Source organism: Oncorhynchus keta, chromosome 10, assembly GCF_023373465.1.
Source record: "Oncorhynchus keta strain PuntledgeMale-10-30-2019 chromosome 10, Oket_V2, whole genome shotgun sequence".
Lineage (NCBI taxonomy): Eukaryota > Metazoa > Chordata > Actinopteri > Salmoniformes > Salmonidae > Oncorhynchus > Oncorhynchus keta.
This window is the reverse complement of record NC_068430.1, coordinates 14,983,448-15,554,839: the sequence shown is the minus strand read 5'-3', so window position 1 is coordinate 15,554,839 and position 571,392 is coordinate 14,983,448. Positions and strand designations below refer to the sequence as shown.

At 43.6% G+C, this 571,392-nt stretch overlaps 12 protein-coding genes, 3 long non-coding RNA genes and 2 pseudogenes across 48 annotated transcripts; 9 read left to right on the top strand and 8 right to left on the bottom strand.

Annotated features, from left to right (window-relative positions):
• Positions 1 to 36,645: 36,645 nt before the first annotated feature.
• LOC118388271 (macrophage-stimulating protein receptor-like) lies at positions 36,646 to 63,274 on the bottom strand. Of its 4 annotated transcripts, none has more exons than XM_035777139.2 (21): positions 62,877 to 63,274; positions 60,257 to 61,528; positions 53,045 to 53,221; positions 52,625 to 52,747; positions 52,311 to 52,481; positions 49,684 to 49,847; positions 49,423 to 49,558; positions 46,347 to 46,483; positions 45,984 to 46,163; positions 45,341 to 45,440; positions 45,000 to 45,218; positions 44,545 to 44,691; positions 43,550 to 43,706; positions 41,067 to 41,150; positions 40,767 to 40,967; positions 40,427 to 40,513; positions 40,124 to 40,305; positions 39,268 to 39,377; positions 38,602 to 38,767; positions 38,384 to 38,520; positions 36,646 to 37,858 (listed from the first exon to the last, which is right to left on the bottom strand). In XM_035777139.2, exons 2-21 carry the CDS (start codon positions 61,454 to 61,456, stop codon positions 37,624 to 37,626), a joined length of 4,113 nt encoding a protein of 1,370 aa, XP_035633032.1. In that variant the 5' UTR covers positions 61,457 to 61,528; positions 62,877 to 63,274; the 3' UTR covers positions 36,646 to 37,623. The 4 variants fall into 4 exon arrangements, with proteins under 4 accessions (XP_035633032.1, XP_035633029.1, XP_035633034.1 ...); XM_035777136.2 differs by having other exon boundaries at positions 41,052 to 41,150; positions 62,877 to 63,273; XM_035777141.1 differs by having other exon boundaries at positions 41,052 to 41,150; positions 60,257 to 60,986; positions 62,877 to 63,271.
• A 24,255-nt stretch (positions 63,275 to 87,529) lies between these two features.
• Positions 87,530 to 187,817, top strand: uba7 (ubiquitin-like modifier activating enzyme 7). Of its 2 annotated transcripts, XR_008144192.1 has the most exons (25): positions 87,530 to 87,765; positions 89,008 to 89,176; positions 92,326 to 92,460; positions 92,731 to 92,837; positions 92,971 to 93,061; positions 93,199 to 93,328; positions 93,664 to 93,761; positions 93,925 to 94,074; positions 94,329 to 94,493; positions 94,776 to 94,892; positions 95,134 to 95,214; positions 95,689 to 95,844; positions 98,781 to 98,946; positions 100,856 to 101,052; positions 102,639 to 102,703; positions 107,446 to 107,644; positions 128,426 to 128,500; positions 134,212 to 134,407; positions 134,502 to 134,593; positions 137,089 to 137,181; positions 141,793 to 141,984; positions 180,600 to 180,701; positions 185,077 to 185,147; positions 186,029 to 186,120; positions 187,372 to 187,424. XR_008144192.1 is itself a non-coding variant. In XM_052526540.1 (24 exons), the coding sequence occupies exons 1-24, from the start codon at positions 87,719 to 87,721 to the stop codon at positions 187,502 to 187,504; spliced, it is 3,048 nt and encodes a 1,015-aa protein (XP_052382500.1). In that variant the 5' UTR covers positions 87,533 to 87,718; the 3' UTR covers positions 187,505 to 187,817. The 2 variants fall into 2 exon arrangements, 1 of the variants encoding a protein (XP_052382500.1); XM_052526540.1 differs by lacking the exon at positions 185,077 to 185,147 and having other exon boundaries at positions 87,533 to 87,765; positions 187,372 to 187,817.
• LOC127932133 (uncharacterized) lies at positions 122,897 to 124,558 on the top strand. Its single transcript, XR_008144193.1, has 2 exons — positions 122,897 to 122,971; positions 124,162 to 124,558. It is a non-coding gene; the product is annotated as an uncharacterized LOC127932133 (long non-coding RNA).
• Positions 187,818 to 189,086: 1,269 nt separating the features above from the next.
• On the bottom strand, positions 189,087 to 194,416 carry LOC118388270 (PAK4-inhibitor inka2-like). Of its 4 annotated transcripts, XM_035777133.2 has the most exons (3): positions 193,165 to 193,277; positions 193,010 to 193,056; positions 189,087 to 190,130 (listed from the first exon to the last, which is right to left on the bottom strand). In XM_035777133.2, exons 2-3 carry the CDS (start codon positions 193,010 to 193,012, stop codon positions 189,204 to 189,206), a joined length of 930 nt encoding a protein of 309 aa, XP_035633026.1. In that variant the 5' UTR covers positions 193,013 to 193,056; positions 193,165 to 193,277; the 3' UTR covers positions 189,087 to 189,203. The 4 variants fall into 4 exon arrangements, with proteins under 4 accessions (XP_035633026.1, XP_035633028.1, XP_035633027.1 ...); XM_035777135.2 differs by lacking the exons at positions 193,010 to 193,056; positions 193,165 to 193,277 and adding an exon at positions 194,009 to 194,416; XM_035777134.2 differs by lacking the exon at positions 193,010 to 193,056 and having other exon boundaries at positions 193,165 to 193,331.
• A 1,802-nt stretch (positions 194,417 to 196,218) lies between these two features.
• Positions 196,219 to 314,618, bottom strand: LOC118388269 (guanine nucleotide-binding protein G(i) subunit alpha-2). Its single transcript, XM_035777131.2, has 9 exons — positions 313,779 to 314,618; positions 239,873 to 239,915; positions 237,588 to 237,729; positions 224,376 to 224,536; positions 217,936 to 218,064; positions 205,001 to 205,130; positions 199,799 to 199,952; positions 197,812 to 198,041; positions 196,219 to 197,352 (listed from the first exon to the last, which is right to left on the bottom strand). Exons 1-8 carry the CDS (start codon positions 313,894 to 313,896, stop codon positions 197,851 to 197,853), a joined length of 1,068 nt encoding a protein of 355 aa, XP_035633024.1. The 5' UTR covers positions 313,897 to 314,618; the 3' UTR covers positions 196,219 to 197,352; positions 197,812 to 197,850.
• LOC127932132 (uncharacterized) lies at positions 205,753 to 213,166 on the top strand. Of its 21 annotated transcripts, none has more exons than XR_008144177.1 (8): positions 206,625 to 206,994; positions 207,278 to 207,619; positions 208,628 to 208,870; positions 209,689 to 209,781; positions 210,182 to 210,424; positions 210,667 to 211,201; positions 211,629 to 211,778; positions 212,897 to 213,166. It is a non-coding gene; the product is annotated as an uncharacterized LOC127932132 (long non-coding RNA). The 21 variants fall into 21 exon arrangements; XR_008144176.1 differs by lacking the exon at positions 212,897 to 213,166 and adding an exon at positions 212,798 to 212,854; XR_008144178.1 differs by lacking the exon at positions 212,897 to 213,166 and adding an exon at positions 212,503 to 212,557.
• Positions 314,619 to 317,070: 2,452 nt separating the features above from the next.
• slc38a3b (solute carrier family 38 member 3b) lies at positions 317,071 to 398,192 on the bottom strand. 4 transcript variants are annotated; one of them, XM_052526537.1, is made up of 18 exons: positions 392,115 to 392,547; positions 370,610 to 370,766; positions 368,272 to 368,447; positions 367,164 to 367,184; positions 366,892 to 366,973; positions 366,477 to 366,592; positions 360,706 to 360,779; positions 360,045 to 360,137; positions 358,638 to 358,719; positions 339,178 to 339,260; positions 338,127 to 338,185; positions 336,580 to 336,762; positions 336,353 to 336,432; positions 333,797 to 333,897; positions 321,693 to 321,817; positions 321,212 to 321,356; positions 320,272 to 320,375; positions 317,071 to 320,092 (listed from the first exon to the last, which is right to left on the bottom strand). In XM_052526537.1, the coding sequence occupies exons 3-18, from the start codon at positions 368,385 to 368,387 to the stop codon at positions 319,988 to 319,990; spliced, it is 1,569 nt and encodes a 522-aa protein (XP_052382497.1). In that variant the 5' UTR covers positions 368,388 to 368,447; positions 370,610 to 370,766; positions 392,115 to 392,547; the 3' UTR covers positions 317,071 to 319,987. The 4 variants fall into 4 exon arrangements, with proteins under 4 accessions (XP_052382497.1, XP_052382498.1, XP_052382496.1 ...); XM_052526538.1 differs by lacking the exons at positions 370,610 to 370,766; positions 392,115 to 392,547 and adding an exon at positions 398,044 to 398,192; XM_052526536.1 differs by lacking the exon at positions 370,610 to 370,766 and having other exon boundaries at positions 392,115 to 392,545.
• Positions 398,193 to 421,958: 23,766 nt separating this feature from the next.
• Positions 421,959 to 435,797, bottom strand: LOC118388268 (RNA-binding protein 5-B-like). The gene is made up of 25 exons (XM_035777130.2): positions 435,654 to 435,797; positions 435,373 to 435,397; positions 434,406 to 434,571; positions 430,761 to 430,919; positions 430,491 to 430,560; positions 430,002 to 430,075; positions 429,097 to 429,180; positions 428,709 to 428,769; positions 428,282 to 428,344; positions 427,990 to 428,150; positions 427,669 to 427,766; positions 427,482 to 427,569; positions 427,329 to 427,400; positions 427,166 to 427,229; positions 426,704 to 426,795; positions 426,471 to 426,588; positions 425,821 to 425,912; positions 425,512 to 425,694; positions 425,157 to 425,297; positions 424,954 to 425,031; positions 424,652 to 424,840; positions 424,439 to 424,513; positions 424,197 to 424,300; positions 423,486 to 423,615; positions 421,959 to 423,098 (listed from the first exon to the last, which is right to left on the bottom strand). The coding sequence occupies exons 2-25, from the start codon at positions 435,378 to 435,380 to the stop codon at positions 422,973 to 422,975; spliced, it is 2,496 nt and encodes an 831-aa protein (XP_035633023.1). The 5' UTR covers positions 435,381 to 435,397; positions 435,654 to 435,797; the 3' UTR covers positions 421,959 to 422,972.
• A 213-nt stretch (positions 435,798 to 436,010) lies between these two features.
• On the bottom strand, positions 436,011 to 438,532 carry LOC118388267 (probable protein BRICK1-A). Its single transcript, XM_035777128.2, has 3 exons — positions 438,133 to 438,532; positions 437,327 to 437,409; positions 436,011 to 437,220 (listed from the first exon to the last, which is right to left on the bottom strand). Exons 1-3 carry the CDS (start codon positions 438,371 to 438,373, stop codon positions 437,194 to 437,196), a joined length of 351 nt encoding a protein of 116 aa, XP_035633021.1. The 5' UTR covers positions 438,374 to 438,532; the 3' UTR covers positions 436,011 to 437,193.
• Positions 438,482 to 441,204, top strand: LOC118388265 (uncharacterized). Of its 2 annotated transcripts, XM_035777127.2 has the most exons (4): positions 438,482 to 438,628; positions 439,592 to 439,775; positions 439,877 to 439,965; positions 440,180 to 441,204. In XM_035777127.2, exons 1-4 carry the CDS (start codon positions 438,538 to 438,540, stop codon positions 440,443 to 440,445), a joined length of 630 nt encoding a protein of 209 aa, XP_035633020.1. In that variant the 5' UTR covers positions 438,482 to 438,537; the 3' UTR covers positions 440,446 to 441,204. The 2 variants fall into 2 exon arrangements, 1 of the variants encoding a protein (XP_035633020.1); XR_004826529.2 differs by lacking the exon at positions 439,592 to 439,775 and having other exon boundaries at positions 438,493 to 438,628.
• LOC118388266 (glutathione peroxidase 2-like) lies at positions 440,920 to 442,261 on the bottom strand (annotated as a pseudogene). Its single transcript, XR_004826530.2, has 2 exons — positions 441,963 to 442,261; positions 440,920 to 441,661 (listed from the first exon to the last, which is right to left on the bottom strand). The product of XR_004826530.2 is annotated as a glutathione peroxidase 2-like (transcript).
• Positions 442,262 to 445,716: 3,455 nt separating this feature from the next.
• Positions 445,717 to 489,652, top strand: LOC118388264 (guanine nucleotide-binding protein G(s) subunit alpha-like; annotated as a pseudogene).
• Positions 489,653 to 496,597: 6,945 nt separating this feature from the next.
• Positions 496,598 to 498,735, bottom strand: LOC127932131 (uncharacterized). Its single transcript, XR_008144169.1, has 2 exons — positions 498,024 to 498,735; positions 496,598 to 497,778 (listed from the first exon to the last, which is right to left on the bottom strand). It is a non-coding gene; the product is annotated as an uncharacterized LOC127932131 (long non-coding RNA).
• A 5,008-nt stretch (positions 498,736 to 503,743) lies between these two features.
• Positions 503,744 to 533,380, top strand: LOC118388263 (importin-9). Its single transcript, XM_035777126.2, has 22 exons — positions 503,744 to 503,959; positions 506,382 to 506,443; positions 506,610 to 506,696; positions 506,833 to 507,034; positions 507,147 to 507,442; positions 507,557 to 507,657; positions 507,869 to 507,927; positions 516,199 to 516,350; positions 517,316 to 517,414; positions 517,604 to 517,710; positions 519,130 to 519,269; positions 520,989 to 521,151; positions 521,382 to 521,608; positions 521,958 to 522,106; positions 522,466 to 522,594; positions 522,696 to 522,971; positions 523,891 to 524,057; positions 524,228 to 524,361; positions 524,543 to 524,662; positions 531,748 to 531,870; positions 532,165 to 532,241; positions 532,460 to 533,380. Exons 1-22 carry the CDS (start codon positions 503,794 to 503,796, stop codon positions 532,568 to 532,570), a joined length of 3,147 nt encoding a protein of 1,048 aa, XP_035633019.1. The 5' UTR covers positions 503,744 to 503,793; the 3' UTR covers positions 532,571 to 533,380.
• A 9,728-nt stretch (positions 533,381 to 543,108) lies between these two features.
• Positions 543,109 to 551,149, top strand: LOC118388262 (protein shisa-4-like). The gene is made up of 5 exons (XM_035777125.2): positions 543,109 to 545,373; positions 546,448 to 546,625; positions 548,667 to 548,803; positions 549,076 to 549,279; positions 549,736 to 551,149. The coding sequence occupies exons 1-5, from the start codon at positions 545,298 to 545,300 to the stop codon at positions 549,783 to 549,785; spliced, it is 645 nt and encodes a 214-aa protein (XP_035633018.1). The 5' UTR covers positions 543,109 to 545,297; the 3' UTR covers positions 549,786 to 551,149.
• A 145-nt stretch (positions 551,150 to 551,294) lies between these two features.
• lmod1b (leiomodin 1b (smooth muscle)) lies at positions 551,295 to 561,118 on the top strand. The gene is made up of 3 exons (XM_035777123.2): positions 551,295 to 554,743; positions 557,323 to 559,107; positions 559,196 to 561,118. The coding sequence occupies exons 1-3, from the start codon at positions 554,489 to 554,491 to the stop codon at positions 559,220 to 559,222; spliced, it is 2,067 nt and encodes a 688-aa protein (XP_035633016.1). The 5' UTR covers positions 551,295 to 554,488; the 3' UTR covers positions 559,223 to 561,118.
• A 3,550-nt stretch (positions 561,119 to 564,668) lies between these two features.
• Positions 564,669 to 571,130, top strand: LOC118388260 (mitochondrial import inner membrane translocase subunit Tim17-A-like). Of its 2 annotated transcripts, none has more exons than XM_035777121.2 (6): positions 564,669 to 564,832; positions 566,449 to 566,548; positions 567,321 to 567,384; positions 567,503 to 567,631; positions 570,027 to 570,137; positions 570,269 to 571,130. In XM_035777121.2, exons 1-6 carry the CDS (start codon positions 564,807 to 564,809, stop codon positions 570,340 to 570,342), a joined length of 504 nt encoding a protein of 167 aa, XP_035633014.1. In that variant the 5' UTR covers positions 564,669 to 564,806; the 3' UTR covers positions 570,343 to 571,130. The 2 variants fall into 2 exon arrangements, with proteins under 2 accessions (XP_035633014.1, XP_035633015.1); XM_035777122.2 differs by lacking the exon at positions 564,669 to 564,832 and adding an exon at positions 565,355 to 565,712.
• Positions 571,131 to 571,392: the final 262 nt, after the last annotated feature.

The window sequence follows — 571,392 nt, the reverse complement described above, 5'->3', positions numbered from 1 at the left end:
AGCAGATGTTAAATGCGAGTGTAGCGAAATGCTTGTGCTTCTAGTTCCGACAATGCAGTGATAACCAACAAGTAATCTAACTAACAATTCCAAAACTACTGTCTTATACACAGTGTAAGGGGATAAGGAACATGTACATAAGGATATATGAATGAGTGATGGTACAGAGCAGCATACAGTAGATGGTATCGAGTACAGTATATACATATGAGATGAGTGTGTAGACAAAGTAAACAAAGTGGCATAGTTAAAGTGGCTAGTGATACATGTGTTACATAAGGATAAGGATGCAGTCGATGATGTAGAGTACAGTATATACATATGCATATGAGATAAATAATGTAGGGTAAGTAACATTATATAAGGTAGCATTGTTTAAAGTGGCTAGTGATATATTTACATAATTCCCATCAATTCCCATTATTAAAATGGCTGGAGTTGGGTCAGTGTCAATGACAGTGTGTTGGCAGCAGCCACTCAATGTTAGTGGTGGCTGTTTAACAGTCTGATGGCCTTGAGATAGAAGCTGTTTTTCAGTCTCTCGGTCCCAGCTTTGATGCACCTGTACTGACCTCGCCTTCTGGATGATAGCGGGGTGAACAGGCAGTGGTTCGGGTGGTTGATGTCCTTGATGATCTTTATGGCCTTCCTGTAACAACGGGTGGTGTAGGTGTCCTGGAGGGCAGGTAGTTTGCCCCGGTGATGCGTTGTGCAGTCCTCACTACCCTCTGGAGAGCCTTACGGTTGAGGGCGGAGCAGTTGCCGTACCAGGCGGTGATACAGCCCGCCAGGATGCTCTCGATTGTGCATCTGTAGAAGTTTGTGAGTGCTTTTGGTGACAAGCCGAATTTCTTCAGCCTCCTGAGGTTGAATAGGCGCTGCTGCGCCTTCTTCACGACGCTGTCAGTGTGAGTGGACCAATTCAGTTTGTCTGTGATGTGTATGCCGAGGAACTTAAAACTAGCTACCCTCTCCACTACTGTTCCATCGATGTGGATAGGGGGGTGTTCCCTCTGCTGTTTCCTGAAGTCCACAATCATCTCCTTAGTTTTGTTGACGTTGAGTGTGAGGTTATTATATAACAGATCTCAGTTGTCATCAGTGACTTAGACCATTCATCTATTTCATCCAAATGACTTTGGTGGTCTATCCCTGATATGTGATTTATAGCATAGTTTCACTTTAATTGGACTCTACTGAACAAAGACAAGACCTCATCCCTGTTTTAATCATCCCCTCCAGCGGTGAGAGAGTCCATTACATTTTCATGATTAAAGTTTCCCATTTACCTTCTCAAGCTGGAATGGTTTTATTCCGCTCCTCTTTACTGGACAGCTGCTGGGAGCCTCAGGACTCACCGTCCAGCCCTGTGGAGAGGCCACACTCAAAAATATAGATTGCACAAAAGACACATTTACGTTCCCCTTGTATAATGGACGAATAAAGTGCTATCCAAAAGACACTGTTCCTACGGCTCACACTACAATTAAACTAATACATAAACACAAACCTGTCATTCGTAGAAAATGCTTGATTACAAAAAAACATAGTTTACCACTACCTTCAGAATTACACTGTTAAAACACCATTTGGTTCACGGAATATAATACTGAATGTGTCCAGCAGGCAGCCAGTTCCACAGAACTCGATGGTGAGACGTGTGGAGGCTCAGGCTGACATGAGGCTCTCTGACAGCAGCCATGGTGATTAGATTAGCTGCTGCCGTTGGTTCTGGCTCTGGCCCACTGACTGTGCTGGTGGCCCTGCACAGCAAGCTGATGGGGGTCAGTGCCATGCTGCCATGCTTACACGGGATCACACAGGGAATCACAGACCAGCCTGTCACTGAGGGAGATGCTATGTCAGGATCGTGCTCAGTGCTTGTGTTGTAAGAGGCTGGGACAGTATTGCAGTAAAACCCACCAACAGTTGGAGGTAGGGCTGTTATGGTGACCGTATTATCGCCACACCAGCGGTCACGAGTCATGATAGCAGTCAAATTCCATGTGACTGTTTAGTCACTGTAATTAAGATTCTCCAAGCTCTGATGCTGCTGATGGTAATTAGTAGCCTACCAAACGTGCTAACTGCCTGGTATTCAGCACTCTATTGACCCTCTAATCACTCTGACATCAATGCAAATGTATTTGAAAATCGAATCAAACACTTCATGAGCCCATGGTGTGCAACATTTCTATAGGCTATGCAATTGCTTGAGAAAACAGTGATGGCCTCTTTTAAAAAGATGAGAATCCCATCAACTTTCTATAGGCTAGGACTACTATATTTATTTCTCAACCCTCCTAATATTAAGCACATTGCTTCTCTTTAAAACAAGAGTATAGCCGAACTGGCTGGCATGATAATAAACCACGAGAAAAGTGTTCTCCATTCGCAATTTACAGTGCCTTCGGAAAGCATTCAGACCCCTTTTTTCCAAATCAATCTAAACATAATACCCCATAATGACAAAGAAAAAAACTTAAATAGCACATTTACATAAGTATTCAGACCCTTTACTCAATACTTTGATGAAGCACCTAGGCAGCGATTACAGCATTGAGTCTTCTTGGGTATGACGCTACAAGCTTGGCACACCTGTATTTGGGGAGTTTCTCCCATTCTTCTGGGCAGATTCTCTGAAGCTATGTCAGGTTGGATGGGTAGCATTGCTGCATTGCTATTTTCAGGTCTCTCCAGAGATGTTCGATCGGGTTCAAGTCTGGGCTCTGGCTGGGCCACTCAAGGAAATTCAGACACTTATCCAGAAGCCACTCCTGCATTGTCTTGGCTGTGTGCTTAGGGTCGTTGTCCTGTTGGAATGTGAACCTTCACCCCAGTCTGAAGTCCTGAGCGCTCTGGATCATCTGTACTTTGGAATTATCTGTACTTTGCTCTGTTCATGTTTTCCTCGATCCTGACTATTCTCCCAGTCCCTGCTGCTGAATAACATTCCCACAGCATGATGCTGCCACCACAATGCTTCACCGTAGGGATGGTGCCAGGTTTCCTCCAGACGCGACGCTTGGCATTCAGTCCAAAGAGTTCAATCTTGGTTTCATCAGACCAAATAATCTTGTTTCTTATTGTTTGCAACTCTTTAGGTGCCTTTTGGCGAACTCCAAGCGGGCTGTCATGTGTATTTTACTGAAGAGTGGCTTCCGTCTGTCCACTCTACCATAAAGACCTTATTGGTGGAGTGCTGCAGAGATGGTTGTCCTTCTGGAAGATTGTCGAATCTCCAAAGAGGTACTCTAGAGCTCTGTCAGAGAGACCATGAGGTTCTTGGTCACCTCCCTGACCAAGGCCCTTCTCCCCCGATTGCTCAGTTTGGCTGTAAGGCCAGCTCGAGGATGAATATTGGTGGTTCCGAACATCTTACATTTAAGGATGATGGAGGCCACTGTGTTCTTGGGGAGCTTCAATGCTGCCGACATTTTTGGTACCCTTCCCCAGATCTGTGCTTCGACACAATCCTGTCTCGGAGCTCTAAGGACAATTCCTTCGACCTCATTGCATGGTTTTTGCTCTGACATGCACTGTCAACTATGGGACCTCATAGACAGGTGGACACCGATCAAGTTGTTGAAACATCTCAAGAATGATTAATGGAAACAGGATGCACCTGAGCTACATATAGAGTCTCATAGCAATGGGGCTGAAAACAGTACTTATTTAAATAAGGTATTTCTGTTTTTTATTTGCAATACATTTGCAAAAGTTTCTAAAAACCTGTTTTTTGCTTTGTCATTATGGGGCATTGTGTGTCGATTGCTGAGGATTTTTTTTATTTAATCCATTTTAGAATAAGGATGTAAACTAACAAAATGTGGAAAAAGTCAAGGGGTCTGAATACTTTCAGAAGGCACTGTAAGTGCATAGCAGACATGTATTTGTTTTCTGTTGACACAGTTTTGGGACAGGCTCATGAAAATAGTCCATTTTAAATCAAAACAAATGTCACACATATTATTTAGTATATATAAAGACAAGATCAAATCAAGAATAGTTTGATGGGTGACAATATTAGCCCTTTACTTGTGAATTATATATTATCACTTGTGAATGATGCCCAGCTTAAGGCAAACAGCGCATGCTTTTTAAAATCATTGTCGCACACCTCATGTAGCCTAGCCCATAGGTCTATATGTTTTGATAAGGTTTGTATCACAACTAAAGTGGCCTAACTGGCATACATACAAATTTTGCATCCCACAACTGTCCCAGACAATGTTTGGAATATTTATTTCTAGCACAATAGGTCAACTTTTGATAAGGACGTGCGCAGTTGCATCCCTGATGTGTCTGTCTTCACTTGTAGCCTGTGAGAAAGAGCCATGTGAGTGTGAGGTGCTTCAGCATGCAGCGGGGAGAAGGGAATTATAATTATTATATTTAGCCCAAGGGCATAATGGCTACTAGCTGCAAACGGCATGGAATTTTTAGGGGCATTATGGACACACAAAGGGGATGCAGACAGAGAATTTCAGGCATTATGAAGTGCTTCTCAAATTGTGAATGAGAGACTAATGAAGTGTGTATAGCCTGCGCAAAAAAATGCAGAGCTCATGCCTTTCATGCGACTTTTTTCAAATAATCATTTGAGTTGCATCATTCAGCCTTAAAATGTATTAACAATCAAAACATCGAGCCCAACATTTGTATCACAGCTAAAGTTACATAAATAACTCTAAATTAAGCACACAGGAGTACCTGTTTCTTTACTAATGGACCTTCTTTAGGGATAGGTGTCCCGCTACCGACACAGGTTTCATACATTCACAAAAACAATTAAATATTCACTTACTTTTTGAAAATCTTCCTCTGATTTGTCATCCATAGGGTCCCAGCTACAACATGTAGTGTCGTTTTGTTAGATAAAATCCATCTTTATATGCCAAAAAGTCAGTTTATTTGGCGCCATATATTTGAGTAATCAATACAATTAACATGCAGAGAAAGGAATCAGAAAATCTACCCCTATACTTTGTTACAACAAGTCTAAATACATTTCTATTTACTCCTCAGATACCCTAAAATGTAATCAAACTATAATAATTCTTATGGAAAGAAGTATGTTCAGTAGGAAACCGATTTTAGCAGGTGTGTACTGTCTTCATGGCGCGCGCAAACACGAATTTCCAAGACTGTGTACCTGTACTAAAACTGATATTCCTTATTAGTTTTTGAAGTCAAAAGCCTGAAACCTTGAACATAGACTGCTGACAGGAATTGCATCCAGGGAGATAATTTTCCATATGACCTTTTACTTGCCTTTCTAAGAGGTTGGTCTCTCAAAAAAATTCAGGTTGGTTTTTCTTTGGATTTTCTCCTACCATATACAGTTGATGTCGGAAGTTTACATACACTTCGGTTGGAGTCATTAAAACTCATTTTTCAACCACTCCACACATTTCTTGTTAATAAATAACCTCTTGAAGCTAGGAGGCACTCATTTTATGTTTGGAAAAATAACGTTCCCAAAGTAAACGGCCTATTTCTCAGGACCAGATGCTAGAATATGCATGTAATTGACAAATTAGGATAGAAAACACTCTAAAGTTTCCAAAACTGTCAAAATATTGTCTGTGAGTATAACAGAAATGATATTGCAGGCGAAACCCTGAGGAAAATCCAATCGGGAAGTGCCTCTTATTTTGAAACCCTTCTGTTCCTTTGCATGCCTATCCTCCATTTAAAGGGATATCAACCATATTCCTTTTTCTCTGGCTTCCATAAGGTGTCAACAGTCTTTAGGGGCCTTCAGAGTGAAAAAGCCGCGGTCACGACAATGCTGACGAAAGTTCCAAATAATATCCATAATGTCCACAGAAACATGTCAAACGTTTTTTATAATCATGAGTTTCACAAAATTGTACCAAACGGACCAGTTTGTAGCTGGATTCTTCACCAATCTTTTATACCTTCTCCAGAACATAAATGTTGTTCGGACCTCAAGTTCTGTGAGGTGGAAGAAATTCCTTTGTTCTCTATGAAAATTCACTCTGTCTCTATACTGTGGCCATGAGGAGATAATCTCCTCCAGGAATTTACGACCTCTCTCTGACCACAGCAGCCTGGGTGTAGGAGACAGGGAGAAGGGGATGGGGCTTGCTGTACCCAAAGAGGGCAACGTCATGACTGTTGACTGTGCCTTTAAATTCTTGGAAAATTCCAGAAAATTATGTCATGGCTTTAGACTCTTCTGATAGGCTAATTGACATCATTTGAGTTAATTGGAGGTATACCCGTGGATGTATTTCAAGGCCTACCTTCTAACTCAGTGCATCTTTGCTTGACATCATGGGAAAATCAAAATAAATCAGCATAGACCTCAGAAAAAAAGTTGTAGACCTCCACAGGTTGTAGACCTCTGGTTCATCCTTCGGAACAATTTCCAAACACCTGAAGGTACCACGTTCATCTGTACAAACAATAGTACGCAAGTATAAACACCATGAGACCATGCAGCCATCATACCGCTCAGGAAGGAGACGCATTCTGTCTCCTAGAGATTAACGTACTTTGGTGCGAAAGTGCAAATTAATCCCAGAACAACAGCAAAGGACCTTGTGAAGATGCTAGAGGAAACAGGTGCAAAAGTGTCTATTTCCACAGTAAAACGTGTTCTATATCGACATAACCTGAAAGGCCGCTCAGCAAGGAAGAAGCTACTGCTCCAAAACTGCCATAAATAAGCCAGACTATGGTTTGCAACTCGTACGTTTTGGAGAAATGTCCTCTGGTCTGATTAAACAAAAATAGAACTGTTTGGCCATAATGAACAGCGTTATGTTTGGAGGAAAAAGGGGATGCTTGCAAGCCGAAGAACACCATCCCAACCGTGAAGCACGGGGGTGGCAGCATCATGTTGTGGAGGTGCTTTGCTGCAGAAGGGACTGGTGCACTTCACAAAATAGATGGCATCACCGGGAAAGAAAATTATGTGGATATATTGAAGCAAAATCTCAAGACAGTCAGGAAGTTAATGCTTGGTCGCAAATGGGTCTTCCAAATGGACAATGATCCCAAACATTCTTCCACAGTTGTGGCAAAATGGCTTATGGACAACAAAGTCAAAGTCTAGGTATTGTAGTGGCCATCACAAAGCCCTGACCTCAAACCTCAAAAATTGTGTGTGAGCAAGGAGGCCTACAAACCTGACTCAGTTACACCAACTCTGTCAGGAGGGATGGGCAAACTCCACCCAACTTATTGTGGGAAGCTTGTGTAAGGTTACCCGAAGCTTTTGACCCAAGTTAAACAATTTAAAGGCAATGCCACCAAATACTAAGTGAGTGTATGTAAACGTCTGACCCACTGGGAACGTGATGAAAGACATAAAAGCTGAAATAATTCATTCTCTCTACTATTATTCTGACATTTCACATTCTTAAAATAAAGTGATCCTAACTGACCTAAGACAGGGGATTATTACTAGGATAAAATGTCAGGAATTGTGAAAAACTGAGTTTAAATGTATTTGGCCAAGGTGTATGTAAACTTCTGACTTCAACTGTATTTTGTGTTATATACATTATTTTAACATTTCTACAAACTTCAAATTGTTTTCTTACCAATTTTACCAATTATATGCATTTCCTGGCTTCAGGGCCTGAGCAACAGGCAGTTTACTTTGGGCACGTCATTCACGAGGAAATTGAGAAAAAAGTGGCCTAGCCCTAAGAAGTTTTAACGGCCCTAGCTTTAAGTGCGAGCAGAATATTTTTTTAATACTTTTTTTTAAGCAGAGAGAAAAAATATACTTTTTAGACTTCATTTCCGGAAATTCTACATATTTTGCAATGGGGTGTAGAGAAAATGTTGTACTTTCAAATCAAGTTTTCTGCAATTCTGCACAGTTTGCCATGGGGTGAAGAGAAGACTTTGCAATTCTGACTGCATGTTTCAAATCAAATGAAAGTTTATTTGTCACGTGCGCCGAATACAACAGGTGTAGTAGACCTTACAGTGTAATGTTTTCTTAAAAGCCCTAACCAATAGTGCAAAAAAGGTATTAGGTGAGCAATAGGTACGTAAACAAAAAAAACAATAGTAAAATGACAGGCTGTATACAGTAGTGAGGCTGTATACAGTAGTGAGGCTGTATACAGTAGTGAGGCTGTATATAGTAGTGAGGCTGTATACAGTAGTGAGGCTGTATACAGTAGCGAGGCTGTATACAGTAGCGAGGCTGTATACAGTAGTGAGGCTGTATACAGTAGTGAGGCTGTATATAGTAGCGAGGCTGTATACAGTAGTGAGGCTGTATACAGTAGTGAGGCTGTATACAGTAGCGAGGCTGTATACAGTAGCGAGGCTATAGAAGTAGCGAGGCTACAGAAGTAGCGAGGCTATAGAAGTAGTGAGGCTGTATACAGTAGTGAGGCTGTATACAGTAGCGAAGCTATAGAAGTAGCGAGGCTACATACAGACACTGGTTAGTCAGGCTGATTGAGGTAGTATGTACATGTAGATATGGTGAAAGTGACTATGCATATATGATGAACAGAGAGTAGCAGTAGCGTTAAAGAGGGGTTGGCGGGTGTTGGGTGGCGGGACCAAATGCAGATAGCCCGGTTAGCCAATGTGCGGGAGCACTGGATGGTCGGCCCAATTGAGGTAGTATGTACATGAATGTATAGTTAAAGTGACTATTCATATGTGATAAACAGAGAGTAGCAGCCCCATAAAAAGAGGGATTGGGGGATATGGGTACGGATGTGGGTACGGATGTGGGTACGGATGTGGGTACGGATGTGGTTATGGATGTGGTTACGCAGACCTGCAAGCCACAGTGGCCCCTCATGATGAGTTTAGATGTTTTGTGGCCCCACCCCCATAAAAGTTCCCCATCCCTGTTCTAGAGCCTAAAGGCTATTGTACAATGATGAGGAATAACAAGGATACAGTACAAAATGTGGAGCAGAGTGGTTCCTAAATGGGGGCCAGTGTTACTATATGCTACAAAGAACATTGTAGCTGCTTCAAAAGGAGGTACAGTATGTGAAGTATAGAGACTGAGTCAGCCCTGTACTGTGCTAATTGTCTTCAGGCAGTAACATTAATGCCTGTCTCGGCTTTGCTCTGTAATTCACGACACTGCAAACACAATTGTTAAACTGCTGCCCTATGTACGTAGAGTCATTGAAGGAAGGGAAAGGGGATACATAGTCAGTTGTACAACTGAAATGTGTCTTTCGCATTTTAAAGCTGGTCACTTTAATAATGTTTACATACTGTTTTACCCACTTTATATGTATACACTGTATTCTAGTCATGGCTCATTTTATATAACTGAGCATAACCTATATATTCATATACTGTCCATACTGTATATACACACCATTCACATACAATATATATTTATATTCCGTACTCTGGTCCAGAAGCAATAATAATTTGATCTATTTTGCCATGGGGTTTGGTACTGTGTATTTAAATACTGTATTATCGACATAGCTCATTCTATTATTTCTACCACTGTACATTGCATTGTAGTTACACTGTTTATACACACTGCATATTTATTTATTTATATTTATGGGTTCTTGACATAACTCACTGTAATATATCTACTGCTGTACATATCATTCTTAGTATGTCTTGTGTAAATTAATCCGGTGTACAGTAAACACATATAGATTGCATTTGGATTACTGTTATAGTGCTATTTGGGTTCATTCATTTTGACATTTCAAAAGTATACAAATAATATTATTAAAAACATTTCAGATTATTTGTGTACTTGTTGACATTTTACTTTATTGTTCGGAGCTAGTAACATAATATTTTTGCTGCAACCACTATAACTTCTGCTAAACTGTGTATGCGACCAATCAACTTTGATTTGATTTGACTTCCCAGTTCAGGCAGTAGGCTAGCTGCAGCTAGCTTATGGAGGTCCATCTTCATCTGTACATCAGAGACGTTTTCATCTGATATTTATCCAATAAATTACTTTTACTGTATCCATATCTCTGTAAACTTAGCTCCTCTGGAACATCAATTGCCTTCTAATGGATAATTTTAATCAAGTAAAAATCCTAGGTCAGAAGGGTTTAATGAAGTCCTCAATATATTTTCTGCATTACAGACATTCATTTATATCACAATGCCCAGGCCATTGGGTCCCTGGATCTTTAATCAAGTCCTACAATCCCTCGGGTATTAGAACAACATTAGCAGAGATTTGTAGAAAACTTAAAAACTCAATTGGGAGCCCTTAGTACAGAAAAAGCAGGAGAAGTTCTCTGTGAACTCCAGGGGTAATATACTTTTCTTGCTGAAGGATCTTATTTTGGGAGAGATTTGGGAAACATTGTAATACCACTGATTAGTGTTCTATTCATAGAATGTTGGATAGATTGCATATAAAATATAATTCTTGTCACGCCCTGGCCTTAATTATCTTTGTTTTCTTTATTATTTTGGTTAGGCCAGGGTGTGACATGGGTGATTTATGTGTTTGTCTTGTCTAGGGTTTTTGTAGATTTATGGGTTGTGTTCTTTTAGGTGTCTAGGTAAGTCTATGGTTGCCTGGATTGGTTCTCAATCAGAGGCAGGTGTTTATCGTTGTCTCTGTTTGGGAACCATATTGAGGCAGCCATATTCTTTGGGTATTTTGTGGGTGATTGTTTCCTGTGTCAGTGTTTGTGCCACACGGGACTGTTTCGGGTTTTCATGGTTCTTGTTTTGTAGTTGTGTTCATGTTGAGATTTTCTTATGAAAAGAACCATGGACACTTACCACGCTGCGTATTGGTCCGATCCCTGTTTCAGAGGAAGAAAACCGTGACAATGCTGTTAAAAAGGATTTTGATACCTTTTTTATTTTTTAATTTTTTTTTTACAGTAATAGGAATAGCCATACAACAGAGATATTTTCATATCAGAATTGTGGCTAGTAGTTGAACCTAATGGACAGAGAGGAAGATACTTGATCTTAGCTTATTTTAAAGAGAGAGGAGAGAAGAAATTAGGCTCAATGTGATGGGAACCTGTCATCCTAAAATGTACTAGTCAGCCCAGACTGCAGCTTATCAACAAGAGTCAGACTGATTGGAACCCCATGTAGCCATGGTATAGCTGCAACCTATTTCTTTTAGTCCACTATTTCATTGATTAACATCCCAAAATTATCGTTTGGAGGTCCTCACCTTTCATTGAAGTCATGGACAATATATCATCAGTGAAGAGAAACAAGCTTTTATTTATTTAATTTTTTTAAATGTATTAATTCGTTATAATCTCCCTATGGAGAGAATATTGGCAGATTTACCTTTTTTGAGACAGCAAACCAAAACAACTCTCCAAGTTTTAGAGAGTTGCTTAAAGCGTCAGCTTTGCTCATATAACTGGATTGACATGAGGAAACTGAAACCAAAAATAGCCATTATGTAACATCGCACACAGCCGCACACACACATGCGCACACACTCACTCACTCAGTCAGTCACATTCACACTGACACAGACATTGTTACATTGTAATAGCAGACAAACGTTAAATGCACTCTGTCTGATTGACTAAAGAAATGTGTCTGGTAGTTGGACATTGTTTACTGAAAATCCTATCACGTTCTCAACTTAGGCTTTTCATTTTCAGCAGATAAAAAACAAGATACACTCACGTGTTGATTCTATTTATTTATTTTTATTTCACCTTTATTTAACCAGGTAGGCTAGTTGAGAACACCTTTATTTAACCAGGTAGGCTAGTTGAGAACACCTTTATTTAACCAGGTAGGCTAGTTGAGAACACCTTTATTTAACCAGGTAGGCTAGTTGAGAACACCTTTATTTAACCTGGTAGGCTAGTTGAGAACACCTTTATTTAACCAGGTAGGCTAGTTGAGAACACCTTTATTTAACCAGGTAGGCTAGTTGAGAACACCTTTATTTAACCAGGTAGGCTAGTTGAGAACACCTTTATTTAACCAGGTAGGCTAGTTGAGAACACCTTTATTTAACCAGGTAGGCTAGTTGAGAACACCTTTATTTAACCTGGTAGGCTAGTTGAGAACACCTTTATTTAACCAGGTAGGCTAGTTGAGAACACCTTTATTTAACCAGGTAGGCTAGTTGAGAACACCTTTATTTAACCAGGTAGGCTAGTTGAGAACACCTTTATTTAACCAGGTAGACTAGTTGAGAACACCTTTATTTAACCAGGTAGGCTAGTTGAGAACACCTTTATTTAACCAGGTAGGCTAGTTGAGAACACCTTTATTTAACCAGGTAGGCTAGTTGAGAACACCTTTATTTAACCAGGTAGGCTAGTTGAGAGCACCTTTATTTAACCAGGTAGGCTAGTTGAGAACACCTTTATTTAACCAGGTAGGCTAGTTGAGAGCACCTTTATTTAACCAGGTAGGCTAGTTGAGAACACCTTTATTTAACCAGGTAGGCTAGTTGAGAACAAGTTCTCATTTACAACTGCGACCTGGCCAAGATAAAGCATAGCAGTGTGAACAGACAACAACACAATGTTACACATGGAGTAAACAAACAAGTCAATAACACAGTAGAAAAAAGAAAAAGAGTCTATATACATTGTGTGCAAAAGGCATGAGGAGGTAGGCGAATAATTACAATTTAGCAGATTAACACTGGAGTGATAAATGATCAAATGGTCATGTGCAGGTAGAAATATTGGTGTGCAAAAAGAGCAGCAAAGTAAATAAATAAAAACAGTATGGGGATGAGGTAGGTAAATTGGGTGGGCTATTTACCGATGGACTATGTACAGCTGCAGCGATCGGTTAGCTGCTCAGATAGCAGATGTTTCAAGTTGGTGAGGGAGATAAAAGTCTCCAACTTCAGCAATTTTTGCGATTCGTTCCAGTCACAGGCAGCAGAGAACTGGAAGGAAAGGCGGCCAAATGAGGTGTTGGCTTTAGGGATGGTCAGTGAGATACACCTGCTGGAGCGCGTGCTACGGGTGGGTGTTGCTATCGTGACCAGTGAACTGAGATAAGGCGGAGCTTTACCTAGCATGGACTTGTAGATGACCTGGAGCCAGTGGGTCTGGCGACAAATATGTAGTGAGGGCCAGCCGACTAGAGCACACAGGTCGCAGTGGTGGGTGGTATAAGGTGATTTAGTAACAAAACGGATGGCATTGTGATAAACTGCATCCAGTTTGCTGATTAGAGTATTGGAAGCTATTTTGTAGATGACATCACCAAAGTCGAGGATCGGTAGGATAGTCAGTTTTACTAGGGTAAGTTTGGCGGCGTGAGTGAAGGAGGCTTTGTTGCGGAATAGAAAGCCAACTCGAGATTGGATTTTAGATGTTTGATATGAGTCTGGAAGGAGAGTTTACAGTCTAGCCAGACACCTAGGTACTTATAGATGTCCACATATTCTAGGTCGGAACCATCCAGGGTGGTGATGCTAGTCGGGCGTATGGGTGCAGGCAGCGAACGGTTGAAAAGCATGCATTTGGTTTTACTAGCGTTTAAGAGCAGTTGGAGGCCACGGAAGGAGTGTTGTATGGCATTGACGCTCGTTTGGAGGTTAGATAGCACAGTGTCAAAGGAAGGGCCACAAGTATACAGAATGGTGTCGTCTGCGTAGAGGTGGATCAGGGAATCGCCCGCAGCAAGAGCAACATCATTGATATATACAGAGAAAAGAGTCGGCCCGAGAATTGAACCCTGTGTCACCCCCATAGAGACTGCCAGAGGACCGGACAACATGCCCTACGATTTGACACACTGAACTCTGTCTGCAAAGTAGTTGGTGAACCAGGCAAGGCAGTCATTAGAAAAACCGAGGCTACTGAGTCTGCCGATAAGAATATGGTGATTGACAGAGTCGAAAGCCTTGGCCAGGTCGATGAAGATGGTTGCACAGTACTGTCTTTTATCGATGGCGGTTATGATATCGTTTAGTATCTTGAGCGTGGCTGAGGTGCACCCGTGACCGGCTCGGGCGATCAATTCACAAATGGTGTCCAGGGCACAGCTGGGAGCTGAGGGGGGTCGGTAGCAGGCGGCAACAGTGAGAGACTTATTTCTGGAGAGAGTAATTTTGAAAATTAGTACTTCGAACTGTTTGGGTATGGACCTGGAAAGTATGATATTACTTTGCAGGCTATCTCTGCAGTAGACTGCAACTCTGCCCCCTTTGGCAATTCTATCTGGACGGAAAATGGTATAGTTGGGTATGGAAATCTCAGAATTTTTGGTGGCCTTCCTAAACCAGGATTCAGACACGGCAAGGACATCAGGGTTGGTAGAGTGTGCTAAAGCAGTGAGTAAAACAAACTTAGAGGGAGGCTTCTGATGTTGACAAGCATGAAACCAAGGCTTTTTCGATAACAGAAGTCAACAAATGAGGGTGCCTGGGGACATGCAGGGCCTGGGTTTACCTCCACATCACCCGCGGAACAAAGGAGGAGTAGTCTGAGAGTGCGGCTAAAGGCTATCAAAACTAGTCGCCTAGAGCGTTGGGGACAAAGAATAAAAGGAGCAGATTTCTGGGCATGGTAGAATATATTTAGGGCATAATGCGCAGACAGGGGAATGGTGGGGTGCGGGTACAGCAGAGGTAAGCCCAGGCACTGGGTGATGATAAGAGAGGTTGTATCGCTGGACATAATGGTTGTAATGGGTGAGGTCACCGCATGTGTGGGAGGTGGGACAAAGGAGGCATCAGAGGTATGAAGAGTGGAACTAGGGGGTCCATTGTAAACTAAAACAATGCTAACTAACCTGAACAACAGTATACAAGGCATATTGACATTTGAGAGAGATATACAATGAGGCATAAAGTAATCGCATGGGGGGATTGGGAGAGCTAGCTAAAACAACAGGTGAGACAACAACAGCTAATCAGCTAACACAACAACAGCAGGTAAAATGGCGATGACTAGGCAGAGAGGGTCGGATTAACTACACACAGAGCCTGAGTTCGCGGCTGGGGCCGACAGATAAAAAATAAATAAACAGAATGGATTACCGTGATTAATAGACAGTCCAGCAGGCATCAGCTATGTGGTCAAGTGATCATAGTGTCCAGAGGGCAGCAGTAGATGGAACAGGGGAGCCGCCACTACGCTAGCACTCGGGCGACATGGCGTTTAAAGTTAGTAGCGTCTGCTCCGACGATGGTCAGATGAAGGCACAGCGTTTAGAGTATTCGTCGGCAGACCAGTCATGGTGGTGCGGCGGGGCGCCGTGTCGACAGAGAATCCAAGCCAGATGGCGAAAGAGGTATTGTAGAATTTAGTTTGCTAGCCGAGAGATGCGCCTGGCTCACGGCTAACTGGTGCTAGCTTCGTGGCAGTGGCGTTAGCCACTATAGCCAATTGGTAGCAGCGGTGAACCGGTGCCAAGGTCCAGAGTTTACAGCAAGGATCCGGTGGAGTATTGGGCTCTAGCCGTGTATGAGTGGGGTTCGGGTGAACAGCTGAGTAGACCGGGAGGTGGGCCTCAGGGATAGCTTCGATACTGGATGCCACGGTGAGTGCAAACTAGCTGTGAGCTAGCTAGCTAAAAGCTGTGAGCTAGCTAGCTGCAAGCTAGCCGTGAAGGTCAGAAGTAGTGGTCCAGGGATTACGGCAGGAATCCGGCGTTGTTGTGGAGAGACAGTCCGATACTGGTAGACTGGCGAGTATTATCCAGGCTAAAAACAGGGCTGGTATCTGTGCAGAAGGTAAAAGCCGCTAACAGTAGCTAACAATGACTAATAAATAGCTTGTAGCTAATTAGCTGGTTAGCTTCTGGAGGTTCTAGAATGTGTTAATAATAGCTATACTGTATCAACCCAGAGCACTGCTTTCTCTACCACATCTCCAGATTCCTACCCCAAGCTCTGAACCTTTACACCTGATCATCACAGCTAGCTAGCTGCTATCTGAGTGGCTACTCCTGGCTCACACCGATCCATCACAACTGGTCTACTGACTTAGAATATGTGGACAACTACAAATACCTAGGTGTCTGGTTAGACTGTAAACCCCACCTCTTTAAGGAATACCTAGGATAGGATAAGTAATCCTTCTCACCCCCCTTTTAAGATTTAGATGCACTATTGTAAAGTGACTGTTCCACTGGATCTCATAAGGTGAATGCACCAATTTGTAAGTCGCTCTGGATAAGAGCGTCTGCTAAATGACTTAAATGTAATGTAAATGTAAATGTAAACTCTCCTTCCAGACTCACATTAAGCATCTCCAATCCAAAATTAGATCTAGAATGAGCTTCCTATTTTGCAACAACGCATCCTTCACTCATGCTGCCAAACACACCCTCGTAAAACTGACTATCCTACTGATCCTTGATTTCGGCGATGTCATTTACAAAATAGCCTGCAACACTCTACTCAGCAAATTGGATGTAGTCTATCACAGTGCCATCCGTTTTGTCACCAAAGCGCCATATACTATCCACCACTGTGACCTGTAATGCTCTCGTTGGCTGGCCCTAGCTTCATATTCGTCACCAAAACCACTGGCTCCAGGTCATCTAGAAGTCTGTGCTTGGTAAAGCCTATCTTATTTCAGCTCACTGGTCATCATAGCAGCACCCACCCAGAGCACACGCTCCAGCAGGGATATTTCACTGGTCATCCCCAAAGCCAACTCCTCCTTTGGTCGCCTTTCCTTCCATGTCTCTGCTGCCAATGACTGGAAGGATTTGCAAAAATCACTGAAGCTGGACTCATATCTCCCTCACTAACTTTAAGCATCAGCTATCAGAGCAGCTTACTGATCATTGCACCAGTACACAGCCCACCTGTAAATAACCCACCCAACTACCTCATCCCCATATTGTTATTTACTTTTTTGCTCCTTTGCACCCCAGTATCTCTACTTGCACATTCATCTTCTGCACATCTATCACTCCAGTGTTTAATTGCTAAATTGTAATTATTTCACCACTATGGCCTATTTATAGCCTTACCTCTGTCGTGTCTTTACTATCACCAAATTGAACACTTAGTTTTCATCATGTATTTGTATTTCATCAAATTGCCTAAGCCTGTGTTACTGGCCTATATCCAGGCAACATTTTTCTTACGAATGACTTCAGATAATTCAGGACTGAACCAGGAACTTGAGATACCTTTAACTCTCAGATTATTCAATTATGATTATCTACATAGTGTTGAAGACATTTACAAAAATGCTTAAAGCTAAATCAGTTTCAGGATATCTTAAATACAATCAAGGTCACTAAAATAATGATAATGTAAAAAAGCTTGTTCACTGAAGTTTTTAAAGTTCCTCTTTGTGATGAAACGAGGCTCAGATGTACGCATTCTCACATCTTTAACACAAACAACTGGGCATTGGTCAGTAATGTCTTGGGCAAAGACACCTTTAGAAACATATTTCTCTGGTGTATTTGTTAAATCAATCAGAGTTGACTTTGAAGGATATTTAGGGTTGGGCTCTGTAGGCTTAGTCAACAGCTGGGTTAGGTTTAGATCATTACACAGATGGTCTGAAGCCTGCATTTCCCAATCACAATTTAGGTCACCCAGGATAATAACTTCTGATTTAGTAAAAGAAGACAACAAACTAAGTGGAGTAAAGACTTTTTGTGACCTCCAGGCCTGTTAATATATCAACCTTTGCACGGCCATATCTGGTATGAATGCACCCATGGCACCACACATCAGCTGTCACACAGCATGAGCTAGGTCTGGGTCACCTCATGGTCCTTAAAGGAAAACTCCACTCAAAAACTATCTTCATGATGTTGTGGCAAGTGACACTTTGCTTCTTGAAAGTCCAATATCTTGAAAACTTGACTGCTGACAAGCAAAACATTTTGGGACTGTATCAACAGTAGACTAATGAAAAAAAGTCCAAAGATTGTTCTTGGGTGGATTTTTCCTTTAAGTCCAGAAAGAAGAGGAGTAGGCGGCCAGTACATTGCAATAAAAGAATACATATAGGAACAGTCTGCATTGTACACCAGGACGCACATCTGCAATGCTTTTCAACTACTAGCTTTGTGGACAGAAGCTGACGTGTCTCTAGAAATAAGAGGTGGGGACAAGTAAATGTCACATGACAAGAAAATAAACTATATACAACATTATCATGTCAGCGTATAGAGGCAACATGAAAAATAACGCACAGGAATGTATACAAAGGAAGTGTGCAAAGGGATAATCTATCAGAGCTGCTTGATTAAAAAACTATGTGCACTAATACATAATAAAACAAGAATCATGGCACCATGGTGATTAGCAAAAACCAAGGGAAATACACTAAAGGGCTATATACTGGTCAAGTCTAGGAAGGTCCAGATACTAGAGAAAATAGTTTAGCTCTAGTTGTTCGTTTAAACCATGGAGAGCGAAAGAATCTTAGAGGTGGATCCATGTAGACTTTTGTTTGGAGTAGGAAACAGACAAAATCACCCTTTAAGTCAAGACCAGAGCATATCAAATAAAGCAACGTCATACAGACATGCAAAGTGAAGTGCCAGTGTCCTCTGATTAGTTTGATGACTTCATCATTTGACTTTGACCGTTTCAAAGTAAAAGTCAATTTTTCTTGGGCTCCCGAGTGGCACAGAGGTGTAAGGCACTGCATCTCAGTGCTAAGAGGTATAACTACAGACCCTGGTACGATTCCAGGCTTTATGTGACTCAGTTTCTGCCAAAATAATTTATAACCTGTAGATTGGAAGCTAAAATGAGGATTTATGTATACATTTGAATATGCCATGTTTGGACAAGAACTGTGACAGCCAGGCTCTGCATAGCTGCCTGTGATTCAGATATGCCGGAGCAAAGGGTACTCTTTCTCTCTTTGGTAAGTTAGCTCGTTAGATACCAATCAATAGATGGCTTGTTAACCAGGGAGAACAATTTCATTAATGAATGCGTGTTCGATAAAGTTACATGTAATGGAGGGCTATTTCCCACAGGACAGGAAGAAGAAATCACAGTGGGGATGGGAGTGTTTTGTTGTAGCATTTCTGGATTTAATGGGCTCGAAGTTAAGCAGACCGAGGACAGTCAATCTATGTTGTTTGGTGAGTTTGGGATACAAATGAAAACCAGATATGCAGTTGTGCGTATTGATGAAAATGTAGAAATTGATGACAACAAGTGAAATCAAGTCATGACAGTAATGTGATATAACATGGACAATTAACCATCATATAAATACATAAACAGGGTGATGGTTGTGTGATCAAATCAAGTCAAGCAAATGTTATTTGTCACGTGAGCTGAATACAACAGGTAGACCTTACAGTGAAATGCTTACTTACAGGCTCTAACCAATAGTGCAAAAAAGGTATTAGGTGAACAATAGGTAATTAAAGAAATAAAACAACAGTAAAAAGACAGGCTATATACAGTAGCGAGGCTATAGAAGTAGTGAGGCTACATACAGACACCGGTTAGTCAGGCTGATTGAGGTAGTATGTACATGTAGATATGGTTAAAGTGACTATGCATATATGATGAACAGAGAGTAGCATTAGCGTAAAAGAGGGGTTGGTGGGTGGGACATAATTTTATTTATTTATTTTATCTTTACTTAACTAGACAAGTCAGTGAAGTACAAATTCTTATTTTCAATGACGGCCTAGGAACTGCCCCTGAACTGCCTGTTCAGGGGCAGAATGACAGATTTGTACCTTGTCAGCTCGGGGGTTTGAACTTACAATCTTCCTGTTACTAGTCAAACGCTCTAACCCTGCCCCCCCCCCCAACAATGCAGATAACCCGGTTACCCAATGTGTGGGAGCACTGGTTGGTCAGCCCAAATGAGGTAGTATGTATATGAATGTATAGTTAAAATGACTATGCAGCAGTGCAAATAGTCCGGGTAGCCATTTGATTACCTGTTCAGGAGTCTTATGGCTTGGGGGTAAAAACTGTTGAGAAGCCTTTTTGTCCTAGACTTGGCACTCCGGTACCGCTTGCCATGTGGTAGTAGAGAGAAGAATCTATGACTGGGGTGCCTGGGGCCTTTGACAATTTTTAGGGCCTTCCTCTGACACCGCCTGGTGTAGAGGTCCTGGATGGCAGGCAGCTTAGCCCCAGTGATGTACTGGGTCATACGCACTACCCTCTGTAGTGCCTTGCGGTCAGAGGCCGAACAATTGCCGTACCAGGCAGTGATGCAACCAGTCAGGCTGCTCTCGATGTTGCAGCTGTAGAACCTTTTGAGGATCTCAGGACCCATGCCAAATCTTTTTAGTTTCCTGAGGGGTTTTGTCGTGCCCTCTTCACGACTGTCTTGGTGTGTTTGGACCATTTTAATTTATTGTTGATGTGGACACCAAGGAACTTGAAACTCTCAACCTGCTCCACTACAGCCCCGTCGATGAGAATGGGGGCATGCTCAGTCCACCTTTTCCTGTAGTCCACAATAATCTCATTAGTCTTGGTTACGTTGAGGGATAGGTTGTTATTCTGGCACTACCCGGCCAGGTCTCTGACTTCCTCCCTATAGATGGTCTCGTCGTTGTCGGTGATCAGGCCTATGATCCAGATCCTGTTTCACTGTTGAGTTCACTTAGAGTGGTTCCTTCTTTAAATGTTGTGTCATGCTGTCGCACACCTTGCAGGCTGCTGCAGCATTCTATGGCATGTTATTTAATTGTCAGCCATTTTTTATGTTAATGCAAGTTAGTGCTAGTTTGACCACCAGAGGACAACTTTGAGAAGCATTTGATAGTGTCCCATATTGGCATTACTATATAATTTAAAAGCGTTAGTACATGCGATTGATTTTAAGAAATTTGGCTTCATAAGTTTGATTAATAATATGATGTTTTTATTCGGAAAAATGAAAAACGAAACCCTCAGGGATTCTGTTAGGATGGAATGTAAAATATATAACGTGATGGTCGGGAGTATCAAATCTAATCAAATGTATTTATAAATCACTTCTTACGTCAGCTGATGTCACAAAGTGCTGTACAGAAACCCAGCCTAAACCCCCAAACAGCAAGCAATGCAGGTGTAGAAGCACCTGTGGCTAGGAAAAACTCCCTGGAAAGGCCAGAACCTAGGAAGAAACCTAGAGAGTAACCAGGCTATGAGGGGTGGCCAGTCCTCTTCTGGCTGTGCCTGGTGGAGATTATAACAGAACAGGGCCAAGATGTTCAAATGTTCATAGATGACCAGCAGGGTCAAATAATAATAATAGTAGGCTACGGCATGGGAGGATTTGAGGATTCTAAATTCATATCGAAGTGAAATAACATTTCCACACCCTAATTTTAGTGTAACCTATACTCATTTTGCCTATGGTAGGCCTACAGTATATCTAAAAAAATGAAATATTGACTTGACTCGCCGCCAATAATTACATTTAGAGGATTGGAGGATTCTAAATTAATATCTGTGGGGCATTTTCCGTTAGGATCTGTGAGAATATCTAAGGGGCTTTTATATAATTCTAAATGAATTAATAATAATAATAATAATCGCTTTGTTTAAAAAGTAATGATATTTTGGAGATTTCATTTTCATTTAACCTAGAGTGAGCAAGAAAAAGGCCATTCTTGAACATGGGGTGAGATATTCTCACTAATTTGTAAATAAAGCCAGTTTGTTATTTAGAATATTTAATTCTGGAGAAACCTAACTTGATTATTTAGCAGACATCACTTGCTTATATTCAGTAAACACATATCTTAAGAATATCATAGAATATAATTGAACATTTTAGTTTCTCCATGCCTGTCTCTAGGCTATACAGTGGGGAGAACAAGTATTTGATACACTGCCAATGCTGCAGGTTTTCCTACTTACAAAGCATGTAGAGGTCTGTAATGTTATCATAGGTACACTTCAACAGTGAGAGACAGAATCTAAAACCAAAATCCAGAAAATCACATTGTATGATTTTTAAGTAATTAATTAGCATTTTATTGCATGACATAAGTATTTGATCACCTACCAACCAGTAAGAATTCCGGCTCTCACAGACCTGTTAATTTTTCTTTAAGAAGCCCTCCTGTTCTCCACTCATTACCTGTATTAACTGCACCTGTTTGAACTCATTACCTGTATAAAAGACACCTGTCCACACACTCAATCAAACAGACTCCAACCTCTCCACAATGGCCAAGATCAGAGAGCTGTGTAAGGACATCAGAGGTAACATTGTAGACCTGCACATTTAATAACAAGTTCTCTGGGAATGTAGTTCCTGGAAAATGTGTGTTAGTATTTACATTGTTATCATATATTTTAGCTAATGTACCTTATGAGTAGGTAGTCGATTTACAGTATGTGAAGTATACTGTATGCATTTTGCATGTGTATGTGTTTGTATGTGCATAATGTATGACTATATGTGTTGGTAATGTAACATGCATGAAATCACAAGCCGTATGAAAAACTGATTTTTTTTTTAATTATTTTTTTATTTAATTTCACCTTTATTGAACCAGGTAGGCCAGTTGAGAACAAGTTCTCATTTACAACTGCGACCTGGCCAAGATAAAGCAAAGCAGTGCGACACAAACAACAACACAGAGTTACACATGGAATAAACAAACGTACAGTCAATAACACAATAGAAAAAGTATATAGACAGTGTGTGCAAATGGCGTGAGGTAAGGCAATAAATAGGTCATAGTAGCAAAGTAATTACAATTTATGAAATTAACACTGGAGTGAATGATGTGCAGATGATGATGTGCAAGTAGAAATACTGGTGTCCAAAAGAGCAGAAAAGTAAATAAAAACAATATGAGGATGAGGTAGATAGATAGATTGGATGGGCTATTTACAGATGGGCTATGTACAGCTGCAGCGATCGGTAGGCTGCTTAAAGTTAGTGAGGGAGATATGTCTCCAACTTCAGCGATTTTTTTTTTTTTTTTTTTTTTTTTTTTTTTTTTTTTTTTTTTTTGCAATTCGTTCCAGTCATTGGCAGCAGAGAACAGTCATTGGCAGCAGAGTATCATGTGTAAAAACATGATCAGTGCTTGACTTGGACTGAAATAGGTGCCGGTACACATTTTAGGTGCCCGTATTGTTTACATTCAGGTGCAGGAGTTTCACAATAGTTTTGAGCTAATATTATATAAGAGGAACAGGAGTTTGAGGTGCCGCTACTCAGCGCCGGAGAGCTCTTGTGCAAGTCAAGCACTGAACATGATGTTGATCTAAGGCCAGAGGAGAACTGGATGCGGAGGAGCAAAGTGCTTGTTGTGAATAATCTATATTGTAAAATGGATCCATGGGACACTGCAGGCAGGTCGCCATAGAATCAACCAATAGGACCACATGGGGCAAAAATCTCCCAGGAACCTCAGTTCACATGTACCATGTGACACATGCATGGCCTCACAATCAAGCAAGTTAAACAATTAAGCTCAAGACAAATGAACAAGTGACCAAGAAAATCAGTTGAAGGAAGCAGGAACATTGCTAAAAACTGTGCAACACTGATCCCTCTGGAGTAAAGTTGTTGATGATCTACACTCCCACGTCAAATCACTTACCAAGGCCAAGTTTAAAATCAATTTGCAAATATATTTTTTTCTCTCAAATTGCATACTAAAGGCCAAGTAACTTTTGTCTCTATTTCCAGCCAACTGGATCTGACACAGGTCATTCAGGTGTTTCCTGTATTCTTCAATGACCTTTGGTCACCTCTCATATTCTCCTCCATGTGTCAAGAGTTTTGGAGTTTCTAAACCACTGTGTTTGCTTTACACCACTGTTTACTTTGGCACATAAGTCAATGGAGTATAAGTCAATACATTGCATTCAATGCCAAAAGATACTGTGTGTCAATACCTTGTATAAGTCAATACATTGCGTTCAAGGCAAAAGAGTTGGTGATAAAGCTGCAATGGGTAAATTAGTGAACGACCCCCTCGCTCTCTCTTCTATATCTCTCTTCCTTCCTTCTCTCCTCTCTCTCTCCCCTCCTTCACCCTCTCCCTCTCTCTCCCCCTTCTCTGTCGCTCCCTCCTCCCCCTCCAAGCTCTCTCATCCTCTCTCACACCACCTCTCGCTCTCCTCTCTCCCGCCTCCACAGACAGGATATTGGCACATAGATATACAGTCACTACATTGCATTGAAGGCAAAAAAAGTAGTTGATAAAGCTGCAATGGGTAAATTGGTGAAGATTCAGACAGGGAGACAGACAGGCAGGTAGGCAGGCAAACAGACAGACATAAACTCACAAACTCTCTCTCCAGACAGAAGTCTCTCTCTCCCTCCCTCTCTCTCTCTACCCTCACCCTCACTCTCTCTCTCTCTCTACCCTCACTCTCACTCTCTCTACCCTCACTCTCCCTCTCTCTCTACCCTCACTATCCCTCTCTCTCTCTCTACACTCGCTCTCTACCCTCACTCTCTCTCTACCCTCTGTCTTTCTTTACCCCTTCTTTAACCCCCCCCCTCTCTTATCTCTCCCTCCCCCTTCTTTCACCCCCTCCAACCTCTCCCCCAGTCTCTCTCCTTCGCTATCATTCCTTGTCTCTTCTCTCGCTCTCTTTGTCCTTCCTCTCTATCTCCCACCTCGCTCTCTCCCTCCCTCCTTAACCCTCTCCCTCTCTCTCCCCCTCCTTCACTCGCCCCCTTCTCATAGGGGTATTGTTGTTTTGTGCTGGAAGAATCTCGCTCCGGGCAGAGAAAAAAATGATGCTATTTTCTGCCTGTGTGTATCTGTCTGTCTTTTTGTTTGTTTTAAGTGAGACAACCTGTCTACTTGTATGTATTATCACCAATGTCAGTTAACAAGGAAAAAACTGCCTTAATCGTGTGTCATATGTAAAATATCTCAAATTATTCTGTAAGGCTTCTACACAGGACAATAAACATCATGTATGTAGCTATGTCTTTGAGCAATTTGGCATGAATCCTGAAAGGCATGACATGTCCTGAGCGTTTCCTTTATCCTCATAGTCGGACATTGTGGCAAAGTGAATTGCAGCATGATAAAAATGCACTCTTGTTTCAACAGGCACAGTCCGCTATGTGCCTTGCATGGCCTTGAGTCTCCAAAGCCTCTTTCACTGCTCTGCAAATACTTGTTTTCTTTTCTCCTCATCTGTGGACACATTCACTGGCAGAGCAGGAAGAGAACACACATACCATCTCTCTCTCTCTCTCTCTCTCTCTGACCTTTCAAAGTTTGAAATCATCTCCTGGGCAACAATGGAGGAGATACTATAGGTCGAGAGAGCGGGAAAAAAACCTGCACTTCCATTAAGGTGTCTGCAGCTGATACACAGGCTCAAGGATAAATAGCTAATTGAATTTAAAAAACAAGTAGGTGAAAAAGGCATCAAAGCACACAGACGAGAAGAGAGAAGACAGGCGTCAAGCCAATACTAGTATTTAACTCAATTTTGCCGCTGACATGCACTTTATTGTAAAAAAAAATCAGCTATGGAGATGCCTAAACTTGTTTTGGTGTCCATTTTCTTCAGAACTTCAGAAATAAAATGTTCCTTCAGTCCGGAGGCAGGTTGGTTATTCAACATCCCAAAATATATTATTTCCGCTGACGTAAATGTGACCAGATATTGAAAGAATGTAGAGGATTAATTATATATTGGGCTATTGTACCAGCTGTAGACAGTTACATTATGCAGTCTCTGTTACAGTATATTTGATGTGAACGATGCGAATGGTACACCACATTTAAAGTACATGTCAGAGTGCAGGGCACACATGCATGAAGCATACAGTACATGCATAATATCCGCATCAAAAACCACCTTCTTACTGTTGCATCCTCTCCCTATCTCTCTCCTCCCAGACAGACTTGTAGACAAACTGATTCTGGAAAACCAAAACTCCAGCGATGTCGATTAAGTAGTGATAGAAACGTTCAAAACCACACAAAGTCCCAGAGCCTCATTACATAGGATACACACAACCAATTCAAAACAGCTCCAAGGCAAGTTGAACCTTAACAAAGGCCCGACAGAGTTTCAATTCTCTAGAATCCTCTCTCTTTTTCCTGGGGCCATTATGTGCCAGTGTGGTGCAGCGCAGCACATCCAAGTTCTCAGACATTGTTGAGCTGTACAGTACACCCAAAAGAAACAACCATTGAACATAATTGATAATGATGGGAAATCCAACTTAGTGTTTTTTATGCTACGTGTACCCTTACAAAAATATTTCAGTTTTGAAACTGCAGTAAAAGTGTGGTATTTTGGACACAGTAATTGCAGAATAACTGCAGTGTTGAACTGCAGTTCTACTGCACTCTGCTATTTAACTGCAGTAAAAAAATGGTGGTATTTTGGACACAGTATTTGCAGCATACCTTAGTTATACTGCACTCTAACTAGAGTTATACCGCACCCTGACTGTAGTTATACTGTACTCCAACTGGAGTTATACTGCAATCTTTTTCTCATAAGGGTACTTCCATTTGGTTTATCACTAGATGTTTGTGGGTAGCACTTTATATTATGTTATTATATTAAACCACAATGGTGATGATTGCTGTTTATTATCTATATGTTGTCACTTTACCCCTACCTACATGTACAAATGACCTCGGCTAATCTGTATCCCTGGACTTTGACTCAGTACCGGTACCCCCTCTATAGCCTCGTTATTGTTATTTTATTGTGTAACGTTTTATTATATTTTTTACTTTATTTAGTAAATATTTTCTTAACTCTATTACTTGAACTGCATTGTTGGTTAAGCATTGTAAGTAAGCATTTCACGGTAACACCTGTTGTATTCGGGGAATGTGACAAATAAAATGTGATTTGATTTGATCCTCTATCATGCTGTGAAGTGTGTTATCCATCTAGAACCACTAACGAATGTCATTGTCATTACATGTGGGTAACAAGGAACAGTCACAGAAGAGGGTTTCTACAGCATTGTCCTGACTGTCTGGCGAACCCAGCATTATCCTGACTGTCTGGTGACCCCAGCATTATCCTGACTGTCTGGCGACCCCAGCATTATCCTGATTGTCTGGAGACCCCAGCAGTATCCTGACTGTCTGGCGAACCCAGCATTGTCCTGACTGTCTGGCGAACCCAGCATTGTCCTGACTGTCTGGCGTTCCCAGCATTATCCTGACTGTCTGGTGACCCCAGCATTATCCTGACTGTCTGGAGACCCCAGCATTATGCTGACTGTCTGGCAACCCCAGCATTATCCTGATTGTCTGGAGACCCCAGCATTATCCTGATTGTCTGGAGACCCCAGCATTATCCTGACTGTCTGGCGGCCCCAGCATTGTCCTGACTGTCTGGCGGCCCCAGCATTGTCCTGACTGTCTGACGACCCCAGCATTATCCTGACTGTCTGGAGACCCCAGCATTATGCTGACTGTCTGGCGACCCCAGCATTATCCTGATTGTCTGGAGACCCCAGCATTATCCTGACTGTCTGGCGAACCTAGCATTGTCCTAACTGTCTGGCGATCCCAGCATTATCCCGACTGTCCGGCGACCCCAGCATTATCCTGACTGTCTGGTGGCCCCAGCATTATCCTGACTGTCTGACGAACACAGCATTTTCCTAACTGTCTGGCGATCCCAGCATTATCCTGACTGTCTGGAGACCCCAGCAGTATCCTGTCTGGCAAACCCAGCATTATCCTGACTGTCTGGATGCCCCAGCATTATCCTGACTGTCTGGCGAACCCAGCATTGTCCTGACTGTCTGACAACCCCAGCATTATCCTGACTGTCTGGCGACCCCAGCATTATCCTGATTGTCTGGAGACCCCAGCATTGTCCTAACTGTCTGGAGACCCCAGCATTGTCCTAACTGTCTGGCGACCCCAGCATTATCCTGATTGTCTGGAGACCCCAGCAGTATCCTGACTGTCTGGAGACCCCAGGATTGTCCTAACTGTCTGGAGACCCCAGCATTATCCTCAGTGTTTGTCTACTGGGCTAGTGTTTGATGAGGAAAAGACCAGGGGATGCTGTCATGGTGGGTCTTGAGAGAAAACAGTCTTCCAGGTGTCCTGATGAAATTCAATGACTCCGGAAGAGATGAAGTCCTTGGACAAGGAGAAATACAGAGAAAGATAGGAAGAGGAGACAGCTAATAGCCTACACCAAGGTCTCAGGCAAGAGGTCCAGACTTGGGCTAATGATGCCACAATGTACAAATATATACATTTTGCTAGACACAATGAGGCAGAGTGATAGTGGTAGGCAGTACACATGGACCAAAACGCATCTATTATCCTTGAAGTGCAGGATTCACATGATTTTACTAATTCGGCAAGGTGTAAAAATAATGCTTGCTCATATTATAAGCCTATGGTGCCATGCTTTATAATCTCTATAACATTTTCTAAGTCTGACTAAGCTGAAACGTCTTTGAAGATTACTCTGTCTCACTATCATTCTGAATCAATAATTCCAGTAACATCTCCTCTACGATGGCTTCACGACCTGTCTGTGTGCCAAAGGTTTCACCACTGCACTGCCAGAGCCCGATGGAGTCGCTTCAAACTAACTTATTGATATTTAATCTCCATACAGATCTGCACTGCAACCAGCCTCACTGAAACTTCACACACTTAAAATGAACTGAAACTGCTCTTAAGGCACCATCATCTCCTCTACTGTTTTTCGAATATGTATGTATGTTGAGTCTGGCCATAACTACTGAACATGGTCAGTCATTACTCGCTACAATGCTGCAGTATCATATAGCATGAAAAGGGCAAAGCAATGAAACACTATGCATTAACTAGGCTTGATAACGACGTAATGAGACATACTGAGGATGACATGATTGTGATTCTTATTCAAATCATGAACCATGAATCAGTCTTTTTCACTCAGAATCAAAATCACCTTTATTTTCCAAATACATTTGCATGTAAACAGAATACACGGACAGACAATGAATAGAGTATACTCTCAAAGATTGACATGCACCCTTATTTATTTAAATAAAAGATGAACTGAAATAATTATTATCTTTGTCTTAAAGGAAAAATCCAATCAAAAACGATTTCGGGGTATTTTCTGCATTAGTCCATTGTTGGATTCAGTCCCAACGTCTGTTGCATGTCTGCAGTCAAGTTAAGATATTTGATTTTCAAGAAGCAAAATGTCACTTGCCACCATCCTATGATCTAAAACACATCATCATGATGATGTGGCAAGTGACACTTGTTTCTTGGAGGTCCAATATGCAAAAAAAACTAAAAGCATAAATAAATGATTTGCTTTTGATTCATCTTGTACAGTAGGTCCTCTAAGTATGGTGAAAAAGAGGGACTCAGCAGAAGTGTATTACAGGGTACCACGTGAGTCCTGAGGCCCTCTGGGGCTGCAGACTGCAGAAAGCCTACTGAGCCTAACAGAAGGGAGTGCATTAGGATAATTTACAATTACATAGCATTCAAATCCCTCCTTCCCCTTCTTTTAATAATAATAATATAATATAATATAATAATATATAATATATGCCATTTAGCTGACGCTTTTATCCAAAGCGACTTACAGTCATGTGTGCATACATTCTACGTATGGGTGGTCCCGGGAATCGAACCCACTACCCTGGCGTTACAAGCGCCATGCTCTACCAACTGAGCCACAGAAGGACCACGATTTTAGACCCTATTAGATGACCTCTTTATAGTAAAACCCCATTAATTCAGGTAACATGCTGTTAAATCAATAGCTTTAAGCAATGCTACATTCTTAGCTCGCACTTCTGGATCATGTCTGAACTTAGCTTGTCGTTGTGAACCCCTTGACAATACCCGCAGGGAAGGAATAGAGGAAATATCTCATCTTTAACACAGTAAATTATTGATGTTGAGTATTAATGATCCTGAATCCAAGGATGGTGCAGGTGGCTGGATAGAGACTGTCAGAACAGAAAGCCCTTGACAGTGTTCCTCTCTTCTCCTCCATCTGCAGAGAGTGGACGTGCGGAGAAGGCTCTGAGGAAGACTCACTTCAAGCCCAGCTCAGTCCACCATCCACACGCTACTCCCTCCCTCTCACCCTTCCAACCATCCAACCTTTGAAGAGTCCCTCACCTGCAGACTAACCTGCTTGTGCTACAGTTAGCTACTCCCAAAGAACAACACTGAAGAAAAAGCATTGCAGGAGTGATGGAAAGTATCTCTGCATCACCATTCCGTGAGTACAAATGCCTTTTCTTGGCTGGTTGACAGGACAGTGTGGGAGAGGTGGGGAATGATTGTTATCGATCAATAATGACAAACCTCCTGGCATTGACAACTTAGATGGAAAGCTACTGAGGATGGTATCTGACTCTATAGCCACTCCTATCTGTCATATCTTTAATCGGAGTCTAGAGAAAGTATTTGTCTTCAGGCCTGGAGGGAAGCCAAGGCCATTCCTCTAACCAAGAGTGATAAAACAGCTTTTACTGGTTCTAACAGCAGACCTATCAGCTTGCTGCCAGCTCTTAGCAAACTGTTGGAAAAAATAGTTTGACCAAGTACAATGCTATTTCTCTGTAAACAAAATAACAGACTTTCAGCATGCTTATAGAAAAGGGCACTCAACATGTACTACTGCACTGACACAAATGACTAATGATTGATTGGTTGAAAGAAATTGAAAATAAGACGATTGTGGGAGTTGTACTCTCCCTCCAGCCTTTAATATTATTGACCATAACCTGTTGATGAGAGAATGTATGTGTTACGGCTTTTCAACCATATTGTGGATTCAGAGCTATGAATATAACTAAGAGGGTTTTCTTTAATGGAAGCTTCTCTAATAAATATCAAACATGTAAAGTGTGGTGTACCGTAGGGCAGCTCTCTAGGCCCTCTACTCTTTTCTATTTTTACCAATGACCTGCCACTGGCATTAAACAAAACATGTGTGTCCTTGTATGCTGATGATTCAACCATATACACATCAGCAACCACAGCTAATGAAGTCACTGAAAACCTTAACAGAGTTGCAGTCTGTTTTGGAACAGGTGTTCAGTAAACTGGTCATGAACATCTCTAAAACTCAGAGCATTGTATTTTGTACAAATCATTCCCTAACTCTAGACCTCTAGGCTGTTGAACAAGTTGATGAGACTAAATTACTTGGTGTTACCTTAGATTGTAAACTGTCATGGTCAAAACATATAGATTCAATGGTTGTAAAGATGGGGAGAGGACTGTCTGTCATAAAGAGATGCTCTGCTTTTTTGACACCACACTCCACAAAGCAAGAAATGCAGGCTCTAGTTTGATCTTATCTTGATTATTGTCCAGTCATATGGTCATGTGCTGCAAAGAAAAAACTTGTTAAGCTGTAGTTGGCCCAGAACAGAATGGCACGTCTTGCTCTTCATTGTAATCAGAGTGCTAATATTAATACTATGCATGTCAGTCTCTCTTTGCTAAGAGTTGAAGAAAGATGGACTTTGTCACTTCTTGTTTTTATAAGAAACATTAATGTGTTGGAAATTCCAAATTGTTTGCATAGTCCACTTACACACCACACTGACACAAACACTTACCCCACCAGACATGTCACCAGGGGTCTATTGACAGTCCCCAGGTCCAGAATTTGACTACTTCCGGCGCCGACAGAGATGGCCGCCTCGCTTCGCGTTCCTAGGAAACTATGCAGTTTGTTTTTTTACGTGTTATTTCTTACATTAGTACCCCAGGTCATCTTAGGTTTCATTACATACAGTCGAGAAGAACTACTGAATATAAGATCAGCGTCAACTCACCATCAGTACGACCAAGAATATGTTTTCCGCGATGCGGATCCTGTGTTCTGCCTTACAAACAGGTCAACGGAATTGATTCCATGCAGCGACCCCAAAAAACGACTTCGTAAAAGAGGGAAACGTAGCGGTCTTCTGGTCAGACTCCGGACACGGGCACATCGTGCACCACTCCCTAGCATTCTTCTTGCCAATGTCCAGTCTCTTGACAACAAGGTTGATGAAATCCGAGCAAGGGTAGCATTCCAGAGGGACATCAGAGACTGTAACGTTCTCTGCTTCACGGAAACATGGCTCACTGGAGAGACGCTATCCGGGGAGGTGCAGCCAACGGGTTTCTCCACGCATCGCACCGACAGAAACAAACATCTTTCTGGTAAGAAGAGTGGCGGGGGCGTATGCCTCATGACTAACGAGACATGGTGTGATGAAAGAAACATACAGGAACTCAAATCCTTCTGTTCACCTGATTTAGAATTCCTCAATCAAATGTAGACTGCATTATCTACCAAGAGAATTCTCTTCGATTATAATCACAGCCTTATTTATCCCCCCCCAAGCAGACACATTGATGGCTCTGAACGAACTTTATTTAACTCTTTGCAAACTGGAAACCATTTATCCGGAGGCTGCATTCATTGTAGCTGGGGATTTTAACAACGCTAATCTGAAAAAATTTAGGGAGTCTTGTTATCAGCATATCGATTGCGCAACCAGGGGTGGAAAAACCTTGGATCATTGTTACTCTAACTTCCGCAACGCATATAAGGCCCTGCCCCGCCCCCCTTTCGGAAAAGCTGACCACGACTCCATTTTGTTGATCCCTGCCTACAGACAGAAACTTAAACAAGAGGCTCCCACGCTGAGGTCTGTCCAACGCTGGTCCGACCAAGCTGCCTCCACACTCCAAGACTGCTTCCATCACGTGGACTGGGATATGTTTCGTATTGCGTCAGATAACAATATTGAACAAATACGCTGATTCGGTGTGCGAGTTCATTAGAACGTGCGTTGAAGATGTCGTTCCCATAGCAACGATAAAAACATTCCCTAACCAGAAACCGTGGATTGATGGCAGCATTCGCATGAAACTGAAAGCGCGAACCACTGCTTTTAATCAGGGCAAGGTGTCTGGTAACATGACCGAATACAAACAGTGCAGCTATTCCCTCCGCAAGGCTATTAAACAAGCTAAGCGTCAGTACAGAGACAAAGTAGAATCTCAATTCAACGGCTCAGACACAAGAGGCATGTGGCAGGGTCTACAGTCAATCACGGACTACAAGAAGAAACCCAGCCCAGTCACGGACCAGGATGTCTTGCTCCCAGGCAGACTAAATAACTTTTTTGCCCGCTTTGAGGACAATACAGTGCCACTGACACGGCCTGCAACGAAAACATGCGGTCTCTCCTTCACTGCAGCCAAGGTGAATAAGACATTTAAACGTGTTAACCCTCGCAAGGCTGCAGGCCCAGACGGCATCCCCAGCCACGCCCTCAGAGCATGCGCAGACCAGCTGGCCGGTGTGTTTACGGACATATTCAATCAATCCCTATACCAGTCTGCTGTTCCCACATGCTTCAAGAGGGCCACCATTGTTCCTGTTCCCAAGAAAGCTAAGGTAACTGAGCTAAACGACTACCGCCCCGTAGCACTCACTTCCGTCATCATGAAGTGCTTTGAGAGACTAGTCAAGGACCATATCACATCCACCATACCTGACACCCTAGACCCACTCCAATTTGCTTACCGCCCAAATAGGTCCACAGACGACGATGCAATCTCAACCACACTGCACACTGCCCTAACCCATCTGGACAAGAGGAATACCTATGTGAGAATGCTGTTCATCGACTACAGCTCGGCATTCAACACCATAGTACCCTCCAAGCTCATCATCAAGTTCGAGACCCTGGGTCTCGACCCCGCCCTGTGCAACTGGGTACTGGACTTCCTGACGGGCCGCCCCCAGGTGGTGAGGGTAGGCAACAACATCTCCTCCCCGCTGATCCTCAACACGGGGCCCCACAAGGGTGCGTTCTGAGCCCTCTCCTGTACTCCCTGTTCACCCACGACTGCGTCGCCACGCACACCTCCAACTCAATCATCAAGTTTGCGGACGACACAACAGTGGTAGGCTTGATTACCAACAACGACGAGACGGCCTACAGGGAGGAGGTGAGGGCCCTCGGAGTGTGGTGTCAGGAAAATAACCTCACACTCAACGTCAACAAAACTAAGGAGATGATTGTGGACTTCAGGAAACAGCAGAGGGAACACCCCCCTATCCACATCGATGGAACAGTAGTGGAGAGGGTAGCAAGTTTTAAGTTCCTCGGCATACACATCACAGACAAACTGAATTGGTCCACTCACACTGACAGCGTCGTGAAGAAGGCGCAGCAGCGCCTCTTCAACCTCAGGAGGCTGAAGAAATTCGGCTTGTCACCAAAAGCACTCACAAACTTCTACAGATGCACAATCGAGAGCATCCTGGCGGGCTGTATCACCGCCTGGTACGGCAACTGCTCCGCCCTCAACCGTAAGGCTCTCCAGAGGGTAGTGAGGTCTGCACAACGCATCACCGGGGGCAAACTACCTGCCCTCCAGGACACCTACACCACCCGATGTTACAGGAAGGCCATAAAGATCATCAAGGACATCAACCACCCGAGCCACTGCCTGTTCACCCCGCTATCATCCAGAAGGCGAGGTCAGTACAGGTGCATCAAAGCTGGGACCGAGAGACTGAAAAACAGCTTCTATCTCAAGGCCATCAGACTGTTAAACAGCCACCACTAACTTTGAGTGGCTGCTGCCAACACACTGACATTGACACTGACCCAACTCCAGCCACTTTAATAATGGGAATTGATGGGAAATGATGTAAATATATCACTAGCCACTTTAAACAATGCTACCTTATATAATGTTACTTACCCTACATTATTCATCTCATATGCATACGTATATACTGTACTCTATATCATCGACTGCATCCTTATGTAATACATGTATCACTAGCCACTTTGTTTACTTTGTCTACATACTCATCTCATATGTATATACTGTACTCGATACCATCTACTGTATGCTGCCCTGTACCATCACTCATTCATATATCCTTATGTACATATTCTTTATCTCCTTACACTGTGTATAAGACAGTAGTTTAGGAATTGTTAGTTAGATTACTTGTTGGTTATCACTGCATTGTCGGAACTAGAAGCAGAAGCATTTCGCTACACTCGCATTAACATCTGCTAACCATGTGTATGTGACAAATAAAATGTGATTTGATTGATTTGATTTGAATAGATTCAAGGAAGTGTACAGTAGTATACAGAGTCATGAGTGCATGGAACTCCCTTCCATCTTATATAGCACAAGTGAACAGCAAACCTGGTTTCAAAAAACAAATAAAGCAACACCTCACGGCACAACGCCTCTCCTGCATGTGACCTACTTGTTGTATGTACTGACACGTATGTGTAACTGATAGATGCACACACACACACGTTTTTTTAAATGTATGTAAATTGCAAAGTATTGTGTCTGTAATGTCTTTTCCATTATGTGTCGAACCCCAGTAAGAGTAGCTCTCACCATTGGCGTCAGCTGATGAGGAGTATGGTAAATTAAACAGGAAATCAAAGTTAGTACATCAGCCATTATAGCATTAACGGCAATTCTCTGATCGCCATCCCAGATTGAATTACAAAATACTTGTCTCAAGGACCATGTAGAAAAGCACATTTCAAAACTGTAGCCTACAACACGGTGGAACATTATGTGTAACTGTTTACATAAAAGCCTCTTCATACCAAAGTTAACCTATTGTTGCATTCTGTCAAAATATGAAACTGTAATATGGTGTACAGCGCAGGTTGTCAACCTTTTCCTTTTCGAAGACCACTGAGCAAGCTTTCAAGAGTGCCCAATTGAAAAGGTTAACATAAACAAACACATTTGCACACACACACACACACACACACACACACACACACACACACACACACACACACACACACACAGCACATTAAGAGGCTGCTCTTTACAATAGCTCCACAGTGTTCTGGTGTTTATGACAGGTAAACCTATTATCATCTCTGCAGTGAGAGTATCTCCAGCTCTGCTCTGTGGGAGGCTCAGAGGAAAGAGATCCCAGAAGTCTGTGAAATACTTCAAACCCTTCGGTATAAGCAATAACCCAAAACACATATCTCATGAACACCTGTATTCATGGCTACTGTACAGAAACCAGTCATCTGATTGGCTGTGTTAAATCTAATGTTTTACTTTCTTCATGTTGATACAAATGTAGACTTGTGTTTTCTGATTGATGTCACTAAAACAATCCACAAGATAAACACAGTTGGAGGTGATTACACATCTAGTGACTGAAATAAACAAGAGAACTAAAGGCTATAGGGTGTCCTGAGATTTCAGTACAGACTACAGTCTGCCAGTGCCAATCATAACCATTTCCTTACGCAAAGTAAACATCCCTCTTATCTCCTTTAAGCATTGTAGTGTGAAACATAGATTGTTGTAACAAAGGTCTGGCGTGTACCTTGGTCTGATGATGTGCAGAATACTGCAGCAAAAGTACTCATGACAAAGGTTTTTACTGACCTCTAGTGATGGATTCAAAGACTGACAAGCAGTTGGGGCATACTTCAGCTCAGAGTTAAATGGGCAATCCGCAGTTCAAACAACATCAAAGCAGCCACCCCCTACTTGTTTTGGTAAACAGCTGAGGGATGGGGCTGGAGAATTTTAACCACTAACAAAGCTATGAATACAAGGACTGACCATCCATGATATCAAAAGTATAGTTTTAACCATGTTTTGAGGCTATGCAGTGTTTGTTTACAAACAATGGAGTAAAACAAGCTTATATTTATGGTTCTGATGGGGTGTGACAGTTGAACTAAGCTCACGAGGCAGTTCTAAGTTGTATTTTTTAAGAATCAATGGGTGTATACAGTATCATTCATTTAGAAGTCCAAAAATGGATGCAGCATCCCAGACTTTCCCTTTAATAAAAGACAGGGTTATTTCTCAAACCAGACAAATGTATATGTTGACTCCCTGAGTATCAATTAGTATTCCTATTATGATTTTCTCTGAAGAGGAAGGGCAATTTAAAGCTTACCTATTCACAAGGATGGCTAACTGAACTATCCTCTCTGAAGTGTGTCCTTGTGAATCTCAAGGGCTGAGTTGACAGGCAGCCCAATTCACATTTATCCCACTGCTAATTCGTTTTTTTGACAATCACATAAGATCTTTTCACATCAGATCTGTTTGGCCAAAAGACCAATTAGTTAGTGAAAAAAATATTAGAATTGGGGTGCCTGTGTAAATGCAGAAAAGTTGACCAGTTTGGTCAGTGGACATATTTCATACCATAATACAAATGACCATCTCGAATAGTGCGTTTACACATGCAGCACAATTCTGATCGGTGAAAAGACCAATAGTGACAAAAATATCCGTGTGTAAACGCAACCATAGCAAAAAAGTTAGCAAAATTTGACATATTATATCCATCCTATTAAACATTTTAATGTCAAGCTTAAATCATAGTCATTAATTAGCATAATATATCCACATTTCAGACATTTACATTCACTTGTTCATATTTACAGCTGTGCTTCAGACATGGAGAGGGTTCACTTGGTGTCCCATAAATGCAATTTCTCCAACTGAAAACCTACCTTTAAAAAAACATTAAAAGTACACAAAAATATGATATAGTCATAATTTGTGTACTCACAAGGTGGGGGAAACTCCATTGAAATTCAGTGTCATTGCTCACACAATTGGACACATTTAGTCAATAGTCAATGTTCTATTCCTTCCCAATCCAGTCTCAAGTAACAGAACTGCAAGATTCTGCATACTGCGTGCCCTCTGACCTCTCTCTACTGTCCCTGTCCTGGTCTGGTCAGTTCTGGTCTGTCTGGTCCAGTCAGTTCTGGTGTGGTCCAGTCAGTTGGACAGAACGCTGTCTGACTCTGATCCAGAAGAGGCTTCAGCCTTGTCAGCGGAGGCGGTCGGGGCGGGGTAGGGCCGTGGCTGGTCCAGGTTGACGTAGGTTACCTTAAGGCTGATGTAGTGCTCTCCCTCCAGGCAGGACCAGATCTCCAGCACCTCCTGGTCCAGCGTGTGGAAATCAGGCCTGAGCTCCGGCTCCGGGTTCCAGCACTCCAGCATGATTGAGTACCTGTAGAGAAACAACAGCAGCCATCAACAACCAAGACAGAGAAGCTGTAGAGCAATGGCAACTGCCGTCAACAACCATGAGTACCCAGAAAAACAGCAACCGCCGTCAACAACCATGAGTACCTAGAAAAACAACAACCGCCGTCAAGAACCATGAGAACCTAGAAAAACAACAACCGCCGTCAAGAACCATGAGAACCTAGAAAAACAACAACCGCCGTCAAGAACCATGAGAACCTAGAAAAACAACAACCGCCGTCAAGAACCATGAGAACCTAGAAAAACAACAACCGCCATCAAGAACCATGAGAACCTAGAAAAACAACAACCGCCATCAAGAACCATGAGAACCTAGAAAAACAACAACCGCCGTCAAGAACCATGAGAACCTAGAAAAACAACAACCACCGTCAACAATCAAGAGTTCCTAGCAAAACAACAAACACCATCAACAACCAAGCTCATCTGAGATCATTTTTTCACATTCTTAGCTTACGGGGTAGAAAATAAGCCCACAAACACTTACAGGGCATCAGGGCAGAACTGTGGCTGGGGAAGCCTGCGCCCCTTCAACAGGAATTCAGTGATGTCATAGGGGTCCACTTCAGGATAGGGGCTAGCTCCTCTGGTCAACAGCTCCCACATCAGGACCCCAAATGACCACTGTGAAGACAAGGGGTGAAGAGCTGGAGTCAAGACAGATCAAGTATACAGAGTATGCTAACTAAGGACATGTCCACTCACCACATCTGACTTCGTGGTGAACTTCTGTGTCTGCAGGCTCTCTATGGCCATCCACTTGACTGGCAGCTTGGCCTTCTTGTGGTTCTGGATGCTGTAGTACTCCTTGTCAAACACATCTCTGGCCATGCCGAAGTCTGCCACCTTCACCGTGAACGTTTCATCAAGCCTAAAGAGACAATAGATAATAGATGTTAATAAACAGATATTAAAGATGGGACTGCCAGGTCCTGGATTGATAAATAGTCTTTACATTAGTTTCAACTTATAATGTCACATGCACTAGTACAGTGAAATGCCTTTCTTGCCAGCTCCAAACTCAACAATGCAGTAATCAATAACAATGTAACACTAAAAATAACATAAGGTAGAACAAAAACACACAATAAATACAAATAAGAAGAACAGAAGAAAGTAAGTAAGCATAATATATAGAGAGTCAGTCAGTTCCAGTACCATATTTACAATGTGCAGGGATACTGGCTCGATAGATGGAGGCACTGTATTTATAGGGGTAAGGTGACTAGTATCAGGATATATGATAAACCAAGTAGCAGCAGCGTATATGATGATTGTATGTGAGTGGGTGTGTTTAGAGTCAGTAGTGAGTGTTTGTGTGTGTGTTGGCGTGTCCAAAAGGTATGAGTGACAGGGCTGCCCTTGACTCACATGCAATTCCTAGCAGCCAGGTCTCTGTGTACAAACTTCTTCTGGGCCAGGTACTCCATCCCTTTGGCAACTTGCAGCCCAAAGCCAATCAGGTCTTTCACTGTTGGGTTCTGGAGGAGGAGAGAAAGAGTAGCACAGGAGTCGTTGGTGAGATATCATTAAAACCTCTACAGGATCGGTGGGTCCCCTACGGGATGGTTGAGCTAATGTAGGCTAATGCGATTAGCATGAGGTTGTTTGTACCAAGAACATTTCCCAGAACATAGACATCTGATATTGTCAGAAAGCTTAAATTATTGTTAATCTAACTGCACTCTCCAATTTACAGTAGCTATTACAGTGAAAGAAAACCGTGCTATTGTTTGAGGAGAGTGCACAGTTATGTACTTGAAAAGTGACTAATAAATTCATTAGGCACATGTGGGCAGTCTCAATTTTTTTAACAGAAATGCAATGGTTCATTGGATCAGTCTAAACCTTTGCACATACACTGCTGCCATCCAGTGGCCAACATCTAAATTGCACCTGGGCTGGATTAATACATTATGGCCATTCTCTTGCATGTTTTTTTCTTTGTATTATCTTTTACCAGATGTGATATATATTCCCCTACATTAATTTCACATTTCCACAGACTTCAAAGTGTTTCCTTTCACATGGTTACTTCAGGTCCTGAGCTATAGGCAGTTAGACTTGGGTATGTCATTTTAAAAAAGTGGGTGGATACTCAAGAGTTAATAAAAGCAAAGCACTTGCAGTAATCTGTAGTACACTGGTGAAAAGGGTTAAGTATCAGTTAAATCTGGCATTTCTGTCCATTTACTTTGGCAAAGAAAGGCCCTATAGGCTGACTTACCCTCCTTTCACAGCGTATAAAGTGGCGCAGGTCTCCATATTTCATGTAGGGCAGCACCACCAGGGGGAGCCCCTCCTGAGGCAGAAGAATGCCCAGCAGGGACAGAACGTTGTTGTGGTGAAACTCCTTCATCAGGATGCCCTCTCTCAGGAACTGCTCCACCTCCTCCAGGGCCGTGATCCCTGAGAGTTAGAGTGCGAGAGAGAGCATTGTTCTACATGAAACTAGCAGGATATACACTCAGCAAATGACGAGCATAGTTGTTTATGGCAAGAGGACTCAAAATGTAAATAATCAACTTACTGTTCAATGCTTTAACAGCACAGTGGATTAACTGTTCTTGGTTCTTGTTGTCTGTTAGGTAGCCATGGTACACAGTCCCAAAATTACCTGAATAACAACAAAATTACATCAGTGTTTTGGGGGATAATGCTCTAGTCTAGTTACATACTTGTAAATGAAAAAAATATGAACATGTGATTGAGTGGAAATAGAAATGGATGGACTCTAATGAACTGAAGCTGACTACCAGAAACATGTTTATTCTCTCAGTATCTGAGGAGGTCCCGATTAGTTTGGCATGACAATGACAATAGGAATCGGCAAGACAGCACCAACAAATCTGGGACCGGTCTATCCATACCTTTGCCAATGATCTGGTTGCGGTGAATGTTGACAGTGTCGGCTGGGATCAGGACGTCTCTGACCTCCTCCAGGAGCTCAGGTTTCAGGGTGTCCACTGAGATCAGAGGCACGGCCAAGGGGTCAAAGGTGGCAGTGTAGACCAGGCCATGGAAGATTATCCCTCCTGAGCCTGTCGTCTGGCTCGGCTGGGAGGACAGGTCTGGAGTACAGAGGAAACATTGATGAATGAATTTGAATAACAAGATTGATGAATCATAATCAATGATCGCATCAAGGGTCTCACCTCGTCTATAGTCACCTGTGGGGGATAGGTCAGAGTTGCTGCTTATTCTTCTGCGGATGGACATCCTTGCTAAACGAGTCTCTACATTGGCTGACATTTCTAAATCAACACAATTAATGACATTGTCATATACAGTACCAGTCAAAAGTTTGGACACAGAACACACATGGGTAAAGCGACATTTGAAAATTCGTCATTGGCGTCGATTGGTTACAGATGATCCAATCGCTTATGAATTTGTTTTGTACAACACCCCTCATTTTGACTTCCCCAGAAACAACTTCAACAATGGGAGGCTCAGAGTGAAGTATAGTGGGGCAAAAAAGTATTTAGTCAGCCACCAAATGTGCAAGTTCTCCCACTTAAAAAGATGAGAGGCCTGTAATTTTCTCTCATCTTTTTAAGTGGGAGAAATTGAACAATTGGTGGCTGACTAAATACTTTTTTGCCCCACTGTATGTAGTGAACATCGAGCAGTGGAAGAATTCAGTTTGAGTCATCAGGCAAATAGTGTATAGATCCATTAATATACAGTACCAGTCAAACGTTTGGACACACCTACTCATTCCAGGGTTTTTCTTTATTTTTACTATTTTCTACAATGTAGAATACTAGTGAAGACATCAAAAATATGAAATAACACATATGGAATCATGTAGTAACCAAAACGAGTGTTAAACAAATCTAAATATATTTTAGATTCCTCAAAGTAGCCACATTTTGCCTTGACGACAGCTTTGCACACCCTTAGCATTCTCTCAACCAGCTTCATGAGGTACTGTAGTCACCTGGAATGGTTTTCAATTAACAGTTGTGCCTTATTAAAAGTAAATTTGTGGAATTTCTTTCCTTCCTAATGCATTTGAGCCAATCAGTTGTGTTGTGACAACGTAGGGGTAGTATACAGACGATATACAGAAGATATACAGAAGATATCCCTATTTGGTAAAAGTTCATTATTATGGCAAGAACAGCTCAAATAAGCAAAGATAAATGACAGTCTATCATTACTTTAAGACATGATGGTCAGTCAATCTGAAAAATGTCAGTGCAGTCGCAAAAACCAGCAAGCGCTATGATGAAACTGGCTCTCATGAGGACCGCCACAGGAAAGAAATACCCAGAGTTTCCTCTCCTGCAGAGGACAAGTTCATTAGAGTTACCAGCCACAGAAATTGCAGCCCAAACAAATTCTTCACATTGTTCCAGTAAGAGACAAATCTCAACATCAACTCTTCAGAGGAGACTGAGTGAATCATGGTCGAATTGCTGCAAAGAAACCACTAATAAAGGAGAGACTTGCTTGGTCCAAGAAACAGGAGCAATGGACATTAAACCGGTGGAAATCTGTCCTTTGGTCTGAAGAGTCCAAATTTGAGATTTTTGGTTCCAACTGCCGTGTCTTTGTGAGACACAGAGTAGGTGAATGGACGATCTCCACATGTGTAGTTCCCACCGTGAAGCATGGAGGAGGAGGTGTGATGGTGCTTTGCTGGTGACAGTGTCTGTGATTTATTTAGTATTCAAGGCACAATTAACCAGCATGGCTGCCACAGCATTGTGCAGCAATATGCCATCCCATCTGGTTTGTGCTTAGTGGGACTATCATTTGTTTTTCAATAGGACAATGAACCAACACACCTCCAGGCTGTGTAAGGGCTATTTGGCCAATAAGGAGAGTGATGAAGTGAGGCATCAGATGACCTGGCCTCCACAATCACCTGGCCTCAACCCAATTGAGATGGTTTGGGATGAGTTGGACTGCAGAGTGAAGGAAAAGCAGCCAACAAGTGCTCAGCATTTGTAGGAACTCCTTCAAGACCTATGGAAAAGCATTCCAGGTGAAGCTGGTTGAGACAGTTCCAAGAGTGTGCAAAGATGTCATCAAGTAGACACAATGGGTGTCTACTTTGAAGAAAATACAAATAAAATATATTTAGATTTGTTTAACACATTTTTGGTTACTACATGATTCCATTTGTGTTCTTTCATATATTTGATGTCTTCACTATTATTCTACAATGTAGAAAATAGTACAAATAAAGAAAAACCCTTGACCTAATAATAGGTGTCCAAACTTTTGGCTGGTACTGTATGTACTTAAATCAAAGCAAACAACTTTAGATACTTAGTAGAGATGTGAGCAAATTGAAGATAACATACTACAAGAGTACAAATGTATGATCTTAATTATGAGCCATTTGCTACAGCAGGAAAAAATATTCTGCAGCAACAGGAAATGTATATTGTTATGTGGATTATAATTAATGGAATATTTTTATAGGTTGATACACTTTTCTCAAATCTGAAATTTCAAAGTGGAAATTACAAACTTCAGAAGCCTATTTAAACCTCAAATACACTACAAGTTTAAAATGCAGGAAAGTTATCCTGAAACAGGGTTATAAAACTAAGCTCCAATAACTGTACTGGTAGATGAAAGCGAATCCCAAGGTAATCTCATGGTAGCAAATCCTACGGACAGTAACGGTTCTCACCTTTCTTTTTCCTCCTCGCATGTTTCATGGCGATGAAAGTCAGGGCAGCGCCAACGCACAATGCAGCAAAGATCCCCATCACCACACCCACTGTGTTGACAGTGTTGCTGAAGAAGACCACAGTGCCCACCTCATAGGCATGCCCATTCACAGACACCTGGGACAGAAAGCAGGATATCACTCAGACCTCGTTTTTACTCAGTAATCTACCGGTTTCACTCGTTCAAAATGCATACAAATTAATCCCGAAAGATACCAATAAACTTAGTCTAAACAAGTCAAACAACGTTTCTAATCAATCCTCAGGTACCCTAATATGTAAATAAATTAAAACATTTAAGATGGAGAATAGTATGTTAATTTACCGGAGATAAATAACAAAGTGTGCGCCCTCACCGACGCGCACCACAACACTACAGCTAAAATGGGAGCTCTTAGAAAAACTACAAATTCTAGTTCATTTTTCAAAAAACAAGCCTGAAACTCTTTCTAAAGACTGTTGACATCTACTGGAAAACCTAGGAACTGCAATCTGGGAGGTATTCCATTCATATTCCCATAGACAGCCATTATAATGAGTGGTGAGCTCAAAAGAATTCCCAGATGGATTCTCCTCGGGTTTCCGCCTGCTATATCAGTTCTGTTATACTCACAGACATTATTATAACAGTTTTGGAAACTTTAGAGTGTTTTCTATCCACTACTCCCAATTATATGCATGACCTTGCTTCCGGGTCTGAATAACAGGCAGTTTACTTTGGGCACCTCATTCATCAAAACTTCTGAATACTGCCCCCTATCCATAAGAAGGTTGGGGGTCAATTCCATTCCAATTCAGTCAAAGTAAACTGAAATTCTAATTCCAATTCATTTAAATGGAATTGACCCAAAACCGGTTTACTAAAGGCCCAGTTTGGTTTACTATAGAAGAGACATGATAATGGTTAACTAAGGGTTAAGTTCAATTAGGTTAACCAGTAAGCAGAGTAGCTCACCCTGACAGGTGACCCTTCACTGGGGATGATGAGATTCTTGGGGATCCTGCAGGTCAGTTTGTTGTCCAGTACCTGGACACCACAGTCCACACCTCCAATGCTCATTGTAATCTCCATACAGGGACTCACCATGCTCAGCTTGTTGTGCTACAGAACATGGCAGAGCAAGACTCATTGTCTCATTGCGGTACTTATTGGAGCCTTGTTATTATTTACCACAGGGGCCGAAACGGGTTAGTTGTAAGCTGGTTATAATGATGTCATTTCAACCAATCAGCTTTGTCCGCTGGGACCTAAGAAATTAAGAAATCAACTACTTACACTACTGGTACAACAACAGTCATGGTCAGATTTACACAGCAATCGATTGTTCAATTGTAGAATAGAGTTACTGTACTTGATTGACTGACTACGTAGCTGGTTGATAATGCCTGTGTGTATGATTGTGAACGTACATGCAGGGAAACCTCAGTCTGTCCAGGGCTCAGGCTCAGTACGTTGCCTTCATACTCAAAGGGGGTGATGCTGGCGTCTGGTTGGTATTCGAAGCGCTTCACCACAAGTTTGTTGGCCCCGTCCATGTTGATAGTGATGATGCCCTTGTCGGTCTCATTCCTGGGGAAAACAGGGGCGAAGCACTCCATATGTGTGGGGGTTGCTGTGCCGTTGCAGACCTGGGTTACATTCAAAGTGTCAATAACAGTATTCTGGGGATAACTTAACTCACTTTTCATAGATGTTACCTCCATCTTAGGTTCATGAGGCCCAGAGTTGTTAACCCTAGAGGATAACTTACACGCTGCAGAAGCTTCTGTGAGGGGTTGTGGGATTTGTAGCGGATCACAGTGTTGTACGCAGAGTCCAGATTACTGCCTTTGATGATGATTTTGGATCCACTTAATCACACGATTCAACAAATAAAAACAAACGAATACAGACTTGGTGTTATAGGTCACTATTGCTGAGTGTACATTTAGAGGAAACCAGCACAATTTGCAGTTTATTCTTTATTATTTTTCAAATAGTTGTGGCAGTTGCTGAAATGAGACCCACAAATGGACACACAACAGGTCTCAGCATGTCTATTTCTGTTAGCCAAATCTTCACTTAGATTTACCTAATTGTCTAAAGAGTTTGAACATTTCCTGCACGGCATGTTTTCCCTCAGCTAAAAGTGTAGGCACTGCACTGAATGCACTTTCCTTATTACTGGCTGCTCTGTCATTGTATCTAACACTATGCCTGCTATCAACTGTCTTTTCAACTGTTTTCGACAGTTCTATAAAGCAGCATTTGTCAGTCAGCTATGCCCTGAAGCACCCATATGATGCCAGCTGGCCAGTGAGTAAAGTACGACCTAATCTCTCGTGGACAGATTTGGGAAGTGACAACATTGTGAGAATTTTACTTCTGGGTAACCAATATTAAGTATGGCCTACCTTCTGAAGCTGCAGACTGGCTGTATCACAGTGATCACAGGGTTATTCTTGTAGTGAAACATCTTGGTAGTAGACACTTGGGATTTGTCAATGAAAACCCTGACAGGCACCTTCTTCACCACTGCCAACCCTTTGGACAGGCAGACTATGGAGGACATGGTCCCAGTACCCTCAGAGACACTGGCAGAGACAGCGTAACAAGTGGGACAAAAACATCATATTATGAACACTAATATACCGTAGATACAGACAGACACATACTAAGAAAGGGACATATTGTTTACTTCCAATGAGAGACCTTGAGAGAGCAAATTACACAGCAGAAACCAACGAAAACAGAGAGAGGTGGATGCCCATAATTACCTCTTGATGGGGCAGTCCTGGTCTCCTATAGACACAGTCTTTATCATCCCAGCGTTCAAGTGAGGCCCTGTCACTGTGACCAAGGTTCCCCCTATTTGAGGCCCGTAGTCAGGAGTGATTTCTGTGATACTTGGCTCCTGGATACAAAAGTAGACATTAGGATGAATTAAATATATATACAGTGCATTTGGAAAGTATTCGGACCCCTTGACTTTTTCCACATTTTGTTACGTGACAGCCTTATTCTAAAATTGATAAAATAGTTTTTTTCCTCATCAAACTACACACAATACCCCAAATGAAAAAAATAATAATAATAATAATTTTGTATAATGTATAAAAGTACAAAACTGAAATATCACATTTACATTAGTATTCAGACCCTTCACTCAGTACTTTCTTGAAGCACCTTTGGAAGCGATTACAGCCTCGAGTCTCCTTGGGTATGACGCTACAAGCTTGGCACACCTGTATTTGTGGAGTTTCTCCAATTCTTCTCTGTAGATCCACTCAAGCTCTGTTAGGTTGGTTGGGGAGCGTCACTGCACAGCTATTTTCAGGTCCCTCCAGAGATGTTCGATCGGGTTCAAGTCTGGGCTCTGGTTGGGCCACTCAAGGACATTCAGAAACTTGTCACGAAGCCACTTCTGCGTTGTCTTGGCTATGCACTTAGGGTCATTGTCCAGTTGGAAGGTGAACCTTCACCCCAATCTGAGGTCCTGAGCGCTTTGGAGCAGGTTTTCATAAATGATCTCTCTGTACTTTCCCTTGACCCTGAATAGTATCCCAGTCCTTGCCACTGAAAAACATCCCCACAGCATGATACTGCCACCACCATGCCTTCACTGTAGGGATGGTGCCAGGTTTCCTCCAGACGTGACGCTTGGCATTCAGGCCAAAGGGTTCAATCTTGGTTTCATCAGACCAGAGAATCTTGTTTCTCATGGTCTGAGAGTTCTTTAGGTGCCTTAGGCAAACTCCAAGCGGGCTGTCAGGTGCCTTTTACTGAGGAATGGCTTCCGTCTGGCCACTCTACCATAAAGGCCTGATTGGTGGAGTGCTGCAGAGATGGTTAAGTTTCTCCAATCTCCACAGAGGAACTCTAGAGCTCCTTCATAGTGACAATCAGGTTCTTGGTCACCTCCCTGACCAAGGCTCTTCTCCCCCGATTGCTCAGCTTGGACCGGTGGCCAGCTCTAGGAAGAGTCTTGATGGTTCTAAACTTCTTCCATTTAACAATGATGGAGGCCACTGTGTTCTTGGGGAACTTCAATGCTAACAGAAATATTTTGGTCCCCTTCCCCAGATCTGTGCCTCGACACAAACCTGTCTCTGATCTCTATTGACAATTCCTTCAACCTCATGGTTTTTGCTGTGACATGCACTGTCAACTGTGGGACCTTATATGGACAGGTGTGTGCCTTTCCAAATCATGTCCAATCAATTGACTCCTATCAATCTTGAGTCTCATAGCAAAGGATTTGAATACTTATGTAAATTAGGTATTTCTGTTTTTCATTTTTAATACATTTGCAAACCATTCTAAAAACCTGTTTTCACTTTGTAATTATGGGGTATTGTGTGTAGATTGATGACAATTATTTTTTATTTAATCAATTTTAGAATAAGGCTGTAACATAACAAAACGTGGAAAAAGTCAAGGGGTCTGTCTACTTTCCGAATGCACGGTATAAACCTGTGTGGAAGCGCCTGCCTTCAATATACTTTGTATCCCTCATTTACTCAGCTGTTACCTTTAATTTAGCAGTTACATACATACAGTACCAATCAAAAGTTTGCACACACCTACTCATTCCAGGGTTTTTCTTTATTTGTACTATTTTCTACATTGTATCTCTGGGACTCTCAGGATGACAAATCAGAGCAAGATTAATGAATGTAAGTACATTATTTACCTTCAGAGGTGAATATATCAAACCAGTCGCCGTGATAAAAGTATTTTGTTGTTGTGCACTCTCCTCAAACAATAGCATGGATTTTTTTTTCACTATAATAGCTACTGTAAATTGGACAGTTCAGTTAGATTAACAAGAATTTAAGCTTTCTGCCCATATAAGACATGTCTATGTCCTGGAAAAGGTTCTTGTTACTTACAACATCATGCTAATCACATTAGCGCACGTTAGCTCAACTGTCCCGGAGGAGGGACACTGATCCCGTAGAATTGAATGTTCTTTTATCTGTTTTTTTAATCTGGTTTTATTGCTAGTTTAAGTTACCTGGGGTGGCAGAGAGTTACATGTACTCATTTTTATTTTTATTTAACCTATATTTAACTCATGGCTTTATTTAATAATATGTGTTTCTCAGCTTCTGTTCTGGACCTGGGGACTGTGAAGGGACCTGTGGCTGCATGTCTTGTGTGGTACTGATGAGTGTCCAAACTGTGTGCCAACTGCTTGAACAGACAGTTCAGTACCTTTAACACATTAACATCTCACACAAAGACCAGTAGTGATGCCGTCAATCTCTACTCGACATACATACCACTGACATTCACCCTCCATGTACATCTAAGTGAAATATGTGCTGTTCTGTTCTGGACCAACTGCAATTTTCCTATGTCCTTCTTTGACGCACATGATCACACAACTGGGCAGTAGTCCATGTGCGACAAAACGGGGGCCTGTAGGACCTGCCTGGTTGATTTAGTTGTCAAGAAAGCAGAGCATTGCCTTAGACAGCCCTCTTCCCATTTTAGCAACCATTTTAGCTATCTAGGGTTACACCCAGCAGTTTAATCTACTCAATTTACTCAATCACCACATTATTCAATAATAGATCTAGATGAGATTTAGGGTTGAGTGAGTGATTTTGTCTCAAAAACAATGATTTTAGTTTGAGATATTTAGCACCAGCCTATTGCTAGATACTTATTCTAAAACTGACTGAAGTTCTATGTTAAGATAGTCAGTTATTTCTGGATTTACATCCTTATCATGGATTGAGAGTTATGTATCTAATAGAACATATAGGGTTTTATTAAATAGAAGCCTCTCTAATGCAAATTCAGTTTTTACTGTGTCAACAATAAAATAAATGTAATCCTCCTCACCACAAAAGTGAACCCTATCATTTGGTCTTGGCCTTCAACTGAGTAGCGTCCCTCCACCTTCCCCTCATGCACGGCCACGGTGATGTTGAGATCCTGCGATGGACCCGGAACCTTAGGGTGAATGCTACACACCAGCCTAGGAAGGGTCAGCGAGAAAGATCAGTGATACCTATAGCCTCAGCATAAAATAGTTTCACAGAGCTGATTTGGGTTGAGTTTATATGTCTCTATGTATTCTGTCTGTCTGTATGTGTTACTCACTGTGTACTATTGCTCTTCTCTGACAGCACAGTGCAGGGAGTCACTCCCACTCGCACCAGGTGGGTCTCCTCGCTGATGATGGCTGGTCGTAGAGGAGACTGGAACTCCCAGCCACACAGCCTTAGCTCTGTCTCACCATCAGGGGGAGCCGTCTTTGGGAAAAACTGGATCCCCAATACAATACCATCAGAAAGACTCCTCAAATGCTTAACTACAGTGCCTTCAGAAAGTATTCATACCCCTTGACTTATTACACATTTTGTTGTGTTACAGCCTGAATTCAAAATTGATTAAAATGTTTTAAAAAATTCTCACCCATCATCTACACATAATACCCCATAATGGCAAAGTGAAAACATGTTTTTAGAAATGTTTGCATTTATTGAACATGGAACACAGAAATATATATTTTAAGTAAGTATTCACACCCCTTAGTCAATACATGTTACAATCACCTTTAGCAGTGATTACACCTGTGAGTCTTTCTGGGTAAGTCTTTCAAGCAGTCATTTTGAAGTGACTCAAATCCTATTGATTTGCATATCTGATTTGAATCTGTTCTTTTTCCTGCACCGTGAACAGCCAAAAATCACATTGAATAAAATATTTCAACCCACATTTCAAACCACCTTCGTAGGTGGTTTACATAAATTAAGATACAAATCTGATTCCTGGCTATGTGACTTGTGTCTGAACATTCAAATCTGATTTATTTAACCTCAAGTGGGATTTAGAATGTTATTCAGCAGATCTCGTTGCTTGCTAGCTACTCTGTTAGTTTGACAACAACACGTGGTAGCTAACTAGCTTGTTAATTGTTTCCAAACAAATTAGTGAATGTGCTAGAAAGCTAAACATCTACCTAGCTAGCTGTGGCTAGCCAGAAAGGACTTGTTTTGAAAGTTGGATCATGTTATCCTTTAAGGTTTTAAGTCTTCTTTCTGAAGGCAGATTTTGAACATTCCAAGCAACTGAGAAACGACCATGGCAGGCAATGTTGTCACCTTAGCATGCTACCTAACTTCTGGGTGATAGGAAGCACAAGAAACTACCACCAATCAGCCTACACAACTGAAAACACACACGTCATTACTATGGCAACTAGCGTAGCCTTGTCTGCAAATGACTGCTGTCTGAACACACACAAATCTGATTTGGTCAATTAACTTGCTGTTTGAACAGTCAGTAGACCAGAACAGGTTTGAAAAACAATACTGATTTGAGAATTAAGGCCTGCAGTGTGGACAAGGCTTAAGAGCTGGATTGTACAATATTTGCCAATTATTATTTTAAAAATTCTTCAAGCTTTGTCAAGTTGGTCGTTGATCATTGCTAGACAGCCATTATCAAGCCGATTTAAGGAACATTCAATGTCGTCTTGGTAAGCAACTCCAGTGTATACAGTATTTGGCTATTTATCTCCCAGTGGCTGTTGGAAAGCAGGTTTCCTGTAGGATGTTGCCTGTGCTTAGCTCTATTCTGTTTCTTTTTATCCTAAAAACTCCCTAGTCTTTACAGATGACAAGCATACCCATAACATAATGCAGCCACCACCATGCTTGAAAATATGAAGGGTGATACTCGGTGATGTGTTGGATTTGCCCCAAAAATAACACTTTTTATTCAGGAAATAAAGTTAATTTCTATGCTATATTCTTTGCAGTTTTACTTTTGTGCCTTATTGCAAACAGGATGCATGTTTTGGAAAAGAAAATGATTCTGTACAGGCTTCCTTCTTTTCACTCTGTCATTTAGGCTAGTATTGTGGAGTAACTACAGTGTTGTTCATATATCCTCAGTGTTCTCCTATCACAGCCATTTAACTCTATAACTGTTTTAAAGTCACCATTGGCCTCATGGTGAAATCCCTGTGTGGTTTGCTTCCTCTACGGCAACTGAGTTAGGAAGGACGCCTGTATCTTTGTTATGACTGTGTATTGATGTACAATGCAAAGTGTAATTAATAACTTCACTATGGTCAAAAGGATATTCAATCTCTACTTCTTTTTTTACCCATAAACAGGTGCCCTTTTTGCGAGGCATAGGAAAACCTCCCTGGTTTTTGATTCTGTGTTTGAAATTCACTGATTGCCTGAGGGACCTTACAGATACTGTAATTATATGTGTGTTTTTGTGTGCGGTACAGAGATGCGGTAGTCATTCAAAAATCCTGATAAACACTTTTATTGCACACAAAGTGAGTCCATGCAACTTATTGTGACTTGTTAAGCAAATTATTACTCCTGAATGTATTTAGGCTTGCCATAACAAAGGGGTTGAATACTTATTGATTTAAGCTGTTAGTTTCACTAATTTGTAAACATTTCTAAAAACATAATTCCACTTTGACATTATGGTGTATTGTGTGTAGGCCAATTACACTAAATCTCAATGAAAGTAATTTTAAATTCAGGCTGTAACAACGACAAAATGTGGAAGAGGTCAAGACGTGTGAATACTTTCTGAAGGCACTCAGTTTCAATATCCTGTTGATAATGTCCTGGTTTCTTCAACCTACGTGTTTGGTGGTCGTGGTTCAGACATTTATGATCAGATGAAAAGACAAGACCCTCCCTCTACTGGGTGGCTTCTCTTCCACTCCATACTTCAGCCCCCAGCAGTCTTACCTTTGTGATGACGGGAGGACAGGACTCACTCTTCCACTGTATGAGGCATTCCTCCTGCCTGGAGCACACCCCCGAACACCAGCCACACCCTATGAACCTGGGCGCCATCAGACACGTGGAGCAGGTCAGGAAGTGTTTACATCCTGGTCCTTTAGGAGACACACTGAACATCTGGCACAGAGAGAGAGAAAAGTGAGAAATGAGAGGAGAGACAGAGAGAGAGAGAGAGAAAAAAGAGTCACACTGCCAAAATAAGTCACAAGTAAAAAACAAGGGAATACCAAGAAGTATTTATGATTGAATTGAAAAGGCACCTTATTTCCAACCACAAAGAGCAAGGACTCGTTAGATTGCACAGCAGCTTTCCTTGACACCTCATTGTCCTCTCCCAGAGAATAGTTGGCAAAGATGATGGGATTTGACCTCCTCAGGATGAGCTACAACAGTCAAAGTCACTACAGTTATATCATTAAGTCATGGCAGACCTATGAAAGGAATGGACTTGTGATGTGTTCTACTTAGGTTGGTTACAATGCCGAGAGAGCTAATGATTGTCATTGGAGAACACTGATTATATAATGTTTACACTTGAGAAAAGACAGTCAAGCATAAGGTAAAACTAAATATAACTCCATCTACCCCAACTTTCACTGTCTGCATTCATGAAGTAGACTGTAATGTCATATTCTCCCACCAGATGTCTCAGTGAGTATACTGTACTGTACCACACACACCTGCAACAGCCTGCCGTCCTTGGTGCCAATGTGTGCCACAGTGTTGTTCCCGATGATGGTAACCAGTACTGAGGTGAGCAGGACGTTGTTCATGTACCTGTTGAAGAGGTCCAACCTGTAGTATGGCTTAGACACCAGGGTGGACTTGGCCATGCATGTAGCGTTGTCGTCGGAGCTCTGCAGACACACATAGAGATTACTCATACTGACTAACTATTCAAACATGACTGGTCATTTCACACCTTTTCCATTTTAGATGAGGTTTATTACGTTGGTAATCCTATGGTTTATTTTACTTTACATAAAGTGAGCTCCAAAATGATTGGGACAGTGACACATTTGTACTCCAGAACTTTGGAACAATACAATGATTAGGATGTTAAAATGTAGACTGTCAGATTTAATTTGAGGGTATCCAGAAATTGCAGCACTTTTTGTACATTGTCTCCCCCCATTTTAGTGGATCAAAAGTACTGGAACAAATCCACTTACAGTATATCACAAAAGTGAGTACACCTCTCACATTTTTGTAAATATTTGAGTATATCTTTTCATGTGACAACACTGAAGAAAGGACACTTTTCTACAATGTAAAGTAGTGAGTGTACAGCTTGTATAACAGTGTAAATTTGCTGTCCACTCAAAATAACTCAACACACAGCCATTAATGTCTAAACCATTGGCAACAAAAGTGAGTACACCCCAAAGTGAAAATGTCCAAATTGGGCCCAATTAGCCATTTTCCCTCCCCGGTGTCATATGACTCATTCGTGTTACAAGGTCTCAGGTGTGAATGGGGAGCAGGTGTGTTAAATTTGGTGTCATCGCTCTCACACTCCCTCATACTGACTGGTCACTGGAAGTTCAACATGGCACCTCATGGCAAAGAACTCTCTGAGGATCTGAAAAAAAAAGAATTGTTGCTCTACATAAAGATGGCCTGGGCTATAAGAAGATTGCCCAGACCCTGAAATTGAGCTGCAGCACGGTGGCCAAGACCATACAGAGGTTTAACTGGACAGGTTCCACTCAGAACAGGCCTCGCCATGGTCGACCAAAGAAGTTGAGTGCACGTGCTCAGCGTCATATCCAGAGGTTGTCTTTGGGAAATAGACGTATGAGTGCTGCCAGCATTGCTGCAGAGGTTGAAGGGGTGGGGGAGTCAGCCTGTCAGTGCTCAGACCATACGCCGTATACTGCATCAAATTGGTCTGCATGGCTGTCGTCCCAGAAGGAAGCCTCTTCTAAAGATGATGCACAAGAAAGCCCGCAAACAATTTGCTGAAGACAAGCAGACTAAGGACATGGATTACTGAAACCATGTCCTGTGGTCTGCTGAGACCAAGATAAACTTATTTGGTTCAGATGGTGTCAAGCGTGTGTGGCGGCAACCAGGTGAGGAGTACAAAGACAAGTGTGTCTTGCATGAGTGCTGCCGGCACTGGGAAGCTACAGTTCATTGAGGGAACCATGAATGCCAACATGTACTGTGACATACTGAAGCAGAGCATGATCCCCTCCCTTCGGAGACCGGGCCGCAGGGCAGTATTCCAACATGATAACGACCCCAAACACACCTCCAAGACAACCACTGCCTTGCTAAAGAAGCTGAGGGTAAAGGTGATGGACTGGCCAAGCATGTCTCCAGGCCTAAACCCTATTGAGCATCCGTGGGGAAACGGAAGCTGGAGGAGTGCAAGGTCTCTAACATCCACCAGCTCCATGATGTCGTCATGGAGGAGTGGAAGAGGACTCCAGTGGCAACCTGTGAAGCTCTGGTGAACTCCATGCCAAAGAGGGTTAAGCCAGTGCTGGAAAATGATGGTGGCCACACAAAATATTGACACTTTGGGCTCAATTTGGACATGTTCACTTAGGGGTTAGCAGGCAATATTAAATTGCCAGAATTGTGACAATGTGAAATTGTGTCACTTCTCTTGCGTTCATTGCACGCAGAGTCAGGGTATATGTAACAGTTTGGGCCTCCTGGCTCATTGCAAACTAATTTGCCATAATTTTACGTAATTATGACATAACATTGAAGGTTGTGCAATGTAACAGGAATATTTAGACTGATGGATGCCACCCGTTAGATAACATACGTAACGGTTCCTTATTTCACTGAAAGAATAAACGTCTTGTTTTCGAGATGATAGTTTCCGGATTCGACCATATTAATGACCGAAGGCTCGCATTTCTGTGTGTTATTATGTTATAATTAAGTCTATGATTTGTTAGAGCAGTCTGACTGAGCGATGGTAGGCACCAGCAAACTCATAAGCATTCATTCAAACAGCACTTTCATGCGTTTTGCCAGCAGCTCTGCTGTTTATGACTTCAAGCCTATCAACTCCCAACATTAGGCTGGTGTAACGATGTGAAATGGCTAGCTAGTTAGCGGGGTGCGCGCTAATAGCGTTTCAAACGTCACTCGCTCTGAGACTTGGAGTAGTTGTTCCCCTTGCTCTACATGGGTAACGCTGCTTTGAGGGTGGCTGTTGTCATTGTGTTCCTGGTTCGAGCCCAGGTAGGGGCGAGGAGAGGAACGGAAGCTATACTTTACATTGGCAATACTAAAGTGCCTATAAGAACATCCGATAGTCAAAGGTATATGAAATACAAATGGTATAGGGAGAAATAATCCTATAATTCCTATAATAACTACAACCAAAAACTTCTTACCTGGGAATATTGAAGACTCATGTTAAAAGGAACCACCAGTTTTCATATGTTCTCATGTTCTGAGCAAGGAACTGAAACGTTAGCTTTCTTACATGGCACATATTGCACTTCTACTTTCTTCTCCAACACTTTGTTTTTGCATTATTTAAACCAAATTGAACATGTTTCATTATTTATTTGAGGCTAAATTGATTTTATTGATGTATTATATTAAGTTAAAATAAGTTCATTCAGTATTGTTGTAATAGTCATTATTACAAATACATTTTAAAAATTGGCCGATTAATCGGTATTGGCGTTGAAAAATCATAAACGGTCGACCTCTACTACAAATTGGTTGGATGCATTTGCTTTTTTTTATGGTTGTGTTTCTGATTATTTTGTGCCCCACCACCACGCACACCTCACCACACACCACACACACACACACCCCACCACAAACACCGCACCACCACACACACGCACCCCACCACCACACACACACCCCACCACCACCACACACAAACACCACCACACACAAACACCACCACAAACATACCCCACCACTAAACACACACCCCACCACTAAACACACACCCCACCACCACCACACACACACACCCGCACCCCCACACACACATACTCCACCACCACACATACACACACTCCCCACCACCACACATACACACACTCCCCACCACCACACATACACACACTCCCCACCACCACACATACACACACTCCCCACCACCACACATACACACACTCCCCACCACCACACATACACACACTCCCCACCACCACACATACACACACTCCCCACCACCACACATACACACACTCCCCACCACCACACATACACTCCCCAACACCACACACACACCCCAACACCACACATACACACACTCCCCAACACCACACATACACACACTCCCCACCACCACACATACACACACGCCCCACCACCACACATACACACACTCCCCACCACCACACATACACACACTCCCCACCACCACACATACACACACCCCCCACCACCACACATACACTCCCCAACACCACACATACACTCCCCAACACCACACATACACTCCCCAACACCACACATACACACACTCCCCAACACCACACATACACACACTCCCCACCACCACACATACACTCCCCACCACCACACATACACTCCCCAACACCACACATACACACACTCCCCAACACCACACATACACACACTCCCCAACACCACACATACACACACTCCCCAACACCACACATACACTCCCCAACCCCACACATACACTCCCCAACACCACACATACAGACACTCCCCAACACCACACATACACACACTCCCCACCACCACACATACACTCCCCAACACCACACATACACTCCCCAACACCACACATACACACACTCCCCAACACCACACATACACACACTCCCCAACACCACACATACACACACTCCCCAACACCACACATACACACACTCCCCAACACCACACATACACTCCAACACCACACATACACTCCCCAACACCACACATACACTCCCCAACACCACACATACACTCCCCAACACCACACATACACACACTCCCCAACACCACACATACACACACTCCCCAACACCACACATACACACACTCCCCAACACCACACATACACACACTCCCCAACACCACACATACACACACTCCCCAACACCACACATACACACACTCCCCAACACCACACATACACACACTCCCCAACACCACACATACACACACTCCCCAACACCACACATACACACACTCCCCAACACCACACATACACACACTCCCCAACACCACACATACACACACTCCCCAACACCACACATACACACACTCCCCAACACCACACATACACTCCCCAACACCACACATACACTCCCCCAACACCACACATACACTCCCCAACACCACACATACACTCCCCAACACCACACATACATACACTCCAACACCACACATACACACACTCCCCAACACCACACATACACACACTCCCCAACACCACACATACACACACTCCCCACCACCACACATACACACACTCCCCACCACCACACATACACTCCCCAACACCACACATACACACACCCCCAACACCACACATACACACACTCCCCAACACCACACATACACACACTCCCCAACACCACACATACACACACTCCCCAACACCACACATACACACACTCCCCAACACCACACATACACACACTCCCCACCACCACACATACACACACTCCCCACCACCACACATACACTCCCCAACACCACACATACACTCCCCAACACCACACATACACTCCCCAACACCACACATACACTCCCCAACACCACACATACACTCCCCAACACCACACATACACTCCCCAACACCACACATACACTCCCCAACACCACACATACACACACTCCCCAACACCACACATACACTCCCCAACACCACACATACACACACTCCCCAACACCACACATACACACACTCCCCAACACCACACATACACACACTCCCCAACACCACACATACACACACTCCCCACCACCACACATACACTCCCCAACACCACACATACACTCCCCAACACCACACATACACTCCCCAACACCACACATACACTCCCCAACACCACACATACATACACTCCCCAACACCACACATACATACACTCCAACACCACACACACACACACTCCCCAACACCACACATACACACACTCCCCAACACCACACATACACACACTCCCCAACACCACACATACACTCCAACACCACACATACACTCCCCAACACCACACATACACTCCCCAACACCACACATACACTCCAACACCACACATACACTCCAACACCACACATACACTCCCCAACACCACACATACACTCCCCAACACCACCCAGCAGAACATAAATAAAGCTACTCCAACACAGCACAAGTATCTAACCTGCCCTCACATGCCTCTTTACCGTTCCTTTAAGTGTCTTCTACACACATCTTTATCTGATCTTCCACGTTCCTACAACTTAACTATAATCAGTTGAGATGTTTAACACTGACAATATGGCTGGCAGTACACTTCTCTAACAGTGTATTTCTGTATTGAGTTGTAAACAACAATGACAGTAATAACTCATGACATCATCTGCTTAAACACTTCCGAGATGGAATTAAGTTGAGTAACCCTTCTTATAAACAGTAACCCCACCTCTCTCTCATATATATCGGGGCGGCAGGGTAGCCTAGTGGTTAGAGCGTTGGACTAGTAACCGGAAGGTTGTGAGTTCAAACCCCCGAGCTGACAAGGTACAAATCTGTCGTTCTGCCCCTGAACAGGAAGTTAACTCACTGTTCCCAGGCCGTCATTGAAAATAAGAATGTGTTCTTAACTGACTTGCCTGGTTAAATAAAGGTAAAATGTAAAAAAATATATATATATATACATACACATACACACGTATATAGAACACGTAGGAGGCACAGGGATACACTCCCTCCCATTCACATTGTGTCACTTTTATCAACTCCATTTATAACCTCAGAGTTGGCACACCGCCCCTGCAGGTGTCCGTACGAGCTCAAAAAAGGTGAATGTTTGAAAGTCACACCTTGATAGCAGATATCACACAGCAAACACCATTGTTTAAAATTAATGCAGTTTGTTGAGATCTATTCTTCCAACTATACATACACTACATTTCCTATCCTCCTGTGTCATTTCCATTTCCTGTGCCATAACCTGGTCACAGTCATAATATTTTTTTTAAACAGCTTAATTCAATCATTTTGAACATTTGTAATGATCAAATACAAGGTGTGTCGTACAATATGTAAAGTCTACCCTAAGCTTCCATAGTTAAGATTTCAGAAACAACGGTACTGTAGCAGGGCTTTCATGTATAGTACTCAGGCTGTATCAACAGTTCCCACCCTTTCAGCATGGTATGGTAATAGTCATGATTGTAACTCAACAGAGCAGAACACTAGTGTGGCAATACACTGGTGGGATCTGACTCATTCACCCCTCCCTCCCTGTTCTCACACACCCGACTTCCTCCGCTCACAGCACTGGTACTTGTAATGGACAGTACAATTGCAATAACCAACCTTTATGTTACTCTAATGACATGTTTTTTATCCAGGACTGTTGAATATCAATAAAACAAGTATATCTTCCTATCTACCATCAGGCTTCACCAACAACCCAACAGAATCCCTGGCAGAGCAGAGCAGAACAGAACAGAGCGGAGCTGAGTAGAGCGGAGCAGAACAGAGCGGAGCAGAGCAGAACAGAGCGGAGCAGAGCAGAACAGAGTGGAGCAGAGGAGAACAGAACAGAACGGAGCGGAACAGAGCGGAACAGAGCTGAGTGGAGTAGAGAGGAGCAGAACAGAGAGGAGCGGAACAGAGCGGAGCAGAACAGAGCGGAGCAGAGCGGAGCAGAGGAGAACAGAACAGAACGGAGCGGAACAGAGCTGAGTGGAGTAGAGCGGAGTTGAGTAGGCCTGTCACTGACCTCATGAGGGCAGCTCTCGCAGAGCTGGAAGTGACAGAGCCCCCTGGAGAGCTGCTCTGTGCTGGACCTGCAGCAGTCTTCCGCTCCCCGGTCGATGGCCCTGTTCACGTTGGGCATGGGGAAGGCACACATGGCTGAGTTACTGTAGGGCCTCCCAGAGCCATCTGTCACTGCAAACACTCCATAGAGGATGTCATCCTTCTCCCCCACCCCCAGCTCCTCTGCCAGCTCCTTCCCTGCCCGGCTGAAGTGGGCCGCCTGCAGCCCGTTATACACCACGTCCTGGAAAATATTGCCCCCCCTCCTCCTCCGCCTGCGTTTGGGCTCAAAGCGACACTCCAGCACCACCTCACGGTACAGCCACGCTTCCGTGTCCTTCACCGGGAGACGGCCCAACCGAGTCTGATATGAGTCCAGGAAGTTCTCCCTCTGGACAGACAGGAAGTAGACATAGTCCTGTGTGGAGAAGCTGTAGATGTAGTCGATCTGGTAGGAGTTCTGTAGTTTAGGGAGCACAGTCAGACCCTGCATGACCATCTCAAAGCCATCCAGGGTCGACAGTGGCCGGCGCACTGATAAGGACGGTCTGCCGTACCTCTGCGCCACACGCTCATTGAGTGTAGCCGCTACAAAGAAGTAGGCTGTGTAGCCTTGCTCCACGATGATGACCTCAGTGCCCAGGGGGCTGGCCAGGCAGTCAGGGCAAAGGGACGGAGAGTTAGCATCCTTCCTGAAGAGACATTCAGATTTAGGTGGGATATCATTAGAGCTAAGTTCATGTAAATGACAGATCCCATGCTGAGAGCTCCCACAGGAGTACAGAGAGTTAAGATAAGGTGATGGGTCCAAGAGCAGGACCTCATTGTCCGTGTCTACTGAGTCCTCAAGATCGGCCTCGATGTCACACAGGCCACAGGTCTGACACTCCGGGCTGCCCACTGGGCCTGTCCTCAGCTCCCATAACTTACTGAGCTCTCCACTTACTGCCTCAATCACATTCTGAGAAGCCACATAAACCTCAGGCATGTACAGGTTGACCACTATGTTCTGGATGGGTTTGGCTGTCTGGAAGTGGGGTATTGAGTAGTTAAAGGTGAAATCCACCTCCTTGCGAGGGGTCGTGGGACAGGTGTCCTGTCCTGAGGCTTTGAGGGTCTCTATCCATATGCATGTCACCAGGAAGTTGGCCCAGGGGACCATCTCCACTGCTACTGCCTGTTACCTACAACCACGAGAATATCTCCTCCTGAACATTCTGGTGATCAGCAGGAGCTATGTGTAAAAAGAGAGAGAGAGAGAGAGAGAGAGAGAGAGAGAGAAGAATGTGGATGAACTAGAAGGAATTTATAATAACTCTCTAACCCATTTACAACAGAGAACTAGTGGTTTGATAAGAAAAAATATCTCCTAAGTGCCATATTTACTCTGCTAGTCTGATTTATATGACCAGAGTGAGTCAGTTTTGTTTACTCTGCTAGTCTGATTTATATGACCAGAGTAAGTCAGTTTTGTTTACTCTGCTAGTCTGATTTATATGACCAGAGTGAGTCTGTTTTGTTTACTCTGCTCATGTTTTTAAAGAGAGAAGATAGTATTGGTATTATTGGGGGATGGGAAGATTTGCTGATACAATCTGTGGTTGAGGGAGTGGCATTTTGTGCTAAAACTATAAACATGATTTCATATTTATCCAAAAGGATTGGTATGCATAACGTAAGTGTTTGAGTAGCAGTCCAGACTGAGTCATTAGAGTTCCACTCTATGGGATACACCAAAGTGGGTCAAGAATCTACATTGTACAAGACAAAACATGCTCCCTGTTGACGTAACTGTGGAAATGCACTGTTTGCGTTTCAGAGTCTCTCTTCCATCAAATGAACAGAAAACAATAGCTAAATCACTTGGTGTAACCCTATTTCATCTGTTTCATTACAGTGTCTGACAGATGTATGATAATAAAGTGTTTGTAGAACCATGGTCACATGAGTTAGATGTCAGAATGAAAGATTAGATGAAAGTGGTGACGTTTCAGTAACTTCCTGTACTATAGCACCTCCACCAAAATGCTGTCTGAATATAAAACACAATTCAGCCTCTAATCACAATAATCTTTGATTATAACCTACAGGCTCCTGAGCGGGGCAGCGGTCTAAAGCACTGCATCTCAGTGCTAGAGATGTCACTACAAACCTCGGTTCAATCCCTGGCTGTATAAAACCGATCGAAAGTACCATAGACCAGCGCACAATTGGCCGGGTTAGAGGAAGGTTTGGCCGGAGTAGACCATCATTATGAAACATGAATTTGTTCTTAACTGACTTGCCTCCCTAAATAAAGGTTATGTTATAGATATGTGATTGACAGAATTGTGTTTATGATAGTTTGTAGGCTATCCATTTCTGTGTAGAATAAGAGAAGCGGATAGGCTGATACGTCATACTTTTTTAGATAACTGGAAGATGAAGAAAAACACAAGACAAACAACTGGATGAAAAATCCTCGGGATGTTTTGGTAGAGTACTAGAATACAACCGACATGCACACTTATTGATTATAAAGAAATTATGAATGCACTGAATTAGTGTAAAGTAATATGCCAGCCAGATTGCCAGGTACATACCTGAGTGCGTATAATGCCGTGTCTCCAGATAACTAAAGTCTTGATTCCCAGACACAACACTGGCTGTCTTTGATGTTGTCTGTGGCACTAGGCTACATGCGGTCCAGTTCTGTTCTGTGCACGTGTTGATGTATGGAACAAATTCAGAAACTCCATGTGAACTTTCTGTATGGACCTGGGACAAGACGCACACCTGGAGCACAATTCCGCATATACTCCTCATGCCCCGCCTACCGCAAGGAAGTACGCACTGGTTTTGATTGCACAATCTATTTTTTTCTGTCCTATGCCATATCAAATATTGCTTTTTTTCTCGCTTGAGATTCTCATCTGAAGTCACTTGAAGGAAAACAATTTTCACACTCACGCATGAAAGCAAGCGATCACACACTCACTCGGGGTTGTAAGGGGTAGAAGAGAGGAGACCCATGCATTCTTGGCAAATGGAATTCCACTGTGGGATACGCCTCCCTGCAAACAGTTGCCAAATATGCATTGCTATCAGATACATCTCAGACGCATCCCATACCAGGAAAGAATGCGCAATCTCAAGGGAAAAATATATTATCCTTTACACATAAAACACAAATATTATACTGACTACCAATCAACAAGAAATTAAAAGAGCAGCAATATCAATTTACTTAATGGTAAGTGAGGACCTTTAGCCTCTGAAAAAGGTGTAGGGTATTAAAACTATGTTATTTTTTGGGGACCAGACCAGGGAGAGCAGCCTGGTCTCATAGACTAGACGTAACATAGTAAAAGTAATTCTGGGACACTCACAATAGTAATATATGTGACCGGCTGCCTTGATTCAGTCTTATGTAGCAAAATATGAAATGGTGTCTTTACATTGGATAAAAGCAGACACAGAACTTCAAAATGGTATATCATACACTGCATTTGAAGAACAATGGGAAAGTAATTCTGCTCTGAAAGTTGATAAACTTGTAACCTCACTTTTGAGAAAATGGCCTTTGAATATTTTGGTACCTACTGGAGAGCTCTTCTTTTTCTACACCCATCCCATTCAGCATCATTCACACCCTCTTAAGCTTTATTCCCACCCATCTCTTTAAGGGTTGACCCGAGCGTTCTGTCCTAACAACAGCAGTCAAGCGTCCAAGCTAACTGACTAACATTTGCTAGCTTGCTAGCTACTTCTAGACACAAACGAGAGAACAGCTCACTGACCATTTAACTCTCCCTAGCAGAGCTGGTTAGGCTGTTTTTATGTTATCCAGTGCTTTCATGACGGCAACGCTTTTTTGCCTACGTTTATTGACACCGGACATATTCAACAGATGTTGAGTGTTCATAAATTCATCAGTTATTTTGCTCTCTGGCACACAGACAAGAGTGCTCTAAAATTGGAGCAGCTAGCCAGAGTGAATTTACCAGGTACATCTATCAACAGTTGTCGCACTGACATTCTATTGAAATGTTTACTTGCATAGTGGAGACTTTTGTTAAGACATGTAGCTAGCTAGCTAGCTAAGCAATGAACCATAATCCCAACTCATGACGTGACTACCCTGCATGAATCTGCAGGTAACTAACCAACCAAGTTCAATGTTAGCTAGCTAACATAAGGCTATAACCAGCAAAGCAAAGGGCTCTGAGATACGAATAATAAGATCATACAAGTAACATTAGTTAAGGAGCCAGCCAGTTAACTTTTTCGAGATAGGGGGCGCTCTTTTAATTTTGGGATAAAAAACGTTCCCGTTTTAAACAAGATATTTTGTCACGAAAAGATGCTCGACTATGCATGTAATTGACAGCTTTGGAAAGAAAAAACTCTGACGTTTCCAAAACTGCAAATATATTATCTGTGAGTGCCCGAGAACTAATGCTAAAGGCGAAACCAAGATGAAATTTCATACAGGAAATGCCCCATATTCTGAAGGCGCTGTGTTCCAATGTCTCCTTATATGGCTGTGAATGCTCCAGGAATGAGCCTGCACTTTCTGTCGTTTCCCCAAGGTGTCTGCAGCATTGTGACGTATTTGTAGGCATATCATTGGAAGATTGACCATTTACCAGGTGTCCGCCCGGTGTCCTGCGTCGAAATTATTGCGTAATCTCTAGGTCCATGCGCGTTCCATTTCTTCAGAGGAGAAACTAAACTGCCACGAATGATTTATCATCGATAGATATGTGAAAAACACCTTGAGGGTTGATTCTAAACAACGTTTGCCATGTTTCTGTCGATATTATGGAGTTAATTTGAAAAAAAGTTTGCGTTGTAATGACTTAATTTTCAGGTTTTTTCTTACCCAAACCTGATGAACAAAACGGAGCGATTTGTCCTACTCAAATAATATTTTTGGAAAAACTGAACATTTGCTATCTAACTGAGAGTCTCCTCATTGAAAACATCTGAAGTTCTTCAAACGTAAATAATTTTATTTGAATGCTTTTTCAGATAATAGCATTGTTTGCTTTCGCCGAAAAGCCTTTCTGAAATCTGACATGTTGGCTGGATTCACAGCAAGTTTAGCTTTAATTTGCTATCTTGCATGTGTGATTTAATGAAAGTTAGATTTTTATAGTAATTTATTTGAATTTGGCGCTCTGCATGTTCCCTGGCTTTTGGCCCGGTGGGACGCTACATACCACGCTACTTTGCAATTACTTAGCATGTTAGCTAACCTGTCCCCTAACCCTTTAACCTAACTCCTACATTTAATCATATCCCCTAGCCTAACTAACATTAGCCAGATAGCTAGCTAGAATATGTAACATATCATACTTTTTGCAAATTTGTAAGATATTGTACGTTTTGTAAATTCGTAACATATAATACCAATGAATACATACAATACGAAGTGAGTGTCCCAGATTTACATACAGAATAATACGAAATCCTCTGAGACCAGGTTGCAGACCAATAGGCCTACAACAGGCATGGGTCAGTGTTTTCTTAAACGTACTCTTGTCTTGGATTGGTTTTACTTCCTCATATTCAAAATGTCCTCACTTATTGCTTGTCTTTATTCATACTAAATAAAACATATCCTCCCTCCATGGTGCATACAGTCAAACATTTACCTATGAATCCAAAGTACAAGTCCTGTCCTGGGCCCGGTTTCCCAATAGCGATGGAATTTAGGCTTACTAGTGTTTTAACAATGCATCGTAAAAATAACTTCTCCTGTTTCCCATGACACCACGCAGTGCACTCGTTACAAAGTGATAGCTTGCTGTGTGTGTTGGCAGTCAATGTTAATATTTTATCTCTGTTAGCTCATTGCACATTTTATTGTGTTGCACATTTTCTTCTGTTCCACTGAATGTTGTTTTGATGAGTAACTCAATTTGTTTTCAGAATGTAGTTGGAACAGAGAGCCCAGCAGGCTACACAACAACACAGCTGGAAAACTACTCAAAACGTATACAAATAACTTAAAAAAGATTTGACTGCTAAATGGAACTTAACTGGCTAATTTTAGTTAGCTAACATTAACGTAGCTCTCTGGCTAATCATCCATGGACATGGTAAGTTAAAATTCTTACCTGTAGGCATTGGTTGTATCTAGCTAGCTAACATTTTGATATCTGTTTATAGTGTGTGTGTGCGTGTGCGTGTGCGCGTGGGTGTGTGGTGTGGTGTGTGTGTATGCGTGCGTGCGTGCGTGCGTGCATGTGTGTTTGTGAGAGAGATTGTGATCACAATAACTTTAGAAAACATTGTCATGGCAACATTTTCATGCTAGTCATGTCTGTGTGTTCTGTGTGTGAGAGAGAGAGAGGGAGGGAGGGGAGAGAGATAATGATTATGATCACAAGATTGTCATCATGTCAACATTGTTTCATGCCAGCTGTGTGTGTGAGGGAGAAAGAGAGAGAGATGCATGAATACACATATCGTTTACAGATTGGCAGGTAAGGGTGCTCTTGAGCGGCTAGATGTTCTTTACCATTCGGCCATCAGATTTGCCACCAATGCTCCTAATAGGACACATCACTGCACTCTATAATCTTCTGTAAACTGGTAATTTCTGTAAACTCATCGCAAGACTCACTGGTTAATGCTTATTTATAAAACCCTCTTAGGCCTCACTCCCCACTATCTGAGATATCTACTGCAGCCCTAATCCTCCACATACAACACCCGTTCTGCCAGTCACATTCTATTAAATGTCCCCTAGCACACACATTCCTGGGTCGCTCCTCTTTTCAGTTCGCTGAAGCTAGCGACTGGAACACGCTGCAAAAAAACACTCAAACTGGACAGTTTTATCTCCATCTCTTCATTCAAAGTCTCAATCATGGACACTTACTGACAGTTGTGGCTGCTTCACATGATGTATTGCTGTCTCTACCTTATTGCCTTTGTGCTGTTGTCTGTGCCCAATAATGTTTGTACCATGTTTGTGCTGCTACCATTTTGTGCTGCTGCCATGTTGTGTTGCTACAATGTTGTTGTCATGTGGTGTTGCTACCATGCTGTGTTGTCATGTGTTGCTGCCATGCTATGTTGTTGTCTTAGGTCTCTCTTTATGTAGTGTTGTGGTGTCTCTCTTGTCATGATGTGTGTTTTGTCCTATATTTTTATTTAATTTATTTTTATTTTTAATCCTCGCAAAAGTCCTTTTTGCCTTTTGGTAGGCCATCATTGTAAATAAGAATTTGTTCTTAACTGACTCGCCTAGCTAAATAAATAAATAATATATATATATATATATATGTATATACACAATACATTTTTCATATCCCTGCTCCACCTCAATACTCAATCTAACAATACACCTCTCAACTGCCTTTTTACATTTTTTATGTTCTTTTTTTGCAGGAATCTTCTAGCTTGGATGGAAGGATGGAGAAGTGAACAAAGGGAATGAGTAAAGAAGTTATCCCGCATGCTGACTAAGACATTTAAATAGCCTATGTTTTGCTATCTATCTCTTTCTCTATCTCTCTCCGTCTATCTGCATGACAGCCAGATTGCTGAGGGTCAACATAGTCAATGTACTTGCTAGGCTAAGTCTAACTTAGTGAAGACCTTAGGTAATGGTTAATCGGGATTCTTCTGTCTTTACAGTTCCTGAAACATGTCAATGACCGGATGCATGGCTTCTACAGCAGTGCTTGGCCACCCACTCAGTTACCAGTGACCTATTCTGCCACATCTCAGGGAAAGGAGACTGCAGAACCACCCCTCCCTAAATCCATAGTCATTGAAAGTAAGATGTGTGCAAAATTATATATATATTTTTTCTGTTTGATACTCTGATCTTCAATAAACCACATCATCACTCTGTACAATTAGTAGATACAGTACAGTAGCTCCCGGGTGAGATCCGTCTAAAGACAGGTAAATAGCGCCCACTAGCAGCTGTACAGGCTATCTTTCCCCATTAATATCACTTGTGAAATTTGGGATTGGTGGAGGAGGCACTCCACATTACACAAATACAGGATATGATTAAGTCGCAGAGTTACAAAGCAATCATATCATAACATAGTGGAAACCTCCACTGCTAATATTTTAATATGTAATAGCTGATAACTAATTATGAGCAGATATTAAGCACAATGAAACTGTTTGCACCTCAGAACGACCCCCCCCCCATTAATCTGTCCCTCCCATTAATCTGCCAGCTCCTAAGAAATACACACACAAATACAATAGCTAAAGGATTTATTGATTAAAATGTTAATCCTTTCCGTAGAAAATGTGCCGAATCAAGCGCCGATTGTGCAATACCTTTCATCCCCTCCCTCCAGAAATTAGACAGTTTGATGAGCTGAGCTGGTGATCCCTCTTCTCTGCGACTATATTAGACCGTATACCACGGGTATGACAAAACATGTATTTTTACTGCTCTAATTACGTTGGTAACCATATTATAATATCAATAAGGCACCTCGGGTGTTTGGAGTATATGGCCAATATACCATGGCTTAGGGCTGCGCCTGGCACTCCGCGATGCGTTGTGCGTAAGAACACGACCCATCGTATGAGAGTTCTCATGTTTATGTTGAGAATGAGAGAATACTGAATACTTTATTTGACATCTTCATGCTATCTCCTGTTAACACTAGCAGAGGAAGGATGCGTACCGTGGCTAGGTCAAGTGCGGTCTGTCCCTCCTGTTTCTTCATGGTAGGGTCAGCTCTGTGGGCCAGCATTAGAGCACACAGTGCAGGACGGCACTTCTGAGTCGGCTCGTAGACAGGGGTGAAGGCCCACTTGTCTGTAGCATTCACACACATGTTGAACTTGATCAGGAGGGCTGCAATATCCACGTGCTGTAGAGCAGCTATTCCCAAACTGGGGTACACGCAATACCATCAGGGTTACGCCAAATATAAATATATACAAAAATTAAATGTATTTTTCTTCTTTTTTCTTCCCATTTTCAAACAGTCCATTTATATTTTCCAACAGGGCTATACATTTGGGTGACGTTTTTCTCTTGCCTGAGTTGCCTCGTTTCACTGCCAAAAATAAAATTAAACCATCTAGAGTTCAGCAAAATAACAACACAACGTCAAATACAGGTAGCCTAGTCAAATAATTAACATCCAATCACATTAACCGTTACTATCTTACGGGAATTCCACTAATGGTCCGTATGTACCTGGGAAAGGACCGAAAAACAGACAGCGACGTTGGACCATCGAAGAGGCGGAAATATGATGAGAACTAGATTGATTTGGGGTTCACTTATATTGGGAGTAGTGCCTTTCCTCAGCCACAGTGTGTTATATGTGCAAAAGTACTATCTCACAACTCAATGAAACCTTCACTCTTCTGCAGACATTTACAAACAAAACATGCCCATTTGAAAAATAAGCCACAGGAGTATTTCAGTGAGAATTAAGATGACTTTCGAGTAGTAAGACATGTATAAAAGCAACAGATACCAGATCGAGCCTCACCAGGAGCAAGTGCTTTTCTTGAAGCCCCTGCCTGTCTATTTCTTGTCCAGAAAATTAGCATTTATACGATCTATTTCATTGAGATAACAGGTCAGAGTACAGGCACAGACAGCTACGATTCAAGTCCATAGTCTTCTGAATCACCAGCTATGCCTGACACGTCAGCAATGCAGGGTGGCAAGCCTGCTCGAAAGTCCAAGCGGATGGCTGCGAAGTGAGTTGGTGCTTCGGCAGAGAAAATAATCGAACAACATGGGGCTCAGCCCACGACCCTGAGATTAAGAGTTTCATGCTCTACCAACTGAGCTAGCCAGGCACCTCAACGATAATATTGACTTGGTCCGAATATCGTACAGCTCCATTTGTGCAAAATATGGTGATTAGTGAGAGTGTTGTTGATGGATCCTGTGGTGCAATCTGTTAGTAGGACATTTTATATGTAATAGGTATGTTCACTGCACTTGTGAAGGTGGTAAATTACCTTTTAAGGCTCTGCATCTGTCCTTGTGCTCCTAGACCTTAGTGCTGCTTTTCAAATCAAATCAAATGTTATTTGTCACATACACATGGTTAGCAGATGTTAATGCGAGTGTAGCGAAATGCTTGTGCTTCTAGTTCCGACAATGCAGTAATAACCAACAAGTAATCTAACTAACAATTCCAAAACTACTGTTTTATACACAGTGTAAGGGGATAAAGAATATGTACATAAGGATATATGAATGAGTGATGGTACAGGGCAGCATAGGCAAGATACAGTAGATGGTATCGAGTACAGTATATACATATGAGATGAGTATGTAAACAAAGTGGCATAGTTAAAGTGGCTAGTGATACATGTATTACATAAGGATGCAGTTGATGATATAGAGTACATTATATACGTATGCATATGAGATGAATAATGTAGGGTAAGTAACATTATATAAGGTAGCATTGTTTAAAGTGGCTAGTGATATATTTACATCATTTCCCATCAATTCCCATTATTAAAGTGGCTGGAGTTGAGTCAGTGTCAATGTCAGTGTGTTGGCAGCAGCCACTCAATGTTAGTGGTGGCTGTTTAACAGTCTGATGGCCTTGAGATAGAGGCTGTTTTTCAGTCTCTCGGTCCCAGCTTTGATGCACCTGTACTGACCTCGCCTTCTGGATGATAGCGGGGTGAACAGGCAGTGGCTCGGGTGATTGATGTCCTTGATGATCTTTATGGCCTTCCTGTAACATCGGGTGGTGTAGGTGTCCTGGAGGGCAGGTAGTTTGCCCCCGGTGATGCGTTGTGCAGACCTCACTACCCTCTGGAGAGCCTTACGGTTGAGGGCGGAGCAGTTGCCGTACCAGGCGGTGATACAGCCCGCCAGGATGCTCTCGATTGTGCATCTGTAGAAGTTTGTGAGTGCTTTTGGTGACAAGCCAAATTTCTTCAGCCTCCTGAGGTTGAAGAGGCGCTGCTGCGCCTTCTTCACGATGCTGTCTGTGTGAGTGGACCTATTCAGTTTGTCTCTGATGTGTATGCCGAGGAACTTAAAACTTGCTACCCTCTCCACTACTGTTCCATCGATGTGGATAGGGGGGTGTTCCCTCTGCTGTTTCCTGAAGTCCACAATCATCTCCTTAGTTCTGTTGACGTTGAGTGTGAGGTTATTTTCCTGACACCACACTCCGAGGGCCCTCACCTCCTCCCTGTAGGCCGTCTCGTCGTTGTTGGTAATCAAGCCTACCACTGTTGTGTCGTCCGCAAACTTGATGATTGAATTGGAGGCGTGCGTGGCCACGCAGTCGTGGGTGAACAGGGAGTACAGGAGAGGGCTCAGAACTCACCCTTGTGGGGCCCCCGTGTTGAGGATCAGCGGGGAGGAGATGTTGTTGCCTACCCTCACCACCTGGGGGCGGCCCGTCAGGAAGTCCAGTACCCAGTTGCACAAGGCGGGGTCGAGACCCAGGGTCGATGAACAGCATTCTCACATAGGTATTCCTCTTGTCCAGATGGGTTAGGGCAGTGTGCAGTGTGGTTGAGATTGCATCGTCTGTGGACCTATTTGGGCGGTAAGCAAATTGGAGTGGGTCTAGGGTGTCAGGTAGAGTGGAGGTGATATGGTCCTTGACTAGTCTCTCAAAGCACTTCATGATGACGGAAGTGAGTGCTACGGGGCGGTAGTCGTTTAGCTCAGTTACCTTAGCTTTCTTGGGAACAGGAACAATGGTGGCCCTCTTGAAGCATGTGGGAACAGCAGACTGGTATAGGGATTGATTAAATATGTCCGTAAACACACCGGCCAGCTGGTCTGCGCATGCTCTGAGGGCGCGGCTGGGGATGCCGTCTGGGCCTGCAGCCTTGCGAGGGTTAACACGTTTAAATGTCTTACTCACCTCGGCTGCAGTGAAGGAGAGACCGCATGTTTTCTTTGCAGTTGGTTTTGATACCATCGATCACCACATTCTTTTGGAGAGATTGGAAACCCTGATTGGTCTACACGGACAAGTTCTGGCCTGGTTTAGATATTATCTGTCGGAAAGATATCAGTTTGTCTCTGTGAATGGTTTGTCCTCGGTGTTCCTCAAGGTTCCGTTTTAGGATTACTATTGTTTTCACTATATATTTTACCTCTTGGGGATGTCATTCGAAAGCATAATGTTAACTTTCATTGCTATGCGGATGACCCACAGCTGTACATTTCAATGAAACATGGTGAAGCCCCAAAATTGCCCTCGTTAGAAGCCTGTGTTTCAGACATAAGGAAGTGGATGGCTGCAAACTGTAACGAGTTTCCTCCTCTTCTTCCGAAGAGGAGAGGCGAAACGGATCAGAGGACCAATACGCGGCGTGGTAATTTTCCATGGTACTTTTTAATGCTATCAGGTACACATGAACAAACTAACAAAACAAAAAATGTGAAAACTCAAATTACAGTCCTATCTGGTGCACACACAGAGACAGGAAACAATCACCCACAAACACACAGTGAAACCCAGGCTACCTAAGTATGATTCTCAATCAGAGACAACTAATGACACCTGCCTCTGATTGAGAACCATACTAGGCAAACATAGAAATTCCCAAAACCTAGACAAACAAACATAGACTACCCACCCAACTCACGCCCTGACCATACTAACTAAACACAAAACACAGAAAATAAAGGTCAGAACGTGACAGTACCCCCAAAGGTGCGGACTCCGGCCGCAAAACCTTGACCTATAGGGGAGGGTCTGGGTGGGCATCTGTCCGCGGTGGCGGTTCTGGCACGGGACGCGGACCCCACTTCACCATTGTCTTTGTCCGCCTCCGTGGCTTTCTCACCATGGCAACCCCTCTCAATGACCCCACTGGACAGAGGGGCAGCTCGGGACAGAGGGGCAGAAGCTCTGGACAGAGGGACAGGGGCTCTGGACAGAGGGACAGGGGCTCTGGACAAAGGGACAGGGGCTCTGGCGCCTCTGGGCTGAGGGCTCTGGCGCCTCTGGGCTGAGGGCTCTGGCGCCTCTGGGCTGAGGGGCTCTGGCGCCTCTGGGCTGAGGGGCTCTGGCGCCTCTGGGCTGAGGGCTCTGGCGCCTCTGGGCTGAGGGGCTCCGGCAGCGGCGCCGGACAGGCGGGACGCTCCGGCAGCGGCGCCCGGACAGGCGGGAGGCTCCGGCAGCGGCGCCGGACAGGAGGGACGCTCCGGCAGCGGCGCCAGACAGGCGGGACGCTCCGGCAGCGGCGCCAGACAGGCGGGACGCTCCAGCAGCGGCGCCGGACAGGCGGGACGCTCCGGCAGCAGCGCCGGACAGGCGGGAGGCTCCGGCAGCAGCGCCGGACAGGCGGGAGGCTCCGGCAGCGGCGCCGGACAGGCGAGAGGCTCCGGCAGCGGCGCCGGACAGGCGGGAGGCTCCGGCAGCGGCGCCGGACAGGCGGGAGCACCTGCAGAGAGGAGACAGAGAGACAGCCTGGTGCGTGGAGCTGCTACAGGAGGCAGCGGCGCCGGACAGGCGGGAGGCTCCGGCAGCGGCGCCGGACAGGCGGGAGGCTCCGGCAGCGGCGCCCGGACAGGCGGGAGGCTCCGGACAGGCGGGAGGCTCCGGCAGCGGCGCCGGACAGGCGGGAGGCTCCGGCAGCGGCGCCGGACAGGCGGGAGGCTCCGGCAGCGGCGCCGGACAGGCGGAACGCTCCGGCAGCGGCGCCGGACAGGCGGGAGCACCTGCAGGGAGGAGACTGAGAGACAGCCTGGTGCGTGGGGCTGCCACAGGAACTACCAGGCTGGGGAGACTTTCAGGAGGCTTGGTGTTAGGAGGAGCCTGAAAGACCGGGCTGTGGGGAGCACTGGAGCTCTGGTGCGCAACCTTGGCACCACTTCCCCAGGCTGGACAACTACTCGAGCCCGGACCCTCAAGAGTGCAGGCACAGGTTGAACCGGGCTGTGGGTAAGCACGGGAGATCTAGTGCTTACTACACGCACCTCTCCCCTAGGCTCCACTCCCACAGTTGCCCGGTACGAGCGGAGCGCAGGCAGAGGACGCACTGCACCCTCCCAGCGCCCGGAGACACAGCACGCAGAGCCGGCGCAGGATAACCTGGACCAAGACTGCGTACCGGCGACCAGACCCGCTGAGCAGGCACCATACGCCCTGGCTCAATGCCCACACTCGCATGGCACTCTCGGGGGCTGCCCTATAGCGCACCGGGCTATGGACACGCACTGGCGACACCGTGCGCTCAACCGCATAACACGGTGCCTGACCAGTAATGCGCTGCTCATAATAAGCACGAGGAGTGAGCTCAGGTCTGCTACCTGGCTTAGTACCACACCTCGTGTGCCCCCCCCCAAAAAATTTTTGGGGCTGCCTCTCGTACCTGTCGCACTGCCGTGCTGGCTCCTCATATTGCCGCCGATCAGCTTTCGCTGCCTCCAGCTCTGCTTTGGGGCTGCGATTTTCCCCAGCCAACCTCATTCTCCTGTAACCTTCCTTGCATTGCTCCATCGAATCCCAGGCGGGCTCCGGCACTCTCCCTGGGTCGACCGCCCACCTATCTATCTCCTCCCAAGTTGTGTAGTCCAGATTCAGCTCTGATGCTTGCCGCTGTTGTTGCTGCTGCTGCTGCTGCTGTCGTCGCTGTCCTTTACCACGCCGCTTGGTCCGATTGTGGTGGGTGATTCTGTAACGAGTTTCCTCCTCTTCTTCCGAAGAGGAGAGGCGAAACGGATCAGAGGACCAATACGCGGCGTGGTAATTTTCCATGGTACTTTTTAATGCTATCAGGTACACATGAACAAACTAACAAAACAAAAAAATGTGAAAACTCAAATTACAGTCCTATCTGGTGCACACACAGAGACAGGAAACAATCACCCACAAACACACAGTGAAACCCAGGCTACCTAAGTATGATTCTCAATCAGAGACAACTAATGACACCTGCCTCTGATTGAGAACCATACTAGGCAAACATAGAAATTCCCAAAACCTAGACAAACAAACATAGACTACCCACCCAACTCACGCCCTGACCATACTAACTAAACACAAAACACAGAAAATAAAGGTCAGAACGTGACACAAACTTTCTACTTTTAAACTCGGACAAAACAGAGATGCTTGTTCTAGGTCCCAAGAAACAAAGAGATCTTCTGTTGAATCTGACAATTAATCTTAATGGTTGTACAGTCGTCTCAAATAAAACTGTGAAGGACCACGGCGTTACTCTGGACCCTGATCTCTCTTTTGATGAACATATCAAGACTGTTTCAAGGACAGCTTTTTTCCATCTACGTAACATTGCAAAAATCAGAAACTTTATCCAAAAATGAATCCATGTTTTTGTTACTTCTCGGTTAGACTACTGCAATGCTCTACTTTCCGACTACCCGGATAAAGCACTAAATAAACTTCAGTTAGTGTTAAATACGGCTGCTAGAATCCTGACTAGAACCAAAAAAAAATATCATATAACTCCAGTGCTAGCCTCCCTACACTGGCTTCCTGTCAAGGCAAGGGCTGATTTCAAGGTTTTACTGCTAACTTAAAAAGCATTACATGGGCTTGCTCCTATCTATCTCTCTGATTTGGTCCTGCCGTACATACCTACACATACGCTACGGTCACAAGACGCAGGCCTCCTAATTGTCCCTAGAATTTCTAAGCAAACAGCTGGAGACAGGGCTTTCTCCTATAGAGCTCAATTTTTATGAAATGGTCTGCCTACCCATGTGAGAGACGTAGACTCCGTCTCAACCTTTAAGTCTTTATTGAAGACTCATCTCTTCAGTAGGTTCTATGATTGAGTGTAGTCAGGCCCAGGAGTGTGAAGGTGAACGGAAAGGCACTGGAGCAACGAACCGCCCTTGCTGTCTCTGCCTGGCCGGTTCCCCTCTATCCACTGGGATTCTCTGCCTCTAACCCTATTACAGGGGCTGAGTCCCTGGCTTACTGGTGCTCTTCCATGCCATCCCCAGGAGGGGTGCGTCTCTTGAGTGGATTCAGTCACTGACGTGATCTTCCTGTCTGGGTTGGCGGCTCCCCTTGGGTTGTGCCATGGTAGAGATCTTTGTGGGCTACATGGGGCCTTGTCTCAGGATGGTAAGTTGGTGGTTGAAGATATCCTTCTAGTGGTGTGGGGGCTGTGCTTTGGTAAAGTGGATGGGGTTATATCCTGCCTGTTTGGCCCTGTCCGGGGTTATCGTCGGATGGGGCCACAGTGTCTCCCGACCCCTCCTGTCTCAGCATCCAGTATTTATGCTGCAGTAGTTTATGTGTCGGTGGGCTAGGGTCAGTCTGTTATATCTGGAGTATTTCTCCTGTCTTATCCGGTGTACTAAGTGAATTTAAGTATGCTCTATCTAATTCTCTCTTTCTTTCTCTCTTTCTTTCTTTCTCTCTCTCGGAGGACCTGAGCTATAGGACCATACCTCAGGACTACCTGGCGTGATGACTCCTTGCTGTCCCAAGTCCACCTGGCCATGCTGATGCTCCAGTTTCAACTGTTCTGCCTGCGGCTATGGAACCCTGACCTGTTCACCGGACGCGCTACCTGTCCCAGACCTGCTGTTTTCAATTCTCTAGAGACAGCAGGAGCGGTGGAGATACTCAGAATTATCTGCTATGAAAAGTCAACTGACATTTAATCCTCAGGGGCTGACCTGTTGCACTCTCGACAACCAATGTGATTATTATTAGTCGACCCTGCTGGTCATCTATGAACACTTGAACATCTTGGCCATGTTCTGTTATAATCTCCACCCGGCACAGCCAGAAGAGGACTGGCCACCCTTCATAGCTTGGTTTCTCTCTTAGTTTCTTCCTAGGTTCTGACCTTTCTAGGGAGTTTTTCCTTGCCACCGTGCTTCTACACCTGCATTGCTTGCTGTTTGGGGTTTTAGGCTGGGTTTCTGTACAGCACTTTGAGATATCAGCTGATGTAAGAAGGGCTATATAAATACATTTGATTTGATTTGACATCCAAGCTGTTACATATCTAGGCTTTCCTAAATGTCACGTTCATCCGTGTGTTGGTGTTTTGACAGAAACCGGTAATCCAAATCAGAGTTCCGAGTTTGATTATATTCTGTAGAATAGGGACTAACAACACAGTTTTAAAATAACTATCATAAAACATTACATAATATTTATGGATTGTGTTATCAATGGTTTCTGTGTTATACTTCTAAAGCCTTATGGTTATGCCTCTCTCAAAGCTCATAAAACATCTTAGATGCACACAAGCACCATTGTCAACCCAAATGTAGAGAGTAGAATATAAAATACAATCTTTGTAGAGTTCCAGTCAAAGGTTTGTACACACCTACTCATTCCAGGCCTTTTCTTTATTTTTTACTACACTGTAAAATAATAGTGAAGACATCAAAACTATGAAATAACACATATGGAATTGTGTAGTAACCAAAAAAGTGTTAAACAAATCAAAGTATATTTTATATTTGAGATTCTTCAAAGTAGCCACCCTTTGCCTGGACGGCAGTTTTTACAAGATGCTGTACTTCTGTACCATGGAGCATCTGCTGCATGGTTTGTCGTATTGGATCCTCTGCTCAGCTGAGGTGTGGGAACATTGCCTGGGGACGTCAGTGGCCTACAGCTCCACTGTAGTCAGGCAGGTAGCTATCTGATAGAGGCAAGGAATCAGCAGCAGCGGGAGCGTTGCGTCGAGACTGAAACACACAGGAGGACCTCAGGCACACTACCGGTCAAACATTTTAGATCACCTACTCATTCAAGGGTCTTTCTTTATTTTTACTATTTTCTACATTGTAGAATAAGAGTGAAGACATCAAAACTAGAAAATAACACATGGATCGTGTAGTAACCAAAAAAAGTATTAAACAAATCAAAATATATTTTATATTTGAAATTCTTCAAATAGCCACCCTTTGCCTTGATGACAGCTTTGCACACTCTTGACATTCTCTCAACCAGCTTCACCTGGAATGCTTCTCTAACAGTCTTGAAGGAGTTCCCACACATGCTGAGCACTTGTTGGCTGCTTTTCCTTCACTCTGCAGTCCAACTCATCCCAAACCATCTCAATTTGGTTGAGGTCGGGGGATTGTGGAGGCCAGGTCATCTGATGCAGCACTCCATCACTCTCCTTCTTGGTGAAATTGTTGGGTCATTGTCCTGTTGAAAAACAAATGATAGTCCCCCTAAGCGCAAACCAAATGTGATGGCATATCACTACAGAATTCTGTGGTAGCCATGCTGGTTAAGTGTGCCTTAAAAGCACCCCCACAGCATAAACACCTCCTCCTCCATGCTTTACGGTGGGAAATACACATGTGGAGATCATCCTTTCACCCACACCACATCTCACAAAGACACTGCAGTTGGAACCAGAAATCTCCAATTTAGAGAAGGACAAATCTCCACCGGTCTAATGTCCATTACTCGTGTTTCTTGGCCTAAGCAAGTCTCTTCTTATTATTAGTGTCCTTTAGTAGTGGTTTCTTTGCAGCAATTCGACCATGAAGGCCTGATTCACACAGTCTCCTCTGAACAGTTGATGTTGAGATGCGCCTGTTACTTGAACTCTGTGAAGCATTTATTTGGGATGCAATTTCTGATGCTGGTAACTCATAGTGCTTGATGGTTTTTGCAACTGCACATGAAGAAACCTTCATACTTCTATTGACTGACCTTTATGTCTTAAAGTAATGATGGACTGTTGTTTCTCTCTGCGTATTTGAGCTGTTCTTGGTATAAAATGGACTTGGTCTTTTACCAAATAGGGCTATCTTCTGTATACACAACTGATTGGCTCAAAAACATTAAAAAGGAAAGAAATTCCACATATTAACTTTTAAGAAGGCACACCTCTTAAATTAAATGCATTCCAGGTGACTACCTCATGAAGCTGGTTGAGAGAAGGCCAGTTGTGCAAAGCTGTTATCAAGGCAAAAGGTGGCTATTTGAATAATCTCAAATATAACATATATTTTGATTTGTTAAACACTTTTTTGGTTACTACATGATTCCATGTCTGTTATTTCATTGTTTCATAGTTTCATGATGTCTTCACTATTATTCCACAATGTCGAAAATAATAAAAATAAAGAAAAACCCTTGAATGAGTAGGTGTTCTAGAACTTTTGACCGGAAGTGTAAGTGGCATGTGAACACAAATTACACTCATGCCAATTAAAAACTATGGAAGAAAACGTCCCTCTCTGCAGGGCTTCCTCCTCGGTTGCGTCCTGCCAATGCAGATACCAGCCAATTCCAGGCCACCAGGTGGGTAGGGCTGCCGCACTGCTTCCGAGTCACGGCAGCAAATTATAACATAAGTACCTGTGAGGGCATTTTCTGTTAAACCTTACTAATGCTTGTATACTAAAATATCCTTATTTAAGCCTAGGCATTGTACTTGAGATTGTTTTAAGAAACTAACTCATATAAGATAGAAAAGTGTGTGTGCATTAATAAGATGCCCGTTCTAACTGTTCTGTATGTGTAGTATAACCCCATAATATCTGGGAGCTCAACCAAAAACGACTCATGTTTTGTGTGTGTGACCATGTCCTCACTCAGTTGCGATACACTGAAGTAACCTTTTCACCCAGTTGTCTCCCCTCACACACACACACACACACACATACATAGGGTCACGTGTTTTGCAGATGCTTGCATGGGGTAGCTTGACTAAATAAATGCTCCTGTTGTCACGTTCTGACCTTAGTTCTTTTGTTATGTCTTTGTTGTAGTATGGTCAGGGCGTGAGCTGGGTGGGTAGTCTATGTTCTTTTTTCTATGTTGGGGTTTTGTGTTTGGCCTGGTATGGTTCTCAATCAGAGGCAGGTGTCGTTCGTTGTCTCTGATTGAGAATCATACTTAGGTAGCCTTTTCTCACCTGTGTTTTGTGGGTGATTGTTTTCTGTTATGTGTCTGTCACCGTACAGAACTGTTTTGTTTCGTTCTCCTTTGTTATTTTGTTTAGTGTTCTCTGTTTAGTAAATAATATGAACGCTTACCGCGCAGCGATTTGTTTCTCACCTTATTCCAACGACGAGCGTTACACCTGTACTATTTGTACAGGAGGCACTCACTCAATTTCACCTGCGTGGGTGGGGCGACCAGCCTCCTTATTATGTTTTTAATAAAAGTAATACCTTGATTGATTATTCACTTTGCCTCTCCTCATTATTAGTTAAAGGTAGAATTTCCACCACATACAGCACCCGGGAAATCAGGAGCTCGATAATGAGTTTAGGGCCCAAAACTCCAGTCCATCTTGGAGCATGGAACTTCTGCACTATGTTTGAAACTTCAAAGAGTTCAGGTTATCAGAGAGACGGACAGGTATAACGTATCCTGTGTGTAGCGAAAGCAGATGGACTGGTGACAAGTGATGGCTCAACAATACATTCAGGAAAGTATGATTCCCACTCCAGTGGTGATGCCCTCATTATCAGTAGAACAACTGCCAAATCCCCCTTGGAATGGGAACCCATAAGTGCAAGATTTGACTCCAAGTACTGCAAGCTCACCATCCTGCAATGCTATCCCCCCACCAACGAGGCAGAGGTGGAGGACAAGGATGACTGGTACGAGCAGCTACAACAAGGAGTATTCAAGGTCCCACAACACAACGCGATTATAACAATGGGAGATTTGAATACCAAGGTTGGAGCCGCTAACACTGACTGTGAACAGGCTATGGGGCAACACGGCTGTGGTACCATCAACAACAACGGTGAAATGAAATTAGATGATCTCTGCAGGATGTCAAGGTCCACCGTGGGGCAGATGTCAACAGCGATCACTACCTGGTAAAAGCCAAGGTCAGGCTGAAGCTGCGAGCCACACACACACAATACAGAAAGTATTTGACCTCAACTATCTCACATCTCCTGAAATAAAGCTCTTCCCATTGTTAGGTTATGAACAAACAGAGAAAAAAATCTCAAACCAAGTTTATTCAACCCATGTGGTGCTTCAGCTACTAACACAACATACAAGTCACACAATCACATCTTTATACCTTCCAATTAGGCAGAGTCCTCTCCTTGCATGTCGAAGATAGACAGTCATTATATGTTGTTAGGCAGAAACACAGTAGGTTCCTCTGACTCGTATTGTCATGGCCCTGCCTAAGTCTATGACCCTCATGGGTGTGGAAATGTGTATATACAGTATGTGTGAGACAGGACTGGAATCAGATGTTCTTCAGTGTGGGCCCCTGTGGCCCCCCTTCCAGCACTATCTTCTCTCTTCAACTGTTAACTTTATCTTGAGTTGAGTTCCACATCCCTCATGGTCCTGGTTCCTCAGCAGCTAGTCTGCCTTATCAATAACTATAATGTTTCCCTTTGCCTCCCTCCTTAGGAACATTCATATTCTACAATAATATATTTGAACAGAGTAGGAACATTCTGCACTTACCCTTTTCTCACTCAGTCACTTTCCATATCACTCAGTAACTTCCCACAAAAGTTCCTCTTTACCCTTCCTTGACCACCAACATATACATTTATTATACATGTAAAGTAATCACTAAGTTATTGTAAGGTAACATCAATAAGTAAATTTCAAGCTAGAATCCCAACACCATTTAGCAAAAAAATCGCTTCAGTCCATTAGCCAATGCAAAGGAAGAAGACCAGGGCACAGTTGGAGTAACATCAAGAATGCATACACAGAAATGCCAAAGAAAATTATTGGCTTTAGAAAGAAGAAGGGCAAGAAGTGGTTAACACAAGCTACATGGAAGAAAATAGATGAGAGACGGCTTGCTAAACTGCTGAGCGCAAGAATCACCCAGGCTGATTGAGCAAGCACAGCAAGAATATAAGACCAAGGACAAAGAGGTAAAAAAAAGAGTGCTCAAAGGGCTGTGAGCCTTTGTCCAGGAATTGGCTTGTGAGACAGAACAAGCTGCAGAAAGAAGAGAACCAAGCACTGTAGATAAGATCACAAGACAGCTCTGTGGCCAAGTTAGTAACCATACAATGCCAGTCAAAGCCAAACAAGGTCAAATGTTAACAACCGAAGAGGAACAAACTGCAAGATGGATCCAGCAATTTGAAGAGGTCCTCAACTGGCCAAAGCCAAATGATCCAGCAGATTGATTCTATTGACACCAGCCCAGCAGTTGAAGCAGAGGTCCAAGCAGCCATCAAGGCTATGAAGAGTGGCAAAGCACCAAGTATTGACACTCTGCAGGCTGAGCTACTTAAAGCTAATGTTAACACAGCTACCAAGGTGCTGACTTCTCTTTTGCAAGATATCATACCACAAGACTGGAGAAAAGGCCTCGTCATCAAACTGCCAAAAAAAGGAAACCTCAGCTAATGTGACAACTGGAGAGGTATAACCCTCCTCTCCATCCCCAGAAAAAAAACTTCTGAAGAGTACTTCTCAAAAGGATTGACACTGCTGTCGATGACAAACTCAGACAAGAACAAGCAAGGTTCCGCAAAGGAAGAGGATGCATCGACCAGACCTTTGCCCTGCGCAACATCATCGAGCAGTGCCTCGAGTGGAACGCACCCCTCCACATCAACTTTATTGATTTCAAGAAGACATTCAACAGTGTTCACTGTGAGAATTTATGGAGGATCCTTGGAGACTACGAAATACCACCCAATATTAATAACCGTTGGGAAGTTGGGAAGTTCTATAAACACTTTGAATGAAGCATCATCCTTGATAATCCTCTTACAGAGTCATTTTAAGTTAAGTTTGGTGTCAGACAAGGCTGCATCCTCTCGCCAATACTTTTCTTGTTACCATCGACTGGGTAATGTGTCAAATAACATCTGACCATTCCTGAGGAATCCAGTGGACAGTCTTCTCCCAGATGAACTTAATCAGTCGATTATGTCCCATATGGAGCACAAAAGTCTACAGCCTGAAAACTAAGAACAGGTTCTATATTAGCAATGTGAAGTCGCTGCTTTTATATGGCTCTGAGTGATGGAGGATAGTCAAAAGTGAGATGAGCAAGGTTGATGCCTTTCACAATGCTTGCCTCCGCAAGATCTCCAACATGTTCTAGCCAAACAAGATCTCCAACGAGAACCTGTATAGGTGTCACGGATTCCTAGGAGTGGTGGGTGTATAGTCAGGCGCAGAGAGCAATACTTCCAAATGAATGCGTATATTGCGCTTGGTCTAGCCAACAATCAGGCAATGACCATAAATCCAGTATGTCAAGTAATCAAGTATGTCTCCAAAACCCATGAAAAGAACATACAACAAAATACTCAGGCGAAAAACAACTTCACCACAGACCGTAAGGATAAGCCCACACAAAAGCAGGCGGGCACTAGAAGTTTAAATAGACTATTGACGAACCAAAATAAGCAACAGGTGAAAACAATCAAGACAAAACCAACAGATGTTACGGGACACCGATCCGGGGACACCATGAGCAAGGCTGGTGCCATGTAAGCCGGCCCAAGGAGACGCACTGGAGACCAGATGCGTAGAGCCGGCTTCATGGCACTTGGCTCGATGCCCACTCTAGCCCGGCCGATACGCGGAGCTGGTATGTACCGCACCGGGCTATGCACCCGCACTGGGGACACCGTGCGCTTCACAGCATAACACGGTGCCTGCTCGGTCTCTCTAGCCCCCCGGTAAGCACAGGAAGTTAGCGCAGGTCTCCTACCTGGCTTTGCCACACTTCCTGTGTGCCACCCCCAAGAAAGTTTTGGGGCTGACTCTCGGGCTTCCATCCAACTCCATTCTCCTATAACCTTCCTCGCACTGCTCCAGCGAATCCCAGGCAGGCTCCGGCACTCTCCCTGGGTCGACCGCCCATCTGTCTATTTCCTCCCAAGTCGTATAGTCCAAACTTCGCTGCTCCTGCTGCCGCTGCCTGTCACCATGCCGCTTGGTCCTGTTGTGGTGGGTGATTCTGTTACGGGATTCTTCCGTCGAAGGAGAGGAGGACCAAAATGCAGCGTGGTTGAAATTCATGTTTGTTTTTAATAAGAAAACTATACATGAATAAACTATAAAAACAACAAACGTGTAAACCCGAAACAGTCCGCACACTCGGAGTGTGGTATCATGAAAACAACCTCTCACTCAAAGTCAATAAAACAAAGGAGATGATCGTGGACTTCAGGAAACAGCAGAGGGAGCACCCCCCTATCCACATCGAAGGGACAGCTGAGGAGAAGGTGGTCCACCCACAGACAGTGTGGTGAAGTAGGCGCAACAGCGCGTCTTCAACCTCAGGAGGCTGAATAAATTTGTCTTGTCACCCAAAACCCTGACAAACTTTTACAGATGCAAAATCGAGAGCATCCTGTCGGGCTGTATCACAGCCTGGTACGGCAACTGCACCGCCCTCAACCGCAAGGCTCTCCAGAGGGTGGTGCGGTCTGCACAACGCATCACTGGGGGCAAACTATCTGTCCTCCATGACACCTACAGCACCCAATGTCACAGGAAGGCCAAAAAGATCATCAAGGACTACAACAATCATCAAGGAGCTACTGCCTGTTCACACCGCTATCATCCAGAAGGCGAGGTCAGTACAGGTGCATCAAAGCTGGGACCGAGATATGTTTTTCAATCTCAAGGCCATCAGACTGCTAAACAGCAATCACTAACTCAGAGGCTGCTGCCTATATTGAGACCTAATCACTGGACACTTTCATAAATGGATCACTAGTCACTTTAAACAATGACACTTTAAATAATATTTACATATCTTACATTACTCGTATCACGTTTATACTGTATTTTATACCATCTACTGCACCTTGCCTATGCCGCTCGGTCATCACTCATCCATATACTTCTATTTACATATTCTCAATCACCTCTTTAGATGTGTATTAGATAGTCATAGGGGAATTGTTATTACTTGTTAGATATTACTGCACTGTCGGAACTAGAAGCACAAGCATTTCGCTACACTCGCATTAACATCAACCGATCGCTGCCTGCACCCGCATGCCCGACTAGCATCACCACACTGGATGGTTCCGACCTTGAATATGTGGACACCTATAAGTACCTAGGTGTCTGGCTAGACTGCAAACTCTCCTTCCAGACCCATATCAAACATCTCCAATCGAAAATCAAATCAAGAATCAGCTTTCTATTCCACAACAAAGCCTCCTTCACTCACGCTGCCAAGCTTACCCTAGTAAAACTGACTATCCTACCGATCCTCGACTTCGGCGACGTCATCTACAAAATTGCTTCCAACACTCTTCTCAGCAAACTGGATGCAGTTTATCACAGTGCCATCCGTTTTGTCACTAAAGCACCTTATACTACCCACCAATGCGACTTGTATGCTCTAGTCGGCTGGCCCTCGCTACATATTCGTCGCCAGGCCCACTGGCTCCAGGTCATCTACAAGGCCATGCTAGGCAAAGCTCCGCCTTATCTCAGCTCACTGGTCACGATGGCAACACCCATCCGTAGCACGCGCTCCAGCAGGTGTATCTCATTGATCATCCCTAAAGCCAACACCTCATTCGGCCGCCTTTCGTTCCAGTACTCTGCTGCCTGTGACTGGAACGAATTGCAAAAATCGCTGAAGTTGGAGACTTTTATCTCCCTCACCAACTTCAAAAATCAGCTAGCTGAGCAGCTAACCGATCGCTGCAGCTGTACATAATCTATTGGTAAATAGCACACCCATTTTCACCTACCTCATCCCCACAGTTTTTATTTATTTACTTTTCTGCTCTTTTGCACACCAATATCTCTACCTGTACATGATCATCTGATCATTTATCACTCCAGTGTTAATCTGCAATATTGTAATTATTCGCCTACCTCCTCATGCCTTTTGCACACATTGTATATAGACTCCCCTTTTTTCTCTGTGTTATTGACTTGTTAATTGTTTACTCCATGTGTAACTCTGTGTTGTCTGTTCACACTGCTATGCTTTATCTTGGCCAGGTCGCAGTTGCAAATGAGAACCTGTTCTCAACTAGCCTACCTGGTTAAATAAAGGTGAAATAAAAAATAAAAAATAAAAAAAATCTGCTAACCATGTGTATGTGACCAATAAAATTTGATTTGAACTGGGAATTGAATAACTGCAGTTGAAATAGCTAAATAAATTCAAGAATACTCTTATTGCAATGTGGAAGGCTCTTAAAGGAGCCTTTGGTTGTGCATAGTGTAGTCTATGGTGTTGCTTAGGAACAGAACCCTCTTCAAAAAAGTAGGAGGTTTATTTTACCAGGCAAGTCAGTTAAGAACAAATTCTTATTTTCAATGACGGCCTAGGAACAGTGGGTTAACTGCCTGTTCAGGGACAGAACAACAGATTTGTACCTTGTCAGGTCAGGGATTTGAACTTGCAACCTTTCGGTTACAAGTCCAACACGCTAACCACTAGGCTACCCTGCCGCGAAGATCTCCACCACAGATTGCCTCTCAGTATAATATCCCTTAAAACAAATAATGTTAACATTGGATTGATAGATGCATGTGCACACACATCTGCATGTGTAGCATGTGACAATAACAGGACCATATCAAGGATAGCATCCCAAATGAATAGAAAATACCACTTGAAGCTTGATGATGAGTTGATCATTTGAATCAGCTGTGCTAAGACAAAAACAAAGAAGTGCACCCCTTGGAGTCCCCATGACCTGTTCATCTGTAGACAGCCTTTCATAGCTCTTTATCAGAGGAGAGAAAACAACTTCATTATACACAAATTACACCACACGGAATATTATGAAACTATTATCTCCGCCCTAACTTTATAGGGACTGGAACTACACAAGTACCTGCTCTATCCAGAATAGTCTACTCTTTCACATTGACAGTTGGGGCTGCTATCCTTTCACCCTCCACCATGGCAGTTAACTAGCTACCTACAAATGCAGTTGGAGTTTGTTTTTTACAGTGATAAATTCATCAAGATAGCTAGCTAATGTGAAGTTATGTAGCTGGGGATGTTTAATTCACTTAACTAGCTTTATACAGCATGTAAAGTTAACTAGCTCCTTTAGCAGCTCATTGAGTTCGCCTACACTGTAGCTAGTTAGCTAATAATACATCGGGTTTTTTACATTTTCGAAATGTATTTACTTGGTTCCCCCAGCCATGTGGATAATTCGAAACAGGGAAGCAAAATGTGTTTGTCACCAGAGCGTTTTAGAGGATATTACTATAGGACTGTTTACCCATTTAATAACCAGACCTTCATACAAATCTGCTATGCGGAAATCTTGACGCACAATCGAACAGTGTTATATGCTGCCAGCACCCACACAAGCGAGTCACAGTTGTCAGCCTAAACCGCACTCGGCAATTGACTGCTTTCTTGTGAACATGCCCACTGGTGATAGAGGCGATGACGTCATTTAGAGAAAAGCGAAAGTTAAATAATCGTCCTACTGAAAAAGTTTTACAGGTAGCATTCTTGTTCTAAACCCTGCTCATGAATACATTTAAGAAACTTGAATAGGGAACAGTTTGGCTCTGCACAATAGAACGAAAACGGGATTATCACCAACCTTTTCCAAAACATGTCTGAAAGCAATGATATCGACGAGGGCTTTTACTCCCGACAGCTGTAAGTATAGCCTGTCATGTCCAAAGGAAACTACAATTTGACAGTTGACATGCATCTAGCAAGGTTATTATAGTTTTGAGTTTTTATATGCGTTTTATTTCTATTCGCTTCTCTACATTTATTTTAAATTCAGTTTATTTTCAGTTAGTATAAAAATACATATTTTTTTTCTATTATTTGGTTTCAGTTTCAGTGTTAGGGGAAGAAAGCATGATTTAAACCTAACCCTAACCTTGACCACACTGCAAACTTTATGCCTAAACATAATCTTAGATTAAGACCAAAACGCGAATTCTTGGAGCCAAATCTGACATTGAGACTGTGGAATCTGACTTTGTTTTTTTGGGGCGATGTCACTTCTTACAACTGGGGGCAGTAATACATAAGGTGATGTCTCAGGTCATAGGTTAGGTTAGGTTTCAAATGTAAAGTCTGTCTCAATGTGACTTGGATTTAAAAGGAAGAGTGCAGAGACTGTCTTTCCACTAGTTAACACAGCCACAAAGTCAGATTTCACAGCCACGAAGTAAAAATTTGCTGCAAAAAATTGCTTTTTGGTCATAATTTAAGGTTAGGGTTAGGCATGAAGTTAGCAGTGTGGTTCATTTTAGGGTTAAAGGGATACTTAGGGGTTTTGGCAATGAGGTCCATTGTCTACTTCCCCAGGGTCAGATAAACGTGTGAATACCATTTTTATGTTTCGCTGTCCAATATGGAGGAAGTTAAGAGGTACAGCATAGTTTTGTGAGCCAATACTAACTGGCGTTAGCGCAATGACTGGAAGTGTATGGGTATCTGTTAATTGAATGGGCGGGGTTTATCCATAATTATTACTTTGTGGCTGTGTTAACTAGTGACGACCCTGAGACTGGTGCAAAAAATATGGTGGAAGGAAACTCTCTCACCCATGTTAACACCAATCCAATGCTTTTTAACTTTAGTGACGATTTTGTACCTGTAGTGATATCTAGAGATAATAATGCACAGGCCTATATGAAACATCGCCATTTCCAGGCAGCATTTCGCCGCCAGATTCAGACCCGATATCCACATCCAAAAAGCCTGAAAACCCCATTTGATATTTGCTCGAAGTTTGGATAATAGTTTCAGTATAGTTAGTTTGTTCATTATTTTATTTCAGTTCACACATTTTATTTAATATCATATTTTGTTTTAGTTTCAGTTTACTATAATAACATTGGCATCTAGTAACAGTCTTGTCTTTTGGGCACTGTGTGGTAGGTATGTGTTGGGTCATGAGGCGATGCGTCGCATGGGGACAGCTAATGTCCTCATTGCGGGGATGCGGGGTCTAGGGGTGGAGATCGCCAAGAATGTCATCCTCTCTGGAGTGAAGTCCGTCACTGTGCAGGATGAGGGACTGGCTGAGTGGATGGACTTCTCCTCACAGGTAGGCTACCTGTGTCATAGAGTAACCCTGTTATACTGTAATTCTGTTCAAGAAATAATCTGCCCCCTAGACTAATTTAGGAATACAGGGTTTGAAAGGTCTCAATGTCATCATGTCACAGCAAGAAAGAGACTACTTGGCCTTAGCAGGCATTCCTGCCAATATCACCTGGCACAGGTGGAGTTGACAAATTGAGGCTGTTCTGAGGGCAAAAGGGGGTGCAACCAGTGACGGTCGGTGTCATTTAAATGAGGGAAGATTATTATTTGGCCTTATTTCTATTACAGCATATTGGATGACTGTCATTCATATTCCATTCACCCAGCTCAATTGAACATTTAGGCTACTATAAGATACTAACATTTTCCCTGTACACATCATGAGGTTGCTACAACCTAGCCGATTAATTACATTTTACAACGTAGGTGCACAGATCGAGAGAATTTTGAGTAATCAAGGTGACAGACAGTGACACATACAAACAGCTCGTTGTATAAATAATTCCGGCTCGCATCTATCTACGCATTCTCCTCATCTCACCTTTTTCCATTTACTTGTGGACTTCAGTGCACAACACATCAGCTGTGCTTGAGTCAACTACTCACCACATTTTATGCACTGCAGTGCTAGCTAACTGTAGCTTTTGCTTTCAGTACTAGATTCCTTCTCTGATCCTTTGATTGGCTGGACAACATGTCAGTTCATGCTGCTAGAGCTCTGATAGGTTGGAAGATGTCCCCCGAAAGCTGTCATAATTACAGTGTGTCTATGGAAGGGGGTGAGAACCATGTGCCTCCTGGGTTTTGTATTGAAGACAATGTACCCATAGGAGGACAGAAGCTAAGTGTCCTCCGGCTACACCATGGTGCTACCCTACAGAGTGCTCCTGAGGCTACTGTAAAACTTTCAATGCAAAACAGTGTGTTTTAATTAACTATTTGGTGAGGTGAATATATTTAGTATAGCTTTGCCTAAAAAGGATAACTTTAATGTTTCACGATTTTTATTTTTATTACATTCACTGAGGAGCCTCCACTGGGTGCAACACAATATTAGGAAGATGTTTTGGTTACTGCATGATTCCATATGTGTTATTTCATAGTTTTCATGTCTTCGCTATTATTTATAAAAAAAATTTGACTGGTACTGGATATATATATATATATTTGAGTACTCATATAACAAGAATATTGTAAAGGTTTTCCTCCTCTTCGTCTGAAGAGGAGAGGCGAGAAGGATCGGAGGACCAATATGCGGCGTGGTAAGTGTCCATGGTTCTTTTAATAAGAAATACTACATGTGAACACAAAAACAATAAATGTGGAACGGACGAAAACCAAAACAGTACCGTGTGGTGAAAAACACAGACACGGAAACAAACACCCACCAACACACAGTGAAACCCAGGCTACCAAAGTATGATTCTCAATCAGAGACAACTAATGACACCTGCCTCTGATTGAGAACCATACTAGGCCAAAACATAGAAATCCCCAAATCATAGAAAAACAAACATAGACTGCCCACCCCAACTCACGCCTTGACCATACTAAATAATGACAAAACAAAGGAAATAAAGGTCAGAACGTGACAAATATATTCTCTAATTATATGAATAGATCTAATTCCAAACCCAAACATAATTATTCCCAATAACAATTTAGCGACAGTCTGAATTTGTTGTAAACTGACTTGCCTAGTTAAATAAAGGTTAAATAAAGGTTACGTTTTTAAAAAATATGAAAATATGCCCTCCCACCTATCTGTTTCATGTCTCAAGTACTGTAGCCGCGAAGCCAGTAGGGATATAATGTAAGAATGTACTAATATTTACCATATTCTAATCATTCTCATGTGCCAACGTATCGCCAAGGGCCATGCCATGGTGAAATTTGCACACTTGGGGATCTGAAACAATCGGATGGTGAAACTTGCATCCAGCCAACCAGAAGGCGAAGCAATTCATGCAATTCATGCATAACATCTTGGCCATGTTCTGTTATAATCTCCACCCGGCACAGCCAGAAGAGGACTGGCCACCCCTCATAACCTGGTTCCTCTCTCGGTTTCTTCCTAGGTTCTGGTCTTTCTAGGGAGTTTTTCCTAGCCACCGTGCTTCTACAGTACACCTGCATTGCTTGCTGTTTGGGGTTTTAGGCTGGGTTTCTGTACAGCACTTTGTGACATCAGCTGATGTAAGAAGGGCTTTATAAATACATTTGATTTGATTGATAATGTCCTGCAAATAAACATTATTTTAAAAGTTTACATTTTTTATTTTGCAAGTAGTAGGCATTAAGAATTAGCATAAATGTGGATTGGAGCGTTATAGTTACATGATGACATTACATGCCTTCAAAATTTCCATCATCATTTGTCACAATAAAGTTAGACAAAAGAAAAATCCATAAAAATGTATATATCCTATATCTGCCGTTTCCATTACTCATGTCGCAAAGATTTGTTTTTGCTTTTGTCGAATAAAAGTCAATGGAAACCTGCATAATGATTTCATATGTAATTTGAAGATGGAACATGGACAATAACTATTTAGAGCAATCCACGTTAGGCCGTCTCTATCACACTGCAATCTCTGTAACTATTTAGAGCAATCCACGTTAGGCCGTCTCTATCACACTGCCATCTCTGTAACTATTTAGAGCAATCCACATTAGGCCGTCTCTATCACACTGCCATCTCTGTAACTATTTAGAGCAATCCACGTTAGGCCGTCTCTATCACACTGCCATCTCTGTAACTATTTAGAGCAATCCACGTTAGGCCGTCTCTATCACACTGCCATCTCTGTAACTATTTAGAGCAATCCACGTTAGGCCGTCTCTATCACACTGCCATCTCTGTAACTATTTAGAGCAATCCACGTTAGGCCGTCTCTATCACACTGCCATCTCTGTAACTATTTAGAGCAATCCACGTTAGGCCGTCTCTATCACACTGCCATCTCTGTAACTATTTAGAGCAATCCACGTTAGGCCGTCTCTATCACACTGCCATCTCTGTAACTATTTAGCACCTGATATTAATGGAGGGAAATAGGAATACAGGGGCATATAACATTCTGAAAATGTTCATTCAGATCAGATGTTATTTTGTCAAACTACTCCTGAACCCCAATGTTTCCCTTCCAGTTTTTCCTGCTGGCATCTCACCTTGGTCAGAACCGAGCCCTGAGTTCCCTATCTCAGCTGTCTGCCCTTAATCCCCATGTCCATGTGTCTGCCCACACTGGACCACTGAAGGAGACGCTGCTGCAACAATTCCAGGTAGGCCTGAACCCTGCCTTGCGTTTACTCACTTTCTCTCTGGACTAGCCATACACAGTACAGCTAGGGATGCACAAATCTGGTAACGTTCTCAAAATTTCATGATTTTCTGGAAAACCTGGTTGGAAGATTGCCGGAATCAGGAGGGAACAGACAGGAAACCAGGATTTCTGGAAAACCTGGGAATTTTCAGGAAGCTGACCAGATTTGTTCAACCCTATGTATGGCAATAACATTAAAGGTGAGAACATATCTTATTTGTTTTCCCAGGTGGTGGTGCTGACTGGCTCCTCTCTGGATGACCAGCAGCGTTTTGGGACGTTTTGTCATTCAAATGGAATCAAGTTCATTGTGGCTGATACCAAAGGACTTTGTGGGTGAGGGGGGTGACACACCATCTCTACTTTAACCAATAATAACCTCTCCTGTAACAGTCCTCATCCATAGTAGATATGAGTGATGCATAGCTGGTTCAGTTCCCCAATGGTTATTGTTTTGGTTCTATTGCAGTCAGTTATTCTGTGACTTTGGGGAGGAGTTTGAGGTCTTGGACACTGATGGGGAGACACCTGCATCAGCCATGATAGATGATATAACCAAGGTATTCATTCAATGCTTACCTTTCCTTAACTATTGAAGATGGTGGCATTTGCATATTATACCTGGGAATACAGTATGTCAGTGGACAAGATCATAGAGCAAAAACCACTGTTATACATTGTTCTCTTGCGTCTATAGGCGGATCCTGGAGTGGTCACATGCATTGAACAGAGGCATGGCTTTGTAGATGGCAGCACTGTGTCCCTCTCTGAAGTGTGTGGCATGACAAAGCTCAATAGCTATGGACCAGTGGACATCAAATTCCTTGGTGAGTTCTTATTCACAGGGGAAAAGCATCCAAAATAATGGTGGTTTAGAACAAGAATGCAGAAAATGTACTTTGCCCCTTAAGTGCCACCAGTAAAACTTGTTTACTAGAAAGATATTTCAACTTTAGTTTCTCTCGAAAGGACATCTCCTTTTATAATATTATATAATTGTTGTAATATGAGGCATATCTAAGCTACTTAGATACTAATACATGACAGGAAATGGCATGACAGTAGTGGTGATGACATTTAATATGGACAGAAATGTAAATGAATATGATGATTCCTACATTATGATGTGTGTGTAAATGATGACATGTTCTTTCATTGCCAGGCCCTGATTCCTTCAGTATTTGTGACACCTCAAGCTTTTCTGAGTATGAGAAAGGCGGCGTAGCAACTGAGGTCAAAAAGTCTAAAATACTACAATTTGTAAGTATTGTTTCTTAATTTTATCAAATGAATTATGTTGGACTAGGCATTCATCTATCCCAAGAATAATATTTGGATATTTACTGTATCATATGGAAAGCCAACCTTACCAATATGGAGTTCAATGCTTACTTTATGCCTAAACTTTCTGTACTTGTTACAGAAACCCCTTGACGAGGCCTTGGTTGACCCTGAGTTACTAGTAATGACTGACTATGGGAAGATGACGAAGCACCAGACACTGCACCTGGCCTTCCAAGCCCTGCATGGCTTTGTGAAGAGAGTGGGACGACTACCTAAGCCCAGGTCCCAGGTCAGTGAAAGACAATACAAAATAATATTTATTTTTCTGGTATGGAACATTCATGTGTTGGTAGTAGAAATCTTATGACATTATACTGTATTTGCCTGTCTCACCACGCTTTGTGATGTTCAGTGGGCTAAGAAAGCATCTTTAGAATCTGTGAAAGATATTTGAACCAGTAGCTCAAGTTGGATAGAATCCCTAAAGAAACTGGTCATGCTCTGTCTTACTATGGAATCGGCTGTCCATCCATCCCCCTACAGTCGGATGCTGAGCTACTGGTAGCCATGGTGACAGAACTGAATAAGGTGTCCCATCTGGATCAGTTAGATGAAGGTGTGGTGCAGAGTCTGTCCTTCACTGCCTGTGGTGACCTGGCCCCTGTTAACGCCTTCATCGGAGGGCTGGCCGCCCAAGAAGTCATGAAGGTGAGGACAAAAGTCCAGAGAAGGAACATAGGTATCCAACACATTTAGGCACTAAAGAAATATGAAGAGCTTGCAGTCCCAATAATTCAAAGCTGCCCTATGATATAGTCAAGCCCCTCGACAGTAGAATGCATTTATTACACCTTTATGAGCAAACTGCTACGGTTTCTGTACTCCAGAAAGCACTGCCAGGGATAGTGAAGTGCCTGTGATGTGCTGTATGGTTCATAGTGTTGATATGTTTGCCTGTGTGCCTGATGTTCCTATTTGGTGTCCCTATAGGCGTGCACTGGGAAGTTCACCCCTCTTCAGCAGTGGCTGTACTTTGATGCACTGGAGTGCCTTCCTGAAGGCAATGGTGGAGAGGGAGAGGAACTGACAGAGAGCACTTGTTCACCAGTAAGATTTTAATGCATAATATTTAAAAATATTAATATCAGCCAATACATATTCAAATAAATATATATATAATATCAGCCAAAAGCTAGCTATCCATTACTATCTCCCCCATAAAGAATAATTACTGTAGCCTTAGGAAGCCATGTTTTATCTATCAGGAAAATTATCAATTGGCATGTGTTGGTGGATATTTATTCCCTGCCTGTCTGCATTAACCACTGCTCTACTGTCTCTATTGCAGAGAGGTTCTCGGTATGACGGGCAGACTGCAGTGTTTGGATCAGGCTTCCAGGAGAGGCTTGGTGAACAGAAGTATTTCCTTGTGAGTGCCAGTCTTCTCATCTCTCACCAGCAGGGGGTGCCCTCTGCATGGCCAAAAAGGCCGCAGTGTCATTCTTTCCCTCTGGTCACTCCTGCTAGTGTTGATAATGACACATGCAGGAAACAGCTGTGATTCAGGTGGCATTTCCTGTTAGCGTTTGGTCCTGCCAAGCCCTCACCTACCAGGCTTCCTTTGCATGTGTTATGCTAGCTTTTATTTGTTTTGCTTTGTGTGTGTGTGCGCGTGACTTTGTGTGTGTATGCTTGTGTTATTGCACTCTCACCAGTTCTGTTTCCACATGAGTGTGTTGGAGTGAAAGTCTTAATACCCTCTGATGTGCAAAAACTAGCTTGGCATATACTATGACAAATGTGTTGATTAAGTGATATTTATACAGTAGATGAATGAATGCAGCTTGATTTGTTCTATTTTATTTTGTATTCTAACATGTCTTCTGTCATGATGTGTCGTCAGGTTGGGGCTGGCGCTATAGGTTGTGAACTTCTCAAGAATTTTGCTCTGATTGGCCTGGGAGCTGGAGAGGGTGGGCACATCACTGTGACAGACATGGACTCCATAGAGAGATCCAATCTAAACCGACAATTTCTCTTCAGGTCTCAAGACATTGGGGTAAGAGAGAAGCAATTCTAAACACAAGCACAATTCTCAAAATGCTTACTAGATATTGAAATTCTCAGATGCCTTTTATGTTGTAGAATTGTTTTTATTCATTTTCAACACATTTCCCTTTTTAAGATGGAACTGATCTTTTATTTGTGACAAAATCATTATTGATGGATGTTGATGACAAATGCAGAGAAGGAGAGACAGAATGTATAATTTATACTGAGAGTGTGTTTCTCTGTTAATCATGATTCGTGGCAACAAGTTTAATGTTTACACAGATTTGTTAACATTTAAAACCATGGGAAAGAGAAATAAATATTAATCTGACTCACAGGCGAAAGATCACATTCTTCTAGAACACACAGGGGGAAACCTTGTACTGCAAATTCCATCATCCCAGCGTTTTTCTGCTCCATAATTAAAGTACAGATAGTTTTGTTTGCCTGGGTAGTTGTCCGGCTGTCCTTTGCTCCAGTTGATAAAGTCAAATCTGGACCCATTGCTGCAGAGCCATAGGCCTTCCTGAGCAAGATCATAACCTTCAATCCAGGCGCGAGGAAATCCCCCAGTTTGTATAATTACCATCTTCTGTATGAAATTATATTCTGCTGTGCTGTGGACGGATGCCAGGTTGGCTCCCTGATACACACAGAACTGCTCAGACTCGGTACCTGAAGCAGCGGGATCCGTATTTGGACCAGCCAGAGGGACATGCGCTCCTGCACTCTGTCCCCTCCAACCTCTCCCCTGTTCCCTGAAAAGCCTCCTGATACAAGCCCTGGTCTCCATCCATCTCTACCGAGGGCTCCAGAGTTTCCAGGTCATTCACGTCAGCTGGATACTTAACAGCATCAATTTCCTGAAACATCTGGAGACCTGGGCTCTGTTCAATGCTGTTTCCCTCACCATCCATCTCCTGCATATGATGAATACGTTCACCATTGATCTCCAGTCTGGGTTGAAAGCAGGGAACTGGTCCAGGTTGGCCTCCATCAAGGACTTTGCATCGCCCAGTGCAAAGGCACCGCTTAGAAGCAGGATGGTCTTTATCACCATAGTTACAGTTTTCCGATCGAGTGTTTCACAGGTAGTTTCTGTAGGTTCTGTTCAGATGGAGAAAGAGGAACACTTTTATACAGGTAGCTCACATGTCCACAAGGAAACAACTGCCAATTCCCAACAATTGTAAGCTCCTTTTCCTGATAAGTTTCTTACACATTCCCATTATAATTGATCAAAGTATAACACAACAAGTTTATATCTATTTCCTGTTTATATCCACTTCGTATTATCACCCATAAACAGACGTGTGTTGAGCTGGCATTTTCCCCCAGCGCTTTTCAATCACAAAAATATTGACACAATGTGTGGAAAAGAGGGATGAACTACTGTTTTTGAGACAGACTTGCCTCATGATTAGTCAACTCGCCTACAATTAACCTGTGCTTCACATCGGAGTGCTACAGGTGATGTGTGTGTGTCGGGCACGCACGTCTACAAGGAATGCTGATAGGTTTCTTACTTATTCCCGTAATAATTCATCAAAGTACAAAACAACATGTGTATCTATTTCCAGTTCATATCACATTTTCATTCATAAACGGGGATATTGCTGATTGGAAAGATTGTACAGCCTGATCCTATTATATTTCATTTTTTTCTGCCTTGTCAGCCAAGTCAAGACGAAATTAATGAGAAAAACACACACACAGAGACACACACACACACACGCACTCCCACATCCAACCTTACACACCCCAATGGTAAAAACACATATCTGTCTGCGTTGAATCTGAATATAGTTAGGACATATTGTGCTTAGGAAAAATTGTGTCCGGCAAACTGTTATATAACTAAATGGCTGTGAGCCATGCATGTATCCGTAGGCCACAGTCATGGTGATTTAGGTTTCCTTTCCACTTCATTTGAATATGACCGAGTACTTGCAATTGGCTTTCATACCATCTTCCAGATGTCTGTCAGAAGGAGAAATATACAAGATACTGCTATATAAGACCCATCTATGATGAGTTCATGTGTATCCTGATTTCATTTGCTGCTTGTGTAAATATTTGGGTTTCCCTTCCCCTCAGTTCTCTAGTTTCTTTGTCACCCAGTTCACACCATTGCTGCTCTTTTTCTCGCTTTTTGCCTTGTGTTTCTGTAATTTAGTGTTTCTGTGTTTTAATGTTTCTGTGTTTTAGTGTTTCTGTAATTTAGTGTTTCTGTGTTTTAATGTTTCTGTGTTTTAGTCTTCGTGCCTTCAGTGTTTCTGTGTTTTAGTGTTTCTGTAATTTAGTGTTTCTGTGTTTTAATGTTTCTGTGTTTTAGTCTTAGTGCCTTCAGTGTTTCTGTGTTTTAGTGTTTCTGCCTTTAGTGTTGCTGTGTTTTAATGTTTCTGCCTTCAGTGTTTCTGTGTTTTAATGTTTCTGTGTTTTAGTGTTTCTGTAATTTAGTGTTTCTGTGTTTTAATGTTTCTGTGTTTTAGTCTTAGTGCCTTCAGTGTTTCTGTGTTTTAGTGTTTCTGTCTTTAGTGTTGCTGTGTTTTAATGTTTCTGCCTTCAGTGTTTCTGTGTTTTAATGTTTCTGTGTTTTAGTGTTTCTGCCTTCAGTGTTTGTGTTTTCATGTTTCTGTGTTTTAGTGTTTCTGCCTTTAGTGTTTCAGTGTTTTAATGTTTCTGTGTTTTAATGTTTCTGCCTTCAGTGTTTCTGTGTTTTAATGTTTCTGTGTTTTAGTGTTTCTGTAATTTAGTGTTTCTGTGTTTTAATGTTTCTGTGTTTTAATGTTTCTGCCTTCAGTGTTTGTGTTTTCTCTTCAGGCTTCTCTTTGTATTCCACCTATTCTTTGAGTAAGTCATGGGGGAACGAGGGGAAGTTCATCAAGAGAGGCTGATTTTCCCTTCACTCCCCGACTTCCTCCTCTTCCTCTACTTCCACAGAGACAGAAGTCAGAGGTAGCAGCCCAGGCGGTCAGAGTCATGAACCCCAACATGAACATCACAGCCCACCAGAACCGCCTGGACCCAGACAGTGAGCAGGTCTATGGGCACACCTTCTTCATGGGCCTGGATGGAGTAGCTGCAGCTCTGGACAACTTGGAAGCCAGTCAGTACCAGTGCCTGTGCTACTCCCTGTATCATGATCCTATTAATGATATTACTACTAGTGACAGAGTCCATACACTGGCAACACCCACGCTACTGCCAATATCAGGACCAACACACACGTCTAGCTGTATCAACATCAATAACATTACTAGTACAACAACCAATGGCTAATAGTCTTATCGGCATCAGTAATAAACACCACTAGAGGCTATTCAATCTCCTTTATTTCTGTAGTAATAGCTGTGGTAATAATAGCACATAGGCCTGCATGCCACTAGTACCAGAATCAGTGCAGGTGTCAGCCTACGGTCAGTTCATTAGCAACTATATGTCTGTCTGTCTGGTGTTGTTAGACAGACTTGACCCACTCCCCAGTATGGCTCTGACTCTGAGGTCATTATGTAACTAGCCACTGCCGAGTCCTCAACAACCGGTTTTCAGGGGACATAGAAAGAGAACCTGTGATGCAACTTCCGGTTTGGACATTACAGGGCGACAACATTAATGAGAAAATCACACACACACACTTGAACTCCTCCTCCTCCATTTCTCTATCATAAGCCGCTTCCAACATCGTTTTACAAAATTTGGCAGTATGTCCAACCGGCCTCACAACCACAGACCACGTGTAACCACACCAGCCCAGGACCTCCACATCTGGCGTTTTCACCTGCGGAATCATCTGAGACCAGCCACCCGGACTGCTGATGAAACTGTGAATTTGCAAAACTGAAGATTTCTGCACAAACTGTCTTAGGGAAGCTCATCTGCGTGCTCATCGTCCTCACCAGGATCTTGACCTAATTGCGTGTATGGCGCCAATAGCCAGCAACATCTCACAGCCATTGAAGAGGAGTAGGACAACATTCCACAGGCCACAATCAACAGCCTGATCAACTTTATTCGAACGTGATGTCACGCTGCATGAGGCAAGTGGTGGTCACATCAGATACTGACTGGTTTTCTGATCCACGCCCCTACCTTTTTTTAAAGGTATCTATAACCAACAGATGAATATCTGTATTCCCAGTCATGTGAAATCCATAGATTAAGGCCTAATGCGTTTATTTCAATTGACTGATTTCCTTATATGAACTGGAACTCAGTAAAAGCTTTGAAATTGTTGCATGTTGCGTTTTTTTTGTTCAGTGTAGATTCAGGTGTTTATCAAATCAAATAAAATAAAATGTTATTTGTCACATACACATGGTTAGCAGATGTTAATGCGAGTGTAGCGAAATGCTTGTGCTTCTAGTTCCGACAATGCAGTAATAACCAACAAGTAATCTAACTAACAATTCCTAAACTACTGTCTTATACACAGTGTAAGGGGATAAAGAATATGTACATAAGGATATATGAATGAGTGATGGTACAGAGCAGCATAGGCAAGATACAGTAGATGGTATCGAGTACAGTATATACATATAAGATGAGTATGTAAACAAAGTGGCATAGTTAAAGTGGCTAGTGATACATGTATTACATAAGGATGCAGTCGATGATATAGAGTACAGTATATACGTATGCATATGAGATTATGCCTGCTACGTTAGGTTATTATTACGTAATGCTGTAGATAGCTGCTGGCTTAGAGGGATTGTGGAACGCATGGTGGGGGGAGCAGACAGACAGATAACATAGTATTTTAGTCCTCTATCGGTACGGTTGGGGAATACATGTAAAGCTATTTACGAAATACATTTTAAAAGTAACCCAAGCCTGTTTATATGCTGTGCAACTTTTAGCTGTTCTTATTGGTTTACTATTTTTGTACTATTTCTGTGTGTGTGTGTGTGTGTGTGTGTGTGTGTGTGTGTGTGTGTGTGTGTGTGTGTGTGTGTGTGTGTGTGTGTGTGTGTGTGTGTGTGTGTGTGTGTGTGTGTGTGTGTGTGTGTGCACTACAGGAGTGTACCTGGATGGCCGCTGTGTCCAGCACCAGAGACCCATGCTGGAGGGGGGTACCCTGGGTAGTAAGGGCCATACTCTAGTGGTAGTTCCCCACCTGACTGAGTCCTATGGACCGGCCAAGACCGGCTCCCAGAATGCCATCCCACTGTGCACCTTGAAGAACTTCCCTCATCGCATAGAGCACACCCTGCAGGTGAGGCATGGAACCACAGTCTGATTACGTTTAACACACTTTATACACGGCTGCTCTCTGACTGACTGACTGGTAGGCTGACTTTACAACACCAACCTTGTGTCGACATACCCCAAACAATTTGACCCAACGTTGACTTAACTTAGGTTTGGCCTATCTCCGTCCATACAGTACAGTACAGTATCAACTCCTAACTCAGTCCATCTCCGTCCATACAGTACAGTACAGTATCAACTCCTAACTCAGCCCATCTCCATCCATACAGTACAGTACAGTATCAACTCCTAACTCAGTCCATCTCCGTCCATACAGTACAGTACAGTATCAACTCCTAACTCAGCCCATCTCCATCCATACAGTACAGTACAGTATCAACTCCTAACTCAGCCCATCTCCGTCCATACAGTACAGTATCAACTCCTAACTCAGTCCATCTCCGTCCATACAGTACAGTACAGTATCAACTCCTAACTCAGCCCATCTCCGTCCATACAGTACAGTACAGTATCAACTCCTAACTCAGTCCATCTCCGTCCATACAGTACAGTACAGTATCAACTACTAACTCAGCCCATCTCCGTCCATACAGTACAGTACAGTATCAACTCCTAACTCAGCCCATCTCCATCCATACAGTACAGTACAGTATCAACTCCTAACTCAGCCCATCTCCGTCCATACAGTACAGTATCAACTCCTAACTCAGTCCATCTCCGTCCATACAGTGCAGTACAGTATCAACTCCTAACTCAGCCCATCTCCGTCCATACAGTACAGTACAGTATCAACTCCTAACTCAGCCCATCTCCGTCCATACAGTACACTATCAACTCCTAACTCAGTCCATCTCCGTCCATACAGTACAGTACAGTATCAACTCCTAACTCAGCCCATCTCCGTCCATACAGTACAGTACAGTATCAACTCCTAACTCAGTCCATCTCCGTCCATACAGTACAGTACAGTATCAACTACTAACTCAGTCCATCTCCGTCCATACAGTACAGTATCAACTCCTAACTCAGTCCATCTCCATCCATACAGTACAGTACTAACTCCTAACTCAGTCCATCTCCGTCCATACAGTACAGTACTAACTCCTAACTCAGTCCATCTCCATCCATACAGTACAGTACAGTATCAACTCCTAACTCAGTCCATCTCTGTCCATACAGTACAGTATCAACTCCTAACTCAGTCCATCTCCATCCATACAGTACAGTACAGTATCAACTCCTAACTCAGTCCATCTCCATCCATACAGTACAGTACTAACCCCTAACTCAGTCCATCTCCGTCCATACAGTACAGTATCAACTCCTAACTCAGTCCATCTCCATCCATACAGTGCAGTACAGTACTAACTCCTAACTCAGTCCATCCATCCATACTCCACTTATTTATTAATCCCTCACAAACACAACTCATCTAAAATGCAAAGCTTTTTCACTCTTAACTCTCAAACTTGCCCCAGAATGGATAAGCATTTTGAGGGTGACTGAGACCATGCTTAAATGAAAAGTGTGCATCAGACTGAAGTTCAAATGAAAACCTCATTAAGTCAGACCTACCATGTGTCTTTGCAGTGGGCCAGAGACCAGTTTGAGGGGCTCTATAAACAAGCAGCTGAACATGTTAATCTGTACTTCAGGTAGGTCTACCTTCTTTCCTAACATACTCAATCAGTTGCAATCACGCAAACACGATGAGCAGAAATGGAATCTTTAAATTCCAAAGTGCGCTGTATTTCACTGAAACTTTTAGCTTCAGATTGCAGGCTTATGCTTTTGATGCCTCAGTCTGCCCTCATACATACAGGGCCTTCAGACAGTATTCACACCCCTTGACTTTTTCCACATGTTGTTGTGTTACAGCCTGAATTTAAAATGGATTAAATGTAGTTTTCTTTTGTCACTGGCCTACACACAATACCCCATAATGTCAAAGTGGAATTGTGTTTTTAGACATTTTTACAAATTAATTCAACGTTAATAGCTGAAATGTCTTCAGTCAATAAGTATTCAACCCCTTTGTTATGGCAAGCCTAAATAAGTTCAGGAGAAAAAAATCTGCTTAACAAGTCACATAATAATTTTCATGGACTCACTCTGTGCGCAATAATAGTGTTTAACATATTGGCTACCTCATAACTGTGCCCCACATGTTATCTGTAACGCCCCTCAGTCAAGCAGTGAATTTCAAATGCATGTTCAACCATAATGACCAGGAGGTTTTCCAATGCCTCGCAAAGATGGGCACCTATTGGTAGTTGGGTAAAAAAACACAAAAAAACAGACATATCTCTTTGAACATGGTGAATTTATTAATCACACTTTGGATGGTGTATCAATACACACAGTCACTACAAAGATACAGGTGTCTTTCCTAACTCTGTTGTCAGACAGGAAGGATTTCACCATGAGGCCAATGGTGACTTTAAAACAGTTACAGAGTGTAATGGCTGTGATAGGAGAAAACTGAGGATGGATCAACAACATTGTAGTTACTCCACAGTACTAACCTAAATGACAGAGTGAAAAGAAGTAAGTCTGTACAGAATAAAAAGGCTAAAGATCATGCATCCTGTTTGCAACAAGACACTAAAGTAAAACAGCAACAAATATGGTAAAGCAATTCACTTTTTGCCCTGAATACAAAAGTGTTATGTTTGGGACAAATCCAATACAACACATTACTGAGTACCACTCTATATATTCATCTTATGGGTATGCTTGTCATCATTAAGGACTGGGGAGTTTTTCAAGATAAAAAAGAAAGGGAATGGAGTTAAGCACAGGACAAATCTTAGAGGAAAACCTGGTTCAGTCTGCTTTACACTAGACACTGGGAGGTGAATTCACCTTTCTGCAGGACAATAACCTACAACACAAGGCTAAATCTTTATCAACTTGATAATCTATGGCAAGACCTGAAAATGGTTGTCTAGCAATGATCAACAACCAATTTGACAGAGCTTGAAGAACTTTGAAAATAATAATGTGTTGCACAATCGAGGTGTGGAAAGCTCTTAGAGACTTACCCAGAAAGACTCACAGCTGTAAGTGCTGCCAAAGATAGTTCTACAAAGTATTGACTACTGTATGTAAATGAAATATGTCTGTAATACATTTTCAATACATTTGGAGAAAAAAAATGTGATGATGAGGTATTGTGTGTAGATGGGTGAGGAAAAAATGATATTTAATCCATTTTGAATTCAGGCTGTAACACAACAAAATGTAGAATAAATAAAGGGGAATGAATACTTTCTGAAGGACCTGTACATGCCCCAAATAAGTAGTGAGCCCTACAGATGGTAATGCAGTAGTTAGTGCTGTTTCTAAAGAACAGCCAGTGTTGCAGTAAAGCTCAGGTAAGAGATGTCTTCTGGGTGAAGCCACCCTCCCACCAGGGGACTTCTAGGTTAACAATCTCCTGGGTTAAACATCTGGCACACAGTCAGTCAGCTAATTAGGCAGAGCTGTCTAACTCATATACATCCATTCACTTACAGGCCTGAGGACTAGTTTACTTCCTGCTGAAAGAGGAAAGTAAGTGTTATAATGAAGTAGCGCTGTCCTCATGGTTTTGTTGTGGTTGATTTTTACAAAACTTTTGGAATGCAGTTGGAGTCTTGCTGTGTATTCTGTAGGTATTGTGTCTAACGGTCTGTGGGTCTGTGAGAGTGACAATTGGCCTCAGCTGCAAGGGGAGCCCTATTAATCTGCCCCAGTAAGAGTCCATCAGCTGCTCCGGAGCCCTGTTTATCTGCCCCAGTAAGAGCCCATCAGCTGCTCCGGAGCCCTGTTAGGATAGGATAGGGTAAGTAATCCTTCTCGCCCCCCTAAAAGATTTAGATGCACTATTGTAAAGTGGCTGTTCCACTGGATGTCTTAAGGTGTATGCACCAATTTGTAAGTCGCTCTGGATAAGAGCGTCTGCTAAATGACTTAAATGTAATGTAATGTTAATCTGTCCCAGTAAGAGTCCATCAGCTGCTCCGGAGCCCTGTTAATCTGTCCCAGTAAGAGTCCATCAGCTGCTCCAGAGCTCTGTTAATCTGTCCCAGTAAGAGTTCAGTCAAGACTCATGGCCTGCCTGTGTTTCTTTCCCAGGCTCAGTATATTTTACTGAGATTTAATATAGGCCCCTTTAGTGATGGAAAAGTCCCCTGCCTCCTGTGGAGAGTAGTGTCCTCTGGAGACAAACGCAGACCTCACCGAGCAGGCCCCACAGACTCAGCTGAAAATAATTGCAGCATCTCAGACTAACAGAGTAGGTGTAGGAGAGGATAGTGAGACTGTGTAACGCAGGATATGTGCTGTGTTAACAGGAACCAGGCATACATTACATTTACATTTAAGTCATTTAGCAGACGCTCTTATCCAGAGCGACTTACAAATTGGTGCATTCACCTTATGACATCCAGTGGAACAGCCACTTTACAATAGTGCATCTATAATAATAATAATATAATATATGCCATTTAGCGGATGCTTTTATCCAAAGCGACTTACAGTCATGTGTGCATACATTCTACGTATGGGTGGTCCCGGGAATCGAAACCCACTACCCTGGCGTTACAAGCGCCATGCTCTACCAACTGAGCTACAGAAGGACCATCTAAATCTTTTAGGGGGGTGAGAAGGATTACTTATCCTATCCTAGGTATTCCTTAAAGAGGTGGGGTTTCAGGTGTCTCGGGAAGGTGGTGATTGACTCCGCTGTCCTGGCGTCGTGAGGGAGTTTGTTCCACCATTGGGGGGCCAGAGCAGCGAACAGTTTTGACTGGGCTGAGCGGGAACTGTACTTCCTCAGTGGTAGGGAGGCGAGCAGGCCAGAGGTGGATGAACGCAGTGCCCTTGTTTGGGTGTAGGGCCTGATCAGAGCCTGGAGGTACTGAGGTGCCGTTCCCCTCACAGCTCCGTAGGCAAGCACCATGGTCTTGTAGCGGATGCGAGCTTCAACTGAAAGCCAGTGGAGAGAGCGGAGGAGCGGGGTGACGTGAGAGAACTTGGGAAGGTTGAACACCAGACGGGCTGCGGCGTTCTGGATGAGTTGTAGGGGTTTAATGGCACAGGCAGGGAGCCCAGCCAACAGCGAGTTGCAGTAATCCAGACGGGAGATGACAAGTGCCTGGATTAGGACCTGCGCCGCTTCCTGTGTGAGGCAGGGTCGTACTCTGCGGATGTTGTAGAGCATGAACCTACAGGAACGGGCCACCGCCTTGATGTTAGTTGAGAACGACAGGGTGTTGTCCAGGATCACGCCAAGGTTCTTAGCGCTCTGGGAGGAGGACACAATGGAGTTGTCAACCGTGATGGCGAGATCATGGAACGGGCAGTCCTTCCCGGGAGGAAGAGCAGCTCCGTCTTGCCGAGGTTCAGCTTGAGGTGGTGATCCGTCATCCACACTGATATGTCTGCCAGACATGCAGAGATGCGATTCGCCACCTGGTCATCAGAAGGGGAAAGGAGAAGATTAATTGTGTGTCGTCTGCATAGCAATGATAGGAGAGACCATGTGAGGTTATGACAGAGCCAAGTGACTTGGTGTATAGCGAGAATAGGAGAGGGCCTAGAACAGAGCCCTGGGGGACACCAGTGGTGAGAGCGCGTGGTGAGGAGACAGATTCTCATACATGTGACTCAGGCTGGTAGATACTACCCATGGAGCTCTGCACACACTCCACACACCACACACCACACACAATACACACCATCATCACTCCAAACACTTCCTTCCCCCTCAGATGCAGGGTGACCTCTGACCTTGGGCCAGTTTCAAAGGCAGCACCCCTAACCCCCTCTCACTTCTCAGTAACAATACTACCGACTGACTGACTGACTGACTGTTCAGTGTTGTTCATCCTCCTGTTAAACAGACATTAGGAAGGGTGAATTAGTATATATTGGGTTTGCCATGCACTGCCTCACCCATAGGAATCCCCTCAGAGTAGGTGTGAAAACCTTAGATGAATGCAGGTAAAGGGCACAAGAGGATAGTTACAGTATGTGTCCATGTTTGACCGAAATAGGATCCAGAAACCAGTGTTGTTGAATATGACATGGCTGCTCCTTCCACCACTGTTCAGGTGTTACATAATTACCGTTGGAATTTGAAAGCAAGCCGAGGCAGAACTCTCTCTTTCTATCTTCCAATGATAAACCCTGGGAGGGGGCGAGAGGAGTATGTTATGAGACCTTGAGATGGTTTAAATTAGTTTTAAAGGCCAACTTATCCTGCCCACCCATCTTACATCATCCCTTTTGGTTTCCTTTGCGTTTATGTTTTTAGTCTTTCTGGAGAAACATCGTCTTGAAGGAGATTACATGAAAGTCCATTAGGGGAGAGGTCCAGGTCTAATGATGCTTATGCTATTGTACCCTGCAGGGATGCTGCTGGTTTCCTGGAGCGCACCCTGGGTCGGGGGGAGGCGGAGGCTCTGGAGGTCCTGGAGTGTGTGTGGGGAGGTGTGGGGGGACAGCGGCCCCAAGGCTGGGAGGACTGTGTCGGGTGGGCCCGTCGCCAGTGGGAGACCCTCTACAACAACGACATCGCACAGCTGCTGCACTGTTTCCCCTCTGACCAGGTAAGAGTAACACAACACACACTGGAAAATCATTGGACATCCAGGGGCATCGCTCCTAAATCCCCAAACGTAAGAGTTTTCTTTAACATTGTTTATGAATTTGAACACTTGGTGGCACTATTGTTCACACACCTTGCCTGTTGAGAATTCTACATATGATAGACAGATACTGGTTATAAGCCTGTCTTTTGATCTCTGTTACATTTGACAGTGTGCTCATACATGCTCAAGACATATGCCATATGTAGTGGCAAGTTTATATACAGTAAAATGTCCAATAATTAGAAATGGTTCCACATTTTCAGATACCCATTGTCATTTTTACCTTGTAAGACATAATCCAAGAATATATCACCCTAAGCTGTTTTTTAAGCATATTGAACACACCATGAACATATCTTGGGATAGTTAGTATTTACCAACCCACTGATATGGTATCCTCAAAAATGTCTGTTGGGATCCACATAATATTCTGAGGCATATAGATTACAGAGAGTGACATCACATTACATGCTGTTACACCTGGGGGTGTCTAAGCAAACACTCCCGTTGTGACCCATGGATCATATGGATGAACCTTTTGACAGGACACTGACAACTGGACCTGTCTGGCCTGGTCTGATAAACACTATCTCCCTTCTCTTGCTTCATATAATATGGGTCAATAAAAATTCCTCTGACCGAGACAACCGATTCCATTCCACTCATATCCTGTTTAAAGCCTTATTATTTTTGTCTGGAAGAAATGCATAGCATTTTTGCTCCAAGTCCCCTGAGATAAGCCCGTTTGGTATTGGACTCATTTAGCAGGAAAATGAGTCATTGTTAAACAATTGACCAGGCCGTGCCTCATGCTCTGAAGCACTCAAATTTCTGGGTTACAGTTCTGATGAGTGGCTGCAATACATCATGCAAAATATTGTAATGTATCAAAACAGAGAGAAAAGATCCCTTTGTGTTTGCATTAAGTCATGTAGTGTTACTTGTCATTCTGCAGTGGCACAAGCCGTATGAGAGTAGAAAGCTGGGTTTAGATGTATTAAAAGGACAGACATTTGTTGTTGGTTTCAGTAAAATGTTTGGGTTCCTGTTTTTCTTCCCCGTTTTCTCTCTGTTTTAAAAGGTCATTAGTACAGTTAGTCTGGCTGTGCTTTCTGTATCCTCCCAGAGAGTCGATTCTAACCACAGCTGCTTTCTGGGGAAGTGTGATAAGGCTAGTGTTCCACAAAATGTCAATGAGTGAAATACAATGTCCAACTGCCTTACCAGTAGGCTGAAATGCTTTTTGGGAAGAGAAATGCAAATCTATTTTACAGGCATACGTTTAATGTTTCCCACCCCTTTACCAACAGAAACTGCCCTTATGCAGATTGAATGGTATTAAAGTTTGAGTAAGTTCAAATGTTGTCCACAAATGTACCAACATTTCAATTATACTGTATGTAAATAGTTTATGATTAGTGAATGACTTAATGTAGTTATTTTGTTCGATACTTCTCCCTATTCATAGGTTGCACCTCCGTCACTCAGTCGCGTCATGCCATTGTTAGGAACGTTCTCAAGCCCCCCTCTTACGGCTGCGCTATAGTGGAGCCCTAATGTCTTGATAAGCCCAGTCATTCTGGACGGGGGCTAGCGACTGTTAATTCTAAATTACAATATAATGCCTGGAAATATGATGACATAGCTAAAGTATTCAAATATTTTGTATGAAACAGCTTTTCCTGCCTTATCATGTCGTCAAATTTACTTTAGACAAATGGCAAAATAAATGTACACATACATGTTATTCAATCATTGCACCCACACTAAGTCAGTTCTATTCGTGACACTGAACGCGGTGCAAGTCCTGCATCTCCCATCTCCTCGTTGGTTTATAGAAGCGTATACCCACGTGCCTTCTCCTCATTGGTTATACTCACGCGCGCGTCCGGTTTGCATTCTGGACCACAAAACATATTTGCTAGAAACATGATAGTGTTGTTAAACAAAGCAAAGAAATTTAACTTCAAAACGTGATGTAGTTTTATTTGAATTTGCAGCTGTTGTTGGTAAGACATTATTCTGCTACCTTCTGACATTACTTACTGAATCTTGAAGACGCCCCTAAGAAACCAGATACTCTTCCCTGTAGGGTATAATGGTGGTAGATACCCCTCTCTGTAGGGTATAATGGTGGTAGATACCCCTCTCTGTAGGGTATAATGATGGTAGATACCCCTCTCTGTAGGGTGTAATGGTGGTAGATAACCCTCTCTGTAGGGTATATTGGTGGTAGATACCCCTCTCTGTAGGGTATAATGGTGGTAGATACCCCTCTCTGTAGGGTATAATGGTGGTAGATACCCCTCTCTGTAGGGTATAATGGTGGTAGATAACCCTCTTTGTAGGGTATAATGGTGGTAGATACCCCTCTCTGTAGGGTATAATGGTGGTAGATACCCCTCTTTGTAGGGTATAATGGTGGTAGATAACCCTCTCTGTAGGGTATAATGGTGGTAGATAACCAACCCTCTCTGTAGGGTATAATGGTGGTAGATAACCCTCTCTGTAGGGTATAATGGTGGTAGATGGTAGATACCCCTCTCTGTAGGGTATAATGGTGGTAGATACCCCTTTCTGTAGGGTATAATGGTGGTAGATAACCCTTTCTGTAGGGTATAATGGTGGTAGATACCCTCTCTGTAGGGTATAATGGTGGTAGATAACCCTTTCTGTAGGGTATAATGGTTTAGCCTGTTGGGACTATTGGTAGACTGTTGTGACTGTTAGTAGACTGTTGGGACTTTTGGTAGACTGTTGTGACTATTGGTAGACTGTTGGATGATTGTTGGTAGGCTGTTGGGACTGTTGGTAGATTGTTGGGCCTGTTGGTAGATCATTGGGACTGTTGGTCGATGGTTGGTAGACTGTTGAGACTGTTGGTAGACTGTTGGGACTATTGGTAGACTGTTGGTAGACTGTTTAGCCTGTTGGGACTATTGGTAGACTGTTGTGACTGTTAGTAGACTGTTGGGACTTTTGGTAAACTGTTGGGACTATTGGTAGACTGTTGGATGATTGTTGGTAGGCTGTTGGGACTGTTGGTAGATTGTTGGGACTGTTGGTAGATAATTGGGACTGTTGGTCGATGGTTGGTAGACTGTTGAGACTGTTGAGGGGGAAAGCCCATTTGTTGTAGGCCTTTTAGTATTGTGTTGGGACTATTGGTAGACTATTGGCAGGCTATTGGCAGGCTATTGGCAGACTGTTGTGAGTGTTGGGAGTTTTTGTAGAGTGTTGGGACTTTTGGTAGGCTGTTGGGACTGTTGGTAGATTGTTGGGACTGTTGGTAGATGGTTGGTAGACTGTTGAGACTGTTGTTAGACTTTTGGTAGACTGTTGGGACTGTTGGTAGACTGTTTAGACTGTTGTTAGACTGTTGGGACTATTGGTAGACTGTTAGTAGACTGTTGGGACTATTGGGCCTGTTGTGACTGTTGGTAGACTGTTTAGACTGTTGGGACTATTGGTAGACTGTTGTGACTTGGTAGACTGTTGGTAGACTGTTTAGACTGTTGGGACTATTGGTAGACTGTTGGTAGACTGTTTAGACTGTTGTGACTATTGGTAGACTGTTGTGACTTGGTAGACTTTTGGGACTGTTTAGACTGTTGTGACTGTTGGTAGACTGTTGGGACTGTTGGTAGACTGTTTTGACTGTTGGGACTTTTGGGACTGTTTAGACTGTTGTGACTGTTGGGACTATTGGTAGACTGTTGTGACTGTTGGTAGACTGTTTAGACTATTGTGACTGTTGGTAGACTGTTGTGACTGTTGTGACTGTTGGTAGACTGTTTAGACTGTTGTGACTATTGGCAGACTGTTTAGACTGTTGTGACTGTTGGTAGACTATTGGTAGCCCGTTGTGACTATTGGTAGACTGTTTAGACTGTTGTGACTGTTGGTAGACTATTGGTAGACAGTTGGGACTATTGGTAGACTGTTGTGACTGTTGGGACTATTGGTAGACTGTTGGGACTATTGGTAGACTGGTGTGACTGTTGTGACTGTTGGTAGACTGTTTAGACTGTTGTGACTGTTGGTAGACTGTTGTGACTGTTCAAATCAAATCAAATCAAATGTTATTTGTCACATACACATGGTTAGCAGATGTTAATGCGAGTGTAGCGAAATGCTTGTGCTTCTAGTTCCGACAATGCAGTGATAACCAACAACTAACAATTCCAAAACTACTGTCTTATACACAGTGTAAGGGGATAAAGAATATGTACATAAGGATATATGAATGAGTGATGGTACAGCGCAGCATACAGTAGATGGTATCGAGTACAGTATATACATATGAGATGAGTATGTAGACAAAGTAAACAAAGTGGCATAGTTAAAGTGGCTAGTGATACATGTATTACATAAGGATGCAGTCGATGATATAGAGTACAGTATATACGTATGCATATGAGATGAATAATGTAGAGTAAGTAACATTATATAAGGTAGCATTGTTTAAAGTGGCGAGTGATATATTTACATCATTTCCCATCAATTCCCATTTTTAAAGTGGCTGGAGTTGGGTCAGTGTCAATGTCAGTGTGTTGGCAGCAGCCACTCAATGTTAGTGGTGGCTGTTTAACAGTCTGATGGCCTTGAGATAGAAGCTGTTTTTCAGTCTCTCGGTCCCAGCTTTGATGCACCTGTACTGACCTCGCCTTCTGGATGATAGCGGGGTGAACAGGCAGTGGCTCGGGTGGTTGATGTCCTTGATGATCTTTATGGCCTTCCTGTAACATCTGGTGGTGTAGGTGTCCTGGAGGGCAGGTAGTTTGCCCCGGTGATGCGTTGTGCAGACCTCACTACCCTCTGGAGAGCCTTACGGTTGAGGCGGAGCAGTTGCCGTACCAGGCGGTGATACAGCCCGCCAGGATGCTCTCGATTGTGCATCTGTAGAGGTTTGTGAGTGCTTTTGGTGACAAGCCGAATTTCTTCAGCCTCCTGAGGTTGAAGAGCGCTGCTGCGCCTTCTTCACGGCGCTGTCAGTGTGAGTGGACCAATTCAGTTTGTCTGTGATGTGTATGCCGAGGAACTTAAAACTTGCTACCCTCTCCACTACTGTTCCATCGATGTGGATAGGGGGTGTTCCCTCTGCTGTTTCCTGAAGTCCACAATCATCTCCTTAGTTTTGTTGACGTTGAGTGTGAGGTTATTTTCCTGACACCACACTCCGAGGGCCCTCACCTCCTCCCTGTAGGCCGTCTCGTCGTTGTTGGTAATCAAGCCTACCACTGTTGTGTCGTCCGCAAACTTGATGATTGAGTTGGAGGCGTGCGTGGCCACACAGTCGTGGGTGAACAGGGAGTACAGGAGAGGGCTCAGAACGCACCCTTGTGGGGCCCCCGTGTTGAGGATCAGCGGGGAGGAGATGTTGTTGCCTACCCTCACCACCTGGGGGCGGCCCGTCAGGAAGTCCAGTACCCAGTTGCACAGGGTTGGTAGACTGTTTAGACTGTTGTGACTGTTGGTAGACTGTTTAGACTGTTGTGACTGTTGGTAGACTATTGGTAGCCCGTTGTGACTATTGGTAGACTGTTTAGACTGTTGTGACTGTTGGTAGACTGTTGGTAGACTGTATAGACTGTTGTGACTGTTGGTAGACTATTGGTAGACTATTGGTAGACTGTTGTGACTGTTGGGACTATTGGTAGACTGTCGTGACTATTGGTAGACTATTGTGACTGTTGGGACTATTGGTAGACTGTTGGGACTTTTGGTAGACCACCACACCGGCGGTCAGGATTCATGAAGGCAGTCAAATTCCATGTGACCGTTTAGTCACAGTAATTAGGCTTCTCCAAGTTCTGATGCTGCTGGTCATTAGTAGCTTAACAAACTTCTAACTGCCTGGTACTCAGCACTCTATTGTCCCTCTAATCACTCTGACATCAATGCAAATGTATCCTAAAATCTAATCAAACACTTCGTGAGAGCATTCTGTAGGCTATGCAATTGTTTGAGAAAACAGAGTGATGGCCTCTCGAGCTCTCAGCGGTCTAAGGCACTGCATCTCAGTGCCAGAGGCGTCACTACAGACCCTGTTTCGATTGCAGGCTGTATCACAACCGGCCGTGATTGGGAGTCCCATAGGGCGGAGCACAATTGGCCCAGCGTCGGCCGGGGTAGGCGGTCATTGTGAATAAGACTTTGTTCTTAACTGACTTGCCTAGTTAAATAAAAAAGAGGAAGATCCCATCAGCTTTCTATAGGCTACACCTACTATATATTTTTCTCAACATTCCTAATATTAAGAACATTGCTTCCCTTTACACCAGGAGTACAGCCTACCTGGCTGGCATGAAAATGAACCACGGGAGAAGCGTCCTCCATTCGCTATGTACAGTTGAAGTCGGATGTTTACATACACTTAGGTTGGAGTCATTAAAACTCATTTTTCAACCACTCCACAAATTTCTTGTTAAAACAAACTATACTTTTGGCAAGTTGGTTAGGACATCTACTTTGTACATGACACAAGTCATTTTTCCAACAATTGTTTACTGACAGATTATTTCACGTATAATTCACTGTATCACAATTCCAGTGGGTCAGAAGTTTACATACACTAAGTTGACTGTGCCTTTAAACAGCTTGGAAAATTCCAGAAAATGATGTCATAGCTTTAGAAGCTTCTGGTAGGCTAATTGACATAATTTGAGTCAATTGGAGGTGTTCCTGTGGATGTATTTCAAGGCCTACCTTCAAACTCAGTGCCTCTTTGCTTGACATCATGGGAAAATCATTAGAAATCAGCCAAGACGTCAGAAAAGAAATGGGAGACCTCGACAAGTCTGGTTCATCATTGGGAGCAATTTCCAAATTCCTGAAGGAACCACGTTCATCTGTACAAACAACAGTACGCAACTATAAACACCATGGGACCACGCTGCCGTCATACCGCTCAGGAAGGAGACGTGTTTTGTCTCTTAGAGACAAGATGCTGGAGGAAACGGGTACAAAAGTATCTACATCCACAGGAAAACGAGTCCTATATCGACATAACCTGAAAGGCCGCTCAGCAAAGAAGAAGCCACTGCTCCAAAACCGCCACAAAAAAGCCATACTACGGTTTGCTACTGCACATGGGGACAAATATTGTACTTTTTGGAGAAATGTCCTCTGGTCTGATGAAATAAAAATATAACTGTTTGGGCATAATTACATTTAACATTACATTTAAGTCATTTAGCAGACGCTCTTATCCAGAGCGACTTACAAATTGGTGCATACACCTTATGACATCCAGTGGAACAGCCACTTGCATCTAAATCTTTTTTTGGGGGGGTGAGAAGGATTACTTACCCTTACTTACCCTATCCTAGGTATTCCTTGAAGAGGTGGGGTTTCAGGTGTCTCCGGAAGGTGGTGATTGACTCCGCTGTCCTGGCGTCGTGAGGAGTTTGTTCCACCATTGGGGGCCAGAGCAGCGAACAGTTTTGACTGGGCTGAGCGGGAACTGTACTTCCTCAGTGGTAGGGAGGCGAGCAGGCCAGAGGTGGATGAACGCAGTGCCCTTGTTTGGGTGTAGGGCCTGATCAGAGCCTGGAGGTACTGAGGTGCCGTTCCCCTCACAGCTCCGTAGGCAAGCACCATAGTCTTGTAGCGGATGCGAGCTTCAACTGGAAGCCAGTGGAGAGAGCGGAGGAGCGGGGTGACGTGAGAGAACTTGGGAAGGTTGAACACCAGACGGGCTGCGGCGTTCTGGATGAGTTGTAGGGGTTTAATGGCACAGGCAGGGAGCCCAGCCAACAGCGAGTTGCAGTAATCAAGACGGGAGATGACAAGTGCCTGGATTAGGACCTGCGCCGCTTCCTGTGTGAGGCAGGGTCGTACTCTGCGGATGTTGTAGAGCATGAACCTACAGGAACGGGACACCGCCTTGATGTTAGTTGAGAACGTCAGGGTGTTGTCCAGGATCACGCCAAGGTTCTTAGCGCTCTGGGAGGAGGACACAATGGAGTTGTCAACCGTGATGGCGAGATCATGGAGCGGGCAGTCCTTCCCGGGAGGAAGAGGAGCTCCGTCTTGCTGAGGTTCAGCTTGAGGTGGTGATCCGTCATCCACACTGATATGTCTGCCAGACATGCAGAGATGCGATTCGCCACCTGGTCATCAGAAGGGGAAAGGAGAAGATTAATTGTGTGTCGTCTGCATAGCAATGATAGGAGAGACCATGTGAGGTTATGACAGAGCCAAGTGACTTGGTGTATAGCGAGAATAAGAGGGGCCTAGAACAGAGCCCTGGGGACACCAGTGGTGAGAGCGCGTGGTGAGGAGACAGATTCTCGCCACGCCACCTGGTAGGAGCGACCTGTCAGGTAGGACGCAATCCAAGCGTGGGCCGTGCCGGAGATGCCCAACTCGGAGAGGGTGGAGAGGAGGATCTGATGGTTCACAGTATCGAAGGCAGCCGATAGGTCTAGAAGGATGAGAGCAGAGGAGAGAGTTAGCTTTAGCAGTGCGGAGCGCCTCCGTGATACAGAGAAGAGCAGTCTCAGTTGAATGACTAGTCTTGAAACCTGACTGATTTGGATCAAGAAGGTCATTCTGAGAGAGATAGCGGTAGAGCTGGCCAAGGACGGCACGCTCAAGAGTTTTGGAGAGAAAAGAGAGAAGGGATACTGGTCTGTAGTTGTTGACATCGGAGGGATCGAGTGTAGGTTTTTTCAGAAGGGGTGCAACTCTCGCTCTCTTGAAGACGGGAGGGACGTAGCCAGCGGTCAGGGATGAGTTGATGAGCGAGGTGAGGTAAGGGAGAAGGTCTCCGGAAATGGTCTGGAGAAGAGAGGAGGGGATAGGGTCAAGCGGGCAGGTTGTTGGGCGGCCGGCCGTCACAAGACGCGAGATTTCATCTGGAGAGAGAGGGAGAAAGAGGTCAGAGCATAGGGTAGGGCAGTGTGAGCAGAACCAGCGGTGTCGTTTGACTTAGCAAACGAGGATCGGATGTCGTCGACCTTCTTTTCAAAATGGTTGACGAAGTCATCTGCAGAGAGGGAGGAGGGGGGGGATTCAGGAGGGAGGAGAAGGTGGCAAAGAGCTTCCTAGGGTTAGAGGCAGATGCTTGGAATTTAGAATGGTAGAAAGTGGCTTTAGCAGCAGAGACAGAGGAGGAAAATGTAGAGAGGAGGGAGTGAAAGGATGCCAGGTCCGCAGGGAGGCGAGTTTTCCTCCATTTCCGCTCGGCTGCCCGGAGCCCTGTTCTAATAACCATCGTTATGTTTGGAGGAAGAAGGGGGAGGCTTGTAAGCCGAAGAACATCATCCCAACCATGAAGCACGGGGGTGGCAGCATCATGTTGTGGGGATGCTTTGCTGCAGGAAGGACTGATGCACTTCACAAAATAGATGGCATCACGAGGGAGGAAAATTGGATATATTGAAGCAACATCTCAAGACATCAGTCAGGAAGTTAAAGGTTGGTCACAAATGGGTCTTCCAAATGGACAATGACCCCAAGCATACTTCCAAAGTTGTGGAAAAATGGCTTAAGGCCAACAAAGTCAAGGTATCGGAGTGGCCATCACAAAGCCCTGACCTCAATGCTATAGAAAATGGGTTGGCAAGCGTGTGTGAGCAAGGAGGCCTACAAACCTGACTCAGTTACACCAGCTCTGTCAGGAGGAATGAGCCAAAATTCACCCAACTTATTGTGGGAAGCTTGTGGAAGGCTGCCCGAACCGTTTGACCCAAGTTAAACAATTTAAAGGCAATGCTTCCAAATACTAATTGAGTGTATGTAAACTTCTGACCCACTAGGAATGTGATGAAAGAAGTAAAACCTGAAATAAATCATTCTCTCTACTATTATTCTGACATTTCACATTACTTAAATGAAATGTTGATCCTAACTGACCTAAGACAGGGACTTTTTACTAAGATTGAATATTAGAAATTGTGAAAAAACTGACTTTAAATGTATTTGGCTAAGGTGTATGTAAACTTCCGACTTCAACTGTAAGTGCAGAGATGACATGTCCATTTTCCCCTGCCCCTGTTTCGAGACTGGTGCATGATAATGGTCCCTTCTTAGTCAAAACTAATTTCACATATATTTTTTTGTATATGTAAAGACAAGATTAAATCAAGAATAGTCTGATGGGTGACAATATTAGCCTGTCACTTGTGAATTAAATATTACCACTTGTGATCAGCGTATCAATCACAAGTTATGCCTTTTTTGATGACTTTTTCAAGTCATAGTCGCACACCTCACCTCAGGCCCACATGCCTGTATGTTTTGATAAGGTTTGTATCACAACTAAAATGGCCAAATAACAACTTTAAATGAAGCACATGAATCCGCTTTACAAGGGGTGTAGAGCCTAACTGGCATACATAAGCAGTGTGTGGAGTTTCAAGTTTGGGGAAGATAATCACATGCATAATCGCATTTGTGGTCACTTTTGATAATGGAACATTCGCTCATAAAGCCTACTGTAGTGTCCGCATTGCTGCGCTTATAATATGAAGAAATAGCCTAATAGTTTATCAACATTGTGTAAAAAAGTTTTTTTGATGCTAGTGGTTGTATTAATTTGGGATCTATCGCGTCACATGACTGTCCCAGACTATGTTTGGAATATGTGTTTCTCGAACAGAATAGAATAGGTCAACTTTTGTGCTATGGGGGATAGTAGATTGACATAGACTAGTGCTTTTGTTCGTTAGTCCTACTCATCTTGTTGACTGACGAAAAGTAAATGTGGACAGTTCTTCCAATATCTTCAATGTGCAACTAGGAATTGGATAAGGATGCACGTCCCCGATGTGTCTGTCTTCACTTGTAAAAGACCAGATCACTTGATGAAGAGCCATGTGAGTGAAAGGTGCTTCGGAGCAAACGACTCAGGGAGAAGGGAATTATAATTAATATATTTAGCCCAAGGACATTTTGTTATGAGGCATTACGGAGACACACAAAGGCGATGTTGCTGTGAAATTCAAGGCATTATCAAGTGCTTATCAAATTGTGAATGAGAATGATGAAGTGTGTACAGCCTGCGCAAAAAAACAATGCCATGGAATGCAGTTGTCTCATTTGCCTGACGAACCGGTCAGCGGGAATGATTTGAAATGTCATTATCTTAGCTGATAACACACCCCTCACATTCTCTCTGGTTGTATATTGGATTGGTTCTTATCTAACCTGCGAGAACCACTTACCTTCTACTGCTGACAAAGCAAGGTGGATAAAATCTACCCCAACATTACGTACACACACACACACACACACACACACACACACACACACACACACACACACACACACACACACACACACACACACACACACACACACACACACACACACACACACACACACACAGGCACACACAATGGAGCTATATCAAATTGTGAATGAGACTGATGAAGTGTGTACAGCCTGCGCAAAAAACAATGCCATGGAATTCTAAGCTAATTTTGTCTGCTAAATGAACTAGTGTAGCCCACAACTATATGGCACAGCCAGATCAGGACCTGACATAAAGACAACTCAGAGTACACTATTCTGTTCTTCTGAAATACACTACATTTTCTCCATGTCATGCTCCTTTAGACCTGTCTAAAATAATAATGACTATTGTGAAGGTGTAGACTATATTACATGGATTTATTCGACTTTTTAAAATGGAAATGTTCCAAAGTTCTGCATCAGTGGCTTGTAGGAAGCCCGGAGATGCTAAATGTTTTTATGTTAATTAACAGTTTATTACCGTGAGACAGGCAGTTATTTGCTTGACAATCACCGGCTGATTATTGTTGTGACCACCACAGCCCTAGTTGGGACTACTGGGACTGTTGGAAGAGTGTTGGTAGACTGTTGGCAATGTTGGTAGACTGTTGGGACTGTTTAGACTGTCGAGACTGTTGGCAATGTTGGTAGACTGTTGGGACTGTTTAGACTGTTGAGACTGTTGGCAATGTTGGTAGACTGTTGGGACTGTTTAGACTGTTGGCAATGTTGGTAGACTGTTGGGACTGTTTAGACTGTTGAGACTGTTGGCAATGTTGGTAGACTGTTGGGACTGTTTAGATTGTCGAGACTGTTGGCAATGTTGGTAGACTGTTGAGACTGTTGGCAATGTTGGTAGACTGTTGGGACTGTTGAGACTGTTGGCAATGTTTCCACTGGGATTCTCTGCCTCTAAACCTGTTACGGGGGCTGAGTCACTGGCTTGCTGGGGCTCTCTCGTGCCGTCCCTGGGGGGGTGCGTCACCTGGGTGGGTTGATTCACTGTTGTGGCCGGCCTGTCTGGGTTGGCGCCCCCCTTGGGTTGTACCGTGGCGGAGATCTTTGTGGGCTATACTCGGCCTTGTCTCAGGATGGTAAGTTGGTGGTTGAAGATATCCCTCTAGTGGTGTGGGGCTGTGCTTTGGCAAAGTGGGTGGGGTTATATCCTTCCTGTTTGGCCCTGTCCGGGGTGTCCTCGGATGGGGCCACAGTGTCTCCTGACCCCTCCTGTCTCAGCCTCCAGTATTTATGCTGCAGTAGTTTATGTGTCGGGGGCTAGGGTCAGTTTGTTATATTTGGAGTACTTCTCCTGTCCTATTCGGTGTCCTGTGTGAATCTAAGTGTGCGTTCTCTAATTCTCTCCTTCTCTCTTTCTTTCTCTCTCTCGGAGGACCTGAGCCCTAGGACCATGCCCCAGGACTACCTGACATGATGACTCCTTGCTGTCCCCAGTCCACCTGGCCATGCTGCTGCTCCAGTTTCAACTGGCCTGGGCCCTAGGACCATGTCCCAGGACTACCTGACATGATGACTCCTTGCTGTCCCCAGTCCACCTGGCCATGCTGCTGCTCAGTTTCAACTGTTCTGCCTTACTATTATTCAACCATGCTGGTCATTTATGAACATTTGAACATCTTGGCCACGTTCTGTTATAATCTCCACCCGGCACAGCCAGAAGAGGACTGGCCACCCCACATATGCTCTCTCTAATTCTCTCTTTCTTTCTCTCTCTCGGAGGACCTGAGCCTTAGGACCGTGCCCCAGGACTACCTGACATGATGGCTCCTTGCTGTCCCCAGTCCACCTGACTGTGCTGCTGCTCCAGTTTCAACTGTTCTGCCTTATTATTATTCGACCATGCTGATCATTTATGAACATTTGAACATCTTGGTCATGTTCTGTTATAATCTCTACCCGGCACAGCCAGAAGAGGACTGGCCACCCCACATAGCCCGGTTCCTCTCTAGGTTTCTTCCTAGGTTTTGGCCTTTCTAGGGAGTTTTTCCTAGCCACCGTGCTTTTACACCTGCATTGTTTGCTGTTTGGGGTTTTAGGCTGGGTTTCTGTACAGCACTTTGAGATATCAGCTGATGTACGAAGGGCTATATAAATAAATTTGATTTGATTTGGTAGACTGTTGAGACAGTTGGCAATGTTGGTAGACTGTTGGCAATGTTGGTAGACTGTTGAGACTGTTGGCAATGTTGGTAGACTGTTGGGACTGTTTAGATTGTCGAGACTGTTGGCAATGTTGGTAGACTGTTGAGACCGTTGGCAATGTTGGTAGACTGTTGGGACTGTTTAGACTGTCGAGACTGTTGGCAATGTTGGTAGACTGTTGGGACTGTTTAGACTGTTGAGACTGTTGGCAATGTTGGTAGACTGTTGGGACTGTTTAGATTGTCGAGACTGTTGGCAATGTTTGTAGACTGTTGGGACTGTTTAGACTGTTGGCAATGTTGGTAGACTGTTGGGACTGTTTAGACTGTCGAGACTGTTGGCAATGTTGGTAGACTGTTGGGACTGTTTAGACTGTTGAGACTGTTGGCAATGTTGGTAGACTGTTGGGACTGTTTAGACTGTTGAGACTGTTGGCAATGTTGGTAGACTGTTGGGACTGTTTAGACTGTTGGCAATGTTGGTAGACTGTTGGGACTGTTTAGACTGTTGGGACTGTTTAGACTGTTGGGACTGTTTTTGCACTGTTGGGACTATTTAGACTGTTTAGACTATTTAGACTGTTGGGACTGTTTAGACTGTTGGGACTGTTTGGACTGTTGGGACTGTTTAGACTGTTGGGACTGTTTGGACTGTTGGGACTGTTTAGACTGTTGGGACTGTTTAGACTGTTGGGACTGTTTAGACTGTTGGGACTGTTGGGACTGTTTAGACTGTTGGGACTGTTTGGACTGTTGGGACTGTTGGCAATGTTGGTAGACTGTTGGGACTGTTGAGACTGTTGGCAATGTTGGTAGACTGTTGGGACTGTTTAGACTGTCGAGACTGTTGGCAATGTTGGTAGACTGTTGGGACTGTTTAGACTGTTGGCAATGTTGGTAGACTGTTGGGACTGTTTAGATTGTCGAGACTGTTGGCAATGTTGGTAGACTGTTGAGACTGTTGGCAATGTTGGTAGACTGTTGGGACTGTTTAGACTGTCGAGACTGTTGGCAATGTTGGTAGACTGTTGGGACTTTTAGACTGTTGGGACTGTTGGCAATGTTGGTAGACTGTTGGGACTGTTTAGACTGTTGGGACTGTTGGGACTGTTTAGACTGTTGGGACTGTTGGCAATGTTGGTAGACTGTTGGGACTGTTTAGACTGTTGGCAATGTTGGGACTGTTGGGACTGTTTAGACTGTCGAGACTGTTGGCAATGTTGGTAGACTGTTGGGACTGTTTAGACTGTCGAGACTGTTGGCAATGTTGGTAGACTGTTGGGACTGTTTAGACTGTTGAGACTGTTGGCAATGTTGGTAGACTGTTGGGACTGTTTAGACTGTTGGCAATGTTGGTAGACTGTTGGGACTGTTTAGACTGTTGAGACTGTTGGCAATGTTGGTAGACTGTTGGGACTGTTTAGATTGTCGAGACTGTTGGCAATGTTGGTAGACTGTTGAGACTGTTGGCAATGTTGGTAGACTGTTGAGACAGTTGGCAATGTTGGTAGACTGTTGGCAATGTTGGTAGACTGTTGGGACTGAGACTGTTGGTTGGCTGTTGGTTTAGACTGTTGAGACTGTTGGCAATGTTGGTAGACTGTTGGGACTGTTTAGATTGTCGAGACTGTTGGCAATGTTGGTAGACTGTTGAGACTGTTGACTGTTGGGACTGTTTAGACTGTTGAGACTGTTGGCAATGTTGGTAGACTGTTGGGACTGTAGACTGTTGAGACTGTTGGCAATGTTTGTAGACTGTTGGGACTGTTTAGACTGTTGGCAATGTTCGAGACTGTTGGGACTGTTTAGGCAATGTTGGTAGACTGTTGGGACTGTTTAGACTGTTGAGACTGTTGGCAATGTTGGTAGACTGTTGGGACTGTTTGTTGGTAGACTGTTGGGACTGTTTAGACTGTTGGGACTGTTTAGATGTTGGGAGACTGTTGGGACTGTTTTAGGACTGTTGGGACTGTTTAGACTGTTGGGACTGTTTAGACTGTTGGGACTGTTTCGACTGTTGGGACTGTTTGGACTGTTGTGACTGTTGGCAATGTTGGTAGACTGTTGGGACTGTTGAGACTGTTGGCAATGTTGGTAGACTGTTGGGACTGTTTAGACTGTCGAGACTGTTGGCAATGTTGGTAGACTGTTGGGACTGTTTAGACTGTTGAGACTGTTGGCAATGTTGGTAGACTGTTGGGACTGTTTAGATTGTCGAGACTGTTGGCAATGTTTGTAGACTGTTGAGACTGTTGGCAATGTTGGTAGACTGTTGGGACTGTTTAGACTGTCGAGACTGTTGGCAATGTTGGTAGACTGTTGGGACTGTTTAGACTGTTGGCAATGTTGGTAGACTGTTGGGACTGTTTAGACTGTTTAGACTGTTGGGACTGTTGGCAATGTTGGTAGACTGTTGGGACTGTTTAGACTGTTGGCAATGTTGGTAGACTGTTGGGAATGTTGGTAGACTGTTTAGACTATTTAGGACTGTTTAGACTGTTGGGACTATTTGGACTGTTGGGACTGTTTGGACTGTTTAGACTGTTTAGACTGTTGGGACTGTTTAGACTGTTGGGACTGTTGGGACTGTTTAGACTGTTTAGACTATTTAGACTGTTGGGACTGTTTGACTGTTGGGACTGTTTGGACTGTTGGGACTGGGCAATGTTGGTAGACTGTTGGGACTGTTTAGACTGTTGGGACTGTTTGGAGACTGTTGGCAATGTTGGTAGACTGTTGGGACTGTTTAGACTGTTGGCAATGTTGGTAGACTGTTGGGACTGTTTGGAGACTGTTTAGACTGTTTGGACTGTTGGGACTGTTGGCAATGTTGGTTGGGACTGTTTAGACTGTTGGGACTGTTTAGACTGTTGGGACTGTTTAGACTGTTGGCAATGTTGGTAGACTGTTGGGACTGTTTAGACTGTTGGGACTGTTTGGAGACTGTTGGCAATGTTGGTAGACTGTTGGGACTGTTTAGATTGTCGAGACTGTTGGCAATGTTTGTAGACTGTTGGGACTGTTTAGACTGTTGGCAATGTTGGTAGACTGTTGGGACTGTTTAGACTGTCTGAGAGACTGTTGGCAATGTTGGTAGACTGTTGGGACTGTTTAGACTGTTGAGACTGTTGGCAATGTTGGTAGACTGTTGGGACTGTTTAGACTGTTGGCAATGTTGGTAGACTGTTGGGACTGTTTAGACTGTTGGGACTGTTTAGACTGTTGGGACTGTTTAGACTGTTGGGACTGTTTTTGCACTGTTGGGACTATTTAGACTGTTTAGACTATTTAGACTGTTGGGACTGTTTAGACTGTTGGGACTGTTTGGACTGACTGTTGGGACTGTTTGGACTGTTGGGACTGTTTAGACTGTTGGGACTGTTTAGACTGTTGGGACTGTTTAGACTGTTGGGACTGTTGGGACTGTTTAGACTGTTGGGACTGTTTGGACTGTTGGGACTGTTGGCAATGTTGGTAGACTGTTGGGACTGTTGAGACTGTTGGCAATGTTGGTAGACTGTTGGGACTGTTTAGACTGTCGAGACTGTTGGCAATGTTGGTAGACTGTTGGGACTGTTTAGACTGTTGGCAATGTTGGTAGACTGTTGGGACTGTTTAGATTGTCGAGACTGTTGGCAATGTTGGTAGACTGTTGAGACTGTTGGCAATGTTGGTAGACTGTTGGGACTGTTTAGACTGTCGAGACTGTTGGCAATGTTGGTAGACTGTTGGGACTGTTTAGACTGTTGGGACTGTTGGCAATGTTGGTAGACTGTTGGGACTGTTTAGACTGTCGAGACTGTTGGCAATGTTGGTAGACTGTTGGGACTGTTTAGACTGTTGGGACTGTTGGCAATGTTGGTAGACTGTTGGGACTGTTTAGACTGTTGGCAATGTTGGTAGACTGTTGGGACTGTTTAGACTGTTGGGCAATGTTGGTAGACTGTTGGGACAATGTTGGTAGACTGTTGGGACTGTTTAGACTGTTGAGACTGTTGGCAATGTTGGTAGACTGTTGGGACTGTTTAGACTGTTGGCAATGTTGGTAGACTGTTGGGACTGTTTAGACTGTTGAGACTGTTGGCAATGTTGGTAGACTGTTGGGACTGTTTAGATTGTCGAGACTGTTGGCAATGTTGGACTGTTGAGACTGTTGGCACTGTTGGGACTGTTTTGGCACTGTTGGTAGACTGTTTGTTGGTAGACTGTTGGGACTGTTGGTAGACTGTTGGGACTGTTTAGGGACTGTTGGCAATGTTGGTAGACTGTTGGGACTGTTTAGACTGTTGAGACTGTTAGTTGGTAGACTGTTGGGACTGTTTAGATTGTTGAGACTGTTGGCAATGTTGGTAGACTGTTGAGACTGTTGGCAATGTTGGTAGACTGTTGGGACTGTTTAGACTGTTGAGACTGTTGGCAATGTTGGTAGACTGTTGGGACTGTTTAGATTGTTGAGACTGTTGGCAATGTTTGTAGACTGTTGGGACTGTTTAGACTGTTGGCAATGTTCGTAGACTGTTGGGACTGTTTAGACTGCTGAGACTGTTGGCAATGTTGGTAGACTGTTGGGACTGTTTAGACTGTTGAGACTGTTGGCAATGTTGGTAGACTGTTGGGACTGTTTAGACTGTTGGCAATGTTGGTAGACTGTTGGGACTGTTTAGACTGTTGGGACTGTTTAGACTGTTGGGACTGTTTTTGACTGTTGGGACTATTTAGACTTTTAGACTGTTTGGGACTGTTTAGGGACTGTTTGGACTGTTGGGACTGTTTAGACTGTTTAGGTACTGTTTCGACTGTTGGGACTGTTTGGACTGTTGTGACTGTTGGCAATGTTGGTAGACTGTTGGGACTGTTGAGACTGTTGGCAATGTTGGTAGACTGTTGGGACTGTTTAGACTGTCGAGACTGTTGGCAATGTTGGTCGACTGTTGGGACTGTTTAGACTGTTGAGACTGTTGGCAATGTTGGTAGACTGTTGGGACTGTTTAGATCGTCGAGACTGTTGGCAATGTTTGTAGACTGTTGAGACTGTTGGCAATGTTGGTAGACTGTTGGGACTGTTTAGACTGTCGAGACTGTTGGCAATGTTGGTAGACTGTTGGGACTGTTTAGACTGTTGGCAATGTTGGTAGACTGTTGGGACTGTTTAGACTGTTTAGACTGTTGGGACTGTTGGCAATGTTGGTAGACTGTTGGGACTGTTTAGACTGTTGGCAATGTTGGTAGACTGTTGGGACTGTTTAGACTGTTGGGACTATTTAGACTGTTTAGACTATTTAGACTGTTGGGACTGTTTAGACTGTTGGGACTATTTGGACTGTTGGGACTGTTTGGACTGTTTAGACTGTTTAGACTGTTGGGACTGTTTAGACTGTTGGGACTGTTGGGACTGTTTAGACTGTTTAGACTGTTTAGACTATTTAGACTGTTGGGACTGTTTGGACTGTTGGGACTGTTTGGACTGTTGGGACTGTTGGCAATGTTGGTAGACTGTTGGGACTGTTTAGACTGTTGGGACTGTTTGGACTGTTGGGACTGTTGGCAATGTTGGTAGACTGTTGGGACTGTTTAGACTGTTGGCAATGTTGGTAGACTGTTGGGACTGTTTAGACTGTTGGGACTGTTTGGACTGTTTAGACTGTTGGGACTGTTTAGACTGTTTGGACTGTTGGGACTGTTGGCAATGTTGGTAGACTGTTGGGACTGTTTAGACTGTTGGGACTGTTTAGACTGTTGGGACTGTTTAGACTGTTGGCAATGTTGGTAGACTGTTGGGACTGTTTAGACTGTTGGGACTGTTTGGACTGTTGGGACTGTTGGCAATGTTGGTAGACTGTTGGGACTGTTGAGACTGTTGGCAATGTTGGTAGACTGTTGGGACTGTTTAGACTGTCGAGACTTTTGGCAATGTTGGTAGACTGTTTAGACTGTTGGAAATGTTGGTTAAACTGTTGGGACTGTTTAGACTGTTGGGACTGTTTGGACTGTTGGGAGTGTTTAGACTGTTGGGACTGTTTAGACTGTTGGGACTGTTGGGACTGTTTAGACTGTTGGGACTGTTTGGACTGTTGGGACTGTTGGCAATGTTGGTAGACTGTTGTGACTGTTTAGACTGTTGGGACTGTTTGGACTGTTGGGACTGTTGGCAATGTTGGTAGACTGTTGGGACTGTTTAGACTGCTGGGACTGTTTAGACTGTTGGGACTGTTTAGACTGTTGGGACTGTTTGGACTGTTGGGACTGTTGGCAATGTTGGTAGACTGTTGGGACTGTTGTGACTGTTTGGACTGTTGGGACTGTTGGTAGACTGTTGGGACTGTTGGGACTGTTGGGACTGTTTAGACTGTTGGGACTGTTGGGACTGTTTAGACTGTTGGGACTGTTTGGACTGTTGGGACTGTTGGCAATGTTGGTTAAACTGTTGGGACTGTTTAGACTTTTGGGACTGATTGGACTGTTGGGACTGTTTAGACTGTTGGGACTGTTTAGACTGTTGGGACTGTTTGGACTGTTGGGACTGTTGGCAATGTTGGTAGACTGTTGGGACTGTTTAGACTGTTGGGACTGTTTGGAGTGTTGGGACTGTTGGCAATGTTGGTAGACTGTTGGGACTGTTTAGACTGTTGGGACTGTTTAGACTGTTGGGACTGTTTAGACTGTTGGGACTGTTTGGACTGTTGGGACTGTTGGCAATGTTGGTAGACTGCTGGGACTGTTTAGACTGTTGGGACTGTTTAGACTGTTTAGACTGTTGGGACTGTTGGGACTGTTGGGACTGTTTAGACTGTTGGGACTGTTTAGACTGTTGGGACTGTATAGACTGTTGGGACTGTTTAGACTGTTTGGACTGTTTAGACTGTTTGGACTGTTGGGACTGTTTGGACTTTTGGCTATTTTTTACATTTTTATGTAACCTCTATTTAACTAGGCAAGTCAGTTGGGATCAAATTCTTATTTACAATGACGGCCTACCCCGGCCAAACCAGGACGACGCTGGGCCAATTGTGCGCCGCCCTATTTGACTCCCAATCACGGCCGGTTGTGATACAGCCTGGATACGAACCAGGGTGTCTGTAGTGACGTCGCTAGAACTGACATGCAGTGCCTTAGACTGCTGCACCACTCGGGATCAAAGCTCTCAGGCTCCTCTGTTCTTCTTTTATCAGGACAACAAATGGTGTGGTCAACACAACTGTCTCTCTGTCTGCCTGCATGGCTTCTGGGAATGTGGTGTCTCAAGACTCCCTTTGCTTTGAATACCGTCATTGTATTGGTTAATTATTGCCGTGATTGATTGATTTAATTTAATTTTCACTCTTTGTCTGTGTTTTCTCAGTTGACGAGTTCAGGTCTGCCTTTCTGGTCTGGAGCAAAGAGATGTCCCCATCCCTTGACCTTTGACCCTATCAATGTAAGTTTTACACAACCTACTGTATCTCTCCTCAGTCTCAGACACACACAGTGCACTGCAGTTGTCTCATTTGCCTGACGAACCGGTCAGCGAGAATGATTTGAAATGTCATTATCTTAGCTGATAACACACCCCTCACATTCTCTCTGGTTGTATATTGGATTGGTTCTTATCTAACCTGTGAGAACCACTTACCTTCTACTGCTGACAAAGCAAGGTGGATAAAATCTACCCCAACATTACGTACACACACACACACACACACACACACACACACACACACACACACACACACACACACACACACACACACACACACACACACACACACACACACACACACACACACACACACACACACACACACACACACACACACACACACACACAGGCACACACAATGGCGCTATAGAGGTGAAAAATCGTTCTCTCCTCTGTTCTCTCCTCTTTGTTCCCCTCCTCTCTGTTCTCGCCTCTTTGTTCCCCTCCTCCATGTTCTCTCCTCTCTGTTCCCCTCCTCTCTGTTCTCTCCTCTCTGTTCCCCTCCTCTCTGTTCCCCTCCTCCCTGTTCCCCTCCTCTCGGTTCCCCACCTCTCTGTTCTCTCCTCTCTGTTCCCCTCCTCTCTGTTCTCTCCTCTCTGTTTTCTCCTCTCTGTTCCCCTCCTCTCTGTTCCCCTCCTCTCTGTTCCCCTCCTCTCTGTTCTCTCCTCTCTGTTTCCCTCCTCTCTGTTATCTCCTCTCTGTGCCCCTCCTCTCTGTTCCCCTCCTCTCTGTTCTCTCCTCTCGGTTCCCCACCTCTCTGTTCTCTCCTCTCTGTTCCCCTCCTCTCAGTTCCCCACCTCTGTTCTCTCCTCTCTGTTCCCCTCCTCTCTGTTTCCCTCCTCTCTGTTATCTCCTCTCTGTGCCCCTCCTCTCTGTTCCCCTCCTCTCTGTTCTCTCCACTCGGTTCCCCACCTCTCTGTTCCCCTCCTCTCTGTTCCCCTCCTCTCTTTTCTCCTCCTCTCTGTTTCCCTCCTCTCTGTTTCCCTCCTCTCTGTTATCTCCTCTCTGTGCCCCTCCGCTCTGTTCCCCTCCTCTCTGTTCTCTCCTCTCGGTTCCCCTCCTCTCTGTTCTCTCCTCTCTGTTCTCTCCTCTCTGTTCCCCTTCTCTCTGTTCCCCTCCTCTCTGTTCCCCTCCTCTCTGTTCCCCTCCTCTCTGTTCTCTCCTCTCTGTTCCCCTCCTCTCTGTTCTTTCCTCTCTGTTCTCTCCTCTCTGTTCCCCTCCTCTCTGTTCCCCTCCTCTCTGTTCCCCACCTCTCTGTTCCCCTCCTCTCTGTTCCCCTCCTCTCTGTTTCCCTCCTCTCTGTTCCCCTCCTCTCTGTTCCCCTCCTCTCTGTTTCCCTCCTCTCTGTTATCTCCTCTCTGTGCCCCTCCTCTCTGTTCCCCTCCTCTCTGTTCTCTCCTCTTGGTTCCCCTCCTCTCTGTTCTCTCCTCTCTGTTCTCTCCTCTCTGTTCCCCTCCTCTCTGTTCCCCTCCTCTCTGTTCCCCTCCTCTCTGTTCCTCACCTCTCTGTTCCCCTCCTCTCTGTTCCCCTCCTCTCTGTTCCCCTCCTCTCTGTGCCCCTCCTCTCTGTTCCCCTCCTCTCTGTTCTCCCTCTCTTTCCCCACCTCTCTGTTCTCTCCTCTCTGTTCCCCTCCTCTCAGTTCCCCACCTCTGTTCTCTCCTCTCTGTTCCCCTCCTCTCTGTTTCCCTCCTCTCTGTTATCTCCTCTCTGTGCCCCTCCTCTCTGTTCCCCTCCTCTCTGTTCTCTCCACTCGGTTCCCCACCTCTCTGTTCCCCTCCTCTCTGTTCCCCTCCTCTCTTTTCTCCTCCTCTCTGTTTCCCTCCTCTCTGTTTCCCTCCTCTCTGTTATCTCCTCTCTGTGCCCCTCCGCTCTGTTCCCCTCCTCTCTGTTCTCTCCTCTCGTTCCCCTCCTCTCTGTTCTCTCCTCTCTGTTCTCTCCTCTCTGTTCCCCTTCTCTCTGTTCCCCTCCTCTCTGTTCCCCTCCTCTCTGTTCCCCTCCTCTCTGTTCTCTCCTCTCTGTTCCCCTCCTCTCTGTTCTTTCCTCTCTGTTCTCTCCTCTCTGTTCCCCTCCTCTCTGTTCCCCTCCTCTCTGTTCCCCACCTCTCTGTTCCCCTCCTCTGTTCCCCTCCTCTCTGTTTCCCTCCTCTCTGTTCCCCTCCTCTCTGTTCCCCTCCTCTCTGTTTCCCTCCTCTCTGTTATCTCCTCTCTGTGCCCCTCCTCTCTGTTCCCCTCCTCTCTGTTCTCTCCTCTTGGTTCCCCTCCTCTCTGTTCTCTCCTCTCTGTTCTCTCCTCTCTGTTCCCCTCCTCTCTGTTCCCCTCCTCTCTGTTCCCCTCCTCTCTGTTCCTCACCTCTGTTCCCCTCCTCTCTGTTCCCCTCCTCTCTGTTTCCCTCCTCTCTGTTCCCCTCCTCTCTGTTCCCCTCCACTCTGTTTCCCTCCTCTCTGTTTCCCCTCTCTGTTATCTCCTCTCTGTGCCCCTCCTCTCTGTTCCCCTCCTCTCTGTTCTCTCCTCTCTGTTCCCCTCCTCCATGTTCTCTCCTCTCTGTTCCCCTCCTCTCTGTTCTCTCCTCTCTGTTCTCTCCTCTCTGTTCCCCTCCTCTCTGTTCCCCTCCTCTCTGTTCTCTCCTCTCTGTTCCCCTCCTCTCTTTCCCCTCCTCTCTGTTCCCCTCCTCTCTGTTCTCTCCTCTCTGTTCCCCTCCTCTCTGTTCCCCCTCTCTGTTCCCCTCCTCTCTTTTCCCTCCTCTCTGTTCTCTCCTCTCTGTTCCCCTCCTCTCTGTTCCCCTCCTCTCTGTTCCCCTCCTCTCTGTTCTCTCCTCTCTGTTCCCCTCCTCTCTGTTCTCTCCTCTCTGTTCCCCTCCTCTCTGTTCTCTCCTCTCTGTTCCCCTCCTCTCTGTTCTCTCCTCTCTGTTCCCCTCCTCTCTGTTCTCTCCTCTCTGTTCCCCTCCTCTCTGTTCCCCTCCTCTCTGTTCCCCTCCTCTCTGTTTCCCTCCTCTCTGTTCTCTCCTCTCTGTTCCCCTCCTCTCTGTTCCCCTCCTCTCTGTTCCCCTCCTCTCTGTTCTCTCCTCTCTGTTCCCCTCCTCCATGTTCTCTCCTCTCTGTTCCCCTCCTCTCTGTTCTCTCCTCTCTGTTCTCTCCTCTCTGTTCCCCTCCTTTCTGTTCCCCTCCTCTCTGTTCCCCTCCTCTCTGTTCTCTCCTCTCTGTTCCCCTCCTCTCTGTTCCCCTCCTCTCTGTTCCCCTCCTCTCTGTTTCCCTCCTCTCTGTTCTCTCCTCTCTGTTCCCCTCCTCTCTGTTCCCCTCCTCTCTGTTCCCTCCTCTCTGTTCTCTCCTCTCTGTTCCCCTCCTCTCTTCTCTCCTCTCTGTTCCCCTCCTCTCTGTTCTCTCCTCTCTGTTCCCCTCCTCTCTGTTCTCTCCTCTCTGTTCCCCTCCTCTCTGTTCCCCTCCTCTCTGTTCCCCTCCTCTCTGTTTCCCTCCTCTCTGTTCTCTCCTCTCTGTTCCCCTCCTCTCTGTTCCCCTCCTCTCTGTTCCCCTCCTCTCTGTTCTCTCCTCTCTGTTCCCCTCCTCTCTGTTCCCCTCCTCTCTGTTCTCTCCTCTCTGTTCCCCTCCTCTCTGTTCCCCTCCTCTCTGTTCCCCTCCTCTCTGTTTCCCTCCTCTCTGTTCTCTCCTCTCTGTTCCCCTCCTCCCTGTTCCCCTCCTCTCTGTTTCCCTCCTCTCTGTTCCCCTCCTCTCTGTTTCCCTCCTCTCTGTTATCTCCTCTCTGTGCCCCTCCTCTCTGTTCTCTCCTCTCTGTTCCCCTCCTCTCTGTTCTCTCCTCTCGGTTCCCTACCTCTCTGTTCTCTCCTCTCTGTTCCCCTCCTCTCTGTTTCCCTCCTCTCTGTTATCTCCTCTCTGTGCCCCTCCTCTCTGTTCTCTCCTCTCTGTTCCCCTCCTCTCTGTTCCCCTCCTCTCTGTTCTCTCCTCTCGGTTCCCCTCCTCCATGTTCTCTCCTCTCTGTCCCCCTCCTCTCTGTTCTCTCCTCTCTGTTCTCTCCTCTCTGTTCCCCTCCTCTCTGTTCCCCTCCTCTCTGTTCTCTCCTCTCTGTTCTCTCCTCTCTGTTCCCCTCCTCTCTGTTCTCTCCTCTCTGTTCCCCTCCTCTCTGTTCTCCTCCTCTCTGTTCTCTCCTCTCTGTTCCCCTCCTCTCTGTTCTCTCCTCTCGTTTCCCCTCCTCTCGGTTCCCCACCTCTCTGTTCTCTCCTCTCTGGTCCCCTCCTCTCTATTATCTCCTCTCTGTTCCCCTCCTCTCCTGGTATGAGGGGTTGTCTCCTCACCTGTCCTCAGGTCTGGGCCTGCAGCTCTCACAGGCAGACAATAGGACAACAACAATGTTCTTTAGGAATGCCTCTTATCAACACACTCAATAAACACACTGACTGCTTCTAGAGCATAGAGCCTATTCATGGCCTGTTGAATACCATTTAGGAGCAGTTGTAAATCAGTGGAACCATCCTATGAATATTTCATAGTCCTCTGATGTATTCAATGGTAGACATTACTATTTAAAACTACATGATGAATCACAAGGGGGTTTGTTGGTCACCGATGGGAGGTTTTAAACTGATGTAAATTGTGATTGTTTTCTGCCTTGACAAGGGGCAGGTAGCCTAGCTTTTAGAGCCTTGGCCAGTAACCGAAAGGTTGCTGGTTTGAATACCCGAGCTGACAAAGTGAAAAATCTGTTGATATGCCCTTGAGCAAGGAACTTAACCTTAATTTGCTCCAGCCAGGGTTGCCACACTACTACTACTGACCTTGTAAAGCAACACATTTCACTGCACCTATCTGGTGTATGTGACAATAAAACATATTTATATTTTTTGGTTAAGTCCAGAGGGTTTTCTCCTTTGGTAACTACTGGGTGACTCTGCTGATAGCTCATACAGCCCAGTGTGGTGGACATATTACATGAGCAGAGTTGGAGAGTAACTGATTACATGTAATCCAATTACCAAAAACTTTAACTGTAATCAGTTAGGTTACCAGCAAAAAAATTCTAATCAGATTACAGATATTTTTGAAAAAAACAGATGATTACTTCTTGGATTACTTTTAAATTCAGAACAACGTTTGCCAAAAAATATACTATGACACCTTTCTGATTTCTCAATGATTTTCAAGTCAGCATTGAAAAACGGCACAAGTTTAAGTTTGTTCCACCTGAGCGAGTCTGACCACAAGTCACAGATTACTATGAGGACACCAAATGCGTTTGATGAAACCTTTTTGTCTTCTTCTAATGCCTCTGGCGGGGAAAGTAATCCAAAAGTAACTGAAAGTAATCAGATTGTGCTACTGACTTTGAGTAATCTAAAAGTTACGTTACTGGTCAGAATTTTAGACCGCTAACTAGTAACTGTAACGGATTACATTTAGAAAGGAACCTACCCAACTCTATCCATGATGACCATCCTGTCAGATATTAACATTTTCCATAGCTTTTGCTCCTCGCGTGCAACTGGTAGGAAGTGGTCTTTGTACCACCCCTAATATGACCAAAGTGGATTTGTGGGTTTTGTTTGAGTTAGCAGCATGTGTGTAATGTAATTATTTATTTTACCTCAGCAGGTCTGGTTCTGACTGTTGAGATGGAGAGGTGGGGGGTCATTAACAGTTTGTGTTATCTTGTCATGTATTGTAGACCACCCATATGGACTATGTGGTGGCAGCAGCCAACCTCTATGGGCAGATCTATGGGATTGTGGGTACACGAGACAGCTCTGCAATCAGGAGCATCCTAGAGACGGTCCACATACCTGCCTTCACCCCCAAGTCTACCGTCAAGATCCATCTCACTGACAAGGAGATGGAGGAGGAGAGGGAGAGTGGACATTTAGGTGAGTAAACGGTCCATTTATCTACTGTATGTTGTGTTATAAGCCTGTTTCTCAGGCCTTTGTGTTACTCTGTATTTCTGTTCCATTTGACCAGACACAGGCCGACTGGAGGAGTTGCAGAAGAAGCTGTCCTCTCCTCCAGTGAACAGCGCAGCCCTGCAGATGCACCCCATTGACTTTGAGAAGGTAATAAGAGCCCAGCGCCATGCTCACCATATCTCCACTGGTAACACTGCATAGTGCTAGGGGCCACAGAGAGGGCAGGGGTCCATGTTGAACTCTATATGGGGCAACAAAAAAAATAGAAGTTTGGTCTTTGGGTCCTCAGTGACCCTTGTCTGTACTAGTCCCTAACGGGACACACACTGCAGTGGCTCAGTCTACAGTCTACAGAACAGTGGTGAATTAAAAGTCTATAGAACAGTGGTGAATAAACAGTCTACGGAACAGTGGTGAATAAACAGTCTACAGAACAGTGGTGAATAAACAGTCTACAGAACAGTGGTGAATTAACAGTCTACAGAACAGTGGTGAATAAACAGTCTACGGAACAGTGGTGAATTAACAGTCTACAGAACATTGGTGAATAAACAGTGTACAGAACAGTGGTGAATAAACAGTCTACAGAACAGTGGTGAATAAACAGTCTACAGAACAGTGGTGAATTAAAAGTCTACAGAACAGTGGTGAATAAACAGTCTACAGAACAGTGGTGAATTAACAGTCTACAGAACAGTGGTGAATAAACAGTCTACAGAACAGTGGTGAATTAACAGTCTACAGAACAGTGGTGAATAAACAGTCTACAGAACAGTGGTGAATTAACAGTCTACAGAACAGTGGTGAATAAACAGTCTACAGAACAGTGGTGAATTAACAGTCTACAGAACAGTGGTGAATAAACAGTCTACAGAACAGTGGTGAATAAACAGTCTACAGAACAGTGGTGAATAAACAGTCTACGGAACAGTGGTGAATTAACAGTCTACAGAACAGTGGTGAATAAACAGTCTACAGAACAGTGGTGAATAAACAGTCTACAGAACAGTGGTGAATAAACAGTCTACAGAACAGTGGTGAATTAAAAGTCTATAGAACAGTGGTGAATAAACAGTCTACGGAACAGTGGTGAATAAACAGTCTACAGAACAGTGGTGAATAAACAGTCTACAGAACAGTGGTGAATAAACAGTCTATAGAACAGTGGTGAATAAACAGTCTACAGAACAGTGGTGAATAAACAGTCTACGGAACAGTGGTGAATAAACAGTCTACAGAACAGTGGTGAATAAACAGTCTACGGAACAGTGGTGAATTAACAGTCTACAGAACAGTGGTGAATAAACAGTCTACAGAACAGTGGTGAATAAACAGTCTACAGAACAGTGGTGAATAAACAGTCTACGGAACAGTGGTGAATTAACAGTCTACAGAACAGTGGTGAATAAACAGTCTACAGAACAGTGGTGAATAAACAGTCTACAGAACAGTGGTGAATAAACAGTCTACAGAACAGTGGTTAATTAACAGTCTATAGAACAGTGGTGAATAAACAGTCTACAGAACAGTGGTGAATAAACAGTCTACGGAACAGTGGTGAATAAACAGTCTACAGAGACTAGGCCTGGGGACCTCTAGCTCTGTTTGTGGGGCTGTAGGGTCCCCCCCCTGCTCCCCATCTCACATGGTCTACCACCACCATGTCACCCAGCCCTGTGAAGCAGCACACTCACACAGCCCCGAGGGCAAAAGTTCCTCCATAACACTTCCATTGTACAGCCAGTCACTGTCATGCAATGGAACTGGAGACTCTCTCTCTCGCTCCTTTCTTTCTTTCTCTCACTCCCACTCTCTCTCTTCTCTCTCACTCCCCCGCCTCATCTATCCATCATTAAAGGAGGTTTGGAGCTGTGTAGTACAGATGACTGATTAGTGTGGCTGGCGAAGTGTGTAGGGTGGCTGGTTAAGTGTGTAGGGTGGCTGGTGAAGTGTGTAGGGTGGCTGAGGTAAGACAGGTATTAGATGTCACCTTGCCTTGGATGTGACTGAGACCCTCCTCCTCGTCCACCTCCTCATCCTCCTCGTCCACCTCCTCATCCTCCTTGTCCACATCCTCCACCTACTCTCTACCTCTGCTAACTGGACAGGTCATGCTACAGATGCCTGGCATGTGAGGTAACGGATTCCGCAGTATCGGGTTGCCAGGTGAGACTACCTCATGACCCCTCCAGCTGCCCCTGACTGTTTGTCGCCCCTTTTGTAGGGCTGTGCTGGCTGAGGTGTGAGCTCATAGACAGTGTCGCTAACAGGGGGATCTGATTTCCACTACATGGCAGAGGGGTGATCAGTCATGTACTAGTGTAATTAAAGTGACACAGACACAAAGGCCTCAGAGCTCAAAGCAGATGAACCACGGCATCACATCATTGACTCATTTGGCTTTAATAGACAAGGAAGTGCTGAGAAGTATTCTGGCCTGGAATCAGTTGATCTCATCTTCATCTCACAGCTGTTGATGTAATGTATGTAACGTATGTCAGAATGTTTCTCCATTTGTCTCCTCTTCAGAACCATGTTGCTCCTGTGGCAGGTGTTCCCTGAAAATATAACAATCTAGTGGTCTTTGGATTTTAACGGTTAATGCATTCATGTATTATAAAGAGGATCAATTGTGTTTACAGGATGATGATAATAACTTCCACATAGACTACATAGTGGCTGCCTCTAACTTGAGGGCAGAGAACTACGACATCCCAACAGCTGATCGTCACAAGGTTAGAATCTTCATTGTTTTCTTCTATCACAGCGACACAACAGAGAGTGAGAGAAAGAGTGAGAGAAAGAGTGAGAGAAAGAGTGAGAGAAAGAGATTTCCCAGTATCTCAAAAGATTTTTGAGATTTGTTTTTCTGTCCTTGTGGGGAACAAACAATTAATTCCCATTTTAAATCCAATTTTCCCTAACTCCTAACCCCTAACTCCTAACCCCTAACTCCTAACTCTAACCCTAACTCCTAACTCTAACCCTAACTCCTAACTCTAACCCTAACTCCTAACTCTAACCCTAACTCCTAACTCTAACCCTAACTCCTAACTCTAACTCTAACCCTAACTCCTAACTCTAACCCTAACTCCTAACTCTAACCCTAACTCCTAACTCTAACTCTAACCCTAACTCCTAACTCTAACTCTAACCCTAACTCCTAACTCTAACCCTAACTCCTAACTCTAACCCTAACTCCTAACTCTAACCCTAACTCCTAACCCCCAACTCATAAATCCTAACTCTAACCCATAACTCCTAACTCTAACTCTAACCCTAACTCCTAACTCTAACCCTAACTCCTAACTCTAACCCTAACTCCTAACCCCCAACTCATAAATCCTAACTCTAACCCAAACTCTAACCCTAACTCCTAACTCTAACCCTAGCTCCTAACCCCCAACTCATAAATCCTAACTCTAACCCAAACTCCTAACTCTAACCCTAACTCCTAACTCTAACCCTAACTCCTAACCCCTAACTCTAACGCTAACTCCTAACTCTAACCCTAACTCCTAACCCCCAACTCATAAATCCTAACTCTAACCCAAACTCCTAACTCTAACCCTAACTCCTAACTCTAACTCTAACTCTAACCCTAACTCCTAACTCTAACCCTAACTCCTAACCCCTACCCCCTAACTCGAACCCTAACTCCTAACTCTAACCCTAACTCCTAACCCCCAACTCATAAATCCTAACTCGAACCCTAACTCCTAACTCTAACCCTAATTCCTAACTCTAACCCTAACTCCTAACTCTAACCCTAACTCCTAACTCTAACTCTAACCCTAACTCCTAACTCTAACTTTAACCCTAACTCCTAACTGTAACCCTAACTCCTAACTCTAACCCTAACTCCTAACTCTAACCCTAACTCCTAACCCCCAACTCATAAATCCTAACTCTAACCCAAACTCCTAACCCTAACTCCTAACCCCTAACTCCTACCCCCTAACTCGAACCCTCAACTCCTAACTCTAACCCTAACTCCTAACCCCCAACTCATAAGTCCTAACTCTAACCCAAACTCCTAACCCTAACTCCTAACCCCTAACTCCTAACCCCTAACTCTAACCCTAACTCCTAACCCCTAACTCTAACCCTAACTCCTAACCCCTACCCCCTAACTCAAACCCTAACTCCTAACTCTAACCCTAACTCCTAACCCCCAACTCATAAATCCTAACTCTAACCCAAACTCCTAACCCTAACTCCTAACCCCTAACTCCTAACCCCTAACTCTAACCCTAACTCCTAATCCCTAACTCTAACCCAAACTCCTAACTCTAACCCTAACTCCTAACTCTAACCCTAACTCCTAAACCCTAACTCCGAACTCCTAACTCAAACCCTAACTCCTAACCCATAACTCTAACCCTAACTCCTAACCTCTAACCCTAACTTCTAACCTCTAAATCTAACTCCTAAATCTATCCCAAACTCCTAACCTCTAATCCTAACTCCTAACCCCTAACCCTAACTCCTAAATCTATCCCGAACTCCAAACTCTAACCATAACTCCTAACCTCTAACCCTAACCCCTAACCCCTAACTCTAACCCTAACCCCTAACTCTAACCCTAACTCCTAACCCATAACTCTAACCCGAACTCCTAACCCCTAACTTTACCCCTAACTCCTATCTCTAACCCTAACTCTAACTCCTATCTCTAACCCTAACTCCTAACCCCTAACTCCTAACCCCTAACGCCTATCTCTAACCCTAACTCATAACCCCTAACTCTGACCCTAACTCCTATCTCTAACCCTAACTCCTAACCCCTAACTCTGACCCTAACTCCTATTTCTAACCCTAACTCCTATCTCTAACCCCAACTCCTAACCCCTAACTCTGACCCTAACTCCTATCTCTAACCCTAACTCCTATCTCTAACCCTAACTCCTAACCCCTAACTCCTATCTCTAACCCTAACTCCTATCTCTAACCCTAACTCCTAACCCCTAACTCTGACCCTACCTCTAACTCCTATCTCTAACCCTAACTCCTAACCCCCAACTCTGACCCTAACTCCTATCTCTAACCCTAACTCCTATCTCTAACCCTAACTCCTAACCCCTAACTATAACCCTAACTCTAACCCCTTACTCTAACCCTAACACCGAACTCTAACCCTAACTCTTAACCCCTAACTCTAACCTTAACCCCTAACTCTAACCCTAGCTCTTAACCCCTAACTCTAACCCTAACTCCTATCTCTAACCCTAACCCCTAACCCTAACCCCTAACCCCTATCTCTAACCCTAACTCCTATCTCTAACCCTAACTCCTATCTCTAACCCTAACTCCTATCTCTAACCCTAACTCATAACCCCTAACTCCTGTTTCTAACCCTAACTCCTAACCCTAACCCCTAACTCATATTTCTAACCCTAACTCCTAACCCCCAACTCATAAACCCTAACTATAACCCTAACTCCTAACCCCTAACTCAAACCCTAACTCCTAACCCCTGACTCTAACCATAACTCCTAACCTCTAACCCTAACCCCTAACCCCTAACTTTAACCCTAACCCCTAACTCTAACCCTAACTCCTAACCTCTAATCCTAACTCCTAACCCCTAACCCTAACTCCTAAATCTATCCCGAACTCCTAACTCTAACCATAACTCCTAACCTCTAACCCTAACCCCTAACCCCTAACTCTAACCCTAACCCCTAACTCTAACCCTAACTCCTAACCCCTAACTCCTAACCCCTAACTCCTAACCCCTAACTCCTATCTCTAACCCTAACTCCTAACCCCTAACTCTGACCCTAACTCCTATCTCTAACCCTAACCCCTATCTCTAACCCTAACTCCTAACCCCTAACTCTAACCCATAACTCTAACTCTAACCCCTAACTCCTAACTCCTAACTCTAACTCCTAACTCTAACCCCTAACTCCTAACTCCTAACTCTAACCCCTAACTCCTAACTCTAACCCATAACTCCTAACTCTAACTCCTAACTCTAACTCCTAACTCTAACCCCTAACTCCTAACTCTAACCCTTAACTCCTAACTCCTAACTCTAACCCTACTCCTAACTCTAACCCTAACCTCTAACTCTAACCCTAACTCCTAACTCTAACCCTAACTCCTAACTCTAACCCTAACTCTAACCCTAACCGCTAACTCTAACCCTAACTCCTAACTCTAACCCTAACTCCTAACTCTAACCCTAACCGCTAACTCTAACCCTAACTCCTAACTCTAACCCTAACTCCTAACTCTAACCCTAACTCCTAACTCCTAACTCTAACCCTAACTCCTAACTCTAACCCTAACTCCTAACTCCTAACTCTAACCCTAACTCCTAACTCCTAACTCTAACCCTAACTCCTAACTCCTAACTCCTAACTCTAACCCTAACTCTAACCCTAACTCCTAACTCTAACCCTAACTCCTAACTCCTAACTCCTAACCCTAACTCTAACCCTAACTCCTAACTCTAACCCTAACTCCTAACTCCTAACTCTAACCCTAACTCTAACCCTAACTCCTAACTCTAACCCTAACTCCTAACTCCTAACTCCTAACTCTAACCCTAACTCTAACCCTAACTCTTAACTCTAACCCTAACTCCTAACTCCTAACTCCTAACTCCTAACCCTAACCCTAACCCTAACCCTAACCCTAACTCTAACCCTAACTCTAACCCTAACTCCTAACTCTAACCCTAACTCCTAACTCCTAACTCTAACCCTAACTCCTAACTCCTAACTCCTAACCCTAACTCTAACCCTAACTCCTAACTCTAACCCTAACTCTAACCCTAACTCTTAACTCTAACCCTAACTCCTAACTCCTAACTCCTAACCCTAACTCTAACCCTAACTCTAACCCTAACTCCTAACCCTAACCCTAACTCTAACCCTAACTCCTAACTCTAACCCTAACTCTAACCCTAACTCCTAACTCCTAACTCTAACCCTAACTCCTAACTCTAACCCTAACTCCTAACTCTAACCCTAACTCTAACCCTAACTCCTAACTCTAACCCTAACTCTAACCCTAACTCCTAACTCTAACCCTAACTCCTAACTCCTAACTCTAACCCTAACCCCTAACTCTAACCCTAACTCCTAACTCTAACCCTAACTCTAACCCTAACTCCTAACTCTAACCCTAACTCCTAACTCCTAACTCTAACCCTAACTCTAACCCTAACCGCTAACTCTAACCCTAACTCTTAGCGAAATGTCCCCACAAATGCCCCCTCCCCCACTCACTTTTCTTTGTTTTACTATCCTTGTGAGGACTTCTGGTCCCCACAAGGATAGTAAAACCAAACACACACTCTTTTAACTGGAGCTTCTTTCTCCCCTCATCCACAGAGTAAGCTGATCGCGGGTCGCATCATCCCGGCTATAGCCACGACCACGGCTGCGGTGGCAGGTCTGATGTGTGTGGAGCTGTACAAGCTGGTCCAGGGCCACAGGAAGATCAGCTCCTACCGCTCAAGCTACATCAACCTGGCTGTCCAGTACTGTGTCCTGTCAGAGCCCCTCGGGCCACAGCGCTTCACAGTGAGTGACTGCCCTTAGTCTAAGAGACTACAGCTAACCTGAGAAGCCACGGCTCATAAGGGAGGGGTTAACTCAGCTCAGTCTAATCCGAGATGGTGTTTGCATCCAGGTAAGGCTGTACACCCCCCCACCCCTGCACCACCCTGCCTGGAGCTGTGTTTGCACAATCCAGGAGACCTTCAATGCATAAAGGCACCCAAGTGTGAAGCAAGAGAATAGAGCAGAAGCAGAGAAAAGAGCAGAGAAAAGTGTGCTCTAAGAAGAGAGAGCTTTCAGGCCCACATCTCCAGTTTGCTTCAGATGTAATGCCAGGCTTATTGGGTTCTATGGAACAATGGCCAATTAGAAAGCCAAACAGAACTCTGGGTCTAGTTTTGGGTCATGGGATTGGGAGGACGCCCGATGATGAGGAAAGGTGACGCCCACAACGCCCTCCTTCCCCGTCCCAGGATAGCTCACCTCTGGAAGGGTCTGACCCGGGAAGCGGGCCTCGTCCTCCCGTAGGCGCCCCCAAATCCCGACAGTACAAGGGTTGTTGTACTGTACACTGTCCTCTTGATCAGTTCAGACCGACTCTGGCCTCTCTTGGTTTGGTATGCTAAAAGCTTGTTGAGCAGTTAGGTAGCTATGGCAATATGTAGGCCTGTTTATGAGACCTATGGGAGCATATGAGGCGGGGACAGCACAGACATAATGGCTTTTTGTTATGATTAATGTTGGAAATCATGTTTCACCAGTTCTGTGTAGGGAAGTTCTGTTTTTCCTCTTTTACTTGACCCTTGTCCAGACATTCCAAACCTAGTCAGAACTGCATGGAAAAAAGTTGATTCACCGTCAATGTTAGCAGTCATGCAGAGAGAGCACTTTAAATAACTAGAACCTAAAGATTTATAACACACTGCAGAGATGAGGGGGACTATATTTTCCAGACCCCAACTGTTCAAGTCTCTTTTTTTGTGGCATCAGCATATATTTTAGTTCAGCTTCTAAATAAGTATCCTCATGTCTCAATGCACAGAAAGCCATCCAACTGCAGCTAATGACTGGGCTGTGCGGTGCTGAGCTGTATGTACTGTGTTGAGCTCTCTTGTTGGGCTGAGCTGAGCTGGTCTGTGCTGTACTGTGTTGAGCTCTCTTGTTGGGCTGTGCGGTGCTGAGCTGTATGTACTGTGTTGAGCTCTCTTGTTGGGCTGAGCTGAGCTGGTCTGTGCTGTACTGTGTTGAGCTCTCTTGTTGGGCTGAGCTGAGCTGGTCTGTGCTGTACTGTGTTGAGCTCTATTGTTGGGCTGAGCTGAGCTGGTCTGTGCTGTACTGTGTTGAGCTCTATTGTTGGGCTGAGCTGAGCTGGTCTGTGCTGTACTGTGTTGAGCTGTATTGTTGGGCTGAGCTGAGCTGGTCTGTGCTGTACTGTGTTGAGCTCTCTTGTTGGGCTGAGCTGAGCTGGTCTGTGCTGTACTGTGTTGAGCTCTCTTGTTGGGCTGAGCTGAGCTGGTCTGTGCTGTACTGTGTTGAGCTCTCTTGTTGGGCTGAGCTGAGCTGGTCTGTGCTGTACTGTGTTGAGCTCTATTGTTGGGCTGAGCTGAGCTGGTCTGTGCTGTACTGTGTTGAGCTCTATTGTTGGGCTGAGCTGAGCTGGTCTGTGCTGTACTGTGTTGAGCTGTATTGTTGGGCTGAGCTGAGCTGGACTGAGCTGTAATGTGTTGAGCTGTATTGTTGGGCTGAGCTGAGCTGGACTGAGCTGTACTGTGTTGAGCTGTATTGTTGGGCTGAGCTGGACTGAGCTGTAATGTGTTGAGCTGTATTGTTGGGCTGAGCTGAGCTGGACTGAGCTGTACTGTGTTGAGCTGTATTGTTGGGCTGAGCTGAGCTAGACTGAGCTGTACTGTGTTGAGCTGTATTGTTGGGCTGAGCTGAGCTGGACTGAGCTGTACTGTGTTGAGCTGTATTGTTGGGCTGAGCTGAGCTGGACTGAGCTGTAATGTGTTGAGCTCTGTTGTTGTGCTGTGTTGAGCTGGGCTGAGCTGTAATGTGTTGAGCTCTGTTGTTGAGCTGTGTTGAGCTGGACTGAGCTGTAATGTGTTGAGCTCTGTTGTTGTGCTGTGTTGAGCTGGGCTGGTGTATGGCTGACTAAGTAGGAGTGAAGGAGCCATGTAGGCCAGAGTAGATAGAATACAGGTCTCCAGATGGGGAGAACACAGAGGCGTGTTAGGCCTGGGTCTAGGTGGACCCCGACGAATTGAGGCTATTCTGAGGGCAAAAGGAGGGTGCAACTCAATATTAGAAAGGTGTTCCTAATGTTTTGTATGCTCAGTGTATATTGCACACACACACACACACACACACACACACACACACACACACACACACACACACACACACACACACACACACACACACACACACACACACACACACACACACACACACACACACACACACACACACACACACACACACACACACACCTATCTTCACCAATACACTTGTGTTCGCAGTGTCCAGAACACACAAATGGTAAGAGGTGTTCTGGTCCTCATACAGTCTCTCCTCATGCTCCCCACTCCCCACCCCTCCCAAATTGTCGCAACTTGTGTCTCAGTCAGACTGGAGACTGACTAAAGAGAACAAATGTCACCTAATTTCCTCCATTGCAAAAAAAACAGGCTTACCGTGCTTTTTGTGTTTGAATAGTTTTGCTGAAATATAGTGATGCAGACTAACACTCTGCCTCTTCTTTTGTGTTTGAATAGTTTTGCTGAAATATAGTGATGCAGACTAACACTCTGCCTCTTCTTTTGTGTTTGAATAGTTTTGCTGAAATATAGTGATGCAGACTAACACTCTGCCTCTTCTTTTGTGTTTGAATAGTTTTGCTGAAATATAGTGATGCAGACTAACACTCTGCCTCTTCTTTTGTGTTTGAATAGTTTTGCTGAAATATAGTGATGCAGACTAACACTCTGCCTCTTCTTTTGTGTTTGAATAGTTTTGCTGAAATATAGTGATGCAGACTAACACTCTGCCTCTTCTTTTGTGTCCATGTTTCCTGTATGTACAATAGAAGCAAAGCAACTTGACAGTATCTGGGTTTATGGACATTCATAGCATAGTGGTCATCATGAACATGGCATGTGAGTGACCTCTGAACACAAAGGTCAGAATTGGGGAAGTCCCAGGTCAGCCCTCCTGACAGGCGGGGAGGGAGGATGTTGTTTTATGTGAGGAACGTGTGCGTGCATCTCCCCTAGTCCTCCTGAGAGTAGACTGGGTTAACGGAAGGCCCAGACAGACCTCAGCTTCCTGTGGGTTTGTTTTCAATACTTCAGCTCATACATACTTCTGTCTGCTGCTTCCTTTCCTGTCTTTAGGAATGACATGCTCTCACATACAAGCTCACCTCACTCCAGTCACTGTTCACAAAGCACATTGTCAGTCAACCCCCCCTCTTATCATAGATATTACTACTTTAAAATGGCGAAGGTGTTTGATTGCCTCTCACCTTGTCCGAGGCAAAGATATGAGGATAGCCGCTCCCTTTCTCCTGAGTGTTGTAAAGGACAGCTGCCCAGCTAGCCTGTTGGAAGGTGTGGCCAGAGCCATCTGGAGGGAGTCCTGGGGTCTGGTTACCTCAGCTCACCTTGGCAGCCTTTGTGTGCTAGATGGAGGAGGTGTGTGTGGTGGAGGAGGAGGTGTGTGTGGGGGAGGAGGAGGAGGTGTGTGGAAGACAAGCTGTCAGGCCAGATGGAGAGATGGCAACATGAAGGAGAAGTGCATGGGAAGCGCGCAGTCTGCAGCACCAGTAATTAGGTAGAGAAATGATTTGTATACGTTATCCGGAGGAACAAGAAAAGATACTTTAGCAAATACACTGTTAATAAGGTCATACTAATGTTTATATTCTTTGTATACACTAGCACTCTGCACAGTGTATTTATTATAATTATACCTGCTTTTACAATGTTTCTTTTCATGAACAAATGTTTCATGAACACATTGATAAGTATCAAGATTTTGCCTCTTCGACACAGAGCTGAATCGCAGCTGGACCACATGGTCTGCTTTAGTCATTGCTGCAACATGCTACTTTATCATTTTCATCTCAGCCTGTTTCCCTGCCAGACTAAATATCCTTCAGGATTATTGCCGATTTTATTAGTCTGCTTTTGAAGTGAGTGCAGGCGTGCAGCTGTTACATCTCACTGGTGATCTGACAACTATCGAGGTATCAACTTACGCATGCATGGATGTAGACCACCCCTGCCATGAGATCAGTCAGCTTTTTATATCAAATAACTGGACTAGAGCCTTAAATGGGTTTGGTAGTCGGTTAGCTTAACCAGCAGATAACCTCATCTTTAGATATTTTGTCTGCATGCCACAGTACTCCTTCTCTGCAGAAACATGCTCTGTGCATATAGAGATATCAGTCTAGGAGAAAGAGAGATTGTACACAGTACCGATGAGCTAAACGTTGGCTAAGAGAAGGCCTGCAGTGAAAGCCCCATATAAATGGACCATTAACATCTGGCCACAGATACTGGTAGATGGTTATTGCAACCATAAAGGTGATATAATAAACTCAGCAAAAAAATAAATGTCCATTTTTCAGGACCCTGTCTTTCAAAGATAATTAGTAAAAATCCAAATAACTTCACAGATCTTCATTGTAAAGGGTTAAAACGCTGTTTCCCATGCTTTTTCAATGAACCATAAACAAGTAATGAACATGCACCTGTGGAACGGTCGTTAAGACACTAACAGCTTAGGTAATTAAGGTCACAGGTATGAAAACTTAGGACACTAAAGAGGCCTTTCTACTGACTCCAAAAACACCAAAAGAAAGATGCCCAGGGTCCCTGCTCATCTGTGTAAATGTGCCTTAAGCATGCTGCAAGGAGGCATGATCTGCAGATGTGGCTAGGGGAATAAATTGCATTGTCCTACAGGGAGACAGGACGGACAGCTGATCGTCCTCGCAGTGGCAGACTACGTGTAACAACAGCTGCACAGGATCGGTACATCCGAACATCACACCTGTGGGACAGGTACAGGATGGCAACAACAACTGCTCGAGTTACACCAGGAACGCACAATCCCTCCATCAGTGCTCAGACTGTCCACAATAGGCTGAGAGAGGCTGGACTGAGGGCTTGTAGGCCTGTTGTAAGGCAGGTCATCACCGGCAACAACGTCGCCTTTGGGCGCAAACCCACCGTCTCTGGACCAGACAGGACTGGCAAAAAGTGCTCTTCTCTGACGATTCGCGGTTTTGTCTCACCAGGGGTGATGGTCAGATTCACATTTATCGTCAAAGGAATGAGCGTTACACCGAGGCCTGTACTCTGGAGCGGGATCGATTTGGAGGTGGAGGGTCCGTCATGGTCTGGGGCGGTGTGTCACAGCATCATCAGACTGAGCTTGTTGTCATTGCAGGCAATCTCAATGCTGTGCGTTAAAGGGAAGACATACTCCTCCCTCATGTGGTACCCTTCCTGCAGGCTCATCCTGACATGATCCTCCAGCATGACAATGCCACCAGCCATGCTGCTCGTTCTGTGCGTGATTTCCTGCAAGACAGGAATGTCAGTGTTCTGCCATGGCCAGCGAAGAGCCCGGATCTCAATCCCATTGGCATGTCTGTGACCTGTTGGATCGGAGGGTGAGGGCTAGGGCCATTCCCCCCAGAAACTTGCAGGTGCCTTGGTGGAAGAGTGGGGTAACATCTCACAGCAAGAACTGGCAAATCTGGTGCAGTCCATGAGGAGGAGATGCACTGCAGTACTTAATGCAGCTGGTGGCCACACCAGATACTGACTGTTACTTTTTATTTTGTTCAGGGACACATTATTCCATTTCTGTTAGTCACATGTATGTGGAACTTGTTCAGTTAATGTCTCAGTTGTTGCATCTTGTTATGTTCATACAAATATTTACACATGTTAATTTTTCTGAAAATAAACGCAGTTGACAGTGAGAGGATGTTTCTTTTTTTGCTGAGTTTATAAGGTTTTTTGTTCTGAATACACTCTTGGTGCAACTGAAGTGGTGTATTCGTCTGTAACAATAGCATGCTTTTTTGCTATTCTAAAACAGGAAATGGGGCTTAACTGGCTAATAGCCATACTTTGGCAGTAACAAAATAACAAAATGCCTGCACTTTTCCCCAATGCCCCGAGCATCCCCCTTCATCCCAAGGGACTGTGGGTTTTAAACAGCTGTTTCCCCCTACTGTTGTTGTCCTCTATATAGATAATTAAGACCCTATTCCCACTACGAGATTTGAAAGAGAATTCTACTTTTCAATTCACATGACACCCTGGCCTACCTTTCGTTGTGGCTGGCAATGCCACATTGTTAGTCCACATGTCAAATTGACCGTAAATATCACAGTATGACAAACCTTTCTTCTAAAACATATTACACTGTTAAATAATGCAACAAATCCATGTTACACTCTTGAATAATGAACCAATTCACAAGCCTGTATGTGGAGTCAATTAAAGGGTTTATTTACTCATCTGAATGCTACACTCATTACATTTTAGCTTCAAGACCAAAGCACAGAGTTGTATAACAGGCTTCATCAAGTGACGTTAGCCTATAAATGTAATGTCATGTTTTTATAGCCTAAAATATGCCCATTTATTTGTGTTCTAAGAAAATGTGAATGATCAAATTGGGTTTAAATTCACACTTCGGGTGGCTAAGTCACCAAAGCATTTTTTTATAGAAAATGATTGACTGGAATGAATCAACACAATAGTGATGACATACTGTATGAGTGTCATTTATAGTTACAGATGCAAAGGCCTACATACAGCGAGCTCAGCCCTGTTATTGTTATTGTCCAATCGCATTTGTCTCTTTGTCTGTTTAAAGGGTTTTAATGTTGTTTATAAAAGCATGTGACCTGAATAGAAACATTATCTGGTCCCATCATAGCCCATATAAAACTTGTTTTTACAACTGAGTTATTACTATGTCATATGCTACAACTAGGTCCAGAGTTGGTTAGGTTAGCCTACTCCCAGATCAGGAATAACTCTGGGCCCCGGGAAAATAATTCCCCCACTGCCACCACTCTGGGACCTGTGGTGCCACCTCTGAAATGACCACACAATGTTACAAATGAAAAAACATTTCCTATTTGTATGATGTACATTTTATATTTGTTGGGTGGTGGGGATGGGCTTCCGTAGTTTTACATGGCTCAGTGCAACCAGCAGCTTCTGCGACAATGTAATAATGTAACAGGCTGTTACTGCAATTTCATGTAAAAACCCAATAAAACATTTCTTAAATATGAGGAAAATGTTTATACATTTCAGCTGTTTCTAAAACATTGCTCTGCTATTACCATTTATACTGTAGGAGTGTTGGCTCACTAAGACATTTGTGTTTACACTGCCCTGCTTCAAGGAGGGCAACTGTTGGGCCGAGGGTCGTGCGCTACCTCCTGAGGTAGTGGTCGATACGACTTTACACTGCCCTGCTTCAAGGAGGGCAACTGTTGGGCCGAGGGTCGTGCGCTACCTCCTGAGGTAGTGGTCGATACGACTTTACACTGCCCTGCTTCAAGGAGGGCAACTGTTGGGCCGAGGGTCGTGCGCTACCTCCTGAGGTAGTGGTCGATACGACTTTACACTGCCCTGCTTCAAGGAGGGCAACTGTTGGGCCGAGGGTCGTGCGCTACCTCCTGAGGTAGTGGTCGATACGACTTTACACTGCCCTGCTTCAAGGAGGGCAACTGTTGGGCCGAGGGTCGTGCGCTACCTCCTGAGGTAGTGGTCGATACGACGTAGAAAGTACACACGTTTACCTTTGAATGATATGTGTAGTGGACTGTATTTTTATGGAAAGTGTAGCAATGTACACTACCATTCAAAAGTTTGGGGTCATTTAAAAATGTCTTTGTTTTTGAAAGAAAAGCACAACAGTGAAGAGGCTTTTCCGGGATGCTGGCCTTCTAGGCAGAGTTGCAAAGAAAAAGCCATATCTCAGATTGGTCAATAAAAAAAAAAGATTACGATGGGCAAAAGAACACAGACATTGGACAGAGGAACTCTGCCTAGAAGGCCAGCATCCCGGAGTCGCCTCTTCACAGTTGACGTTGAGACTGGTGTTTGCGGGTACTATTTAATGAAGCTGCCAGTTGAGGACTTGTGAGGCGTCTGTTTCTCAAACTAGACACCCTAATGTACTTGTCCTCTTGCTGAGTTGTGCACCGGGGCCTCCCACTCCTCTTTCTATTCTGGTTAGAGACAGTTTGTGCTGTTCTGTGAAGGGAGAAGTACACAGCGTTGTACGAGATCTTCAGTTTCTTGGTAATTTCTCGCATGGAATAGCCTTCATTTATCAGAACAAGAATAGACTGATGAGTTTCAGAAGAAAGTTATTTGTTTCTGGGCATTTTGAGCCTGTAATCGAACCCACAAATGCTGATGCTCCAGATACTCAACTAGTCTAAAGGCCAATGTTTTTGCTTCTTTAATCAGCACAACAGTTTTCAGCTGAGCTAACATCATTGCACAAGGCTTTTCTAATGATAAATTTGCCTTTTAAAATTATGAACATGGATTAGCTAGCACAACATTCTATTGGAACACAGGAGTGATGGTTGCTGATAATGGGCCTCTGTACGCCTATGTAGATATTCCATTAGAAATCAGCCGTTTCCAGCTACAATAGTCATTTAGAACATTAACAATGTCTACACTGTTTTTCTGATCAATTTGATGTTATTTTAATGGGCAAAATAATGTGTTTTTCTTTCAAAAACAAGGACATTTCTAAGTGACCCCAAACGTTTGAACGGTAGTGTAAGTGTGACGAGGCACAACAATGTAAAAGAATAGGAGGCAGCCCTCGTCAGCCCCACAGAGAGACTCTGAGTATCGCTTTCCACTAAGTGTTGATGGTTTTCACTAGGGGTTCGGGCATGGGTCATAACATTTGAAGAGCACTGAAACGTGATGCTGCGATCTCTGAGATTGACATGCAGAAATGCCACGTCCAACTCGAACTAGCTAACTTTCCTCACGTTTCGTTCTTCTCTTTCCTGGCATTTATGTTTTCTTGGCACATTTATTGATATTTGTGGTTTAGAACTGCAAAGGGAGTGTTTAAACTTCACGATAAAGTTTAATGTGCCTCTTTAGTGTAATGGCAGTCGCTGGTCACATTCTTGCCTGTTGGATTCATTTGATATGACCTAGAGGGAGAATAGAGCTAACACTCAGCTTCTAGAGGGAGAATAGAGCTAACACTCAGCTTCTATTGGGAGAATAGCGCTAACACTCAGCTTCTAGAGGGAGAATAGAGCTAACACTCAGCTTCTAGAGGGAGAATAGAGCTAACACTCAGCTTCTAGAGGGAGAATAGAGCTAACACTCAGCTTCTAGAGGGAGAATAGAGCTAACACTCAGCTTCTAGAGGGAGAATAGGGCTAACACTCGGCTTCTAGAGGGAGAATAGGGCTAACACTCGGCTTCTACAGGGAGAATAGGGCTAACACTCGGCTTCTACAGGGAGAATAGGGCTAACACTCGGCTTCTGGAGGGAGACTAGAGCTAACACTCAGCTTCTAGAGGGAGAATAGGGCTAGCGCTTAGCTTCTAGAGGGAGAATAGAGCTAACACTCAGCTTCTAGAGGGAGAATAGGGCTAGCGCTTAGCTTCTAGAGGGAAAATAGAGCTAACACTCATAGAGGGAGAAAAGGGCTAACACTCAGCTCTCAAATGTAATTGTCCAAAGCGTGCTGCATTAATACAACCCAGAATTCCATATTTGATCAAAGTTCTGTTTTTTCAACCGAGCTCTCTTACAATATAAAACAGTCACGATATCCGGAGGTCCAGCAGGCCGGTAGTGTTACTTCAGTCAGTGTAACGGGTGTTGTTATCCAGACTATCTCTGGCCTGCGTGTTGATAGGGGTGTGGGGGGAGGAGAAGCGGGCCTCTAATGACGCCCCTGGGTGCTGTTAGCTGTAAGGTGAGCCGCAGACCCTTAAACCAGAGAAGGAAGGCGCGCGGAGCAGAAATGTGACCCTGCCCTGGGATCGATGGAGTGGGGAGTGAGGAGCCTAGCTAGGCGTTCAGATGTTGTCTAGCCGTCTGACTGGGCTGCCCTGTTCTGCTCTGGCTGGTGGTGTAAGCTTTTTAGGAGAGAATCGTTACTAGTCTGCCTGCAGCAGTGCTTGTCTGCTTTAGACAACCCACATCATAGCCCTTCATCACCCCCCCCCACATGTCCCCCTGCTGCACCCCGTCCTTGGCTTTTCTTACCATCCCACACATCCTCCCTCCCATGGCTCTCCTCCTGCCCCAACTTGACCTCTCTCTCTCTCTCTCTCTCTTTCCTAATTGAATTAACTGTGTCAGAGCGGAGGAGGAGACAGCAGACTCTGGCTGACTCTCAATTCAATTCAATTTCAATTCAAGGGGCTTTATTGGCATGGGAAACATATGGTTACACTGCCAAAGCAAGTGAAATGGATAAAGAAAAGTGAAATAAACAATAAAAATGAAAAGTAAATATGAAACTGACACTGTCTGTCTGTCTGTCTGTCTGTCTCTGTCTGTCTGTCTGTCTGTCTGTCTGTCTGTCTGTCTGTCTGTCTGTCTGTCTGTCTGTCTGTCTGTCTGTCTGTCTGTCTGTCTGTCTGTGTCTCTCTGTCTCTGTCTCTCTCTCGCTCTATGTCTCTCTGTTATTATGTATATAGTGCTATTTATATTGTTGCTGTTTCAGATTTTTGTTTTAACTTAGTCCTTCATGTTGGAGCTCGGAGCCTAATATTTTCACCGTACCCTGCAATCACACCTGAAACCCTGTACATTTGACTATAAACACTCTGAATCTCTGCCTGCCTGCCCACCCGCCCGCCCTTGCTGCAAAACTCCTTCATTCACTGCTCAGTTTGGAAGCATCTCATACTCATTATCTCTCATTGACTGCCATGACAATATGTCTGAAGTATGAAATCAGGGGAGAGACAAGAATGTCAGCTCTTCAGTGTTGTTTTCCACATTGGATGGTGCTCTGTTTACACGTAGAGAGGGGAATGTTAATAGCTACCTAAATTGTGAGAGGCCGGGCCATTTTTTAGATCACGGTACACATATACCACAGAAATCAAATGGGCTGGCTGAAAAGGAGAGATGGAGAGAGAGCGGGAGAGGTTTTTACCTCAGCATGTGCTTGGGTCTTTGTGTGCATGCGGCTGCGGTTGTGCGTCTGTGTGTCAGCCTCCTTGCACTGTGCCATTCATTTGAAGGAACACTGTTGGGTGAACCTGATCTGTGGCTTCCAGCCCTCCTTAGGGAGACCCAGCAGCATGTAGCTGTGTTGTGGAGCTGTAACTCAAGACTCAGGCATGAATAGCACTCACTGGATAAAGAATCATCTGTGAGGAACACTTCTGTTTTTCTTTCTTTGTTTGGTAGAGGGGATTTTAATTGTTGGTTTCAGGCCTTATGTTTGAATTTGGGTATGTTAGAGCTTATTCATTGGCATTTATCCACTACCCATGGCCGTTGATTTCATCATTGTCCTGTCTCACCCTGTTTGTCCACTACCCATGGCTGTTGACTTCATCATTGTCCTGTCTCACCCTGTTTGTCCACTACCCATGGCTGTTGACTTCATCATTGTCCTGTCTCACCCTGTTTGTCCACTACACATGGCCGTTGACTTCATCATTGTCCTGTCTCATCCTGTTTGTCCACTACCCATGGCCGTTGACTTCATCATTGTCCTGTCTCATCCTGTTTGTCCACTACACATGGCTGTTGACTTCATCATTGCCCTGTCTCACCCTGTTTGTCCACTACCCATGGCTGTTGACTTCATCATTGCCCTGTCTCACCCTGTTTGTCCACTACCCATGGCTGTTGACTTCATCATTGTCCTGTCTCACCCTGTTTGTCCACTACCCATGGCTGTTGACTTCATCATTTCCCTGTCTCACCCTGTTTGTCCACTACCCATGGCTGTTGACTTCATCATTTCCCTGTCTCACCCTGTGTCACGACTTCTACCGAAGGTGGCTCCTCTCCCTGTCCGGGCGGCGCTCGGTGGTCATCGTCGTCGCCGGTCTAGTAGCTGCCACATATCCCTTTTCTTTTTCGTGTGGCTTTGTCTGTCCTGTTGTTCACCTGTGTATAGTTTGGGTTATTAGTAGGGTATTTAATCCCGCCCTACCCTCTTGGTTTTGTGCGGGATTCTTTGTGTAGCTGTCATTTGTTTGGGTTGCGTTTTGGTTTGTTCTGTTGAACAGGTGTTTTTTCGGGACTACGTTCCTGTTGTTTTGTGACTACTGTTGTGTTCCTGTTCCTGTTCGTTGGACTTGTAAATAAAACGCCCTTTCTTGCAATTCGCTCTCTCCTGCGCCTGACTCCACACCCACCTCTCCTAGGGAGAACTTGACACCCTGTTGTGGACTCCCCTCACTTCCCTGTCATGTCTTCATGTCTTCTTTTTTCAAATCATGTTCAATCCTCACTTCAAACAGGGAAGAAAGTTATAAACTCTGGCATGGTCTGGTAAAAGAGAGCAAGAGAGAGAGAGAAAGAGAGGCCTCGTCAAAGAGGCCCTGCTATCCTGGCGTCCGTCCAGATCTCTCCATACACATCACACCCTGCATCCCCGCTCTGCTCCAAAGGAACACTAACTGACTAGTGTACTCTCCAATGCGTTGCCTCTCTAGCACCGTAGCTAGCTCTTCCATGTGGTTAGTTGGTTGCTGATAGTGGGTTTTCACACGACCGTTAGCTTCAAAAGACCACAGATGGAATTATTTTTACAACCTGGGCTAATGAACGTGGGAGCCCTGCTTATCCAGACTCCTGTACTCTACAACAAGGGTTCCCAAACTTTTTCACTCAGGCCCCCCTGCGTGTCATGTCTATTTCTATGGACACAAGCACTGTTCATGACACAAACTGTTCACACACCTCATGTTGGTGGAGATAAAATGTTGCAGGTTGAAAGCTTATTTCCTGCAATTCTACACATTTTGTCATGGGGTACAGAGAACATTTAGCAGTTTTTAGCTCATTTTCTTGCAATTCTGAACATTTTGCCATGTCTCATGTGTATTGATGTGATATTTGACTGACTCAAACATTACAACAAAAACTATACGCTAAAAAACATTAGTGTGACGTAATACCCCGGGAATCAGGAAGTAGTGCATAAGGTGATTTTTTTTTATAAAGAAACGATACAGATGAACAAACATGAGTGTACAGAACGTGAAAAACAACAATACTACCTAATGACTGATGTCAACTGAGGGCTAAAGAAAGGCGGAGTAATCACAGAGAAAATGATGACCAGGTGTACGTCTTGATGGGGAGCAGGTGTGCGTAATAATAGTTGCCAGGGCCGGTGGTTAGTAGACTGACATGGTGAGCGCCGGAAGAAGGGATCACGAGTAGGCGTGACAGTAAGCTGACATGGGCTAGTTGATCTGGACATTTCTGACATAAATAGCTCTCTTAGGTATGCAATAAATTACATGAGGAGGATAACTGATGATGCACTACCCAATTTCGAAATTGCACCTTGTACATTCTACTATTGCAACTTTCAAGAGTTCATTGAAATAGTTTTTTTTTTTTATGGGGGGAGGCACAGTTTGGGAACCACTGTTGGTCCACAAGACAAGATAGTTTTACCCATGATTTTAACCAATGACGTATGTAAACCCTGGATTGCTGATTCTATGTATTGGCCATTGAGAGGCTTTGAAGCCACCGGTCGGCCATATTGGCACTCCCCAGTAGGAGCAGGCCTCCATAAGAATGAATGGAACTCTACAGCAGTGGAGGCTGGTGGGTGTAGCTACAGGAGGACTGGCTCATTGTAATGTCTTTTGGGCTTCTTGCGGTCAATTTGCAGTCTACAAATGATTTGTAATTATGTTCCGGCCCCCGACCATCCGCTCAAGAAAAGAATAGGCCCACGGGTGTTGATGATCCCTGGTCTAGTGTTATGATTAAACAGATATTGTATACGCATGGACAAAAAACATACGCACAAACACACACATGGCAAGACTTACTGTATATGACAGTTGGTGAGAGGCCTCATGCAGTCTCACACAGATCTCTACTCCAGATGAGACGGATTACTCACAGACACACTCAGATCTCTACTCCAGATGAGACTGATTACTCACAGACACACTCAGATCTCTACTCCAGATGAGACGGATTACTCACAGACACACTCAGATCTCTACTCCAGATGAGACGGATTACTCACAGACACACTCAGATCTCTACTCCAGATGAGACTGATTACTCACAGACACACTCAGATCTCTACTCCAGATGAGACTGATTACTCACAGACACACTCAGATCTCTACTCCAGATGAGACGGATTACTCACAGACACACTCAGATCTCTACTCCAGATGAGACTGATTACTCACAGACACACTCAGATCTCTACTCCAGATGAGACGGATTACTCACAGACACACTCAGATCTCTACTCCAGATGAGACTGATTACTCACAGACACACTCAGATCTCTACTCCAGATGAGACTGATTACTCACAGACACACTCAGATCTCTACTCCAGATGAGACGGATTACTCACAGACACACTCAGATCTCTACTCCAGATGAGACTGATTACTCGCAGACACACTCAGATCTCTACTCCAGATGAGACGGATTACTCACAGACACAATCAGATCTCTACTCCAGATGAGACTGATTACTCACAGACACACTCAGATCTCTACTCCAGATGAGACTGATTACTCACAGACACACTCAGATCTCTACTCCAGATGAGACGGATTACTCACAGACACACTCAGATCTCTACTCCAGATGAGACTGATTACTCACAGACACACTCAGATCTCTACTCCAGATGAGACGGATTACTCACAGACACACTCAGATCTCTACTCCAGATGAGACTGATTACTCACAGACACACTCAGATCTCTACTCCAGATGAGACAGATTACTCACAGACACACTCAGATCTCTACTCCAGATGAGACTGATTACTCACAGACACACTCAGATCTCTACTCCAGATGAGACGGATTACTCACAGACACACTCAGATCTCTACTCCAGATGAGACTGATTACTCACAGACACACTCAGATCTCTACTCCAGATGAGACTGATTACTCACAGACACACTCAGATCTCTACTCCAGATGAGACTGATTACTCACAGACACACTCAGATCTCTACTCCAGATGAGACTGATTACTCACAGACACACTCAGATCTCTACTCCAGATGAGACGGATTACTCACAGACACACTCAGATCTCTACTCCAGATGAGACTGATTACTCACAGACACACTCAGATCTCTACTCCAGATGAGACGGATTACTCACAGACACACTCAGATCTCTACTCCAGATGAGACTGATTACTCACAGACACACTCAGATCTCTACTCCAGATGAGACTGATTACTCACAGACACACTCAGATCTCTACTCCAGATGAGACGGATTACTCACAGACACACTCAGATCTCTACTCCAGATGAGACTGATTACTCGCAGACACACTCAGATCTCTACTCCAGATGAGACGGATTACTCACAGACACAATCAGATCTCTACTCCAGATGAGACTGATTACTCACAGACACACTCAGATCTCTACTCCAGATGAGACGGATTACTCACAGACACACTCAGATCTCTACTCCAGATGAGACGGATTACTCACAGACACACTCAGATCTCTACTCCAGATGAGACTGATTACTCACAGACACACTCAGATCTCTACTCCAGATGAGACGGATTACTCACAGACACAATCAGATCTCTACTCCAGATGAGACGGATTACTCACAGACACACTCAGATCTCTACTCCAGATGAGACTGATTACTCACAGACACACTCAGATCTCTACTCCAGATGAGACTGATTACTCACAGACACACTCAGATCTCTACTCCAGATGAGACGGATTACTCACAGACACACTCAGATCTCTACTCCAGATGAGACTGATTACTCACAGACACACTCAGATCTCTACTCCAGATGAGACAGATTACTCACAGACACAATCAGATCTCTACTCCAGATGAGACTGATTACTCACAGACACACTCAGATCTCTACTCCAGATGAGACTGATTACTCACAGACACACTCAGATCTCTACTCCAGATGAGACGGATTACTCACAGACACACTCAGATCTCTACTCCAGATGAGACTGATTACTCACAGACACACTCAGATCTCTACTCCAGATGAGACGGATTACTCACAGACACAATCAGATCTCTACTCCAGATGAGACTGATTACTCCCAGACACACACAGATCTCTACTCCAGATGAGACGGATTACTCACAGACACACTCAGATCTCTACTCCAAATGAGACAGATTACTCACAGACACACTCAGATCTCTACTCCAGATGAGACTGATTACTCACAGACATACTCAGACCTCCTCTGTAGAACAAGGCTAGACAGGCCTGGAGGGTAGGAGACAGGCTTAAGGCTGCACTCCAGGCTCCTTTTCACCTCATTTATCACCTGATTTACTAAATAAAGGGCACATCTCAATAGGTGGTCCAGGTATGACATCACATGGCACAAGTGGGGGGGGTGGGCCTTTCCTCTTTTGTCCTGTGTTGCGTCTCAATTGTTCCCGCAAGCAAGGGGCGGAGGATGACATATCAGACAGTCAGACCAACTCCTTTGATGGCCTATACCTTGACGTTTGCAATTGTTTGCAATATTGTTTTTCAACAGGAAAAGTCATTAATAAAAATAGCTGGAATAGGACTTTAACAAAGGCCTTGCTCTTAAGGTTGTGGGCAGTTCACAATATGTATTGCGTCTCATGTGTGTGTGTGTGCAATTGTGCACCTTAGGAGACCAGTAAGTTGCTCTAAAGTTAAGCATGCATGGGCATGGGCAGAGGGCAGAGGGCAGAGGGTAGAGGGCAGAGGGTAGAGGGCAGAGGGCAGAGGGCAGAGGGTAGAGGGCAGAGGGTAGAGGGCAGAGGGCAGAGGGTAGATCAAAATGGACCAACTTGTACGGAAAATACCATGTATATTTATTGGTCTTAAATTCCACATGAATTCAGTAGTAAGCAATTGAAACCTGTAGGCTGTGGTTTCAGATGGTATTTACTTCTGCTAATGAGTAAACCTGGTGTGTTTATGCTGAGAGTTAAGAAAGCCTCATGAAATGACATACTGTAAATTACCTTTCCCCATGGATATTTCACTCATCAATATAAAGCGGAGACTGAAGTAGCATATGTTGCATTGAATCACCAAGCTTTACAGCAGACCCAAAACATGAAATTGATGTTGGTATAAATACTGAGTTGCAACAGATACAGTTTCTATATCTCAATTTGCCCAGGCCAAAAATATGGATATTTCTGTGCATGTGCAAGATTTATTTTTTACCTCCGCTGCCTACCTAGTGGCTGTTCTGAGTGCTCAGCTGCCTACCTAGTGGCTGTTCTGAGTGCTCAGCTGCCGACCTAGTGGCTGTTCTGAGTGCTCAGCTGCCTACCTTGTGGCTGTTCTGAGTGCTCAGCTGCCTACCTAGTGGCTGTTCTGAGTGCTCAGCTGCCTACCTAGTGGCTGTTCTGAGTGCTCCGCTACCTACCTAGTGGCTGTTCTGAGTGCTCAGCTGCCTACCTAGTGGCTGTTCTGAGTGCTCAGCTGCCTACCTAGTGGCTGTTCTGAGTGCTCAGCTGCCTAACTAGTGGCTGTTCTGAGTGCTCCGCTGCCTACCTAGTGGCTGTTCTGAGTGCTCAGCTGCCTACCTAGTGGCTGTTCTGAGTGCTCCGCTGCCTACCTAGTGGCTGTTCTGAGTGCTCCGCTGCCTACCTAGTGGCTGTTCTGAGTGCTCCGCTGCCTACCTAGTGGCTGTTCTGAGTGCTCCGCTGCCTACCTAGTGGCTGTTCTGAGTGCTCAGCTGCCTACCTAGTGGCTGTTCTGAGTGCTCCGCTGCCTACCTAGTGGCTGTTCTGAGTGCTCCGCTGCCTACCTAGTGGCTGTTCTGAGTGCTCAGCTGCCGACCTAGTGGCTGTTCTGAGTGCTCAGCTGCCTACCTAGTGGCTGTTCTGAGTGCTCCGCTGCCTACCTAGTGGCTGTTCTGAGTGCTCCGCTGCCTACCTAGTGGCTGTTCTGAGTGCTCCGCTGCCTACCTAGTGGCTGTTCTGAGTGCTCCGCTGCCGACCTAGTGGCTGTTCTGAGTGCTCCGCTGCCTACCTAGTGGCTGTTCTGAGTGCTCCGCTGCCTACCTAGTGGCTGTTCTGAGTGCTCAGCTGCCTACCTAGTGGCTGTTCTGAGTGCTCAGCTGCCTACCTAGTGGCTGTTCTGAGTGCTCAGCTGCCTACCTAGTGGCTGTTTTGAGTGCTCCGCTGCCTACCTAGTGGCTGTTCTGAGTGCTCCGCTGCCTACCTAGTGGCTGTTCTGAGTGCTCAGCTGCCTACCTAGTGGCTGTTCTGAGTGCTCAGCTGCCTACCTAGTGGCTGTTCTGAGTGCTCCGCTGCCTACCTAGTGGCTGTTCTGAGTGCTCCGCTGCCTTCCTAGTGGCTGTTCTGAGTGCTCCGCTGCCTACCTAGTGGCTGTTCTGAGTGCTCCGCTGCCTACCTAGTGGCTGTTCTGAGTGCTCCGCTGCCTTCCTAGTGGCTGTTCTGAGTGCTCCGCTGCCTACCTAGTGGCTGTTCTGAGTGCTCCTCTGCCTACCTAGTGGCTGTTCTGAGTGCTCCGCTGCCTACCTAGTGGCTGTTCTGAGTGCTCCGCTGCCTACCTAGTGGCTGTTCTGAGTGCTCCGCTGCCTACCTAGTGGCTGTTCTGAGTGCTCCGCTGCCTTCCTAGTGGCTGTTCTGAGTGCTCCGCTGCCTTCCTAGTGGCTGTTCTGAGTGCTCTGCCTGCCTACCTAGTGGCTGTTCTGAGTGCTCTGCCGCCTACCTAGTGGCTGTTCTGAGTGCTCCGCTGCCTACCTAGCGGCTGTTCTGAGTGCTCCGCTGCCTACCTAGTGGCTGTTCTGAGTGCTCCGCTGCCTACCTAGCCGCTGTTCTGAGTGCTCCGCTGCCTACCTAGCCGCTGTTCTGAGTGCTCCGCTGCCTACCTAGTGGCTGTTCTGACTGCTCCGCTGCCTACCTAGTGGCTGTTCTGAGTGCTCCGCTGCCTACCTAGTACTCCGCTGCCCACCTAGTGGCTGTTCTGAGTGCTCCGCTGCTTACCTAGTGGCTGTTCTGAGTGCTCAGCTGCCTACCTAGTGGCTGTTCTGAGTGCTCCGCTGCCTACCTAGTGCTCCGCTGCCTACCTAGTGCTCCGCTGCCTACCTAGCGGCTGTTCTGAGTGCTCCGCTGCCTACCTAGCGGCTGTTCTGAGTGCTCCGCTGCCTACCTAGCGACTGTTCTGAGTGCTCCGCTGCCTACCTAGTGCTCCGCTGCCTACCTAGCGGCTGTTCTGAGTGCTCCGCTGCCTACCTAGCGGCTGTTCTGAGTGCTACGCTGCCTACCTAGTGCTCCGCTGCCTACCTAGCGGCTGTTCTGAGTGCTCCGCTGCCTACCTAGTGGCTGTTCTGAGTGCTCCGCTGCCTACCTAGTGGCTGTTCTGAGTGCTCCGCTGCCTACCTAGTGGCTGTTCTGAGTGCTCCGCTGCCTACCTAGTGGCTGTTCTGAGTGCTCCGCTGCCTACCTAGTGGCTGTTCTGAGTGCTCCGCTGCCTTCCTAGTGGCTGTTCTGAGTGCTATGCTGCCTACCTAGTACTCCGCTGCCTACCTAGCGGCTGTTCTGAGTGCTCCGCTACCTACCTAGTGGCTGTTCTGAGTGCTCCGCTGCCGCTCCCCCCGCTTTGATCGCCTTTGTCTGGTCACTGGTGTAGCCTACAAACTTAATGTTGTAAACAAAACTGTTGTAACAATTGCATTCCATGCGTCAGTAAACATATGCCCGATTTCATGTTATTTTTTCATGAGGGGAGTAGGGAACATGCAGCTATTTACATACAAAATACATTATCGTCATGTTCATACAAACTTGATTGTCACTATTGCAAACATAAGCATGACACAAACAGACCGTCTAGCAATTGCATGTTCTCCTTACCGTAGCTGCTGAGTTACATGATTAGATATGTATTCAACCCACTGAGTCAGTACATATTAGAATCACCTTTGACAGTGAATACAGCTGTGAGTCTTTCTGGGTAAGTCTGTTAGAGCTTTCCACACCTGGATTGTGCAACATTTGCTCATCATTTGTTTCTAAATTCTTAAAAGCTTTGTCAAATTGATTGTTAAGCATTGCTAGACAATCAATTTCAGTTCTTGCCATAGAAAACTGTAACTCGGCCACTCAGGAACGTTCACTGTCTTCTTGGAAAGAAACTCCAGTGTAGATTTGGCCTTGTGTTTTAAGTTATTTTCCAGATGAATGGTGAATTCATCTCCCAGTGGTTCAGTCTGGAAAGCAGACTGAACCAGGGTTTCCTCTAGGACTTTGCCTGTTCTTAGCTCCATTCCGTTTAGTTTTTATCCTGAAAAGTTCCCCAGTTCTTAACAAATACAAGCATACCCATAACATGATGCAGCCACCATTATGCTTGAAAATATGGAGAGTGGTACTCAGTAATGTGTTGTATTGGATTTGCCCCCAAACAGAACACTTTGTATTCAGGACAAAAAGTGAATTGCTTTGCCACATTTTTTTGCGGTATTACTTTAGTGCCTTGTTGCAAACAGGAGGCATGTTTTGGAATATATTTTTTCTGTACAAGCTTCCTTCTTTTCACTCGGTCAATTAGGTTAGTATTGTGGAGAAAGTACAATGTTGTTGATCCCTCCTCAATTTTATCTTATCACAATTAAACTCTGTAACTGTTTTAAAGTCACCATTGGCCTCATGGTGAAATCTCTGAGCAGTTTCCTTCCTCCCCGGCAGCAGAGTTAGGAAAGACACCTGTATCTTTGTTGTGACTGTTTGTATTGATACACCATCCAAAGTGTATTTAATAAGTTCACCATGCTCAAATGGATATTCACTGTTTTTATTATTTTTACCAGTCTACCCTTCTTTGGGAGCCATTGGAAAACCTCCCTGGTCTTCGTGGTGAATCTGTGTTACAAATTCACTGCTCGACTGAGGGACCTTACAGACAATTGTATGTGTGGGGTACAGAGATGAGGTAGTCATACAAAAATCATGTTAAACAATATTATTGCCAGGCTTGCCATAACAAAGGGGTTGAATACTTATTGACTCAAGACATTTTAGGTTTTCATTTTTTATTAATCTGTGAAAAAAATTGAAAAACAAAATTCTACTTTTACGTTATGGGGTATTGTGTGTAGTAGGCCAGTGACAAAAAAACATCTAAATTTAATCCATTTTAAATTCAGGCTGTAACACAACAAATTGTGGAAACAGTCAAGAGGTGTGAATACTTTCTGAAGGCACTGTCTGAGGTTCATACTGTGGAATGCAGTGGTTGGTTTTGATGTTTCAAGTTTTGATGTCACATGCACTAGTACATTAAAATGGCTTTCTTACAAGTTCTAAACCCAACAATGCAGTAATCAATAACAATGTAACACTAAAAATAACATAAGGTAGAACAAAAACACACAATAAATACAAATAAGAAGAACAGAAGAAAGTAAGTAAGCATAATATATTGAGGATCAGTCAGTTCTAGTACCATATTTACAATGTGCAGGGATACTGAATGATCTGAATGATAGGTATATATGTACAGTGCATTTGCAAAGTATTCATACCCCTTGACTTTTTCCACATTTTGTTACGTTACATCCTTATTCTAAAATTGATTAAATTGTTTTTTCCCCCCATCAATCTAGACACAATACCCCATAAAAACAGGTTTTTCGATTTTCTTTGCAAATGTATTAAAAATAAACTAGCATGTGCACCTGCTAGTCAGAAGAGGAGAGCTGAGGACCAGTCACAACAAACCTGGAGGACTGCTGTCCAGATACCTACTGGCTCAGAGGACTCTAGTGTGACTGTTGAGACAGACTTTGGGAACGGTTCCCAATCACAGTCAAAAAGGAATACCTATTCCCTACCGTGACTTCTATGATTAAATAAATCAACTGTGACCTCCGTGCCTCAAATTAGAGACTGGTTTACACAGTGGCTATTACCGAAGTTTCTCTACACCACTGTTAACCTTACCTCATAAAAGTTATTATTTGCGCTAAGAAAGTGAGCAGAAGATTTGGTTAGATATTAATATTGGTTTCATGATAACACATACCACTGTGTACTGTCCTTCTCTGAAACTGAAATGGACACAGTGACATGTGATACAGTAGTGATTACTCTTGTGTTTGCATAGGTGTGAGTTAATTTTGCTATCAATGCAAGATGATATGAGACCCTGCGAAGGTGACTAGATTTGACGTCCCACACACCGTCCTCGTCCACCGTCTGTATAGGTCTAGTAGTGGACAATGTTGAGTAGCTGTCTGTAACTGACCCATACCCATCTCCGGTATGGGTCACAAAGTGGCATTCGGTGGCTGTCAACAAATCAGTCAACAACAGCTTCATGAAGTAGAAAGTAGGAACTAATTGAGATGGAAGGGGAAGACAACGTGAGGCCAAGGTGAAGTCCTGCAGTGCGTATAGGCCAAGGTGAAGTCCCGGGGTGCGTATAGGCCAAGGTGAAGTCCCGGGGTGCGTATAGGCCAAGGTGAAGTCCCGGGGTGCGTATAGGCCAAGGTGAAGTCCCGGGGTGCGTATAGGCCAAGGTGAAGTCCCGGAGTGCGTATAGGCCAAGGTGAAGTCCTGCAGTGCGTATAGGCCAAGGTGAAGTCCTGCAGTGCGTATAGGCCAAGGTGAAGTCCCGGGGTGCGTATAGGCCAAGGTGAAGTCCCGGGGTGCGTATAGGCCAAGGTGAAGTCCCGGGGTGCGTATAGGCCAAGGTGAAGTCCCGGGGTGCGTATAGGCCAAGGTGAAGTCCCGGGTGCGTATAGGCCAAGGTGAAGTCCCGGGGTGCGTATAGGCCAAGGTGAAGTCCCGGGGTGCGTATAGGCCAAGGTGAAGTCCCGGGGTGCGTATAGGCCAAGGTGAAGTCCTGCAGTGCGTATAGGCCAAGGTGAAGTCCTGCAGTGCGTATAGGCCAAGGTGAAGTCCCGGGGTGCGTATAGGCCAAGGTGAAGTCCCGGGGTGTGTATAGGCCAAGGTGAAGTCCCGGGGTGTGTATAGGCCAAGGTGAAGTCCTGCAGTGCGTATAGGCCAAGGTGAAGTCCCGGGGTGCGTATAGGCCAAGGTGAAGTCCCGGGGTGCGTATAGGCCAAGGTGAAGTCCTGCAGTGCGTATAGGCCAAGGTGATGTCCTGGGGTGCGTATAGGCCAAGGTGAAGTCCCGGGGTGTGTATAGGCCAAGGTGAAGTCCCGGGGTGTGTATAGGCCAAGGTGAAGTCCCGGGTGCGTATAGGCCAAGGTGAAGTCCCGGGGTGCGTATAGGCCAAGGTGAAGTCCCGGGGTGCGTATAGGCCAAGGTGAAGTCCCGGGGTGCGTATAGGCCAAGGTGAAGTCCCGGGGTGCGTATAGGCCAAGGTGAAGTCCCGGGGTGCGTATAGGCCAAGGTGAAGTCCTGCAGTGCGTATAGGCCAAGGTGAAGTCCTGCAGTGCGTATAGGCCAAGGTGAAGTCCCGGGGTGCGTATAGGCCAAGGTGAAGTCCCGGGGTGTGTATAGGCCAAGGTGAAGTCCCGGGGTGTGTATAGGCCAAGGTGAAGTCCTGCAGTGCGTATAGGCCAAGGTGAAGTCCCGGGGTGCGTATAGGCCAAGGTGAAGTCCCGGGGTGCGTATAGGCCAAGGTGAAGTCCTGCAGTGCGTATAGGCCAAGGTGATGTCCTGGGGTGCGTATAGGCCAAGGTGAAGTCCCGGGGTGTGTATAGGCCAAGGTGAAGTCCTGCAGTGCGTATAGGCCAAGGTGAAGTCCCGGGGTGCGTATAGGCCAAGGTGAAGTCCCGGGGTGCGTATAGGCCAAGGTGAAGTCCCGGGGTGCGTATAGGCCAAGGTGAAGTCCTGCAGTGCGTATAGGCCAAGGTGAAGTCCCGGGGTGCGTATAGGCCAAGGTGAAGTCCTGCAGTGCGTATAGGCCAAGGTGAAGTCCCGGGGTGCGTATAGGCCAAGGTGAAGTCCCGGGGTGCGTATAGGCCAAGGTGAAGTCCTGCAGTGCGTATAGGCCAAGGTGAAGTCCCGGGGTGCGTATAGGCCAAGGTGAAGTCCTGCAGTGCGTATAGGCCAAGGTGAAGTCCTGCAGTGCGTATAGGCCAAGGTGAAGTCCCGGGGTGCGTATAGGCCAAGGTGAAGTCCTGCAGTGCGTATAGGCCAAGGTGAAGTCCTGCAGTGCGTATAGGCCAAGGTGAAGTCCCGGGGTGCGTATAGGCCACGGTGAAGTCCTGCAGTGCGTATAGGCAAGGGGAAGTCCCGGGGTGCGTATAGGCCAAGGTGAAGTCCTGCAGTGCGTATAGGCCAAGGTGAAGTCCCGGGGTGCGTATAGGCCAAGGTGAAGTCCTGCAGTGCGTATAGGCCAAGGTGAAGTCCCGGGGTGCGTATAGGCCAAGGTGAAGTCCCGGGGTGCGTATAGGCCAAGGTGAAGTCCTGCAGTGCGTATAGGCCAAGGTGAAGTCCCGGGGTGAGTATAGGCCAAGGTGAAGTCCTGCAGTGCATATAGGCCAAGGTGAAGTCCTGCAGTGCGTATAGGCCAAGGTGAAGTCCCGGGGTGCGTATAGGCCAAGGTGAAGTCCTGCAGTGCGTATAGGCCAAGGTGAAGTCCTGCAGTGCGTATAGGCCAAGGTGAAGTCCTGCAGTGCGTATAGGCCAAGGTGAAGTCCTGCAGTGCGTATAGGCCAAGGTGAAGTCCTTCAGTGCGTATAGGCCAAGGTGAAGTCCTTCAGTGCGTATAGGCCACGGTGAAGTCCTGCAGTGCGTATAGGCCAAGGTGAAGTCCTGCAGTGCGTATAGGCCAAGGTGAAGTCCCGGGGTGCGTATAGGCCAAGGTGAAGTCCTGCAGTGCGTATAGGCCAAGGTGAAGTCCCGGAGTGCGTATAGGCCAAGGTGAAGTCCTGCAGTGCGTATAGGCCAAGGTGAAGTCCCGGGGTGCGTATAGGCCAAGGTGAAGTCCTGCAGTGCGTATAGGCCAAGGTGAAGTCCTGCAGTGCGTATAGGCCAAGGTGAAGTCCTGCAGTGCGTATAGGCCAAGGTGAAGTCCTGCAGTGCGTATAGGCCAAGGTGAAGTCCTTCAGTGCGTATAGGCCAAGGTGAAGTCCTTCAGTGCGTATAGGCCACGGTGAAGTCCTGCAGTGCGTATAGGCCAAGGTGAAGTCCTGCAGTGCGTATAGGCCAAGGTGAAGTCCCGGGGTGCGTATAGGCCAAGGTGAAGTCCTGCAGTGCGTATAGGCCAAGGTGAAGTCCCGGGGTGCGTATAGGCCAAGGTGAAGTCCTGCAGTGCGTATAGGCCAAGGTGAAGTCCTGCAGTGCGTATAGGCCAAGGTGAAGTCCTGCAGTGCGTATAGGCCAAGGTGAAGTCCTGCAGTGCGTATAGGCCAAGGTGAAGTCCTGCAGTGCGTATAGGCCAAGGTGAAGTCCTGCAGTGCGTATAGGCCAAGGTGAAGTCCTGCAGTGCGTATAGGCCAAGGTGAAGTCCTGCAGTGCGTATAGGCCAAGGTGAAGTCCTGCAGTGCGTATAGGCCAAGGTGAAGTCCTGCAGTGCGTATAGGCCACGGTGTTGTTTGTTAGGGATCCAATGACCAAGAAAAAATATGATTTCATGTTGTTATGCAATATGATAGGACAAAGAAATGTTTATTTTGCATGATTTCTACACCCACAGCTTCATAACATGTGTGATTTTTGTAATGTAAGTTACAAAACCTGCAACAAGAACCTCAGATCATATCAAATCACCAGGGAGAACACCAGTATATTCTAAGCAAGCAGAATAACACATGGAACCATATGTAGAAGCACTAGTGGCTCGGCTGAATGGGGCCGACGTGTGGTGGGAGGGATGGTTTGGATCTGGAGTGACCCCCCCCAACGCAGTCCTCACTGAACCATGGTAGCCTGAGAACAGGTCAAGCGAGAGGGTCAGGCGGGCACCACCTCGCAGGTCAGGGCTGGGTTTGGCAGGAACACACTTCCATTTGCTGTGTCACACCAGGCCCTAGTGGATAACTCATTTCCTGTCTGGGCTGTGTTTGTCTGTGGTTGAATTGACATGTATGCAGAGTATGCATATGCATGTGTGTCTCCCCTTGTCCTGTCTGCCAATTCCATCTAACTTACTTCACTCTGTTTTCCTCTCTTTTCTCTTTCTCTGTCTTCTATGGCCCCTAGGCTCTGCTGACGCCTCTAGCTCCACAGCCTGATTTGTGGTTCCACGGCTGTTTCACTGTAGCCCTCTAAAGTGGCTCCTTGCAGCCGGACACAGGCGATTAACACATATTCACCGCTTCCTTTCCCCACCACAAGGCCTCCTGGGTATTTATCCCAACACACTGCTCTTAAGACTTGGTTAGTCATTTCCTCCTAATTTAGGTTGTGTGTAATTTGTGTGTATCTTTTGAGCCTTTTCCTAATGCTACTGCTAATGCTTACATGTTTCCCACTGCAGTCTGTGGGAGTTTGGGGCTAAAGCCAGAGACGTGGGGCCTACGGTAGAGAGGCCCTGAGCAGTCATGAGTCTCAGCAGTTCCTCTGGGACATTTCTTATGTTCTAGCACGGTCATCTCATTTGTAGTCCATTCTACTGATCTTATGTTCTGGAATAGTCATCTCATTTATAGTCCATTCTACTGATCTTATGTTCTGGAACAGTCATCTAATTTATAGTCCATTCTACTGATCTTCCTAGCTTGCTAGCTGCTCTAGAATCAATACAGTGCCATGTATTGATTGGTCAAATGTCACACTGACTGTGGGTCTCTAGGGCCAAATATGCCTGCAGCATGTTCTATTTACACGTATTGAACATCAGATGAGGGCTAATGAAGCCCTAGTTATCCATAACAGCACCGGGGTGTTACTGTTGTTACATCATTCTATTAAGTATTGCATGACAATATAGATGTGACTTCCTGTTGCAATAGGAGTGGATCAATAGAACCAGGGGAAATACAATATGCAACGTTACAGACAGACAGCATCAAACACAGAGCCTTCAGAAAGTATTCATAACCCTTGATTTATTCCACATTTTGTTGTTACAGCCTGAATTCAGAATGGATTAAATTGTTTTTTCCCCCTACACACAATATCGTATAATGACAAAGTGAAAACATGTTTTTAGACATTTTTGCTAATGTATTGAAAATGAAATACAGAAATATTTCATTTACTTAATTATTCACATCCCTGAGTCAATACTTTGTAGAAGCACCTTTGCCGGCGATTACAGCTGTGAGTCTTCTCTTGGACTGCATGCTTGTCACGTCCTGACCTTAGTTCCTTTTTTATGTCTCTATTTTGGTTTGGTCAGGGCGTGAGTTGGGGTGGGCATTCTATGTTTTGTTCTATGTTTTGTATTTCTGTGTTTGGCCTGGTATTTGGCCTGGTATGGAGAACCATACTTAGGTAGCCTGATCCCACCTGTGTTTGGCCTGGTGTTTGGCCTGGTATGGAGAACCATACTAAGGTAGCCTGATCCCACCTGTGTTTGGCCTGGTGTTTGGCCTGGTATGGAGAACCATACTTAGGTAGCCTGATCCCACCTGTGTTTGGCCTGGTGTTTGGCCTGGTATGGAGAACCATACTTCGGTAGCCTGATCCCACCTGTGTTTGGCCTGGTGTTTGGCCTGGTATGGAGAACCATACTTAGGTAGCCTGATCCCACCTGTGTTTGTGGGTAGTTGTTTTCTGTCTCTGTACCAGGTAGAAGTGTTTCGTGTTGGTCTATTTTTGTTATTTTGTCTTAGTGTTCTGAGTTAAAATAAATATTAAGATGGACACTTACCACGCTGCGTTTTGAACCGATCTTGACTACTCTTCATCAGACGAAGAGGATCGTTACAATGGTATAGTTTCTGCTCTGACAGACCCCACACTATGGGGTGTGTTTCTTATGGCCACTTGACACTCATTCTAATTCTATGAATGCTAATTCACAGAATTAGAATCAGTGTAAAGTGGACGTATTTATTGGATCGTAGTCGAGGTCTGTTTGCTTCATAATATTTGACCTAATTTGCTTGAGGGTTTAAGTGTACTCCGCCTCGTCGGTGATTGGTCAACAGTACTACTCCTAGTAGAAATGGGAACATTAAGTGTTTGTTGTCATTGAACGAGAGCCGATTATCCGGAGGCTGCATTCATTGTAGCTGGGGATTTTAACAAGGCTAATCTGAAAACAAGACTCCCTAAATTTTATCAGCATATCGATTGCGCAACCAGGGGTGGAAAAACCTTGGATCATTGTTACTCTAACTTCCGCGATGCATATAAGGCCCTGCCCCGCCCCCCTTTCGGAAAAGCTGACCACGACTCCATTTTGTTGATCCCTGCCTACAGACAGAAACTAAAACAAGAGGCTCCCACGCTGAGGTCTGTCCAACGCTGGTCCGAGCAAGCTGACTCCACACTCCAAGACTGCTTCCATCACGTGGACTGGGATATGTTTCGTATTGCGTCAGATAACAATATTGAACAAATACGCTGATTCGGTGTGCGAGTTCATTAGAACGTGCGTTAAGATGTCGTTCCCATAGCAACGATTAAATCATTCCCTAACCAGAAACCGTGGATTGATGGCAGCATTCGCGTGAAACTGAAAGCGCAAACCACTGCTTTTAATCAGGGCAAGGTGTCTGGTAACATGACCGAATACAAACAGTGCAGCTATTCCCTCCGCAAGGCTATCAAACAAGCTAAGCGTCAGTACAGAGACAAAGTAGAATCTCAATTCAACGGCTCAGACACAAGAGGCATGTGGCAGGGTCTACAGTCAATCATGGACCACAAGAAGAAATTCAGCCCAGTCACGGACCAGGATGTCTTGCTCCCAGGCAGACTAAATAACTTTTTTGCCCGCTTTGAGGACAATACAGTGCCACTGACACGGCCTGCAACGGAAACATGCGGTCTCTCCTTCACTGCAGCCGAGGTGAGTAAGACATTTAAACGTGTTAACCCTCGCAAGGCTGCAGGCCCAGACGGCATCCCCAGCCGCGCCCTCAGAGCATGCGCAGACCAGCTGGCCGGTGTGTTTACGGACATATTCAATCAATCCCTATACCAGTCTGCTGTCCCCACATGCTTCAAGAGGGCCACCATTGTTCCTGTTTCCCCAAGAAAGCTAAGGTAACTGAGCTAAACGACTACCGCCCCGTAGCACTCACTTCCGTCATCATGAAGTGCTTTGAGAGACTAGTCAAGGACCATATCACCTCCACCCTACCTGACACCCTAGACCCACTCCAATTTGCTAACCGCCCAAATAGGTCCACAGACGATGCAATCTCAACCACACTGCACACTGCCCTAACCCATCTGGACAAGAGGAATACCTATGTGAGAATGCTGTTCATCGACTACAGCTCGGCATTCAACACGATAGTACCCTCCAAGCTCGTCATCAAGCTCGAGACCCTGGATCTCGACCCCGCCCTGTGCAACTGGGTACTGGACTTCCTGACGGGCCGCCCCCAGGTGGTGAGGGTAGGCAACAACATCTCCTCCCCGCTGATCCTCAACACTGGGGCCCCACAAGGGTGTGTTCTGAGCCCTCTCCTGTACTCCCTGTTCACCCACGACTGCGTGGCCACGCACGCCTCCAACTCAATCATCAAGTTTGCGGACGACACAACAGTGGTAGACTTGATTACCAACAACGACGAGACGGCCTACAGGGAGGAGGTGAGGGCCCTCGGAGTGTGGTGTCAGGAAAATAACCTCACACTCAACGTCAACAAAACTAAGGAGATGATTGTGGACTTCAGGAAACAGCAGAGGGAACACCCCCCTATCCACATCGATGGAACAGTAGTGGAGAGGGTAGCAAGTTTTAAGTTCCTCGGCATACACATCACAGACAAACTGAATTGGTCCACTCACACAGACAGCATCGTGAAGAAGGCGCAGCAGCGCCTCTTCAACCTCAGGAGGCTGAAGAAATTCGGCTTGTCACCAAAAGCACTCACAAACTTCTACAGATGCACAATCGAGAGCATCCTGGCGGGCTGTATCACCGTCTGGTACGGCAACTGCTCCGCTCTCAACCGTAAGGCTCTCCAGAGGGTAGTGAAGTCTGCACAACGCATCACCGGGGGCAAACTACCTGCCCTCCAGGACACCTACACCACCCGATGTTACAGGAAGGCCATAAAGATCATCAAGGACATCAACCACCCGAGCCACTGCCTGTTCACCCCGCTATCATCCAGAAGGCGAGGTCAGTACAGGTGCATCAAAGCTGGGACCGAGAGACTGAAAAACAGCTTCTATCTCAAGGCCATCAGACTGTTAAACAGCCACCACTAACATTGAGTGGCTGCTGCCAACACACTGACACTGACTCAACTCCAGCCACTTTAATAATGGGAATTGATGGGAAATGATGTAAATATATCACTAGCCACTTTAAACAATGCTACCTTATATAATGTTACTTACCCTACATTATTCATCTCATATGCATACGTATATACTGTACTCTATATCATCGACTGCATCCTTATGTAATAGATGTATCACTAGCCACTTTAACTATGCATTTACATTTACATTTAAGTCATTTAGCAGACGCTCTTATCCAGAGCGACTTACACTTTGTTTACATACTCATCTCATATGTATATACTGTACTCAATACCATCTACTGTATCTTGCCTATGCCGCTCTGTACCATCACTCATTCATATATCTTTATGTACATATTCTTTATCCCCTTACACTGTGTATAAGACAGCAGTTTTGGAATTGTTAGTTAGATTACTTGTTGGTTATTACTGCATTGTCGGAACTAGAAGCACAAGCATTTCGCTACACTCGCATTAACATTTGCTAACCATGTGTATGTGACAAATAACATTTGATTTGATTTGATTACTTTTCATGCACATTTTGCCATTTTTTGTTCTCTTTTCTCATACTTTACGGGTATGAAAGTATAGATGTTCACTTCGCCTAGCCGATGTATGCCGGACGCCTTAAGAGAGTAGAGAGGGTGCAGAAGTTTTGGATGTTGAGGCTTTTAGGCTGCCATCTGCCTCCACGCAGTACTCCTGTTGGAATCATGATCAATATCATACCAGGCTGTAGATGCACAACACAACCACCAATTCAATCTAAAACAAACAAGTGCATCTCTGCATTATCACAATTGGCAAGCTACTACACCACTTTCAGAGGTAGCATGTAGTAAAAACGTGTGACACTGTGGTGACCCAGCTGGCAGTTATTGATATTTAGACACATGGGTTGCATCACAGTCAGGCATGCCCTGTGTGGTTTCAGTGTGACGTAGAGAGGACGTCAGTGGAGGGTTTGTAATATGCACTCAACGGGGACAAGAGGAAATTGATTGTTCACTTATTTAGTTGGTTTCACTGCTGTTGTCATTCGAAAGAGCGAGCTGCCCAGAGAGAGGTATTTCCTGGAGTTACCTGTGTCACATTCTGGCCGGGTGTGAGGAGGATATTTGAAAATGTGAAAGCTGTCTCTCTCTAATTTGAGGCTATGAAAGGAAAGAGGAAGACTACAGAAAGAGATGAGGGTGAAAACAGGATGGATTACTGTCATAACGGTATGATTTAAAAGAACACTGATTGTACCCCATCAGTCTCCTCTAAAGCACACGTTGAATCCATTCATGCAGGGCATACAATAAAATTTTTTTTCATGGTTTGGTTTCTAATTTGAATTTTAGCCAGGCTCTGTTGCTGTGTCTACAGTGTGAAATTGCCATTTCTTAAGATGCAGCACCCTGCAGGAAGGAGGACTTATCAAGATTATCTCCCTGAAACAGTTCCTGCCTGGGAAAATGGGCCATTGTGTGAAAGGGCAGATTGCTGCCTTACATCATGATTACAGCCCCAGTACCACAGCTAGCAGCTAGCAAATGTGGCATTTTCAAAATGACCAACACACGCGATTGTCCTCTTAGACAGGGACTTAGTCAGGTCCATTCTGGTTGCTTTATCTCTCCAGTGCTGTGGTTCAATGGCAGAACTCCCCCTAGCTTCCCTGTGAACCCCTGCTCCCTGAACTTCCTGTGTAGCTATGTGTTTAGTTAACATGTACAGTATATCTGCTGTCAGGGGTTGTTGCTATTTCTGGATCTCGTCTATCACTGAGCTCTGTTATCTGTCATACTAAGTGTGTGTTGCTGTTCATTAGACCATGTGTCCGGTCTGTTAATGAAAGGTTGTTCTATTTCCCCCTGTTTTATGTCTGGCTTTGCCTGGATGCAGAGTGAGGTGTGTGTGTGTGTGTGTGTGTGTGTGTGTGTGTGTGTGTGTGTGTGTGTGTGTGTGTGTGTGTGTGTGTGTGTGTGTGTGTGTGTGTGTGTGTGTGTGTGTGTGTGTGTGTGTGTGTGTGTGGTAAAGGGTTGAGGACTATATACAGTACCAGTCAAAAAATGTAGACACACCTACTCATTCAAGGGTTTTTCTTTATTTTTACTATTTTCTACATTGTAGAATAATAGTGACTACATCAAAACTATGAAATAACTTGTGGAATCATGTAGTAACCAAAAAGTGTTAAATCATGTAGCAACCAAAAAGTGTTAAATCATGTAGTAACCAAAAAGTGTTAAATCATGTAGCAACCAAAAAGTGTTAAATCATGTAGCAACCAAAAAGTGTTAAATCATGTAGCAACCAAAAAGTGTTAAATCATGTTGCAAACAAAAAGTGTTAAATCATGTAGCAAACAAAAAGTGTTAAACAAATCAAAATATATTTGAGATTCTTCAAAGTAGCCACCCTTTGCCTTGATGACAGCTTTTCACACTCTTGGCATTCTCTCAACCAGCTTCACCTGGAATGCTTTTCCAACAGTCTTGAAGGAGTTCCCACATGCTTTCCTTCACTCTGCGGTCCAACTCATCCCAAACCATCCCAATTGGGTTGAGGTCGGGTGATTGTGGAGGCCAGGTCATCTGATGCAGCACTCCATCACTCTCCTCCTTGGTCAAATAGCCCTTACGCAGCCTGGAGGTGTGTTGGGTCATTGTCCTGTTGAAAAACAAATGATAGTCCCACTAAGCGCAAACCAGATGGGATGGCGTATCGCTGAAGAATGCTGTGGTAGCCATGCTGGTTAAGTGTGCCTTGAATTCACACAAATGCAGAGATCATCCGTTCACCTACTCTGCATCTCACAAAGACAACTCAGTTTCTGTCCGTTTTTGTCCTGAAAGCCACCACAGCCTGGTTTCCTTTTCTTCAGGAAGTAGCTATGGAGCCTCAGTGGATGTCTCACCCAGCTTCCTGCCAGAATGGAGAGGAGACACCTAACAGCACAGTGGCAGGGTGTTCAAATGGACATCCTGACAGAGAGGGGGAGCTGCCTCAATCTGAGAGGAACATCTCTATCTGGGAGAGGGACACACTTCTGATCATGGTTATCTATCTTACAATATCAGTTGGTGGCGTCCCTCTCACTCATAGATGGTTAGAGAGAGTACAGTAGTACTTTATGAAGGGAGAAATGCACTTGAAGGCCAACATTTTGAAAGCATAGATAATGTTGTAATGTTTCTTCCTCTGAAGTTTTGATGTGTATGTACTTATTTTCCCTCATAATTTGCAAATAAATTCATAAAAAATCCTACAATGTGATTTTCTGGATTTTTTTTCTCATTTTGTCTGTAATAGTTGAAGTGTATCTATGATTAAAATGACAGGCCTCTCATCTTTTTAAGTGGGAGAACTTGCACAGTTGGTGGCTGACTAAATACTTTTTTGCCCCACTGTATGTATGTGAGTAATCCTATGATTATAATAATAATAATATATTATACAGAACACAGAACACACTGATACTCAGGTGTTCTGTGTTTGAGTAGAGAGCCCCAGCAATAATGCAGGCTCTGATATGTGGATAGCAGATGAGAATGTTTGCTGTGCTCGATGAAGGGAGAGTCCTACATGAAAACATGCATGTGTCCATAACAGAGACTACTCCACATGGGCCATATGCTGTCTGTGAGTGTCTCTATCTGTCAGCCTGTCTCTGTCTGCCTGTCTCGTCTATCTCGCTCTCTCTCTCTGTCTGTCTGTCTGTCTCATACATCTCTACTCACCAGTCAGATCGGGTTCTAAACAGCTTTGCACTGGCTGTCTCAGAGTAGACCTCAGGACAAACTCCAGAGGGCCAGTGTTTGACATGAACAGCACACTCTTGTCCACCATCGGTCCTCTGTTTATTCTGTAGGTCCACCCTCATTGGTATATAGTGCTGACATAAGACCTTATATGGATTGCTGCTCTTTGGGTGGCAGCCAAGCAGTGTCCCATCTGAGCACAATACTCTGACAGTTTTGGGGTTTACCTAACCATTGATGTCTCAGCTAGCTTTAAGACCCTGTGGGCCTAGACGTTCACTATGATGTCTGATTGGCCAAGCGAGAGTTTTAACCCATTAGGATTCAAGAAAGTTATAATTTAATTACCAACAAAGCCTGTCATTATGCATCACCAGTAAGTGGAGGCCGTCAGGCTTTCTGTTGGTTTCCTTATTGAACATTCCCTCAGATGTGTGACATTATTGGAGCCATCAAAGCAGAGGCTGTTGTCCACCATTTTGGGTTCCTTTCTTTTAGTTTATAGTTCTGTGGGGATGATTGTGTATTCTATTATAGGAATTCAAACACAAAGAAACATTGGATGGGGTGGGGGGGGGGGGTCTAAGAGAGGAGTCTATAAGCCTTGTAATTGTTTCCAGCAGCAGCCGGTTTTGGTTCTCACTTCCAACGTTCTTGCATGTGTTTATACCCTCTGAGGCGGTGAGGGGATGACGTCACACGTGGCCACATACAGTCTGATTGGGCGGCCGATTGGCTGAAGGCTCCTTGTGGAGTTCCTGGAAAGGCCTGTGAGAGAGGGAGGGAGAGATAAAAATAGCCTAGTTTATATTCTGAACAATCTACACAAAGGCCTTAATTACAAACATTGCTCTGATCCATCTCTATTGAAAGCCTCAACAAGGCAGTTCTTCACAAAGACGACAAAGTCTCACATCTGTGTTTTTATAGAGTTCAAACAATCCCTCTTTCTTGGCAAAGACAACCTCTCTGTTCCAAAACGGGCAATGCCAAAATGCATAATGTAACTCTCCTAACTATGGCAAACATTGCCATCCACCCAAAACCACTGCTAGTACCAAACACTGTCACCCACTGTCTGATGTACAGCAGTGGAACATATCCTCTCTGCAGCAACATCATTTGACATCTTCATTTAATCTTCACTTAGTATGTGGTGATGGGTTAGATTCCATGATGCCTTCGTCTCCCATTGTTTGATCATTGCTGGTTATAGCTACACACCCAATAAGACCATATGAGTAGCAGGCTGTGAGTGTGTCTGCAGAACTCTATCCCCACCAGGCAGGCAGTGGGAGTAGACTGTAGACTGTAAGATACTCTCTGACCGTTCCTCTTGGCTGCTGAAGCACAGATAATTGGACACAGGTTCTCTTCTAGTTTTGTTATTGGTGTCTCAGGCCAAATTTTCATCTGTCACAAAACCCCCAGACAGATCCTGCGTTGGTTAGGCCCAAAAAGTGACATATTTTGACACATTCTCCTGGGAGTGAGGAACCCTGGCAGAGCCGTGGTCAGGTGACGTGACACTTTCCCTCGGTCGTGCAGATGGAGCCGGAGAGAGGATTATGATGTTGATGGTAAACAGATGGGTCATGTGAGGCCACTGGAGTGTAATGTCAGTCCGGTGGCCAGAGGAGCAGGAATGTTTATGTTAGCTGAGCTTTAACTGGATCATGAAGATGAAGCATTCTTGGTCTATGTTTAGACGACTGGGATTGATCCTATAGAGATAAACAGTGGCTTGGGTTAGAGGCCATTGCGGTATGATCCTCTCTGGGATCACCATTCCTTCTTGTCCACTTACGGCCCAGTTATACCAAAAGCTTTAAAGTAGAAAATAATCTTCAAGTTCTCGCTTTGTATGTGTATCTTCCAAACAGCATGCATAACATCACGTCATCTAGCATAGAGTCAAAGCTAGCTACCAAGACTCCCTTCTCCGATTGGTTATTATACACCTGTGTCGCTGCTCATTTGCATAACCTTGGGACTTTCTGAACTCTGGCTTCTGAGATCATAGTCGCTGGATGTGTCCTTGTGTATCCTCCCAACCATTGAAAATGGATGGTCTCTGGTGGTTTGATCGCTAGATGTAGTGTCTGGTGTAATCAGGGCATAAAACCAGAGGTCACCTAGCCAGCACACCTTAAGGATGAGGGTGGAGTCACACCAAGAGCTTAGCGTCATATAGCTCAGTAGGATACTGATGTTCTATGTTCTGGTAATTTCTCCTCAGACAGCCACTCCTTCTGTTGGTGTAAACGTAACATGAGAGTGCACAGCGCTCATTGGCGTTAGTGTTGCAGTCTGGATGCATTGACGACATGATCTGTGTTTGGTACACAACTCAATAATCACTTCCGTAGCCTAACATTTATAATGATACTTTGACTTACATTAAGTCTTCTGTTGTGTTTCAACACTTGTGTTTCCTCTTGAATATGTGATATCTAAAAGAAGGGTTTGGGGAGTGGAAGATGAGCTTGTGGACAGGATAAAGTACATCTGTATTTTCCACCCTGCCTGTATCCCCTGGTCTGACTAAACTATTCCAGTTCAACAACCAGACTTAGAAACAGTCTTTTTATGAACGGGCAGACATTCAGACCATTTGCTACGAGACTCAAAATTGAGCTCAGGTGCATCCTATTTCCATTGATAATCCTTGAGATGTTTCTACAACTTGATTGGCGTCCACCTGTGGTATATTCAATTGATTGGACATGATTTGGAAAAGCAAACACCTGTCTATATAGCGCAAAAACCAAGCCATGAGGTTGAAGGAATTGTCGGTAGAGCCCAGTTTGGAACCACCAAGACTTTTTCTAGAGCTGGCTGCCTGGCCAAACAGCAATCGGGGAGAAGAGCCTTGGTCAGGGAGGTGACCAAAAACCCAATGGTGATTCTGACAGAGAGAACCCTCCAGAAGGATAACCATCTCTGCAGCACTCCACCAACCAGGCCTTTATGGTGGCGGCAGCCACTCCTCAGTAAAAGGCACATGACAGCTCTCTTTGAGTTTGCCTAAAGAGTGCCCGAAAGAACTCTGACTATGAGAAACAAGATTCTCTGCTCTGATGAAGCCAAGATGTAACTCTTTTGCCTGAATGCCAAGCGTCACGTCTGGAGGAAACCTGTCACCATCCCTACGGTGAAGCATGGTGGTGGCAGCATCATGCTGTGGGAATGTTTTTCAGCTGCAGGGACTGGGAGAATAGTCAGGGTTGAGGGTAAGATGAACAGAGGGAAGTACAGCGAGATCGTTGATGAAAACCCTCCACCAACCTGGACGTTCCCCATCCAACTTGACAGAGCTTGAATGGATCTACAGAGAAGAATTGGAGTAACTCTCCAAATACAGGTGTGCCAGCTTGTAGCGTCATACCCAAGAAGACTTGAGGCTGTAAACGCTGCCAAAAGTGCTTCAACAAAGTACTGAGTAAAGGGTCTGAATACTTAAGTAAATGTAATATTTCCATTTATGTGGTATTGTGTGTAGATAATTTAATCCATTTTTAGAATAAGGCTGTAACAAAATGTGGAAAAAGTCAAGGGGTCTGAATACTTTCCGAATGCACTGTATATACATAAATATATGTTACACATTGATTCAGGAAAACACTGAAGAAAAATTGGCCCCTAAAATTCTTGACTAAAGCCCCTTACTGTTACTGCTATTTGATCTGTTGTCTGGCCAGGCTTCTGGAAAGTTCCTATGCTGTTATTTCATAGGTTCATATACAGAGGTGTGGACTTTAATTTATGCACTTCTGTTTATTCTCCCCATGTGAGGTATAATATTCAAGCACCCTGTGACTCCAGATGAGTCTGTGTTTGGGCTCTAGACAGACCTGACTGTGTCTAGGGAAGGGATCTCAAACCCTGTTCCTGGAGAGCAACTGTCCTGTAGGTTTGCGCTCTAACCCTAATCTAACGCACCTGATTCTAATAATTACAGTAACTGGATCAGGCTAGTTATAACTACAGGAGGGTACCTTGCTCTCCTGGAACAGGTTTGGAGACCCCTGGCCTATCTGCTCTCCTAGTGGAGACAGACATGGGCCCCGGGTTCCTCCAGTGTAGTGAGGAATGTTTGAATTAGATTTTTCATTACACATTGCCTTGTTTTGTTGAAAATGTTGAGTAACTAGTTGAATTCTGATCTCACTGCTGAGCTTAGTCTGACGTTAACCATTAACCAGTTGTTATTGTTTTGGGAAGATATTAGACCATGCTCCCTCTCTCCTGACCAATTTAGTGTGTGTGATGTGACAGGTGTTCTGATTGTGTGTTTTGTGTCTATCGGCAGGTTGCAGGAAAGGAGTACTCCCTGTGGGATGACTTCCTGGTTTATGGCAGATGTGACCGTGGACAGGAAATGACCTTGGGAGAGTTGCTGCTACACATCAAGGTATCTCAGCCTCCCTTTTATTACTCAGCCAAGACCATGTTTGGCACTGTATATCTCAATTATAGAAACGTGTTTTAGCTTGCATGCCTCGCACTGTTATACATATTACACAGAGCTACGCATTGTATGCATGCATTTTCAAACAAACATTTCCAGATGCTGTACACACTCAGAGCACAAATATATGCAATGGTCAGGCTTCTGCAACATGCAACAATTTCAAAGATTACAGTTACAGTTCATATAAGGAAATCAGTCAATTCAAATGAATTCATTAGGCCTTAATCTAGGGATGTCACATGACTGGGAATACAGATATTCATCTGTTGGTCACAGGTGCCTTAAAAAAAAGGGTAGGGGTGTGGACCAGAACCAGTCAGTATCTGGTGTGACCACCATTTTCCTCATGCAGCGTGACACATCTCATTCGCATGTAGTTGATCAGGTTGTTGATTGTGGAATCTTGTCCCACTCCTCTTCAATGGCTGTGTAAAGTTGCTGGATATTGGTGGGATCTAGAACATGCTGTCGTACATGTCGATCCAGAGGCTCCCAAACATGCTCAATGGGTGACATGTCTGGTGAGTATGCAGGCCATGGAATTGTGTACAGATACTTGAGAAATGGGGCCATGCATTATCATGCTGAAAAATGAGGTGATCGCGGCGGTTGAATGGCACAACAATGAGCCTCAGGATCTCGTCAGTTTCTCTGTGCATTCAAATTGCCACCAATAAAATGTGATTGTGTTCGTTGTCCATATCTTATGCCTGCCCATACCATAACCCCATCGCCACAATGGGGGCACTCTGTTCACAACATTGACATCAGCAAACTACTCCGCCCACACGACGCCACACGACGCTGTCTGTCATCTCCCTGGTACAGTTGAAACCAAGATTCATCCATGAAGAGCACAATTCTCCAGCGTGCTAGTGACAATCGAAGGAGAGCATTTACCCACTGAAATCGGTTATGAGGCTGAACTGCAGTCAGGTCAAGACTGCTGAGGACTACGAACACGCAGATGAGCTTCCCTGAGAAGGTTTCTGACTGTTTTTGGTTGTGCAAACCCACAGTTTCATCAGCTGTCAAGGCGCCTTGTCTCCATCCCACAGGTGAAGAAGCTGGATGTGGAGATCATGGGCTGGCATGGTTATGCGTAGTCTGTGGTTGTGAGGCCGGTTGGACGTACTGCCAAATTCTCTGAAACAACATTGGAGATTGATAGTAGAGAAATTAACATTCAATTCTCTGGCAACAGCTCGGGTGGACATTCATTCCTCCAGTCAGCATGCCAATTCTACGCTGACTCAAAACTGCACATTTGAGGGCCTTTTATTGTCCCCATTACCTGTGTAATGGTCATGCTGTTTAATCATCTTCTTGATATGCCACAACTGTCAGGTGGATGGATTATCTTGGCAAAGGAGAAATGCTTAACAAACATTTGAGAGAAATACTTTTTGTGTATATGGGATCTTTTATTTCAGCTCATGAAACATGGGACCAACACTTTACATATTGTGTTTATATTTTGGTTCAGTAAACATTGTTCATGTGTCTGTAGTACCATAAAGTCTGACATGCAGGGTTTGTCTGGCTGTCGATGGTAGTGCCCATCACTCAGTCTTTCTACAGATGTATTCAATACCTTTACAGGTGATTTGAGTCTAAAGGGTTGAGTGTGTTTATTCCTGCCTGCCTGTGTGGCTGTAGGCATTCTGATCCTGTCTGCCTGTGTGGCTGTAGGCATTATGTTCCTGTGTGGCTGTAAGCATTCGGATCCTGTCTGCCTGTGTGGCTGTAGGCATTCTGATCCTGTGTGGCTGTATCACTCAGTCTTTCTGATCCTGTGTGGCTGTACAGATGTATGTTCCTTTACAGGTGATTTGCCTGGGTGTGGCTGTAGGCATTCTGATTCTGTCTGCCTGTGTGGCTGTAGGCATTCTGATCCTGTCTGCCTGTGTGGCTGTAGGCATTATGTTCCTGTGTGGCTGTAAGCATTCGGATCCTGTCTGCCTGTGTGGCTGTAGGCATTCTGATCCTGTCTGCCTGTGTGGCTGTAGGCATTCTGATCCTGTGTGGCTGTAGGCATTCTGATCCTGTGTGGCTGTAGGCATTCTGATCCTGTGTGGCTGTAGGCATTCTGTCCTGTGTGGCTGTAGGCATTCTGTTCCTGCCTGCCTGTGTGGCTGTAGGCATTCTGATCCTGTCTGCCTGTGTGGCTGTAGGCATTCTGATCCTGTGTGGTGGCTGTAGGCATTCTGATCCTGTCTGCCTGTGTGGCTGTAAGCATTCTGATCCTGTCTGCCTGTGTGGCTGTAGGCATTCTGATCCTGTGTGGCTGTAGGCATTCTGATCCTGTCTGCCTGTGTGGCTGTAGGCATTCTGATCCTGCCTGCCTGTGTGGCTGTAGGCATTCTGATCCTGCCTGCCTGTGTGGCTGTAGGCATTCTGATCCTGCCTGCCTGTGTGGCTGTAGGCATTCTGATCCTGCCTGCCTGTGTGGCTGTAGGCATTCTGATCCTGCCTGCCTGTGTGGCTGTAGGCATTCTGATCCTGCCTGCCTGTGTGGCTGTAGGCATTCTGATCCTGTGTGGCTGTAGGCATTCTGATCCTGTGTGGCTGTAGGCATTCTGATCCTGTGTGGCTGTAGGCATTCTGATCCTGCTGTAGGCTGCCTGTGTGGCTGTAGGCATTCTGATCCTGTGTGGCTGTAGGCATTCTTCCTGTCTCCTGTGTGGCTGTAGGCATTCTGTGTGTGGCATCTGATCCTGTGTGTGTGGCTGTAGGCATTCTGAGGCATTCTGATCCTGTCTGTAGGCATTCTGATCCTGTGGCTGTAGGCATTCCTGAGGCATTCTGATCCTGTGTGGCCATTCTGCCTGTGTGGCTGTAGGCATTCTGATCCTGTGTGGCTGTAGGCATTCTGATCCTGTGTGGCTGTAGGCATTCTGATCCTGTGTGGCTGTAGGCATTCTGATCCTGTGTGGCTGTAGGCATTCTGATCCTGTGTGGCTGTAGGCATTCTGATCCTGTGTGGCTGTAGGCATTCTGATCCTGTGTGGCTGTAGGCATTCTGATCCTGTGTGGCTGTAGGCATTCTGATCCTGTGTGGCTGTAGGCATTCTGATCCTGTGTGGCTGTAGGCATTCTGATCCTGTGTGGCTGTAGGCATTCTGATCCTGTGTGGCTGTAGGCATTCTGATCCTGTGTGGCTGTAGGCATTCTGATCCTGTGTGGCTGTAGGCATTCTGATCCTGTCTGCATGTACCTCTTTTTTTTTTTCTCCCTTGTTTCTAAAATGTCACTTGTCCTTTCCAAACAAACTAGAATCCATGTAGTAGTTAGAGCAGGGTGTTATCTAGAGGTATACTTTTTATTTTAGTAATTTAGCAGACACTCTTATCCAGAGTGACTTACACTTAGTGCATTTGTCTTAAAGGGAGACTGCACTACCTGATTTGGCCTCATTTTGAATATTGCTCATTAAGAAATGCTAGCGGCCATGACTGAAGCCAAACGAGTTGTCGTAGGGATGTGGTTTGATGTGGGTGTGTCATGTTCGCATATCGTACCCGGGCAAGTTCTGTTTGTCCCTCCTGAGTCACCGTGGCAGCAACATAGCTTTTTCTCAAAATAGTCACTTACTTAAAGTCCGAATAAATCTTCGATAAATACATTTGGCCTTCGTCACGCAATTTTACATCTAGCTAGTTGTTTGGTGTATTATTTCCCAAGTTGTGCATGAGAAACGAGTCCGTGCACTACATACAGTCTATTGAGTCTGACTGCGTGCTCAGGACTGATTCCCAAGAACAATGTCTACCACTTCCTTATCTGCTGTCAAAACTATCGGAAATAAAGCAAACGCTACACGCTGTTTATCAGTGCCCAAAATCACTTGCTAGCTAAGTTCCAACTCCGTTTGTTACTGAAGCTAGCAAGTAGTAGCTTGCAGACACATTGAGTAGCCCACAATCGGCATATCAGGTCACCGGGGAGAGGATAGGTCAGTGTTTGGGTGGAGCTTTTGTCAACATTCTCGCTATTACCTGTGTCTATCCAGCAGTGCTTCATAGGGAATCATGTTACACAACATGTCACGGGGAGACAAGATGCTTGCAAAATAATTGTGTAATATTGACAAGATGCAGTTGGGCTAGGAGTGCGCTGTAATCGTCTCAATTCTCATTTTGCCCCAAAAAGTGGCAGACTCGAGTGATTGACACTATCAAACACATCAGCAAGTGGCCACTCCATAAAGGGCTTAGGCCCATGGGTTATTTCAACATAACATTAGAGATATGTTGTCTTATGTAAACAAGTCTGAGGCGCTGTGTAATGGGCAGGTCTGTCTCACTGTCTGGAGGTCCTGGGAGCTGTGATTGGATAGAACGCGTGGAGCTAATAGAGCACCATCAACACAGCTGCTTCTCTCTGGTTAGTGAACACTGCTCTTATTAATCCATACCAATTAGTCATGACAACTCACAACTCAGTTTTGGCCTTGGACTGACTATATGACAAATGTTCCTATTTACACTTTGTGGTACATTTGGACCCACAGTTTCACTAATGTATGTTTCTGACTCTTATTGATGGCCTGTTTTTAAAACCAGAGAAGGGAAGATAGCTAGGTGAGACAACCACACAAATAGGTCAGTTGTACTGTCTCATCACACAACGACCACATGCTGTGTAGTACACATGTAGCTGTGTAGTACACATGTAGCTGTGTAGTACACATGTAGCTGTGTAGTACACATGTAGCTGTGTAGTACACATGTAGCTGTGTAGTACACATGTAGCTGTGTAGTACACATGTAGCTGTGTAGTACACATGTAGCTGTGTAGTACACATGTAGCTGTGTAGTACACATGTAGCTGTGTAGTACACATGTAGCTGTGTAGTACACATGTAGCTGTGTAGTACACATGTAGCTGTGTAGTACACATGTAGCTGTGTAGTACACATGTAGCTGTGTAGTACAAAGGATTGGCTTGTTGATTCCTCCCACTGTTTATTTTGAGACAGAAAATAACATTTGGCAAAAACAAAGTTGTTTTAGTTTCCCCTAACCTTTGACATCCTGACTGAGATCTGCAGGTTTATTTTTGGAGACCCTGCAACACTTCCTTGGACTGCTGTAGTCCACTGGACCATAGGACTCTATAAAGACTCTTTTCATTGGGTCTTGTTTAATGTTAACCTATATATACTGATTGGGAACTTCAAACTAAAATTAAACATTTTAAAATGAACATTGTGCATTTACTTCCATGATACTAAATGTAATGTGGTATTACTGTTTCATTTGCAGCAAACATACAACTTGGAGATCATCGGCCTGTTTTATGGGAATGCTGTCTTGTACGATGTTGGCTCCAATCACACGGAGAGGCTGGTGAAGAGGTATGTCCTGAAACAAAGCTTTTGAGCCAGTCGAGACATTATCACCATACCTTAGCCTGTCTTCTGGTGGGGAAGAGCTTGGTGAAAGGGTTATGTCCAGGCCAGGCATAAACACACATGCAACAGCCCTGATGTTTGTTTAGCAGGCAATGGCTGTCTGCTGTTTCCTCAGAAAAGGAGGGACTCTTCTCCACACTGTCACATGCATCACTAGTGACTGCTGACTGAGATATGGCTCTTCCTAGTCTGTAGGCTTCCTGTGCTCTGTGAAGAGAGGAGCAAGAGTGAGCCATGCCCTGTTGTCTTGCCATGGCAGTACCTACTGTATGTTGTTAAGGTATGCACATAACAATACGCAAAGCAACTCCTCACAGGCGACGGCTTGAAATAACTCTCGACTTATGACGCTCTCTGTCACTCACTCAGTCATGTGCACACAGATAGGAATATGTATACTCAGGGCCTCTCCTTACTCCACCCCTGTTTTCACAAACAGAGCAGTGTTTCGGAGCCCTGAACGTGTACAGTGAAACAGGCCCTTTCAATCAGATCCAGGAGATCCTGCTTAGCTTTGTAAAACGACAGACAATTTCTTGGCTCTCCCCCGCTCCCCCATGTCTATGCCTTGTTCTTCCTGACACTCGCCCCCTCTACCTCGCTGAGCCGCCTCCCCTTTCCCGTTGTTCCTCCTGACACACAGCGTATGTCTTCCTGGGGTTTATGTTAACACCTCAGTCCCTTGAGAGCCCAGTGCCTGGCCTGAGGAAGCTAAGGGGAAGATGGGGTAGGGGGGGCGTCAGTGTGGACAGTAGGCCTCTTTTGACAAATGTCCCCTCCAGGAGCCACATCCTGGGCTGTGGGGCCCTGCCCTGGCCCCTATTCAGCTTCCTGTGTTTACAGGCCTAGTGGGCTGTATGAAGCAGTATTAAAGATCCAGATGACATGAACCTTGGTTAGCTATAGAACACAGTCGGTGTGTAGTCTCAGTTTATTATACTATTTCTGCTTTTTCTGAATTGCTGTAATGTAAACAAAGGATGTGGACCCCAGGAAGAGTAGCTGCTGATTCTGCAACAGTTCATGGGGATCCTTAATAATATACACACCAAAAAATACTGTCCCCCATTTTCTACAAGGTATATAATTAGCAATTCTCTTTTGAAGTAAGATGTATGACTAAGGAGTATTGTTTAATAACTGTTTCAGTCACCAACAAGCTGTCAATGTGTGTGTTGTGGTCTGTCCTGGCAGTGTGTCTGATTTGGTCAGCCAGGTGACCAAGATGGAGGTCCCCCAACATCTGCACATGTTGGAGATCTTCCCTTCCTTCGCCGAGGATGAGGACTGTGAGACGGTACCTCCCATCAGGTACCTGTTCAGATGATGTCATCAAAAGGGGACAAGCCTGAGGCCCTAACAGAGCCACACTCCTAACCACCTCATAGTTATCTGCTCAGATCACTAAAGAAAGGACCTCCATTGAATTATATTGGTAAATTAAAACAAGCTGCATTTTGATGTTGATATGTATGTAATATGTCGTCTCGCACCTAGGCCACAGGTCATGTTCTTTCTGGGGCAAATATATGGATTTCTAGAAGCTGCATTGTTGTGATAAATAAACAATAGCTTTCCACTTCTATTGTAATCATAAAGAATGGTGTTTAATTTGTATTTGATTAAATTATTCACCTCTATCTGTTGTAATCACCTGTGATTTGTGATCAAGCTCTGTGTGTTGGGTTCCACACTGGTTTCCGGCCGGCCTGTCTTTGTGAGTCACAGAGATCACCCCTGCTCCATCTACCCCTTAGAACTATCACCATGTGAAAGACAGAGGCTTCGAAGGAAATGGAGCACAGAGCAGGTGACTGAGGATAATGATCTCCACGCCTCACACTCCTGTGCTGTCTGTACCCTCATACATAACCAGTCCAGTCCCACAGTCATATCCCATTAGCCATGCACTGCAATGTTAGTGATTGAAGTGGTTATAGGGGAACTCTGCTAGAGCGTGATTTGGAGAGCAGATTCTCCTTCTGGCCTATGCCTGGCTTTGATTACTTCATTATCTGTTATCAACTTGGGTAATGCCAAGGAGGACGCATGGCTCTCGACCTTCGCTGAGTCCGTACGGGAGGTGCAGTGGCGAGAAAAGACTAACTACCTATTGGATACCACAAAATTGGTAAAAAATGAGTAAAAATAATCTCTCGTCAGTCAAATTACCAACCCCCAACACACACACCCCTCCCCTCCGAGGGGGACCCAGGCCAGAAGCTCTGATGTCTTCAACCTTCCCTTCACTCTCTCACTGTGGAGACCTACCTAAACACTATGCCTCATCCATTCTAATCTCTTCAACATCCAGCCCTCAGGTGGATCTGAAGATCTATTCTGAAATGCACTGCTTTGCTCTATAGGTCTATGTTGAGAGATATGATTCGGTGACTGATTAAGAAAAAATTCATGCTCAGTGCGTCCTCTGATGCTTTAATTGTGTTTGTAGTTCATTTGATGTGGTCATGTTGTTAATCAAATCTATTTGAAGTGTATATGCAGATACATTGAACACTGAATATGGCTGTGTTTTTACAACATGGCTGCACATTTACACAGCTACTCCTTTTACATCTAAGCATCATGTGACACATCTTATAGACCAGTTGTGTCCGATAACAATGATCCATCACAATGGACCATTGGAAAGCCCATTTTCACTTTCCCAGCAACACCCACCCTGCTGTTTGTATTCAAAGAGGCAGGTATTCAAAGGCAACATTGATTGCCATGATGTTGGTCAGTTGACAGGTCATTTAAATAATGAACTAAAGAGTGTTTATGCTATAGTTCTTGGCAAGATGTCTCTATCTGAAAGCTGAATCTAAACTAAAACGTGCATTATTTCATTTCATTAGTTATTTATGAATAAAACCTTTAAGTTAATTATTACAGTCCCCCAAAAATATTTTCAATAGACAAACATTTTTATTGTAACAATTTCAACATAAAGCACATATAAAAAAATTAAATAACATTATGTAAATCTGTGGTAAGAATCGGTAGTTTTGACATCACTCCAATCAGACGTACCCGATGATGTCATTGCATATGATAGGTTGTCGGCTGCCTGTCTTCATGAGAGCAGTGAACTGGTAGAAGTCTGTTCCCAGTTGGTGCAGGCCTGTGTGGGACTGGTGAAAGAACGGTTTGTGTGGCTGGAAGCCCACGGGGCAGGACATGCGTTTGGGGGCCACCGCGGCCCTGCTGACCCTGGTGCTGTCTGCTGGTCTGGCCCTCATCTCCACGCTCTTAGACATCCCTGCCAGCTTCCTCCTCATGTTGACCAGGAGGTCCTTTGCCAGGCGCCGGCCTGCATGGGGCTTGAGTTCTGCTGGCTCAGGACACTCTGGCAGGTCCATCCAGTTCTTAATGAGGTCAGCGAAGCTGTTGTCCCCCAGCACCAGGGGCTGTCTGTTCCTGCTGCGGCTCAGCAGTGACGTGGTCCAGTCTTCTGGGTCGCTGCTCGCCTCAAATGACGTCCAGCGCTCCAGACAAGCGTCAGAAGTGGATTTGGGCCGAATCCGGCCGGCGGGACCCACTCCCCGGTTGGTGCGGAGGCAGGCGGAGTTAGACACACGTACGTTCCTGGTCCTCCTGAGCACCACATCCTCGTCCTGCCAGGATGCCTCAGAGTATCCTGAGTCAAACTCCAGACTCTTGTCACTGCTGGGGGAGCCCTGCATTAACCGCTTCTGCCCTTCCTGCTCCTCCTCCTCCATGGGGCTGGCCAGGCAGCAAGCTGAGTCGTAAGTGCTGGCCTCAGAGATGGGCCTACGGAGGTGTGACAGGCGCTCCCGCTGCTGAGCCCTCTGCTGGCAGGCACGGGTCATGGCATAGGAGCGGCCAGAGGGATCGCTCAGCGGTCGGCTCATGTGCTTCAGGTCCTGCAGGGACCTCATGTACTGCATCTGGTCCACCAGACAGTCTTCAGAGTCCTGAAGACACAACTAGAGAGACAGGGAGATAACGGGTTAGAAACTGACACTCTCCTCCGTTTATGTTTTGAGAACATAATAAAATATATAAGAGTATGTTACACACTTTTACAGACACATTCATTGTCACTGAATGTTAAAGTTAGTCCAACCCACCATCCTACTTTGTATTAGAAATATGTCCATACACCAACTCCTGGTCCAAAAGCTAAAACAGTTTCCTGCGCATCTACCCAGCACTGCACCAAGATTCTAACCAGCTGAGATCACCCTCTGCAGCCGTACCTCCACCTCATTCCACCCAAACCTCAGAGCAGCTTTATGGAGAGGTTTCTCAACCGAGTGCTCCTGAGTTTATTAGAACATGGCTTGTGGGAACAGGATGTACAGGGAAATGCTCTCTGCCTCTTTAAGTCAGAGAGGAAGTTGGACAGCCTAGAGACTGATGAATATTAGAGGAGCTTAGAAGTGCACATCCTGTGGTACACACTAGAATTACAGGATTCCTTGGGGATTGGCCCATATTGTCTAGCAGGAAATGACATCACAGTTGTGGGATTAGACAATGGGAGTGAGAAACCCCATGTATGATTCATTTAAAAGTCATCACCAAATCATCTCAAGTCTGAATGCCACTTTTATAAATCACGTTAGTTTTGGTTATTTTGCTGGTACATCACTGACCATAAAGGTTGAAAGTCTTACAAAAAGTCAATATGAAAAATCAATGGCATTTCCTAAGATCACCTCAAGATTAAGGTCCAATAGCATTCAGTAACATTACAACAGCATCTCAGGATGTCTTAATCACTAAGGGCTATATTCAATCGGTATTGCTGCGTTAGTGTGATTGCTATTTAAAGGCAATGTTCCCTCGTTGGGAACATTGTTGGGAACATTTAAAGGCAATGTTCCCTAGACTGCATTCACGGTAAACGCTGCATCCGTTTTCCATTTTCTATCACTTCAGCAGTACAGATTGAATAGAGCCCTAAGAATGACTTTGAATCCAGCTTGTCACATCAAGGTTAAAAGGTGACATGGCAACACTTTAAAATCAATCCACTTCACTTAGGTATTGTAGCTCACAGAACAAAGCCTACTGTATACAAGGGACTTTTCATGTGTAAAAAAAAAACCTTTCCCTGTGCAACAAAGAACGTGTTCCTCAGCTGCAGAATGATGTCATTTGATACACTCTCCCTTGTTAGACAGCTCCAAGGTTTTTCCATGTTTTTTTAGCACGCTTGTTAAGCAGACAGACTCCAACAATGTGTGTTAAATCCCAACCCTCAGCTGTCTCAGGCCAGTGTGCAGTCTACAGGCACAGTGGGGAGACCAGGCCTGCAGAAATGACCCACTGGGCACAGACGTCATTTCATTGTCTAGTTATGATTTACAATAGGTTGAGTTGTCATATTAACGTGAAATCAACAGAAAATGTGACCACGTCATTGCATTTAGATTAACAGTCGGCTATAAAAAAAGTTATGTTGATAAACTTTTTTTCAAATTCAAAAAGTATTCCATGTTCATTCAACGTCATCACATTGCTTCCATGTTCATTCAACGTCATCACATTGCTTCCATGTTCATTCAACGTCATCACATTGCTTCCATGTTCATTCAACGTCATCACATTGCTTCCATGTTCATTCAACGTCATCACATTGCTTCCATGTTCATTCAACGTCATCACATTGCTTCCATGTTCATTCAACGTCATCACATTGCTTCCATGTTCATTCAACGTCATCACATTGCTTCCATGTTCATTCAACGTCATCACATTGCTTCCATGTTCATTCAACGTCATCACATTGCTTCCATGTTCATTCAACGTCATCACATTGCTTCCATGTTCATTCAACGTCATCACATTGCTTCCATGTCATTTCAACAAGAAAATGCCATGTTGATTCAAGCGGTTTTTGCCCACTGGGGATGCCCTGATGTTTTCACAGCTGTAGAAGAAAGCTCTGTTTGACAGAGTGAGGCAGGGCCACAGGGGGGCTTCAAACCCTGAAAGGTCACCCATGTGCAGAGTCCTTCACAATAGCGTGGAGGTCCGACTCACCCAGCTCAACACATAGCCAACTGTATGAGTTGGCTTTAGGGAGATCAAAATAGTACCCTAAAATCAGTCTGTGAACACTCCAGCCTTCCAAAACCTTTCATTACTGTGGTGTTGTTAAACAATGGTAGAGAGCACCCGTCATTGGTTGAGCTAAGAGATGACGCTTCAAGGCCAAGCTATGGCCATATCTGTGCTACAGGAAACACTCTGAAGGAAGAACACTGAGCAAAACACAGATGTCTGGAGGGAGGCATGTATAGTTGATAATTACATTTGTATGTCATTATTTATCGTTGACTGTTCATCAAAAACACATTAATAGCGCATTATTGAATAGCCATATTGCATGTAACCAGCTAAAATATATTCTGATTTCCAGATATGTGCAACTGCATCTGACAGAAATATATAAAGAATTAAGCGACAAACAAGACTATTTAATTTCTAAAACAAAAGTTTGTTTAAAAAAAAGGACAGGCCTTCAAAATAAAATGGAACAATTGTAAGAGAGCTCCCATTTATCAAACGAATTGTAGTATATAGTTAACCATTGTAGTCAGCTTCTATGCATTGTTCTCTGCTGCCCTGACTGTCACGGGAGGGTCGGAAAGTTAAAACCACCGATCATTTGGTTTTGTTTCCCACAACATTGGGCTGCTCACCGTAATAAAGTCCCCGTGCACACTGTTCGGTACAACGGTTAGAAATGCATGGGCACTTCAGTACCAGCATGTTTCTCCAATTCATATCACACCACAAAAAATAACATATCACATGTTTTGTTGTTGTTGCAAATGTTATAAAATAAATGTACCATTGATCTTATCGTGTCTGTCTGAATTCCAAATTGATTACTTTATCCTGCAAAAAGAGAAGGGTTCCGTCAGTATACAAAATATGGATCTCACGTGGTTCATAATTCGGCGTTTTTGTAGTTAATGATGCATTTCTCTATACCAGGCTACTTACATTGGTCAATAATTGACTCCTCTAATAGAACAATTAATCCAAAACGGTTCACAATTTCCTCAGTAGGTCCGATGTCCACTCAACGCACCTCAGACAGAAGAGTGCATGTGATGTGGCTGGCAGTTTATTTTGTGAGCGCAGTCTCTTCCTCCGCAGCCAGTCAACGGCGCGCATCACAGAACCAGCCAATAGCAACGCGCCTGAAACACGACCCCAGACCTAAACACCGTGTCAATACATCACACTTCTCCCTCACCTGAGAATATATAATTTAATATCTGCGGAATTAAAACAATTACCAGGGCTACACTATTGATATTTTAGTAATGTGTCAATCATGGTGGAGACGACGTTGTTCAGAAGTTGTTTCACACTAGGCAATACAGGGCGCGCTTCCAAAACTCGGGCCCTTCCAACTGTAGGCAACGCGATTTAAAACAATCCACAGCCTTAAAAAAAGAAGAAGCTAATGATCCTCCGTGGCCAAATCATGATTTCTGGTGTGGCCTAATTTGAGTGATTGTATTTATTTCTGTATAAACAGGAGTACGCTAATTAGGCAATATATTTAATATACTTTAGGGGAAGCTTAGCCTTATGCACACGCCGCCTATGTGGCAGAAACACAACCAGTCATGACGTTTTCGTCTGATTGTCAAACAATAATTTAACTACGGCGCTTCTGTAGGCTACCCTCGCACATTCTTCACTTACAAAATCATTTCAGCATACGAACTCCAACAGTGCACTGTGCACCCGCAATTTCATAGATGGAAAGAGACATCTGTTATAAAACACCTAAGTGTATTCTAATGATATTCTGCGATTCTGCGATTAGACCTACATTTATAGCTTGAATTGATGCATCCACTGTTGTCCACGCGTGCCTTGGTCTCCGCCACTCATCTCCGCGCACCTCGGTCTAAAGCTAAATCCAACCATTTCTTTAGGTAAATGATAATAGCCTATTGTAGTGGCAAAGCATCAAACAAAATATATAGTATAGGTGTACATCTGTGAATTGTGATGATTATGATATATTCGTTATTAGCCCTCCTTGATTGTGTGCGTCCTTGTGGCTGCACGTGTACAAAGAGTGTTCTGATGTGTGGCAGGGGGGTCAGAAAGAAGATTGATAGGCTGTCTACTTGCTACTAAATAGACAGTGCTTAATTTGAGCCAGATCCTGCCCCTCTAAGTTTTGGACTGTTTTGTTCTGGAACCTATTTGACCGGATCCGGTACCTCTCCTTGCATGAAAAATAATGTACACTTTTTGCAAATTAAAAATTATAATAAAAGCGATCCAAGTTCATTCGAGTTGCCTCTTAGTTCATTCTCCCGGCCCGTAAATAAACGTAATGTGAAAAAAAAATAGATTTTCAGACCGGGCCTAGTATTCAAAGAGCTCATTTTGGTTGGTCTACCTGTTTGAGATCAACACGTGGTCCTGGTTGTGTGAGAAGCGCGCCAGTGCTGCTTGAATGAGATCCCCCCCCGTCTCTACTCTGATAAACATGAGCCTGCAACTCTCATCTGTTCAGCGTTGCACTTCATTTATTTCCTTATAGAATCATAGCTACGCGAAGGGTTCTGAACTAACTTCAGCACCTATGATACATTAAAATACATTTGCAAATGTTATATAATTACTGCTGTCTTCAGAAATACATTAAATCATTCCGAATAGCCTACTACACCACGAGAAAGCCGATAATTTAGACACCTCAGATTATGTTTGTCAGTGTCAAAGTAGACTGCCATTTCGAACATTTGTACGGTATTAAAAAATACGTCTCCAGTTAAGTAAAATGACGTAGAATTGCATGAAATGCTTTTATAAAAGGCCAACATTTTCCCCAGGTGTGCAACTTCTTTCTATAAGGTACTTTACTGCTCTGTCTGGAAAGCAAATTACTATTGATGTAAAGAGATGACAATGAAACAACTCCAGTCTGTCTTTTTAGTTATCAACATTATTAACTTAATTGAGCGAACAGTATCCTATCTTATTGGTACCCCGCAGAGAACATCCGCCACATCCCCGGTGAGTGCGCATATTCATTGTCCGTATCATTGGGTCAGTGCCACTTTCGTTTGTTTTTGGACAATAATTTCCTTAGCCAGGTTAGATGGACGTCATATTGTATTTGTGACTCCCCTTTTCGTAGGCCGATTATATAGATCAGATAACATCGTTTTTATTGATCTCGTTGTCAGTGCCATCAGAGTAGGCTACTCTGTGCGCCCACTTGTGTGTCCTTTACCGGTAAGAAATGAAATATACTTTCACCCCTGCCAATGTAAAATGTTTAGTTTAGCATGATGATTTTTTGAAGAACCTACCTATTTTATGCATAAATTGTATTTCACTATAGAGGAGTAATAAGAAATCCCCTTATTTCTAACATAGTGAAATGTCTCACCTGGTGAGTTGGTGCGATTCTACATGTGAAGTGCATAGAGACACATGAACACCACCTTGTGGATTTATCTGGTAGTCTATGGAACTGCACACAGCATGAACCCTCAAACTACCCACATCACCGTTCCACTCTGAATTACCTGAGTGAATGATTGCCTTGGCTGTTAGGGAGAGTCTATTGTTGTGCCAATGACTACAACATTCATGGTATTCTTGACTAATAGGCGGTTTTACAATTCAAATGCTGGAGCTGGACTGTTACATTGTCCCCCAATCACTTTATTAGAAAGAGCAAGACTGTACATGTCCTCCTGTAGGCTACATTCACTCACCATCACTATCTGTATAGATAGCTCCCTACTTTAGGCAGATCATATACATAGCTGCACATTTGAATGTACAAGCCCCCCCCCCCCCTTGTCAGTTTCTCAAGTATAGGATTAGTGTATGTGTATGGGGGATGAAGTGTTGTTTTGACGGTTGGTACAGTCCAATTTACATGTATCTACAATAGGCTGTGCAATTTGCACCGTACTACATACCTTTAAGACCCCAATAAAATGTTATTCGCTGTTAAATTACATTTTTACAGTGGAATATGTAGAAAAGTATATTACCCTAAAGACAGGCCAGGAGGATGGAAACTGACTTTATTTAAATTAAAATTTTATTTAAATTAAACAATAGTAGGACATTTAAACCATTTTAATATTTACCAAAAGACTATCATTGTTAATTTCTGTGCCATTATTGTGATCTATATTTTACCACTTGATCAGTCATGGGAATAGTATGGGAGTAGAAATAGCCCTAATTCACACTATGGAGAAAGCAAGTCTCTACAAGTAACAGATATCAAGGCACAAACATACTGCAAAAGACATGGATTGAAACAGAAAAAACGTAAAGAAAAACAAATAATGTTAGGAAAGCACATGTATATTAAATATTGTTTAAAAATCTTTTATCTTCAAAATTGATACTTTTTTCTTAACTTTTTGTTATTATTTTCTAAAGGAATATTACATTGTTTGTGAGAATGACAGAAATACAGCTATGATCATCTATGGACAGTCATGCAGAACAATAAGCAATATTATACAGCGAAAAATGTTGGCATCACGGTTGGGGTCAATTTGATTTAAATACCAGCCAATGCAGGAATTACATTGAAATTCCATTTCTCTTCACTGGTTTTCAATGAAGAACATTTTAAATTGGAATTTGGTTTCCATTCTGAATTGAATGGAATTTAAATGAAATTGATCCCAAACCTTGTTGGCATTATGTAAACAATATCCCCCAAACATTCCTCACAATTTGTTTTCTCTCCATGCTTGTTTCCCTATAGAAAAATAAGCTTAATGCAATTTAAAGTTTCATAAAATGCAGACATCTGTTAAATTAAAGTGAATGCATTTCTAACCTCTGATAATAGTTAGAAACAATAAAGATACAAGCGAAAAATTATAAATGTGAGATCAAATTTAGACTTGCCAGATATCACTAACAAAAGAGACACCTATCAAATGAAATATCTAACAAACAAAGAAAGTAAACAAAAACACAAGCGGGAGAGGAGGACATGACGGTTGAGAATCGGTGATTGTTGGAATAATTCTGCAAGGCTTTTTCCCCCAACGTCTCAGTCTGTTATGTTTGTTTCCATATAGAAAAGTGCCAGTACAGTGTGTCTGTGATGGTGGTGTGTCTGCCCACTCTCTCTCTCTCTCCTCCAGGCAGCAGGCTCTCTGGGCTGTACTCCTGGAGGACATAGGTAGGAAAAGTCAGCTACCCCAGACATATGGCTGAGCAGATGTAAATTAAAGATGAGATGTGCAGTTTGTGTATTTTTACAGGTAAGACATGCATGGGTTTTTAAAATGTGTCACATCTATGCAGTCGTGCCAAGTCAATCTAACCACCAGAAAACAAATCACACCTCATGTATGCCTGGATTTGAACCTTTATTTAAAGCTTTTTCATAAAACTGTCCCCTTTTATTTTTTTGTCAGATGGTCAGGGACCATCTTCAGAGAATTGCATTCTCTCTCCTTAAAATACAGGATAAAATCTTGCTATGTCACAAAATTGTGCAGAACACTAGTGCTAGTTAATTACCATATTGACTATTAAATAATTTTAACATGGCCATTTAGTGACCAAAAGAGACATCACTAACATTGGATTAGCTGTTTGGTTTTCCATAATCTTTGTGCTCACCTTAGCTCCTCCTCTGGCCCGCCTCCTCTGGCCCTGCCTCTAAAAGAGACCACAGTCCTTCAGGTTGTTCTTAATGATGACATCGGTGACGGCGTCAAAGACAAACTGGACGTTCTTGGTGTCGGTGGCACAGGTGAAGTGGGTATAGATCTCCTTGGTGTCCTTCTTCTTGTTCAGGTCCTCAAACTTGGTCTGGATGTGACTGGCTGCCTCATCATATTTGTTGGCTCCTGAGAAGTGAGAGGTTAAAATGGTAAACAAAAAAACAAGCATTATAACATGTGATGTGTGACTGGACTGTAAGGTTGATTCCTTGATAAACTACTATTAATCAATTATAAGTTGACATCTCTTGGAAATCGTCACTGGCAAGCTCAATATCCAAATCAAATTGTATTTGTCAAATGCGTAGAATACAACAGGTGTAGACCTTACCGTGAAATTCTTACTTACAAGCCCTTAACTCTACTTCTTGAACTGCATTGTTGGTTAAGAAAATATTTACTAAATAAACAAAATAAAAATTAAAAAGTTACATAATACAATAACAAAAACGAGACTATATACAGGGGGTACCGGTACCAAGTCAATGTGCAGGCGTACAGGTTAGTCGGGGGGGTGTCAATGTAAATAGTCCGGGTGGCCATTTGATTAACTGTTCAGCAGTCTTATGGATTGGGGGTAGAAGCTGTTAAGGAGCCTTTTGGATCTAGACTTGGCGCTCCTTTACCGCTTGCTGTGCGGTAGCAGAGAGAACAGTCTATGACTTGGGTGACTGGAGTCTTTGCTAATAGCAGGATTTCTTATAAATGTCCGGATTAGTGTCCAGCTCCTTGAAAGCAGCAGCTCTATCCTTTAGCTCAGTGCGGATGTTGCCTGTAATCCATGGCTTCTGGTTGGGATATGTACGTACGATCCCTGTGGGGACAACATCGTCAATGCACTTATTGATGAAGCCGGTGACTGAGTATACTCCTCAATGCCATTGGCTGAATCCCGGAACATATTCCAGTCTGTGCTAGCAAAAAAGCCCTGTTGCGTAGCATTTGCGTCATCTGACCACTTCCGTATTGAGCGAGTTACTGGTACTTCCTGCTTTAGTTTTTGCTTGTAAGCCGGAATCAGGAGGATAGAATTATGGTCAGATTTTCCAAATGGAGGGCGAGGGAGAGATTTTGTATGCATCTCTGTGTGTGGAGTAAAAGTGGTCTAGAGTTTTTTTCTTCCTCTGGTTGAACATGTGACATGCTGGTAGAAATTAGGTAAAAGGGATTTAAGTTTTCCAGCATTATAGTCCCCAGCCGCTAGGAGTGCTGCTTCTGGAGGAGCATTTTCATGTTTGCTTATGGCCTTATACAGCTCGCTGAGTGCAGTCTTAGTGCCAGCATCGGTTTGTGGTGGTAAATAGACGGCTACGAATAAGATAGATAAACTCTCTTGCTAGATAGTGTGGTCTACAGCTTATCATGAGGTACTCTACCTCAGGCAAGTAATACCTTGAGACTTCCTTAATATTAGACATCACGCACCAGCTGTTATTGACAAATAGACACACACCACCACCCCTCGTCCTACCGGACATAGCAGTTCTGTCCTGCTGATGCACAGGAAAACCCAGCCAACTGTATATTATCCGTGTCGTATTTGAGCCACGACTCGGTGAAACATAAAATATTACAGTTTCTAAATGTCCTATCGGTAGGATAGTCTCGAACGGAGCTCATCCAGTTTATTCTCCAGGGATTGCAAGTTTGCCAATAGAACGGATGGTAGAGACGGGTTACCCACTCGCTGACGAATTCTCACAAGGCACCCCAAACTCTGCCCCCAATATTATGTCACTGTTTCAATTTGCTGCTGCTAGAGCTACTACTGCTGCTGAAATAACTACAGCATCAACAATCACAACTACACTATTTCTCTGTCAGACTGCACTTCAACCTGCTGTACGTTACAGTCCTACAGACACATTGGAAGGCTTCTCTACCTGTGTACTCGGGGTAGCAGATAGCCAGGGGGCTGCGTGTAATCTTCTCCTCAAACAGATCCTTCTTGTTGAGGAAGAGGATGATGGAGGTCTCTGTGAACCACTTGTTGTTGCAGATGGAGTCAAACAGCTTCATGCTCTCATGCATCCGGTTCTGGTAGACAGATAGATGGGGAGAAATACTGGGTCACGTACAATTATTCACAGTTGAAGTCGGAAGTTTACATACACCTTAACCAAATACATTTAAGTGTTTCACAACTCGACATTTAATCCTAGTAAAAGTTCCCTGTTTTAGGTCAGTTAGGATCACCACTTTATTTTAAGAATGTGAAATGTTAGAATAATAGTAGAGAGAATGATTTATTTCAGCTTTTATTTCTATCATCACATTCCCAGTGGGTCAGAAGTTTACATACACTCAATTAGTATTTGGTAGCATTTCCTTTAAATAGTTTAACTTGGGTCAAATGTTTCGGGTAGCCTTCCACAAGCTTCCCACAATAAGTTGGGTGAATTTTGTCCCATTTATCCTGACAGAGCTGGTGTAACTGAGTCAGGTTTGTAGGCCTCCTTGCTCGCACATGCTTTTTCAGTTCTGCCCACAAATTTTCTATAGGATTAAGGCCAGGGCTTTGTGATGGCCACTCCAATACCTTGACTTTGTTGTCCTTAAGCCATTTCGCCACAACTTTGGAGTACGCTTGGGGTCATTGTCCATTTGGAAGACCCATTTGCGACCAATCTTTAACTTCCTGACTGATGTCTTGAGATGTTGCTTCAATATATCCACATCATTTTCTTCCCCCGTGATGCCATCTATTTTGTGAAGTGCACCAGTCCCTCCTGCAGCAATGCACCCCCACAACATATTCTGCCACCCCCTGTGCTTCACGGTTGGGATGGTGTTCTTCAGCTTGCAAGCCTCCCCCTTTTTCGCACCAAAGTACGTTAATCTCTAAGAGGCAGAATACGTCTCCTTCCTGAGTGGTATGACGGCTGCGTGGTCCCATGGTGTTTATATCTGCGTACTATTGTTTGTACAGATGAACATGGTACCTTCAGGCGTTTGGAAATTGCTCCCAAAGATGAACCAGACTTGTGGAGGTCTAGAATTTGTTTTCTGAGGTCTTACGATTTATTTTGATTTCCCCATAATGTCAAGCAAAGAGGCACTGAGTTTGAATGTAGGCCTTGAAATACATCCACAGGTACACCTCCAATTGACACAAATTATGTAAATTAATCTATCAGAAACTTCTAAAGCCATGACATAATTTTCTGGAATTTTCCAAGCTGTTTAAAGGCACAGTCAATTTAGTGTATGTAAACTTCTGACCCACTGGAATTGTGATACAGTGAATTATAAGTAAAATAATCTGTCTGTAAACAATTGTTGGAACAATTACTTGTGTCATGCACAAAGTAGATGTCCTAACCGACTTGCCAAAATTATAGTTTGTTAACAAGAAATTTGTGGAGTCTTAATGTCTCCAACCTAAGTGTATGTAAACTTCCGACTTCAACTGTATATATACACTAGATGACTGATAAGGAGCGTTGTGTTGAAGCCACTGTGCCTCCATCTTGGCACTCCCCCACAATAGTAAAACAAATATTTAGGAAGCTATAGAAAGCATTTACATAACCTTTTGACACATGTATTCTATTACAGACACCTTAACACATACTTTTAATGTCTATTATGTGATCTAAACATACAAATAAAAACATCTATAGCATTTTCCTTAAAGAATTTGGATTACAAATATTTACTGTCCACACTACAACAATAAAATACCTAAATCTTGTAATTTTGTCCTTGAAACATTTCATTGAAATACTGTAGAATTCCATTCATTCCTATGGAGGCCTGCTCCTACTGGGGAGTTCCAATATGGCCGACCGGTGGCTTCAAAGCCTCTCAATGGCCAATACATAGAATCAGCAAGGGTTTATTTAATTGATAATCCATGAAAAGCTGGTGTTTGGAGGAAATATTGGCACAGGTGTTGTTAGTCGAGGGCCACAAACCGTGCCATTATATCCTCCAAGGGCATTATCACTTTTATACAACAGGTTACCAACATATTAAAATAATGATTTACATATTATCATTAAAAACATTAATTTGATTATTTTATTCATACTATTTCATCCTTCCACAAGATATAGTCCTAACACAAATCTAGGGTTGATACCCAAGCCGGCTGGTCGTTTGCTCTATCGGTTCGGTTGCCAGAGACGCGACCCCAGTCGTTCAGTCTTTTTGTTCTGTATCTATGGACCCAGTTGTCCATTCTAAATGTTCCATTGCCATACCGGCTAGCAACGTTCTTATCCCTTGCTTGCTAGTTAGCCAACTAAAGATAGCATACAGTCACATCAAACAGTGCCCCAGAATAACAACAGTAGCATTTCAATTTGTTTAAGACGTTTTCTAGTGACATTTATTTGGATACATCTATAACAATGAGCTAATGAGGTGCGATTTTGCCTGGTATAGAAAATCTGCTCTCTCAACAGTTGTTCAGAGGAGCTACCCAACAATACAGCTAACACAATTACTTCAATCTGAAGATGGAAAGACTAGCCGCACTAAGTTTCGTTTGACCTTTTTTCAATTGACATTTCTTTGTATATATTCATAAAAATGATGCCAGCTGATTCATCATTTAGACTGGATGAGAAACGCTGCATGCCTGTCTGTCTGTCTCATCCCAACTCCCGACACATTCATTACTATGAGACAGCTGGAGATTAAATTTGAATATTGAAACAATGTTGCAAATGTCGGTGAAACAGACAGCAAGGATTATACAGATGATCTCTGCTGTTGAAGGTTAAAAGAAATGTGAGCTAATGTCTAGATGCTTTTTATAGTGGATGTCAAGTTTATAAATTGCCTGGCTGGACTGATGAGACAGTGGTTTGCGCAGTCAGATGGAACAGAGTAAATAGGCATTTTAACGTCATAGATTTAGCCGGTGGTAACTTGTGGAATAGACACAGGCTGGAATGCAATTTTAACCAATCAGCATTCAGGATTAGACCCACCCATTGTATAAATACATCCCAAAGGGCGGCGGGCAATTTGCCAAGTGTGGTCCGGGTTAGGGGAGGGTCTGGCCGGGGTTAGGGGAGGGTCTGGCCGGGGTTAGGGGAGGGTCTGGCCGGGGGGAGGGTTAGGGAGGGTCTGGCCGGGGGGGTTTGGCGGGGTTAGGGGGGTTAGGGAGGGTAGGGGAGGGTCTGGCCGGGGTTAGGGAGGGTCTGGCCGGGTTAGGGAGGGGAGGGTCTGGCCGGGGGTTAGGGGAGGGTCTGGCCGGGGTTAGGGAGGGTCTGGGGGAGGGTCTGGGTTAGGGAGGGTCTGGCCGGGGTTAGGGAGGGTCTGGCTGGCGGGTTAGGGAGGGTCTGGCCGGGGTTAGGGGAGGGTCTGGCCGGGGTTAGGGGAGGGTCTGGCCGGGGTTAGGGGAGGGTCTGGCCGGGGTTAGGGGAGGGTCTGGCCGGGGTTAGGGGAGGGTCTGGCCGGGGTTAGGGAGGGTCTGGGGGGTTAGGGAGGGTCTGGCCGGGGTTAGGGAGGGTCTGGCCGGGGTTAGGGAGGGTCTGGCCGGGGTTAGGGAGGGTCTGGCCGGGGTTAGGGGAGGGTCTGGCCGGGGTTAGGGAGGGTCTGGCCGGGGTTAGGGGAGGGTCTGGCCGGGGTTAGGGTCTGGCCGGGGTTAGGGGAGGGTCTGGCCGGGGTTAGGGGAGGGTCTGGCCGGGGGGGAGGGTTAGGGGAGGGTCTGGCCTGGGTTAGGGGAGGGTCTGGGTTAGGGGAGGGTCTGGCGGGGTTAGGGGGAGGGTCTAGGGGAGGGTCTGGCCTGGGGGGTTAGGGGAGGGTCTGGCCGGGTTAGGGAGGGTCTGGCCGGGGTTAGGGGAGGGTCTGGCCGGGGTTAGGGGAGGGTCTGGCCGGGGTTAGGGGAGGGTCTGGCCGGGGGGGAGGGTCTGGCCGGGTTAGGGAGGGTCTGGCCGGGTTAGGGGAGGGTCTGGCCGGGGTTAGGGGAGGGTCTGGGGGTTAGGGGAGGGTCTGGCGGGGGTTAGGGGAGGGTTAGGGGAGGGTCTGGCCGGGTTAGGGAGGGTCTGGCCGGGTTAGGGGAGGGTCTGGCCGGGTTAGGGAGGGTCTGGCCGGGTTAGGGAGGGTCTGGCCGGGGTTAGGGAGGGTCTGGCCGGGGTTAGGGGAGGGTCTGGCCTGGGGGGTTAGGGAGGGTCTGGTCAGGGGTTAGGGGAGGGTCTGGCCGGGGAGGGTCTGGCCGGGGTTAGGGGAGGGTCTGGCCGGGGTTAGGGGAGGGTCTGGCCGGGGTTAGGCCGGGGTAGGCCTTCATTGTAAAATAATCATTTGTTCTTAACTGACTTGCTTAGTTAAATAAAGGTTAAATTCAATAAATACAAAATTGGTCACATCACATCCAAAGACAGGATAAAGGATAAAGGATAAAACATAGAGGTTGCCACAAGGGGGCAGTAACGCCTCATTTTAACTCTAGCTGTATAGGGTAGTGGTACAGTATGTCTTTTGTGAATGTGTCTATGGTGAGAGGAAACATATTGTTCAAGCAGACTGTTAAAAATAAATGTATGTTCTGTATAAAAGAAGGACTGACTGAAAGGAAGTAAAACAGGTGAACTCCCATAGAAGTAAACCAATGGCCTATTTGGTCCTAAGAATTTGTGAGCTATAGCATATCAACAAGACTATTGAATTAATGTGGGATCAAATTGTTACACTCTCTCACAAAATGCAGTGTCTGTGAGGTCGGATGGTTCCTCCCATCAAGCATTTGTCCTGTACTTACATAAGTGGTGTATTGATTGGGTGCTTGACACCACAGTGAGGAAAACAAATGGCTCGTTGCACAGAAATTAGATGCTATCTAAGCAGCTTGAACCACTCCACAGGTTAAGTCATCAACCCACACTTCAGTAAGCAGTGTGTGTAGTATATCATGTACACCCCTATATAATAAAATCAATCTAATAGCCTATTCCAGTGCACATATCTTGTTAAACAAAATGTAGAGAAGTAATATTTTCTTTATAAAATGTAAAGTATATGGGTGTTTTGGTACCAGATGACAAGTATACGTATGACCAGTTGATAATGTGTGGATCACAGAAATATTGTCTATTTCCAAGGTGTGGATAAGATAGGTAACTCTTCCTCCTCACCATCTCCTCATCCTCAGCCAGCACCAGGTCATAAGCACTCAGCGCCACACAGAAGATGATGGCTGTGACTCCTTCAAAGCAGTGGATCCATTTCTTCCTCTCTGAGCGCTGGCCGCCCACGTCAAACATCCTGCAGGAGAGAGGTGGAGAGAGGGATGAGTGGAAAGAGAGAGAGCGGGAGAGAGAGGTGGAGATATGTATGAGGGTAAAGAGGGAGAGAGGGATGAGGATAATGAGGGAGAGAGAGGTTGAGAGATGGATGAGGGTAAAGAGGGAGAGAGAGAGGACGGGGAGATGGATGAGGGTAAAGAGGGAGAGAGAGGACGGGGAGATGGATGAGGGTAAAGAGGGAGAGAGAGAGGACGGGGAGATGGATGAGGGTAAAGAGGGAGAGAGGGTGGAGAGAGAGATGAAGGTAGTAACACCGGAAAAGAAAGAGAGAAAAGAAGTACAGAGAGGAGAGAAGTAGAGAAGAAAAAGAGAGCGTGATAATGTGAAGCACAGAGAGGAGAGAAGTAGAGAAGAAAAAGAGAGCGTGATAAGGTGAAGTACAGAGAGGAGAGAAGTAGAGAAGAAAAAGAGAGCGTGATAAGGGGAAGTACAGAGAGGAGAGAAGTAGAGAAGAAAAAGAGAGCGTGATAAGGGGAAGTTCAGAGAGGAGAGAAGTAGAGAAGAAAAAGAGAGAGTGATAAGGGGAAGTACAGAGAGAGAAGTAGAGAGAAGAAAAAGAAAGAGAGTGATAAGGGAAGTACAGAGGAGAGAAGAAAAAGAGAGAGTGATAAGGGGAAGTACAGAGAGGAGAGAAGTAGAGAAGAAAAAGAGAGAGTGATAAGGTGAAGTACAGAGAGGAGAGAAGTAGAGAAGAAAAAGAGAGAGGTGAAGTTCAGAGAGGAGAGAAGTAGAGAAGAAAAAGAGAGAGTGATAAGGGGAAGTACAGAGAGGAGAGAAGAAAAGAGAGAGTGATAAGGGGAAGTACAGAGAAGAGAGAAGAAAAAGAGAGAGTGATAAGGGAAGTACAGAGAGGAGAGAAGTAGAGAAGAAAAAGAGAGCGTGATAAGGTGAAGTTCAGAGAGGAGAGAAGTAGAGAAGAAAAAGAGAGAGTGATAAGGGGAAGTACAGAGAGGAGAGAAGAAAAAGAGAGAGTGATAAGGGGAAGTACAGAGAGAGAGAAGAAAAAAGAGAGAGTGATAAGGGGAAGTACAGAGAGGAGAGAAGAAAAGAAAAGAGAGTGATAAGGGGAAGTACAGAGAGGAGAGAAGTAGAAAAAAAAGAGAGCGTGATAAGGTGAAGTACAGAGAGGAGAGAAGAAAAGAAAAAGAGAGCGTGATAAGGGGAAGTACAGAGAGGAGAGAAGAGAAAGAAAGAGAGCGTGATAAGGGAAGTACAGAGAGGAGAGAAGTAGAGAAGAAAAAGAGAGGGTGATAAGGGGAAATACAGAGGAGAAGAGAGAAGAAAAAGAGAGAGTGATAAGCGGGAGTACAGAGGAGAGAAGTAGAGAAGAAAAAGAGAGGGTGATAAGGTGAAGTACAGAGAGGAGAGAAGTAGAGAAGAAAAAGAGAGTGTGATAAGGGGAGTACAGAGAGGAGAGAAGTAGAGAAGAAAAAGAGAGTGTGATAAGGTGAAGTACAGAGAGGAGAGAAGTAGAGAAGAAAAAGAGAGTGTGATAAGCGGGAATACAGAGGAGAGAAGTAGAGAAGAAAAAGAGAGCGTGATAAGCGGGAGTACAGAGAGGAGAGAAGTAGAGAAGAAAAAGAGAGCGTGATAAGGGGAAGTACAGAGAAGTTGAGAAGAAAAAGAGAGCGTGATAAGGGGAAGTACAGAGAGGAGAGAAGAAAAAGAGAGTGTGATAAGGGGAAGTACAGAGAGGAGAGAAGTAGAGAAGAAAAAGAGAGCGTGATAAGGGGAAGTACAGAGAAGTTGAGAAGAAAAAGAGAGCGTGATAAGGGGAAGTACAGAGAGGAGAGAAGTAGAGAAGAAAAAGAGAGCGTGATAAGGTGAAGTACAGAGAGGAGACAAGTAGAGAAGAAAGAGAGCGTGATAAGGGGAAGTACAGAGAAGTTGAGAAGAAAAAGAGAGCGTGATAAGGGGAAGTACAGAGAGGAGAGAAGTAGAGAAGAAAAGAGAGAGTGATAAGGGGAAGTACAGAGAGGAGAGAAGTAGAGAAGAAAAAGAGAGCGTGATAAGGTGAAGTACAGAGAGGAGAGAAGTAGAGAAGAAAAAGAGAGCGTGATAAGGGGAAGTACAGAGAAGTTGAGAAGAAAAAGAGAGCGTGATAAGGGGAAGTACAGAGAGGAGACAAGTAGAGAAGAAAAAGAGAGCGTGATAAGGGGAAGTACAGAGAGGAGAGAAGTAGAGAAGAAAAAGAGAGAGTGATAAGGGGAAGTACAGAGAGGAGAGAAGTAGAGAAGAAAAAGAGAGCGTGATAAGGTGAAGTACAGAGAGGAGAGAAGAAAAAGAGAGCGTGATAAGGGGAAGTACAGAGAGGAGAGAAGTAGAGAAGAAAAAGAGAGCGTGATAAGGTGAAGTACAGAGAGGAGAGAAGTAGAGAAGAAAAAGAGAGCGTGATAAGGGGAAGTACAGAGAGGAGAGAAGTAGAGAAGAAAAAGAGAGCGTGATAAGGTGAAGTACAGAGAGGAGAGAAGTAGAGAAGAAAAAGAGAGTGTGATAAGGGGAAGTACAGAGAGGAGAGAAGTAGAGAAGAAAAAGAGAGCGTGATAAGGTGAAGTACAGAGAGGAGAGAAGTAGAGAAGAAAAAGAGAGCGTGATAAGGGGAAGTACAGAGAAGTTGAGAAGAAAAAGAGAGCGTGATAAGGGGAAGTACAGAGAGGAGAGAAGTAGAGAAGAAAAAGAGAGCGTGATAAGGTGAAGTACAGAGAGGAGACAAGTAGAGAAGAAAAAGAGAGCGTGATAAGGGGAAGTACAGAGAAGTTGAGAAGAAAAAGAGAGCGTGATAAGGGGAAGTACAGAGAGGAGAGAAGTAGAGAAGAAAAAAAAGAGAGCGTGATAAGGGGAAGTACAGAGAGGAGACAAGTAGAGAAGAAAAAGAGAGCGTGATAAGGGGAAGTACAGAGAGGAGAGAAGTAGAGAAGAAAAAGAGAGCGTGATAAGGGGAAGTACAGAGAAGTTGAGAAGAAAAAGAGAGCGTGATAAGGGGAAGTACAGAGAGGAGAGAAGTAGAGAAGAAAAAGAGAGCGTGATAAGGTGAAGTACAGAGAGGAGACAAGTAGAGAAGAAAAAGAGAGCGTGAGGGGAAGTACAGAGAAGAGAAGAAAAAGAGAGCGTGATAAGGGGAAGTACAGAGAGGAGACAAGTAGAGAAGAAAAAGAGAGCGTGATAAGGGGAAGTACAGAGAGGAGAGAAGTAGAGAAGAAAAAGAGAGAGTGATAAGGGGAAGTACAGAGAGGAGAGAAGTAGAGAAGAAAAAGAGAGCGTGATAAGGTGAAGTACAGAGGAGAGAAGAAAAGAGAGCGTGATAAGGGGAAGTACAGAGAGGAGAGAAGTAGAGAAGAAAAAGAGAGCGTGATAAGGTGAAGTACAGAGAGGAGAGAAGTAGAGAAGAAAAATAGAGCGTGATAAGGGGAAGTACAGAGAGGAGAGAAGTAGAGAAGAAAAAGAGAGCGTGATAAGGGGAAGTACAGAGAGGAGAGAAGTAGAGAAGAAAAAGAGAGAGTGATAAGGGGAAGTACAGAGAGGAGAGAAGTAGAGAAGAAAAAGAGAGCGTGATAAGGTGAAGTACAGAGAGGAGAGAAGTAGAGAAGAAAAAGAGAGCGTGATAAGGGGAAGTACAGAGAAGTTGAGAAGAAAAAGAGAGCGTGATAAGGGGAAGTACAGAGAGGAGAGAAGTAGAGAAGAAAAAGAGAGCGTGATAAGGTGAGGTACAGAGAGGAGACAAGTAGAGAAGAAAAAGAGAGCGTGATAAGGGGAAGTACAGAGAAGTTGAGAAGAAAAAGAGAGCGTGATAAGGGGAAGTACAGAGAGGAGAGAAGTAGAGAAGAAAAGAGAGCGTGATAAGGGGAAGTACAGAGAGGAGACAAGTAGAGAAGAAAAAGAGAGCGTGATAAGGGGAAGTACAGAGAGGAGAGAAGTAGAGAAGAAAAAGAGAGCGTGATAAGGTGAAGTACAGAGAGGAGAGAAGTAGAGAAGAAAAAGAGAGCGTGATAAGGGGAAGTACAGAGAGGAGAGAAGTAGAGAAGAAAAAGAGAGCGTGATAAGGGGAAGTACAGAGAGGAGAGAAGTAGAGAAGAAAAAGAGAGAGTGATAAGGGGAAGTACAGAGGAGAGAAGTAGAGAAGAAAAAGAGAGTGTGATAAGCGGGAGTACAGAGGAGAGAAGTAGAGAAGAAAAGAGAGGGTGATAAGGGGAAGTACAGAGGAGAGAAGTAGAGAAGAAAAAGAGAGGGTGATAAGGGGGAAGTACAGAGGAGAGAAGTAGAGAAGAAAAAGAGAGTGTGATAAGCGGGAGTACAGAGAGGAGAGAAGAAAAAGAGAGTGTGATAAGGGGAAGTACAGAGAGGAGAGAAGTAGAGAAGAAAAAGAGAGCGTGATAAGGTGAAGTACAGAGAGGAGACAAGTAGAGAAGAAAAAGAGAGCGTGATAAGGGGAAGTACAGAGAAGTTGAGAAGAAAAAGAGAGCGTGATAAGGGGAAGTACAGAGAGGAGAGAAGTAGAGAAGAAAAGAGAGCGTGATAAGGTGAAGTACAGAGAGGAGACAAGTAGAGAAGAAAAAGAGAGCGTGATAAGGGGAAGTACAGAGAAGTTGAGAAGAAAAAGAGAGCGTGATAAGGTGAAGTACAGAGAGGAGAGAAGTAGAGAAGAAAAAGAGGGTGTGATAAGGGGAAGTACAGAGAGGAGAGAAGTAGAGAAGAAAAAGAGAGTGTGATAAGGGGAAGTACAGAGAGGAGAGAAGTAGAGAAGAAAAAGAGAGCGTGATAAGGTGAAGTACAGAGAGGAGAGAAGTAGAGAAGAAAAAGAGAGAGTGATAAGGTGAAGTACAGAGAGGAGAGAAGTAGAGAAGAAAAAGAGAGTGTGATAAGGGGAAGTACAGAGAGGAGAGAAGTAGAGAAGAAAAAGAGAGTGTGATAAGGGAAGTACAGAGAGGAGAGAAGTAGAGAAGAAAAAAGAGAGTGTGATAAGGGGAAGTACAGAGAGGAGAGAAGTAGAGAAGAAAAAGAGAGCGTGATAAGGGGAAGTACAGAGAGGAGAGAAGTAGAGAAGAAAAAGAGAGCGTGATAAGGTGAAGTACAGAGAGGAGACAAGTAGAGAAGAAAAAGAGAGCGTGATAAGGGGAAGTACAGAGAAGTTGAGAAGAAAAAGAGAGCGTGATAAGGGGAAGTACAGAGAGGAGAGAAGTAGAGAAGAAAAAGAGAGAGTGATAAGGGGAAGTACAGAGAGGAGAGAAGTAGAGAAGAAAAAGAGAGCGTGATAAGGTGAAGTACAGAGAGGAGAGAAGTAGAGAAGAAAAAGAGAGCGTGATAAGGGGAAGTACAGAGAAGTTGAGAAGAAAAAGAGAGCGTGATAAGGGGAAGTACAGAGAGGAGACAAGTAGAGAAGAAAAAGAGAGCGTGATAAGGGGAAGTACAGAGAGGAGAGAAGTAGAGAAGAAAAGAGAGAGTGATAAGGGGAAGTACAGAGAGGAGAGAAGTAGAGAAGAAAAAGAGAGCGTGATAAGGTGAAGTACAGAGAGGAGAGAAGAAAAAGAGAGCGTGATAAGGGGAAGTACAGAGAGGAGAGAAGTAGAGAAGAAAAAGAGAGCGTGATAAGGTGAAGTACAGAGAGGAGAGAAGTAGAGAAGAAAAAGAGAGCGTGATAAGGGGAAGTACAGAGAGGAGAGAAGTAGAGAAGAAAAAGAGAGCGTGATAAGGGGAAGTACAGAGAGGAGAGAAGTAGAGAAGAAAAAGAGAGCGTGATAAGGGGAAGTACAGAGAGGAGAGAAGTAGAGAAGAAAAAGAGAGCGTGATAAGGGGAAGTACAGAGAGGAGAGAAGTAGAGAAGAAAAAGAGAGAGTGATAAGGGGAAGTACAGAGAGGAGAGAAGTAGAGAAGAAAAAGAGAGCGTGATAAGGTGAAGTACAGAGAGGAGAGAAGTAGAGAAGAAAAAGAGAGCGTGATAAGGGGAAGTACAGAGAAGTTGAGAAGAAAAAGAGAGCGTGATAAGGGGAAGTACAGAGAGGAGAGAAGTAGAGAAGAAAAAGAGAGCGTGATAAGGTGAAGTACAGAGAGGAGACAAGTAGAGAAGAAAAAGAGAGCGTGATAAGGGGAAGTACAGAGAAGTTGAGAAGAAAAAGAGAGCGTGATAAGGGGAAGTACAGAGAGGAGAGAAGTAGAGAAGAAAAAGAGAGCGTGATAAGGGGAAGTACAGAGAGGAGACAAGTAGAGAAGAAAAAGAGAGCGTGATAAGGGAAGTACAGAGAGGAGAGAAGTAGAGAAGAAAAAGAGAGCGTGATAAGGGGAAGTACAGAGAAGTTGAGAAGAAAAAGAGAGCGTGATAAGGGGAAGTACAGAGAGGAGAGAAGTAGAGAAGAAAAAGAGAGCGTGATAAGGGAAGTACAGAGAGGAGACAAGTAGAGAAGAAAAAGAGAGCGTGATAAGGGGAAGTACAGAGAAGTTGAGAAGAAAAAGAGAGCGTGATAAGGGGAAGTACAGAGAGGAGACAAGTAGAGAAGAAAAAGAGAGCGTGATAAGGGGAAGTACAGAGAGGAGAGAAGTAGAGAAGAAAAAGAGAGAGTGATAAGGGGAAGTACAGAGAGGAGAGAAGTAGAGAAGAAAAAGAGAGCGTGATAAGGTGAAGTACAGAGGAGAGAAGAAAAAGAGAGCGTGATAAGGGGAAGTACAGAGAGGAGAGAAGTAGAGAAGAAAAAGAGAGCGTGATAAGGGGAAGTACAGAGAGGAGAGAAGTAGAGAAGAAAAAGAGAGCGTGATAAGGGGAAGTACAGAGAGGAGAGAAGTAGAGAAGAAAAAGAGAGTGTGATAAGGGGAAGTACAGAGAGGAGAGAAGTAGAGAAGAAAAAGAGAGTGTGATAAGGGGAAGTACAGAGAGGAGAGAAGTAGAGAAGAAAAAGAGAGCGTGATAATGTGAAGTACAGAGAGGAGAGAAGTAGAGAAGAAAAAGAGAGCGTGATAAGGGGAAGTACAGAGAAGTTGAGAAGAAAAAGAGAGCGTGATAAGGGGAAGTACAGAGAGGAGAGAAGTAGAGAAGAAAAAGAGAGCGTGATAAGGTGAGGTACAGAGAGGAGACAAGTAGAGAAGAAAAAGAGAGCGTGATAAGGGGAAGTACAGAGAAGTTGAGAAGAAAAGAGAGCGTGATAAGGGGAAGTACAGAGAGGAGAGAAGTAGAGAAGAAAAAGAGAGCGTGATAAGGGGAAGTACAGAGAGGAGACAAGTAGAGAAGAAAAAGAGAGCGTGATAAGGGGAAGTACAGAGAGGAGAGAAGTAGAGAAGAAAAGAGAGCGTGATAAGGTGAAGTACAGAGAGGAGAGAAGTAGAGAAGAAAAAGAGAGCGTGATAAGGGGAAGTACAGAGAGGAGAGAAGTAGAGAAGAAAAAGAGAGCGTGATAAGGGAAGTACAGAGAGAGAGAAGTAGAGAAGAAAAAGAGAGCGTGATAAGGGGAAGTACAGAGAGGAGAGAAGTAGAGAAGAAAAGAGAGCGTGATAAGGGAAGTACAGAGAGGAGAGAAGTAGAGAAGAAAAGAGCGTGATAAGGGGAAGTACAGAGAGGAGAGAAGTAGAGAAGAAAAAGAGAGCGTGATAAGGGGAAGTACAGAGAGGAGAGAAGTAGAGAAGAAAAAAAGAGAGCGTGATAAGGTGAAGTACAGAGAGGAGAGAAGTAGAGAAGAAAAAGAGAGCGTGATAAGGGAAGTACAGAGAGGAGAGAAGTAGAGAAGAAAAAGAGAGCGTGATAAGGTGAAGTACAGAGAGGAGAGAAGTAGAGAAGAAAAAGAGAGAGTGATAAGGGGAAGTACAGAGGAGAGAAGTAGAGAAGAAAAAGAGAGTGTGATAAGGGGAGTACAGAGGAGAGAAGTAGAGAAGAAAAAGAGAGGGTGATAAGGGGAAGTACAGAGGAGAGAAGTAGAGAAGAAAAAGAGAGGGTGATAAGGGGAAGTACAGAGGAGAGAAGTAGAGAAGAAAAAGAGAGTGTGATAAGGGGAGTACAGAGAGGAGAGAAGAAAAAGAGAGTGTGATAAGGGGAAGTACAGAGAGGAGAGAAGTAGAGAAGAAAAAGAGAGCGTGATAAGGTGAAGTACAGAGAGGAGACAAGTAGAGAAGAAAAAGAGAGCGTGATAAGGGGAAGTACAGAGAAGTTGAGAAGAAAAGAGAGCGTGATAAGGGGAAGTACAGAGAGGAGAGAAGTAGAGAAGAAAAAGAGAGCGTGATAAGGTGAAGTACAGAGAGGAGACAAGTAGAGAAGAAAAAGAGAGCGTGATAAGGGGAAGTACAGAGAAGTTGAGAAGAAAAAGAGAGCGTGATAAGGTGAAGTACAGAGAGGAGAGAAGTAGAGAAGAAAAAGAGAGTGTGATAAGGGGAAGTACAGAGAGGAGAGAAGTAGAGAAGAAAAAGAGAGTGTGATAAGGGGAAGTACAGAGAGGAGACAAGTAGAGAAGAAAAAGAGAGAGTGATAAGGTGAAGTACAGAGAGGAGAGAAGTAGAGAAGAAAAAGAGAGTGTGATAAGGGAAGTACAGAGAGGAGAGAAGTAGAGAAGAAAAGAGAGTGTGATAAGGGGAAGTACAGAGAGGAGAGAAGTAGAGAAGAAAAAGAGAGTGTGATAAGGGGAAGTACAGAGAGGAGAGAAGTAGAGAAGAAAAAGAGAGCGTGATAATGTGAAGTACAGAGAGGAGACAAGTAGAGAAGAAAAAGAGAGAGTGATAAGGTGAAGTACAGAGAGGAGACAAGTAGAGAAGAAAAGAGAGCGTGATAAGGGGAAGTACAGAGAGGAGACAAGTAGAGAAGAAAAAGAGAGAGTGATAAGGTGAAGTACAGAGAGGAGACAAGTAGAGAAGAAAAAGAGAGCGTGATAAGGGGAAGTACAGAGAGGAGAGAAGAAAAAAGAGAGCGTGATAAGGGGAAGTACAGAGAGGAGACAAGTAGAGAAGAAAAGAGAGAGTGATAAGGGGAAGTACAGAGAGGAGAGAAGAAAAAGAGAGAGTGATAAGGGGAAGTACAGAGAGGAGAGAAGTAGAGAAGAAAAAGAGAGCGTGATAAGGGGAAGTACAGAGAGGAGAGAAGAAAAAGAGAGAGTGATAAGGGGAAGTACAGAGAGGAGACAAGTAGAGAAGAAAAAGAGAGAGTGATAAGGGGAAGTACAGAGAGGAGAGAAGTAGAGAAGAAAAAGAGAGAGTGATAAGGTGAAGTACAGAGAGGAGAGAAGTAGAGAAGAAAAAGAGAGAGTGATAAGGTGAAGTACAGAGAGGAGAGAAGTAGAGAAGAAAAAGAGAGAGTGATAATGTGAAGTACAGAGAGGAGAGAAGTAGAGAAGAAAAAGAGAGAGTGATAAGGTGAAGTACAGAGAGGAGACAAGTAGAGAAGAAAAAGAGAGCGTGATAAGGGGAAGAAAGATAGAAAGTGAGGGTGACATTCAATCTCAGGTTATGCATTAACAACATGAGGTTGTTCTGAGTACGAAGGCAGACAGAGATCCATTAGATACGCTGGGCCGTGATAAAAGACTACAGGGCCAACACTGCTACAGGAAGCCCTCAGGGGCCAAATGTATCAAGCGTCTCAGGGTAGTGGTATTGATCTAGGATCAGGTTCCCCTCTGTCCATGCAACCACGTTCATTTCGATCTGAAAGGGAAAACTGCTCCTAAATCAGCACTTCTACTCTGAGATGCTTGACTTCTACTCTGAGATGCTTGACTTCTACTCTGAGATGCTTGACTTCTACTCTGAGATGCTTGACTTCTACTCTGAGATGCTTGACTTCTACTCTGAGATGCTTGACTTCTACTCTGAGTGTTCAGACGTTTGAACACTGGAGACACATTAGACTTACACCAGGTGTCTACCAGAAGAAGTGGGTAAAGTGTGTGGTGGGCTCTACCACATGAGCCCACCACACAGATGAGGTGACATTGGTTTTTAGGGAAGGCAGGCGCTGAGCTGTGATTAGTGCCAACAACACAGCCTTTCTATCACACGTTATAATAGACATTGATGTGAAGGTAGATTCTATCGAGCTGATCCACTATTCCGCATAAAGCTTCAACCTGCAACAAACTGGGCATTCACAGGCTAGGACATACAAGATTAAGATGACCTAGTTTAGAACTGAGTAACAGGTTTGACTGTCCCATGACACTGTCAACAACCTAAATGTCAATGACTTGGCATGGAATAATCTGTACCCGTATTCTGTTATCATCCACAGTCTTTGACAATGTTCTTGAAATGTCCATTGTGAAGGAATGTTCATTTCCCATGTACAGGTTCACCAAGACCAGTGTGCATTTAAAGGGACTGTGTCCAGTATGCTTCATTAGTTTGAGGTATTCATTTCAGAATGGGTAGTGTGCTGTAATGTGACTGTTGCTGTTCTGCCTCTGTGGGGAATGGACTCAGGGAGAGAGTGGATGGGTCATAGAGAACAATTTTACTTAACGTGCTTCTACACCTGCATTGCTTGCTGTTTGGGGTTTTAGGCTGGGTTTCTGTACAGCACTTTGAGATATCAGCTGATCTAAGAAGGGCTATATAAATACATTTGATTTGAACAGGGTCACAGTAAATGAGGAGAGAACATGGACAGTAATGTCAAAAATGTAAAAGGACAAAAGCGCTGACATCTCCGGTGAGTGGAGACTGCTGATAGACATGATTATGGAGCTGTCAAAGTGACAGCCAGTGAGAGACAGGTGGAGGAGCGGAAGACAGAGGTGATGGACCAGAGAGTGGAGCATAATTAAGACTGAACTGCATTTATACAAGGACAAAGTAAAGGAACTGGAGAACAGGATCACTGCCCAAACCGCAGAAATGTCCACCATGGGACCCAGACTGGAGGAACTGAGGAGAGAGAATGCAGGTAGAACAAAGGTAGCGTTCTCTGCTGCTTTAAATAATCACCATGGACCCTTCAATACTGATATCTCACTGGTCTACACAATGAAATCACAAACACTGGGCAAGCCTACAGCCCCACTACTGGTATCTTCACAGTCCCAGTGAGAGGAGTGTACTAGACAGAGTATTTGCATTGCCCCCCCCCTCTGCTACTCTCTGTTATTATCTATGCATAGTCACTGAAATAACTCTACCTACATGTACATACTACCTGGAGTAACCAGTGCCCCCGCACATAGACTCTGTACCCGTACCCTCTGTACATAGCCTCCCTATTGTTATTTTACTGCTGCTCTTTAATGATTTGTTACTTTTATTTGTTATTTTTTTGTTGTTATTTTTATTAAAACTGCATTGTTGGTTAAGGGCTTGTAAATAAGCACTTCACTGTTGTATTCGGCGCATGTGAAAAATACAATTTGATTTGATTTGACTACTTCAGATTCACATCCATGGATATTAACACTGTAGCACTGGTGAGTGCATTCTTGTATAAGAATGACCCGTGTCTAATGTGGTCGCATCAGACCAATATCCCTGGAGGCTTTCAGTATCGAACCAATGCAGGGACTTTGTAGCTGGAGAACGGGGAGTTGGTCCATGCGTCTCCCGCCAGGCACCCGGGTCTATGGTGATCGTGATAATCACAGCAGCTTCAGTGGCTTCCTGCTCTTCTCTTTGTGAGGAGAACAACACAAGCTCTAAAGACAGAAATACTGCTAGAGAATATGGAGAAGGTAACACAAAAGAAACAAACACTATCTTAGAATGTCTTCTTTTCACTATCTCTCTCCCTCAACCAAATGTCTCAGTTGTCATTTCTATGCCATTCATTCATTCTGTTGTTATTTTCCTGGAGACGAGTTTCCATAGCTACAGCCAACAGAACAGAGATATAAAGAGGTGACTCTTTTCTTATCAATTGTCTCCATGTATTGTTCATCCCAGACAACGTGTCTGTGAGGCTGTGACGGAAGGTAGATGTCAGCCTCGCGCAGCGCTCTGAGTTTATCTGGAACTTGGTCACTGTGGACTCATGTCAGACCAGACAGACGGACGGACAGACGGACGGGCAGGCAGAGACAGACAGACGGACAGACGGACGGGCAGGCAGAGACAGACAGACGGACAGACGGACGGGCAGGCAGGCAGAGACAGACAGACGGACGGACGGACGGGCAGGCAGAGACAGACAGACGGACAGACGACGGGCAGGCAGGCAGAGGCAGACACACCAACAGGCAGACAGGAATGGCCCGATTTATCACCACGTTTCTCATCGTCTATCTGGCTGTTAAAAGCATTGAAGCTGGAACGGATCTCCCATTGTATCAGATGAACTTGTTAAACAGTGTTACATCTGCCTCAGGCTGCTCACAGTCAGGAGGTAGAGGGTGTCTCACAACACTTCCTGGTCAGCCATATGCACATGCCATTAAAGACACGCACATGTAGTACACACACAAACCATACACTTTGGACATGCAGTCTTCACTCTTAGAAAAAAGGTGCTATCTAGAACCTTAAAGAGTTCTTCGTCTGTCCCCTTTGAAGAACCCTTTTTGGTTGCAGGTTTTTTTGGGGGGGGTTCCATGTAGAACCCTTTCTACAGAGGATTCTACATGGAACCCAAAATAGTTCTACCTGGAACCAAAAATAGTTATCCTATGGGGACAGCCAAAGAACCCTTTTGGAACCTTTTTTCATCCACAGCAAGTTAAAAACAAGGGGACAGAGGGAATAGACCAGGCCTCTCTATATCTGTGCACTGGATACATTTTGTTTTCTCATTCATGTAATAATGTAATTTCCCAATACACAAAGTCATCCAGATAGAGAGACTGACACTATTCAGGTTTCAGGTTTGTTCTAAGAGCCCTTACTTGAAGTGCAGGTCCTTGAAGGTGAAGTGTGTCTCCACGATGCCGGTGGTCTTCACTCTGGTCCGCAGCACGTCCTGCTGTGTGGGGATGTAGTCTGATTTGGCTATCCTCTCCATTTCGTTCAGGTAGCTGTGAGGACCACACACACAGGATAATGATGATGATGATGATGATCCTTCTGTAGCTCAGTTGGTAGAGCATGGCGCTTGTAACGCCAGGGTAGTGGGTTCGATTCCCGGGACCACCCATACGTAGAATGTATGCACACATGACTGTAAGTCGCTTTGGATAAAAGCGTCTGCTAAATGGCATATATATATGATGAGGGGCGGCACATACACGTCCATGTGTTCTGTGTTTGTGTATGATACGTCTCTCTCTCTCTCTATCTCGCTCAACTTTTCTCAAAGGGAACATTTCTATGGCAACACACATCACTTCAAAGGGTTTTTACCAGTGATGTATATAAACCTTGGATTGCTGACCAGTGATGTATATAAACCCTGGATTGCTGACCAGTGATGTATATAAACCTTGGATTGCTGACCAGTGATGTATATAAACCCTGGATTGCTGACCAGTGATGTATATAAACCCTGGATTGCTGACCAGTGATGTATATAAACCCTGGATTGCTGACCAGTGATGTATATAAACCCTGGATTGCTGACCAGTGATGTATACAAACCCTGGATTGCTGACCAGTGATGTATACAAACCCTGGATTGCTGACCAGTGATGTATATAAACCCTGGATTGCTGACCAGTGATGTATATAAACCCTGGATTGCTGACCAGTGATGTATATAAACCCTGGATTGCTGACCAGTGATGTATACAAACCCTGGATTGCTGACCAGTGATGTATATAAACCCTGGATTGCTGACCAGTGATGTATATAAACCCTGGATTGCTGACCAGTGATGTATATAAACCCTGGATTGCTGACCAGTGATGTATATAAACCCTGGATTGCTGACCAGTGATGTATATAAACCCTCAATTGCTGACCAGTGATGTATATTAACCCTGGATTGCTGACCAGTGATGTATATAAACCCTGGATTGCTGACCAGTGATGTATATAAACCCTGGATTGCTGACCAGTGATGTATATAAACCCTGGATTGCTGACCAGTGATGTATATAAACCCTGGATTGCTGACCAGTGATGTATATAAACCCTGGATTGCTGACCAGTGATGTATATAAACCCTGGATTGCTGACCAGTGATGTATATAAACCCTGGATTGCTGACCAGTGATGTATATAAACCTTGGATTGCTGACCAGTGATGTATATAAACCCTGGATTGCTGACCAGTGATGTATACAAACCCTGGATTGCTGACCAGTGATGTATATAAACCCTGGATTGCTGACCAGTGATGTATATAAACCCTGGATTGCTGACCAGTGATGTATATAAACCTTGGATTGCTGACCAGTGATGTATATAAACCCTGGATTGCTGACCAGTGATGTATATAAACCTTGGATTGCTGACCAGTGATGTATATAAACCCTGGATTGCTGACCAGTGATGTATATAAACCCTGGATTGCTGACCAGTGATGTATATAAACCCTGGATTGCTGACCAGTGATGTATACAAACCCTGGATTGCTGACCAGTGATGTATATAAACCCTGGATTGCTGACCAGTGATGTATATAAACCCTGGATTGCTGACCAGTGATGTATATAAACCCTGGATTGCTGACCAGTGATGTATATAAACCCTGGATTGCTGACCAGTGATGTATATAAACCCTGGATTGCTGACCAGTGATGTATATAAACCCTGGATTGCTGACCAGTGATGTATATAAACCCTGGATTGCTGACCAGTGATGTATACAAACCCTGGATTGCTGACCAGTGATGTATACAAACCCTGGATTGCTGACCAGTGATGTATATAAACCCTGGATTGCTGACCAGTGATGTATATAAACCCTGGATTGCTGACCAGTGATGTATATAAACCCTGGATTGCTGACCAGTGATGTATATAAACCCTGGATTGCTGACCAGTGATGTATATAAACCCTGGATTGCTGACCAGTGATGTATATAAACCCTGGATTGCTGACCAGTGATGTATATAAACCCTGGATTGCTGACCAGTGATGTATACAAACCCTGGATTGCTGACCAGTAATGTATATAAACCCTGGATTGCTGACCAGTGATGTATATAAACCCTGGATTGCTGACCAGTGATGTATACAAACCTTGGATTGCTGACCAGTGATGTATATAAACCCTGGATTGCTGACCAGTGATGTATATAAACCCTGGATTGCTGACCAGTGATGTATATAAACCCTGGATTGCTGACCAGTGATGTATATAAACCCTGGATTGCTGACCAGTGATGTATATAAACCCTGGATTGCTGACCAGTGATGTATATAAACCCTGGATTGCTGACCAGTGATGTATATAAACCCTGGATTGCTGACCAGTGATGTATATAAACCCTCAATTGCTCACCAGTGATGTAAATTAACCCTGGATTGCTGACCAGTGATGTATATAAACCCTGGATTGCTGACCAGTGATGTATATAAACCCTGGATTGCTGACCAGTGATGTATATAAACCCTGGATTGCTGACCAGTGATGTATATAAACCCTGGATTGCTGACCAGTGATGTATATAAACCCTGGATTGCTGACCAGTGATGTATATAAACCCTGGATTGCTGACCAGTGATGTATATAAACCCTGGATTGCTGACCAGTGATGTATATAAACCCTGGATTGCTGACCAGTGATGTATATAAACCCTGGATTGCTGACCAGTGATGTATATAAACCCTGGATTGCTGACCAGTGATGTATATAAACCCTGGATTGCTGACCAGTGATGTATATAAACCCTGGATTGCTGACCAGTGATGTGTATAAACCCTGGATTGCTGACCAGTGATGTATACAAACACTGGATTGCTGACCAGTGATGTATACAAACCCTGGATTGCTGACCAGTGATGTATATAAACCCTGGATTGCTGACCAGTGATGTATATAAACCCTGGATTGCTGACCAGTGATGTATATAAACCCTGGATTGCTGACCAGTGATGTATATAAACCCTGGATTGCTGACCAGTGATGTATACAAACCCTGGATTGCTGACCAGTGATGTATACAAACCCTGGATTGCTGACCAGTGATGTATATAAACCCTGGATTGCTGACCAGTGATGTATATAAACCCTGGATTGCTGACCAGTGATGTATATAAACCCTGGATTGCTGACCAGTGATGTATATAAACCCTGGATTGCTGACCAGTGATGTATATAAACCCTGGATTGCTGATTCTATGTTTTGGCCATTGAAAGTTTTTGGACGCCACCGGTCGGCCATATTGGCACTCCTCAGTAGGAGCAGGCCTCCATAGGAATGAATGGAATTCTACAGTATTTCAATTAAATGTTTCCTAGGACAAAAATACATGTAGTTAAGTATTTTGTAGTTGTAGTGGAGATGGTAACATTAGTACTCTAACAAAAAAATAGACTTATATGTAAATAAAAAAGAAATATATGTAAATAAAAAAAATACTTATTTCCCTCATTAAAATGCAAATCAATTTATAACATTTTTGACATGCGTTTTTCTGGATTTTTTTGTTGTTATTCTGTCTCTCACTGTTCAAATAAACCTACCATTAGACGGATCATTTCTTTGTCAGTGGGCAAATGTACAAAATCAGCAGGGGATCAAATACTTTCCCCCTTCAATGTAGGTCATGGATGGCAGGAAGATTGACCCCAGTGATGTACTGGACCATACGCACTACCCTCTGTTGCGCCTTACAGATGCCGAGGAGTTACCATACCAGGCGGTGATGCACCCAGTCAGGATGCTCTCGATCGTGCAGTTGTAGAACTTTTTGAGGATCTGGTGACCAATGCCAAATCTTTTCAGTCTCCTGAGGGGGAAAAGGTGTTGTCGTGCCCTCTTCATGACTGTCTTGGTGTGTTTGGATCATGATAGACTGTTGGTGATGTGGACACCAAGAAACTCTCAACCCGGTCAACTACAGCCCCCTGTTATGTTAATGGGGGCCTGTTCGGTCACCGTTGAGTTTAGTCTGCTACCTGTGGAGTATTATGTCAGGTTTCACACATCAGCAGATGGGAGAGGAGAAGAGGAGAATCTAGACACAGACCTCCTCTGTTACCATCAATCAGAACACAATACCATCATACATCAGTCTAATGGGAGGCTGGCCAGAGGTTTTACACACTCCTGATTAAACCTGATATGAGACAGACAAGCCACCAATCAATCTAACTGCCACTGTGATTGCATCAGGGTAAACACCCAGTCTTCTCTGTGATCTGACCTTTAAGAATCAACTCATTCTCTTAATGTGTTTGTAATGTTATTAAAAAGGAAATTGGCAGACAAAGCAGAGTTGTTAAGTTGTATGCAAAGTAGAGAGGCTTTTGTTTTCCAGGTTGAATAAAATGTTAATGAGCAGCGGGAGGAGATAGAGAGTAGCTCTAACTGGTGTTGGTCTCCAACGAGCAGCAGGAGGAGATAGAGAGTAGCTCAAACTGGTGTTGGTCTCCAACAAGCAGCAGGAGGAGATAGAGAGTAGCTCTAACTGGTGTTGGTCTCCAACGAGCAGCAGGAGGAGATAGAGAGTATCTCTAACTGGTGTTGGTCTCCAACGAGCAGCAGGAGGAGATAGAGAGTAGCTCTAACTGGTGTTGGTCTCCAACGAGCAGCAGGAGGAGATAGAGAGTAGCTCTAACTGGTGTTGGTCTCCAACGAGCAGCAGGAGGAGACAGAGAGTAGCTCAAACTGGTGTTGGTCTCCAACGAGCAGCAGGAGGAGATAGAGAGTAGCTCTAACTGGTGTTGGTCTCCAACGAGCAGCAGGAGGAGATAGAGAGTAGCTCTAACTGGTGTTGGTCTCCAACGAGCAGCAGGAGGAGATAGAGAGTAGCTCTAACTGGTGTTGGTCTCCAACGAGCAGCAGGAGGAGACAGAGAGTAGCTCTAACTGGTGTTGGTCTCCAACGAGCAGCAGGAGGAGATAGAGAGTATCTCTAACTGGTGTTGGTCTCCAACGAGCAGCAGGAGGAGATAGAGAGTAGCTCTAACTGGTGTTGGTCTCCAACGAGCAGCAGGAGGAGATAGAGAGTAGCTCTAACTGGTGTTGGTCTCCAACGAGCAGCAGGAGGAGATAGAGAGTAGCTCTAACTGGTGTTGGTCTCCAATGAGCAGCAGGAGGAGATAGAGAGTAGCTCTAACTGGTGTTGGTCTCCAACGAGCAGCAGGAGGAGATAGAGAGTAGCTCTAACTGGTGTTGGTCTCCAACGAGCAGCAGGAGGAGATAGAGAGTAGCTCTAACTGGTGTTGGTCTCCAACGAGCAGCAGGAGGAGATAGAGAGTAGCTCTAACTGGTGTTGGTCTCCAATGAGCAGCAGGAGGAGATAGAGAGTAGCTCTAACTGGTGTTGGTCTCCTGGTCACATTTATATATATTGTGGTAGCATGAGGGTATGTGTGCAGGTGCAGATTGCATACTGAGTCAACTAGAGGGAGGTAAGGAGTGAGGGAGAGGATGGAGAGAGGTGGGTTATATTGAGAATCATTGAGCGTACCACTCCTTCAAGGGAGTTGTTGACATTGAAGGTCATTGAGTTGTTTTCAGGTTGTGTTGCTGTCATGTTGTGTTGTTGTCATGTTGTGCTGTTGTCATGTTGTTGCCAGGTTGTGTTGCTGCCAGGTTTTGTTGTTGTCAGGTTGTGTTGCTGCCTTGTTGTGTTGATGTCATGTTGAGTTGTTGCCAGGTTGTGTTGCTGTTGTCGGCATGTTGTGTTTCTGCCATGTGTTGCTGTCATGTTGTGTTGCTCTCATGTTGTGTTACTGTCATGTTGTGTTACTGTCATGTGTTGTTGTCATGTGTTTCTGTCATGTTGTGTTACTGCCATTTTGTTGTCATGTTGTGTTGTTGTCATGTTGTGTTGTTGTCATGTTGTGTTGTTGTCATGTTGTGTTGCTGTGTTGCTGCCATGTTGTGTTACTGTCATGTGTTGTTGTCATGTGTTTCTGTCATGTTGTGTTACTGCCATTTTGTTGTCATGTTGTGTTGTTGTCATGTTGTGTTGTTGTCATGTTGTGTTGCTGTGTTGCTGCCATGTTGTGTTGTTGTCATGTTGTGTTGCTGCCATGTTGTGTTGCTGTTGTGTTGCTGGCATGTTGTGTTGTTGTCATGTTGTGTTGCTGCCATGTTGTGTTGCTGTCTTAGGTATCTCTTTATCTAGTGTTGTGATGTCTCTTATCACAATTTGCGTTTTGTCCTACATTTATTTATAATCTCAGCCCCCGTCCCACAGGAGGCCTCTTGCTAGGCCTCATTGTAAATAAGAATTTGTTCATAATTGAAACACACTATGTCTACTCACTATGCGGCTGAGTCGTTGAGCTGGTACTCCCGGGAGCGCGTGAAGCAACCTTGCACCCCGCTGTCGGCCCACAGACGGCGGATCACTTTGGACAGGTCGTCGGGCAGGATGCCCTGCGCCTCAGCAGCAGCCGACAGGGCAAAGAGCTGGCGGGCATCGTCCTGCAGGGGGCGGGAGGGGACAGGACGGGGACATTATGGGCAAAGCTAGGAGGCTGCATGTACCACAGTACTAGGGAACAGTTATTGCAACAGACACAGAGGTAGAGGGCTAATGTTTAAATCTGAGGAGGGAGGGAGAACCCATATTATCACCAAATGTACAGCCAACAGTCTATCAAACATTTGTTTTTTAGAGCAGTGAGGTATGGCTGTGTGTAAGGACCTCTGGGGAGAGGATTTGACAAAGCAAGCGCATCTACAGTGATGATGAAAGATCTCATCATAAATCGTTAAAGGGTCTTTCTAGCCATAAGAGACAATGATTGAGTGAACCAGATTCAATTAATAAATATTGGGTTGTTTTGACAGGTGGCCAATGAGGCCAGGTAATGTACACTGTGTGGATGGCTAATATGGGAGATATATTGGTGCCTGTGGACAAGGCTGTGTGCCATGATAAATAATGTAGTGTTGTAATAAAGTGTGCCAGTGGCAAGCAGGATATATATTTCCTCTGGGTGTTTCTCCCTCTACTATCTGTGTACTGCAGTGGAGGCTGCTGAGGGGAGGATGGCTCATAATAATGGTTTGAACGGAGTGAACGGAATCAAACCATTCCACTTATTCTGCTCCAGCCATTACCATGAGCCTGTCCTCCCCAATTAAGGTGCCACCAGCCTCCCGTGGTGTAATGTAAATAGACAGGGATGATTGGCGTGATGGCGATGATGACACAGCACAGTTCAGTCGCCAATGTGAAGATAATGAGTTTAGTTTATTAGGATGTGTGCAGCAGCTACTCTTTCTGGGGTCCACACAGAACATACAAATACATGACAGAGTACAGAACAGTTATAGACAAGAACAACATAAGAGAACCAGACTCCTCCATGCCCAGAGACTCAGCAGAGCAGACGGATGAACAGCTGGCTAGGCTCAGAGAACCAGACACCTCCATGCCCAGAGACTCAGCAGAGCAGATGGATGAACAGCTGGCTAGGCTCAGAGAACCAGACACCTCCATGCCCAGAGACTCAGCAGAGCAGATGGATGAACAGCTGGCTAGGCTCAGAGAACCAGACACCTCCATGCCCAGAGACTCAGCAGAGCAGACGGATGAACAGCTGGCTAGGCTCAGAGAACCAGACACCTCCATGCCCAGACACTCAGCAGACGGATGAACAGCTGGCTAGGCTCAGAGAACCAGACACATCCATGCCCAGAGACTCAGCAGAGCAGACGGATGAAAAGCTGGCTAGGCTCAGAGAACCAGACACATCCATGCCCAGAGACTCAGCAGAGCATACGGATGAACAGCTGGCTAGGCTCAGAGAACCAGACACATCCATGCCCAGAGACTCAGCAGAGCAGACGGATGAACAGCTGGCTAGGCTCAGAGAACCAGACTCCTCCATGCCCAGAGACTCAGCAGAGCAGACGGGTGAACAGCTGGCTAGGCTCAGAGAACCAGACACCTCCATGCCCAGAGACTCAGGAGAGCAGACGGATGAACAGCTGGCTAGGCTCAGAGAACCAGACTCCTCCATGCTCAGAGACTCAGCAGACGGATGAACAGCTGGCTAGGCTCAGAGAACCAGACACCTCCATGCCCAGAGACTCAGCAGAGCAGACGGATGAACAGCTGGCTAGGCTCAGAGAACCAGACACCTCCATGCCCAGAGACTCAGCAGAGCAGACAGATGAACAGCTGGCTAGGCTCAGAGAACCAGACACCTCCATGCCCAGAGACTCAGCAGAGCAGACGGATGAACAGCTGGCTAGGCTCAGAGAACCAGACTCCTCCATGCCCAGAGACTCAGCAGAGCAGATGGATGAACAGCTGGCTAGGCTCAGAGAACCAGACTCCTCCATGCCCAGAGACTCAGCAGAGCAGATGGATGAACAGCTGGCTAGGCTCAGAGAACCAGACACCTCCATGCCCAGAGACTCAGCAGAGCAGACGGATGAACAGCTGGCTAGGCTCAGAGAACCAGACACCTCCATGCCCAGAGACTCAGCAGAGCAGACGGATGAACAGCTGGCTAGGCTCAGAGAACCAGACTCCTCCATGCCCAGAGACTCAGCAGAGCAGACGGATGAACAGCTGGCTAGGCTCAGAGAACCAGACACCTCCATGCCCAGAGACTCAGCAGAGCAGACAGATGAACAGCTGGCTAGGCTCAGAGAACCAGACACCTCCATGCCCAGAGACTCAGCAGAGCAGACGGATGAACAGCTGGCTAGGCTCAGAGAACCAGACTCCTCCATGCCCAGAGACTCAGCAGAGCAGATGGATGAACAGCTGGCTAGGCTCAGAGAACCAGACTCCTCCATGCCCAGAGACTCAGCAGAGCAGATGGATGAACAGCTGGCTAGGCTCAGAGAACCAGACACCTCCATGTCCAGAGACTCAGCAGAGCAGATGGATGAACAGCTGGCTAGGCTCAGAGAACCAGACTCCTCCATGCCCAGAGACTCAGCAGAGCAGACGGATGAACAGCTGGCTAGGCTCAGAGAACCAGACACCTCCATGCCCAGAGACTCAGCAGACGGATGAACAGCCCTGCATACTGTCCACTGAGGCAACACCTCTCCACCCACACACTCACACAGATCTGCTGTGTCACCTGTTCCCATAATAGCAAATTAGCAAAGCTCAAATTGAATAATCAATCAATTTAGTGAACTGGAACAAAATGGTCATAAATGTACATTTCAACTTGAGACTGGGAGTGCAGTTCACATAGGATATTTTGCAATGTTTTCAGCATCTTTCTCTGGATTTGAAATGACAAAGCAAATGAAATGACACAGCATATGGAGGCTCGATTTCCTCTCCCTGGGAACTAGGTGACTCATTGAGCCAATTCTGGGCACCAGTACCCGTGTGTGTGCATCCGTGCATGCCTGCGTGTACAAGTGTGTGTGTGTGTGTGTGTGTGTGTGTGTGTGTGTGTGTGTGTGTGTGTGTGTGTGTGTGTGTGTGTGTGTGTGTGTGTGTGTGTGTGTCTATGCAATGTTCTATGTGTGTTCTTGTGCATCCCTGTCTAAAGTGTGCATACATGTTGGCTGTTGTCTAATGTACTGTATGAGAGTATGTTTGTGGCAGCCGGTGCGTTAAATGCCTGCATAGGAGGCAGAGCAAGTATCAGCACGTCCAGTGGCATGAACGATGGTCTGAGGACACAGGTTTGCACCCATCCATCCTGCCGTAATGACCACGGCAGCATCTCTCCTCAGCCATGCAGGAGACTAGATTACAGTCGGAAAGCACATTCACCCATCCTCCAGCTATAGACTCAAGACTGAAGCGCTCTGACATATACTGTAATACACTTGAGCTTCCTAAAAATGTTTTAGCCCTCTTTGAGAAACATGTTGACAGTTTGTTCACAGTATGGATGGGCATTTGAAATGTTTTGACTGTTTGAGTACTACCATATTTTTTGTGATATACTTGAGTATACTCTAATGGAAACTCTAATGGAAAAATATATATTTTAGGAAAACCTTTGAAAAAATATGGGCATTTATCAATACCATCAGTGCACAACAATGCTTAATTTATTATAACCATTACAGATAAATCCTAATTGCTAAATTACCCCATATATACAGTATATATACAGTATATCAGTATATCACCATTTAAGATTCATTATATTATATCGTGGAACACAATCTTCAAAAAAGGACTAACCAGCAATGTGGGGCTTGCTTGTAGAAGCCTATGACTGTGAAATGGCATAGGCTTGTTTTGTTAATTTAGCAGACAAGACACTCTTATTTCACAAGCCCTTATCACAGTCAAGACACTCTTATTTCACAAGCCCTTATCACAGTCAAGAAGCTCTTATTTCACAAGCCCTTATCACAGTCAAGACACTCTTATTTCACAAGCCCTTATCACAGTCAAGACACTCTTATTTCACAAGCCCTTATCACAGTCAAGACACTCTTATTTCACAAGCCCTTATCACAGTCAAGAAGCTCTTATTTCACAAGCCCTTATCACAGTCAATACACTCTTATTTCACAAGCCCTTATCACAGTCAAGACACTCTTATTTCACAAGCCCTTATCACAGTCAAGAAGCTCTTATTTCACAAGCCCTTATCACAGTCAAGAAGCTCTTATTTCACAAGCCCTTATCACAGTCAAGAAGCTCTTATTTCACAAGCCCTTATCACAGTCAAGACGCTCTTATTTCACAAGCCCTTATCACAGTCAAGACACTCTTATTTCACAAGCCCTTATCACAGTCAAGAAGCTCTTATTTCACAAGCCCTTATCACAGTCAAGACACTCTTATTATGTTATAGTAAAAAACATGTAAAAGAATAAAATAGAACAAAATATTTTCCAAATGAAAAAACCTGCGAGTGCAAAGTGAAACAGATCTTGCATCTGGAAAAGATATCAAATATTTGAAATAGGGTTACACTTCGAGAGTTAAAAATAAATACATCTGCATTACAAAACGACATTTCCATATACATATACATGTGTGTGTGTGTGTGTGTGTGTGTGTGTGTGTGTGTGTGTGTGTGTGTGTGTGTGTGTGTGTGTGTGTGTGTGTGTGTGTGTGTGTGTGTGTGTGTGTGTGTGTGTGTGTGTGTGTGAATAATGAACATGGGTTGGGAATGAAGCCTTTCTATCAGCCTGAGGTGTTAATGCTATCGTTTTAATATTATTAATAATAATAAAAGTATAATGATAATAATCCGTATTTGCGGCTGGCAGCAGTAGCAGAAGGAGTTTGAGAGACAGGTTATTCACTTGAGGTGCACAGTGCCTGCGCTGCAGAAATTGCCTGCAAAGGAAACCTGCTTGGAAAATGTGTCCAGTCAGCAGCTTTAAATAAAAACCCTTAGTTACCGCACCTTCTCCCTTTTCAGCACACGTCCCGTTTCTTCATGATCAAGCCTACATTGCCCTCATGGTTGCAGGAAAACCCACTCACAGCCTCTACCTTTTCTCTCTCTCAATAATCAGTGCTATCCGGGATCATACAGCCATAACCCTTACAAATTCCAACTTCAATGGGGTAGGAACCCTCTCTCAATCTCTCTTTCAACTGCTCTCTCGCTCTCTGTCTGAGCACTGAGGAGAGAGCAGGTCTGAACCTCAAGAGTCCCCACTGTAAATGTGTGTGTGGGGGGGGTTCGTGTGCGCGCATAATGGATGTCAATTGTCATGGCAATTTTGAATAATAAAAATATAATTTCAAGCAAAGCAAAGTTAGTAGAATGTTTGAATTTAGAATGTTTGCTTGATAAGAGCATTGATTTAGAATCCCATTATATTTATTTGCCTTAGCAATTAAATTCATTTCAATACACTCACATTTGAATATAATGATATCACAATTAAATACAGCAATTTCAGTAGTATTTAGAATGTTTGGTTGATAGATACTGCTGATATGCAATATTGATATGGAACTCAGATTTGGTAGCAACAAGCCCAAGCCTAGACCTTTGACTTGCTTCTACTATCCAAGATTATATACATTTTTCAACAATGAACTTCAATACCCAGCACCTTAACCAGTCCATACCATGGATGGCACAGGGACACAGTATCTTGCTATCATAATCAATGGTTACAATTAAATAACACATTCTTACCAGGATTTGGTTCGTTGCTTATTTTAGTGTATTTCTCAACATCCATTTCTAGAATTCATTTAGGTACAGTGCCTTCGGAAAGTATTCAGATCCCTTGACTTTTCCATATTTTGTTAAGTTACAGCCTTTTTCTAAAATGGTTTTTAAAAAATCCTCAGCAATCTACACATAATACCCCATATTGACAAAGTATTCAGACCCTTTGCTATGAGACTCGAAATTGAGCTCAGGTGCATCTAGTTTCCATTGATCAGTCCACCCGTGGAAATTAAATTGATTGGACATGATTTAGAAAGGCACACACCTGTCTATATAAGGTCCAACAGTTGACAGTGCATGTCAGAGCAAAAACCAAGCCAAACCAAACCAAGCGAGACAGGATTGTGTTGAGGCACAGATCTGGGGAAGGGTACCAAAAAATGTCTGCAGCATTGAAGGTCCCCAAGAGCACAGTGGCCTCCATCACTCTTAAATTGAAACAGTTTAGAACCACCAAGACTCTTCCTAGAGCTGGCTGCCTGGCCAAACTGAGCAATCGGGGGAGAAGGGCCTTGGTCAGGGAGGTGACCAAGAACATGATGGTTACTTTGACAGAGCCCTAGAGTTCTTCTGTGGAGATGGGAGAACCTTGCAGAAGGACAACCATCTCTGCAGCACTTCAGAAATTAGGCCTTAGAGTGACCAGACGGAAGCCACTCATCAGTAAAAGGCACATGACAGCTCGCTTGGAGTTTGCCAAAAGGCACCTAAAGACTCTCAGACCACGAGAAACAAGATTATAGGTATAGTAAGATAAGATAGGATTGGTAGGTATAGTAAAATAACATAGGATTGGTAGGTATGGTAAAATAACATAGGATTGGTAGGTATGGTAAGATAGGATTGGTAGGTATAGTAAGATGAGATAGGATAGGTAGGTATAGTAAGATAAGATAGGTAGGTATAGTAAGATAAGATTGGTAGGTACAGTAAGATAAGGTAGAATAAGATAGGATTGTTAGGTATAGTAAGATAAGATTGGATTGGTAGGTATAGTAAGATAAAATAGAATGAGATAGGATTGGTAAGTATGGTAAGATAAGATAGGATTGGTAGGTATAGTAAGATAAAATAGAATAAGATAGGATTGGTAAGTATGGTAAGATGAAATAGAATAAGATAGGATTGGTAAGTATGGTAAGATAAGAAAGGATTGGTAGGTAATAGTAAGATAAAATAGAATAAGATAGGATTGGTAAGTATGGTAGGATAAAATAGAATAAGATAGGATTGGTAAGTATGGTAGGATAAAATAGAATAAGATAGGATTGGTAAGTATGGTAGGATAAAATAGAATAAGATATGATTGGTAAGTATGGTAGGATAAAATAGAATAAGATAGGATTGGTAAGCATGGTAAGATAAAATAGAATAAGATAGGATTGGTAAGTATGGTAAGATAAAATAGAATAAGATAGGATTGGTAAGTATGGTAGGATAAAATAGAATAAGATAGGATTGGTAAGTATGGTAAGATAGTTATGAGCGAAGTCAGTGCTTGTGGAAAAATAGTTGTGTTATTCAGTCTTCTTTGGGGGGGGTGTATGTCAACGATTACATGATGGTAAGCACAGTCTCCTATTAGCGGAAAGTTCTTTTCAAACTGTGTGACTGCATGTGATGGCTTCTTGGATTGGGCATGCTAGTGACTAACCTTGACTTCATGGGGTTATGGATGCTAGTGACTAACCTTGACTTCATGGGGTTATGGATGCTAGTGACTAACCTTGACTTCATGGGGTTATGGATGCTAGTGACTAACCTTGACTTCATGGGGTTATGGATGATAGTGACTAACCTTGACTTCATGGGGTTATGGATGCTAGTGACTAACCTTGACTTCATGGGGTTATGGATGATAGTGACTAACCTTGACTTCATGGGGTTATGGATGATAGTGACTAACCTTGACTTCATGGGGTTATGGATGCTAGTGACTAACCTTGACTTCATGGGGTTATGGATGCTAGTGACTAACCTTGACTTCATGGGGTTATGGATGCTAGTGACTAACCTTGACTTCATGGGGTTATGGATGCTAGTGACTAACCTTGACTTCATGGGGTTATGGATGATAGTGACTAACCTTGACTTCATGGGGTTATGGATGATAGTGACTAACCTTGACTTCATGGGGTTATGGATGCTAGTGACTAACCTTGACTTCATGGGGTTATGGATGCTAGTGACTAACCTTGACTTCATGGGGTTATGGATGCTAGTGACTAACCTTGACTTCATGGGGTTATGGATGCTAGTGACTAACCTTGACTTCATGGGGTTATGGATGCTAGTGACTAACCTTGACTTCATGGGGTTATGGATGCTAGTGACTAACCTTGACTTCATGGGGTTATGGATGATAGTGACTAACCTTGACTTCATGGGGTTATGGATGATAGTGACTAACCTTGACTTCATGGGGTTATGGATGATAGTGACTAACCTTGACTTCATGGGGTTATGGATGCTAGTGACTAACCTTGACTTCATGGGGTTATGGATGCTAGTGACTAACCTTGACTTCATGGGGTTATGGATGCTAGTGACTAACCTTGACTTCATGGGGTTATGGATGATAGTGACTAACCTTGACTTCATGGGGTTATGGATGATAGTGACTAACCTTGACTTCATGGGGTTATGGATGCTAGTGACTAACCTTGACTTCATGGGGTTATGGATGCTAGTGACTAACCTTGACTTCATGGGGTTATGGATGCTAGTGACTAACCTTGACTTCATGGGGTTATGGATGCTAGTGACTAACCTTGACTTCATGGGGTTATGGATGCTAGTGACTAACCTTGACTTCATGGGGTTATGGATGCTAGTGACTAACCTTGACTTCATGGGGTTATGGATGCTAGTGACTAACCTTGACTTCATGGGGTTATGGATGCTAGTGACTAACCTTGACTTCATGGGGTTATGGATGCTAGTGACTAACCTTGACTTCATGGGGTTATGGATGCTAGTGACTAACCTTGACTTCATGGGGTTATGGATGATAGTGACTAACCTTGACTTCATGGGGTTATGGATGATAGTGACTAACCTTGACTTCATGGGGTTATGGATGATAGTGACTAACCTTGACTTCATGGGGTTATGGATGATAGTGACTAACCTTGACTTCATGGGGTTATGGATGATAGTGACTAACCTTGACTTCATGGGGTTATGGATGATAGTGACTAACCTTGACTTCATGGGGTTATGGATGATAGTGACTAACCTTGACTTCATGGGGTTATGGATGATAGTGACTAACCTTGACTTCATGGGGTTATGGATGCTAGTGACTAACCTTGACTTCATGGGGTTATGGATGCTAGTGACTAACCTTGACTTCATGGGGTTATGGATGCTAGTGACTAACCTTGACTTCATGGGGTTATGGATGCTAGTGACTAACCTTGACTTCATGGGGTTATGGATGATAGTGACTAACCTTGACTTCATGGGGTTATGGATGCTAGTGACTAACCTTGACTTCATGGGGTTATGGATGCTAGTGACTAACCTTGACTTCATGGGGTTATGGATGCTAGTGACTAACCTTGACTTCATGGGGTTATGGATGCTAGTGACTAACCTTGACTTCATGGGGTTATGGATGATAGTGACTAACCTTGACTTCATGGGGTTATGGATGATAGTGACTAACCTTGACTTCATGGGGTTATGGATGATAGTGACTAACCTTGACTTCATGGGGTTATGGATGATAGTGACTAACCTTGACTTCATGGGGTTATGGATGATAGTGACTAACCTTGACTTCATGGGGTTATGGATGCTAGTGACTAACCTTGACTTCATGGGGTTATGGATGATAGTGACTAACCTTGACTTCATGGGGTTATGGATGATAGTGACTAACCTTGACTTCATGGGGTTATGGATGATAGTGACTAACCTTGACTTCATGGGGTTATGGATGCTAGTGACTAACCTTGACTTCATGGGGTTATGGATGATAGTGACTAACCTTGACTTCATGGGGTTATGGATGCTAGTGACTAACCTTGACTTCATGGGGTTATGGATGATAGTGACTAACCTTGACTTCATGGGGTTATGGATGATAGTGACTAACCTTGACTTCATGGGGTTATGGATGATAGTGACTAACCTTGACTTCATGGGGTTATGGATGCTAGTGACTAACCTTGACTTCATGGGGTTATGGATGATAGTGACTAACCTTGACTTCATGGGGTTATGGATGATAGTGACTAACCTTGACTTCATGGGGTTATGGATGCTAGTGACTAACCTTGACTTCATGGGGTTATGGATGCTAGTGACTAACCTTGACTTCATGGGGTTATGGATGATAGTGACTAACCTTGACTTCATGGGGTTATGGATGATAGTGACTAACCTTGACTTCATGGGGTTATGGATGATAGTGACTAACCTTGACTTCATGGGGTTATGGATGCTAGTGACTAACCTTGACTTCATGGGGTTATGGATGCTAGTGACTAACCTTGACTTCATGGGGTTATGGATGCTAGTGACTAACCTTGACTTCATGGGGCTATGGATGCTAGTGACTAACCTTGACTTCATGGGGCTATGGATGCTAGTGACTAACCTTGACTTCATGGGGTTATGGATGCTAGTGACTAACCTTGACTTCATGGGGTTATGGATGCTAGTGACTAACCTTGACTTCATGGGGTTATGGATGCTAGTGACTAACCTTGACTTCATGGGGTTATGGATGATAGTGACTAACCTTGACTTCATGGGGTTATGGATGCTAGTGACTAACCTTGACTTCATGGGGTTATGGATGCTAGTGACTAACCTTGACTTCATGGGGTTATGGATGATAGTGACTAACCTTGACTTCATGGGGTTATGGATGCTAGTGACTAACCTTGACTTCATGGGGTTATGGATGCTAGTGACTAACCTTGACTTCATGGGGTTATGGATGCTAGTGACTAACCTTGACTTCATGGGGCTATGGATGCTAGTGACTAACCTTGACTTCATGGGGCTATGGATGCTAGTGACTAACCTTGACTTCATGGGGTTATGGATGCTAGTGACTAACCTTGACTTCATGGGGTTATGGATGCTAGTGACTAACCTTGACTTCATGGGGTTATGGATGCTAGTGACTAACCTTGACTTCATGGGGTTATGGATGATAGTGACTAACCTTGACTTCATGGGGTTATGGATGCTAGTGACTAACCTTGACTTCATGGGGTTATGGATGCTAGTGACTAACCTTGACTTCATGGGGTTATGGATGATAGTGACTAACCTTGACTTCATGGGGTTATGGATGATAGTGACTAACCTTGACTTCATGGGGTTATGGATGCTAGTGACTAACCTTGACTTCATGGGGTTATGGATGCTAGTGACTAACCTTGACTTCATGGGGTTATGGATGCTAGTGACTAACCTTGACTTCATGGGGCTATGGATGATAGTGACTAACCTTGACTTCATGGGGTTATGGATGATAGTGACGAACCTTGACTTCATGGGGTTATGGATGATAGTGACTAACCTTGACTTCATGGGGTTATGGATGATAGTGACTAACCTTGACTTCATGGGGTTATGGATGATAGTGACTAACCTTGACTTCATGGGGTTATGGATGATAGTGACTAACCTTGACTTCATGGGGTTATGGATGATAGTGACTAACCTTGACTTCATGGGGCTATGGATGATAGTGACTAACCTTGACTTCATGGGGTTATGGATGATAGTGACTAACCTTGACTTCATGGGGTTATGGATGCTAGTGACTAACCTTGACTTCATGGGGTTATGGATGATAGTGACTAACCTTGACTTCATGGGGTTATGGATGATAGTGACTAACCTTGACTTCATGGGGTTATGGATGATAGTGACTAACCTTGACTTCATGGGGTTATGGATGATAGTGACTAACCTTGACTTCATGGGGTTATGGATGATAGTGACTAACCTTGACTTCATGGGGTTATGGATGATAGTGACTAACCTTGACTTCATGGGGTTATGGATGATAGTGACGAACCTTGACTTCATGGGGTTATGGATGATAGTGACTAACCTTGACTTCATGGGGTTATGGATGATAGTGACTAACCTTGACTTCACGGGGTTATGGATGATAGTGACTAACCTTGACTTCATGGGGTTATGGATGATAGTGACGAACCTTGACTTCATGGGGTTATGGATGATAGTGACTAACCTTGACTTCATGGGGTTATGGATGATAGTGACTAACCTTGACTTCATGGGGTTATGGATGATAGTGACTAACCTTGACTTCATGGGGTTATGGATGCTAGTGACTAACCTTGACTTCATGGGGTTATGGATGCTAGTGACTAACCTTGACTTCATGGGGTTATGGATGCTAGTGACTAACCTTGACTTCATGGGGTTATGGATGCTAGTGACTAACCTTGACTTCATGGGGCTATGGATGCTAGTGACTAACCTTGACTTCATGGGGTTATGGATGCTAGTGACTAACCTTGACTTCATGGGGCTATGGATGCTAGTGACTAACCTTGACTTCATGGGGTTATGGATGATAGTGACTAACCTTGACTTCATGGGGTTATGGATGCTAGTGACTAACCTTGACTTCATGGGGTTATGGATGCTAGTGACTAACCTTGACTTCATGGGGTTATGGATGCTAGTGACTAACCTTGACTTCATGGGGTTATGGATGCTAGTGACTAACCTTGACTTCATGGGGTTATGGATGCTAGTGACTAACCTTGACTTCATGGGGTTATGGATGATAGTGACGAACCTTGACTTCATGGGGTTATGGATGCTAGTGACTAACCTTGACTTCATGGGGTTATGGATGCTAGTGACTAACCTTGACTTCATGGGGTTATGGATGCTAGTGACTAACCTTGACTTCATGGGGTTATGGATGCTAGTGACTAACCTTGACTTCATGGGGTTATGGATGATAGTGACGAACCTTGACTTCATGGGGTTATGGATGATAGTGACTAACCTTGACTTCATGGTGTTATGGATGATAGTGACTAACCTTCTCTTCAGTGCCCAGGACATTGTTACTCAGGAGCTCTAGTGGATGTGTAGAAGCAAAGCTGTACCTCTTCTCTAATCATCTGACTGCAGAAACAGAGGAGCCTAACACGCCCAATTTTTCAGTTTTTGATTTGTTAAAAAAGTTTGAAATATCCAATAAATGTCGTTCCACTTCATGATTGTGTCCCACTTGTTGTTGATTCTTCACAAAAAAATACAGTTTTATATCTTTATGTTTGAAGCCTGAAATGTGGCAAAAGGTCGCAAAGTTCAAGGGGGCCGAATACTTTAGCAAGGCACTGTACATGCCCATGTGTGTGTCTTACCTCTCTGGAGGCCTCTGTGTAGTCAATCTTGAGGTTGCCCATGGCCTTGATAATAGCCATGATGGACTGGATGGTGTTGCTGTAGACCACAGCTCTGTACTGCTTACACTCGTCTTCTGAGTAGCCATCCTCATGGATAATCCTGATGAAGGAGAACAAACCTGAGCATTCTACTAATGTCACTCAAGATGTTACTAAGAGAAAAGGAGGACAGGTGGAGAACGACTGCCCCCTCACATTGAGGCTCCCGAGTGGCGCAGAGGGCTAAGGCACTGCATCTCCGTGCAAGAGGCGTCACTACAGTCCCTTGTTCAAATCCAGGCTGTATCACGTCTGGCTGTGAACGGGAGTCCTATAGGGCAGTGCACAATTGGCCCAGTTTCGTCAGGGTTTGGTCGGGATAGGCTGTCATAAAGAAGAATTTGTTCTTAACTGACATGCTTAGAAGGTTCAATGTAAAAATAATAATAATTGAAGCCACAGAGGTGGCCGCGGTACTGCAGGCATTGTTAGCAGAAAACAGGATCCCCCATTATAGTAAATGGAAAAATGTCAATCTTTGTGGTCAATCTTCTTGTAAATTAAAAAATGTTGCAAAGATACTCATGGACCAATAATTGCTTCTTCTTATTTTAAAGTCGCACCTAGAAGTTATAAGGATAATTGCGTTGCTAATGGTAGCCTGCAGTACCCAGGTCGGCATAAAACATGACTTATATGAGGGGGCAGCACTGAGCTAGCCTGTAACGTCACTTCCTGGAGTAGCTCAAACTGAGTATGTTATGTCCCCATGAGACACCATCTTAACCGACTTAATTTAGCATCAATGCTCTATTGAGTCTTCACATACTTAAACATTGTGTCACGTGATCCATGACTTTGTCCATTCATATATATACAGTCATTGGGCAGTATGGTTGACAGGTTATGTATTTCATACAGTGTTAAATGTGCTCAATATGTTAGGACTTCTAGCTGCTAAGAGTTTGGGTATTCAATCAATGACCGTAATGTTTCGTAGAACGGCTAGTTACTCGATAATAATAAATGTATTTATTGTCACATACACCAGATAGGTGCAGTGAAATGTGTTATTTTACAAGGTCAGCCTCAGTAGTACAGCACCCCTGGAGCAAATAAGGGTTCATTGCCTTGCTCAAAGGCACATCAACAGATTTTTCAGCTTGTCAGCTCTGGTATTCAAACCAGCAACCTTTCAGTAACTAGCCCAACGTTCTAACTGCTGGGCTACCAGCTGATATAGACAGTCAGTGCAGTCCTGTGCAAACCTCCTCTGCAAGTTGGTGATGTGTATGACCATGCCTCAGCTTGTCATGCACAGGGGAACGCCCTGTATGTTAAGTGTATGTGTGTGTGTTTCAGTGGGATGATAGCATCCAGACTTCATCAGAATGCAGGATGCAGTGCAGAAAGAACACAGTAGCACCAAGACAAGGACATGAATAAGCCAATATCACCTCATGAATAAACAGGCCTATAAGCTTGACACTAGCGGCTAGGAAAAGTACTGGGATTTAACCCAGTTAGTTACACAATACATATTATAATTCTATCTACAGGTGTTATGGGGGAAAAAAGGCAACCATTCTCCCTGCTCTCCTTTTATGTTGACATGATCTCTGTGGTCAGAGACAGAGCTGGTGATTCAGAGCAGAGCAGGCTGTGTTGTGTTATGGGTATGGTCTGTCTCCCAAGCATTGGTTGTTCTGTATGGCTGTATTAACAACCTGGGTTTAGAGCTACATTCTGTACTCTACACTCATGAAAAACTGATTCATCGCCTGGCTAGCCCACAGGAATGTGAATAATTAAGCCATTATGGAGTGTGTGTGTGCGTGTGTATGAGAATGAGACATAGACATACACACATATGTTTTGTATACGTCATTGGTGAGTGTGTAATTGAGTGTCATGGTTTGATCCCAGTCATTACAGTAACCACAGTAAAAGTCCTGTGCACTGAGACTCATGCTTTCAGTAGCCAAAGACAATTATGGGTAGGAAGACACGAGAAAACCAGCGCAACTACTAAGGACATGAAGATTTGCCCTCCATACGTCTTCCTAAAATGCAAATTAATATGCCTATGCTCAACATGCCTGATTGACTGTTTGCCAGCTCTGGATCAGCAGTGTACAGTAGCATTGTAGATCAATCCAACAAGGACTGGGGCAAGGACTGAATAAACCACTAGAGGATAGAGGGCATCATCTATTAAAGAGGTCATGACATGTCCTGATCTGTTACAGCTCTCTGTAACTCACTTCATCTGCTTGACGATGGTGCTTTTCCCAGACTCCCCGGCACCTGTAGAAGGAACAGGAAACACAGTGAATTATAAGTGAATTTTCCAAGCTGTTTAAAGGCACAGTCAACTTAGTGTATGTAAACCTCTGACCCACTGGAATTGTGATATTGTGATAAGTGAAATAATCTGTCTTTAAACAATTGTTGGAAAAATTACTTGTGTCATGCACAAAGTAGATGTCCGAACCGACATGCCAAAACTATAGTTTGTTAAAAATAAATTTGTGGAGTGGTTGAAAAACAAGTTTTAATGACTCTAACCTAAGTGCACATAAACTTCCGTCTTCAACTGTATATATACAGTGGGGTAAAAAAGTATTTAGTCAGCCACCAATTGTGCAAGTTCTCCCACTTAAAAAGACGAGAGAGGCCTGTAATTTTCATCATAGGTACACTTCAACTATGACAGAAAACCAGAAAATCACATTGTAGGATTTTTAATGAATTGATTTGCAAATTATGGTGGAAAATAAGTATTTGGTCACCTGAGTAGCCTCGTTTCACTGCCAAAAATCAAATTGAACCACCTAGTGTTCAGCAAAATAACACAATGTCAAATACAGGTAGCCTAGTCAAATAATTAACATCCAATCACATTAACCATTACTCTCTCACGGGAATTACAATAACGGTCCGTATGTAGCCAAATGTAGCTGCTGCTCATGTTGGTATCTGTACTGATGGCACAAAAGCCATGACAGGGAGACATAGCGGAGCGGTAACGTGCGTGCAAGCAGTTTCTCCCAACGCCACTTTGGTACACTGCAGCATCCACCGAAGGGCTCTTGCTGCCAAGGGAATGCCTGACAGTTTGAAAGATGTTTTGTACACTACAGTGAAAATGGTTAACTTTGTTAAAACTTCTTATGGCTGGGGGGCAGGGGCCCAGAGGTGCCCAGAGTAAACTGCCTGCTCCTCAGTCGCAGTTGCTAATATATGAATAGTATTAGTATATTTGGATAGAAAACACTCTGAAGTTTCTAAAACTGTTTGAATGATGTCTGTGAGTATAACAGAACTCATATGGCAGGCAAACACCTGAGAAAAAATCCACACAGGAAGTGGGTAATCTGAGGTTGGTCGATTTTCAACTCAGCCCCTATTGAAGTTACAGTGGGATATTGGTCATGTTGCACTTCCTAAGTCTTCCACTAGATGTCAACCATCTTTAGAAACTTGTTTGATGCTTCAACTATGAAGGGGGGCTGAATGAGAGGGGAATGAGTCAGAGGTCTGCTAGCAGTCACGCGCTGGTCATGCGCATTTCACATGAGAGGTATCTCCCGTTCCTTTGCTTTTCCGAAGACAAAGGAATTCTCCGGTTGGAATATTATTGAAGATTTATGTTGAAAACATCCTAAAGATTGATTCCATACATCATTTGACAAGTTTCTATGGACTGTAACGGAACTTTTTGACATTTCGTCTGCAACTAGTGAACGCTCTTCTTGAGTTTTGATTTGTTTACCAAACGCGATAACAAAAGTAGCTAATCGGACATAAATGATGGACATTATCGAACAAATCAAACATTTATTGTGGAACTGGGATTCCTGGGAGTGCATTCTGATGAAGATCATCAAAGGTAAGCGAATATTTATAATGTTATTTCTGACTTCTGTTGACTCCAACATGGCAGATATATGTATTTGTTCTCTGAGCGCCTTACTCAGATTATTGCATGGTTTGCTTTTTCCGTAAAGCTTTTTTGAAATCTGACACCGCGGTTGCATTAAGGAGAAGTGTATCTACAGTTCCATGCATAACACTTATATTTTCATCAACATTTAGAATGAGTATTTCTGTAAATTGATATGGATCTCTGCAAAATCACTGGATGTTTTTGGAACTACTGAACATAACGCGCCAATGTATACTGAGATTTGTTGATATAAATACGAACTTTATCAAACAAAACATACATGTATTGTGTAACATGAAGTCCTATGAGTGTTATCTGATGAAGATCATCAAAGGTTAGTGATTCATTTTATCTCTAATTCTGCTTTTTGTAACTCCTCTCTTTGGCTGGAAAAATGGAAAAATGGCTGTGTTTTTCTGTGGCTTGGCTCTGACCTAACATAATCGTTTGTGGTGCTTTCGCTGTAAAGCATATTTGAAATCGGACACTGTGGTGGGATTAACAACAAGATTATCTTTCAAATGGTATAAGATACTTGTATGTTTGAGGAATTTTTATTATGAGATTTCTGTTGTTTTGAATTTGGCGCCCTGCACTTTCACTGGCTGTCATATCAATCCCATTAACGGGATTTCAGCCCTAAGAAGTTAAAGCAAGGCCCCGAACTTGTGTGTATTTTCTGCACTATGCAATGATATGGGCAGCAACAACGTTGCTTTTCACTTGTCTGGATGGTAACAACAACTGCCTGAGTTACACCAGGAACGCACAATCCCTCCATCAGTGCTCAGACTGTCCACAATAGGCTGAGAGAAGCTGGACTGAGGGGTTGTAGGCCTTTTGTAAGGCAGGTCCTCACCAGACATCACCGGCAACAACGTCGCCTATGGGCACAACCCACCGTCGCTGGACCAGACAGGACTGGCAAAAAGTTATCTTCACTGACGAGATGCGGTTTAGTCTCACCAGGGGTGATGATCGGATTCACGTTTATCGTCGAAGGAATGAGCGTTACACCGAGGCCTGTACTCTGGAGCGGGATTGATTTGGAGGTGGAGGGTCTGTCATGGCCTGGGGCGGTGTGTCACAGCATCATCGGACTGAGCCTGTTGTCATTGCAGGCAATCTCAACGCTTTGCGTTAAAGGGAAGACATCCTCCTCCCTCATGTGGTACCCTTCCTGCAGGCTCATCCTGACATGTCCCTCCAGCATGACAATGCCACCAGCCATACAGCTCGTTCTGTGCGTGATTTCCTGCCAGACAGGAATGTCAGTGTTCTGCCATGGTCAACGAAGAGCCCGGATCTCAATCGCATTGAGCATGTCTAGACCTGTTGGATCGGAGGGTGAGGGCTAGGGCCATTCCCCCCAGAAATGTCAGGGAACTTGCAGGTGCCTTGGTGGAAGAGTGGGGTAACATCTCACAGCAAGAACTGGCAAATCTGGTGCAGTCCATGAGGAGGAGATGCACTGCAGTGCTTAATGCAGCTGGCCACACCAGATACTGACTGTTACTTTTGATTTTGACCCCCCCCCCCTTTGTTCAGGGACACATTATTCAATTTCTGTTGGTCACAATATTCTGTAAGTCACAATATTTACACAGGTTAAGTTTACTGAAAATAAACGCAGTAGACAATGAGAGGACGTTTCTTGTTTTGCTGAGTTCGAAAATGCAGACCCCTCGACTGTTTCCACATTTTGTTACGTTAAAGCCTTGTTCTAAAATTGATTAAATAAATTAAAAATCTCCTCACTCTACACACAATACCCCATAATGACAAAGTGTAAACAGGTTTCTAGAACACTTTGCACATTTATTAAATATATTATGGGTATGGTCTATCTCCCAGGCATTGGTTGTTTTGTATGGCTGTATTTATAACCTGGGCTTAGAGCTACATTCTGTACGCTACACTCATGAAAAACTGATTCATCGCCTGGCTAGCCCACAGGAATGTGAATAATTAAGCCACTAAGGAGTGTGTGTGTGTGCGTGTGTGTGTGTGTGTGTGTGTGTGTGTGTGTGTGTGTGTGTGTGTGTGTGTGTGTGTGTGTGTGTGTGTGTGTGTGTGTGTGTGTGTGTGTGTGTGTGTGTGTGTGCGACAATGAGGCATAGACATACACACATGTTTGTATACGTCATTGGTGAGTGTGTAATTGAGTGTCATGGTTTGATCCCAGTCATTACAGTAACCACAGAAAAAGTCCTGTGCACAGAGACTAATGCTTTCAGTAGCCAAAGACAATTATTGGTAGGAAGGTGCAAAATATCACATTTACACACGTATTCAGACTCTTTACCCTGTACTTTGTTGAAGCACCTTTGGCAGTGATTACAGCCTAGAGTCTTAGGTATAACGCTACAAGCATGGAAAACATGTGTTTAGGGAGCTTGCACAGCTATTTTCAGGTCTCTCCAGAGATGTCTGATCAGGTTCAAGTCCGGACTCTGGCTGGGCCACTCAAGGACATTCAGAGACTTGTCCTGAAGCCACTCCTGTGTTGTCTTGGCTGTCTGCTTAGGGTCTTTGTCCTGTTGGAAGGTGAACCTTCGTCCCAGTCTGAGGTCCTTAGTGCTCTGGAGCAGGTTTTCATCAAGGTTTTCATCTGTACTTTGCTCCGTTCATCTTTCCTTCGATTCTAACTAGTCTCCCAGTCCCTGCTGCTGAAAAACATCCCCACAGCATGATGCTGCCACCACCATGCTTCACCGTAGGGATGGTGCCAGGTTTCCTCCAGACGTGATGCTTGGCATTCAGGCCAAAGAGTTCAATCTTGGTTTCATCAGACCAGAGAACCTTGTTTCTCATGGTCTGAGAGCCCTTTAGGTTCCTTTTGACAAACTCCAAGTGGGCTGTCATGTGCCTTTTACTAAGGTGTGGCATCCGTCTGGCTACTCTACCATAAAGGCATGATTGATGGAGTGCTGCAGAGATGGTTGGCCTTCTGGAAGGTTCCCCCATCTTTATTGTGCACCTTCCTGACCAAGGACCTACTACCCCGATTATTCCATTTGGATGGGCAGCCAGAGTCTTGGTTGTGTCAGACTTTTCCCGCTTAAGAATGATGGAGGCCACTGTGTTCTTCGAGACTGTTCTTCCTGTGGGCTAGCCAGGCAATGCTGCAATTTTGTTTGTACCCTTCCCCAGATCTGTGGCTCAACATAATCTTGTCTCGGAGCTCTAAGAACAATTCCTTTGAACTCATGGCTTGGTTTTTGCTCTGACATGCACTGTCAACTGTGGGATCTTATACACAGTTGAAGTCGGAAGTTTACATACACCTTGTCTTAGGTCAGTTAGGATCACCACTTTAATTTAAGAATGTGAAATGTCAGAATAATAGTAGAGAGAATGATTTATTTCAGCTTTTATTTATTTCATCACATTCCCAGTGGTCAGAAGTTAGCATACACTCAATTAGTATTTGGTAGCATTACCTTTAAATTGTTTAACTTGGGTCAAACGTTTCGGGTAGCTTTCCACAAGCCTCCCACAATAAGTTGGGTGAATTTTGGCCCATTCCTCCAGACATAGCTGGTGTAACTGAGTTAGGTTTTTAGGCCTTTTTCAGTTCTGCCCACACATTTTATATGGGATTGAGGTCAGGGTTTTGTGATGGCCACTCCAATACCTTGACTTTGTTGTCCTTAAGCCATTTTGCCACAACTTTGGAAGTATGCTTGGGGTCATTGTCCATTTGGAAGACCCATTTGCGACTAATCAGCCTTCCTGGCTGATGTCTTGAGATGTTGCTTCAAAACATCCACATCATTTTCCTCCCTTATGATGCCATCTACCTCATGATGCCATCTATTTTGTGAAGTGCAACAGTCCCTCCTGCAGCAAAGCATCCCCACAACATGATGCTGCCACCCCCGTGATTCACGGTTGGGATGGTGTTATTTGGCTTACAAGCCTCCCCTTTTTTCCTCCAAACATAACGATGGTCATTATGGCCAAACAGTTCTATTTTTGTTTCATCAGACCAGAGGACATTTCTCCAAAAAATACGATCGTTGTCCCCATGTGCAGTTGCAAACCATAGTCTGGCGTTATGGCAGTTTTGGAGCAGTGGCTTCTTCCTTGCTGAGCGGCCTCTCAGGTAATGTCGATATAGGACTCATTTTCCTGTGGATATAGATACTTTCGTACCTGTTTCTTCCAGCATCTTCACAAGGTCCTTTGCTGAGGTTCTGGGATTGATTTGCACTTTTCACACCAAAGTAATTAAATCTCTAGGAGACAAAATGCGTCTCCTTCCTGAGCGGTATGGCGGCTGCGTGGTCCCATGGTGTTTATACTTGCGTACTATTGTTTGTACAGATGAACGTGGTACCTTCAGGCGTTTGGAAATTACTCCCAAGGATGAACCAGACTTGTGGAGGTCTAGAATTTGTTTTCTGAGGTCTTGGCTGATTTCTTTTGATTGTCCCATGTCAAGCAAAGAGGCACCGAGTTTAAAGATAGGCCTTGATGTATTTCAACACGTACACCTTCAATTGACTAAAATTATGTCAATTAGCCTATCAGAAGCATCTAAAGTAATTTTCTGGAATTTCCCAAGATGTTTAAAGGCACAGTCAACTTAGTGTATGTAAACTTCTGATCCACTGGAATTGTGATACAGTGAATTATAAGTGAAATAATCAGTCAGTATACAATTGTTGGAAAAATTACTTGTGTCATGCACAAAGTAGATGTCCTTACCGACTTGTCGAAACTATAGTTTGTTAACAAGACATTTGTGGAGTGGATCATTGGGGATCATACAATATTCCCTTTCTTTTGTTGTTCAGTGAAATTATCGCATGTGAAGGGTCAACTCATTTAATTAAAGTTTAATTCATAACTAAACATTTTTTTTTACATATCTATTGGAAGGATTTACTCATTTGCAACGTATGATAAGGTAAGAGGTTTATGTTTCTGTCTCCATATATGGTACATATATTAATTTGCATATATTTCTGTTAATTCCCATATATTCCCGTTAATTCCCAAGGAACGTTTACACCTCTGAATATTCACCAAAATGTTCAACCCAAGTCGTGTCCCTGTACTGACAGCCCTGTGCCACCGTGTCGTGTCCCTGTGCCACAGTTTCGTGTTGTGTCCCCGTGCTCCACCAGACCTGGCCCAGTCAAAGTACATCAAGCCCTACCCTGACAAACAGCCCACACGGACCAGCAGCACTCTACCAGCCCCCCGACAGACGCAGAGGGAGGGCAGGATCTAATGCAAGCTGAATTGTGGGTTCAGACTCAGCTGGTTTAGAGCTGGTGACCTCTTTCACCATCCTCAAATACTAATTAAATACCATTGATTGAGGCACGGACTGAATGACTGACTAAATCACCAGAAAACAAATATGTTACGGACTTTGGGACAGGTGATGGGAAATAACTGATTGAAGTAAGCACATCCCTGAGGCCAAGTCCATTTAGGACTGCCTTGGTATCTAACTCCATCTGTTGATTTGATGAGTGGCCTCAAAATAGAGTACCGGGAAGCAGGAGAGATAAGAGCAATAAATCCAGACAACCTACTGTTCCTCTTTAATTTGAATAAGCTCTCAATCCTAAAGATGCACTCAAACCTCTTGGCTTTCACTACCGTACCGTACCGAGGCTTCTCTCAGGCTGGAGAGTCTTGGCCCTAATCCTGCTGAGTGGTTTGGTGGTAATGTAGCGTACTGAATGAGTCTGTATGGGTATTTGGGCAGGGAGTGTAGGGGTGACCATGGAGAATGATGTATTGATCTGAAGGGACAGACCTTGGTGACAGAGTAGGCCAAACACAACAATGCTAGAAAACTGTACTGTTCTCAAATTAAAACACACAGAGAGCAGCAATGAAATGGCAGCTATCGGAGTCTGTTTGAATAACGATAAAAACAGTCCTAAAATTGTGGATTTTTTTTACTTCACGACAGGAATTTCTAGAGAGCCACAGGGCCAAATCTCTAGTTTTATAGTGGAACTCTGGCTGCTGGGTTCATACTCCATTGAGCCAAAATAATAGTACGATCTGGTAAATAACTTACTACTTCCTTTCCCTTTATAAATTATAAGGCATGTTGTTCCATTACCTAAATGTGGTAACTTGAAGTTTTACTGAGTTGTCTCAGGAACACCCTTGTGGGTCCATATTTAGTGCAAAATGTATTATGTAAAAATCACTAACACAGTACTACTCATAATACTACTCAATGTCTCATAGTTGCGCAAGTCAAAGCTGATAGCTGATGCATTCTGACACAAAGGCATATAGTTGGATTCAGCAGTGACATTACACAAAATTCTATCTCACAATTTCACTCTGGCTTCATCAAGTTAGAGAGGCGGCGTGGAGAATAAGCGATACGGAGAGAGGCGGTGAGGAGAATGATAGATACAGAGAGAGGCGGTGTGGAGAATGAGAGAGGCGGTGTGGAGAATGAGAGATACAGAGAGAGGCGGTGTGGAGAATGAGAGATACAGAGAGAGGCGGTGTGGAGAATGAGCGATACGGAGAGAGGCGGTGTGGAGAATGAGAGATACGGAGAGAGGCGGTGTGGAGAATGAGAGATACAGAGAGAGGCGGTGTGGAGAATGAGAGATACGGAGAGGCGGTATGGAGAATGAGAGATACGGAGAGGCGGTGAGGAGAATGAGAGATATGGAGAGGCGGTGAGGAGAATGAGAGATACGGAGAGAGGCGGTGAGGAGAATGAGAGATACGGAGAGGCGGTGTGGAGAATGAGAGATACGGAGAGAGGCGGTGAGGAGAATGAGAGATACGGAGAGAGGCGGTGAGGAGAATGAGAGATACGGAGAGGCGGTGTGGAGAATGAGCGATACGGAGAGAGGCGGTGAGGAGAATGAGAGATACGGAGAGAGGCGGTGTGGAGAATGAGCGATACGGAGAGAGGCGGTATGGAGAATGAGAGATACGGAGAGAGGCGGTGAGGAGAATGAGAGATACGGAGAGAGGCGGTATGGAGAATGAGAGATACAGAGAGAGGCGGTATGGAGAATGAGAGTTATGGAGAGAGGCGTTATGGAGAATGAGAGATACAGAGAGAGGCGGTATGGAGAATGAGAGATACAGAGAGAGGCGGTATGGAGAATGAGAGATACAGAGAGAGGCGGTATGGAGAATGAGAGATACAGAGAGAGGCGGTGTGGAGAATGAGAGATACAGAGAGAGGCGGTGTGGAGAATGGGAGATACGGAGAGAGGCGGTGTGGAGAATGAGAGATACAGAGAGAGGCGGTATGGAGAATGAAAGATACAGAGAGAGGCGGTATGGAGAATGAGAGATACAGAGAGAGGCGGTGTGGAGAATGAGAGATACAGAGAGAGGCGGTGTGGAGAATGGGAGATACGGAGAGAGGCGGTGTGGAGAATGAGAGATACAGAGAGAGGCGGTATGGAGAATGAAAGATACAGAGAGAGGCGGTATGGAGAATGAGAGATATGGAGAGAGGCGGTATGGAGAATGAGCGATACAGAGAGAGGCGGTGAGGAGAATGAGAGATACGGAGAGAGGCGGTGTGGAGAATGAGAGATACAGAGAGAGGCGGTATGGAGAATGAGAGATACAGAGAGAGGCGGTATGGAGAATGAGAGATACAGAGAGAGGCGGTGTGGAGAATGGGAGATACGGAGAGGCGGTGTGGAGAATGAGAGATACGGAGAGAGGCGGTGAGGAGAATGAGAGATACGGAGAGAGGCGGTGAGGAGAATGAGCGATACGGAGAGAGGCGGTGAGGAGAATGAGAGATACGGAGAGAGGCGGTGAGGAGAATGAGCGATACGGAGAGAGGCGGTGAGGAGAATGAGACATACGGAGAGGCGGTGTGGAGAATGAGCGATACGGAGAGGCGGTGAGGAGAATGAGACATACGGAGAGAGGCGGTGTGGAGAATGAGAGATACAGAGAGAGGCGGTGAGGAGAATGAGAGATACGGAGAGAGGCGGTATGGAGAATGAGAGATACGGAGAGAGGCGGTGTGGAGAATGAGCGATACGGAGAGGCGGTGTGGAGAATGAGAGATACAGAGAGAGGCGGTGAGGAGAATGAGAGATACGGAGAGAGGCGGTATGGAGAATGAGAGATATGGAGAGAGGTTGTTGCTATGATCTGACAGAAAAACACTAACACATGACACCAGGAAACATACTAGTAAATGTAGAAAATGTTACACACACAAACACACTGGCTACACACATTAGCTTCACAATTCCACTAGAAGCTCCTCTCATTTAAAAAGCGCATCATACTTGTGCTAATATATTCTAGTCCACACAGCTCATATCATACCCTGTCTAGGCTTTATCAGATGATCAACACTAGACTATGTTTTCATCTCTCCTTCCTCTCTCTATCTGTGCAGGAATAAAGACTACTTTTGAGACGAAGTAGTGTGTCTATCTTCCCCCTGTTGCTTCTGGTTGGCTTCGCTGTGACAAATTCAAAGTATAATGATAAATAAGACAACACTGGAGGTGACCTGAGTACAAAATATACTTTGTAGGGAAAAATGGGGACGACGACATCTGAGACGAGAATCTCTGTACACATTCTGCAAAGGTCACCTACTTGCCTAGAATTCAGCCTGTTAATATTTCACTGGGTAAACTATAGAAACATGTTTGTCTTTACTCTGAGCATGAATTGGCTTGGGTAAATGAGCTGTGTTACTGGAACGCAGAGCAGAGGTGGGGGACAAATTGGCCTTGCGCTACGCATACAGTATAATGACTACATTATGTTCTGATTATCTCTGTGAATAGCAGGAAGTGAATGAGCATACAGTATAATGACTACATTAAGTTCTGCTAATCTCTGTGAATAGCAGGAAGTGAATGAGCATACAGTATAATGATTACATTATGTTCTGCTTATCTCTGTGAACAGCAGGAAGTGAATGAGCATACAGTATAATGATTACATTATGTTCTGCTTATCTCTGTGAACAGCAGGAAGGGAATGAGCATACAGTATAATGATTACATTATGTTCTGCTTATCTCTGTGAACAGCAGGAAGGGAATGAGCATACAGTATAATGATTACATTATGTTCTGCTTATCTCTGTGAACAGCAGGAAGTGAATGAGCATACAGTATAATGATTACATTATGTTCTGCTTATCTCTGAACGGCAAGAAGTGAATGAGCATACAGTATAATGATTACATTATGTTCTGCTTATCTCTGAGCGGCAGGAAGTGAATGAGCATACAGTATAATGATTACATTATGTTCTGCTTATCTCTGTGAACAGCAGGAAGGGAATGAGCATACAGTATAATGATTACATTATGTTCTGCTTATCTCTGAGCGGCAGGAAGTGAATGAGCATACAGTATAATGATTACATTATGTTCTGCTTATCTCTGAACAGCAGGAAGTGAATGAGCATACAGTATAATGATTACATTATGTTCTGCTTATCTCTGTGAACAGCAGGAAGGGAATGAGCATACAGTATAATGATTACATTATGTTCTGCTTATCTCTGAACGGCAAGAAGTGAATGAGCATACAGTATAATGATTACATTATGTTCTGCTTATCTCTGAATGGCAGGAAGTGAATGAGCATACAGTATAATGATTACATTATGTTCTGCTTATCTCTGAACGGCAAGAAGTGAATGAGCATACAGTATAATGATTACATTATGTTCTGCTTATCTCTGAACAGCAGGAAGTGAATGAGCATACAGTATAATGATTACATTATGTTCTGCTTATCTCTGAACAGCAGGAAGTGAATGAGCATACAGTATAATGATTACATTATGTTCTGCTTATCTCTGTGAACAGCAGGAAGTGAATGAGCATACAGTATAATGATTACATTATGTTCTGCTTATCTCTGTGAACAGCAGGAAGGGAATGAGCATACAGTATAATGATTACATTATGTTCTGCTTATCTCTGTGAACAGCAGGAAGTGAATGAGCATACAGTATAATGATTACATTATGTTCTGCTTATCTCTGAATGGCAGGAAGTGAATGAGCATACAGTATAATGATTACATTATGTTCTGCTTATCTCTGAACGGCAAGAAGTGAATGAGCATACAGTATAATGATTACATTATGTTCTGCTTATCTCTGAACAGCAGGAAGTGAATGAGCATACAGTATAATGATTACATTATGTTCTGCTTATCTCTGAACAGCAGGAAGTGAATGAGCATACAGTATAATGATTACATTATGTTCTGCTTATCTCTGTGAACAGCAGGAAGTGAATGAGCATACAGTATAATGATTACATTATGTTCAGCTTATCTCTGTGAACAGCAGGAAGGGAATGAGCATACAGTATAATGATTACATTATGTTCTGCTTATCTCTGTGAACAGCAGGAAGTGAATGAGCATACAGTATAATGATTACATTATGTTCTGCTTATCTCTGAATGGCAGGAAGTGAATGAGCATACAGTATAATGATTACATTATGTTCTGCTTATCTCTGTGAACAGCAGGAAGTGAATGAGCATACGGTATAATGATTACATTATGTTCTGCTTATCTCTGAACGGCAAGAAGTGAATGAGCATACAGTATAATGATTACATTATGTTCTGCTTATCTCTGTGAACAGCAGGAAGGGAATGAGCATACAGTATAATGATTACATTATGTTCTGCTTATCTCTGAACAGCAGGAAGTGAATGAGCATACAGTATAATGATTACATTATGTTCTGCTTATCTCTGTGAACAGCAGGAAGGGAATGAGCATACAGTATAATGATTACATTATGTTCTGCTTATCTCTGAACAGCAGGAAGTGAATGAGCATACAGTATAATGATTACATTATGTTCTGCTTATCTCTGTGAACAGCAGGAAGGGAATGAGCATACAGTATAATGATTACATTATGTTCTGCTTATCTCTGAACAGCAGGAAGTGAATGAGCATACAGTATAATGATTACATTATGTTCTGCTTATCTCTGTGAACAGCAGGAAGGGAATGAGCATATAGTATAATGATTACATTATGTTCTGCTTATCTCTGTGAACAGCAGGAAGGGAATGAGCATACAGTATAATGATTACATTATGTTCTGCTTATCTCTGTGAACAGCAGGAAGGGAATGAGCATACAGTATAATGATTACATTATGTTCTGCTTATCTCTGAACGGCAAGAAGTGAATGAGCATACAGTATAATGATTACATTATGTTCTGCTTATCTCTGAATGGCAGGAAGTGAATGAGCATACAGTATAATGATTACATTATGTTCTGCTTATCTCTGAACGGCAAGAAGTGAATGAGCATACAGTATAATGATTACATTATGTTCTGCTTATCTCTGAACAGCAGGAAGTGAATGAGCATACAGTATAATGATTACATTATGTTCTGCTTATCTCTGAACAGCAGGAAGTGAATGAGCATACAGTATAATGATTACATTATGTTCTGCTTATCTCTGTGAACAGCAGGAAGTGAATGAGCATACAGTATAATGATTACATTATGTTCTGCTTATCTCTGTGAACAGCAGGAAGGGAATGAGCATACAGTATAATGATTACATTATGTTCTGCTTATCTCTGTGAACAGCAGGAAGTGAATGAGCATACAGTATAATGATTACATTATGTTCTGCTTATCTCTGAATGGCAGGAAGTGAATGAGCATACAGTATAATGATTACATTATGTTCTGCTTATCTCTGAACGGCAAGAAGTGAATGAGCATACAGTATAATGATTACATTATGTTCTGCTTATCTCTGAACAGCAGGAAGTGAATGAGCATACAGTATAATGATTACATTATGTTCTGCTTATCTCTGAACAGCAGGAAGTGAATGAGCATACAGTATAATGATTACATTATGTTCTGCTTATCTCTGTGAACAGCAGGAAGTGAATGAGCATACAGTATAATGATTACATTATGTTCAGCTTATCTCTGTGAACAGCAGGAAGGGAATGAGCATACAGTATAATGATTACATTATGTTCTGCTTATCTCTGTGAACAGCAGGAAGTGAATGAGCATACAGTATAATGATTACATTATGTTCTGCTTATCTCTGAATGGCAGGAAGTGAATGAGCATACAGTATAATGATTACATTATGTTCTGCTTATCTCTGTGAACAGCAGGAAGTGAATGAGCATACGGTATAATGATTACATTATGTTCTGCTTATCTCTGAACGGCAAGAAGTGAATGAGCATACAGTATAATGATTACATTATGTTCTGCTTATCTCTGTGAACAGCAGGAAGGGAATGAGCATACAGTATAATGATTACATTATGTTCTGCTTATCTCTGAACAGCAGGAAGTGAATGAGCATACAGTATAATGATTACATTATGTTCTGCTTATCTCTGTGAACAGCAGGAAGGGAATGAGCATACAGTATAATGATTACATTATGTTCTGCTTATCTCTGAACAGCAGGAAGTGAATGAGCATACAGTATAATGATTACATTATGTTCTGCTTATCTCTGTGAACAGCAGGAAGGGAATGAGCATACAGTATAATGATTACATTATGTTCTGCTTATCTCTGAACAGCAGGAAGTGAATGAGCATACAGTATAATGATTACATTATGTTCTGCTTATCTCTGTGAACAGCAGGAAGGGAATGAGCATACAGTATAATGATTACATTATGTTCTGCTTATCTCTGTGAACAGCAGGAAGGGAATGAGCATACAGTATAATGATTACATTATGTTCTGCTTATCTCTGAACGGCAAGAAGTGAATGAGCATACAGTATAATGATTACATTATGTTCTGCTTATCTCTGTGAACAGCAGGAAGGGAATGAGCATACAGTATAATGATTACATTATGTTCTGCTTATCTCTGAACGGCAAGAAGTGAATGAGCATACAGTATAATGATTACATTATGTGCTGCTTATCTCTGTGAACAGCAGGAAGTGAATGAGCATACAGTATAATGATTACATTATGTTCTGCTTATCTCTGAACGGCAAGAAGTGAATGAGCATACAGTATAATGATTACATTATGTTCTGCTTATCTCTGAGCGGCAGGAAGTGAATGAGCATACAGTATAATGATTACATCATGTTCTGCTTATCTCTGAACGGCAATAATTGAATGAGCATACAGTATAATGATTACATTATGTTCTGCTTATCTCTGAGCGGCAGGAAGTGAATGAGCATACAGTATAATGATTACATTATGTTCTGCTTATCTCTGTGAACAGCAGGAAGGGAATGAGCATACAGTATAATGATTACATTATGTTCTGCTTATCTCTGAGCGGCAGGAAGTGAATGAGCATACAGTATAATGATTACATTATGTTCTGCTTATCTCTGAGCGGCAGGAAGTGAATGAGCATACAGTATAATGATTACATTATGTTCTGCTTATCTCTGAGCGGCAGGAAGTGAATGAGCATACAGTATAATGATTACATTATGTTCTGCTTATCTCTGTGAACAGCAGGAAGGGAATGAGCATACAGTATAATGATTACATTATGTTCTGCTTATCTCTGAGCGGCAGGAAGTGAATGAGCATACAGTATAATGATTACATTATGTTCTGCTTATCTCTGTGAACAGCAGGAAGGGAATGAGCATACAGTATAATGATTACATTATGTTCTGCTTATCTCTGAGCGGCAGGAAGTGAATGAGCATACAGTATAATGATTACATTATGTTCTGCTTATCTCTGTGAACAGCAGGAAGTGAATGAGCATACAGTATAATGATTACATTATGTTCTGCTTACCGCTGTGAACAGCAGGAAGTGAATGAGCATACAGTATAATGATTACATTATGTTCTGCTTATCTCTGTGAACAGCAGGAAGTGAATGAGCATACAGTATAATGATTACATTATGTTCTGCTTATCTCTGTGAACAGCAGGAAGTGAATGAGCATACAGTATAATGATTACATTATGTTCTGCTTATCTCTGAGTGGCATGAAGTGAATGAGCATACAGTATAATGATTACATTATGTTCTGCTTATCTCTGTGAACAGCAGGAAGTGAATGAGCATACAGTATAATGATTACATTATGTTCTGCTTATCTCTGAGCGGCAGGAAGTGAATGAGCATACAGTATAATGATTACATTATGTTCTGCTTATCTCTGAATGGCAGGAAGTGAATGAACATACAGTATAATGATTACATTATGTTCTGCTTATTTCTGTGAACAGCAGGAAGGGAATGAGCATACAGTATAATGATTACATTATGTTCTGCTTATTTCTGTGAACAGCAGGAAGGGAATGAGCATACAGTATAATGATTACATTATGTTCTGCTTATCTCTGTGAACAGCAGGAAGGGAATGAGCATACAGTATAATGATTACATTATGTTCTGCTTATTTCTGTGAACAGCAGGAAGGGAATGAGCATACAGTATAATGATTACATTATGTTCTGCTTATCTCTGTGAACAGCAGGAAGGGAATGAGCATACAGTATAATGATTACATTATGTTCTGCTTATTTCTGTGAACAGCAGGAAGGGAATGAGCATACAGTATAATGATTACATTATGTTCTGCTTATCTCTGTGAAGAGCAGGAAGTGCGTGAGGACACACATAACAGGATTCCGTTTGCTCAGCCCCATGATTGCTCTAAAACACGACCAACATAAATCCTTCACTCTACCTGGCAATAGTGCAGAGTGATTAGTGCTTTTTGAGGTTGGTTTGGTTTCGGTTCCATAATTTGTTCCAACATTAAATGCACTATGCATTATGTGGGTTCAATGCTGTAACAACACAAAATAAAACAATTAATGATGGTAGTGACTGCCCATTACTGCTTATCACTTATTAACCATAATTTATTCACATTACTTCGATAAAATATTTTAGTTGTGTATATTACACTTGTTTTATTTGATGACTTTGTTATTTCATTCAAAGTCCTCATCTCATCTCTATAGAGCTGCTGGATATGCTGTCTGACAAAATCACTATTTTGGTAGCATAATTTATGACTGCTGAATACCAACTATCAATCACTTAGATCATGTATTTTCTGGTAGGGATACCTCGCTAAGCATTCTTGTCTATTCCTTAGCAGTCCTAAAAAGAAACACAGACCGGACAAGTAGATGTGCAATGGATTATGGTCACTGTAGTAAATTACCACATTTTATGTGCTAAACTATGTAGAATATTGACCTGTTGGAAACTACAACCCTCTAGAGAAACTGTGCGATGTGCATATTGAGCTCACAGAAAATAAGGAAAAATAAAATAATACGAAATTGAATTCAAATAATTGAACCAACGTTGGTCGATAAGTTGTTTAAAAAATGAAAAATAACCATCATTTTGGTTAATCGCTCAGAACTACCTAGCAATGACCGGGCAAAAATAAATGAAAATTCAACCAAACTTCTGTCATGGTACAGATAGACTATGGATTTGTGTGGCTCAGTTGGTAGAGCAGCGTCATGGTTGTGAATTTGATTCCCACGGGGGACCAGTACAAAAATGTATCACTACTATAAGTCACTCTGGATAATACGTAGATGTACGATAGATGCATGATGAGAAACACAACAGGACACAGAGAGGAATACCTGACCCATGGAAAACAAGCATTTCCTGTGATCTCTTCAAGACAAAACATCTAGCAGTTAGAGTGCAGGGTGGATAACTAACACCACCCTGAGAGTAACAGGTTCTCTCTGATGGCCAGGTTTACTCTCATAATATCTCCTAATGGCATTCTATAGCAGTCCTGTGATGAATCCCTGAGGGACGCCACAGAATAACAATCCAGTTATTTATTCAGGGTGTCAGCTCACCTCAGCTCACCTTATTAATAGGCGAAACAAAGCTCAATCACCAGGAGGAAAGAGGTTATCCTTGATACAGTATGATGTACACAGGATTAATCAATTACAGCTGAGTAGGTTATCATCACAGTGTTATGAGCCAATAAAAACAGGGTGCTTAAATTGAACACAGGTGAAAGGACGAATTTACTGAAGGCTGTGCCATATTAAACAAACAGAACACACTACCGACTGCTATTCAGCTCACTAAGGGAATCACACTCAGAGCAGACAATGTAACAATTATTAAGGGGAAGAAACAAAAGCTGCCATACACAGGTGTAACTTCTTATTTTTACATGGTTCACGTAGTAGTGTTCTGTCTTTCATGGTTACAACTGCATACAACTTCTGCATTCACAGAAGTATGCAGTCCTAAAGGGCTAAATAACTATTTATACATGTATTTTGTATGTCAATACATTTGATTTCCTTCATTTGGTTTGGCTCATATCTGACAGAGGCTGCTCAAGATACAATTGTTTTGGGGTTTTGGCTTACTTCTCTAATTCTCTTCTCTAATTGTATAGAACTTGAAGATTTTTATTTTATTTTGATTTTACCTTTATTTTACTAGGCAAGTCAGTTAAGAACAAATTCTTATTTTCAATGACGGCCTAGGAACAGTGGGTTAACTGCCTGTTCAGGGGCAGAACGACAGATTTGTACCTTGTCAGCTCGGGGATTCGAACTTGCAACCTTTCGGTTACTAGTCCAACGCTCTAACCACTAGGCTACCCTGCCGCCCCATTTTAGTGTCTATTGCCAGAGAAAAATAAGCATCTGCTGATTGAAATGTCTCTCCTCTCTAGGATTCAACAGTTCAGTGTATCATCACTACACATTGATGAGGAAAGGGAGCAACACCGTTCAGATAACTTAGATGACTGTTTGGTTTGATATTGTGTGTTTGAAGTTGTAACTATGGTAATCTCCATAGTAACGCTCCAGGATGGAGGGATGGTGCAGCTACGTGACTGGATAACAGAGTGGAGATAGGACGCTAATTCACTGTGTCCCTCCGGCTGAGATCACTTCATCATTTATTAGCCCCTTACATAGAGACAGGAGGGGACAGTGTGTGTGTGTGTGTGTGTTAGAGAGAGAGAGAGGTGTTGTGTGAGGCAGATGGTGCACTTAATGAAATAAGATTTAAAGGGTATGAATTGTAAAATGCTCTCAGCCACAGGCCATGGCTATTGCATCGACAACAATGATTGTATTTTTAAAGTGGGGCTTTACTGTTGTTGTACTGTTGACAGTATACATTATATCTAGTCTACCATGCTTTTGTTTTGCCCTCGCTCTATGCCCATAGAGGAGTTCATTTGCATGAACATTTGCACAAGTCTACCTAAATTAACCAAGCTAGCTAAGTAGCTAACTTACCCTGTACGTAGGTCAATGAGAACAAAATGGCATCTCAGATGAATTTTTGTTCTGTTCTAAATGTTTTTTTTTGTTTATTCTCATTGGTTAATTAACACCACAGTTCAATCAATCAAATGTATTTATAAAGCCCTTTTTACATCAGCCGATGTCACAAAGTGCTATACAGAAACCCAGCCTAAAACCCCGAACAGCAAGCAATGCAGATGTAGAGCAGTTGGTATGCCCATGTATAGTAGACCGGTAAGACTCAACAAAACACAACTTCTTAGATTTTCCCAACACTTTCAGTATACAGTTAATCAGTGCAATGATACTGTATGTCCGAAAACGTGTATCCGAAAACGTATATCCGAAATGTGTGTGGTGCCTCTTAATGGAAAAGGACACCAACGAGGCCGGATCCTTATCCCAGTGTGCCCTGGTTCTGACCAAGGGGACAGACTATTTCCTGTTCAGTGTGAGTTAGGCTATTACAATACCCTCTGAGCCACACCCACACTGAGCCACACCCACGCTGAGCCACATCCACTCTGAACCACACCCACGCTGAGCCACATCTACTCTGAATCACACCCACGCTGGCCACACCCACACTGAGCCACATCCACTCTGAACCACACCCACACTGAGCCACATCTACTCTGAACCACACCCACGCTGGACCACACCCACGCTGAGCCACATCCACTCTGAACCACACCCACACTGAGCCACATCCACTCTGAACCACACCCACGCTGGACCACATCCACTCTGAACCACACCCACGCTGAGCCATATCCACTCTGAACCACACCCACGCTGAGCCATATCCACTCCCTGGCAATTAGCAGAGAGAGAGCAGCACCTCTTCTTATTCACAGAGCCCCAGGTTGTGTTTACAATCAGCAATCTGAGTGGGTTGGCTACAGCCACTTCTTCTGGTTCACACACACGCGCACATACACACACACAGACACACACACACGTGCATCTTCACCGAGCCCAGTGAGCTATTTTAGGGATTGGGATGACTGGCGTTGAAGGGAAGTTCATGGAAGTTCAGAACTTGTCTTTCATTTATAGCAATTATAACAAATATCCTACTTAGGAATCAATTTGGGACCAATTAAGTCTATAAACAGACTCAATGCTTAACTACCCAGCTTAAACAAGTCTGCCCCTATGACATTAGACATAGTGGTAACTAGACTGCAACAAATACAATGACGGCAGTCTGGGTTCTTTTCTCCTCTTTAAATCCCCAGTGCTACTGGCCTTGGGGAGAATCTCCCCATTCTCCAGAGGCACCATATCAAACATGCCTGTCTTATCCGATGAAAGCCGAGAGAGAGGGGGAGAATACAATCAAACAGTGGAATTTCCCCAAAGAGAGCGGAGGGAGATTTTTTTCATCTAGACAGTCAGAATCTGTGAAGCTAGCATCCTATAGCAGTTCATACGGAGCTATACCCATACCTGGAATAAGGTCCAAAGCCATGCGTGCCAGTGTTATTGGGAAGCCCAGCGCAGTCACACCCCCACCCCCACCCCGTCTAGTCAATGGACAGTGACTTTACCCTCAATCTAGACTCTCTTGCCAGTTAAAGAGCTCTTGCCAGGTCACAATTGCCTGCCGGGTAGAGACTAGGCTCAAGCATACAGAGATATAATGTAAAAAGGGGAATGAGAGGAATGTCACAGAAATAACACTCAAATGAAGTCTTTTTTTCTCCCTCTCCGAATGCAGGTATGTTGTGCACTGGAGCCCTCTCTGCAGTGATTCAGTTCATTCCGCCCACCAGTAATAGAACTCAGCGGAAACAAAAACAACTTTTCTTATCAAGGCAGAGAGCTCTATATATAGACCTGAAAACAGAAAGTGTTACTTCAGGTTATCCAAAATGCCTCCCTAAACCCCAACCTGACTTTTGCCAACACACTGTATTCCTTTCATAGATGTTATAAAGACCTTGTTTCCGTGCTGACTCATGTCCAACACAAAATCAGCTGGTCGAATGTTGATAGTAGCGAGAAGCAAGGGGTTTAATAGAGAGTCAGCAGCATGTCTTGATTTAGTTTGTGTTTCAGGAGCAGGCTCAGAGAGAGATGGAGAGAGATACAGGAAGAGAGGTGCGTTGGACCTCCAGGGCCCCTGTGTTGAACCAGAGAGAGAGAGAGATACAGGAAGAGAGGTGCGTTGGACCTCCAGGGCCCCTGTGTTGAACCAGAGAGAGAGAGATACAGGAAGAGAGGTGTGTTGGACCTCCAGGGCCCCTGTGTTGAACCAGAGAGAGAGAGAGATACAGGAAGAGAGGTGCGTTGGACCTCCAGGGCCCCTGTGTTGAACCAGAGAGAGAGAGAGATACAGGAAGAGAGGTGTGTTGGACCTCCAGGGCCCCTGTGTTGAACCAGAGAGAGAGAGAGATACAAGAAGAGAGGTGCGTTGGACCTCCAGGGCCCCTGTGTTGAACCAGAGAGAGAGAGAGATACAGGAAGAGAGGTGTGTTGGACCTCCAGGGCCCCTGTGTTGAACCAGAGAGAGAGAGAGATACAGGAAGAAAGGTGTGTTGGACCTCCAGGGCCCCTGTGTTGAACCAGAGAGAGAGATACAGGAAGAGAGGTGTGTTGGACCTCCAGGGCCCCTGTGTTGAACCAGAGAGAGAGAGAGAGATACAGGAAGAGAGGTGTGTTGGACCTCCAGGGCCCCTGTGTTGAACCAGAGAGTGAGAGAGATACAGGAAGAGAGGTGTGTTGGACCTCCAGGGCCCCTGTGTTGAACCAGAGAGAGAGAGATACAGGAAGAGAGGTGTGTTGGACCTCCAGGGCCCCTGTGTTGAACCAGAGAGAGAGAGAGATACAGGAAGAGAGGTGTGTTGGACCTCCAGGGCCCCTGTGTTGAACCAGAGAGAGAGAGATACAGGAAGAGAGGTGTGTTGGACCTCCAGGGCCCCTGTGTTGAACCAGAGAGAGAGAGAGATACAGGAAGAGAGGTGTGTTGGACCTCCAGGGCCCCTGTGTTGAACCAGAGAGAGAGATACAGGAAGAGAGGTGTGTTGGACCTCCAGGGCCTCTGTGTTGAACCAGAGAGAGAGAGAGAGATACAGGAAGAGAGGTGTGTTGGATCTTCAGGGCTCCTGTGTTGAACCAGAGAGAGAGAGAGAGACAGGAAGAGAGGTGTGTTGGACCTCCAGGGCCCCTGTGTTGAACCAGAGAGACAGCTTGCACTGCGCAGATGGCAAAGACAATTCCACACATCACAGGCCTGCAGGGACTGAGCCGATGCAGGCCGCTCATTTAAAGCAGAACAAAGTGCGTCCCAGAAGATTGTACATAATGGATGAGTTAGTGAAGGCCTGTTGTGGCTGCAGGCACAACATAATCTGTGAGGCTGAAATCTCGTTAGCGGCTGCTACATTCTGCCTGAGTCTGAAGAGGGACTGGTACGTTGTCAAACTGCTATTGCTACTGCATTGACTTATCTCTGCTTAGATGGAGTCATAGAGCTGAGAAACAAGTTCTATATTGCAAAAAAAAGGGTGTGTTAGGCACGACTATTGAGGTTTTTTTTGCCAAGCATCTTCATTTCTGAAATTCTATACGCACACTCTGTCTTTTACTGTTGAATTTATCTTGATAACAGTTTACTTCACTCCTGCTCTCAATTTCACCTTTTCTGTCTCAGAGGAGACAGGATAATCAGTCACATCACTCCTCTCATCTCCACAACATCTGTGAAGAAAACTTTATTTTGTCCTCTCATTGTATAACCAGAGCCCTGTCTTTCCGCCAGTTAAAAAACAATCTTGAGCGTCACAACCCTCGCAGCTGCAGCCTCATCATGCCACAGTCACACATCAAAACATATGGCACTATCACAGCCTGCTGTCTATTGGCTAACAGGCAGAGATCATCATCATCATCAGAGAGTGACTCATCATGCTGGCTGTGACACGATTCCTCTTCCAACACCCCAGTCCCCCACCCCCACCAGCTCAGCATCACGACTGCTCACATCCAGCCTGGTTATTACAGCTATTCAAGGTTAACCACATCCAGCCTAGCTATTAACAGGGCGGCAGTTAGCCTAGTGGTTAGAGCGTTGGGCCAGCAACTGACAGGTCGCTGGCTTGAATACCCAAGCTGACAAGGTAACAAAACTATTGATGTGCCCTTGAGCAACCCTAATTTGTTCCAGGGGTGCTGTAACTATGTCTGACCCTGCAAAGCATCATTTAATTGCACCTATCCGGTGTATGTGACAATAAAACATTTATTTTTATTCAAGGTTAACCGCATCCAGCCAGGCTATTAAAGCTGTTAAACAGTCACCACTAGCCGGCCTCCACCCAGTACCCTGCCCTGAACTATAGTCACTGTTACTAGCCGTCTACCACCCAGTACCCTACCCTGAACTATAGTCACTGTTACTAGCCGTCTACCACCCAGTACCCTACCCTGAACTACAGTCACTGTTACTAGCCTCCGCCCAGTACCCTACCCTGAACTATAGTCACTGTTACTAGCCTCCGCCCAGTACCCTACCCTGAACTATAGTCACTGTTACTAGCCGTCTACCACCCAGTACCCTACCCTGAACTACAGTCACTGTTACTAGCCTCCGCCCAGTACCCTACCCTGAACTATAGTCACTGTTACTAGCCTCCGCGCAGTACCCTACCCTGAACTATAGTCACTGTTACTAGCCTCCACCCAGTACCCTACCCTGAACTATAGTCACTGTTACTAGTCGTCTACCACACGGTACTCTACCCTTCACCTTTAGAGACTGCTGCCCTATGTACATATAGTCACTGAACACTGGTCACTTTAATAATGTTTACATACTGTTTTACCCTCTTCATATGTATATACTGTATTCTAGTCATCCTACTTAACTACTGCTGTACAAAGCTTCTCTACCATTACACACACACACACACACACACACACACACACACACACACACACACACACACACACACACACACACACACACACACACACACACACACACACCATTCAAAAGTTTGAGGTCACTTATAAATGTCCTTGCTTTTGAAAGAAAAGCACATGTTTTGTCCATTATAAGAACATCAAATTGATCAGAAAAACAGTGTAGACATTGTTAATGTTGTAAATGACTATTGTAGCTGGAAACAGCAGATTTTTTAATGGAATATTTAAATAGGCAACCATCACTCCTGTGTTCCAATGGCACGTTGTGTTAGCTCATTTTTTATTTATTTTATTTATTTCACCTTTATTTAACCAGGTAGGCAAGTTGAGAACAAGTTCTCATTTACAATTGCGACCTGGCCAAGATAAAGCAAAGCAGTTCGACACATACAACGACACAGAGTTACACATGGAGTAAAAACAAACATACAGTCAATAATACAGTATAAACAAGTCTATATATGATGTGAGCAAATGAGGTGAGATAAGGGAAGTAAAGGCAAAAAAAGGCCATGGTGGCAAAGTAAATACAATATAGCAAGTAAAACACTGGAATGGTAGATTTGCAATGGAAGAAATGTGCAAAGTAGAAATAAAAATAAGAATAATCCAAGTTTATAATTTTAAAAAGACTAATTGATCATTAGAAAACCCTTTTGCTGAGCACTTGTTGGCTGCTTTTCCTTCACTCTGTGGTCCAACTCATCCCAAACCATCTCAACTGGGTTGAGGTCGGATGATTGTGGAGGCCATGTCATCTGATGCAGCACTCCATCACTCTCCTTCTTGGTCAAATAGCCCTTACACAGCCTGGAGGTGTGTTGGTTCATTGTCCTGTAGAAAAACAAATGATAGTCCCACTAAGCACTAACCAGATGGGATGGTATATCGCTGCAGAATGATGTGGTAGCCATGCTGGTTAAGTGTGCCTTGAATTCTAAATAAATCAATGACAGTGTCACCAATAAAGCACCCCCACACCATCACACCTCCTCCTCCATGCTTTACGGTGGGAACCACACATGCGGCGATCATCTGTTCACTTACTCTGCGTTTCACAAAGACACAGCAGTTGGAACCAAAAATCTCACATTTGGACTCATCAGACCAAAAGACACATTTCCCCCCGTCTATGTCCATTGCTCGTGTTTCTTGGCCCAAGCAAGTCTCTTCTTATTATTGGTGTCCTTTAGTAGTGGTTTCTTTGCAACAATTCGACAATGAAGGCCTGATTCAAACAGTCTCCTCTGAGAACAGTTGATGTTGAGATGTGTCTGTTACTTGAACTCTGTGAAGCATTTGTTTGAGCTGCAATTTCTGAGGCGGTCCTCATGAGAGCCTGTTTCATCATAGCGCTTGATGGTTTTTGTGACTGCACTTGAAGAAACTTTCAAAGTTCATGAAATTTTCCGGATTGACCGAACTTCACGTCTTAAAGTAATGAAGCAAGTCCTTTCTCTTTGCTTATTTGAGCTGTTCTTGCCATAAAAAGGTATTGGACTTTTACCGAATAGGGCTATCTTCTGTATACCAACACTACCTTGTCACAACACAACTGATTGGCTCAAAACATTAAGAAGGAAAGAAATTCCACAAATTAACTTTTAACAATGCTCACCTGTTAATTGAAATGTATTCCAGGTGACAACTTCATGAAGCTGGTTGAGAGAATGCCAAGAGTGTGCAAAGCTGTCATCAATGCAGTCACTACATGATTCCATATGTGTTATTTCATAGTTGTGATGTCTTCACTATTATTCTACGATGTAGAAAATAGTAAAAATAAAGAAAATTCCTGGAATTAGTAGGTATGTCCAAACTTTTGACTGGTACAGTATATACACACATACGTTATCTATTATAGGTTAACCACTTCCTGGTTGTTACAGCTATTGAAGGTTAACCACTTCCTGGTTGTTACAGCTATTGAAGGTTAACCATTTCCAGGCATTTGTGACATTTGAACAAGACACACAACAACAATGACGCCATGGCTATTTACTGCTCCAGGCTCTGTGCTGACTGCAGACAAGAGACTAACACAAGTAGTCGTGACATTATTTTGAGAGCCGGTAGTTGTAAGCATTTTTGTTTTTCCCTTGCCTGTTTTGAGGTAATGTAAGTGTATCTGACAAATATTATGTTTTTATTGAGGTGGAAAAAAATAATATTATAGACTACTTCACACTTTGTTTTTACTTAGCAACATAATACTTATTCACACTTTGTTTTTACTTAGCAACATAATACTTATTCACACTTTGTTTTTACTTCGCAACATAATACTTATTCACACTTTGTTTATACTTATTGATGCTCAGAGATAAGAATCTAAATAGCCTAATACTGCTAAAATAAAATGTGCCTTATGAAATAAATCAAAATAAAATATTTATTTAGCCTCATCCACATCATTCTTCACAACACCTCACTTTGCAACAGGATAAACACGAGGACAATCTTTCTGTATCAATCTGTCAAACACACACACACACACGCAAACACACAATTACTCATAACCACACCAGCTAACATAACATACACAATGCATACACAACTCCACCACTTCCACAGTTTTTGTTAGTGCTCCACCATGACAGCTTACGGTGCAAACATGGAAGACTCTTCCTCATATTGGTTCAAAGATGAGCCAGTAGAGAGTTTCATCTTTCTCTCCTCCCTCTTATCTACACACCCATGTCTCAGCAGGATGTTTTTTGTGTCCAAAAACTAGAAAAACTTATACCATGTCTCTTACTGGGGTGCCAAAGAGAACATGAGTGCAGTAAGTGCTGTGTGTGTGTGTGTGTGTGTGTGTGTGTGTGTGCGTGCGTGCGTGCGTGCGAGCGAGCGAGTGAGTGAAAAAAAATGAACCACCTATACACCTACAGAGACATACATGTAAAGATCACTGACTCCACTCTGTTCTCTCAAATAGAACATACAGTACATGTGTTATAGAGCTAGCATCAAACAATAGCTACAACTACATACCAACCAACCTCACAGAGCAGCACACAGTCTGTCATGTCTGGAAGCATGCTCTTATATTTAGTCTGCCTTGTCTTTCGTTTTCACCCTGTCTTCTCTCCCTCTGCCTAGTCTTTTATTTTAGTCTATTCTTCCTCCACAGTGTTAGGATGTTAGCCTTTTAGCCTGATGCCCTGTGGGGGCTGTGTTAGCATGTTGCCCTGTGGGGGCTGTGTTAGCATGTTGCCCTGTGGGGGCTGTGTTAGCATGTTGCCCTGTGGGGGCTGTGTTAGCATGTTTCCCTGTAAGGGTTTTTAGCATGTTTCCCTGTAGGGGCCTTTAGCATGTTGCCCTGCGGGGGCTGTGTTAGCATGTTGCCTTGTGGGGGCTGTGTTAGCATGTTGCCCTGTGTGGCTGCGTTAGCATGTTGCCCTGTGGGGGCTGTGTTAGCATGTTGCCCTGTGGGGGCTGTGTTAGCCTGTTGCCCTGTGGGGGCTGTGTTAGCATGTTGCCCTGCGGGGGCTGTGTTAGCATGTTGCCCTGAGGGGGCTGTGTTAGCATGTTGCCCTGTGGGGGCTGTGTTAGCATGTTGCCCTGCGGGGGCTGTGTTAGCATGTTGCCTTGCGGGGGCTGTGTTAGCATGTTGCCCTGTGGAGGCTGTGTTAGCATGTTGCCCTGTGGGGGCTGTGTTAGCATGTTGCCCTGTGGGGGCTGTGTTAGCATGTTGCCCTGAGGGGGCTGTGTTAGCATGTTGCCCTGTGGGGGCTGTGTTAGCATGTTGCCCTGCGGGGGCTGTGTTAGCATGTTGCCTTGCGGGGGCTGTGTTAGCATGTTGCCCTGTGGAGGCTGTGTTAGCATGTTGCCCTGTGGGGGCTGTGTTAGCATGTTGCCCTGTGGGGGCTGTGTTAGCATGTTGCCCTGTAAGGGTTTTTAGCATGTTTCCCTGTAGGGGCCTTTAGCATGTTGCCCTGCGGGGGCTGTGTTAGCATGTTGCCTTGTGGGGGCTGTGTTAGCATGTTGCCCTGTGGGGGCTGTGTTAGCATGTTGCCCTGTGGGGGCTGTGTTAGCCTGTTGCCCTGTGGGGGCTGTGTTAGCATGTTGCCCTGCGGGGGCTGTGTTAGCATGTTGCCCTGCGGGGGCTGTGTTAGCATGTTGCCCTGTGGGGGCTGTGTTAGCATGTTGCCCTGCGGGGGCTGTGTTAGCATGTTGCCCTGCGGGGGCTGTGTTAGCATGTTGCCCTGCGGGGGCTGTGTTAGCATGTTGCCCTGCGGGGGCTGTGTTAGCATGTTGCCCTGTGGGGGCTGTGTTAGCATGTTGCCCTGTGGGGGCTGTGTTAGCATGTTGCCCTGTGGGGGCTGTGTTAGCATGTTTCCCTGTAAGGGTTTTTAGCATGTTTCCCTGTAGGGGCCTTTAGCATGTTGCCCTGCGGGGGCTGTGTTAGCATGTTGCCTTGTGGGGGCTGTGTTAGCATGTTGCCCTGTGGGGGCTGTGTTAGCATGTTGCCCTGTGGGGGCTGTGTTAGCCTGTTGCCCTGTGGGGGCTGTGTTAGCATGTTGCCCTGCGGGGGCTGTGTTAGCATGTTGCCCTGAGGGGGCTGTGTTAGCATGTTGCCCTGTGGGGGCTGTGTTAGCATGTTGCCCTGTGGGGGCTGTGTTAGCATGTTGCCCTGCGGGGGCTGTGTTAGCATGTTGCCCTGTGGGGGCTGTGTTAGCATGTTGCCCTGTGGGGGCTGTGTTAGCATGTTGCCCTGTGGGGGCTGTGTTGCCCTGTTAACATGTTGCCCTGTGGGGGCTGTGTTAGCATGTTGCCCTGGAGGCTGTGTTAGCATGGGGTTGCCCTGTGGGGGCTGTGTTAGCATGTTGCCCTGTGGGGCTGTGTTAGCATGTTGCCCTGCGGGGGCTGTGTTAGCATGTTGCCTTTTGGGGGCTGTGTTAGCATGTTGCCCTGTGTGGCTGTGTTAGCATGTTGCCTGTGTTAGCATGTTGCCCTGTGGGGGCTGTGTTAGCCTGTTGCCCTGTGGGGCTGTGTTAGCATGTTGCCCTGCGGGGCTGTGTTAGCATGTTGCCCTGAGGGGCTGTGTTAGCATGTTGCCCTGTGGGGCTGTGTTAGCATGTTGCCCTGCGGGGCTGTGTTAGCATGTTTAGCCCTGTGGGGTGTTAGCTGTGTTAGCATGTTGCCCTGTGGGGGCTGTGTTAGCATGTTGCCCTGTGGGGGCTGTGTTAGCATGTTGCCCTGCGGGGCTGTGTTAGCATGTTGCCCTGTGGGGGCTGTGTTAGCATGTTGCCCTGCGGGGCTGCATGGGGGGCTGTGTTAGCATGTTGCCCTGTGGAGGCTGTGTTAGCATGTTGCCCTGTGGGGGCTGTGTTAGCATGTTGCCCTGTGGGGCTGTGTTAGCATGTTTCATGTTTTTAGCCCTGTAGGGGCCTTTAGTGTGCGGGGGCTGTGTTAGCATGTTGCCCTGTGGGGCTGTGTTAGCATGTTGCCCTGTGGGGGCTGTGTTAGCATGTTGCCCTGTGGGGGCTGTGTTAGCCTGTTGCCCTGTGGGGGCTGTGTTAGCATGTTGCCCTGCGGGGGCTGTGTTAGCATGTTGCCCTGCGGGGGCTGTGTTAGCATGTTGCCCTGCGGGGGCTGTGTTAGCATGTTGCCCTGTGGGGGCTGTGTTAGCATGTTGCCCTGTGGGGGCTGTGTTAGCATGTTGCCCTGTGGGGGCTGTGTTAGCATGTTTCCCTGTAAGGGTTTTTAGCATGTTTCCCTGTAGGGGCCTTTAGCATGTTGCCCTGCGGGGGCTGTGTTAGCATGTTGCCTTGTGGGGGCTGTGTTAGCATGTTGCCCTGTGTGGCTGCGTTAGCATGTTGCCCTGTGGGGGCTGTGTTAGCATGTTGCCCTGTGGGGGCTGTGTTAGCCTGTTGCCCTGTGGGGGCTGTGTTAGCATGTTGCCCTGCGGGGGCTGTGTTAGCATGTTGCCCTGAGGGGGCTGTGTTAGCATGTTGCCCTGTGGGGGCTGTGTTAGCATGTTGCCCTGCGGGGGCTGTGTTAGCATGTTGCCCTGCGGGGGCTGTGTTAGCATGTTGCCCTGCGGGGGCTGTGTTAGCATGTTGCCCTGCGGGGGCTGTGTTAGCATGTTGCCCTGAGGGGGCTGTGTTAGCATGTTGCCCTGTGGGGGCTGTGTTAGCATGTTGCCCTGTGGGGGCTGTGTTAGCATGTTGCCCTGCGGGGGCTGTGTTAGCATGTTGCCCTGCGGGGGCTGTGTTAGCATGTTGCTGTGTTAGCATGTTGCCTGCGGGGGGCTGTGTTAGCATGTTTCCCTGAGGGGGCTGTGTTAGCATGTTGCCCTGTGGGGGCTGTGTTAGCATGTTGCCCTGTAAAAGCATGTTGCCCTCCTGTAGGGTTGCCCTGCGGGGGCTGTGTTAGCATGTTGCCCTGCGGGGGCTGTGTTAGCATGTTGCCCTGCGGGGGCTGTGTTAGCATGTTGCCCTGAGGGGCTGTGTTAGCATGTTGCCCTGTGGGGCTGTGTTAGCATGTTGCCCTGCGGGGGCATGTTGCCCTGTGTGTGTTAGCATGTTGCCCTGTGGGGGCTGTGTGTTGCCCTGCGGGGCTGTGTTAGCATGTTGCCCTGTGGGGCTGTGTTAGCATGTTGCCCTGCGGGGGCTGTGTTAGCATGTTGCCCTGCTGGGGCTGTGTTAGCATGTTGCCCTGGGGGGCTGTGTTAGCATGTTGCCCTGCGGGGGCTGTGTTAGCATGTTGCCCTGAGGGGGCTGTGTTAGCATGTTGCCCTGCGGGGGCTGTGTTAGCATGTTGCCCTGCGGGGGGCTGTGTTAGCATGTTGCCCTGTGTTAGCATGTTGCCCTGCGGGGCTGTGTTAGTGTTGCCCTGCGGGGCTGTGTTAGCATGTTGCCCTGCGGGGGCTGTGTTAGCATGTTGCCCTGTGGAGGCTGTGTTAGCATGTTGCCCTGTGGGGGCTGTGTTAGCATGTTGCCCTGTGGGGGCTGTGTTAGCATGTTTGTATGCACACATGACTGTAAGTCGCTTTGGATAAAAGCGTCTGCTAAATGGCATATATTATTATTATTATTATTCCCTGTAAGGGTTTTTAGCATGTTTCCCTGTAGGGGCCTTTAGCATGTTGCCCTGCGGGGGCTGTGTTAGCATGTTGCCCTGCGGGGGCTGTGTTAGCATGTTGCCCTGAGGGGGCTGTGTTAGCATGTTGCCCTGCGGGGGCTGTGTTAGCATGTTGCCCTGAGGGGGCTGTGTTAGCATGTTGCCCTGTGGGGGCTGTGTTAGCATGTTGCCCTGTGGGGGCTGTGTTAGCATGTTGCCCTGCGGGGGCTGTGTTAGCATGTTGCCCTGCGGGGGCTGTGTTAGCATGTTGCCCTGCGGGGGCTGTGTTAGCATGTTGCCCTGTGGGGGCTGTGTTAGCATGTTGCCCTGCGGGGGCTGTGTTAGCATGTTGCCCTGCGGGGGCTGTGTTAGCATGTTGCCCTGAGGGGGCTGTGTTAGCATGTTGCCCTGCGGGGGCTGTGTTAGCATGTTGCCCTGAGGGGCTGTGTTAGCATGTTGCCCTGTGGGGGCTGTGTTAGCATGTTGCCCTGTGGGGGCTGTGTTAGCATGTTGCCCTGCGGGGCTGTGTTAGCATGTTGCCCTGCGGGGGCTGTGTTAGCATGTTGCCCTGCGGGGCTGTGTTAGCATGTTGCCCTGTGGGGGCTGTGTTAGCATGTTGCCCTGCGGGGCTGTGTTAGGGCCCTGCGGGGGCTGTGTTAGCATGTTGCCCTGCGGGGCTGTGTTAGCATGTTGCCCTGCGGGGGCTGTGTTAGCATGTTGCCCTGCGGGGGCTGTGTTAGCATGTTGCCCTGTGGGGCTGTGTTAGCATGTTGCCCTGTGGGGGCTGTGTTAGCATGTTGCCCTGTAAGGGTGTGTTAGCATGTTGCCCTGCGGGGCTGTGTTAGCATGTTGCCCTGCGGGGGCTGTGTTAGCATGTTGCCCTGCTGGGGGGCTGTGTTAGCATGTTGCCCTGCGGGGCTGTGTTAGCATGTTGCCCTGCGGGGCTGTGTTAGCATGTTGCCCTGGGGGCTGTGTTAGCATGTTGCCCTGTGGGGGCTGTGTTAGCATGTTGCCCTGTGGGGGCTGTGTTAGCATGTTGCCCTGCTGTGTTAGCATGTTGCCTGCGGGGCTGTGTTAGCATGTTGCCCTGCGGGGCTGTGTTAGCATGTTGCCCTGCGGGGGCTGTGTTAGCATGTTGCCCTGCGGGGGCTGTGTTAGCATGTTGCCCTGTGGAGGCTGTGTTAGCATGTTGCCCTGTGGGGGCTGTGTTAGCATGTTGCCCTGTGGGGGTGTTAGCATGTTTCCCTGTAAGGGTTTTTAGCATGTGCCCTGTGGGGGCTGTGTTAGCATGTTGCCCTGCTGGGGCTGTGTTAGCATGTTGCCCTGAGGGGCTGTGTTAGCATGTTGCCCTGCGGGGGGCTGTGTTAGCATGTTGCCCTGAGGGGCTGTGTTAGCATGTTGCCCTGTGGGGGCTGTGTTAGCATGTTGCCCTGTGGGGCTGTGTTAGCATGTTGCCCTGCGGGGCTGTGTTAGCATGTTGCCCTGCGGGGGCTGTGTTAGCATGTTGCCCTGCGGGGGCTGTGTTAGCATGTTGCCCTGCGGGGGCTGTGTTAGTTATGTTGCCCTGCGGGGCTGTGTTAGCATGTTGCCCTGAGGGCTGTGTTAGCATGTTGCCTGCGGCTGTGTTAGCATGTTGCCCTGCGGGGCTGTGTTAGCATGTTGCCCTGTGTTAGGGCCCTGCTGTGTTAGCATGTTGCCCTGCCTGTTGCCCTGGGGGCTGTGTTAGCATGTTGCCCTGCGGGGGCTGTGTTAGCATGTTGCCCTGTGGGGCTGTGTTAGCATGTTGCCCTGTGGGGGCTGTGTTAGCATGTTGCCCTGTGGGGGCTGTGTTAGCATGTTGCCCTGTGGGGGCTGTGTTAGCATGTTTTCCTGTGGGGGCTGTGTTAGCATGTTGCCCTGTGGGGGCTGTGTTAGCATGTTGCCCTGCGGGGGCTGTGTTAGCATGTTGCCCTGCGGGGGCTGTGTTAGCATGTTGCCCTGCGGGGGCTGTGTTAGCATGTTGCCCTGCGGGGGCTGAGCAACGGGCCCTACAGGGCATTATATCTGTAAAATATGTGTAAGCGACCAATAACATTTAGTCTGCTTTGTTCTGCAGCTTTCCTGGAGATAACTGCAGCCTTTCAGTTGGAACAGTGCGTTAGTAGAGCGGCCCAGATTGGCTGAGACTGGGAGGAGAACCTTAATCTACTTTCCCTCTATTGTAACAAAGGCTCTTCTTCCTGGTTCAAACGCTGTGCCTCCATAGCAGCAGCCAGCAGGTGTTCGCATTAGCTTTCAGAAACCTGCATTTTCAAAACCATTTCACCAGCGTTTCATATTGGAGGTTGACAGTGTTTTTTGGGGGCTTCTACAGAGTGGCCAGGGGCATGCAACTATAGTTTCCTTCACAAAAAAATACATTAGTGCAACACATTCGACTGAAGTGCAGTGCTAATTGGTTAGCAGTCACACAAGTTAATTAGCTTACAATGAAAAATCCAGGTCATTTTGCAAAAACCATGCATGGCCATCATGTTTTTCATTGAAAGAATATAGCCAGCTACATTTCCTAATGTTGTGCTAGAAGTCAATCTTGCATTTTAACTTGCTACCAGAGAAAAACTACACCGGAGGAAAGTAGGTAGAAAAGTAACCTACACATCAGTCAGAGCACTGTGTGGTGATCCAATCATGAGAGCAAATATATTTCATCTGAGTGGAGAAGTGCAACTGAAGCAGAAATTAGTCCTTTTACATTCATGATTTGGAGCAAACCCTGACTAAATGTGAGCAGATTTTACAGTAAGCATTTTAGATCTGCGTTAACAAGACGCAGCAAGATATTATAATAACTTGCTTTCTATCAGAATCCTGCGTTATCGGGATCCCTGGCAGCACAGGTGTGTTTCAGGCCATGGGTGCGCACCTGCTCATACTACTGTACACAGCAGTGCACTGTGGGAAAGGAGATGAGAAGCCAGAGGGCCAGGGATATTTAGATGTGGCTGGATGCTGTACATTATAATCCTGGAGTGGAACCAATGTGGGGAACGTAGGTCAACGGCCTCCCAGGGCATGACAGTGTAGTAGACCATTCCACTGCATTGCTCTGCACTGCACTGCACAGGGGTATGTCCAGGCCTATATGATGTGAAGGGACTATTCACTCAACATCCTCTTCTATCCCAAACTCACTCATATTTATTACAGAAATCTATCGGACAGCTCCAATTCAGGCCTGTCTTCTAGGTAAAGCATTTTACAGTAGCTGGAAGTAAGTACATAGTAAGTTAATGGTTTGAAAACATATTTTTCTCTGGAATACTTATCCAGAGTATTATCTTATCTTATCTACTCCAGTTTCAACTGACCTGAGCCCTAGGACCATGCCCCAGGACTACCTGACATGATGACTCCTTGTTGTCCCCAGTCCACCTGACCGTGCTGCTGCTCCAGTTTCAACTGTTCTGCCTTATTATTATTCGACCATGCTGGTCATTTATGAACATTTGAACATCTTGGCCATGTTCTGTTATAATCTCCACCGGGCACAGCCAGAAGAGGACTGGCCAGCCCATCTCACTGATCATCCCTAAAGCCAACACCTCATTTGGCCGCCTTTCGTTCCAGTACTCTGCTGCCTGTGACTGGAACGAATTGCAAAAATCGCTGAAGTTGGAGACTTTTATCTCCCTCACCAACTTCAAACATCTGCTATCTGAGCAGCTAACCGATCGCTGCAGCTGTACATAGTCTATTGGTAAATAGCCACCCATTTTCACCTACCTCATCCCCATACTGTTTTCATTTATTTACTTTTCTGCTCTCTTGCACACCAATATCTCTACCTGTACATGACCATCTGATCATTTATCACTCCAGTGTTAATCTGCAAAATTGTAATTATTCACCTACCTCCTCATGCCTTTTGCACACAATGTATATAGACTCCCCTTTTTTTCTACTGTGTTATTGACTTGTTAATTGTTTACTCCATGTGTAACTCTGTGTTGTCTGTTCACACTGTTATGCTTTATCTTGGCCAGGTCGCAGTTGCAAATGAGAACTTGTTCTCAACTAGCCTACCTGGTTAAATAAAGGTGAAATAAAAAAATAAATAAAAAAATAGCTTGGTTCCTCTTTAGGTTTCTTCCTAGGTTTTGGCCTTTCTAGGGAGTTTTTCCTAGCCACCGTGCTTCTACACCTGCATTGCTTGCTGTTTGGGGTTTTAGGCTGGGTTTCTGTACAGCACTTTGAGATATCAGCTGATGTACGAAGGGCTATATAAATACATTTGATTTGATTTGATTTACGTGTAACTCTGTGTTGTTGTTTTTGTCACACTGCTTTGCTTTACCTTGGCCAGGTTGCAGTTTTAAATGAGAACTTGTTCTCAACTGGCCTACCCGGTTAAATAAAGGTGAAATAAAAAAAATAAAAAAATTAATCAGATTATCGCTGCCCCAAATGTGCAATTTGTATGTATTTCTATCAGTTGTGTGTTACATAATGGATGAGTGTAGCCCTGGGAAAAGCCATCTGTTTAATTTTTACCCTTAAAGGCTTTGAAAATAAAAGATCTGAACAGACCTTTCGTTAGATTAGCTGCAGGAACCCATACCTTCTGTCTGCTCTACATGGCCCGGCCAGGTGTGCAGAGTTTTAGCGGAGGTATCATGCCAGGTTACAGTGAAGTGGGGGTTTATAACTTACGAAACCATTCCTTCACACTCACGTCTTTCCTGGGAATGTATGGTCAGTACCATTCACATTGAAGCTGTAACAGCAAGCACATTTCCTAAGAACATTATGGACTAGCCCTCGTGCTCTACCACCTCCCTACACACACACGCACATGCACACACGTACACACACTCACGCACAAGTACATGCACATAGACACACACACCATCAGCAACAATGTATCTTCCGGGGTAAGGGCCTGAAAAGCAAGCCTGCAACGGGGGAAAAAAGAAATCCTGTAACAATTTGCAGATGGAAGGGAGTTCCATGCATTCATGGCTCTGGATAATACTGTAAGTTTCCTTGAATTTGTTCTGGACCTGCGGACTGTGACTGTGGGGTAAGTGTGTCTGTGTCAGCGCTGTGTGCAAGTTGACGACGCAAACAAAAAGTGACGCAGTCAGTCTTTCCTCAAATCTTAGCTAAGAGACCGGCATGCATAGTATTAATATTAGCCCTCTGATTACAATGAAGAGCAAGACGTGCCGCTCTGTTCTGGGCCAGCTGCAACTTTCTATGCAGCACTTGACCATATGACTGGACAATAATCAAGATAAGATAAAACTGGAGCCTGCAGGACTTGCTTTGTTCAGTGTGGTGTCAAAAAAAAGGGGCACGTGGTAGCTAGTTATGAGGTTGGGAGACCTATCTGGAACCTATCTGGGCTAACTAAAGCCAACTTCATTAAACCGTGTAGTATTACAGAGAAACTTTTAAAAATATATCTGTTTACAAGACAAATCTGAGGCGGCATGTGCCCCTGTGCCCCCTATGGGCACGACACCTCTGGTTTCCCTGCATTCACACTCTCTCTCTCCCCATTAATGCCTTGTCCCGTTACTGAGAACTACCAAAAGACTGCATCATAACTCTGAGAATACATATTTATGATTCTCATAAGAGATACATCTACTAAAGGTTTGATTTAAACCATTCGACTGTCCCATTACTCATTTGTGAGCACCATGGTGACGATGTTGTGATAATCAATATAAAGATGATCCCACTTTTTACAGACAACCAACACAGAGGATGTTGATGTTGCAGATGTTAACACAGAATGTTAACACAGAAAGAGAGCCCCTCCATATGTGGGTAGTGAACATAAACAGGCTTACAAGGAAGACACACAATATACAGTATGTACTGCAACTGGCCATCAGTTTGACCTTAAAAGTCAAGGGTCACGTAAATGGTTACATTTGGTTAAATGTTACTGGGTCACGAGATGTTCTCAATTGAGGGATAGCACACCAAGGTACCATACAATTGGGACATGTTGCTCCAAAACCAGCGCAGCAACCCGGCTGCAGCTCAGTGAAAAGAACTTGATGTGATACAGGGCTGCAATTCATTATAGTGCTCATAACAGTAGAACATAAAAAGGGATCATATAAACTACAGATATTCTGTGTGGAAAAAGGTTCTCACTCTCACTCTGGCCGGTCTCCAGAGATATGCTGCTGTTTGCTCCCTGCTGGGGTGGGGCAAACCAGAGGGAAAGAGGGGAGAGTAACCCAGAGGAAAACCTCCACAAATCAACTATCTGGCAACAAAGCCAACGACAAACCAACCAGTGTTCTAATAACTGTACAGTGAAACTAGACCTGCCACATCAAACAGACATCCCCTCCTCTGTCACGGATCACCACAGCAGGCTGCTTGGCAGTGAGACAGAGACCTATCTCGCTCTTTCAGTTCCCCATCTTTCTCAGACAGCAAGGCAGGTGTGACATCGCCACATTTGCCTAGCAGCTGTCAAATAGTGTTAAGCCCCCACCCCCCTTTTGCCCTTAGAACAGCCTCAATTCGTCAGTGCGTGGACTCTACAAGATGTCGAAAACATTCCACAGGGATGCTGGCCCATGTTGACTCCAATGCTTCCCTCAGTTGTGTCAAGTTGGCTGAATGTCCTATAGGTGCAGACCATTCTTGAAACCCACAGGAAACTGTTGAGTGTGAAAAAGCCAGCAGCGTTGCAGTTCTTGACACAAACCAAAGGTGCTTAAATCTTTTGTCTTGCCCATTCACCCACTGAATGACACACATACACAATCCATGTCTCAATTGTCTCAGGCTTAAAAATATTTTTTTTAACCCGTCTTCTCCCCTTCATCTACACTGACTGAAGTTGAGTGACATCAATAAGAAATCATAGCTTTCACCTGGATTCAGCTGGTCAGTCTATGTCTTGGAAGAAGCAGTGTCCTTAATGTTATGTACATTCGGTGTAAACTTCTGTTGAGGTATTGATGAATACGGCGTATAAAAGTCAATTCATCTATGCTGTAACTTCTCATTCACATCGGCATAGCATTGAAACGCCCTCGACATTTAGTGACACCATCCCGCTGGTCCTGTAAAACCAAGGCTGGAACATTTTTGACATTCATGTTGCTGAATAAAGTCGCAATAAGAAAAAAACGCCTGTCATTGTTGAGCTGACCAGTTTCAGAGCCTAGTGTTACCTTGAAAACATTGCAAAGTTCCTACTTACAGTAAAACAGTAACACCCCAGACATGTCGTATGTCTTGGGTTGTTTGAATGATAAACCAAATGTCCAATACCGCTTGAGAGCTGCTGGAAAATGGTGAATGAGTAAGACTAGCATGATTCCTATGAAGAGAGACCATATGACTGTTGATGTTTCTGGATGTGTGTGAAGCCTTGTGAGCGGTAGTTCATCATTAGTAGTGGGAATGGACAGTTATTGTATGGTGCTCTGATTTCACTACCCTGCCAAGAATTGGCTCTGCGATGCCAAACGCCAGATCACAGGAGGCTGGTGAGGGGAGGATAATAATAATAATGACTGGAATTAAGTGAATGGAATGGTATCAAACACAACAAAACCCTGTGTTTGATGTGTCAATACCATTCCATTCATTCCATCGCAGCCATTACTACGAGCCCGACCTCCCCAACTAAGGTGCCACCAGCCACCTGTGCACTAGATTTGAGGAAACACTAAACAGGAACACAACGACACACATCACTTCATGAATAATGGATTATTGTTGTAAATACTTTACAGAGTGATTACATGGCTGTGGGACTGGTTGCTTGTAAAGTGCCTTCCACTCAAAGGCAGGCTCTGTTCATGAAGGCCTGCTGTAGCAGACTAACAGGGAACAGACACAGCATCTCTGCTTTGTGTGTCTGCTTCAGTTTCAATGGAAACTGACCCAGGGTGATGGCGAAGAGTAAGTGAGAGATCAAGACTAAGATAGACATTAGAATCGATCATCTCATTAGCCACTGGTGAATATTGTTTGGTGTGTGTCCAGGCTGATAATAGGGGGAAGCCTTCGTTTAAAGGTCACAACCAGGACAACCTGAACTCATAGTTTAACTTCGGAAATTTGCCGTCCATCAATTCCGCGTGGTTACAGGGTTCATTCCACGTGGTTACAGGGTTCATTCCGCGTGGTTACAGGGTTCATTCCGCGTGGTTACAGGGTTCATTCCGCGTGGTTACAGGGTTCATTCCGCGTGGTTACAGGGTTCATTCCGCGTGGTTACAGGGTTCATTCCGCGTGGTTACAGGGTTCATTCCGCGTGGTTACAGGGTTCATTCCGCGTGGTTACAGGGTTCATTCCGCGTGGTTACAGGGTTCATTCCGCGTGGTTACAGGGTTCATTCCGCGTGGTTACAGGGTTAATTCCGCGTGGTTACAGGGTTCATTCCGCGTGGTTACAGGGTTAATTCCGCGTGTTTACAGGGTTAATTCCGCGTGGTTACAGGGTTAATTCCACGTGGTTACAGGGTTAATTCCGCGTGGTTACAGGGTTAATTCCGCGTGTTTACAGGGTTAATTCCGCGTGGTTACAGGGTTAATTCCACGTGGTTACAGGGTTAATTCCGCATGGTTACAGGGTTAATTCCGCGTGGTTACAGGGTTAATTCCGCGTGGTTACAGGGTTAATTCCGCGTGGTTACAGGGTTAATTCCGCGTGGTTACAGGGTTAATTCCGCGTGGTTACAGGGTTAATTCCACGTGGTTACAGGGTTTAAACAGAAACAACTCAAAGGGTTAAGTTCATGTATTAATTCCGAGTGGTTAAGGTCAGGGCTATGATTTAGGGAAGGCATAAAACAAAATAATGAAAAACAATGCGCTGTTTCCATTAAGTATCATCAAGTACTCTCCCTTCTTGCTAGAGAATTGTGAACTGCCGTGTTGGATTGGTCTAAGCAGCATGCTTTGAGCCTCATGAGTTCGAGCCCAGTGATGTGCCATTGCTTTTTGGCAAGCGCCTATGAAGGCATATATCAACGTCCTCAGGACCTTTTTTCTAACGCCCGAAATCTACAGCTCTTTTTTTGTGACCAGCCTGACTAGGAAGCCAATTCAAAGTGACATTTAAGGATGCAGATGAAAGCAGATTATCTAAAAGGAAATTATATGAGTCCACTTGAAAGCGTTGGTTCATTGTCATGTGAGGCTGTGTATTCAAAACAAGATCTGATTTCCACTTTTTAAACACATCTCTGTAACACAGCATGTCATCCACCTCCCTCAATTTAAACCTGATGCTGTATTCAGTAAATAAATGAGCTGAGGCTGGCTGTGCTACGTATGTGCTGGCTGCTATCCTGTGGAGCTACTATTGATGTGATCAGGTCAGGAAGGGAAGGCCAGGGATGGATGGAGCCAGGGATGGATGGAGCCAGGGATGGATGGCGCCTGGCTTTCTCCTCAGCTGACCCTGCTACTCACAGCAGCACCAGCAGCCCAGAAACACAGCTACAACAGGTAGCCATGGATACCACCACAACCCCCCATCCTTTCTAATAATGCCAAAGAGGAGAGGACATTAACACACTCTTGTATAGTACACATAGGAATAATCACTCAAAACACACAAATACACATTGTGATGATTATAGTTCCGCTTTGTACTCTAAAATTCAAATAGACAACGAAAAATGAGCAGAATATGGCTCAAGCTCACTTAGGGTTACACACTGCACATGTACACACACCCATGTACACACACGTGGTCGCACACACGTTGGAGGGCGAGAATGGAAATGGCTCTATGCTAATGACTCAAGTGTTTCAGCAATCGATGACAGCTCAGTAACAAACCTTGTGCTTCAAATCAAATTAAAGATTATTTGTCACGTGCGCCGAATACAACAGTGTACAACAGTGAATTGCTTACTTACAGGCTCTAACCAATAGTGCAAAAAAGGTATTAGGTGAACAATAGGTAGGTAAAGAAATAAAACAACAATAAAAATGACAGGCTGTAAACAGTAGTGAGGCTGTATACAGTAGTGAGGCTGTATACAGTAGTGAGGCTGTATACAGTAGTGAGGCTGTATACAGTAGTGAGGCTGTATACAGTAGTGGGGCTGTATACAGTAGCGAGGCTGTATACAGTAGTGAGGCTGTATACAGTAGTGAGGCTGTATACAGTAGTGAGGCTGTATACAGTAGCGAGGCTGTATACAGTAGCGAGGCTGTATACAGTAGCGAGGCTGTATACAGTAGTGAGGCTGTATACAGTAGCGAGGCTGTATACAGTAGTGAGGCTGTATACAGTAGCGAGGCTGTATACAGTAGTGAGGCTGTATACAGTAGCGAGGCTGTATACAGTAGTGAGGCTGTATACAGTAGTGAGGCTGTATACAGTAGCGAGGCTGTATACAGTAGCGAGGCTGTATACAGTAGTGAGGCTGTATACAGTAGCGAGGCTATAGAAGTAGCGAGGCTGTATACAGTAGCGAGGCTGTATACAGTAGCGAGGCTATAGAAGTAGCGAGGCTACATACAGACACCGGTTAGTCAGGCTGATTGAGTTAGTATGTACATATAGACATGGTTAAAGTGACTATGCATATATGATGAACAGAGAGTAGCAGTAGCGTAAAAAGAGGGGTTGGTGGGTGGTGGGACACAATACAGATAGCACGGTTAGCCAATGTGCAGGAGCACTGGTTGGTCAGTCCAATTGAGGTAGTATGTACATGAGTGTATAGTTATAGTGACTATGCATATATTATAAACAGAGAGTAGCAGCAGTGTAAAAAGAGGGGTTGCGGGGGGGCAGCTTAGCCCCAGAGATGTACTGGGCCGTACGCACTACCCTCTGTAGTGCCTTGCGGTCAGAGGCCGAGCAATTGCCGTACCAGGCAGTGATGCAACCAGTCAGGATGCTCTCGATGTTGCAGCTGTAGGACCTTTTGAGGATCTCAGGACTCATGCCAAATCTTTTTAGTTTCCTGGGGGGGAATAGGCTTTGTCGTGCCCTCTTCACGACTGTCTCTGTGTGTTTGGACCATTCTAGTTTGTTGTTGATGTGGACACCAAGGAACTTGAAGCTCTCAACCTGTTCCACTACAGTCCTTTCGATGAGAATGGGGGCGTGCTCCTTTCCATGTAGTGCACAATCATCTCCTTAGTCTTGGTTACGTTGAGGGATAGGTTGTTATTCTGGCACCACCCGGCCAAGACTCCCTATCGGCCAGACTCCCTATCTGCCAAAACATTACCTGAAAGCAAAAGCATTGACTAAATTAGAGCCAATTTATGCTTGATCTGAAAATGTGGTCGGAAAACGTTGAATGGATGGTATGGAGGCACCCAAGAGTCCAAACTGAGCTCCGTACCGCTGTCCGTGTCCTGTTTCAGGTCCATTCTTTATTAAATGTTCACTCCCTGTACCTGCTTCTTGTCTTCCAGCGTCTGTCCTTCCAGAATGCTGACACCACAATTTGAAGCATCAGGGAGTTTTGTTTTTGTTGGTGACGTCGGGCCAGGGTGCCGCTGCCGAAGGAACCGGGGGTGCCTCAGCTGGCTCGTTGGGTTTCCACGCCTTAGCTGGCTTAGCTTAGCTTCCTTACCTTGGTTGGCTCAGCAGGCTCCTATCCCATGTCATGCCTCAGCCGGCTCGTCGGGCTCCCACGCCTCTGCTGGCTCGTCCGACTCCCATGTCTCGGCCGGCCCGTCAGGCTCTCCTAGGTGTGACGCCGGGTGGCACCCCTATAGGGGGAGGATACTTTCACGCCTGCTCCCACTCCCAGGCGCTTGAGGGAGCTAGGCTGCCCATCATTACATTACACACACCTGCACCCTCGTTACGTGCACCAGCGTGTCTTTGGACTGGACTCCATTACTTTGTTGATTGCCCCTTCTATATCTGTCTGTTCCTCAGTTTGTTCCCCGTGTCAGCATTATTGTAGTTCTGTTTCCCCTGTCCAGACGCTGTCCGTGTTTCATTTCATGTCCTTTGTTTATTAAATGTTCACTTCCTGCACTTGCTTCTCGTCTCCCAGCGCCTGTCCTTACAACATGTCATATTATAGCGTGAAAACATTAAATAGGTCAGGAGCCAGACAGGGAGCCTAAGAAGGAACACAAATTCATTATTTAGGCTATATTATTTATATTATTTCAAGGCTATAGCCTCCAAAGAAATACCTTGTGAGGCATTTCCTAGTGTGACACTAGGCTGGCAGGGATATAAAGCGCTCAGCATTTTAACAACATTTCATTGTATTAAATAATTATGCACAATTTGTGGACTATATAGGCTGTGACTAACTTAAATACAGATTCAATTAAAAATTCCTTATTAGTGCCTTTGAACTCATGCGATGGTGCCTGCCTGGTGAGCAGGCCAGCAGTGGAAATAATCCTCTCCCCACTTGCAGTGCCACTGGGGATGCTGAACACACATCAGGCTACTCTTGCCAGGCTGGACAGAGATGTAGAGTTGATTTTTCTTTTCTATAGTTAGGCCTAAAAGGTTTTTAGGCAAAATAACCCAATCAAAACAGAAAGTTCCTTGAAAGTGGGAATATTTTTTTAAGTGTCTTTTCAGTTAAGAACAAATTGTTATTTACAATGACGGCCTACCCCAGCCAAACCATAACCTGGACAACGCTGGGCAAATTGTGCACCGCCCTATGGGACTCCCAATCACTGCCAGATGTGATACAACCTGGATTCAAACCAGGGACTGTAGTGATGCCTCTTGCACTGAGATACAGTGCCTTAGACTGCTGCGCCACTCGGGAGCTGAAATCAATCACAGCCTATAATAGAAAAAAAATATTTATAAATACTTTGCTATAATGACACACTTAGTTTGCTACCCACTTTGTTCCTTTCTGTTAGCATGTGCATGTACTACACATGACAACATCACCACACTCCCTCTTGCTCTTGGTCATCATCTTTGTAAGTCACTTTGATTTTGCACTTGTGTGTTTTATCAGTTTCTTTATGAAAATATTTTGCGATTTCCATGACAGTAACTAAAGCAAGGGGCTTTAGAAGCACACTAGTAGACTACAAATGCATGAGCTCCGTGTAGTGAGCGCTGCTGGAGCGAATTTGGAGCGGACGAGAAGGCTAAAGCTCTAGCCTTTGGGAATCTCGCTCTGAGCTCCAGTCAAATTGGGAACGCTCCGTTCCTCGCTCAGCTCCAACTCAACTCTGCTCGTATACTCTGCTCTGCACCAGTGGTTTGTTATTTTGACGGTGTGGAATAACATCATCTACTAGAGAGCAACTACTATGTGAAGACACCATAACACCAGCTCTTAAGAAAGCTCATGAGGTCAAATTAAGTAATAAGAAAACCTACAAAACAAGCAAAAGCCCACCGACAATAATGCTTATTTTTACCTGCAGGGGGTGTGAAATGGTGACAGGAGCAACAGTTGGACACTGTGCCCAGGACCGTCAGAGTAAATCCTCTCAAACAGTCAGCGCGTTCCTCTCTACACATCTATTAGGCATGGTTCTCTGGCCCGGGTGTGTCTGTCAGCTTTGTTTGCCTGTATTCAGCACCACGCTTCTGAACCAAGCCTCTGCAAATAATCTAAATCAAATAAATCAAGCTTTATTTATACAGCACATTTCAGACATGAAATGCAATGTGTTTCACAGAAGAAAAAAAAAACAAGAAAAAAAAACAATGGAGATATTACTATACAACAAACATAAGCAAAGAATGACATAAACTAAAGTGAAGACCGACGAGAACCACAGGCGTGAGCCATCAGTGACAATTACCCACGATTCAGCACTCATCAGGAGCCTGTCAGAAAGGTCAGGGCTACAGAGATGAAAGGGGAAGCACACCAGGCCTCCATACCAGGCCTGCAGTACTCAGCTATAACCATCTATCTTCTGAATCATAGGCAGCAGGTCTACTGACAGTATTCTATTGATAACATACAGAGAGCACCAGCCAATTGATCTTCTTATCATCTTAAACTATGTTACAAAGTGTTACTAAAGATAGTGTTACATCAAGTCTGAAGTACATGGTGATGGCAATCTATAGACTATTCACTTGTTTAGGTAGTGGCTTGAGGGGATGTACTGAAGCTGTGCCACACATCCACCACACTGACCATCTACATGGGGGTCCCTCAGAGGCGTGTGCTTAGTCCCCTCCTCCACTCCCTGTTCACCCACAACCGTGTTGCTGTGTGCGACTCCAACACCATAATCTAGTGTGCTGATGACACGACGGTGGTAGGATTGATCACAGACGACAATGTGGCAGCCTATAGGGAGGTCAGAGACCCGGCAGTGTGGTGCGAGGACAAAAACCTCTCCCTCAACATCAGCAAGACAAAGGAGCTGATCGTGGACTACAGGTAACGGATTGGGGTTGTAGTGGAGCGGGGCGAGAGCTTCAAATTCCTTGATGTCCATATCACTAAGGAATTAACATGGTCCACACACACCCACACAGTTGTGAAGAGGCCACAACAGCACCTCTTCCCCCTCAGGAGGCTGAAAATATTTGGCATGGGTCCTCAGATCCTCAAAAAGTTATAAAGCTGCACCATAATGTGGACTTGGTCTTTTACCAAATAGGGCTATCTTCGGTATACCAACCCTACCTTGTCACAACACAACTGATTGGCTCAAACACATTAAGAAGGAAAGAAATTCCATAATTTAACTTTAAATTGAAATGCAAGGCTGTAATGTAACAAAATGTGGAAAAAGTCAAGGGGTTTTCTGAATGCACTGTATATCACAGTGGCAATGCATATGAACTAACAGGTTATAGAGCAAACAACACAATTATCACAACACAGAGTAAGATGCCGCCGGAGAGGAAGGCAGACATTTTTTCATGTCTCCAACCTATCGTGTTCTTTTGTTCAATTATTTGCGTTGTTGTTACTTATTGTTTTACTTATTTTGTATATAATGTTGCTGCTACGGTTTCTTATGACCGAAAATAACTTCTAGACATCAAGACTGTGATTACTCACCACAGACTGGCAGAATCCTTTTTTCCTTTCAAGACCCTGACGAGCCCGACGCAAAGGATGTACTGCGTCCTCGGGAACAGGCCCAGATCCCCGCAATTTGCATGAAGAGGAGGCAGAGAAAAGGGGCCAATAGGCGGGCTGCCTTCTGAGAATTCGTAGGCGATCGAATAAACCCCTACTTCCCTCCATTCTGCTAGCAAACGTACAATCTTTGGAGAATACAATTTACGAGCTACGCAAAGGATTAAACTACCAATGGGACATTAAAAACTGTAACATCTTATGCTTCACGGAGTCATGGCTGAATAACGACACTATCAACATACAGCTGGCTGGTTACACGCTATACCAGGAGGACAGAACAGCAGCGTCTAGTAAGACAAGGGGCAGTGGACTATGTATTTTTGTAAATAACAGTTGGTGCACGATATCTAAGGAAGGCTCAAGTTATTTCTCACCTAAGGTAGAGTATCTCTGTAGACCACACTATCTACCTAGAGAGTTGCATCTGTATCTTTTGTAGCTGTTTATATACCATCACATTCAGAGGCTGGAACTAAGTCATCAATAAATGAGCTGTATTCCACCATAAGCAAACAAGAAAATGCTCACCCAGAGGCGGCGCTCCTAGTAGACCGGGACTTTAACCTGTTACTCCTACCCCCTACTTTTTCGAACATTCTGTTAAAAATCGCGCAACATTTTAGCGCCCTGCTGCTCATGCCAGGAATATAGTATATGCATATGATTAGTATGTGTGGATAGAAAACACTCAGACGTTTATAAAACTGGTTAAATCACGGCTGTGACTATAACAGAACGTGTGTTTCATCGAAAAGCGCAGGAAAATCTGATCACTGAAAATTGGAAAATATATCAATGCGCCACTTGCATGAATTGTCTATGGGAAAGCAAATTACCTGGAGCCGAGATTGCAATTCCTACAGCTTCCACACAATGTCAACAGTCTTGTCATTTGCCTAGGCTTTGTTTCTTGGTCAAACGAAGAAGAGACAGCCGATTTCTTCAGGTCTCGGACCGGATATTTTGGTTGAGATTTACCCAGACATTATTTCCAGACGTACCCCTATAGAATATACATCGCCTCCTGATCAATTTGATCGCTTATTAACGTTTACTAATACCTAAAGTTGCATTACAAAAGTATTTCGAAGTGTTTTGTGAAAGTTTATCGTCAACTTTTTTAATTAAAAAAAATGACGTTGCGTTATAAGACGCTATTTTTTTTGTTTATCACACAGTCTTCATAGATCGATATCTAGGCTATATATGGACCGATTTAATCGAAAAAAAGACCCAATAGTGATTATGGGACATCTAGGAGTGCCAACAAAGAAGATGGTCAAAGGTAATGTATGTTTTATATTTTATTTGTGTGGTTTGTGTAGCGCCGACTATGCTAATTATTTTGTTTACGTCCCCTGCGGGTCTTTTGGGGTGTTACATGCTATCAGATAATAGCTTCTCATGCTTTCGCCGAAAAGCATTTTAAAAATCTGACTTGTTGCCTGGATTCACAACGAGTGTAGCTTTAATTCAATACCCTGCATGTGTATTTTAATGAACGTTTGAGTTTTAACTAGTACTATTAGCATTTAGCGTAGCGCATTTGCATTTCCAGATGTCTAGATGGGACGCCTGCGTGCAAGAGGTTAATGCAGGGAAACTTAAATCCATTTTACCAAATCTCTATCAGCATGTTAAATTTGAAACAAGAGGTGAAAAACTCTGTACCTCCTATACTCCACACGCAGAGAAGCATACAAAGCTCTCCCTCGCCCTCCATTTGGCAAATCTGACCATAATTCCATTCTCCAGATTCGTGCTTACAAGCAAAAAATTAAAGCCGGGAACCACCAGTGACTAGATCAATAAAAAAGTGGTCAGATGAAGCAGATGCTAAGCGACAGGACTGTTTTGCAAACACAGACTGGAATATGTTCCGGGATTTCTCAGATGGCATTGAGGAGTACACCACATCAGTCATTGGCTTCAACAATAAGTGCATTGATGACGTCGTCCCCACAGTGAACGTACGTACATACCCCAACCAGAAGCCATGGATTACAGGCAGCATCCGCACTGAGCTAAAGGCTAGAGCTGCCGCTTTCAAGGAGGAGGACTCTAACCCGGAAGCTTATAAGAAATCCCGCTATGTCCTCCGACTAACCATCAAACAGGCAAAGCGTAAATACAGGACTAAGCTTGATTAATCATACTACACCGGCTCTGACGCTCGTCGGATGTGGCAGGTCTTGCAAACCATTACAGACTAAAAAAGGGAAGCACAGCCGAGAGCTGCCCAGTGACACAAGCCTACCAGACGAGCTAAACTACATCTTTGCTCGCTTTGAGGTAAATAACACTGAATCATGCATGAGAGCACTAGCTGTTCCGGAAGACTGCGTGATCACGCTCTCCACAGCCAATGTCAGTAAGACCTTTAAACAGGTCAACATTCACAAGGCCACAGGGCCAGACGGATTACCAGGACGTGTACTGCGAGTATCCTCTGACCAACTCGCAAGTGTCTTCACTGACATTTTCTCCCTCTCCCTGTCCGAGTCTGTAATACCAACATGTTTTCAGCAGACCACCATAGCGCCTGTGCCCAAGAACATTAAGATAACCTGCCTAAATGACTACCGACCCATATCACTCACTTCTGTAGCCATGAAGTGCTTTGAAAGGCTGGTCAAGGCTCACATCAAGACCATTATCCCAGAAACCCTAGACCCACTGCAATTTGCATACCGCCCCAACAGATCCACAGATGATGCAATCTCTATTTCACTCTACACTGCCCTTTCCCACCTGGACAAAAGGAACACCTATGTGAGAATGCTATTCATTGACTACAGCTCAGCGATCAACACAATAGTGCACTCAAAGCTCATCAATAAGCTAAGGACCCTGGGACTAAACACCTCCCTCTGCAACTGGATCCTGGACTTCCTGAAGGGCTGTCCCCAGGTGGTAAGGGTAGTTAACAATACATCCACCACACTGATCCTCAACACAGGGGTTCCTCAGGGGTGTGCGTTCAGTCCCATCCTAGACTCCGTGTCCACTCATGAATGCATGGCCAGGTACAACTCCAACACCATCATTAAATTTGCCAATGACACAACAGTTGTAGGCCTGATCACCTACAACGACGAGACAGCTTATAGTAAGGAGGTCAGAGGTCACAACAACCTCTCTCTCAATGTGATTAAGACAAAGGAGATGATTGAGGACTACAGGAAAAAGAGAACCGAGCACGCTCCCATTCTCATAGACGGGGCTGTAGTGGAGCAGGTCCAGAGTTTGAAGTTCCTTGGTGTCCACATCACTAACAAACTAACATGGTCCAAGCACACAGAGACAGTCGTGAAGAGGGCACAACAAAACCTATTCCCCCTCAGGAAAAGAATTGGCATGGGTCCTCAGAGCCTCAAAGGTTTCTACAGCTGCACCATCGAGAGCATCCTGACTAGTTGCATCACTGCCTGGTACGGCAACTGCTCGGCCTCTGGCCACAAGGCACTACAGAGGGTAGAGCGAACGGCCCAGTACATCACTGGGTCCAAGATTCCTGCCATCCAGGACCTCTATACCAGACGGTGTCAGAGGAAGGCCCTAAAAATTGTCAAAGACTCCAGCCACCCTAGTCATAGACTGTTCTCTCTGATACCGCTTGCCGTGCAGTATCAGAGAGCGCCAAGTCTAGGTCCAAGAGGCAGCTTATACCCCCAAGCCATAAGACTCCTGAATATCTAATCAAGTGGCTACCCAGACTATTTACATTGCCCCATCCCCCTCTACAATGCTGCTACTCTCTGTTGTTGTCATATATAGTCACTTCAATAACTCTACCTACATGTACATACTACCTCAACTAACTGGTGTCCCAGCACATTGACTCTGTACCAGTACCCCCCTGTATACCAGTACCCCCCTGTATATAGTCTCGCTATTGTTGTTTTACTGCAACACATCTCATATTGAAGTGTACTTCCACCATTGAATTACTTGTTACTTTTATCTCTTATTCTTGTCCATATTTTTTTTAAACTGCATTGTTGGTTGGGGGCTCGTAAGTAAGCATTTCACTGTAAGGTGTAAACTTTGATTTGACATAAGTTGTAATATGGCTTTTTCCCCTGGCTTGGCATTTTCAGTCATTTTATCCACGCACCACTACTGTTTCCAGTGTTCCAGCTGTCAAATCCACAAACATCACACGGCATTATACCTAAAGCGGACTTTGCCATTGGCTGCACAGAGACGCATTACTCTCTCTCTCTCTCTCTCTCTCTCTCTCTCTCTCTCTCTCTCTCTCTCTCTCTCTCTCTCTCTCTCTCTCTCTCTCTCTCTCTCTCTCTCTCTCTCTCTCTCTCTCTCTCTCTCTCTCTCTCTCTCTCTCTCTCTCTCTCTCTCTCTCTCTCTCTCTCTCTCTCTCTCTCTCTCTCTCTCTCTCTCTCTCTCTCTCTCTCTCTCTCTCTCTCTCTCTCTCTCTCTCTCTCTCTCTCTCTCTCTCTCTCTCTCTCTCTCTCTCTCTCTCTCTCTCTCTCTCTCTCTCTCTCTCAATGCAAATGTACTCTACATCTGAGCAGATGGCCATGTGTATTCCTGCTTAGTGGCTCCACTCAGGAAAATGTTTAACAACCCTGGGCTTTCAGGGTTGTCAAGAGCTGTGTCCAACAACACCATTTGCAAGGGTGTGATTCAACCCACTATAAGCCACTTTAAACACGCCTGACAAGAAACCTTCGCTTTTGTCTCCAACATAAATCTTCTTCTGTCTCAAAATGAAAGAAGATATTTTATATTTTAATCAAGCGGCTCCTTCAAGAAGTTAATAATGTGGCGGTGAAGCCTTGTTAATGAGATCCTGTGCTACCATCCACAGCTAGGCTGGCAGTGAGACGTGCTGGCGTCTGGGCTATCATGTTATTCATTCAATATTATTTCAGATTCGGCTCAGCCACATCATTACTCTATGATGAAGTGAGTGTGTGTGTTCCTCTTTGTCTCCTCAGGTCATAGACTCTGAACTACAACAGAGTTGCCTATGCCTGACACACAATGAGCTTGAGAGGTCATGATGAGACAGCATAATGACAGGGACTGACTGACTACTGAAGTCAAACACTGGCTGATGATGGTAATCACTCTCTCTAAACCGGTACTTTCCAGTTTGAAGAGAGAGAGAAATTAAGAGTAAAATAACAAGAAGGCATTATTCTGGATCTGGAGTAATGAAATGGTTGGGGTAGGTAGTGTGGAATTAACCACTGACTTGTGATGACACCACAACTGAATCTTTCATCAAATCTGCTATGGGTTAATGTATGGTCACACAAAGACTTTGGTCATTGCTGTTACAAGCAAAAAGCAGTAGCATAGCCTATGGTGTTCTTAGACGGCATCACATGATTCTACAGCAGTCATGTTAGAGCCTTCAGGGCAATACTGACCAACATAGGGTTTGGGGAAAATAAAGAATATATATTAAACAATATATTTAAAATAATAATAGACAAGTAAAACACACAATAATAAAAGTTATAATAAATACACAATAAGTAATGATATATTGGCTACATGTGGTACAAGTACCAAGTCGATGTGCAGGGGTACACGGTAATTAAAGTAGATATGTACATGTACACCAACTAGGAATAAGTGACAGATAGTAAACAGTAGCAGCATCATATGGGATGAGTCAAAAAAGTTAGTGCAAAAAGGGTCAATGCAGATAGTCCGGGTGGGTATTTGGTGAACTATTTAACAAACTATTTAGGAGTCTTATGGCATGGCGGTAGAAGCTGTTCAGGGTGCTGTTGGTTCCAGATGTGGTGGCTGGAGTCTTTGACCATTTTTAGGGTCTTGTACAGTGATGTACTGGGCCATACGCACTACCCTCTGTATCCTTGTGGATGCCAAGCAGTTGCCATACAGTGGAGGCTCCTCAGAGGAGGAAGGGGAGGACCATCCTCCTCAGTGAATTTAATACAAATACAAATTGTAAAACATTGAAAAATATATCCTTTTTAGATAAGACATGTACACCAACTAGGAATGATTGACAGATATATATGCACGTCACCAAATATATTTTTTAAACACACTGTTTTGCAATGAAGGTCTAGAGTAGCCTCAACAGTACTCTGTAGGGTAACACCATGGTATAGCCAGAGGACAGCTAGCTTCGGTCCTCCTCTTGGTACATTGACTTCAATACAAACCCTAGAAGGCTCTTGGTTCTCACCCCCTTCCATAGGCTTACACAGTAATTATGACAACTTCCAGAGGAGGTCCTCCAACCTTGCAGAGCTCTTGCAGCATGAACTGACTGTTGTCCACCCAAGCAAAGGATCAGAGAATGAATATAGCACTGAAAGGATAAGTTTTCAAAAAATTAAGAGGCAGGAGAGAGATTTTGTTCTTTTTTTAAACTTTCAGTTTCACTTACTTAGCCAGCAAATGCAGCAGGCTAGTTTAGTTACTCTAACACCCAGCTCAAACTGAGCGATGCTATATTCGCTAGCTGGCTATGACTATCCAACACAACACTGGAGCTCTTCCAAGTTAAGGTAAGCTTTTTGTTTTTAGGAATTTATTGCAACCGGGACCAGCCGTGGAACGGCTTACTGCCAATACAGTGTAACCTTACTGCATGATTGTAACGGGTTTACTAACACATTAGTTATATTAGCTATGTTGACTAGGCCGTTACTTTAGCTAATATGGGGGAAACGATGTAAGCTGTGTCTAGTGGTTATGACACGGTTTGGCTTGGAAAGTTTTTTTTCACCTGGTCACATACAGCTGATGTGTTGTGCATTGTAGTCCACAAACAAAGGGGAAAAGTGAGAGGAGGAGAGTGCATAGAGGCGAGAAGTAATACAACGTGGCTGCTGTGAAAGTGAACTGTGTTTATGCATGATCAGGGGTGTATTCATTCTGCCGATTCTGTTGAAAAACGTTTCTTAAACGGAAGCAAATGAAACGGCAATACAAATACCACAATTTGTCCATTAGAAACTCTCGTTTGCAACTATTGGAATAATGATTACACCCTAGACAAGCTAGATGCAGGCAAGGTGCAGGCTGTCTGTCATCTCAAATTCTTCTCTCGACCTGTGCACCTACGGTGTAAACTTGAACTCATAGGCTAGGTTGTAACAACCTCATGATGGGTATAGGGAAAATGTGAGTATCATGCTTCCGGCGCTGACAGAGATGGCCGCCTCGCTTCGCGTTCCTAGGAAACTATGCAGTTTTTTGTTTTTTTACGTGTTATTTCTTACATTGGTACCCCAGGTAATCTTAGGTTTCATTACATACAGTCGGGAAGAACTACTAAATATAAGAGCAACGTCAACTCACCATCAGTACGACCAGGAATATGACTTTCCCGAAGCGGATCCTGTGTTTTGCCTTCCACCCAGGACAATGGAATGGATCCCAGCCTGCGACCCAAAACAAAGACGTCGTAAAAGAGGGAAACGTAGCGGTCTTCTGGTCAGGCTGCGGAAACGGGCACATCACGCAGCACTCCCAAGCATACTACTCGCCAATGTCCAGTCTCTTGACAACAAGGTTGATGAAATCCGAGCAAGGGTAGCATTCCAGAGAGACATCAGAGACTGTAACGTTCTTTGCTTCATGGAAACATGGCTCACTCGAGAGACGCTAACGGAATCGGTGCAGCCAGCTGGTTTCTTCACGCATCGCACCCACAGAAACAAACATCTTTCTGGTAAGAAGAGGGGAGGGGGCGTATGCCTTATTATTAACGAGAGGTGGTGTGACCACAACAACATACAGGAACTCAAGTCCTTCTGTTCCCCTGACTTAGCATTCCTCACAATCAAATGTCATCCGCATTATCTACCAAGGGAATTCTCTTCAATTATAATCACAGCCGTATATATTCCCCCCCAAGCAGACACATCTATGGCCCTGAACGAACATTATTTGACTCTTTGCCAACTGGAAACCACATATCCTGAGGCTGCATTCATTGTAGCTGGGGATTTTAACAAGGCTAATCTGAAAACAAGACTCCCTAAATTGTATCAGCATATCGATTGCGCAACCAGGGCTGGTAAAACCTTGGATCATTGCTATTCTAACTTCCTCGACGCATATAAGACACTCCCCCACCCTCCTTTCGGAAAAGCTGACCACGAATCCATTTTGTTGCTTCCTACCTACAGACAGAAACTAAAACAAGAAGCTCCTGTGCTCAGGTCTGTTCAACGCTGGTCCGACCAATCTGATTCCACGCTTCAAGACTGGTTCGATCACGCGGACTGGGATATGTTCCGCATTACGTCCAACAACAACATTGACAAATACGCTGATTCGGTGAGCGAGTTCATTTGAAAGTGCATTGATGATGTCGTTCCCATAGCAACAATTAAAACATTCCCAAACCAGAAACCGTGTATTGATGGCAGCATTCGCGTGAAACTGAAAGGTGACCGGAAACATGACCGAATACAAAACAGTGTAGCCATTCCCTCCGCAAGGCAATCAAACAAGCTAAGCGTCGGTATAAAGACAAAGTAGAATCACAACGGCTTAGACAAAAGAGGTATGTGGCAGGGTCTACAGTCAATCACGGATTACAAAAAGAAAACCAGCCCCGTCACGGACCAGGATGTCTTGCTCCCAGGCAGACTAACTAACTTTTTTGCCCGCTTTGAGGACAATACAGTGCCACTGACACAGCTCGCTACCAAAACCTGCGGACTCTCCCTCACTGCAGCCGACTTGGGTAAAACATTTAAACGTGTTAACCCTCGCAAGGCTGCAGGCCCAGACGGCATCCCCGGCCGCGTCCTCAGAGCATGCGCAGACCAGCTGGCTGGTGTGTTTACGGACATATTCAATCAATCCTTATCCCAGTCTGCTGTTCCCACATGCTTCAGGAGGGCCACCATTGTCTCTGTTCCCAAGAAAGCTAAGGTCACTTAGCTAAACGACTACCGCCCTGTAGCACTCCCGTCATCATGAAGTACTTTGAGAGACTAATCAAGGACTATATCACCTCCACCCTACCTGAGGTCCACAGACGATGCAATCTCAACCACACTGCCCTAACCCATCTGGACAAGAGGAATACATATGTGAGAATGCTGTTCATCGACTACAGCTCAGCATTTAACACCATAGTACCCTGCAAACTCGTCATCAAGCTCGAGACCCTGGGTCTCGACCCCGCCCTGTGCAACTGGGTACTGGACTTCCTGACGGGCCGCCCCCAGGTGGTGAGGGTAGGTAACAATATCTCCACCCCGCTGATCCTCAACACTGGGGCCCCAGTGTGTTCTGGGTGTGTTCTGAGCCCTCTCCTGTACTCCCTGTTCACCCATGACTGCGTGGCCATGCACGGTCTGCACAACGCATCACCGGGGGCAAACTACCTGCCCTCCAGGACACCTACACCACCCGATGTCACAGGAAGGCCATAAAGATCATCAAAGACAACAACCACCCGAGCCACTGCCTGTTCACCCCGCTATCATCCAGAAGGCGAGGTCAGTACAGGTGCATCAAAGCAGAGACCGAGAGACTGAAAAACAGCTTCTATCTCAAGGCCATCAGACTGTTAAACAGCCACCACTAACATTGAATGGCTGCTGCCAACACAATGACTCAACTCCAGCCACTTTAATAATGGGAATTGATGGAAGTTGATGTAAAATATATCACTAGCCACTTTAAACAATGCTACTTAATATAATGTTTACATACCCTACATTACTCATCTCATATGTACTGTACTGTACTCGATACCATCTACTGCATCTTGCCTATGCCGTTCTGTACCATCACTCATTCATATATCTTTATGTACATATTCTTTATCCCTTTACACTTGTAGTAAGTTAGTAGTTTTAATAAGGTAGTAGTTTTGGAATTGTTAGGTTAAATTACTCGTTGGTTATTACTGCATTGTCGGAACTAGAAGCACAAGCATTTCGCTACACTCGCATTAACATCTGCTAATCATGTGTATGTGACAAACACATTTGATTTGATTTGATGTAGTAGCCTAAACCTATCGCTGTCACATTGAACTTGGTGAATGGAATATGACTGACAGTCATCCAACATGCTGGAATAGAAATAAGACCATGCTCATGAAAAGAAAATGTGCCTCCCTCATCATAAACAGCACTGACCGCCACTGTTGCCTTACCAAGCGTTGATGCAGCCAGACAAGATGCTCTCAATGGTTCAGCTGTAGAACTTTTTGAGAACCTTTGAGTTAACCTCTAACCATTTCTGAGCAGGCACTTCAAAAGGCCATCCTGCAGAGTCTAATTTAAGCCCCCCCCTCGAATGGTCTTTCCTCCCCAGCAGGGGCTGGCTCAGGGAGATGATGTAATTACTCCTATAGCCCTGTTACCAAGGCAGCAGGGGGTGGTTGTTGCTTGGAGATATTCCTAGAGTCACATTACTATGAGATATGTTTGCTATGGGGAAGGACACTTCAATATAAGATATGTTGGCAATGGGGGAAAGACTCCACTATGAGATATGTTGGCTATGGGGAAGGACACTTCAATATAAGATATGTTGGCTATGGGGGAAAGACTCCACTATGAGATTGGTTTGCTATGGGGGAAAGACTCCCCTATGAGATTGGTTTGCCATGGGGGAAGGACACTTCAATATAAGATATGTTGGCTATGGGGGAAAGACTCCACTGAGATATGTTGTCTATGGGGGAAAGACTCCACTATGAGATCTGTTGGCTATTGGGAAGGACACTTCACTATAAGATATGTTGGCTATGGGGGAAAGACTCCACTATGACATTGGTTTGCTATGGGGGAAGGACACTTCAATATAAGATATGTTGGCTATGGGGGAAAGACTCCACTATGAGATATGTTTGCTATGGGGAAGGACACTTCAGTATAAGATATGTTGGCTATGGGGGAAAGACTCCACTATGAGATATGTTGGCTATGGGGAAAGACACTCCACTATAAGATATGTTGGCTATGGGGAAGGACACTCCACTATAAGATATGTTGGCTATGGGGAAGGACACTCCACTATAAGATATGTTGGCTATGGGGAAGGACACTCCACTATAAGATATGTTGGCTATGGGGAAGGACACTCCACTATAAGATATGTTGGCTATGGGGAAGGACACTTCTCTATGAGATATGTTGGCTATGGGGGAAAGACTCCACTATGAGATATGTTGGCTATGGGGAAGGACACTCCACTATAAGATATGTTGGCTATGGGGGAAAGACTCCACTATGAGATTGGTTTGCTATGGGGGAAGGACACTTCAATATAAGATATGTTGGCTATGGGGGAAAGACTCCACTATGAGATATGTTGGCTATGGGGGAAAGACTCCACTATGAGATATGTTGGCTATGGGGAAGGACACTTCACTATAAGATATGTTGGCTATGGGGGAAAGACTCCACTATGAGATATGTTGGCTATGGGGAAGGACACTTCACTATAAGATATGTTGGCTATGGGGGAAAGACTCCACTATGAGATATGTTGGCTATGGGGGAAAGACTCCACTATGAGATATGTTGGCTATGGGGAAGTACACTTCAATATGAGATGTGTTGGCTATGGGGGAAGTACACTTCAATATGAGATGTGTTGGCTATGGGGGAAGTACACTTCAATATGAGATGTGTTGGCTATGGGGGAAGGACACTTCAATATGAGATGTGTTGGCTATGGGGGAAGGACACTTCAATATGAGATATGTTGGCTATGGGGGAAGGACACTTCAATATGAGATGTGTTGGCTATGGTGGAAGTACACTTCACTCCCCAGGAAACATGGCAAGAAGAATATTATGTCCCATCACATGCATGAGACAAACGAAACCCACATCTGACGCCTCTGGAAAGGGCTATTCTCAATGCCATCCAATGTCCATATCTGACCAGAGACACACAGAGGAATTCTCGGTATCCCGCTCTACATCGCCCACAGAGAAGTCAGAGCATGTCTCTCTCTACCCTGACTCATGAAAAATACATTGTGGAAGATAGACATTTTCAAACCCTGCTCCTTTTTTGCATTTATCCAGGGCACTTGCATGAATTAATGACGACCGAATAAATCACAGTGTGGGGGCCAAGCTGCATTTCAATAAGCTACTGTCTCTTCTTGTTCCTCTCTCTTGCTAACTCACACTGTCTCAGATGACCTGTTTGTGGATCGTTTGGTCAGCATGGTTTGAGTAGGCCCAAACGCCTGGGCTTAAACTAGACCTTAGGGTACAGGCAGGGTATACAGTGGTGGAATACAGTGGTGGTCTGGTGGAATACATTGGTGGAATACAGTGTGTACAGTATGGCCCTACATCCAAGCATCTATCTTTCTGCACCAATCACAATGTCCATATACAAGTCTGCCTACAAGTGGGCTGAAGCCTGGCGATATTCATTCATTCACACCTACACATAGCAGTAAGGAGGAAGTGCTAGAGTAGGGGCATGTGGTGCTGCTGAAGTCGTCTGGAGATGACATGCTGTATCAGAAGAGATCGGAAAATATCTGATAATGGCATGCAAGGGTTTGTGTAGTTGTGTGTGTTGTTGTAATGTGTGACACACACACACACACAATGAATGAGAAGAAAGCACAGTAGGCTACGAGCCCGTGTTCTATCTGAGCATTTTAATGCCACAGAGACACAATGATAACTGGTGTGGCCACCCATATCATTACTAGTCAGACAGTCTAACGTTGGCCGTAGAAGCTGACGGGGCACTGAGTTTGAGAGTAAACCTAAGGGGATGATGAGGTTGTGTTACGCAACGGCTAGTACGAAAATAGTCATTAATACTTACTCCTAATGTTTACTGCCACTCTCTTCCCCACAATCACCCTCACTTCACACCCACATACAGGCAATGTCATTCAGGCAATGAAACACACACTGGGTGGACTGGTCTGGCCTCTAACCCCCAGGCCAACAGCAGCAGAGGTTAATAAATGGTGGCTTGTAACACTGAGGTGAAACTCCCCAGCTCCACAACACAACATCCTTATTGGAATCTATCTAGTCATTTATTAACCAATCCTTATGCCTCTAAATGTGCTCCGTGAGTATGGAACAGCAGTGTCGTTCAACTATTGAAGTTAAGCGAAACGGAAGCGCAGAGGTCAATTGGTTTCATGAGGTGGTCTGTGTGATGTTATACAGTAAGTTAGATACATATCTGTGAGGAAAGTTCATAAAAGCCAAGTATCTGTCAGAGAAATGGAGTCATACAGGTTCATGACAACTAGCAAGTGTGTCAGTGCAGTGAGATGGGGCTGTCACCTGTTTAAGGTGGCTAGGCAGGCTCGGAGCGATGGCTCTCCTTTGTCCTTGAGCTCAGCCACCCAGCAAGAGAACTGCCGGACCGGAGTCACATTTCAGATGGACAGACAGACTTATTGACACTACAGACTCAAAGTCACATTCCTCTGAGTGCCTTATTCCCTTTCTGTAGTCCTTCTGTCTGAGGGAACACGATGTACTGTATATGTGGTCGACTGTAAGTTTATTCTTAACTTAAGTGTATGCAATTGAGCCTATGTTCTACAGCAGGGCTATTCAACTTTTACCCTACGAGGTCCAGAGCCTGCTAGTTTTCTGTTCTACATGATCATTAATTGCACACACCTGGTGTCCCAGGTCTAAATCAGTCCCGGATTAGAGGGGAATAACGAAAATAATGAAGTGGCTTAGATTCAGGATTTTCTGGAACCCGACATACCATGGCTATTGATAGGGAGATTTCTGCGGATGTGCGGGATTTTCTGGAACCCCGACATACCATGGCTATTGATAGGGAGATTTCTGCGGATGTGCGGGATTTTCTTTTACATTGCTTGTTCTCAGAAGTCCCACTGCCACTTCCCACTCATTGACATGAAGGGGTAAAGACTTGATGTTGTACGCCCGCCCGCCTGACTAGCATCACTACTCTGGACTGTTCAGAATTAGAATATGTGGACAACTATAAATTCCTAGGTGTCTGGCTAGACTGTAAACTTTCCTTCCAGAGTCATATTAAGCATCTCCAATCCAAAATTAAATCTAGAATTGGCTTCCTATTTCGCAACAAAGCCGTGACGTTGGCCTCTTTGGGTATAGCAACCCTCCCTGCCTCCCCCTTGCCTCATTCAACTAGGCTGCTGTGGTCAGAGGTCGTAAATTCCTGAGAAGACCCTGCCACATGGCCACACAGTATAGAGAGAGTAGATATTCATGGAAAACAAAGGAAATCCTTCCACCTCACAGAACTTGAGGTACGAACAAATTTCATGTTCCAGAGAAAGTATAAAAGATTGGTGAAGAATCCAGCTACGAACTGGTCTGTTTGTCACAACTTGGGGAAGCTCATGGGAGACTGTGCGGCCACATTACCATAATGCTGTTTATATAATAGCCTCAGATGTGAGGTTTACATCTAATTGTTGTATAGGATAAATGAGTGAGTATGATACTGTTTACACAATTTTACAATGTGATTTTGGACTGTTTAATGAAGAAAAACTCAAAAAGGGGATTGGAGTTAACTAAATCAGAGGACCGGCCCTGAGCCCAGTTAGAGTCAGACATCCTGGCACAGCCCTTTTCTGCCATTCCGAATAAAACCCCCACTCGGGTTTTCGATCAGCAGACCGAGCTTACCTCAATTACGAGATGGCTAAAGGTTGCAGACCATGTTTTTCTCCATTAGGAGGACAAAGGTTGTAGACCATTGCTGATTCTTTTAACCATACCACGTGGTTGAACTCTTAGACTATCGATGCCGACAGAATAAGAACAAGTCTTTGATATTAATTACTAGTCTGCAGCTAGGAATTTGGTATCATTGAACGCGAAGAACGACAACCGCCGAAACATTCATTATATAACAAATGTCACTCTGAACAATCCCCTCTAACCACAACCGAGAGAGGGAGAGAGACAGACAATTCTACAAAAGAAACTAACTTTTCTAATCAAATCAAATTGTATTTGTCACATACGCATGGTTAGCAGATGTTAATGCGAGTGTAGCGAAATACTTGTGCTTCTAGTTCCGACAATGCAGTAATAACCAACAAGTAATCTAACTAACAATTCCAAAACTACTGTCTTATTCACAGTGTAAGGGGATAAAGAATATGTACATAAAGATATATGAATGAGTGATGGTACAGAGCAGCATAGGCAAGATACAGTAGATGGTATCAAGTACAGTATAAACATATGAGATCAAGACGACACACTGAGCGTAAATATATATATATTGATTGCAATTGTTTCCGAATGAGTGAGCGTTCATGTGTAAAGGATTAGCATTTCAATTGTTATAATTATGAACTCTGTAGTGACTTCTTAGTCGACCCCCACTTCCCCTTTTGTCTAACAAGCCGCTATGCCGGTTTAGCCCACTAGGGTACATTCTCCTATCATTTCATGTAACCACATTTACCCTGTTTGTTTGTTTGTTTATGCATTTCTGTGAATTACTTAGTTAGTAATAAATAAATGATTTAAGACAATTGATGTATGGATGACTCATAGTGAAGACTGGGTTCTTGCAGATAACCAACAATTTATGGCATTTGGAATGAGACTAACGTGAGGTAAAGTAAATAATTCATTCATTCGAAGACTAATTGATCAGATAAAATATCTGAAGAGTTATTTTAGGAAATGATAACTTTGTAATCTGAATATTTTTCCTTGGTGCCCCGACTTCCTAGTAATTACGGTTACATGATTAATCAATCTAATCGCGTAATACTAATTACAGAGAATCTTTGATAAAAACTATCAGTCTTCAGTTAATGATAGTAAAGCCACGACACCACCTTCATTCATGCTGTCAAACATACCCTCGTAAAACTCACTATCCTACCGATCATTGACTTCAGCGAAGTCATTTACTAAATAGCATCCAACATTCTACTCAGAATATTGGATGTAGTCTATCACAGTGCCAAACCCACTGGCTCCAGATTATCTATAAATCTTTGCTAGGTAAAGCTCCACCTTATCTCAGCTCACTGGTCACCATTAGCAACACCCACCTGTAGCACGTGCTCCAGCAGGTATATTTCACTGAACATCCCCAAATCCAACACCTCCTTTGGCCGCCTTTCCTTTAAGCATCAGCTGTCAGAGTAGTTTATCGATCGCTGCAGCTGTACACAGCCAATCTGTAAATAGCCCATCCAAGCAACTACCTACCTCATCCCATATTTGTTTTGTTTTTCTGTTCTTTTACACACAAGTATTTCTACTTGCACCTCCTCATCTGCACAACTATCACTCCAGTGTTAATTGCTAAATTGTGAATACTTCGCCTCTATGGCCTATTTATTGCCTTACCTCCTTACTTAATTTGCACACACTCCAGTTTACAGATTTGTCTATTGTGTTATTCACTGTACATTTGTATTTCCCATGTGTAACTCTGTGTTGTTGTTTGTGTCGCACTGCTTTGCTTTATCTTGGCCAGGTCGCAGTTGTAAATGAGAACGTGTTCTCAACTGGCCTACCTGCTTCATTAAAGGTGAAATAAAAATAAATAAATAAAGATATGGTCGACATGTTCGAACTATGCATTCCATGCCTCAACCACAATTTCATGTTATTTTTTCATGATGTAGCCTACATGTTGGTACAAACTTTGTTGTCTGTTGTAACAGTATATTTAGGCATATCAAACACAAGCAAGACACAAATAGTAGGCAGTCTAAAGTAGTGGTTGACAAATAAATTAAGGAATAATAGCGCACCTGGCGATGCAAAATGAACTCACCCAATGTCAGACTCTGGCTACCGGTCCGGATATACAGTACCAGTCAAAAGTTTGGACACACCTACTCATTCAATGGTTTTTCTTTATTTTTACTATTTTCTATGTTGTAGAATAATAGTGAAGACATCAAAACTATTAAATAACACAAATCAAACATCCTAGCCACCGTGCTTCTACACCTGCATTGCTTGCTGTTTGGGGTTTTAGGCTGGGTTTCTGTCCAGCACTTTGATATATCAGCTGATGTACGAAGGGCTATATAAATAAAATTTGATTTGATTTGATTTAAAATTTGATCAAATCAGCCTGACTAACCGGTGTCTGTATGTAGCATCACTACTTTTATAGCCTCGCTACTGATTTTCATTGTCTTTTTACAGTTGTTTCTATTTCTTTACTTACCTATGGTTCACCTAATACCACTATTGGTTAGAGCCTGTAAGTAAGCATTTCACTGTAAGGTTGTATTCGGCGCACGTGACAAACAAACTTTGGGCCTCCCGGGTGGCGCAGTGGTTAATCAACCTTCGTCTCTCCCGAGCCCGTACGGGAGTTGTAGCGGTGAGACAAGTTAGTAGCTACTAAACAATTGGACACCACGAAATTGGGGAGGAAACGGGGTAAAAAAGACAAAAAAACTTTGATTTGATGTAGTAACCAAAAAAAGTGTTAATCAAAACATTTTATATTTGAGATTCTTCAAAGTAGCCACCCTTTGCCTTGATAACATCTTTGCACACCCTTGGCATTCTCTCCACCAGCTTCACCTGGAATACCTTTCCAACAGTCTTGAAGGAGTTCCCACATATGCTGAGCACTTGTTGGCTACTTTTCCTTCACTCTGTGGTCCAACTCATCCCAAACCATCTCAATTGGGTTGAGGTCGGGTGATTGTGGAGGCCAGGTCATTTGATGCAGCACTCCATCACTTTCCTTCTTGGTCAAATAGCCCTTACACAGCCTGGAGGTGTGTTTTGGGTCATTGTCCTGTTGAAAAACAAATGAAAGTCCCACTCAGCGAAAACCAGATGGATGGCGTATCGCTGCAGAATGCTGTGGTAGCCATGCTGGTTAAGTGTGCCTTGAATACTAAATAAATCACAGATAGTGTCACCAGCAAAGCAGCCCCACACCTTCACGCTGTCACGCCTTGGTCTTAGTATTTTGTGTTTTCTTTAATTATTTGTTCAGGCCGGGTGTGACATGGGGTTTTGTTGTATTTTCGTATTGGGGTTTGTAGTATTTGGGATTGCGGCTGAGTAGGGGTGTTGTATAGGCTTGGCTGCCTGAGGCGGTTCTCAATCAGAGTCAGGTGATTCTCGTTGTCTCTGATTGGGACCCGTATTTAGGTAGCTGGGGTTTCTCTGTGTATTTCGTGGGTGATTGTTCCTGTCTCTGTGTAGTTTCACCAGATAGGCTGTTTTGTTGTTTTGCATTTGTATAGTTATTTCATGTATCGCTCTTCCTTCATTAAAGACATGAGTAACCACCATGCTGCATTTCGGTCCGACTCTCTTTCTACAAACGAAGAACGACGTTACACACGCCTCCTCCTCCATGCTTCATGGTGGGAACCACGCAAGGGTAGATCATCCATTCAACTACTCTGCGTCTTACAAAGACATGGCAGTTGGAACCAATAATCTTCAATTTGGACTCATCAGATCAAAGGACATCTTTCCACCGGTCTAATGTCCATTACTCGTGTTTCTTGGCCCAAGCAAGTTTCTTCTTTTTATTGGCCAAAGAAAGTTTATTCTTATTATTTCTTCTTTTAGTAGTGGTTTCTTTGCAGTAATTCGACCATGAAGACCTGATTCACACAGCCTCCTCTGAATAGTTGATGTTGACATGTGTCTGTTACTTGAACTCTGTGAAGCATTTATTTGGGCTGCAATTTCTGAGGTTGGTAACTCTAATGAACTGGTAACTCTGGGTATCTCTGGGTCTTCCTTTCCTGAGGTGGTCCTCATGAGAGCCAGTTTCATCATAACGCTTGATGGTTTTTGTGACTGTACTTGAAGAAACTTAAAAAGTTCTTGAAATGTTTTGCATTGACTGACCTTCATGTCTTAAAGTGATGATGAACTGTAGTTTCTCTTCACTTATTTGAGCTGTTCTTGCCATAATATGGACTTGGTCTTTTACCAAATAGAGCTATCTTCTGTATACCAACCCTGCCTTGTCACGATTTGGCTCAAACTCATTGGCTCAAATGCATTAAGAAGGAAAGAAATTCCACAAAATAAACATTTAACAAGGCTCACCTGTTAATTGAAATGCATTCCAGGTGACTACCGTCTGAAGCTCATGAGTGTGCAAAGCTGTCATCAAAGCAAAGGGTGGCTACTTTGAAGAATCTCAGAAACCTTTGAATTTGTAGCCAAGGCCCTGAAAAAAAGCAGTGGAACAGGTTTCTAGGTCCATAGTTGAATTTGAGGGTTCTATAGTATTGAATCACAGCTCTTTTAAAGTTTCAGATTTGTCCTTTCATGTCAGCAGAATTGGGCCAGATTGATTAGTGACACAAGATACTATTTTTTGACCAACAAAAATGGCACACACCACAAGCCTGACTGGTGTACAGTATGATATCTATACAACAATTTCAAAACTGCCCATTTAAGGTAACACAGCCCTCCCATGTTTCACAGCATTGAAATGACAAGTATGGACTGCTACTCATCTAACTAATGCTGTGAGTGCTGTTGACAGTGTGAGAAACACATTATATCATTCTGTTTATTTACAAGGGTCTAGCTGGCTCCAACTTCTAAGTTACAGATCTGATGTGTGGCACAATCAAACATGGTTTCCAGACGATGTTTGCTCTGTTTGGGAACACAGAGTAGTTCAACTGAAAATTCTGTGAAAAATGTCCTGTTGTCAACAGTAATTCTTGAAATCTCAACCTATTCATAGAAAAAGCAACAAATCAATCAGTTTAATTTGGCAGTACGCCGAAAGCAGTTCCACAATGCTCTTAATCAAGATTGTACCTTCCTCGTCCACTTCTCTGAACTTGTTGTTTCTGAGTAGCTGTCTGACCATGCCCAACCAGCCCAGTCAGTTCTTAGTCACTGTGGGTACTGCGTAGCTGGTCCATTGACAAATCATCAACTCAGCCAGGTTGGACACGGAGAGGGCCGAGGGCTCTGATCAATATACCTGGTTGACTCAGTTTACTGAGAAAAAGGAGCGGACATTTTGTTTTCCTGGCCCTGCGATGACAAACAGCAGGCTCAGTCGGTCAGAGACCACGATGCTAGTAAAGAGTCTGACGTATCATACCCCTTCCTTCAGGCCTGACTGGATAGTGGCAAGCAGCCCTGTTTCCTTGTGTACAACTGAAATGATCATAATACTGTGATTGCAGTCCACTCCACTGCATGTGCTCAGCTGACCCTCAATGTAAAAATCCATTAGCAGAACCATTCCCAGCTCCCTGCAGTGGCACAGGGCTGGTGTTGTGTACTCTGGGTACTCTGAACTGGTCTGAAAAGGGCAAGAATAATTACATGTGGTGTTAAAACGAGTTCAGAGTGTAATCAGATTATAGATTATAATATGATTCCTAGATTACAGACCTGTAATCTAACTCTCTGATCTCGTGTTTCAGAGAGCCTACAGTCATTCCCATTTCACACACCCAAATCCCTCTGGGACAATTAGTGTTTCAATTATTATGAAAAATATTAATGTTCATAATATGGGGTAGGGGTATCATCGACATATTCCTCTGGCTCTAGTTTTATTTTATCTTGAGTATTGTCCAGTTATATGGTCAAGTGATGCAAAGAAAGACTGAGTTAAGCTGCAGATGGCCAAGAACAGAGCGGTACACAAACGCACACACACACACACACACACACACACACACACACACACACACACACACACACACACACACACACACACACACACACACACACACACACACACACACACACATACTACATGTCCATGTATGTAAATTGTAAAGTCTTTAGTCTGTAATATATATTTTTGTTATGTTTCGGACCCCTGTAAGACTAGCTGTCGCCATTGACGCCAGCTAATGGGGATCCTCTCATTCTACACATCTGTTGCACACATGGGATTGCATGCTGGATAGCACAAATAAAGCACATGACCAGACCATCACTATTTGTCATAGCTGGCAATGTTATCTCTGTCACTTGGATGGGATGGGTTGTTTTACGGTCACAGAGATCTTGCTAGAGGGTAGGGGGTAACATGTCACCATGTCCCAAAACAAATGGTTTTCCTGATAACACTAGGGGAGAGCTAGCTTAATGCCTACTGTTGTGTTTCTATGAAAGAGAGTAGAGCATTTGTTGATTTCAAAAGAATAGGGTATTCATGTTCAATTAATCTTGGGCTATTAGTCCTTGGTGATCCAGGAGCTGAGAGTGAATCGTTTTTTAATTAACTCTGATGGCTTTACCTTTCTCTATCTTTGTTCTCAGCAAACAGGATAACATTGACCTGTTATAATAACATTTTCTGGAGACCAGGTAAAGAAAGTTGATTGATTTGACTTTAAAAGTGGAAATATTAACTTCAAACTCAATCTTTCAAAGATCTGGGTTCTCTCGGGCTATAATAATGTTTGTTCTCCTGCATCTCAAGTGGTCCCAAAATAGGGACAAGGGGGCTGTACTGACTCTCATGAAATTAAATGTCATTTGCGTAGATTTGGTGGAGGAAGAATTTTTGGAGCCAGGGTCAGAACAGAGTAGAATAGGTTTGTCTTAATTTGAGGCTTGGAAAAACCCTGCTCTGGAATTTCCCAATGGTTCTGATGAGTCATAAGAACATCAAGACAAGGAAACATTACAGGGCATGATTTCTAAAATCTTTCTCTTAGTGTTTCAACTCATTCCTAACTCCCTCTCCCCTAGCTCCTCACACTAGTTCCCTGTCTTTTTCAGTCATTTCCTGAAGATACCAAGCAGAGGAAGTTATATTTTGCTGAATGTGTGGCTGTCACACCTGGCCCCTGGCGTGACTGTACTGTCACACAAAGCAGCCCTGACATCCAAACAGTCAGCTGCTGTCACTAAGCTGAATGTATGGCCACCTCCTATGGTCGTGACAGAATAACATTAAAGTTTCACACGGCACACACTTCAGAAAACAGCTGGTGGTATACACAACATAGTATAGGATAGGCTACAGGATAGTACAGTTTAGACTCCTCCACTTCCCACCAGGGCTAGCTGCCTCTGTTGCATGTCTTTTCATATGTATGAGTGTGTGCCAGACCATCCAATTACCACAGGGATAATATCTGCATTGAGGAGTGGAGGCCCGTATGGAAAGTGAGACGCTTAGTTCACTGAGAGATTCCTCATGTTGTTTTCTCTCTCTCTTACTAGCTCTCTCTCTCTCTCTCTCTTCAATTTGCTTTATTGGCATGATGTAACAATGTACATATTGCCAAAGCTTACCTTGGAGATTTACAATATTAACATAATTAATAATGTTAATAAATATTGTCAACAGGATAACAGTAACAACAATCATCAAGGGTCAAAATAACCATACATTTAACAATAAGCATAGAGGACATGTGCTGATTGGTTGGGCTGTCAGACACTGTCCCTCATATCTCTCTCTCTCTCCCAAATAATTGGGGAGTGCAAGTGCCGAGAAGACATCCACTCAGCTGTTGAACTGCAAGAGGCTTTACAGAAATTGTGGAAAAGGGGAATGAAATAGGTAAGAACAGCTGGGAAAGTATTTTAGAAAGGATAGACCTAAGGCTTACCTATAGGTCAATGTCTGACAAAGAAAAACATGTTGTTGAACAAGAGGGTAGGACCGAGAGATGAGCCCTTTTTCCACCCTCCCATCAGTTTAGTATGACAGAGAAAGTGTAGATGAGGACAGGTTACACTGTTTAGTATATAACGGATGGATATGCACTTGATCTATCCTACAGTATCTCTCCTTTTAAAACTCTGTATTGGCCATGCATGAGATACTGCATGAAGGAGAGTTACCATAGATGGGGGCGATATTTGACACATGCCATCTACAGCGTTTACTGGCACACAACCTGTGTGCCTCAGTTGATAGAGCAGGGCGCTCACAACGCCAAGAATCGTGGGTTTGATTCTTGCTGGGGCCACCCATACAAATAATTTATGCACGCATTATTGTAAGTTGCTCTCCAGCCTACTCAGATATTCCCTTGGATGTCTGCAGTGTCCAAGAGAAGAAGTGTCCCCTACATTGTTCTGCAATCAAAAAATCCCTTTACACGGGACTTGGCTACACTTACACAGGGAAATGTACCTTGCTCACATCCTTTCTTGGCGCATGGCAGTGTTGACAAAATAAAAGTGACATTGACACTTACAGTGCCTTGCGAAAGTATTCGGCCCCTTGAACTTTGCGACCTTTTGCCACATTTCAGGCTTCAAACATAAAGATATAAAACTATTTTTTTGTGAAGAATCAACAACAAGTGGGACACAATCATGAAGTGGAACAACATTTATTGGATATTTCAAACTTTTTTAACAGATCAAAAACTGAAAAATTGGGGCGTGCAAAATTATTCAGTATTTGCCTATTTTATTTAATTTCCCTAATATGCCTATTTTATGAAGATTACGCAAAGTCACGCATCTTCTATGAGCAGACGCTATTTGGCTTGCGCTGATTGGGTTGTTTGTCTGGGATATCACTTATCTATTTTACTTTTCTCTGTATATATCAATGATGTCGCTCTTGCTGCGGGCGATTCCCTGATCCACCTCTACGCAGGCGACACCATTCTGTATACTTCTGGCCCTTCCTTGGACACTGTGCTAACTAACCTTCAAACGAGCTTCAATACCATACAACACTCCTTCCGTGGCCTCCAACCACTCTTAAACACTAGTAAAACCAAATGCATGCTTTTCAACCGTTCGCTGCCCGCACCCGCCCGCCCGACTAGCATCACCACCCTCGACAGTTCCGACCTAGAATATGTGGACAACTATAAATACCTAGGTGTCTGGCTAGACTGTAAACTCTCCTTCCAGACTCATATTAAACATCTCCAATCCAAAATCAAATCTAGAATCGGCTTTCTATTTCGCAACAAAGCCTCCTTCACTCACGCCGCCAAACTTACCCTAGTAAAACTGACTATCCTACCTATGGCGACGTCATCTACAAAATAGCTTCCAAAACTCTACTCAGCATACTGGATGCAGGCTATCACAATGCCATCCGTTTTGTTACCAAATCACCTTATACCACCTACCACTGCGACCTGTATGCTCTAGTCGGCTGGCCCTTGTTACATATTCGTTGCCAGACCCAATGGCTTCAGGTCATCTATAAGTCTATGCTAGGTAAAGCTCCGCCTTAACTCAGTTCACTGGTCACGATAACGACACCCACCCGTAGCACACGTTCCAGCAGGTATATCTCACTGATCATCCCCAAAGCCAACACCTCATTTGGCCACCTTTCCTTCCAGTTCTCTGCTGCCAGTGACTGGAACGAATTGCAAAAATCGCTGAAGTTGGAGACTTTTATTTCCCTCACCAACTTTAAACATCAACTATCTGAGCAGCTAACTGATCACTGCAGCTGTACATAGTTCATCTGTAAATAGCCCACCTAATTTACCTACCTCATCCCCATACTGTTTTTATTTTATTTACTTTTCTGCTCTTTTGCACACCAGTATCTCTACTTGCACATCATCATCTGCTCATTTATCACTACAGTGTTAATCTGCTAAATTGTCATTATTTGCTCCTATGGCCTATTTATTGCCTACCTCATGCCTTTTGCACACACTGTATATAGAAAAAAAATTCTACTGTGTCACAGATTTCCTCCTCTTCGTCTGAAGAGGTGTAGCAAGGATCGGACCAATACGCAGCATGGTAAGTGTCCATGTTTTAATAGAAAAGACTGAACATGACTCAAATACAAAATAAGAAAGTGAAATGGAAACGAAACAGTCCTGTGTGGCACAAACACTGACACAGGACACAATCACCCACAAAACACCCAGAGAATATGGCTGCCTAAATATGGTTCCCAAACAGAGACAACGATAAACACCTGCCTCTAACTGAGAACCAATCTAGGCAACCATAAACCTACATAAACACCTAGATTGGCTACAACCCCATAAATCTACAAAAAACCCTAGACAGTACAAACACCCTATATGAGACAAAAACACACATATCACCCATCTCACACCCCGACCAAAATAATAAAGAAAACAAAGAATACTAAGGTCAGGGCGTGACATACTGTGTCATTGACTTGTTTGTGTTATTGGCTTGTTTATTGTTTACTCCATGTGTAACTCTGTGTTGTTGTCTGTGTCACACTACTTTGCTTTATCTTGGCCAGGACGCAATTGCAAATGAGAACTTGTTCTCAACTAGCCTACCTGGTTAAATAAAGGTGAAATAAAAAATAAAAAATCAATCTGACTGTGTCCCTGTTGCACAGGCAATAACTGCTGCACAAGACTTTATGGGCAGAATCCCATCTGCAGAGAGCCTATTCAGTTCTTATCCACAGTGGCTATGTTTGTTTCCTATCATGTCTCCCGGTGTTAAGCCTGGTGGTGACATATGACTGTCTCTCAGGAAAATCTTTACCCAGATACTGTCAGAGTCGTGCAGGACAAGTTGAATTTATTTTGCCAATGGATTTGTTGCGCTGCCAGACTCAGAAGAAGATGAAAATATGTGGTTTTCGGGCAATGGCTTTATGGGATAGCTAGCAACTTGTAAACAATTACCCATTCCTTTATGAGTACTAATTTAATAGTACTATTAAACTAATTTAATAGTTCAATAATTTTCTTTAAAAAAATGAATATTGTGATGGTAATGAATTGTTCATGATGATAATTATTAGTGGGCTTAAGTCGCTAGCCAGCTACAGTATCTTCAACCTAGCCACTCTTACCTACACTCTTAAGAATGCTGGGTTGTTCAGATGACCCAACTGCTGGGTTGCAGGCATTGGGTCACTTCGTTGGGTTGTTGCTGCTGAGTTATTGATGGAAAAATCTTCCTAAAAAGTATATTTAGGTATTTTCTTCATTAGTCCGCTGTTGATACAGTCCCAACATGTTTTGCAGGTCAGCAGTCAAGTTTAAGATATTGGACTTTGAAGAAGCAAAGTGTCACTTGCCACATCATCATGATGATGCATTTTTAAATCAAATTATGCATTTTGGGTCATTGTGATGATGTGGCAAGTGAAACCCAAAAGGTTATACTCCTTTACTTCTAAGAGTGTAGGCTAGCCTATAGATGTGACAAGATGACCAGGTGATGTGCCTGAAAATCCATAGGACTACACTAGCCCCTTTCCTTTTTATGCCATAGCTTTTTTAGTTTACAAGCAGCTCCCAAATGTAGGTCTTTCAACTTGGCCCATTTTCTGTGAGCAAGCCAGTGTGTAAATGGAGGATTTCTATATTAAGGCACACAGTATTTCTTTCAGAACATTGGCTAAAAGGACCAGAGAGGTACTGTACAGCCAAACAATGTCAGCAGAGGATACTGTAATATATTTATGCCTATCCCAGGTCATACAACTCCAGTGTGGTTCCCTCTGCAAACCGGGAACCTGTGCAAGTCGGGACCCTAAGCAATCGACTCCATATTTCCATCATTTATTTGGCTTTGTTTTGGGCACCTTGGACGGTTCCAATGTCGATCATATTGCAAATAGGCATTTTCAAAACCTCTGTGTTTTGTTCACAGAACTATGATTTGTAGGAATGTGTGGCATCAATCATAATGCAAAATACTCATATACACTAGAGGTGAATGTGTTGTTGTGAATCCAGCACTGCAGCTGGAAGGAGTGTGTCACACCCTGACCATAGTTTGCTTTGTTTGTTTCTATGTTTTGGTTGGTCAGGGTGTGAGCTGAGTGGGCATTCTATGTTACATGTCTAGTTTGTCTAGTTCTATGTTTGGCCTGATATGGTTCTCAATCAGAGGCAGGTGTTGGTCATTGTCTCTGATTGGGAACCATATTTAGGTAGCCTGTTTGGTGTTGGGTTTTGTGGGTGATTGTCCTTGTTCCTGTCTCTGTGTTACTATGCACCAGTATTAGGCTGTTTCGGTTTTCGTGGTACGTTTTTGTATTTGATTCGTGTTTACTTTGTTTCATTAAACATGGATCGCAATAGCCACGCTGCATTTTGGTCCGCTTCTCCTTCACCACAGGAAAACCCTTACAGTGTGGGGCATTTTGCAGCGTACCAACAAATTAGAGTCTGAGATAAGAATCATCAATAAAAAGAAGGCTACCCAGGGTAGGCTAGGCCTAATACTACTGTTGTGAACAACACAATACATTGATTCTATCTCTTTAGCCTTGCACAGTGACATCACATTAGTTTAGATTAATACATAAACACAGCCTGTGTAATAATAAGTATGTAGCTACCTGTTCTGAACAAAATATTGACTGACTAATTCAGTGGTTCCCATTCCCAACCTTTTTCGGTTACTGTATGACCAACCGAATTTTACTCTGCCACGAGTACCCCTGGAGTACCCCCTCATGTGCATTTTTACCTCGTGTGCATTTAACCAGTAAGTCTATGGTCTCATTAGTTTTCTCAAGTACCCCCTGTGGATAGGCCAAGTACCACCGCTGGGAACCAGTGATTTTCACCCAAACAGATACATGGCATATGCATTGTCACACAAGGAGATGCAATTTAGGACCACATTGATGAATGAATACCCCATCTCTGCTTGACCGAGAGCTATGTTGCACTAGGATAATTGCTTATGGTTTTTTGCTACAGTAATCATGTAATTTGTTCTAAGGCGTTGGCAGAGCAAGCTCAGCATCAACAGTCGACCACATAGCAGTCAACGCTCCGTAGAAAATAAACAATGCGTGCGCTGTGGATTGATGCCGAGCAGACGCGCAGCGGTGGACACCCTACCGTTGCCAAAATGCAAAGTGATGATGGCTTGTGATGCAGCCCATTAAGCTACCACTTATGATCAAAATTGTGGACAATTCTGTTTAAGAGTTTGAAGCACTCAACCCCGAAACAGAGCCCAACAAGGAACGCAAACCTACACTGGCTAGTCGTCCATCCGGACAAGGAAATTAATAGAATAAACGGCATCCCATACCTAGTAAGAGCAGTTTCACCTCCCTTGCCGCCTTCTCTCCATCCTCGCGGAGATTTTTATCAATCATCTTTGATCTCTCCGCGGCCGCTTTATCTTCTGCACTTAATGTACAACCCATGTTTCCAAAAGCACGCGCGCACTGACGGCCGGCGCAAGGATTCTTGAAGGATTTCGTCTTGACTGCTGTTTGATACGCCAACAAAAAAGAAACGGTTATTCAAAATCCTTCCTGTCCTGTTCAAGAGACGTGCGCGTGAAAATGTTGTCGTCTAGTCTAGTTCTATCCAAATGGCACGCACAAATTGTCGTTATTCTGAGTGATATAAACAAATGTTCCGTAAATGCCTATCTATATCCTTTTGGTCGCAGAGCAATCTTCTTGGAGATGCTACTTCAAGGAATACCACGAAAGTTGCAGTCAATTCTCAGGTGGCGTATACGAATTGGTTCTGTAGTATTGACCATTGGTAATCAATTCTGACAGTCGCACCGGTATAAACTAGTCAATCGTGTTCCTCGTTCGTTCGTTTCTTTCAACCAAGTGAAGGTAGGTGGAATGCAATCACATGGATGTGTTCCTAGCGAGCGACTGCGCTCCCAGACTCAACCGCGCAGTCAAGTGAACATACCCAGTGGAAATCCAGACTAACTGGCGCACTTCAGCTGCCAACCTGCTGCTTGCCTTCTACGGGGATTTGTTGACACCCTTTCTGTGCTCAGTTGATATAATATATCAACATTGTGTGTCGTTGATTTAACAAATGGTTGATAGACCACTGTTGGTACGTTTTCTGCAGTAAAAGGAGGCAATAGCCTAGTGCCAAATGCATCCTATTTGAAACCCTGCTGTAAATGCCGTGATTTGCACGTCTCTTGTCTTATGGGAAATGTAGGCAATTATGTAGTAGCCTACCTCAACTCCATGGAGTATACATACCTTTTAGTAAATGGTAATCAAATACAACCACCGACCGTTTCCTTGTTTTAATTGGCACATGCGCATTCGCGCTGTTGCCATTTTAGAGCAACAGCAATAAGGAAACAGTCTGTGGTTTTATTTGATTGACGTTTTATTAAAAAGTATGGATTTCAGCAAATAAAGAAAGGCACTTATCATCAGAGGACAAACATAGGTACACGACAAGGGTTTAAGAATTGACATGTTTGAAGTTTCGACTAATAGCGACTCGGAGTCGTATTCATTTAAAAAACTAGTCTGCGCTCAAAGTTGAGGCAGCCTACTTGGCGAGCAATTATGGGAATATACTGTAAATAGGTTAGGTAGAGGGTGAGCACTGCAATGATCTGCGTGAGCATCATCATTCACTGGGATTATATTCATGGTGGTCTAATTATAGGAATCCATGTTTTTTTCCAGACGATAAATAAGAAATGTGTCCATATATCTAAATGAACATGGGATGGGATGACTATGAAACCTCTCCACCAGCAATGGACTACACTAAACATGTAAATGGATCTGTTGCACTTTACATTAAGTGGCCTAGAATTGTATGGTAGGCTAGTTACACGGCAGGTATAGTTCTAGTGTTATTACAGTGTAGGTAAATTGATACATTGATCTGGACACAAGGGGGAGTCTTACAACACATAAAACAGATGGCTGTATTTTTCTTAAGTGATTTCTTTGTATCCAAACTATGCTCATATGGTTTCATGTTCAAAAGCCTACTCATGAACACATATCCTATAACTTAATTAACAACCTTACTGCCAACAACTAAGCAATGTTCTGTTGAAGGGACCCTCACACTGATTTTTGACTGTTTCATGTAGGTCTACAGGGAAGAGTTAGTCCTCTTCATAAGCATGTTGTTGTAATACTGATTAAAGAAGATTTATGATTCATATGAATAACTACTGTGTCTGAAATGTTTGGATACAGGACTGTTTTTCTAGCACAGACTGGAATATGTTCCGGGATTCATCCGATGGCATTGAGGAGTACACCACATCAGTCATTGGCTTCAGCAATAAGTGCATTGATGACGTCATCCCCACAGTGACCGTACGTACATACCCCAACCAGAAGCCACGGATTATAGGCAACATTCGCACTGAGCGAAAGACTAGAGCTGCCGCTTTCAAGGAGTGTGACTCTTACCAAGAAGCTTATAAGAAATCCTGCTATGCCCTCCGCCAAACCATCAAACAGGCAAAGCGTCAATACAGGACTAAGATCTAATGTTTATTATATTATAATTAAGTCTATGATTTGATATTTGACAGAGCAGTCTGACTGAGCGGTGGTAGGCAGCAGCAGGCTTATAAGCATTCATTCAAACAGAACATTCCTGCGTTTGCCAGCAGCTCTTAGCAATGCTTGAAGCACAGCGCTGTTTATGACTTCAAGCCAATCAATTCCCGAGATTAGGCAATACTATAGCGCCGAAAAGAACATCCAATAGTCAAAGGTGTATGAAATACAAATGGTATAGAGAAATAGTCCTATAATTCCTAAAATAACTACAACCTAAAACTTCTTAATTGGGAATATTTAAGACTCATGTTAAAAGCAATCACCAGCTTTCATATGTTCACATGTTCTGAGCAAGGAACTTAAACGTTGGCTTTCTTACATGGCACATATTGCACTTTTACTTTCTTCTCCAACACTGTGTTTTTGCATTATTTAAACCAAATTAAACATTTCATTATTTGAGACAAAATCAAATTTATGTATTATATTAATTTAAAATAAAAGTGTTAATTGTTCATGGTTAACTGAGCTGAATAGTGCTCGTGACCTCTCGAGGGGCTTGATTTGCACATGCATCTGAGAATAGTGGCAAGACTAAAAATGGATTTGATTTACACTGGAAGATGAAAAGAGAGCATGTTTTTTATAGTACTTTCTTGAATGAAGCATCCATCCAAGAAGGCACATTCTGATGATGTGCAAGAGTATATTATGGAGTTGTTTGTAGCGCCCCCATGTGTTGGCAATTAGGAATATTCATAGTGAGATTTTTCTTGGTAACGCATAAATAAAAGTAAAACCAGACCTAACTGGAATCTGACAAGAAAATGTCCCATAGTTGTCCCATAAACATTAGTGTTGTTAGGCAAGGACAGGGGCATACTGATCCAGGGCAAGTTAAAGTGTGTTTATCTAAACACAGCTTTACCTTGAGCAGTATGGCAGACGATAGACCATGTACTACTTGACCATAGAGCAGAAACCCTTTGACAGAAGCTATAACACACCTGTGTGTGTGTGTGTGCGGTGATAATACAGACAACAAATAAGGACAGAAATGACTCAGGTGTAAAAACTTTTACATTTGTTTTATTGTCAGACTGAAACTGTCCCTGCTATTTACACTATAAAAGCTAGATATGCATCACAAATATAAAGGGTTTACATTTATATACATTATTTATATAAGCCCAAAGTTCATACATAACTTGTTATTCACGCATAGTACTGTCATTTCCTCAGAAATAAATTGCAAAGTTAAAACAAGAGCTATAACAACATGTTAACTGGCTTGCATAGTTTGGGTTGGGTACAAGAGAAAATGTTGAAAATGTTGCCCCAGACGTTCTAACAGTGATACTGTATACTATACTGTAGGCACATTCCCAGACAGAAGAGGTCTAAGGATTAAGGTAATATACCATAGTCTATGGCAGGGACGGGCTGGACCGTAGTGTCCACTGGTCATTGCTGTATTATTCATTCCACTCAGCGACTGATAGAGACCTGAGAACCCAATGACCGTTATGGATCAATGAAGTACCAGGGAGCAGAGACAACCAGCAGACACTTGAGTTGCCTGTTCTTGATCTATGGCAAGGTGTTTGCCTCCTTTATACCACAACCACTGCCTCAGCAAGACCAGGAGAAATATGGGTTAGAGGCAGATACATGCATTCACTTTTTAGCCGTTGAGTAAAAGAAAGACCGCTCAACAATATTCTCTTGATTCAAAAATTAAAATCAATTATTGTGCACAAAGACAAAGCAACATCAGAAGCAGTGTATAAGAATAATGAACTATAAAATAGCAATTGTCTTACATATGTAGGACTTGGCAAATTATACGTTTGAGATTAGAAAACACCACTAACAAAGTACCCACCACTTTGTGAGTCTAACCTTTACATTGGTTGAATTATTTTTCACAGGTTATGTCAATTCAACTCTTTCAGCTATAACAGGATTCAATAAGTTATATTATGGGTTTTTTCAACAATTATCAATGTTATTACAATGTTATTACAATGCTATCCCAGTCTGAGAGAACAGATGTCACAGTGTTGTTTTGAAAATCATGTATCAAATGCTGCGTTATGAAATTGAGAAGCCTAAAGGGGCTTTTGAATCACATTAAAATCTAACAATCTCAGTTCACTTCATCGTCAACACTTTAAAATCTGTACTTAATCACAAGACCTTACGTTTAGAAACCAGATACATTAGGAGATACAGCCATATAGACACACGTTTTGGAAATAGAGTCCTGATATCAGCATACTATGCCTGGAATATCACAGTAGTTCATTTAGTGTGTTAAATTAATCAATTAATAAATCAGCCAATCACCAGACAGGTCACACTCTTGCTTTCTCCACTAAAACGTCAACCACCAATCACAAAACAAGTAGAAAAGAGATGTTAAAATACAAGAAAGACTCAACAACATAACCACATAACCAAAACACTTTTCCTCCATATTTCGTCATGCCAAAAACAGTAAGCCAAACCCCAGTTGTAACTGAAAGGGCACAGTTGAACTGTTCTGAATTTAGACAAGGGTTTACAAATTCATTGTAGAAATATAAGTATTCATTTAATATGTGCTATTAGTGTTAAAAAGGTCAGTTTAAGTCATTCATCTTAAATTGATAAAAGCACAATTGATCATAAAAATCTGTCAATACTGTATCTAGGATGTCAGTTGATCATCTAACTAACATGAATGTAAAAGGCTGTTTATCTTTTTCTTCTTAATCAGCTCATTGCCCTCAAGATGCCTCCTATACTTTCAACTGTCATCTAAACCCTCCAATATGCAATGTCATACAATACACTAGACTGTACATACCATCTATAAAGTCTATCAAAATACCTGATCATATAGTTAAATACTCTGTTCGGAGTCCATTAGCACACCTTGTGAAATTAAAAAACATGGATACATCTATATAATAAATAGAGATTACTATTTCACTGTATAGGCTATTTGCGTGGTTGGTTGAGTCATTCTTCCATCATCTGAGTGTACTGTAGGTACCAGGGACACAGGAAGAGTCCAATAACATAATGCATCATGGGACATATTCTTGAACTAAGCCCAACAACCACATGCACCCTTAGCTTTGGCAGATAAAACAACACAGGCTAATGACACTCCTGGTAGAAAACATGTGAAAATATACTTTATCTGTGTATGCCCGCACAAATAGAATATTTTGAAAAGCGTGGTAAACTTTGATGGTTAAAGTACATGCTGATGGCAGAAAGTGATTGACAGGAATACCAAGAGAACCACAGACTGTATGTTTTACAGCACTCACCTAACCTATAGATGTAACCATTTCTTCTATAGTACAAAAATACCATGACACATAATGTAGAGTCACTTCCCTAACATGTAGTCATGTGCTTCCTTTGCCTTCTTTACATATAGATTCCACCATATCTACAGTCCTACAGTACATGTAGCTGCAGTTCACATGAATACAGTGGTCAGGGAGAAAGAAACAGGTGGATGGAAAGAGAAGGATGGAGGGAAGGAGGGGGAACCAACATGAGTTTCTTTCTTCTGGATTTTCCATTGACTTGGATGCACTATCCCACTGATAAATAATAATAATCAGCATGATTTTAAAAAATACCCTGTTTAGTCCTGATGATTCATGTAAAAGTACTCCTCTGTGATGGCCTACATACAGTGATTATGAAACCTTTTGTTCAAATAAGTTCTCTACTGCTTTACAATAGTACAGACTGTTTTGTCCGAGTCTTTAGTCTCAAGAGGACTGAAATGTTCAGCATGGTTTTTCCCAGCGGGTTGATTATGTCTCCCCCTCCCTACCTCCAAACTCACTGAAGCCTTTGACCTTTGCTCTACCACAGAGGGGATAGTGCATCAATTACATGAAAACAGTTCTAAACACACACCTAGGCATCCCCTTAAAGCCTCTGCCGACCCCGGTATGTGAAGAGCAGAGGATGGCCTCTAGTGACCACCGCCAGAGTTGCTGCTCCCTGTTGTCCAATCGATGATGATGAAGCTCAAACTCATGGTCATGAAGGCGACGCCCAGACCAGCGAAACAGGCAGCCTGGGAAGACAGAGGAAACACCATCGTTAGAATATTTATTTGTATATGGTAACCAGAACCATACTCTAACCATAGTCATAAGGACACACAATAACAGTAATGATGAAGAATCTTACACAGATCAAATCAAGATATGAGAATATTACAATTATCATGGAGAGGATGAGATATGTGCTCACCAGTATCTTAGGGGTGGAAAACATGGGTTCCTGCTCCTTAGGCACAATGCGGATGTAGAAGACGGCAGGGAAGATAAAGATGAGACAGGGGGCAGATGTGGCACCTGGAGGAGGAACAGGAGGATGGAGGAAGAGGAGGGGAGATGAAGGTCAGAGCTACAGATCATTTTACACAGGACATCCAGTGGAACAAACTGTCCAAAAACAGAATATGGGCCAAGGCCAACATTCACAAACACTGTCAGATTTCCCTCTATTAGTGGATGATGATTGGTGCTGTGGCTTGGTCCATGACCTTTAACCACCTTGACTTTGACCTCCATAACATGAAACATGTTGTTCATTCAAGGGAAAGAGATGTCAAAAAAAATATTGACTCAGGTCATGTGTTTATCATTGAGTCAATAAGCACTGGCCCGCTGGTCACGTTTTGTGTTGTGTTTTAAGGCCAGACACAGTTGAGATATTATCAAAACAGAGATCCACTGCTATGTCAACACTGCTCACTTCGATTGGAGCAAAAGAGAGAAAGTGAATCAAGAATTACAGGTGCAGGTGCATAACCACACATTTAACCATGTAAAACATCCCAGACAACAGCAACTTCTACATGTAAAATAGTTTTGGCTAGGTTAGGTAAAGTATGTCAATTTAAAAGGGACAGTTTCTGTTCCTGGACTAAAAAGCACTTTCAATGGAGAGTCATCATTGAATGGTCATTAATCCAGGACTAGGTTTAATCTGTACTTCTTAGTCCAGGACTAGGTTTAATCTGTACTTCTTAGTTCGGGACTAGGTTTAATCTGTTTTTCTTAGTCCAGGACTAAATTTAATCTGTACTTCTTAATCCAGGACTAGGTTTATTCTGTGTTTTTTAGTCCAGGACTAGGTTTAATCTGTACTTCTTAGTTCAGGACTACATTTAATCTGTGTAACTAACCGATGATGCCGAAGATTCCCAGGATGTTGGGGGCGAAGATGACCAGAATGTTGATTAAGGAGAGCAGGGTGATGGCGATGGCCACATGACGAAGCCAGTTAAAAGATTTACTGGAGAAAAACATCTGGTTCAAGGCCCTGCGCACCTGGGGGGGCAGAGAGAGAGAGAGAAATACAGAGAGAGAGGGAGAGGGAGGGAGGGAGGGGGAGAGAGGAATAAGGAGGGAAAGGGGCAGAGTTACTGTCAGAAACAACCGTGTCATTCCTCTTCAAATGAGCATTTGACTGTAATTCATCAAGCCATGACACCCACCATTTCAAATTAAGACATGAGGAATCAAACTAAATGTAAGCCACCCACGGAACCCCCAGACACCCCACCAATCGCACCCCAATGGCCAGTATACAATATCAGTTTTCTATGTCTTTCAGAAGAGGGAAGAGGCTATAGTGGAGAACGGGAGGGGGTGGGTGTAACTTACTGGGAAGAGCACGATGGGGACAGTCAGTGTGACAGCGGTGAGGACAGCCAATCGCACGCACAGGATGAGCGTGTCATAAGGGTCGATTCTGCTGTATGTGTGTAGCAGCTCTGGCTCAGTCTTACCTGTTAGGGTAACATCAGGGTAATGTCAAAGTAACGTCACGGGGTAAGATAAGGGGGTAACATCAGGGGGTAACGTCAGGTGGTAATGTCAGGTGGTAACACCAGGGGGTACCATCAGGGTAAGATCAGGGTAAGAACAGGGGGTAACATCAGGGAATAACATCAGGGGGTAACATCAGGGGGTAACATCAGGGTACGAACATTAGGGTAACATCAGGGGGTAACATCAGAGGGTAACATCAGGGGATAACATCAGGGGTAACATCAGGGTACGAACATTAGGGTAACATCAGGGTAAGAACATTAGGGTAACATCAGGGGGTAACATCAGGGTGTAACATTAGGGGGTAACATCAGGGGGTAACATCAGGGGGTAACATCAGGGTACGAACATTAGGGTAACATCAGGGGGTAACATCAGGGTACGAACATTAGGGTAACATCAGGGTAAGAACATTAGGGTAACATCAGGGGGTAACATTAGGGGGTAACATCAGGGTAACATCAGGGTAAGAACATTAGGGTAACATCAGGGTAAGAACATTAGGGTAACATGAGGGTAGGAACATTAGGGTAACATCAGGGTAAGAACATTAGGGTAACATGAGGGTAGGAACATTAGGGTAACATCAGGGTAAGAACAGGGGTAACATCAGGGGGTAACAATAGGGGGTAACATCAGGGTAAGAAAATTAGGGTAACATCAGGGTAAGAACAGGGGCAACATCAGGAGGTAACATCAGAGGGTAACATCAGGGGGTAACATCAGGGGGTAACATCAGGGGGTAACATCAGAGGGTAACATCAGGGGGTAACATCAGGGGGTAACATCAGGGTACGAACATTAGGGTAACATCAGGGTAAGAACATTAGGGTAACATCAGGGGGTAACATCAGGGTACGAACATTAGGGTAACATCAGGGTAAGAACATTAGGGTAACATCAGGGTGTAACATCAGGGTAACATCAGGGTAACATCAGGGTAAGAACATTAGGGTAACATCAGAGTAGGAACATTAGGGTAACATCAGGGTAAGAACAGGGGTAACATCAGGGGGTAACATCAGAGGGCAACATCAGGGGGTAACATCAGGAGGTAACATCAGGGGGTAACATCAGGAGGTAACATCAGGGGGTAACATCAGGGGGTAACATCAGGGGGTAACATCAGGAGGTAACATCAGAGGGTAACATCAGGAGGTAACATCAGAGGGTAACATCAGGGGGTAACATCAGAGGGTAACATCAGAGGGTAACATCAGGGGTAACATCAGGGGGTAACATCAGAGGGTAACATCAGGGGGTAACATCAGGAGGTAACATCAGGAGGTAACATCAGGGGGTAACATCAGAGGGCAACATCAGGGGGTAACATCAGGAGGTAACATCAGGGGGTAACATCAGGGGGTAACATCAGGGGGTAACATCAGGGGGTAACATCAGAGGGTAACATCAGGAGGTAACATCAGGAGGGTAACATCAGGAGGTAACATCAGAGGGTAACATCAGGGGGTAACATCAGGAGGTAACATCAGGGGGTAACATCAGGAGGTAACATCAGGAGGTAACATCAGTGGGCAACATCAGTGGGTAACATCAGGAGGTAACATCAGGGGGTAACATCAGGAGGTAACATCAGTGGGCAACATCAGTGGGCAACATCAGGGGGTAACATCAGGAGGTAACATCAGGAGGTAACATCAGGGGGCAACATCAGGGGGCAACATCAGGGGGTAACATCAGGAGGTAACATCAGGAGGTAACATCAGGGGGCAACATCAGTGGGCAACATCAGGGGGTAACATCAGGAGGTAACATCAGGGGGCAACATCAGGGGGCAACATCAGGGGGTAACATCAGGAGGTAACATCAGGGGGCAACATCAGGGGGCAACATCAGGGGGTAACATCAGGGGTAACATCAGGAGGTAACATCAGGGGGCAACATCAGGGGGTAACATCAGGGGGCAACATCAGGGGGCAACATCAGGGCGTAACATCAGGACGTAACATCAGGGGGCAACATCAGTGGGCAACATCAGGGGGTAACATCAGGAGGTAACATCAGGACGTAACATCAGGGGGCAACATCAGTGGGCAACATCAGGGGGTAACATCAGGGAGTAACATCAGGGGGTAACATCAGGGGTAACATCAGGGTAAGAACATTAGGGTAACATCAGGGTAAGAACATTAGGGTAACATCAGGGGGTAATATCAGGGTGTAACATTAGAGGGTAACATCAGGGTAAGAACATTAGGGTAACATCAGGGTAAGAACAGGGGTAACATCAGGGGGTAACATCAGGGTAAGAACATTAGGGTAACATCAGGGTAAGAACAGGGGCAACATCAGGAGGTAACATCAGAGGGCAACATCAGGGGGTAACATCAGGAGGTAACATCAGGGGGCAACATCAGGGGGTAATATCAGGGGGCAACATCAGAGGGCAACATCAGAGGGTAACATCAGGAGGTAACATCAGGAGGTAACATCAGAGGGTAACATCAGGGGGTAACATCAGAGGGTAACATCAGAGGGTAACATCAGGGGGTAACATCAGGAGGTAACATCAGAGGGCAACATCAGGGGTAACATCAGAGGGCAACATCAGGAGGTAACATCAGGGGGTAACATCAGAGGGTAACATCAGGAGGTAACATCAGGGGTAACATCAGGGGGCAACATCAGGGGTAACATCAGGGGGCAACATCAGAGGGTAACATCAGGGTAAGAACAGGGGGCAACATCAGAGGGTAACATCAGGGGGCAACATCAGGGGGCAACATCAGAGGGTAACATCAGAGGGTAACATCAGAGGGCAACATCAGAGGGTAACATCAGAGGGTAACATCAGAGGGCAACATCAGAGGGTAACATCAGGAGGTAACATCAGGGGTAACATCAGAGGGCAACATCAGGGGGTAACATCAGAGGGCAACATCAGAGGGCAACATCAGGGGGTAACATCAGGAGGTAACATCAGAGGGCAACATCAGGGGGTAACATCAGGAGGTAACATCAGAGGGCAACATCAGGGGTAACATCAGAGGGCAACATCAGGAGGTAACATCAGAGGGCAACATCAGGGGGTAACATCAGGAGGTAACATCAGGGGTAACATCAGGGGCAACATCAGGAGGTAACATCAGGGGGCAACATCAGGGGTAACATCAGGAGGTAACATCAGGGGGTAACATCAGGGGTAACATCAGGGGGCAACATCAGGGGTAACATCAGGAGGTAACATCAGGGGTAACATCAGGGGGTAACATCAGGGGGCAACATCAGAGGGTAACATCAGGGGGTAACATCAGAGGGCAACATCAGAGGGTAACATCAGGAGGTAACATCAGGGGGCAACATCAGGGGTAACATCAGGGGGCAACATCAGGGGGTAACATCAGGAGGTAACATCAGGGGGTAACATCAGGGGTAACATCAGGGGGTAACATCAGAGGGTAACATCAGGGGGTAACATCAGGAGGTAACATCAGGGGGTAACATCAGGGGGTAATATCAGAGGGCAACATCAGAGGGTAACATCAGGAGGTAACATCAGGGGGCAACATCAGAGGGTAACATCAGAGGGCAACATCAGAGGGTAACATCAGAGGGTAACATCAGGGGGTAACATCAGGGGGTAACATCAGGGGGTAACATCAGAGGGCAACATCAGAGGGCAACATCAGGGGGTAACATCAGGGGGTAACATCAGAGGGCAACATCAGGAGGTAACATCAGGGGGTAACATCAGGGGGCAACATCAGAGGGTAACATCAGGGTAAGAACAGGGGCAACATCAGAGGGTAACATCAGGGGGCAACATCAGGGGGCAACATCAGAGGGTAACATCAGAGGGTAACATCAGAGGGCAACATCAGTGGGCAACATCAGGGGCAACATCAGAGGGTAACATCAGAGGGTAACATCAGAGGGTAACATCAGGGGTAACATCAGGGGTAACATCAGAGGGCAACATCAGGGGCAACATCAGGGGGCAACATCAGGAGGTAACATCAGGGGGTAACATCAGGGTACGAACATTAGGGTAACATCAGGAGGTAACATCAGTGGGCAACATCAGGGGGTAACATCAGGAGGTAACATCAGAGGGCAACATCAGGGGGCAACATCAGAGGGTAACATCAGAGGGTAACATCAGGGGGTAACATCAGGGGGTAACATCAGAGGGCAACATCAGGGGGCAACATCAGTGGGCAACATCAGGGGTAACATCAGGGGTTAACATCAGCAGTAACATCAGGAGGTAACATCAGGGGGTAACATCAGGGGGTAACATCAGGGGGTAACATCAGGATAAGATCAGGGGGTAACATTAGGGTAACATCAGGGGTAACATCAGGGGGCAACATCAGGGGGCAACATCAGGGGGTAACGGTAACATCAGGGAATAACATTAGGGTAAGATCAGAGATAACAGGGTAACATCAGGGAGTAACATCAGGGTAACATTAGGGTAACATCAGGGGGTAACATTAGGGTAACATCAGGGGGTAACATCAGGGTACGAACATTAGGGTAACATCAGGGAGTAACACCAGGGGGTAACATTAGGGTAACATTAGGGTAACATCAGGGTAAGATCAGGGGGTAACATCAGGGTAACATCAGGAGGCAACATCAGGGGGTAACACCAGGGGGTAACATTAGGGGTAACATCAGGGTAAGATCAGGGGGTAACATCAGGGTAACATCAGGGTAACATCAGGGGGTAACATTAGGGTAACATCAGGGGGTAACATTAGGGTAACATCAGGGAGTAAGATCAGGGGGTAACATTAGGGTAACATCAGGGTAAGATCAGGGGATAACATCAGGGTAAGATTATGGGTAACATCAGGGGTAACATTAGGGGTAATATTAGAGATAATATCAGGGAAACATTAGGGGTAACATTAATTAGGGGGAATCTTAATGGTTGTACAGTCATCTCAAATAAAACTGTGAAGGACCTCGGCGTTACTCTGGACCCTGATCTCTCTTTTGAAGAACATATCAAGACCATTTCAAGGACAGCTTTTTTTCCATCTATGTAACATTGCAAATATCAGAAACTTTCTGTCCAAAAATGATGCAGAAAAATTAATCCATGCTTTTGTCACTTCTAGGTTAGACTACTGCAATGCTCTACTTTCTGGCTACCCGGATAAAGCACTAAATAAACTTCAGTTAGTGCTAAATACGGCTGCTAGAATCCTGACTAGAACCAATAAAATTGATCATATTACTCCAGTGCTAGCCTCTCTACACTGGCTTCCTGTCAAAGCAAGGGCTGATTAAGGTTTTACTGCTAACCTACAAAGCATTACATGGGCTTGCTCCTACCTATCTCTCTGATTTGGTCTTGCCGTACATACCTACACGTGCGCTACGGTCACAAGACACAGGCCTCCTAATTGTCCCTAGAATTTCTAAGCAAACAGCTGGAGGCAGGGCTTTCTCTTATAGAGCTCCATTTTTATGGAACGGTCTGCCTACCCATGTCAGAGACGCAAACTCGGTCTCAACCTTTAAGTCTTTACTGAAGACTCATCTCTTCAGTGGGTCATATGATTGAGTGTAGTCTGGCCCAGGAGTGGGAAGGTGAACGGAAAGGCTCTGGAGCAACGAACCGCCCTTGCTGTCTCTGCCTGGCCGGTTCCCCTCTTTCCACTGGGATTCTCTGCCTCTAACCCTATTACAGGGGCTGAGTCACTGGCTTACTGGGGCTCTCTCATGCCGTCCCTGGAGGGGGTGCGTCACCTGAGTGGGTTGATTCACTGATGTGGTCATCCTGTCTGGGTTGGCGCCCCCCCTTGGGTTGTGCCATGGCGGAGATCTTTGTGGGCTATACTCAGCCTTGTCTCAGGATGGTAAGTTGGTGGTTGAAGATATCCCTCTAGTGGTGTGGGGGCTGTGCTTTGGCAAAGTGGGTGGGGTTATATCCTTCCTGTTTGGCCCTGTCCAGGGGTGTCCTCGGATGGGGCCACAGTGTCTCCTGACCCCTCCTGTCTCAGCCTCCAGTATTTATGCTGCAGTAGTTTGTGTCGGGGGCTAGGGTCAGTTTGTTAAATCTGGAGTACTTCTCCTGTCCTATTCGGTGTCCTGTGTGAATCGAAGTGTGCGTTCTTTAATTCTCTCCTTCTCTCTTTCTTTCTCTCTCTCTCTCGGAGGACCTGAGCCCTAGGACCATGCCCCAGGACTACCTGACATGATGACTCCTTGCTGTCCCCAGTCCACCTGGCCGTGCTGCTGCTCCAGTTTCAACTGTTCTGCCTTATTATTGCCTTACTCCCCCCTCTCTACATTTTCCTCCTCTGTCTCTGCTGCTAAAGCCACTTTCTACCACTCTAAATTCCAAGCATCTGCCTCTAACCCTAGGAAGCTCTTTGCCACCTTCTCCTCCCTCCTGAATCCTCCTCCCCCCCCCCCTCCTCCCTCTCTGCAGATGACTTGGTCAACCATTTTGAAAAGAAGGTCGACGACATCCGATCCTCGTTTGCTAAGTCAAACGACACCGCTGGTTCTGCTCACACTGCCCTACCCTGTGCTCTGACCTCTTTCTCCCCTCTCTCTCCAGATGAAATCTCGCGTCTTGTGACGGCCGGCCGCCCAACAACCTGCCCGCTTGACCCTATCCCCTCCTCTCTTCTCCAGACCATTTCCGGAGACCTTCTCCCTTACCTCACCTCGCTCATCAACTCATCCCTGACCGCTGGCTACGTCCCTTCCGTCTTCAAGAGAGCGAGAGTTGCACCCCTTCTGAAAAAACCTACACTCGATCCCTCCGATGTCATCAACTACAGACCAGTATCCCTTCTTTCTTTTCTCTCCAAAACTCTTGAACGTGCCGTCCTTGGCCAGCTCTCCCGCTATCTCTCTCAGAATGACCTTCTTGATCCAAATCAGTCAGGTTTCAAGACTAGTCATTCAACTGAGACTGCTCTTCTCTGTATCACGGAGGCGCTCCGTACTGCTAAAGCTAACTCTCTCTCCTCTGCTCTCATCCTTCTAGACCTATCGGCTGCCTTCGATACTGTGAACCATCAGATCCTCCTCTCCACCCTCTCCGAGTTGGGCATCTCCGGCGCGGCCCACGCTTGGATTGCGTCCTACCTGACAGGTCGCTCCTACCAGGTGGCGTGGCGAGAATCTGTCTCCTCACCACGCGCTCTCACCACTGGTGTCCCCCAGGGCTCTGTTCTAGGCCCTCTCCTATTCTCGCTATACACCAAGTCACTTGGCTCTGTCATAACCTCACATGGTCTCTCCTATCATTGCTATGCAGACGACACACAATTCATCTTCTCCTTTCCCCCTTCTGATGACCAGGTGGCGAATCGCATCTCTGCATGTCTGGCAGACGTATCAGTGTGGATGACGGATCACCACCTCAAGCTGAACCTCGGCAAGACGGAGCTGCTCTTCCTCCCGGGGAAGGACTGCCCGTTCCATGATCTCGCCATCACGGTTGACAACTCCATTGTGTCCTCCTCCCAGAGCGCTAAGAACCTTGGCGTGATCCTGGACAACACCCTGTCGTTCTCAACTAACATCAAGGCGGTGGCCCGTTCCTGTAGGTTCATGCTCTACAACATCCGCAGAGTACGACCCTGCCTCACACAGGAAGCGGCGCAGGTCCTAATCCAGGCACTTGTCATCTCCCGTCTGGATTACTGCAACTCGCTGTTGGCTGGGCTCCCTGCCTGTGCCATTAAACCCTACAACTCATCCAGAACGCCGCAGCCCGTCTGGTGTTCAACCTTCCCAAGTTCTCTCACGTCACCCCGCTCCTCCGCTCTCTCCACTGGCTTCCAGTTGAAGCTCGCATCCGCTACAAGACCATGGTGCTTGCCTACGGAGCTGTAAGGGGAACGGCACCTCAGTACCTCCAGGCTCTGATCAGGCCCTACACCCAAACAAGGGCACTGCGTTCATCCACCTCTGGCCTGCTCGCCTCCCTACCACTGAGGAAGTACAGTTCCCGCTCAGCCCAGTCAAAACTGTTCGCTGCTCTGGCCCCCAATGGTGGAACAAACTCCCCACGACGCCAGGACAGCGGAGTCAATCACCACCTTCCGGAGACACCTGAAACCCCACCTCTTTAAGGAATACCTAGGATAGGATAAAGTAATCCTTCTCACCCCCCTTAAAAGATTTAGATGCACTATTGTAAAGTGGCTGTTCCACTGGATGTCATAAGGTGAATGCACCAATTTGTAAGTCGCTCTGGATAAGAGCGTCTGCTAAATGACTTAAATGTAAATGTAATTATTATTCGACCATGCTGGTCATTTATGAACATTTGAACATCTTGGCCATGTTCTGATATAATCTCCACCCGGCACAGCCAGAAGAGGACTGGCCACCCCACATATGCTCTCTCTAATTCTCTCTTTCTTTCTCTCTCTCTCTCTGAGGACCTGAGCCCTAGGACCATGCCCCAGGACTACCTGACATGATGACTCCTTGCTGTCCCCAGTCCACCTGACCGTGCTGCTGCTCCAGTTTCAACTGTTCTGCCTTATTATTATTCGACCATGCTGGTCATTTATGAACATTTGAACATCTTGGCCATGTTCTGTTATAATCTCCACCCTGCACAGCCAGAAGAGGACTGGCCACCCCACATAGCCTGGTTCCTCTCTTGGTTTCTTCCTAGGTTTTGGCCTTTCTATGGAGTTTTTCCTAGCCACCGTGCTTCTACACCTGCATTGCTTGCTGTTTGGGGTTTTAGGCTGGATTTCTGTACAGCACTTTGAGATATCAGCTGATGTACGAAGGGCTATATAAATATATTTGATTTGATTTGATTTAGAGATAATATCAGGGAACCATTAGGGGTAACATTAGAGAACATCAGGGAAACATTAGGGGTAATATTAGAGATAACCTCAGGGATAACATTAGGGGTAACATTAGAGATAACATCAGGGAAACTTTAGGGGTAATATTAGAGATAACATCAGGGGTAACATTAGGGGTAACAGAGATAATATCAGGGAAACATTAGGGGTAATATTAGAGATAACATCAGGGAAACATTAGAGATAATATCAGGGAAACATTAGGGGTAACATTATAGATAACATCAGGGAAACATTAGAGATAATATCAGGGCAACATTAGGGGTAACATTATAGATAATATCAGGGAAACATTAGGGGTAACATTAGAGATAATATCAGGGAAACATTAGGGGTAACATTATAGATAACATCAGGGAAACATTATAGATACTATCAGGGAAACATTAGGGGTAACATTATAGATAATATCAGGGGTAACATTAGGGGTAACATTATAGATAATAGCAGGGAAACATTAGGGGTAACATTATAGATAACATCAGGGAAACATTAGGGGTAACATTATAGATAACATCAGGGAAACATTAGAGATAATATCAGGGAAACATTAGGGGTAACATTATAGATAATATCAGGGGTAACATTAGGGGTAACATTATAGATAATAGCAGGGAAACATTAGGGGTAACATTATAGATAACATCAGGGAAACATTAGGGGTAACATTATAGATAACATCAGGGAAACATTATAGATACTATCAGGGAAACATTAGGGGTAAGATTATAGATAACATCAGGGAAACATTAGAGATGATATCAGGGAAACATTAGGGGTAACATTATAGATAATATCAGGGGTAACATTAGGGGTAACATTATAGATAATAGCAGGGAAACATTAGGGGTAACATTACAGATAACATCAGGGAAACAGAGATAATGTCAGGGATAACATTAGGGGTAACATTATAGATAATATCAGGGAAACATTATAGATAACATCAGGGAAACATTAGAGATAATATCAGGGGTAACATTAGAGATAACATCAGGGACACATTAGGGGTAACATTATAGATAACATCAGGCTAACATTATAGATAACATCAGGGAAACATTAGAGATAATATCAGGGGTAACATTAGGGGTAACGTTATAGATAATATCAGGGAAACATTAGGGGTAACATTAGAGATAATATCAGGGAAACATTAGGGGTAATATTAGAGATAATATCAGGGAAACATTAGGGGTAAAATTAGAGATAATATCAGGGAAACATTAGGGGTAACATTATAGATAACATCAGGGAAACAGAGATAATGTCAGGGGTAACATTAGGGGTAACATTAGAGATAATATCAGGGAAACATTAGGGGTAACATTAGAGATAACATCAGGGAAACATTAGGGTTAACATTATAGATAACATCAGGGTAACATTATAGATAACATCAGGGAAACATTAGAGATAATATCAGGGAAACATTAGAGATAATATCAGGGGCAACATTAGGGGTAACATTATAGATAATATCAGGGAAACATTAGGGGTAACATTAGAAATAATATCAGGGAAACATTAGAGATAATATCAGGGAAACATTAGGGGTAACATTAGAGATAATATCAGGGAAACATTAGGGGTAACATTATAGATAACATCAGGGAAACATTAGAGATAATATCAGGGGTAACATTAGGGGTAACATTATAGATAATATCAGGGAAACATTAGGGGTAATATTAGAGATAACATCAGGGAAACATTAGAGATAATATCAGGGAAACATTAGGGGTAACATTAGAGATAATATCAGGGAAACATTAGGGGTAATATTAGAGATAACATCGGTGAAACATTAGGGGTAACATTAGAGATAACATCAGGGAAACATTAGGGGTAACATTAGAGATAATATCAGGGAAACATTAGGGGTAACATTAGAGAACATCAGGGAAACATTAGGGGTAACATTAGAGATAACATCAGGGAAACATTAGGGGTAACATTAGAGATAACATCAGGGAAACATTAGGGGTAACATTAGAGATAACATCAGGGAAACAGAGGTAACAGGGGTAACATTAGGGGTAACATTAGAGATAACATCAGGGAAACATTAGAGATAATATCAGGGAAACATTAGGGGTAACATTAGAGATAACATCAGGGAAACAGAGGTAACAGGGGTAACATTAGGGGTAACATTAGAGATAACATCAGGGAAACATTAGGGGTAACATTAGAGATAACATCAGGGAAACAGAGGTAACAGGGGTAACATTAGAGATAATATCAGGGAAACATTAGGGGTAACATTAGAGATAACATCAGGGAAACATTAGAGATAATATCAGGGAAACATTAGGGGTAACATTAGAGATAACATCAGGGAAACAGAGGTAACAGGGGTAACATTAGGGGTAACATTAGAGATAACATCAGGGAAACATTAGAGATAATATCAGGGAAACATTAGGGGTAACATTAGAGATAACATCAGGGAAACAGAGGTAACAGGGGTAACATCAAGAATCACAGTATTGTACACTGAACCTCCAAACGAAGCCTAACTTATGTTGGTTGACTCATACATTGAGGTCTGCTGTTCCTCGTTGAAAGACATAAAAACAACATGTTTCTCAAGCTACAATAATATTACAGTGTGTAGTATTCAATAATGACCACAAGGGGGAGTTATGCTCTTATTTCCAAAAGACTGAGAAAACGCATTTACTGTTTCAGTTCAATAACATTGCAAATGTTCAGGAGGGAACAGACGGAGTGTCCAATATGGATATTGTGTTTATGTTTAAACTGTACATTACTGCAAATATAGTCTCGTTGCCTATGAGGCATTTGTTTTGTATCTTATGCTAGCTTTTTGCAAGTCAGAACATTATTTAGAAATACAATGTCTCTTTGGAACCTATGCAAAATACTTGATTGGTTGGAGAAGTGGCAAGTTTAACTAGTTTCCATTTACACTCTACTTAACACCAGATACGTGAGATTACTTTCTGAGGAGATCCTCCCAGGCTTTCCAACTTAACGTGATAAGCCTGGGCTTCTGAGACTACGGCACACATAATCATGACTACGGTATATTTCAGCCTGAGGAAAGGGCAGGAGTTTAAGTGGTGAAGAGGAGGTGCTCACCGTAAAAGGTCAGGTAGCCGAAGAGAGCCGCCAGGAAGTACATGGTGTACATCACCAGGATGGAGAGGTTGGAGACATGCTGCATCCTCCTCTGAGAAGGGCTGGATAACACACACACACACACACACACACACACACACACACACACACTGGTTAACAGCCAACATTGACTGGGAAATATTGTGGTTCCAATCCAATGGCTCAGTGGGTTAGGGTAAGAGCAATGTTCTTTCAAATTTTGTTCCGTCACTGAGAAAATTTCAGGTCTGCTGAGCGCAAACTTCCAGCGCAAACTGAGGCTGTACCTGCTTAAAATTACAGTTTGAACAGTGGCCAAGTAGGCTACTGTGGCTATTTGATCATAATGTAGGCCTACCAGAGTGGCCTACCCTAAAAAACAATGGAGAAAATACATCCCATGACATTTTAACAGGGAAATAGCTGTTCTATCATTCAGCCTATAGTAGCAGCCAGTAGTGTTCAATGTAAGCCTACATTCCATGAGACTTTTGAAAAAAACATGCAGGGCTTGACATGAGTCTGTTTATCCACTTGTCCTTCTGACAAGGAGGCAACAGAAAATATTGTTGTGTTTTTTGATGCAAGAAACCACTTTACAAAATAAAATGCATTATTATTCCCATACCATTATTACAGAGAATCAGACAAACTATTCTACCCTCTGCCTATTGGCTACTAAGCTTATTCAAACCTGTCTCAATACACAACACTGCCCCTTTAAGACAACAAAAAACCTCTTTACCAGACTCCCTTTTCCTAAGATGTCTAGAAATGTACATGTTTTGTGCTCTTGTTGGAAGCAATCACTCCCCCATTGCTGACTACAAATGATCTATAACTGGGCTAAGAACTCACTAACTAGCAAAGGATATGAACAAATGTGAACACATGGCTACATGCAGCTCTCACTTTGATGTCAAAACAAGCAGTATCTACTCACGCTCATGCTGTAAACACAATCCAGTTCAAAGAGAATGGCAATGTTCTGTTTGCATATAGGCCTACTGCAACACTGATTGGTTGTGTCGCACCGGTCTGTGTAGAGTAGGGGTTGAGTAGTGGGTGTCAATGCAAAAGAATCCTACTCTGATGCTTTCTGCCTACAACAAAATCTCTTGCATAGTTAGTTTTGTTTCGGTATGCTGCATTGAAAGTGGCTAATATTGACTTGATTCAATCACAGTTGCTACAGTAAAGGAAAACATTGTTAGTGTTAACAAGGAAAACTAGAAAGTTGAGTGAAGTTCAATCTCATGCTTCTCTTCACAGGCTGACATTTCTTCTGATCTCTGCACTGCAGTCTCGGGCTACTGAGCGAAAGTCTCGGGCTACTGCACTGCAGTCTCTGGCTACTGAGCGACAGTCTCGGGCTACTGCACTGCAGTCTCTGGCTGTCTGAGGTCCTGAGCGCTCTGAGGCAGATTTTCATCAGGGAACTCTCTGTACTTTGCTCCATTCACCTTTCCTGACTACTCTACCAGTCCCTGTTGCTGAAAACATCCCCACAGCATGATGCTGCCACCACCACGCCTCACAGTAGGAATGGTGAAAAGTTTCCTCCAGATGTGACGCTTGGCATTCAGGCCAAAGAGTTCAATCTTGGTTTCATCAGACCAGAGAATCTTGTTTCTCATGGTCTGAGAGTTCTTTAGGTGCCTTTTGGCAAACTCCAAGTGGGCTATCATGTGCCTTTTACTGAGGAGCGGCTTCTGTCTGGCTACTCTAACATAAAGGCCTGATTGGTGGAGTGCTGCAGAGATGGTTGTCCTTCTGGTAGGTTCTCCCATCTCCACAGAGTAACTCTGGAGCTCTGTCAGAGTGACCATCGGGTTCTTGGTCACCTCCCTGACCAAGGCCCGTCTCCCCCCCGATTGCTCAGTTTGGCCGGGCGGCCAGCTCTAGGAAGAGTCTTGGTGGTTCCAAACTTCTTCCATTTAAGAATGATGGAGGCCACTGTATTCTTGGGGACCTTCAATGCTGCAGACATTTTTTGGTACCCTTCCCCAGATCTGTGCCTCGACACAATTCTGTCTCGAGCTCTACAGACAATTCCTTCGACCTCTTGGCTTGGTTTTTGCTCTGACATGCTGTGGAACCTAATATAGACAGGTGTGTGCCTTTCCAAATCATGTCGAATCAATTGAATTCACCACAGGTGGACTCCAATCAACTTCAATGGAAACAAGATGCACCTGAGCTCAATTTCTCATAGCAAAGGTTCTGAATACTTATGTAATTAAGGTATTTCTGTTTTTTATTTTTTATTCATTTGCAAACATTTCTAAAAACCTGTTTTCACTTTGTCATTATGGAATATTGTGTGTAGATTGATGAGGACAAAAAACGATTTCATCCATTTTAGAATAAGGCTGTAATGTAACAAAATATGGAAAAGATCAAGGGGTCTGAATTCGTTCCAAATGCACCATATTCTATATGCATGTAGGAACCTATGAACAGAGGTTTAGTGCTGACACTAGGGAGGCACCGTGTGGAGACAGATGGAACAAGGTTGGGTAAGGTAGGCATACTCACTTGCGGAGCTCAGTGTAGATAGGCAGAACCTCAGGATGGCACACAAAGGCAAAGGCCAGGATGGGGATGGTGTATGCTGTCTGTGAAGGAAAAACACAAACACCTAATGAGCTTGACTATGGTCAAAAGTAGTGCATTATATAGGGAATAGGGTGCCATTTGGGAAACAGTCCTAACCCTAGCCCAGGGCTGGTGAAACATTGGCCCTGTGGTCTGGTCTTCTGTACCTGAGAGTTCATGGTGAACATTTTTGCACCACAGTGGGAGTCATCCACCTCGTGCAACAGACCATTATCATGGAGAGCGTGGTTATCAGTGACGTTCAGGTGGATGTCCAGGTGAGAGACCGTGTGATTGGCTGCAGAGAACTCCTCAAACGGACAGGGGATCTGGAACTTCTTATAGATCACCTACAGAGGAAGTACAGACTCAGTGAGCATAGCCTTGCTATTGAGAAAAGCCGCCGTAGGCAGACCTGGCTCTCAAGAGAAGACAGGCTATGTGCACACTGCCCACAAAATGAGTTGGAAACTGAGCTGCACTTCCTAACCTCCTGCTAAATGTATGACCATATTAGAGACACATATTTCCTTCAGATTACACAAACCCACAATCATTTGAAAACAAATTGGTAAACTCCCATATCTATTGGGTGAAATACCACAGTGTGCCATCACAGCAGCAAGTTGTGTGACCTGTTGCCACAAGAAAAGGGCAACCAGTGAAGAACCAGTAATTATTTGCACATAATATGACATTTGAAATGCCTTTATTCTTTTGGAACTTTTGTGAGTGTAATGTTTACTGTTCATATTTTTATTGTTTATTTCACTTTTGTTTATCATCTATTTCACTTGCTTTGGCAATGTAAACTTGCCAATCCGATGCCAATAAAGCCCCTTCAATTTAATTTAAATTGAGAGGAGGAGGAGGAGAAGGGGGAAGAGGGAGAGAGAAAAGAGGAGGAAAAGGGGGAGGAGAGATAGAGAGGGAGGAGGAGGGATAGAGAAGGAGGAGGGGGAGGGATAGAGGAAGAGCGAGAGGAGGAGGAGAACGAGGTATAGAGGGAGAGAGAGGAGAATGGGAGGAGGAGGGAAAAGGGGAGAGGAGGGATAGAGGGAGAGAGAGGAGGAGGAGGGAGAGGAGAGGAGAGATCGGGGAGAGAGAGGAGGAGGATGGATAGAGGGAGAGGGAGGGAGAGAGAGAGAGAAGATGGGGAGAAGAAGGGATAGAGGGAGAGAGACAGGAGAAGGGGGATGGAGAGAGGGAGAGGAGAGAGGAGAGAGAGAAGAGGAGGAGGGAGAGGAGAGATGGGGGGAGAGAGAGGAGGAGGATGGATGGATGGATGGGTAGAGGGAGAGAGAGAGAGAGAGAGAGAGAGAGAGAGGAGGAGGAGAAGGGATAGACGGAGAGAGGGGGAGGAGGAGGGGAGGAGTGATAGAGGGAGTTGGAATAGGAGGAGGAGAGAGGTAGGATACACATCAAGCAACACAGCAACATGTCTGAGATCAGTGTCATACACACACAGGGAATAGACATGAGTATGAGAGATGAAGGAGGGATGAGGGAGGAAGGAGGAGGGAAGGAGAGGGAGTATTATGGAGCTCAGAAAAGCTATTTCTTATGATTAGATGACTCAGTCCATGAGAGGAAGGGAGAGGAATGAGATGAACAAGGGAGGGAGGAGGCGAGGAAGCAAAGGGAGGAGAGAGGAGGGAGAGAGGAATGAGAGAAGGGGGAGAGGAAGGAGAGCAGAGTGAAGAAACAAACGTACCGCACTGAGGAAGAAGACCATGCAGCTAAGGGAGAAACCACTGGTATAGCCCAGGTAGCCTGTAGAGCACAAAACAATGACATATTAGAAATAATGGAATTGAATTGTGAGCTATTTAAGTTTGGTGGTCACACTAGATGTAGGCTACTAATGGTGGAAAGACCACATCCAATTACATGCCTTTAACATGGAAATAAGTACCAGTGACAGGAGGAGATTGCTGCGCTTCATTTCTTAAAATGTGCTGCAGGGGTGTGGACCAATCATGATTGCCAGTGCAACACACACATTGTGTTGCACTGTGTGTGTGTGTGTGTGTGTGTGTGTGTGTGTGTGTGTGTGTGTGTGTGTGTGTGTGTGTGTGTGTGTGTGTGTGTGTGTGTGTGTGTGTGTGTGTGTGTGTGTGTGTGTGTGTGTGTGTAACCGCACCACAATGCAGCATCTCATCTGTGTTAGCGTTGACTTGGTCGTCTACGACTCTGTGTTTCTGGGCTCCATAGAGACATAGGAGGCTAATTTGATCCTTGCCGTTTCCACGGCAGAGCCAATACCGGGCCAGGAGAGCAGGAGCGGTGTGAGGGTCTGATTGGTTGCTGTGTGACCCAGGAGAGTTGACAATGCTGTCAGGACCTCCACACGGCAATGGAAGCCTTAATACACCCTGCAGTATTCCTCCACCTTCACCTCCACCTTGCTTCAGTAAGAGTGTAGCTCTCACATCTAAACACATGTACCTGTTATAACCTCATGTAAAGCTATCTGAGGCTTTCATAAGATCTGGCCCAGCAGGACAGCTGTGCATATGTCCTTATGTAGTGGAGGTGGTTCAGTGAACTACACTCTCTTGATGACTAGCCTTGCCTGAGACCCGAAGAATCATGTTAGCTCCCAGAGCCTAACGGCTGGCCTTTAGCTTAGTTAGCTAACACAGTATTCAGTTGTGTGTTGTGGACAACCCAGGTTTATTACGTGGTTAGTGTCACATATGAGCTTGCTGTTATTTTGCGGGAAAACAAAGAGGTTAGAAGGGAGAAGAAGAGGTGCAACTCACCCAGCTGCTTCATCAGGGCCAAAGGAAGGATCACGCTAATGGAGACCATGATCACCAGGTAGTTCCCATTCAGGTACCACAAACTAAGAGCGAGAGAGAGAGAGACAGGCAGAGAGAGAATTTTAAAATCCCCTTTATTGAGTCAGCACATGAACATTCAACCCTCAGTAATCATGCACCACCGTGCTCATGTAAGAAAAAACAGACATTTGAGAGTGTTTATGTGAGGACAAGATCCCCCTCATTGTCAACAGAGCACAACCCCCTCTGAAGGCCCTATGTATGGATGAAAAGCCTGTCCGTGCAGTTCTTTCTGGTCTTCTAGATGGCTAGCTTGGCTACTTCTGACAAAAAACTCAGAACAAAACAGACAACCTTCCTAAACGCTTGGCTCTAGGTGCACCAAATTTATATTGGTGTCTATCACCCCATATATGATCCCCCATTGGAGTTCAGCTGTCCGTTTGTCAATTGGCAACTTTTGGGGAAGTGCTTGGACCAAACAACTCAGCCCACCTCGTTGACATCACCCCTGCCAAAGTATGTGCATGTATGTTGTGTACATGAGAGAGAGAAGGGAGATAACTTACAGTATTAGAGAGAAATTGCATAACACCACACTAAATGTTCTGATTGATTGAGTCACTGCCAGAGAGTCAGAATATAGTCTGTCTAATAGTTCTGCTCTGGTCTATTATGTAAGAGCCAGGCTAGGTTTACAGTGGAAGCCTGTTGGGCTTATTGGGGAAATATGTCTATTTCTGACTATTGTTTCTGCGTGACATTGCTCTTTCATCTGTCACGGGGGTCTGAAGCACTCTCTTATATAAGGCTATTGATTTACATGGGCGTTGATAGTTCCAATAAGGGTAGCATATAGGGACCCACCCCACACATACTTTCCACCCAAGCATATTTTCCTTCCACAGGGCCTTGACCTGAGCACCAGTATGAGCTCCCTGCCTCCAGCAAAACACAGGCAAGGACAGTGCTCTCTATATGCTCTATCCTCATCTGGGAGGTCTGCTACATCATAACATACGTGAGTGATCCAGACGGATTTGAGGCTTCTAAATAGCCACTAATAATCCATAACGGTCTCCATGTGCACGTCAACAGGCATTGAGATGTGTCACGTTGCATTCTCAGCGCTGAGAATGTTGGACACAGGGTGACCCCATGGTCAGATCACATGGTGGCTTGGGACAGGTTGAGGGCCAGTAACTGTTCACCCCAGGCTCAGTCTGAGAGAACCATTCCTAACATCTAATTGGTTTTTAATAAGTCTTGCCACAACAGTGTCTATGTGAAACACCTCAGGCTTGCTCGGCCATGTCCTGCTGCTGCCGCTGTCCTGTGAACAAGCTAATTACAATAACACCAAGGGAACAGGCTAATAGCATTAACACCAAGGAAACAGGCTAATAACCTTAACACCAAGGGAACAGGCTAATTGCATTAACACCAAGGAAACAGGATAATAGCATTAACACCAAGGGAACAGGCTAATAGCATTAACACCAAGGAAACCGGCTAATAACATTAACACCAAGGGAACAGACTAATAGCATTAACACCAAGGGAACAGGCTAATAGCATTAATACCATGGGAACAAGCTAGTTATATTAACACCAAGGGAACATGCTAATAACCTTAACACCATGGGAACAAGCTAGTTATATTAACACCATGGGAACAAGCTAGTAACATTAACACCATGGGAACAAGCTAGTAACATTAACACCAAGGGAACAGGCTAATAGCATTAACACCAAGGAAACAGGCTAATAACCTTAACACCAAGGGAACAGGCTAATTGCATTAACACCAAGGAAACAGGATAATAGCATTAACACCAAGGGAACAGGCTAATAGCATTAACACCAAGGAAACAGGCTAATAACATTAACACCAAGGGAACAGACTAATAGCATTAACACCAAGGGAACAGGCTAATAGCATTAATACCATGGGAACAAGCTAGTTATATTAACACCAAGGGAACAGGCTAATAACCTTAACACCATGGGAACAAGCTAGTTATATTAACACCATGGGAACAAGCTAGTAACATTAACACCATGGGAACAAGCTAGTAACATTAACACCAAGGGAACAGGCTAATAACATTAACACCAAGGAAACTAGCTAGTAACATTAACACCAAGGAAACAAGCTAGTAACATTAGCACCAAGGAATCAAGCTAGTAACATTAACATCAAGGGAACAAGCTAGTTAAATAAATAACCACAAGGGAACAAGACAGTAACATTAATACCAAGGAAACAAGCTAGTAACATTAACACCAAGGAAACAAGCTAGTAACATTAGCACCAAGGAAACAAGCTAGTAACATTAGCACCAAGGAAACAAGCTAGTAACATTAACACCAAGGAAACAAGCTAGTAACATTAGCACCAAGGAAACAAGCTAGTAACATTAGCACCAAGGGAACACGCTAGTTAAATAAATAACCACAAGGGAACAAGCTAGTAACATTAGCACCAAGGAAACAAGCTGGTAACATTAACACCAAGGAAACAAGCTAGTAACATTAGCACCAAGGAAACAAGCTAGTAACATTAGCACCAAGGAAACAAGCTAGTAACATTAGCACCAAGGAAACAAGCTAGTAACATTAGCACCAAGGGAACATGCTAGTTACAATAAATAACCACAAGGGAACAAGCTAGTAACATTAACACCAAGGGAACAGACTAATAGCATTAACACCAAGGGAACAGGCTAATAGCATTAATACCATGGGAACAAGCTAGTTATATTAACACCAAGGGAACAGGCTAATAACCTTAACACCATGGGAACAAGCTAGTTATATTAACACCATGGGAACAAGCTAGTAACATTAACAGCATGGGAACAAGCTAGTAACATTAACACCAAGGGAACAGGCTAATAGCATTAACACCAAGGAAACAGGCTAATAACCTTAACACCAAGGGAACAGGCTAATTGCATTAACACCAAGGAAACAGGATAATAGCATTAACACCAAGGGAACAGGCTAATAGCATTAACACCAAGGAAACAGGCTAATAACATTAACACCAAGGGAACAGACTAATAGCATTAACACCAAGGGAACAGGCTAATAGCATTAATACCATGGGAACAAGCTAGTTATATTAACACCATGGGAACAAGCTAGTAACATTAACACCAAGGGAACAGGCTAATAACATTAACACCAAGGAAACTAGCTAGTAACATTAACACCAAGGAAACAAGCTAGTAACATTAGCACCAAGGAATCAAGCTAGTAACATTAACATCAAGGGAACAAGCTAGTTAAATAAATAACCACAAGGGAACAAGCTAGTAACATTAATACCAAGGAAACAAGCTAGTAACATTAACACCAAGGAAACAAGCTAGTAACATTAGCACCAAGGAAACAAGCTAGTAACATTAACACCAAGGAAACAAGCTAGTAACATTAGCACCAAGGAAACAAGCTAGTAACATTAGCACCAAGGGAACACGCTAGTTAAATAAATAACCACAAGGGAACAAGCTAGTAACATTAGCACCAAGGAAACAAGCTGGTAACATTAACACCAAGGAAACAAGCTAGTAACATTAGCACCAAGGAAACAAGCTAGTAACATTAGCACCAAGGAAACAAGCTAGTAACATTAGCACCAAGGAAACAAGCTAGTAACATTAGCACCAAGGGAACATGCTAGTTACAATAAATAACCACAAGGGAACAAGCTAGTAACATTAACACCAAGGAAACACGCTAGTTACAATAAATAACCACAAGGAAACAAGCTAGTAACATTAACACCAAGGGAACAACCTAGTAACAATAACACCAAGGAAACACGCTAGTAACATTAACACCAAGGAAACAAGCTAGTAACATTAGCACCAAGGAAACAAGCTAGTAACATTAGCACCAAGGAAACAAGCTAGTAACATTAGCACCAAGGGAACACGCTAGTAACATTAACACCAAGGAAACACGCTAGTAACATTAACACCAAGGAAACACGCTAGTAACATTAACACCAAGGAAACAAGCTAGTAACATTAGCACCAAGGAAACAAGCTAGTAACATTAGCACCAAGGAAACAAGCTAGTAACATTAGCACCAAGGGAACATGCTAGTTACAATAAATAACCACAAGGGAACAAGCTAGTAACATTAACACCAAGGAAACAAGCTAGTAACATTAGCACCAAGGGAACACGCTAGTTACAATAAATAACCACAAGGAAACAAGCTAGTAACATTAACACCAAGGAAACACGCTAATTACAATAAATAACCACAAGGAAACAAGCTAGTAACATTAGCACCAAGGAAACAAGCTAGTAACATTAGCACCAAGGGAACACGCTAGTTACAATAAATAACCACAAGGAAACAAGCTAGTAACATTAACACCAAGGGAACAAGCTAGTAACAATAACACCAAGGAAACAAGCTAGTAACATTAGCACAAGGAAACAAGCTAGTAACATTAGCACCAAGGGAACACACTAGTTACAATAAATAACCACAAGGGAACAAGCAAGTAACAATAACACCAAGGAAACAAGCTAGTAACATTAGCACCAAGGAAACAAGCTAGTAACATTAACATCAAGGGAACACGCTAGTTACAATAAATAACCACAAGGGAACAAGCTAGTAACAATAACACCAAGGAAACAAGCTAGTAACATTAGCACCAAGGAAACAAGCTAGTAACATTAACATCAAGGGAACAAGCTAGTTAAATAAATAACCACAAGGGAACAAACTAGTAACATTAACACCAAGGAAACACGCTTGTAACATTAACACCAAGGGAACACGCTAGTTACAATAAATAACCACAAGGAAACAAGCTAGTAACATTAACACCAAGGGAACAAGCTAGTAACAATAACACCAAGGAAACAAGCTAGTAACATTAGCACCAAGGAAACAAGCTAGTAACATTAGCACCAAGGAAACACGCTAGTTACAATAAATAACCACAAGGGAACAAGCTAGTAACAATAACACCAAGGAAACAAGCTAGTAACATTAGCATCAAGGAAACAAGCTAGTAACATTAACACCAAGGGAACAAGCTAGTTACAATAAATAACCACAAGGAAACAAGCTAGTAACATTAACATCAAGGGAACAAGCTAAACTCAGCAAAAAAAGAAACGTCCCCTCACTGCTTTTATCTTTGAATGTCAAGGTCCTGAAAAAGGGACGTTTCTTTTTTTAGGTGATGGTCGGATTTGCGTTTATCATCGAAGGAATGAGCGTTACACCGAGGCCTGTACTCTGGTGGAGGGTCCGTCATGTCAGTGTTCTGCCATGGCCAGCGAAGAGCAACATCTCACAGCAAAAACTGACAAATCTGGTGCAGTCCATGAGATGCACTGCAGTACTTAATGCAGCTGGTGGCCACACCAGATACTGACTGTTGCTTTAGATTTTGAACCACCCCTTTGTTCAGGGACACATTATTCCACTTCTATTAGTCACATGTCTGTGGAACGTCTTCAGTTTATGTCTCAGTTGTTGAATCTTATGTTCATACAAATATTTACACATGTTAAGTTTGCTGAAAATAAACGCAGTTGACAGTGAGAGGACGTGTCTTTTTTTGCTGAGTTTATTTATATAATTTTAAATGTTATGATTATTAATTTGCGTTGTTCCAAATGTCTGAATAAAAATGACAGTTAGTATAGAATGGTGCTGAAGGGGGGTTTCGCCCAGGGAGCCATACAAGCTTGATCCGCCACTGCCTATAGACTAAAGCATATTGTCTTCTAAAGCCTGGGTATCAGAGGGTCTCTGGTTAAGCTGCTAAACCGGTTATTCTTAACACTCTCTGTGAGCCAGGCCATACAACAAACAGGGCTGGCCTATGGAATACAGTGTACTCCAATATGGCCAAGACCAAAGAGCAGTCAAAGGACACCAGAAACAAAATTGTAGACCTGCACCAGGCTGGGAAGACTGAATCTGCAATAGGTAAGCAGCTTGGTTTGAAGAAATCAAATGTTTGAGCAATTATTAGGAAATGGAAGACATACAAGACCACTGATAATCTCCCTCAATCTGGGGCTCCACGCAAGATCTCACCCCGTGGGGTCAAAATTATCACAAGAACGGTGAGCAAAAATCCCAGAACCACACAGGGGGACCTAGTGAATGACCTGCAGAGAGCTGGGACCAAAGTAGCAACACACTACGCCGCCAGGGACTCAAATCCTGCAGTGCCAGACGTGTCCCCCTGCTTAAGCCAGTACATGTCCAGGCCCGTCTGAAGTTTGCTAGAGAGCATTTGGATAAGATTGGGAGAATGTCATATGGTCAGATGGAACCAAAATATAACTTTTTGGTAAAAACTCAACTCGTCGTGTTTGGAGGACAAAGAATGCTGAGTTGCATCCAAAGAACACCATACCTACTGTGAAGCATGGGGGTGGAAACATCATGCTTTGGGGATGTTTTTCTGCAAAGGGACCAGGACGACTGATCCGTGTAAAGGAAAGAATGAATGGGGCCATGTATCGTGAGATTTTGAGTGAAAACCTCCTTCCATCAGCAAGGGCATTGAAGTTGAAATGTGGCTGGGTCTTTCAGCATGACAATGATCCCAAACACACCGCCCGGGCAACGAAGGAGTGGCTTCGTAAGAAGCATTTCAAGGTCCTGGAGTGGCCTAGCCAGTCTCCAGATCTCAACCCCTTAGAAGGGAGTTGAAAATCCGTGTTGGAGGGAGTAGAAAGTCTGTGTTGCCCAGCAACAGCCCCAAAACATCACTGCTCTAGAGGAGATCTGAATGGAGGAATGGGCCAAAATACCAGCAACAGTGTGTGAAAACCTTGTGAAGATTTACAGAAAACGTTTGACCTCTGTCATTGCCAACAAAGGGTATATAACAAAGTATTGAGATAAACTTTTGTTGTTGACCAAATACTTATTTTCCACCATAATTTGCAAATAAATTCATAAAGAAATCCTACAATGTGATTTTCTGGATTTTTTTCTCATTTTGTCTGTCATCGTTGAAGTGTACCTATGATGAAAATTCCAGGCCTCTCTCATCTTTTTAAGTGGGAGAACTTGCACAATTGGTGACTGACAAAATACTTTTTTGCCCCACTGTACGTGGGCGCGTCTGCTCTTGTGTGGAGAGCAAGGCTGGAGAAACTTTAGAGAGTCCCTAGGAAGCAGGAAGCACAACCTTTCATGGCATTTTAATCTTTATGATCATGTTTTATTAGAGATCAGGAGGTGGGGGTGGGGGGGTCTTGACCCTGTGTCAAACCCACTTTTGATCCACCTGTCCATCTCCTGCTCTGTCTTTGAGGAAGAGTACCTTACCTTATGTTCTATCCAGCTGTCTATGATTTTGTATATACTGTACTGTACATACTATCCTCTTCCTTCATGTAGCCCTCTACTATCCTCTTCCTTCAGATGTAGCCTCTACTATCCTCTTCCTTCATATGTAGCCCTATACTCTCCTCTTCCTTCATATGTAGCTCTCTACTCTCATTTACATTTACATTTACATTTAAGTCATTTAGCAGACGCTCTTATCCAGAGCGACTTACAAATTGGTGCATTCACCTTATGACATCCAGTAGAACAGTCACTTTACAATAGTGCATCTAAATCTTAAAGGGGGGTGAGAAGGATTACTTATCCTATCCTAGGTATTCCTTAAAGAGGTGGGGTTTCAGGTGTCTCCGGAAGGTGGTGATTGACTCCGCTGTCCTGGCGTCGTGAGGGAGTTTGTTCCACCATTGGGGGCCAGAGCAGCGAACAGTTTTGACTGGGCTGAGCGGGAACTGTACTTCCTCAGTGGTAGGGAGGCGAGCAGGCCAGAGGTGGATGAACGCAGTGCCCTTGTTTGGGTGTAGGGCCTGATCAGAGCCTGGAGGTACTGAGGTGCCGTTCCCCTCACAGCTCCGTAGGCAAGCACCATGGTCTTGTAGCGGATGCGAGCTTCAACTGGAAGCCAGTGGAGAGAGCGGAGGAGCGGGGTGACGTGAGAGAACTTGGGAAGGTTGAACACCAGACGGGCTGCGGCGTTCTGGATGAGTTGTAGGGGTTTAATGGCACAGGCAGGGAGCCCAGCCAACAGCGAGTTGCAGTAATCCAGACGGGAGATGACAAGTGCCTGGATTAGGACCTGCGCCGCTTCCTGTGTGAGGCAGGGTCGAACTCTGCGGATGTTGTAGAGCATGAACCTACAGGAACGGGCCACTCTCCTCTTCCTTCATGTAGCCCTCTACTATCCTCTTACTTCAGATGTAGCCTCTACTCTCCTCTTCCTTCATGTAGCCCTCTACTATCCTCTTCCTTCATATGTAGCCCTCTACTATCCTCTTCCTTCATATGTAGCCCTCTACTCTCCTCTTCCTTCATGTGTAGCCCTCTACTATCCTCTTCCTTCAGATGTAGTCTCTACTATCCTCTTCCTTCATATGTAGCCCTCTACTCTCCTCTTCCTTCATATGTAGCCTCTACTACCTTCTTCCTTCATATGTAGCATCTACTCTCCTCTTCCTTCATATGTAGCCTCTACTCTCCTCTTCCTTCATGTAGCCTCTACTATCCTCTTCCTTCAGATGTAGTCTCTACTATCCTCTTACTTCATATGTAGCCCTCTACTATCCTCTTCCTTCATGTAGCCCTCTACTATCCTCTTCCTTCATGTAGCCCTATACTCTCCTCTTACTTCATATGTAGCCCTCTACTATCCTCTTCCTTCAGATGTAGCCCTCTACTATCCTCTTCCTTCATGTAGCCCTCTACTATCCTCTTCCTTCATATGTAGCCTCTACTATCCTCTTCCTTCATATGTAGCCCTCTACTCTCCTCTTCCTTCATGTAGCCCTCTACTATCCTCTTACTTCATATGTAGCCCTCTACTATCCTCTTCCTTCATGTAGCCCTCTACTATCCTCTTCCTTCAGATGTAGCCTCTACTATCCTCTTCCTTCAGATGTAGTCTCTACTATCCTCTTCCTTCATATGTAGCCCTCTACTATCCTCTTCCTTCATATGTAGCCCTCTACTATCCTCTCCCTTCATATGTAGCCCTCTACTATCCTCTTCCTTCATATGTAGCCCTCTACTATCCTCTTCCTTCATATGTAGCCCTCTACTATCCTCTTCCTTCATGTAGCCCTCTACTATCCTCTTACTTCATATGTAGCCCTCTACTATCCTCTTCCTTCAGATGTAGCCTCTACTATCCTCTTCCTTCATATGTAGCCCTATACTATCCTCTTACTTCATATGTAGCCCTCTACTATCCTCTTCCTTCATGTAGCCCTCTACTATCCTCTTCCTTCATGTAGCCCTATACTCTCCTCTTACTTCATATGTAGCCCTCTACTATCCTCTTCCTTCAGATGTAGCCCTCTACTATCCTCTTCCTTCATGTAGCCCTCTACTATCCTCTTCCTTCAGATGTAGTCTCTACTATCCTCTTCCTTCATATGTAGCCCTCTACTATCCTCTTCCTTCATATGTAGCCCTCTACTATCCTCTCCCTTCATATGTAGCCCTCTACTATCCTCTTCCTTCATATGTAGCCCTCTACTATCCTCTTCCTTCATATGTAGCCCTCTACTATCCTCTTCCTTCATGTAGCCCTCTACTATCCTCTTACTTCATATGTAGCCCTCTACTATCCTCTTCCTTCAGATGTAGCCTCTACTATCCTCTTCCTTCATATGTAGCCCTATACTATCCTCTTACTTCATATGTAGCGCTCTACTATCCTCTTACTTCAGATGTAGCCTCTACTATCCTCTTCCTTCAGATGTAGACTCTACTATCCTCTTCCTTCAGATGTAGCCTCTACTATCCTCTTGCTTCATATGTAGCGCTCTACTATCCTCTTCCTTCAGATGTAGCCTCTACTATCCTCTTCCTTCATATGTAGTCTCTACTATCCTCTTCCTTCATATGTAGTCCTCTACTATCCTCTTCCTTCAGATGTAGCCCTCTACTATCCTCTTCCTTCAGATGTAGTCTCTACTATCCTCTTCCTTCAGATGTAGCCCTCTACTATCCTCTTCCTTCAGATGTAGCCTCTACTATCCTCTTCCTTCAGATGTAGCCTCTACTATGCTCTTCCTTCATATGTAGCCCTCTACTATCCTCTTCCTTCATATGTAGCCTCTACTATCCTCTTCCTTCATATGTAGCCATCTACTATCCTCTTCCTTCATGTAGCCCTCTACTATCCTCTTCCTTCAGATGTAGCCTCTACTATCCTCTTCCTTCAGATGTAGCCCTCTACTATCCTCTTCCTTCATATGTAGCCCTCTACTATCCTCTTCCTTCATATGTAGCCCTCTACTATCCTCTTCCTTCATATGTAGCCCTCTACTATCCTCTTCCTTCATATGTAGCCCTCTACTATCCTCTTCCTTCATGTAGCCCTCTACTATCCTCTTACTTCATATGTAGCCCTCTACTATCCTCTTCCTTCAGATGTAGCCTCTACTATCCTCTTCCTTCATATGTAGCCCTCTACTATCCTCTTACTTCATATGTAGCCCTCTACTATCCTCTTACTTCAGATGTAGCCTCTACTATCCTCTTCCTTCAGATGTAGACTCTACTATCCTCTTCCTTCAGATGTAGCCTCTACTATCCTCTTCCTTCAGATGTAGTCTCTACTATCCTCTTCCTTCAGATGTAGCCTCTACTATCCTCTTCCTTCATATGTAGTCTCTACTATCCTCTTCCTTCATATGTAGCCCTCTACTATCCTCTTCCTTCAGATGTAGCCCTCTACTATCCTCTTCCTTCAGATGTAGTCTCTACTATCCTCTTCCTTCAGATGTAGCCCTCTACTATCCTCTTCCTTCAGATGTAGCCTCTACTATCCTCTTCCTTCAGATGTAGCCTCTACTATCCTCTTCCTTCATATGTACCCTCTACTATCCTCTTCCTTCAGATGTAGCCCTCTACTCTCCTCTTCCTTCATATGTAGCCCTCTACTATCCTCTTCCTTCATATGTAGCCCTCTACTATCCTCTTCCTTCATATGTAGCCTCTACTATCCTCTTCCTTCATATGTAGCCCTCTACTATCCTCTTCCTTCATGTAGCCCTCTACTATCCTCTTCCTTCAGATGTAGCCTCTACTATCCTCTTCCTTCAGATGTAGCCTCTACTATCCTCTTCCTTCATATGTAGCCCTCTACTATCCTCTTACTTCATATGTAGCCTCTACTATCCTCTTCCTTCATATGTAGCCCTCTACTATCCTCTTCCTTCATATGTAGCCCTCTACTATCCTCTTCCTTCATATGTAGCCCTCTACTATCCTCTTCCTTCATATGTAGCCCTCTACTATCCTCTTCCTTCATGTAGCCCTCTACTATCCTCTTACTTCATATGTAGCCCTCTACTATCCTCTTCCTTCAGATGTAGCCTCTACTATCCTCTTCCTTCAGATGTAGCCTCTACTATCCTCTTCCTTCAGATGTAGCCTCTACTATCCTCTTCCTTCATATGTAGCCCTCTACTATCCTCTTACTTCATATGTAGCCCTCTACTATCCTCTTACTTCAGATGTAGCCTCTACTATCCTCTTCCTTCAGATGTAGACTCTACTATCCTCTTCCTTCAGATGTAGCCTCTACTATCCTCTTCCTTCAGATGTAGTCTCTACTATCCTCTTCCTTCAGATGTAGCCTCTACTATCCTCTTCCTTCATATGTAGTCTCTACTATCCTCTTCCTTCATATGTAGCCCTCTACTATCCTCTTCCTTCAGATGTAGCCCTCTACTATCCTCTTCCTTCAGATGTAGTCTCTACTATCCTCTTCCTTCAGATGTAGCCCTCTACTATCCTCTTCCTTCAGATGTAGCCTCTACTATCCTCTTCCTTCAGATGTAGCCTCTACTATCCTCTTCCTTCATATGTAGCCCTCTACTATCCTCTTCCTTCATATGTAGCCCTCTACTATCCTCTTCCTTCATATGTAGCCCTCTACTCTCCTCTTCCTTCATATGTAGCCCTCTACTATCCTCTTCCTTCAGATGTAGCCCTCTACTCTCCTCTTCCTTCATATGTAGCCCTCTACTATCCTCTTCCTTCAGATGTAGCCCTCTACTATCCTCTTCCTTCAGATGTAGCCTCTACTATCCTCTTCCTTCAGATGTAGCCTCTACTATCCTCTTCCTTCATATGTAGCCCTCTACTATCCTCTTCCTTCAGATGTAGCCCTCTACTCTCCTCTTCCTTCATATGTAGCTTCTACTATCCTCTTCCTTCATATGTAGCCCTCTACTATCCTCTTCCTTCATGTAGCCCTCTACTATCCTCTTCCTTCAGATGTAGCCTCTACTATCCTCTTCCTTCAGATGTAGCCTCTACTCTCCTCTTCCTTCAGATGTAGCCTCTACTATCCTCTTCCTTCAGATGTAGCCTCTACTATCCTCTTCCTTCAGATGTAGCCTCTACTATCCTCTTCCTTCAGATGTAGCCTCTACTATCCTCTTCCTTCAGATGTAGCCTCTACTATCCTCTTCCTTCAGATGTAGCCTCTACTATCCTCTTCCTTCAGATGTAGCCTCTACTATCCTCTTCCTTCAGATGTAGTCTCTACTATCCTCTTCCTTCAGATGTAGCCTCTACTATCCTCTTCCTTCAGATGTAGTCTCTACTATCCTCTTCCTTCAGATGTAGCCTCTACTATCCTCTTCCTTCAGATGTAGTCTCTACTATCCTCTTCCTTCATGTTGCCCTCTACTATCCTCTTCCTTCAGATGTAGTCTCTACTATCCTCTTCCTTCAGATGTAGCCTCTACTATCCTCTTCCTTCAGATGTAGTCTCTACTATCCTCTTCCTTCAGATGTAGCCTCTTCTATCCTCTTCCTTCAGATGTAGTCTCTACTATCCTCTTCCTTCAGATGTAGCCTCTACTATCCTCTTCCTTCAGATGTAGTCTCTACTATCCTCTTCCTTCAGATGTAGCCTCTACTATCCTCTTCCTTCATATGTAGCCCTCTACTATCCTCTTACTTCATATGTAGCCCTCTACTATCCTCTTACTTCAGATGTAGCCTCTACTATCCTCTTCCTTCAGATGTAGACTCTACTATCCTCTTCCTTCAGATGTAGCCTCTACTACACTCTTCCTTCAGATGTAGTCTCTACTATCCTCTTCCTTCAGATGTAGCCTCTACTATCCTCTTCCTTCATATGTAGTGTCTACTATCCTCTTCCTTCAAATGTAGCCCTCTACTATCCTCTTCCTTCAGATGTAGCCCTCTACTATCCTCTACCTTCAGATGTAGTCAGTCTCTACTATCCTCTTCCTTCAGATGTAGCCCTCTACTATCCTCTTCCTTCAGATGTAGCCTCTACTATCCTCTTCCTTCAGATGTAGCCTCTACTATCCTCTTCCTTCAGATGTAGCCTCTACTATCCTCTTCCTTCATATGTAGCCTCTACTATCCTCTTCCTTCAGATGTAGCCCTCTACTCTCCTCTTCCTTCATATGTAGCTTCTACTATCCTCTTCCTTCATATGTAGCCCTCTACTATCCTCTTCCTTCATGTAGCCCTCTACTATCCTCTTCCTTCAGATGTAGCCTCTACTATCCTCTTCCTTCAGATGTAGCCTCTACTCTCCTCTTCCTTCAGATGTAGCCTCTACTATCCTCTTCCTTCAGATGTAGCCTCTACTCTCCTCTTCCTTCAGATGTAGCCTCTACTATCCTCTTCCTTCAGATGTAGCCTCTACTATCCTCTTCCTTCATATGTAGCCCTCTACTATCCTCTTCCTTCATATGTAGCCCTCTACTATCCTCTTCCTTCAGATGTAGCCTCTACTATCCTCTTCCTTCAGATGTAGACTCTACTATCCTCTTCCTTCAGATGTAGCCTCTACTATCCTCTTCCTTCAGATGTAGTCTCTACTATCCTCTTCCTTCAGATGTAGCCTCTACTATCCTCTTCCTTCATATGTAGCCCTCTACTATCCTCTTACTTCATATGTAGCCCTCTACTATCCTCTTACTTCAGATGTAGCCTCTACTATCCTCTTCCTTCAGATGTAGACTCTACTATCCTCTTCCTTCAGATGTAGCCTCTACTACACTCTTCCTTCAGATGTAGTCTCTACTATCCTCTTCCTTCAGATGTAGCCTCTACTATCCTCTTCCTTCATATGTAGTGTCTACTATCCTCTTCCTTCAAATGTAGCCCTCTACTATCCTCTTCCTTCAGATGTAGCCCTCTACTATCCTCTACCTTCAGATGTAGTCAGTCTCTACTATCCTCTTCCTTCAGATGTAGCCCTCTACTATCCTCTTCCTTCAGATGTAGCCTCTACTATCCTCTTCCTTCAGATGTAGCCTCTACTATCCTCTTCCTTCAGATGTAGCCTCTACTATCCTCTTCCTTCATATGTAGCCCTCTACTATCCTCTTCCTTCAGATGTAGCCCTCTACTCTCCTCTTCCTTCATATGTAGCTTCTACTATCCTCTTCCTTCATATGTAGCCCTCTACTATCCTCTTCCTTCATGTAGCCCTCTACTATCCTCTTCCTTCAGATGTAGCCTCTACTATCCTCTTCCTTCAGATGTAGCCTCTACTCTCCTCTTCCTTCAGATGTAGCCTCTACTATCCTCTTCCTTCAGATGTAGCCTCTACTATCCTCTTCCTTCAGATGTAGCCTCTACTATCCTCTTCCTTCAGATGTAGCCTCTACTATCCTCTTCCTTCAGATGTAGCCTCTACTATCCTCTTCCTTCAGATGTAGCCTCTACTATCCTCTTCCTTCAGATGTAGCCTCTACTATCCTCTTCCTTCAGATGTAGTCTCTACTATCCTCTTCCTTCAGATGTAGCCTCTACTATCCTCTTCCTTCAGATGTAGTCTCTACTATCCTCTTCCTTCAGATGTAGCCTCTACTATCCTCTTCCTTCAGATGTAGTCTCTACTATCCTCTTCCTTCATGTTGCCCTCTACTATCCTCTTCCTTCAGATGTAGTCTCTACTATCCTCTTCCTTCAGATGTAGCCTCTACTATCCTCTTCCTTCAGATGTAGTCTCTACTATCCTCTTCCTTCAGATGTAGCCTCTTCTATCCTCTTCCTTCAGATGTAGTCTCTACTATCCTCTTCCTTCAGATGTAGCCTCTACTATCCTCTTCCTTCAGATGTAGTCTCTACTATCCTCTTCCTTCAGATGTAGCCTCTACTATCCTCTTCCTTCATATGTAGCCCTCTACTATCCTCTTACTTCATATGTAGCCCTCTACTATCCTCTTACTTCAGATGTAGCCTCTACTATCCTCTTCCTTCAGATGTAGACTCTACTATCCTCTTCCTTCAGATGTAGCCTCTACTACACTCTTCCTTCAGATGTAGTCTCTACTATCCTCTTCCTTCAGATGTAGCCTCTACTATCCTCTTCCTTCATATGTAGTGTCTACTATCCTCTTCCTTCAAATGTAGCCCTCTACTATCCTCTTCCTTCAGATGTAGCCCTCTACTATCCTCTACCTTCAGATGTAGTCAGTCTCTACTATCCTCTTCCTTCAGATGTAGCCCTCTACTATCCTCTTCCTTCAGATGTAGCCTCTACTATCCTCTTCCTTCAGATGTAGCCTCTACTATCCTCTTCCTTCATATGTAGCCCTCTACTATCCTCTTCCTTCAGATGTAGCCCTCTACTCTCCTCTTCCTTCATATGTAGCCCTCTACTATCCTCTTCCTTCATATGTAGCCCTCTACTATCCTCTTCCTTCATATGTAGCCTCTACTATCCTCTTCCTTCATATGTAGCCCTCTACTATCCTCTTCCTTCATGTAGCCCTCTACTATCCTCTTCCTTCAGATGTAGCCTCTACTATCCTCTTCCTTCAGATGTAGCCTCTACTCTCCTCTTCCTTCAGATGTAGCCTCTACTATCCTCTTCCTTCAGATGTAGCCTCTACTATCCTCTTCCTTCATATGTAGCCCTCTACTATCCTCTTCCTTCATATGTAGCCCTCTACTATCCTCTTCCTTCATATGTAGCCCTCTACTATCCTCTTCCTTCATATGTAGCCCTCTACTATCCTCTTCCTTCATGTAGCCCTCTACTATCCTCTTCCTTCAGATGTAGCCTCTACTATCCTCTTCCTTCAGATGTAGCCTCTACTCTCCTCTTCCTTCAGATGTAGCCTCTACTATCCTCTTCCTTCAGATGTAGCCTCTACTATCCTCTTCCTTCAGATGTAGTCTCTACTATCCTCTTCCTTCAGATGTAGCCTCTACTATCCTCTTCCTTCAGATGTAGTCTCTACTATCCTCTTCCTTCAGATGTAGCCTCTACTATCCTCTTCCTTCAGATGTAGTCTCTACTATCCTCTTCCTTCATGTTGCCCTCTACTATCCTCTTCCTTCAGATGTAGTCTCTACTATCCTCTTCCTTCAGATGTAGCCTCTACTATCCTCTTCCTTCAGATGTAGTCTCTACTATCCTCTTCCTTCAGATGTAGCCTCTTCTATCCTCTTCCTTCAGATGTAGTCTCTACTATCCTCTTCCTTCATGTTGCCCTCTACTATCCTCTTCCTTCAGGTGTAGTCTCTACTATCCTCTTCCTTCAGATGTAGCCTCTACTATCCTCTTCCTTCAGATGTAGTCTCTACTATCCTCTTCCTTCAGATGTAGTCTCTACTATCCTCTTCCTTCAGATGTACTCTCTACTATCCTCTTCCTTCATGTTGCCCTCTACTATCCTCTTCCTTCAGATGTAGCCTCTACTATCCTCTTCCTTCAGATGTAGTCTCTACTATCCTCTTCGTTCATGTTGCCCTCTACTATCCTCTTCCTTCAGATGTAGCCTCTACTATCCTCTTCCTTCAGATGTAGTCTCTACTATCCTCTTCGTTCATGTTGCCCTCTACTATCCTCTTCCTTCAGATGTAGATTCTACTATCCTCTTCCTTCAGATGTAGTCTCTACTATCCTCTTCCTTCAGATGTAGTCTCTACTATCCTCTTCCTTCAGATGTAGCCTCTACTATCCTCTTCCTTCAGATGTAGATTCTACTATCCTCTTCCTTCAGATGTAGTCTCTACTATCCTCTTCCTTCAGATGTAGCCTCTACTATCCTCTTCCTTCAGATGTAGCCTCTACTATCCTCTTCCTTCAGATGTAGTCTCTACTATCCTCTTCCTTCAGATGTAGCCTCTACTCTCCTCTTCCTTCAGATGTAGATTCTACTATCCTCTTCCTTCAGATGTAGTCTCTACTATCCTCTTCCTTCAGATGTAGCCTCTACTATCCTCTTCCTTCAGATGTAGCCTCTACTATCCTCTTCCTTCAGATGTAGCCTCTACTATCCTCTTCCTTCAGATGTAGTCTCTACTATCCTCTTCCTTCAGATGTAGTCTCTACTATCCTCTTCCTTCAGATGTAGCCTCTACTATCCTCTTCCTTCAGATGTAGTCTCTACTATCCTCTTCCTTCAGATGTAGCCTCTACTATCCTCTTCCTTCAGATGTAGTCTCTACTATCCTCTTCCTTCAGATGTAGTCTCTACTATCCTCTTCCTTCAGATGTAGTCTCTACTATCCTCTTCCTTCAGATGTAGTCTCTACTATCCTCTTCCTTCAGATGTAGTCTCTACTATCCTCTTCCTTCAGATGTAGCCTCTACTATCCTCTTCCTTCAGATGTAGCCTCTACTATCCTCTTCCTTCAGATGTAGTCTCTACTATCCTCTTCCTTCAGATGTAGCCTCTACTATCCTCTTCCTTCAGATGTAGCCTCTACTATCCTCTTCCTTCAGATGTAGCCCTCTACTATCCTCTTCCTTCAGATGTAGTCTCTACTATCCTCTTCCTTCAGATGTAGCCCTCTACTATCCTCTTCCTTCCTGTTGCCCTCTACTATCCTGTTCCTTCATATGTAGCACTCTACTATTCTGTGTGAGAGTGAGTGACAGGCACTTATCCAATCAGACACACTGTATGAATCACTGTAAACCCATTTCTATTTTAATAACCTTGGGCCATAAACAAACCCTTACTCCACAAATGTAAAAGCACCTGAAACCAGAGAATATGATGTACTGACCATGTATGTATAGAGGGAGCTAAAGAAGTATGGGTGTGTGCATGCTGTTGTGTGCATGCTGTTGTGTGTGCGTACTGTTGTGTGTGCGTACTTGTTGTGTTTGCGTACTGTTGTGTGTGTGTGTACTATTGTGTATGCGTACTGTTGTGTGTGTACTGTTTAAATGTCTGGACATAAAGTTTCCTGTCTATGTGTTTGTGCCTGAGTTGACCTGTCCTTTAGTGTGACCTGAACTGAGGCTGCTCCCCCAGTCCAGACAGCTCTCAGCTGTCACCTGAGAATGTGTGTATGTGTGTTTGCTTGATATGTATTTGATCCTTCCCCAAATACACACACACACACGCGTCACAATCTGACCCTGTCACACCCCTCCTCATCAACAACAAAGGGTGATGACAGGCCTTCAGAGAACTCTTAATATCCCCATGGAGAAATACCTGCACTCTCCCAGAAATGAAACGCACACCCATAACAACAGTTCAACACACTACAATCACTTAGCTACAGGACACACAGAAACCCACTGAGACACATGGTCTGAGCATCAGACTAGCTGGATAACAGAGGGCTCTAAGCCAGAGCACAGAGGACGGACGGAGAAGCCGTCTCATCTCACCTCCATTTGTCAGGAGGCCAACACCATTGAGATAAATATGAGCCATTTTCACTGCTCTTCTGGCTGCACTACTGTGCATTTCTTTCATGTATTCAGCTCCCCCGTGTCAACTACAGCCAGTGTGCTTTGATGCAGGGCTGAGCCCTTTGGCCAGGCTAATAGAGAAGAGAGCTGTGATGTTTCCTAAAGCAGCCTGGCTGGCTGGCTGACTGGCTGGGTAAGGCAGGACAGGGCTCAGCTCTCTGCAGTCCCTGTCGTGTCCAGTCCAGGGTTTGTTTTTAGATCCATCCAGAGGGAGAAGGAGTGCAGGAAACCACTTCAGACAGCCATGGACCGTAGGGGTGCCCAAAACACCACCACAACACTTCTGTTTGAAGGCGTTGTCACCACAACCCATGGGTCGTCGAAGAGACGTGTGCTAGCCATTCCTGACATTCCTCTCTGTTCTCTCAGACAGCAGGCTCCCACCCCTGCCCCACCTCTCACCTGGAATACAAGGCAATGCCAGGTGAACCAGGGTCCATGCAAAGCTACCAGCTACAGCTCCACAGGCAGACAGGGCCTTCATCTGGGCGTTTAGCAGGGAACAACGTTGTGGAACATTCCGATATACTTTATAGAACAAACATGTCTCACTTACATGCAAAATTAGGAATCACATCCACTCTACTCTTGCATTTTCTATGTTCAACATTTGCCTACTGTGGGCCTGGAATGTAGAGACATGTTAGATCTAGTGGACAGACCAAAAATAGTACTCACTCAGCCGTGGGGTCTGCCCTACTGAAGGCCTGGATGACCAATGGGAACTCAGACTTGACGATGTACAGGTAGCTGGACATGGCTGTGAGGAGTAGAGACCGACAGAAACTATGAGTGACACAGTCAGTGACATTTAATCAACACGTAGCCAACACCTTCACATATGGGTGACTCACTCAGTCACCACATAGAACATTCACCTGGGGAAAGACAGACGTACAGACGTCTAGAAAAGAACAAACTGCACAGTGTGAAAATACATTTTCTAAAGGCATGAATTATTAAAACGATATACAAACATAAAAAGCTATTCAACAGTTCTCAAAGCAAATTAAAGTTTTCCCCCATTTCAGAACACATCCTCTTCTTCATAATGTGTCCACATTTCAGCACATTTTTATTTTATTTTATTGAAATTTTATTTAACTAGGCAAGTCAGTTAAGAACTAATTCTTATTTACAATGACGGCCTACACCTGCCAAAACCAGACGACGCTTGGCCAATTGTGCACTGCTCATGTGTTATTAAGTGGTTATTCCCTCATGTGCCCTCACATCCAACTGAATAAGTGACCATGCATTGTCCATGTAATTAATGTCTACATTATGAATTTGATCAAACTGTTCCTATTCTATTCTTACTATCCATGTGTAATTCCTCGCCTTGACCTAAAACAACCTGATTCATGATTCTCAGACAGTACTTTGTGTTATGTGTTCTCTGTGTGGTACAAGGAGACACTTCACTTCACTGCTACAGTAAGAAACACAATGGTAACATGGCTGGCTGGTTGGTGCTGGCTGGTGCTGCCTGTGCCTCAGTCAAAGCTAGGGATCAGACCACGCAGGAAGGCAGGCAGCCAACACACTGCCAACGCCAACACACCACCTCGTAACCAAGGCAGCAGCTGTTAGCTAACTGGACAGCTGGCCTTAGCTCCTTAATACACTGCCATATCATATATACACACACACAGAAAGAGAGAGAGAGAGAGAGAGAGAGAGAGAGAGAGAGAGAGAGAGAGAGAGAGAGAGAGAGAGAGAGAGAGAGAGAGAGAGAGAGAGAGAGAGAGAGAGAGAGAGAGAGAGAGAGAGAGAGAGAGAGAGAGAGAGAGAGAGAGAGAGAGAGAGAGAGAGAGAGAGAGAGAGAGAGAGAGAGAGAGAGAGAGAGAGAGAGAGAGAGAGTGAGGGCTAGAGCTGTATTACTGGTACTATATAAATATGGAGAATGGGGAGGGGTGGGGCTAATGTGAAGGCCTGAACTCCAAGTGAACAGAAAGACCAAACAGTCTGCCTGCCTGTTTACTGCTGAGCTTTGTGATTCATCATAACACTATAACCATTACAAATACACACAGATGTGTATTGTTGAGATAAACTAGACCAGTGACCACAGTGTCCTCTCACCTCCAATGTTCTGTAGTGTGATGGCGATACCGGCGGCCATCTTGCCTGTGGTGCCAAAGGCTCTATAGCCTAGTTGTTCATAAGCTCGGATTCCTGGAAGAGGAAGAGGGTTGTGCAACAACATCATTACACAGCTTCACAGGGGGACACCCAGGTAGTAAATCAAACCACACTTAGTTATGAAGTCCGTGTAGAATCTACAGGTTAATCTACAGAAATTAATATGCCAGGCCTCTATTTCCATGCCAGGCCTCTATTTCCATACTAGGCCCCTATACCGGAATATAAACGCACAACAATATATAAACATTTGTCAACATCCTTAATGCTGGGCCATTGGGGATCCATTACATTGTAATAGCACATTACTTCCCCAAGCTAATCTATCCAAGCTGCAATCAAGACATGCGAATGCTAAAACGGTAATTATACCAGCCATCACTTTTTCTCCATTTGGCCCTGTCCCTGTGAGTGGACACAGCAGCAGCCCAACATATGTAGTACCGTCATCTCTTCTCAATGGTTCAACAATAGTGTCACACACCCCTACGTCTTGGAGTGTTGCCACTGGATCAAACAATGTGTATGTATAACTACAGTACACATAGCTACACAAGCACCATTCAAGCATGAGGTCCACTGAAGACGAGGGTCAGCTTACCCACAATGCCAGAGGATTTGAGCAGCAGGTGAATGGAGTAGGAGGACAGAGCCGCCACAGCAGTCAGAAGAAACCTGGGAGGAGAGAGAGAAAGAGTACATGATAAACACATCAATATGTCATTTCAATGCAGTGAAAGGTCTTTAGTTGAGCAAAGCTCATTATTGACTGTGGAAGTGAAGTCCTTTCTGACAATATGTAATAATACAGTACAAAACACACACATGTCTACGACAAGCCCTGCACTTAGTGGCTTGACTAGGAGCCAATAGAACAAAATAAATTACAGTTTGAGATTACAATTGTCTGGGTATAATTCCAAAAATAAACATTTAAAGGTTTTACTGAAATACATTCAATTGTATCATGATGGGATTACTAGGATGAACAGTGAAAAAGTACAGCTAGAACAAAGCCAACTTTGGCTGGCTAACCACCAACTGTAATGTCCAACTGTAGCCATTTCATCTAAAGGATCAAGTACAGACAGTTAATAAAGGCAAGCGCTTTCTCAGCAGAATCTCAATGTCATGAAAAAGGTAATGCTGTATGATGTTGCCAACAGTCTGAGAAAATCATGTCGGGGGTAAGAACTTAGGAACTAGGTGTGGGGGGGTTTAATAAAGGACGTAAGTCTGCGTCCAGTCATCCTGGTCTATTGTAATACTCTGAGAAACAGTGTTTCCCACAACTGCTCTTCCCCTTATGCCCCTGTGCCAAAGGGAGCGCAGAGCGGAGTCGCAGTCCGCCTACAGAACACTGACCGCTTCGATCAGCATTCCTAGAGGGTCAGAGGGCGCTCTCGATGCCATCACCTTTCCCAGACCTCAGAGTCTGGCCCCTACAGCCAGATGGAGGCCCCTTGACTACTGACCACAGCAGAGGTGAGGATCCTAGCATCTGGCCACAGTCAGCGTGGGCACAGAGGTTAAGCCCTGACATTCCACTGACCACCAAAAGAGCAGGGCCTTGGGTATGTAGGCCTATGTGACCATTCCTCCATGAGTCACAACAGCCGGTGAATGAGACCACGGCATCGAGTGTGAGCTGCTCAATGGTTGGTTTGGTTCCATATCCAGAAAGTCTCAGTTCTCAGGTCAAAAATGTCCTGTTATAGGACCATTATTCCCACTCTGTTGTTAGTGCTATGGGAAACGCTGAGTGATGCTGAGTAAGAAATCATGGAAATTCTGAGTGATGTTGACAAAGAAATCATGGAAATTCTGAGTGATGCTGAGTAAGAAATCCTGGAAACGCTGAGTGATGCTGACAAAGAAATCATGGAAATGCTGAGTGATGCTGAGAAATAAATAATGGAAATGCTGAGTGATGCTGAGTAAGAAACCCTGGAAACGCTGAGTGACACTAAGAAATCATGTAAATGCTGAGTGATGCTGAGAAATAAATCATGGAAATGCTGAGTGATGCTGATTAAGAGATTATGTAAATGCTGAGTGATGCTGAGTAAGAAATCCTGTAAACGCTGAGTGACACTAAGAAATCATGGAAATGCTGAGTAAGAAATCATGGAAACGCTGAGTGATGCTGATTAAGATATTATGTCAATGCTGAGTGATGCTGAGTAAGAAACCCTGGAAACGCTGAGTGACACTAGGAAATCATGGAAACGCTGAGTGATGCTGAGAAATAAATAATTGAAATGCAGAGTGATGCTGATGAAGAGATTATGTAAATGCTGAGTGATGCTGAGTAAGAAATCCTGGAAACGCTGAGTGACACTAAGAAATCATGGAAATGCTGAGTGATGCTGAGTAAGAAATCATGGAAACGCTGAGTGATGCTGATTAAGAGATTATGTAAATGCTGAGTGATGCTGAGTAAGAAATCATGGAAACGCTGAGCGATGCTGATTAAGAAATCATGGAAATGCTGAATGATGCTGAGAAATAAATAATGGAAACGCTGAGTGATGCTGAGTAAGAAATCATGGAAACGCTGAGTGATGCTGATTAAGAGATTATGTAAATGCTGAGTGATGCTGAGTAAGAAATCATGGAAACGCTGAGCGATGCTGATTAAGAAATCATGGAAATGCTGAGTGATGCTGAGAAATAAATAATGGAAAGGCTGAGTGATGCTGAGTAAGAAATCATGGAAACGCTGAGTGATGCTGATTAAGAGATTATGTAAATGCTGAGTGATGCCGAGTAAGAAATCCTGGAAACGCTGAGTGACACTAAGAAATCATGTAAATGCTGAGTAAAAAATCCTGGAAACGCTGAGTGACACTAAGAAATCATGTAAATGCTGAGTAAGAAACCCTGGAAACGCTGAGTGACACTAGGAAATCATGGAAACGCTGAGTGATGCTGAGAAATAAATCATTGAAATGCAGAGTGATGCTGATGAAGAGATTATGTAAATGCTGAGTGATGCTGAGTAAGAAATCCTGGAAACGCTGAGTGACACTAAGAAATCATGGAAATGCTGAGTGATGCTGAGTAAGAAATCATGGAAACGCTGAGTGATGCTGATTAAGAGATTATGTAAATGCTGAGTGATGCTGAGTAAGAAATCATGGAAACGCTGAGCGATGCTGATTAAGAAATCATGGAAATGCTGAGTAATGCTGAGAAATAAATAATGGAAACGCTGAGTGATGCTGAGTAAGAAATCATGGAAATGCTGAGTGATGCTGATTAAGAAATCCTGGAAACGCTGAGTGACACTAAGAAATCATGGAAATGCTGAGTGATGCTGAGTAAGAAATCATGGAAACGCAGAGTGATGCTGATTAAGAGATTATGTAAATGCTGAGTGATGCCAAGTAAGAAATCCTGGAAACGCTGAGTGACACTAAGAAATCATGTAAATGCTGAGTAAAAAATCATGGAAACGCTGAGTGACAATAAGAAATCATGGAAATGCTGAGTGATGCAGAGAAATAAATCATGGAAATGCTGAGTGATGCTGAGTAAGAAATCATGGAAATGCTGAGTAAGAAATCATGGAAACGCTGAGTGATGCTGATTAAGAGATTATGTAAATGCTGAGTGATGCTGAGTAAGAAATCCTGGAAACGCTGAGTGACACTAAGAAATCATGTAAATGCTGAGTAAGAAATCATGGAAACGCTGAGTGACAATAAGAAATCATGTAAATGCTGAGTGATGCTGAGAAATAAATCATGGAAATGCTGAGTGATGCTGAGTAAGAAATCATGGAAATTCTGAGTGATGCTGAGTAAGAAATCATGTAAATGCTGAGTAAGAAATCCTGGAAACGCTGAGTGATGCTGAGTAAGACACCATGGAAACACTGAGTGATGCTGAGAAAGAAATCATTGAAACACAGAGATGATGAGAAAGAAATTATGGAAACGCTGAGTGATGCTGAGTAAGAAATCATGTAAATGCTGAGTAAGAAATCCTGGAAACGCTGACTGACACTAAGAAATCATGTAAATGCTGAGTGATGCGGAGAAATAAATCATGGAAATGCTGAGTGATGCTGAGTAAGAAATCATGGAAATGCTGAGTAAGAAATCATGGAAACGCTGAGTGATGCTGAGTAAGACACCATGGAAACACTGAGTGATGCTGAGAAAGAAATCATTGAAACACAGAGATGATGAGAAAGAAATTATGGAAACGCTGAGTGATGCTGGACATGCCCCCCCATCCCCAAAACACGTGTAAATGCTGGACTATAAATGGTTCCATCCTCTATTATACTTATGCTAAAATGTTTATTATACTTTACTGAACCATTTCATTTATGTTCTTATTCTTATATTTTATTTAATGTTCTTGTTGCATTGTTGAGAAGGAACCTGCAAGTAAGCATTTCGTTGGACGGTGTATACCATGTGTATCCTATACATACAACTAAAACCCATGACATATCACTCCTGCAAGGCGAATGGGACCGGTTTCAGGGCTCCCCCCCACGTCCCCTGAGGACTGCTAAGGTGTATGGCATTCCCAGGGGACGTGGGGGGAGCCCTGAAACATCTCCCATGTGCTGAGGAGGCAGATAACTTATATTTGGGTCTCCTAGTTCTCTTGAGAAATGGGGGTTTTCTATCTTGAGTTACAGTAGGTTACCATTGAGACACAAAGAAGGTTCTGCGTCGGTCACACCAACAATGCCACAAATCTACAATATAATTGTTCAATATAAAATAGTCTGTTTTTCCATGGGAAAAGAAAGGACTTGGACCAATGACTTGAAATGTAATCACATTTGCTACAGGAATCGAGACTTACTTTTACCAGAAGACATGCCTAAGAGTCCAAAGTCGGTAATACTATACTTAGATGGGAAGAAACATCCTTGGGTCAGAATACACAGACAAACAAATCCATGTGAATTGATTCCTGCTTCTAACAAATACATCTATCTGAAGCTGTTGAACAATAACCTAAAGTCACAAAGCCAGAGAAATGCCTCTGTTAATGGGATTTCTTTCATAAAATCTGCATTAGAGACTTAAACAATAGGTTTTTCTTTGCCGCAATCTCACTAAAACAATTCCTAGTGGGTTCATAAAGAAGAAAGCCTTCATGAAGACAGCTTAGTTACTTGGTAACATTTATTTTCAGGTCGAAGGGTTTCTTCATTCACCAAAGTTTCTCAAAGGTGACCTTGTTTGACATTAGTCTTTGTGGAAAAGCATAAGTTCAGCATGAGCACCATGTCATTGGGACAAAATTTGCAACAAAGATGATAACAATCACCATGGCGATGGTGATGATGCGTCAGGTGACCGTGAGCTCTAAGGAAGGGTTCTGCTGTTGACTCCATCTTTAGAGGAGAAACTCTTTAGAATCCATAGAATAGGTTGTGTTCCCATGCAGAGTTGTGACTGAAGTCCTGCTCCCTGCAGCTAAACAAACCAACACAGCGTCACATGACTGGAAGGCGGGGCTATTCTGGGCTGTAGCCTTTCTAGGGTCTGCTTTTGTTCACAGGGGCGGGAACAAGAGTTGGAGCAATGAGGGAGGATGGGAGGGAGAGGATAGTGTGGACCACCTCACCACAGACCCCCCAGCTCCACCCTGGCCACCTTCTCACCCCATCCTGGCCCAGCATCCCTCTTGAAGCAGCCAGGCTAGGCCTCTGGGCAGAGAGCATTTCTGATCGTCTCAGCTCCCTCCTGCAAGCGAAGGTTGTGGCTATTTTCAATAAATATAAAATAAATAACTCAACTCCCACTCCAGCCCTTTCCACTGTGTGGTATCTATGTGCAGCCTAAAGGCTATCACTGGGACTGGGGAGTACGTTCTCCACAGGCTCTCTGCTTAGGCAAAGGGAGATCACACCACAACAAGCTGGCAGAGGCAGTGCGACTAGCAACAGACCAATGGCTAATGTGTGACTCCTACTGTGTCGGTGCTCAGTGTGTCACTTGCGGTTTCAGGGTTTTATGAGATGAGGAATGAAGAAACACTAAGCCACCTGGGGAAAGGAGAGACTAGGAGACAGTTAAGAAGCAAGGGGTAGGACTAGACATTATATTTAGATTACATTTACATTATATTTTGGTAATTTAACAGCAGTGGAGGCTGGTGGGAGGAACAATAGGAGGACGGGCTCATTATAATGGATGGAATGAAATTAATGGAACGGAGCAAAACATGTGGTTTATATATGTTTGATGTGTTTAATATCGTTCCATTTCTTCCATTCCAGACATTACAATGAGCTGTTCATCCTTTAGCTCCTACTAACAGCCTCCACTGTTTAACAGACACTCTTATTCAGAGCGACTCACAGTACAGTGCTGTATCGCTGACGGTTTGACTTACAGGAAGAGGAGGATGCCAGTGTTGGCCATGGCATAAGCCAGTCCCAGGATTCCACTGCCCATGATAGCATTCCCCAGGTTGAACACAGACATGCCGAAAGACATCTTTCCCTCAAACTGATCAAAACAAATACAACAATCTCAGATTCAGTTCATTCAATACTGAGGTAAAGCAGAAAATGGCTGCTGTTCTTACATTTTTAAACTCAAGGTATTTATTAAGTGCAATGTGACAGGCAGAATGTGTTACCAGATTCCAATCACATAGTGTGTTCATCCCAAGTTGCACCCTATTCCCTATATAGTACACTTCTTTTGAACAAACCCCTATGGTCAAAAGTAGTGCACTACATAGGGAATAGGGTACCCACTTGGAACAAAGCCAGGGAGTGATGTTTGAGTTGAGGTACACTCACATCTGTGAAGCGCATGGGCTTCCTCCCTTCTCCGTTGGGCAGAAACTCCTCATTCTCCAGGATGGCATCAGGATCATCAAACCTGGATGAAACAAAAAACCTGCAGCTTGAAATGGGGACACAAGCTACACAGACAGGAGGGAGTTAATTGTTTAAACAGTGTTAAAAATGCTTCACTCAAAGGATTGTTTGTGAGTAATGATTTGACATCGTCAGTAGGGCTACTAGGTAGAGATTGTCGGTGTGACTGTGTGTAGAAAGTAGAAACCTACCTGACGTTTTGAGTACCATTTCTGTGTTGGAAACAGAGCGTCCACAGGGTGCAGGGAGGACAAAAACAAGGCAAACATGCACTTAGAAACACAAACACCACTCAGGAAATCAGACGTCATTCACGCTCTATAAACACTTCATACTCATTACTGATGTCATACACTTAGCACAAGGAGGACAGGACAAGCAAACACAATGTGCAATGGCGGAAATTGAAACAGAGTTTTATGAGGTCCTTGTATAAGACCTCTACATCCCAAATGGCACCATATTCCCTTTATAGTGCACTGCTTTTGACCAGGGACTATAGGGAAAGTACCACACTATGTAGAGAACAGGGTGCCATGTGTGATACAAACAGTGTCTCTGTATTTTATGGTTAATTACCAGTGTTTGGAATAATGTGGATGAATATATTGTATTGACCGGTGACATTTACAGGCTGTTTAATGGGTTTTGGTTTCCACACAGGTAGATAGATGACAGCAACACATGGTACATTCACAAACTGTAACACAACACAGGACAAAGCCATTACTCTCTCCAGTCTAAGGTACTGGAATAACGAGGGCTGGGCATAACACTGCATGCAGAGGGCAAAATAAATGTCACCACCCTTATATGACAGTAAGATCAAAGCATCCCTTCAAAAACAATTGGAATGGAATATACAATGTAATGTTTATGTGGTATGCAGTAGAGGCAACAACATGAAAAAAATATAACCACCAGATAGGTGCAGTGAAATGTGTTGTTTTACAGGGACAACCCAAAGTAGGTTGGCGCCACTGGAGCAAATTAGGGTTAAGTGGCTTGCTCAAGCACACATTGAGAGGTTTTCATCTTTTCGGATCAGGTATTGAAACCAGCAAACTTTGTAAAACTGGCCCAATGCTCTAACCGCTATAAACTGCCGCACCAATCAGGTGTAATCTGTGACTAAAGTCATTGTTTTGAGCCAAGTGTACGGCCCTTCTCAGCTGCTCATCGGAGAGAGATTTTTTATAGTTGTGGTAGTTGTTGAACAATTGAATAGTCTAACAACAATAATTGAGGTAGGTGTTAGAGCAGGGTGGGGAAAAGAAAGGACAGGAGATGTAAACTCACGTGTCTAATTCCTCTGCCATGGTCTTCATGGACACATACGTGTCATCTTCTAGGTCGTGACCTTTCCCATTGGGCGATTGTCCCAAGATGCTCATCTCTGATTGGTCTGGCTCCATGCTCTAAGCAGCACTTATGATACACTGTGTGTGGTCCTCTCAGTCTGCTCCCTCAGGTATCTAGAGCAGAGAAAGAAGGCATTTCATTGACACAGATCCCACAATTACTCCCCTATCTGTCTTGTGTATCTACAGGATACAGTGCACATGGTGACACTTGTAAATGTATAAATAGGCATTCAGTTAAAAAACAAACATCCAACAATAAACTTCAACGGCTAGTCTCTCTGCTAATGACTGTGTGCATTTCACTACACTCGCAATAACATCTGCTCACCATATGTACGTGACCAATAAAATTTGAATTTGATTTGTGGTGACTCATTTATTTACACAGTAAAACTTTCACTTCACTTTCACACACTTTCTTATGGTATAAATTATTCTGAATCAACTCAAGCCACGACACTTGCTTTTTGGGCAACTACAATACCAAGTAATGCAAATAGGTCCAAAGCATGGGGTCAAAGTTTGTGTTTGAGCCAATGTCACATCATCATTACACTGTTTGCTCATGGTGTTCCACTCAGTGATGTCACATGTCCTGCCAGCTTCTCAGAGCTGAGAACGGAGGTGGTTCAACTTAACCCTCAGTTCAGGTCCCACGTAATGTTGTCACACAGACACTTTCCTCCCACGCCTAGCCTATGTACACAAACTACACCAGCCACACATAACCTACCCAAGTAGCACATACCATGTTGGAATTTCATTACTTCAGCATAACATTTCTTACATGTTTCCTCGTGGTTCTATTTAGTCATGTTCTCAAATTGTTACAAGAACATTAATTAAACTTTCCATAAAAACCACAAGAAAACTTTTGTAACGTCTAAGAATGTTATTTAAAAACATATACATTCTGTTCTCAGTATCAGAACTCAGGATAAGACACAGGTGCAGACAGCTAGAGTCACAGATGTGTATTGACCCAAACGGGGCAGGCAAAAGTCAGGTCAAAGGTCCATAATCCAGGGCAGAGTGAATAAGGTACAGAACAGCAGGCAGGCTCAGGACCGGCAGAGGTTCGTAAACAGGTCAGAGTCAGTCAGGCAGGCGCAGGACTCGGACCAGACTGCTCAGACCAGACTGCTCAGACCAGACTGCTCAGACCAGATTGCTCAGACCTGACTGCTCAGACCAGACTGCTCAGACCAGACTGCTCAGACCAGACTGCTCAGACCTGACAAGACAAACTGGCAACAGACAAGCAGAGAACACGGAATGGGGATAAAGAGGAAGATGGGCGACACCTGGAGGAGGAGTGGAGACAAGCACAAAGACAGGTGAAACAGATCAGGGTGTGACACACAGCATCAACAAAACTCTCTCTACACTACATCTTGTTAAGTGTGTGTAGGTGTGTTGGTCACACCTGATCTCAATGAGTGCTTGTTTCCTTTAAAATGGGGTCTGTCTGAATAGGCTAAAATAAACAGCTTTGTGTGTGTAAAAAAACATGGCATGCTAGCTTCAGCCTTGTGGCGCAGTGGACTAATTCAATGGATAAGAACAAGGAAACCAGTTTCACTAGTTCAAATCTCACAAAAATGATTGTGTTGGCATGCTTAATGAAAACATTTCTGCCTGTGCTTTAAAAAGTTTACCCAGAATAAGCTAACGGTGTAATTAAAATTATTATTGAAACATTCAGTGAAAGTTTTAAGGAAGTTATTAAAACACTCCAAATAACCTATAATTTCCATTCTCAGAGCCTAAATAAAACCTTCCAGGAAAATCTTCCAGGAAACATATTAAAGCATTATCAGAAGCAACCTAAATATAAATGTTCCAAGTACAGGCAAAATGGTCCCTAACATTCTCAGAATGTTTAAAAAACGCTCCGTTTTCTGGCCAGGAAACGTATGGCTTCGTTCCCACAACCAATGTGAAACCAAAAATATACGTTTGCACAACTTCCAAGGAACCAAATGTGCTAGCTGGATAGTGACGTGAATGGAACTATACAGAACAAAAATATAAACGCAACTTGCAAAAATGTCAACAATTTTACTGAGTCATGAAATCAGTCAATTTAAATACATTTATTAGGCCCTAATCTATGGATTTCACATGACTGAGTGGGGGCGCAGCCATAGGTGGGCCTGGGAGGCCATAGGCCCACCCACTTGGGAGCCAGGCCAACACACTGGAGAGCCAGGCACAGACCATCAGAATTAGTTTTTCTCCACAAAAGGGCTTTATTACAGACATAAATACACCTCAGTCTCATCAGCTGTCCAGGTGGCTGGTCTCAGATGATCCCGCTGGTGAAGAAGCCGGATGTGGAGGTTCTGGGCTGGTGTGGTCACACGTGGTCTGTGATTGTGAGCCCGGTTGGGCATACTGTCAAATTCTCTAAAACGATGTTGAAGGCAGCTTATGGAAGAGAAATGAACATTAAATTCTTTGGCAAAATCTCTGGTGCACATTCCTGCAGTCAGCATACCAATTACACGCCCCCTTAAAACTTGAGACATCTGTGGCATTGTGTTGTGTGACAAAACGGCACATTTTAGAATGGCCTTTTATTGTCCCCAGCACAAGGTGCACCTGTGTAATGATCATGCTGTATAATCAGCTTCTTGATATGCCACACCTGTTCAGTGGATGGATTATATTGGCAGAGGAGAAATGCTCACTAACAGGGATGTAAACAAATTTGTGCATCACATTTGAGAGAAATAATATTTTTGTGCATATGGAATATTTCTGGGATCTTTTATTTCAGCTTGAAACATAGGACCAAGACTTTACATGTTGCGTTTATATTTTTGTTCAGTATAGATAAATCCTTAAGATAACATAGCTGGTGATGTAACTGTAAATGTTTCGGGTTTTGACCATGGTCTGAAGGTATGGAGGTAAAGATGAGAGGTTGAGTTGGAGGGTAAGGAGATGGAGACGACTATGATATACGATCTCTGTCTGAAAGGTCAATGTAACAGTATAACTTTAGACCGTCCCCTCGCCCATACCCGGGCGCGAACAAGGGACCCTCTGCACACATCAACAACACAATATAACAGTATAACTTTAGACCGTCCCCCCGCCCATACCCGGGCGCGAACCAGGGACCCTCTGCACACATCAACAACACAATATAACAGTATAACTTTAGACCGTCCCCTCGCCCATACCCGGACGCGAACCAGGGACCCTCTGCACACATCAACAACTGACACCCACGAAGCATCGTTACCCATCGCTCCACAAAAGCCACGGCCCTTGCAGAGCAAGGGGAACCACTACTTCCAAGGTCTCAGAGCGTCACCGATTGAAACGCTATTTAGCGCGAACCACCGCTAATAAGCTAGCGTTTCACATCCGTTACATCAACACACTAAACCTGCAGAGTAATAATGTATGTGCGGGTGTTAACCTTTCTGCAGTGATGGTATAGTCACTCCCCACCAGGTTGCATGCCCTCAGTGACAACGATTCACCTCATTTCCAATTTCCTCTGTGATCTCAGAGGCTCACAAGGGGTCAGTTCCACAGACAGACAATGGGCAGTGTTGTTGTGATGGGAGCAGCTTCCCGGGTGAAGACAGCAGACAGCAGCCCCATTGTGTCACCACAACAAGTGTCCCCCTGCCTGCCAGAGTATCTTTAGTCGCAGCTCGCCACACAGCTGTTAATCAATCAACCACCACTCCAGTTTCAACTATAAAATTACAATCTGTGATCAGGGAAGTCATGCACCCCAAAAATCTCAGGGGATGTGAGGATGGCTGGGGGGTGGTCCAGAGGGGGGGCTGGGCCCTCTGTCCGGAAGTTGGAGCAATTAGCATTTTTCGAACACCTCAAACAGCTTTTTCCTGCAATCTAGAGCCATAATCACTACGTGTAATTCTATGTCAAATGTGTATATTCTTCTGCACATCTAAGCATACTTCTTGAGCTGTCTGTATACCCCTGACTGGTGGTAATTTTTTTAAAGAAACAAAAAACTTTTCTGCATCTCTTCTAAAATCTGGGTGAAAGATTGAAAGGAATGTGAATCTTGTTCAGTACGTTTAGTTATTACTTGCTTTTTAAAAGTCTATCAACCTTGTCAACAGGCATACCAGCTAAGATAGTTAGACAAGCTAGCTACTCTAACTTGATTTATTAGGATCCCCATTAGCCAATGCTAGTTTTACACATAATGAATAACAATTGACATACATTTAAAAACATGAACATGTAGTGTGTGTGTGTGTGTGTGTGTGTGTGTGTGTGTGTGTGTGTGTGTGTGTGTGTGTGTGTGTGTGTGTGTGTGTGTGTGTGTGTGTGTGTGTGTGTGTGTGTGTGTGTGTGTGTGTGCATCTATCACAGGCCTGGGCAACTCCAGTCCTCAAGGGGCCTGATTGGTGTCACACTTTTGCCCCAGCTAACCCACCTGACAACAATAATCAAGTAATCATGATCTTCAATTTAGATAGCAATTAGTTTAAATCAGCTGTGTTTGCCAGGGATAGGGGAAAAGTGACACCGTGTACATTATACAACACCGTGGAGGTGTTTAATTAAACTTGTTTTTTTAAAACCAGGTTTGCTGTTCACTTGTGTTACATTCCCACAAGACAAAAAGAAAATGTTGATCACAACAAAGGGAACTAACAAAGAAAATCACTTTAACAACCAAAACAAAAAGGGGTTCTGAAAGGCGCCCATGTATGTGTAACGGATGTGAAACGGCTAGCTTAGTTAGCGGTGTGCGCTAAATAGCGTTTCAATCGGTTACGTCACTTGCTCTGAGACCTTGAAGTAGTAATTCCCCTTGCTCTGCAAGGGCCGCGGCTTTTGTGGAGCGATGGGTAACGATGCTTCGAGGGTGACTGTTGTCGTTGTGTGCAGAAGGTCCCTGGTTCGCGCCCGGGTATGGGCGAGGGGACGGTTTAAAATTATACTGTTACATATGTACCCACTGAAAGATGTCAAAGCCACTAGTAAAGGGTTCTTAAAGATGCCCACAAGGTTAGCTAATATATACTGAATAAAAATATAAACGCAACATGTAAAGTTTTGTTCTTGTTCCATGAGCTAAAACAAAAGATCCCACAAAATGTTCCATACGCACAGAAAGCTTATTTCTTAAAAATGTTGTGCACACATTTCTTTACATCCCTGTTAGTGAGCATTTATTCTTTGCCAAGATAATACATCCACCGGACAGGTGTGGCATATCAAGAAGCTGATTAAACAGCAGGATCATTATACAGGTGTACCTTGTGGTGGGGACAATAAAAGGCCACTCTAAAATGTGCAGTTTAGTCAAACAACACAATACTACAGATGTCTCAAGTTGAGAGAACATGCAATTGGCATGCTGACTGCAGGAATGTCCACCAGAGTTGTTGCCAGAGAATTAATTGTTAATTTCACAACCATAATAAGCATTCAACATCATATTAAAGAATTTGGCAGTACGTCAAGTTTTGAAAAATGAGAGAGAAAGATCACATCACATTGCATGGCTGGGTGCCAGCAGCGTTTTGCATGCGCAACAGCTTGGAGCAGACATTTCTCTCTCTCTCCTATTGAAGAAGATACAATCCCGGTTGAAATATTATCGATCATATAATGTAAAATCAACCTGAGGATTGATTATAAAAAACGTTTGACATGTTTCTACGAACATTACGGACACTATTTGGAATTTGTGTCTGCGATGTCGTGACCACTCGAGCCTGTGGATTTCTGAACATAACCAAATGGAGGTATTTTGGATATAAAAATAATCTTTATGGAACAAAAGGAACATTTATTGTGGAACTGGAAGTCTTGTGAGTGCAAACATCCGAAGATCATCAAAGTTAAGCGATTAATTTTATTGCTTTTCTGACTTTCGTGACCAATCTACTTGGCTGCTAGCTGTTTGTAATGTTTTGTCTACTGAGAGATATGTCCTTACATAAACGCTTGGTATGCTTTTGCCAAAAAGCTTTACTGAAATCTGACATGCCAGGTGGATTGACAACAAGCTAAACTGTGTTTTGCTATATTGCACTTGTGATTTCATGAAAATGTAATATTTTTAGAAATTTAATTTGAATTTGGAACTCTACAAATCAGCGGATGTTGACGAAAATGATCCCGCTAACAGGATGGATGCATCAAGAGGTTTTAACAAACTATAGTTTTGGCAAGTCGGTTAGGACATCTACTTTGTGCATGACACATGTCATTTTTCTAACAATTATTTAAAGACAGATTATTTCACTTATAATTCACTGTATCACAATTCCAGTGGGTCAGAGGTTTACATACAAAGTTGACTGTGCCTTTAAACATCTTGGAAAATTCCAGAAAAGGATGTTATGGATTTAGAAGCTTCTGATAGAGGATCGTTACACAATTATCCTTCGTCTGATGAAGAGTAGTCAAGATCGGACCAAAACGCAGCGTGGTAAGTGTCCATGTTAATATTTATTTTAACTCAGAACACTAAGGCAAAATAACAAAAAAATAGACCAACACGAAACACTTCTACCTGGTACAGAGACAGAAAACAACTACCCACAAACACAGGTGGGAACAGGCTACCTAAGTTTTTGTTTCTCAATCAGAGACAACGATAGACAGCTGTCTCTGATTGGAACCATACCAGGCCAAACACAGAAATACAAAACATAGAATGCCCACCCCAACTCACGCCCTGGCCAAACCAAAAGAGAGACATAAAAAAGGAACTAAGGTCAGGACGCAACAAATTGACATGATTTGAGTCAATTGGAGGTGTACCTGTGGATGTATTTCAAGGCCTACCTTCAAACTCAGTGCCTCTTTGCTTGACATCATGGGAAAATCAAAAGAAATCAGCCAAGACCTCAGAAAAAGAATTGTAGACCTCCACAAGTCTGGTTCATCCTTGGGAGCAATTTCCAAACGCCTGAAAGCACCACGTTCATCTGTACAAACAATATTTTGCAAGTATAAACACCATCGGTCCACGCAGGCGTCATACCGCTCAGGAAGGAGATGCGTTCTGTCTCATAGAGATGAACGCACCTTGGTATGAAAAGTGCTAATAAATCCCAGAACAACATAGCAAAGAACCCTGTGAAGATGCTGGAGGAAACAGGTACAAAAGTATCTATATCCACAGTAAAACGAGTCCTATATCGACAACCTGAAAGGTCGCTCAGCATGGAAGAAGCCAATGCTCCAAAACCGCCATAAAAAAGCCAGGCTATGGTCTTCAAATGCACATGGGGACAAAGATCATACTTTTTGGAGAAATGTCCTCTGGTCTGATGAAACAAAAATAGAACTGTTTGGCCATAATGTCCATCGTTATAATTGGAGGAAAAAGTGGGAGACTTGCAAGCCAAAGAACACCAACCCAACCGTGAAGCATGGGGGTGGCAGCATCATGTTGTGGGGGTGCTTTGCTGCAGGAGTGACTGGTGCACTTCACAAAATAGATGGCATCATGAGAAAAATTATGCAGATATAGTGAAGCAACATCTCAAGACATTAGTCAACTTAAAGCTTGGTCGCAAATGGGTCTTCCAAATGGACAATGACCGCAAGCATACTTCCAAAGTTGTGGCAAAATGACCTCAATCCTATTGAAAATTTGTGGGCAGAACTAAAAAAGTGTGTGCGAGCAAGGTGGCCTAGAAACCTGACTCAGATACACCAGCTCTGTCAGGAGGAATGGGCCAAAATTCACCCAACTTATTGTGATAAGCTTGTGGAAGGCTACCTGAAACGTTTGACCCAAGTTCAAATCAAATCTTATTTGTCACATACACATGGTTAGCTGATGTTAATGAGAATGTAGCGAAATGCTTGTGCTTCTAGTTCTGACAATGTAGTAATAACCAACGAGTAATCTAACCTAACAGTTTCACAACAACTACCTTATACACACAAGTGTAAAGGGATGAAGAATATGTACATAAAGATATGAGTGATGGTACAGAACGGCATAGGCAAGATGCAGTAGATGGTATTGAGTACAGTATATATATATATGAGATGAGTAATGTAGGGTATGGAAACATTATATTAAGTGGCATTGTTTAAAGTGGCTAGTGATACATTTTTTCCATCATTTTTTCCAATATTAAAGTGGCTGGAGTTGAGTCAGTATGTCGGCAGCAGCCACTCAATGTTAGTGGTGGCTGTTTAACAGTCTGATGGCTTTGAGATAGAAGCTGTTTTTCAATCTCTTGGTTCCTGCTTTGATGCACCTGTATTGACCTCGCCTTCTGGATGACGACACTACAGTGGTAGGCTTGATTACCAACAACGACGAGATGGCCTACAGGGAGGAGGTGAGGGCCTCAACAAAACAAAGGAGATGATCGTGGACTTCAGGAAACAGCAGAGGGAACACCCCCCCTATACACATCGACGTGACAGTAGTGGAGAGGGTAGTAAGTTTTAAGTTCCTCGGCGTACACATCACGGACAAACTGAATTGGTCCACCCACACAGACAGCATGGTGAAGGAGAAGCAGTGCCTCTTCAACCTCAGGAGGCTGAAGACATTCGGCTTGTCACCAAAAGCACTCACAAACTTTTACAGATGTTAATGTTAGTTAATGTTAGTGGTGGCTGTTTAACAGTCTGATGGCCTTGAGTCAGAAGCTGTTTTTCAGTCTCTCGGTCGCTGCTTTGATGCACCTGTACTGACCTCGCCTTCTGACTGATAGCGGGGTGAACAGGCAGTGGCTCGGGTGGTTGTTGTCCTTGATGATCTTTATGGCCTTCCTGTAACATCGGGTGGTGTAGGTGCCCTGGAGGGCAAGTAGTTTGCCCCCGGTGATGTGTTGTGCAGACCTCACTATCCTCTGGAGAACCTTACGGTTGTAGGCGGAGCAGTTGCCGTACCAGGAGGTGATACAGCCCGACAGTCAAACAATTTAAAGGCAATGCTACCAAATACTAACTGAGTGTATGTGAACTTCAGATCCACTGGGAATGTGACGAAATAAATAAAAGCTGAAATAAATCACTCTACTATTATTCTGACATTTCACATTCATAAAATAAAAGTGGGGAACCTAACTGACCTAAGACAGGGAATCTTTACTAGGATTAAATTGTGAAAAACTGAGTTTAAATGTATTTGGCTAAGGTGTATGCAAGCTTCAGACTTCAACTGTATATACAGAGAAAATAGTCGGCCCAAGAATTGAACCCTGTGGCACCCCCATAGAGACTGCCAGAGGTCCGGACAACAAGCCCACCGATTTGACACACTGAACTCTATCTGAGAAGTAGTTGGTGAACCAGGCGAGGCAATCATTTGAGAAACCAATTGTAATGGTCGTCGTCGTCTGATGAGGAAGAATCGTACCAAAGCTCAGCGTGGTAAGTGTTCATGACTTTTATTAAACTGAACACTGAAACAAAAATAACAAAGTGCAAAACCAAACCAAAACAGTTGTGTCAGGTGCAGAACACTAAACAGAAAACAACTACCCACAAAACACAGGTGGAAAAAAAGCTACCTAAGTATGGTTCCCAATCAGAGACAACGATAGTCAGCTGTCCCTGATTGAGAACCATACCCGGCCAAAACAAAGAAATACAAAACATAGAAAAGAGAACATAGAATGCCCACCCCAAATCACACTCTGACCAAACCAAAATAGAGACATAAAAAGCTCTAAGGTCAGGGCGTGACACCAAGGCTATTGAGTCTGCCGATAAGATACATACATGTGTCACGTAAAGAAAGCAAGGGTTGAGGGAATAGGGAATGCTTTTCCTAAAAACTAGGGATTTCGGTAACATTACTTTTCAGTCAGAAATGGCTGTAATTATGTTGCAGCGTCAGCAACACGGACAGCGCGATAAACACATTGATGTTCTGTGACATCGGTGCAGCAGGAAGGAGAGAGAGACAAAGGGTGCTAGTCACACAGTCACTCACAGTTTTGTTTTTTTAACACAGTGCGGCAAATCTGAGCCTGGCCCGGCGCAATCAAATCAATTGCTGGTCGAACTCCCTCTAGTAATTTGTGTGTCTTCATTATTTAATCAAACAGTGTGCTTAAAGCATCAGACAAGTTCAGTGAATATAGTTTATTTGATTAAAACACATAGGATGTGTCGATATATGGAAAAATACAATTTAAAATCTTCGACCAATCGGTTGGTCGAAAGAACAGACAACTCTTAGTCAACCAAGATTTTTAGTCGGGGACAGCCCAACTTGGTAGACTGCAGGGCTTGCCTGGCAAGAATTGGATCAAGCAGATAGATCCAGGAGTTCATCTATCAAATGTTATTAAAGAGCAGATAAGCCAGCAGAAGGCTAGATATAGATGTAGCTGTGTGTATTCAAACACTGGTACATTTAGGCCTTTATATATCCATGGCCCTGGGTGGTGAATGGTGATAGGTCACTGGCAGGCCACACTTTTTGGAAAATATGAGATGGTCAGTTCGGGATCAGATAAAATGAGGGACACTCAGTCGCATTTAGAGTTAGAGAAAGGGTTTCAAAAGGGTTCTTCAGCTGTACCCTTAGGAGAACACGTTTTGGTTCCAGGTAGAACCATTTTGGTTCCAGGTAGAACCATTTTGGGTTCCATGTAGAATCCTCTATTGAAAGGGTTCTGCGTGGAACCCAAAACGGTTCTACTTGGAACCAAAAGGGTACAGTGTACCTAAAAGGGTTATTCGGCTGTCCACATAGGAGAACCCTTTGAATAACCTGTGTTGGTTCCAGGTAGAGCCCTTTTGGTTCCAAGTAGAACCATTTTGGGTTCCACGTAGAACCCTTTCCACAGAGGGTTCTACATGGAACCCAAAATTGTTCTATATAGATTCAAACCATTTTGGTTCCAGGTGAAAAATTGTGAAAAATGTGTTGATGTGCCCTTGAGCAAGGCACTTAATGCTAATTTCTTCCATAAGTCGCTCTGGATAAGAGTGTCTGCTAAATAACACAAATGTAAATGTACTCTTGTTACAGAGATTGGTCCACAGGTACGACGTCTTCCATCTTTACACGCACACTTCTTTCCATATTGGTATATTTATCGTAGGTTGTTATGACGCTGTATTTACACTGTACCGTATGTGGCCCTGTGCTATTTGTTTCCTTACTCCTGAGAGCATGGCAACTGACCTACAGCTGGCATCCGTAGCCCCACCCAACCCAAACAAACACACAAACCAGGAGTCTATTCACTAGGATCCAAAAGGAAGCAAAATGGCTGAAACGGAACTAGCTTGTTTTCATTGCAAAATACTACAGTTTGCTAGTGTCCACTAATGAATACACCCCAGGCATCCCTGAGTTTCGTCCTGTGAATCAGGGGGGAAGTTAAGGTGAGTGGGCACCATTAGTAATCGTAGGTGTCTTTCCATTTTTACACCAGAGTCAACATAGTTAATCAGCCAGTATTGACCTGCTCTGGTGCCACACAGAGCCACATGGGAGGTTAACAAACATTTAATCAGCACCAGCCCCCTGCCTGGCTGTCTTGCAGGTGCTGCTGCCCCTGGGAGAAGAACAGAGGCATGGATGTGCATACAGTACCACACTATGTACCACATCCGATCCCGGAGGAGGTTGTATACATTACCACACCTCCTTGCCCTTCCAAATAAAATATACAGTACCAGTCAAAAGTTTGGACACACCTACTCATTCAAGGGTTTTTCTTTATTTTTACCATTTTATACATTGTAGAATAATAGTGAAGACAGAAAAACTATACACATATGGAATCATGTAGCAACCAAAAAAATGTTAAATATATATATTTTAGATTTTAGATTCTTCAAAGTAGCCACCCTTTGCCCTGATGACAGCATTGCACACTCTTGGCATTCTCTCAACCAGCTTCACCTGGAGTACCTTTCCAACAGTCTTCACGTAGTTCGCACATATGCTGAGCACTTGTTGACTGCTTTTCCTTCACTTTCCTTCATCCCAAACCACCTCAATTGGGTTTGGTCGGTTGATTGTGGAGACCAGGTCATCTGATGCATGTTGGGTCATTGTCCTGTTGAAAAACAAATGATAGTCCCACTAAGCGCAAACCAGATGGGATGCCGTATCGCTGCAGAATGCTGTGGTAGCAAAGCTGGAAAAGTGTGCTTCGAGTTCTAAATAAATCACTGACAGTGTCACCAGCAAAGCACCCTCACACAATCACACCTCCACCTCTATGCTTCACGGTGGGAACCACACATGTAGAGATCATCCGTTCACCTAATCTGCATCTCACAAAGAAACAGCGGTTGGAACCAAAAATCTCACAGACCAAAGGACAGATTTCCACCGGTCTAATGTCCATTGCTCGTGTTTCTTTGCTGTCCATTGCTCGTGTTTCTTGGCCCAAGCAAGTCTCTTCTTCTTATTGGTGTCCTTTAGTACTGGTGTTTTTTAGCATCAATTTAACCATGAAGGCCTGATTCACACAGTCTCCTCTGAACAGTTGATGTTGACATGTGTCTGTTACTTGAACTCTGTGAAGCATTTATTTGGGCTGCCATTTCTGAGGCTGGTAACTCTAATGAACTTATCCTCTGCAGCAGAGGTAATGCTGGGTCTTGTTTTCCTGTGGTGGTCCTCATGAGAGCCTGTTTCACCATAGCGCTTGATGGTTTTTGCGACTGCACTTGCAGAAACGTTTAAAGTTCTTGACATTTTCCGGATTGACTATCATTAATGTCTTAAGTAATAATGGACTCTCATTTATCTTTGCTTATTTGAGCTGTTCTTGCCATAATACGGTCTACGGTCTTGGATTTACCAAATATCTTCTGTATACCACCCCTGCCTTATCACAACACAACAAATTGGCTCAAACGCATTAAAAAGGAAAGAAATTCCACAAATGAACTTTTAACAATGCTCACCTGTTAATTGAAATGCATTCCAGGTGATTACCTCATGAAGCTGGTTGAGAGAATGCTAAGAGAAAAATTGTCATCAAGGCAAAGGGTGGCTACTTTGAAGAATCTCAAATGTAAAATATATTTTGATTTGTTGAACTCTCGAGCTCAGTATGTGTAGCCCATTTATCTGATGCTGTCTGGCAAAAAATACTATCCCCCTCAAATACATTGGCTACACATTGTAAGACAGAGGGGCGCTGTTTTGCTCGCTCGGATGCTTTCTCCGGTGAGATAGTTTCAGCCACTTGTGAATTGAATTAAAGTTGGCTGGAAGCTGGAAAAGCTGGAATTATTTTGGAGGAACAAGTGAATGTAACCTACTTTTGAATACGTGGTGCGTCCAATGGGCTAATAAACTAAGCTTCCCCTAAAGTACATTTAAATACATTTACCAAAATTATACATTTACTCCTTTCTATACAGAAATAAATAAAGTAATTCAAAATACTTCATCAGAAAGCATGACTTAGGTACAAAGGATCATTAGCTTATTTTGTTTCAAATCACAAGCTTGTACTACAGTATGACTCTTTGGGAAGCCCACAATTTGGGCAGTACACGTGGCAATAGGACTAGCTGATTATTGAGTTGTGGCTGTCAGTGAAAAGCATCTAAAATGTGTTAAGATAATGTGTCTGGAGTATAATAAATACAAATGTTGAGACAAGATGAAGGGGAGGGGTGTGTGGCAAAGATATAGGCATGCCTCTCTCCAGAATGCGTGCACTCAGCTTTCCAGAATGACTCGGCTGTCTCCCGCCAATTCTTGCACATTCACTGTTTCATTGTGTGCATTGTTTGCCCTTTGATTATTTATTTTTAATCAACTCCCCATTACATACAGTTGAAGTCTGAAGTTTACATACACTTTAGCCAAATACATTTAAACTCCTGACATTTAATCCTAGTAAAAATTCCCTGTCTTAGGTCAGTTGGGATCACCACTTTAATTTAAGGAAGTGAAATGTCAGAATAATAGTAGAGAGAATGATTTATTTCAGCTTTTATTTATTTCATCACATTCCCAGTGGATCAGTAGTTTACATACACTCAATTAGTATTTGGTAGCATTGCCTTTAAATGGTTTAACTTGGGTCAAACGTTTCAGGTAGCCTTCCACAAGCTTTCCACAATACGTTGGTTGAATTTTAGCCCATTCCTCCTGACAGAGCTGTAGTAACTGAGTCCGTTTTTTAGGCCTCCTCACTCGCACATGCTTTGTCAGTTCTTCCCACACATTTTCTATAGGATTGAGGTCAGGGCTTTGTGATGGCCACTCCAATACCTTGACTTTGTTGTCCTTAAGCCATTTTGCCACAACTTTGAAAATGTGCTTGGGGTCATTGTCCATTTGGAAGACCCATTTGTGACCAAGCTTTAACTTCCTGACTGATGTCTTGAGATGTTGCTTCAATATATCCACATAAGTATCCCTCCTCATGATACCATCTATTTTGTGAAGTGCACCAGTCCCTCCTGCAGCAAAGCACCCCCACAACATGATGCTGCCACTCCCGTACTTCACAGTTGGGATGGTGTTCTTCGGCGTGCAAGTCTCCCCCTTTTTCCTCCAAACATAACAATGGTCATTATGGCCAAACAGTTCTGTTCTGCCAGAGGAAATTTCTCCAAAAATTATGATATTTGTCCCCATGTGCATTTGAAAACCGTAGTCTGGCTTTTTTGTGGCGGTTTTGGAGCAGTGGCTTCTTCCATGCTGTGCGGCCTTTCAGTTTATGTCGATATAGGACTCGTTTTACTGTGGATATAGATACTGTTGTGCCTGTTTCCTCCAGCATCTTCACAAGGTCCTTTGCTGTTGTTCTGGGATTGATATGCACTTTTCGCACCAAAGTACGTTCATCTCTAGGAGACAGAACACGTCTCCTTCCTGAGAGATATGACTGCTGCGTGGTCCCATGGTGTTCATACGGGGTACATTCAGGCATTTGGAAATTGCTCCCAAGGATGAACCAGACTTGTGGAGGTCTACAATTGTTTTTCTGAGGTCTTGGCTGATTTCTTTTGATTTCCCCATGATGTCAAGCAAAGAGGCACCGAGTTTGACGGTAGGCCTTGAAATACATGCACAGGTACACCTCCAATTGACTCAAATGATGTCAATTAGCCTATCAGGTGCATGGTGTTTCCTCTGACACTGGTGTGGCTGGCTTCCGGGTTAAGTGGGCAGTGCGGCTTGGTTATGTTGTGTTTCGAAGGACGCACGGCTTTTAACCTTTGCCTCTCCCTGAGTCTGTACGGGAGTTGCAGCGATGAGACAAGATGTAACTACCAATTGGATACCACGAAATTGGGGGGTAAAAGTAACCATACAGAAATACAGCCGGTATGGTGCATTTTAATCAAATGTTATTTGTTTAAAAATAGTCATGTTAAAATATATTACATTACACATTACGCATTTTAAACTTCACGCCAGTGACACTTTTGTATAATCAATACAATCGATAAGAGTGGGAAAACAGTGCTTATGGTTGTGATAAAAACACCAAAGCATTAACGATTAGTAATCAAATACAGACAACACTTTCTAAAAGCCTATTTCACACTATAGCCTGCTGAATTCACAAGATAACTTCACTTTCATTAGGATTTCAGCACTAATGAAAATTTTCGCATTGACTTGCACATGGATTGGTGTTTCAGCATTGTCTCAATGAAAAGTTCAGCATTCACTAGCCACGTGTGACATGCACGAGCAGTTACAAACCTGCTAGTGTTAGCGGCAGGCGGACAAGCAATATCGTAGTACAGGTGTAGCCTGAGCTGGAATGTCAAACTAACTGAAAATGGTCAGCTTTCGAAAACCCTGAGTAGATCTCGCTTGCTTCATAGGACACACCTCTGACATGAGGTGAGTTGAAAGAGCCTGAGTGCTGTCATTAATCGAGCACGGAGCCGGGGGTGAAAGGGGCTAAGTGGGCAATGGGCACGTGTGGATGGATGAGGAGATGCCCACTGCCCAGGCCGTGTGTCAGGAGCAGCCACCACGAGGTGCCAACACAAAGATCCTGGTAGTGCCTGCTCCTCACCCTCCTTAGCCACGTGCCCGCTGAGTGCTCAGAGACAAAGGGACACATGATCACTTTCCCTCCTGCCTGGCAGCCCTCTGAATGGGATGGGACCCTCTGCAGTCCACATTGGCAAAGTTGACAATAGGGTGTGTGTGTGTGTGTAGGAGGGGTATTGTCTCTCTCGTTGCAGAAGCAGGTTATGCAACCTACAGTTAAAAAAAACATGAACTCATACTTAACATTTGCTTTGACATGACGACATCATCGATTGTTTTATGCGGCTTGTGATTACGTGAGTAATGTTAATCTGCAGTATAATGCCAATATAAAATATTTGTGGGGCAAAATGTTCTAGTTTGGATTTGCATCTCTTCCTCCCTAGATGAACCTTGGGCTGTCTGTAAAGTACTTTTCCCATCAGCAGTTTTTTCATAGTTGTTCGCTAGTTTGTTACCTTGTATTTCAGAGAGAGTGGAACCAAACGGTTTTCCAGCAATAGAACTGGGATGAACGCTGTAGACGTCTCACCCACCATCCCATTCTCACACTGCCTGGGCTTACGCCTCCCAAATTAGGGTTGTGTTTTTCACCTTGTCGGCTCAGGTATTCAAACCAGCAACCTTTCAGTTACTGGCCCAACAGTCTAACTGCTAGGCTACCTGACACCTTAAAAGTGTGCATGGAGATACATACACAGAGAACACAGCCAAGTGGACTGGATCCAGCGACTGTGTGATGGGATTGGGATGCCCCTGGGCCATGGGCACAAACAGTCCACGTTGAGAAATGCAGCTGTTCTTCTCCGTTACACGTCTCATCAAATTCTGTCACGTCAGGCGACAATTATAATAGCTTGCGGGAAACCATTGAAATGTACTGAAGCCAGGGTGACATGATATTTGATATGTAACCCAGTGATCCCACTGTAATGGAAAACCATGATAGCTGTGGTACTTTCCATAGACCATTTGTATTTTTATTTATTATGGATTATGTTGGAGAGGCTTCCATTAAAGAACACCCTCTGAGTGCTGTTACTCTTCCTGGGGTCCAGCAAAATTAAGGCAGTTGATACAATTTTAAAAACAACACACTGTTCACCCTCAGGTGCTTACTCCACCACCACATATCTACAGTACAAAATCCATGTGTATGTATATGTCTGTGTGGCTTCACAGTCCCGCTGATCCATAAGGTGTACTTTTATCTCTTTTTTTAGATCACATCCTACTGCTTGCATCAGTTACTTGATGTGGAATATTCTTTATTTGACTAGGCAAGTCAGTTAAGAACAAATCCTTATTTTCAATGAGAGCCTAGGAACTTCCTGTTCAGGGGCAGAACAAGGGGTTTGAACTTGCAACCTTCCGGTTCCTAGTCCAACACTCTAACCACTAGGCTACCCTGCCATGTAGTACTGTGCACCTCACATAGTCTGTTCTGGACTGTGAAGAGATCCCTTGTGGCAGGTTTTTGGGGTAATTTTAAACTGAACCTTTATTTTACTAGGCAAGTCAGTTAAGAACAAATTCTTATTTTCAATGACGGCCTAGGAACAGTGTGTTAACTGCCTTGTTCAGGGGCAGAACAACAGATTTTTACCTTGTCAGCTCGGGGATTCAATCCAGTAACCTTTCAGTTACTGGCCCAACGCTCTAACCAATAGGCTACCTGCCGCCCCAAGGGTGTCCGAGCTGTGTGCCAGTAGTTCAAACAGACAGCTCGGTGCATTCAACATTCCAATACCTCTCATAAATACAAGTAGTAATGATGAAGAAAAGCTCTCCTCCACCTTGAGCCAGGAGAGATTGACATGCATATTATAATGTTAGATCTCTGTGTACATCCCAGGGCCAGCTGTGCTGCCCTGTTCTGAGCCAAATGCAATTTTCCTAAGTTCCTTTTTGCACCTGTGGGGCAAAATGTTCTAGTTTGGATTTGCATCTCTTCCTCCCTTGACCACACGACTGAACAGTAGTCCAGGTGCGACAAAACTAGGGCCTGTAGGACCTGCCTTGTTGACAGTGCTGTTAAGAAGGTAGATAAGCACTTTATTATGAACAGACTTCTCACCATCTTAGCAACTGTTGTATCAATATGTTTTGACCATGACAGTTTAGCCACCTCAACTTGCTCAATTTCCACATGATTTATTACAGGATTTAGTTGAGGTTTACGGTTTAGTGAATGATTTGTCCCAAATACAATGCTCCTAGTTTTAGAAATATTTAGGAGTAACTTATTCCCCGCCACCCACTGAAACTTACTGCAACTCTTTGTTAAGTGTTCCAGTCATTTCAGTCGCTGTAGTAGCTGACATGCATAGTATTGAGTCATCCGCATACATACAGTGGTTGCTCCACTAAAAGTTTTGCGATTATGCTGCGGGATTTAGAGGTAATTTGTGGTTTAGTACAGTACCCTGCGTCACTACTTCATTTCTCCAGGCCAGCGCAAGGGGGAGTTAGAGCTCTGATTATGCTTTTGGTGTCTCTGTAGTACTGGAGCCTACTCCCGACCAGTCACATTGTACAGTGCCTTTGTGGCGCAGTGGTCTAAGACAGTGCAGCCTGTGTTGTTACAGATGCTGGTTCAATATCTGAGCCTGTCTCAACTGGGAGATCCATGATATGACTGTAGTTTTTGGTTTCTCTCCCTCGAAAAACAGAAATAAATCATTCTAAATAACAAACTTGCTTTATTTACAAATTAGTAACAATATCTCACCCCATGTTCAAGAGTGGCCTTTTTCTCACTCATTTGACTTTATTTGAAAACGAAATCATCTCCAAAATATTGTTACTTTTTAAACAAAGCACTTATTTTTTGTATTAATTTAGAATTATATAAATGCCCCTTGGACATTCTCACAGATATATTATTAACCCTATTGTTAGCAGGACAATATATATCGTCATATGGGTCATGGCTCTCGAGTGGCACACAATGGGATTGCCTTGCAGTTCTCCAGCTGTATCCACTGAAATAGAGGTGGGCGCGCGAGGTTCAAGGCACGAGGGTAGGGGGCTTTATGTAATTCAAAATGACAATGCTTGTCTTTCATAATTTGGCCAGATATACTTGGATGTGTAGTGTCAGCGTTTTTTGCTGGAATGTCATGCCTAAATTTGCTAATCTTGCCAATGAAAAAAACATTAAAGTATTATTTGGTTTTGTGATGAATGAGCCATCTGATTCAATGAATGACGGAGCTGAGTTTGCTTTTTTCCCCAAAATATAATTTAAGGTGTTCCAAATCTTTTTACTATCATTCTTTATGGCATTAATCTTTATTTCTGTCACACCTTGATCTGTTTCACCTGTTTTTGTGCTTATCTCCACCCCCTTCAGGTGTCGCCCATCATCCCCTGTGTATTTCTACCTGTGTTCTCTGTTTGTCTGTTGCCAGTTCAATTTGTTTGTGAAACCTACAAGCGTTTGTTCCCCTGCTCCTGTTTTCGAGTCCTTCCCGGTTTTGACCTCTCTGCCTGCCCTGACCCTAAGACTGCCTGCCGTCCTGTACCTTACTGTTATGGGATTTTTATGAATGACTAAATTATGTATACATTTAACTTAGAACTATAACTAAACAGAATACTACTCTGTTACTGTATGAATGTATGAATCTTATTATAATCGTAATACTGAATATAATGTGTGTAGTTTTAGTCAAGAATTAGAACAAGGACTTTCTGTTCCTTGTTAGAAACTAATGGAGCTATCGTCAGACCGGCTGGAATACTATGGTCCTTACAGGACATTCTGTCCCCACCCAGGGAGGGGAGAGACCGTGGGCTTGTTGTAGATTGTTTAACAGGTGGCAGACAATGTGAGAAGGCTTGTGAACTATATTGCCATTGTATCTGAGAGGAGGAGGGACATTTATGACGAAATGTGAGGTATATAAACCAATGTACATGGTATTATGACCAGAGCTCTCGAGAATAAACGCTATTGGCTCATTTTGGTGGCTGGTCTCTGTCCATTTTATGCAAATAAGAACCTCTTAGAAACAGACAGTGTTTTAATTTAATTGGTTAATGAACACATAAGTAAATTAATCTAACACTTACCCCACCTCTCTGGATTATTGACCCCTGCCTGCCTTTGACCTGTTGTTTGCCTACCCCCGTTTAAGGAATAAACTTTTGTTTCTTCAACACTGTCTGCATCTGGGTCATACCTTAAATGTGATGGTATCATAGTGTAGTTTCTTCTTCTTTTTATTCAGTTTAGTCACATGATTTCTCAATTTCCATAGCATGGTGTAGTAACACATGGTTAATGGATGTAGTAGCTCTATGACAACACACTGGTGTAGAATGTGACATCTACACACAGAAGGTTAGTCAAGGTCAAGAGTCATAAAAGAGCTCTAGAATATGGTGAGTGCCAGGCACGTAAGCAATATTAACAGAGCTACACAGATACTGTTCACCTAAAACCTGATCCAACCAAACAGACACAGGAGGAGTGCACTACAAAAGTGTTTTACCCCTGTCCTCAAACCAAGCAAACAAAGTGCAACCAAAGCATTTTCAAACCTGGTAAAAACACAACATGTGAAAATTGTTTTACGCAAATGAACCCCTCCCTTTTACAAACCTGGTTAAGCAAAGCCAACACAAACCATTTTGTGATGCAAACTCCCTCCCTCCTCTCTGGTTTGGTTCTGGCAAACTTTCTGAGCTTACTTCATTATAGAGGTTAGCTGGTTACTTAGAATATAGTTCTAAGAAACAGCCTAGTAACAGAGTGTTAGCCACAGGGCAACTTTGCAATAAGACTCCAGGCTTCGCTTCTTCTGACACTTGAGGCACAACTTTGGGTCTGAGCCCAGGTCAGGACAGCTCCACTGGCTCAACTTACACTTGTGACTGTGCAAACTAAAGGTCTGCCTCACACGACTCTGTAACATCACACGCTCTGTCGGTCTCTGTCTGTGTGAGATTGCACTATGCTGAACTCTGATTTACTCCGGTTATTCAAAGCTCCTGTCGGAATAAAACACCTTCAATCATAGCTGCGCGATCATAGTTTAATGGCTGTAGTGTTTTAATGAAGCGGTATATCAGGAGTTGTACAGCAGCAGCCAGAAGGCCAGTTTCCCTGTGAGGCTCCAGTAAGGCCTCTTTACAGCAGCTTTATACTTCAGCTGTTATATTGTTAGTTTTTCATGGAAGATCATAATATGATCTTATCTAAATATTTAAATATTATTTCAGACATGTACGGTGACATACTACAGTACTGTACCAACTAGGAAAATTATACAGTCATAACTATCAGCATTCCTTCATGAAAGCAATGGCTTGGCATGGCATCCTTTGGAATATGCTGGGCTGGAAACCTCACCAGTACAACTTCAGTCAGGCACCAGCAGCTATATAAGGACCCTATAGGTGGCGGGAACAATACATAATAAACATAAACAAAGACGGGTAACTGTCCTGTGACTTGATCCATATAAATACAGAGTGTCAAATGACAAGGTCATGTCTGAAGGGGACCCATCCGGGCCAGATAGGGAAAGGACTGGGATAAGAATAAACTCCACTTTAACGGAGCTGGCGGCTTGGCTCAAAAAGAACTATTCACAGGGCTCTTCACTTCAGACTGACAGGAGAGCACAGCTGCCTCTTTCCCATCCAGCCTGGTCCCAGGACAGACCTACCAGCCACCCCTCCAATCCCATCTTGAATGCGGAGCCAGGTCAACCAATCAGCTACTCCAACACGCCATGCCCTAGTTGGGGTGGGGGGGGGTCAATGACTGGAGCCCTGCTTATCAGCCCTGTTCTCCAGCCTCACCGGTAAAGTTCTCTGTTTCATTTACGGACCGGGGAGAAAACGCAATAACTCCAAAACAGTGAAGAGATTGTTCACGTGCAAAATGTCCAAATGTCATCAGTTTAACCGGTTTTCTGATAAGACTTCAGTTTGTCTTGAGTGCATATTTGATGAGGTTGAAAGACTGTGTGCTTGCATTGACAATGGCACAGGTAACACGTTACACACGCATTTGCATTTTCTCAAGAGGTGCTGAAAGAAATAAGTCATATTTCTCCACTCCTGTTTCCGAGACAAAATTAACATTTGTTGTACAATTCTACTGCAAGAAATGCATAATTCTGCAGGAGTTAATATCATATTATACTACATGTGAGATGTTATAGGCCTATAGTCAGTGTCCAGATTTCAGTTAACATTCTGTTAAACCCATATGAACTTAAATTATAAATATTATTTAATTAATCGATACAGGTATACTCGTGAATGGGATTTCAAAGGTGCATGTAAACAGCTTATCCTGAATAAGACCTTACGAGGGTTATGAGCCACTATCTGGAATACTCTGAGCATGTAAACATGGTCATTGATTTATATGTACACTAGATGACTGACAGGGGGTGCTGTTTTGAAGCCTCCACCTGTCTATCTTGGCACTTTCTAACCACCATTGTAAAACATATTTTGGAAGCTATAGAAATACATTTATTAATGTCTACATTTGTTTTTTTCCATATTTATTATATTACAGACACCCTAGTGCATACATTTAAATAATAGTATATGAGCTAAACATTAACATAAAAAATATATATAAAAACATTTTCCTTTAAGTATATTTTTTGGAAAGTTCTGTTACTGTCCCCACTACAACAACAACACACTTAAATACATGTAATTTAGTACTTAAAACATATAATTGACATACTGTAGAATTACATTCATTCCTAAGGAGGACTGCTTCTTCTGGGGAATGTCAATACGGCCGACCAGTGGCTTCAGAGCCTCTCAATGGCCAATACATAGCATCAGCAATCCAGGGTTTATATGCATCATTGGTTTTGAGGTGGGAGTGTGGGAGGTAGGCATACTGGGAAATAAATGGTCCCCCATGCGGTCTATAATACTTTTCCACTGCTACATTCCACATGACCAGGACTCATATTTCAACAAAGTATGGGCAAAGGCTACTTATACTGGCCTGAAAAAGCTTGTTTAAAATAAAAGAATGCCATTATGCACAGACTAAGAATCATGCGCTTCAAGTCCCCAATGTCTGAGGTACTATTGCTCCATTATGTGGGGGAGAGGGGGGACCTATATACAACAAAAGACTTGCTCTTTAAAAAATCTGATTGAATAGAAATAAATTGATTAGCACAATGGATATCATTTGTCCCACATACCCATCACATGTTGTCTCATTCAGTGAGGGGGTTTCCTTACAAAATCATATACATAGACCATTATACCATTCATTTAGGTACTCTCAGGGGCCATGCATGCTCTGTTTTTTTAATGGTTATGCTATCTGGCAATGAAACTTGAGTCACATGTGCCAACACACATGGAGTGCACAAGATATTGTGTAGGTGGCAAAATCAAATGGAAATGTGTTTTTTTATGTAGTCTTCAAGGCACCAAGGTCTGGACGAGTAAGACACAATGAAACGAACTGACCGTTTTCTTCTAAGGCACATGTTGGTGACATTTGCGCTCACGCCATTGGCCTATTAATATTTGTGAGGGGAAAAACTAAACTAATGGATAAGAAATAAGGCACATTAAATCGTATATGTATATGCAGGCATTGCTCATTCATGAGAATAAGGAATGGTTCTTTTTCTTTTTCATTGTCTTCACCAACGTGTTGGCAGTACGCGTCAATTGGGTTTCATAAATGGAATAGATTCTTGAACTTCAGTTTTGAATTAACTGTATTCAATTGTGGAACAATCAATCAAAACATTCGACAATTCAGTGATCAATTAATCGTGTTTCTTTACACAGAGGCAAGCATTGAAATACTGTTCAAATCTTACCAGTTGAGTCGAGTGCCACGCTGTGAATTAATTCCGCGTTTAATTATATATTTTACAACTCTTTACTCTCAACGCTGTCTTCTTCTTTTCTTGACTCCTCGGTCTCTTCTCTTTTTTATCTCTGATATAAGAACGCGCACTCAATTATCTCATGTAGTTTGTAGTAAAAGAAAAATGTTCATTGAGAGATTAACCGCATTTGTAAATGGACTATAGCTGAGCTGTATAGCTTGTTTTAAGTTCCGCCCCCCCTGCTATATATTCTATTCGTTCAAGGTTTGCTCTGTGCGCGTGGTGAGGAAATAATCGGAAACGCACGGTGGGCTACTTTCATGTCCTTAGTTTTTACTGCCTGTAATGTACCGTAGCGAATTCGGTGGGTAGCCCTGATCCGGACTCGTCAAGCAAACACTATAACCATTACGCCAAGATGTCCAAACCTTCTGATGAGATCACCAGGTGTTGGGTTAAGGTAGCTACAATACAAACCATACGATATGCATGCAGCAATGCCATGTAGGCTCATGTAGACTTAGTTGAAGCATTTTGGCAGGCTATTGGAACACCTCTCAGAACCGTATCCTACATATGTTAATCAAGCATCATGCCCTGTCTATTTACATCTGGGCCCCTCATGATGAGTTCAGATTGTTTTATGACCCCCACCACCATCAGAGTTGCCCATCCCTGATTTACATCATGAAATGTTATAGAGCTGGGTGGAGAGCAATATCTAGCAAATTGACATTCTTACGCTTCATGCAAGGCACTTGTACTTGGATATGCACGCCTAGTCGCCTACTATACCCATATTTGCCGGAGTCCCATTCAAGAGCCTAATTGGTTACCGTGCCATACTGAGATTTGTCACCAAGGTCTCTGTTGTGAGGATGCCATGTCTCTGGAATGGGAAGTGGAGGATCAGATACCTCATGGTGAGAAATGAGAGAGAACAACAAGGCTAGAGAGCCTTTTGACTGGAGAGGTCAATGTTTGCGCCTACAGATGAATAGACCGACTGCGCGACACTTCACAAATTAATTGTTTAAATTTAATGGTTCTGCACCAGGCTTGGTTGAGTTATACTGCCACACATGCACTTGTTATTTTGGTTTCCACCCCTGAGGAAATCGTGTGTGTGTGTGTGTGTGTGTGTGTGTGTGTGTGTGTGTGTGTGTGTGTCCATGCCCGTGTTGAGAATGGCTGGTAGGGGGGTTACTTAGACCCCAGAACTGTCCTGACAAAGACTTATGACTTTGATGTGGTGATGATGTGCTTTTAATGTGTGATTTTATAATAAAATAAAATAATCACCACTGGGTATTTGTTTCAGAACTCTGTTAATTGGCTTGTCGTGTTTGAGCTCTATTTTACTGAGGGGAAAACAATTATGAGCAATGTAATAGCACTTCCTATTATTGGGAAGTGGAAAAATGTCAACTTTGTCTGTTTATTTCCTGAATACATTGTCTGCTTGAAATAAGTAAATAATCATCCAGTAGGACTGTATGATACATAAAGTATCAAACTGCTGGGTTCTTACCAAAACACTGTCTTACCCACTGAGTTTGGCCTCTGTCTCCATCCTTCAGTGGGATCCAGCTTTCCATCCCAGATCCTGGATCATTGGTGATGCCACGAGGCAAAATATATCTTATCCAATACCCATTCATTGACTGACTTGTCTGAGAAACACAACAATTGCTACAGAAGTGTCAATGATAGGAATGGAAGTAGTTTCTGTGGTATATCTTATTGGTTATTGACCGAACAACCAACCCTTTGACCTAAATCTAAATCAAGCTAGTAGGAAGGTGTGGTGGAGGGGTGTGATGGGGAGATGTGAAGGGGAGGTATGGTGAGGAGGTTGGAGGTCAAAGCTGCTCGGCCGTCTATATGGACCACTTGCATCCTGTTCATTATTGAAACAGGAAAAATGATTCTTCCTGTAATGTGATAGACTGGTTGTCCTCAACATGTCTCAGTAGTGCATTCAGGGCCCAAGTTGCCCCATGAAAGGCAATGCTTCTGTCTGGATCACTACGCACAGCTCACTACGCCACACAGACACACAGCTCAAAACGCCATACAGCTCACTACGCAACACAGACACACAGCTCACTACGCCACAGACACACAGCTCACTACGCCACACAGCTCACACACCACACACACAGCTCACTACGCCACACAGACACACAGCTCACTACACCACAGACACACAGCTCACTACGCCACACAGCTCACACACAACACACACAGCTCACTACACCACACAGCTCACTACACAACACAGACACAAAGCTCACCACGCCACATAGACAAGAAGCTCACTATGCCACACAGACACACAGCACCACACAGACACACAGCGCACTACGCCACATAAACACAAAGCTCACTACGCCAGACAGCTCACGACGCCACACAGACACACAGCTCACTACGCCAGGCAGACACACAACTCACAACGGCACACAGCTCACTACGCCACACAGACACACAGCTCACTACGCCACTCAGACAGACAGCTCACTTTGCAAAACAGACACACAGCTCACTACGACAAAAAGCTCATTACGCCACACAGACACACAGCTCACTACGCCACTCAGACAGACAGCTCACTATGCCACACAGACAAAAAGCTCACTACGCCAGGCAGACACACAGCTCGCTACGCCACTCAGACAGACAGCTCACTATGCAACACAGACACACAGCTTACTACGCCACACAGACAAAAAGCTAATTACGCCACACAGACACACAGCGCACTACGCCACACAGACACAAAGCTCAATATGCCGCACAGACCACTACAAAACACAGACACACAGTTAACTACTTCACGCAGACACACAGCTCACTAAGCCACACAGCTCACAATGCAACACGGACACAAAGCTCACTACACCACACAGACACACGGCTCACCCCTATACGCAGACACACAGCTCACTACGACACACAGCTCACTATGACACACAGCTCACTACGACACACAGCTCACTACGACACACAGACACAACGCTCACTACGCCACACAGACACAACGCTCACTACGCCACACAGACACACAGCTCACTACGCCACACAGACAAAAAGCTCACTACACCACACAGACACACGTCTCTATCCTCCATACAGACACACAGCCCACTACCCCGCACAGACACTCAGCTCCCTACGCCACACAGACACATAGCTCACTACGCCAACCAGACAAACAGCTCACTACACCACACAGACACACGGTTCACTCCTCCATACACACACAGCTCACTCCGCCAAACAGACACACAGATCACTATGCCACACAGCTCTCAACACCACAAAGACACTCCGCTCACTACGCCACACATACACACAGTTCACTATGCCACACAGCTCACAATGCCACACAGACACACATCTCACTACACCAGGCAGACACACAGCTCACAACACCACAAAGACACCTAGTTTACTATAACACAGACACACAGCTCACTACATCACACAGGCACACAGCTCACTACGCCACACAGACAGATGGCTCACTACGCCACACAGACACACAGCTCAATACGCCACACAAACACACAGCTCACTACTCCACACAGACCGCTACGACACACAGCTCACAATCAAAGTGGTATGATATGTTAAGTTGATATGGTTAAATATAACAGACGGTTACATAAGGTAAAAATAATAATAATATTATATTATATTATTATTATAAGGCAAAAACAAAAGTAAGGTAGTTGATCGGCCATATAACTTGAACGTCTAGCAACTTCTCTCTTCTCTTAATCTTCTCCTTTCCCCCTTCTGATGACCAGGTGGCGAATCGCATCTCTGCATGTCTGGCAGACATATCAGTGTGGATGACGGATCACCACCTCAAGCTGAACCTCAGCAAGACGGAGCTCCTCTTCCTCCCGGGGAAGGACTGCCCGTTCCATGATCTCGCCATCACGGTTGACAACTCCATTGTGTCCTCCTCCCAGAGCGCTAAGAACCTTGGCGTGATCCTGGACAACACCCTGTCGTTCTCAACTAACATCAAGGCAGTGTCCCGTTCCTGTAGGTTCATGCTCTACAACATCCGCAGAGTACGACCCTGCCTCACACAGGAAGCGGCGCAGGTCCTAATCCAGGCACTTGTCATCTCCCGTCTTGATTACTGCAACTCGCTGTTGGCTGGGCTCCCTGCCTGTGCCATTAAACCCCTACAACTCATCCAGAACGCCGCAGCCCGTCTGGTGTTCAACCTTCCCAAGTTCTCTCACGTCACCCCGCTCCTCCGCTCTCTCCACTGGCTTCCAGTTGAAGCTCGCATCCGCTACAAGACCATGGTGCTTGCCTACGGAGCTGTGAGGGGAACGGCACCTCAGTACCTCCAGGCTCTGATCAGGCCCTACACCCAAACAAGGGCACTGCGTTCATCCACCTCTGGCCTGCTCGCCTCCCTACCACTGAGGAAGTACAGTTCCCTCTCAGCCCAGTCAAAACTGTTCGCTGCTCTGGCCCCCCAATGGTGGAACAAACTCCCTCACGACGCCAGGACAGCGGAGTCAATCACCACCTTCCGGAGACACCTGAAACCCCACCTCTTCAAGGAATACCTAGGATAGGGTAAGTAATCCTTCTCACCCCCCTAAAAAAATTTAGATGCACTATTGTAAAGTGGCTGTTCCACTGGATGTCTTAAGGTGTATGCACCAATTTGTAAGTCGCTCTGGATAAGAGCGTCTGCTAAATGACTTAAATGTAAATGTAAATGTAACCCAAACGTTGCAAGTTTGAATCTCATCACGGACAACTTTAGCATTTAGCTGGACTTTTCAATGACTTACTACTTTTTGGCTACTTTGCAACTGCTTAGTAAGTTTGCTAACCCTTCCCCTGACTTTGACCTTTTTAGTCAACCTTTCCCCTGACCTTAACCCTAACCCCTAGCCCTAACCCCTAACCCCTAGCCTAGCTAACGTTAGCCAACTAGCTAGAATTCGTAACATATCATATGTTTCGCAAATTCGTAACATATTGTACGTTTTGCAAATAATACCAATTGTAATTAGTAACATATCATACGAAATGGGTGATGGACATCTACAAATAAATACATACCATATGAAATGTAACATATCATACTAAACCTAAATCATACTAATGTATATGCAGAATAATACGAAATGCTCTGAGACCGGCTTCATGGTTAGGTAATTTAGGGTGGCTCATGTTCACTACCTTTAATGACCTGCCCGCCCCCCGTTTGATGACCCCCTCTTTGTCAGTGAGGCTGGTCACCACAGAGACAGACTTTTTATAATGTGAGGCCCTCGGGGCCCAGCCACCCAGGGGGCGGTACTAAAGGAGCTTTACAGGCAGCTGTGTCAGTCCACAACAACAACAGCATCAACAGCACGCTGACATTCACAACCAGCTTAGAGTTATACCCCAGACCTTTCTGGGAAAATTATGAAAGACAAAGCAGTTTAAATCCAAGATTGTTTTCCCTGCAGTCAAGCCAACTGTGCTTCAGGAAAGGTGTGAGAATACTTGATATTAAAATATATTAATTTAATCTGATCAGAGACAATATACTCTTACTGTATAGTATATGACAAGGAAAGGAAACAGCACAGGAATCCTGTGAATTTTAGCACGTTTCAATCCCTCACTGGGGGACAATTGGTTGGATCAAGCATTTTCTCCTCTCAACATGGAACCATCCAACGACTGAAATGGATGAATTACATTTAATGGATGAGAGCAATACACTGACTGTGTACTGAAGGCCTACGCTATTGGACTTACCTCCATGGTCAAGGGGTCACTTCTGTGCCAAAAGTATATGTTCTATTACAGGTTCTTTGAACTCATTCCAATTCCAAAGAGAATGACTCACAATTGAAGAACTGTTCTCTGTTCTGCTTACCTTGACTACTTTGCAGATTCTGTGTTGCTTAAGGCGTTGCAATGTTCCGGATGATAGCATGCAATAGCTCTCTGTTGTTCATGACAGCTGGTTTTGTAGGTCCTCTGTTCTGAGACCAGTGTATAGGCCGATGTTGTCCATGTAGGTTTCAAGTGTTCTTCCAGGAGGTCTTGAGGCCCATGACAGGGACCCCACAGCATGAGACTGGTGGAAACTAGTTCAGGATCCCAGAAACAGCGATTCAACAGTAAAACATCAGCAATTAAGAGCACATTTAAGATTTTGTTTAAAATTATTAAAGATTACATTTAATTTTAACTTTAAATTGAGTATTGGTAAGGAATATATATCTCACGTCTGTGTTGTTGCATATTACACCAATGGTAAATAAATCTTCCTCTCTTTACACAGAGTGGAAGATTATGTAACGGAATCGATTCAACCTCCAAATTGGTTCCCGTGAAGAGTCATTGCGTTTTTTCAGCCAATGTACATAGAGGTGGATTGTGAACGCAACTGTACAGCAAGTCCCTCTCCCTACGTCACCCTACATTGTGAAACTGTTCCTTCATCTCATAATGACTGGTTAAATTTGCTCACTACGTCATGTTTGTTCTGTACCTGGAAGGCTGAATTGAAGAATACTGTAGATGCATAACTAACTGGGTCAGGTAGGCACCATGGTTTCCCCAATGATGACCCCATGAACTTTTGGCCGTTGTCTCACTATTGTAAACAATATGAATGTGTTGAAAATTACCCTGTTAAAGGAATGTGGCACCTGAATCTCATTATGACCCGCAATGTCACACAGTGCAGGGTCCAGAAACGTGAGGCATTTCCTGTGGATACCAGCCAATCCCAGTCGTTCACAAGTTTCCAACCCAAGGTGGCATCGCCCCCCAGGACACCTCGCCCCCCCCAGAGCTAAACAATCTTAACACGCTCTGCTCATGTGTTACTTTATTCACAAATCAGTCTACCGGTAAACTATGTGGAATGTGCCAGTACCTTCCTAAAATTGAGTTGCACCCCTTTTTTCCCCTCAGAACATCCTCAATTCATCGAGGCATGGACTCTACACGGAGTCGAAACGCTTTCGACACCTTATAGAGTCCATGCCTCAATGAATTGAGGATGTTCTGAGGGAAAAAAGGGGTGCAGCTCAATTTTAGGAAGGTGTTCCTAATGTTTTGTACATTCAGTGTATATGAAGATGACATACTTTCAAATAGCAGTAGGGCAGACAGGCAGTCTAAGTAGAAGTGTTCTTTTTTGTCTGGCAGTATCTACTAGCTAGAACATAGGTTACATTATTTGATGGGAACTTACAGACAGCATAAAACCAAGAAAGATTTACAAAAATCCTGTCTGAAAATACATTCCACATAGGATACTGGCACATTCCACATAGGCTACCGGTAGACTGATTTGTGAATAAAATAACACATTAGCAGAGCCTCACCTAGCAAAGACTTATAGATGACCTGGAGCCAGTGGGTTTGGCGACGAATATGTAACGAGGGCCAGCCAACGAGAGCATACAGGTTGCAGTAGTGGGTAGTATATGGGGCTTTGGTGACAAAGGGTAATTTTCAACACATTCATATTGTTTACAATAGTGAGACAGCGGCCAAAGGTTCATGGGGTCATCATTGGGGAAACCATGGTGCCAAGTTGACCCAGTTAGTTATGCATCTACAGTATTCTTCAGTTCAGCCTTCCAGGTACAGAACAAACATGACGTAGTGAGCAAATTTAACCAGTCATTATGAGATGAAGGAACAGTTTCACAATGTAGGGTGACGTAGGGAGAGGGACTTGCTGTACAGTTGCGTTCACAATCCAACTCTATGTACTTTCTTTAATTCCAATAACTAGTGACTAATCCACTGGGTCACTCTGGTTTACAGGGTAAATTTTGTTACAAATAATCAAATAAACGATTTGTGAAGAAATTAAGTACAGGAAATAACTTACTTAGTATTTATTAACTGTTTGGATCTAACTATGTTGATTTTGTCAGCAATGCAAATCGACTGATTGAGGTAATGATTTCAGCCAATGTATTATAGCGGTTTATTACATATTTATAAACTATCTATAAACTTACAAATAACCTTTTTTAACTACTAATAAACCCATTTATGAATGCTTTTTAAGTATACCTTAATTAATGTAAAGTGTTACCTTGATTGAATTTGACAGTTGACTTCTTGACCTGCCGCCAGATTAAATGTCTGAGTCTCAGACTCCAATGTAAGTCTTTAATGTGGAACCATGTGGCACCCCCATGGTTATGTCTTAATTGAGACTTGACAAATCATCCTGCATGCTTTAATCGTGGTAATATGAGTAATGACTTATTTGCCGTCTCTCTGTGTACCCTTTGACCTCCTTGCTGCCACATACAGAACGCCAATAGACAGGATTTGGGGGAAATTCTGTGTCCTCACATGAAGTTCACGTAGAACATATGCTTTGTAAGTTAAGGGATTTATCTTAAAACCCTACTTATAGGCCGACTGCGCGAATGTCTCAGAGTAGAGATGGAACCCAAACCAGTCTTTAATTAACCCAGTCTTAATTATTCTGAGAGTGTCGGACTGGATGATATTATAATTATAAACTCATATGCAAAGGCCAGAACATGAATTGACTGGTATTGTTAAAACCTGTTGTGACTAGAGGGCAGTGTTTTCAATTTTGGAAAAAAACGTTCCCGTAGTAAACAGAATATTTTGTCAGGACAAGATGCTAGAATATGCATATAATTGACAGCTTAGGATAGAAAACACTCTAAAGTTTCCAAAACTCTACAAATATTGTCTGTGAGTATAACAGAACTGATGTTGCAGGCGAAAGCCTGAGAAAAATCCAATCCGGAAGTGCCTCATGTTTTGAAAGCGCTGCGCTCCAATGAGTCCCTATTGAGCAGTGAATGGGCTATCGACCAAATTACTCTTTCTCCGTATTCCCGAAGGTGTCTACAGCATTTGTGACGTAGTTTTACGCATTTATCTTGAAGAATACCCGTAAGCGGCTACATTGCACAAGTGGTCACCTGATGCTCCCAGAGAGATTCTCGCGTAAAATACAGAGGTAGCCATTACTCCAATTGGTCCTACTGAAAAACGAATTGTCCCGATGGATATATTATCGAATAGATATTTGAAAAACACCTTGAGGATTGATTATAAACAACGTTTGCCATGTTTCTGTCGATATTATGGAGCTAATTTGGAATATTTTTCGCAGTTTTCGTGACTGCAATTTCCGGGCGATTTCTCAGCCAAACGTGAAGAACAAACGGAGCTATTTCGCCTACAAAAATAATATTTTTGGAAAAAAGGAACATTTGCTATCTAACTGGGAGTCTCGTGAGTGAAAACATCCGAAGCTCATCAAAGGTAAACGATTTAATTTGATTGCTTTTCTGATTTCCGTGACCAAGTTACCTGCTGCTAGCTGGACAAAATGCTATGCTAGGCTATCGATAAACTTACACAAATGCTTGTTTAGCTTTGGCTGTAAAGCATATTTTGAAAATCTGAGATGACAGGGTGATTAATAAAAGGCTAAGCTGTGTCTCAATATATTTCATTTGTGATTTTCATGAATAGGAATATTTTCTAGGAATATTTATGTCCGTAGCGTTATGCTAATTAGTGTCAGGCGATGATTACGCACCCGCATGCGGGATGGGGAGTCACTAGAGGTTTTAATGATTGTGAAAATGTGTCCAGACTTGGGATTTACATTTGTACAATAAACAGTTAATAATAGAAAATGAATAGAAAATGACTACATTCACTGGCTTTAGGTTCACCTCTGTCATCTCAGGGCATGTTCCAGGAGATATCTTACATTTTTATATCAGTAGTACAGGACACAATTTAGAAGAAACGAGAGTCCTCTGAAAGCTATGGGATGTGCATTGTAGGAACCCATCTATTCTCCACTCTGTTTCTATCTAGATCCTAAGGAAAAGAGACACACCCCTTGTCCTGCCCGACATGGATCCTCGTCCCCTGTAAAAACCAACATGGTGAACAGAGAGGCTCTTTGTCTAGCCATCCCCAGGACGCTTCTACCTGCTGTTCTCTCAGATGGGCCATGTGTCCCCCACCTCCTGGCCAGGTCATGCTGCTTCAAACCTGGGCAAGAGTTTTACCAGAGCCCATGGCTTTTCAATCTCACTCTGTTTGTTTGAAGAAATAATGCAGTGTAGAGTGTCTTTAACTATGGGGAAAGGTTGAAAGGCATTTTCCTACGGCTGACCTTCCGCTTGTAATATTTCCAGGAATTGGGAATGTGGAGGGAGAGACGGAGGGAGAAATGATAACAGACCCCTGATTTTACAGAGATGAGTCAAACCCCGTGGTGGGCTGAGAAGCAAGTCAGAACATTTGTGCCTGAGATGTAATAATAATATATATATATATATATATAATAACAGAAGGCTATCTGCAGGCCATCAGGTCTTCCAAGATCACCCATGTGAGATGATGATTGATTTATGGTCACTAGATTGTCGTGTGTGAAGAGTCATTCTGGGAAAATGTAATTCACTAACCGTCCAAGATTTAAAGCTTGAGTCCTTAATTGAAGCAATAACAAAGCGGAGACCCTGCCTCTATTTTGGTAAAAAGCTCAGGGGCTGGAGAAATCATACCACTCAGAGCTATGGATGCAAGGACTGACTATCCATGATATCAAATGTATAGTTTTAACTAGGGTTGCAAAGGGTCGGAAATTTTCCGGTAAATTTCTGGTAATTTTCCATGGGAAGTTAAACCCGGGAATTTGGGGAATTTAGCTTAAATTCATAAAAAAAGGTTAGCTTATAACAGTGAACCTTTTTTTGTGGGATACACATAAGGCAATTCTAGGTCTTGTGGCATATTTTGGTTAAACTATCCCAAGTCAATGGAATTGCAACCCTCTGCATGCACAGTGCACTCTTCCATCACATGTATAGCTGATTCCCAAGATTTTGCACACTAATGAGATGCTATTGAGCCCACACTACTACACTGTCTGAGCCAAGGTCTACATGCTTTCTGGTAAGTTTTGATCACAATACTGGGTGGGTTGAAAATATTATAAATGACATACATGATTTTTTTTGTTAACTAGTAAATAGTAGCCTTAAATAATTTCTAACTTGTTAATAATTTCTGCTCGTTAGTTTTTGCTACCATGTTGGTTTTAGCTTGCTTGAGCCTGCTAACTGAGGAGTGTTACTTCACCTGTTTCCATACAGGTTTCATTTGAAAACATTTATCTAACAAAGGAATTGTTCAATCTAACAGCTTAACTATTTATCTGTACATGGAATTGTATTTCTTTATTTTTTACACATTTTTTCTAATCTTTATAGGAAAATACCACGGGCACTATCTGATGTGTGGAGACATTTCACTGCATCTAATGTAGAAGGAAAAGCTGTGTACATTTGCAAATACTGTGCCAAATCATATGTGAAGAATGCAACAAAGATGCAGAATCATCTGGCCAAGCAACCTCTGACAAAAGTAGCATCATTACTCTGGACGGTTCTGACTTAGAATATGTGGGCAACTATAAATACCTAGGTGTCTGGCTAGACTGTAAACTCTCTTTCCAGACTTATATTAAGCATCTCCAATCCAAAATTAAATCTAGAATCGGCTTCCTATTTCATAACACAGCCTCCTTCACTCATGCTGCCAAACATGCCCTCGTAAAACTGACTATCCTACCGATCCTTGACTTCGAAGATGTTATTTACAAAATAGCCTTCAACACTCTATTCAGCAAACTGGATGCAGCCTATCACAGTGCCATCCGTTTTGTCACCAAAGCCCCGTATACTACCCACTACTCTGACCTGTATGCTCTCGTTGGCTGGCCCTCGTTACATATTCGTCGCCAAACCCACTGGCTCCAGGTCATCTATAAGTCTTTGCTAGGTTAAGCTCTGCCTTATCTCAGCTCACTGGTCACCACAGCAACACCCACCCGTAGCACACGCTCCAACAGGTATATTTCACTGGTCATCCCCAAAGCCAGCACTTCCTTTGGCCGCCTTTCCTTCCAGTTCTCTGCTGCCAATGACTGGAATGAATTGCAAAAATCCCTGAAGTTGGAGACTTATATTTCCCTCACTAACGTTAAGCATCAGCTGTCAGAGCAGCTTATCGATCGCTGCAGCTGTACACAGCCCATCTGTAAATAGCCCATCCAACCAACTACCTACCTCATCTCATATTTGTTTTAGTTTTTTTCTGCTCTTTTGCCCACCAGTATTTCTACTTGCACATCCTGATCTGCACATCTATCACTCCAGTGTTAATTGCTAAATTGTAGTTACTTCACCACTATGGCCTATTTATTGCCTTACCTCCTTACTTCATTTGCAAACACTGTATACAAATCAAATGTATTTATATAGCCCTTCGTACATCAGCTGATATCTCAAAGTGCTGTACAGAAACCCAGCCTAAAACCCCAAACAGCAAGCAATGCAGGTGTAGAAGCACGGTGGCTAGGAAAAACTCCCTAGAAAGGCCAAAACCTAGGAAGAAACCTAGAGAGGGACCAGGCTATGTGGGGTGGCCAGTCCTCTTCTGGCTGTGCCGGGTGGAGATTATAACAGAACATGGCCAAGATGTTCAAATGTTCATAAATGACCAGCCTGGTCGAATAATAATAAGGCAGAACAGTTGAAACTGGAGCAGCAGCACGGCCAGGTGGACTGGGGAAAGCAAGGAGTCATCATGTCAGGTAGTCCTGGGGCATGGTCCTAGGGCTCAGGTCCTCCGAGAGAGAGAAAGAAAGAGAGAAAGAGAGAATTAGAGAAAGCACACTTAACCTGTTCAACCTATGGGGGCGCTATGTCATTATTGGATAAAAAATACGTGCCCGTTTTAAGCGCAATATTTTGTCACGAAAAGATGCTCGACTATGCATGGAATTGACAGCCTTGGAAAGAGTCCTACCCTCACATCACACCTATTGGCTGTGCTGCTCATGCATTAAATCTGCTCCTCAAGGATGTCAAGGCAGTGAAAACAATGGATACACTATACAAGAGAGCCAAGGAAATTGTTAAGTATGTGAAGGGTCATCAAGTTATAGCAGCAATCTGCCTCACCAAGCAAAGTGAGAAGAATAAGAGCACCACATTGAAGTTGCCCAGCAACACCTGTTGGGGTGGTGTTGTCATCATGTTTGACAGTCTCCTGGAGGGAAATGAGTCTCTCCAAGAAATGGCCATATCACAGTCTGCTGATATGGACAGCCCCATCAAGAGGATTCTCCTGGATGATTTATTTTGGGAGAGAGTGGTAAGCAGCCTGAAACCTAAACCTATGCAAGGATTGAGGGAGACAATGCCATCCTGTCTGATGTTCAGACTCTGCTTGCAGATGTAAGAGAAGAAATCTGTACTGCCCTGCCCAATTCACTGTTGCTCCAAGCAGAGGAAACTGCATTTCTGAAATACATCAAAAGCATGAAGACTTCTGCCTGAAGCCCATGCATGCCGCAGTGTACATGTTGGACCCCAAGAATGCTGGCAAGAGCGTCCTGTCTGTTGGTGTCATCACTACAATGTCTCACCACCATGGCCTGGATAAGGGCAAGGTTCTTGGCAGTCTGGTGAAGTACACTTCCAAGCAAGGACTTGAGCTGGAGATGCAATATGGATGTCGTGCCAACATATCTCATCAGCCACCTGGTGGAAAGGACTTTGTGGATCTGAGGCTCTTTCCCCTGTTGCCTCCATCATCCTCCAAATCCCACCAACATCAGCCGCGTCAGAACGCAACTACTCCTTGTTTGGGAACACACACACCAAAGCACGAAACAGGCTGACCAATAAAAAAATGGTTGAAATAATGGTGGCCATCCGGGCAAATTTGAGGCTTTTTGAGCCTTTTTGAGCCTTTCCTCAACAAGTGACAGTGAAGATGAGACCTCAGAGTCTTATGTTCAAGAGGTGGTAATTTTTAAAATTTAATTAAAATTTTACCTTTATTTAACCAGGCAAGTCAGTTAAGAACAAATTCTTATTTTCAATGACGGCCTAGGAACAGCGGGTTAAATGCCCGTTCAGGGGTAGAACAACAGATTTGTACCTTGTCAGCTCGGGGGTTTGAACTTCTAACCTTCCGGTTACTAGTCCAACACTCTAACCACTAGGCTACCCTGCCACCCCAATTGAGGAGGTCCAGGGAGAAGACATGGAAGCCTTAGAGGAAGACAACCAAAGCTTTAGTTTCTAGACTATTATTTTACAGATCTATGTTGAAAAGTTTTTGGGGAGATGCGATGGATCATTGGGGATCTTTCAATATTCCCTTTTTTGATGTTCAATGAAATCACCCCATGTGAAGAGTCAGCTCATTTCATTAAAGTTCAATTCATAACTTAATCGGTTTTTTTTTGTTTTTCTATTGGAAGGATTTAATCATTTGCAATTATGTCTACTTATGAATAGGTCAAAAGTTTATGTTTGTCTCCATATGATATGGTAAATATGCATATATTTCCATTAATTCACATATATTGCCGTTAATTCGCACAGAAAGTGTCCACCTCTGAATATTCTCTAAAATGTGCAACCTTAGTTTTAACCATATTTTGATGCTATAACTAGTGTTAATTTACATGGTTAACAAATATTGGAGCAAAACAAGGTTATATTTTAAGGTCTGATAGGGTACAACAGTTGAACTAAGCTCATGAGGCATAAGTTGTATCCTTCAAGAATCGATGGGTATGTATTATTCATTTATAAGTCCAGAAACGGACATAGCATCTAATTTTTCTGTCCAACTATCTGTTTTCTTCTGATACCTCTCTCCCCATCTAAAACACAAACACAGACCTTGATCTCAGAAACCCACAGAGCAATGATCTCTTTCAACGTTCGCTTCAAAAGATACAGAAGAGCAAAGTCAACAGAACTTCCAACTCAGCTAACAAACAAGAGGCTCCCCAAACATGAACCGTGACTTGTCACATGATCATGTGTCCCAGGGTTTGACCAAATATAAAGTGTTTACAAAAGTTTCAAAAGTTCAAAGTTTTTTTTAATCGCTTTTCATTCACATTTATTAAGCAACAGTGGCGTCACAGAGCTGCGCATGTTTAGATTTTGGTTAGATGCCGTCAATTCAATTGGTTTGTGTACAAACTAATTGTTTGTTAGTCCGCTAATATCAACTCTTTCTTTTCATGCCAAAATTGAAGGGGTTGATTGATGATTGGTTAACAACGGTATGGTCCAAGTGAGGACCATACTGAGAGGATATTTAAACCCTGTTATTCCTCTGGCAGGGAGACAGGGGACAGGTTCCTACATGCCTCGACTATAAGACCATGGTACTTGCCTACGGAGCAGCAAGAGGAACAGCCCCTCCCTAACTATGCTCAAACCCTACATCCGTGTTCTCCGTTCTGCCATCTCTGGTCTTTTGGCCCTCCCACCCCTACTGGAGGGCAGCTCCCGCTCAGACCAGTCCAAGCTCTTCTCTGTTCTGGCACCCCAATGGTAGAAGTCCCTGCCCATCTTCCAAAAAAATCTGAACCCCCCCTACCCACCTTTCATGAACTAACACTTGCGCATCACGTTTTACCCTCTTACTAGCTCTGACTTTCCTGATAGCTACTTTACTGAGAGAAAAAGTACTTACTATGACTGTGATATGTGGTTGTCCCACCTATAGTAGCTATCTTAACTCTAAGTCACTCTGGATAAGAGCATCTGCTAAATGACTCAAATGTCAAATGTAAATGTCTCTTAACAGGCATAATTGAAGCCTGAGTATTGAAACCTGGGAAATGCACAGTGGTGTAAAGTAATTAATTAAAAATACTTTAAAGTACTACTTAAGTCGTTTTTTGGGGTATCTGTACTTTACTATTTCTATTTTTGACAACTTTTACTTCACTACATTCCTAATGTAAGTAATGTACTTTTTACTCCATACATTTCCCCTGATACCCAAAAGTACTTGTTCAATTTTGAATGCTTAGCAGGACTGGAAAGTGATCCAATTCACACACTTATCGAGAGAACATCCCTGGACATCTCTACTGCCTCTGATCTGTGTCCCTGGTTATCAATAAATAAATAAAAACACAAATTGTGCTGTCTGGTTTGCTTAATATAAGGAATTTGAAATGATTTAAACTTTTACTTTTGATACTTAAGTATATTTTAGCAATTACATTTACTTTTGATACTTAAGTATATTTCAAACCAAATACTTTAGGACTTTTACTCAAGTAGTATTTTACTGGCTGACTTTACTATAAAAGTATCTTTACTTTTACTCAAGTATGATAATTGGGTACTTTTTCCACCACTGGAAATGCAGCAGATTGCCTTAACCCTGTGAGAATCAAGCATAGATCCAAATCAGGGGAAAAAATGTATTACCCTTCAGAAACACTTGTAATTAGGCCTCTGATCATGAAAATAATATATTTTTTGAATTTCAAGGTTGTAGAGAAAAATGTTAGGAAACATTTTGCAGTGAAGTGATTCCCAACCAGGGTTACTAGGACCCCTAGGGGTACTTGGCCTATCCACAAAGGGTACTTGAGAAGACTCATGAGACCATCAACCTACTGGTAAAATGCACATGAGTGGGCAAAATTCCCCCCTTATTGCCCTCAGAACAGCCTCAATCTGTTATGGTATGGACTCTACAAGGTGTTGAAACCATTCCACAGGAATGCTGGCCCATGTTGACTCCAATGCTTCCCACAGTTGTATAAAGTGGGTTGGATGTCCTTTGCGTGGTGGATCATTCTTGATACACACGGGAAACTGTTAAAAACTCAGAAGTGTTGCAGTTCTTGACACAAACTGGTGCGCCTGGCACCTAGTACCTGGCAACTGTTCAAAGGCACCCTCTGAATGGCATACATACACAATCTATGTCTCCAACAATGATTACCAACAATGACGAGACAGCCTACAGGGAGGAGTTGAGGGCCCTGGTGGAGTGGTGCCAGGAAAATAACATTTGAGTCTGGAAAGAGAGTTTACAGTCTAGCCAGACAAAACGAAGGAGCTGATTGTGGACTTCAGGAGACAGCAGAAGGAGCACGCCCCCCATTCACATAGACGTGACCGCAGTGGAGAAGGTGAAAAACGCCAAGTTCCTCGGCGTACACATCACTGACAATCTGAAATGGTTCACCCGGTGCTTAATTTGTAAAGTTGGGAGGTTCCAGAACACATCGTGAGCGTGCGAGGAGGGGGGGTCCGGGGGGCTCTGGGGTACCGGAACACATTGAGAAAAAAATTGTAAAAAACAACGTGTCAGCGTGTCACTCCCCAAGGTGCTGATTAATTCAAAGCATTTTAGACATCTCAGGGATTAGGAACCTCCCCAGGCACCGAAGATTGGGTTAAATGCGGAAGACACATTTCAGTTGAATACATTCAGTTGGACAACTGATTAGGTATCAACCCCCTCCCCTTTCCCTAAATTACACAGGTCCAAATTTCTTATTGCCTAATTTTCTAGACATCAATGTACGGCAACATTTTGAAATTACACTGCAGAACACGTGCCATATGCATATGCACACATACTCAGCTGTGGGGTTTACAAGACCTGAATTTCATATCATTTTCAAGACATCAACGTAGCAGTAGAACAAATATCACAATATCGGAATATAACTTCAAAGAAAATAAACCAATGTAGGCTACAGCAAAACACATTCGAATATATAGGCCTCCTGCCTATGTGATAATATGAAGAACATAATCAGATTACCTTCACAGTACTGAACAAGTTTGTAAAGAAAAAAAATCCTACCTTAGTTTTCTTCAAGCCATGAGCGGGCATGTGGCTGTGACGTTTAGCCTCCTAAGGCTGATCTGAAGAATCTGGCTGTCGTGTCTATTTTTTTAAATTAAGAGTGTACCTACCAGAAAAGCTAAATGCCTTTTTTGCTCACTTGGAGGCAAGCAACACTGAAGCAAGCACGAGAGCACCAGCTGTTCTGGATGACTGTGTGATAACGCTCTCGGTAGCTGATGTGAACAAAACAGGTCAACATTCACAAAGCCACTGGCCAGACGGATACCAGGGCGTGTACTCAGACCATGCGCGGACCAACTGTCAAGTGTCTTCCCTGACATTTTTAACCTCTCCCTGACCAAGTCAGTAACACCTACATGTTTCAAGCAGACCACCATAGTCCCTGTGCCCAAGGAAGCGAAGGTAACCTGCTTAAATGATTACCGCCCAGTGGCACTCATGTCGGTAGCCATGAAGTGCTTTGAAAGGCTGGTCATGGCTCACATCAACAGCATCCTCCCGGCCACGCTAGACCCACTCCAATTCGGATACTGCCCAACAGATCCACAGATTATGCAATCTCAATCGCACTCCACAATGCCCTTTCTCACCTGGACAAAAGGAAGAATGTGAGAATGCTGTTCATAGACTACAGCTCAACGTTCAAAACCATAGTGCTCACGAAGCACATCACTAAGGACTCTGGGACTTAGTGATGTGCATTTCATAAGTGTCAAAGGCTTTTATTGATAATGATATGAAGATGATGCAAAGAGTCAATATTTGTAGTGTTGACCTTTCTTTTTCAAAGACAACTGCGATCCGCCCTGGCATGCTGTCAATTAACTTCTGGGCCACATCCTAACTGATGGCAGCCCATTCTTACATAATCAATGTTTGGAGTTTGTCAGAATTTGTGGGTTTTTGTTTGTCCACTCGCCTCTTGAGGATTGACAACAAGTCCTCAATGGGATTAAGGTCTGGGGAGTTTCCTGGCCATGGACCCAAAATATCAATGTTTTGTTCCCCGAGCCACTTAGTTATCACTTTTTCCTTATGGCAAGGTGCTCCATCATGCTGGAAAAGGCATTGTTCATCACCATACTGTTCCTGGATGGTTGGGAGAAGTTGCTCTCGGAGGATGTGTTGGTACCATTCTTTATTCATGGCTGTGTTCTTAGGCAAAATTGTGAGTGAGCCCACTCCCTTGGCTGAGAAGCAACCACACACATGAATGGTTTCAGGATGCTTTACTGTTGGTGACACAGGACTGATGGTAGCGCTCACCTTGTCTTCTCCGGACAAGCTTTTTTATGGATGCCCCAAGCAATCGGAAAGGGGATTCATCAGGGAAAATGACTTTACCCCAGTCCTCAGCAGTCCAATCCATGTACCTTTTGCAGAATATTAGTCTGTCCCTGATGTTTTTCCTGGAGAGAAGTGGCTTCTTTGCTGCCCTTCTTGACACCAGGCCATCCTCCAAAAGTCTTCGCCTCACTGTACGTGCAGATGCACTCACACCTGCCTGCTGCCATTCCTGAGCAAGCTCTGTACTGGTGGTGCCCCAATCCCGCAGCTGAATCAACTTTAGGAGACGGTCCTTGCGCTTGCTGGACTTTCTTGGGCGCCCTGAAGCCTTCTTCACAACAATTGAACCACTCTCCTTGAAGTTCTTGATGATCCGATAAATGGTTGATTTAGGTGCAATCTTACTGGCAGCAATATCCTTGCCTGTGAAGCCCTTTTTGTGCAAAGCAATGATGACGGCACGTGTTTCCTTGCAGGTAACCATGGCTGACAGAGGAAGAACAATGATTCTAAGCACTACACTCCTTTTGAAGCTTCCAGTCTGTTATTCAAACTCAATCAGCATGACAGAGTTATCTCCAGCCTTGTCCTCATCAACACTCACATCTGTGTTAACGAGATAATCACTGACATGATCTCAGCTGGTCCTTTTGTGGCAGGGCTGAAATGCAGTGGAAGTGTTTTTGGGGGATTCAGTTAATTTGCATGGCAAAGAGGGAATTTGCAATTAATTGCAATTCATCTGATCACTCTTCATAACATTCTGGAGTATACGCACATTGCCATCATACAAACTGAGGCAGCAGACTTTGTGAATATTAATTTGTGTCATTCTCAAAACTTTTGGCCACGACTGTACATCCCACCCACTCTTTTGCTAGTTTAATACCTCCAGTCATTTTTAGACCCAAGCTCCCTACCTTTTTGCATGTTGTATAACCCAATGTTTTATTCTGCATGACAAGCCAGGTGTTATACGTTTGCTTGTTCTTGAACTGCAAATTGCACCTGCTCCGAGCACTTTGTCGGTGGATGCACTGCCCCCCCTCCCCCGTCTCCCTCTGTCTGATCCGCTATTAGGCCTACATTCTGGGTTTAATTCACTATCTTTCTCTGGATTTTAGGACTTGAAAAATCTCAAACTCTATTGCCTTTTCTTATCCATATTTTATTTGGCTTTCTCATGATTCAAATTCAGTAGAGAGATGACTAGCCGAGGCTACGTAGCGTGATCCTTTAGGGACCTCTTCACTAGCTGACCACCACTACCAAGACCTATGTCAAGATCAGTTACTTACCCCACCGGCCCTCCCCATAACCTCTATGTACAAACAAGAAAGCAGGTTGGAATCAATGTTGCAGGATAGGATGATTACACAGAAGGATCATGGTGCTTTTACATTATGGTCTGTCTAGGGGGTGGGAGAAATAACAAGGAGGCAAATTGATTTAACATTGATCGCTTTTATTAGAATATCTACAGAGTTACCGGATCCGGAAAAATACGGGCCGGAACAAACAAAGTGCCAGATCAGATGCACAATTGAGAGCAACCTGTCGGGCTGTGTCACCACCTGGTACGGCAACTCCACCGCCCACAACTGCAGGGGTCTCCAGATGGTGGTGCGGTCGGCCCAACGCATCACCGGGGCACACTGCCTGCCATCCAGGACACCGACAGCACTCGATATCACTGGAAGGCCAAAAAGTTCACTAAGGACATCAACCACCCGAGCCACGACCTGTTCACCCAGTTATCATCCAGATTGCGGGGTCAGTACAGGTGCATCAAAACTGGGGCCGAGAGACTGAAAAAATAGCTTCTATCTCAAGGCCATCAGACTGGTAAATAGCCATCACTAGCCGGCTACCACCCGGTTTCTCAACCCTGCACCTTAGAGGCTGCTGCCCTATGAACATAGACATGGAATCACTGGTCACTTTAATAATAGAACACTACTCACTTTAATAATGTTTACATACTGTTTTACTACTTTAATATGTATATACTGTATTCTACTATATTCTAGACAATGCCGCTCCGACATTGCTCATCCTAACTAATATTTATATATTTCCATTCTTTTACTTTTAGAATTGTGTGCATTGTTGTGAATTGTTAGACACTACTGCACTGTTGGGGCAAGCAACACAAGCATTTCACTACACCTGCAATACATTAAAAAAACGAATTCTAAATATGTCTGTGACCAATAAAATGTTATTTGATTTTAATTGTCTCGAGGCTTAAAAATCCTTCTTTAACCTGTCTCCTCCCCTTCATCTACACTGATTGAAGTGGATTTAACGAGTGACATTAATAAGGGATCATAGCTTTCACCTGGATTCACATGGTCAGTCTATGTCATGGAAAGAGCAGGTGTTCTTAATGTTTTGTATACTCAGTGTATATACAGTACATATATGAAAATAATAAAGTCCTATTTTGTCTGAAATAGACAAAAAAAATGTATTTCGCTATCCCCTAAATATTTTGAAATGACAACTATTTTTGTGGGTTTTCTATGTATAGAGAACATTAACTCACTGTACTTTTAGTAATATTTGGTTGTCCTTTCTCACTTAATTTGGAGAGATAATTGACTTTCTTACGTCTTTACCATAAAATGAATGGTCGTCAATAGCCATATTCTGACATCATAAACCACTTTCTTTTTTTTAAAGATATACATTTTTGTTATTTTGATGTGTAGAGGGGTCACCAAATTCACTCTTGGAGTATTGGTTGTGCATATTTGCAGAATTTGGAAGAGAAACAATCTCTCTAACTTGTCTATCAATAAATGAATGTGGCCCTGCACTCTTAGAAAACAAGGTGCTGTCTAGAACCTAAAAGGGTTATTCTGCTGGCCCAGTAGGATAACCTTTTGAAGAACCCTTTTTGGTTCCAGGTGGAACCCTTTTGGTTTCAGGCAAAAAAATTGTTCTACCTGGAACCAAAAAGGGTTCTCCTATGGGGACAGCCGAATAACTCTCTGGAAATGCTTTTTTCTAAGAGTGTATATCTCAGTTTGGTAACCCTTTAATAAGCCACTGTTTGCGTTTTTGCAACACTTACCAAACGACCTCTAGATCAGGCTCAGAATGTTTATTTCTCCCCCAACATATATCTACATAAACACCACATCTTAGAGAAGAATTTAAAGTAAGTGACTTGCATAGATGTTTTAGAGCAGGGGTCCCCAACGCGAGGGATTTTATTTGGCCCCCCATGTATTCTGAGCAAAAATACATAAACAAACTTTTGACATGAAAGACTGTAAAAACATCAGCAAATCACAATTAAAATTTTGGAAATATGTCAAAAAGTATTCCCACTCATAATAGAGCGATATGTGATCGTATACAAATGTAAGCAAGGTTTTAAATGATTGTTTTATTAAAATATTATATCCATTTGTGAGTCTTGCGGTCAATTAGCAGTCGACAAATGATTTGTAATTATGGTCCGGCCCCCTCACTATCCACTCAAGAAGAAATCTAGTTGAGGATCCGTGTTTTAGAGGCTACTGATGACACAAAAATCCCACTAAAACACAACAGAGAATACTATAAGAATCTGATCTGGGTCTAAGGATATTCTCTATGTAGTGTTAGACATTATTTTTGAGTTTACAGAACGCAATTTAGGAAAAGTTGCATTTTTACAATGTTGGGTCTCAGGGATAAAAGTGACTATAATATTGTACCTGGGTCGCTGGTGTGAAATGCAAAACCTTAGGTTAACTCACTTGCTGGGAATTGTAACATTGCTCATTCGTGAGGATCGATACACTGCCCCCTGCGAACGAACGGGACGGTACAAATTTTGACCACTTCAGCCTCCTCACACATCCGGCCGTGCATTATGATGGCCTCACTGCCACCATACAACTTCTGAAACCAATGTAGCAAACAGAGGAACAAAGACGCAAACCTGGGACGCTGGCGTGAAAGGCAAAAAACCTAGGCATCGCGGAAGTAGAGATAACATGGCTCATTAGCGAGGATCATTACAATATAAAGCACTGGAAATGCGAATATGCTCTCAATCAACTTGCTAAGTCATGTGCTACACCTCACTGAACCTTTCTATGTAACCCAGGATGTCTCATTCAACAGTGAATATGTTTATTATGTTTCCCAAGACACTGAGCATAAGAGAGTTTTCACAGAACCCTCGTGACCTTGCTACACCACATCCATTGTTCAGAAAAAACCTGCCTGCGCCACAGCACACACACATGCTCTGCTGGAAACCTGGGTAAAGCTGAGACCTCTGGAAATAATGAACCCACAGACTCAAGCCCATTGCAATATAATGGCGTAGATAGAGAGGGAGACACAATAATGTACTGTCTTATGAAGAATTTAAGTGATGTAGTATCTGAATGCCCATGATAAATTCCATTTGTCTTTTCACCAACAACACTGTAGAATAGTAGTGGCTTTGGACAGTAAAGGCCTCAAGGTTATCAGATTTCTTAAAGATAAATCATGGGCTATCATGCAATGTGTCCATGTCATACAAGAAGAAGAATGAAAAGGCACTTTTATAACTTCATGGGAGGCACGTGCACAGATAAGAGGTCAACCAGTGCCCTCACCTATGCCCTTTGAACTTCTACTCTTAACACCCACCTATGGTTTCAGAGCTGGTCATGGGTGCACCTCAGCTACGCTCAAGGTCCTAAACGACATCATAACCGCCATCGATAAGAGACAATACTGCGCAGCCGTATTCATTGATCTGGCCAAGGCTTTCGACTCTGTTAATCACCACATTCTTATTGGCAGACTCGACAGCCTTGTTTTCTCAAATGATTGCCTCGCCTGGTTAACCAACTATTTCTCTGATAGAGTTCAGTGTGTCAAATCGGAGGGCCTGTTGTCCGGACCTCTGGCAGTCTCTATGGGGGTGCCACATGGTTCAATTCTCGGGCCGACTCTCTTCTCTGTATATATCAATGATGTCGCTCTTGCTGCTGGTGAGTCTCTGGTACACCTCTACGCAGATGGCACCATTCTATATACTTCTGGCCCTTCTTTGGACACTGTGTTAACTAACCTCCAGACGAGCTTCAATGCAACTCTCCTCCCGTGGCCTCCAACTGCTCTTAAATGCAAGTAAAACTAAATGCATGCTTTTCAACCGATCACTGCTCGCACCTACTCGCCCGTCCAGCATCACTACTCTGGACGGCTCTGACTTAGAATACGTGGACAACTACAAATACCTAGGTGTCTGGTTAGACTGTAAACTCCCCTTCCAGACTCACATCAAGCATCTCCAATCCAAAATTAAATCTATAATTGGCTTCATATATCGCAACAAAGCGTCCTTCACTCATGCTGCCAAACATACCCTCGTAAAACTGACCATCCTACCGATCCTCGACTTCAGTGATGTCATCTATAAAATAGCCTCCAACACTCTACTCAACAAACTGGATGCAGTCTATCACAGTGCCATCCGTTTTGTCACCAAAGCCCCATACACAACCCACTCAGCTCACTGGTCACCATAGCAGCACCCACTCGTAGCACGCACTCCAGCAGGTATATCTCACTGGTCACCCCCAAAGCCAATTCCTCCTTTGGTCGTCTTTCCTTCCAGTTCTCTGCTGCCAATGACTGGAATTAACTGCAAAAATCTCTGAAGCTGGAGACTCATATCTCCCTCACTAGATTTAAGCACCAGCTGTCAGAGCAGCTCACAGATCACTGCACCTGGTGGTCCTTCTGTAGCTCAGTTGGTAGAGCATGGCGCTTGTAACGCCAGGGTAGTGGGTTCGATCCCCGGGACCACCCATACGTAAAATGTATGCACACATGACTGTAAGTCGCTTTGGATAAAAGCGTCTGCTAAATGGCATATATTATTATTATTATATTACCTGTACATAGCCCATCTGTAAACAGCCCATCTATCTACCTACCTCATCCCCATACAGTATTTATTTATTTATTTATTTGTCTTTGCACCCCAGTATCTCTACTTGCACATTCATCTTCTGCACATCTACCATACCAGTGTTTAATTGCTATATTGTAATTACTTCGCCACCATGTCCTATTTATTGCCTTAACTCCCTTATCTTACCTCATTTACACTCACTGTATATAGACTTTTTGATTTCTTTTGTTCTACTGTATTATTGACTATGTTTTGGTTATTCCATGTGTAACTCTGTGTTGTTGTATGTGTCGACTTGCCATGCTTTATCTTGGCCAGGTCTCAGTTGCAAATGTGAACTTGTTCTCAACTAGACCACCTGGTTAAATAAAGGTGAAATAAAAATAACAAAAATGAGGAAGTACCCTCGCAGCTCGTTGACTCATTACTTAAAAAAAACCAAATCTAAAAAAATGTCAATGTAACAAATTCTTCAAACTTTCATTTCATAAGTGCAAGTATATTGTATTGTACTGTACCAGAACATCTTCTGCACTTGCATCAACATGTGTAAAAGACAGCTAGCTTTACTGTCCATTTCAAAATTGCATACACATGCCAAGTGAGTTAAAATGTCAACAGACTAGGTATTGTTTGAGACCATCGTCATGTATTTTTAATAACTGTTTCTCAATTCCTACAATGACGTCTCTGTGGATGCCAGGTGCACACAACATCCTTTAATACCATGTGATACATCACATGCAGGCAGAATTGTAAGTATGTGTGTTGTTCTTTTCCCAAAGGGAAACAGAGCTGGGATAATGAGAGCTAAACATGAGGCCATCAAGTCGTGTGTAGACAGGCTCCTCCAGTCAGCTGATATTCCCCTGAACACGCCTGATTCACACTATAACGCCTAAGAGCCAAACCAAGTCGAGCTGGTGCTGGTCTGGTCTGGTTAAGCATCCCCCATAGATGCTGAAACAGTGCTGGAAAGGACCATGTTAAAACAAAATATCATCAAAATATCATCAGTTGTAACATAGATCTCTTTTCCATCGACAGATTCATTGGCACACACCTTCTGTGTCAACATTTTGAAAAGCTCCTGTTCGTCAAAAGGATTTCTAAGAAAGTCACAGAACTTACATGGAAGCTTGGTTGTCTCCCCAACTTTCTTTCTGACGCCTTTTCCTCACTCTTTTGTTGAGGCTTTTAGACCATCTTCTTTGTATCTGTCCCACTCAATATTGATTGTATTGCAATTGGTGCTCTACCCCAGGCTGGAAGAGACTACAGCCATATTTGCCAAATGTGGAAACTTTGCGGGTGTGCATCAAAAGAAGAAGGCACAGGTGGGTATGAATCTACAGCGATCAGGCCTAGCATGTAAGATCTGGGGGCTGGAGGACATTCGTATTCTCGGGAGAGAAAAACTCATGCAGATTTCCATCTGGGAACTTGATCGCTTTTTAATGCTGATTGTTACTTTTTTCTCTTTTGTGACTGGCTTTGCCTTAGCATTGTTAAGCAGTGGTACATTATTCCTCTTAATGCTCTGTTGGAAGGATGTACTGCTTGTGTTCCTATCCACAATGATTTCCTTCAAAGATTTCCGATATTGAAAAGTGCATAGTTTCTCAATGGTGAGAACAGTTCTAATGACATATTTGCTTGCACAATTGTGTTTGTATCCAACACCAAAAGCTCTAGACATTTAGCTTGGAATGGACTCCCCATGCTTGAAATTGTGTTGCAGCTGGCCACCTGTTTTTATAATGTCTGATGAACTTTGCTTGTATTGAAGATTGTGTTAAAGAGGTCTCTACATTCAAAAGCTGGGATTCAAAATCAACCGGTAGACTAGCCTGCTCAAGTCCCATCCATCTCCAGAAGGCAGTGGGGTTCTCTGTTAGACCAATGGCTCCCCCTGCCCCTTTCACCAGCTCATTGTTTTGTTCATGGGCTTGGTCATGCAGCACGCATGAGATCTTGTATTTTTGTCAGGATCCAGAAGTATTACAATTCCATGTATCAAAAGTAGTGCTTGTGCATCTTTCAGGAGTTTTGACAATGAAGTGTAGTACCTTGGGGGCTGTACCTGGTTTTAGTCAAGTGTGCTGACTTCAAGAATGAGTCTTCTTTTCCTGAAGGCAGCTGTCCAACCTGAGACATCCAAAAGTTAACCTATTGTGTGACATAGGACTAACTGTAACAAACTTAACAAAAACGGTGGTTAGCTTTTCTTGACATGGATACGGTTTCAGTTTGATAAGTTGTAGCGTAATGTAGCCTGTTCGAATATGACAAACTGGAGATGGTCGTTCTGAGTAAATTACCCATTTCAGTGTATGTAATGTAACTCCTAGGGTGTGTTGGCAATGTTTTAACTTGATAACAAAAGTCTATAAACTGTTAAACACCATGTTAAGGTGATTCATGTAATAATTAATCGAAATTCTAGTGATTTACAGGTTGATTTCTAGTGTTTCCAGGTCATTTCTGGCACTTTAGGCAGGGTGCTGATGAAATATAATGGCATATTGTTGAGGACTGGTCTACTACTCACAAATACACAATATTTGTTGTATAAATGGCAACAAAAATGTAACAGCAATATCACCTTTTCAAAATCTGATTCAGTATTGGTGGAAATATTGGATTTAAAAAAAAAAAAAATAATAATAGTGGTGCCATGACCCAATTTTTGGGCACCCCTTTTAATATCAACAAATACATCCCAAATTTGACGCTTTAATTCACCGCTTAATGGTTTTGTCCATTTTTTGAAGCTAAGGCCCCGGACTACATGCCCTGAGAAACATTAACTACTGGTAGTGAACAATGAATAATGCAATAGACAGATTATTATAATAGTATTAGTTTGAGGAAGCCAAGGGTTCTTGCAAATGCATGCAAATCTGCTGAAAATGACATAACGACATCCAGATACTGTGGAACAGGAGCAGGCAGATCGAGTGCAAATCCCAGGGTACACCTCGCTGTAGATATGTTAGTGCAGCCGGCCAGCCAATAGAGCAGCACCAAGAGGACGTAGAGGCGACCAGTCAGCAGCATGTAGGGGAGGATGGGTGTGGAGGACAGAACCAGGTCTAGCAGGGTTTCGAGGAAGTTGACCACGTGGCAGTTGATGCTGAAGGCAAAGAGGGGGTGGCGGGACATGGGGTAGTTTCCAGTCCAGTACAGAAAAGAGACGGTGAGGGGGCCCTGGGAGATGTGGAGGAACCACTGCAGCCTCAGAGAGAGGCCCAGGGGAGCAGGAACATATCAGGAGAGAGAAAATCTTCCTCTACTCTGCAGGATCTATGTGAGGTTAGCTACATTATATTACATTATTAAGGAGACAAATACAGTCCATGTTTATAGACTCAACAAATTGCATGAGATCTATTTTCTGATATATAAAGTAGGTCTAGACTAGTTATTGATGGGTTATTATTTTAGTTCCAAAGCATTTACACACAAATCATTCAAACATGAACCTGATCCCTAGAGACACTATACACATGACATACTGTACAGGCATCTACCAGCAGAGACATCGCTCTGCTCTGGCCGACAGTCTCTTGGTGATCATGAAGGCAGCAGCCAGGTTCCAGAGGGCACACAGGTAGTACAGCGGTCAGTTATTTCAGGGATCCTTGGGACATCCCTACCATTATCCTAACCTTAACTCTTACCATTTTAAAATGTCAACTTCAGTGGGCTAGGGACATGCCCCAAATAGCAAGGACTGTAGTACAGGCCCATGAGACAGTAGGTGAGGCAGCTGAGGATTAGGAGGGTATACTAAGGGGACATTGAATAGCAGGGCTGTGTACACACACCAGGCCAGTGTATAGACCAGCATGTAGAAGAACTGGCAGAGCAGCCAAGCCCAGGGAGGAATGTTCCACTGGGGACAGATGGGATAAAGGGAGCATAGGATATGGGATAGAGGGAGCGTAGCCTAGTGGTTAAGAGCAGTAACCAAAAGGTTGCTAGTTTGAATGACTGAGCCGACTAAGCGAAATATCTGTTGTTGTGCCCTTGAACTAGGGTCTTAACCCCGATGTCGCTCTGGATTAGAGTGCCTGCTAAATCAGTTTCCCAAACTCAGTCCTGGGCTGCTTAAGACCTCCATGGAGAGGAACGGCATTACCTGGTAGTGAGTCACCGGGGAGGAGAGGAACGCCATTACCTGGTAGTGAGTCACCGGGGAGGAGAGGAACGCCATTACCTGGTAGTGAGTCACCGGGGAGGAGAGGAACGCCATTACCTGGTAGTGAGTCACCGGGGAGGAGAGGAACGCCATTACCTGGTAGTGAGTCACCAGGGAGATGAGGAACGCCATTACCTGGTAGTGAGTCACCGGGGAGGAGAGGAACGCCATTACCTGGTAGTGAGTCACCGGGGAGGAGAGGAACGCCATTACCTGGTAGTGAGTCACCAGGTAGGTCCTGGTGGAAAATTGGTAGCAGTTAGTTCAGTATTCTCTAGCTTCAGTTTGTTAGAATGGCCATGCCTGTGGTAAGAGGAAAGGAAGTGGGGGGTGGGGTGGACTGCATCTGCAGAACATTTATTTTAGGTTTAAATCAAATGTAGTGGCCCTGCTTCAGGAGAAATATGACCCTAGAGCCCACACTATAAATGTATTCCGGATTTCCTCAATGTTATGTCTCTTTACTGACCGGTTGAGCAGCCAAGTTTGGCATGTGACTCTAGATTGCATGTTATCGTAGTCAATTAACCTTGCATTGAACTCAAATGTTAAGGATTCAAAGTTGAACATCTTGTGTAAATTCATATTTTAGTAAACTTATCCAGAGTGACTTAGTCATTGCACAATACCTGGAGAGCTACGCTCATCACTTACAACCAATGTTCCACACGAATTGAGTGATCGATCTTATTTAATATTTTCTGTACAAAATGAGAAAGCATATCATACAGAATGTACAATAATTTAAATACTATTGCCACAACAAAAGGAGAAAAACATGTTTATATCTTCATTCTTACAGAAGGAAATAATGACCTGTGCGTATATATATATATACACAAATTATAAGTTACATAATTCATAGTTTTACACTTTCTCCAATAAAGACCAGTCCTTTCTTTATGTCTCTCTTCCCTGCTAGGCTAATGAGTACAGTAAACATAATTCTCCATCCATCCCCTTATCGAGCGTGTCATCTTCTCCATGCCACCATTACAATCCCTTCAGCTCATCTCAAGGTGTCTTTTAATGGATGACTGTAGGGAAGCATTTTAGGATACCCCTGAATGTTGGTCCCACACAGAAAGGAAGGGAACATAGGACCAGGGCCCAGATTTACAAAGTCTTCTTATGAAGAAATGTCTTAAATGCCATTTTTCCTTAACTATAGACTAAAGATGCTATTCCTCAAAAAGGGTTATTGGAACATTTCTTATGCTTCTCCTTAAGCAAAAAGTTAAGAAATTTGATTATTGAAAATAAAGTTCATGGAAATGTTAATTCCAAGATAGCTAAACCCTTGTCTTAAACTCAGGGCAGTGAGAGAAAATGCAATTGAAAACAATTGAACATGTTTAATTCACACAAACTTCATCTGAAAGTATCAGTATTGATTATTTAAACCCAAGAACATGTTTTAGAATAGTGATCTCAGTAAGAAATACGGTAACATGATTGGCATTGCTAGTTAAAACGTTTGCTTAGCAACAAACATCCCAAGAATATATTTGAGAAGATGGTAAGAAAAATCATAAAATCTTCAGATACTGTTGAGGAATTGCACTTACAAACATCTTTTTATATCCTTAAGAAGCTTCTTAAGATTTTGCATAAGAAGTGTTTTGTGAATCTGGGCCCAGGTCCAGAAGGATGTGTCCATTCTTAGGAGGCAGGTGGAGTGGGAAAATCACTCCATTTCAGTGAAGCGGGCAAACATGGCTTTGCGGACAGCGTCTTTGTATGTGTCGGAGGCAGACAGGCCGTAGCTGCTGCCTTTGGTTCCAAGACCAGCTCCCTTTGCCCTCAGCTGAGCCTGTAGAGAGATGACAGCAGGCCTGTGATCAGTAAAGCAATGACACTGGAATCACTGGCATATTAAATAACAAAAAAAATCTCTATCCATCTCTATATACTTATTTTCCAATATATTGCTTAGGTGTTTAAACACTTTCAGACAATAAGGAAATTAGGTCGAGAGAAAGACAATGGGAAGGGTGTGCCCAGGGATTGAACCCTGGTCTCCGGTGGGAAGTTGTATATGTGATGTGACGTCTCGGGGAATGTTACCTCTACCACGGCTCTGCATTTATACAGCAAACTTAACAGACTTGTTGTCTTTGAAAGACACCTTAACAGTTTCCTTATGTTTAGCTGTTGGGTTGAAGCAGCACTATTACTGGTTTAACTGGACGAGATTCACCTCTATAGGTGCAGTGATGCCCTGCTGGTTACGGCCCAGACCTCTGCCCTCCTGCCATCCCATGGCCTGCAGCATCTTGTTCCCTATGTTGTCACTGTTCAGACCGTCCTTAGTGGGTTGTTCATAGTTACTGCAGAGGGGGAAATGACACAACAATCATTATTACCCAATCTCATGTCACAGAACATCAATGTAGGTTCTTGAGTCAACGTATGCTTTATTCAAATTGCAGACCGTAATGCTCAAAGCAGTTTTGTTTTTCAAATCTGTTTTGGAATACTGACTGTCCAAACAGCAAGTTACAAGCGACCAAATCAGGTGTTTGTTAAGACAGCAGTAATTTGCTGACATGGCTATGCTAGTTGTCATAGTAACGATGGGTGTGTGTGCAGTGGTGTCGGCTGACTGGTGGTGCTGCTCGTGCTTCCTATCAGTTAGAAGTTATGTGGCACGTTAAGGTGACAATGCCTGCCATAGAAGTTTCCCAGTTGCTTTGAATGTTCAAAATCATAGTCGAAGAATACTTAACACCTCAAAGGATAAGATTAACCAACTTTCAAAATGAGTCCTTTTTGGCTAGCCACAGCAGTCAACTAGCTGGCTAGTGGTTTAGCACATTTACATGGTTTTTTTCACCTATGAAGGTGGTTTGAAACTGCCAGTGTGAACAAGGCTTAAGAAGTATGTGCACGGCATAACACTAGCACTAACATGACTGGTGCTGGCTGTGCGGTGAATTTCTTCTTCTTGGGTGCTGGGGGTTCAGGGATGCCGTATTTTTCTCTCCTCTCCGCAGCACGGTCCCTGTACTTCATCTGTTCACAGACCGAGAGCAAGAAAGAGACACGGAGAGTGTGAATGAATGTAGAAACAAACCTGATAACAGGGTTTCTATTAACTGGACCCCAACTAAAACAGTTAAAGCAGCATCGTCTCCATGTCTGAGCCGTTACCTCGGTCTCTCTCCTCTCCTGCTCCTCCAGCTCAGCCTCACTCAGCTTAGATCTGCGGTGGACCTCCAGGTTTTGCTGGGATAAGACAAATAAGTCAAAGACCTTTACACTTCATTCATACATTTCAAGCTCTTCCTTTCCCAGATTAGCTTTTCATAACAGTTGAGAAAGTGGACTATTTTGGAGTTCTTCCTTCGAGTCAGTGATAAGTACCTTATGGAGGTCTGAGAGCTGCTGGTGGCGCACCAGGCCATCCTTATTGGGGAACTGTCTTCTACACAGCAGGCACGCCATCTTCTTCCAGTCTGTCAGCTGGTCCTGCTCACCACCACCGTGCTCCGGCTCTGCTGCACCCCCTTCCTCTGGGTCACTGTCTCCACTATAGGCTGCCACCAGAGCAACCTGGAGAAGGACAACCAGATGGTTGTATATTAACTAGGTAGCTACCATACCAGACTGGAAAATGTACTCTAAAATTGCAGCTCATACATTGGAGTCTAGTAACAATATCTTACCTTGGCTGAGTTGGTTGGGGCCTGCTCCTCAGGGCGCTGCACTGCTTCTGACATCAGCATTTCCAAGCTTCCAGCCTGCTGTAAAGTCACACCACAACACTACTCAGTCCACCTCGCCAATCTACCATCAAGTCAATGTTAAGATTTCCTGGATGGGTTTTCTAAAGGATTCAAACTATCATGGATAGACTTAAAATGTCTACCTTCTTCTCGAAGAGTGTGAAGCCTGCGTCAGCGGCCGCGGCCTCTTTCCTCTCCTCCTGGCTGACGGGCTGGAAGCTGCTCTTAAAGTTCTCCTTCTGCTTGTTCAGACTCTTCGCCCAGCGCTCCATGTCCTTAGCGATCTGAAAGGCCAACCAGAACAACTCAGACACCAACCACGGTATTCAGCAGTATCATTGTGTATCACTGTAATCCATGTGTATTTAATGTGTGTTAAGTCTTGTGTGCTCCTCTGCTGCAGAACCAATTGCCCCCTCTTAGACAAATACACTTGAACAAACTACACACAATTATCACAAGTCTAAAGTTATGCTGTCTTGATATCCCTCTGCCTACCTGCTGAGCCGTCTTGCTCTTGGGCTTTTCTTGTTTCCTCTCCTTGGATTCCTTAGCCTCGTTGCTAGCTGCTGCTGATGCATTCGCACTCTGCTCAGTTTGGTCGGCGGCTGAGGCAGGGACGTACGTCTGCTTCTCACTGTCCCAGTAGAGGTACTGCTGCGTCTGGGAGTTGTAGTAGTACTGAAGGAGAAACTACAACTATAAAAACACATACATCCACAGACCAAGTGTTCGCACAACTCAGACGGCATTGTGCAACAATGCAGAACAGCAAGAGAAAACACAGACTGGTGTGTGGGTACTAACGTGGGTATTTGGGTCGTAGTAGAGGCCGGTTTGAGGGTCGAAGTAGAAGCCAGAGGATTCGTCATACTGGTAGGTAGAGGTATCAGGTACAGCTGAGGATGAAGACAGAGTATGGAATATTAAAAGAGTCAAACACCTGGCTTGAACAGAGTAGATCATTTTACATCTGAAAGGATTCCACAAGTGTTCTATTGTTTTCAATTCGGCACTGGAACATGCAGTGTCAGTCAGACAGGGAACCTGCAGTGTCAGTCAGACAGGGAACCTGCAGTGTCAGTCAGACAGGGAACCTGCAGTGTCAGTCAGACAGGGAACCTGCAGTGTCAGTCAGACAGGGAACCTGCAGTGTCAGTCAGACAGGGAACCTGCAGTGTCAGTCAGACAGGGAACATGCAGTGTCAGTCAGACAGGGAACATGCAGTGTCAGTCAGACAGGGAACATGCAGTGTCAGTCAGACAGGGAACATGCAGTGTCAGTCAGACAGGGAACATGCAGTGTCAGTCAGACAGGGAACATGCAGTGTCAGTCAGACAGGGAACATGCAGTGTCAGTCAGACAGGGAACATGCAGTGTCAGTCAGACAGGGAACATGCAGTGTCAGTCAGACAGGGAACATGCAGTGAGACAGGTAGGTGAGTGAGGCTCTAACCTGTGTCAGTGGCCAGTCCAGAGAGTGTCGCTGTGGCTGTGGAAACCGGCGCTGTCATCGCAGCTGCCGAGTGAATTCCGGTCTGTTTTGCTTCCAGTTGCTGGGCCAATTGCAACGCCTGCAAAGACACAATTGGTAATTGTGGGAATCTTTACAGCAAGCACATTGTGAGTTGTGCAGTAAATAAGGCTGGGTGTCGTGACAAGCTCATAGGTTAAATACATAGGACTTACTTGTGTGGCAGTGTGACTGATGAGGTTGGATTGGTAGACCTGTGCACCTTGTGAGATCACCACTCCTGTAACTGCTGGGACACCTGGAGCCGCTGTCAATACAAGACTCCCAGGCTTTACAACATGCTATTACCAACACCTCTTCTGGAAACAGATCTTTAGCACCTGATGCCTTACCATACAAGTCAATGATTGTTGTAATGCTTCCAATGCTTCCTACATCCTTCACAGTACAAGTAGTGTCATCAGCGTACTGATGTATAACACTGACACCACAACCTGGGATTCCAACACCCCTAACCCCCTTTATCCCTAATTATTAAAGCAGCTAGGGGTTCTGTAGAAACACTGTACAACAAAGCTGACAAAATGACAGCCCTGCCTTACTGACCTCTCTACAGGGAAAGTATCTGTTAAAGGTATCGACACGGAATGAATTGCAGACTGTATGTTTCCTCTTACCTCCCAGTATTCCGTTCCCCTGGGAAGGGTCTCCTGCTGCCTGCTGGTAGTAGGCTTGGTAGTCCTAGCAACACAGAAAGGAAGTCAGTCAGTCACATTGGAGCATTTGCAATAAACCCCAGGGATTTCCAGACTGGGGTAACCTCCCCGCCTATCATCATACCTGTGTGTAGGGAGCGTAGCCCTCCTCTAGGTAGCTGTACTCTGACAGATGTCCTTCAGCACCCTGCTGAGGCTAGGAAGGAATACACTGCATCTTAATATGCGTGTGGCAAAACAAAAGACAGTGGCTGAATATGAGCGGTGTGTGGGTTACCTGGCTGGAGGACCACTGGGCAGCAGCGATGGCTGTGCTGGCCACAGAGAAGGCACTGATCCGGTTACCGTCTGGGAGCAAGAGATCCCTGAAGAGAGGAGAGTCAAGATTAGAGACGCTGTCTTCACTACGCCCTCTGAGGACATAATTTACTGAAAACCACTGACATCTGTGACAGGACACTTACTTCCTGGCACTCTTGGCATAGTCCACACCAATGGTCTTTCCATCCAGCTTGAGAGGAGGCTGTAGTCCTTGTAGGATGGTTAGAAGCTGAGATGCCTCCTGTGACGCAGAAAAAAAACAAAGCACTTAAGACTATTTTACACAGAAACATTTATACAGATTTCACTTAATCAAGCCAAAGATGAGAAGCACCAGTCGAGCAATATGGCCATTCATAATCATAAGGGACATCAATGAAGTTAGAGGATGTTCTGTAGAGAAACTAAAATGAAAGTCCATATCATGTGTATATGTGGAGACGTCTGCTTAAAGGATGGCGTACCAGAGGGGAGGAGAGCTGTACAAAGGTGAAGCCTCTGTTCTGGCCCGTCTGTTTGTCCTTAATGAGACGGATGTTGCTGGGTGACAGGTTGGCGTAGGGGGCCAGGGCTGTCAGGATTGCCTCCACCGTGGTCAAAGGGGCTATGTTCCTCAGGATGATTGCTGGAGAGGACATGAACACATACAGTCTAAAGTCTCTCACTGGCTCTCCTCAAACCCCCCTCCCCCATGACATCTGACAGGACATTATGGGTGTGTGTCTGTGGGCTGCACATTTGTGGAGAGGTACTCACTGTCGCCGTAGTAGTCTCCACTCGGCTGGATCTCTGTGACTCCAGTGGTGTTGGTCTCACCCTCTGTTGAGGCAGACAGAATGAGAGCAGGGCATTAACGTCATCTCACCTTCAGTACCCATGAGAGTCCAGGACATGAGTTAGAAGAAAACAAATCCGCTCCACAGGGATTTGACATCCTCGCTATTCCGCCAGTCAATTCTCACGTACGTTTTCAGCTAAATCTGATTTGTTCACAATACTAAGGAATATGATTGGTCAGTGTTTATGGGGCCATGATGACAGTCGTGTTAATAGGGTTGGCATTTCTAAAGTATATATATCAGTATTCTGTACTGGTCCTGTGCGCAGCCCCTCTTGCCTGAACATTGTCTCAGGCCATCCAGATGGGTGCAGGCAGTGGCTTCCTGGTTCAGGAACTACTTACCAGCTTTAGCTGCTCCACACCTGAAGCACTTCAGCCTCCTCCGGAAATTGTACAGGCCGCACTGCAAGCAACCGGTCACATCATTTTTATTGATAATACAGCTACTTATGTCCAGGACACTGCTGCCTCAGATGAATAGCAAACTAACAGCGGTGCAGCATACGGTACTTACCTGAGCCAAATGCTCACCCTGGCAACTAATGAAATCAGGGATCCCTATACCTAACGACGTGCTCCAACTCATTTGGCAGGAGCTCATTCTGGACTATAAGGTAACTAACAATTGAGGGCCTAACGTTGTCACTACAGCATTTCAGATAGGAGTGAAAGGTAAATATAGTGTGGGCAGCAGGGTTGGACATGTAGTCAAGCCACAAAAGAAACTTACAGTGTTGCAGAGCCAGTCTTCAAACTTGTGTCGCGGGATGCTGTAGTGCATGGCCACACTCTTGCCTTGGATGACCAGAAGTTTCTGCAAGAGGAGGTTCAAAATGTTGGTAATTTCAAGCTTCCTGGCAGGCACAGGTCTCACTCTAGCTGCAACCAAAGAACAAGCAGTGCTGGCAGGTAGGGAAGGGGAAAGGGACCCCCGGTTGGAGTTGGTATCAAAGACAGACAGAAAGATGTGTATGTGAGCTTGTGTACAGAGGGTTCTTAAGGTGTTTGAGACCCGAGTGTCCAGACTGAGCCGGAGCAGTGTGTATAATGTTAACATGAGAGATACTTTTATCAGCTTCCCTAGAACCAGGGATAAGACTCCCACAACAGACATTGGATGAAAATTAATTTGCTAAGAAGCACAGCATAAATCAAAGAAATCAAAAAAGGGGGGTGGCTCAAATTTGGAGAGGCCACTGGGCTAAAAGGAGTAGAAATTCACCATTTGTCACCTGAAGGCCTTAGGCCAATTTTATTTAATCAGGAAACTCTTACCAGCCAGATTGCAAGGTACTACAATCTCAAAGCTGGTTTGAAAATCAAGTGTTTTAAGTTAAGCTTCCGATAAATTAGGCTACATGGTTAAATTTTCTTGTCTTAACTTAGTCTTACACCATGAAAATATGGGGGGGGCTGAGATGGAATTAGGATCAGTGAAATGCTAAATAAACCTCTAAAATCATGCAGTCTTTCTGGATACCATATTCAGATTCCAATATTGTATTCTCCAACTAAAAATCCACATTTCCTTCAAAACCTCAGTTCTTATTTATAATCACTTTGGTTGCCATTTGGTTGTCTTTTTTCAGAGCCCCAAGGTAAAAAAAAAACTAGACTTGGCGATTGTGAAGCAACCTGATTGGTCTCCATCCATCGGGTAGCATCTTGCAAGTGATAAAACTCCACGAAGACGAAACCTCGGCTTATACCTAGAGACAGCATTCAAATATAGACGGGAGGAGTGTTAGTCAGAGTCCATGGGCACAACATTCAAACTGTCACAAACTGCTTCAGGGGCCAGTACGGCAAACAGTGGGCCATTCCTTTTGGGTTTTGCCATAGCAAGAAATGCTGCAGGATGACACTGGCCCAGACATACTCAGTGTGCCTCTATGATCAGTGTCTCTCTCATTTAAAACAGCTTGGCTGGCTGATGGCCTTTCTTACCTTTTCGCTCCACATCTTAAGACAAAATAAAATTGTTTCTTTGCTTGACATTAATTCTTAACAATTTCCTATTTTTATGTTGCTATAGCAAAACTGAAGTCAACTGAAGCAGATTGGCCCTGTAGTCAAATATAGTGTGGGGGGAGGGGGGGGATGCGTGGTACGCCCGGGTCTCACCTGTCCTCTTTTTCATCAGGCGGACATCTATTGGCTGGGGTCCCTCCAGCTGGTCCAGGGCAGCTCGGATCTGGACGGCAAGAGAAAGACAGACATTAAATCCATAGCCTTAAGTTCTGGAACACATTTCACTTGACATTATACATAGTTACTAATGTCTCCTCTTCGCAGAGTAGGCTATACAGTAGTGCCCCCACCCTTCTTCACAGAGAAAATGGCAGCCAACCAAACCACAGGTGGTGTGTCTAAAGCAGAGAAAGAGAAACTTACGTCTCCCTCTGTAATGTGAAGAGACAGGCCCCGGAGCATGATGGTTTTACTCTCCTTCTCCTCCCCTGGCTCCTCCCTGTATTCCTGCTCAGGGTAGTCTCCATCAGAGTGGTAACAGTCTTCAGATCTATCGCTGTTCCGTCGCTTCCTGTCTCTCTGCTGGAGTGGATAAAACAGTGTGCATCAGCATGGACCAATGCTAACTTTTGTCCTCACTATCCCAAATAACCAAAAACCTACTGTCCATAACATCATTTCTACTGGCTAGGACATTGTGTAGTTCTTAAGTTCATTGGGTTCATGCAGGGCCTATAGGTTGACATGCCTTCTCGCCATATTCAGCTATTAAATGGGCTACATCTGGTTATTATAAATATGTATATTTATTAAAGGGGCAGTGCAGTCAAAAATGTGCTTTCTGTGTATTATATATTCAAATCAAATTGTATGTCACATGCACCAAATACAACAAGAGGAATAAAATATACAAGAATGGAGCTATATACAGGGAGAACCAGATCAATGCGCAGGTGTATGAGGTATTTGAGGGAGGTAAAATGAATGAAAGCAGTGTAAAGTGTCTAGACATCAGGATAGATGATAATAATAAAGCTATTTAAGGTAGATGAAGGCAGGGTAAGTTGACTAGGCATCAGGATAGATAAGGCTTTAATAAGGCAACACTAGATGTTTGAACATTGCTGTGAGGACTTGCTTTCATTCAGCCACAAGAACATTCGTGAGGTCGGGCACTGATGTTGGGCTATTAGGGCTGGCTCGGTGTCTCCCTTCCATTTCATCCCAATGGTATTTGTGAGGTCGGGCACTGATGTTGGGCTATTAGGGCTGGCTCGGTGTCGGCCTTCCATTTCATCCCAATGGTATTTGTGAGGTCGGGCACTGATGTTGGGCTATTAGGGCTGGCTCGGTGTCGGCCTTCCATTTCATCCCAATGGTATTCGTGAGGTCGGGCACTGATGTTGGGCTATTAGGGCTGGCTCGGTGTCGGCCTTCCATTTCATCCCAAAGGTATTCGTGAGGTTGGGCACTGATGTTGGGCTATTAGGGCTGGCTCGGTGTCGGCCTTCCATTTCATCCCAAAGGTATTCGTGAGGTTGGGCACTGATGTTGGGCTATTAGGGCTGGCTCGGTGTCGGCCTTCCATTTCATCCCAATGGTATTCGATGGGGTTGCGGTGAGGCCTTTGCGCAGGCCAGTCAAGTTCTTTCACACCGATCTCGACAAACCATTTGTATGGACCTTGCTTAGTGCGAGGGGGAATTGTCATGAAACAGGAAAAGGCCTTCCCTAAAACTGTTGCCACAAAGTTGGAAGCATAGAATTGTCTAGAATGTCATTGTATTCTGCAGCGTTAAGATTCCCCTTCACTGGAAATAAGGGGCCTTGGCCTACCACTTTGCGGCTGAGGCGTTGTTGCTCCTAGACATTTCCACTTCACAATAACAGCACTTACAGTTGCCCGGGGCAGCTCTATCAGGGCAGAAATTTGACAAACTGACTTGTTGGAAAGGTGGCATCCTATGATGGCGGAACGTTGAAAGTCACTGAGCTCTTCATTTGGGCCATTCTACTGCCAATATTTGTCTATGGAGTTTGCATGGCTGTGTGCTCGATTTTATATACCCGTCAGAAACGGGTGTGGCCGAAATAGTTGAATTCACTCATTTGAAGGGGTGTCCACATCCTTTGTATATATAGTAGTATAGTTTTCCTTTACATAAAAAACATTAAACCAAAACATACACAGAAAATGGCTTCATTTTCATCAGATGACAGCAGATGTGCAAAGCTATTTCACTAGCAGTCACAAGTAAATGAGCTAACAATGAAAAGACAAGGTACATTTATAATGTTTTTCCTAGAAAAAACATAGCTAGCTATATTTCCCCATGTTTAGCTTGAAGTTAATCTTGCATTTTACTGGAAAATAAATAAGCTACACGAGAAAAGTAGCTACACATCAAATCAGACCGCTGTCTGCCTATAAATTCACCAATGGTCATTCATCTGAGTGGAGAATTGCAACTGAAGCACAAAATTTGTATGATGCAGATCATACAGTAGGCTAGCCAAGACTAGTTGTTTTATTTGTAGCTTCTTTTTGTAGACTACCAACAGTAGCCAGCATTTTGTTAGTATGTTCACTATTGAAGGTTTACTTTTGTAAATCACATTCCCCTAAAATAAATAAGCTCAGCGAGTAGATTGATGGGCACTTCTTTTTCCTCTGGACAGCTCACGTGTGATGTGTGAAGTAGAGGTTGACCGATTATGATTTTTCAACACCGATAACGATTATTGGAAGACCAAAAAAGCCGATACCGATTAATCGGCCAATTTTTAAAAATGTATTTGTAATAATGACAATTACAACAATACTGAATGAACACTTATTTTTTTTTTACCCCCTTTTTCAATTGTTAGTAGCTACTATCTGGTCTCATCGCTACAACTCCCGTATGGGCTCGGGAGAGACGAAGGTTGAAAGTCATACGTCCTCCGATACACAACCCAACCAAGCCGCACTGCTTCTTAACACAGCACGCATCCAACCCGGAAACCAGCCGCACCAATGGGTCGGAGGAAACACAGTGCACCTGGCAACCTTGGTTAGTGTGCACTGCGCCCGGCCCGCCACAGGAGTCGCTGGTGCGCGATGAGACAAGGATATCTATACCGGCCAAACACTCCCTAACCCGGACACTATGCCAATTGTGCGTTGCCCCACGGACCTCCCGGTCACGACAGAGCCTGGGGGCAAACCCAGAGTCTCTGGTGGCACAGCTGGCGCTGCAGTACAGCGCCCTTAACCACTGCGCCACCCGGGAGGCCCATATTGAACACTTATTTTAACTTAATTTAATACATCAATAAAATCTGACAAGGAAAAAAATGTGTCGTTCTGCCCCTGAACGGGGCAGTTAACCCACCGTTCCTAGGCCGTCATTGAAAATAAGAATGTGTTCTTAACTGACTTGCCTAGTGAAATATAGGTATAAATAAAAAAAAGATTTAAAATAAATCTGCGCCCAAAAATACAGATTGTTATGAAAACTTGAAATCGGCTATTCTGATTAATCGGTCGACCTCTAGTGTGAAGGCATCAACTGCTTGGAAAGTTGTTACTCGCTGGAGCATGGTGGTGTTAGAATGAAAGACCAATCAAATTGTTCAAATTGCATGAATTTTCCACTTTAATTTTTAATTTTACCTTTATTTAACCAGGCAAGTCAGTTAAGAACATATTCTTATTTTCAATGACGGCCTGGGAACAGTGGGTTAACTGCCTGTTCAGGGGCAGAAAGACAGATTTGTACCTTGTCAGCTCGGGGGTTTGAACTCGCAACCTTCCGGTTACTAGTCCAACGCTCTAACCACTAGGCTACGCTGCCGCCCCAATGTTTTTCAATGGCAGAACGCGACACTAAAGGTAAATGTTGAACCGGAAGGCAAAAATGTGCTGAAAAGTTACTGGCCAGGTCAGGCCAGACAAGATTCACTGGCCCCGGCCCAGCGTTGATACCAGTCCCTGATCAGTGGACTCTACTAGTAGTCAATGAGATTGGTTTTGGATGCACTCCCATTACAAGTCATGTCACTGGGTGCCTGACTCAGAACACATACCTCTGGACTGCCTCTGCTCCCCCGGCGTTCTCCTCCATCGTAGCGTTCGCTGTGTCTCTCTTCTCCCCATCGGCGCATGTCCTGCTCTCCCCTCTCACGCCACTCTGACTCACCCCGGCCCAGATCGTTGCCGCCGTATCTTCCGCTACGCTCTGTGCGACTCAACCTGTGCACAGTCAGGCATACATACACAGTAAAAAGCTGATTGAAATTTGACACACTCAAGGAATAAAGAATGTGTTCCAATGCAATTGTATATTGGTCAAGATAACTTCCAAGTACTTTTATTTACAGTTAGAAATGTAATCCTCCCAATTCTGATTTATTCTTCAAGCTGAAATTGTGTGTGGATTTAGTCAAGAGGTTTATCCAACAAACCACTGCATTCAAGTCTGGTCTCAGACTAAATACAAAATGCTGAGACCTGGTTGTGCGTTCTCGTTCTCATACTGAGAATGTCACTGATGATGCGATGCCTAACGCCCTAGCCAGTTTAATATGAGGGAGAGTTGCTTACTAGCAAACCATGGAATGGTAAACATTACTGCCCCTGAACAGGCAGTTAACCCACTGTTCCTAGGCCGTAATTGAAAATAAGAATTTGTTCTTAACTGACTTGCCTTGTTAAATAAAGGTAAAATAAAAATAAATAAATAAACATAAGCCAAAATCAGCAAGCTAAATTACTTTGACCGAAATATTATTGCAAGTGTAGTTGTAAGTTAGCTAACTTAGTAGGTTCGATCCCGGGCTGTATCACAACCGAGGGTGATTGGGAGTCCCATAGGGCGGGGCACAACTGGCCCAGCTTTGTCCGGGGTAGACGGTCATTGTAAAATAAGAAATGTTTTAACTGACTTGCCTAGTTAAATAAAAGGTAAAACAAAAAAGTAGCTTGTTAACGTTAGCTAACTTGCTAGCGAGACAATACAGTACCTACAATATTTTTATGCTGATTTAAACTCACCGTCCCATTTCAATGGTTGTCACGACTATCAAAGGGTGGAGATGTGTGGGATTGGGGGACAAGAAAAAAAACGTGTATTATTATTCCAGCATGTAAATACAACCTAGTTAGCTAGATAGTTTGCTTGTCTGCTGAAAGCAGAGGCAAGATGGAGACACAATGACGTACGCTTCAAGCGAACGTTAGCTGATTGAGACTTGCCTTGAGCTGGCTGGTACCTGGGTTAAGAACACAAATAGTAACGCATAGGAGTACAACTATACAGAAGCATTGTAACTCACCAGTTTAAACAAGCTTTAAAATAGTATACAAATATGTTTGAAAACAATTCAAGGACTTGCACATTTCAAAGGGAAAAATGGTGTTTGACTCGTCAACACTTTCTCCTTCCCAAGATGCTTAGGGCTGGAACGTGGAAAAAGACGATGCATGTTGGGTAACGAAGTTTTTTCAAGGGTGATCGGTGCCTTCGTACGCGGCTAGGTGTAGCCTGTCCTGCCTGGTTTTCACAGGCCTAAAACATTTCACACAGGTCTATAACATTTAATGAAAGGCAACATCGGGAGCTTGTGAGCGTGAGAATGAATAATCTTTACTACTCAAACCTTTTGTCTGGAGAAAATGACACATAGCTGCACTTTCAATGTTAGTTTCTTTATTTTTTGCCATAAAACAATTGTCACTATGTACTGTACAAACATGACCATGAGATAGTAATAGAAGATTAATAAATACACACAAACAGCAACAGTGTCAAATTGGCACTTGGGGACATAAGCCTCTCATTTTGATTTTGTCATTCATGATTCACAGCAGGTAAATCAACTGTTCAAATGTTTCAAACACAGGTGGATTTATGCTTAGACATTCACTTGTCAAGATAAACAAAGCAAGAATGCAGTTGTACAGTGATTTCTTGAGTGATAAGCTTGTCCTTCTCCACTCTACGATTGAGTGCACATAATACACTGTTTGAACCATACAAATGGATGAAATAGCTTTCTCATGAATTTAGTATGGAGTTTAAAACTGTTAACACACAAAATAGTCAGGTATATGTTCAGAATCAAACAAAAAAGGTCCAAAACAAATTGAGCCAAATGTAGCCTTTTCATTGAATCAGTGAGTGAAATACTTACACTTGTCACTAATATATAGGCTCAGCATTCCCAAACAGTCCCATTACAAGTCAGAATGTTAAACAAACTTCATTTCAGCTTACTTTACCTGTTGCCTGCCAATTTTGTCCCTATGTCAGAGGTAATCTGATACAAAATATCCACAGGTAAGTATTGTATTTTGTATTTTATTGTATTTTATTTTCAATACGGATGTAATTTGCACTTGACAAACACTTACACAATATGGCTGAGCCTAACTTAACAGCAAACACTTCCAGCTGATTGCGAGGAAATGTTCTACGGTCGACTATATTCGGCTATTGTCTACATATTGCGCATCACGTGCAATGCATCGATAGATTGAAAATACAAGCGACAGAACCTACTGGCGCCACAAAAAGTCAGGTAAACAACACTTTCCTGTGGATACCCTATCTCCACCTACTGCCAAAAGGACCAACAGCATGTACAACTGGTAGAGTAAGTGTAAATATCATTTTAGTAAACATTCTGCTTTGTAGAGACTATTGCGTCTTTTTAACAGCGAATTCTTTCAGACGGATATCCATGGAGTAACCATAGGAAAGTCTGATGTTTAGGCAAAGCCAAATGTAAACTATACAGTAAGTACGTATAAAATAATTAACAGAAAATTAGGAAAAGTGGTGTATTCATGGTGTTTCAGCAGTCATCTGGAGGTCTAGGTTAGGGTTTCACCTTTAGTAACCTTGGGAGTGAGAAACAGATACATAATGAATTTCAGATGTTCCAACTGAGATTTTTTTCTGTACCAGTATTTTATAACCGCATACCATCATTTCAAAACCACTTACCCTTGCCTCAATGTATTCAATCCTCCGCTCCAAGGCAGTTAGCTTCTCATTAAGAGTGGCTAACCGGGACCGACAGGACATATCTGGAAAATAAATTCACATGAAAATGGACTTTATGTTTTGTTCTTATTCATTTCATATTGTCCATTCCAGCAAGGTTCCAGCAATTGTGATGGATGTGTAGCCAATGCCAGCTGAGTACAGTTTGGCTTAGATTGGTTTGGCCCTATTATTATTAAGCTATTAGGGTCAAGTTCATTTTAGGTAGACCACTACAGTAAATATAACCTCGAGGTCATAGCACAATCCACAGGACACTCAATTCAAACATATGGATTGTGTGATGCCAGACAATAGTAATAAAAAAAAGTATAACAATATAGCATTAACCTGACCCCAGATCTCTGTATGCAATGTGTAACTACTTGGCATGCCAAATTAGAGTTGGCTAAAGAAGGCATGTAGATTACATCTGGGACCAGGACATTCATAATAACACTGGCAATTGTTGTGCAACAACCACTGCTACCTAAAGCTAGCGTCGTATGCGGGATAAGCAACCATCAATGGACTGCACCAGGGCTATGCTCTCTCAGGTCATGACAAGCTCACAAGACAGTAACAACATTACACGCTGGCCAGATATCAAATAATGTTACCGCTACCCGTACGTACTCCAAGCTAGCTAGCAAGTATTCGTTAGCTAGCTAACGTTAACTAGGAGTGGTCGATTGCTTGTTTAGCTAGATAGCTAACGAGCGAGCCACTGGACGAAAGCAGGAAGGAATGCCTTGGGTAAAGCTTACCAAATGAATTTAGGAAATCGGCAATCTTCTTGATGCTACTCGTGATCACTTCTATATACTCGCGATTTGCCCAATCCTGATGGATTTCTCTTTGAACTGGGTCATCCTGGATAGACATCTTTACGAGTTTGCTAAACTCAATACTTCCGCGGTCTGGTAGGGTGCGCCAAATGCTGTCACCAAGGGGGGTTGGTGGGTTGATCGCATGGTAAGAGCTATCCGGGATACTTGGGACGTCCATACCCTAACCGTAACCACAACCCTTCCCTTTAACTATTTGAAATGGCAACTTCAGAAACCTTTCCAGCAACATAAACTCACACGAAAGAGCTTACATGTTCATAATCAGTTTGCTCACGAGCCACATTCAACACGTCCAACTAGCTACTTAATCACGAGACAAGGATGGCGGTTGCAGATTCCAAGACCTTCAGAAGTTTAGCAAGTTCGAACTTTAAAAATCAGAGTTATCAAACAAGCAACATCAGCGACAATGGTGAGGCCAACAAGCACTAACCCGCACCACACACAACAGCTAATGTTAACGTACTTGTTATTTCAGATCGCTTGACACGATATATATATATATATATATATGCTAGCTAACACCCGATCGCTGTTCCATGGTGCTGAAATAAAGGTAGCTAGCTAGTTTAGCTATGTTTTTTTTGTTGCTATTAGCTTGAAGCTTTAGGCATACCAACAATGACAATTTCAATACTTATATAATCATTTAAAAAATAGCTAAGAAACTTGCCTTATCAAATGTCAAGGGGGTCAGGGTCAATAGGGGCAACTCATAGGCAAAATATTTAAGTGGCAGTGGAGAGAAAAACCTGCACCTTTAAAGCTATTTTCCTGAAATTCTACACATTTCCCCCTTATGGTTGAGAGAAAAATGCAGTTTTAAAGCTATTTTCCTGCAATTCTACACATTTTAAATTGGGACGGTGAAATCATTTAGCAATTTTAAAGCAATTTTCCTGCAATTCTACACATTCTACTACAGATATCTGAGTGAGAGTGACAAACAAAATCAATGGGGGCCGCCTGGAGGTCAGGGCCCCTAGGCCTTGAGTGCCTGGTCAGTAATTCGGCCATAATTACTACAAGGTTTAGATAGCTGGTTCGACTAACTCACCTAGTAAACTATAAAATGTTAGTTGACATGGGCAAATTGCAATCCAGACTGTATTACAACCGGCCGTAATTGGGAGTCCCATAGGGCGGCGCACATTTGGCCCAGCGTCGTCCTGGTTTGGCCGTTGTAGGACGTCGTTGCAAATAAGAATTTGTCCTTAACTGATTTGCCTAGTTAAATAAAGGTTCAATTAAAAAATATATATAATAATAGACTCTGTCAGGGACTGACTTTAAAATAGGACAACTGCTGATGCACTTCCAGCGGACGCTATGGGATATCAGCCACTATTCTACCATAACCATTTAATTTGTACAGCATTAGCCTCTCCAACAATCTTGAAACAGTGTAAACAAGGACAAGGGCTAACTGATGCCTTGGACCGTGCAATGGAGGATATTACAGCACTAGAGATCTCTACACCTTCTTCTCTTGATAAGTCCAGCAAGGACTCACTCAGTCACTCACAAACAAAACTCCAATTTGAGGAACCACTTGTCAGGTATAGAGATTATGGCTACATAAAAAGCAAACAGACTTAATTACAATAGGCTATACTATAACAATGTTATTGAGGTAATTTGTCATTTTGTCATTCAAAAGGCGAGAGAAGTCAAGGCACAAAAGGGAGGGCTTTGCACTGTCAAGCAAATCCGGAGCTCCATTCCCTAAAGATCTACTTGAAGTTTTAGGTTAGTATTAAAACACCAACTAATTAAAGATTAGTTAAAACACAATTTGTGATGTTCACGCGCTGGTGGTTATTTTTCATTTTTCCACATTTCAATGTTAAACAAAATGAATGTTTAAGGTCAGCCCTTGTACTAGTTTAAAGACACAAAGCTATCACATAAATGAGATGGCAAACACCAACCACTCAAAGCTTGCATTGTGTCCCCTGCAAAGGGACTTCAGATATACAGACTCTGGAGGATCTAGTGGCTAAACTGGAGTTTGAGAATGAGCTGCACCGTGTGTGTGGGAATCAGGACGTAGACAAGGAGTTTCTATCACCAGTGGAACACAGTTCAGACAGCTTAGTAGAGGACAGAAGCAGCAGCAATGGAGATGTGTCCAGTTCAGAGGAGGACCACTGCATGTTAGAGATTGTGTTGCAGATGGAAAGGGAGTATGATCTTTCTGTTTATTACAATGACTTCTGTACTCAATGACAAGGCCCTCATTCAGCCAGTTATCTGTACACAGAGCATCGTGACATAGGTTTCTGTTGATAACAACTCCTCAGGAAAGATTTAAGACAAACCTGTCTGTAATTAGCATTAAATCTGGGCTCACTTTACATAATACATAAAACAATCAGAGAAGTGAATTATTCAGCAGCAAACTTGCAGTTTTTTTAATGTATCCCTCTACTTTATTTTGTAAAGAGACATCTAGGCTGTCATATTTCATTGGTTTAAGTTACTGTAGTTTCTGTTTTTTATACACCATAAATTCAGTTTATAGTATTTATAACCAATATTAAAACTATTTGATTGTAACAATCTATAGAACATTGCTCTATTGTAAAAACTTTGATTGTATGTTAATATCAACCATCAACCTGTTATCACTCCTCAAGTGACTTATTACTCCTCAAATGTAGAATTACATAAAGTTAAAGGAAATGAAAACCAATAAAAACATGTTTTTATTACATTTATTTCTCCACGACTGGTCTTTGCTATACATGAGTAATACACTACTGTTAGATTCAGGACTTTACATCTTTATCAGAAACTCCCCTCACAACAAAGGTTTTAAGGAATGTCTTCATTCAGTAAAGAGTCTAAAAAAACAAGAGTATCTTGCACAGGAGGGCAAAGCCAATTGAAACAAATGCAGCAGGCATATTCCTACAGAGGCAGATGCTAGTAGCAAAAGCCGTTGGTACTGGTGAAGGGATATTGTGATTGTGATGAAGAAAATGTGTGACTGCTGATTAACAGGAGAGTGAAGACATTCTGTGTTGTCCCTGTGGCCCTCTACATCCTTATCACCACCAACACTGTACCCCTGTGAGAGCTCTGCCTGGACGGTTTATTTCACATTGAGTAGCTCCTTAATATCTGCCTCAATGTCACTGGTCGGGAACCTTCTGCTGTAGCGCTTGTAAGGATCTCCATCAGGACTGACCAGGAACTTTTCAAAGTTCCAGGAGATGTCATTCCTGCAGACAGGGCTCCACATGATGAACTTGGGGTCGCTCATGAGGGCCATGGAGTCATCAGAGGGGAATGGCAATTTATCCTTGAGATACACAAACAAGGGATGGGCATCCTTCCCATTCACATCCATCTTCTCAAAAAGTGGAAATTTGGGCTCAAAGCCATTTCCTGGACGGATATACTTCAGGGACCTCAGGATCTCATCATTCTTACAATTCTCCTGTTTATACAGAATCAGAATCAATAAACAATAAATCTGTTTCAGAAATTATCTTAATGGAAGCATGTTAACAACATAGGGGGGACTAAGAATGTTTCAATGATGAGTCCCAAAAGTATTACACAGACAGAGTTTAACAATATTGTTGTTATTACCAATCTACAATGTTGGAACAACTGCGAAAAACTACATTTGGGCTCGCAGTCTGAGAGTTGACCACCACTTGACCACCACATTTCAAATATAAGACTGAATAATCTGCAATATTGAAATTCATATAGAAAAATAAGTGAATGCCTACCTGATGGCCAAACTGGTTGCAGGGCACCCCAAGAACCACGAGCCCCTTTTCAGAATACTGCGAATGGAGCTCGTTCATCTGAGTGTAGTCCCTGGTTGTTGTTCCTCAGAGTGACGCCACATTTTCAATAAGCACAACTTTATCCTTTAGGGAGGAGAAATGTAGCAAATCTCCAGACAGCAATTTAGCTGAAAAGTCGTAAAACTTCTTTATTTTCCCAGCCATTTCATGAAGCAACGACGTTTAACTTTCGGATGCCTTCCGTTTTCTTAGCTTTTGTACAGCAACTGAAAAGGGGAGGTGCGACTTTTCAAAGTTTGAGGAAGTCGCAGTTTCGAGAACCACCAATGGTGAAAAATGTGGGAGAATTAGTTTAAAATAAAGTTAAAGTATTTATGTGGAAATAATTATATGGAATTATTCATCTAACGAATGTCCTTCATTTGAGTATATATTAAGGTTGGAGTAAATACAAAACATTATGAAGCCGTCTCCGGCTGTACCAAACTAGTTAGAATTTGCTGCCATCTATTGGCAATTTTAGAGAGGTTCCTCCTCAAAATGAATTCTAGTCAATCACAAACATCCCTAATCCGATTTATTTGGTCCAATCTGAAAAGTCTATAACACATACACAGCAGTGCCCTTTGAACCTCTTAATTTTAAGGGGGAAAAAAAAAAATAATAATATGTATATTCCTTCAGAAGAAAAATTCTTAACAGGGTGGAACCTAACAAAGTGGACAATTTGGAGATTAAATTAGCCATAGCTCCGCGAGTGACCAAGATTGAGCTAGAATAATGGTAAACACTTGAACAGGATTTTAACTTCTCTATCAAACATAGTTTAACATTCGATTTTTTTTGTATAAATAATTTTGCCTAACAAGGTGTACATGAGTGGGAAATACAGACTAACAACATGAAACATGGTAAGATAGATACAACTGAGTGTTTATATTTATTTATCTTTGCACCGTTGTTTTCCCACCAAATAAATTATGACACTTCCTGAATGTGGTGTCATTGTAGGAAAGGGTTGTTTTCTTAAAATGGAAAATTTACAACAAACTAACAGGGTGGAAAGTGATATCAGGGACACACAGTAAATCTTAAATAAAATAATAATAAATACAATAATACTGTAAAAAAGTTATGAGAGAGAATTTAAATAGGACTATAAAATAATGAAGAATATTTTTAAATATTGTATTATTTTATGGCTTATATTTCTCGTAGAATTTAATGAATAACCTCCGGGGACATGGCAAAAACTCCTATGTCCACTGAATTATTTTTTAGAAAATGCATAAAATTAGCTTTTAATATCCATATTTGTGAGTTTTTAAGGTAAAGGACACCTGACCTTATATTTAAAGATTTTTGAAATCCGCATGTCCGACTACTATACACTAAATAAGAAGTGATATTTCCTGGGGACAGGAAAGGCACCGCATGATAGCAATAACCCAACAGTTAACAGTAGTGTTAATATAATCCATCTTCATCTAAATATTGAGCGATACACCATTTTTTCCCCTTTTCAAAGTAAGATATTGACATTTTCAGATAAACACAATTGCGGTCTATCAGTTTTATTTTGCCTATTTAAAACCAGCTTACCTTAACCAGGTAAGCTAGTTGAGAACAAGTTCTCATTTACAATTGCGACCTGGCCAAGATAAAGCAGAGCAGTGCGACACAAACAACAACACAGAGAATAAACAAGCGTACAGTCAATAACACAATAGAAAAAAATAAAGTCTATATACAGTGTGTGCAAATGGCGTGAGGAGGTAAGGCAATAAATAGGCCAAAGTAGCAAAGTAATTACAATTTAGCAAATTAAAACTGGAGTGATAGATGAGCAGATGATGATGTGCAAGTAGAGATACTGGTGTGTAAAAAAGCAGAAAAGTAAATAAAAACAATATGGGGATGAGGTGGGTAGATTGGGTGGGCTATTTACAGATGGACAATTTACAGCTACAGCGATCGGTTAGCTGCTCAGATAGCTGATGTTTAAAGTTAAGTCTCCATCTTCAGCGATTTTTGCAATTCGTTCCAGTCACTGGCAGCAGAGAACTGGAAGGAAAGGCGGCCAAATGAGGTGTTGGCTTTGGGTATTTAAAAAAAAATATATATTTCACCTTTATTTAACCAGGTAAGCTGGTTGAGAACAAGTTCTCATTTAGAACTGCGACCTGGCCAAGATAAAGCAGTGCGACACAAACAAAACAAGTCAATAACAGTCAACACAATAGAAAAAAGAAAGTGTGTGTAAAAGGCAATAAATAGGCCAGTAAGTAGCAAGCAATATACCTGCTGGAGCACATGCTGTTATTGTGACCAGTGAGGCAGAGCTTTAGACTTTACTTTTTTTTTTTTGCCCTTTTTTATTTGTGGTATCCAATTGGTGGTAGTTACAGTCTTGTCTCATTGCTGCAACTCCTGTACAGACTCAGGAGAGGCAAAGGTCAAGAGCCATGTGTCCTCTGAAGCACAACCCAACACTGCTTCTTGACACAACGCACATTCAACCCAGAAGCCAGCCACACCAATGTGTCAGAGGAAAGAATTTGTGACCTGGTGCACTGCGCATGGCCCACCACAGAAGTTGTTAGTGCGCAATGAGACAAGGATATCCCTGCTGGCCAAGCCCTCCCTAACCCGGACCAATTGTGCGTGACCCCATGGGCCTCCCGGTCGCGGCCGGCTGCAGCAGAGCCTGGGCTCAAACCCAGAATCTCTGGTGGCACAGCTAGCACTGAAATGCCTTGGACCACTGCACCACCCAGGAGGCCCTACCTAGCATAGACTTATAGGTGACCTGGAGCCAGTGGGTCTGGCGAAGAATATGTAGCAAGGGCCAGCCGACTAGAGCGTACAGGTTGCAGTGGTGGGTGGTATAAGGGGCTTTGGTAACAAAACGGATGGCATTGTGATAGACTACATCAAGTTTGCTGAGTAGACTGTTGGAAGCTATTTTGTAGAGGACGTCGCCAAAGTCGAGGATCGGTAGGATAGTCAGTTTGGCGGCGTGAGTGAAGGAGGCTTTGTTGCAAAATAGAAAGCCGATTTTGGATTGGAGATATTTAATATGAGTCTGGAAGGAGAGTTTAGTCTAGCCAGACACCTATGTATTTGTAGTTGTCCACATATTCTAGATCAGAACCGTCCAGGGTAGTGATGCTAGTATTTGGTTTTACTAGCGTTTAAATATAAGAGTAGTTAGAGGCCACGGAAGGTGTGTTGTATGGCATTGCAGCTCATTTGGAGGTTAGTTAACACAGTGTCCAAAGAAGGGCCAGATGTATACAGAATGGTGTCGTCTGAGTAGAGGTGGATCAGAGAATCACCAGCAGCAAGAGCGACATCATTGATATATACAGAGAAAAGAGTCAGCCCGATAATTGAACCCTGTGGTACCCCCATAGAGGCTGCCAGAGGTCCGGACAACAGGCCCTCCGATTTGACACACTGAACTCAGAGAAGTAGTTGGTGAACCAGGCGAAGCAGTCGTTTGAGAAACCAAGGCTATTGAGTCTGCCGATAAGAATACGGTGATTGACAGAAAGTACTCTGACACTGAAAAGAGCCATGAAGCTATAACCCGACCTCCAGTATGTATATTCTGTGAGAGTACAGTATGTATATTCTGTGAGAGTGATTGATTTGAGATTTAATCAGGTGTTCTAAGGCAGGCTATGAATGACGCAAATCATGTGACTCAAAAGCGTGGCTTTTCCTCTGCCTCCCCCTGTTGCTCCTAAAAATGGTAACAGGATGAGGAAGCACTTCGATATCAAAATAGGGCAAACCAACAAGCTATCTACTTAAATATATCACACTAGAAGCACGGAGACTGTGCGTCGTTCAGTTTCATATTCGTCAGATACTGTGAGTGGTTTTTACGTTTTCAGAAAAAACATTCAAGTGCGAGAAGGGGACACATTGGTCCTTGCACGGACCCCATGTCCGCTAACGGGATGTGAAAATAAACAGCGAGACTGTTATAATGGTGTTTCCACGCTCAGTCAGTGTTAGGTAATTGAATTATAACCTGGCGGCTCGTTATGGGGATGTGCCATAGTTTTAGATCTAGGATTATAGGACCGCACTCATCGATAACCTACAGCGGGCGAACGGGTGCTAATGCTGGGCTAGATGGCGAGCCTGGGCAGCAGGATAATTGTTCCGACCTGGAGCTTCGGGATCAACGCAGAGTGGAGGAGAAAGCACGGATCAAAGCAGAATTAAAGAGAAGTCGGAACATAGACAAGAGTCTGAAAGCAGAGAAGAGGGAGTACAAACAAACCCACAGGCTTCTGCTATTGGGTAAGTTAATTGAACTGTTAAACGACCTAATTTAAAGTGTTGTGCTCTGCACTGTATATTTGGCCATATGTCCATAACGATCTCAGCTTTGTGATTATTTGCTAACTGGACAAGTAACCTAACTGATCTGCTATGACTGCTAATAAGCTTGTTCTGGGTTTTTATTCATCAGAATATTCACACTGAAATTGGATATAGTTACCATATATAGGCTAGGCCCTGCACTTGATAAATCACTAATGTCATTTTACCAATATATCAAGAGTCAAGACATATACGTTGTAGTTACCTCTGATATCGAACTGGCTATCTGCACTGAAATCTTAGCTGCGTTCTCTACACCATTGTGGGTGATGTTTATTGATGTACAAACAACATGTTATTTTTGAGGGACTGTTTGTTGTAAGTGTAAATATGCAACAGCAGTACATACAGCCATATTCATCGCTTGTTATTACAAACACAAGACTTATTGTAGCCTACAGTTTATTTAGTGAGTGAATTAAGAAACGACATGCTATCATAGCTTTCAGAGGCTAATGCTGCCTTGAGGGTATATGAGAACAGGCAGATTCTCACATGCTTGCTTTTTGAGAAAAGAGACCAAAACAAGATTCATTTAAACACACACACATATATATATATATATATGCAGAAAATGATCCATAAGGACAAGTAATAACTGCTTATGCCAGTTCTTGTGGAAGACGTTGTTTTGATTTGCTCAAGTGAAGGAGAACAGGTTTCATAAAAAAAAATGGAATCAAAAGTGTTAGCAAAGTAAGACCTTGATACAACCTATAGTTATAGACTGTATCACAAGGAGAGCCTTAGCTCCTTTGCCTTTTATAGAAGCTGCCCCTTCTTTCTACGTTACACAAGGAAAGGAGGGCAGTCTGCAGACACAAGTGGAAGAACTGTGTGGGCTCTGTGACCAAAATACACCAGTCATGCGGGGCTGCAGGTTTAAGAACAGACTGGACATGAGCAGAATGAGAACCTACTTATGCTTATGAACATTCAGGTGTGAGTTAGTTAGTTATTATCTTAATCATTGCTTCTCTTCGTTGTTCTGCTGATGATCTCCACCCTGTTAGCTAAGGCTATCTTCTGTGTCCTTAGGGGACCTCTTGTTGGAGTTTGAAATGTTGTTTTTAGAAAAACAGATCAAAGTAGAGGTATGAATGTGCTAAAATGCTAATTTGTAGAAAACAAAAAAGGAGCTACCTTGTAATAAAATTAAACATCTTATATATATATATATATATACTTCAACTGTGAGAGACGGAATCTAAAACAAAAATCCAGAAAATCACATTGTATTTTTGTTTTAGATTCCGTCTCACAGTTGAAGTGTATATATATATATTTGTTTTTAGCCTAACAGGTGGGGCTCAAAATAGGCGGGGCTCTGCCCTACCTGCTCTGAATGACATGTTGCCACCGGATTTGAGTTTCAAAACAATTAATCTGGCTAAGAAGATGTTTCATTTTATTACAAGGTAGCTCCTTTTTTATTTTCTACAAATTAGCATTTTAGCACATTCATACCTCTCTCTTCCGGCGCCGACAGTGATGGCTGCCTCGCTTCGCGTTCCTAGGAAACTATGCATTTTTTTTTATGTGTTATTTCTTACATTAGTACCCCAGGTCATCTTAGGTTTCATTACATACAGTCGAGAAGAACTACTGAATATAAGATCAGCGTCAACTCACCATCAGTACGACCAAGAATATGTTTTCCGCGATGCGGATCCTGTGTTCTACCTTTCAACCAGGACAACGGAATGGATCCCAGCCGGCGACCCCAAAAAAAGGACTCCGTAAAAGAAGGAAACGAGGCGGTCTTCTGGTCACTCATTCATATATCTTTATGTACATATTCTTTATCCCCTTACACTGTGTATAAGACAGTAGTTTTGGAATTGTTAGTTAGATTACTTGTTGGTTATTACTGCATTGTCGGAACTAGAAGCACAAGCATTTCGCTACACTCGCATTAACATCTGCTAACCATGTGTATGTGACAAATAAAATTTGATTTGATATGATTTTTAAGTAATTAATTTGCATTTTATTGCATGACATAAGCATTTGATCACCTACCAACCAGTAAGAATTCTAATTATTAGAAAATGGAAGAAGTTCAAGATGGCGGTCAATCACCCTCGGTCTGGGGCTCCATGCAAGATCTCACCTCGTGTCGCATCAATGATCATGAGGAAGGTGAGGGATCAGCCCAGAACTACACGGCAGGACCTGGTCAATGACCTGAAGATAGCTGGGACCACAGTCTCAAAGAAAACCATTAGTAACACACTACGCCGTCATGGATTAAAATCCTGCAGCGGACGCAAGGTCCCCCTGCTCAAGTCAGCGCATGTCCAGGCCCGTCTGAAGTTTGCCAATGACCATCTGGATGATCCAGAGGAAGAATGGGAGAAGGTCGTGTGGTCTGATGAGACAAAAATTGAGCTTTTTGGTCTAAACTCCACCTGCAGGGTTTGGAGGAAGAAGAAGGATGAGTATAACCCCAAGAACACCATCCTAACCGTGAAGCATGGAGGTGGAAACATCATTCTTTGGGGATGCTTTTCTGCAGAGGGGACAGGACGACTGCACCGTATTGAGGGGAGGATGTATGGGGCCATGTATCGCGAGATCTTGGCCAACAACCTCCTTCCCTCAGTAAGAGCATTGAAGATGGGTCGTGGCTGGGTCTTCCAGCATGATAACGACCCGAAACACACAGCCAGGGCAACTAAGGAGTGGCTCCGTAAGAAGCATCTCAAGGTCCTGGAGTGGCCTAGCCAGTCTCCAGACCTGAACCCAATAGAAAATCTTTGGAGGGAGCTGAAAGTCCGTATTGCCCAGCAACCGCCCCGAAACCTGAAGGATCTGGAGATGGTCTGTATGGAGGAGTGGGCCAAAATCCCTGCTGCAGTGTGTGCAAACCTGGTCAAGAACTACAGGAAACGTATGATCTCTGTATTTGCAAACAAAGGTTTCTGTACCAAATATTACGTTCTGCTTTTCTGATGTATCAAATACTTATGTCATGCAATAAAATGCAAATTAATTACTTAAAAAATCATACAATGTGATTTTCTGGAATGTTGTTTTAGATTCCGTCTCTCACAGTTGAAGTGTACCTATCATAAAAATGACAGACCTCTACATGCTTTGTAAGTAGGAAAACCTGCAAAATCGGCAGTGTATCAAATACTTGTTCTCCCCACTGTATATATATATATATATGTGTATTTATTCTTGCCTGTTTTGCATGGTATTTTGGCATTAATACATGTCCGATATCAGTTAGCAAGCAATGTAAAAAATAAAAATAATAATTGAGTTAATAAAGCCGCATACAAACATGGTCTCTTTTTGTTTTGAGTAAGGCAGCTCCAAAATGCAGGTGTTTCAGCCTAGCTCAGTGCTTTCTGTGGTGGTGGACTCAAAAAGAAAAGCTTACAGGAGTATCCTTTAGGGGTTCTTCAAATTGAAACTGTGGGGGAACCCCTATAAGTTCTTCAAATAACCCCTTTTAATGGATCCTCAAATAACCTTTTGGGATTAATTTTTGAACTACCCCCCCCCCTCCCCTATTATTACTAATAAAAATATGCATAACAATAACACAATATTTTAGTTGTCAGTGTTTTATTATGATTTTAGTGGCAAAGCAGAATTTAAAAAAGCCAAATATGAGGTAAACCCCAAGTCCAATGGATATATTGTCTGACGTGTTGATGTTGATGTTCTCTGTATCCATAGACAGAAAAATGTTGCAGTGCATGGTGATCGAACAGGTTTCCTGTTAAATTCATCAGAGGTGTAGGGAGGGTAAAGTCTGTGAATCCAAAAAATCGTACTTATACAGATGATTAACAAAACATGCACACAACAGTATTCATACCTTGGTTTTTGTGGTAAATGTTAATGAAAAAACTGTTTTGATAATGGTTTTCATACACATAGTTTGTCCATAATGTAGAGGACTATGGGATTTTCATTGAAGAGGTAAGGGAGGAGAATGGTACATGTGATCTGCATAACATGCCACAATTGGCATGGTATCATCATCAAACCATATCAATTTAGATCATACAAGGGACAAACCTTACCTTAAATTGAGGAGCTCTTTACATTTTCAGTTAAGTGCTATCCTTTCAAATTCAAGTACCATTTTCAGTGCCAAGAACCCTAAAGTTGTATAGCTTCATGTTTTGGTTAGGTCATTTAGTTATTTTGTTAGTTTGTTCAGTTTTTGTTCATTTTTTAATAAATAAGAATTTATCGTTGTACATTGGGGATGATATTTATAGCCACGCTTGCGTGTAGTTGCCAGTACTCGTTTGTATAGGTCATTTAGTTATTTTGTTAGTTTGTTCAGATCCTAAATATGTACACATACCACGCTGCGCCTGACAAAGGGTTCTTCGAAGAACTTTGAGGATCTTAGAAGAACCCTTGTTGAACCCCTCATTTTTAGAGTGCTCAGGGGCTCCCAAGTGGCACAGTGATCTAAGGCACTGCATCTCAGTGCTAGAGGTGTCACTACAGATCCTGGTTTGATTACAGGCTGTATCACATCCAACTGTGATTGGGAGTCCCATAGGTGGCACACAACTGGCCCAGCGTCATCCGGGTTAGGCAGTCATTGTAAATAAGAATTTTTTCTTAACTGACTTGCCTCGTTAAATAAATAAATCCAAATACAGAGGGTAGGGGTGATAATGTTCTCTCGTTACGCCATAATTGGCTCAGTGTTCTGTCACTCATGGGGACACTACGTCACTGCAGAATCTACAGGGAGAGCTATAAAGTTCAAGCCCCTTGGGTGCTGTCATAGATTTACATTAGATGTGCCCATCCAGCATGACTTCCGCTGCTTTCAAAATAACTGGAAACTCGGAACTGGAAAATCTCAGACTTCAGTGATTTCAAGACAACTGGGAACTCTGGGGGGCTGAAAGAAATGAACGCCGACTGGGATAATACGTTGTGAACGGTCATCCAAATCTGAATTCCAAGTCGGGAACTCTGGCCTCTAGAAAGAGTTCCGACCTTAAGATCCCTGACGTCATGATTCAAACTTGTTTTTTCCCGATATCCCAGTTGTCTTGAAAGCACCATAAATCCAGAGAATGGTGACAAAATTTGCCCATTTGAAGGACCGCCATGCCACCTTCCTGTTCAAGTGAGCACAGCACAACAAGGTGAGTCCAAAAATGTATTGTATTCTGCCTCATAAATTATGTAATATGCCAGGTAGTATTACTCTCTTAGCTACAGTATACGTATCTAAGTGTATGCCTAGTTAAATAAAGGTTAAATAACAAAATAAATGTAAGCTGTTAGTAGCCCATGTGCCTCACCCTATTAATTTGGTTCCGTTCCCCCTCATAACTTAACCTACTGTTCTGACTTGGTGGTCCACATGTAGGCTATAGCCTGTGTTAGAGAATTGTTATCATCGAGTTTTGCAAGAGATTTCATTGTCTGCTTATGTGCCCCCTTTATTTATCCTACTGTTCTAACTTGGTGTACAGGGAGAATACTGTAAGAACGGCCAATGTTCTGAATTCTGTCGCTGTACATTTCAGAAGTGCTGAACAAATAGTTATATTCATTAAGTCTGTCTTAGCTCACTCATTAATGTCTCAATCTAAATTACGGATTGCCTCTTATCTGCTCACCGTTCCCTTATGCCATAGTTTGTACATCTCAATTGTCAGTAGAAACCACATTTGTTCAAGCAAGTCAGCCATATCAGCTATGTTTTTTAAAAAGGCAGTAAATGAGGCTGAATGAACTGTTTCGGTGCCAGTCAAGGCTCCGCTGATAGCCAGGTGTAGAAGTGGTAAGGATTCACTCCATGGTGCTGAAAAGAAAGCTCTGCTGTTGGGACAGCTTTATGTAGGCTCTAACAGTTTGTGGGCACTGTTTGTTACTGCTACAGTGCAATTAATGTATTGTTTTGCTGTCTTGTGTAGTTGCTTTGCTGGCATGCATATAATTGTTTTTGTTGAGTTTTCCCCATCAAGATTTACATGCTAAAATCGCCACTGCTCAAATCCTAGAATCCATTGTGATTGCTGATAAGCCTCAGGTATGATACAACTGTAACTAAATTCTGCCCCGTACTGGCAAGAGTTGGGCATTGCATTTGAATGGAGAATACTGAATCATTTTTGCTCATCGATAAAAAAATAAAACCATACTTTTCACCTCAGTTCAGAATTTTCATTATCAGTTAATCATATGTAACTATTTTATTAGTTTTGCTGCAAAATAATTGGGCACAAGTTGAACTGCTTAGACATTTTCTTATTGTTGTTACGGTCACCCTTAACACAAATAATGTGTACATACACAATACAGAGAGTTGCCCTGTATTATGAGGTAAACGTCCATTAAAGGAACAGGGGGATCAAGGCAGACACACAGGGATTCCACACAGCAATGCTCTATAGTAAAACATTTGAACCACACCGTAGCCACGGAAGCTGCATTTTGTGAACTCCTTGTTCTCTTTCAGTGGTCATATTTCATGCATGAAGTGGCCTTAAATCTATGCAGTTACATGTGTAATTATAGTGTAGGTACACATTGTAACAGTTTACAATGTAAGTATATGGGTTTTATGCTTCTTAATGCGAAGTGGAATCAAATAATCACATTTTCACATTTAACCTTGTATGTATAGTACACATATCCAACTTTTTGGTGGATGAAAATGTATCTGCTATTTGCACAATTCTGTTGCAAATGTTGAAAAAGGTTTCCTCCTGAAATGTAAGCATCTTTCAGAGCCTCATCATGATGTACAGGTACCTGCCAAAATAATGGAAAAGCTTAAGTAAATGAGGGATACAAATTCTATTGAAAACACGGGCTTCCATACAGGTGTGGTTCCTGAGTTAATTAAGCAGTTAACATCCCATGCTTAGGGCCATGTTTAAAATGCTGGGCTGGCCATTATTTTGGCTACCATGGCTATGCCACCATAAGATGACAATGCCGCCATACACAAGGCACTAGTGGTCACTGAATGGTTTGATGAGCATGAAAACAATGTAAACCATATGACATGGCCGTCTCAGTCACCAGGTCTCGACCCAATTGAACACTTTTGGGAGATTCTGGAGAGGCGCATGAGACGGCGTTGTCCACCACCATCAACAAAACACCAAATTATGTCATTTTTCATGGAAGTATGGTGTCACATCCCTCCAATAAAGTTCCAGAAACTCATAGAATCTATGCCAATGTGCATTGACGTTGTTCTGACTTGTGACTCAAAGCCCTATAAAGACACTTCATGTTGGTGTTTCCTTTATTTTTGGCAATTACCTGTAGATTTGAAGGTTGACATCTTTTAGGCCTTTGGAGATGAACTACTCACACCATGGTGAAATAGTGACGATGATCGGATGGTTGAAGGAAATATACCGGCCTGTATGATGGTTGAAGGAAATACACCGGCCTGTAGGCTGGTTAAAGGAAATATACCGGCCTGTATGATGGTTAAAAGAAATATACCGGCATGTATGATGGTTAAAGGAAATATACCGGCCTGTAGGCTGGTTAAAGGAAATATACCGGCCTGTAGGCTGGTTAAAGGAAATATACCGGCCTGTATGATGGTTAAAAGAAATATACCGGCATGTATGATGGTTAAAGGAAATATACTGGTTAAAGGAAATATACCGGCCTGTATGATGGTTGAAGGAAATATACCGGCCTGTAGGCTGGTTAAAGGAAATATACCGGCCTGTATGATGGTTGAAGGAAATATACCGGCCTGTAGGCTGGTTAAAGGAAATATACCGGCCTGTTTGATGGTTGAAGGAAATATACCGGCCTGTAGGCTTGTTAAAGGAAATATACCGGCCTGTAATGATGGTTAAAGGAAAAATATACCGGCCTGTAGGCTGGTTAAAGGAAATATACCGGCCTGTAGGCTGGTTAAATAAAATATACCGGCCTGTAGGCTGGTTGAAGGAAATATACCGGCCTGTAATGATGGTTGAAGGAAATATACCGGCCTGTATGATGGTTGAAGGAAATATACCGGCCTGTAGGCTGGTTAAAGGAAATATACCGGCCTGTAGGCTGGTTAAAGGAAATGTACCGGCCTGTAGGCTGGTATATTTCCTTTTAACATTTTTTTATTTACACAAAACAGTGGGATACTCATTCGACCATATGAGCTGAAGGACTTCCTAGTTCACAAAATAAGCTCAAAAACACTAACGGAAGAATTTGAGCTCTGATATTAGTCACTCATTGTTATTGACAACACACATTACAATAGGTTACACAAATGATAATTGGGCAACTATCAAATAACCATAGACATAGTCATTTTTTAGAGAACTTACATAGATTGTATATTGCTGTGATTCAGAAACAGACTCCTGGTGTCTTCACGCCACATACTCATGCAGTCTGTGCTGTGGTCAGATAAATGTTGTTAAATGCAGTGGGAAATCTGATCACAATGTGGGCACATTTATTTTCAAGCACGCTAATAGAGGCTGGTATGTTTTAAGGCTGGGCTGATATGTTACATATTTGGGAATGGCAAGACCCAGTAAAGCATTAAACTTAGTAAGCCTTTATCTGGCAAGAAGTGCAATGTGTTTTTATTATTCATATCTACAAATGAATCCATAAACACATGTATATTAATATACTGCCATTATTTATAAAGGGGTGGTTTATAATTAGGTTATTATTAATTTTAAAGATGGTTTATAATAAATGAAAACAAATGGTTAAAATGGTGTACTTATTTGGTGCTTGTAGAATAGTGAGAAATTTTAACCCGTTTTTTAACTACCCCTTTACAGATCCTTTTATGTTTTTTAATTTTATTTCCATTAAAACATTCAGAGATTTAGAGAGGGAATAAAGAAGTCAAGACTGAATAGAGATCCGGCAAGTATTAATACATTCTGTGTATCCATGTTATAATGGTTACAATCTGTTGTGCTACAGTCGTCCACTTGCCCTGTATGGACGATCAGTTCTTCAAAGAGGGCGCCTTTTCTCTTCGGAATCGCAACTTCATGACTTCTTGGGCAATCATGTGATTACACTCTGGTCTTTCCCAGGGTTCAGTGAGAGCTGTTGCCCCACCCCATCTCTTTAACGCTTTCTATCTCAATGTACAATTCTCAGAGAAAATGACAAAAATGCATATAAATACTTCAAAGAAACTAATGTATTCACATTTATGCAAGAGCAGATCTGGCCTTTACGTGAAAAAATAACTGTCATCGTTGGATTAATTGTTATGTTGGCCTGCCGCGGTATGTTCATATATCGATATGCACATATATCCAGGCTTAGGCTACCATACGAATTCAAAAGGAATACAAAGCTTAGACTGACAGCGGGCTCTACCCACGAGAAAAACAAGAAAATAACGAATGATTTTCATAAATATACCTGAATCGGGGAAATTGCATTGCATACAACAAAACCTACTGAAGGCAATGTTCGCCTAGAAAAGCTTACCGATGTGAGGAGAAATACAAATTACAGCGGTAAAGAAAAAGACCGAGAGAAGGGCCTTTTTGATCTGGACAAACCCCAAAAGCAGCCAACATCTGTGACGAGGAGGGTAATTAAATTAATATCATTGACTAAAACAGGACATATTTGACAAAGTTACAACAAAAACGTTTTGTCTTGGATTTACAATGCATTTGGATGAAGAAGGAAACCCTGCATAATCATCCACATGCCGTCATTTTAGTGGAAATATGAATCTTTTTTTGATCCACCCTCTGTATCTGCTTTGCCTGTCACGCTGGGGCTGAGGACGGATTGAACAAGAAGAAGGGAAATACGCAAATGTTTTGAATGGCAGAATTCTACGAGTGAAACCAATGATGGATTCTAGATGAGACATTTGCTAGAATTCAGTGTGGATTTCAGCTCTACGACAACTCGAGATCATTTATGTACATTGTAACGCTGAAGGATAATATTCAACACTGAAATTAATCTTGATGACTATATTGTGGATTTATTATAGGAATCAACTGTCTGAGAGGGCGGCCTGAGTGTCGTGATTAGCACCACCACCCGGTTATCTATTGTAACCGGTAGATATTTAACACTAATAACTGTAATAAAGGCTACGGATTGGTTGGTCTTGATCTTCCGCAGGTTTTAGTCTGCAACTGGCAATACAGATGTCACCCATCTTCAGCAAGGTGTCTTTCTCTTGGCCCAATCTAGGAATCTAGAAATTATTTATTATATGAATCCCCCCTCCCCCGAACCTTTTTATTGGGTTTTTGGGAAGATGGGTTGTCTGGGCAATAGTAAATCCGAAGACCAACGTAATGAGGAGAAGACACAGAGGGAAGCTAACAAAAAGATAGAGAAACAGCTTCAAAAAGACAACCAGATTTACCGAGCTACTCACCGGCTTCTGCTATTAGGTAGGTTTCTGACATTGGTTAAGTGTTTCATTCCGTGTTTAATGTGGGTATCCCTGCCATATACCTATTGTGGCATTTGAGGATGACAAGGGTCTGACGTGGTAAATTACCATATTGTATGTAGGCCCATGTTCTTCCACGGCAGTCTATTAAACCAAGACTCTTCCATTTGTTTTATTGCAATGGGGGTTTACGTGTGGTTTTGCTGTCATTTTCGATAGGACTTTGTTCTTGTAAAAGACTTACACTGACAACACGTGTGTCAATGCACACCTGTCATTTCAAGCAGCTGTTCATGAAAAGCCACCAAAAGGATTTTTACCCTTATTTTGCAACATTGTTGCATATGATGCCATCTGACTAGTGGAATTATTGCTTGTGGTGTAAGCCTAGCAATGTGTGTCTATATGCCTGACTTAGGAAGAGTAACCTATTTACATTTACATTTACATTTAAGTCATTTAGCAGACGCTCTTATCCAGAGCGACTTAGTCCTCAGAAATTTGAGTTTTAATCATCATGGACTACATTTTCCTTGGAGTGCTTTTAATCACAATCGTTGCTAATACCAGGACTGATTTATTTGACAGTAGGCCTAGAGTAATCAAGTTGTTCCTAGTCCTACCTATGTAATAACACTGTAATTACTCAAGTAACACCATTGTATTAGCGTGTTGTTTCATAGTAATTGCTTTATAATTGTATAGTAATGGAGTTATTCCAATTACACAGGGCTGGCTCTAGGATTTGGAAGGCCCTAGGCAAGATTTGGTTGGGTGACCCCCACACCTCACAGAAAACCATTTTAGAAGCCCCCCTCTTGCCAGTGGAGAGAGAAGGTGTAGTTTTAAAGTTAATGTCCTGCAATTCTACACATTTTGCCATGGAGCATAGATAACATGTTGCAGTTTTAAAGGCCCAGTGCAGTCAAAAACATGATTTTCTAGTGTTTTATATATATTTCCACACTGAGGTTCGAATAATACTGTGACATTGTGAACATGATGATAATGGCCCTTTTACTGTTTTGAAAAGACTCCCTGAAATTTGAGCTTTGGGGTAAATAAGAAAGATAAAAAACAGAGTTCCAAACTTCTCTGCCAATAACAGCTCATTTTATTTTTTCCCCTCCCTAAGCCCACACCCAAACAGTCCTAGCAAAATTGCTTGAGAAATAGCTCTTTGCTAAGAAGCTATTTTTGTTTATTTTTGACCATTTTAAATGAAAACAATCACACTAAGGTAGTTAATTGTTACACATAATTATTTGATATTGAGATAAAAACGTCTGTATAGTTAGCAAGTTTTCTGCAATTCTACACATTTTGCCATGGGACAGAGAAATTTCCTGCAATTCTACAAAATGTTTCATAATATGATATCTGACAGAGTGACTAACAAAATCAATGGTGGCTCCGGAGATCAGGACCTCTGGGCACATGCCATACGTGCCCGGCCGGTATTCGGCCATGATTACAACAAGTTTGGATAGCTGGCTAGACTAACTACTGATCTTTTCCTTTAATTGGCTTGATTTGGTAGGCTCATCTTCGGAGCAATTTAATCCTCATTGGTATTACAAACAACATGAAATCACGTTCTATGTTTTTGACCTTACAGTATTAGGCCTAATAACAATACAGACATTGATTCTAGTCTGAAGTGACAATGACTAGGGTCCCTATTAACTTATCCAAAAACAACATTCTTCATTCACTAAGATAATTCACATTCTTTGGATACATTAATTCAACAAAAGCATGTTCACCATACAAAACAAAAATACATGTAAAAGATGCATATTTATTCCAATTCATGTTTTTTGTTGCTGCACAGTAAGAGTGTGTTTGACCGGATCCCGGAAACCTGGTTACCATTTTGGATTTTATAGGGGCCTAGGTATTTATGACAAGTCTACCTAGTCAACTCGCTACATTATTGGTGTGTTTTTCCCTTGGAGAGAAGTAAAAAAATAAAATAAAAAATAAAAAGATGCTCAGGCCCAAGTTAGGATCTGGTCTGTTTGCTTTTAATTTTCATTTAGTTGTAGCATGCTGTTAGCACGAAGGAGCAGAGTTTGTTCTCTCTGTTCCTCAATGTGTGGGGAATGACTGTTCCGAATATCCCCGAATGTTCCCAGCATTCCATGTTCTGTGGTTAGTGGACAGTCATCACTAGAGGTTAGGATTTCTTCCTAACCATATTATCTGACCAGGAAACACTCTAGGACCTGGTTGTAGTAGGTTATAACTTGGTTGAACACTGAAGTAATGTGTGATTTGCATGCCTAGAATTTAGCTCAAGGGAATTGATATCACCCTAAAGAGACCACTGTCAAGTGAGGTGTTTTTTGAAAGGTCTTTAGATTTATCTTCCTGTTCTCTCTGTTTGCAGGTGCTGGTGAATCTGGGAAGAGCACGATAGTTAAACAGATGCGAATATTGCATGTGAATGGCTTCAACGCAGAGTAAGTATTATTTCCCCTCATTTCATAAATCTTTGCAGAACCGTGTCAAGCACTAATTATTTTCTAGGTGCCACTGAAGGCTTGGGCCGGGACGATACCAGTATAGCAATATTATTTTCAAAGAAAAAATGAAAAACCGAAGCAGGTCAAAGTCTATGGTCTTTTAAATAAATGTGACTCTGGATGACAAAATAATAATGCTTGCTTCCATCATTAGGGCTATTTTCTTAAAGAAGTTAAATCCGCTTCAGGTTTTGTTGCACGAGACTAATGAGTATCGCGATGCTGGTATCGTCGCAGCCTTACTGAAGCCCATAGGGTTCTTACTCCTTTTGTATTACACAGACTTTAAACTGGTAACCGAGGCCCTAGGATTCTCTCAGGCTGAATAATTTTTGAGATGTTACACCTTTATAATCTGGGTGGTTCAAGCCCTGAATGCTGATTGGCTGACAGCTGTGGTATATCAGACCGTATACCACGCGTATGACAAAACATTTATTTTTACTGCTCTAATTACTTTGGTAACCAGTTTATAATAGCAATAAGGCACCTTGGGGGTTTGTGATAAACTCAGCAAAAAAAGAAACGTCCTCTCACTGTCAACTGTGTTTATTTTCAACAAACATAACCTGTGTAAATATATTTGTATGAACATAAGATTCAACAACTGAGACATAAACTGAATAAGTTACACAGACATGTGACTAACAGAAATGGAATAATGTGTCCCTAAACAAGGTGGGGGTCAAACTCAAAAGTAACAGTCAGTATATGTTGTGGCCACCAGCTGTATTTAGTACTGCAGTGTATCTCCTCCTCATGGACTGCACCAGATGTGCCAGTTCTTGCTGTGAGATGTTACCCCAGTCTTCCACCAAGGCACCTGCAAGTTCCCGGACATTTCTGGGGGGAATGGCCCTAGCCCTCACCGTCCAATCCAACAGGTCCCAGATGTGCTCAATAGTATTGAGATCCGGGCTCTTCGCTGGCTATGGCAGAACACTGACATTCCTGTCTTGTAGGAAATCAAACCCAGAACGAGCAGTATGGCTTGTGGCATTTTCATGCTGGAGGGTAATGTCAGGATGAGCCTGCAGGAAGGGTACCACATGAGGAGGGAGGACGCCTTCCCTGTAACGCACAGCGTTGAGATAGCCTGCAATGACAACAAGCTCAGTCCGATGATGCTGTGACAGACCGCCCTAGACCATGACGGATCCTCCACCTCCAAATCGATCCCGCTCCAGAGTACAGGCCTCGGTGTAACGCTTATTCCTTCAACGATAAACGCAAATCCGACCATCACCCCTGGGTGAGACAAAACCATGACTCGTCAGAGAAGAGCACTTTTTGCCAGTCCTGCCTGGTCCAGCGATGGTGGGTTTGTGCTCATAGGCGACGTTGTTGCCGGTGATGTCTGGTGAGGTCCTATCTTACAACAGACCTACAAGCCCTCAGTCCAGCCTCTCTCAGCCTATTGTGGACAGTCTGAGCACTGATGGAGGGATTGTGTGTTCCTGGTGTAACTCAGGCAGTTGTTGTTACCATCCTGTACCTGTGTGATGTTCGGATGTACCGATCCTGTGCAGGTGTTGTTACACGTGGTCTGCCACTGCGAGGATGATCAGCTGTCTGTCCTGTCTCCCTGTAGCTCTGTCTTAGGCGTTTCACAGTATGGACATTGCAATTTATTGCCCTGGCCACATCCGCAGTCCTCATGCCTCCTTGCAGCATGCCTAAGGCATGTTCACGCAGATGAGCAGGGACCCTGGGCATTTTTCTTTTGGTGTTTTTCAGAGTCAGTAGAAAGGACACTAAAGAGGCCTAAGTTTTCATACCTGTGACCTTAATTGCCTACTGTCTAAGCTGTTAGTGTCTTAACAACATTTCCACAGGTGCATGTTCATTAATTGTTTATGGTTCATTGAACACGCTTTGGAAACAGTGTTTAAACCCTTTACAATGAAGATCTGTGAAATTATTTGGATTTCTATGAATTATCTTTAGAAGACAGGGTTCTGAAAAAGGAACATTTCTTTTTTTTGCGGAGTTTATATTGCCAATATACCACAGCTAAGGGCTGTGTCTGTAAAAGGTCTGGGTGTAGCTGGTGCAGAGGAGTCAGGCGCAGGACAGCAGAGATGAGTAATAAAAGTAACTTTACTCAAAATGACCAAATACATGTAGTAATACCAAGCCCACACAATCGGACCGAAATGCATAAAACAAACATGCACAAAAACCACGGGGGAACAGAGGGTTAAATAATGAACATGTAATTGGGGAATTGAAACCAGGTGTGTAAAACAAAGACAAAACAAATGGAAAATGAAAAGTGGATCGGCTTGAAAGGCCGGTGACGTCGACCGCCGGCCGAACAAGGAGAGGGACCAACTTCGGCGGAAGTCGTGACAGTGTCCAGGCAGTCCACGATGCGTCGTGCCTAAGAACAGCCCTTCGCCGTGGTATATTGTCCACATACCACACCCCCTCGTGGCTTATTAAATAAATAGATACTGTAGTGTATGGCTTGAATGGCAATCTCACACTGGCATTCACCCCAATCAGGTTGAAGAGACGAGGGTTCACACTTCTTTTTAACTTGGGGGTGGCATTTTCATTCCGGGTCGACCAAGTTCAGGACCACAGTCGAAACGTACGAATGCCTTTTCATAAATATATGGGTTCAGCTTGTTTAGGGGTGAGCGCGTACCTGCCATTGTCCCGTGTGGTTCAGTTGGTAGAGCATGTTACTTGCAACTCCAGGGCTGTGGCTTCGATTCCCACAGGGGACCAGTATCAATGAAAATGTATGCACTCACTACTGTAAGTCGCTCTGGATAAGAGTGTCTGCTAAATGACTCAAATGTAAATGTAGCAGCAGATACAGGTTGTTACCTTGACAACAGAATTACACATACTGATATCATCAGTGAGATCTCCTGAAGTAAGAGGCATTGTAAGTGTTGTTGTCAAATGATATGCGTACTCCAGCATACAAAATAAATAAAAAAGTGACAAGGTTGCAAGGAACAGTAAATTCACTGTGGGGGTATGTGCAAGTGTGATGGCGAACTTTGGCTAATGCATATTCACCTGTTTCTTGCAATGTAGCTACATTTTCAATTATCTTGGGTGTGCAATTCCACCCCACCCCAGAGATTATATGGGTGTTTGTCGCCAGAGACTGGGTGGTTGTTATGACTATAGGTGAAACTGCTTGAGTTAATTGATAATATTTACAAAGTGTATTGCTCTATGAATTGCCTATTTTATAAACAGTTTTTTAAACAACAAGTGTTTTGCTAGATGGCACCAATTATTCAACAGATCCTTGAAATAGTTTTTGAATAGCCTACTGCGTTCAGCCTAGTAGGTCTTGTAACCCTGCTCATCGAGAGAAAATGCTGACGATTTTGGTTTCACTAACTTCTTTTCCTAGCCAGTATAGTATGTCATATAGTATGCCAACATCAATACTGTAGGACCTCTCATTAAAAACAGTCATTTGCCTTAAGCTTTTGTTTCCCAACAATATGACTTCACTCAGGTTCCATTTCCGTGGATTCTCAGGTTATGTACAGTGGCTGTATTGCTAATTCTGATCATTCCACACCTTGGCTTCCCCATATGGCACAGTTGATCAACTTTATTGTCCCAGAGGGGGGCCTTTTTGTTGAACGTACAAGAACGACTGCTCCTACATGACATACGCAACATATAATACTGATCACCTCATAGAAATAGTGCAATTTAAAAACATAGTAGGTCAAAATTACATACACACACACTTGCACACACATCAGCCAGTCAGTCAGTCCATAGCAGGGACCGTATACAGATTGTATTGATGGTCAATTCAGGACAGTTGTTGTCCGGGTTTGTGTTCCACAGCCAGACACCCTGGTGTAGGCTATTGATAAATATATGGAGGGAGGGGATCTCTATCGTTCTTGCTTCAGTTCCGTGTGGTTGTCTCAGCCTGCCCCTCAGACTAGAATGTTGTACCTACCTACTGGAAGTTGGACAGGCAGTGCCAGTCAGTACAAGGTGCTGGAGAGTGGGATGAGGAGGACAGAAGGTGATGGGAGGTGGGGAGTGACAGAATGATAGGGAGAGTGGATGATAAGGGAGTGGAATGGCAGAGGTGAGAAGAGATTGGTATGGCAGTTTATTTTAAACGGGGTGTTTTGAGGTCTTCGTGTGAGGAATGTAGTGGAGCCTCCTCTCAGTCATACAGTGCACTGCTTTTACTCGGTCACTGAAACTCCTACATTCTATCAGCCCAGCTACACAGACTGATGAAATGCATGAAGAATGCACTATTTATCTATCTATCCAAATGACATTGTCTCTATCGTCCATCAATGCATGAGCCCCATAGAAAAACCATTGGCAACCATTTTTTATGGATGCAAAATCTGTGTGGTCTGGCCCTTATTTAGGGTTTGCAGACTTCGTCAATAAGTAAAGATTGCCATTCTTCTTTTCCATGTCAAGCATTGCTACACCTTTATGGTGATTTTGATGACATTAAGGTGGTATGCTGTTATACACTGACTTCCTCATTATCGTGATTCTAAATATCTATTTTCATGCTTCACAGGGAGAAAAAACAGAAAATTCAAGACATTAAAAACAACATAAAAGAAGCTATAGAGGTCAGTAATTGGTGCTGTTTACTGCTGATTTCTCCCTCTTGGTTACATTGTTTACATGAGTTAGCAGTATTAGTATCCCAATAGAGGAAGTCTTTAACACATTTCAAGATTTACAAAAACATTTTTTTTTCTGTAGATTTTGTAAATCAAGGTTTTTCTATTCTTCCTCCATTCCAGACTATAGTGACAGCCATGAGTACACTGACGCCCCCAGTCCGGTTAGCCAACCCAGCACACCAGTTCCGAATCGAATACATCCTAAACCTAGTAAATCAGAAGGATTTTGAATTTACATCGGTAAGTATTTTTCTAATTAATAATGACTTATTCTCCCTGTCATGTTGGCATGTTTCCGGGTTGTTCTCTGATGGTGCTTGTTTAGCTCAGTGGGCTAACACAGACTAGTTCAAACCCTAATTGGATTCTGCAGTCTCATTCTGAGTTCTTGCCCCAAAGAAAAATGTCCACCTCAAACTGTTGGAACTATGAACATTAGTCAAACTGGCTGCTAACATGATATAGGTCTATGTGTTTGAATTTAAGGCAGGATGGAATAGACCCAGTCAGTGAATGGAGGAATAGCCAATAAGTTCCTCGAGGAACATCACATCAGCCATGAAAGCTGCTACAGTATGGTTGGTGTCTGGCTGTTTTGTGGTTCAGTAATTAGCAGGTGTGCTCTCCTTGGGATGCTCACAATTGAATGAGGCTCTCACCTGAGAGATGCATGACCTGTGCCTGTTAACACTGATTGTGTTTAATAACACTAAATGAGTCTGATGGGAGTTCCCCTCTGAAACACCAGGACCCTCAGGGATTCCTTCCAAACTGCCTGCTCCCAGGGTTGGCAGGCAGCTGGGTAGGCAGACAGACAGACAGGGAAACAGGCAGGCAGGCAGGATAAGCAGTTTTCCTATTCTGAATCAGAAGTTGCATCTTTAGGTGAGAGTTTGCCCCCCAATCCCCTCTTTTGTAAAACTTGTAAATATTGACTTGTGACTTCCTGTATTATACTGATGCTAAAATGTTTATTCTACAGGCCTTGTATTATTTGTTATTGTTGTTTATTGTCGAAGGAACCTGCACGTAAGCATTTCATTGGACGGTGTATACCATGTGTATCCCATACATACGACTAAAACGTGAAACTTGGTGAGAGTTTGCCCTGATGCTTTCCATAGATTTGGAGATATTTTATATGGTCTGTTGCTGTGCCAAAATAATCTATTCGGAAACTATTCAGACCCCTTGACTTTTTCCACATTCTGTTGCGTTACAGCCTTATTCTGAAATTGATTTAAAAAATAATAATTCTCCATCAATCTACACACAATACATAATGACAAACCAAAAATATTACATTAACATAAGTATTCAGACCCGTTACTCGGTGCTTTGTTGAAGCACCTTTGGCAGTGATTACAGCCTTGAGTCTTCTTGGGTATGACACGACAAGCTTGGCACTCCTGTATTTGGGGAGTTTCTCCCATTCTTCTCTGAAGATCCTCTCAAGCTCTGTCAGATTGGAAGGGGAGAGATTTGCTGCACAGCTATTTTCAGGTCTCTCCAGAGATGTTTGATCGGGTTCAAGTCCGGGCTCTGGCAGGGCCACTCGAGGACATTCAGAGACTTGTCCTGAAGACACTCCTGCGTTGTCTTGGCTGTGTGCTTTGGGTCATTGTCCTGTTGTTAGGTGAACCTTCACCCCAGTCTGAGGTCCTGAGTGCTCTGGAGAAGGTTTTCATCAAGGATCTCTCTGTACTTTGCTCCATTCATTTTTCACTCGATCCTGTCTAGTCTCCAAGTCCCTGCTGCTGAAAAACACTCCACAGCATGATGCTACCACCACCATGCTTCACTTTAGGGATGGTGCCAGGTTTCTTCCAGATGTGACGGCAGGTAGCCTAGTGGTTAGAGCGTTGGGCCAGTAACCCGAGCCCCTGAACAAGGCAGTTAACTCAGTTCCCTGGTAGGCCGTCATTGTAAAATAAGAATTTGTTCTAGTCTAGTTAAATAAAGGTGACGCTTGGCATTCAGGCCAAAGAGTTCAATCTTGGTTTCATCAGACCAGAGAAGTCCTTTAGGTGCCTTTTGGCAAACTCTAAGTCATGTGCATTTTACTGAAGAGTGGCTCCTGTCTGGCCACTCTACCATCGTCCTGATTGATGGAGTATTGCAGAGATGGTTGTCCTTCTAGAAGGTTCTCCCATCTCCAAAGAGCAACTCTGAGACAATTCCTTCAACCTCATGGCTTGGTTTTCACTCTAACATTTACTGTCAACTGTGTGACCTTATAAGGGCAGGTGTGTGCCTTTCCAAATCATGTCCAATCAATTGAATTGACCATATGTGGACTCCAATCAAGTTGTAGAAACATATTAAAAGTGATCAATGGAAACATGATACACCTGAGCTCAATTTCGAGTCTCATATCTAAGGGTCTGAATACTTATGTAAATAAGGTATTTCTGCTTTTTATTTTGAATACATTTTGCAAACATTTCAAAAACCTGTATTTGTCATTATGGGGTAGATTGATGAGGATTTATTATTTATTTAATCCATTTTAGAATAAGGCTGTAATGTTAAAAAAAAGAATAAAGTCAAGGGGTCTGAATACTTTCTGAATGCACTGTATATTGTGGATTGGAATGTCTGTGGCTTCTGACTACTTTTCTGAAGCATCTAACTCATTATATTAATGTGGGTTTGTGTGTTTGGCCAGAGAAGACTATCTGATTGGCTGTTGCCGCCTCCTCCTCCCTCTCGCCCTCCCCCTATCTCCTGGTAGGCTAGGGCCTACCAGGAACCAGTCTGACTGGTTGACTCTGCCTGCCGCTTCGCTCCGCTCTGCTTAGGGTTCTGACAGGGAACAGGGACAGGAAACCTAAGCTTAGCCAATGCCTTGAATATACTGACTACATCCCAGTGTCTTCCTTCAAGAGTTTTGTTTCTTCTACTGTACGTAATGGCCTTTTGTCTCAGTGAACTTCCTCAACCCATATGTTCGTTGTCCTCATCTGTCTCCTCATCTTCTGTACTTCTCTAAATATAACACCAGTTTGAACCAGGACAGGTGTCTTGCTATCTGTCTGTCCTCAGCTATGTATGCTGATGCCATACCTCAAGAATAGGGACAGGAGTTTTGGCCTACTTGGTTATAATATTTTGGGGGGTTATTATATTTGTCCTATTACACACAAGGGTGTAATGGAAATGTGTTTCTTGCCTACCCCATCTCCCCCTAAGATACCCTCAGGGAGAAGGATCACAGCCATTGTACAGCGCCTCAGGAGCAATTAAGGTTAAGTGCACCGGTCAAGGTCACAGTGACAGATTTTTCACTTTGTACCCTTTTCACCTTGCTCCGGTATTCGATCCAGTGACCTTTCGGTTACTGGCCCAATGCTCTAACCTTAAGGCTACCTGCCACATGGTTAGGAGAAACACTTGACCCTACTAATTAGTCACTAGCGTTAAAATGCTCGTTGATTTACAACATGAGTGAATGTCAGGATTTTAGCGTGGTCAGCGAGACTGACATTTCTGTTTTTTTTTGCATGCAGGCATTGGCAGTCATATCAATTGTCATGTAAGCCTGTGTCTTGTTACTGTCCAGACTCCAGAGGCCTAGTTGGGGATGCTTAGAGAGTCCTTGTCATTTGGAAAGACAAGGTTTTGTTATGGTGTTGCTGTCCCTCATCGTTCATGTGTAGGCTGCTTGATTTGATGAATGTTTTCTTCAGTCTGTATCTCTTGTGTCTTGTGCCCACTCTGTCTCCACTCACCACTGTCAACTAAGGGACGGGTACGGCTGTAGGTTCAATGAGACCACTTAAAGGAAAACACATGCAATGCCCGCCCCAAATATGTAATTTTCAGCTTAAAAGTATTTTCTGATTGGTTGATTTAGTGTTGAATTCCCAATTGACTCTTACACGGAAACAGGCTGCGCGCTTGCACCATCGTGCATAAATGTATTTTGTCCCCCTACACCAAACGTGATCACGACACACAGGTTAAAATATCAAAACAAACTCTGAACCAATTACATTCATTTGGAAACAGGTCGAAAAGCATTAAACATTTATGGCAATTTAGCTAGTTGGCTTGCACTTGCTAGCTAATTTGTCCTATTTAGTTAGCTTGCTGCTAGCTAATTTGTCCTGGGATATAAACATTGAGTTGTTATTTTACTTGAAATACACAAGGTCCTCTACTCCGAGAATTAATCCACACATAAAACGGTCAACTGAATAGTTTCTAGTCATCTCTCCTCCTTCCAGGCATTTTCATCTTTGAACTTATATGGCTATTGGCATCTAAACTTTCATAATATTACTACACCGACCGGCAACACAGTTCGTCTTTCAATCACCCACGTGGGTATAACCAATGAGGAGATGGCACGTGGGTACCTGCTTCTATAAACCAATGAGGAGATGGGAGAGGCAGGACTTGCAGTGCGATCTGCGTCAGAAATAGAAAGGACGCTCGTTGACACGCGTGAGCAGTGTGGGTGCAATAATTGAAAAACATAGATTTCTAAATTTATTTTGCGACGCAAGCGGTGTGGTCAGCCTATTAGCCTCTATGCTAGCCCAGGGATTGCCAACCCTCCTGGGCAGCTCCTGCAGGATTTTGTTTCAGTCTGCTAAATGGCATATATTATATTATTATTATTATTAGTGGAAAAATCTGCCGTTCTGCCCCACTTAACCCCAAACAACAACTTCTCCCAGGGCACTGATGACTTGGACATTGATTAAGGCAGCCCCCCTCTGATTCAGAGGGCTTGAGTTAAATGCGGACGACACATTTTGGTTGAATGCTTTCCGTGATGTGCAACTGACTAGGTATCCCTTTCCCTAAACAACCAACCCGTCTATAATCCACATAATTCACATTTCCTGTTGCTCCAGGATTATTTTCCTGCTCTAGGAAACTGGCTAAAATTAAGATCCTATAAAAGATTTAGATGCACTATTGTAAAGTGGCTGTTCCACTGGATGTCATAAGGTGTATGCACCAATTTGTAAGTCGCTCTGGATAAGAGCGTCTGCTAAATGACTTAAATGTAAATGTAAATGTACTATATGTAGGTGAAAAATCGCTCAATTATCCAATAATTTGAGATGTACAGGTGTGCCGCGGGGGTAGGGCCTAGGGGGTAGGGCCGCGGGGGTAGGGGGTAGGGCCGCGGGGGTAGGGCCTAGGGGGTAGGGCCGCGGGGGTAGGGCCTAGGACTATATTTTCTATTACCTGAATGAAATGAATACCTGAAATGTAAATAATGTTGAAGGACTTTTCTAATCTGAGTTGGGTCCAAGTTGGCAACCGGTTTAACTGTCAACCCATGTATTGGCCTGATCCAGTTCTCTGTGTTGTGTTGTTCTGCAGGAGTTCTATGAGCATGCTAAGACCCTATGGCAAGACGAGGGGGTGAAGGCCTGCTTCGAGAGATCCAATGAGTACCAGCTTATCGACTGTGCACAGTAGTAAGTACCCACCCACTCTTTGCCCCATTATGAAACACACACACACACAGACTCAAACTTCAGGACAGGTTAAGTATGCATTTTTATTTTCATTTAACTGCTTTATTGCTGACTTTTTAAATTTGTCCAGCTGACAATGGCATCCTCAATCTACAGTATGGCTGTTGTTTCACTCTACAGTATGGCTGTTGATTCACTCTACAGTATGGCTGTTGATTCACTCTACAGTATGGCTGTTGATTCACTCTACAGTATGGCTGTTGTTTCACTCTACAGTATGGCTGTTGTTTCACTCTACAGTATGGCTGTTGATTCACTTTACAATATGGCTGTTGATTCACTCTACAGTATGGCTGTTGATTCACTCTACAATATGGCTGTTGATTCACTCTACAGTATGGCTGCTGTTTCACTCTACAGTATGGCTGTTGTTTCACTCTACAGTATGGCTGTTGATTCACTCTACAATATGGCTGTTGATTCACTCTACAGTATGGCTGTTTCACTTTACAGTATGGCTGTTGATTCACTCTACAGTATGGCTGTTGACTTCACTCACTACAATATGGCTGTTGATTCACTCTACAGTATGGCTGTTGATTCACTCTACAATATGGCTGTTGATTCACTCTACAGTATGGCTGCTGTTTCACTCTACAGTATGGCTGTTGTTTCACTCTACAGTATGGCTGTTGATTCACTCTACAATATGGCTGTTGATTCACTCTACAGTATGGCTGTTGATTCACTCTACAGTATGGCTGTTGATTCACTCTACAATATGGCTGTTGATTCACAGTATGGCTGTTGTTTCACTATGGCTGTTGATTCACTATACAGTATGGCTGTTGTTTCACTCTACAGTATGGCTGTTGATTCACTCTACAGTATGGCTGTTGATTCACTCTACAGTATGGCTGTTGTTTCACTCTACAGTATGGCTGTTGTTTCACTCTACAGTATGGCTGTTGATTCACTCTACAGTATGGCTGTTGATTCACTCTACAGTATGGCTGTTGTTTCACTCTACAGTATGGCTGTTGTTTCACTCTACAGTATGGCTGTTGATTCACTCAGTATGGCTGTTGTTTCAGTATGGCTGTTGATTCACTCTACAGTATGGCTGTTGATTCACTCTACAGTATGGCTGTTGTTTCACTCTACAGTATGGCTGTTGTTTCACTCTACAGTATGGCTGTTGTTTCACTCTACAGTATGGCTGTTGTTTCACTCTACAGTATGGCTGTTGATTCACTATACAGTATGGCTGTTGTTTCACTCTACAGTATGGCTGTTGATTCACTCTACAGTATGGCTGTTGATTCACTCTACAGTATGGCTGTTGTTTCACTCTACAGTATGGCTGTTGATTCACTCTACAGTATGGCTGTTGTTTCACTCTACAGTATGGCTGTTGATTCACTCTACAGTGTGGCTGTTGTTTCACTCTACAGTATGGCTGTTTCACTCTACACAGTAATGCTGTTGTTTCACTCTACAGTGTGGCTGTTGTTTCACTCTACAGTATGGCTGTTTCACTCTACAGTATGGCTGTTTCACTCTACACAGTATGGCTGTTGTTTCACTCTACAGTATGGCTGTTGATTCACTATACAGTATGGCTGTTTCACTATACAGTATGGCTGTTGATTCACTATACAGTATGGCTGTTGTTTCACTCTACAGTATGGCTGTTGTTTCACTCTACAGTATGGCTGTTGTTTCACTCTACAGTATGGCTGTTGATTCACTCTACAGTATGGCTGTTGTTTCACTCTACAGTATGGCTGTTGATTCACTCTACAGTATGGCTGTTGATTCACTCTACAGTATGGCTGTTGATTCACTCTACAGTATGGCTGTTGTTTCACTCTACAGTATGGCTGTTGATTCACTCTACAGTATGGCTGTTGTTTCACTCTACAGTATGGCTGTTGATTCACTATACAGTATGGCTGTTTCACTATACAGTATGGCTGTTGTTTCACTCTACAGTATGGCTGTTGATTCACTCTACAATATGGCTGTTGTTTCACTCTACAGTATGGCTGTTGTTTCACTCTACAGTATGGCTGTTGATTCACTCTACAATATGGCTGTTGTTTCACTCTACAGTATTGCTGTTGTTTCACTCTACAGTATGGCTGTTGATTCACTCTACAGTATGGCTGTTGATTCACTCTACAGTATGGCTGTTGATTCACTCTACAGTATGGCTGTTGTTTCACTCTACAGTATGGCTGTTGATTCACTCTACAGTATGGCTGTTGATTCACTCTACAGTATGGCTGTTTCACTTTACAGTATGGCTGTTTCACTTTACAGTATGGCTGTTGATTCACTCTACAGTATGGCTGTTGATTCACTCTACAGTATGGCTGTTGTTTCACTCTACAGTATGGCTGTTGATTCACTCTACAGTATGGCTGTTGATTCACTCTACAGTATGGCTGTTGATTCACTCTACAGTATGGCTGTTGTTTCACTCTACAGTATGGCTGTTGATTCACTCTACAGTATGGCTGTTGTTTCACTCTACAGTATGGCTGTTGATTCACTCTACAATATGGCTGTTGATTCACTCTACAGTATGGCTGTTTCACTTTACAGTATGGCTGTTGATTCACTCTACAGTATGGCTGTTGTTTCACTCTACAGTATGGCTGTTGTTTCACTCTACAGTATGGCTGTTGATTCACTCTACAGTATGGCTGTTGATTCACTCTACAGTATGGCTGTTGATTCACTCTACAGTATGGCTGTTGATTCACTCTACAGTATGGCTGTTGATTCACTCTACAGTATGGCTGTTGATTCACTCTACAGTATGGCTGTTGATTCACTCTACAGTATGGCTGTTGTTTCACTCTACAGTATGGCTGTTGATTCACTCTACAGTATGGCTGTTGATTCACTCTACAGTATGGCTGTTGATTCACTCTACAGTATGGCTGTTGATTCACTCTACAGTATGGCTGTTGATTCACTCTACAGTATGGCTGTTGTTTCACTCTACAGTATGGCTGTTGTTTCACTCTACAGTATGGCTGTTGTTTCACTCTACATAGTATGGCTGTTGTTTCACTCTACACAGTATGGCTGTTGTTTCACTATACAGTATGGCTGTTGATTCACTATACAGTATGGCTGTTGTTTCACTCTACAGTATGGCTGTTGTTTCACTCTACAGTATGGCTGTTGTTTCACTCTACAGTATGGCTGTTGATTCACTATACAGTATGGCTGTTGATTCACTATACAGTATGGCTGTTTCACTCTACAGTATGGCTGTTGATTCACTATACAGTATGGCTGTTGTTTCACTCTACAGTATGGCTGTTGTTTCACTCTACAGTATGGCTGTTGTTTCACTCTACAGTATGGCTGTTGTTTCACTCTACAGTATGGCTGTTTCACTTCACTCACAGTATGGCTGTTGTTTCACTCTACAGTATGGCTGTTGTTTCACTCTACAGTATGGCTGTTGTTTCACTCTACAGTATGGCTGTTGTTTCACTCTACAGTATGGCTGTTGTTTCACTCTACAGTATGGCTGTTGTTTCACTCTACAGTATGGCTGTTGTTTCACTCTACAGTATGGCTGTTTCACTCTACAGTGGGCTGTTGTTTCACTCTACAATATGGCTGTTGTTTCACTCTACAATATGGCTGTTGATTCACTATACAGTATGGCTGTTGTTTCACTATACAGTATGGCTGTTGTTTCACTCTACAGTATGGCTGTTGTTTCACTCTACAGTATGGCTGTTGTTTCACTCTACAGTATGGCTGTTGTTTCACTCTACAGTATGGCTGTTGTTTCACTCTACAGTATGGCTGTTGATTCACTCTACAGTATGGCTGTTGTTTCACTCTACAGTATGGCTGTTGTTTCACTCTACAGTATGGCTGTTGTTTCACTCTACAGTATGGCTGTTGTTTCACTCTACAGTATGGCTGTTGTTTCACTCTACAGTATGGCTGTTGTTTCACTCTACAGTATGGCTGTTGTTTCACTCTACAGTATGGCTGTTGTTTCACTCTACAGTATTGCTGTTGTTTCACTCTACAGTATGGCTGTTGTTTCACTCTACAATATGGCTGTTGTTTCACTCTACAATATGGCTGTTGTTTCACTATACAGTATGGCTGTTGTTTCACTATACAGTATGGCTGTTGTTTCACTCTACAGTATGGCTGTTGTTTCTCTCTACAGTGTGGCTGTTGTTTCTCTCTACAGTGTGGCTGTTGTTTCACTCTACAGTGTGGCTGTTGTTTCACTCTACAGTGTGGCTGTTGTTTCACTCTACAGTGTGGCTGTTGTTTCTCTCTACAGTGTGGCTGTTGTTTCTCTCTACAGTGTGGCTGTTGTTTCACTCTACAGTGTGGCTGTTGTTTCACTCTACAGTATGGCTGTTGTTTCACTCTACAGTATGGCTGTTGATTCACTCTACAGTGTGGCTGTTGTTTCACTCTACAGTGTGGCTGTTGATTCACTCTACAGTGTGGCTGTTGTTTCACTCTACAGTATGGCTGTTGATTCACTCTACAGTATGGCTGTTGATTCACTCTACAGTATGGCTGTTGATTCACTCTACAGTATGGCTGTTGTTTCACTCTACAGTATGGCTGTTGATTCACTTTACAGTATGGCTGTTGATTCACTCTACAGTATGGCTGTTGTTTCACTCTACAGTATGGCTGTTGTTTCACTCTACAGTATGGCTGTTGTTTCACTCTACAGTATGGCTGTTGTTTCACTCTACAGTATGGCTGTTGTTTCACTCTACATTATGGCTGTTGATTCACTCTACAGTATGGCTGTTGTTTCACTCTACAGCATGGCTGTTGATTCACTCTACAGTATGGCTGTTGATTCACTCTACAGTATGGCTGTTGATTCACTCTACAGTATGGCTGTTGTTTCACTCTACAGTATGGCTGTTGATTCACTCTACAGTCTGGCTGTTGTTTCACTCTACAGTATGGCTGTTGATTCACTCTACAGTATGGCTGTTGATTCACTCTACAGTATGGCTGTTGATTCACTCTACAGTCTGGCTGTTGTTTCACTCTACAGTCTGGCTGTTGTTTCACTCTACACTATGGCTGTTGTTTCACTCTACACTATGGCTGTTGTTTCACTCTACAATATGGCTGTTGATTCACTCTACAGTATGGCTGTTGATTCACTATACAGTATGGCTGTTTCACTATACAGTATGGCTGTTGATTCACTATACAGTATGGCTGTTGTTTCACTATACAGTATGGCTGTTGATTCACTATACAGTGCGGCTGTTGATTCACTCTACAATATGGCTGTTGTTTCACTCTACAGTATGGCTGTTGATTCACTCTACAGTATGGCTGTTGTTTCACTCTACAGTATGGCTGTTTCACTCTACACAGTATGGCTGTTGTTTCACTCTACAGTGTGGCTGTTGTTTCACTCTACAGTATGGCTGTTTCACTCTACAGTATGGCTGTTGATTCACTATACAGTATGGCTGTTGTTTCACTATACAGTATGGCTGTTGTTTCACTATACAGTATGGCTGTTGTTTCACTCTACAGTATGGCTGTTGTTTCACTCTACAGTATGGCTGTTGTTTCACTCTACAGTATGGCTGTTGATTCACAATACAGTATGGCTGTTGTTTCACTCTACAGTATGGCTGTTGTTTCACTCTACAGTATGGCTGTTGTTTCACTCTACAATATGGCTGTTGTTTCACTCTACAATATGGCTGTTGTTTCACTCTACAGTGTGGCTGCTGTTTCACTCTACAGTGTGGCTGCTGTTTCACTCTACAGTATGGCTGTCGTTTCACTCTACAGTATGGCTGTTGTTTCACTCTACAGTATGGCTGTTGTTTCACTCTACAGTATGGCTGTTGTTTCACTCTACAGTATGGCTGCTGTTTCACTCTACAGTGTGGCTGCTGTTTCACTCTACAGTATGGCTGTTGTTTCACTCTACAGTGTGGCTGTTGTTGAGATTGTGTTTTACAATAGCTTGTTTTTTTATTTGTGTATGCTGGAGATTTGTGCATATTCCAATATATTTTCATTGTGGCTGTGTTGAGAGGGTTGGCTGTGTTGGGAGAGAGGGTTGGCTGTGTTGGGAGGGAGGGAGAGGGTTGGCTGTGTTGGGAGGGAGGGAGAGGTTTGGCTGTGTTGGGAGGGAGGGAGAGGTTTGGCTGTGTTGGGAGGGAGGGAGAGGGTTGGCTGTGTAGGGAGGGAGAGAGTTTTACAGTAGAGCTTACCTTTCCCTCATCGTCTCATAACTTTTCATTTCTGGAATTGTTTCTTATCTGCTTTTTTTGTCTATGTTATAAGTCATGCACTGGTCACATGAATCCAGAGTTCTTGGAAGATGGATGCTGTTGGTGGGGGGGATGCGAGTCCGGGGATGCGAGCCGCTCCTGGAACATCAAAGACAGGCAGGAAGACGACAGACGGAGAGGCAGGCAGGTAGACAGACAGTTAGGTGCAGGCTAAAGGGGGAGAGACATATAGATGGAGGTCTTTCCTGCATTGCGGGGTATGTATGTCAGCCCTCCCCCAGTCTCCCACACCCAGCAGCCCAGCCTGTGTTGTGGATCAGATGCTGGGCTGGGTAGCCACACCGGAAGTGCTCCCCTCCCCCCGCTGTGTACTTATGTAAACGGAGAAGCAGAGAAGGGGAGAGGGAGAGCTATTTTTAACTCAGGCTAGCTGCAGAAGGAGAAAGAATTAGTGTGTGTGTGTGTTGGGGAAAGAGAGACAACTTTAGCATCAATGATGGTGTCTGCATGGAATGAAAATCTGTCTGGGTTAGTGAGGGAAAGTGAAAACCCTCCCTCGGTAATGTTCCCCCCTCTCTGTGTCAGTGATAAGGACTTGGTAGTATCCCCCCTCTCTGTAGCAGTGATAAGGACTTGGTAGTGTTCCCCCCTCTCTGTGGGAGACATAAGGACTTGGTCGTGTACTCCCATCTCTGTGCCGGTGATAAGGACTTGTTAATGTTCTCCTCTCTCTGTGTCAGTTTTAAGGACTTGGTAGTGTTCCCCCCTCTCTGTGGGAGAGATAAGGACTTGGTAGTGTTCCCCTCTCTCTGTGGGAGAGATAAGGACTTGGTAGTGTTCCCCCCTCTCTGTGGGAGAGATAATATATATATATATATGCCATTTAGCAGACGCTTTTATCCAAAGCGACTTACAGTCATGTGTGCATACATTCTACATATGGGTGGTCCCGGGGATCGAACCCACTACCCTGGCGTTACAAGCGCCATGCTCTACCAACTGAGCTACAGAAGGACCACAGATAAGGACTTGGTAGTGTTCCCCCCTCTCTGTGTCCGTGATAAGGACTTGGTAGTGTTCCCCCCTCTCTGTGTAAGTGATAAGGACTTGGTAGTGTTCCCCCCTCTCTGTGGGAGAGATAAGGACTTGGTAGTGTTCCCCCCTCTCTGTGGGAGAGATAAGGACTTGGTAGTGTTCCCCCCTCTCTGTGGGAGAGATAAGGACTTGGTAGTGTTCCCCCCTCTCTGTGGGAGAGATAAGGACTTGGTAGTGTTCCCCCCTCTCTGTGTCCGTGATAAGGACTTGGTAGTGTTCCCCCCTCTCTGTGTAAGTGATAAGGACTTGGTAGTGTTCCCCCCTCTCTGTGGGAGAGATAAGGACTTGGTAGTGTTCCCCCCTCTCTGTGGGAGAGATAAGGACTTGGTAGTGTTCCCCCCTCTCTGTGGGAGAGATAAGGACTTGGTAGTGTTCCCCCCTCTCTGTGGGAGAGATAAGGACTTGGTAGTGTTCCCCCCTCTCTGTGTCTGTGATAAGGACTTGGTAGTGTTCCCCCCTCTCTGTGGGAGAGATAAGGACTTGGTAGTGTTCCCCCCTCTCTGTGTCCGTGATAGGGACTTGGTAGTGTTCCCCTCTCTGTGTCCGTGATAAGGACTTGGTAGAATTCCCCTCTCTATGTCCGTGATAAGGACTTGGTAGTATTCCCCTCTCTGTGTCCGTGATAAGGACTTGGTAGTATTCCCCTCTCTGTGTCCGTGATAAGGACTTGGTAGTATTCCTCTCTCTGTGTCCGTGATAAGGACTTGGTAGTGTTCCCCCCTCGCTGTGTCTGTGATAAGGACTTGGTAGTATTCCCCCCTCTCTGTGTCTGTGATAAGGACTTGGTAGTATCCCCCCTCTCTGTGTCCGTGATAAGGACTTGGTAGTATCCCCCCTCTCTGTGTCCGTGATAAGGACTTGGTAGTATTCCCCTCTCTGTGTCCGTGATAAGGACTTGGTAGTATTCCCCTCTCTGTGTCCGTGATAAGGACTTGGTAGTATTCCCCTCTCTGTGTCCGTGATAAGGACTTGGTAGTATTCCCCTGCCTCTGTGGTGGTGGTGATAAGGACTTGGTAGTATTCCCCTCTCTGTGTCCGTGATAAGGACTTGGTAGTATTCCCCTGCCTCTGTGGTGGTGGTGATAAGGACTTGGTAGTATTCCCCTCTCTGTGTCCGTGATAAGGACTTGGTAGTATTCCCCTGCCTCTGTGGTGGTGGTGATAAGGACTTGGTAGTGTTCCCTTCTCTCTATGACTTGTGATAAGGACTGTGATAAAGCTGTGATAAGGCTGTTCTAAGGACTGGGTTAAGGCTCTTCTAAGAACTGTGATGAGGCTGTTCTAGGGACTGTTCTACGGACTGTGGGAAGGCTGCTCTAAGGACTTTGATTAGGCTGTGATAAGGACTGTGATAAATTTGTTATTAGGACTGTGATAAGGACTTGTGAAGGAGGTTGAATTGAGTCTCAGTCAGATGGAGGCAGGCGCATGGAATCACTTCTGCTCTGTTGTCATCAGATTCTTAGGTTTTCATGTTTTCATGGCACTTCCTGTCACATTTGGTTGTCTGTGTTTTTAATTAAGGATGTTTTGTATCTTAATCATTTTAGTAATGCAACAGGGTGACATGTTGACTGTCCGAAAGGCGCTGAAATAGACTGTAGGCAATCACTTCATATACAAAGTCCATGTGATTGCATGGCTTGTCACATTTACCAACCCTACTCTCCGTAGTTTTATTTAACTAGGCAAGTCAGTTAAGAACAAATTCTTATTTACAATGACGGCCTACCCAAGGTAAAAATCTGTCGTTCTGCCCTGAACAAGGCAGTTAACCCACTGTTCCCAGGTAGGCAGTCATTGTAAATAAGAATTTGTTCTTAACTGACTAGTTAAATAAAGATGAACAAAAAAATGGTAAACCTGGCCAAACCCTAACCTGGACGATGCTGGGCCAATTGTGCGCCGCTCTATGGGACTCCCAATCACGGCCAGTTGTGATACAGCCCAGGATTGAACCAGGGTCTGCTGTGATGCTTCTAGCACTGAGATGCAGTGCCTTTGACCGCTCTGCCACTCGGGAGCCTCATGTATCTGCCTCATTTCATTCTATACCACATAGATTATCACCCTCTCATGGGCGTCACATATTAGGCCAAGAAGTTATGAAATGGCTGTTGTTGCAAGTATATTGCTTATTGTGTTGTCAAAATGTCTTTCTCTGGCTGAGTGCTACATTTTCATTCCTTAACAACCGGGATAAAACATGTTACGTTACAGATTCTTGAGAGCAAACTTTTACCGGATCCTGTTATGAATTGGGGGTCAATTTGGGGAGTGCCTTGAGTTCCAACAGCAACATACAGTATAGACGATATGGTAGTATAGATACTAAACCAAACAGATACCCAGAACAACATGTCAAGTAGTTTTGATCTGTGGTTGAGACCTCGTGAGAGCACGGTTAACCTACATAAATCTCAGTCCTACATGAATGTCACAGAAATTCATCTCAAAATAAAAAGCTCTTTCCCTGTGTATTAGGAGTATTACGGTCTTGTCTGACAATCGCACTGCTCATTGCTCTGTCAAAATCATGGGTGGGGAGGAGTGTACAAAACACTCCAGGTCACTGTTGAATGTCGAAACTAGATAGTTAAATAAAAAATGTCAAATAACTGCCCTTTTTCTGGCCCGCAAATTGCTTTTGATGAACAAATCTGCCCTCCGATGGTTTTTAAAAAGCCCAATGTGTCCCTCGAGTCAAAATTGTGTTTGCTTTGTACTAATTCTGTATTCCATAACAAACTTGATAAACTAGGCTTCATTTTGCATTTGTATCTCAGTTTCCCTGATAAGATTTGTACCTAAACGCACTACATAATTCAGTGAACAGGACTGGGAAGTGAAGGTGCGATGCCGCAGACAAAGCAGAGAGAGGTTGTTGAGCTGCTCCCCTCAGGCTGATGTGGACAGCTTTAGGAATGCTGAGGAAATAGGGCTGTGTGGAGTAGCCTAGGCCAGGGGTTCTCAAACGTTTTGGGGCCAGGAACCCCATATGTGATAGCAAATTCTTCTTTAGTGAGATAAAATAGTATACAAGGAGTTTTAATCTGACTTCGGCAGTGCGTCAAACAAGTCTCGGGCCCTGGGAAGGAACATTTTAAATCAAATCAAATGTATTTATAAAGCCCTTCGTACATCAGCTGATATCTCAAAGTGCTGTACAGAAAGAAACCCAGCCTAAAACCCCAAACAGCAAGCAATGCAGGTGTAGAAGCACGGTGGCTAGGAAAAACTCCCTAGACAGGCCAAAACCTAGGAAGAAACCTAGAGAGGAACCAGGCTATGAGGGTTGGCCAGTCCTCTTCTGGCTGTGCCGGGTGGAGATTATAACACAACATGGCCAAGATGTTCAAATGTTCATAAATGACCAGCATGGTCAAATAATAATAATCACAGGCAGAACAGTTGAAATTGGAGCAGCATCACGGCCAGGTGGACTGGGGACAGCAAGGAGTCATCATGCCAGGTAGTCCTGAGGCATGGTCCTAGGGCTCAGGTCCTCCGAGAAGGAAATAGATAATTAGAGAGAGAATACTTCAATTCACACAGGACACCGGATAAGACAGGAGAAGTACTCCAGATATAACAAACTGACCCTAGCCCCCCGACACATAAACTACTCCAGCATAAATACTGGAGGCTGAGACAGGAAGGGTCAGGAGACACTGTGGCCCCATCTGATGATATCCTCGGACAGGGCCAAACAGGAAGGATATAACCCCACCCACTTTGCCAAAGCACAGCCCCCACACCACTAGAGGGATATCTTCAACCACCAACTTACCATCCTGAGACGAGGCCGAGTATAGCCCACAAAGATCTCCGCCACGGCACAACCCAAGGGGGGGCGCCAACCCAGACAGGAAGATCACATCAGTGACTCACTCCTTAAAGGCCCACCTCCTGGCATTGGAGAGAAATGTGTGCAGTTTTCAAGCTAATTTCCTGCTATTCAAAAAAGTATAGTCCTTGGGCAGAGATTTTTGTTGTTGCAGCTTTAAAGCTCATGTCCTGTAATTCTACACATTTTGCAGGTTTAAAGCTTAAATTACAGTGCATTTATGTAATTATATAATCAAAAATGTTTTAGGGCAATACAATAAGTATTAAGTTCTAAAATGTATAATTGGTAGAGTACTGTGGATACCAATATCCCTGTGAGCCTCCCAGACCCATTTTGCCCAGGGTTAAGAACATACATTTTAGATAACACAATGATATTACATTGTACTATATTACACCCTCTAAACTTATTCCACGGATCCCTTGGCCAACATTCATTAAATCTGTTGTTGTTAGTAATTTTTTTGTCATGAAACGTAAACTGTGACTAAATATTTTTAGATCTGGCCGTTTACCTGCTGCAGTACCTCCGTGACCCCAGTTTGAGAACCCCTGGCCTAGCCGACTAGCCACTGACATATGTATCAACAGAGCTATAGACCATTCAGTCTGGCCTGTCAGTTCTACTTTCTCTCAAAGCCACACTATCTTGACTTCTCTGCTATACATTGTTCACTTGGTAAACTCTTCTCTCCCATTCTCTCTCTTTCTCTCTCCCCATCCAGTTTGTAGTAGTGTCTCTGCAGGAAATGGCTGGGACTGAGTCATCACATGAGGGAGAGAAGGAAGGAGAGAGGGAGGCAAAGAGAGAGAGGGCGGGTGAGAGGTTTCACTGGAAACAGGGTTGGTGGAGAGCGTAAGATGGCTTTTCAAACTGAAAGGCCTGAGTTTGTGTGTGGGTATTTTCGTGTAGTTGCACACACTGCAAGCATATAAAATCCTCCCTATTTATCTAGATGACTGCATTTCCAGTGTGAGAATAGGTAAACAGTTGTTGGTTCCAGGTGCATGGCCATAGCATTGTAGCGCGTCTCGCAACTTTCCTGGGGTGTATTCATTAGTCGGATACCATTGCAAAACATTTTCTGTTACGAAATGTTTTGTAACGAAAACGAGACTAATGGATACACTCCAGGAAAATTGTGAGACGCACTACAGTGTTACGACCATGCAGCTGGACAAATTCAGGTAGGTCCCTCCCGGTTTCGTCCCAGTTGCTCTGTTTGCTTCAGTTTGGTTCGCAGAGTAAACCTTAAACATATCCGTTGCAAAACAGATTCCGACTAATGAATACACCCCTGGTCTGCGTACGTAGTTACATTGTTGCGATCCCAGACGGTTGTTATTTCTAGAATGCTCTCCTGTTTAGAGGCCGTGTTGCCAGACAGTTGTTATTTCTAGAATGCTCTGCTGTTTAGAGGCCGTGTTGCCAGACGGTTGTTATTTCTAGAATGCTCTCCTGTTTAGAGGCCGTGTTGCCAGACAGTTGTTATTTCTAGAATGCTCTGCTGTTTAGAGGCCGTGTTGCCAGACAGTTATTTCTAGAATGCTCTGCTGTTTAGAGGCCGTGTTGCCAGACAGTTGTTATTTCTAGAATGCTCTCCTGTTTAGAGCCCGTGTTGCCAGACAGTTGTTATTTCTAGAATGCTCTCCTGTTTAGAGCCCGTGTTGCCAGACAGTTGTTATTTCTAGAATGCTCTCCTGTTTAGAGCCCGTGTTGCCAGACAGTTGTTATTTCTAGAATGCTCTCCTGTTTAGAGCCCGTGTTGCCAGACAGTTGTTATTTCTAGAATGCTCTCCTGTTTAGAGCCCGTGTTGCCAGACAGTTGTTATTTCTAGAATGCTCTGCTGTTTAGAGGCCGTGTTGCCAGACAGTTGTTATTTCTAGAATGCTCTGCTGTTTAGAGGCCGTGTTGCCAGACAGTTGTTATTTCTAGAATGCTCTGCTGTTTAGAGGCCGTGTTGCCAGACAGTTGTTATTTCTAGAATGCTCTCTGTTTAGAGGCCGTGTTGCCAGACAGTTGTTATTTCTAGAATGCTCTCCTGTTTAGAGTTGTTATTTCTAGAATGCCTCCTGTGAGCCCGTGTTGCCAGACAGTTGTTATTTCTAGAATGCTCTGCTGTTTAGAGCTCTGCTGTTTAGAGGCCGTGTTGCCAGACAGTTGTTATTTCTAGAATGCTCTCCTGTTTAGAGCCCGTGTTGCCAGACAGTTGTTATTTCTAGAATGCTCTCCTGTTTAGAGCCCGTGTTGCCAGACAGTTGTTATTTCTAGAATGCTCTGCTGTTTAGAGGCCGTGTTGCCAGACAGTTGTTATTTCTAGAATGCTCTCCTGTTTAGAGCCCGTGTTGCCAGACAGTTGTTATTTCTAGAATGCTCTCCTGTTTAGAGCCCGTGTTGCCAGACAGTTGTTATTTCTAGAATGCTCTGCTGTTTAGAGGCCGTGTTGCCAGACAGTTGTTATTTCTAGAATGCTCTGCTGTTTAGAGGCCGTGTTGCCAGACAGTTGTTATTTCTAGAATGCTCTGCTGTTTAGAGCCCGTGTTGCCAGACAGTTGTTATTTCTAGAATGCTCTCCTGTTTAGAGCCCGTGTTGCCAGACAGTTGTTATTTCTAGAATGCTCTCCTGTTTAGAGCCCGTGTTGCCAGACAGTTGTTATTTCTAGAATGCTCTGCTGTTTAGAGGCCGTGTTGCCAGACAGTTGTTATTTCTAGAATGCTCTGCTGTTTAGAGCCCGTGTTGCCAGACAGTTGTTATTTCTAGAATGCTCTCCTGTTTAGAGGCCGTGTTGCCAGACAGTTGTTATTTCTAGAATGCTCTCCTGTTTAGAGGCCGTGTTGCCAGACAGTTGTTATTTCTAGAATGCTCTGCTGTTTAGAGCCTGTCACCGCTTTCCCCACTCTACTTCCAGCATTCTATGCTCAACAGCCCTTTTTTTGGGGGGGGGGGGGCTCTCACCCTCCCTTTGCTGGTCTCTCTCCATGTTTCCCTCCCCCTATTTTCTTCTTTCCCTGCCTCTCTCTCTCTCTCTCTCTCTGTCTCTGTCTCTGTCTCTGTCTCTCTGTCTCTCTCTCTTCTGTGTCTCTCTCTCTTCTGTCTCTCTCTCTTCTGTGTCTCTCTCTCTCTCTGTCTCTCTCTCTTCTGTGTCTCTCTCTCTCTCTCTCTCTCTTCTGTGTCTCTCTCTCTCTCTCTCTCTTCTGTGTCTCTGTGTCTCTCTCTTCTCTGTCTCTCTCTCTCTCTCTCTGTCTCTCTCTCTTCTGTGTCTCTCTCTCTGTCTCTGTCTCTCTTCTCTCTCTCTGTGTCTCTCTCTCTCTCTCTGTCTCTCTCTCTCCTGTGTCTCTCTCTCTCTGTCTCTCTCTCTCTGTGTCTCTCTCTCTCTCCTGTCTCTCTCTCTCTGTGTCTCTCTCTGTGTCTCTGTCTCTCTCTCTCTGTGTCTCTCTCTTCTGTGTCTCTCTCTCTCTCTCTCTCTTCTGTGTCTCTCTCTCTCTCTGTCTCTCTCTCTCTGTGTCTCTCTCTCTTCTGTGTCTCTCTCTCTCTCTGTCTCTGTCTCTCTCTGTGTCTCTCTCTTCTGTGTCTCTCTCTTCTGTGTCTCTCTCTCTCTCTCTGTCTCTCTCTCTCTGTCTCTCTCTCTCTCTCTGTCTCTCTCTTCTGTGTCTCTCTCTCTCTCTCTGTCTCTTCTGTGTCTGTCTCTCCCTCTCTCTGGCCTCACTCCAGTCACTAAAGATTTGGAGCTGATAGTCTATTTATAGCGCCTGTGGTTCTGTCACCATAACAACCAAGCTGGAGGCCAGGGCGCCAGGGCTATTTTTGGAGCTGCTCTGTAATGTCTTCTCTCTCTTTTCTCCCTTTCTCCCTCTCTTCTGTGCCAGAGCGTCTTGTGTGTGTGTGTGTGTGTGTGTGTGTGTGTGTGTGTGTGTGTGTGTGTGTGTGTGTGTGTGTGTGTGTGTGTGTGTGTGTGTGTGTGTGTGTGTGTGTGTGTGTGTGTGTGTGTGTGTGTGTGTGTGTGTGTGTGTCTTTAAATACGGAGGGATGTTAGGGATAGTGAAATAGTGGGTGGTTTGCAATAATATATTTAATGTAGTTATAATAATGATGATCCAATGTAATGGGTTAAATTATCATACTATTTACAATCTGTAATGAACATTTTTGTAAAGATTAGGATCAGGACATTCATATTCTAGGAATATGTATTAAGCCACGTTTCAAATGTATTACAAAACTTGTAGACTTGCATGGTAGACTTGCATGGTTAATCTCTGTATCAATGTATCCATGTATGTTCCAGGTCCACTCTCTGTTCCTGATCTAGCATCTAGACATGGTCACATGTCTCTTTCTGCGCATGTGCTCAGCTAGCAAACACTGCCATGACACTGCTCGCGTGCAGTGGAATATTATTATCTATTGGAAAGGCTGGCTCGGAGTTGTCTTTTCTCGAACAATAATGTGTGGTGGATCAGTTACAGGCTGGGGGACGGCTGAGAAACAAGTCCAGATATGCAGTGGATGACATTATGAGATGTAGGGAAACCTTTAGAAATGCTCCTTACACGTCTTTCATCGGAAGTAAAAAAATGATTAGGACTCTTAACCAACAATAAGCAAACCCATTTTGTACTAAACCCATTTTGTACAAACCAGAATGTGTTTTAATGTTTTGTTGAAAATAGAAAATCGTGAGAGGACAATGCCTCAAAATTCTGACCTTTTTTAAATGATGTATTTTACGGGGTTTTAGTTTAATGAGCTGAACTTGACCCATTAACAATTTGACTGTACAATGTTATCGGTTGGCATCAGTAGATCCCATATATTTTCTTTGGTGGAAAATGTAAACAAATAATCATTGTTATATAATTCACATGATTCAGTGTGTGTTAGTGTTGTTTTTTAAGATTTTTGGAGCTATGCCCCAGAGCTATTAAGTTATGCCACATTGTAGCCTGCTTTGTAGCACATGTCTCTGTTATTAAACTTAGGCTATTGTTACATCAAGTTAAATATAAAGTTAAATATACTGACATTACTGGAAATCTCAAAGGCTAGGGTGGTAAGTTAAATTTCCATTTACCAGTGCTGGACAAATGGACACAGACTATATCCAAGAAATACTTTTGAGATCACCAAACTAGTTAAAGAAAATATAAAAACACGTCAGTCTGCCACCAATAAAAGCACACCAGGTTAGTGTTTCTACATCATTATTTAGTCTGACTACTGGGGAAGGGTTATTATAGGACTAACTCTATTAATAGGGAGAAATTCTTAAATTGAGATGTGTATTTGGACTGGATCCGTGGGCACATCAGAGCAGTTGTTGTATGAGAACAGCCTTGCCACTCAGCCCCAAGAGGGAGGTGGTAGCTAGCTGGCTCTGCGCACGAGTGCGTGTGTGAGCATGAAGCATGTCTGTCTATGTGAATGCCTGCCTGCCTGCCTGTCTGCCTGTCTGCCTGCCTGCCTGCCTGCCTGCCTGCCTGCCTGCCTGCCTGCCTGCCTGCCTGCCTGCCTGCCTGCCTGCCTGCCAGCCAGCCAGCCAGCCAGCCCCCTCCTCTCTCTGTGTGTGACCTGCAGGCCTCTGGTCACATTTCACACCAGTGTGTCACATTCCTAGTTATATCAGAGGGTTATATACCTCTTCCCTGAGAGGCAGCCAGGCAGCACACTGATTGTCCATGTTGGGGTTCTGGACATGAGATGGGTTACCAGACCTCACATTCCTACATCTAGTCTCCAATCAAATCAAAGTTTATTGGTCTCCATGGGGATCTTCAGTAATGCCCTGAATCACTGCACTTCACTGTGGAATTGAGCTGTTTTACCTTGATTTCAGACGGCAGTCATTGTATTTGACTGTTGGGACGACACAACACACAATACCTCTCTGATATTGAAATGTGTAGCCTATGACCATGGTGTGAGTTTGGGCTTGTCACACCATTCTGCCCAGTAGACTGGACCAATGATGGCAGTCCACACTTAGGGTACAGGTTCACATGTAGAAAAAGAGGGAGGGGCGGATCCGATCCGTCTGCTGGCTGGCCACAACAAGTCACATCAGTCTAAAGCTTTCTAAATTCAACGTAGACATATTTAATGGTTCAACTATATGCATATAACATTTACAGAGTCCCCCCCCCCTCACTATTACTACTACAGCAGCAGCTCCAGTAACTACAGTGTCTGACAGAGCAAGCGGCTGGTGACTCACACTGCAAACCTCTGATCTGGCTGTGGAGAATAAATACACCCCTCTGCTGGTCGGTTGTGGAAGTGTTATCTTTTTGCTTTACTGGTTGGAGACGAAAGACTCCCTCCCTGAGTCTCAATCTGCCTGGTATGGAATTTGCCAAGTGGCAGAATGACCGCTAGCTAGTGCCATCTCGAGAATGTTTACGGTCTGATTAGTTTGACAGGAAATGTATGGTGAAACATGTAGTTGGCTGAATTCACAGGCAGATACCATAAATCTAATGTCTCAAATGCAGCACCCAGTGAGGTTTTGGTATTTGACAATAGTTCTGGTTTGAGAATGTTTCAGAGTTGGTAGGCTGATGTTTGGTAATTCTGGGTACTGTGTGGGTTTCAGTCATCTGTCTCTCATGAATGGAGAATATTGTTATATTTCTTCGAGTATTGTCCATTTGGGTATAGTACTAATTATGTATTTCTGTCAGTTGTATGCACAATATACTCTATAAATATCACATTGTGTCCTTTAATATCTGTCAATAAATGTGTAATCCTCTTTTACAGCTTTCTAGAAAAGATTGAAATTGTGAAGCAGAGTGACTACTCTCCTACTGATCAGGACCTGTTGAGATGCAGAGTACTGACTTCGGGGATTTTTGAGACAAGATTCCAAGTAGACAAAGTGAATTTTCAGTGAGTTTGAAATGGCAGCCATTTTTCTTCAAGATGAATACCCTAGTTAACTGTTGATCCCTCTGTGTTTCTACTACGTGTTATCAGTGGATGTATTGGGCAGTAAGTAACTCTCATTGTCTTTTCTCCTCTACCAGTATGTTTGATGTTGGAGGTCAGAGGGATGAACGCCGAAAGTGGATTCAGTGTTTTAATGGTAAGGTCTCTGCACCATCTAATGCTGTTGCATTTCTACCTCCAATTAGTGTATAAGCAAATGGCATGTGATACATCCACCTTCACATCCATGTCCAGTATCATGTCTAACCCAGTGGTGGTCTGTCTGTCCCTCCAGATGTGACAGCCATTATCTTTGTGGTAGCCAGTAGCAGCTACAACATGGTGATCCGGGAAGACAATCAGACCAACCGACTGCAGGAGGCCCTCAACCTCTTCAAGAACATCTGGAACAACAGGCAAGACCTCTCTGGCCTCTACCACTTTCAGTTCTCTCCCACTTACAAAGCCACTCCTGTCCTTGACATACTGTTGTTTTGTGTGATTCCCAACCACAGCAGTTGCCGATATGGATTGTTGACCTTTTTATGCTAATTTAAAATGTCATTGATTTGAATACATCCACTTCAACTCCCTTTGTTGTTGTTTCTCTCCTCAGGTGGCTGCGGACCATTTCTGTCATCCTCTTCCTGAACAAACAGGATCTGCTAGCAGAGAAGGTGCTTGCGGGGAAATCTAAAATTGAAGAGTACTTCCCAGAGTTTGGGCGCTACACTACACCAGATGATGGTAAGGGAAACAGTAACTCTCTACTGGAACTATTCAAGACTGGCAACGTTTCAAGTTTATCTGTAAATGTAACAATTGTAATAATATAACTTTGAACACTTCGGAACACTTTGCGAACTCTTCTCTGGTCAAGAATGAATCTTGTTAACATGGATTATTTTACTGATGGAAATGAAAAATGTCTGGTATACAGTGATTAAACAGATTAAACAGATGCTGGTATATAACTGATGTCCACTGGGTTTGATGTCTCTGTCCTTCCCAACCAGCAACACCAGAGCCTGGGGAGGATCCTCGTGTCACAAGGGCAAAGTACTTCATACGTGATGAGTTTCTGGTACATTCATTAATGTCTAGTCACTTTTTTGTTTACCTTTTTGTGTAAGAAACCAAGCATATTATGAGACTGTAGTAGCACCAAATGTGTATAGAAGTCAGGCCAATATGCACACAACCATATGTGATAATGAATCCCTTCTCTTCTGTGTGACCTTTTCAGAGGATCAGCACAGCCAGCGGAGATGGAAGGCACTATTGTTACCCCCATTTCACCTGCGCAGTGGACACTGAAAACATCCGGCGTGTCTTTAATGACTGTCGAGATATCATTCAGAGGATGCACCTACGACAATATGAGCTCTTGTGATGTGAGTGGGAGGAGAGACTCCCAGTGTTCTGCCTATCCTTGATCAGTTAGTCCCCTCGTCACTCAACCAGCCCTCCCCTTCCATCCTGAAAAACAAACACCTTCTCCTGGGGACGTTGTGTTTCAAAGTAAGAAAGTGACAGTGCAGCCAACAGACTCCTAAACACTGTACTGTACCTGTAACAAGCCAACAGACTCCTAAACACAGTACTGTACCTGTAACAAGCCAACAGACTCCTAAACACAGTACTGTACCTGTAACAAGCCAACAGACTCCTAAACACAGTACTGTACCTGTAACAAGCCAACAGACTCCTAAACACAGTACTGTACCTGTAACAAGCCAACAGACTCCTAAACACAGTACTGTACCTGTAACAAGCCAACAGACTCCTAAATACAGTACTGTACCTGTAACAAGCCAACAGACTCCTAAACACAGTACTGTACCTGTAACAAACCAGGACTGCTGAACGCGCCACTGCACTTTGAAACTGTGCTCAGGACTGCAATGTGCAATCCGTGGCTTTTTTCCTCGTGCACTCTCGCTCTCAAAAACAAACGCAAGGAAACCCTCTCATTTTCAGTGTCTCACATTCATTCTTCTACTTGGAAATATTCCTCACACACACACACACACACACACACACACACACACACACACACACACACACACACACACACACACACACACACACACACACAGTCTTCAGTTACTCTGGCAGAGATGTCCTCGAGAGATGCAGTATGTACAGTACACTGAAGACTGCTCTGGGAAGGAAAAATGGAGGAATGTAACCAATAAAGAAGCGGGTTGTGAGCACGTTCTGCCTGGGGATGGATGGATGCATGTAGAACTGAGTGTGACTCGGACACAAGACTGTCACATGACTTGCTTTTCTGGAATCAATGAGGAGAATCTCGACATATAATACATGAATTCATGTATACAGTGAACGTCATGCAGTGCAAAAAAATACAAGCTATATATATATATATAGATATTTATATATATATATATATATATATATAGATATTTATATATATATTTATATATATATATATATATATATATATATATATATATATATATATATATAGATATTTATATATAAATATGATATATTCCTGTAATAACACAAGTCAACTTTTAAGTTTGTTAGTTCCCCATGTTGTGTGTTGGTGTACACTGTGTGTGTGATCTGCCTTTGTGCACCATTTAACCCTGTTTCCTACTTCCCAAATCACCCCGTCTATTCTCCTTCTCCCTCCCTTCTCCCTCCCTTCCCCCTCCCTTCTCCCTCCCTTCCCGCTGCTACCAGACTCCAGCTCACAAAACACGGAACCATTTTCACACCTGAGGATTGTAGACCGACTTTATTTAACAAGGAAAGAATAACCACAACACACGGAAATAAAAAGTTGAAGGAGCAAAGGACAGACATGACATGCACACACACACAGAGAGAGTCCTGCCCTCATCACTTACCTCTACACATCCCTGTCCCTGCCACCTACACATCCCTGCCACCTCTCCTGTCTCCCAGCCTCCGAGCATTCAGTCTGTCGGTCTTTATTTTACTGCTGGACTATTATTCTTGTACAGACTGTAAAATGTATTATTTTGTACAACTTTATTGAACAAAAAATTACTTGTAGAAGATCCCTGTGCCTTGATCACGACTGTACGTATAAAATGAGCTAAGATGTAAGGTATGTTTCACTGCGCTGTACAGCTAGGCAGGCCTTAGCCCCCCCCCGTGCTGGTGCACCCTGGGTAGGGGTGGGGTGAGGGGACGAGGCTGCCATCTGTTGCTTAGTTACCATTTTCCCACATTTGTTTATCCGTTGATTAATTTGTTTTGTTTTACTTTCCTATGATTTTATATATAATAGAATTTAAGAAGGAAAATTAGCAGACATCCCACCCTAATGATTTGAAGTAAAATATATTTAACCCTAACACAATTTAATATATATAAAATATATTTCAGGTTGTATATTTTATATGTATGTTATTATCTATAGTATTTCCATTGTGAGCTCTCCCCAGGTTTTCTTCGTTTTTTGTCACCAACATCGGCCTACATTTAATCTGGGTGTAATGGGAGGAGTTTATACTAATTTGTATTTCTTTTTTTTAAGCTTTAACTCTTTTAAAGGAGAGGATACTATCCAAATGCAAAACATCGCTTGTTTCTACATAAACCTAATTATTTTTGCTTAAAAAAATAAGAAAAAATGTATTAGTGTTTGGTTCATTTTTAGTTCTGCCTTGGCAGAGGCTGAGTACCATTTATTTTTCGAAGCTACCATTTTCTGTCATGTCCATATTCACCAGACTGAGCCTCTTCTATTTCTGCAGCCTTGCCCTACTACCAGGTGACAACCAAGATGACCCTCTCTGTACTACAGAAAATGACAGTACACATTCAGCCATATGACTATGCTCTGCCATGGCTCTGTGATTTACAAATGCATAGTAGTATTTATGTATTTATTTGTCAACTTTTGCCAGATTTGAACATGAGAGTACACTAAGCCTCACTCTTGAGGCATAGCCCTTGCCTTTTTCAAATGGTGGTACTGTGACAGTTGTGGGAAACCAGATTTCAGCCATTTCGTTAATTTAGTATAGTTATGTTGATGTCTCCTGTGTTTTCCTAGCCCAACTCGCTGCAGCAATAAGTGAGTGTAATTTTAGCACCAAAAAACACCTGGCTTTTTTTATTTTTACATTGAGTGTTTTCAATGTATGTTGCTTTTCCATGTGTCTAACACTTCTTGTACATTTTGTACAAAGACTTAAATTACAGCTGTAAAAGCAGAGTGTTACACTGTCTGAGTAAAACACACACACACACACGGGATGGGAGGCTTTGTTCGGGTACAACAACTGGATAGATCATGAGTTCAAGTTTCAACGTTTGCCACGTGCACACAGGAAACAACAGGTGTACAGTGAAATTCTTACCTTGAGAGCTCTTTCCTAACAATGCAGTGATAATCATAGAAAAAATAGAATAAAAAATGAAAGTTAGAATAAAAGCCACACAAGAACTATGATGAGAATTAAAGAACACGAGAATGCAAGTACAGTGCATTTGGAAAGTATTCAGACCCCATGACTTTGCCCACATTTTGTTACGTTACAACTTTGTTCTAAAATGGATGAAGTAAAACATTTGTCATTGATCTACGCACAATGACCCATAATGACGACGTGAAAACAGTTTTTTTTAGACATTATTGAAAATGTATTACAAATAAAAAACCGATACCTTATTGACACAAGTATTCAGACCCTTTGCTATGAGACTTGAAATTGAGCTCAGGTGCATCCTATTTCCATTGATCATCCTTGAGCTGTATATACAACTTGATTGGAGTCCACCTGTGGTAAATTCAATTGATTGGACATGATTTGGAAAGGCACACACCTGTCTATATAAGGTCCCACAGTTGACAGTGCACGTCAGAGCAAAAACCAAGCCGTGAGGTTGAAGGAATTGTCCGTATAGCTTTGAGATACGATTGTGTCGAGGCACAGATCTGGGGAAGGGTACCAAAACATTTCTGCAGCATTGAAGGTCCCCAAGAAAACAGTGGCCTCCATCATTCTTAAATGGAAGAGATTTGGAACCACCAAGACTTCCTAGAGCTGGCCACTTGGCCAAACTGAGCAAACGGTGGTGAAGGGTCTTGGTCAGGGAGGTGAGCTCTGATAGAGTCCCAGAGTTCCTCTGTGGAGATGGGAGAACCTTCCAGAAGGACAACCATCTCTGCAGGACTCCAGCAATCAGGCCTATATGGTAATGGCCAGACAGAAGCCACTCCTCAGTAAAAGGCACATGACAGCCCGCTTGGAGTTTGCTAAAAGGCTCCTAAAGGACTCTCAGACCATGAGAAACAAGATTCTCTGGTCTGATGAAACTCTTTAGCCTGAATGTCAAGCGTCACATCTGGAGGGAATCTGGCACCATCCCTAAGGTGAAGCATGGTGGTGGCAGCATTATGCTGTGGGGATGTTTTTCAGTGGCAGGGACTGGGAGACGGGATCGAGTGAAAGATGAACAGAGCAAAGTACAGAGATGCTTGATGAAAACCTGCTCTCGGGTGCTCAGGACCTCAGACTGGGGCGAAGGTTGACCTTCCAACAGGACAACGACCCTCAGTACACTGCCAAGACAATGCAGGAGTGGCTTCGGGACAAGTCTCTGAATGTCCTTGAGTGGCCCAGCCAGAACCTGATCGAACATCTGACCTGAAAATAGCTGTGCTGCAACACTCTCCATCCAACCTGACAAAGCTTGAAAGGATCTGCAGAGAAGAATGGGAGAAACTCTGTAGCGTCATTCCCAAGACTCGAGGCTGTAATCGCTGCCAAAGGTGCTTCAACAAAGTACTGACTAAAGGGTCTGAATACTTATGTAAATGTAGTATTTCAGTGTTTTGTTTTTAATACATTTGCAAAAAATTCTAAAAACCTGTTTTTGCTTTGTCATTATGGGGTATTGTGTGTAGATTGATTAGGGGGGAAAACGATTTAACAATTTGAGAATATAACGTAACAAAATGTGGAAAAAGTCAAGAGTTCTGAATACTTTCCGAATGCACTGTATATACAGGTCAGTGCCAGTACCTTACTGGAGTGGATGAGGTGGGTTTATATGTGTAAAAAAAAAAAAAAAAAGTGGATGAACAGTGAGCTCCAAAAGAATTGTGACACTTCTGTTTTTGTTTTGGCTCTTTTGAAATTATACGAACAATGACTATGGTTAAAGTGCAGACTGTCAGCTTTGATTCGAGGGTATTTTCACCCATATTGGGTCAACCGTTTAGAATCTACAGCACTTTTTGTACATAGTCTACCCCCCCAGGGGACCAGAAGTATTGAGTCAAATTCACATAGATGTGTAGTAAAAAGTTAAATATTTGGTCCCATATTCATAGCACACAATGACTACACCAAGCTTGTGAAATTTGTTGGATGCATTTGCTGTTTGTTGAGTTTCAGAAATTAGTGGTAAATAATGTATTGTGTCCTTTTGGAGTAACTTTTATTGTAAATAAGAATAGAATATGTTTCTAAACACTTACATTAATGTGGATGCTACTATGATTACTGATAATCCTGAATTAATCGTGAATAATGATGGGTAAGAAAGTTACGGACACACAAATATCATACCCCCGAGACATGCTAACCTCTCACCATTACAATAACAGGAGAGGGTAGCATTTTGGAGGGGGGTAAATTATACACTTTTGGCCATCTCGTATCAAATCAAATTTTATTTGTCACATACACATGGTTAGCAGATGTTAATGCGAGTGTAGCGAAATGCTTGTGCTTCTAGTTCCGACAATGCAGTAATAACCAACAAGTAATCTAACTAACAATTCCAAAATGACTGTTTTATACACACAAGTGTAAGGGGATAAAGAATATGTACATAAAGATATATGAATGAGTGATGGTACAGAGCGGCACAGGCAAGATGCAGTAGGTGGTATCGAGTACAGTGTTTACATACTCATCTCATATGTATATAAAGTGGCAAAGTTAAAGTGGCTAGTGATACATGTATTACATAAAGATGCAGTAGATGATATAGAGTACAGTATATACGTATACATATGAGATGGATAATGTAGGGTATGTAAACATGACTGTAAGTCGCTTTGGATAAAAGCGTCTGCTAAATGGCATATATTATTATTATTATTATTAAACATTATATTAGGTAGCATTGTTTAAAGTGGCTAGTGATATATTTTACATAATTTCCCATCAATTCCCATTATTAAAGTGGCTGGAGTTGAGTCAGTGTGTTGGCAACAACCACTCAATGTTAGTGGTGGCTATTTAACAGTCTGATGGCCGTGAGATAGAAGCTGTTTTTCAGTCTCTCGGTCCCAGCTTTGATGCACCTGTACTGACCTCGCCTTCTGGATGATAGTGGGGTGAACAGGCAGTGGCTCGGGTGGTTGTTGTCCTGTTTGGGCAAGGCCCTTTCCTGTTTCAGCATGACAATAGCAAAAAGCGAGGTCCATACAGAAATGGTTATGTGGACACCTGCTCGTGGACCATCTCATTCGAAAATCATGGGCATTAATATGGAGTTGGTCCCCCTTTGCTGCTACAACAGCCTCCATTTTTCTGGAAAGGCTTTCCACTTAGATGTTGGAACATTGCTGCACGGACTTGCTTCCAATCAGCCACGAGCATTAGTGAGGTCAGGCACTAATGTTGGGCGATTAGGCCTGGCTTGCAGTCGAGCATCCAATTCATTCCAAAGGTGTTCAATGGGGTTGAGGTCAGGGCTCTGTGCAGGCCAGTGAAGTTCTTCAACACCAATCTCGACAAACCATTTCTGTATGGACCTCGCTTTTTGCTATTGTCATGCTGAAACAGGAAAGGGCCTTGCCCAAACTGTTGCCACAAAGTTGGAAGCACAGAATCGTCTAGAATGTCATTGTATGTTGTAGCGTTAAGATTTCCCTTCACTGGAACTAAGGGGCCTAGCCTGAACCATGAAAAACAGCCCCAGACCATTATTCCTCCACCAAACTTTACAGTTAGCACTATGCATTCAGGCAGGTAGCGTTCTCCTGGCATCTGCCAAACTCAGATTGTTGTTTGTTGGACTGCCAGATGCTGAAGTGTGATTCATCACTCCAGAGAATGCGTTTAGCGGCAAGCTTTACGCCACTCCAGCCGATGCTTGGCATTGCGCATGGTGATCTTAGGCTTGTGTGTGGCTGCTCAGCCATGGAAACCCATTTCATGAAGCTCCCGACAAACAGTTATTGTGCTAACGTTGCTTCCAGAGTAAGTTTGGAACTGTGAGTGTTGCAGTCAACGACAGACGATTTTTACGCTCTTCAGCACTGCTCTCCCATTCTGTGAGCTTGTGTGGCCTACTACTTCGCGGTGGAGCCATTGTTGCTCCGAAACGTTTGCATTCCACAATAGGAGCATTTACAGTTGATCATGACAGTTCTAGCAGGGCAGAAATTTGACAAACTGACTTGTTAAGGTGGAATCTTAGCACGGTACCAAGTTGAAAGTCACTGAGCTCTTCATTACGGCCATTCTACAGCCAATGTTATCTATGGAGATTGCATGGCTGTGAGCTCAATTTTATACGCCTGTCAGCAACAGGTGGCTGAATTAGCCGAAGCCACTAATTTGAAGGAGTGTCCACATACGTGTATTCCACAAAGTGAATTTATGCCACTATCTTGCTCACTCGTCATTATTCATGATTCATTCAGCATTATCCGTAATCATGGTATCATCCACATTAATGTATGTATAATTTATCATTTCAAATCCAATGGTAATATGCAATATACATGTAAACAGGAGTAATAGTGACCAGTAGCTGGATAAATGCTATTCGTAATGGCAATCAATGGACAGCAGCGTATTGGAATAATACATCTAATCACATTTTAGTCTACACTCTTTTCCAGAGCAACTTACAGTAGCAACTTGCATACATTTTCATACTGGTCCCCTGTGGGAATTGTACCCACAACCTTGGCATTGCAAGCACCATGCTCTACCAGCTGAGCCACACAGAACCCAATAAACATTTTAGCAGCAGTGTAGGTTGTCTGAGTGTGTAAAGACATTAGCCATTTTTCATTAACCTTTATTTAACTAGGCAAGTCAGTTAAGACAAATTCTCATTTTCAATGACAGCCTAGGAACAGTGGGTTAACTTCCTTGTTCAGGGGTAGAACGACAGATTTTTACCTCGTTAGCTCACGGATTCGATCTTGCAACCTTTCGGTTATTAGTTCAACACACTAACCACTAGGCTACCTGCCACCCCGCAACATTTAACAGTCTTAACGCCAGGGGATAGTCTGTTTTGTCTGAGCCTTGATGCACCGGTACCTCCTGCCGGACAAGAGCATGGAGAACTGTCCATGTCTTGGGTGGTTGGAGTCTTTGGCTATTTTTGGGGCCTTTCTCAGACATCGCCTGGCATGTATGTCCTGGATGGATGGATGGGAGATAGCCCCACAGTGATGCGCTGGGTGGTCCGCACCACCCTGTGTAGAGCTTTCCAGTTGCAGGTGGTGCAGTTGCCATATCAGATGGTGATACAATGGTGCAGATCAACAACCGTTTCCTGTAGTCCACGATCAGCTCCTTGGTCATCATGACGTTGAGGGAGAGAATGTTGTCCTGACAGTTCTCTGACCTTCGCCCCGTAGGCTGTCTCGTCGCTGTTGGTGATCAGGCCTACCACCATCGTGTCGTCAGCAAACTTGATGGAGTTGGAGTCGTGTGTGTGGCCACACACTTGTGGGGGGGAAAAAGGAGTACAGGAGGAGTACACAACTCTGCGGAGCCTCCATGTTGAAGGTCAGCATGGCAGAGGTGTTGTTGCCTATTCTCAACACCCACGGTTGGCCAGTCAGGAAGTACAGGATCCAGTTGCAGAGGGAGGTGTTCAGTCCCAGGGTCCCAAGCTTTGTGACGAGCTTGGAGGGCACTATGGTGTTGAACGCTGAGCAGGGAGCTTCCTGGTTACATCACTTACACTTATTCAATTATTTTAGTTCTGCAAACCTAGAAGGGCTAGTGGTGAGCGGTTAATTTTGGACCGTCTCTGAGACTAAGGCTCTCTCCGGAATTAATGTTGTATAGATGATCATCAATGGTGTGAGGCAGTTATCATCTGTTTGTCCAATCAGCTGTCAGCTTCAAAACAGGATCTGCAAACCTTGCATGTTGCCACAGTTTCATAAGATGGAACTGGGCAGTTATTCAGTAGCCTGACTTATTATAACTTTTAAAACGTAACTCTGTGGAAGATTAAAGTAGTCTTATTACTTGCCTGGTAATTACAAAGATTAAACAAAGGATTAAACAAAGAATATCACAGAGATTTGACCAGCTGAATAGTATTGCATTACTAGGCCAAGATTGCATCTAAAGAGACTTCATTTCCGGGTCTCCTTTTCTTCATCTACACTGATTTCAAAGAAATGTAGAGGTCACAGCAAATACCAGGTAGGCACAAGGCAGGTAACCAACACAATATGTTCACCTGTGTTCAGATTAATGCAGATGAACGAGATGGATGGATTTTAAACTATTGACATTCATTCCAGGTAATGTGTAAAGAATTATTTCGAAGTCCTGCCATCGCCGTCCATGCCACTGAGTCAAAGACAGTACAGTTAGAAAACAGTCACAAAGACCTTACTGTCACAATTAGATATTTCACCGGATGTATAAATGTGAAGCATCCGGTGTGATGAGACGAGAGGATGGAGCGAGATGGATTTTGGCAGACTTTCTGCAAATTCTCTCATCAATGAAACATTTAATCTCAATACAGTTTTCCGTTTCCAAAACAAGAGTCTGTTATGAATAGAGTGGACTAAGTTTGGTAGACTTTACCCTGTGCCAAAGTCATACAAAAAAGCGTTCTTTCGAAGCATTGCAAGGGCGAATTTAGTTCTTGCACACGCGCACTTCACAGAGTCGTCGTTCCCAAACAGAAATATGCAAATTATGCTAGAACGCGCCAATAGGATCTCGCTAACTCGTGCTTGGCTCTGCCACCTCCTTGCTTCTTCTGCCCACTATGATTTTTATGCTCCCACTGGAAACGACAGGCTCTGTCTCTGGTCTATCTTGAGTTAGTTATACAAATATTTGGTACACTATGAAGATAGGCTAAAACTGATTCTCCAATAGTAATCCCCGATCACACTTGTAGGCGATGTCATGGCGATGTTGGCAAGCAAGGCTCATGCGACGAAATACGTCAAAAGGTCTCTCGCGCCGAACTGCGCATGTGCATGCCTTCAAATCGAAGGTAGTCTTTCGACAGCTGTTTTTACGAAAAATAAAACGTGTCAGTTTGTCATTTTCACGAGGTTGGATTAATATGTTCAACTACTTAAGACATTGTCTCGAATCTAGGTTGTGCCTTTAGATTTCGAGAAAATTAACAACCAAGGACGAATTGTTCACTTCTGTCATTGACTTCTCAAACTCCAAACCCGTGTGGTCTGTTTCGTAAGCGTTCCCGGAAGTCTCGCGATGTTGCCCCTCTGGGTTTAGAAATTCTGTGACTGCGGTATAATAAGAACCAGTGGTGGGAAAAGTACCCAATTGTCATACTTCAGTAAAAGTATAGATACCTTGATAGGAAATGAATCAAGTAAAAGTGGAAGTCACCCAGTAAAATACTACTTGAGTAAAAGTCGAAAGTATTTAGTTGTAAATATACGTAAGTATCAAAAGTAAATGTAATTGCTAAAATATATTTAAGTACTAAAAGTGAAAGTATGAATAATTTCAAATTTCTTATATTCAGCAAACCAGACAGACAGCACAATTTTCTTGTTTTTTAAAAATTATTTACGGACAGCCAGGGGCACACTTCAACACTGAGAAATAATTGACTAACGAAGCATGTGTATTTAGTGAGTCCGCCAGATCAGAGGCAATACTTGATGTTCTCTCGATAAGTGCGTGAATTTGACAATTTTCCTGTCCTGCCAAGCATTCAAAATGTAACGAGTACTTTTGGGTGTCAGGGAAGATGTATGGAGTAAAAAGTACATTATTTTCTTTAGGAAATGTGGTAAAGTGAAAGTTGTCAAAAATATAAATGGTAAAGTAAAGAAAGTACAGATACCCCCAAAAAATGACATAAGTAGTACTTTAAAGTATTTTTACTAAAGTACTTTACACCACTGATAAGAATTGTCCATGCATTGGCGCGCTTCACGGGTGTTTCATCCTCCCAGGTGACTGTAGCGTGCTGCCCAGGGTTAGCGTCACGGCAGCAACATTAGTGTTCCTGCAACAACATTAACATTTCCGGTTTTCTGATTTAGCCTTCAAAATAAAAATGATGCAGTAAAACGCTATGTGTACGATACGAAATCAGTCATTTTTTTGCAGCTTTGCATAGTGTATAATTGAACAATTATGTTACAAAATTTTAAACTAAAGATAATTACTACTTTATATAAGATAAGGTGGCACACGTTGAGTAAATTAAAACCTTCTACAGACCCAACTGATCTTGTACTGGTCTGAATTCCCAGCAGCACTTTCTACTCCAACCATTCTATTGGTCCCAATTCAATACCCTGTAGGCCTACAAATTACACAATGGCTTATAGAGAGAATTATAATATGTGCTGATGTAAAAGTGGCATAGGGTCAGTGGGATTTATATATGGTATTATTTAATGTGGGACTTAGGTCTAAATACCCAGCAACACTTTGTATTATTCAGAGCCCAATGAAATGACACCCAATCAAAGAAAAGTTTATTGGTTGTGTACACAGAATTGCGGGCATTATCTCAGGTGCAGCGAAATGCTTGTGTTTATAGCTCCAACGGTGCAGTAATAATACCAAGAAAACAATACAAATAATACTAACATAATCCAAAGGTGAAAAGAAAGAAATTAAGAAATATCAGAAGGCGCAATCTTAAGAGTACGGTATATAAGTAAATGTTTATACTGATTTTTTTTAAAAACGAAACAAGCAACAATTTCAACGATGTTACTGAGTTACAGTTCATAGGAGGAAATCAGTCAACAGAAATAAATGAATTAGGCCCTAATTTATAGGTTTCGCATGACTGGGCAGGGGCGCAGCCATGGGTGGGCCTGGGGGGGCATAGGCCCACCCAATTGGGAGCCAGACCCAGTCAATCAGAATATGTTTTTATTCCCACGAAAGTGCTTTATTACAGACAGAAATACTCCTCAGTTTCATCAGCTGTCCGGGTGGCTGGTCTCCGAAGATCTCGCAGGCGAAGAAGGCGGATGTGGAGGTCCTGGGCTGACGTGGTTACACGTGGTCTGTGGTTGTGAGGCCAGTTGGACATACTGCCAAATTCTCTTTAACGACATTGGAGGCAGTTTATGGGAGAGAAATTAACATTAAATTAGTTAGGATGCTAATTGCATGCTCCTTCAAAACTTGAGACGTCTGTGGCATTGTGTTGTGTGACAAAACTGCACATTTTAGAGTGACCTTTTATTGTCCCCAGCACAAGGTGCACCTGTGTAATGATCATGCTGTTTAATCAGCTTCTTGAAATGTCACATCTGTCAGGTGGATGGATCATCTTGGCAAAGGAGAAATGCTCCCGAACAGGGATGTAAAAGCACATTTCTGCACAACATTTTTGTGCATATGGAACATTTCTGGCATCTTTTATTTCAACTCATGGAACATGGGACCAACACTGTACATGATGCGTTTATATTTTTGTTCAGTATATATAGACAGTATGGACAGTATATGAATAAAAAAGGTGTGTAAAGCAGTAGTTATCTAAGATGAGCCATGACTAGAATACAGTGCAGTGGGGCAAAAAAAGTATTTAGTCAGCCACCAATTGTGCAAGATCTCCCACTTAAAAATATGAGAGGCCTGTAATTTTCATCATAGGTACACTTCAACTTTGACAGACAAAATGAGAAAAAAAATCCAGAAAATCACATTGTAGGATTTTTTATGAATTTATTTGCAAATGATGGTGGAAAATAAGTATTTGGTCACCTACAAACAAGCAAGATTTCTAGCTCTCTAGCTCTACTTCTTCTTTAAGAGGCTCCTCTGTCCTCCACTCGTTACCTGTATTAATGGCACCTGTTTGAACTTGTTATCAGTATAAAAGACACCTGTCCACAACCTCAAACAGTCACACTCCAAACTCCACTATGGCCAAGACCAAAGAGCTGTCAAAGGACACCAGAAACAAAATTGTAGACCTGTACCAGGCAGGGAAGACTGAATCTGCAATAGGTAAGCAGCTTGGTTTGAAGAAATCAACTGTGGGAGCAACTATTAGGAAATGGAAGACATACAAGATCACTGATAATCTCCCTCGATCTGGGGCTCCACGCAAGATCTCACCCCGTGGGGTCAAAATGATCACAAGAACGGTGAGCAAAAATCCAGAACCACACAGGGGGACCTAGTGAATGACCTGCAGAGAGCAGGGACCAAAGTAACAAAGCCTACCATCAATAACACACTACGCCGCCAGGGACTCAAATCCTGCAGTGTCAGACGTGTCCCCCTGCTTAAGCCAGTACATGTCCAGGCCCGTCTGAAGTTTGCTATAGAGCATTTGGATGATCCAGAAGAAGATTGGGAGAATGTCATATGGTCTGTATGAAACCAAAATATAACTTTTTGGTAAAAACTCAACTCGTCATGTTTGGAGGACAAAGAATGCTGAGTTGCATCCAAAGAACACCATACCTACTGTGAAGGGGGGCTGTTTTCTGCAAAGGGACCAGGACGACTGATCCGTGTAAAGGAAAGAATGAATGGGGCCATGTATCGTGAGATTTTAAGTGAAAACCTCCTTCCATCAGCAAGGGCATTGAAGATGAAACGTGGCTGGGTCTTTCAGCATGACAATGATCAAACCCACCGCCCAGGCAACGAAGGAGTGGCTTCGTAAGAAGCATTTCAAGGTCCTGGAGTGGCCTAGCCAGTCTCCAGATCTCAACCCCATAGAAAATCTTTGGAGGGAGTTGAAAGTCTGTGCTGCCCAGCAACAGCCCCAAAACATCACTGCTCGAGAGGAGATCTGCATGGATGAAATACCAGCAACAGTGTGTGGAAACCTTGTGAAGACTTACAGAAAACGTTTGACCTCTGTGATTGCCAACAAAGGGTATATAACATAGAATTTTGTTATTGACCAAATACTTATTTTCCACCATAATTTGCCAATAAATTCATAAAAAATCCTACAATGTGATTTTCTGGATTTTCTCATTTTGTCTGCCATAGTTGAAGTGTACCTATGATGAAAATTACAGGCCTTTCTCATCTTTTTAAGTGGGAGAACTTGTACAATTGGTGGCTGACTAAATACTTTTTTGCCCCACTGTATGTAAACATTATGAAAGTGACCAGTATTCAATGACTCTATGTACAAAGGACAAAGCAGTATCTAAGGTGCAGGGTAGTGGTAGTCGGCTAGTAACAGTTACTAAGGTTCAGGGCAGGGCATTGGGCGGAGGCCGGCTAATTGTGAGTGTTTAACAGTCTGATGGCCTGGAGATAAATACTGTTTATCAGTCTCTCGGTCCCAGCTTTGATGCACCTGTACTGTCTCCTCCTTCTAGATGGTTAGCAGGGTTAACAGGTCGTGGCTCTGGTGGCTTAGCCAAATTTCTTCAGCCTCCTGAGGTTGAAGAGACGCTGCTGCGCCTTCACCACACTGTTTGTGTGAAGGGACCATTTCAGGTCATCAGTGATGTGCACACAGAGGAACTTGAAGCTTTTGACCCTCTCCACTGCGATTCTACAGACCCTACTGAGATCTTCCCCGCCCCACTTTTACATTGGCACAAAGAATTGTTTTTCCTGTACAGTGCTATATTTGTACCGTATAGTGCCCAGGCACCCCATTTTAAGCTGTTTGACCACAGTAAAAGGCCAGCAACACTCATTATTGTTCAGAGCCTCATGAAATGACACCATATAAATATTCTACAGACCCTACTGCTCCCTACCCTTCTTTTACATTGGCACAAGGAATCAATTGCATTGGAGGCATTTTGTTTTTTATATTGGAACATGTTTTAAAACCCAGATTTAATGCAAATGTCACTTAAATATTAACAAATATGAATCATTGTTACTGTTTAGACAATTATTTTACATACATCACGAATAAATATAGGTTGAACATATTCTACTATTACTTAGGGACTTTTATTTGGAACGTTTCAGAAATTACGTGACCCGGAAGTACTTTTTCCAATGTTGCAGACGAGATACTGATTTGCTCAGGCTGTGTGTGTGAAAACATGGCAGGCATGAGTGCAGCAGGTCCTGGGTCGGCTTCGGCTGATGGACCGGTTCAGCAAGGACTTAAAGAAGCCCTGATTGAGACGTTGACGGCTATCCTGTCCCCGGTTCAAGAAGTGCGAGCAGCCGCGGAGGAGCAAATAAAAGTGTTGGAAGTGACAGAGGGTAAGCATGGATGCTAGCATTGCGAGACCAGCTGATGAAGAGAGTGGAATGGCATGATAACTTCCATGCATATGGGCCTTTACGGAAAGATACATTCTAGCTAGCCAGCCAGCCACAGCATACAACACAATTTCTGTCATGTTACTTAATACTGTTAACGTTCGCTCGCTATGATAAAACAGAATATGTAGCTAACTAACTAGTTAAGATGTTCTCTCCTATTCAATTGGCTAGCAAGTGGCGCAAATTAATCCAGCTAGCTAACTTATTCCAACTAGCTAGTTAGCAGCTAGCTAGTTAGCTGACAGAAAAACCATGTGTGTGTGAAGCGCACTCTACCTCCATAATCCTTGCTTGCTTGTTAAACTTAGCAGCTTTTTGATTCCATTTTCTGTGAAGTATGTCAACACATGTGGTGGACCAATTCAATCAAGAAGACACTGCCTGAAATGAAAATGGCAATTTGACTAATACAAAGAGCTAGCAAGCTAGATGGGCTGACCGTATACAGCAGATAAGACGTTTCTTAGTTAACGTTAGCTAGCTAGTTACCAAATTACTTGTGTAATGTTATCTCGGGCCTTGCGTTCCACTTGTAATTACAGAAGAACATAGTGTTGATGAATCTATAATCAAAGCTCAAATCGTTTTAGGGTCGCTATAGCAACCATTCGATTTAGAATGTCACGTTTTCCCGCGAATATGATTCCGTAGTATTCCCGCCTTGCTGCTTCAAGCCTTTGTACACTGACATTAAATATTTGTATAACTAACCCTGTGCGGACATCATCAGTGGTTTTGACAACTTGTTTTAACAACAACGTATTGTTCCTTGTTCCCCTTTGAATAAATTAATTTTCCATCTGTCAAATACTGCACACGCCCTTTTACCCAATGCATGTTTAATGAATTATAGCTACCATATATAGTTATAATTCTAGACCTTCAGTTCCATACCATTGTTTAAATATTCCCCATGTAATGTTAATTGGGAGCTAACATGGCTGTCATAGAATGTTGAAGTGTCATGTATATGCATCATCATAATGCAGAAAGCGCATTGGCCCAATTCTAAATACATGGCTCTAGCTATACCTAGCTATATAGCAAAGTGTAGTAACTAGCTAGCTACCCAAAATCAGTTTGCCACTAATCCAAAGTACAGTGAGGGGTGAATATAGGGACAGTGTGTACAGTGCCTTTGTCTGTGGCGTTCCTCCAGCATGACAAAAAGGCTGATTGTGCAGGCTGTCTGTCGGGATCCACTGTAGTGTCACAGAAGCAAGAATGGGCCCGGCAGGCCTCTTTCTGAGGGAGGTACTCTATGTATAGCTAGAGCTGTCAGCACTAACATTGTCTCTTGGACTCTGATGTCACTCTCAGTTAAAGCTGGGATAGAGCGTGGCACATTGTAGGGATGAGGTTCTGAGTCTCACTGACTAGCCTAAAGCAGATTGGAAGAGTTTTTGGGTGGGAAGAGACGGTGCTTGTTGTAAATGCTTAATCGATGTAAGTGCTGAGCAATTAACCCCCCCCCCAAAATTTCAGTTTTTAAACAACAAATTGGCCGACTGTTCAATTATTTAAATTCCTTTTCATTGTTTTTTCCTCAATGTGCAGTCTCTGTAGAGATAAATCAGATCAAGCCCAAACTGTGCGATGTAGTAGGGAGTTGGAGTTTCCAACAGGCCAATATTTTACATAGTTTAGGGCATAACTTGGTAATTAACTACAATTACCATAATCCATTGCACGCCTACTTGTCCGGTCTGTGTGGAGCATGGAGCCGGAGAGAAGAACGTGTGATAGAGAGCAGTTGCTTCGCAGTATCTCTACCTGAAAATACATGATCTAAGTGATTGATAGTTGGTATTCAGCAGTCATAAAAGTATGCCTTATTTACTTTGATACAGTGATTTTGTCAGGCAGCATCTCTGTAGAGATGATCACTTGGAATGAAATAATAGTTGTCGAACAAATGACCATAACAACTGAAATATTTTATTGAAGTAAATGTGAATAAATTATGGTTAATAAGTGATAAGCAGTAATGGGCAGTCACTACCATCATGGGACTTTTAGTAATGGTTTTATTCAGTTACAGCATTCAACCCACCATGCGTAGTGCACTTAATGTAAAAAATATATATAATAATAATAATAACAATTGAAAACCGTGTTTAATATAATTAATCTGACCTCAAATCAATAATCACTCAGCACTAAATGTGATATTTTCCTTTTTTTTTTCTTCAAATCAAAGTCATAAATCCAATCATAAGAATATTTCTGACATTTTTTTCCTTGCATGCCCGTCATAGTTTCCGATATTGCACGTCATGTGAGGCTAATGTGATCTGATGATTGATGTGTTTTTGATGATCTGTCCACTATGTTGTTGTTGCTCCATTTGTGTTGGAAGAGTTTGGAGTCCACCTGGCGGAGCTAACTGTGGACCCTCGGGGAGCTCTGGCCATTCGTCAGGTTAGTAAGCAGAAACTGTCATTCTTCTTCTATTGTTCTTCTATTCTATCTCTAGAAGTATTCTTGCGCTCTAATTCTATGTCTATTGTGTATGTGAGACCACATCTCTTTATCTCCTTTACTCTACTATATCAATCAATTATACGTGTGTGTGTGTTTTGTCCAGTTGGCCTCAGTCATCCTTAAGCAGTATGTGGAGACCCACTGGTGTTCCCTATCTGAGAAGTTCAGACCCCCAGAGACCACAGACCGGGTAAGCAAAGCAACACGTCGTTCTTCCAACTAAACAAAATGTATCATTTTTGATGGCTGACTATTTGAAAATATTTTGAGAAAGAGGGGTTACAAAACCACTGATGCTGCCTAAAATCTCTCTTTCTCCTCTCCAGGCCAAGGCAGCCATCAGGGAGCTGTTGCCAGGAGGCCTGAGGGAGTCCATCAGTAAGGTGCGGTCCAGTGTGGCATATGCTGTGTCGGCCATTGCCCACTGGGACTGGCCCGAGGCCTGGCCTCAGCTCTTCACCATCCTCATGGACATGCTGGTCAGTGGCGACGTCAACGCAGTGCATGGGGCAATGAGGGTCCTCACAGGTACACGCACATCCCAAATGGACCCCTTTTCCTGTGCGCCGTTCCCACTCTTAACTGTTTGTATGCATGGATCTCAGTGTATTCACATAATTCTTCTGGCTTTTTCTCACAGAGTTTACCCGTGAGGTGACAGACACTCAGATGCCTCTGGTGGCTCCAGTGATCCTGCCTGAGATGTACAAGATCTTCTCCATGATGGAGATCTACAGCATCCGTACCCGCTCCAGAGCCGTGGAGATCTTCTCCACCTGTGCCAACCTGATCTGTGCGATAGAGGAGCTGGAGAAGGGAGCAGCCAAGGCCCTGATCTTCCCTGTGGTGCAGCAGTTCACTGAGGCGTTCATTCTGGCCCTGCAGATGCCTGATGGACCCTCCTCAGACAGCGGCCTCAAGATGGAGGTCCTCAAGGTGAGAAGATTACCACAATGATTTATATGCTAGATGAGGTTGGCCTTATGGGTTCTGTAGGTCAGATGTTATAGGTTGTCCTGATCCAACCTTCTTTTCACCTATCTTCGCCAGGCCGTGACAGCTCTAGTGAAGAACTTCCCTAAACCCATGGTGTCGTCCATGCAGCAGATCCTGCCCATCGTCTGGAACACCCTGACAGAGAGTGCCGCTTTATATCCTTCACACTGCTGCAACCATGTCCTCTCCACTTTCATATTACGTTAGCTCAATGTCTATTAATTCCCATAGCTTTGGTTCATATCTGTCAATAATGATTGGCAATGTTCCTCTTGGAATGTGACCTATTCACCTAACTGTAGAGGGTGATCAGGTAAACACTGGTCTATGTCCTGAAAATGGGGTTTTCCTTAACCAGTTGTGCACTTATGTCAGAACAGAGGTCAACTACACAGAGGAGGTAGACGATCCAATTGACTCTGATGGTGAGTGCAACCTTAGTCTTGTTCTTATTTTCATGCATTTAGATCACTTGTTATTGTTCATAATTAATTGAACTTTTAAAATGATTAAATCAATGTTACATGGGCTGATCTAGAACATACAGTAAGTAGATGGATATAGAAAGCATTATAACATACAGTAGCTATAGATAGTAGTATAGAACATAGTCAGCTATTACTATATAATTTCCTCAAGTCCTCTAGATCGTGTGTGTGCAGTGCATTCGTAAAGTATTCAGACCGCTTGAATTTTTCCAAATTTTGTTACAACCTTATTCTTCAATGAATTTTTAAAAATCCTCATCAATCTACACACAATACCCCATGATGACACGGCGAAAACAGGTTTATAGACATTTGAGTGAATGTATTAAAAACAGATACATAATTTACATAAGTGAAAGATTAGTGGAATCTGTGTGGGTAGCTGGACAGGTAGGATGACTGACAGTGAAGGTGAGCAGGTGGTCACGGGTCAGGTGACAGAGGAATGGATGAGACTGAGGCAGGAATTCCTTTAACCATAAAGTGGTATATTTACTGAGTAGTCTGTGCTGCATCACAAAGGAAACAAATAACATGTATCCGATCAAATTCATCATCACAAAGATCATATCATAACAATCATTCATGATTAACATAATTAGGGAATTCAACAATCCAGTTCATTAAGAAGTCAATAGTAATCATCTGTGAGTCATATAGGCTCGTAACTATTTATCATAAATCATGAAAGAATGCAAACGGTGAATGGTTATTCAATCTATAATCCCCATAAGTTTGATATCAAAGTCAATCAGTTAGCAAATAATGACGTTTCTCATTTCACCCTTTCAATTGTCTTCATGTGTACATGTAATTAATTGCATTACATATTAACCATATCTATTGCATAATTGGCCTATGAGGATCCGTAGGGCCGTGATCATTGACAATTCACATTACACAATATGTTTGAAGCGTGCACTCCAAGCCACGCTCTGCGGTTATAACTATAAACAATAACAGATGGCCCCCGATCGCAACAGATAGTTCAGATGAAAGGTAGCAGAATCGGTGGACTTACATGGATTCATGGACGCACATAACTTAAGGAAGAAAAAGCTGCGAGATCAGGCGACGACGTTTTCCTCCTTTTTATGGGGATGAGACCTGTCGGTCATTGCCACCTGACCTAATTAAAGCGCCCCTGGCCAAGCTGAGTAAGTGGCCATGAATTAAATTATTATTCCACCAACTCCATGGGCCTTTTCTACAATAAGTATTCTTAAATTCTTAAATGTCGGCTGGCAACCTTGCGAAGAGCGGAAAACTTAAGGAAACTTTGTAGGAAGAAGGTACACTCAAGAACACGGTTCTATAAAAACCCCTTTAAGTTTGTCAAAGATCTCTTCGCAAAGGAAAAGTGCGGAATCCTAAAAACTCCAAAGCCTGAACTGGAAGAACATCTGGAAAAGTTCCACCAGGACATGAAAAGGCATGAGCAGATAGTCATCCCACATGTCATCCCACCTATTCAACCACCAGAATTGAATCTGGACACTGACCCTCAAATGGAGGGAAGTAGAGAACGTTGTCCGAAGAGCAAGAGCGGCCTCTGCTCCTGGGCCTAATGGAGTACCATACAAGCTTTACAAGAACGCCCCAGATGTTCTACGCTTTATTTGGAGGCTCATGAGGATAGTGTGGCAGAAGGAAATAATACCAAAGGCATGGCGAAGGGCTGGTGGTGTGCTAATCCCGAAAGAGAAGGATGCGACAGACATCAGTCAATTCCGACCAATCTCCCTTCTCAACGTCGAAGGGAAGATCTTTTTCAGTATAATAGCACAGAGGCTGTCCACTTATCTGGAAAGGAACAAGTACATTGATACATCTGTACAGAAAGCAGGCATTCCTGGTTTCTCTGGTTGCCTGGAACATACTAGTATGATTTGGCACCAGATCCAAACAGCTACGAAGGACAAGAGAGACCTCTATGTCATCTTCCTCAACCTGGCCAATGCCTTTGGCTCAGTTCCCCATGAACTCCTCTGGGAATCCTTCAACATTTTCCACGTACCAGAACCCATCACTACACTGGTAAAGGCCTATTTCCAAGACCTGCAATTGTGTTTCACAACACCTGACTTCACAACAACATGGCAGAGCTTGGAAGTAGGCATAATGGCAGGCTGTACAATGTTTCCTCTGGCCTTCACTATGGCCATGGAAGTCATCATCAGGGCATCGAGATGGGTGGTCGGCTGTGAGAGAACTAAGGAAGGGCTCCGTCTCCCACCTATCCGAGCATACATGGATGACATGACTACACTGACCACCACTGCAGCATGCACCAGGCGGCTACTTGCAAAACTGCAGGATAACATCAAGTGGGCCCGGATGAAAATCAAGCCAAGCAAATCTCGAAGCATCTCCATAGTCAAGGGACAGCTTAAAGATGTGAGGTTCTGCATTGGAGATGATCCGATACCAACGGTGTCTGAGCAACCCATCAAGAGCCTGGGTAGATGGTACAACGAAAGCCTCCGGGATAAAGATCAAGTGCAGCAAGTAAGGCAGGACATCGCCAACGGTCTTGAGAACATCAACAAGACCCTACTGCCTGGGAGGCTCAAGCTTTGGTGCCTACAGTTTGGACTTCTCCCCCGGGTAATGTGGCCACTCACCGTCTATGAGGTCCCAATAACAACAGTGGAGAAGATGGAGCGAACCATTACCTCATACATGAAGAAATGGCTGGGTGTCCCACGATGCCTGAGTAACATCGGCCTCTATGGCAAAGGGTTCCTTGAACTACCTCTTACAAGTCTAACGGAGGAGTACAAGTGCTCTAAAGTAAGACTTCAGATGACATTGAAGGACTCCAAAGACCAGACCATTAGCAAGGCTGCACCTCCCCTACAAACTGGACGGAAATGGACATCATCCAAGGCTGTGCAGCAAGCAACATCAGCCCTGAGACACCAAGACGTTGTGGGGAATATCCAGCATGGAAGAGGAGGCTTTGGCCTGGCAGCAAGCAAACCAATGTTCCATAAGGCAACAACATCTGAACGCAGGAAGCTGGTGGTCGAGGAGGTGCGCAGACAGGAGGAGACTGCAAGAAGTGCAAAGGCTGTCTCTCTTGCTAAACAAGGGCAATGGACGCGGTGGGAAGGCCTGGAGAGGAGAAAGATCAACTGGAGTGAGCTTTGGCAAATGGAGGCAAGCAACATCAGCTTCATCATAAGAGCTGTTTATGATGTGCTTCCATCACCAAAAAATCTACATCAATGGTATGGCGAGGACTCGACCTGCCCCCTCTGCCCAGCTCCAGCGACTCTCAGGCATATAATGACAGGTTGCAAGACCAGCCTCTCACAAGGCCGCTACACCTGGAGGCACAATCAGGTCCTCAAGAGCCTGGCTGCAGCACTTGAGACCAAGAGGAGTGCAACCAATTCATTACCTCCAAAAACAAGCAATCCCGTCAAAACAACAACATTCATCCGGGAGGGACAGAAAAGGCCCAAGTATCCTCCTACAAAGCCAGAAACTGAACACCTAGCCATGGCCCGGGACTGGAAGATGCTTGTCGATATTGGCCAGCAACTCATTTTTCCACCTGAGATTGCTTCTACCAACCTTAGGCCAAACATGGTACTCTGGTCCCCTTCACGAAAGGCTGTATACATCATAGAGCTCACAGTCCCGTGGGAAAACCCTGTTGAAGAGGCCTACGAGCGTAAGAAACTGCGTTACACAGAGTTGGCAGCAGATGCAACTCAGCGTGGCTGGAATGCAAAGGTCTGGCCAGTTGAAGTGGGATGCAGAGGATTCGTGGCTTCTTCCATCAGGTTGCTGAAAGAACTTGGAATCCATGGGCAGGCTCTGCGGCAGACCGTCAGAGCAGATTCTCAAGCAGCTGAAAGAGGCAGCCAGTGGATCTGGATCAAACGGAAGGACCCTTGCTGGGCTATAACTTCATGACCCCCCCACCCCCACCTGAGAACCCAATTCAGATCCCTCCAACTTGAGGTGGGCATTTGAGGTATGCGGTCAGCTGTATGGCTGGCTCAGGGAAGAGGACGCCCCTGCCTTGCATAGTCCCATGGGACATCTTAATTGGGCATGGGACACAAGCTAAGGCTTGATTACCCTTTAACTGGCCACCTTTGATGAGGGTGTTTAGTGATTTTAAAGGCCGAAACACCCACTGATTCGAAGGCACACTACTGAGGATGTGTCCCAAAATTGACATCTTACCCCAGTCTAAGAAATAAACCTCCCATGCCACTCTGTCAACATCACAGCAAATCTCATGTGAGTGCATTCCATCTATTGGCACAATGGACAGTTTTTAACATCTCGTCCCGTGTTTTATGATTCAGACACTTTGCTATGACACTCGAAATTGAGTCCTATTTCCATTGATCATCCTTGAGATGTTTCTACTTGATTGGAGTCCACTTGTGGTAAGTTCAATTGATTGGACATGATTTGGAAAGGCACACACCTGTCTATATAAGGTCCCACAGTTGACAGTGCACGTCAGAGCAATAACCAAGCCATGAGGTTGAAGGAATTGTCCGTGGAGCTCTGAGACAGGTCGTGTCGAGGCACTGATCTGCGGAAGGGTACCAAAACATTTCTGCAGCATTGCAGGTCCCTAAGAACACAGTGGCCTCCATCATTCTTAAATGGAAGAGATTTGGAACCACCAAGACTTTTCCTAGAGCTGGCCACTTGGCCAAACTGAGCAAACGGAGGAGAAGGGTCTTGGTCAGGGAGGTGAGCTCTGATAGAGTTCCTCTGTGGAGATGGTTGTCCTTCTGGAAGCTTCTCCCATCTCTGCAGCACTCCACCAATCAGGCCTTTATGGTAGAGTAGCCAGACGGAAGCCACTCCTCACTAAAAGGCACATGACAGCCCACTTGTAGTTTGCCAAAAGTCACCTAAAGGACTCTCAGACCATGCGAAACAAGATTTTCTGGTCTGATGAAACCAAAATTGAACTATTTGACCTGAATGCCAAGTGTCACATCTGGAGGAAACCTGGAACCTCCCTATGGTGAAGCATGGTGGTGGTAGCATCATGCTGTGGGGATGTTTTTCAGCGTCGGGGACTGGGAGACGAGTCCGGATTGAGGGAAAGATGAACAGAGGGAAAGATGAACAGAGCAAAGTACAGAGAGGTCCTTGATGAAATCCTGCTCTAGAGCACTCAGGACCTCAGACTTGGGTGAAAGTTGACCTTCCAATAGGACAGTGACCCTAAGTACACAGCCAAAACAATGCAGGAGAGGCTTTGGGACAAGTCTCTGAATGTCCTTGAGTGACCTAGCCAGAGTGCGAACTTGAACCCATTTGAACATCCCTGGAAGACCTGAAAATAGCTGTGCTGCAACACTCCCCATCCAACCTGACAAAGCTTGAGAGGATCTGCAGAGAAGAATGGCAGAAACTCTCCAAATACAGGTGTGGCAAGCTTGTAGCGTCATACCCAAGAAGACTTGAGGCTGTAATCGCTGCTAAAGGTTCTTCAACAAAGTACTGAGTTAAGGGTCTGAATACTGATGTAAATGTAATATTTCAGTTTTTTATTTTTAATACTTTTTCACACTTCTAAAAACCTATTTTTGTTTTGTCATTATGGGGTATTGTGTGTAGATTGATATGGGCTAAAATAATTTAATCAATTTTTGATGAAGGCTGTAACGTAACAGAATGTAGAAAAAGTCTAGGTGTGTGTGTGTGTGTGTGCGCGTGTGCAGTACCAGTCAAAAGTTTGGACGCCTACTCATTCCAGGGTTTTTATTTTTACTCTTTTCTACGTTGTAGAATAGTGGTGAAGACACAAACTATGGAACAACACATATGGAATTATGTAGTAACCAAATAAATGTTAATCCAAATATATTTAACATGTTTGATTCTTCAAAGTAGCCACCCTTTGTCATGATGACAGCTTTGCGCACTCTTGGCATTCTCTCCACCAGCTTCACCTGGAATGCTTTTCCAACATTCTTGAAGGAGTTCCCACATATGCAAATCAAATTGTATTTGTCACATACACATGGTTAGCAGATGTTAATGCGAGTGTAGCGAAATGCTTGTGCTTCTAGTTCCGACAACGCAGTAATAACCAACAAGTAATCTAGCTAACAATTCCAAAACTACGACCTTATAGACACAAGTGTAAGGGGATAAAGAATATGTACATAAAGATATATGAATGAGTGATGGTACAGAGCGGCATAGGCAAGATGCAGTAGATGGTATTGAGTGCAGTATATACATATGAGATGAGTATGTAAACAAAGTGGCATAGTTAGCGGCTAGTGATACATGTATTACATAAAGATGCAGTAGATGATATAGAGTACAGTATATATGTATACATATGAGATGAATAATGTAGGGTATGTAAACATTATATTAGGTAGCATTATTTAAAGTGGCTAGTGATATATATATTTTACATAATTTCCCATCAATTCCCATTATTAATGTGGCTGGAGTTGAGTCTGTGTTGGCAGCAGCCACTCAATGTTAGTGGTGGCTGTTTAACAGTCTGATGGCCTTGAGATAAAAGCTGTTTTTCAGTCTCTCGGTCCCAGCTTTGATGCACCTGTACTGACCTCGCCTTCTGGATGATAGCGGGGTGAATAGACAGTGGCTCGGGTGGTTGTTGTCCTTGATGATCTTTATGGCCTTCCTGTAACATCGGGTGGTGTAGGTGTCCTGGAGGGCAGGTAGTTTGTCCCCGGTGATGCGTTGTGCAGACCTCACTACCCTCTGGAGAGCCTTACGGTTGTGGGCGGAGCAGTTGCCGTACCAGGCGGTGATACAGCCCGACAGGATGCTCTCGATTGTGCATCTGTAGAAGTGCTGAGCACTTGTTGGAAGCTTTTCCTTCACTCTGCGGTCAACTCATGCCAAACCATCACAATTGGGTTGAGGTTGGGTGATTGTGGAGGCCAGGTCATCTCATGCAGCACTCCATCACTCTCCTTGGTCGAATAGCCATTAGACAGCCTGGGGGTGTTTTTGGAGTCATTGTATTGTTGAAAAACAAATGCTAGTCCCACTAAGCTCAAACCAGATGGGATGGCGTATCGCTGTGGTAGCCATGCTGGTTACGTGTGCCTTGAATTCTAAATAAATCACAGATGATGTCACCAGCAAAGAACAATCACGGTGGGAACCACACATGCGTAGATCATCCGTTCACCTACTCTCTGTCTCACAAAGCCATAGCGGTTGGAACCAAAAATCTCAAAATTGGACTCATCAGACCAAAGGACAATTTCCACCGGTCTAATGTCCATTGCTCGTTTTTCTTGGCCCAAGCAAGTCTCTTCTTTGTGTCCTTTAGTAGTGGTTTCTTTGCAGCAATTCGACCATGAAGGCCTGATTTCACGCAGTCTCCTCTGAACAGTCGATGTTGAGACGTGTCTGTTACTTGAGCTCTGTGAAGCATTTATTTGAGCTGCAATAGGAGGTGCAGTTAACTCTAATGAACTTATCCTATGCAGCAGAGGTCACTCTGGGTCTTCCTTTCATGTGGCGGTCCTCATGAGAGGCATTTTCATCATAGCTCTTGATGGTTTTTGCGACTGCACTTGAATAAATGTTCAAAGTTCTTTAATTTTCCGCATTGACTGACCTTCATGTCTTAAAGTAATGATGGGCTTTCGTTTCTCTTTGCTTATTTGAGCTGTTCTTGCCATAATATCTACTTGGTCTTTTACCAAATAGGTCAATCTTCTGTATTTCACCCCTACCTCGTCACAAGAACTGATTGGCTCAAATGCATTTAGAAGGAAATAAAAACTACAAATGAACTTTTAACAGGGCACAACTGTTAATTGAAATGCATTCCAGGTCACTACCTCATGAAGCTGGTTGAGAAAATGCCAAAAGTGTGCAAAGCTGTCATTAAGGCAAAGGGTGGCTACTTTGAAGAATCTATTTTTTGGGGTCACTACATGATTCTATTTGTGTTATTTCATAGTTTTGAATACTTCACTGTTATTCAACAATGTAGAAAATAGCCAAAATAAAGAAAAACCCTTGAATGAGTATGTGTGTTCAATCTTTTGACTGGTATTCTATATGCATGCGTATGTGCCATTTTAAGAAACATTTTTAGCCAAAGCTACTAAGTCATCATTGTATACATTTTACATACGGAGGGTTCCGGAAATCAAACCAATTATTCTGGCATTGAAAGTGCCATGGTCTGCCAACTGTGCGTTTTTCTTCCAGGTGAGGTTCTGGGCTTTGAGAACCTGGTGTTTAGCATCTTTGAGTTTGTTCACACTTTGCTGGAGAACAGCAAGTTCAAGAGCACAGTGAAGAAGGCTCTTCCTGAGCTGATCTACTACATCATCCTCTACATGCAGATCACGGAGGATCAGGTACACACTCCCTCACTCCTGTGTATGTGTGAGAGAGACCGTTTTTTTTTTAATGGTGCTGAGTCTGATGCAGGGTTCGCACAAGGTGCTTGAGATGTTTTAAATTTGTTGGTACTTAAAAAGTACTTGATTTCAAATGTGAGGAGAACAGAAAATGATTTAATATGAAAAACATTAGAACAATGTTTTGGTCTTACAAATTAATTTCCAGGCAGACGACCAAGTTTTATTTCCTCAATAGTTTCACGCTCTGGTTGCCAGACGAGCATTGGTGAGTCAGCCCTGAAGGGGGGAAAGACAATGCTGCATCATGCACTAGCGCCAATTCTACATTGATTTTTCTCTCCAGAGCCTTTTTGCCTCAATCAAGGGGCGCCTGTGATAATCCGCTTTATCAAGAGGCAGCTGTGCTCCTGCCGTTCTGGAGGCTGTTCACGTGCTGTTTTCCTCACACAGCCCACCAGCTCTTCTGCCGAACCAGTGACACTAAAGCTGCCAGTTGGAATGAAGTCGCTTTTTCGTAGCTATTAATTAGTAGACCCCCAAATACAAAATAAAAATACAATATAGTCATTTAAGCTGGAATTGTGTAGTAATGTGAATAGGAAATGTGTGTTCACCATTGCAAAACTCTGCTCATCTCTACTCAAATTACAACGTTAGTACTGACTTACCACTCGTGTATTTAGTAAATAACTAGTGAATGCCTATTATTGATTAAAACTTGTAAGGTAGTGATGAATAGTACGTGTTTTTTTTTCAAGATGTTGTGGAGATATACTGCCATCTGGTGACGACTACGAACAATTGCGTAAAAGGAATTATTACAAATTGATGGACTTTGAAAATAAATGTTGGTGCTTGAAAAAGTACTAAAGTCCTTGAATTTGATTTGCCACTGTCTTTACAAACCCATTTGATGTCATGGTTGTATGTGTTCCTCATCACTAGTCGTGTATCTGTAGATCAAGGTGTGGACGGCCAACCCCCAGCAGTTTGTGGAGGACGAGGATGACGACACCTTCTCCTACTCCGTCAGGATCTCAGCCCAGGACCTGCTGCTGGTGAGTACCTCAGTCTGTAGGCAAAGCTCATATAGCACCCTATTCCCCATATAGTGCACTACCTTTGAGGTGTGTGTGTGTGAACCCCATAGTTTCACTCCACAGTTACTTCTGCATGTTTACGTTCTGGTCAATGTGACCTTTCTGGAGAGAAGATTTCTCACTCCAACCTTCCTCCTCTTTCAATAGGCTGTGGCGACAGAGTTCCAGAATGAGAGTGCGGCAGCGTTGGCTGCAGCAGCAACAAGGCACCTGCAGGATGCCGAGCAGGCCAAGAACAGTGGCAATGAGCACTGGTGAGGACCACACACCGGCTGCATGACATGGCAAAGTGGATGCCTCTTAATTAATAGTCCTTGTCTCCTGTTTGTCCTCGGCGTAGAACTGAAAACACGCGTTAGGTGAAAGCAATATGGATCCTTTCAGGAATTTCCTTAATCTGTCCAGGTATTTTTGTCAGTGCAGACGGAAAACAAGGTGAAGAGATTACTTTCGACCTGTGTTCCCGCGTTCTGCTCCCCTGGGACTGCCCCGCAGAAGAAATATCACCCAGAGAAAAGAAGCAGGCCCCCCCTTAGTTAACACTAACAACATTTTGATTTACTGTGGGTATTGTGATCGAATCAATGCAATATTAGCCACTTTCAATGCAACATACCGAAACAAAACGAACTACGCAAGACTTAGTATGCAAAACTAACTATGCCGCAGATTTTGTTGTAGGCAGAAAGCATCGGAGTAGGATTCTTTTGCATTGACACCCACTACTCAACCCCTACTCTACACAGACCGGTGCGACACAACCAATCAGTGTTGCAGTAGGCCTATATGCAAACAGACCATTGCCATTCTCTTTGAACTGGATTGTGTTTACAGCATGAGCGTGAGTAGATGCAGCTCTCGCTTTGATGTCAAAACGAGCAGTATGTAGCCATGTGTTCACATTTGTTCATATCCTTTGCTAGTTAGTGAGTTCTTAGCCCAGTTATAGATCATTTGTAGTCAGCAATGGGGGAGTGATTGCTTCCAACAAGAGCACAAAACATGTACATTTCTAGACATCTTAGGAAAAGGGAGTCTGGTAAAGAGGTTTTTTGTTGTCTTAAAGGGGCAGTGTTGTGTATTGAGACGGGTTTGAATAAGCTTAGTAGCCAATAGGCAGAGGGTAGAATAGTTTGTCTGATTCTCTGTAATAATGGTATGGGAATAATAATGCATTTTATTTTGTAAAGTGGTTTCTTGCATCAAAAAAACACAATATTTTCTGTCGCCTCCTTGTCTGAAGGAAAAGTGGATAAACAGACTCATGTCAAGCCCTGCGTGTTTTTTTTTTCTCCAAAAGTCTCATGGAATGTAGGCTTACATTGAACACGGCACGTTGGTTGCTACTATAGGCTGAATGATAGAACAGCTATTTCCCTCTTAAAATGTTATTGGATGCATTTTTTTCCATTTTTTTGAGGGTAGGCCATTCTGATAGGCCTACATTATGGTCCAAATAGCCACAGTAGCCTACTTGACCACTATCTGAAATTGTAACTTAAAGCGGGTACAGCCTCAGTGTTTGCCGTAAACGCCCACTGAAAGTTGCACAGTGACAGTGACAGAAAAACACGAGTGAACATTGCTTTCTACTATTGAGTTGCACCCCATGGCTAAACCATCAGCACTGTAGGTGTGCTCTCTCCTTACTCCTGTTTTATCCCCTTCTGCAGGTGGAAGATCCATGAGGCCTGTATGTTAGCTCTGGGCTCAGTGAAGACCATCATCACAGAGAATGTGAAGAACGGCCGTGTCCAGTTTGATATGCACGGGTTCCTGGCTAACGTCATCCTGGCTGACCTTAACCTCACAGGTTAGTCAGTCGCTCATCTCCGGGCAGCCATGTTCAGTTACAGTGGGGCAAAAAAGTATTTAGTTCTCCCACTTAAAAAGATGAGAGAGAGGCCTGTAATTTTCATCATCACTTCAAAATGAGAGAAAAAAATCTCAATACTTTGTTATATACCCTTTTTGGCAATGACGGAGGTCAAATGTTTTCTGTAAGTCTTCACAAGGTTTTCACACACTGTTGCTGGTATTTTGGCCCATTCCTCCATGCAGATCTCCTCTAAAGCAGTGACGTTTTGGGGCTGTTGCTGGGCAACACGGACTTTCAACTCCCTCCAAAGATTTTCTATGGGGTTGAGATCTGGAGACTGGCAAGGCCACTCCAGGACCTTGAAATGCTTCTTACGAAGCCACTCCTTCGTTGCCCAGGCGGTGTGTTTGGGATGCTGAAAGACCCAGCCACGTTTCATCTTCAATGCCCTTGCTGATGGAAGGAGGTTTTTACTCAAAATCTCACGAAACATGGCCCCATTCATTCTTTCCTTTACACGGATCAGTCGTCCTGGTCCCTTTGCAGAAAAACAGCCCCAAAGCATGATGTTTCCACCCCGTGCTTCACAGTAGGTATGGTGTTCTTTGGATGCAACTCAGCATTCTTTGTCCTCCAAATACGACGAGTTGAGTTTTTATCAAAAAGTAATATTTTGGTTTCATCTGACCATATGACATTCTCCCAATCTTCTTCTGGATCATCCAAATGCTCTCTAGCGAACTTCAGTCGGGCCTGGACATGTACTGGCTTAAGCAGGGGGACACGTCTGGCACTGCAGGATTTGAGTCCCTGGCGGCGTAGTGTGCTACTGATGGTAGGCTTTGCTACTTTGGTCCCAGCTCTCTGCAGGTCATTCACTAGGTCCCCCCGTGTGGTTCTGGGATTTTTGCTCACCGTTCTTGTGATCATTTTGACCCCACGGGGTGAGATCTTGCGTGGAGCCCCAGATCGAGGGAGATTATCAGTGATCTTGTATGTCTTCCATTTCCTAATAATTGCTCCCACAGTTGATTTCTTCAAACCAAGCTGCTTACCTATTGCAGATTGTCTTCCCAGGCTGGTGCAGGTCTACAATTTTGTTTCTGGTGTCCTTTGACAGCTCTTTGGTCTTGGCCATAGTGGAGTTTGGAGTGTGACTGTTTGAGGTTGTGGACAGGTGTCTTTTATACTGATAACAAGTTCAAACAGGTGCCATTAATACAGGTAACGAGTGGAGGACAGAGGAGCCTCTTAAAGATACAGGTCTGTGAGAGCCAGAAATCTTGCTTGTTTGTAGGTGACCAAATACTTATTTTCCACCATAATATGCAAATAAATTTGTTAAAAATCCTACAATGTGATTTTCTGGCTTTTTTTTTTTTCTCATTTTGTTTGTCATAGTTGAAGTGTACCTATGATGAAAATTACAGGCCTCATCTTTTTAAGTGGGAGAACTTGCACAATTGGTGGCTGACTAAATACTTTTTGCCCCACTGTATATCGTTCTTTCAAGAAATGTCTGATTTCGGCTGCGAAAATCTGGTGGGTGGACTCTCTAGTCAATCATTGACTTGGTGATCAATTGATTATGTGATCAATAAAGAGTGAGGGAGAAACAATAACCTTCAGACATCAAAGGCCTGGAGGTACGGACTGTGACTCATGGTGCCGTATATGCTTATATAATAACCCCTCCTTCCTCTCTTCCCCCAGCGGCCTCTCCGTTCTTGCTGGGCCGAGCCCTGTGGGCGGCCAGCCGCTTCACAGCAGCCATGTCCCCTGAGCTCATCCAGCAGTTCCTCCAGGCCACCGTCAGCGGCCTGCACGACAGTCAGCCCCCCTCAGTCCGCATCTCAGCCGTACGCGCCATCTGGGGGTGAGGGAGATGAAAGTTGAACACTTAAACCTCGATAGTTCTGACAAGCTGTAGATTACACTTCTTCAGTCATCATAATAATACCAGTAAGCTAGGCCAGGTAGAAGCGATGGATGGATAAATCCCTCTAGTTTGTCACCCAACCAGCCATACAACACAAACCGTCACTACACCATAACATTAAATGTGTTGGTATGCAGGTGGTAATTCTGTGTGTGTGCTCTCCTCAGGTACTGTGACCAGTTGAAGCTGTCTGAGAGTACCCATGTCCTGCAGCCGTTCCTGCCTGCTGTTCTGGACGGACTGGTGCAGCTGGCAGCCCAGTTCAGCTCCGAGGTTCTCACCCTGGTCATGGAGACACTGTGTATCGTCTGCACTGTGGACCCAGCCTTCACTACCAGCGCAGAGAACAAGATCTGCCCCCTCACCATCGCCATCTTTCTCAAGTATAGTAACGGTGGGTAACTATAGTAACCTTGGCAGTTGGTGATCTTGTATTTTATTATTAGTGTATCATTGAGTCCCATAGATAATTTAGATATTACCATATTTTCTTTTCTTATTTAACCTTTATTTAACTAGACAAGAACATCTATTATTTTCAATGACTGCCTAGGAATAGTGGGTTAACTGCCTTGTTCAGGTGCAGAACGACAGATTTTCACCTTGTCAGTTCGGCAATTCGATCTAGTAACCTTTCGGTTACTGGCTCAACGCTCTAACCACTAGTCTACCTGCCGGTATGACTATCCATTCCTTACAGATCAACCCATGTGCCTCTATCTTACTTTCCCTCCTCTCCCCAGACCCGGTGGTGGCGTCTCTGGCCCAGGACATCTTTAAGGAACTGGCCCAGATCGAGGCGTGCCAGGGCCCCATGCAGATGCGCCTCATCCCCACCCTGGTCAGCATCATGCAGGCCCCGCCTGACAAGATCCCCTCCGGTCTGTGTGCAGTAAGTCACCACTGGCCTGGTGCCTCTAGCTACTATGGAAGTGGTTAATTTCCAGCAGCACTGTGTGTCGGCGCCGAACAGACTTGGTCTCAACTCCATTGGTAGTAGTCACCAACCCAGGGCCTAGGCTACAGGGGTGTGAAGGCTTTTATTCCAGCCAGGTACTCAAACATATGATTTAACTAATCAAGTAGTAATTTCCTTGACTTAGTTAAATCTGGTGTGTTAGTGCTGGGCTGGATTAAAAGCCTGCACTCTCCAGGACCATGGTTGGTGGTCTGGCCTCCTTGTTTACCATCAACGTTTAGGGTTCTAGTCAGTCATATATTGACAGTTGTCTCCTGTGTTCTCCCTGACAGACCGCCATAGACATCTTGACCACAGTGGTCCGACACACCAAACCCCCGCTCTCTGAGATGCTGGTCTGCCAGGCCTTCCCTGTGGTGGCCCAGTGTACCCTCCGCACAGACGACAACACCACAATACAGGTACACACACACACACTGAGAAGAACTCCGATGTTAATACCAACTGCTCTTACACCAGTACACTTTGTAATTATATGAACACTAACCCCATTCTCTTCCAGAACGGGGGTGAATGTCTGCGGGCGTATGTGTCAGTGGCCCTGGAGCAGGTGGGCCAGTGGAGGGACACGGAGGGCCACAGTGGTCTGTGGTACGTGATGCAGGTGGTCAGTCAACTACTTGACCCCAGGACATCAGAGTTCACCGCTGCCTTCGTGGGCCGCCTGGTGTCCACGCTGATCGCCCGCGCCGGCACTGAGCTTGGAGAGCAGTTAGACCAAATCCTCAGAGCCATCCTCAGCAAGATGCAGCAGGCCGAGACCCTCAGCGTCATGCAGGTAGGAAGTAACAATTCTGTTTGTCCCTCTCTGGAACTTTCCTCTTTAAATCTATCAGTGTTCTCTGTGATGTTGAGGTTTCAACACGCCAAGCTGTCGCTATTCAATTTATACTAATCTTGAGCCTTGCATCAATGTTGTCCAGCAATTACTTTATTGCCACCCATATAGACCCTGTTGACATTCGACTCCCCTCCCCCAGTCTCCGATCATCTTTCCTCCCCTCCCCCAGTCTCTGATCATCTCTCTCCTCTCCTCCTCTCCCCCAGTATCTGATCATCTCTCTCCTCTCCTCCTCTCCCCCAGTCTCTGATCATCTCTCTCCTCTCTCTCCTCCCCTCCCCCAGTCTCTGATCATCTCTCCTCTCCCCCAGTCTCTGATCATCTCTCTCCTCATCCTCCTCTCCCCCAGTCTCTGATCATCTCTCTCCTCTCCTCCTCTCCCCCAGTATCTGATCATCTCTCTCCTCTCCTCCTCTCCCCCAGTATCTGATCATCTCTCTCCTCTCCTCCTCTCCCCCAGTATCTGATCATCTCATCTCTCTCCTCTCTCCCCCAGTCTCTGATCATCTCTCTCCTCCTCTCCCCCAGTCTCTGATCATCTCTCTCCTCCTCCCCCCCAGTCTCTGATCATCTCTCTCCCCCCAGTCTCTCATCTCTCCCCCCCAGTCTCTGATCATCTCTCTCCTCCTCTCCCCAGTCTCTGATCATCTCTCCTCCCCCCCAGTCTCTGATCATCTTTCTCTCCTCTCCCCCAGTCTCTGATCATCTTTCTCTCCTCTCCCCCAGTCTCTGATCATCTTTCTCTCCTCTCCCCCAGTCTCTGATCATCTTTCTCTCCTCTCCCCCAGTCTCTGAGCATCTCTCCTCTCCTCTCCCCCAGTCTCTGAGCATCTCTCTCTCTCCTCCTCTCCCCCAGTCTCTGATCATGGTATTTGCCCACCTGGTCCACTCTCAGCTGGAGCCTCTGTTGGAGTTCCTGTGCAGTCTGCCGGGTCCAACGGGGAAACCAGCCCTGGAGTTTGTCATGGCTGAGTGGATGAGCCGACAGCACCTCTTCTACGGACAGTACGAGGGTAAAGTCAGGTGAGTGTATCCACACTCCTCAAGATAGATGGTAGAGTAGAACATTTTCAACTTGGTGAAGAAAAGGTGTGTTCCTCTCTGTACTCTCCTTTCTACCTTTTTATGACCTGGAATTTTCTTCCCTTCTGTAATGTTTGTGTTTCCCCGTCTCCTGTGTTGTCCCTGTGCAGTACGGTAGCCCTGTGTAAGCTGCTGCAGCACGGCCTCAACACCAATGACAAGCGTCTCCAGGACATCGTGGTCAAGGGAGAGGAGATCTTTGGCCCTGACGAGGGCATCCGCACACGTTCCAAGTCTGCCAAGAGTACGACCCACAGCTCACTTCTCTAATTTAGCATTTAGGACACAAAAAATATCCTCCCCCATTATCTTGTCTAATGTATGACACTGGGTGCATTGGCTATATGCTTCTGTTGGTGGCCCAACTCTTTGATGGTATGCACATCTTACAGTGTGGCTGTAAGGGTCTGTCTGTCTCTCCACAGATCCAGAGAAGTGGACCAACATTCCATTGCTAGTGAAGGTCTTTAAGCTGATTGTCAATGAGCTGTCGTCAGTGGTGGAGGCCAACACGACCAGAGCTGCCGCAGCAGACTGGAGTCAAGGTCAGGGTTGTGGCGGTCATTACATTTTGTCAACCGGTGATTGTCATTCAAATAACTGCCGGTCTCACGGTAATTGACAGTTAATGAAACACCTTCAGCATCTCTGGCTTCCACACACAGCTTACAACCCACTGATGCAGACCTTTTGAAAAATATACATTTTAAAAACTCTTAATAAATCCATTTTAATATAGCCTACACCTTCACAATAAAATCTATTTATTTTAGGCAGATCTAAAGAAACTGGCTTTTCTTTCTATCATATTTCAGAAGAACAGAATAGCATATTCTGAGTCAGCCTTATGTCAGGTCCTGATTTGGCTAGGCCATATGGCTGTGGGCTACACAAGTTCATTTAGCAGGCAAGATTAGCTTATTATTCCTGTGGCATTTATTTATAGTAAGAACAATACAATTGAACATAGCTGAATAAAATAGAAAGGATATTTTTCCCCAAACAATTTCCAGGGGAGTGTACACATGCAGCTGTTCTGTGTTGTGCAATTAGCAAAGAAACAGGTCCTCCTATGTGTTTCTAATTTAGAGTTATTTATTCTACTTTAGTTGTGATACAAACGTTAGAATGTATTAGAAATCAGAACATATATTCTAAGGCTGCATGATGTGAAGCGCTCTGTTTCTTGAGCAGGCTGCACTGCACATCAGTCTCATTCACAATTTGACATGGACTTGATAATGACCAAAAAGTATGTGGACACCTGCTAGTCAAACATCTCATTCCAAAATCATGGGCATTAATATGTAGTTGGTCCCCCCCCCTGCTGCTATTACAGCATAAACTTTTCTGGGAAGGCATTCCTCTAAATGTTAGAACATTGCTGCAGGGACCTGCTTCCATTCAGCCACAAGCATTAGTGAGGTCGGGCACTGATGTTGGGAGATTATGCCTGGCTCGCAGTCGGCTTTCCAATTCATCCCGAAGGTGTTCGATAGGGTTGAGGTCACGGCTCTGTGTGGGTCGGTGAAGTTCTTCCACACCGATCTTGACAAACCATTTCTGTATGGACCTCGCTTTGTGCACGGGGGCATTGTCATGCTGAAACAGGAAAGGGCCTTCCCCAAACTGTTGCCACAAAGTTGGAAGCACAGAATCGTCTAGAATGTCAGTGTATGCTGTAGCGTTAAGATTCCCTTTCACTGGAACTAAGGGGCCTAGCCCAAACCATGGACTATTCATACACCAAACTTTACAGTTGGTACTATCCATTCAGGCAGGTAGCGGTCTCTTGGCATCTGTCGGACTGCCAGATGTTGAAGTGTGATTTGTCACTCCAGAGACGGCGTTTCCACTGCTCCAGAGTCCAATGGCAGTGAGCTTTACGCAACTCCAGCTGACGCTTGGCATTGCACATGGTGATCTTAGGCTTGTGTGCAGCTGCTCGGAAACCCCATTTCATGAAGGTCCAGACGGACAGTTCTTGTGCTGACGTTGCTTCCAGGCAGTTTGGAGCTCGGAAGGGAGTGTTGCAACCGAGGACAAAGATTTTTACGTGCTTCATCACTCAGCGATCCTGTTCTGTGAGCTTGTGTGGCCTTCCACTTCGCAGCTGAGCCGTTGTTGCTTCTAGACGTTTCCACTTCACTATAACAGAACTTACAGTTGATAGGGGCAGCTCTAGCAAGGCAGACATTTGTCTAACTTGTTGGAAAGGTGGCATCTTATGATGGTGTCACGTTGAAAGTCACTGAGCTCTTCGGTAAGGCCATTCTACTGGCAGTGTTTGTCTATGGAGATTGCATGGCTGTGTGTTCAATTTTATACACCTGTCAGCAATGGGTGTCGCTGAAGTCCACTAAATTGAAGGGGTGTCCAAATACTTTTGTGTGTGTATATGTGTGGAATTATTTTTATTAAGAATGGCCCACAAAAAAAGTCATCCATAACCTGCACTCAAATAGCAAATGGAGGTTACGTGCAGATAGTTTTTTTTTTTTTATATACCAGGTAGGCTACATTGTTTGTAAAGTGGATTAATGTGCTTAATTTCTTTTAAGTGAGCAATAAATATAGCAGGACTAGAAACCTGGGATCCACTTGTATTGTATAGTGGCTAGTCAAATCTGTTGAATTGAAATACATTTTCCAAAGTTATAGAATTACTGCTGTCTGTTCAGAAAGATATTAAGTAATTAATAATCGTCTACTACACCATGAGAAGGCCTGTAATTTAGCCGCACAGGATCAGTAGCTTCTTTCAAAAAAAATGCCTAGCTGTGTATTGTGTGTAGCCCAATAAGGCATAGCATACAGCTGAGAACGTGCAGTGAACAGCATGCAGACAAAACAGGCCTTTCGCAAGATTTCAAATACAATCGAAGAGTAACAGGTTGGAAAGCAAATGGCTCCTGCTGAAAAGACTATGCTGTAGGCTATCAAAATCTTTGATCAACTTCCAAATATGGTTTTACTGCATTAAACTAGAGATGGGCGTTTGGCACGTACACGTAGGCCATTACCAGCGAGTGATCTGTGCAGCATTGGGTGAGTCAGTGAAACTGGAAAGCTTTTTTTAGGACTATAATTTCCTCATATTGTAGCCTACAATGTGTATCTCCACACACCTAGACTATTGATGGAGTCAAGACCAGGTTGTTTTTATTGATCTCCGGCTACTTTGACACTAACAAACTATGTGAACCCTTTGGAATTACCTCGATTTCTGCATAAATTTGTCATAAAATATGATCTGATCTTCATCTAAGCCACAACAATAGACAAACAGTCTGCTTAAACTAATTACACACAAACAATTATACGTTTTCATGAACTTTACTGAAACACACAGTGTAAACATTCACAGTGCAGGGTGGGGAAAGTATGTGGACTCTTGGATTTAAAACTGATTGACACTCCTTTTTGCAGCAATAACCTCAACCAAACATTTTCTGTAGTTGTGGATCAGACCTCCACAACGGTCAGGAGGAATGTTGAACCATTCCTCTATACAAAACTATCAGTTCAGCAATATTCTTGGGATGTCTGGTGTGAACCGCTCTTGAGGTCATGCCACAGCATCTCAATCGGGTTGAGGTCAGGCCTCTGACTGGGCCACTCCAGAAGGTGTATTTTCTTCTGTTGAAGCCATTCTGATTTACTTCTGTGTTTTGGGTCGTTGTCCTGTTGCATCACCTAACTTCTAATGAGTTTCAATTGTTTCAATTGTTTAAATTGGCGGACAGAAAGTCTTACATTCTCCTGCAAAATGTCTTGATAAACTTGGGAATTCATTTTCCCGTAGATGATAGCAAGCTGTCCAGAGGCAGCAAAGCAGCCCCAAACCGTGATACTACCGCCAGCATACTTTACAGTTGGGATGAGGTTTTGATGTTGGTGTGCTGTGCCTTTATTTTGCCACACATAGTGATGTGTGTTCCTTCCAAACAACTCAACTGTAGTTTCATCTGTCCACATAATATTTTGCCAGTAGCACTGTGGAAGATTCAGGTGCTATTTTTCAAACTTCAGACCTGGAACAATGTTTCAGACCTGCAGCAATGTACCGTAGACTCGTCAACAGAGATGTTAGCATGTTCCTGAGATTTCTATAAGTCTTCAGCTGACACTCTAGGATTCTTCTTAACCTCATTGAGCATTCTGCGCTGTGCTCTTGCAGTCATCTTTGCGGGACGGCCACTCCTAGGGAGAGTAGCAACAGTGCTGAACTTTCTCCATTTATAGACCATTTGTCTTACCGTGGACTGATGAACATCAAGGCTTTTAGAGATACTTTTGTAACCCTTTCCAGCTTTATGCAAGTCAACAATTCGTAGGTCTTTTGAGATCTCTTGTTCAAGGCATGGGTTACATCAGGCAATGCTTGTGAATAGCAAACTCAAATTTTGTGAGTTTGTTTTTGGATTTTTTTTATTGGGCGGGGCAGCTCTAACCAACATCTCCAATATCTTCTCATTGATTGGACTCCAAGTTAGCTGACTCCTGACTCCAATGAGCTTTTGGAGAAGTCATTAGCCTAGTGGTTCACATACTTTTTCTAACCTACACTGTGAATGTTTAAATGATGTGTCCAATATAGACAAGAAAATTACAATCATTTGTGTTATTAGTTTAAACACACAGTGTTTGTCTATGGTTGTGACTCAGATGTAGATCAGATCAAATTTTATGACCAATTTATGCAGAAATCCAGGTAATTTCAAAGGGTTCACATACTTTTTCTTGACATTGTAGATAATTTGTGCAGTATTAAAATAGATTCTGCCTGTCTCCAGTAATGTAAAAGGACTTAGAAATGCATTAAATTAGTTTATAAAAGGACATTTTTCCAGACCCTAGGCTACTAAAAATGTTCCCCATGTGTGCAACTTCTGTAACTGCTCTATGCCAACTCTACTGCTCTATGCCATTATGCAAATACCATGATATGCATGCAATGCTTTATTGTAAAGGTGAATTATTATTATTTTTATTATTTATTCTCCATGTGTTATGATACCTCAGGTCCCCAGGTCAATCCCCTCTCGAGGTCACTTTGTTCTGGTACCTTCCAATTTTCACAAATTTAGGCACTGGTCTTTATGTATTCTAAATAATGTGTGAAATTAGTTTAGAATGGTCCATTATCATGCACCTGTCAGAACAGAAGCGATGTGTTAATACTTGGGATGTTGAGAAATAAATATAGGCCTAGCCTATAGAAAGATGACGGGATCCTCTTTGAGCCATCAAAACTCTGTTTTCTCATGCAATTGCATAGCCTGTAGAAATGTTGCGCAACAGAAACACTTACTTTATTCCATGCACCAACCAGCTATGAGGAACTGGCTCTCACTGCCACCCAAACTCTGAATGCCAGGGCTCTCATGAAATGTTGGATTCAATTTTTTTGATTGCCTTTGTATTGATCCCAGGAATTGTCCATATGCACAATGCTTATTTCTCTGAAATTGTGTGTACATATTTGCTTACATCCCTGTTAATGAGCATTTCTCCTTTGTGAAGATAATCCATCCACTTGGCAGGTCTGGCATATCAAGAAGCTGATTTAAAAAGCATGATCATTACACAGGTGCACCTTGTGCTGGGGAAAATAAAAGTCCACTCTAAAATGTTTTGTCACACAACACAATTCTGAAGGAGCGTGCAATTTCTATGCTGACTGCAGAAATGTCCACCAGAGCTGTTGCCAAATCATTTAATAGTCATTTCTCTACCATAAACGGCCTCCAACATCGTATTAGAGAATTTGGCTGTACGTCCAACCGACCTCACAACCACTGACCCACGTGTAACCACGCCTGCCCAGGATGCCACACCTGGCTTTTTCACCTGCAGGGTCATCTGAGACAAGCCACCCGGACGGCTCATAAATGTGCTGCTACTCATAACTTGATATCTCTGAAACATTCTATGGTTGGCTACTGCGTGCATTTCATCGAATGCTGTTGTCAAACAACAAATAATAATGTGTGCCTCTGGTTCTTTGGGGCGGCAGGTAGCCTGGTGGTTAGAGCGTTGGGCAGGTAACCAGAAGGTTGCAAGTTCAAACCCCCGAGCTGACAAGGTAAAAATCTATTGTTCTGCCCCTGAGCAAGACAGTTAACCCACTGTTCCCCGGGTGCCGAAGACGTGGATGTCGATTTTTAAGGCAGCCCTCCACACCACTCTGATTCAGAGGGGTTGGGTTAAATGCGGTAGACGTGTTGTACAACTAAGTATCCCATTTCCCTGTTTTTGTTCCGGACTACGTTCTCACTTGCAGCGAACCGTACCCCGGTACCAAGCCCATCCAAATGTATTAAATTAAAAACAGATATTACATTTACATAAATATTCAGACCCTTTGCTCATGCTTTGTTGCAGCGATTACAGCCTTGAGTCTTCTTGGGTATTATGCTACAAACTTGGCACACCTGTCTTTGGGGAGTTTCTCCCATTCTTTTCAGCAGATCCTCTCAAGCTCTGCTCCAGAGATATTTGATCGTGTTCAAGTCCGGGATCTGGCTGGGCCACTCAAGGACATTGAGACATGTCCCAAAGCCATCCTTGTGTTGTCTTTGCTGTGTCCTTTGGGTCATTGTCCTGTTGGAAGGTGAACCTTCACCCCAGTCTGAGGTCTGGAGCAGGTTTTCATCAAGGACCTCTCTGTACTTTGCTCTGCTCATCTTTTCCTCGATCCTAACTAGTCTCCCAGTCCCTGCCGCTGAAAAACATCCCCACAGCATGATGCTGCCACCACCACAGTGGAACTCTGGAGCTCTGTCTGTGACCATCAGGTTCTTGGTCACCTGCCTGACCAAGGCCCTTCTCCCCCGACTGCTCAGTTTGGCCGGGCGGCCAGCTCTAGGAAGAGTCTTGGTGGTTCCAAACTTATTCCATTTAAGAATGATGGAGGCCACTGTGTTCTTGGAGCTTCAATGCTGCAGACATTTTTTGGTACCCTTCCCCAGTGCTGTGCCTCGACACATTCTTGTTCCGGAGATCTACAGACAATTCTTTCGACTTCGTGGCTTGGCTTTTGCTCTTACATGTACTTTCAACTGTGGGAACTTGTATATAGATGTGTGTGTGCCTTTTACAAAACAAGTCCAATCAATTCAATGGGAACAGGATTCACCGGAGCTCAATTTCAAGTATCATAGCAAAGGGTCTGAATACTTGTGAATAAGCGATTTTTATTTAATTTTTTATAAATTTGCAAAAAAAATCTAAACCTGTTTTCGCTTTGTCATTATGGGGTATTGTATGTAGATAGATTAAATTAAAAATAAACTAAATAAATAAATAAACTAAATAATTTTAGAATACGTCTAAGGTAAAAAAATGTGGAAAAAGTGAAGGGGTCTGAATTCTTTCCGAATGCACTGTATGTAATATAATATATGCCCTATAGCAGACGCTTTTATCCAAAGTGACTTAGACATGCATGCATACATTTTACAAATGGGTGGTCCTGGGAGTTTTCCCACTAGCATTGCAAGCGCCATGCTCTACCAAATGAGCTACACAGGACCACAAACGGCCTTCATATGTGTTTGTTTAGTATTGTGAAGGCAAGTAGGCCCTGTTGAATCTAATCTCAAGCTGTTTGGTTGTGTCACTGCAGATTCAGGTGGAATGTGGGAGGACCAGGAGGCAGAAGAAGAGGAGGAGGAGGAGGAGGATGATGAGGAGGATGAAGGGCTGGCTGGGCAGCTGCTATCTGACCTCATCGCTTCCAACAAATATGGTGAGAATAGACCAAAATAAGTTGATGCTGGATAGTAAACAATGCTGAAAAAGAAGTAATCAAGGCACTCATGTAGTGGAATAATTTTAAAGCCTTTATTTATGGCTTAAGCTTAGTAAGAATGAAAAATGCACCGAAGCGTTGCGGCTACAAAATAATTCATCATGGTGACAAAATAACTTTCCTCTCTCAGCCTCTTCTAGAGGTCTGGCTCCTCCATCCGTGTAGTAGAGCCAAGATGGCTGCCTATCTGCCATGTTTCACAGGTATCAAAATGTATTTTGAATCTCTCAGATGAAGACTACTATGAGGATGATGATGAGGAGGATCCAGATGCCTTGAAGGACCCCATATATCAGATAGACCTTCAGGTAATGCCTTGCTAATATACTGATCTGTCATTCAGATTTAGTTCACAAAAACATGACTACTTAGGGCTGACGTGGTTGTGCTCCAACTGTGCCCTCTTAATTGACCTTAAGGAGATTGATCAAGTTGTATTGAACAGATTTCAACGGTTTGTCCTTTTGGTTGTATTTTAATGTCTTAAATTAACTTTAAATAAAGTGTGTTGTACTGTGTGTTCCAGGCCTACCTAACAGATTTCCTGACCCAGTTTGCCCAGTCGCCATGCTACAGCATGTTCTCTGGCCATCTCAATGACGCTGAGAGGAGAGTCCTGCAGACTATCGGCATCTAAACCTGCTCCCATCCACTTCCCTATGTCAACCCTACTAGAACACTCTTGCCCAATCCCTCACTCTCACCAACCAATCACCAACCCCTGAGTGTGGGAGAGGCTCTGATTGGCCAAGCAGTTGTTGATGCTTTACCTACATCTCCAACAGAAGATCATGGGGAGGTAAAGCGGGAGAGAAGAGACAGACATGACTCACCCATAACATCCTGTCTCTCTATTCTGACTTAAAGGATGACCAGGAAAAGACTGCGGACTTGTGGAGGGATGTGACGGAAGAAGTTCGAGAGAAGGTCGTGAGGGACACCCTGATTTGTTACCAGGGAGGGCTGGGAGACAGTTGTGGGAGACACCTCCTTAGTGTCTCCTCGCTCCTCTGCCCTATTGTACTTGTGGGAGGACTTTGGAATGTGACAGAGGGGTTGATGTTTTGCAATGGGACAGGCAGGCAGGGCAGCTGTGATATATGAACGGAGTCTTTACTGTGTCCCATTTGTAACTCGACCCACTTATTTTTGTGCTTCTGTAAAAAATTAAAAAATAAACTTCCAAGAGGCAAAAGAGACTTCATGACGATGGACAGACAAAGAGAAATATATCTTTGAGACTGAGTAAGAAACTTTGGTGGCCTTGTTTTCAGAAACCATTGACTTTTCTGATTGGGATGAAAACCTTGAGGATTTCTGGTTGCGACTGGGGCCTGGGTGGTTATGGGGGAATCACGCCGTTGCCATGGTGACTCACCGCCTTTTCATTTCCCTTTACCCACTAGTTGGGGTGAAATTTCTCAATAAAAGTCCCAATAGGACACCATTTTTTGTTTCCATTGTTATCCATTGTTATTTGGTCACTTTCCCAGATAGTGAAGAATGGCAGTACAAGTTCTCACACTTGGTCCCTTTCAGACAATTTTTCTGTACTCAGTGTTCTTCACATATTTTTTTTGTGCTGTGTGAACACTCCAAAGAAACTTGGACCACTCAAAAGAGCATTTGAAGCGAACCGAATGGAGAAATCTCGAGGTGGTCTATGTTCGGTTTGCTTTAGTCCCGTGGTCCGGTTCCCTATATTAGGGCAATGTGAACACAGCTCACAAAGTATTATTGTCATTATTCCTGCACCACACACTAGACTACTGCAACACAGTTTCCCCTGCCATAGCTCCTCACATTTGTGGCACAAAAGAGAGAAGATTATGTGTAGGTTTGTGGAAATAATGTGTGCTGTTTTTGGATATTCTTTAGCAATTGTCAAGGACATACAGAAATGCCCAAATATATGTGTGGAGTTTGGTGCTGACACAATGTTCAGATTATTTGTTTGCAAAGTGTTATCTATAGGCTAAGGAAGCTTCATAAACTGTTTATTTGATTGTGGGGTTTGAGTAGTGTGAAGACTTAGCACTAACCAAAAAATCAACGCTAGCTTTTAAAGGGGCAGTAGCCTAAATTGAGTGAAATTTTCAAGTACAGCATTATTTAATCTGCAGTATTCTGCTATTTATTCTGTTACCAATAATATTTACTTGATTAGGTTTGGATTGTATTTAGTTAAAAGATGACAATTATCTATTAGCTATATTTATATATACTTGAAGTCGGAAGTTTACATACACTTAGGTTGGAGTCATTAACTTGTTTTTCAACCACTCCACACGTTTCTTGTTAACAAACTATAGATTTGGCAAGTCAGTTTGGACATCTACTTTGTGCATGACAAGTAATTTTTCCAATAATTGCTTACGATAGATTATTTAATTTATAATTCACTGTATCACATTTCCAGTGGGTCAGACGTTTACATACACTAAGTTGACTGTGCCTTTAAATAGCATGGAAAATTGCTGAAAATGATGTCATAGGCTAATTGACATCATTCGAGTCAATTGGAGGTGTACCTGTGGATGTATTTCAAGGCCTACCTTCAAACTCAGTGCCTCTTTGCTTGACATCATGGCAAAATCAGCAATGACCTCCAGAAAAAAAATTGTAGACCTCCACAAGTCTGGTTCCACAAGCCTGGTTCATCTTTTGGAGCAATTTCCTGAAGGTACCACGTTCATCTATACAAGCAATAGTACGCAAGTATAAACACCATGGGACCACACAGCCGTCATACCGCTCAGGAAGGAGACGTGTTCTGTCTCCTAGAGATGAACATACTGTGGCATGAAAAGTGCAAATCAATCCCTCAACAACAGCAAAGGACCTTGTGAAGATGCTGGAGGAAACAGGTACAAAAGTATATGTCCACAGTAAAACGAGGCCTATATCGACATAACCTGAAAGGCCGCTCAGCAAGGAAGAAGCCACTGCTCCAAAACCGTCATTAAAAAGCTAGACTACGGTTTGCCACTGTACATGGGGACAAAGGTTGCACTTTTTGGAGAAATGTCTTCTGGTCTGATGAAACAAAAACAGAACTGTTTTGCCATAATGACGAAGAACACCATCACAAACGTGAAGCACTGAAAATGATGTGGATATATTGAAGCATCTCAAGACATCAGGAAGTTAAAGCTTGGTCGCAAATGGGTCTTCCAAGTGGACAATGACCCCAAGCATACTTCCAAAGTTGTGGCAAAATGGCTTAAGGATAACAACGTCAAGGTATTGGAGTGGCCATCACAAAGCCCTGACCTCAATCCTATAGAATTTATTCTGAGCAGAACTGAAAAAGCGTGTGCGAGCAAGGAGGCCTACAAACCTGGCTCAGTTACACCAGCTCTGTCAGGAGGAATGGGCCAAAATTCACCCAGCTTATTGTGGGAAGCTTGTGGAAGGCTACCCGGAACGTTTAACCCAAGTTAAACTATTTAAAGGCAATGCTACCAAATACTAATTGAGTGTATGTAAACTTCTGACCCACTGGGAATGTGATGAAAGAAATTAAAGCTGAAATAAATCATTCTCTCCACTATTATTCTGACATTTCACATTCTTAAATTAAAGTGATGATCCTAACTGACCTAAGACAATTTTTACTAGGATCTAATGAATTGGGAAAAACAGAGTTTAAATGTATTTGGCTAAGGTGTATGTAAACCTCCGACTTCAGCTGTGGGCTAGGGGACAGCATTTTCACGACCGGATGAAAAGCGTTCCCAAATTAAACTGCCTGCTACTCAGGCCCTGAAGCTATGATATGCATAATTAGTAGATTTGGATAGAAAACACTGAAGTTTCTAAAACTGTTTGAATGATGTCTGTGAGGTGACAGTGTTTTCAATGGGTTTCCTAGATTTCTGTGGCACTTCGTTGCAGTTCCTATTGCTTCCACTGGATGTGGAAATTAGAAATTGGTTGTTTTTCTTTAGAGAAATTATGAAGTTCAGCTGTCCAAAACGAGGGTCCAGGCTAAGGCTCTCTAATGTTTTGATGCGCGTTTGGAGTGGTGGATGGAATCAGGCGCAGAGAGCAGGGTTCTGTCGTTTATCAAATTTATTACACCGGTGCAACTGAAAAATGATCACGCCAACACACAGGGCGTATATAGGTTGCCAGTCCAAAACAACAGGACAAAATAGACCAGAGAATAAAGATAAGAAAACAAATCACACCATCAAACACAGAGTAACAAAAAACAAGCCCGCACAAAATACCCAGCGGGCCTAGTGCCCTTAAATACCCTACAAACAAACCCTAATACAAAACAGGTGTACCCAATTAACCACTAACCAACACAAACGGAAAAGGAATGATGGCAGCTAATAGGCCGGTGACGACGACCGCCGAGCCCCGCCCGAACAGGAAGAGGCACCCTCTTCAGCGAGGTTCGTGACAGCGTTCCAGATCACGTGCTTCATGTTGTTTTCCTCCGGTATCGAACACTGTTCATCCCACCTTACATTTGATTGATTATTTTCATAAAAAAATACTTTGGTATTCGGAAAGTTGTTTGAAATGTAGGTTTTCGAGTTGCTGTGCGTTTTGTTGCCAACCTATTTTGCTACCTGACAACTTTACGGTTTTCACTTTTTAATTACCGTTCATATATTTATTTATTTTTTCCTCAACTTTTTCACTCCGGACGCTTTATCTGGACACGATTCGTCAGGACCTCCAACAGCCGAAGCTAAGTAGTAACATTAACATGATGCCTTCTAATTGTAGTCGCTGTACTCGCCTTACGGCGAGGATAGCTGTGCTACAAGCCCAGCTTCAGACGCAATCGTTAGGCAAGAGTAATTTCAGTGTAGGAAAGGATGAAACAGCGTCTGTGCCACCAGTAAGTACAGATAGTAGTATAAATCCCCTGGCACAGTCCCCGCAGCCGGATAACTTTCTCACGGTTTCTGGAAGGAAATGCTGTAGGAAAGCTCAACCGGTGTCGCTCATTCAGCCGACAGAAACTTTCAACCGGTTTTCCCCATTAAGCAGCAGGTCGGAGTCAGAGGCCGAGTCTTCTCTGGCCTCTACTCCTCCCGTTACGGGGTCTGAGACGCCGAAGCTTCCCACCATTAGCTCTGACAAATTGAAAACTCTAGTCATTGGCGACTACATTACCCGCAGTATTAGACTTAAAACGAATCATCCAGCGATCATACACTGTTTACCAGGGGGCAGGGCTACCGACGTTAAGGCTAATCTGAAGATGGTGCTGGCTAAAGCTAAAAATGGCGAGTGTAGAGAGTATAGAGATATTGTTATCCACGTCGGCACCAACAATGTTAGGATGAAACAGTCAGAGATCACCAAGCGCAACATAGCTTCTGCGTGCATATCAGCTAGAAAAATGTGTCGGCATCGAGTAATTGTCTCTGGCCCCCTCCCAGTTAGGGGGAGTGATGAGCTCTACAGCAGAGTCTCACAACTCAATCGCTGGTTGAAAACTGTTTTCTGCCCCTCCCAAAAGATAGAATTTGTAGATAACTGGCCCTCTTTCTGGGACTCGCCCACAAACAGGACCAGGCCTGACCTGCTGAGGAGTGACGGACTCCATCCTAGCTGGAGGGGTGCTCTCATCTTATCTACCAACATAGACAGGGCTCTAACTCCTCTAGCTCCACAATGAAATAGGGTGCAGGCCAGGCAGCAGGCTGTTAGCCAGCCTGCCAGCATAGTGGAGTCTGCCACTAGCACAGTCAGTGTAGTCAGCTCAGCTATCACCATTGAGACCGTGTCTGTGCCTCGACCTAGGTTGGGCAAAACTAAACATGGCGGTGTTCGCCTTAGCAATCTCACTAGGATAAAGACCACCTCCATTCCTGTCATTACTGAAAGAGATCATGATACCTCACATCTCAAAATAGGGCTACTTAATGTTAGATCCCTTACTTCAAAGGCAATTATAGTCAATGAACTAATCACTGATCATAATCTTGTGATTGGCCTGACTGAAACATGGCTTAAGCCTGATGAATTTACTGTTTTAAATGAGGCCTCACCTCCTGGCTACACTAGTGACCATATCCCCCGTGCATCCCGCAAAGGCGGAGGTGTTGCTAACATTTACGATAGCAAATTTCAATTTACAAAAAATGACGTTTTCGTCTTTTGAGCTTATAGTCATGAAATCTATGCAGCCGACTCAATCACTTTTTATAGCTACTGTTTACAGGCCTCCTGGGCCATATACAGCGTTTCTCACTGAGTTCCCTGAATTCCTATCGGACCTTGTAGTCATAGCAGATAATATTCTAATCTTTGGTGACTTTAATATTCACATGGAAAAGTCCACAGACCCACTCCAAAAGGCTTTCGGAGCCATCATCGACTCAGTGGGTTTGTCCAACATGTCTCTGGACCCACTCACTGTCACAGTCATACGCTGGACCTAGTTTTGTCCCATGGAATAAATGTTGTCGATCTTAATGTTTTTCCTCATAATCCTGGACTATCGGACCACCATTTTATTACGTTTGCAATTGCAACAAATAATCTGCTCAGACCCCAACCAAGGAGCATCAAAAGTCATCCTATAAATTCTCAGACAGCCCAAAGATTCCTTGATGCCCTTCCAGACTCCCTCTGCCTACCCAAGGATGCCAGAGGACAAAAATCAGTTAACCACCTAACTGAGGATCTCGATTTAACCTTGCACAATACCCTAGATGCAGTTACACCCCAAAAAACTAAAAACATTTCTCATAAGAAACAAGCTCCCTGGTACACAGAAAATACCCGAGCTCTGAAGCAGGCTTCCAGAAAATTGGAACGGAAATGGCGCCACACCAAACTGGAAGTCTTCCGACTAGCTTGGAAAGACGGTACCGTGCAGTACCGAAGAGCCCTTACTGCTGCTCGATCATCCTATTTTTCTAACTTAATTGAGGAAAATAAGAACAATCCGAAATTCCTTTTTGATACTGTCGCAAAGCTAACTAAAAAGCAGCATTCCCCAAGAGAGGATGACTTTCACTTTAGCAGTGATAAATTCATGAACTTCTTTGAGGAAAAGATTATGATTATTAGAAAGCAAATTACGGACTACTCTCTACCTGCGTATTCCTCCAAACCTCAGTTTTCCTGAGTCTGCACAACTCTGCCAGGACCTAGGATCAAGAGAGACGCTCAAGTGTTTTAGTACTATATCTCTTGACACAATGATGAAAATAATCATGGCCTCTAAACCTTCAAGCTGCATACTGGACCTTATTCCAACTAAACTACTGAAAGAGCTGCTTCCTGTGCTTGGCCCTCCTATGTTGAACATAATAAACGGCTCTCTATCCACTGGATGTGTACCAAACTCACTAAAAGTGGCAGTAATAAAGCTTCTCTTGAAAAATACAAACCTTGACCCAGAAAATATAAAAAACTATCGGCCTATATAGAATCTTCCATTCCTCTCAAAAATTTTAGAAAAGGCTGTTGCGCAGCAACTCACTGCCTTCCTGAAGATAAACAATGTATACGAAATGCTTCAGTCTGGTTTTAGACCCCATCATAGCACTGAGACGGCACTTGTGAAGGTGGAAAAATGAAATTTTAATGGCATCGGACCGAGGCTCTGCATCTGTCCTCGTGCTCCTAGACCTTAGTGCTGCTTTTGATACCATCGATCACCACATTCTTTTGGAGAGATTGGAAACCCAAATTGGTCTACACGGACATGTTCTGGCCTGGTTTAGATCTTATCTGTCGGAAAGATATCAGTTTGTCTCTGTGAATGGTTTGTCCTCTGACAAATCAACTGTAAATGTCGGTGTTCCTCAAGGTTCTGTTTTAGGACCACTATTGTTTTCACTACACATTTTACCTTTTGGGGATGTTATTCGAAAACATAATGTTAACGTTCACTGCTATGCGGATGACACACAGCTGTACATTTCAATGAAACATGGTGAAGCCCCAAAATTGCCCTCGCTAGAAGCATGTGTTTCAGACATAAGGAAGTGGATGGCTGAAAACTTTCTACTATTAAACTCGGACAAAACAGAGATGCTTGTTCTAGGTCCCAAGAAACAAAGAGATCTTCTGTTGAATCTGACAATTAATCTTAATGGTTGTACAGTCGTCTCAAATAAAACTGTGAAGGACCTCGGCGTTACTCTGGACCCTGATCTCTCTTTTGAAGAACATATCAAGACCATTTCGAGGACAGCTTTTTTCCATCTACGTAATATTGCAAAAATCAGAAACTTTCTGTCCAAAAATGATGCAGAAAAATTAATCCATACTTTTGTCACTTCTAGGTTAGACTACTGCAATGCTCTACTTTCCGGCTACCCGGATAAAGCACTAAATAAACTTCAGTTAGTGCTAAATACGGCTGCTAGAATCCTGACTAGAACCAAAAAAATTGATCATATTACTCCAGTGCTAGCCTCTCTACACTGGCTTCCTGTCAAAGCAAGGGCTGATTTCAAGGTTTTACTGCTAACCTACAAAGCATTACATGGGCTTGCTCCTACCTATCTCTCTGATTTGGTCCTGCCGTACATACCTACACGTACGCTACGGTCACAAGACGCAGGCCTCCTAATTGTCCCTAGAATTTCTAAGCAAACAGCTGGAGGCAGGGCTTTCTCCTATAGAGCTCCATTTTTATGGAACGGTCTGCCTACCCATGTCAGAGACGCAAACTCGGTCTCAACCTTTAAGTCTTTACTGAAGACTCATCTCTTCAGTGGGTCATATGATTGAGTGTAGTCTGGCCCAGGAGTGGGAAGGTGAATGGAAAGGCTCTGGAGCAACGAACCGCCCTTGCTGTCTCTGCCTGGCCAGTTCCCCTCTTTCCACTGGGATTCTCTGCCTCTAACCCTATTACAGGGGCTGAGTCACTGGCTTACTGGGGCTCTCTCATGCCGTCCCTGCAGGGGGTGCGTCACCTGAGTGGGTTGATTCACTGTTGTGGTCATCCAGTCTGGGTTGGCGCCCCCCCCCTTGGGTTGTGCCGTGGTGGAGATCTTTGTGGGCTATACTCAGCCTTGTCTCAGGATGGTAAGTTGGTGGTTGAAGATATCCCTCTAGTGGTGTGGGGGCTGTGCTTTGGCAAAGTGGGTGGGGTTATATCCTTCCTGTTTGGCCCTGTCCGGGGGTGTCCTCGGATCGGGCCACAGTGTCTCCTGACCCCTCCTGTCTCAGCCTCCAGTATTTATGCTGCAGTAGTTTGTGTCGGGGGGCTAGGGTCAGTTTGTTATATCTGGAGTACTTCTCCTGTCCTATTCGGTGTCCTGTGTGAATCTAAGTGTGCGTTCTCTAATTCTCTCCTTTCTTTCTCTCTCTCGGAGGACCTGAGCCCTAGGACCATGCCCCAGGACAACCTGACATGATGGCTCCTTGCTGTCCCCAGTCCACCTGGCCATGCTGCTGCTCCAGTTTCAACTGACCTGAGCCCTAGGACCATGCCCCAGGACTACCTGACATGATGACTCCTTGCTGTCCCCAGTCCACCTGGCCATGCTGCTGCTCCAGTTTCAACTGTTCTGCCTTACTATTATTTGACCATGCTGGTCATTTATGAACATTTGAACATCTTGGCCATGTTCTGTTATAATCTCCACCCGGCACAGCCAGAAGAGGACTGGCCACCCCACATAGCCTGGTTCCTCTCTAGGTTTCTTCCTAGGTTTTGGCCATTCTAGGGAGTTTTTCCTAAACATCGTGCTGCTACACCTGCATTGCTTGCTGTTTGGGGTTTTAGGCTGGGTTTCTGTACAGCACTTTGAGATATCAGCTGATGTACGAAGGGCTATATAAATAAAATTTGATTTGATTTGAAATGTTTGGACAAAGATTACAAGTAACATGTTATATTTTGTAGTCATGTTGCGCGAGTTGGAACCGGTGTTTTTCTGGATCAAATGCTCCAAATAAATGGACATTTTGGATATATAACGACGCAATTAATCTAACAAAAGGACCATTTATGATGTTTATGGGACATATTGGAGTGCAAACAAAATAATATCTTCAAAGGTAAGGCATGAATTATATCTTTATTTCTGAGTTTTGTGTTGCGCATGGTGGGATGAAATATGATTTTCTGTGCTTGTTTGATGGGGTGCTATCCTCAGATAATAGTGTGGTTTGCTTTCGCCGTAAAGCATTTTTGAAATCTGACACAGCGGCTGGATTAACAAGAAATGTATCTTTAATCCTATGTATAACACTTGTATCGTTAATCAGTGTTTTATGATGAGTATTTATGTAATTTGATTTGGCTCTCTGCAATTTCACCGGGTGTTTGTTTGAGACAATGCATTACTGAACATAACGCGCCAATTTCAAATGAGATTTTTGGACATGAAGATCAACTTTATCGAACAAAACACATTTATTGTCTAACATGGAGTCCTGGGAGTGCCACCAGATGAAGATCATCAAAGGTTAGTGATTAATTTCATCGCTATTTCTGACTTTGTGAGCCCTCTCCTTGGCTGGAAAATGGCTGTATTGTTTTCTGTGGCTAGGCGCTGTCCTAACATAATCTCATGGTGTTTCCTTTCTGAACAAAGCAGTGTGAATGCAAGGGGGACTCAGACCACAAAATAGGTGAAGTGAACTGGCAAAAGAGTTGCACATTCAAAGGCAAGGGCAGTGTGAATACAAAGACAACGAGTACTTTTCCTTTGTTTTCATTCAAGAAGACTATATGTGAACACCCCTACTCACCTATAGTATCTTATCAAATCCAGATTTGTGTTCGTTGTCTGTAGTTTATGGCTGCCCATACCATGTGTTGTGATTTCTTCAGTGGTGGAAAAAGTACTCAATTGTCATACTTGAGTACATTTACATTTACATTTAAGTCATTTAGCAGACGCTCTTATCCAGAGCGACTTAGATATCTTAATAAAAAGTTCCTCACGTAAAATTAAGTCACCCAGTAAAATACTACTTGAGTAAAAGACTTAAGTATATTTAGAACCAAATACTTTAACTTTCAAAAGTAAAAGTATTAATAATTTTATTCCTTCTAAACTAGCAAAAAAAATAAACGTCCTCTCACTGTCAACTGTGTTTTATATTCAGCAAACTTAACATGTGTAAATATTTGTATGAACATAACAAGATGCAACAACTGAGACATTAACTGAACAGGTTCCACAGACATGTGACTGACTAACAGAAATGGAATAATGTGTCCCTGAACAAAGGGGGGAGGGTCAAAATCAAAAGTAACAGTCAGTATTTGGTGTGGCCACCAGCTGCATTAAATACTGCAGTGCATCTCCTCCTCGTGGACTGCACCAGATGTGCCAGTTATTGCTGTGAGATGTTAACCCACTCTTCCACCAAGGCACCTGCAAGTTCCTGGACATTTCTGGGGGGAATGGCCCTAGCGCTCACCCTCCGATCCAACAGGTCCCAGACGTGCTCAATGGGATTGAGATCCGGGCTCTTCGCTGGTCATGGCAGAACACTGACATTCCTGTCTTGCAGGAAATCATGCACAGAATGAGCAGTATGGCTGGTTGCATTGTCATTGCCGGAGGGTCATGTCAGGAAATGCCTGCAAGAAGAGTACCACATGAGGGAATAGAATGTCTTCCCTGTAACGCACAGCATTGGGATTGCCTGCAATGACAACAAGCTCAGTCCGATGATGCTGCAACACACCACGGCGGACCCTCCACCTCCAAATTGATCCCGCTCCAGAGTACAGGCCTCGGTGTAAAATTAATTCCTTCGACAATAAACGCGAATCCGCCCATCAACCCTGGTGAGACAAAACCGCGACTCATCAGTGAAGAGTACTTTTTGCCAGTTCTGTCTGGTCCAGCGACGGTGGGTTTGTGTGTGTGCCCAGGCGACATTGTTTCCGGTGATGTCTGGTGAGGACCTGCCTCTCTCAGCCTATTGCGAACATTCTGAGCACTGATGGAGGGATTGTGCATTCCTGGTGTAACTCGGGGAGTTGTTGCCATCCTGTACCTGTCCCGCAGGTGTGATGTTCGGATGTACCGATCCTGTGCAGGTGTTGTTACACGTGGTCGGCCACTGCGAGGACGATCAGCTGTCCGTCCTGTCTCCCTGGAGTGGCGTCTCACAGTACGGACATTGCAATTTATTGTCCTAGCAAGGCCTCTTTAGTGTCTTAAGTTTTAATAACTGCGACCTTAATTGCCTACAGTCTGTAAGCTATTAGTGTCTTAACAACCATTCCACAGGTGCATGTTCATTTAATTGTTTATGGTTCATTCATTTTTTTCATTTCTGGATAGCCAGGGGCACACCCCAACACTCAGACATCATTTACAAAAGATGCACTTGTGTTTAGTGAGTCCGCCAGATCAGAGGCAAAAGGGATGACGATGTGTTGTCTTGATAAGTGTGTGAATTGGACAATTTTCCTGTCCTGCTAAGTACTTTTGGGTGTCAGGTAAAATGTATGGAGTAAAAATTACGTTATTTTCTTTAGGAATGTAGTGGAGTAAAAATATAAATAGTAAAGTACAGATACTTCAGTAAAACTACTTTAAAGTACTGCTTAAGTACTTTACACCACTGGATTTCTGTTGGTTTGGTTGACATTTCCTTTAGGGCCGTGACTCATTTGACAATTGTAATCTCTTTCAGGAAGAATTTGGTGAGTGTTTCTTTTACAAATTGATGTGCTTTCGTAAGTGTTGGCAGTCACACAGTGTCTCTTCTCAAATGTAAATTAGAAGTACATAAAGCTGCCATGCATTACACAAGTCAAATTTTTAGTGGTTCTTAGATTACCCTGCTTGTAAATTGGGGTTTTGTGCAAGAGAATGGCAAATGCAGGACTTTTATTGCCATATTTGTTTATGACGGCTACTTCTATTCATATTTTGAAAAGTAGAAAAATGTAAAAACTGAATCACTTAAAATAAACGAGTAATTATATAAATTAATAGGAAATGTAGAATAACCATTGTATTGGTAATACACATGTTGTTTTGTAAACTACTGGCTTGGGGTCATTTACGTATTTTTATACAGGGTACAGACTGAAAATAACAGCTCAGGCGTCACTTAACTCAACAGGAGGCTTCTCATCCTGTGTACTGTAGGTTGTTATTCTGTCTGTTATCGTTAAAAAATGTAAAATGGAATAATGTGCAATGTATTCCTTCTACCGGAGGCCAGAGTGGCGCTACGGAATCCCATTGGGTCTCACTGAGTGAACAGCGTCACATGCGATGTTATTCTACCCAGATTTTGTTGATCATTAACCTCATTCCTGACTGTCATATAATTTCGTAACTAGAGCACTATTATAGAGATTATTATTTACAGCGGCGTATGGGGCGAAATAGCTGTTAAATCTGCCATTGGTTTCTGGAAAAATCAGCAGTTTATCCATTTTGCATAGTATGTTTACAGTGGGCAAGATGTCACTTATCGCAATGGCTCTTCCGGTGATCACCGTCCTTCTCTCCGCCTGGCAGGGTAAGTAATTGACAATGCTGCTTGCTTTTTTCTAACAGGCGGCAGGCAATAGGCTATATTTCTTGATACATTTTACACATGTTGCAAGAATGTATCCATCCATACATTGTAGCGGTCGAATCCACTCGACACCTAGGGCTAAAATGGTGTCCAACCATAGGAATAATATACATTAATTATATTTCTATGGTCCAGACAGTATTAATGCATTTTTTGTTTTCCGTCTATTTTACTAATATTTATTATAGACCTTTTTATTATTTTATTTAACTAATGTGGATTTTTGTATTTAACAATTGCTATCAAGATATGGTGGTCTCAAATATGAAACGCGCGATAGCCAAATATTCCCTAGCCTCCGTAGACAATTGTTATTCTGTTAAAGGTCTAACGCTATGTTATTTAATTTCGTAATTGTATCTCTAATAGTCTTACCTGTTTATTGAAAATGAATTATGTGAATTTTATTCATCACAAAAGAAGCTGTAAATCAAACAGTATTAGAACCCATTGGTGTCAACAATACATAATTGGCAGAAATGATCCTGCTGCATCTAATTTGATTGGGTGAAATCAACTGATCAATCAATTAACTGTTTAATAAATTACATTACATTATATAATTACATTGTGTGTGTGTGTGTGTGTGTGTGTGTGTGTGTGTGTGTGTGTGTGTGTGTGTATATATAATTCAATTCAATTCACATGGTTTCATATGACATGGGCTCAAAGAGATTAATCTGTAGTCCCTTGGGCCAGAAGGAAATCATATTAATGAAGGAGGGACTTCTTAATATGGGTTTGGAGGGACCTATATGCAGGACCTCTATGCAGGTGGCCCAAAAGGACAGCCTGCTGCCTGTAACCTCTGAACATTTTTACTGTGTCATTCTCCAACCTCTTCTTTCAAGTCTAATTACACAGTAGTTATTTGGTGAGATGTAGCAGATGGGCTGTTTGGTGTCTAACTAAATATATTAAGACCCCTGAGTGGTCTCAGGATGAGTGTAATCAGCTTTCTATTGCCTCTGTAAGCCCACCCTTCTAAGTCTGCCTGTCTGTCTGTCTCTGCAGTGGGTGCCATTGATGACTGCTTGTGGTACGTGGATAAGAATGGCACTTGGCACAACGGGGTCCCCTGTCCCCTCATGACCTTCTGTTGTGGGAACTGCCACAAGCGCTACTGTTGCTTGGACGGCCTCAAGAGGATCACTGAGAGGGAGCAGAAGCGCTGCATGCTCTTCCAGTTCAGGTGTGTGTGTGTGTGTGTGTGTGTGTGTGTGTGTAACCGCACCACAATGCAGCATCTCATCTATGTTAGTGTTGACTGACTCCGTTCAGATGTTATTTTGTTTTAGCTGTTGCGTGTTAGTTATATAGTTATGTGCTAATATAACTCTACATTACTCCCCTCAACCAATATCAACTCATAGCAACTCATAGTCATTGATGTGGCCAAGGCTTTCGACTCTGTCACTCACCACATCCTCATCAGCAGACTCGACAGCCTTGGTTTCTCAAATGATTGCCTCGCCTGGTTCACCAACTACTTCTCTGATAGAGTTCAGTGTGTCAAATCGGAGGGTCTGTTGTCCGGACCTCTGGCAGTCTCTATGGGGGTGCCACAGGGTTCAGATCTTGAACCGACTCTCTTCTCTGTATACATCAATGATGTTGCTCTTGCTGCTGGTGAGTCTCTGATCCACCTCTACGCAGACAACACAATTCTGTATACTTCTGGCCCTTCTTTGGACACTGTGTTAACAACCCTCCAGGCAAGCTTCAATGCCATACAACTCTCCTTCCGTGGCCTCCAATTGCTCTTAAACACAAGTCAAACTAAATGCATGCTCTTCAACCGACCACTGCCTGCACCTGCCCGCCTGACCAACATCACTACTCTGGACGGCTCTGACTTAGAATACGTGGACAACTACAAATACCTAGGTGTCTGGTTAGACAGTAAACCCTCCTTCCAGATCCACATCAAACATCTCCAATCCAAAGTTAAATCTAGAATTTGCTTCCTATTTCGCAACAAAACATCCTTCAGTCATGCTGCCAAACATACCCTTGTAAAACTGACCATCCTACCAATCCTCGACTTCGGGGATGTCATTTACAAAATAGCCTCCAATACCCTACTCAACAAATTGGATGCAGTCTATCACAGTGCCATCCGTTTTGTCACCAAAGTCCCATATACTACCCACCATTGCGACCTGTACGCTCTTGTTGGCTGGCCCTCGCTTCATACTCGTCACCATACCCACTGGCTCCAGGTCATCTACAAGTCCCTGCTAGGTAAAGTCCCCCCTTATCTCAGCTCGCTGGTCACCATAGCATCACCCACCTGTAGCACGCGCTCCAGCAGGTATATCTCTCTGGTCACCCCCAAAACCAATTCTTTCTTTGGCCGCCTCTCCTTCCAGTTCTCTGCTGCCAATGACTGGAACGAACTACAAAAATCTCTGAAACTGGAAACACTTATCTCCCTCACTAGCTTTAAGCACCAGCTGTCAGAGCAGCTCACAGATTACTGCACCTGTACATAACCCACCTATAATTTAGCCCAAACAACTACCTCTTTCCCTACTGTATTTATTGTATTTATTTATTTTGCTCCTTTGCACCCCATTTATTTTTATTTCTACTTTGCACATTCTTCCACTGCAAATCTACCATTCCAGTGTTTTACTTTCTATATTGTATTTACTGTGCCACCATGGCCTTTTTTTGCCTTTACCTCCCTTATCTCACATCATTTGCTCACATTGTATATATAATACTTGTTTCTACTGTATTATTGACTGTATGTTTGTTTTACTCCATGTGTAACTCTGTGTCGTTGTATCTGTCGAACTGCTTTGCTTTATCTTGGCCAGGTCGCAATTGTAAATGAGAACGTGTTCTCAACTTGCCTACCTGGTTAAATAAAGGTTAAATAAATAAATATTTAAAAAAATATATAAACTCACAGCAACCCATCGAAATGCATAGAAACTAGGATTAGGTCCCCACTGTCCATATACCTTCATTTATTATGATCTAAAAGGCAAATGCAATACTCTGAGAAGATTTGTGAATAGCTGAGCTGAGCCAGAGATGGGACTTGAAAGCTGTTCATAAACCCTGAAACTTTGGGCTCACAGAGTTACTCTGGAAGAAGACAGTTTGTAGTTGGAACACTGATACTTCTCTACATAATGTTAGAATGAGGTAAATCATTTTTCGCTTAAACTCTGAGTGTTTTTAGAAAGAATCAAACGTCTTCCCATCCCTCCCTTTCCTAGCCCTACCACCATCGCCAGCATGGCTTCGTCCATCCTGCTCTTCGTGGCTATCATTGCTACCATGGTGAGCTGCTTCATGTGCTCCTGCTGTTACCTCTACCAGCAGCGACAGCAGCGTGGCAGGACGCACTATGATGGTAACATGTTGGGTTGATATTAGCACAATGTGTTGATGTGATGAAGTACTGTATATTGTTTTTGGCAAATGTCTATTTTAAAATTGCAGTTGGGTGTGTGGAGTTGCAGTTGGGGGTGTGTGTAGTTCTAATGTCAGGCGTAGTTATGTGAAAAGGATTTGAGAAAAAGTGAAAATGGGGGTGGGGATCAATTGAATTAGTGAGATCCCAGTGTACTGTATTTCCATATTGACTCACTGATAAGGAAGCTCACCACAACCGTTATGTTTCAGCCCAGCACATCCCTATGGCCACCTACCCCGTGGAGCCCATGTATGACGCTTACGGCAAGCCGCTGGTGATGGGACATCCTGATTATCCACACTCTGGTTACCCAATGGCACCTCAGTATCCTGGCATGCCACAGCCGTACCCCATGATGCACCCCGGCCCGTATCCCCCGTACCCCATGGCAGACTCTGGCTACCCTCAGGGAGGTAAAGAGGACAACCACACTTTGGTATTAATACTGACTGACATGATTTTTGATTGGTTGATTGATTTTTAGACTAATGCAATATCAATGTCTGAAGTTTAAGCAAAATCATGAGGCTAATATTAATATGGGTTGTAATTCATAAAGATCTAGAGCCAGATATTTTATTTAACCAATAAGGCCTGAGTGTGGTATACGGCCAATATACCACGGCTAAGGGCTCTTCTTAGGACACAGCCCTTAGCTGTGGTTTATTGGCCATATATCACAAACCCCAGAGGTGCCTTATTACTATTATAAACTGTTTACCAATGTAGTCAGAGCAGTAAAAATACATGTTTTGTCATACTTGTGGTATATGGTCTGATATACCACGGCTATCAGCCAATCAGCATTCAGGGCTCGAACCACCCAGTTTATAAATAATAATAGACCTTTTTATTGTTGTGTGTTACAGCACCCCCTCCTTACTCCCCACCCCAGTACACCCCCCACCCCAGTCACTGATGGGATGATAACGTGTACATGGTGGGAGATGAGAAAGACAAAGAAAGGACTGCGTCAGAAAGAGAAGGCGACCACGAGACAACTCAGCTCTCCTAGTGGTTGTCCAGTGAAAGATAACCAGAGGCACTTTCCTTTATTTACTACATCCTTCAATGGAACAGAGCATGTGTTGAGTTGGGTTTTCCTGTCAGTCCTGACACTGAACTTGATTCCTCCTGACAGTCTGGAAAATGTCACACCAAGTGAGGTAACCATCCTGCATCCATGCACTCACTCTCACATCCATCCATCACAATTAGGGTAACCCATTCTATAAAGTCACACCCTACCATTTGTTTGACATTAATTCTCTGTTTTAAGACGTTTGACTTGAGCAATGGTCAACACCTATTTTCACATGTTGGCTTGGCTTTAATCTGTTAGTGGACAGACAGAGGTCATACCTGCCTGCAGATAACACTGTGTGGGAGCTGATGGTAGATCCATATGTTGTATAAAAGTCTGAATGCTCAGAGTTGATTGCTCCTCTCGCTATATCGGATCCCTTTAGCCAGCTCTTACTGCAGGTTCATATTCTGTGGGGATTTCACGCTTAGCTTGTCTTTCCAAATAGAATATCATTAACTCTATTCATATGCGAGAGTCAGTTATACAGGTTCTGCCACGTTCCAATGTGTCATCGTAATCAGTTGTCAGAAAGTTTATTTATTAGTGGCATCTGCGTAAATGTTTTTCCTGTAATATATCAGGTCAATGTATATTTAATAACTTAAATAACAAATCTGAGCCTTATGTCATCGTGAAGATAAGCAATTTCAATACGTATTTTGTCAAATATATTTTATGTTCGAAGGTTTACATATTAACAAATAATTATCGTTTTAACATACTATCGCAACTTTGAAAAACATTGTACCATTAAATGGTTTGAGCATTTGTTTTACAGGTTATATTTCTAGTTATTACATTTCCCTCTGAGCCATCGTTGTGCCCCTTGTCCTACTGTGCAGCTCTAACATCACACATGACGTGTAGGGAATGTGTTGTACAGTACACTGAATGACTCATCCAGGTCAAATGTGTTGGATAAGGTGACATTCTATTTTACCATCACTGAGATTCTTGATACATTTTTCCATTGAAAACACGAGTTGTTTGAAAGCACACTGAGAATCTTGGCATGAAAAAGGTGGAACAATTATGCAAAATATCTAGTGATTCTCCCTATTTAGCTACTGTTTATGTGTCAATGTATAACAATGACATACTATTATTTATAAACACTATTGTAACTATGTCACAATTTGAATTACTTGATTACTTTGTTATTTATTGTCAACATGTAAAGTAATATGCACAGCACAGTACATACTTGACTTTCTACTGGGTTTGCTGATGGGTTTGCTTAATGAATGCACTTATTTTATTGTGTACATTTAACATTTTTACCAGCGTGTAAATCAAATCTGTTACTAGTAGAACAGTTACCAGATATTACTTGTTGGTGGTTTAATGGATTTTGCTGTTTTTTTCTAATAACATAAATTCTAACTTCAGAATGTAAAATGCTGTAATAGCTGTCTTTAATTGCATTTCAAATACCCATAGTTAAAAAATAACTTTTTTGATTTTGCCTTGGAATCAATAATATCATTACCTTGATTGTGTGAAACTTGAGTTTATTAGGTTTTGTTGATGATGCCCTCAAGGTGGTTTCTGAATCTGATCGGAAGGCAGAAAAGTTAGTATGTTAAGCAGGGGCGTTTTTAGAATATAAATCTTGGTAGGGCAAGATACTTTTTTTATTTTTTATTTTATTTTTTACAAATTATCATGCCAGCAAAGCCACAACGCTCAACAATACATTAATTGCACTATAACGGTGACCACAAACTGTTAGGGCCTACATTTAAAAAAAATATCATTTTTATTTAACTAAGCAAGTCAGTTACGAACAAATTCTTATTTACAATGACGGCAGTGAAACGCTGGCAGTGAAAAGCTTCATTCAGCCTCATTTACTGCGTTTAAAAAAAAACATGGCTGACTTGCTTAAACAAATGTGGCCTGACAATTGAGATGTACAAACTATGACATAAGGAGATGACGATGGATAAGAGGAAATGCGTCATTTTGACATTAATGAGACATTAATGAGCGAGGACGAATGTATTCAATATAACTATTTGTTCAGCACTTTTGAAATGTACAGCGACAGAATTCAGAACATGGGCCGTTCTTACAGTGTTCTCCCTGTACACCAAGTCAGAACCGCAGGATAAATAAAGGGGGCATATAAGCAGGCAATGAAAGCTCTTAAAATATATGAGTACATTTCTCTAAAACAGACTATAGGCTACATGTGCACCACCAAGTCAGATCAGTAGGTGAAATTAAGAGGGGCGAAAAGGGACCAAATTATTAGGGTGAGGCACATGGGCTACTAACATCTTACTACACAACATAAACTTAAGTATACTGTAGCTAAGAAAGTAATACTATTTCCTTGGCATATTACATATTACATCATTTGGCATATTACATCATCAGCAGCATAAAATACATTTTTGGACTCACCTTGTGCTGTGCTCACTTGAACAGGAAAGTAGCGCGGCGGTCCTTCGTGGGCTAATTTTGTCATCAAAGTCTGGCATTCTCTGGATTTATGGTGCTTTCAAGACAACTGGTAACTTGGAAAAAAATTGAGGTCGAATCATGATGAATTCAGTGATCTTCAGGTCGGAGCTCTAGAAAGAGATCTCAGTTCCCGACTTACAATTCCTAGTTGGATGACTGCTCAAAACATATTTTCCCAGTTGGATCTCGTTTTTTCCCCAGAGTTCCCAGTTGTCTGGAAGTCAGAATTCCGAGTTTCCAGTTGTTAAGAACGCGGCAGAAGTCATGTTGGATTGACAGCATGGCCAATGTTGAATGTTTATCCTTTGAAGCTTGGAAAAGAGACCCTTAGACCACATACCCACTCCACTGAATAGCAGGCTAGTGATTGCTTTGCAATGCTTGCAGTTAGCCACTGATTCCTTCCAAACTCATTGTTGAATTTGTGATTTCCAACTTGTTGTGTAATGTTAATGGCCGATGAGCACCAATATGTTTTATGTATATTTTCTGTTAGTTATTTCTCTTCATATGACAACGATTTAAAATGATTTGCCAGTAGATTGTCGACTTGATTCATGATGACTGCTAGCTGAGTATGATGTTGACATGATCAGTCCAATCAGTCCAATCAAAGCTACTGTAGATATAACGTGATTTTACGTCATTGTATCTGTGGCCAATGACCTTGAGCCTTCTTGGATGGGCACTTTCTAATTTGACTCTATGGCAGCATCCAAGGGTCTTGAATTTTCGAGCTCTATCCTTAGATTTGGTGGTGACGTAGTATCCTCATGAGTGACAGAACACTGAGCCAATCACGGTGCAACTAGAGAACATTACCAACCCTTACGCTCCATATTTTCCGCTGGTTGCTCCACAACCATAGAAAGCACAGCTAGACTGAAACACCTACATTTTGAGCTGCCTTACTCAAGAAAGCAAAATAAGAGACCATGTTTGTATGCAGCTTTATTAAGTCTATTATTATTTATCTTTTTACACTGTTTGCATACTGATGTGTGACATGTATTAATGCCAAAATAACATGCAACACATTTTATTTGTTTTTCTTTTAAGATAAAAAGGTGGGGCAGCCCCTGCCCTGAATTACAGGTTGCCACTGATGTTAAGTCAATCTATCACTGAATGTATGAAAGGGGTCATGATATTTTATTTATTTTACTAGGCAAGTCAGTTAAGAACAAATTCTTATCTTCAATGACGGCGTAGGAACAGTGGGTTAACTGCTTGTTCAGGGGCAGAATGACAGATGTGTACCTTGTCAGCTCAGGGATTTGAACTTGCAACCCGGTTACTAGTCCAACACTCTAACCACTAGGCTACCCTGATGGATGTTCACTATTTTGACCAGTAGATGTCCTCAATTTGTTACTTTTCCACCAAGTGAAATATCCCTCTTCTTTTAGTTCATAGTGCGATTTTTGAATGTACAGTATTTCAGCACAGTGTTAGACTTCATGTTGGAACAATGTTTCATGTGTTTTTGTAGTCATTAGCTCGTTAGTAGTTATCTCGTGAAACTATGTAATAAAACACCTCAATAGCATGGACACATCTTATAATACAAATTCAACTTTACAAGTTTGTTTTTATGAAGTCTGTGTTGATTGAACACCGAACCCTATTGAAGTAATGCTGTAATCATGAAAGAGGAAGTAGCTCTGTGTTATACTATGCTTTGGCATTTCTGTAAACCGCCGCCCTTCCCTTTGCCTTTAAAGGACTATGTACCCTATACTAAATATGGACATGCAGTTTCACAGGATTTCAAAGAATGTCCCAGCCTCACACACCAACTTTCATGATAGGCTAACACTCCATACTGGTACCTGACTGCAAGCTGAGTCTCTAGTCCTCCCTCTTAGCACCAAAATTGATGCCTCTGGTGGCGTCTCAGTGAGAGAGACACCACCTCCGGCCCATGGCCGATATTCTGCAGGCTCTTACACTAGGAAAGAACAATATTCTAAAGGAGATACCATACAACTCGTAGGCTACAAACCCTTTACATCTGTTCTGCTCCGAGGGTCTTTTCTTTGAGTGTTCTCCAGCCAGAGGTAACCATGTCCAGGAGGAAGGTTAGGGGACTGACACGAACGGGGCGGCAGGTGAGCGAGGACCCTGATCTGGACAACCTGCTGTCCAACCTGTCCCCTGAGGAGATGGAGGAGCTGGAGAAGGAGGTGTTGGTGATACCGGACCTGTATCCTAACGAGGGAATAGAACAGCCTGCCACTAACGCTGTCCGGGACCGGGATGCTAAGCTGGACAGCCGAGAGCGTCCAGGGAAGCTCAGCCAAAGGGAACAGTCTATTGAGGTATGATAACTGAACATCAAGTCAGTGGAACCTCCACAGTTAATGTGTATTATGTGTGAGACTGAGATGGTCTAAAGTCGGCCTTCTGAGATGCTTTACTACACCATCTGTCACTTTAGGTGTTTTTCCTATGTTAATCTACCTGGTTTATCCCTTAACTGATAAATCTGTTTAATCTCAGCGATGTTGACAAAACCGATAGTGGTGGAAGTTGATCACATCCTTTCAGATCGGGACTACTTTCAACCCCCTCACATCAGCTCCACCCGTTTCACATAACTGTTATACTATAATAAAACACATTCTGGTTAATAGGACTGGCTTTTGGAAGCCAGAGAAATAAATTACAATTCATAAATGTCTAATAGTTAATTTAGGTTAGTGTTTCTTGAACAGGTATTTTGATGATACTTCTGACATTTATTCCCCTGCCAACGGGACCTTGGAAAAGATTCCAACAGCTCATGCTCCACATAAATCATGCTCCACTGCTGCTAGTTCTAATGCCAGAAAAAACATTATTGTATACCCCTAAGAGGCTTTCACATTCTTCGCTCAAGTCTCCTTTGGTAAACAGAGGAAATGCTTATAGATACAGAGATGTCAGATTGTAGAAGCTTTGTAGTTTATAGGTCAAATATTTGTTGTTTTTGTAAGTGACAGCTTTTTGACATAGGGCCCACCAGGTAGGGGGAAACCAAGCCGTGAGGTAGCCGTTGGAAGTGTTTAAAAAAAGGCACTTTAGACGATGGAGCCTGGGCCCTGTGGAGCTTATTAATTCCGGCCTGATGGAATTCCTTGGTTGATTGTTCCTTACCGCCTTTTAAGGACACATCTGCCAGGGCCACAGCCTTGTACAGCAAAACAGACGGAGCAAGGCTCACAAATCAAACACTTAGCTGCTCTGCAAATGTATTTCTGCACTATAAAAAGGCTCCCCCATGCACACTGTAAACACATGGTATATAATGTCAAGTTTACATTACATGCTGTGGGATTATATCATAGTTTGTCATACTGTGCTCTCAGGGAGCCAATATGTTATTCTTCATAAATAACTTTGAAATAAAACTAGATTGGTATTACCAAGACTCATTTTAATATTTAATATTTTTAGAGAATATGAATGAGCAAATGCATGTTTTTGTGTAATCATTGGTAAACAAAGGGTTACAGGGTTACATAATCAAGGATACAGACTGATTTGGATTTGGAGCTGGAGGACAGGCCTGTGATTAATCATCTTAATAGGGCTGTTGCTAGTTGACATCATAGAATGGTGGCCATGCAGAGATGACCATAACAGGCGAGGCACATTGACAAATTAAATACACATTAAACACAATATCTGGATTCAAATTGGATGATACCGTAGAAAACTACTGAACAAAAATATAAATGCAACATGCAACAATTAAGAAAAATGTACTGAGTAATAGTTCATAGCAGGAAATCGGTCAATTGAAATAAAATCATTAGGCCCTAATCTATGGATTTCACATGACTGGGTATACAGATATGCATATGTTGGTCACAGAATCCTTTAAAAAGAAGGTAGGGGCGTAGATCAGAAAACCAGTCAGTGTCCACCAGTGACCACCATTTGCCTCATGCAATGCGACATCTCCTTCGCATAGAGTTGATCAGCCTGTTGATCGTGGCCTGTAGAATGTTGTCAAATTCCTCTTCAATGGCTGTGCAAAAGTTGTTGGATATTGCCAGGAACAGGAACACGCTGTCGTACATGTCAATCCAGAGCATCCCAAACATGCTCAATGGGTGACATGTCTGGTGAGTATGCAGGCCATGGAAGAACTGTGACAGCTTCCAGGAATTGTGTACAGATCCTTGCGACATGGGGCAGTGCCTCAAGACCATTGATAAAATGCAATTGTATTCATTGTCCATAGCTTATGCCTGCCCATAGCATAACCCACCGCCACCATGGGGCACTCTGTTCACAATGTTGACATCAGCAAACCACTCGTCCACACGACGCCATACATGTGGTCTGCGGTTATGAGGTCGGTTGGACTTACTGCCAATTCCACTAAAATGACGTTGGAGGCGGCTTATTAACATACAATTATTTGGCAACAGCTCTGGTGGACATTCCTGTAGTCAACATGCCAAATGCACTCTCCCTCAACTTGAGACATCTGTGGCATTGTGTTGTGTGACAAAACTGCACATTTTTTTGTGGCTTTTTATTGGCCCCAGCAAAAGGTGCACCTGTGTAATGATCATGCTATTTAATCAGCTTCTTGATATGCCACACCTGTCAGGTGGATGGATTATCTTGGCAAAGAGGAAATGCTCACTAACAGGGATGTAAACACATTTGTTCTCCAAGTGTTAGAGAAATACCCTTTTTGTGCATATGGAACATTTCTGGGATATTTTATTTCTGCTCATGAAACATGGGACCAACACTTTAATGTTGTGTTTATATTTTTTTTCAGTATATTACTGTTTGAATTGTTGTGTGGATTCTTGAAAGTCTCGTCAATGTGTACAGTATAGTATTCAGATTCACTTCACTGTGGAAACATTCCTATGTAATGTTTCTTCTCCTGCAGGGAGAACCCAAGAAGGAGAGCCGGAAACAAGAGTACCTGAGGAAGATGGGCCTGAGTCAGGAGGGGAAGGAAGGAGGAGGGATCAGGAGGCAATCAAGTATCTCCACTGAACGAGAGAACAAGATGGTGGAGAGAAATAACAAAGGCCCGGACTGTACTAAAGAGGACAGAGCCAGCCTGTCCAGTAGATACAGGAGAGAGGAGAGCAAAGAAAAAGATGTGAAAGAGACCCCTAGAGAAAGCTTCAAAAGAGTTGAGAGTAGCGACACTGACGTGAAAGATACAACTAGAGACAGATTCGGGAGAGGGGAGAGTAGGGACATTGTAGAGAAAGAGGATGCCAAAGAAAGAGATAAAAATGAGGATAGCAAGCTTAAGGAGAAAAGAGACAATAGATTGAGCACCAGTAATAAGACAAAAGAAATGATCTCTAAGTTACAGGAGAAAAAGGAAAAAGAGGAGATCAAGGAGAAAGAAAGAAAGGAGGAGAGTAGGAAAAGAGGTGAAAACAAGACAAGGGGACTTGTGTCAAAGTTGGTGGAAAAGCAAAGTCACATTGAAGAGAGTAAACCAGAAGATAAGAAATCCAGAGTGGAAGAGAAAGACAAGCCCAATAAAGACAAGTTTGACTTGAAACTTGAGCGTCAAAAGTCACCAAAAGAAGAGGAGAGCGGAAGTGAGAAGGAAGATCCTAAGGAGAAAGTGAAAGAAGATGGTAAGGATAATGAGAAAGACATGGTGTTAAAACGTAAGGACAGTATGAAAGCGAAAGATAGGAGTGTCACAGATAAGGAAACAGAAGAGAAAAAGGGAAAAGATTTGAATGAAGGACTAAAATCCATCAAGGGTGATGAACAACGTGGGAACTGTGTGGCGAACAAGAGCACACCTAGCAAGCCCAAAGTAGAGGAGGAAGAAGACGAGGACTCCAGCATGTTCGATGACCTCATAGAGCAGGTTCGCAGCAACGACCCCACCATGACCGAGCTCAACGTCAACAACTCTGAGGTCATCAAGGCTAAAACACTCATCCAGTTTGCAGAGGCCTTGAATAAAAACACCCACATTAAGACATTCGCCTTGGCCAACTGCCGTGCTGATGACCATGTGGCCTACGCCATCGCTGGCACCTTGCGCAGCAACACGTCCATCACAAGCATCAACCTGGACTCAAACCTTCTCACCCCCAAGGGTATAATGTCCCTGATCCAGGCCTTGCAGAAAAACACTACACTCACTGAGCTGCGCTTCCACAACCAGAGGCACATCTGTGGGGGCAAGACAGAAATGGAAATGACCAAGATATTGAAAGACAACACCACCCTCCTGAAGCTGGGCTATGGCTTTGAGCTTGCCGGCCCACGCATGACCATGACCAACATCCTGAGCCGTAACATGGACAAGCAGCGACAGCGGCGCCTACAGGAGCAGAAGCTGGCCCAGGCCAATGGTGAGAAGAAAGGGGCGCTGGAGGTCCCCAAAACTGCTGGAGGATTCCTCCGGGGTTCCCCCAAGGCTTCCCCTACACCCTCCCCACATCCCTCACCAATGCCATCGCCGAAGTTGACTCCTAAAAGAGGACGAGGAGGGGGACCTCCTCCACCCCCTCCTCCTGGAGGACCACCCCCACCTCCACCGCCCATGCTGGACATAGACTCCCTGCGCAACTCCCTGACGCCTGCATCACAGAGGAAGATGGATGATAAGGCCAATAAAGCCGGTGTTAACTCCAGGGACCAACTGCTGGACTCCATTAGGAATGCCAATATGAAGAAACTGAAGAAGGTAAGGTGGGGCACGGATAAATAGCTGATAGACATAGAAAGAGTTGTAACACATTTATATCCATATACCATCCCCTCTCTTCCTACAGGTTGCGGTACCAAAGCTGTTGCAGTAGTCCTCTGGAATCGAGACCATAACCCAAGAAATAGGAAGGACATAGATCTCACAGGTGGTCTTGAGCGTGGATCAAAACTCCTACACATCCCATGCATAGATAGACACACAGTCTGACCACTGTGCTGTGAGGTTGATAAGGCAGGCAAGCAGAGAATGAACAGATGATTTCTATTGGGTGCACGGCTTCCACTGTGCCGTGAGTTCTCTCTAAGCTATACACTGGACCGCAGGGACCCTGTGGAGGGAGTTTTTCAGCAGGACGTGCCCTGAGGTCCTATTTGTCTGCCTTTGTCTGTGTTGATACTTTGCCTGTTATTTGCACTAGATTATGAAGAAGTTCATATGGTATGTGGACAAGCATATGTGGCATGACGTGTACAGTATAATGTGGGGGAGTGGTAACTGAAAAGCAGGTCAAACAGTTTTCTGTAAATTCTATACAAATCTACTTTAACATTCATTGAAAAATTGGACTGTAATTTGACAGTTTATTTATTTGTGGAGGGAATCACCTCGTGGCTTGTGACATATAATTTTGCCAAAACTGCTGATTCTCCATGGTATATTATCAGGGAATTAAAATGGGGTTAGACTTCAACAATTCACAGGGGGAGGAGAGAGGTGGTTTGTAATGTGTGTCGTTGCCAAATCTCAAGACTGACATCTCAGGCAAAGTTTTCACATAAAAAGCAACCTATAATCCCAGTCTTCTTTGAACGATTCAGTATGAAGTTCAGTCTGAACGATTCAGTAAGGAAGTTCAGTCTTCTTTGAACGATTCAGCATGAAGTTCAGTCTTCTTTGAACGATTCAGTAAGGAAGTTCAGTCTTCTTTGGATGTAAGAATGGTCGCCCTTTTAGTAATAACGTTATGTATAAAGCTATTTTCATACATTTTGCTTAAAGTGCAAAAAATTATAATTCTAACAGAAGAAAAAAACCGACACTAACATGTCAGAGCAGCCTTGTTGAGCTATGCAATACTAGCTCCCGAGTGGTGCAGCGGTCTAAGGCACTGCATCTCAGTGCTAGAGGTGTCACTACAGACCCTGGTTCGATCCCGGGCTGTATCACAACCGGCCGTGATCGGGAGTCCCATAGGTCGGCGCACAATTGGCCCAGCGTCGTCCTGGTTAGGGGAGGATTTGGCCGGGGTAGGCCGTCATTGTAAATCAGAATGTGTTCTTAACCGACTTACCTAGTTAAATAAAAAGTTAAATAAAAAGTTAAATAAAATACAAAATAATAATAAATAAAATAACTTTAAAATTGGATGTGATGTTGTACAGAGTGTCTCGCTGCTCTAAAAGTGACTATTGATTATTTGTATGCATAATGTGGTTTCTCTGTCATATTGGACTTCACTAACTTTACTTACAGAGCTTGTGTACCTTTAATAAAATGTACTTATATGTTTGCAATTGAAAGTGTAATATAATCAACTTTATTTTAACAACTTTGCAATGAAGTACAACAAGAATAGAGGTAAAAATACTTTGTCTAACAACAAGATACCAGATGAGGTAATATCTATCCATTATTTGATAGTACAGTACTGATAAAGAAAATGCGAGGGATACTTTTACTGTATTTTGTTTAAATGTTAAACTTCTATTAAAAAATATTTTCCTTTCAGGGGGACATTCCCATTTAAAAAAAAATCTTTATACAATTTCTTCTGCTTGAGAAGTATTCAGTAGGCTATGTCTGTCTATTGCTTGGTTGACAGAATCAGGAATAATTTCCAGCATCTATATAAGATATGTTGTCTTGGTAGAGCCCTGTAACCTGCAATGATTTTGAAGCTTTGTGACCGACTGGAGCATTCGGTGTGTCATGCCTGAGTATACAATGTCAAATGGATCCTAATAAAATGTTTGCGTACACACACAGAGAGCACTGAAGTGTTCCTTGGGAACAGAAAGCTAATGATCTAATGCACTGTCGTGTGTATACTGTAATGTCAATATGATTTCCATTTCTGTACACATGGCTGGCGGACAAGACTAAATGGAATGTGAACTTTAGTTGGAGAGTACAGTACAGTACACTCTACAAGTTCTCACCCACAAGATCATGTCCTTCACACAACCAACAAAAGAGAGGGGACTGTCTACTACCAGTGCTTGACTTGAGTGGGAGCTCACTCAAGTGGAGTACCGGCACCTCAATGTTTCTACTGCTAGAGCTCCTGCACCTCTTATAGAATATTAGCTCAAAAGTGCCTAAATATTAATAGTAGCGGCATCCCAAAGGAGTACCGGCACCTATTTCAGTCCAAGTAGAGCACTACTACTAGTTCTGACAATATATGAGAAGTTGTGAGATGGCTCCTTTAAGGACATCATGTTCAAGGCAGTGGAAAAGCATTGCTCTCTCCCGGCCAGTGCACTTGGGGTTGAGAGGGATAGCAACAGGTCAGTTTACATCTCGACTGCCTGGCCTAAACCTCTGCATCCATGAAATGCCTATATTTGGTCATTTCTCAATGAGGAGTTGCACTGTGATTCATTCCTTTCTCGTTCCTAGTAATGGGAAGTGGGCCAGCGGTCTGTCTGGCTCTCCCCATGAACGCTGGTCTGATGGGGAGTGGGGTAGGAAGGAATCTGAAAATTATCAGCGTGTGTAATAGCCCAAACAGTGGGCTATTCCTGAAATGATCAGCTTGTGTAATTACACTTTAAAACTTGGGCCATGAGTTTTTCCCATATGATCTGACAAGATTGACATTTTAGCAGATGCTCTTATCCAGAGTGAATAGAGCCTTGCTCAAGGGCATGTTGACAGATTGTTCACCTAGTCGTCCCGGGGATTTGAACCAGCAACCTTTTTTGACTGCTCTTAACCACTAGGCTATATGCCGCTCCAGATTGACCTGTAGGCCTAGAGTCTTTGATGTGATTTTACTGTTTTTTCCTGGTCAGGTCACATGCTCAGGAAAAACTTGGGGCACTAATAAATTAAATTAGATTATAAAGAAAGAGTTTGGTCTTTGGGGAGTCTTTAACCAAAAATAGTCTTTGGACAGCTCGATGACAAACTAGTTTTCAGGAAATCAATCAAAATCTTAAAGGGCCAAGAGTTTTTTCTGACCATAATTAGGGCCCAGTTTGTCTTGGCTTTCTATTTTAGTGAAGAGTTATCGACCAAGATAAAACTACAGACAGTACAGTATGAAGCTAGAAACTGCTTCTCCAATTGAAATCCCCGATAGCGATATCATGGCGACGACACGTTGGCTAGCTAAGCTCATGCGCAGAAATATGTATCTATCTATCCATAGACTGTGGCCGTGTTCGAGAGCATAAAATCCGTAATGTATCTCGGGTAAATTGTGACTGACTGAATGATCTACAAATATTAATAAGTAGTTATTTATGACGCAAGGTAATTTACAGATCAGTCAGCCACCTGCACTGTCGGCTGCAATGTCGAACAAGCCCTATAAAAAGGGTCTAATGGTTGTTCCGCGCCGAACTGCGCAAATCAAAGGCACTCCTTCTATATAAAGTTGTTTTTTATGAAAAATGTAAACGTGCCAGTTTGTCACGTTCACAAGATCAAATCAAATCAAATCAAACGTTATTTGTCACCAAATACAACAAGTGTAGACCTTACTGTGAAATGCTCACTTACAAGCCCTTAACCAACAGTGCAGTTCAAGAAGAATTTAAGAAAATATTTACCAAATAAACCAAAGTTTTAAAAAAATATAAAAAAATATATAATTAAAATTAACAAAATAACATAACAATAACGAGGCTGTATACAGGGGGTACCGGTACCGAGTCAGTGTAGTTGAGGTAATTTGTAATTTGTACATGTAGGTAGGGGTGAAGTGACAATGCATAGATAATAAACAGCGAATAGCAGCAGAGTTCAAAACAAATGGAGAGGGGGCATTTGATTAATTGTTCAGCAGTCTTATGGCTTGGGGGTAGAAGCTGTTAAGGAGCCTTTGGTCCTAGACTTGGCGCTCCGGTACTGCTTGCAGTGTGGTAGCAGAGAAAACACTCTATAACTTGGGTGACTGGAGTCTCTGACAATTTTATGGTGGGCCATACAAACTACCCTCTGTAGCGCCTTAGCAGTTACCATACCAGGCGGTGATGCAACTGGTCAGGATGCTCCCCATGGTGCAGCTGTAGAACTTTTTGAGGATCTGGGGACCTTTTCAGTTTCCTGAGGGGGAAAAGGTTTTGTCTTGCCCTCTTCACGACTGTCTTGGTGTGTTTGGACCATGATAGTTAATTGGTGATGTGGGCACCAAGGAACATTCAAAACAAAAGTGAAAAGATATTAGACAACGATAGGACAAAGTAACAGTAACAGGCGAGCGTAAAATAAATTTAAAAAAAGATAATTGTATATACAAACATACAATAAAAAATAATAATAATGAGACATTGGATCATATGGTCACCTGCCGTAGGCTACATATTATACATTACGTGTGAAACATTATGTGAGGATTATATATAGATTCAATCAATGTGATGTGGGGGGAGATTCTCCATATAGTCAATCAAAGGTTTCCAAATTCTGTAAAATGTCTTTAACTTATTCCTCATGCAGTAAGTGATTTTCTCCAGTGGGATACAACTATTAACTTCCGATAGCCACATTGCAACTGGCAGGGAGGAATCCAATTTACATTTCAAGGCGTTGTCAGCAAACTTAATGATAGTTTTGGAGTCGTGTTTGGCCACACAGTCGTGGGTGTACAGGGAGTACAGGAGGGGGCTAAGTACACACCCCTGAGGTGCCCCAGTGTTGAGGATCAATGTGGCAGACGTGTTGTTGCCTACTCTTACTACCTGGGGGCGGCCCGTCAGGAAATCCAGGATCCAGTTATAGAGGGAGGTGCTAAGTCCCAGGATCCTTAGTTTTGTGATGAGCTTCGTGGGCACTGTGGCGCTGAGCGTTATTGGAGTAATAATATGTTAAACTACGTAAGACATTGTCTCAAATCTTAGTTGTGCATTTTTTAGATTTTAAGAAAATTAACAACTGGGAATCATTTTTCAATTCTCTGATTCGCCTTGTTTGACATTGCAGCCGAGAGTGCAGGTGACGACTGACTGATCTACAAATCACCTTGCATCATAAATAACGACTCATTATTATTTGTAGATCAGTCAGTCACAATTTACTCATGATACATCACGGGTTTGAACGGAACAGGCCAGTGACTTCTCAAACCCCTGCTTAGTCTGCTTCCCAAGCGTACCTGGAAGTTTTGCGATGCTGCGCTTCTGGGTTTATAAACTCTGTGATAAAATATTAAATTAAAATGTAATAATGCAATAGCTACATTATTTATTTAGTGATGACGTAGTCGTTTCTCCGGTTGTTGTTGGCAGTTACATCAGGGGAAACAAGCACAGACACAAAGTCAAGAGTGGCTATATAGTAAAACATTTATTTTTTGGTTTTAATTTAAGGTTAGGGTTAGGCATAAGGTTAGTAGTGAGGTTAAGGTTAGGGTTAAAAATCCCATTTTATGAAGAGAAATGGTAGAAATGGGCGGGGTTTGAGACTGTGGTAACTAGTGACGATTGGCGGCCCATTGAAATAACAAAATGGAGGAATACGCACGGGAGCCGTGGTGAGTCTTGGTAGCTAGCTAGCTAAAGTGCAAGACAGCTTTACCGGTCTTGTTATTATGGTGTCCTAACATATATAACCTGTTAAAATATACAATCAATATATCGTTCATCAAAACGAATATTTTAAACCCCAAATCCGAAGATATTCAGCTAAGCTAACGATGCTAGCTAATTAAATGAGTTATCTAGCTAACGCAGCTAGCAAGCAAGCCATGTTCGTTGTTGGGAAGCACTCTTCAATGACCTTGTTGAGCGTTTAAACGTTGTTGGTGGTAACGACGTTAAACTCGTATAATTTCACGCATACGTTTTGTGATTCACACTTCACCAATTAGTCGGATTAGATATTTCCCAAGTTCACGGTTGATAAGTAACTAGCTAGCCCTGCTCCGTTACTAGCCTGCTAACTATGGATTGTGGTTGCTCAATCATTTCATAGTGTGTGATGAAATGTCTGCATGCTCCATCCACATGAGAAAGCATAGCTACCTAATACATTAATATATAATATTGTAACGACCCTGGGTTTAAAAGCGCGGAAATCGACTCTGCCGTTCGAGCAGGCTTTTGCGACACAGTCGATAGCGCGCTGGGCTAGAAGGTCGAGGGTTCGAGACCTGCTCCCTGCTTGTTTCATTACATTGGTGTCAGAAGTGATCGGACCTTGCATCCACGACAGTGCGCGTGCTTGGACGGTGAGCGCGTTCCTGTAACACGTAGAGTCGCAAGCTAGCGCGAGGACGCGCTCTTTGAAAGACGGTTTCATTACAATATTAAGTATAATAGTATCTAACTAGCTATCTCACTAAGGTAGCCTAGTGGTTAAAGCGTTGGGCCAGTAACTGAAAGGTTGCTGGATTGAATCCCCGAGCTGACAAGGTAAAAATATGTCGTTCTGCCCCTGAACAAGGCAGTTAACCCACTGTTCCCCGGTAGGCTGTCATTGTAAATAAGAATTTGTTCATAACTGACTTGCATAGTTAAAGCTGAAAAAAGGTGATTATGCTAGCTAGAAATTGTAAGGGCTAGCTAGCAATTTAGTAGTTTATGTGCTGCTAGCACAGCTTAGCTACGTTTCAAGCAACTACATTAGCTAATTCAAAAGCTACGTTTCAAGCAACTACATTAGCTAATTCAAATGTATTGGTCACATGAACATATTTAGCAGATGTTATTGCGGGTGTAGAAAAATGCTTGTGTTCATCGCTCCAACCATGCAGTAGTATCTAACAATACACAAATCTAAAAAGTAAAAGTGGAATTAAGAATATTTAAATATTAGGACGAGCAATGTCGGAGTGGTATTGACTGAATATAATAGAATACAGTATATACATATGAGATGAGTAAAGCAGTATGTATCTATGGTTAGCCTACCGGTATCTACTCAGTGTGGCAATCAAAACGTTTTTCATGCATTTTAAATGCACGCTAGCTTTGATCCAATAGTTGTTTTTTTTTTATTCTGAGTTTTACACTGTGCTGGACTCTCCAGCACAATGTAAAAACTACATTGGTTGCATCAAAGTTAAATGCACCCATGACCCTGAGGAAAAACTGTTAGATACCTGTGGTGTGGTTATCTGTGTTTATTGAACACACTGTGTTTTTGCAGTCCGTGGAGAATTGTGGATGACTGTGGAGGTGCTTTCACCATGGGGGCCATTGGAGGAGGGATCTTCCAGGCAGTCAAAGGCTTCAGAAATTCACCTTCAGTATGTAAAGCCATGTAAATAAATTCACCCATGTGCAAAATAAAGTTGACAGCTATGTTTGATACAGCCTTTGTAATTTTAAGGAACAGTTACATTTTAACTTGTGAAAATGCCTGTCAATTACAGCCCTCGTTTGACAAAGAATTGAGCTATTTGCTGAATGAGTTGAGCATAGTGAGGTGTGGCTCTGGAGAACCCAAGGTGGTATACAGTCGTTCCCCGTCTTGGGTTTTCAGGTGATGGATGGTTTGGAGGACAGCTGGCTCCATGTGAACTACAATCCCAATGCTTTGTTTTAACATTTAGAAACATTGTTAATCCTTGCTGAAGTTACAGTTTGGAAATCTTTGGAACTTTCATACAAGCGAGAAAGGATGTTTCAAGTAAAACAGTTATACATACTTTGTGCAGTTTAGCAAAGTTGCACCCGGCTGTTGCACTACGACACATCCTCTCACCTTGCATTCGTATTTCCATTGTTCCATTCCACTTTTCTGTGTTTCTTAAAATAAAGCCGGGTGCAACGTTCCTAAACTGCTTACAGTAAGTGTGCCTTTTGTATTTGACATTTTGTTTCTCGCTTATGAGTTAAGTTCCACATTTTTCCATAAACGGTATTGCACATTAGTTCTATTTGCAGCCTTCTGTCATTTGCCACACATGGCTAATGGAGACCTCTAATGGTTCAATGGAATGAAATTGGAGTCATGAAAAGGGGTTAAGTGAGGTGTGACGAATGAGAAGTTTTGATGCATCTTCTTTCTGTTCTCAGGGGATGAGCCACCGATTGAAAGGTAGCATGACTGCCATCAAAACCAGAGCCCCACAGTTGGGGGGTGAGTGCACATTCAAATTGAAACGTATTTGCCATATTTGGTCCTTATTTTATTCTCTGAGTGTAATGCGTTGTTGCTTTCTCTGTCTGAAACCGTGTGGATTCTGTTTTTATTGTAGGTAGCTTTGCAGTATGGGGAGGACTCTTCTCCATGATTGACTGTGGGTTGGTAAAGGTAAGGGAGAAAGAGGACCCCTGGAACTCCATCACAAGCGGGGCCATGACTGGAGCTATCCTCGCAGCAAGAAGTGAGTGATAATTTAACCCTATCAGTCCCAAGACCCCAGAAAAATCACTTTAATCTGACTTACATTTATCTGCATGTCCAGCACTTATATTTAGACTCCCAATTAAGTGTTTTACAATTTTCTTTATAGGACAACCAGGGCTACAAGTAGAACACAAAACAATTGTACATAAATAATTGCATTCATGAGTTTTACTAACAAGTGTCAATAAAAAAAACAAGGTCAAAGCAAAAGCCTGATAAAAATTAATTTAAATGAATGCTTTAAGTACAGAAATTGTTTGCTCACTGGGAAATTAATATCCAACTAGTCAGTGACAAATTGTAGGAGTTTGAGTTTGTGATGGCAACTGAGTTTTTACAGTATTATAGACACTAATATGATATTTTATGTGGATGAACCCCTTCTAATGACTCTTGTGTAGCGTCATAGAGCAAAGCATGTCTCTTCTTTTCATAGATAGATTTTAATAGTTTGTGGTTCAAAACATTCAGACTCTACAGAAATGTTTCTAAAAAGACCCAGCTTTGGGATCTGCCCTTGTCTCCCAAACACTGCTCTAGCTCAGCTGCTGTTAATCACACAGACTTACGCCGGCGTAATGGTGGGACTCATTTGGTTAGTAATTGTCATTTCACGTCCACAAGCGACAGCATTGCTGTGAAGGACCTTCATATTTTTCTCCATCCCACATCATACTCAAAACAAAACGCACTCGTACAGTATCTTATAAGAACATTTGCACCGTTTGTTCCTTGTTTAACAGAGCTATGTATTTTCCCATGCTTATTCCCCTGTAAAAAATACCCACTACCCACAATATGTGCATTTCAATTCTGAACATTTGTGTAGGCATAGTGTTTTTTCACTCAATGTGCATTCAGAAAGTATTTTGGCTCCTTGATTGTTACATTACAGCCTTGTTAATACATTTTAGAATATTTTTTTCCCCTCATCAATCTACACTCAACCCTATAACAACGAAGAAAAAACGGGTTTTGGGGAAATTATGCTAATTAAAAAAAAAATATATGACATTTACATAAGTATTCAGACCTTTTACTCAGTACTATGAAGCAACTTTGGCAGCGATTGCAGCCTCGAGTCTTCTTGGGAATGATACTACAAGCTTGGCACACCTGTATTAGGGAAGTTTCTCCCATTCTTCTCTGCAGACCCTCTCAAGCTCTGTCAGGTTGGATGGGGAGCGTCACTGCACAGCTATTTTCAGGTCTCCAGAGATGTTCGAGTCTGGGTTCTGGCTGGGCCATTCAAGAACATTCAAAGACTTGTTCCGAAGCCACTGGCTGTGTGCTTAGGGTCTTTGTCCTGTTGGAAGGAGAACCTTCACCCCAGTCAGGCCCTGAACGCTCTGGGGCAGGTTTCATTAAGGATCTCTCTGTACTTTGCTCCGTTCATCTTTCCCTCGATCCTGACTAGTCTCCCAGTCCCTGCCGCTGAAAAACATCCCCACAGCATGATGCTGCAACCACCATGCTTCAACGTAGGGATGGTGCCAGGTTTTCTACAGATGTGACATTTGGCACTCATGCCAAAGAGTTCAATCTTGGTTTCATCAGACCAGAGAATCTGGTTTCTCATGGTCCGAGAGTCCTTTTGGTACCTTTTGGCAAACTCCAAATGGGCTGTCGTGCCTTTTACTGAGGAATGGCTTCTGTCTGGCCACTCTACCATAAAGGCCTGATTGGTGGAGTGCTGCAGAGATGGTTGTCCTTCTGGAAGGTTCTCCCATCTCCACAGAGGAACTCTGGGGCGCTGTCATTGACCATTGGGTTCTTGGTCACCTCCCTGATCAAGGCCCTTCTCCCCCAGTTGCTCACTTTGGGTGGGCGGCCAGCTTTAGGAAGCGTCTTGGTGGTTCCAAACTTCTTCCATTTAAGAATGATGCAGGCCACTGTGTTCTTGTGATCCTTCTATGCTGCAGACATTTTTTGGTACCCTTCCCCAGATCTGTGCCTCGAAACAATCCTGTCTCGGAGCTCTGCTGACAATTCCTTCGACCTCACTGTCAACTGTGGGATCTTATATAGACCGGTGTGTGCCTTTCCAAATCATGTCCAATCAAGTTGTAGCAACATCTCAAGGATCATCAATGGCAATGGGATGCACCAGAGCTCTATTTCAAGTCTCATAGCAAATGGTCTGAATATTTATGTTTTTTGTTTTTAATACATTTGCAAACATTCACTTTGTCATTATGGAGTATTGTGTGTAGATTGATAAGAGGAAGACACATATTTAATCCATTTTAGAATCAGGCTGTAACGTAACAAAATGTGGAAAAAGGGAACTTTCACAGTGCACTGTAAATGTTGTGTTTTGGTTTACTGTCAAGGCTAGTTTGTTTTTCTGATTTCTCTACTGTTCTCTTCAGATGGACCTGTGGCCATGGTGGGCTCTGCAGCAATGGGAGGTATACTGTTGGCGTTGATAGAGGGTGCTGGGATCCTGCTTACTAGATTTGCTTCATCACAGTTCCCAACTGGTGAGTGTCACTGAGCTATGCTATAGATGATTCAAAGGGCTGCAATGAAGGCTTATAGCAAATTCAAATGACTGCCCAGTTGTCTTTTCAATAGATTATCCCTGATCTCACCTCTTCTCCTCTTTATACAGGTGCCCAGTTTGCTGAGGAGCCAGCCCCCATGCCTGCCCCTTCCTTTGGAGGAGACTACAGACAGTACCAGTGAGAGGTCTCAGTCTCTTGGCCTTTTTGAATTCCTTGCTGAAGTTACACTGGGGAAATGGAGGAAAAATACTACACAATAGGCAATTGCACCTAACATTATGGACTTGGTCAGAACTAAAGGGCAAATTCACACTTTCTTCCCCCGGAGCCATGTACAGATTTGCCTTTCACCATCCTCCGTCTTGACAGTTGTGCGTAGTTCACCCTACATTGGTTAAAATATCTGAACTGGAGACGAGGGAAAAGTTTGGTTTGTACAATCTTACATGCATGTAATACCCTACCCTGCAAGTGTGCCAGACACTGGAGCTGATGTTGAGCCAAGGGCACTGCCATGGCTATGTCAATATCAACTCAAAGATGGACCCTTCCAAACTTGTATAATGTTTTTCGTATGTGTGTATATATAGGCTTTCCTGCATGCATTTGATATGTTTTGCTTATTTGCCTTGTTGTTCATCATATCCCGTGCTTGTGCTCGCCATTTTGTAAATGTAAAATGTAAGTGGGCATTTTATGAATTGCTTTTATTGAATGGTATAAAAGGCAATCAATTCATTATGCTGTCCCTGAAATCTTAGGTTTTATAGTGACTTTTTTGGTTGTAGTTGATAATTATATGCTTTTATAAATTTACACCAAGAGGCACAAACTACTGCTGGCAAATGATGTTTGAGACAGAAGGATGATGAACAGGACAAACCTCACTAGTTACTCAATGCAAGGGGTTGATACAATGTATCTGTATGACAGATTGAATTACACAAGAATAAAATTGGTCAAATACAATATTTTGTAGCTTTTATTTAACCTTCAAATGATCAGAGTGCAACTTCATGAGTATGCTCATCGTGTGGCTTGTGCGGCTACTCTTCCTGGGGTCCGTAACAATTCATGAAACGTGACATAAAACAAAAAATATAACTAAAGATCTATTCTAGGCCGTCTTTTATGAAACTTACAGACCTCTCTCATGTTTTAAGTGGGAGAACTTGCACAATTGGTGGCTGACTAAATACATTTTTGCCCCACTGTACATAATGTTTTGTAC

Coding starts and splice junctions, on each gene's coding strand:
- LOC118388271 (XM_035777136.2), bottom strand. CDS start 61,456: ATGGTCCCCTGGGCCAACTTCCTGGTGACATGCATATGGATAGAGACC. Junction 49,559..49,683: donor GAGAAGAGCAATAGTACACA/GTGAGTAACACA, acceptor GACCCTTCCTAG/GCTGGTGTGTAGCATTCACC. Junction 40,968..41,051: donor CACAGGTGACTATAGACGAG/GTGAGACCCTTG, acceptor TCTGTACTCCAG/ACCTGTCCTCCCAGCCGAGC.
- uba7 (XM_052526540.1), top strand. CDS start 87,719: ATGTCTGAAAGCAATGATATCGACGAGGGCTTTTACTCCCGACAGCT. Junction 92,838..92,970: donor GATACCAAAGGACTTTGTGG/GTGAGGGGGGTG, acceptor GTTCTATTGCAG/TCAGTTATTCTGTGACTTTG. Junction 95,845..98,780: donor TCAGGTCTCAAGACATTGGG/GTAAGAGAGAAG, acceptor CTACTTCCACAG/AGACAGAAGTCAGAGGTAGC.
- LOC118388270 (XM_035777132.2), bottom strand. CDS start 190,304: ATGGACATATTTCTAATACAAAGTAGGATG. Junction 190,131..190,274: donor TTCTAATACAAAGTAGGATG/GTGGGTTGGACT, acceptor CTGTCTCTCTAG/TTGTGTCTTCAGGACTCTGA.
- LOC118388269 (XM_035777131.2), bottom strand. CDS start 313,896: ATGGGTTGTACATTAAGTGCAGAAGATAAAGCGGCCGCGGAGAGATCA. Junction 239,916..313,778: donor GGTGAAACTGCTCTTACTAG/GTATGGGATGCC, acceptor TTCCTTCTACAG/GTGCCGGGGAGTCTGGGAAA. Junction 198,042..199,798: donor CTGCTACCCCGAGTACACAG/GTAGAGAAGCCT, acceptor CTCACTTCTCAG/GAGCCAACAAATATGATGAG.
- slc38a3b (XM_052526538.1), bottom strand. CDS start 368,387: ATGGAGCCAGACCAATCAGAGATGAGCATCTTGGGACAATCGCCCAAT. Junction 358,720..360,044: donor CACACTACAGAACATTGGAG/GTGAGAGGACAC, acceptor TACTCCTCACAG/CCATGTCCAGCTACCTGTAC. Junction 336,763..338,126: donor TGGTCTTCTTCCTCAGTGCG/GTACGTTTGTTT, acceptor CTTCCTCTGTAG/GTGATCTATAAGAAGTTCCA.
- LOC118388268 (XM_035777130.2), bottom strand. Junction 428,151..428,281: donor TGGAGACTACTACGGCGACA/GTGAGTACCTCT, acceptor TGTCCTCTCCAG/CAATCATCCTGAGGAACATA. Junction 425,913..426,470: donor TGGACTGGCCACTGACACAG/GTTAGAGCCTCA, acceptor CTTCATCCTCAG/CTGTACCTGATACCTCTACC.
- LOC118388267 (XM_035777128.2), bottom strand. CDS start 438,373: ATGGACGTCCCAAGTATCCCGGATAGCTCTTACCATGCGATCAACCCA. Junction 437,410..438,132: donor CGATTTCCTAAATTCATTTG/GTAAGCTTTACC, acceptor TTTATTTTCCAG/ATATGTCCTGTCGGTCCCGG. Junction 437,221..437,326: donor TTGAATACATTGAGGCAAGG/GTAAGTGGTTTT, acceptor CTCACTCCCAAG/GTTACTAAAGGTGAAACCCT.
- LOC118388265 (XM_035777127.2), top strand. CDS start 438,538: ATGGCGGTTGCAGATTCCAAGACCTTCAGAAGTTTAGCAAGTTCGAAC. Junction 439,776..439,876: donor TTTGAGGAACCACTTGTCAG/GTATAGAGATTA, acceptor GTCATTCAAAAG/GCGAGAGAAGTCAAGGCACA. Junction 439,966..440,179: donor AGATCTACTTGAAGTTTTAG/GTTAGTATTAAA, acceptor TCCCCTGCAAAG/GGACTTCAGATATACAGACT.
- LOC118388263 (XM_035777126.2), top strand. CDS start 503,794: ATGGCAGGCATGAGTGCAGCAGGTCCTGGGTCGGCTTCGGCTGATGGA. Junction 521,609..521,957: donor CTTTCTCAAGTATAGTAACG/GTGGGTAACTAT, acceptor TCCTCTCCCCAG/ACCCGGTGGTGGCGTCTCTG. Junction 524,663..531,747: donor CGCAGCAGACTGGAGTCAAG/GTCAGGGTTGTG, acceptor GTGTCACTGCAG/ATTCAGGTGGAATGTGGGAG.
- LOC118388262 (XM_035777125.2), top strand. CDS start 545,298: ATGTTTACAGTGGGCAAGATGTCACTTATCGCAATGGCTCTTCCGGTG. Junction 546,626..548,666: donor TGCATGCTCTTCCAGTTCAG/GTGTGTGTGTGT, acceptor TCCCTTTCCTAG/CCCTACCACCATCGCCAGCA. Junction 548,804..549,075: donor TGGCAGGACGCACTATGATG/GTAACATGTTGG, acceptor GTTATGTTTCAG/CCCAGCACATCCCTATGGCC.
- lmod1b (XM_035777123.2), top strand. CDS start 554,489: ATGTCCAGGAGGAAGGTTAGGGGACTGACACGAACGGGGCGGCAGGTG. Junction 554,744..557,322: donor AAAGGGAACAGTCTATTGAG/GTATGATAACTG, acceptor CTTCTCCTGCAG/GGAGAACCCAAGAAGGAGAG. Junction 559,108..559,195: donor ATATGAAGAAACTGAAGAAG/GTAAGGTGGGGC, acceptor CTCTTCCTACAG/GTTGCGGTACCAAAGCTGTT.
- LOC118388260 (XM_035777121.2), top strand. CDS start 564,807: ATGGAGGAATACGCACGGGAGCCGTG. Junction 567,385..567,502: donor CAGAGCCCCACAGTTGGGGG/GTGAGTGCACAT, acceptor TTTTTATTGTAG/GTAGCTTTGCAGTATGGGGA. Junction 567,632..570,026: donor AGCTATCCTCGCAGCAAGAA/GTGAGTGATAAT, acceptor TGTTCTCTTCAG/ATGGACCTGTGGCCATGGTG.